The sequence below is a fragment of the Nipponia nippon genome, unplaced genomic scaffold (genome assembly GCF_047370975.1).
Source record: "Nipponia nippon isolate SJK-2023a ecotype South Korea unplaced genomic scaffold, ASM4737097v1 scaffold_9, whole genome shotgun sequence".
Lineage (NCBI taxonomy): Eukaryota > Metazoa > Chordata > Aves > Pelecaniformes > Threskiornithidae > Nipponia > Nipponia nippon.
In genome coordinates this window covers 18,814,350-19,381,229 of record NW_028262413.1, presented here as the reverse complement: position 1 = coordinate 19,381,229, position 566,880 = coordinate 18,814,350, and the positions used below count along the sequence as shown (strand labels likewise).

The 566,880-nt window shown below is 47.2% G+C and overlaps 12 protein-coding genes and 1 long non-coding RNA gene across 55 annotated transcripts; 10 read left to right on the top strand and 3 right to left on the bottom strand.

The window, feature by feature from the left end:
- Window positions 1-104,695: 104,695 nt before the first annotated feature.
- CACNA2D2 (calcium voltage-gated channel auxiliary subunit alpha2delta 2) lies at window positions 104,696-331,845 on the top strand. Of its 2 annotated transcripts, XM_087743979.1 has the most exons (39): window positions 104,696-105,040; window positions 128,333-128,414; window positions 191,858-191,974; window positions 285,084-285,143; window positions 296,112-296,156; window positions 304,267-304,405; window positions 308,294-308,425; window positions 308,714-308,771; window positions 310,906-310,956; window positions 311,130-311,229; window positions 312,050-312,208; window positions 312,716-312,823; window positions 313,570-313,648; window positions 313,866-313,915; window positions 314,908-314,997; window positions 315,257-315,325; window positions 315,770-315,844; window positions 316,324-316,398; window positions 316,565-316,636; window positions 316,952-317,023; window positions 317,201-317,262; window positions 319,295-319,371; window positions 320,603-320,623; window positions 322,921-322,981; window positions 325,395-325,492; window positions 325,693-325,783; window positions 325,919-325,981; window positions 326,103-326,206; window positions 326,291-326,389; window positions 326,481-326,575; window positions 326,819-326,866; window positions 327,297-327,368; window positions 327,535-327,687; window positions 327,806-327,858; window positions 327,964-328,019; window positions 328,126-328,249; window positions 328,764-328,873; window positions 329,089-329,177; window positions 329,750-331,845. In XM_087743979.1, the coding sequence occupies exons 1-39, from the start codon at window positions 104,916-104,918 to the stop codon at window positions 329,876-329,878; spliced, it is 3,363 nt and encodes a 1,120-aa protein (XP_087600105.1). In that variant the 5' UTR covers window positions 104,696-104,915; the 3' UTR covers window positions 329,879-331,845. The 2 variants fall into 2 exon arrangements, with proteins under 2 accessions (XP_087600105.1, XP_087600106.1); XM_087743980.1 differs by lacking the exon at window positions 320,603-320,623 and having other exon boundaries at window positions 104,697-105,040.
- A 771-nt stretch (window positions 331,846-332,616) lies between these two features.
- Window positions 332,617-335,573, top strand: TMEM115 (transmembrane protein 115). Of its 2 annotated transcripts, none has more exons than XM_087743620.1 (2): window positions 332,617-333,647; window positions 334,142-334,393. In XM_087743620.1, the coding sequence occupies exons 1-2, from the start codon at window positions 332,794-332,796 to the stop codon at window positions 334,158-334,160; spliced, it is 873 nt and encodes a 290-aa protein (XP_087599746.1). In that variant the 5' UTR covers window positions 332,617-332,793; the 3' UTR covers window positions 334,161-334,393. The 2 variants fall into 2 exon arrangements, with proteins under 2 accessions (XP_087599746.1, XP_009458927.2); XM_009460652.2 differs by lacking the exon at window positions 334,142-334,393 and adding an exon at window positions 334,400-335,573 and having other exon boundaries at window positions 332,619-333,647.
- A 265-nt stretch (window positions 335,574-335,838) lies between these two features.
- On the bottom strand, window positions 335,839-338,078 carry CYB561D2 (cytochrome b561 family member D2). Its single transcript, XM_087743621.1, has 3 exons — window positions 337,787-338,078; window positions 337,661-337,698; window positions 335,839-337,421 (listed from the first exon to the last, which is right to left on the bottom strand). The coding sequence occupies exons 1-3, from the start codon at window positions 337,911-337,913 to the stop codon at window positions 336,918-336,920; spliced, it is 669 nt and encodes a 222-aa protein (XP_087599747.1). The 5' UTR covers window positions 337,914-338,078; the 3' UTR covers window positions 335,839-336,917.
- Window positions 338,079-338,100: 22 nt separating this feature from the next.
- NPRL2 (NPR2 like, GATOR1 complex subunit) lies at window positions 338,101-342,266 on the top strand. Of its 4 annotated transcripts, XM_087743616.1 has the most exons (11): window positions 338,101-338,311; window positions 338,575-338,666; window positions 339,466-339,634; window positions 339,876-339,984; window positions 340,302-340,438; window positions 340,726-340,823; window positions 340,918-340,954; window positions 341,109-341,202; window positions 341,277-341,394; window positions 341,617-341,759; window positions 342,020-342,266. In XM_087743616.1, exons 1-11 carry the CDS (start codon window positions 338,240-338,242, stop codon window positions 342,085-342,087), a joined length of 1,137 nt encoding a protein of 378 aa, XP_087599742.1. In that variant the 5' UTR covers window positions 338,101-338,239; the 3' UTR covers window positions 342,088-342,266. The 4 variants fall into 4 exon arrangements, with proteins under 4 accessions (XP_087599742.1, XP_087599745.1, XP_087599744.1 ...); XM_087743619.1 differs by lacking the exon at window positions 339,466-339,634 and having other exon boundaries at window positions 338,575-338,664; XM_087743618.1 differs by lacking the exon at window positions 338,101-338,311 and having other exon boundaries at window positions 338,596-338,664; window positions 342,020-342,265.
- ZMYND10 (zinc finger MYND-type containing 10) lies at window positions 342,260-352,931 on the top strand. 3 transcript variants are annotated; one of them, XM_087743612.1, is made up of 12 exons: window positions 342,260-342,376; window positions 343,120-343,228; window positions 343,807-343,923; window positions 345,037-345,090; window positions 345,190-345,342; window positions 347,252-347,340; window positions 347,630-347,730; window positions 349,112-349,284; window positions 349,599-349,724; window positions 351,508-351,629; window positions 351,832-351,957; window positions 352,670-352,931. In XM_087743612.1, exons 1-12 carry the CDS (start codon window positions 342,279-342,281, stop codon window positions 352,752-352,754), a joined length of 1,353 nt encoding a protein of 450 aa, XP_087599738.1. In that variant the 5' UTR covers window positions 342,260-342,278; the 3' UTR covers window positions 352,755-352,931. The 3 variants fall into 3 exon arrangements, with proteins under 3 accessions (XP_087599738.1, XP_087599741.1, XP_087599739.1); XM_087743615.1 differs by lacking the exon at window positions 345,190-345,342; XM_087743613.1 differs by lacking the exon at window positions 349,599-349,724.
- A 1,150-nt stretch (window positions 352,932-354,081) lies between these two features.
- On the top strand, window positions 354,082-359,789 carry RASSF1 (Ras association domain family member 1). 3 transcript variants are annotated; one of them, XM_087744919.1, is made up of 6 exons: window positions 354,082-354,364; window positions 355,428-355,549; window positions 358,030-358,134; window positions 358,212-358,506; window positions 359,162-359,277; window positions 359,386-359,789. In XM_087744919.1, exons 1-6 carry the CDS (start codon window positions 354,115-354,117, stop codon window positions 359,530-359,532), a joined length of 1,035 nt encoding a protein of 344 aa, XP_087601045.1. In that variant the 5' UTR covers window positions 354,082-354,114; the 3' UTR covers window positions 359,533-359,789. The 3 variants fall into 3 exon arrangements, with proteins under 3 accessions (XP_087601045.1, XP_087601046.1, XP_087601047.1); XM_087744920.1 differs by lacking the exons at window positions 354,082-354,364; window positions 355,428-355,549 and adding an exon at window positions 356,624-356,778; XM_087744921.1 differs by lacking the exons at window positions 354,082-354,364; window positions 355,428-355,549 and adding an exon at window positions 356,940-356,967.
- A 270-nt stretch (window positions 359,790-360,059) lies between these two features.
- On the top strand, window positions 360,060-364,133 carry TUSC2 (tumor suppressor 2, mitochondrial calcium regulator). The gene is made up of 3 exons (XM_087743944.1): window positions 360,060-360,326; window positions 360,595-360,715; window positions 362,238-364,133. The coding sequence occupies exons 1-3, from the start codon at window positions 360,172-360,174 to the stop codon at window positions 362,301-362,303; spliced, it is 342 nt and encodes a 113-aa protein (XP_087600070.1). The 5' UTR covers window positions 360,060-360,171; the 3' UTR covers window positions 362,304-364,133.
- A 4,021-nt stretch (window positions 364,134-368,154) lies between these two features.
- Window positions 368,155-371,116, top strand: HYAL2 (hyaluronidase 2). The gene is made up of 4 exons (XM_087743943.1): window positions 368,155-368,245; window positions 368,680-369,627; window positions 370,292-370,381; window positions 370,544-371,116. The coding sequence occupies exons 2-4, from the start codon at window positions 368,695-368,697 to the stop codon at window positions 370,940-370,942; spliced, it is 1,422 nt and encodes a 473-aa protein (XP_087600069.1). The 5' UTR covers window positions 368,155-368,245; window positions 368,680-368,694; the 3' UTR covers window positions 370,943-371,116.
- A 235-nt stretch (window positions 371,117-371,351) lies between these two features.
- On the top strand, window positions 371,352-374,381 carry HYAL1 (hyaluronidase 1). Of its 4 annotated transcripts, none has more exons than XM_087743885.1 (5): window positions 371,352-371,735; window positions 372,428-372,579; window positions 372,719-373,653; window positions 373,778-373,870; window positions 373,959-374,381. In XM_087743885.1, exons 3-5 carry the CDS (start codon window positions 372,754-372,756, stop codon window positions 374,274-374,276), a joined length of 1,311 nt encoding a protein of 436 aa, XP_087600011.1. In that variant the 5' UTR covers window positions 371,352-371,735; window positions 372,428-372,579; window positions 372,719-372,753; the 3' UTR covers window positions 374,277-374,381. The 4 variants fall into 4 exon arrangements, with proteins under 4 accessions (XP_087600011.1, XP_087600010.1, XP_087600012.1 ...); XM_087743884.1 differs by having other exon boundaries at window positions 372,423-372,579; XM_087743886.1 differs by lacking the exon at window positions 371,352-371,735 and having other exon boundaries at window positions 372,109-372,579.
- A 1,269-nt stretch (window positions 374,382-375,650) lies between these two features.
- LOC104008740 (uncharacterized) lies at window positions 375,651-390,782 on the bottom strand. Of its 20 annotated transcripts, XM_087744810.1 has the most exons (11): window positions 390,289-390,782; window positions 389,479-389,585; window positions 389,264-389,327; window positions 386,754-388,035; window positions 386,215-386,269; window positions 385,253-386,097; window positions 384,224-384,295; window positions 383,434-384,044; window positions 378,742-383,278; window positions 376,926-378,660; window positions 375,651-376,259 (listed from the first exon to the last, which is right to left on the bottom strand). In XM_087744810.1, the coding sequence occupies exons 10-11, from the start codon at window positions 377,487-377,489 to the stop codon at window positions 375,735-375,737; spliced, it is 1,089 nt and encodes a 362-aa protein (XP_087600936.1). In that variant the 5' UTR covers window positions 377,490-378,660; window positions 378,742-383,278; window positions 383,434-384,044; window positions 384,224-384,295; window positions 385,253-386,097; window positions 386,215-386,269; window positions 386,754-388,035; window positions 389,264-389,327; window positions 389,479-389,585; window positions 390,289-390,782; the 3' UTR covers window positions 375,651-375,734. The 20 variants fall into 20 exon arrangements, with proteins under 20 accessions (XP_087600936.1, XP_087600932.1, XP_087600935.1 ...); XM_087744806.1 differs by having other exon boundaries at window positions 378,742-378,905; window positions 379,043-383,278; window positions 383,434-386,097; XM_087744809.1 differs by having other exon boundaries at window positions 384,224-386,097.
- A 16,186-nt stretch (window positions 390,783-406,968) lies between these two features.
- Window positions 406,969-444,543, top strand: LOC104008711 (6-phosphofructo-2-kinase/fructose-2,6-bisphosphatase 4). 5 transcript variants are annotated; one of them, XR_015701226.1, is made up of 15 exons: window positions 406,969-407,104; window positions 415,610-415,726; window positions 419,385-419,481; window positions 421,913-421,979; window positions 423,191-423,265; window positions 424,161-424,217; window positions 424,538-424,659; window positions 426,321-426,528; window positions 427,112-427,258; window positions 427,827-427,931; window positions 429,652-429,781; window positions 430,149-430,211; window positions 433,297-433,361; window positions 441,629-441,890; window positions 442,623-444,543. XR_015701226.1 is itself a non-coding variant. In XM_087743200.1 (15 exons), exons 1-14 carry the CDS (start codon window positions 406,999-407,001, stop codon window positions 436,676-436,678), a joined length of 1,419 nt encoding a protein of 472 aa, XP_087599326.1. In that variant the 5' UTR covers window positions 406,969-406,998; the 3' UTR covers window positions 436,679-436,710; window positions 441,629-444,543. The 5 variants fall into 5 exon arrangements, 4 of the variants coding, with proteins under 4 accessions (XP_087599326.1, XP_087599325.1, XP_087599327.1 ...); XM_087743200.1 differs by adding an exon at window positions 436,619-436,710 and having other exon boundaries at window positions 441,629-444,543; XM_087743201.1 differs by adding an exon at window positions 414,810-414,843 and having other exon boundaries at window positions 407,036-407,104; window positions 441,629-444,543.
- Window positions 442,731-515,963, bottom strand: PRKCD (protein kinase C delta). Of its 8 annotated transcripts, none has more exons than XM_087743193.1 (20): window positions 515,547-515,659; window positions 514,431-514,576; window positions 477,069-477,204; window positions 473,133-473,332; window positions 469,814-469,874; window positions 460,728-460,884; window positions 460,014-460,045; window positions 459,278-459,363; window positions 458,818-458,947; window positions 458,075-458,175; window positions 457,068-457,164; window positions 455,459-455,592; window positions 454,597-454,770; window positions 453,954-454,045; window positions 452,687-452,749; window positions 450,378-450,516; window positions 449,344-449,532; window positions 448,965-449,093; window positions 447,544-447,698; window positions 442,731-447,123 (listed from the first exon to the last, which is right to left on the bottom strand). In XM_087743193.1, the coding sequence occupies exons 3-20, from the start codon at window positions 477,181-477,183 to the stop codon at window positions 447,111-447,113; spliced, it is 2,067 nt and encodes a 688-aa protein (XP_087599319.1). In that variant the 5' UTR covers window positions 477,184-477,204; window positions 514,431-514,576; window positions 515,547-515,659; the 3' UTR covers window positions 442,731-447,110. The 8 variants fall into 8 exon arrangements, with proteins under 8 accessions (XP_087599319.1, XP_087599318.1, XP_087599320.1 ...); XM_087743192.1 differs by lacking the exon at window positions 514,431-514,576 and adding an exon at window positions 507,530-507,645; XM_087743194.1 differs by lacking the exons at window positions 514,431-514,576; window positions 515,547-515,659 and adding an exon at window positions 515,730-515,963.
- Window positions 515,964-516,880: 917 nt separating this feature from the next.
- LOC148050149 (uncharacterized) lies at window positions 516,881-551,201 on the top strand. Its single transcript, XR_015701227.1, has 4 exons — window positions 516,881-516,949; window positions 535,534-535,605; window positions 550,853-550,970; window positions 551,142-551,201. It is a non-coding gene; the product is annotated as an uncharacterized LOC148050149 (long non-coding RNA).
- Window positions 551,202-566,880: the final 15,679 nt, after the last annotated feature.

Below are 566,880 nucleotides of genomic sequence, written 5' to 3'. Positions count from 1 at the left end.
CTGATTACAATCAGGGAGACACCTGCCTCGGAAGAGGCTTGCTTGGCATGTGGTGCAGCAAGGGATTTACAGTTGGATTAAAGCTGTACGGCTGCTTTTAAATACCTTGCAGGAGAGATTTTCTGGGAAGGGCAGGCATTGCAATGGGACTGGCAGTGCTCCCTAGCTCACAGGCACCAGGCTCTGAATACATGACAGCAATGGGAAGGACCAACAAATACTGTACTTTCACACTGATTTACTAAACCAGACTCCAAGAAAAGCTGTAATACTGGGACATGCTCCCATGGTGAATTTGTTTATGTCGTTCAGTTTTTCTTGTGACCTCTCAGCAAACCTGTTTTGAAGGCTTTCCTGTGTCCTGCTACTCCTTGTCCAGCAGCAGAACTTCTCTGGACCAACTGTACAGACATCTTTCTCAGCTCAGCAAAGGGTTGTTTGGTAGATAGTAATCCCCTGACTTTGCGGATCTTGGTCTAATGGGAATAACACTTTTCAGTAGCTCACTTGACATGAATCCCAGCGCACAACCAATGTCCTGAGCACACAGAAGTCCAACCTCTGAGAGGACAGACAGACTTGAGGCAATAGGAGGTGAGCTGCATACAGAAGCAGAGAAGGATCACTGCTCTCCAGGGAGCCAGCATGAAAAGCATCTGCCAAAGGAAACCCTCCTAACTTCCCGCCAGGGGGTGAAAAGGAATGACACCATGACAGACAGAGTGACAAACAAGGAGTGACAAGTGTGGAGTGATAAGTGTGGAGTGACAAGTGTGGAGTGCCTCACAACAGGGACCGATCTGCTGGTAATGCTCAGAAAACCCCTAATCCCCACAAGGAGGAGGAAGGACAAACAGCCGCCACCAAAGCCGTCACTTCCTTGGTGTCCAATATCCTTTCCACATATTCATCAGTTGCAAAGCCACCTCCCAGGCAGGCAGGCTAGTAACTCTGGGGTAACAGTGTTCACACTGACATCATTTGAGCTCCCTAGGGTATATCTGTTCTACAGCTGGGGCTCCCATTCAGCATTTCTCAGTGATAAACTAATTCCCTTAATCATGAGATTGTACCCTTTCTCCTCCAGAAAGATACAAAGAATAGTCCACTTACCAGCAGAAAGGGCCTTGAACCTTCCTGACAGATTTCTGTGGAATCTGTCCTTGAAACTCCAGTGGAAGTGATTAATGTCTTTCACATCTACGTGACGATAATTTGCAACTGGAGATTTCTCATTCTCTGTCTCTCTGTTTCATTTTGTCGGATGGCCATCACTGCTGTAGCTTAACAGCAACACTGAGTTCATGCCACCTCCTGCAGTCAATGTATGCCTGAAGAGACAGAATAAATAGTTATTAAACCTACTCTAGATTTGCTGTCATATTGTAACTAGGCACTGGAAATCAAATAAATATATCATATAAGACGAGCAGTTAAAATGTCTACTGAAAAAACAGATTCAGGCAAAATGACTTAATCTGCAGCATTAATGAGTAACAGATTGTTCCATCGGTAGTATATGAGGAGCAGCATGCAAGGCGGCAAAACTCACACAAGTTCCCAGGGACTTATACCCTCGTAAAAGGCCCAGTTCAGAAGAATACTCAAGAACATGATTAAGGTTAAGCATGTGTTTAAAACACATTGATTTCAGTGAGACTGAGGTACAAGCTTAAATGCTTTTTTGCATCAAGGTGCTTTACTGAACTGAAGAATAATCTGTGCATAAAGCACAAAGTCAGAAGCAGGAAGAGCTGGGAGGACAGGGATGGCCAGCTCTGCATTAATGGGCATATGCAGCCATCCTGCTATGCCAACTACTAGGAAGAGGGAATCAGCTCTGTGTTTCATTTGCAGCCTAAGAATCTTCCCTAAGATGCATTTCCTAAGTTAGCCTTTGTCTATGCCACACACTATCTTTTTTTCTAACATAATCCTCAGTGTAAGGAGAAAAATGAAAAGGGATCCTCAGACTTTGCACAGTACCAAGCACACATCCTGACTTCTTGCCTGCATGGGCACAGCTCACAGAAACATCACGGCACAGCCATCTTGTGCTCCCTGCTGCGCAGCACATGCACAGTTGCAGATGATCAGTAGCAGTTCCAGGATCCAAACAGGACCAGGGCCACACTTCACATGCAGAATGAAAAACTAGCTTCTTTCACAAAGAGCTTGCTGACTTAATGAATGCTGAGAGAAAGAGAACAGAGGAATAAAACAGAGAAAGCTCAAGGCCTTTAAGGACAGAAAGGGAGTCTGAGAAAGGGAGATAGTAAAAACCAGACAGATAGCATTTTTTCTGTTGAATACATACACCTAAAACCTAGCAGAAACAATACAAGGATATGAATTTGTGTGTGCAGCCCTGCCCACCAGAAGGGCCCATATCCGTATTAATTGAGTACGTCTGCGATGCCATTAGCTAGATGCTGCAGAGAAAATAATGAAATCACTTCAGAAAAACAATGAAGACAACTGGCCAGCTCTTGCTATGGCTAATTCAGATTGGCTCTGTGTTTCTTATGTATTAGTATTCAGTTTTAACTTATTCCTTTATTTCTTATGTCTGATCAGGCGAAGCAGACATAATACTTTCTTCCATACACACACTATAATCTGTTTCTATTCCCTTAACAACAATTTGTGTTGTTCTGTTAGCAGCAAGGGTCAGCATGGACAGTGGTTAGGAAAGCAGCAAAAAATCAGTGTGACTGGTGCTAGCGAACAGCCTGCTTTTTCCATGAATGCTTTGCTGCCTAAAGCTTAAGAAGTCACATGGGGTGTTTAAAGAGAGGAGAAAATGTCTATTAATTGGCAAAGCCTTTGGAGCCTAGGGCTTTCATCCAGCTGTTACACTGAGGTGAAGCAAAGCCTCCAGGGTGTTTGTAGAGGGATGGAGCTCACAATATTCGTTCTGTGACAAACAAGTTAGGTAAATGTGCACAAATACGGGGAAGCGGAAGGACATCTCTGCCATGCTCGGTGCAAAAATCCTTAGTTATGCCTCCCTGGCAAGACCAATTGTCTTGATGCTTAATCTTTTCCCATTCTTTAATCAATTGAGTGGTGTTAAATCCAAACTAGCTCAATTCATAGGCGGGATTTCTGCAAAGACATCCCTTAAATGAGTCTGCTACTATTCATACCATAGTTCCACTTTAAATCCCTTTGGGAAAAGAAGACTGAGTCTGCAGTCTAGAAGCAGAAGACATGGAGTTCATCTTACCTGCAAGTAGAAATCATTGCAATGACCCTGGATGAGTCAACGCCTTCCTGGTGCCTGTCAGATAGGGAAGAGGGAGCCTTACTTGACTGCATGGGAGACCATCAGGGTTGGAGCTAGGTATTCTGACCAAGTCCTTTGAAATTCTGGAGTGAAAGGTTTCAGAACAAGACAAAGTCATGGTCCTCCCTCATCCACACCTCTATGCAATCCACCCATCCCAAGGGGAAGTGCAATGACATGGCCCACTGGAGCAGAAACTACTGAGCTGAAAGGAGGACTCACAGCATGCCCGTATCCTTAATTACAGAGGTGTGTGCCTCTTGGCTTGCATTTCTCCACCTGAACATAGTGTGCTTGGTATAAGTGCTAGTTAGACGTTTTGACACATGCCAGAAAGCTGCCTTGGTTTGATGCCATGGAATAGATGCGTTCGTTCTCCGAGTGTTGGGGCCTGACCAAGGATGGCAGCAAACATTTACGAGCACAGGTGTTACTGGCAGGTGTTTTGTTTCCGAGGAAGCTGCCTTCTGGCTGAGCTGCTGCCAGCCCATCTAGCCGCCTCCCCCATTGCCACACAACCTCACCTCCCAGAGGGACTTTCAGGCAGGCCTATTTGCAAACAGCAGGCACAGGCAATGAACACATCAGGTAATTAAATGGCAGATCAATTCGACTTAGCTTCTCTTGGGAAAGCAGCCCTTGGGAGACAGAAGAATGAGGCGGCAGGAGACAAAGGCAGAGAGAAAAATTGAGAGGTACAGGAGAGAAGGAGTGGAGCAGAAGAGCAAAGATGGAAACACAGCAGGCAGAAAGGGCTACGCACAATGCAGTGTGAAGCCACAACTGCAGGGGAGGGGGCATTCAGGGGAAAAAGGGCATGGCTAGTATAGGCAGCATGAGAAAGACAACATTGCAGGGAAGACGTGGGAAAGAGAGAGCATGTCTAAGGGAAGGTAAGAGCAAGATACAGAAAAAAGAGACTGGAAAGAGTGGGATAATGAATATAGCAACTGTAGAGAATGGCCCCAACTGGCTACCTGGATCTCAAGCACAATGGGTCCCCTATAGAATTTTACATATCTGCAAAAATATAAGCTTTATAAATTTGGAACCCTCAGCAAAAAATACATTTGTGATATCCAATTAATTTTATTTAAACTAAGATGGAGAATCACTGGATATTGACAGAGGACTTCCCTCCCTGAAATATGTCATGAACCCAGGAGCTTTCTGCTACCAATATGAAAAACAGACAGTGGAACTGACAAGCAGGAGGAAAGGAAATTAAACAGGCTGGTATCAGTCTGACCAGCTGAGTGGAACATTTGAGAAAAAAACAACGTGAACTCCTAATTAGTTTTCAGTTTCTAACTTTAATAATCTAACATACTGGTAGTACTAACCCACTTAGTAATGCTAGTCTCAGGCTTTCAAGAGTCATGAGTAAGGTACCAAAAATCTGAGAGTCTTTTCTTTTAAAAAGTCACATGATTCTTATTTTCCTCTTCTTTTAAAAAAAACCCCAAACCCTGGGATTTACATTTTCAATTTTTTGTCCGCAACAGAGGTACTAGAAATGTAATTACATTTTTAAAAGAAAGATGAACTTTACAATTGTAACCTGAGGGAGGGAGAGGGAGAACACTATAATGAGGGGACCCAGAGAAAGTTTAAGAGTCAGCAACACAAAGGGACCTTTCACTGTATGACCTTCCTTCTGTCAGACTCCCCTTCAACAAAGTGGCCTCTAGCAGTATGTTTCTCTTTGCACTGTCCCTTCAGTTGGGAACAGTGCAAATCTCTCTCTTTCTGCTTCCAAATCCACTGCTGCCTGCTCTGCAGGACTCTGCCCCATCCTAGGGGTGCGCTTCTCCCATTCCTTTTACAGCACGGCAGGAGTCAGCCACAGGAGGGATATCTAAATGTCAGGGCTTGAAGCTGCTGTGCCAAAGGACAAATGAAAATATCTCATAGTGACTCTAGGGAAGCCATGTCTTTCCAGTTTTTTGGCTAAGGCTCTGTAGTATCATCCTATCCTCTTATAAATTCCTTTCTGGCATGGCTTCCATCCAAGTGTATCAAGGCTATTTACATACACCCACCATATTTACAAGAGTGCTGTGAAGAAGCAAAAGACAAAACCATCCGAAACCATGCAATGAGTCAGTGGCAGAAATGCTAATAAACTCAGACTCCTTGCTGCCTTTTTCTTATTATTAGATAGACAACACTGCCTTTCTTCTGCTCCCTTCAACTGTCCTGTGACAGATTTTGAAGAATAAATCTATGAAGAGTTAATGTTCCAGTTTCTGCTTAGGCAGAGGAGCCAAGAACATTAAATCCAACACTAGGAATGACCAGGCACTAGGTAACATGTTGGGAAATCCTAGTCCTGACTGCTTCACATCTCAAGACCAGCACATTAGAAATGCTTTTTTCCTACCATCTTTGATTTCTCTCTTGCCAGGAAAAGAATTAAGTTGCTGAGTCTGAGAATGTACCTACACTGTAAATGCGAAAGGGCACATTGGCAGAAGAAACTGCAACCTCAGTTCCCTCTTTCTCCACAAACAGAAACCATGCATGGATTAGATGCTGCATGCTTCAGAGACGAGATGCCACAGTGGTTGTGCTGCCACAGAGCTCTGCGTCACAGCCCTGTCCCTAGTACAGGCCTGAAGGGAGCGGCACCATGGCTTCAGCAGCTGCAGTTGCAGAGGGAAGCTTCTTCTAGGGCTGGAGCAGAGAATCTGCACAAGCGCCTGGAGGAGCCTTAGCAAGCTGAATACTCCCATCTCTTCTGCCCGCTGCGGCACTGGCATAATTTGTATTCCTAGTGCACAGCTGGAGACAAGCTGTAGCACAGCACTGGAGAATCAAGCAGCAAGTTCCTGCAGCAAGGCAGAAATACAGGAGCTGGAGGTAGCTAGAAAGGGGAGATTAAATCCTCCTAAGTCTCAGTGAATCCTTGCTTCAACTGTTCTTTGTCATGAGAAAACAGGGCTACCTGGTACCTGCCGAGAGGATAGCTAACAGAGGAATCCTAGCTATGCTTTAGTGGCCTTGTTCAAAGCAATCAGCTCCTTCTGATATGAGTTCTCCCCTTTTTTCAAATCATACATTTTACTATGTCTACACTGTCATCAAGGGTGGCTGCAGCACCTGGAAACATACCAGAAAGAGTTTTAAACTATCTTGCTACTCTTTTTCGTGCAATGTATGATCCAGCTGCCTGCATTCCCTCTTTCTGACTTACTGAATTGCTGCTCCTTCTTTCCCTTACATCATGAAATGAACTCTTGAATGGAACACCAATCTGGCTTTTACAGTCCAGAATCCTCGACATCATGGTTCTTTTTAGCACCGTGGAGCTGTATCCAGTTTTGACGGAATTTAACGTGTGCTTGCTCCCAGAAATCTGCCACATTAAATAAAAGGAGCAGATAAATATGATAAATATTAAATATGAGGAATGCATCTCCATGCAATAAAAGCTGGCTAAGCTTTGTAGACTTTAGTTGTATTAGTTCACTTCTGTGAAGCACTAGCTACAAATTAAAGGTTGGTCAAGACTGTACAACTCACATCAAGACCTACAGGTTTTTCAAAATGCAATTCACTGAGGTACTAGATCTCTAAACTGGAGGAATATGGTAAGAACTTCACATCTGCCTTGGTGCTATCTTCAAGAAAGCCATTGTGCCCATTGTCTGTATTCTGGAAATTCAAAATCAAGAATCCCAGCATCAAGACATTAAAAAAACCCCAATAATTAGTTGGCTTTGTGTCTGTACATGCTTGTGCTTCCAAGTCTTTCTCCACAGGTAGACAGGTTAGAAACTGACATTTTAAAAAATGAAAGCAGAAACTCACATAATTGCATGACCCGAGAGCTTAGGCTTTAACATCAGATTTTACAAGGCTTACAATAAAAACGTGGTGGCTGCTAGCATGGGGGATTCACGTTCCTTTCTTTGTGGAACAAAAAGAAAGAAGAACATACACATTCCAAATACATTCTGTCAACTGCGTTCTTCTTGATCTTTTTGAATTTATTGAGCCTGTCAACTGCAATGGCTGCCAGTTCAACATGTGATCCCCCAGTGGTAACATTCGCAAAATAGGTTTGCAGTGTGTGACACCACCCCTATAATAAATGCTGTGGTTTATGAACTATTCCTAGGGCAGCTGAAGAGGAGCACTAAAAATTGATATAAAGGACACTGACCATGCTGACTGGCTTTATGTGCTGGCTTTTTATTCCCCCCTCTTTTTTCTTCAATATTTGTTTCTTTCTAAAATCTTCACCTTCCAAAAGTTCTTCTATATTTTCACTCTACCTTCAGTCTATTTTCTCTAACAGTGATCCTGATTTATTTTTGTTTCTCTGTCCCCTCTTCTGACTCCTTCCCTTTAGCTGTCTTTTAGCATTTTGTAATGTATAATTTTTCTTCCATGTCAGGTTGGCACCAACTGAGATGCGATCAAATCTTTTATCCTGAGGGATGCAATGTCTCTGTAAAAAGACTTTGTGCCCTGCCAAAGCAGAAAGATTCTCTTTGCACCATAATTTCCAGATGTGCCACCCTCTTGAGCCCAGTTTAATTTCTGTGTTATCACCTTTCATATGATCATTGCCCTTGGTCACGATACCTACATGTCCCTGTCCTAGTTACTGTGACTTGCTGATCTACAGGTGCTGCAGAGATGCATGTTGTTACCTACTGCTGCATGCAGACCATCATGTTGGATTACGGTTCTTCTGGTCTGCCACCTAGCCCAGATCCGTCATTTACAGTCTGTCACTGTCCTATGGACAGAGCTGAGGAGTGCACGGGACCCAGGAACAGTCCAAATTGCCATATAATCATTCCTACCTGCAAAGTGCTTTCCTGGCCCCTTCTCAGTTTTCAAGCAAAATAATTATTTTTTATTATTATTTTTCTTGCTGAAAATTCCTAATTGCCCAATGGAAATTTCCCTCCATTCTCACCTTTCTGACCAATTCTGAAGTAGCAAGCCCTCGCACAAGTCTACCAGGGCCTGGTATGTTATCTTGCTGAATCTTGATCAGTAAGAGCGTGCAGAGGAGACTTGGACAGAAAAGACAAACCCATGCTCTGAAATAAGGCAACTGGCAATTATAGAGACATTCAGCTTCTTGAGGGCTGATGCAATGGGGGCCTGGGGTAGTGAAGTGACTCTTTAGAACACCAACATCATGGTGATCTGGAGTCACAAATTCCAAATTAATAACCACATTTGGCCTCCCTGAGCCTTCCTGATGTGTAAGTGGCTCCAGCCACTTCCTTGCTGGTCACCCCCTGCAGTGTGGTACTAGTAATACAAAGGGACTCATGCAAGGTGTGGAGCATTCTCACCTCCTAGTTGCAGCAAATGGAGGCTCAACCAGTTGGCGCATCTCAAGACCAGGCCTTGCCTGCCTGCCGCATTCTGTGCTGCCGGCAGCTCTGCTTCGGCAGGGGCGGGTGCTCTGGAACAGGCTTTATAGCTGATGCATTGTATTTGCATAGGCCATTGTCATTCTCTGCGCGGCTCCTTGCAGCTGGCATCCTGAACTGGAGAAATATCTTCTTTAAGGAGAAGCATGAACGACGCAGCTAAAGATAAAAATAACAATAATTTTACTAGATGAAACTTCATGTTAAGCACTTAAAAAGCAATAAAAAGTCAATTTTCTTTCTTTCAATTATTTTGCTTATTCCATTTTTGAAAAAAAAAAGGGGGGGAAAAAAGGGAAAAAAGGAGAAAAGTTTCCTAGTTATAAAGAAAGACGTCTGTTTTTCTCATCAGCACCCAATTTCTTCATCATTTCTCACCTCTTTCTCCTCATTGCCCCCCAACCCTACTCAGGTCCCACTCCACATGAACATGGAGGTAGCCATTATCAGGCAGGGCTGGGGCTTCCTGGCACGTACAAAGGAAGGGAAAAGAGTACTGATAACTCATGAGAGCTCGCTGCCTCTTTCAGCACACAAGCACCTTTTCAGAGAAAGCGAAAAAGATAAAGGCAGAAATTACTGCTCTTGCACAATATATGCCAAGTTCATAAGAGCAGCATTTAACACTTAATCAAAATGGTTTGACAATGTAAAAATTAGGTTTTCGAATGTCATTAGTGCCTTATAATAGGTTCAATTTATATCATTCCCATCCCTGTTTTTTCATCTCTGCTAATTGTTTTTATTCATTTCTTTCATTTTTTACACTGTTGTCTTGTTGGTTTTAATTTTTAATTATCATAGGACTTTTTCTTTTACCTTGCTAATTGGTCTAGGTTTGAAAAGGCTGGTTCTGTCATTCTTTTTCTCCTAGGGCAGCTACAAGGGATTTTTTAGGCAGGTTCTTTTCCATTGGGAGGCAAGCTCTCTTCTGGGCTAATTTGGGCAAAAAAGCGCTTGCTTTTAGGTCAGTATGTGCACCTTTTTTTGTAGTGTGATTCACAGAAAAGCTCTCTTGTATTGACCTGTAAATTTCCATCTGCACTGGCATGCAGGATTCATTTGGTATTGGCATGGAAATTGGACCTCTGTTCTGCAGTTGATATGCAAACTCTTTTCTATTTGGATGAAGATGAAAGCTCTCTTCTGCTCAGGCTTGCAAGGTCTTTTCTGTATGGGCTCTTCTTTCTGTCACCCACTGAACACAAACACACACCATTTCTTCTCCCTTTCCATGTACAAGAATGTTCCAAGTCTTGATTATCACAGGGCTGCAAGATGTCATTTGCATGGAGACGTATATTGGCATCTTGTTGGGTTTTTTTCTGCCGGTATAAATGGAACTGGTTTAAATAATTCCACTGACATTTTTGGGGCAGAAAACCATTTTGGGGATGGCCATTTTTTAGGAAAATGCTGACACTTGCTTAGTTGTACTTGGCAAAGGAATGTACTTTGGGTCTTAGGGGGAAAATCTGAAAAATGAAAACAAAAAATCTAGGCAAAAATACAAGTTGTGGGGAAACAATAATTCTCCAAATACCTTCACTTGTAGACAGATGAAGAAACACTTGCTGGAACTCACTCCAGGGTGACTACTTGCTCCTGGAGGAAACTAAAGCTTGCAAACATGGAAACTTTGTAATCTCTCTCTCTCCCATTGCCAGCAAGAGTGGGCTGTGGCTTCACACCAGTAAAGCTGCATTACTTTGGCACTGCAGGGACACTTGGAAGTTTATTCTTACTCTCACTCCCACTCAGTTTAGTCCTACTGACCACAAGATCCTGCCTTCACCTTCCTGCTGACATTGGTGCACAATGACTGCTCAGGAAGCCCTTTCAGTGTGCTAATCAGGCAGGAAACTCTTCACTTAAAAAGAGATCATCTTAGTAAATAAAAGTCCTGGTTTTCTTCACAGAAGTAGTACTGGCAGAACTCCTTGCTCTCCACCATTTGAGAGGGAGAGTGTCATTATGATCACAAGTTACAACTGCTGATGTCCGAAAGAATCTTTGCATCAGCACCTCTTGTCTGGCAACCAAAAAGGCCTCATAGCCAAGCCATCAGGCATGAGCTACATGACAGTTTTATTCATACAGCCTTTAATGGTGTTTTTAATTCTTCCTGCCGGGGAGGCCTGTACCCTTGTGTCCTGCCTAGAGGCCTACACTGTCTCTACTTCTCCTCCACCCACTGCAGCTTGTGTATTTTACCCCTCAGCTTGTGGATACAAACGCAAGTGGTTCTTCCTTCCTACTTAGCCTCAAGATCCCCTGTAAATAACACGGAGCAGGTCTCAAATTAAACCTTCAGTGGCAGAGTCCTACCTGACAAACTGCCAATGTGCTGCCTGGCCCTGGGAGACCTCTCATTCTGTTTAATGTACTGCTGGCTCCAGGCAGCTTTCTGCTCTATGACGGACAGGCATGGCTTCATCAAAGGTTCTTCAGAGCCTTAAATCAGGAACGATACAACCTGTATCTATGAGATGCCAAGAACTTACACTGATGCCTGAGAAGAGGAAGGCCTTTTACTCACCCCTCTCTATATTTAGCAGCATTCCCACACAGTGTTTCTAAAATTAACAGCTGCAGTAATGTGATTCATACCCCCATCACCACCAGCAATGGATAAGAAGAGTGTAAATGACATGCAGGAGAAAATCATGAGCAGTATTGCCCAAATCAGGACTGTAATGGTATATTCTTTAGTGCTTGTATTGACGTCTATGCCAAGCTTTCACAGAAAAGCAGTTATCTGATCTCAGAGTCTGTTCTCTCACAGCAGTAGGTGGGAATGTCCCAAGCTGTAAGATACTCACTTGCAGAGAAAAGGCTTGAGATGATTTTCAAGCCATGTTTTTGGAGGAGTCTGAGTACAATCAATAATGACAAAAGATGCGCACAAATTGTTTTTGCAAGGACACTGTGCTGCTTGGGATGTGAATGCTGTCACTAGAGCAGGCTCTCTGCTACCTAAGAAGGGTCTCCATCTGCAGAAAATTAATAGCAGACAGGCAAAGCGTCTGTATCAACTGTGGGGGCCCACTCCCGAGACAGAAAGAACGAGTGTTGTGATGGTTGTCATAATCTGTCCTGAACCAGTCTGGAAAGAGGCATTACTGTGGAATCAGTCCAAGAGCTGGAGCTCTTACAGGTAAATACCATAAACATCTAAATCTTTTAGGAGGTTCAGTCTGCATATCTGGGCCATTATGGGATATTATTAGCTAAAATGCTCATTTGAAAAATTATCCTGTGAACCGCTACAATGTAGCAGAGGAGCTGTTTTGCTCAGATAAATAATAATTGAAAACTGAGGCAGAAACCTGCAGCCATATCTGTCTGTGTTGTGATCTTGTCAAATCTCATCACCTAATTACTAACAGGCTTTGCTGGTCCAAGGAAGAAACACCTGCAGAAGAGGCAGAGAGCCTCAGAAAACAGTATTTATTGTTCTGAGGGAGAGCTCTTCTCTCAGAGTTGGTGCTGAACCAATCCCTCAGCAGAATTAAAGGGAGCTGTGCTTCTAGCAATGCTTAAAAACAAATTAAAATGCTGATATCCTTAATTACTGTTGCCACCAAAGACCTTTGTGCCACGATGGGGTATTTATCCTGTTTGCCCTGATCAAATTAATATTTGAGAATTACTTCTCACCACTAAGAAATATCCCTCCTGCATCTCATCTATACAACAATTTCAAAGGAACACCGTGCTGTTGCTTTCTTCATACTTCCACATACATTTCCCAGTGCTTTCAAACAGCTGTTCCACAGCCAGGGTGTCATGATTATTGCCACACATATTGGCAAAGCACCCGTGGACCCTTTAGGATGAAAGCACGTACATTTACTATAAGAAATGATGTCATTGTTATTGTCTACCATTGTGACAAGATGTTAAAGACCAGAAATGAGGGCAGTAATGAAGTTAGATAGAGGAAAGAGATCTCAAAGATATCTAAAACTCTTACATGTGCTGCAGACTATTTTGCCAGTTGGATTGCTCTTTGGTAATTTGTTTTGGTGACCAGAATAAGTCCACATTCATTTACTGTTGCAATGGCGACAGGCAGTACAGAGAAGGAAGGAAATCCTCACTGTGCACTTTACAAAGATCTTGAAAAAAGTTCAGACCAAGATATATATCCACACAAATGCCGCATAAACCATGTACATCATAGAAAAAGCATAATTCCAATGTGTGGCAGCAGAGCCAGGCAACATTTTACATTTCTCTAACATTTTGACAAAACCTAGATAATAGAGAAGTCATAAGAAGACAACACTCTCCATGTCCTTTAACACAGGTGAAGAATATGGGTCTGATGGAAAAGGGGCTGAATTCTTAATATGAGGGTTGAATACAGCAACCCAGTAATCCATGCTCTTACTCTTTCTCAGTAGCATTGACAATGTATGCATAGTTTCCTTCATGATATTTCTTCTACTCAGATAATTCTCACTGTCTTCACAGAAATTCCAATTTCCTTTAAGGATTTTATTATTTTCCATCCAACCTCCCCAGCTCCAAACTGGGTAGCAACTAAAGAAGGCAATGGTAGCCACATCAGGACTGGAACAATGAAAAGGTTAACTCCTCCTCCCCAGAGATGGGGATAGGGGGCATAATTTTAAAATCAAAGTGAAATACAGTTACGAGGCAATTTTATTCTCTATTAACCCAATCAATGGAAGGTTCCCATAAGCCATTAGCAGGGAGTTCAGATGCAGAAGATGTCGTGAGGGGTTAGATAAAGATGTTTCTGTGTTCATTAGTACTGACAGCTCAGGGAAAGAGAAGGAAGGAGAGAAGAAGGGTGAGAGAGAGGAAAAGGAAATTCAGGATCGGGACACAAGGAGAAAAGAAATTACCTATCAACATGTAAATTGTATAAAATTCCTGTGCAGATGTGACAAAATATACTAAGGCAGTGCATTAAGTCACACATTAGGGACAGGAAATTATGATGTGGGCCAATATCCCAAGCCTCATCCTGATCAGTGGTGAGTTTGGGGCTGACCTTGCTATATCAAATCCAGATTTACACAGTGCAAACAATGATGATGAAGGGATGACTGTGCCCTTGTTTGTGACCCACAAAACAGTTGAGCCTCCAGCAAACATCAGTCCACACAGCAGAGTGGTCTGTACTGAAACTTACCTTACCTGGTAGAAAGCCTGTAGGAGAGGGGCAGAGCTGATGCAGGAAAAAGACCTCTCCCAGGGAGTCCCAACAACCTTTCTCAACACCATATGTAGGTCTAACCAATGCTATCTAGCAGTTTGTAAGTCTTAAGATTCACACACAATGGCAGCAGCAATCAACAAACAATAACTCATTTATAAAAGGAAGTTCAATTGCATCATCCATCTTAAGTAAAAATTCAATATTGTCCAATACAAGTTGTTTTGATTTAATGAATGGGGAAATCATTCCTTCCCTGCTTCCTAGCACGCTTATTTCTTCAAATGGATCCTGCGTCATTGGAAAATGGACAGAGAAACATTAACAGAAATGCTGGGAACTGCTGCTAACGCACCCTGGAAAGCATCCTCACAGGAGAAGGAAGGAAATGTGAGCAACCCCCTGTTCTTCCACAGGGTCTGGGGTGCTCTGCTTGTAATCGGAGTCTCCCTTTCAGCTCTAAACTGGAAACATGGCTCATATTTCATGTTATCACCAAAGGGGAGACTTGGCACAATTTCCACTGCGGAAGGAGGCTAGAGGTGTGTTAAGGGCTCTGTAGTTGGGAGTGGAGTTGGGAGGAAGCATGGAGTCATGCTGGTGGTGAATAGGATGTGGAAATAGGATAGGATAGGAATAGGATGTGAACAGGATGTCTCTCTTGGAGAGACCTCTCCCTCCTCATCTTCCAGAGTTTTTGATGACACTAGTGTTGCTCTCCCTAAGGAGACAAGACCTCTCCTTGGTCATTTGGGTCTGTTTAATTTTTCTGGAAATCTTCCTTTTCCCTCCTGAATCCTTTAATTTCACACTAATGTAGTCTTCCTGTGCTGTTTACTAACCACATGCAGGCAGCTATTCCCTGTTGCTTGCTCAGGACATTAATAAAATGCCTGCCCACCCATGCAACCAAACACAAAGGGGGCTGGTAATGGCATCTTCCTTTTGAAGTGAAATTCCAAAGCTTTCATTTGGTTCATGTTCCTTCCTGATAAAACTCTCCTGTCTCTGTCTCAATATGGGGCACTCTTATCTAGTCTCACTTGGGGGTAGCAGAAGCTCTGAGGCTGATCTGGGGAGTGCTCTACCTCCTGTCTGGTGAGGAGGAAAAGCCATCAACCACAGCACATATGAACCAGATGTCTCAAAGGGGACATATGACCATCATTATTCTTGAGGCAATAAGGAATGCGTATAAGAATCAGAAAGGCAGGGAAACAGCCAACCTACAGATGTAGGGAACTGTTTGAATATCCCTAGGATCAGCCTGCAAGATAAATTTTGGGGGCAGGGATCCACAGACAAATCCTGGGCATTGCAATGCAGCTTTGGGACATGGCAGTATTATAGTAAAAACTAAGCTACTGTGTTCATTTGTGAGATAATGTATTTAGACAGACAGACAGATAGATATACTTTAGGAGACAGAGACAACTCAGAGAATCATATCCATACAATTTCATCTCAGATTCTGATGTGGTAGTCAGTTCTGCAACTATAAGGCATTTATGTTTCTCAGTATTGCATCTAAACCTATAACGTACTTGTTGTCTGTACTGAAAGGCATCTACTTTGTGAGGCTGGGGCAGCCTGCTACAGAGGACTCGCACACTGCGCTGTCTCTGACCTGGAGAATTTGATTTTGTAGTTTCTTTTCTTGTTTCCTTCTCTAAAGATTGTGAAATCCTTAGGTTCTTCTTTGGCAAGTGGAAAAACAGAAGAATGGCATCAAGGCACATAGTCAGGACCCAATTTTTTTGTAAGACAGTGCTTCACAACACAAGATGTTGTTTAGTAGCATGTCCCCCTGAGAATCCACTGGAAGAGAACTAAAGATGGGGAAAAAAACCCTGATAGTTGCATTTTCTTGGTACTCCACCATGGTGTCATTTGACTTCACAGATAGAGCCAAGTAGACAGGGGTCTTTTAGGGATCCTAATCCAGTTTAACAGGAATTTGAACATCCACACTGGGAAAACTTCAGTTCTCCATCATAAACATAAACGATGTCATTGCCAACTGAACCATGAAAAGCCCATTCTGGGAATAAGGTGAACATCTAAGACATGCCTAACTGCCAGTGAAAAATTATGACTCCTTTGAAGAAATCTTGATCTTAAAAATTGTTAATATAGTCCATATATTTATGTAGTTGCTGGTAGTTTACAAACAGGGATTATCAGCCCTGCTCCGAATCATTTCCATTCCAAAGATGTCCATGCTGTACTATGAGGAACTGAGAACAGATGTGGAGCGTCCTGGCCTGTGAACTCCGGAAGAACTGCCTGCATCCATTCCCACCTCCTCGCAGAGGCACCACTCCTGCACCTCAGAAAGCCTCCTGGAGCACAGGGGACATGGTCTCTAATGGGATGGGAATGGGTTCTCCTTTCCTACCACACTACTGTGGTTTCGTTCTTCCCCTGCCGAGGCTGGGTGACATGTTTCCATTGAGTTCACTGATTCAGCAAGATTGAGCCCTTGGTCTTAAATAACTAAAGACTGCAAACTGAATATTGTAGCCATGGCAACAGGCAGCTCAACTTTAAACTCTCTGATATATAAAAAGGCAATTTTATTTTTTCTCTCTGCATTTTTATATTTCCTGAACTTACAATGGTAATAATGGCCTCAGGCCCTAACCTCCACCAGCCAGCCATTAACATCATGGAAATGCCTTCTCCATCAGCCCCTATTGTCAACAGTCAGCACCATTCCACAGAAACCATAGGGTCTCACCATACTAACACGACTGGATATCTCAGCTGTGCCACAGCCCTTTGCAATCCTGCTACAGACTTATTTCCTGATCACGACAAGAGAACCAGGACCCCATTTAGAGAGGCTGCATGAGTCTGCAGTGCTCGTAACTTCCTCTTGGAAAATGGGGAACAAAATGTCTCTCATCAGACTGATTGCCATTGTGTCCTGCACACATAAGCTCATGGGTAGATGCACATGCCTCTGCCTTCCAGGCTCATCCCACTTGAGTCTCTTCCCATCCATCTTTCTCTGAATGGAGCAGGAATACTTTCATGTCCCAGTTTTATTTGGTTTCCTGTTTGTGCATCAGAAGCATTGTCAGTGCCATTGAGAAAACACTGGAAATAGTGGAAATAGTTCTTTGCCAACTGCTGCTAAAGCACAGCCAACGAAGGGAGCTTTTACATTTTATGAAATTCTTTTTTTTCCTGAAACTTTCCTTCAAGAGCTAAGGCTGGATTAATGATACAAATGAGCTGTTTAGCATGTGTAAGGCATTGCTTGCCTATTCATAACACGAACAGAAGACCTCAATCCTACATGTAATTTTGTCCTTGACTCTGTATGAGGCAAGTGGTTTAACCTCTTTGTGCCTCAGTTTCTCCTTCTGTTAAAAATGAAAATGATACTTCCATCTCTTCTAATGGTCATGAGATTCATTTCACTAGTAATGTGTGTGCAGCATGCAGAGACAGCAGAATGAAAGGCAATGGATGCAGGTATGATTATATATCACTCTCAGCAGATAACAATTTCTACAGTAGGTTAAATTCTGGCCCAAAAAGTACTTGACTATGTCCCTTTAAGGTCACAAGCTATTATGATGTTGAAGACTAAAATCCTTTGTATATGATCATGAATAAATGAATTGAGTATCACTGCCCGGCCATGTGGGATATGGAAACGATAGTGAATATCATCAGCCTGAACTATCAACATCCATCAGCTTTCCCCTTGCTCATCTCTCAGCTGTCGCAATATAAAACCCACTCTCCCCCGAGATTTCAAACGACTGGGGCTAAACAGCAAAAACATTCGGTGACTAAATTTGCCAGAGAAGGTCTCAGTCACGAATGACTAAAAACAAAATTATAGAGCAATCTCGGCTGACTGAGAGCAGAATGAAATGTGATTCATTTTCATCCACCCGGCAGGGACTGCAGAAAAAAAAAAAAAGACTGGATTAACCCCTTCCCTGCTAGCAATGCCCATGCTCCCTGGGCTGATGCGCATGCGGTTTGCATTACTCAAATATTAGGTCTTCTGCTTGTTCTGTAAGGCAACTCATAGCTTTTATTACTCAGGTGGACCAGATCAGTAGATAGACTGTGCTAAAAACATTTAGTGTGGTGTACTTTAATATCATATACAGTACACAGGAACATTAACTATAGACCCCACTGTCCTCCACCAAGCAAGACACCACGCCGTGCCCCAAAAAACTTCTAGTCTAGAGATGAAAGACAAAAGCTGGACAATGACATACGGTGATGGGATAAAACATACGTCAGGAAGGCAGGCAAAGGTGTCAGCATTGCATCACCTTGCAGGAGCTAAAGGAGAGTTGTAAGGTGGGAAAAAAGGAGGATAATGACATGGCTTTCTGAATGCTTACAGGAAGGACCTCTCACATGCGATGAGCAGCAGAGGAGAAAACACAGAGATGGTATTCTGAAAGTTTGACTAGGAGACGATGGAGACTGGTCTCATGTGGATACGGGTGGATGCTCTGAGCAGAAGCCATCATTGCAGGCTGCCTCTCTCATCCGTGCTGCACTCACAAGCTTGGGGATCACCACTGGACTCAGCTGGAGGTCCCTCTGAGGAAATGAGACTGCCAATGGTGCTCAGTCCCCTTCATTGTGCAGAAGTCTGGGGTGAATCTCCCCTTGCAATTTCTACCCGTTATAGGAAGGGGGCAGGCGAGACACTACTGGAGCTTAGTTTCTGTCATGACAAACACCATCACCTGAAGGCTGTGTGGTTAGCCATATGCACCAGGTGGCTCTGCATTCTGGCTGACCAGCTGCTGGAGAAAATAAATTAAAAGCATGTCTGTTGTCCCTAGCCCAGAACAGCTGTTTAAAGAAAGAAATCAAAGTAAGAAAGATTACATTTTTAACAGTAAACATCACAGATGATCTTTTCTTCAGCATTTTCTCTGACACTTTTCTTAAAAGTAGAGTAGCTAAAGACTGACAATATAGGAAAAAAAAAAAAAAAAGGCAAACAATTAGTACTTTATTAACCAGTCAAAAGCAAAGGTTCTGAAAGGTCATATAGTGATCTCTCCAGAAACAGACATCAAGGACCTGTCAATAAGTTGTCCTCCCTGAGGCACCATTGTTCCTGAGGTCAGAGACTGAACTAGGATACAACAACTTGTGCAAGCGTTGCTCCTTGGGTGTCTGATACCCTGCCTGTCAGCACTGCACTGTAAATCTCTACTATAACCACAGCAGCAGTCAGAGTCATGATACCACAAGTCAAGCTAATGGATGATACATGTGATACTCAGAGCGAAGTGGTAGCACAGGTGAAGTGCTGGAGCAGGAGCAATTTACTCAGAGCTGCACAAATGCTAGACAGAAGGCAGACTTCCATGTTTTGAGAATGCTAGATAGAAAGCTCCCTAAACAACTCCCAGATTAAATCAAGAGGTCAAGCCAGGAGCAGGATGATGAAGACCAAAGCAGCAACTTCACAAATCAACAGCATGTACAGGGTAAAGGAATGGCTCAAGATAGGCATGGCTAATGCCAAGTGCTTTCTGCTTTATGCACACTGTGGTACAACTTAGATGTTTGATTTGGTTTCCTTCCATAAACGGAGAAAGTTCTTATGAACCTTAACAGAACTGTTTTAAAATCATCCAGGTTTACTGCTTCTTGAATAAATTCATAGCTGGTCATTTTAGTCATATGACTAAACATCAAACAACATCAGCAAAACCCTTAATTTTTTACTATGAGCAAGCAGCAGGAAGAAAAAATATGAAAATACCAGAATGGTAAGTATTTGGGTTTGCTGAGGTGTTACAAAGAACAGAAACCTCTGTTAATATAGGAAGGTTATGGTCTGCCTGGACCAAAATGAGTGTCAGTGGAATTATCACAGCTGCACTGCTTCTGCTCTGTGAGATGGCTTATGCAGAGCTAGCTCAAGTTTCATGGCTTGGCATCGTGGAGCTGCATAAAGAAATATCCAAAGGTTCCCACACTGCATTTCCAGCTTGAAATTAGTTCTCTTCTCACCTCTCTTTTAAACTGCTTGTTGTGTTGATTAGATCTAATGAAAAAGATTTGCTTTCCTTTATGGTTAGCAAAACACCAACATGCCTGTAACTAAATAATAGTAATTGGCCAAATCCTCACACCAATAAAATGCCTCCTGAACACCACAATGGTTGTCTTGTTCTCTGTTATACCCAAACAAATCCATTAGCTTCAATGGAGCAGCACTTGTATAATGGAAGGAAAAAAAGGAATTTGGCCTAACAAGACTCTTTCAAGAGAAGTGACTGAGTAAAAGGGCTGTGAATTTTGCTGATTACTAGTTATTTTAGGAACCGTATGCACAGGCGCTTTCTGACTCATGTTGCTGTCAATGAAGGGCAGCTGTGCAACAGCAGACTGAGTCCAGAAGTCTAGTTCTGACTCTGATTCACAGCGTGATCTTCCACAAACCACTTACCTCTGGGGTCAAGACAATCTGTGTGCTATAGGGTTGACAGTATTGCCCCTCATTATCCAGTGCTTACAGATCCTCAGAAAAGATTGCTACGCTACTGCAAAACCAGGAGTCCAAACTGCCCGTCTACCCTCAAAGAGCCTGAAGGGGCAGGATGAGGCAGGCTGGACTGGGCTGGATTTGAAGGTGGGAGGTCCAACACGGTATCCTTTATGTAGTAAGAGACACAGCAATAAAAGAAGACGTGCAAACGCTTTCCAGTGTTTGGCTTAAAATGGAAAGGTATTTGCAATTTCTAAATATATATAGCATTTGCTTTGGTTGTAATTTGCTTCGCTTGCTTAAAGTAAAGCCAAAGGATGCAATTAGGATTTAATGCAGATGAAGTTCCGTTATATTTTGTAAAATGAAATCCATTTCCTCAACCTGGAACCACACACCACAACCTGTTCACTGCATGAACAGAAGTTGTAATAGAAATTATTATCAAAATAACACCCAGAATCACCATCAGCACCAGTTCCCCTCACTAATCTGTGCTGGCTGGATACACATGGAGTAGCATTACTTGGCTAAGAACTTGCCATCCAGAGAAAGAGGAAACAAGCAGAGAAGTGCAGTGACCTTCCAGGACCACACAAAATGCCACTGGCAGACAGGGGAAGGGGCCAAGGTGTCCAAAGTCCTCACTAATAGTCCTAATTTCTGCCTTCCTGGAAGAAATATGTCACTATTTTTCCTGTCAGACAGTAAATTTGCACAAAATAGTATTTTAGCAGAAGATTAAAAGAATAAAGGTATTGATGAGACTGCACTGAATTTGCTGAGCAGTATTTGCAGAAAATCAGGGGAGTTTTCAAAATGTCAAAAGAGTTCATTTTTATATACAAACCATTTCCTTATTGCTTTAATTTTTTTTTTTTTTTTTTTTGCTTAAGAAATTGATTTGAAGTAAAAAAGAAAGGGTAAAAAAAGCAATCCAGGAGAAATGGACAGATAAGCTGAAAACTAAAGAAAAAATGTTGTTTGGCTCCCACAAATCCAGAATTTCAATTTTAGTGTTTTTTGGTTGAGCCACAGAACCAATAAATTCATCATCTTCCCAACTCTGCTCCTGACATTTTAAGCCACGTGCCCTCCACTGGAGAGACCGGTGTTATCGGCTTCACATCATTACATATCCTGTAACCCTAGTGACAACACCATGCTTGGAACATTCTGCATGGGATCTCCCGTGAGCACAGTTCTTCCTTTCATGGGCCTCTTATGCTGTGAGGAATTAATATTTTTGAATATTAATTAAATAATCATTTTTTTACCTGCAGCTCACATGTTGAATAAACACGTGATGGAGGGCAGCTCCTTCTGATGTCCAAGAACATTTGTTCAGCCAGGTAAACTCTTCTCACATAATTCATCCTGGTTTCTTATGGACCGTGTCAAACTTGGTAATAACTGACACCAAAACCACACTCATGCTCAAAAACCACTTGCAAAATGAATAGAAACTTGAAATCCAAATGCAAAAAAGATAATCAAAGGCATAAAAGACATAATCTCTCTTTGCATTCAATCTGCAGTCCCAGGGGACCCCAGTCATTTAATTACCACACAAGACTGCAGTGAAACTGTGAGTAAAAGCACGCAGTTCCACTTGAAGGAACAGGTACATGTTCCTGTGACTGAGGACAGGCCAGAAAGTTAAGGGAAATTTTCAGGACAAGCTGCAATCCCTTCCTCTTTGTGCTTTTTCCAATGTCAAGGCAAACTGTTTTTGTGCAAAGCACAGCTTCGTGCCCTGGTTATAAGTAAGCCAGGTGAAGATGTGATGGCATGGACTGCACACATCCATTGTACAAGTCCTAAATGTAAATTTGGGCAGCTGCCCTACTTTGTACCCTGCACTCCTGGCATACAAGCAAGCTTGCATATATTTGCATATGCTTGCATATGCTGCAATTGCACCTTACATTCACATTGCAGATACGCGCTGCAAGTGTAGCCTTAATCGTGCAAGGTCTGTTGCTCCAGTTTATGAACACGCACAAGCAGATCCCTGGACTGCTCCCAGGGAGACAAAGCTGACTGTAATTTCACTGTTAGCACCACTTGATGCAGCACATACATGCCATGCTGCATTGCTCCCTTCCCTCTATCTATAAAACAGCAGTGTCTGACGGTCAATGCACTTGTCATTCAGCCTGTCCTCTGCTTCCCGTGCCTCAGCTCACCACAGATCAGGCAGCAGGCGTGGTCCCATCGGGTTTTTGAAAGGATTGGTTACACACAAGCTCAGACTAGAGAAAACCCACAGTACTTGGGGGTGCAGTGGGACCGTGCCTGCGTTACATGTGTAGTTCCACACTTGGGGCCCAAGAGCTTAGAAGCAAGGGATGTTGCGGAGTAATGGCATGGCAGTGAGGAAAGAACTTGGGCATTACAGGTCACTGAGGAGGAGCTTGCTGGTCTGCACTGGTAACAGCCTCCTCTCACTCCACATTGCACAGCAATATGTATTTAATTAAGAGTCGTGTCGTGCACAACTCTCCTGAGAGATAGGCTGGGGCTCCCATATAGCCACCAGGCATTTAAGGAGCAGAAGGCCTTGGGAGAAGGATGGGGCTTGTTTACTTTTCCTTGTTACCTGCAGCATTTCCATCTCAGACTGCCTAATTTAAAGTTCTTCCAAGCCTGTGCTCTCTGAAGGCCTGGCCCCATTCAGCTCACGGACAATGGAAAACAATTTAGGTCTTGCAGCTACAGCAGGGTGATGCAGCTGATAAGAGAACTTCAAGGTTAAATAAACTGTTCTGTGGGCAGAGGATTGGGAAAAGATCTCCACAGAGTCAAGGAGCAAGGTGGGAAAGCACAGGCAGTGGGGAACTGGCAGGATGCAAACACTTCCCTGAACCCAGAGAGACTTGCCCGAGGCCACTGCAAACAGAGGGCTCGGAGAGCTGATCCACAAATAACACACTGGTTTTTGTCGTTGCTGTTGTGCTTTGTATAAGGAAAAAGAGAATATGATTTTTGGCTGGCAGTACTATAATAAGTGAAAGGTAAATTAAAGATTTTTTATACTTTCATAGCATCTTCCAGTCAAAAAACTTGCTGTGCTTTAGTCCTATTGTCTCAGTGATGCCAAAAAAAGAATAAGAGTGAAATTTCTGTATGAGGGCATGTCTTCTCTGTAACATATTGCACAAGCTTTGTCACACAAAATGACATTCACCCTACAGGTGGGCAAACAAACCCTTTCAGTCAAACAGTCCAAATGCAATGGCATTACATATTTCACCTATTTGCGTGCCACATCTACTAGAACTTTTTATCATCTGGTACTCTGTCATCACACTACTGTCCACGGGAAGGAGAGCTTATCATCTTTACATCACACATAAGGAAATTCCTGAGGGAATAAGCATATTGCCCATGGTTTACTATAAATAGTCTAGGAATGGACCTTAGGGATTGCTGCCCAGTTCTTCCCTCTAAGTGTCAGATATTCTTCCATTGTAAACAGTACACTTATCTCTGCTTAACAGGCCCAGATCCTAGAGGAAGGCAAATCCCAGTTTTAACTGTGTTATCAGTCATGTAACTTCAGTTGGACAGTAAAGAGGAAAGGGGCACTGTGTAGCTGGTGTTCTTTTAAGACATCAGTAGGGATTGGGCAAGCCTGTTTTTTCATATAGCCTGTAATCATTCTACTGCTATTTCTCATTTGATAATTGCTTGCTGCTAGCAAAGAGTAGAACTCATCGGGTACATCCATCCTGCAGGGAGCTGAGATGGAGTCTTGCAATTTAGGCTTCTCTCTCTAGCAGAAATATCATCAGTAATAAGGAGTCTGGGCCTGATGGTAGATCACCATTCAGGTAATCCCTGGATTCCTTGAAACAGCTTCCTGTTTCCCTTAATTTTCTCATACCGTTATTTTTTTTCTTACAGAGACTCTGATGTAAGAACATAGTCCTTGAGACTGAATTTGCTAGGTTACTCTGGCACTACATTTCCTAATAAAATTGTCAGTACATTACGTAAAGTGACTATACAATAACTCCTGCAATAAATGAATCAGGATGGTCACTGGCACTGTCCTCACAAGATGATGGGAGAACTGGGAGATCGCAGTTTACCCACAGGAGATCTTGTAAATATTCATAATTGTGTATAAATAGAAAGAAATGCAGAGGCAACTGTCAGCCAAGGTCCTGCTGACTCAGTGCCACCTTGTGTTTTTACCAGGAAGCACAGAAGCACAAGGAAGATTGTCAGTGAGGGGCAGAGAGGGTTTCTGAGTAAGAACTCAGCCTACTTTAATCTGTGATATTCTGGATTCACTCAGAGCAGCCACTGAACAAACACAAGATGCCTTTCTCCCACAGGAACACTATGGTGCTCAGCCATCCAAGCCTTCCTGGAGGAGAGCTGGCATCACTGGGGCAGAATGAGGCACAGAAGGGTAGAAGTTTTTTTGCCCAGTATCACAGCCAGTCAGTGGAGAGCTTTGAAGCAGAGCTTTGCTTTTTTAACAGTGGCCTACAAAGTCTAACCTCTATTCCAGATGACTTTGAGACAGAAATATGTGGGTAGCATTAGTAAATGTCATCATACAGACTTGCAGGATGCCACACAGAGGAGAGTAAACTTGTCCATGTTGCTTCCTTTCTTCCTTTTTTCTTAGTGGTTGACCTTGCAAAGAAGCAGCCCAGGAGGGCCATAATGCTGTCACTCCTCAGGAGCCCTGGTGTGAGTGATTGAATCCCTTGTTTGTCTACTGTTCTTCCACTGAAGTAGGAACATGCTAACTCAAATGCGAGAGACAGAACTATATCCATCTTTGCTCTTCGCTTCCCTGAGGAGGGGATGGCTTGCGCAGTCTTACAGCAGTGCGGCTCTGAGCGGATGCAGGATGGTGCTGGGAGGGCACCTATGCAACTCACACCCCATGGGGCAAACTCTGCACTAGGTAGCACTGATGGGAGGCTGTTGGCCCTGGTAGCCTCCCTCTACTCCTTAGGTCTTCCTAAGTCACAGATAATGAAAAAGAAGCTGGGTGTCAGCTTTCATTTCAGTTCCCCTCCAATTCTTTTAAAAATCATCAATAGTTTCCACTTCAGCATTGAAGTTTCCCCCCTAGGTTAACTTTGCTGCTTCTGAAAAGAAGGATCTGATGACTTTCCTTGGAACGGTTCAGTGCAAGCACCTATGACTCTTGCCCATGCACCACAGTCCTGGCCTGCACCATCCCATCGCTGGGCCTGCCTTGATCTCCCAGCAGCTCTGCCAAGGTCCTGCGTGCAATGTCCTAACCCAGAACTGCTCCTGCTCTTCCAGTCCTGCAAATGTCCACCCAGCTTTGCCCATAGTTCTCCCTCAAAATCTGAATGCAAGCCTGCTGTTTATAAGTAAAAAGCCTGCGTACTAACTGTCTGAGGTTCTAAGACCACTTTCATTATCTAACATTTTAATTTTACAAATAAATAGATATAGAGACAGCTGTAGAGATATAGATACATAAATACGTATTCTTGTTTCTTTGGAAAAAAAGTGCTACAGCATCTTTTCTAGCTTAACCATAGCAGAGAGCATTAACAGAAAACCTTACTTTTCCATTTAGTACACATCAAGTACACAGGACCAAATCTCTCCCCAAAGTAAGCTTGCTGAAGTCAAACGGGGCTTACAACAGAGATGAATTTGGCACTCTATTTTTACTGAGCTTTACAGCAGAAATTCTGACATATTCTCAGGTGTATTTCCACTGAACTTGCTGAAAGCGTGAGGCCACTATCAGGAGAGGAGTGAAATCAAAACTCTGCCACCATTTCATGACTATGTCTTTCGGATCAGCCCATCTGTCTGATGAGCCCTTACCATGTCCTCTTTTCAAGAGAATGGAAAACATTAGGAATTGTCTGCAGAGGAGGATGGGGACACATCTTCCTCACCATAAGGCAAGGCATCTCTGTTTGCACAAGAAATTTGAAAAAACACAGGATAAAACACAGTCTACATGAGAAAGACACTCCCAGATCACTGTTTTCCACAAGCAGAGGCCAAGTTTCCACAAGTTAGACGCCAGCTTACTGAAACTGAGCACATCCTTAAGACTCACACAGGCCCTAGTCACCAATGGGATGAATTCCTTTACTACAGTAAATTGTTAATACACATTGGCTTAAGTTCAACTCCCGGAGAGAAACCTTGTCTCTACTGAAGCCAGTGGAAGCTTTGGTATTAGTTCCAGTTACACCAGAATTTCATGTCTCCCAGCTGGTTTCTGTTCTTCACCGTTATTTGCTGTCAAGGTGCACGGGATGAGAAGCTTTTCACTGAATAATAAATTGCTGCAGATAAGTTGAACCCATAGCAGCAGTCCCTTCTAATTGCAAAAGGAGCATGGGGACACCAATAAAACCCTGCCTGATCCTGTTCTTCTAATATTAATCTGAACTCAACAAATTTGAAACTGGTGAAATAGATCTGTACACTCTGGATTTTCTTATGTACCTTCTTTTATACAGTGTTTTCTTATTACAGATGCTAAAAGTGAACCTTTCTGCTATGAAACACTGATTTCTCATAGAACGTTCTGTCCATGGGAAGAGAGAAGCTCATTATAATCACCTGAAAAAATTTATCTTCTGAGTTTTGATTGCTCTTGATAATTTCATTTAGTCAGTGCTAGTTCATTAATTTACCAAATACATATATTTCAAAATTGCATTTCATCAAGCTTTATATTTTGTCAAGCTGCAAAACAAATTCCTAAGAGAATCAATCTGCCAAAAGGCTGGAGATGGGGTATAAGCCCATTTCATCCAAAGTCTATGCGTCAATGTGACCTCAGCTCAACTTTATCAAATATAATGGTGACAGAATGGTCTATGTGCAATATGCCAGTAATCCCCATCTAGCTCTTCCTAGAAAAGGATCTATATCAGAGAAAGCCACCATCAAAACTAGAGAGTAGAAAGACTGACCAGACCTTTAAAATATACCTGTCAATTCACCCCTACAGCAGATACCTCTAGTTCAGGAGCAAGTCACGTTGGAAGGAGAGATGGTGATCGGGAAGTGTGTCCTGTTCCTGTCCATGATGCACAAGTTCTGTCACTAAATAAAGAACCTCATTCCCCAGAACCCTTCAAGCCAGGACCTTTCACCCAAAGTTAATAAATTTTTAAAGTTGGAAGCCCAACTTTGAGTCGGGAAGGAGAGTTTAAAACACTATTTCATTCTTTCAAGCTGTGCTACAAATGGCCAACACCTAGGGGGGAAACATTAACTCCCAGGACCAGTGAAAAGACATATAAATCACATAGGGAAACATCTTGGCCTAGCAGCTACTAACCCATTGGAGATAAATCTATGAAAAATCTTCCCGGAGTTTTGCAGATTTTATTTTAAGAGAGAAGAAATAGGGGAAAGCGGTTTATTTGCTTGTTTTTCTTCAAATTCAGCAGCAAATATCAGTCAGTATTATACTAGCTATACAATGCACCTTTCCCTACATCAATAAACCACAAAAAATTATCATATCCCTTATGTTAAGCTATTAAGCTGTTACAGAATTTTGATGTTTCAGTAGCAACCTGGTATTGTCCGGGTTTGCATTCACACCTCCTAAGGGTATGAGCTTAGCAAAGTTAGAGGAGATAGAGTATGCAGATAAACTGTAGAGAAGAGGGCACCTAGGATCACTCTGGGGAGAAAAGGCAGAAAAGTCTGTGCCCAGTAGCATAAATTCCCTTTCAGAGCCCAGAATATAATCCAGGATTCAAGAGTCTCGCTATCTCCTGTTGTTAGCAAGCATCTGTAAAACCCAGATGCAAAATGTTTGCCTCATTCCCCTCTGTACGCTGACCTACAAGGAAGATAACTATGTACTTCTGCTATCAGTTACTCCCACAGCCCAGGTAGTAGAGGTCTATACAGCATGTATAAATGTTCCCACGTTACTGATGAATCACCTAGGAATGAATCTGAACTCACATGACAGAATTTCTGAAGTTTTCATTTGCTTTTTTTTTTAAACACATGCACAGACACATACATAAGAGAAGCAAGGCACTGAAAAAATTGCTGCTACTGATAAGTCATGTATTTAGAAGATAGGAAATAGCAGGTGCAAATTTAACATGAAGACCTAGTAAATCCAGTTCCTTTGAACATATTTCTGGTGATCTGGTCCTTTCTTATCCTATCACATAGTATTTGCTGATAGAAGACTGACTTACATATTGCACAAGGCAGACCTATTCTTCAGCAGAACAGGAGGTTATACTGAAAGAGGATGTAGTCTTCAGGATCTCTACTCATTTATTGCTAAGATGGGAAGGTGTACAGTAAATGAGGCAAGGAACTGAGAGGAAAGAAGAGGTGGGTCTCAAGATTAATGTAGCTGAATGTCTAGAGGGATGGATTTTCTCCTGCCTGCTAATACTAATGTCGTTTATACAAATGTCTTGGTTTAAGCAAGACACTTAAACCAAGTACCATGAAAGGTCACTCACTAACTGAGTATGCCCTGTTTTCTTGATTCCTGACTTGAGGCCTGGGCTGTGATTTACAGACATCCTGAACATACCTATCTACAACAACCAAAGATGGGAGCTGTTGTTTAAATGTGTGAAGTGCTTCAAAACTCCCTACTGCAATGTCTCTGCCTCGGTTTCCCAAACAGGAACCCAATATAATAGTATGCCCTCATCAACCAGAGATGTTGGAGTAGTAAGTTAGTTAACGTTTGTACAGCAGCTAGCCATTATAGTGATGTGTGCCACAAAAAAGTCTGTGAGAAAATTAATAATTTTGTCTTCAGAGTAGGGTTTGAATTGTGTCCAGCAAATAAAGCCTAGAGCCATATGCCAAACAATGAGAAGGAAATAAAATATTGACTAGCTGCTTATTCATAAAGCTCCATCTATTCTGTGCACTGTCCTGAGACATAACTGCTGGGTAAAAAGTAGTATGAGGAGATGCATTTAAAGATTTTATTGTGTACCCAAGAGAAGACTCAAGCTTGTGTTTGCTAACTTTGCATTTGATATTGCCTAAGATTTGAAGCTTCCTTTTCAGTTTTTAAGATATTCATAGAAGAGTCTGTACCTATGTGCAGGAGTGTTTCCGTGTTACCTTGAGCAGGATTATATTCAGAGTTGGGTCCCTAATTCCTTTAGATTTCAGCTGCATTAGAATCTATTAACAGTAGTAAACTGTTAAAACAATAGTAAGAGGCAAACTGATAACTCACTTTAAAACCACAGGTGGCCTCTGCGGTCAGGGAAAAACACCCTTTCTCCCTCTAAATTCCTAGCTAGATACGCTGACAAGGCAGATAAATGCCTCTGAGGGTTATCTGTGCCTCTTTGCCTCCCTCCTCTCCTCAGCAGAGATACGTGTGTTTTCCATAGGAATGTTGTCTCTGCCAGCGAGTTAGAAATCCAAGAGCAAAGGTTTCAGCTAACCGTGTAATCTGAAGGACAAAAGGTCAGGGTCTCAGAAGGGAATACAGAGCAACCCTGAGCATCTCTGGGGAAAGCAATGGCAAGACCTGCACACCATTTCTGTGCTCCTGACTTTAATGAGCTTTGCCAGCCTTTGTGCTTCCACTCCGCTGCCCCTTGGACATAGACAAAGGAGTACAGTTAAAGGAATTTACCTGCTGCCTCTATCAGAGAAGCAGGCAAACAAAAACTATAACCTCGAAACAGAGAGAGGAAGAAACAATTGGTTGTCAGCTTCTAATTAATAAATTCTCCTTGGACTGTTTCTAGTTCACCTGAGCCTGATCAATATCCATTGGGGAACCTTCCAATGGGACCAACTTTTAATTTATCTCCCAATCTCCTCTCCAGAGCCTAGGCATCAGATCTAATTACTGTGCCTATTTACCGGTTTTGCTTTTCTTCCTCGCCTGAACGCAAAGAGGATATTCTGCTTCTTGATGGGGAAACAAAGATGTTACAGTGCAAAGGAAGTGCTCAGTGCAAGAGCCCTGGATGCCACATGCAGATAAACATTTCTGGCCTTCCTAAGTAAAGGTGAGGGTGCAGGAGGAGAGCCAGAGAAAATTAGCCACTGGAGAGACGACACCAAGCATGAGGAGACAAATGTGATCAGACACTAGGAAGGTGCAGACAGGTGCATGGAAAGACACAGAATCTCATTCTTGGGACTGGTAGACTCAGAGACAAGAACATAAGTGAGAATGAATCATATTAAATATGATTATATCATGAATCTACCAGTTGTTCCTCAATAGTTTTGTCTTGAGTTGTTAAAACTGCTTAAGCCACTGAAATTCTAGGTTATTTGAGTATCTAGTCCACTTACAGAACCATAGAATCATAGAATCGTCAAGGTTGGAAAAGACCCTTAAGATCATCGAGTCCAACCGTTAACCTATCACTGCCAAGTCCATCTATACCATGTCCTGGAGCACCACATCTATCTGTTCTTTAAATACCTCTAGGGATAGAGACTCAACCACTTCCCTGGGCAGCCTGTTCCAATGCCTGACTACCCTTTTAGTGAAGAAGTTTTTCCTAATATCCAACCTAAACCTCCCCTGGCGCAGCTTGAGGCCGTTTCCTGTTGTCCTGTCGCTTGTTACTAGGGAGAAGAGACCGACCCCCACCTCGCTACAACCTCCTTTCAGGTAGTTGTAGAGAGCAAGAAGGTCTCCCCTCAGCCTCCTCTTCTCCAGACTAAACAACCCCAGCTCCCTCAGCTGCTCCTCATAAGACTTGTGCTCCAGACCCTTCACCAACTCCGTTGCCCTCCTTTGGACATGCTCCAGTGCCTCGATGTCCTTCTTGTAGTGAGGGGCCCAAAACTGAACACAGCATTCGAGGTGCGGCCTCACCAGTGCCGAGTACAGGGGCACTATCACCTCCCTGGTCCTGCTGGCCACACTATTCCTGACACAAGCCAGGATGCCACTGGCCCTCTTGGCCACCTGGGCACACTGCTGGCTCATGTTCAGCCGGCCATCGTCCAACACCCCCAGGTCCTTTTCTGCCAGGCAGCTCTCCAGCCACTCCTCCCCAAGCCTGTAGCATTGCATGGGGTTATTGTGACCCAAGTGCAGGACCCAGCCCTGAGCCTTGTTGAACCTCATACAGTTGGCCTCAGCCCATCGATCCAGCCTGTCCAGGTCCCTCTGCAGGGCCTTCTTATCCTCCAGCAGATCAACACTTCCACCCAACTTGGTGTCATCTGCAAACTTAGTGAGGGTGCACTCGATCCCCTCATCCAGATCATTAATGAAGATATTGAACAGGACCGGCCCCAATACTGAGCCCTGGGGAACACCACTCGTGACCGGCCGCCAACTGGATTTGACTCCATTCACCACCACGCTCTGGGCTCGGCTGTCTAGCCAGTTTTTAACCCAGTGTAGAGTGCACCCATCCAAACTGTGTGCAGCCAGCTTCTCCAGGAGAATGCTGTGGGAGACAGTGAGAATGTCCTTTTGAAAATCCTGGCTACAAATCTTTACTCCCCCATGTCTCCATGTAATGTATAATAGGGATACTTTCCCTGTGAATACCACAGGGAAGGACTAGCCCATTGAACTGTAATGAAGAAATTAATAGCTGACCAGGTTCTGTTGTCCTGGCAGTGATTATTAATGATGTAGTGTGACACACTCACTGGTGCTTTAGAAATGCAGATAGATACTAGTTATGGGACTTGGATAAATCTGGAATGCACTGTTTTACAGCAGAGGTAAGGGTTTTTTTTGGGTTGGTTGGTTTTTTTTGTACAGCTAAACTGAAGCCCTTACCAGAAGGCTGAAGCTGCCCAGACATCAGATTTACAGGACTGCTGCACCTTGGCCTTCTTACTTGGGGATTCCCCAACCAGGAAATCAGAAAAGATGGATTATAGACTAGGTGGCAAGAGGATGGGGAAACAAAGCATAGCATTCACAGTGCTACAGAAGGCCTCAGATACATTAGTGCTTTAGCCTTAGTTATGCCAAGGGACTGCTATTTGCAGCTCTTCACTTAAGCTGTTGAGGCAGTGCTTTTCGAGAGTGGCAGTGGCAGTATTTTACCTGTATTGTTACCATGCTGCTATTCTCATTCTTTTTTCCTTTGTTGTTCTCATGCTGTTACTCTTGTACTGTTGCTCTCATGGCCTTGCACCTGCTATGAGAATCTGGGACCTCATCGCTGCCCTTCCTGGCTGGTCCCTGGAGAGAGTTTTCCCCTTCCCTTTTCTCTCTCTGTTTTTTATTCACTCCTAAAGTAGATTTGTTAGAGCTGATGTATGCTATCAGCTACAGACCCTGCTAAAAAACATCGTGCATGTAAGCCTGTCTCATCATACTTTTTGTGCAACAACAGCCATGACTGAAGTGCCACTATCATTAAGGGTGGTTACTGTGTCAACCAAATCACCAGAAAAGCAAAGACCAGCTACCAATAACAGCAAAGCCACTAGTTAGTTGGGGAGAATAAGAGTACAAACACAAGCTGTGCACATACTCTTTCTTAACTCATGTACCACCCTACTGGAGATGCAATTGTCAGATTACACACTCAAACCAGACACTGCTGGTTTCTATGCTTGAAACTTGTTAAATAGTATCAGTTAGTAAGTAGTGTGATTTTTGTACACCAGCTTAAGCCTGTTTATGGAGGCCATTACACTAGCTAGCAAGGAAGGAAACACAATGAAAGAAAAATTCAAACAAAAAGACTTGTGCCTTCTTTCATATTCATTTCATTTGGTAAAGAGTTAAAAGGCCTCTTGGGAAATGCACTCTTTTGCCTGTGCCTACATAATCTTGGGTATGCTGGCACAATTGCTCCTGCATGATGTTTTCCAACAGTTGCTACATCCCAAGGTGCAAGAAAAAACATGCTGCTGCCCTTCTGGACCTGGCAGCAAAAAAGCTCAAAGTCTCAGGAGAAAATGGAGAATAAGGATACAGCTGGTGACAATCATATGGAGCAATAAACAGATTAAACAGCAGGCAGACAGAAGCTTCCCTGACAAACAGCAGCCTAAAAGAGCTGGGGATATGAAAGACAAGAGGTTCATTTTCAGCTGGGAGAGGCAGAGATGTGTTGAGAAGGGTGATGTTTGGTGGTGTAGCTAAATGGCAGGTGCTGCAGAACAGAGCATGCTTGTTCCATGAATGATGAAATCCATATGAAAACTCAGAAAGGGAGAGAGATGCTGAGGGAGATGGAAGAGGAGAGACAGAAAGGGAAGAAAAGAGGATTACTGAAAACAAAAGACTTCATCCAAATCCCGCTGAATTTGATAGGAGTGGTGTTCATGCTTTTATCTGAGTGCAAACATGGAGTGAAGACATCAGCACTCATGACACTGGAGTCTAAAGAACCGGCTTGGTCTCAGTGCAAGCTACTGGAATGAAGAGCCTTGAACTGGAGAGAACAAGAACCTACAGTACAGTGCAGTCAAGAATCCTGGCCCATCTTCTTCCTCTTGAACTGATATGGTCTACATTTTAACTCTCTGCAGAAAATAATTTTAAATGTCTGAATGTCAAGCAGAGCAAGACAGAGCCTTGGCTAAAGGAGCCTTGGATAAAAGTGCCTACTTTATCCATTTTGGTTTGCAGCACTTTATATCCTCCTGATTCCACAACTTTTACCACTCCGTCTCTATGTGTATGAGTTAGAGATTATGTCAACAATAATAAAAACAAAGGAAAGGGACAGAGGCATGATTATTTGGCTGGAAGTGAAACACAGTATGGAAGCTCCCTGTGGATCTCTGTGCATTGTCAAGAGCAGAAGAACCTATCCTTGTAATTAGCATTACTGTTTAGCTTACTGAAAAGTGCTGCTTTACATTTATGCATAAAAATGCAGGGTGAGGAAAAGAATCCAAAGAAGGGAGTTCAGAACCTGGCAGAGAGGATTAGAGGTACTGTTCAACTCAAATAATTCGCACATGTTAAAAGTAACAGCTGGGTTTGCTCAGCACTTGTATCTAAGTCACCTGAATAACTCATTTCAGTAAATATGATCTTAGATTTCTACAGCACCTTTCAAGAATCTGAGCGAATTTCATAAGCACCAATTAATTAAGACTCACAGCCCTCTCATGTGAGTCAGACAAGTAGTTATTCCTAATTTACAAGCAGGATTTGAGGATTTTCCAAAGCATTGCTGGGGATGTTGAATCATTTTAACAAAAAAAATCCCACAATCCACCCAATGAATTGGGGGTCTTAAGAAGTAAAGCAGTTTGGGCAAATATATGCAGCTAAGCTATGACATACAAAACAGGTTGTAGAACTGAAGCTGCCTGACTCTCCTACCTGCTCCTTCGGTTTCAGAACATTCCCTCCTCCTAATGTAAGGGCAGAGGAGGAAATGGAATTTTCCTCCCACGGGGAATTTCAAAATAATTCTTCATTTCAAACTTGAACAGAAAGTCAAAAATCTGGGGAAAAGTAGAAATGTTAAGATCTAGACATTTTATATCAAAACAGAATGATCCAACATGTCATTCTGTTACGGCATTTTTAATTTTGAATCAACATTTTGAAACAACAAAAAAAAAGTCATTTTATGTTGAAATGTCAACCCCAAACAAAATATTTTGTTATGTTTCTCCCAGCTGGAAAACCATTTTTTTTTGTCAGAACTGACATTTTCTCATTGCAAATTTCAGTTTAGGTGAAACCACATTGTCTGATGGGAAAACATTTCTGTGAAAAAATGTTAATTAGCTCTGAAGTGACTATGTTTTCTGTCAAGAAAAGGAAGACATAAAATGCTGACTTTAAAACTCTGAGGAACTGAAGTGTTCTGAACAAAAAAGATCTGGGAGGCCTCTGAACTGGACTGAAGTGCTGATTGGGAAGAACAAGTAAATTGTCCTAAAAAAAGGAAGTTCTGAATGAAGCAGAATCAAACAGCCAGATAACTGAATGAAGAATTTAAGTGTCTTTTTTGTAGCTATATAGAAGTTACTTTTCTTATGCCCTGGAAACCAAGGTGGATTATATAACTGGATAACATATGCACTGGGAGGGCTACCAAAATTGTTTCTTGGCTCAGAGAAAGATGGCCTCTCCTTGTAATAGACATTTACAACAAAACATGTACAGACTAAATCTACTAGCTCCTCTTGATCTTGAACCAGTAGGTATGCTTCATGTTTTGAAGCATACAGGTTTATACCTCTTGTGTATCGGTTATATACAACATAGTTCTTACTCAATGGAACTTGAATTTGTAATAATCCAGGTTTACAGGTTATTTGTGTTACATATAGGATTGTAAACAGTAATATGTGGTAGCAGCTTTAATCATTCACTACCCTGGAACATCTCTTCAGGTAAATTTCAGCTGCTGTGGGGCTGCTTATTTATTTGTTTGGTTACACAACTTTAACATTCTTCTTTATCATCTATGGTCTTCTCAACTCTGAATCTCTTGCTGTGAATTTGGACTCTCTATTTATCACCCGGCCTGCAGCTCACTGAGAAACACAGAATAACATTGTTTCTATTACACAACCTGGCAGCTCCCTGCTTCTGGAAACCTTTTTATGTTGAAAATTAATAACGCATTTTATGTTGACCCCTCCATTTTCTACACCTTAATTTTTTGAATATACAAGTAAATTACATTACTTGGTTTTCCCTTGCTTCATTTTTGCAGACAGGAAAACGAAAATGTGGTTGATTAGTGAAGCACAGCTTTTCTTTGCATGGTGAAGCTGCTTGTCTCTGTCAAGCTGCTCTCCCCCACAAAATTTATAACGCTGCTTTTATTTGTTGCTTTAGTCAATCTACTTGGTTCTCAACTAAGGCAGAATGCAATAATAGAGTTGCATAAAACAATAATTCTGGATGTTCTTATCACGCAATTCGCTGACTTTGTGTCCTTTCCCTATGTACACTGGACACAAGACCACAGGACAGCGATCCACTGGCCATTGAGTGCAGTTCCCACTGTTGCCCACAACCAGAAAAAAACTCCCTTTCATAAATTTCTTTTTAATAAGTATCACCTTAAATGTAGTTAGGTCATTGCCCCTGTTACTTATACAGCTGTTGCCTAACTCTTTTCTCAAAATCTTGGCATTTCCAGTTTAAAAGTATCCATAGTGAGGTTACCCCATTTCTTCTGGTGTTTCCATAGCTTTTCTCTCACAAATATACACCACCATGTATTTAAAGCAGGTTTTCTATCTATCATCTTCTTTATTATTATTTTCACAGAAGCATCTAGAGATTCAAATAATACCAAGGATCCCCCAGGCTAGGAATAATCCTTTTTCTGAAAGGTTTACAGTCTAAGCAGGTAAGACAATGAGTGACACTGCAGCGAAGCAGAAGGTCAAGTAAATCAAATAACAGATCAATAGCAGTGTCAGGAATCCGCGGTTTTCCAGCAGGTCCCCAGCATCCACTGCATTTACACTACGTCCAAATGTAAACAAATTCCTATTTGCAGTTTCTCAACTTACCCGCCACAAACCACAGAAACATGCATGGATATACGTGTCAATCACATCCACTGTCTTTCCACACAAACAAAACATATCCTTTGGCTTCAACACACAAAAATTGCCCTACCATTTTCAAAGACTACCTGGGTTTGATATAGAATTAAGACTGGCTCTGCATCTCCTTGCCAAATACGTGCGGTTATCAGAATCACCACTGAGACTAATGAGGCTCCAGTGGTTTCATCAATATGCAGCCATCTCAGTTACTGAAACATCCTTGCACCTCTCTTATTCATGGAGAGGCTTTCTCTGGGTGGAAAATGTATTTTTGCTATCATAAAATGAATCACAAACTTTTCTTTTTTTTTAAAAAAAAAAGCCAGGTTACTTAGATGTCCTGAAAATTTCAGCACTTCCATACTTGCACATTCCTTCATTGGAGACGTGTAAATATAAAACCCATCAAGTGGAAATGCATGCAGTCAGGTAGAGACAAGCAATTTTGGTTTGTCACACAATATCCAGATCCAGGCGGAGGCTGTGAAATCCTGTCAAGCAGCCTCAGCTGCTTTCTGCCCTCAAGGACTGGGCCAGGGGTGCTTTTTCCCTGACATGCATCCACCACCCCTTCCATCTGCATGATAGGAGATTCCCTCTCTGTCTCCTTATCATTCACCCAAATCATTCTAGCAAAACTGGCAAAGCAAGTATGAGTGAGAGCTTGCTCCTTTAATACTGCAAAAATATAGCAGAGTGCATGGACACAAATCCACACTGTATTGCAGTCTTAATGTATCCCCGTTTGTGGGGTTTGTCTTGCTCGTTAACGTCAAGGAAATGCACGTCTCTTGAATTTGTCCTTCATATCTCCTCTGCTGGTTCCTACTCTTTGTTTCCTCTCCTGTCCCTTTTAATTGACAAAAAAAAAAGCAAAGAGTATAATTTTAAGCACAGGCCTATCCACTGGCAAAATGGTTGGCTCAACAGAGAGAATATAGATCCCTCTGCAGAGGCACAAATCCTAGTATAGATCACAATAGATAACCCCGCAGAAGGGTTTTCACTCTAAGCCTCTATTTTGTTTGCTTAACAATTTAACATAATTTTTCTTTACTGAGTGCTTGTCTCCAAGATAAATCATTCTCAAAAGATTAATAAATACATAGTTAATTATTTTATAACTTTATCTATGTATTCTGAGTGATAACAAGATTCTATTGTTTTTGTTAAGAAAAAAAATGGTAAAACATTCCATTTAAAAATTATTATTATTTTTTAAGTTTCTGAGCTTTCCTTTTACAGGTATGCTAAAATGGGAATACAGAGCTGAGCCACCACTGAAGGATCCTGAGTTCATCTCTGACAGTGTTATAAATGACTGTTTTGGACTTTAAAAAATTAGAAATCTTTTAAATAAAAAGTCACCCTCTTTGCTCACCAAGTTTAATCTCTAATTTTTTGTCATAGTTCAGAATGTCAATAGGCCACACCTATCAAGGCTAGTCCTGATCTAGCAAATCCCTTTGGCACACGCATAGGCTGAACAAGGATTGCAATAGTAAATTTAGTTTCTTAGTGAAAAATTTAGCAAGTTATTACCCTCCTGCTCTAATACCATTTCATATTCATTACCTACCAGTAAGAGGAAATCAAGAATTCTCTTCAGAAGCACAAGAGAATAAGCAATTTAAATAGGTGATTGTCTCTCATGGGAAAGAGTTTTCCATCGGCGTCTGTCCAAATAGTGCTGTTACAACATTTTTGCTACTTTCTTACATCACAGCTCTCCCAAACTCCAAACAACATGGTAGGTAGGAAATGTCATTATAAGATACACATTAGAAAATTATTAAGAATGCACAGTGAACATCTGAAACTCAGATTAAGTTCAAATTCTTTGTGTCAACTCGACTCAAGAGTATAAATCATGGTGTGGCCTTACTACTTTTTTACAGATGATGCAAAACCTGGTCATTTTTCTCTAGAAATCTTGGGTGTACACATAGAATCTGGTGCAATATCACCTAGTCCAGTCCGGTGAAGTAATTGATGTGAAAAGTACGAAAAGCATTTGCCATCCTTACTCAGATCACATACTATCCTATTCTGTGAGAAACCCCAAGGGGAATTTATAGGATTATTCAATGAGTAAGGTACTATTCATGGTGAGTAAAGGTGGCAGAATCAACTTGCTACTGATTACGAGCTGCTTTTCCTCACTTACACTGCTGTAAATTTAAATTAACTCCACTCAATCAATGGCGAATAATTGATACAAAATCAGAGTAAGAGGAGAATTAGTCTATAAGTATGTCTAGAATGAATAAACAGTGAAAATTTGCCAGCATATATAACTCCCCCTTGAAGCTTTGCTGCAAGGTTACTTTTATAACTGATTGTTTCATTCTCAGAAGTGCTGTGCTGCTGCTTGAAAAGAAAATATATACTGAGCTTCTGCACGCTAAAATACCCCATGATTTCCAAGGTCTTGTATTTTCCTGTATGGTATGAAAATCCCACAAATCCCACTGAGCTTGGTTCAGGCTATGGGCACACCCTAGCTTGCAAGGGCAAATAGGTCTTTTGGTACTCTGGTGTGCCCCACAGTCTTGTGGCTGGGTCTTGGATTTCCACTGGAGAAAACTGGACTAGCATAGGAGTGGAGTGATTTGCACATCACACCTCTTTTTCCTCTCAGCCTGTTCAGCAGATGCTCCATAAAAGCAAACAAAAGAGCAATCCCTGTCTGTACCATGCATGTTGCTAAATAACACTGAAGCCCCGTTAGGGTCCCATTGCCTCTGTCTGCAGCTGGGGGGCTTCTGCTCCTTCCTCTCTCCCCTCTGCTTCATAAATTTTTTTGAGCAAGAACTGTCTTTAACTATATTTGTATAGCAGTTCCCACAACAGGGTTTGGATCTGGCCAATGCCTCTAATTACTACCGCAACACTATTATTATTTAATCTGCAGAGACCTCATGATCCCTTTTGGGTGGCATATTTTTAACACCCATGACTATTGCCTGGACATTGTTTAATTTTAGCTCCGCACATCAGATTTAGAGAATGATAAAATTGTCTTCCTCCCTCTGTGATGCTGACCCATAACCTGTCCTCACCTAAACTTCTGCCATTGCTTTCTCTGTTCCACTTTCCTCTCCCCTCCCATCCCCAAGTAGCGGGTCGAGGAGGGTGCCATCACCTCTGGAACTTGCAGATTAAAAGGCAAAAAATTGACAGTAAACTGCCAATGGCTCATTTACTGTTGACGGTGAGTCAATCAAAATCCTGCTTTCCCACTGCTTCCTGGCTTTCCCATCTGTGTGAATTCATGACCCGATTTCTGATGTGTTCCACACTGTTACTTTTTTCCCCTCAGAGTTTAATTGCTTCTGTTTCACATTTGGGTGCTGAAAAATTGACAGAAGCTGCACAATTCCCTCCAGCAATGGATCCTATTTATATTGCTGTAAACTACGTTTTGCAGTGATATGATTAGTAATAAAAGGGAGAAAATTAAACAGGAATTAGCATCTCTTTGTATAAAATCTGGTTATCAACCAAGTTTTACTCTAAGGGTCACAAGAAATGTTAACATTGTTAAAGGCCCACCACACCGTAAGGAAGACATCAAGTCCTCACATACAGGGCATTCTGAGAGCAGAATGACAGCAACTTGCCTTACACCAGATGTAGCATTTATCCAAATAAATGTCTGTCTCAGGACTGAGCATTCTCAGCTGTAGCATGTGCAGAAGGAAGGAGAGCAGGAAGAAGAAAGTCTCTTCCCAGAAAAGTCATCCTGTTCATTTCTTATGTCCACACAGAGGACATCTGGCCCTTTCCCTGCAGCATAAGTGCTAAGGTAACAGCATGTGTGAGGAAGCTCTGGAAAGGACTGAGGAAGAGCTGTGAATGCACAGTCCATGGGGAGGGCTGCCCCTGGACTGCTTGAGTGCTACAGCACAAGCAGGGCCAGGCTCCAAATCTCCAGCAGCTACCCTGAGGATATGGCACTGATGCAAAGACTCTAGCCAAGTGCGCTCAGAACATGGTGCTTGAAATTTAGAGAGAAGACTGTGGCAGCGAAGTTGTTCTGCTGTGAATATCTAAGGATGTCAATAAGACTAATATCTTTTAGAAGACCAACCAGTATAGCTGGGGAAAAAAAAAAAAAAGAAAATATTTGGGGAACATAAGCCCATCTTGAATGACACTTCAACTCTCTCCTTCTTATAGGGTTTGAAATAGACCCATTTCTTCTTTGCCAGGAGAGTGCCCATGACATTTTTGTCAATACTTTTCTACCATTTTTTGTCTTGAAAACACATCTGAACTTTTATTTGCTGGAATACTATACTGAATTTGCTGAATACTATTTAGTAAATAAAAATTGATACATAAAACTATCAGATTTTTCGTTGACTAAAACATATTCATAGTGCATGGAATACCTGGTAATCAATTTGAAATTATTTTCATAAGTATTTTGATTTTTAAAAAGTTAACTGAAATGACATGGAAAGATTCATAAGAAATAGGAAGCTCAATAAACCTTGATGGACTGATGTTTTGTAGAAGGCTCTTCTTTTTCTATAAGTCATTTTGCCTGGGAAACCTTTGCACAAGGTGCTCTTGACCCACTCTACTGAGATAAACTCACTGCGAGAGGAATTGTCAGAGCTTGACTCAGCCTTTCCCACAGCCAGTATTGACTGACTGATACTTTTAATCCTTATGAGGTTGCTGCAAAATGCTGGACTCTGCTGAGCTGCATTGTAGGACTGGAGTAGAGCAGAGCCTATGATAGAAACTCAGTCCTCCAACCTTTCAAATGTCATTAGACTTTCCCCATACAGGTGGGGACTTCTATGAGCAGAGCAAATGCCCATTTTTTTTTGCAGTCTGAAGTTTATTTTGTCATGTAGCAGACCATCATGTGCAGCTGGATAACAGGCAACATGTCAAGACCTGCTAGCAAGACCTGCTGCTCAGTCAGCATGGTACCGGACCTAGGCAGCTTGAATGAGGATGTCCTTATTATGGCCAACCCAGACAATAGCTCTCTGAAGTGGAAACAGCAGGGGTCTGGCAGTGGTGAACACTGGGGAGACAAGGTTCGAGTGGGCACACAGCTATAGTGTAAGCATGCCATAGGGATGCTACCAACTTCTGCATAACAACAAGCACAGGCTTGGAGACACCTTGGCAAGTGAGCGGTGGAACGGTCCTTCCCACCTTCACAGAAGCTGCAACAAAGTCTAATAAAATAATGAAGAGTTGTTTTCCAGAAAACATTCCTTTTCCTGTGAGCAATAAATGTTCCTCACAAACCAACTAGTGCACAACTCCCTGCCCTTTTTGTTCCCACAGCTAAAGAGAATCTCTTAGCTGCTTCCTCTTCTACCAAGTCTCCATGAATGAGGAAACTGATCAGCAAGTCCTCTGCTTCCAGCACTGGAATGGCTGTTTTATCGCTCTGATCAGTTTATTAAGAAACATCATTGTCCAGAATCCCTCTGCTAATAAACTGCAATGCAATGCTAACACACTGCCTAGTTCTCTCCAGCAGGCAGCTGCTCCCAGAGGGGAAGAAGTAGATTTATTCTGCCACCCACGGCACATGCCAGCAGGAAGTTTGGATACTGTTATCATTCTATCAGCCTTTTTTTAGCTCTTTTTGCAGACAGTATTTGCTGTGTCATGATGTTTGTGTACAGCTGTATGACTGTGCACATGTCTTCATGTGTCTGTAACAGGCAGACACAATGATATGCCTAGGAGCTGCTGCATGTCACGATGGGGACATATGAAAGCACATTTGCTTTGCCTAGAGCAGTTTTGCTCCTCCCTGTTTCAGCCACAAGGATCTTAATACACGTAGGAATGCAGTGGTCTCCTCACTTCATTGCCCAGTAACATAACATGTCTCTACAACATCCTGAATAGAATTTCACTCACAAATGTAGAGGTGGACATTCTCATTTACCTTCAACAGACAGGATCTGAGCTGTCTGTGAAGACCTTTTTTTTCCCTCCAGAAAAGAAGCAATGTTACCCACATTGACCCAGTTAGAGACAGATGAGATGGGAATGGGATGAAGAGTCTTGTACTGTTTGGTAGAAAATCAACAGAGACCAGCATGACTCTGCAAATACTGATACCTGCCTTATGATTCAAAGGCATGTATGTAAAGAACTGACAGTATCACTCCAATTACTAATAGACAGATCTTTCCATTAAACTTACAGTAAATGTTCTGCAAAAGACAGTGAAGTCAGGTCCTGTACAGGAAAATGAGTCTGTTAGTAAATTATCTGGTCTTTGGTTCAAATGAAGTCTTCTGTTTTTAAATCAGAGGTTCTGGTTTCATTCTCCTCAGATCATGACCAAGCCAGGGAATGTCACTATGAACAGACCACCAAGACTGAATCCTAAAGGTGACTCCTCTACAACAGTGAGACAATACGGTACAGTAAAGTTTGGAAAGCTTGCAGTGACATTACCCAAAGAATGCCAGCTCAAAGCACACAGGCAGGACTTCAGTCTTCACTGCTTTCAACCTGGTGCCAACTGTACTAAGAAAAGGGTATTTTGTCTATCAGATTTTGTGACAGGACTAGTGGAAATTGGATTGAAAACCAGCAATTCAGGCAGCTTATAGTTATAGCCCAGGAAATAAAAAATCAGAGGTTCAGAGGATTTAGAAATGAAGGGTAAGAAAGAAGATCTAATGCTGTCTTTCAAGAGCTACATATTTCCCCCCACTCCCTTTTTAAAGGCAAACGCCTGCAGCTAAGCCAAAGGCAATTGAACGGTTGCACATCCTGTTGCACACAATTTTTTGCCCTTCTACAAGGGCAAATATTACAATCTTCTCTAGAAGCACCTCTCGAATCTTGCAAGCTTCTCTAGAAACTTAGATGTGTTGGTGCAACATTTTCTATTACCTTATTACCTCTTCTTCCTGATATATTGTGATGCACAGGTATGTGGACAGCACAAGTTTGACTTTTCAAGGTCTGCAGTGGCACTGCATACAGCCCCCACTGAGTTGTGAAGAGGTAATACCACTTTTTCTAAAAATTAGTGTCAGATTGGCAGCTTCTGGCATTTGTTAAATTTGTACTATTGTTTCAGAAACTTGATTTTTTTTAGTTCAAGGTTGAGATGCTAGATGCTACTCATTCATGTATCCAGAAACTCTGTTTGGGTTTTAATGCCCTACCAGGGACGCATATTCTTAACTCTGGACACAATGCAGTCTAACAGACAAGAGACTTTTCTGAGGAAAAGAGAAAGCTGCCAGTAAAATTCGCAGGCGTGTCCGAGATTCCCTCTGTGAATTTGGGCAAGTAACTTCATCTACTCTGTGCTTTTACTTCCCTGTTTTCGAAATGGAGGTGATACTTCACTGGGCTGTTTTAAAGGTAACATTCACAAATGACTAATGTGCTCAATAAACCATGATTGAGTTGCAGAAAACTGACTAAGGACCCAGCACAAGTCTGCTAATTAATCTGGTCCAGCTTCTGCCAATGCAAGATTTCCCTGTACACCATATTTATTTTTTTCAGTCCTGTACAAAAAAAAGACAGACACTCTTTAAACATCTGATAACCCAGTGGGTAGTGGAAGTGCTTCTTAGAGCTAAAGAGTAGAAACTAGGACTCCTGGGTTCTATTTTCAGTTCTGCCACTTACTCACTATTTGACTATGGACAAAGCACCTACCCTCCCCACACTTCATTTCATTAAAAACAGATCAAGAGGGTATTGCAAGGTTATTATTTTTCTAATTACCCCAGAGTCCTTGCATGAAAGGCCTTTCAGGAAAGAGATTTTTACAGAAAATAGTAATCCATCACTTAGTTGCCAAGAAATTACAAAACTCTGCAGACTGAACCATGAACAAGCTGTGTCACTGAAGCTTATTTCTACTTCTATGTGACAAACACCTGAGCAAATCAGCTGTGGGAGTAAACATAATCAAAGGTTATTAGTTAATAAGTACTAATCTCCCACAAACACTTGTATACTAAAGCAGGCACCTTCAAAACACAGGCTCCATTGCAAAAGGAATTTTGCTAAACCAAAGTTTGTTTTTTCTTGCCTATTGCTCAGTAACTTTCAGTTGGTATTTGAGTATGTGCTAGAAAATACACCCCAGGACTTTCTGTCAAATCAAAATACCTTTTGTTTATGTCAATTGCTCCAATTGCTCCACCACTGTTCAGAAGCAATGGTGGGTTTGGATGTGCTTAGATGACATCACTCGTATGGTTACTGCTGCTGAGTTTGCTGTCACCCACCCCTGACACGCTGAGTGCAGTTTCCCTATCACACAGGCCTTGGCAGAGAATGTGGCTTAGGTAGTTCTTGTACAGAATGCCACATGCCGCGCGTCACTCGTGTCTGTCCCATACACCACACTTCATCGGGTCCTTATTTGTGGAACCATGTTGTTCCACAGCAACATGACTAACCTGTATTTTTTCAGTGATATGTTTTATGCTATAGACCTCTGAAAAACTGTACTGGCAAAGGGGATTGTTTACTGCACAGCCTGGCATACAGTGATTCTACATGTCAATGGCATTTACCTTTTCCAACACTGAACGGAATTGGAGTAGAAAATTCTCAGCACTATGGACACTTCAGTTAGGCGACAACTTTCCTGACACGTATGTCCTTTCCTTCCCCAGTCCCCAGAAGGAATGGCCCAATGAGCCAATTCTGCACATAATGTCCCCACTGTCTGCGCAGTACATTGTCAGTACACCAAATGGTCTGTGTGAGTGGGGAGGATGCCATGTTAAAACTGTTGAACTTAAAACTTTTAAGTTGGTTTCTTTGTCCTGTTAAACAACTATTGCACTCTAACTTGCATTGGGATGCATTCAACTATGGCAGCTGTGCCGAGTCCTTTAGGGTGTAAGATACTGTACAGAAGAATGCTACAACCATTAGCCAGCACACTTTCATTTACTTCTAAGAAGCTACAGTATCAAAGACATCGACTATCAAACCCCAGAAGAGCAAAGGGGTGGTTAAGTGCCAGAGGGCTATGGAGGCTCAAGGTAGGTGTTATGAAATTTTCAAAGTAATTTGAGGAACTGCAATGCACACTGAAATCTCATTCTTGAGTGTCTCCTCCCAGTCTTCTACTGATGCTGTGTGCTTCTGGGATATTCAATGTCGAGAGAGAGAGTATTTGCTCACCTTTGTTTGCTACTTTGAGGACTATTTGTACAAATAGGATTTTACAAATTACTACTGGAGTGGCAGGCTCAAGAAGCACTGAAACACCTGCCTTTCTTACAGCGTCTGTAGCCTCACTGAAGCTGATGGGACTACTCACATGCTTCAAGTCAAACACACGCTTAAGTAGCTATTATGTGAAGTCCCACCACAACTGAAGATTCTGTAAGTGACCTCCGTGTCTCAGGCTGAAACACTCAGTTGCCAACAAATGTGGGTATTTTGGGAATTAACTCATCTGGCATCAAATGGATTTCATTATCTTTCCACAAAATGAGATGATGCTAGTGGGCAGTGATTCTAATGCCATTTACCAGCATTAGTCCATGCTCATGTGAAAATCTCCTTTCTTGTGGATTACAGTAAAGCAGAATTTGTCAGAATTGCAGGGAAGCTGGGGACTTCTGCTTTTGATTTCTGATCACAGCTCTACCTTCCTCCACAAAGAAAACAGAAAATGATTAGTCATGTAGTACCTATTGATTTAGTAGTCTTCATTTTAAAAATTATGTTTCCCAGTATTGTTCTTTTTTTATTATTATTACTGAAGCAAATTGTAACACACTGAATTGGAAATTGGTTAACTCCTTCCTATCTCTGCTTTTATAGCTCATTTTCTCTCTGATTGAACAAAAGCCATAAACTGAGAACTGTTTTCTCTAAACATAGGAAATAAAAGACAGGCTTCATAAGAATGTGCCATGCTCAGGTTACTTGTGCCTCTTTCATTCTCACCATCCACTGTAATTCCTTCCCTTCCCTCCCAACTCTTTTATCAGAACCTTTCTATGAGAATATCTATTAACAGAAACATACAGTAGATAATTGCTGATAGAGAGGTGATTTGGCTAAACTGTCACATCAAAAATGTTTTCTATGCTTGTGACAAGGAGTGGAGTAACAGCCTGGTTTGTCCCCTAGATCAGAGAGGCACTAGCTAATCTCACAGTGTTGCTCCCCCTCCTCTACAGGAACCCTCTTGCTTTTCAAGGCGTATTGGGATGAGGTGCAAAAGGATGTCTCAGTCTGCCTTCTACAGATGTATAATGATTTCCAGTGAGGTAGGCTCTGGAAAAGGAGAGAACATCACTGAAAGAGAAGAGAGAAAGTCTGTAAAGGTCCCTGGCCTACTATTCCCCACCAAAAAAAAAAAAAAAAAAAAAAAAAAAAGCAATATGAACAATAGATAGATCTCCTAGGTCATGACATTAAATTCTCTTGCATCATAAGTAATAGGTCATATAAATGTTCTTAAAATCCTTTGACTACCACCCCAGAAACCACTGCATTTTTCCCCCTTGAATGATCTCTGTAGTGTCCCTTTCCTGAAATATTAACAACAACCAGGCAGCTAAGAAGATCTGGATGGGAAAAATTCAGGACAACAATCTGGCTTTTGTATTGGGACAGTAGAACTCAGAAAGGTAAAAAGAAAATAATCTTTGTGAAACTAGTATGTGCTATAAAAGATAGTGGGAGACATACAGATTTACTCATGGATTCTTGAGGCAAGAGGATGCAAGTGCCAATCCATCTTGGACTGAAGTGGTGGCAGATGCTGCCCAGAAGAAAGGAGTGGTCTCCTGCTAGAACTCCACATAAAAAATCTAAGTAATCACTACAGAGTCAAAGCAAGTTGGTATGGATGGAAAAGGACTTCCAACCAACTTCATAAGAGTGAAAAGATTGTTGTTTTGGTCAGAGATCTAGGACTGTGGGGATCTTAGAGGTGAACTCTAAGAACAGCAAAGTGTGGCAGAGGAATAGTAAGATGAGGGTTTTGGTTGTGTTTGTGTGCTGAGCTTCCAATAAAACCAGACTCCAAGAAGGATGAAGGAGCAGAAACCTACAGAATGAATACTGTGCTCACTCAGTACACTGTGCAGGAGCTGAAACAGTTCACCAACAGGTATTAAATTGCAGTCATTGCCCTGGATATTCATTCAAAGCTTTGCTAAGCCGTTTTTCTTCTTTTCAGTCTTTGCCCAGTGACCTTCATTTAGCCTTTTTAACACACAAGGCTGGGACAGCCAGGCATATATCCCCTAACTGGTAAAGATAAATAGATTCATAGAATTGGTAGGTCTGAATTGCACCCACAGCATGTGTGCTCTAAAGATATACACTTTAGCTCAGCCAGAAGTTATGGGCTTGAAACAGGAATTTCTGGGTGAAAGTCTCTGGCCTATGCCATGCAACAAGCCAGACCCAATGATCTAATAGACACTTCTGGCTTTAAAATCTATGAATCTATGAAAAAAGCCATCTGTTCTATGCTTTGCTTTTTCTGCAAGCCCATTATCTCTCCAGGCTATCTATATTCAGCTTTCAGCAGCCTCAGGCTTGAAGAGTTTTAGTGATTATAATTCTACCACCATTTTGCACCTCCAAAGCTTTTGCAGGGAGGCCTCCAGGGACTGGAGCGAGACAAAGTTCAGTTGCAATTCCAGTTTACCAGTTAAATTGTAGGCTGACTGATTGCAATGGTATCTGTCATCAGCATAGAACAACAGACAGTGCTGACTCCTGAGAACAAGCCAACATGGAAACTTGTGTCACTAATAGCTAGAAATGGCATCAGAAATCTGAGAGGTCTTAACAGCAGTCTCAGGCTGTAGCTTCTTCCATTTTTATTTATATATTGTGCTTTTAATTAAATAGGCTTCCAGTTCACCAGCACCTTAATAACAACCCTTTTATCCATGCCCTGTACCTCCTCTTTAATACCTTGAGCCAGATTCTTACTTAAACCAGTGACATTTCATTGCCTGCAATGGGGCTACTTGAAATTTGCATACACCTAAGGGGAGAATCACGGCCCTCTTTTCCTAGTTCCTATTTCACCCTCACAAATGCTCATTTGTTATTATTTTTTTAAGGTTCTAATTTAACCAAGCCATAGTTTCTGCTACCACCGGAATCAATATTTTCTCTGTCTTTTGACAATTTTTTTAATTTTATTTTTACATGCGGTCTCCAAAAGGGTATAATTTACAGTTAATACCATGCAATCAAAGACAATGGCAGGATTCCTGTGAGCAGAGCAATCCTAGCTTCCTAATCATGGCTCTCATGCTCTACAGAAGAATTATAATCCTGCTCAAGGAACAGCAAATACCTGTTCCCACAAACACATGCAGCTTAGTATTTTAAAGTTGTATTGAATGAGAAAAATCTATGCCTCTCTTTGCTCAGAAGGACATGACTACTTAAAATCTAACCACCCCTTGGGAAAGGCACCATGAGAAAAGAAGATTCCCCAGCTGGGCACAGCATAGCCCATACTGCATTTTTGCATATCATTTGTGTTCAGAAAGGATACCTTCAAGTGTGCAAGGTAATTTTCAGCACCATTTTGTGACAAAGACCAGCCATGTAGTGACTTCAGTAGGGCCTTGCCTTGCTAGGAACTGATGCAAGATGACTAAATTCACATCTCATAATCTGCTGAGTAATCATTATACCCAGCAGAGTAGTAATACCAAGTGTACTTCCTGCTATATTTTCCACACCCAGATGAGTCCCACATAATACCTCTGACTTAAAGAAAATAAAAGCAGAGAAATAAGGTAAGGGCTACTTTGGTTAGAGGTGATTCAGCAGGACTCAAATAAAGGGTAAGCACTGTGACCTTTGGTGGAAGCGAGAGGAACGCAGAGGAAATCTGCTCTAGATGAACAGAACACACAACTTCAAACTCATGTGTTAGGACATCCCTAATACACATGGGTATGTATGCGAGGCGGTGAGTGTCTTCGCTGCTGGAGAGGATGAGAGGGTTGAGCTTTCAGTTTTGGTGAAAGGAATCTGTGTACATCATGGCACTGATGCATTTTGTTCTGCATTATTCTCTCTTAAGCACTGTCTTTCTCTACTTGCAATGGCTTTGTTGGAGGACAATTACCTTCACTAAATGAAAATGACCAGAATGTGTCAAGGGTCAAGTAAAAAGCAATATACAAAGCAGCCAGAAAAAAAGGAGTATAAGGTAGGGAGCAGTCCAATTCTTCACTTTCCACAAGGACAAAGACAAAATCTGCTGCTGCAGCAACAGCTATTCCACTAGCTGTGGAGTGAAGAGCATCAGTGATCTTTCTTACTCTCTTACAGGATGAGACCAAATGGAACAACATCAGGGCACAGCATTAGGGTGGTTTGCTCGACATCCGAGTGCTTATGTACATTCACTTGGCAAATGGCTGGAGTATTGTGAGAGGCTTCTACTCTCAAGCTGTTTGTCGCTCTCCGCCTGCCAAAGAAGGCAAGGTTTGTAGCAGCATTGGTGGGAGCTGCTTAGCCTATTTCAGAGCAAAGCCATTGACTTTGTACACTTCAAGCAGCTCTTAGGCAAAACTGCTGGACTTTGCCCTGTAAGCTGCAGTGGCAGTAATCCATGGAAAAGGAATCATAAAGACAAGCTGGAACAACTTTAATATCTTATTTTGCTCCACTCATTTACTAAGTCAACTTGTGTCAAAATGAGGTCTTAGCACATTTGAGGGAGTTTCTGTTCACACATTCTGAATTCTCTTGCTGCAACCAGTTTTTTCTCAATGAAACCAGTTTTTGAATCTTCATTTGCAATTCTCCAAAAGTACAAGATACCATGCCTTTTTATCAGTGTCCCAGTAAGAAGAGAAACTCTATTTACTTTGTCTCCCACTTTTAACCAAATATAGTATCACCTAAAATCAAGTAGCTCCTTGGATTTTCCTTTTTATGTTCCCATAGGAATTTATTGAGAAAACATAGAGTTCTACACATCAGAACAGACTGTTCTCCTACAGCATCTCATCAAATGACTGTCAGGAAAAAAAAAAATCTCTGTCCCACCTCAGAAGAGGCTGTCAAGCAATGAAGATGCACTAGCTATTTCCCCTAGTCTTACTGTTCCTGTCCCAATCTCTGTCTCAAGAAGTGTTTGCATTGCAAATTGTTGAGAATTGGGAGAATATACCAAGAGAAAGATCACTCAGTACATGCCCTGTTTCCTGCATTATTCCCTAGCAATTTGATACAGACTACTGTCAGAGAAGAACCAGTATCAAACACACACAGAAGTCACATTAGGTAACACAAGGGAGATGTAAATAAATTGCAGAGAATCCAGAAAAGGTGCAGCAGAGTTGATGCAAAAATTCAGAGCTACTGGCTTTGATGTGAGTTTCAGGGAATGGAAGAGTGTATCTATCTCTGAGAAGGGCAACCCAGGGAGAGAGGATAATGCTTAGTATATAGTGCATTCAAGAGGAACTGAAGGGGAACAAAGGCATGGCCAACAGTGTATCCATGTGCTGCAGACAGGCAATTACTCTATAAATCACAGTTAAAGGGGACCTTTACTAGCTGGCACTAACCACAGTCTCCTTATCTTCTCTGAGGGTCATCACTGTGATAACAGGCAAAGCCAGAGATTTGGCAGGGCAAAATTGATATACTAAGACAGATAGGCCAGCATCAGCACTAACCTCCAAGACCACAGGTCCCTGAAAAAGTAGGGGCATCTCCCCTGACTGAAGGCGCCTTGGGGGGGCAAGTTCTAAAATTGATGCAGATTAGATGATGGGATACCTGACCTGAAGGGGGGTGACCACAAGGGCATGATGAGTTCTTGAGAAGCACTGGCTAAACCACTTATCATGATGGTTTCATTGCAAGGAACAGTCATGCACTATTAGTGCTGAAAGATTTCCCAGCCCTAACGGCTAGGATTTTAAGAATCTATTTAACTTTGATAGTCTATAGCCCATCACTGGGAGTCTGCTTAAAGGTGTGATTGCTCTTCTTTGTATTGGAATTGCTGACAGATCCTTAACTATTATGGCGCTTACCAGCAGTAACCCATTTAAATAGAAAGAAAGAAGAGAGTGTAAATGGCTTGTGCTGTTTGAATTTGATTTAGCCAGCAGCAGAAAAAAGTTCCATGTATAGATCCTTGCTACACTATCTAGACCATGAGTCTGCCCTGCTCAGTATACCAGTATACTATAAAGTTAGAAAATGCATTATCCTGGAGGAAGGATGCTACGCTGATGGGAATTTTGGTGCTGGTTGTTTTTGAACTGCAATATGTGGCATTGTAATTCTGTGTCAGTGATTTAAATGCATTGATAGAGTTGGTGACAGCTTAAATGGCTCCAGCCCCCAGCCTTCCCTCACCCCTCCTCCCTGCCTGCAGTTCATCTCTCTTACAGATGGAAAGCTGACAAGTTCTGTGCAGGAACAATGGAGAGTGGGAGAGTAGGTGGAGAGACCGGTAATTGTTTAGGGTGGGGTTTTTCTAGTGTTGTTTTAAAATATGAGCAAATTCCACCTTCTTCTTTCGTGCTGAAGTGCAGCTAGCTGTGAATCCCGAGAGGCTGACTGCATGGCCATGCACCCTATTGCCCCTGCCCTCCAAGTGGGAGGAAGAGAAAGAGAGAAAGAAGGTGACTGAGTGGCCCTACAGGCTGCTTTCATCACCCTGTACCTGCTCTGCAGTGACAGGCTGCTGACAGCAGACAGCCATCTCTCTAAATCAATCGTCTGCTTTCTTGTTCCTTATTCCCCTCCCACCTCCTGCTAGTACACAGCAGTGCCCAGCACAATTTGTGACAAAAGAGACCTTCAGATGCTGGCTTTTCCCTCCTGTATTACTGAAGGTTACCCAGGTGTGCTGCTCTGTCTGCTTGTTCGGAGCCACTCAAAGGGATGTGATGGGTCACTCCTGGATCCTTAGGAAGGCTGAAAGACAAGGTGGGCAACTGCAAGTGCAGGTGCTGAAAATGATCATCATTTCTCTTAAGATGCTTACAATGAAGGCTGTCACTCAAACACCAGAGGGGCAAGAACACAAGTCAAAGCTGGAAAAATACAGATACAGAATACACACTGTGCAAGACTGAACCCCACTGGGAAATAAGGTATCAAAGCATCTTGTTATCACGGCCACCCCTATTAATAACATCAGCGACTTCTGGTACAACCTCAGCAACTCTGGAATGGTCTAAAAATAGTGAGTGATGGATGGTGCAGTACCACGCTCCTGAATTACATTTGTTAGAAGCAAACATCCACAACTCACTGAGAGTAAATATGTGATGCTGTCATCCCTAACTGGTGGGAATAAAAAATGTATTACCCTGCTCTTTATCATGTGCCCCGACTCTATTTACACTTTCTCTCTCTCATGCATGCTGATATAGATATAATGGAAATGGAAAGGGTATGGAAAGGATATCCATCAGAGAGAGGAAAAGTCAGTGACTCAGGTTAATCTTGAATCTTGAAAAAGTCAGTGGTAGATGTGTTTACTTTGGACATCTAGACCTCAGCACTTCAGGAGGTCACTCCTAGCACAAGTTACACACTCAGCTTCTTTGTATTAGACAGGTAACTACACAGGTACTGCATAGAAAAAAAAGATGCCTTCTATAAGACATATGTAGGAGACTCATGAGTCTGCCACTACAAGCAGCAGCAGACTTCCAAAGCCCAGATTCATTGCATCCAACTTCAGCTACTTAAATCCAGCATCTGAGATGGAAACCTTATCATGCTAGGCTCCCTCTACAGTCAGGGGAGAAAGAAAACACCTCCAGAGTGTAAAGCAGATCTTCAATAGCCTCTTGCTTTCCATGGACCATACAAAGAACCTAGGACAACCACATTCCTAGTTGAAGCAGCTCAGGTAAGTACCTAAAGTTACATGGGATGAATCTAGATCAGTATTGCCAGATTTCACCTTGCAGGCTACCCTCTCCGTCACTTCTGACAGGCAGATTCTCCCCTTTGGTTAGCCCACAGTGCCAAAGCCCACCGCTCATTCACTATATTTACAAGTTCCTTCATATTCCTCAAACTTAGGAGCAATTCTCCATAAATATCCCAAAAGGCACATAATCATTTTCCATCAAATTCCTTCTTTTTCAAAATCTAAGTTGTCAGGCAGGTTAGGCTGTTGCAATAGGGTGACTGCCGTTGACTAACTCTGTGTGAGGAAGAGTCGGTAGGTTAGGGATTTGTGCCCTTAGCAGAGCGACAGCAACGATTGCAAATAGAGGGAGGAATGGCTCAGAAGCTCAACAGAATGGATAATGTGGTCAGGGACAATTCTCAGCAGAGGATAACATGGGGAGGCTCTGGGGGGGGGTTGAAGAAAGGGAGCGCACAGCTGACGAGGGCTGCTTCTGCTGCGTGGCTAGGTTAGGGCTACAAACTGTTCAGACTGAGGGTTTGGCACCCGGCATGTGGAGCAGGGTTGGACTCTGGCCAATCCTTGCCCAGCCATAGCTCTGGGGCAAGAAGAGCTGTACGGAAAAAAGCTCTGCCAAACCACCTTAATGAAAAGACTGAAATTAGTGACACTCCCAGCTGCTTGTTTAAAATGACAATGTTTTTATTAGTGCTAAAATAGAATGGGAAAGAGAAGGAGTGTTGTGTAAAGTGTGTGCTGGCCTTTGTGCCTGCTGCTGGGGGTGTGATCAACAACACCAGCTGGCAGCTCTTTGGTTAAGAAAAAAAAATAATACAGTCCTGGAGAATGCAATGTGAACAAGAGCAAGCAGAGCACTCAGTGCAGGAAAAACAGCTGGTGAGGGATCCAGACTGTCAAGGCACAAATTGCAGTCAAAGCCAATAAGAATTTCCTCCTAATGCACAGGAAGTTGTCTTCATCGCTCCAGCTTCCCCACACACTCCCTCTTGGCCTCTCACCACCCTGCTTTCAGTAGTGCAAAAGCAGATACCTGTGGATTGAAAATCTTGGGAGACATGCTGCCCATACACACCTTGGCCTGGAATACAACCATGGGGTGAGGAGTGGAGAGTGGGCTCTGGCACACACAGCAGGTTTGCAAGTTTGGTGGTTCATGCAAGGTTTGGGACTTGGGAACTAGTATCCTGGGAAAACAGCTCATAGACCAGAAAAATGTACACCGTCCTGTCCTGCAGACCCCCACTGCCATGGCAGCCTCAAGCTCCCAGCCAGCTCTGCAAACGTATTTCACACACTCACAGCTCCACCTGCCATTTCTGTCCTGCAATCTGATGCAGCTCAGCTGATTTCACTCAGTTCTGCCCTGAAGCCTCCCCTGTTTTTCAGTTCTGCACCACATAGATGATGTAAATCCCGTTCTTCCCTGCAACACCCTCAAGTGTTCTAAAAGTCATTTTATTTTGATCAAAGTCAGTCAGCTATGGCTAAACTATGTGGTGTGTTGTTTGCAGTACACCTGTACTGATGCATTCACAGCATATTTATCACCAGAGAAGATGAGCAATTTTTTCTCCTTTTGATTTGAGATACTAATTAAACCTATTTTTATAGAGATTGAGGGCATTCAACGCCTAAAGACCATCTTTGTTTCCTAAAGCCAACAAGGTGAGACAGAAGCAGGCTGTAGAAAGAGTTCATTAACTTGGGAATGAATCCCTTCTCTGACACTGACCTGCTCTATGACTTTGAGCATCTTACTTTACCATGCGTGACAAATACCAATTAACTTGCTGCATACGCCACTAAGAAGTTGTTAGCATATACTGTGATGAGAAATGAAATGCGAGAACTTTGAAAAAATGAGCTGGGAGGTCAGATCTGGGCTAGAGTGCCTACATGTATCTTTAACTGAGTGATAACTCAGACTTTGAAAGAAAAAAGGTGAGTTTAAAAAATTAAATCAAGAAATAATTGTGCAGCCTTTAGCTCTAGATAATGGCAGCGTGAGAAGTGGGATAATTAAATGATTGATATGATTTCAGAAAGAAAACACACTTTTCCTGGGCATGCACAAGGTTATCTGTGTCATTTAATTAACCTGCATGCAGGAGAGGAATTCTGTGCTGTTATCTCTTGATCCCAGTCCTGTGATGTCTGCTGGGGGTTATTTTTTGTTTTTGTTTTCAGAGCTAGGTTGTGATTTGTTTGTTTTTTTTTTTCCTTAGGGATCAGCAAGAGCTGAAGAGATTGCTACAAAACAGAAAAGAAATATCTTTTAAAGATTCTTCAGAATGGTACTAACTGGGGAATGCTTTATATCAATTGTCTTGTGTGATATACTGATGAGGTTGCTGCCTCAGTTCCTTTCCTGTTGTGAGGAAAGAATGTCATTTTGCTAGTTCAGCATTGCCGGTAAGGGGGAAGAGCAATTGGTGCGCTACCCTCTAATCTCCGTGATGTAGGGGAGCACAGGCTCCCCTACTGCCTCCTGCCTACTAACTGTGAGAGTCCTTTCATCACCAGCAATCTGCTTCAGCCATTGCTATGCTCCTTGGTTTCAGCCCTCTCCTACCTAACTCCTCACCCTGCAGCCCTTCCTTTTCCCCAGCACTGTCCCTGAACAGGGATCTGTGCTTCTTTCTGGAAAGAAGCTCCACTCTTACCTGCAGGCTGCACCTCTCTTTTCCAGCTGTCCGTCTATCAGGCTTTAATTTCACTTGTTCTTGACTCCCAATATGCAGACAGAACTGTGCCTATTTACAGAGAGAAATATGGGAGTCTCTGGGGAGAGAACCAGACAAGCAGGGAGCTGAGGAAAGGACTCTAATGTGCAGGTCTGGGACACTGGCCAAGGCATCAGTCTTCCAGTGAAGTACATCGAAATTCAGAACAGTCCCAGCCAAACCAGCACGGCTTCTTTGCTGTCATCCTTAGCAGAGATGCCAATGAACACCTCAGCCATGAAGGCTCAGCTTCCTTCTATCTCGCCTGCACATGATGGAGGCTCAGCTGTAACGTGGCACTGGGTAACAGAAACCTACCCCTATAGTATTTGTTCTGTCCAAAACTCGGATAAGCCCAATATTTACCTACAAGAAAGACAGGGAGCTCAGGGATTGCTGTAAGAGTGAAGGCTCTGCTCAAGCTTTGCTTTGAAATTTGGTCTTTCTAAAACACATCCCAAGCCGTGCATGCTACAAGCCAGCACTTCCATTGAAGATGTCAAGTAGCAATATAAATCATGAGAGCGATGAGTCTATATATAGTAGACAGGCATGTATAGGGGAAAAGGGAGTAAAAGAAAGGGAGAAGATAGACAGATAGATGTGTGCTGTAGAAATGTTTCTTAGAAGCTTTTGACGGTGCTCTTCTGTCCTTGTGAGGAAAAACAGGAATATGTCTGAAAGCTCATATATAAAAGACTCCCTCTCCAGCTTAAGATTAATCTCTGTTTCTTCCTGTTAGGTGTCTACATACAGACTCAGTGGCATCATGTATTTCTATACCATCTGACATTGGTGCATCAGCCCTCTAAGCAAGCCACAGAAATCAAAGGTTGCTTCTGCAAATCCTCATTCACAGTAACGGGAGCTGGAGATCTGTTTGAAAGAAATGATCCCTCCAGTGTGGTCTGAATAGCAAGGCAGCTCTGGACTGAGAAGTGGCAGGGCACAGGGCTGTTCAGCTCATGTTTGTGAACTTCAGTTCTTATTTTGAGATTTTTGCGATGTCTAAGCTTGCTGATACTTGCTTTGTGCCAGTACAGCAACAGTGACGCAATCCTATTGGACGTGGTCATCAAGGCTTTGAGGAATGGCAGTACTAGAAGCAGTTCTCAATGTTTAAAAATTAAAATTTGATGCTATATAGTACACATTCATTCTGGGAACTCTTCCTTCCTTCATCAAATGACTGCTTTAGGTGGCAAATTAAAATCAGATTACTGAAATGGTTATCATCCCCACCCAACTGCAGAGTCATTCTAGCTTAACATGCCAGGCTGCAAAGTGTGGTGGTTCAGGAGCTGATTCACAAGCAGACCAGACACCCATGCCTTGGGGGCAGTAGTGTCTGTCAGAGAAGGGAGGAAAGACAGTGGAGGCAACCACTTAAACTTGTCTGATCTTAATCTAGCACAATTCTGTCACACCCTTCAGGAAAACCTGTGTTGACCCTCTTCAAGCCTGAGACAACCTCGAAGGCCAAAAGGAAGCCGGGATATCTCAACAGAACAGGTGTTGGGCAATTGCTGAACAGTTTTTGTCAGGAGTGGGGACCACCACTGTACTGGATTTTGTATCTATGAGAAGAGCTGGCTTTTCTCTGGAAGGGCTGATAAACTTAACAGCTGAATAACAGAAGGGAAACAGCCATGCAGTGATTTTTGCAAGGGCATATAGCAAACCAGTAGCAGAGATGGAGTTAAAATTCAAGCTTCCTAAGTCCCAGTTCCATCCATTAGAACACATTGCCTGTAATCTAAGTGTAGTGCAAACATCCAATTGATAAGCTTTTTACAACAGAGATGACAAAGTGGAAACTATAATCTCTTGGATATGCTGCATTGTGGCCAGGAAAGGATTCTGTTGTAATTTTTTTTTTTTTTTAAACTAGAAAGATTAGGCTGCCTCCCCTTGAATAATAAAATAGAAAAAGAGGACAAATTATATTTGTCAGCTCTGTCCACAAACCAGATGCAGTATTTGACCTCCCTGCCCCTTTCCTGGGTCTATGAGAAGCACAGGACTTGTGTGGGAAGTGTGGTGAGAGGCAGGCACAGGAGTGCTGCCAGCAGCGAACAGTGTATGTCATGATGGGGACTCATCACAACTGTCAGCAGTGACTTAGTCCTACTGGGTCAGGCTCCTGATGGAGAGTGGAGTGAGCCTGAGCAGTGGTGACTTTGCTGTAGCAGGCACAGTGTAAATATGACAGAAAGTCCTAAGTGACTACGGAAGAAAGATCCTTATGGAGCCTTCCCCCATCCTGGCAACCCTTCCTAGAGACCAGTGGCTACCGTTTCCCTTTCTGCTTTGAGAAAGGTGCACAAGGACTGTCCTTGAGGCATGAAATGACAGACCAAGGTCAAGTACTTTGCAGAGCCAAATGAGGCAATGAGATTATTTTGAAAATTAATTCAAGAATACAACTTGTGGATATTCTAGGGGTGCCATCTACAGATAAAATCATTATCTGCCCTAGAGAACAGCAGTCAGGAAAAGGATTATCAAGGAAGTATATATGAGCTAAACAGGCACATTTCACTGCCATGAGATCTTGGTTTCCAGTTCACATGTTCCCAAGGGCTATTTATTCTTTTTAAAAGAACAGTTAGTCAAAACCGGGAGCCTGCAGAAGGGAAGAAAAATTACAGATACAATCAGCTATCTCTTCTACAGTTGCTTGTATTTACAAGAATAAACAAAGTCCTGAATGTTAAAGGATGGGAAGATCCAGAAAAACAGAGCTGGGGAAAAGTTTTCACCCTAGCCTAAGCCGAGACAGGGGATTTTCAGCAGAATTCCTGGAATAGGGGTGCCTCATTTGACTACACACCCCAAAGACAGTGCAACGCCTTGTCCTCTCTTCTGCTCTGAGACCTCACTGAAGAATTTCAACTGTTTGGCAAGTCACAAACCTGCCACAGAACAGGAGATACACAAAGGTGGTGTGCTGCAAATGCAAGAGATGCAGATTCAATGCCAGCAGCACAAGAGGAGGCCAAGCGAGTGACACACACAATGAGTGTGTCCTGACATTTGTGCAGTGTGGTGTTCTAGAGAAACAAAAGGCAGACACATTTAGCCTACAGAGCCTCAGACCAGGCTCCCTGAGGAGCCTGGTTCAGGCTGAGGCACTCACTGTAGAGTGCCTCTGAGAGAAAAGGCCAGAGGCTTGCTGTTTCACAGCATGCAAAGCAAGCTCCCTATACTGGTACAACTGTCCGATTATTACCTGGTATTGGTTGTTCAGGTCGGCAGCAATGAGGTAGCCGAGAGAAGTCCAAAGATGATCAAAACGGATTTCAGAGAACTGGGGCAATTTCTTGAAGGATCAGGAGTGCAGGTAGCGTTTTCCTCCATCCCTTCAGTAGCAGGGAGGAATACAGAAAGGAACAGGAAGACCCACCTCATTAACACGTGGCTCAGAGGCTGGTGCCAGCAGTAGAATTTTGGGTTTTTCAATCATGAGGCAGTTTACATGGCACCAGGCCTCCTGGTGACAGATGGGGTTCACCTGTCACAAAGAGGGGAAAAGGATTCTGGCTCAGGAGTTAGCAGGCCTTGTTGAGAGAGCTTTAAACTAGATTCAAAGGGGGAAGGGGATAAAACCAGGCTTCCTAGGGATGAGCCTAGGGGTGGCATGCCTGTGTTGGAGAAGAGGTCAATAGCCCAACTGAAGTGCATTTACACCAATGCATGCAGCACGGGCAATAAACAGGAGGAGCTGGAAGCCATTGCGCAGCAGGAAAGTTATGACATAGTCGCCATCATGGAAACATGGTGGGATGACTCGCACAACTGGACTGCTGCAATGGATGGCTATAAGCTCTTCAGAAGGGACAGGCAAGGAAGGAGAGGTAGCGGGGTAGCTCTATATGTTAGAGCATGTTTTGATTGTAGAGAGCTCAATGATTGTAATGATAAGGTCAAGTGCTTAAGAGTAAAGATCAGGGGGAAGGCCAACAAAGCAAATATCCTGGTGGGAGTCTGTTATAGAGCACCCAACCAAGATGAGGAAACAGACGAAGCATTCTACAAGCAACTGGCTGAAGTCTCACAATCTCTAGCCCTTGTTCTTGTGGGAGACTTCAACTTACCAGATATCTGCTGGAAATACAACACAGCAGAGAGAAAGCAGTCTCAGAGGTTCCTGGAGCGTGTGGAAGAAAGATAACTTTCTGACGCAGCTGGTAAGCGAGCCAACCAGGGGAGGTGCCCCGCTGGACCTGCTGCTTACGAACAGAGAAGGACTGGTGGGTGATGTGGTGGTCAGAGGCCGTCTTGGGCTCAGCAACCATGAAATGACAGAGTTTTCAATTCTTGGAGATGTAAGGAGGGGGGTCAGCAAAACCACTACCCTGGACTTTAGAAAGGCAGACTTCGGTCTGTTTACGAGTCTGGTTAACAGAGTCCCTTGGGAGGCAGTCCTGAAGGGCAAAGGAGTCCAGGAAGGCTGAACATTTTTCAAGAAGGAAGTCTTAAAGGCACAGGAGCAGGCTGTCCCCATGTGCCGAAAGATTAGCAGGCGGGGAAGAAGACCAGCCTGGCTGAACAGGGAGCTTTTGTTGTGACTCAGGAAAAAAAAAAAGAGAGTTTTCCATCTTTGGAAGAAGGGGAGGCAACTCAGGAAGACTACAAAGATATTGTTAGGTTATGCAGGGAGAAAATGAGAAACTCAAAAGCCCAGCTAGAACTTAAACTGGCCACTGCAGTTAAAGGTAACACAAAATGTTTTTACAAATATATCGGCAACAAGAGGAGGGCCAAGGAGAATCTCCATCCTTTATTGGATGCAGAGGGAAACATTGCCACGAAGGATGAGGAGAAGGCTGAGGTACTTAATGCCTTCTTTGCCTCAGTCTTTAATAGTCAGGCTAGTTATCCTCAGAGTATTCAGCCCCCTGAGCTGGGAGATGGAGATGGGAAGCAGAAGAAAGCCCCAGTAATCCAAGAGGTAACAGTTAGCCACCTGCTATTCCACCTAGATGCCAACAAGTCTATGGGACCAGATGGGATCCACCCGAGGATACTGAGGGAGCTGGTGGAGGAGCTCACCAAGCCACTTTCCATCATTTACCAGCAGTCCTGGTTAACTGGGGAGGCCACAGCTGACTGGAAGTTAGCTAATGTGACACCCATCTACAAGAACGGTCAGAAGGAGGATCCGGGGAACTACAGGCCTGTCAGCCTGACCTCGGTACCAAGGAAGGTCATGGAGCAGATCATCCTGAGTGCCATCATGCGGCACGTGCAGGACAATCAGGGGATCAGGCCCAGCCAGCATGGGTTCATGAAGGGAAGATCCTGCTTGACCAGCCTGATCTCCTATGACAAGGTGACCAGCTTGGTGGATGAGGGAAAGGCTGTGGATGTTGTCTACCTGGACTTCAGTAAGGCCTTTGACACTGTCTCCCACTGCATTCTCCTGGAGAAACTGACTGCTCATGGCTTGGATAAGTGCACTCTTTGCTGGGTAAGAAACTGGCTGAATGGCCGAGCCCAGAGAGTGGTGGTGAATGGAGTCAAATCCAGTTGGTGACCGGTCACGAGTGGTGTTTCCCAGGGCTCAGTATTGGGGCCGGTCCTGTTTAATGTCTTTATTGATGATCTGGATGAGGGGATCGAGTGCACCCTCACTAAGTTTGCAGACAACACCACGTTGGCTGGGAGTGTTGATCTGCTGGATAATAGGAAGGCCCTGCAGAGGGACCTGGACAGGCTGGATCGATGGGCTGAGGCCAACTGTATGAGGTTCAACAAGGCTCAGGGCTGGGTCCTGCACTTGGGTCACAATAACCCCATGCAATGCTACAGGCTTGGGGAGGAGTGGCTGGAGAGCTGCCTGGCAGAAAAGGACCTGGGGGTGTTGGACGATGGGCGGCTGAACATGAGCCAGCAGTGTGCTCAGGTGGCCAAGAGGGCCAATGGCATCCTGGCTTGTATCAGGAATAGTGTGGCCAGCAGGACCAGGGAGGTGATAGTGCCCCTGTACTCAGCGCTGGTAAGGCTGCACCTGGAGTACTGTGTTCAGTTTTGGGCCCCTCACTACAAGAAGGACATTGAGGTGCTGGAGCATGTCCAAAGAAGGGCAACGAAGCTGGTGAAGGGTCTAGAGAACAAGTCTTATGAGGAGCGGCTGAGGGAGCTGGGGTTGTTTAGTCTGGAGAAGAGGAGGCTGAGGTGAGACCTTCTTGCTCTCTACAACTGCCTGAAAGGAGGTTGTAGCGAGGTGGGGGTCGGTCTCTTCTCCCTAGTAACAAGCGACAGGACAACAGGAAACGGCCTCAAGCTGCGCCAGGGGAGGTTTAGGTTGGATATTAGGAAAAATTTCTTCACAGAGAGAATGGTTAGGCATTGGAACAGACTGCCCAGGGAAGTGGTGCAATCACAGTCCCTGGAAGTGTTCAAAAAACGTGTGGATGTGGTGCTTAGGGACATGGTTTAGAGGTGGACCTGGCAGTTAGGTTAACAGTTGGACTTGATGATCTCAGAGGTCTTTTCCAACCTTAATGATTCTATGATTCTATGTCTCTGAGTCACTGAAATGCTAAAGAAAGAAAAAAACCAGCAAAATATTTTGCACAAACTTGGAGACAGAGAGGTAATAAACATTTCTCAGTTCTATCCCTGCTCTTTCTGTTTCCTCTATGGCACACCTGTGACACGCGTTTCAGTGCCATCAGCAAGCTGAAGGAGCCTAAAACCACTTCCCTCCAACCACTAGCACTTACCCTCTCAAGCCTGCAGAGTCAGCAATGTTAAGAAAGCAGCTACAGAAGAGCATGTGACAACAAAATAATGTTAATTTGCTGCAATGTGATATTTAACCACAATAAAATAACAGAGGTTTTGGACTATTACCCACAATCCCTTGCACATGACAGCAGTGACAGAGTGTCAGCTTCCATATGCTGTATTACAGTGACACTTGCCATGCTAAGCGCTGATTAGAATTAAAATGGAAATGACATCTATGTGCATTACTCTGCCATTAATCTTGATGCCCTACATTTTATGTTGACAGTGGCCTTTTGCAGGGGGAGCCTGAAAAGACACGGGGTTTTAGGGGGGTTTTTTTTGCAGTTGTTATTATAGAAGCAAATGTGGTTCTGAACATGAGCATAACACAGTGAATTACAGGCCTCTTGGTATCTCAGAAATAAGACAAGATCTTTGTATTGCCACTTGTTGGACAGAAAGCCCAGTTTCAGAAAATACTTGTATGACTTGTGTGTGCCGTAAATTTTTGCCACTAAAATGGAAATTTGATGTGACATTATCATGAGTTTATTCAAATATTTGATGCAGGTGCCTGCAAATCACGTAACCACCTTACGCTGTTACTGAGTGTACCGTAATTGTGTACACAAGTGATGTTCACAAATGGAGCATGGTTGATTAGAAAATGAGACCTATGAGATGAGATTCTTCCTAACTGCAGTGGAGTAGCTGAATGGAGAAGTTCACCTTCAGGAAAAGGTATCCATTGAACAGAGTATTGTTCCAAACCTATGGAAGAGTTAATTCTCATCAAACATCCTGGGGTCTCAGAGGAATGCTAAGGCAATGACACAAGCCCCTTCCACTCATTTTAACAGTGCCTATCCACTGGTTTAAAGCTAAGCGTCAAAGGCAGTCCAAGAACAGATCCTCTCTTCTCTGGTCTACTTCCTTACTGAGTTCTGTTTAAAGTCCCTTTCTTGGGGTAACACCATAAATACCCTTTTTGGGAGGGGCAGGTATTTTAAAAGCTCAGTAATCCTTTAGTGAGGAGGTTATCTATCATCCAGTACAGAACTGAAATAGCCAGAACTCATCCTGGCTTAGATTAGGGCCTGTGTCTGACCTGTCCCTGCCTGTCAAGTATCCTCGGTCCTCCCACAGAACCACAGTCCAGAATGGGGAGTGGAAAATGTTGAAACTATTTCTGATTTTCCTGAAATGACCACCTCTTCCAACTCTTAAACTGCTCATGAAAACTTAAAAAAAAAACAACAGGAAGACTGCAAGGCAGTTTAGGCTAAAACTAAAATAAAATTCAGCCATTTTTTCCCCTTTCCTCAGTACAAGATCTGCTTACGCAGAAAAAGGCAACAACAAACCTAATGCGCTACTATTGCATGAAGGAGAAATACAACTGTAAGGGCTAAGAGCTGCACCTTCCTAGCTGAGAGGCCTTGCAGAGCTGCCTGATCCCATGTGCAGAAGCTTGGTGGGATGGGTCCATGAGGCTCCAACAGTGTGTAGGGGCTAGCTCACACCCTGATAGCTCTCCATCAGGAAGCGGTGACATGGTTACAGTATCGGAGCAATTCTCCAATCTACCTGCTTGTCCTTGCCAGTAAATCAGATTCAGGAAAATATTTAGACCCATGCTTCACTTTGCCTATTCCTGTATGCAGTACGATGATTCAGGTGCTCAGGTATAAGCACACGTGTATCCTGTTTGCCAAATCATGGCTGAATTCCAGAATCGAGTCTATAAAAATCATCAGGAAATGTTCTACCAAAATTTTCAGGACCCACCTTAACTCTGCCCGAAGCCCCTGGTCTCTCTTCTTTCTATAGAAGCATTCCCACCCAGGCTCCAGGCAGGATGGATAGCTTCCCTCTCCCTTATCTCATCCCTACAACACTAAGGCATATAGAGGGGCTTGGAGGGCAGGGAAGAAGATGCCTGTAGTGCCTGTAAAGTTGAAGATAACGTTTAAGCTTTGTTACACCGACGAGGCTGCATTAAGCTCCCACGACCTTGAGCAAGTGCTGCAGCTTGGGTTCCTCTCCTAAAGACTTTAATAAAGTGAAAAATTGTTTCAATACAAAATGTGATATTGGGACATTGTTCGTGCATATATTGAGCTTAAGTCAAATATTCTGTGTCCTCAAATCCGACTGATTAATAATTAGAACCAGAAATTCTGTCTTTACTCTAATGTGTTTAGGAAAACTGATGGATTTAATTTTTTTTATCAGCCAAAAGTAAGAAAATGTAATCTTTCTTAAAGTATCTAATACAACAATGCAGAATAATTAGTTTCTATGAAAACAGGCATAATGGGACAGAATAATAAATCACTTTCTGTTTTGTATCTGTCCGTCTGATGGAGGAGAGATTTACTATACAGTATAGTGCATGATGCTGTAGGAAATATCAGGCAACAGAAGAAATCTATAAGGGGATAAAGTATTTCCAGCTGTGCATTATAAAGGAGCATTTCATCTCATGACAAAGCTTCAGGGATAGGTCCAAGGAATGATCAGGCAAAGAGCAGCCCCTCTTAGGATTACAACTTGCCAAAATGTTGGCCCCTAAAGCTCCAATTCTGCATCCTTTATGGCAGTACTCCCATTTACTTCAATAGACCTGTGCACTTATGAAGAGTTATATTTACCCTTTTCTTCCATCTCTTTTGGTGCCTTTGACACACTAATGAACTGAAAGGGGCTGTTCCACGCCCCTCTCACTTGGGCAGTGTAATCCACATTTTGTATCTGGCTAAGCCAAGGCACAGTGAGATGTACTGGCATGGCCAAGGCCACGTGACAGGTGGCTAGCTGCCTGAGCCTGGATCAGAATCAATTTCACTGCTGACAGACTTAACCCAAAGCCTTCTTAATTGAATTGCAAGGAATAACTCACAAATCTCAGGAGGAAGTGGGATTCTCCAGCTGCTACAGCTCTGTTTTACTTGTTCTAAGTTTCAGTTTTTCTCACTTTTCTTCAGCTTTCTTCTAGGAAAGGAACCAGAATGAAAACAAGGAGGTTGATATCTTGACTCTTCTCTAGGTACATTCATGAGGTGTCCAAAACAGGCTTGTTGCTGGCCATTATCATCCTACTTTCATTGTCTGCTGCTAGAAGACCATCTCTCTGCTGGTTCCATTTGGACTTGACTCCAAAGGCGTGATTTAGTCTGACTCCTTTTACTGCAGGTGAGTTCATCCTGATTTATCTTGCCAAACCAAAATAGAAAATGTTCCTATGGGTTTAGTCAATCCTTGCACAAAGAGCATTTTTCTTTGATCCTGGATTCTGCTCCCCTTCTTGGGAATTCTTTTGAGACCAAAAAGATGGTCAGAAAGACAAGAAATTGGACAAGGAAAAGTATATTTGATTAGGTCCTGTTTGGAGGCATTCCCACAGAGCTAGTGACCTGAAATACAGTCACATGGAGGAAGCTGTGCTGTTAGATTCAAATGTATAACTTTCCCTAGCCGATTTGACTCAATTCATACGGAAAGTCCAAGGGTCTATGTAATTCATGCTGACTTCTCTGGAGCACAAGTCATGGTACATTTATCTTTTGCTTGGTGATGGTAAATGGTCTCCAGTTCTTCCTCCTTATAGTAGGGCATCTGAGAGCCCTTCCTTTTCGTGAGTTGTCAACATGCTGTATGCAGTTAGCAGAGATCCTCAGGAATAACAACAGTTGCACCTTTGCTTTTAGACCACAAGACTTCCACAGATTTAAAAAAAAATTTTTTTTAGAAACAAATGCATGCAAGAAGGACTTTACCTAGAACTGATAGGAAACTTGCTCTGTAGTGAAGCATGACATGTGTTTAGCAGTACATAGCAGCGATATCCAACAGTTTAGGACTAGAAAGAAGAAGAAATGAGCCACCTGACCAAAACCAAAGTGTGAATCTAAGTAGACAAATACAAATAATCACAGCATACTCCCATGTTCACTGCTATAAGAACTAATAAAGATACCTTATTTCTCAGCTATAAGACATCTCTCCAATAATAGATCACCCTCTACAGATCTGGTTTGTTTTCTATTCCATACAGAATCACTCAAGCCAATGCCTATTCCTGCATTATCACCCCCAATTCCACCATAATGTACTTTTTTTCCCTGCACTCTTGGTATGCCCAAACCTTTCCCATTTGCAAGGTCATCTGGGATTTACAGTTTAAAGGGATACAATCACTACAAACAGCACCAGTTAAAACATCAACAACAACATGTTTCATTTGTAAATAATGAGCACAGTAATCTGATCATGAGACCTCTGTCAAAAAACTAGCAATTGCTTTTAAATGCCACAAAAAGCAAGGAGAATGGGAACTATGCAATGATCACACCACCTAGAAACAAATACCATCGCCAGGTCAGTATACAACACCTCCCTCTACTGGATAAAACCCAGACAGAGAAACTGTGTGTCAAAGGTGCTGCACAGTCTGGACTCCATGGTTCTGCAACAGCACGCCAGAGCTTAATTTGTGCTGCCCCTCTGCCATTCCTGGTATGGAGTATCTTCATAACTTTGAAGCGCCCAAGCTAGTAGATATTTACTTGTAATCTGTTTTATGATGTTACAGATGTCCAGTGTGAAATATAGTGGTTGGGATAGACTTTTCAGAATGTCTCCTTCACTTTGAAGGACTCCTCGCTTAGTTTTTCTTTCTCGCTCCCAATGGGGGATGCTTCTGGCCCAGACTTGGGCTTGTTTACCCTTTAAACTGTTCCTAACTCTTGGTAGCTATTCTCAAGCTGTCACAATCAGTGTCACAGGAAAATTACCACATAACATACGTGACAAGTCACACCTACACTACACAAAAGGCAAAATTATGCAGTGATGTGTCAAATGGATCATATTCGTGTATCACCCAACACGTACAGTTCATAAAAACTGACATCTCTTAGGCAGCCAAAGGAAATGATAAATTACAGAGCATGCAGGCTGAGGAACTGACAGGCTGTAACAGTGGCTAGCCCATTCTCAGGGCACAAAACCAATGCCTGCCTTCCTCCACAAAATCTATATACTCACATATATAGATGGACTCTCTCACTTCAGGTTGTGCCAGGTTATAAACACTCCAGAGAACATATCCAAGCATCAATATCTGCAGGCTGTCCCTCCGTCCATCTCTGGATAACTACCTGCTCTGCTGTCTCTGAGCAATTCCCCCAGTTAAGTGAAACTGCTAAAAGAGGTAAACAGGTATGCTGTGGGGTCAATTGCTGCTGAAGGTACAAACCTAGGACTTCAGAGTGCCAGATCCAACTCCCTCCTCTGCCACTGACTTTGTGTGTACTTTGGTACAAGTCATCTAGTCTTTCTGTGCCTCAGTTCTCCCTCTTTTAAATGAAACAGCAAAACTGTCCTGCCAAAAGAAGTATCATGAGAATAAGTATGTTAAACAATGCAAGTGCTCATATATTCTAACCTACATTGATGCATTCTAGTTTAAGCACCGTAGACAGCCCAATAAAGGCTTTACTGAGCATCTGATTAAATCAATAAATAGATGTCCATGGATTTCAGCAGGCAGTGGTTAACCCCCTGTGAGAGAACATGTGGTGTCTTCATTGCCTGTATGGCCAAGAAATGTTTGTTGTTAGACTTCTCCCTTGCACTTTGCTCTTCCCAAAATACATCTTAAAATGTAAGAAGGACCTCAATCACTGACAGCTTTGAACTAAGTAGCTGTATCAAGAAAGTAAAATAACAAGCTGCAAGCAGCAGATAGAGGAAAGACAATATTAGGCTGAGACAACGGAGATCTGAGTTTGGTTCTCAGCTCATTCACAGTTTTCCTACATAATCTTAGATGAGACATTTAGTTTCAGTATGCACCAGCTACTCATCTGCAAATCAAGAATGAATAATCATTCATTTGCCCTTGCTTTCTATTTAAAGTGTAAGCTCTCGGGGGTTGAGGCTTCCACGTATTGTTGACAACTCTACATCAGCCATGAAACATTTCTCTGAATTGCAGAAAAACTGTATTATAGATGCAGAATATCTCTACTGTTTGTAAACAGTCTAGCCTGGGTCCAGAATAGCCACATGCACTGAACACAGCCAATAAGCTCTACCGGACCCTGTCATAGGTGCAGTAGTTGAAGCATAGCATTGTATTAAGGAAGCAAGATCACTTCAGCAGCAGATTGTCCCTGTATATTTGCGTAGAGCTGTGCCCTGCTAAATGACATCCCCTTTGTACTTGAGAGGGCAGTGCAGCAATGCTGGAGCCAGCTCTGTGAAAGTCAGCTCATATGTGGAAGCAATGGTATTATTTAGGAATTTCAAATGTCTGGGGCAATCTATCCCTCTCTTTCTCCTGATGAGGGAGATGTCATTACATATATGTAGAGTGCGAGCCCTGAGCCCAGCCAGGATGTTCAGGAAATGTCAAAGTAAATGTAACAATGACTATAGAGAAACTCCCACACACAGGGTTAATCCCAGTCTGATGACAGTATGGAGACAGATATCACCCAAATATTCTGTTCTCACTCCCTTTCTGTCTCCAAGAGACTCTCTTCCAGATCCCTCTCCTCTGACAGGAAGAGGTAGCAGAACTTAAGTAAGATGTCTTTGTTAAAGACCATACAGAACCAAGGAGCCACATCTGCCCAGTGGATTCAAGATTAGGCCCATCTATTTCCTAAAGATGGGCTGCATAAAGAGAAAGTTAAGTGAAGCTTGAAACACATCCTGTGTGAACGCAGGGCTGATCATGAGGATCAAGCCATTTCTGTTCCTTTACCACAGGAGATGCAAGAACAAAGAAATGGCTCCTGTGGGTGGGTTTAATTTTTTAACAAGTTACCATGTGGCTCTTGTTCCAAATTTTGGGTGTTTATCTTTGTAATGTCTATTGCAAACACTGTAATTTTCCAGCAGCCAGGTACATTGAAGGCAAAAGTACTAATAATGTGACATCATTATTTTTGTTTCATAGCAACAGCCCCCCACACCCCTTACACAACAGGTTATAAGTCTGTAAAACTCCACATTTTACAGCACTATAAAACTCCTCCAGCTGTTATAAATATATCGGTTTAAGCGCTTGCATTTAAAAAAATGAAACAGAAAAATACCACTGAAAAGTTCAATGCTTTTTCTTCTCTGCATTCAATTGCATTAACTTTTTCCCTGCTGGTCTCCCAGACCCACTGCTGGGCTGGCAGATTTCCACAGAAACCAGGGGAACACTCAGGATGCATGCAGGCTGTTTGTTTGTACAAAAGCATCTATTTTATCATGAGAGATGTCTAGCGGGGGTGAACTTTTACTACAAGGATGCATCTTGCTTGTTTGCCACCATGGCAGGTGCATGTTATCTAGTTGGATCCAGGGCTATTGGCAATGGATTTGTAGAGATGAAATCCATCTTGGTGCTGTAAGGTGAGACGATATAGTCACTGGTATAGCTGCTTCCTAATTGCAGACAAAGGGCCTGGTGCTGTGGCTATTGGTTATAACTCCACCTCATGCCCCATTAAACTTCACAGCAAAGCACTTAATCCCACTGGGAATCTTTCATTTAGTCAATTGTTAGGGCAGCTGTAGGTGGGGCAAGCCTTCATCGAAGCAGGAGAAGGGGCAGAGGCTATACAGTGACACAGTTCCAGGTCTTCTCTAAGGAGTGCACAGGCACTACAAGGGCAGGGACTGGTGAGAGCCTGCCTTTGGACAGTATCATCACTTGGCAATCCCCATGTTTTCAGTGATGCTTGTATTAAAAGAGCTCTTTAATTTCTGGTTTGAGTGTATTGGTTCAAGAAGTGTTTATAAAATGATGAATTAAATATGCACTATTACAAAAATTTTGCCACTGGTTGAAATTTAGGAAAGACACTTTAAGTCCAACAGGCATCCGTGGAATCTCTTTTCTGAGGCCAAATTGAGGAAAATCTCAGCCTGAGCTTGTGCACTCAGTGGAAACAGAAGCTAACTGTAGTCCGCAATCATCAGTGCCTTCCATAGTGAAGAAAACCTAGTCCCTGGAAGAATACAGGCTGTTGTTGCTTCTGCTTAAGTTGAAACACTCCAGAGCAGGGACTGGCTCTCACTCTGTACAGTGATGATCTCAGCTAAAAATCTAAAGGTGTTGCTAGAACATAAGTAAAACCAGTATTAAATAATTGCACGTGAGTACTGCTTGCCACCTTAGACATGCTCTAATCTGGAAGCCTCATTTTACTGGGATGTAGATTTTACCATCACCAATGAGGCTTCCGATTTTTTCCTCTTTATGCATGTTATTATTATTTATATTTTCCTTGCCAGTGCTTGAAGCCATCATGACGGTGTATTGGGTAAGGACAGGATAATTGTTTGTTTTATTGATCATTACAAACAATTCTGCATCTCTGCGTGATTTATAGCATTTAAAATACTCTCTCCTTTCGCCTCCATTCCCCTGCCATGGGGGCAGCTAAGTAGATCAAAAGCCCGCTGGCTATGAGCAATCCAATTAACAACAACAACAAAAGAAAAAACTTTGGAAATGAATGAGTCCTTACACCATTTCTTTGATGACTCCCTATTGATCCTTTCAAGCACAAAGAAAGTAAAACAATGTGAAGCAGTTAGACTTGTAAAGAAATGATAGTGCAGGAATAGTGAGGAAGAGGAAGGAAGGAATGCTGCTGAAGGGCTTTTTCATTCAAGTTCAGACTTCGCCATCAAGATGCTGTGCTAACATACCAGGATGCCGATGTTACATTGCTGGGTCAGAACAACAGGCAACTGCAGCTTGCTGGTGCTTGTGCTGCAGTCTAATGGCAGGCTGATGCCCTACCGTAGGCAATGTCCTCTGGTAGATTCACCAGAGCAGCTGATGGAGGCATAGCTCATTGTTACAGCAGCCCACTGTGGCACTGCCTCCATGTCCCAGGACAGAGAAAAGGCCAAGGCTATCCTTTACAACTGTGGTTTTATCCAACCATTCGTTTTCTGCCAGCTGTACTGAGATACTTTTATTTGTGCATGCAGCTAATGTTCTAGGTGCTTTATCTACAGTTTAACCAATGGGCACACTTACTCAACCACCAAATAACCCCTCCAACTTCCTCCTTACACAGTTTTACCCCACTCCTCCAGAAAAAGCATCAGGTGCCATTATAAAGACAGTACAGCATTGACACCAAGAATTTTCATGCATTTATACCTGAAATTACAGCAATTTTCTCTGTAGAACCAGGGTTTTCAGCTGCAAGATGTAAGTAGATGTCAGCATGTCATAAGCACCCTGCTATTCACACACTGCTAAACAGTATGAGGTGTCCCAGTGGAATGAGAAGAGGATCACAGTACAGAATAGGCATATAATCATTGGAATAGGAGGTGCTTGCCTGACTCCTACTTGGAAATACCTGAAGAAATAGGAATTGGCTCATTTACATACTTGAAAAAAATCACAAAAAGTGTTCTGGGGCTGTTAAGGAAACCACTAGAAAACGAACAGGGAGCCAGAAGAGGTTCCTTATGCACTTTAATCTTTATCTATGAGTTTATGAGGAGATACTCACTGGAATTTCTATTTGTCCTTTCAGCAAATGGTTAGGAGAGACTGGGAGAGGGGAAGGGAGGTAAGTTTCCCCTTGGCCAATTTTTGCATGTTAATGAACCACTAGATAGAAATCCTGTAATGTAGAAAAGGCAGAGGAGAACTCCTTGGAAGAGCCCTTTCTCCACCTGATGTTGCCACGTGAATGATGGGGTTGGGACTCTCCTGAGCTAGCTCCTCTCTGCAGGTATGTCTACAGCGCAATCAGGAATGTGACTGCAGCACATACTGGCATCCTTCAGCTATCTCAAATTTAGACAGCATACATAGCAAAAGCAATGCAGACACAGAAGCACAGACTGCCTTTACCCTATGCAGCATCTCTTTATTTATTGAAGATGGGAGCCTCCTGTGAAAAGCTTGCATTGTGCCCCCACTTTGACTGCCATCTGGTTGAAGATGGCTTGGTTACGCCTATACATCACTGTCAAAAGATAGGGAAAAGATTCTGGATGGAGCCCATATATTCACAGCATACACTGAAAAATATAAAAATAAAAGGTTATCATCATGCTTATTTGACCTTCCAGGATGTGCCATCGTGGCATGCCAATATATACATATTGTCTCATTTTGAACATAACTTATAGCTCCCAATCACCCTTACATTCAGGATGAGCATCTCCTCACATGGGTTTACTTGACAGCTCTTAGTGAAACCTTTATTCCTCTGTAGTACACATGATCAAGATCAGTCCTGATTTTTCATATTCCTTTACATTTAAGATCAACTTTTCTCTTTTTCAAGGTTTTTTCTGCCACAAGACACAGGCATGACATAATCAAGAAATCCAAACTACGAGCACCTGACAGAAGATTTTCTCTGAAATACAGAACTACTTTATAGCAATCAATAAAGCACTAGAGTAAACCCAAGCCTGCAGTGGAAATTCCCCCAGCTAAAATTGAGCTTACCATCAGCTAAGATGCCATCACTGGAGGACTTAAAAGTATACATCAGAGAAGAGAGTGTTCAGTTATCATTACACCAATTGCATCAGTCTCTGGTTGCCTTTGAAACTCCAATCTGCTCAATATTCTCTGTCCACTGTCTATTTCCCTCTCCTTGCCCAGGAATTAAAGGAAGAGAAAGGACAACAAATGTTTTTGAAATTCTACAGAACAGACGTATCTGCAAAATCTGCCTGCTGAGTAGACGTAACACTTCCCAGCAAAGTGAGCTGATGCCATCAAATGGGAAGAAGCTTTGAAGGGAAGGGTCCGAAGCATAGAAGATTCCTTGAATTTATTCAGTTGGGCTACTTAGAACAATACCGGAGTCATAAAGAAGTCTCCAGAAACAGCACAAATCAAACCCTGTTGGTTTGAACTCAGTGGAAGGAAAATTTCAGTCCCTCAAATGGTTTCATAATGCATCAGGGCACATCAGAAGCGAAGGAAACAGTCTGGCAGAATTGCATTAATTTTCATGAACCCAGCAGCCCTGGAAAATCATGAAAACTGCAACATAATAAAAGCCTGGAAGGGAAAAACCTGCCCTCTTCTTCACTGCTGGAGAATCTGAATGTGGATGCCATCAAAGGAGAGAGTCTAAGAAACCACAGCAGGAATAAAAATTAACCCTTTGGCTCATAAGACTGCAGGGTTGAGGAGTCACCATTCTCCTAGTTACTAGTCTGCCAAAAGAGATAAACTCCTGTATGAGGGCTGGCCATCTCTATGGAATTAGACCTTAGGACTCTGCATGACACAATGAACTGCTGCCAGCAGGAATTAAGGAAGACATTTTATTCTATCTTCACAGTATTCATCTTCTGCCCTCATTTCAGGGTCTGTCTCACTGATTTTAGTAGGAACAGGATGCATGTGTTAGATTGATAATGTCCTAGATGGATGAATGATGCTCCCAACAAAACAAACAAACAAAGATACACTTCCTTGCTCTTATGTGAAGTGACAAAAATCAACCCCATGTGCAAACTCCTGCCAGACTGTGTAAATGGACTTATCCTTTCAGATATTTCAATCTCATATATTTTATTCAAATGTTGCACACCTAAACACAAAAATCAGGAATTGTCTACATATTACTATTATTGTTACTGAACAGAAGAATAACTTAAATTCTGAAAACTATCTTAACACATAGGAGTTATATATTAACTACTTCATGCCTACTTTGTGGTACTGTACTGTGATGAAAAACGTTACACCACTGAACGTAAGCACAGATTACATTCTGTAGGGCCTACAAATGTACCTTGGTTTCATTCCTGCCTTTGCTGGTTGTGAAGCAGCCAGCAATTAGCTAACAGCAGTTGCTCTTCCGGGAGCTTTGCTGACATCATCTCCAATGCCAGGGAACAAACAAAGCTCTTTTTGCAGGATAAAAAGCACAACATGCACTGAGGTTGTTGTTGTTAAACAAAAATAACCAAGCTAATTTCAGCTTCATTTAAAAGCATGGGAAATAATCATTGCTCAGTGAATGGGAAAAGGACAAAATCAGTACAGAGAGAAATCATTTGCAGGGTCGTGAGAGACTTCTACAAGCAATGAGTACTGAAACTATTTTTAATATTATTCAACAGTGCCCTTTAAATATCTACTACTCCCTAGTACAAGGTTTTGGGAATCTTTCAATTTGAAGAATTTTTGTATACGAATATTTTTTCTATTTTATCCCCTTCATCTCTTATATAATAAACATTTACAGTTAACTAACATCATTATTTATGAAGCCTTGTTTGATCAAATGACTTATTCTCCTCAAAAATTTTTAGCCCTCTTGGAAACCCACTCAAAATGGCAGATCACCACCACGCTAGACACTGTACATTTACATAGGAAGAGACATCCCTGATTTAACTGGCATAGTAAAAATTTTGCAGATATGCAAGTAAGACACAGAGAAATTAACAGCCTTGCTCCAGTTTGTCTGAAGTGCCGATCAGGAAGAAGGGATTGTAGCCACGGTTGCTGAGCCACTGTCCAATGCCCTAACCACAAAACCAATGTTTTTACGAGACTTTGATCTTAATCACACTGGAACAAGCCCAGAACTACACTACTGTCTCAGTGCAGCATCCCTAGAGATACCTAGAGTAACCCTAAGGATCATTTTGCTCAGAATGATCAGCACCCTGCTGACCACAGCCTACCTCATTCATTTTCCTCCTGGTTATGGCATTTCCCATCTGCTGACTTCCAGAACAGCTTTCTCAGGAGCGGAGTGCTGGGATCTCACTGCCCCTGCATTTCAAACACAGGCACTGCTCACACACAGGTACTGGCCCTGAGCTCCAGGTGCATGACAAGGCTTCCCTTGACCTCCCACCTGCTCCACAAGGTAAGGGTTAGACTCAAATCCTCCAGCAGTACAGAATAGAGCATGGCCTTGGCCACGTGAGCTACAGGAACACCCTTGGACAGGGCAGGGCTCATAGAGCAACTGACTTGTCTACAGGCCTAACAGGGAACTTCCCCAGACAGTCTAGTGTGATTATTCTCCCATTTCCAAGGGAAGAGCAGCTAACCCTCATGAGCTAGTCTCATTTTTTCCCCTCAGGGAGACTACTGCTCCTCGTCCCTTCAAAGGCCCTGACCAGCCAGGGCCCTACTCCCTCCCCACACCTCCAGCCCGTGTGAGAACACAGGACTGCCCCTCCAAAGCCCACCTCTGGCTATGCTGCCTGCCCTTCCCTGCTCCCTCTGCCCTGACCCCTTTTCCCCCCAGCACTGCCACAAAACTCAGACAAGCCTGACCAGCTCCCCTTCTCACAGGTATATCCGTGCCCTCCATCCTCTCCTTAGGTGGTTCCTGGGTACCTGCTCACCTCAGAGCTCCCTTTCTGAGAAACTACTCCACATACAGCCTCGGGGCTCTCCCCCTTTAAAGGTCTTTCCTCTCATGGCCTCGGGGCTGACCCCTTTAAGGGGCTGTTCCCCTCACAGTCCTAGGACTCTCTCACCATCTCTGAGGGAGCCGTCCCCCTCCCGGTGCCGGGGCTCTCTGGCAAGCCGTCCCTCGCTGAGGCGGGAGGAGAAGCCTGGCCAGCGGCTGGGCCCTCACAGAGCATGGCCGAAGCGGGGACGGAGGCCTGGAGCTGCTCCGCGGCTCAGGACCGGGGGTCTCCGGGTGTTTGCACCGCTGAATAACCGCGAAACGCCCTGGCGCAGGTGAAGCCTGAGCGGTGTCGGGGGATGGGCGGGCGCGCGGGAAGCCGCGGCGCGAAGAGAAGTCCCTGGGGAGGGACGGGTGTGCAGCGTACGCACTAAATGCGTGGGGTGGGTGTCAGGGAGAAAATGACCATGTGTTTATGTAATCTCATGCAAATTGATGTATATTTATGCAAATTTGTGTTAAGTAGATTCTACTGATGCTCTGGTTTCAAATATTGGTAGGTATGTGCTAATACATATAATACACACTTAAAACTCTCCTGCAAGCCACTATGACCCAGTTGGTATGTTATTACACATATAGACAACGTGCTATCTTTTAGGTAAGACAGAAAACTAAAGTATCCCCAACTGTTTAAGGTTTTAACATGGCTGTTAGGTGTATTTGATCTAGTGTTCTGGCCAAATTCCAGTGAGTATAATTATACCTTCTCTACCTTGTCTCCAGCTCTCCCACTGGCTTTACCTGGTAAAATGTTTTTCTGTTTTCTTCCAGTGCGCGGTGTTAAATATCTACTATTACCCCAGAGACTAATACATGGGTTAGCTGTTCCCCATGTCTGGAATGTGGCAGTACCTGGGCTGGGAAGGTGTCAGGGAGCGTGCGTTTCCCATCTCTGCGACTCAAAGGAGAACGGAAGGGTGCGTTAGGCGCTAGCAATTGTAACTCGTGTGATGAGTATTCTCCTGCTTCGGCGTTGTCTTTTCAAAGTGCCCAAAGTTGTTTCTAATTTGCAGGGGAGTTTATGTTCTAAGCCTAGAAATGTTTGTGAAATTGATTTGTAGCTCAATATATCTATATAATAATGCCTGCATGTATGAATGTATGGAAAGTGACTCTGTAACCAAATAATCAATGGATGTAGTTAAGTTACTGAATTAAGGTTGAGACAGAATTAAGGTGGTAAGGAAAAGCTCTGAAATTATTGTTGTGCTAAATACATGTCTTGAAACATGCAGTGGAACTGCTTCAAGCTTCCCTTCAGAGTTGAGGCTGATAGGTACCAACATTCAGAAAGTATCGGGAGCTGGATGTGGCAGAGGACTACAAAAGACCTGATCAAGTGTTGTTGAAGGTGACATCAGCAGAGCACAGCCACTTGTAAACTGAAGAGAACCTCTGTGTTGTCTCATCAATTGAAGTTGAAATAAATTGTAAACAATACTGAGTTGAGGGATTTGATTTGATTCAGAGTTTCAGAGCAAATATTAAGCAGCCTAGAAAGTGGAGCGTATGCCATGTTTTATATTCATAAGAGTGTTTTTCTATGTGCATTAATTTAGTCGCATAATGAGTGACTAAAATCTTCCTTTTCCCCAAAAGCACTTTTAAAAATTGCTACTAAATTTCCAGATACTCCTATGTGCTCTCTAAAAGGAAATAAAAATGCAATTAAAGGGAATGCTAATTTCCTCAGGACTAGAACACACAGGAGGATGGATCATAGCTCTGTATCTGCTCCTGGTCTGCTTGGTGGGTCTGGGCAAATCGGCTCTCCATGCTTGTTTCCCTTTTTGTAAAATGGAGATAAAGTCTCTAACCTTTAAGGCATTTTAAGACTTAATGGTGAAAAGTGTTGTAGAATCGTTAGATACTATTAAAGGTGTTCAGGATTTTCATTTAAAGTTAAAAAAGATAAGAGTTTAGACATTAGAAATTAAAGCTGTACTGATAACTTCAGATCCTGTGTCAAGGACTTTTTTTATTTTTCAAAATGGCTTACACAGTAAACCGTTCTGATGGTATGTCTGCAGTGTGTGAATTGGAGTGATGTTTTCCAGCAAAAAAATGGGAAATTAGTCTTTGTTTGTGTGAATTTCTTTGCTGCTTTGAGAAGATATGCTTTGGGTTATTTTCCTCGGTGAACATCTTGAATTACTTTTTTGTTCATTATAGATTTCTTCTGCATTTTTTCGTTTTGTAAGATGTTCTTCTAATTCAGAGATTTTCACAATCAGCATCTTATTTAGTATTCTTAAAAATAACTTTTTTCGGCTTTTGAACTTCTATACTCTGAAAACGTGTTTAAAGAAGCCAGAATCCACCTATTCCATCTGAACAGCTCTCTCCTGTGTAGTGGCAATCGAGAAACCCTGAGAATGTTGTGGATTACCACAGGTGAAAGAGGGATGATTTTTCTGCCTTCGCTAGATAAGTGGAAATTTCTGGTTAGATCTATAGTACTTTCTTGGCAACTGAGGCAGGATTTGGTGTAAGTTATTTAACAAATAGTCATTGGTATTGACAATTCTCATAACTTTATTATGTTTGGAAATATGTAATGTTTTTCTTAAATTGGTATAATCTGGAGTCATTTGAACCTCAGCTTTTACTTTTTTAAGAGAGTGTAATTCTAAACTTGGTGATAGCAAAATGAGAAGCTTGCAGATGTGTCCAGCATGTGCCATTAGACCTTGGAAGTCAGAAAGGACTATAAAGAAGCTGTGATATGTGCACACACATGTGTAAGAATTTTACGACAAATGGAGTTGGTCCCCTGCAATAGAAAAGTAAATTCTGTATTGGTGCTGTGTTGTGTTCTCATCTTGGACAGTACAACCATGTTTGTCTTTGTGCGGAGAAGTCAGGAGGAACTGCAGCATTCCCTGGCATCCTCTTGGATGCTGTGGCCTCCTCAGGCTCCTGGCCGGGGATTCTCATTCGAATGCTGATAGGGAACTTGAATGCTGCTAAGATCATTTTGCCATTTCTTTACTGGAATAATTTTCACAGCGACTAAAATAGTCTTCCAAAGGCATATTCTTTTCTGAGATTTGTCTTGGATTACTGCAATGATATGCAATATATTAAAAGGATTTGCCTCGTATTGTGATTGGCCTCTATCCTGGCCAACACAGCAGGGTTTGAGCTTGGCTCTCTAGAATTAGCAACTGTGAGCTGCTGTTGTGTGAGCTTCAGGCTCTAGCAAGCCCATATTCTCTGTGGTTGGGCACAGAGGGGTCTTGTAACAAATGCTCACCCCTAGGTTACACCATGACATTTTGTTTCCTCCTTCCCCCACAGGTTTGTTCTGTAGACATTCCCAGGTGTTCACTCATGGAACAGTGGTGCCCTGGGATGTCATCTGTGACGTTTGGGTTTGCTGGAAGAGGGAAATGGTTCATTTCACAGGTTTGTCCTTCAAGAGTTTGACGTATGTTTATTAAATGTGAATATCTCAATCAGTGTAGAAGAGAATACCACTGCGATAGTAATGCTGTGCTGAATTCCACTTGGAGCTGAAATCTACAGCCTCTGTGATTCCAGTTCTTTGGCCCGTTCTGTTGCATTACCTTGGGCAAATCACTACATCCCCATCTCTAGCCTCACACACCAGAACATTTGGCGTGGGCCCCAAAGAAAAGCAATCATCTCCGTAAATCTTTGGAGCTCTCCGCTTTCTGAAAGCGTATCCTTTGTGGGGCAGAATTAGGAAATGATCATCATGTCTGCATAAATCCACTGGCCTTGGCTTAGCATCTAGCTTGCATCGAAAGTCCGTTGTTGAGAGCACAGCTTCATGGTACACAGGGGCGTGGGTTCTCTGCACATTTCAGCTGCAATAAGTACATGCTGATTTCTCTGGGTCATATTCTTCCTTGTCCTAGTACAGTTCACTCCTTAATCTCCCAGCCTCGTTTTGTCGGTTTGTGAAATCTGACATGTCCCTACTCCGCTCTGGAATGTGCTGGAAAGACCTAGATAGAGAGGCTAATAATGCTCTTTATTTTATTCACCTCCCAGGGGTCTAGGAGAGTTCATATCTGCACATTGCCTTGGCAATTGTAAAAGTGCTTAGCTTCATTATATATTGATTTATGTGCAAGAAAACCACACAAAATAATAAAACATACAATGTACTTAAAATGGACTGCAGGCAGAGCAGAGAAACATCTTAAATCTAACCTTAAAAGGTGGTGCAAGTCATGTGAATGAACAAGAGTTAGGTGGGCTTCCCGCCAAATCCAGCGCAAATGGGAAAAGGTCCTATATTTGGAAATAGCACAGGGCCCAAAGGGGGCTGTGTCTAGATGAGAATTCCCATGTGGAGGCAGAGGCATGAATTAAATTAGAACAGATATTAGAGCTCTGGGCCAGATTCATATCCTCACTGCAGCAAAGTAAACCAGAGAAACACCAGCAAATCACTGATGTAACGCAGGCATGAGTGAGAGGGGAATCAATCCACAGGTAATAAGGGCAGCATCAGTGCCTGCCTAAGGTTTCATCCTGTGGTTTGTCCTAATTATGAGTAGATTAATGGCATGCTGAAATACAAAACAGATTTACGAGCCATTGCCATCTCCCTCTGCATTGTTGTACAGCTGACTCAACAGTACTCTTACTCCTTGGCTAGAAGGTCAACTTAGGTTTTACGAAGTTAGGGCTGGGGCTCAGACTCAAAACCATGCTGCCTTACTGAAGACTGCTGCTAGGATAAATGCTAAACTGAAGTCCTATCTGCTCTCTCCATGTCCTGTCCAGATGGATATTTAAGATCCCACAGCACATCTTGAATAGAAGGTAGCCCTATATATCTAGCCAGCATTCTTCCTTCATTACAAAAGATTCAGACCAGCTTGTATTTGAAGTCAGCAGAATTACTTCTATGTTTTCTTGCAAAAACAGTCTCTTTCCAGACTGGAAATACTGAACCTGGAATGGGAAAGGAGCAATGTGTAAAATGAAAGAGGCAATATTATGTGTTAATCATTGAAGAAAATAAGGAAAAACACTGTGGCAAGATTACTGTGTGCTATTGCTTGAAGAGTATTTACTGCATGTAGTATACCTACAACAGTGCATTGCCTTTTGCAGAAAGAAAATGGGATGATGCACAAAGCAGATGATGGTCAGCCACAAGATTTCTTTGGATTCTCTTCTCGGTGTTGCCACTAATGGACTGTAGGCAAGTTCTTTCATCTCTCTGTGTCTCCGTTTCATGACCTGTAAATAGCAATAGTAATAATCTGCTGGTTTTCAGCCTGGCTATGAAACTTGACCTGCCATTGTTAGCAAAATGTTTTGACATTCTCAAGTGGGAAGAGGGATGGGTTCAGCTGCATCTTCGCTCTGAGTTGCCAATTGCCAGAAAGTAGAAGGATGGCTGAAGAGAAAGATCACATGACACTTCTCTTGTTTCTTATATATTTCCTCACCTCACCCCAAGGAAGCAGTTCTGTTCTAGACCTTTCATTCTATGCTTGGCAAAAATCACAATCACTTTCTAGTGAAACCTTATTGTTCAACTTTCTTCATCAACCTGTGCAGCTTTTTTCTCAGCAGACACTTGTCTTTTAGAGGAATGATGCAGATTTGCTTTGCATTGCCTTCATTGCAGCAGCCTTTCTTGGGGCAAAGTTCTCACTCGCCTTAAGCAGGAATTTGCTCAAAGAGCTAAGTCAAGACTGGCACTAGCCCATCTGAGAGGAGCCTGCACACACTCCTCTGAGAAGAAAGAGCATGCCACTGGTCACTGCATTAGGACTTAGTACCTCTGGGCTTGGATCCATTAGTTTGTTAGTGAATTTCTCAGCCTCCACCAATGCTGGTTGGATAGGATTGACAAAATAACTTTTGCCCAATATATAATCCATATATTGTCACAATCTTCAGGTTGATTACAGTAAAACTACTTTGTGATAAAATTTTCTCAGTTCCTCTGCACTCCTGGGATGCAGGTATAAAATCAGCGGGCAGGTAGAAGGGTAAAAGAACCCTTCATAGGACATCAGATGTGAACCATGGTCTTTGATACCCCTCATAGAGTTATATCCACATCTATGCCAGTAATTTTTCTTCTGGACTCAAGGCTAATTCTAAATATGCTGATATTTTAGGGACAGTGTGGAGAAGGTAGATGTGGGTACGGCATCCACAGCCCTCTGGGTGCAACACCTGAAATCTCACGTGTCTGCTGGCCCCTGATCTGGCTGATAGACTGCAGCAAGACTGCTTCTCTTGGCATCAGCATCTCCCTGCTCATTGCCAAAGCTGGAGTTCTGTAAACAGATCTCATCCTGGCGTACGTTATATTGCCATACAGGCAACACTTCTAACTGATTAATAACAAGCAGCTTGATTGGATTTGGGGAGGCACTGGAGTAATTAGTAAGATAAGGCCAGGTTTCTTTGTGCTGCACTTTCACGGATGACAAAAGCTTTCCCCCTGAAGAGTTTCACTGATAAATCTGTATATAATAATAATAATATTAATAATAAAAGCTTTTTGCAAAAATGCAAGTTAAATATTCCTTCAGGGAATAAGAGGAAAGGAAGTGTTCAAGCCCTGGTACTGATGGGAGGTCAGGAGAATGGAAGACGGGAGGAAGATATGTCAAAGCTGTGCTGCTAGGAAAGGACTTGCTTTTCCGCCTCTGCTGATAGCAAGGTTTGGGATTTAATCTCCTAACAAACAGCTAGCATGTTCATATTGGTAGGCACGTTGGCAGGTCTGACGGTTCAGTGCTTACAGCCTGGGCTGTCCATGCATCACCAGGGCACAACGTGCTGATTTCCTCTGGCAAGACAATGAGGTGGATTGCTGCTCTAAACTGGGCCCTTCTCTGCCCTCCCATGGAGCCGCTCCCACTCACACTGATCCAGGGATCAACAACATACAGACTGTATGGGGCAAGTTTCAGCTTCCACATAGCTGCCTGTTTAGCTGCTGGTGGCAGTGGGATCATAAATGCCGAATATTCCTTATTCATTTTCTCAGCAGGCATAGTTTCTGTTAGCTGTAGTGAGAAATTATGAGTATGGCTTTGACTCATATAGAATAAGTGACCAGGTATCAAAATTGAAGGGGGGGGGGGGGGGGCGAAGAGAGTAAAAGGCTACAAATGTTGCCAAAGTGACAGCTGTTCATTTACTAAAAATATCTTTTAATATTGCTGGAACTTTTAAAATAATCTAATTTGTATGGAATATTCCTCACTAATTGAAGCTGTCTCTTTTTTTTATTAAATAGAGAGGTTACAAAAAAGTATATTGACGTTTTGAGAGTGATTCCTCTCAGGAGCACATTGACTGTTATGAATAGGTTTTTACATGATGCAAGCCCCTAAATGCCAACAGTGATATGAGGAAACCTGCAGATTCTTGTAATTGTAAATGCAATAGGCAAGGCTTTGGGCTATTGCATCCCCTTTCTGGAGATCATTGTTGTAAAGCTCAAAGTGTTGTTTAGCCCTTGGTGTTCTCATTTATTTCCACAGCTTTTTCTGAAAGCAGAAGTTTGAAAAATGAAAGTATTTCAAGAATAATCACTCTCTAAACACTTAATGCTGCTGTGACAGCACTGTCTATCACTCAAGATTTAACTTTGGAAATCCACATAACAGAGAGAAAAAAATCTTTTCCAATTAGCCGAGACTGGAGGCAGATTAGTTCTCGAATGCAGCATTGAGAGATGCCAGGTTGTATATTAATGGACCACAGGAACTGACTTCTGACCATAATTCTGACTGCATTGAGTGGCGCATAAAATGGAAACAGCAGCTCTCCTGCCTAGAGATGCAGAACTAGCTGGTTAATGTGAGCTACCCTTGGGTATATCTCATAGGTCTTAGTGATCTACAAACCTGTCAAGTGCAAAATATGTCATCCTCATTCTTTTATATAGATGGGGAAGTTGAGGTGCGGAGAGGTTAATAGATTGCCCAAGGTCATACCGTTCTTTTGGCAGACCTAAGAATAGCACCCATGCCTTCTGTCCCTACTTTTATGGACACGTGCACACATTCAAGTCCTAGCTGCAAAGTCTGTTGACAAACTTTTTCCCTTTTTTTGATCTTCGGGACCTGATTGGCATACGCCTTCATGATCAGTAGAGTTGCAACATTAACAGTCTTTAAAATATTTTATAGTGTAATTCTTTTCCTTAGAGCAAAGAGATGGTTTTCCCCAGTCGGCAAGGTTTTGATGTTTAGATCCACAGTGGAGCAAGGCTTGTAGCAATTCTTGCATCAAGCGTTTAACATTGCTTTTTTCAGATCTGTAGTGCAGGCTTCTATCACTTGAACTAACAGGGTACATTGTTATACTGCTATATGTCATATGATCCTGACATTAAAGGATGCAGAATAAAGAAATAATCAGATGCACACTGTCAGGAAATTTCAAAATCCTGGCTGACAATAGATGACGCAGGAGGGATGGGTTCAGTTTCAGGTCTGCGTTGTAGTTCCCTTGCTCTCGGTCAGTTCTCTCTTCTCTTGAGCTCTCCATTCCACCCCACCTTTTCTCCTGATCTCCTTTTTTACTCATTCCATCAATAAGCAAAATTCCATCAGTTCCAACTCACTTTCCAAATTTCTGTCTCCCTTCCTTTTAGTTTGTAGCGGCCCTGTGCTTTCTTCCCCTCTGAGCCTTCTTTTGATCCTACACACCTCATCTTCTGCCATCTACTTGGCCCATAACCGGACTTCTTCCCTCTGCATTCACAGCCAGTCCTGGGGCTCTTTCTCCCACCCTCTTTGTGCCCTCGTCACTCTAACTCTGGTCCCTCCTATTACCTTACTACATTTTTTTTCCTGGAGATGGCAAAAGACACATTCCCATTCCCAGTGTCATATGTGAGAAACAGCTGAGCAACCTTAGCGGTAGGCATTGCTACCAGTAATACATATTTATATTTTATTTAGGCACACAATATTCTTTCAGAAGAATTAGATCTAAAGATTACAGGACATTAAATGACCAAAATAATTCAATCTGATGATAAGAAAATAGAAGATGGATTGAATAAGAGGCAAATGCTGTAGGGGAAAAAACAAACAACAAAGGCAATAAACAAACCACAGCATGACATAGGCCCACCCTTGGGCAGTCCTATCCAAACCCCTCAAAGGAACCATATTCTGGGCCCCTTCTTATTGAACAGGTAGATATTACTTGGTTTCTTCCAGATAGTGCTTCTAATTGCTCTTTCATTTGTGACTGCTGTTCTGGGCTTTTGGAGGGTTATTTTTTACCTTTGTTGTGGAGGGACAGGAAGAATGAGATGTGGTCTGACCAAAGGACCGGGTTCTGGGAACTCTCTTATTCTAACCCAGCTCTGAAATGGACTCTCAGTTCATCCTGGACTAATCACCTAGCTTCGATGTCTTCAGCTTCTTCAGTTTTCTAAGACAGAGATAGCAGTACTGATCAAACTACTGCAGAGGGTATTGCACCAGGACTCATTTGCATTAAGTAGGGTGACACTATAGCTTTGGCTTCTCCTACTGATTTTGATAGGAAAGGTAGTTATATTTTGCACCTCTGCTTGCTTCGGAGAAGCTATTGCACTGCTAAGCAAAGATGAGCCTGCAGTTCCGGTACCTACTGTGTTGCTTTTATTAGGACTACTACATTAGACCCTTGGTGACCAGACAAAAAATAGGGCACAGCTGAAATGGTTCCAGGGAAAGGAAGCATCACAGGGAAGATAATAGCAAAGGAAAGTGTAGATTCTAGCTTTCATATGTCTCAAGCTACTGTTGTAACTACTGGGCCAGATTCCTGAGCTCTCTGAAGCCTCTTTTTCTTAGGAATGCAGGAACAAGGATTGAACTAAAAGCTCACTGTCAGTAGGAGAATATAAGGCACCAAGCTGGTGATACTTTGGGTTTGTGGGGTTTTTTTGACTGAAGTCATAACCAGTTTTATACTGATGAAAGATGTGGGTTTTACACTTTGAATAGTCCACTGAATGGGTATGAATAACATAAACTGTGCAAGTGTTTCTTATACAAAATTGGAGAGACCAACTCAAAGAGCACAGGGGCCAGTTTGGTCTGTGTGCTTTCCTTAATTTCCTGTAGAAAATGCCAGTAAGGATACTAGATCAAAGAGAATTTTTGGATGTGAATTCTGATTACTGCAGACCGAACTACAATAAATGGGGCTCCTAAAACTGCCATACAAAACCATCCAAACACAGTACAGTTTTCACTAAACTGTTTGAAGGTGGGTCTGGTGAGAGTGGACAGAAACATCCAGGTGTTTTTATTCATTTCTGAGATGGGGCAATCCACTTCTAAATAATTTATTTTACATATTGAGTGATACTTATACTGGCTTTTAGTACTGCAGTTTCTCACATCACCTGTCCAACATTTACCTATTTCTTTTTCCTTCAAGTGACTACCTGAGATTTAATCGCAGCAGACAGTCTGTGGACAGGGTACAGGGGCAGGCATTGAGGTATATTGAGGTTGGTTCTCACTAGAAAAAGGAACAATGTTCTCCCCAGTGCCAGAAATACACACCAAAGTAACAGACTAATGCTCCTACATCGCCAAGTAGAACAAAAGAAGAGCACATTTACTAAGAAGAGAAACTCTAATAAATACTAAAGGGGTAAAAGTATAGTCTAAGGTTAGGTCAGAACATTAGTAGTTGGGCCACGTGGATCCTATTAACCACTGAATATTTTGTAGCAGATATTATGCATGTCAAAACTGTCAGCTGATTATAAATACTGGCTTCTTTTAAATAAGAAAACTGCTGTCCAAAGCTAGTATGTTCAAGTCATCACTAAATAAGTCCCAGTTAGAGCTAGTGACTGTAGAGGTTTAGGCTTAGATACAATTATTCCTGCTTTAGGGCCAGGGAGTGTGCTAGATGCTCTCTCAAGGTCTCTTCTAGTCTTACTTTCCAAGACTCAGTAATGTCAGTGACTTTACAATGGGAGCTTTCTTGAGTTTCTACAACAGTGAAGCTGGCATAATAATATTTACATTTTCCAGGGCTGTAACAAGAAGCTAAATGTAATATCATCAAGTCTTGCTATTCAAAAAATGTTAGAGCTCTGAATTTCACTGGCTTGGCTTAAAAATGACAAATTCCTTCTTCTTCAGGTTTGCCTACTGGGTTCCAAAACTGTTGAGTTCATGTGGCTGCATGAGAACCCTGAGGACAAGGAAATTCCTTTTTTCCCCTAAGAGAATCTCCAGATACTGTGCAAAGTATAACAGAAATTGCCACCACTGTTTGTGCGTAAAGCAAATCTGTTGAGATCCCTGTAAATGAGGTAGTAAAGAGGCATAAGTTATTGTATCCAACTACCAGGGGACTCTGAGGGTTTTGGCACATCAGACTTTCCGTCATCGTTAATCAAATGGTCTGAACACAGTGAGCTCTGCATGCCTGTGGAGGTGCTGTGAGCACTTGTCTGCACAGGTTTAAGGCAAACTTTCTTAGACCAGTATTCCCCTATGAGGGCAGCCAAAAATGGAGAGGTTTGAACCCCAAAGCTGAAGTATATTACCCATCACTATAGCAGTTTTTAACCCTGCCAAGAGAGGTGGCCCAAAAGAGGGACATGAAAAAGTGGCACTCCAGCTGAGATCTTTCTCATGTCATTCTTCTGTGCATACGTGTTTTCTTCAGACTTCCAAATCCCAGGCTGCAGTCCGTACCCTTTTGCAGCACTATGGGTCTCCTCCACTGCTTTCTGCCAAGCCTTGCCCCACAGCCAGCTCCCAGAGGGCTGCCTCCATGCAGGCCGTGTTCCTGTAGGAAGCCCTTGACAAACTAATACAATAGTTGCCAAAGAGCAGATCATTTTCCAACAGCTCAAGAGAGAGTAAGCGGTAATGAGAAGACCTGTTAATTACTGTTTGAGTGGCATTTTGTCAGGGAAGCAGGAGAGAAGGAAATTTGATTCATCTGAGCTAATTTGCAGACATGGGCCAACTGTTGTCTAGGGGCTACACACAGTTCACAGAGCTCTGGAGTGAGATGTTTTCATGCCTTGGAGACAACACCAATGTGAGCTTTGTACCTTAATCTCAGCCTGCAAAGTCCCATCCAGATAGACAATGCATACGGGGAGTTGGTCTCTTTTCAGAATGAGCATCCCTGCCCAGCTTTAATCAAATCTCTTCATTCATTTCTAGCATTGCTCCTTAGACAACTGCAGCAGAGCAGTGTACCCTGCTCTTGTCAGCCATTCAGAAATGTAGAATTGTGAAAGTACAGTTAATCGATAAAAACACCATAACTGAGAATATATGGAAAGATGTCATAACCCTTTTGGAGGGAATCTGTGTGAAGTTTATTGGTGCAAGAAAGATCAATCTGTGAGAAACCGGAACTGAGTAAAGTTGTCTTAAGGAGAATGGTGATGATGACTAAATAAACAAGCTACAAGCATGCACAATGGATTAAGGTGTCACTACCTTTTCATTACTGCTGTTTGGTAACACCAGTTGGGATCAGGCTCCCCTGAACTCAGCTCTGCAGGCTGTCCTTGCCCTGATGAGTTTACAAGCTGAGAAATCAGGTTCATGCTGACTATGTTTAAAATGTGGACCTAATAAATTACCAGGTTCAAATAATTTGCATTCCAATGGGGTAAGGGAGCTCCCAACTTGCTGGATGCTGACACCAAATTCTTCATTTCTGCAGTATCGGTAATGGGCATAAGCCCAGTCTGTTTATGCCATCGATGATATAATATTTGCATTTCTTGAGTGGCACCAGAATTTTTTTTCCTCATCATCAGGCCTTTTAACAACACTTCTGCTAGTTCTCCCTAATGGCTCCTAACTGTGCTAATAAGCATATTGTGTGCAATGTCGCATATCTGCCTTGGGATATTTTAGGGACACAGTAGACGAGGGGCAGCAGACCAGCCAGTGTGAGTGTAATGTTTCGTGTTGCTAGCAATTTGTTCGTGTTAGAAGATATCTCATGTTAACCCAGCTTAAAAAAAAAAAAAAAAGTTATCAACCATGTAAGCATCACTCATTTAGTTTAGCTTCAATATTTGACAACATTATGAGGACTGACTAATCATTAGGGCCATCGTTTCAAACCGGGGTGGCAACATTCACTGAATACAAACATTCCTGACTTACCCTCCTGTGAGAGGACAGCTGAGCCCTGTGGAGCCTATTATAAAAGACAGTTTGATGGAACAGGCTGAAATAGCAAAATTTATAAATAAAAGAAGATCAAGGGAACTGTACATAAAACAGCCCATATCAAACTAACCTAATTACTCTCCATGGTGAGGTCAGTAAGAGAGCTGATAAAATGAATGTGTATGACATTTCTATCTGTTTAGTCCTTGGAAAGCCATTGATAAAAATCTTCTATCAAAAGGTCGGACTCTTTGGCTGCTCAAGCTGCATAAGAAGGTCCCACGCGTTGAAATAGAGATGAGCAATGAGGAGGTCATTCTTGGGGCCACCAGGTTCTCACAGGGGTAGGTCACTTGCAAAGACCCTCAGCATAGTTTCCCAGCTCACCAGTGACTCAGAGCAAGGCTGCATGCAGAGTTACAGTGGGTTTTATGACACTTACATCAGAAATGCTGTTAACTTCAAAGAATCTGCTAGACAATTCCTTCAAAAAGCACAAAATATGTCAGGGGAATGGGCTAGAAAATGGCTGATGGGAGGTAACATGGGAAAATGTGAGATGAAGCACTTGAAAATCCCAAGATCACACAGCTGGCAGTGTTTAGAGAAGACATGGAGAGTTCTAGCAGTCTCTGGGGCTTTGGGATCCTTGTTGGCAGGAGCTAGAGCAGAGCAAGGAAAGAAGAAAACATATTTCTATAGATGTTCAGCCATGATGTTGTGAAGCCTAATCTTAGCCTTGTATGCAACCTTTCGTGCTCACTTCGGTTAAATAACTGAGCAAATTTGGACACAGACACCAAAAGCAGCAATTCGCCCTTGGTAAGGGGGTATGTGTGAACACCCATGTGCCACTTGAGCCCATGGCATCAGCTTTTCTCTTGCTGGTGGCTTATGCTGGCATAGTTTACCTTGCAGCTGGGGGCAGAGGATAGGAATGTGCACAGAGCTCGGCTGACATGCAGGGATTTGTTCAGTCTCCATAACCTTTAATTTGGAGTAAAAGCGTGCATGCACAGCATTGCACAGGAATACCTGCCTCCTAAACAGCTCCACGCTTACACAAGCCACAAACCTTGGTAGGATTTAGGAACAGAATAGTCTCCCTGATATATCAGCATCTCTGTAGAGCTGCCAGCTGAGACTGGGACATAGTAGACCTCCAGTTCATTTCCAGCTGGCTAAAAAATCCTCTCAGATGGAAATGACTTTCATACCAAAATTAACCTGGGCTGGTTTCAGACCAATATCTTAAAGGCGTACAGATTTTCTACTACCCTTTGAATCATCCAGTCCCCCAACAGGGAACTTTAATGCCAGTGCAGCATCTGCTGTAGAATATTTATATTCAGGGCTTCCTGTGTGAAACTCTGGATGGATGTGATTACTGAATATGTTGGGAAAAGGACAGTTTACTGCCTGGCTTTTATTTCCAGCTATTTTGTATTTCTATGCAAGGAGCTTATATGCCATGTTGTAAACGGCTGGTTTTCTTGTATGATGTCTCTTTTTTTCCTCATTCTCTTAATGGGCTTCTCGCTAAAACTGACGTTTCAGCAGCATTCCCATTATTAGTTATGATGCCAGTAAATGGAGGTCTCAGTAGTGGGTGAAATTTAAATTGGGTTTGAAGAGCATTCAAATAATTCAGCGTTTTACTTTCATTTGGTAGTTCAGTTTGCACAGTGTATGATTTAGTTATTCGCATTTTAGTTACTGTGTTGATGTTGTTTAGCAACATCGGGTCCCTTGTTTTGCCTGGGACCCGACTACAGCTCTCAGCCAGTCTAATGTTGTTTACTGTAGCTAGCATGAAACTAATGTTTTGTTCTCTGGGTTCCTGTTTGATGTTATAAGCCGAGTCACACTAGCTAGTGCAGGAATCATTTCCATTTTGCTTTATACTGCTCACATGAAAAACAGCTAGCAGTGGGAAAGGACCTGTTTCTGAGCATAAATGTTAGGTATACTTTGCTCTGTTGGTAGTTTGTAGTAGTATAGTATCTCGGATAGGACTTTACTTTTCATTCCAAAGATCTATCCTAAACTGTGGCAACTCATTTGAAACAGGACATAAGAGACTAAGCAATCCAAATCTGTGTTGTGAAAGAGTCTGCAAAGTTTACACCTTTTCCTTGGATGTCTTCAATCACCCTATGAAAAATCCTGACTGGGAAGAAGTTTTCATAACTGAGGCTTATATGAGTCTTGGTAAATATCTCCCAGAAAAGAATAAGCTTAGCAGTAAATATTAGTCAGCATTGTCCAGAGGCACCAGAATTCTTAGGTTGTATTTCTGGATGTCAACAATAACTCTGTGCATTTATTTCATCAGCTGTAAAATGAAGATATATATTATCATTATCCCAGGCCAACCCAGGAGAAGTTCCACTCAGATGCTGGCTTTGTCAGACCGAGTCAGCTCCGACCAGTTCCACATCTGCCTTACCTGTGTGCCAGGGGTTTCATCCAAGACCATGCGTAGCTAAGCCAGCCAACACAGTCATGATGTCAACTAGAAGCTGCAGTAGGCTCTGTTCCTCTGGCTGGTGACCTGAGTGCGTGAGTAGGATAGCTTCTCCTTCTGAGGAGGTGCCGTCACAACACAATGTAATGTCATCACGTCACTTGGTGCTGTCATGGTATGATGACATTAATTCATCATGTCATGGAGCAATGCCTGTTTAGCACGATGGAGCAGTATCTGAGGAGAATGTCCAGTTACCTTCATATGTACATTGAATCCTCCTATCAGATTTGAGATTCACCTGAATATGGATGTTAGATTGTACCCCGTGATGTACATACAGGAAGCACAGAATGAAAATAATCGAGCCCAAATGATCTGGTCGCTTAGCTTGGCATTCAGTCCCATGTATCTACTTCTCTTATCTGAACAGGAGCTTGAAATAGAAAAATTAAATACTGTGGTCCTGATTACTCTTTCATTTATGTGCACGTAAATCAGAGTGAATTCCACTGAATTCAGCAATAGGTAAAGCGTCTGTCTGTGAGACCAGAATCACACTCCTGAAGTGCTGAAAAGATACGTTTTAACCTTTACATTAACACAAAGGTACAATATCCCAAGCTACAATATCCCAAGCTATTAATAGGATGCATTTCATTTTTGCCCAATAGCCTAATTAAGAGCTAAGTCATACTTGAGGAGAAAAGGAAGCAATTTGATTTACAGTATCTTATGTGATTAAATCACCAGGGAAGAAAAAGAAGAATTTGAGATGGAAGGGGGCGAGTTTTAAAACGTATCATTTGTGAAGAATGGAATCCCTTTCTTCTTACAACCCTTTTGCCCCTGTGTTCACAGCTTAAAGAGGATTCACTGACTTTTATTTATTTGCCTAAACTACTGATTTTTCATCTTGCAGGGTGGCTTCAAAATCCAATGTGAACTTTTTAAGGCACCTAATGATCTATTCTATTATCCCCCAGGACAATGCTAGTTCCAGTGATTTCATGGGGAGCTGATTCGGAAAATACCCTTTTTCTCCCTTGCGGTCTCCTAGGCCCTTGAATCATGTTGATATCTGGATACCTCTTTTCTTTGCAACACTATGGTGGTAGCCAGAGTCAGCAAACAGACCTGGAGTGAGGGTTGATTGGAGAAACAGATTTACACTGTATGTAGCCTAAACAATGTGCCTATGGAACAGCTCAATTTCTACGCCAAAGATGAGACCTTATTGTCAGGTAGTTTTAAAAGCAGTACAAATGCACAGGATTCCTTGCCTTTCTATCTAAGTATATAATACTGCCATTTTTTAAAAAAAGCCCTCCTTATTGATTTTCATTTTGCAATAAACATACTTACAAACTTAGATAGACTTGAGAAACTGTAAGCCACTACCAACAGAAAGTATCACAGGGCTTATAAAATAGAGTGTTCACAGATATTGTTGTTGAACTAATAAAGAGGCAATTCAGAATGTAATAAAGCATTGCAAACGTTGGCCATCAACTTCGGTCAGAAGTTTAGCATGCATGAATCTTCGTGAGTGAATCATGCCACGTGATGACAGTAATGTTTTTCATCTGTGCATCTCAGTGCTTTAGAGGTGTCTAAACATTTTACTGACTGGAAAATTGTGGCAGTATGTAACCAAGGGATTTGCCTAAGGAAACATAGATAATTTCTGATATAATTAGGGCTAGAAATAAGGTCTCCTGATACTCTTAGCTTAACCATTAGACCTATTATCTCTCATAGCCTAGTGTAGAGAAAATATCACGGCGTAACTGCTGCACCCGTTCTTCCTAGAACAACACTGCCAGAGCCTAATCCCATTCTGTGCCTATCTGGAGTATCTCCTCCAGTTCCTCCTCTGCAGGATCAAGAACAGAATGGAAATTGAGATCCTTGCTCTTTTTCAAATCCTGCTTTTCTCCCCTCTCTTGCACTACAAGCCAAAGGGAGCTCAGGCTGGTTTGAAGGCAAAAATACGTCAATCACACTGAAAACTCTACTCTGCGTTCCTGAACCCCAGGTAGAACAGGATATTGCTGCCCCATTGCAGGAATGATTTGGCACATGGCACAGGAAGAGGGTCTGGATTCTGCAAAAAAGATTGCCACCAGAACAGAAAATGCTGCAGCCTTCACTAAGCTATGAATCTGGCAAACTTCAAGGACTGTGCAAAACAAGTGGTTACCTTTGCCGGAAAGTGGCAGGAGCCATTTTGGCAAGGTGGGAGATTTCAAGAAATAAAATAATTAACTATTTAAAGGAAAGTAGTAAATATATTCTCACCTGAATGCTTATTTGTTTTTCCAAATTTTTCACAGCCTTGACCTTTATTTTCATTGCTAGCACCATTACTTAATTTTGCCTGTGTCCAGCATGCAGGCACACTCGTCAGTTTGATGCATAGACTGTGTTACGGCATGGTTGTGGGTAGCATGAGCGCTGTAGAGGGAAGGCGTGATTGGGCTGTGTTCCTTTTTCAGTGCATATCACTTCCTGAGTGCTTCACTTGCAGCAATAAGGTGATACCCCCTGGAAAGCTGGAATGCATTTAGGGGGCAAGAGAAGTGGCTGGGATGGTTAAACATGGAATGCATTCACCATTGTGTGTTGATAACCTGTATTTGACTTTATCTTTTCATGTTCCTTTTATGCCCCCCTTACACCCACAGACATGGAAGGGCCTGACCCACCGCTGTTCTCGCTGGTCTTTTTGCTGCACTTGACACTTTAGCCCTGCCAAGCACTTGCTACATTAAGCTTATGGGCATGCATGAATCATGAACTACCTTGGCCATAATTCAGGGAGCTGTGGCAGATGTCTGTCTTCTGGAAAAATGCCACAGCCACCCACAGCTCATAGAAGAATTAACCTTGGGAGATGAATGCAATTGCACTAGAGACATGTGCAGTGCATCTCTTCCAGCTGTAATAATGTCCAGTGTCTCCTTGGGAGGACATACCTTCTGGGAAGCACCTCTTTGTGGGCTCCTTGTTTAGTCCACATTATAAGGGGTGCTTCAGAAGTGATCTGGCCAGTTTTCAGTGTTCACCGTGGAATATTAACATACAACATCATGACAATATGTTGTTGCTGCCTAGTGAGCTGCACACACTGTGATTCACCATCCTTTAGCTTGGAAGTGCGGTGCCCCTTGAACATACCCTTCTCTTTTTGATTTTCAGTGTTTGCTGTAGCTGCCTGCTTTTGCTGTAACACTAACTGGGATGAACAGGCCAGAGATATTTTTCTGTCATTTTGGAATAGCCTGATCAGTAGCACTGAGAAGATCAAAATGACACAAGAAGACAGAGACTCTTGCTTTAAAGGAGTATTTCAGATGTAGGAACAGAGAGAAGTGGAGAGATGTAACGTTGGGGAGGAGACAGAAAAAAGGAGAGAGAATTTGGCTTGGTAGAGCCAGGGAGACCGAGGGAAAGGTCCAGAGGATTTGAGGGAAGACAGCACTGTCACCTCATCTTTGGACTAAAGAGCTCAATAGGGCAGGTAAGAAAAGGGAAGGAAAGATAAGTGATGGGAGGGAGGATGCAGAGGGATAGGATACAGATTCAGAGAAAAAAAGAGGAAGAAAAAAGCCTCTTAAAATAGCAAAGAAGTCACAAAGTTTAGGTTATATCATACAGTCAGGAGGATTATACAGTTTTCACTTCTCCAGAATAAGTAGCAAGTTAGATTCGGATCCTTCGAATACTAGGTGTTTAGGGGCCACCTGTATGTGGCCAGAAAAGAAGGCAATGGTTATATCAGAATATGTCAACGGCACTAAAATATGCATGGTGAGAAAGAAAGGAAGCTGGCTTGCATATAGGGAACAGCTGTGCAGAAACTGTCTTTGTACCACTGTAGAGAACCACCAAGACCTCTGTTCGGGAATGCAAAGAGTCTGCTTTGTAAACCCAGAAACAGAGGCATGGTCTGATTTAGGGCTACTGCAGTTCTGCCTTGATGCTTACCACTTCCACCTCGAGGGGAAAAAAACAAGTGCCAGAATGATTTAAAGACAGAATATCAACCCACACTGCTGCAGGCCTGCTTTCCACATTTTCTTGCTTTTATAGTTTTAGCTCTTGTTCCAAGAGAAGGACTTCTGTGTGCGTGTGTGTTTGTATGTGTGTTTCCTTCCAAAATTCACACACAAAATCAATGACTGAAATTCTTAAGAAAGACATTGGTAGAGATTTTCAGAAGCTTGCGAAGCATAATATCCCTCTTACCTTCCCCCCATCAAAAGGCAGCACTTCGTAGGGAAAATTTGTTTGTGTAACTTGATTTTTTGTGTCACTTTCCTTTCTATTATTTGCATTCCAGCCAAATGCAGAAGGGTGAAGACAATCTAGAATATGAGGCACACCTCTTCAGAATCACAAGGCCTTCGTTCAGCCCCTCCCGTGCTACAAACGTCTTGTTTGATGTTAAGAAAATCACTTCATGTGCCCCATATCTCAGTTTCCTAACTGTAATGTGGGAATTACACTTCTTGTTTCGGAAGTGGCGGGAAGATAAATCTGTTAAGACTGTGAGATGCTCAATCGCTATGATATGGAGATGAATGCTAGGCAAATATGCAAACAGAAGGCCTCACAGATCCCTTTCCATGGATTTTATTCAAGCACCTATCTGACAAACAAGTATCACATTCGCAACCCCAAGGGAGGATACACAAGTCCTGATTTCTGGATGGGCCTTTAAATCAATGTCCAAGTGGAGATGTCCCAGTGGAGATCAGTTTAATGTTCAAGTGGAGATCAGTGATGAGTGGCATTCCTCAGGGGTCAGTATTGGGACTGGCACTGTTTAACATCTTTGTTGGCGACATGGACAGTGGGATTGAGTGCACCCTCAGCAAGTTTGCTGACGATGCCAAGCTGTGTGGTGCAGTCAACACACTGGAGGATAGAGATGCCATCCAGAGGGACCTTGACAGGCTGGAGAGGTGGGCCCATGCGAACCTCATGAAGTTCTACAAGGCCAAGTGCAAGGTCCTGCACATGGGTGGGGGCAATCCCAAGCACAAATACGGGCTGGGTAGAGAATGGATTGAAAGCGGCCCTGAGGAGAAGGACTTGGAGGTATTAGTTGATGAGAAGTTCAACGTGACCCGGCGATGTTCGCTTTCAGCCCAGAAGGCCAACCGTATCCTGGGCTGCATCAAAAGAAGTGTGACCAGCAGGTCGAGGGAGGTGATTCTCCCCCTCTGCTCCACTCTTGTGAGACTCCACCTGGAGTACCGCGTTCAGCTCTGGGGCCCCCAACATAAGAAGGAAATGGACCTGTTGGAGTGAGTCCAGAGGAGGGCCACGAAGAAGATCAGAGGGCTGGAGCACCTCTCCTATGAGGACAGGGTTGTTCTGGAGTTGGGATTGTTCAGGCTGGAGAAGAGAAGGGTGCGGGTGGACCTAATAGCAGCCATCCAGTACCTGAAGGGGGCCTACAAGAAAGATGGGGAGGGACTTTTTACAAGGGCACATAGTGACACGACAAGGGGTGATGGCTTTAAACTGAAAGAGGGTAGATTTAGATTAGATATGAGGAAGAAATTCTTTACTGTGAGGGTGGTGAGGCACTGGAACAGGTTGCCCAAAGAAGTTGTGGATGCCCCATCCCTGGAAGTGTTCAAGGCCACGTTGGATGGGGCTTTGAGCAACCTGGTCTAGTGGAAGGTGTCTCTGCCCATAGCACGGGGGTTGGATGCAGATGATCTTTAAAGTCCCTTCCAACCCAAACCATTCTATGATTCTATGATGTGGAAGTTTAAGATGAAGGCTGTAGCATGACAGTAACAGAAATTTGCTTTATAGGCAAAGAAGCACAAAACAGTGCCAATGTCTTTATTTGAAAAACTCCCTGAGACATTTCTAAAACAGATTTTCTGTAAAATCTGTTGCATTCACAACTACAGAATGTTATGATCTAGCACAAAAGTTTTTATAGCTACTCAAATATAATAGAGGAATCCCAGGCTCAGGCCTATAAAACCTTTTATAGAAGAGCCCTCCTTTATAGATTTCCTATGTATAATTCCTGCAAATCGGCAGCTCTTTCTGTACCAATTGGGCATTTAAACATTATGCAGGAATGTTGGCAATGCTGTTCTGGATGTGGTAGTACCTATTTGATTAATTAATTGGATTATTATTTTTTTCCCTATAATTGAAACCTAAATAAAATATTGTTTGGGGGAAAAATTTGGAAACACATGGCTGAAGTTTAAATAATTACCAGTCACATGTTTAGTTTCAGAGCAAAGTGCTTTTTTTTATAATGTGCTTCTTTATTCTGTCTCCCAGCTATGTTGCAGCACGCTCTTTGCTGTTTTACAAACTGTAACGTGCAATGATGGTCATTACTATTCATAAATTCATAGAATTTAAGATTGTAAAGGAAGATTAGGTGATCTAATCTGACCTCCTGCTTAGCAAAGACCAGACATTTCATCCAGTTACCCCTGTATTGAGCCCAAACTTGTGTTCAATGAAATTGGATCTTCCAGAGAGACATCTACTCTTGATGTGAGGAATTCAAAACGCAAATAATTCCTGGATAGCCCTTCCAGTATTTAATCATCCTTACAGTTAGAAAACCCTCAATTCTGCACCTTGTTTCTAATTTGAATTTTCTGGCTTTAAATTCCAGCCATTAGTTCTTGTAATATGTCTTTTTCCACTAGATTAAGAAGCCCTTTATAAACCCCTGTGTTCTCATGATAAAGGTACTTATATGATCTAATCAAATCACCTTTAGGTCTTCTTCTGAATTTAATAATAAGAAAAATCTATTTATTTTGTAGAAGCACTTACAGGCCCCAATCACAGAGCAAGGCCCTGAGGAACTGACAGGTTTTAGGGCTCAGTTTTTAGGAAACTGGAGTTCACTTCTCCTCTGTCAGATTTCTGGCATGTCCTTGGGCATGTCACTCAGCTCCTTTGTTTCTTTGGTGCTCAACTACAGGATGGGAATACCACGAGTATATATACCACGAGTATATGTTCCTTCATGGAGTATATATGTTAACAACTGCAAAGTGCTGGAGGAACAATGTTAGTCACTGTGCTGAGCACAGTAGAAGCACTTAACAAGATGGCAATCCTAAATCATTGTCCAAGTAAATGAAAAAAAAAAAAAAATCTCCATGTTAGATATGGGTCAAGGTTGAGTATCTCCTGTACTGAACTCCGAAACAAGTGCTGATTGCTGTTGTGAAGTAACTGTGTTTTAAATTAAAGCAATAGTGAGGCATGACTACATTAGGTAACTGAGTGCAATGCTCTGTGACTTGATACAATGCTGACCTCAGCTGTTTCACCCTCACATCATGCAGAAACATCATTTGGATCCCAAGGATAAGTGATTCAATGGCAGACGACTTGGACTTGAGCTAAACTGACTGACTGACTGACTGCTCCTTTTTTTTTTTTTTTTTTTTTGCCACACTAGATCTGTACTTTGAGCACAGGTACAGACAAAAAGCTGGAGGAAAATACTGTCTTCAGCTGTCCCAGCCGCTTCCAAAGCGGTTGTGGGACTATACCCAATTTTACATACTGGCCCATCAGCCCTTTGGCAATGAGGCTAGGTCTTTACAGAGCTGTAAAAGATTACAGTCATGGATAGGGCTTTGCATCCATGTACTGAAAGCAAAAAAAAAAAAAAAAAAAGTTAAGTCAACAGGCAAATCCCAATTACACTTCCAGAGTAGGCTTCCAGTCATGTCAAGGCCTCTGTAAATGCGAATCACCCAGAAAGATCTTGAGACCTGCCAGTTTGAGATGGAGCGCATGTACTTCATAGACTGTCTAGAAAACATACATAGTACGAAATGATAGTGTTGAAGGAATCAGTTTCAGTTGTGGAATCAGACCAGGCCTTTGCCTTGGCATGACATTACTTTGGACAAAGAACTTGTATGTTTCTCTAAATGTACGCTCTATGGGCTCTGTAATGTAAGGCCACCGTAGGCCCTGAAACATGCAGGTAAGTGCCCCTTGGAGACAGATGGGAACAGATTTTGGAATAGCTTTTATCTTGTCCCTGTGCTGTTTCTCTTTTCCGTCCATGGTAGTATCCTCAGGATGCATCTTTGCTCTTACTTGCAGGTTCTTATTTGCTCGAGCTCAGAAACTGCAAACATCCATGATGCTGTTTCCTTTCTCCTTGGGCTCTTAAACACAATGTGGCTTTCCATGACTTGTGCTAAGTGCGACAGTTACTTGTTATGTTTTTATCAATGTTAAGTGCATTCTTTTCTCCTCTTTCTGAAACTCTAACATCTGGCATCAAGCTACCCTATACATCATTAGCTGAGGAGTTCAGGTTTAAGAATGCTGAATAAGAAGTCAGGATGTGTATTAGCTATTATCATTTGCTCACTCTTAATTACCTCTTCCCCTTATTTGTCTCCCTCTAATGGTATGTCAACAAGATTTTCCAACCTCTCACTCAGCAACTGATTTGTCAAGACTGCAGGTACACATTTGCTACAGTTACAGGCGCCTGTTTAGCCATGGGGGGCAACACTGCTCTAGCAATTACACAAGTGTGGACCTGGACTAATTCCATGAAAGTGCTTCAGGTTTAAACTGATACATTTGTTCTGCTGTACTACCTTTCATGTACCAAGCCAGGTGCTTGTGCCGATATGCCTGCAGTTGAAGCCTGTGTCCTGGGACACTGACTCCCCTTCATGGGGGGATCCTATGCAGAGCTGTGCTCCCCCTAGACATGCTGGAATCTCCCCACAGCTGCCCATCAGAAATACATAAGCAGCGGCATTTCACTGTAAATTGCTAAGAGGGGGAAAGAAGTAGCCTCACTGTCTAATTCAGTCACTCGGTCTGCACAGAGGGGATGTGCTTTGCGAGGACAGTGTGGATGACTTTCCCTTCTCACCAATGTACTGCATGAAAGCAGAGGCAGGGGAAAGCTGTACTTGGTTCACCTGAAGGAGTAAGGAAAGAAACATGTCCATGCAGCAATTATTGACTGCAAAGGCTCACATTTTTCCTGTGAAATGATTACTCAAGGGAGAGTTAAACTCACACCTTCTCTAGCATTTACCTGCATTTGCAAATAAATCAGCCATAAGAACAACTTAGACAGCCTCCTCCTACATGGCTTCTCCACTAAAAGACGTGGGAGAACAGCAGTGGTGCTGCCTGTTTTACTGCAACCCTGTCAGTATTTCAGGTATTGTGCTGAATTTCACAGGGTCCTGTATGGATTACGATGCTTTCGCTGCAACCTTAGGCTGATTGACACTTTCTCTGAGAACCTGCATCGACATATGAAAAGCTGCTCTGGAGGCTATGGCTTGAACTCCATGTTCAAGCCCATGTCTGCGTGCCTTGGTGGTGCTTGGTGCTGCAGGTTGGACAGCGTTTCAAAGAGGCCGCAGTGCAGCAGCACCTGCTGCAGAAAGTGTGAAGGATAATGTATGTAGCGATGCTGTCTTTCCTGTCATTCTCAACAATACCAGGTAGAAGATGACTCCACTGCTTTTCTTCTGCCCCTTTTAGGGCAGCATTGATTTTGCAAATTGTTGGCATAAGGTCTTCGTAGTACGTAGTTTTATGCAGGTTCTGGATGTTCCTCTCTCCTGTGCACAGCTTGGAAAATAATCTTACAGCATTTTTAAGGGTGGTAGTAAAAGGAGCCCCCTGATAAATTTGTATACATTTGTGCCCTGAGAAATGGGCTTTGGTTGTGAGGTGATAGGGTTAATCTAGCAGCATGCTGTTGTGAATCAACACTTTTTTTCCTGCCATGTATCTTGGCTAATTCCATGGTTTTGCCCCTTTACATTTAAGACTGTTTCCAAGCAGCTTGCTACTAACCAGCCTATCCATGTAGAGACTGCAGAGATCACAGAAACAAGTACCACCTAGTCAAAAGCATTTGAAATAACATAGAAAAACAACCACGACAAAACTAAAACAAAATGTCCATCTCAGCAGTGCAGGACTGTTCTTCAGAAACAGGAAGGTATCAGGCAAAGCTTTACTGTTAAGAAACCCAAACAGCAACATTTGAAAGTAATTACTTGACATCTAGAGGTCCGCTCCTACTGTAAGACTCCAAGGTCAAATTTTGCTCTGAAGGATATTGATATCTGGATTAAAACAAAACAATTGTATGGATTTTGGAGAGCCACGTCTCAAAGAAATAAATCACCCACGTCATTCTGAATGTGTCGGGTTACTGTGCCTGCGGCGGCGAGTTGCTCTGTACACACGCACAGTTCAAGCACAACCGGCTGGAGCATCCAACGTTGGGGGTGCTGCATACATGCGATGCATTTGCCATTGTAGAGCAGCCAGCTGCTGGATGCCAGGCATTTGGAAAAGCAGTTGATAGCCGTGGCAATACACAGTTATGTCCCTGAGCTTTTCTTACAGGACAGAGGATCAGATTGCATAATGCAGAAAAATCCCATATCTGGCAATTGCAATGTTGCCTCATAGACCCTGGGTATCCTGTTAGAATAGGAACCTGAAATCTGGACCCTGTGGGCCCATATCTTGAGTTAAATTTTATCTGTTAGACAGATGCTAACCCAGGCCCTCTGGGAAAGAAAGTATGGATGTAACAGACAACAGAATTTGTCTTTCAAGAGTTTGGAAAGCCAAATTCTACACAATGAAGAGTGTTTACTATCTGCTGCCGACTCTGCCAGCAATGGACAAGCTGTTTATCATATTGTCACTCTGTTTCCCCTGTATACGATAGAGATTATCCACTTACCACTGCTGAAACACACTGGGAGGTTGTAAGTCGGAAAATTCTATATGACAGATCAGTAACTGTGATTTCAACTGTAATAGCCCTTGCAAACCTGGCTTAAACTACGTGTGGTAGGTGCAGTCGAAATACAGGATGCAAAACCAGACCATATCCTGAAGGTTGTGCAAAGAATAGCCATAGTCTGCACGTGGTACAGGAGCTAGAGAGGGAATACTAAAGTATTTCTTAATATTTACTGAAGTATTAGTTATTCCACATGTCCATCTCTGCATTGAACACATCAGGTCAGTGTCTTGATGTTTTTGCAAGTCCAATTTTCTGGATTCAAGCGTGGGTTGTACTGCTGACTTCCAACATGAGCTGGGAAAACGATAGTGTTTCTCTACCTCATTAAAAAAAGAATTGTACCTGTGAACCAGCTCAGGCTGGAGTCAGCGCATCAAATCCTCGTTGTTTCCATTTATATACCAGTGCTCCTCACTGCATGAAATTCATGGTGTGTCTGGATGTGACCACATGAATTTAGGCAGCACTCTTGGTGCTCCTGGGATACTGGGAATCTGAGTCTGGGTCTGTGTCACTCCAAAATGTTTCTTTCTCCCATCAGAAACAAAGGATGGAGACAATTCCATCCATCAGCAGAAGAAAACCCCTCCTGCAAACCAGGGCATGGAGCGCTTCAGAGAAGCAACCTCTCCCCATCAAAATCCTACCCCCTTCCCAGGCTGGAAGGCTTTTAGACCTCTGTGCTGGGATGCAAACTGCCAGGGGCTCCTGTCCTGCTGCTGCACCTTGCTGTTCTAGCGGGTAGGACCGAGGAGCCTTTGCATCTTTAAAGCTCTGATGTATCGTTTGTGAGGCTCTTCCTCAAGGTCTGTCCAGATACTGGCAATCTTGCCAATATTACACCTTTTCTGAAGTTAAAGAGGGCAAAGCGGTGCTAGCTACTAATTGCCTGGCCTGTGACTGCCCAGGTTCAGGCTTTCTGGGGAGGGAATCGGCGAGCATGTGGACGGCGTTCCCGCCTCTCCTTTGCCAGCTGTCCTGGTGGCTCGCCAGTGGTCAGTTTCAATGAAGCCGAGCAGCTTGGGTTTGGATTTAGAGAAGATGAAATTACACTGCAGCTACCCAGAAGACAGTGTTGCAAAATCCAGGCCTTTCAAAGTCAGGCTCAGAAACCCTGGTGACTTTGGGCTCTGTTTATTAATTCTGTTATTTTGAATTTTTAGCCTGCCCACTTGTCAGGCTCACGAACGCTCCCCAAAGTCATAGCGTGCTTAAAAAAAAATAACCATAGCTGCTGCTATTATTTCTTAACATAACTGGAGATTCCCACACGCCGATCCGTCTCCGGGAGGTGGCCCGAAGGCGAGCGCGGTACCCTGCCGGAACGGCAGTGACGGAGCCGCGCGGGAGATGGGAAGGAGCCCACCGCGTCCCTCCGTGGTCGGGGCCGGGGGACCGACCCCGGGCCGGGGCGGGGGGGCCGCCGGCGGCAGCGGGGGGCGCGGGGCGGGGCGCATGCGCGGCGGCGGCGGCGGCGGCGGGGCGGCGGGGGCCGGAGCGGCGCGGGGGGCCGGAGGGAGGGAGGCGGGCGGGGAGGAGGCAGGGCCGGGCTGGGCCGGGCTGGGCCGGGCCGGGCCGCCTGCCTGCCCGCCTATTTGAGGGAAAGTAGCGGTTCGCGGGCGCTCAGTGCCGGCCGCCGCGGAGAGGCAGCGGGCGAGCGGCCGCCGGTCGGTGCCCGCAGCCGGCGCGGCGCTGCGCTGCCCCCCTGCCGAGGACTGCCGCGCTCGTCGCACGAGTGGCGGCGGGGGGAGCCGCCCCGCGGGGCCGCCGCCGCCTCTGCCCCTTCCCCGCCGCGCCGTTAATGGAAACATGGCGATGGCGGCTCCGACCGGCAGCGCGGCGCCCGTCGCCCCGGCCCTCTGCGGCCACCTGGCCCTGCTGCTGCTCCTCGCCGCCCCCGCCGCCCACGGCTACAGCTTCCCCCAGCAGCACACGTAAGTGCCGCCGCCCCGGCCGGGACCCCCCGCCGCCGCGGCTCAGCTCGGCCCGGCGCGGTGGCGCATCGCGGGGCCGCCCCGGGGCCTGCCGGCGCCGCGCGGGGGAGCGGCAGCGGCGGGCGCTGCCGGTGCCGCCGGTGCCCGCGGCCGGCGCTGCGCCGAGCCGAGCCGTGCCGTGCCGAGCCCAGCCTCCCCGCCCCGAGCCGCGCTGGATGCGAAGGGGCGCGGGGGTCCCCGCCCGCTCCCTGCCGGCCGCCGGAGCGGCGGGGCGAGGAACGGACCCAAAGTTGCTGGAAAGCACAAACTTCCCCGGCGGGTGCCGGTGTGCAGGGCGGCTCTCGGGGCGTTAATGTGGCGAGAGGGGGGAAAGACGAAAAAGGACGACTTTTTTTTTTTTTTCTCCCCCCCCCCCCCCCCCGTTTCAAGCACACAATATGGTACCCACAGCCGGCCGTACCCACCGGAGTTTGAGCATAAACTAGTAATAGATGGATAGTTCCACAGGCTATCCGAGCTGGCGGTTCTTCCTCTCCCTCCCTCTGGACCGACAGAAATTGGCTGTAATCTATTGACAGAGAAAGTCGGAAAGCAGCTCATTTGGGTGAGGGGGTGGGGGACTGGAGAGTCGCTGCAGGAAGGATATAAATAGGTTTTTTGGAAGAAAGCGAGCGTTTTGGAAGTTAATGTTTGGGAATATTTGCTAGCACATTCGCCTCTCTTGCATATTGTGATAACCCTGAAGCCCTCTCCCCCTCCACGCAGCCATGCGAAATCTTGCCGAGATGTATTTTAAGAGGCTGTCATCTCTGTTATGAAATGCTGAGGTTTGTTGACACAAAACCGAAAAAAAATAAAATAAAATCCAGACGATTCAAAGTAAAGGCTGACACTGTGTCCTTACATTCTGTGTTTCTGAAGGTGGGGAAAGATTTCAATGACATAGAGTTAATAATAGCAGTGTTGCCCTTAACTTTGTGGTGCCCCAGTGGATGTGCACTGCTTTATGTCACAATTTTCTTGTCATTTTTGATCTGCTTTAAGAACAGAAATACCTTATACATATATATGTCACAGGAAGTATTTTTGCAAGCCTTTTAGGTTAGCGTCTTTGATCTCAAAGTACATTTTTACAGACATGTAGTCAGGCCTTCTGAAAAGAAGGCTTATCGGCAGAAGAAACAGCGTTGTTTATTTGGGAGAGCTGTAGCTTTACCGTGTTAATATCTGGCTTCACCGAAGGCACAGTTGTTTGCACTCCTTGTTTATTCAGAAATATCTCCCATTCAAACAGATTCTGTCTGAATTCTTTTAGGTCTTGTATCCCTGTTTCTAAATATCTTTGACCTTTGGGAGCTGATGGGTTCCTTTTTTTTGCTGTCACATAAATACAGAAATTCTTCAGAATAAGACCCTGAGAAATGTCTACCTACAGGGGGAGGAGAGGAAAGGGAACGTGCCAGTTCTCGTCCAAGTACCACAGCCTTATGGCCTGATCCAGCGTTGCTCTCGCATGAATAATCTTTACTTCCGTGAGAATCACTATAGAAGTAAAGGGGATTATGTACATGGTGAAGCACAGATAAAGTTTGTGGCATGTTTTTGATATTTCAGCAGCTTTTTCAGGGGTTGTAAGTTGTTGCTTTCTCCTCTTAAATTTGGAATGCGGAATCATATTATAGAATAAATCTCTTCTGGGTACCAGTTTACAAGTCAGAACTGTGATTTCTTTCTAACTGCAGAAAGTTTTATAAGAAGGTTCTTATACCAGGAGAGACATACTTAAGAGAGGCGTATAGTTTGTAAATAATGCACTGGCCTGTCCCTCACCCAGACTGATTATTATCTATATTGTTCTAAAAAGCTGGCACAGTTTATTAGCCAAAGCAGTTTTATTCCAGATAATTTGGTGGGCTTTGCTAGGATAGATTTAGTTAGCTCTGTGCTCTCTTATCAGCAGTCTTATCAGAGTGGGCTCGATCCTGTATCGAGAGAGGCAAGATGTGTAAAAACTGAGCCCAGTGGCAAAGATTCATAATTGCTTGCAAATAGGAAGGAATGGTCCTGAAAAGACCACTAATTCTGTGTGTGCCTCTGGTGGGAAGTAATGCTGTCTGCCTGTATCCGGAGAAGAGACGCAGAAGGGATGCAAGACCTCAGCCTGACCTGGTATCTTCTTGCTCCTTTTATTCCCCCTATGACCTGTTTTGAGAACCCAGAGAAGAGAAGAGTCACGAATGGATGTTTGATGATGATGCACAATTGCTGGGCAGTAGTTTAATGCTGTAACATGTGGGCTGAAATGCCTTGCGAGCTCTGCCCTAGGGCTGCTGTGATTGTTTCTCAGAAGGAAATATTTAATGGGAGTAAAGAGTGCAATGGTAGCTGGCACCAAGGCTTGAACAACACTCCTCAATTGACTGTTCCCCCCTACGTAGCTCCCTGTCTGCACCCTTCTTGTTTTTTATAGATTCTGGATATAACTTAAATGTTTTTGGAAGGTTTGTCGGTCAGAAGCTGAGTTGAGCTGATGAGATGGGCTGCTAAATTCTTCCCGTTACGAGCCAATTTTCTCCTACTTTGGACAATGCACCCTTGTGACAACAGCAAATGATTCAGAGCATTGATTAGAAACCTTGTTTTTCTTTGGAGGTTTTCTCTGTAAATCACTTAAGTCGTCTTTCACTACAGGACTCTCAAAAATGAGACTGCTTTTTTTAAGCAGCCCCAGAACTGTTTCATTCTGACAGGCAGCAGACTGAATGATCAGGATATTTTGCCTAAGGGGGAGGAAAGAAGAAAATAAAGAACAATTTTTTTTTTTTTTTTTTTGTGACAGTTGTATTAATTATTATCAGTGGTTCTCTGTGTTGATTCTTGGTTCCATCCCTGATAAATCGCTGGTGTTCCACATTATCTCTCTCCTCCCGGGTAGCATGGTTTTAATCATCTTATGCTGAGCTAAGGAAGGCTCGGCTCAGCCAGTTGTCCAAAGGGGAATTTCTCATTGAGATTTAAAAAGCAAAATCCCAGATTGGAACAAACCCATTGGGGCGGGCACGTTAGGTGATGTCCACTGACTGACAAGGCTCCTTTCAGGAATGGTCGCGTACAAGAACGTGCGTCTGTGTGGTCAACGGGATTAATGGCTGTGGAAAGAAAGGCTGTTGGTTGCAGTTAATTTTTCTTTTGAATAGTACGCAGAGGGATTCCTGTGGCAGCACAGTAACAACCTCTGCTTGAATTTCTGAGAGATTTGATATTAGATGATTGAAAGCCTGGTCAATCAGGGGAGTCCTGCACCTGTATTGCCGTCACCTCCCGTTAGTGGGGATTGTGTCCATGTGAGTGCTGGAGAATGTGGCTGCCAGTACCGCCGCCTGGGAGCAGAACAAACCCCCTCCTTACTTTGCAGAAAAGCTTTTTGTCACTTGGACTTGAAAGAAAATTACCATCTGCTAGAGGGTGGCGAGCCATTTGCTTCTTGTGAGGAAGCAGGTGTGTGCAGAATTGCTGTGCGTCCGCTGGTGAGACTTGGCTTCACCGCTGCTCTGCAGGGCATCTCTGACCAGCCAGCCAGAGGAGAAAGGGATGTCTGCAGGGGAAGGCGCCAGCCTGGGGACCAGGGTCTGGTCCTGCCTCTCCGGCATGAGATTTAGCACTTGTCAGATGCAGACAATAGTTTTGCTGGAGGTGTTACCAGTGTTCCTGTGGGACAGTGAGCTCCTGCTGAGGGCAATAAGGCTTAATAGGTGCCCATCACCACTGGAAGGTGGTCTTGAGGCTGCCTCTACCAAATTAATTGCTTCCTTTTAGCATGTTTTGATTTGTACTTGTGTCATTTCACCCCAAATGAGGTTAATGATGCTGGTAGTGATGGCACATCTGGGCTAGCAGGGCTTGAAATAAATAACTCTATTAGGACTGGATGCTTTAGGGTTTGTGGGATGCCGTGTAGAGAAAGCTCCTTCTCTTGTTCTACTGCCCACCTGCTGTGCAGTCAGAAAATCTCTTCCAATTATGGTTTTGATGCTTGGGAAAGGAACTTGTCTGGGAAGAAGCAGAGGAGTGGGGAGATGGCCCTGCTTGTCTTCTGCTACACTCTGCTGAGCAGAGAGACAGCTCCCTGGGAGGGCAATCTACCCCGGTGAGTGATTGACAGATAACATCGCTCCATCCCTGTAAGTCTCTGTGAGAACTGGTACCCAGTGGAGTCACAAACACCCGGTGTCCCTGCAACAGCCCCGTGTGGGCTGTGCATCAGTGGCAGAATCCGCTTTGGGGTGTGCAGAGGCACCCTGAATTGCCCAGAGGTAAAAGAACAGCCCCAGGGAGAGGACCAAATGTTTTTTTAAAAGCCATTTGCAATATTTCTTTGGCATTTTTAAAAATTTTCTTCATTCTTGTTACTGTTCCTGAATGCTTCCTGCTCAGGTATTGCATGGGAAAGGGGCAGGCATCACAGAGCAGGGCATTACCCCTGTCTGGCCTGTCCTTGTGACACGTCAATACCGTACCCTGCCTGCAATGATCCCCTTCAAGATTGTGGTTTCAGGAGTTTGAGTTTTTTCAACTGTATACATTGAAAAATTGTTAATTTCAATTCTCTTGGGCGAGCGTGTGGGTTCCCACTGAAATCAATAAGGCTCCTGCACATAGACCTGAGGGTAGAAATGGGCTCTTGCTTGGTGCTTGACAGGCATAGTTCAGAAGCTTCATTGTAAAGAAGCTTTGTGTGTGTTGTATGCATGTATGCAACAGCCCCTTAAAAGCTGAAGGTGGTTACATAGGGTCTAAATGGAAACCTGAAAATTTATCCTTGAACGAGCTTCCTGGTGTTTGGCTTCAAAAGCCATCAGGAAGGCTCTTGAGGGCTTAAGTACTGGGGCATCTGCACGCTGTAACATTGTACATGTGCACAAACCGTACGATTTAGACAATGGTTTTTTCAGCCAATGAAATACTCAAGTGGGATGAAATAAAAGAAAAAGTCATTACCAAGCAAAATGAGTGAAAATACTTGAGTGAAATATTCAGCAAGAAAGGACATATCTGAATGTTTCTCTGTTTACTTACCAGGAGCCTTTTGAAAGCAAAATGTGTTTTGTTAGCAAAATTATTTTTTCCTCTCTGGGGTATTGGTAGTACTTTGTTGTTTTAGAGCTGTTCCTGTAATCTAGCCTTCATCCTCAAGTTTATTATTGCTGGGTTGCATGGGGAACGGGGTTGTACAAACTGTTGTTACTGGAGAGTTGGTTTGTATCAACAAGTTATTGGCATGGTTTTCTTTAGGCTGAATCATCTGATCTTTCAGAGAATGCACGTGGATTTTCTTCATAACTTTGACAGTTGTCCTACGACCCTTTCAATTCTGTCTCAGCCATTATCTTTTGGTCATAAATATCATAAGAAATAAGGCGTTTACCCAGAGCAAAGGATTAATGCTTCTGCTGTAAAGCAAAGTGTTTCTCGCATTGACTGATGTGTGAGTGATCAGGATATTTAGCCAGATCAGCTTGTGATGGGTGAAAGGGCTGCAGGGCAAGAGGTGCAAGGATCTGAATGGCAGTCAGGCCAGACAAAGGTTGCACGGTCTGTGGTTTCTGTACCTATTCATTAACTCTGCGCAAGGTCGTTATTCTTGCCTGTGGTTAGGCTACCGTGCCGCCGCCTCAGAAGCTGCTTCTCAGTCGGGTGAGGACAGCGCAGGAGCTGTTGTACAGCACACCTTCTCCCAGGACCATGTGAGTCTGCCTTTCAGGAGATCCAGGATCAGGCCTCCTCCCCTTGCTTCTAGTTGAGGCTGAGAACTCCAGAGGAGGTAATTGCTGATAGTAATCAGATTGGGTGCTAAATAGGGATATAAACCATTTAGTGGAATAGCTCTGATGATGATAAAGCCTTGGGCGCAGTTGCCAAAACAGAAGTTGAGTTTGCATATCTTTAATGAGCCAAGTGCCTTTGTGCAGTAACACCACTGAAGTGTGTGGAGTTAAACCCAAAAAGTACAGGATGCAACATGATTTTTAGGTCTGATTTGTGTCAAAAGTCCCTGAAGTTCTGCAGTGAAAAGGAGATCTTTAATAAGAATGTCTCCTGTCCCCCCGACCATGATCCTTCTTTCATTGTCCACAAAGGGTGGGAATGGAGCTGCTCTTTTCATGGACTAGGCTGGAGCTACTTTTGCACCAGTGGGTATCTTATGAATCCACTGAAGCCCTGGCCAGACTTTGGATTTCCTTGGGTTCTGTTGGTGCCAAAACTGTTCTGCTACCCTGTCCCGCACTGACACTTGGGGAATCTATGAATCAATATAGGTTGTGCCTACAGTGAGTATAGGTATCACTGTGATAGAAAACCTGGAGTGATGGATTACAAAAGGCGCGTTCATTTACCTGACAAAGGTTGTCTATCTTGAATTATTTATGAGGCTTCACAGCACGCTAGTAAATTTTGTAAAAGCAATGGAGTCCTGGTAATGTGAGCCTCTTCACTGCAGCTTCCGTAGTAGAGTTTTGCTGAGAAGGTACAGAAGGTGGGGGATGGAGGAGGAGGAAGAAGCAGGCAGCAAGTGGAGGGATAGAGAGAGACTGCTGTTTTCCTGTGCAAATGATAAGGTGTGCAGAGCAATGAAGTGCGAATTAGTTAGATCATGCTGTGCATTGGAGCAAAAATCTGTGTAGTGTTAGAAAGCAACTTATGCTTCAGGGAAGGGTGGGGAGGAAAGGATGGGGAGTACAGATGCAAGGACAGAGAAGGGTGAAAATCTCATGACCAAAACGCTGGCAGCTTCCCATCCGTAGGAATGTTATTTGCTGAGGTAGTTTCTTTAAAGTATATACTCATTTGCTGGGGTAGTTTCTTTAAAGTATATACTCATTTCGGTGAGGTTTCCTTATCTGAGTTTCACCAAATGAAGGATCAAGCCAGAATTGGCCAGGCTTTTGTGTGTGGCATTTGGCGGCTGGAAGGCTGGTGAGCGTGCAGAGCCTGTGGCTGTGGACCAGAGGGGTTTGCTCAGGATAACCTGGAAGATGTTTGGCCTGCAGGAGCATTAAGTCGGTGTTGTCCAACAGGGAGAGCGAGGGCAATAAGAGTCTGAGTCCTGGTGGTAGCGTGTCAGCTTGCCCCGGTCCCTGCTGGAACACAATTTCAGAGCTAAAAATCAGTGATGTGGCAGGCACGGTGTGGGTTCCCGGTGTAGCTGCCACTGCGTACCTGATCTGTTGATAAATAGAGCCTCCCCCACGCTTTCAGGCTTCTGAGCCTCTTGGCCTTCCAAGCACAAAGTTACCCCTTAAACTGTTAAATTGGTGGAAAGAATTAGGAAAGAGTGTTGTATCCATCTCCATTGAAGCGACAAATGAGGATATGATTCTCCTTATAAATACCAATGCCTTTCAACTCATAACAGAGCTGGGTCCTGAAACTTTTCTCTTGTTGCAAGCTGCCGGTCTTTTTGCTGTCAGTCTGTTTCTTCTCCAGTGGGCACTTAATGTTCTTCCGTCCAGAAGAATCCAGTATCCAAAGTCTGAGTTCACATTCATCCTCCAAATAAGAAAACAAAACAAGTGGCATATTTCTAAATATTTTTCAGAGCTGACCTTGTATAAGCCAGTTGTGCTTCAAAAATGTATAAAGCTCTCACTGATTTAATTTCTGTTGAATCAGAGATATTCTTGTATTTGAATTCTCATCTCTATTGAATTTTATGTAATAATATCTCTTTATTGTGGCCAGTGAACACTTTCGCTACAGTATGGCACAGTGAGGGTCATGAATGCAGTGCTTTCTTTGCATTTCTAACGTATGGTGGGTTTCACAGTCAGGTTTTTGGCAGCTGTAACACGGACAGCAAAATAGACTTAAGCCAAGCGAAGCACCTAATATTCAACTTTATCAGGTGTTGAAGATTGAGTCAGATTCTGGGCTGTGAGTGGTTGAACGTCTTTTTATTGCTCCATAACGAACGCAGTAGACCCAGGAGGAGCCAAAGTACCATTTCCTCATGTCTCAGGTAGTCTTATAAATTAGAGGTCTCTACTAAGCATTCACTGTAGTGATTCTTGGGATCAGCGGGGGGGGGGGGGGGGGAATAATGTATTGTGTGGACTCATGTCCTTCCAGGACCTCTGCCAGGAGAGGGATACCCATTGCCCAGGTAAAAGTAAACCTTCTGCAGCAGCGTCATGCATGCTGGGGGGGAGGGGGGAAGGGTGGAAGAAACAACATTTAATTATTCAAGACCTGAAAGCTGAAAAGAATTTCAGGACAGTGAGCTAGGCATGTGTTGCAGCTTCATGGACACTCTGCTTTCCCCTCCTGTCCTGCCTGCTCTGGGAAGGAGGGTAGATTACATGAGTATGGAAAAAAAATCAATACATTTCTCTTCACGCAGCTCTTGGTTTTTATTTATTCTGGTTTTGTTTGCTGGGAAATCTTAATAATTGTTGATCAGTGACCAAACTGATGACATTATTTTGCCTCCCACAGAATGACAGCACTTCTAAGAGCACAGACTAAAAAAGCATCAGCCCAAAAAGGGCCCCCTCTGTGCACAGGCAGGGATGTTTTCATGCCCCTCCTCGGCTGTGCGCTGTGGGACTGCTCGTGGTTGAGCCATCCTTCCTGATGTTGGATTTGTTATGATGCAGCAGAATTTGCTGTTGTCAGTCTTGCCTGCTGTACTTCACTATGGCTGTGTTAGGTTTAGAAGCTGAGAAAAGTAAAAAAATTTTTTGAGATACCAGGCCAAATTCATCCCTGATGTAACGATGCTGTGGGATTATGCTGGGGACAACTTTCAGGCCTTTGTGTTTTAACTTGTAAATATCGTGGTGGCCTGTGATTGCTTCTGATGTGGTTTTTTTGGGTTTTTTTTGTTTGTTTGTTTTTATTGTGAGATGGAGAAAAGAAATGCATCTAACACATCTACTATCAGCTCATGCTTTAGTCTCAGTTTCTAAATAACCCCATTTAGCACCTGCCTGCCTGTTTGACCCGGCAACAAAAATTTTGCGTTGGCATTTCTGACATCAATACCGCCTTTTTACCCATCATCTTAAGGCTAAATTGAACCGTTCTGTGTCACTTGCTCCTTGCTATGTTTATTTGTTTTGATCTAGTCTTTAGAGAAAAATCTAACCCAGCTCTGTCTCACTCCTATTGCCTGCTTGGGGCTGGGGCTCTGTTTTGTGAGAAGTGGCTCCTTCCATAGGTGAACCTCAAAGCCTGAACTTCCCCCTGCTTCCCCGTGCTCCCAGCCCGGATGTGAGGATGGAGCAGGCAGGTACAAAAGGGCTCTGATGGCTGCATCTTGGCACAAGGTCTCACTTCACCGTTGTGGATGCTGAGCGAGCTCCTACCTTTTCCCCCTCTTACAGCCCTGTCCTGACAGCCTTGTGGGTGCTGAGTTTGCTTGAGCAGGCACAGTGTCACCAAGCCAGAGGTGAGGCTGCATCCCAAGGCCGGTGCTCTGTGTGGAGCACTGCCTGTGGCAATGCTGGTGTGTGGGATTCTTTTCCTGCCTTCCTTCTCTTGACACCACTCCAAGTGGAACCTTGTGCTGAAAGCATTGCTGGTTTGTGCACTTTATGAATGTGATTGTGTGCTGCAAGTGGCCGTTTTTATTTTATAAGAGCCACTTAATAAATGTCACTTATTTGGTGACTCTTAGGCAACTGAGCACATGGCTGCCTTCTCATTGGGAAGTGGCTGCCAGACCCCATCCTGTTCTCTGGAGTCACACCTGGCTGGTGGAAGAGTAGGTTTGCCACTTGCCAGAAAAAAAGATGTGGTGTTTTCATGGTAGCTTGTGTAGTACTTGACTTTCATTCTTCGTTAAATCTACTTATTGCTGTGTGTTGTGCTGTTTCAGTTATTATTAGATCCCACAAGATAGCATGAGGATTCTTGTATGTGAAGTTTCTTCCAGAGAAAACCAAGCAGCTGCAGAAATGAAAGGTTTAGTAAATGGTACCTGTCCTTCTTACAGAGGAATATCAGATTGCAGTGTGGTGGTGGTGAGCTGAAAAGGGACCTGCTATGGGCTGTGGGTGAGATGCTCCAGCTGTTGCATTACCTGAGGCCCATTTTGGGGCCACAAGTAATGCATATACCTGCAGTTTCCCTACTTGAAAATGTATGCCCCTTGTTGGATGAAGGATTCATGTGCAAAGCCTGGTACTTCGGGGGCTGGGTGGAATTGGTGGTGAGAGCGCTGTTTTGTCCCACACCAGAGCGGCCAACTTGCAGTACCGGGTGAACTGCAGTTTGTTGAAATGTTCTGAAGTTTGTGAATTTTGTTGCACAAAAGTCCAGATCCCACCACCAAAGCAAGGGCTATTCCAAGTACATAGTATTTTTTTGTCTGACTTTCCACATGAAACTAACCTTGCTTCCTTATTTGGCTTGGCTACAATATTTATTACAATGTCATTCCTTCTCATTTTTTTTCTACTGCTATGATGTTCAGGTTTAGTATTTATCTTCTAATAGTTTCTGAATAGTTGAGTGCTTGCATTACTGGCAGTGATGTATAGTTAATCTTGAGCACAGATAACTGTGAGGAGTCCAGACGGACTTCAGCCTTGGTGGCATGCTTGTGAGTGAGGGAATTAGCTTGGCAATTGTTGTTAAAATTGCTACTGCGTTAATCTTGCTATGATACCACAGCTTCTGGCAGTTTGTGGGTTAGCAAGATGCTTGTGGCCGAGAATGAGGGCAGATTTTCTCTTTGGAAGAGTCTCAGCAAAGACCTTGTCTTACACCTTTGCTTTGAGGAGATTTACACTGAGGAATTTGGCCCATTTTTCCATTGCCAGGCCTATCTTCCAGGTGTTCTCTTATCCCCAGTTGATCTTCTGGCCTACTTTCCATCCACTATGCGTTAAAAGGGGACCAACCTGTCAGTCTTGGCTAGCATCAGGAGCAAAGCTTGTGTGCCTCAGGCTTGTTCCCTGGGGAGACAAGTAATTCTTTCATGATGCCCTTGGGATTGTCCCCCCTCCCCATTGCTGTATGAGCATCTTGTCCTGTTCTCCATCTTCCACTCATTATAATGTTGGGGTTTTTTTTGTTTTTTTTTTTTTTACACGCACTTTGTAATAGCACTTGCGCTTCCCCGTTGATCATTTTGCTGATGAAACTAAGGCTTCAGACTCCGGTATGTCAGTGGTGGAGCAGGAAATGCAACCTAGATCACATAATTCCTCCTCCTCTGTTCCTCTGAATGAATCCATGCTCTTCGTTCCGGGATAAATGTTTCTTCTGCTGTGTACTAACAAGACATCAGATTCAACTGCAAGAACAGAAACGTGACCAGGAGGATTTGGTCTCCAGGGATGGTATCTGTCCCTTTGGTGTTGGGAGAATGGAAACTGTCCTTGTAGATGAAAAGCTTCTCTGAAGGACACTACTCTCTGGCAAATGCCTGAACATCAAAGCTTGGGCAGCGCTATTCTCTGTATGTTGAGGCAGAGGGTGAGAGGGCTTGCTGCTGAGCGCTTAGCGTGCTCAGCACTGGGCTTTTGCAAATTAAATGGGTGCCCTCTGCTGCATAAGCCCTACGTTGGCTGCTTGTGCTGTGTAAGTTATGGTCAGGCACGTTTCCCAAGAAATGCTCTCTTTAAAATTGCATTTTTGTGCTGATGATGCACTCATTGAGAATTGGATCTCTTGTGCTCATTGCGTCCATGTGGCAAGCGCTCACTGGCGGGACCGGTTCCTGGGGGAACTGTCAGGCAGTAGCTCCTGACCATCCCTCGGATGTTTATCCCCTTGGACAGTACCTGAGATATCATCTGAACATTTCCCACACCCCGTGTGTGTCTCAGGGAGAAATTCTAGAGGCCATTAAGCTGGGTAATTTACATGCTTCTTGAGCCTGTGCCTAGGGAAATATATTTCACAGGTAATTTCAAATCTCTTGGCGTGTGGAAGAAGTCATTATTCTAAATAGAAAGGGGCTGGTGATGTCACAGGCCCCATTGAGAGGACCACATTAGAGACTGGGATTTTTCTCTCTTATAGAAAAGAGTCCGAGGTATTATATTCATAGGGCTTTTGGATGTCAGATGTTTTTGGTTTTAATGTCGATACTTATTCAGAAAAGCCGAAGAGAGAATTATCTTGTAATCTTAGATTTCAGTTACACGTGAGCATATTGTGTGTGAGGGCTGGGAGGAGGCCTACTCTGGGGTATCCATAGGGGTGTGAGTTTCCTGCTTTGGTGTTTGAGTGCTGTCTTCCAAGGGCAAACATCAAATTTAGCGTCAGGAGGTTGAGCTGCAGTTCTGACTCTGCTCCCAAAAGTCTGTCTGGATTTGAGACTACTGCTTCAGCTTTGTAGCTCCATTCTCCCCTCCTGAAAAAAAAAAAACGGAAAATATTTTTGTCAGACATATTAGGAGGATTTGGCAGTTTAATGTTGATCAGTCCCTTCAAAATGATGTTTGATGGGCCCTTGCACGATCTGTGCTTTAATTGTGATATCACAATGGTGAGGGAGTGGGGATGGTAACTTTGATAATTGTGAAGCAAGGTTGTGGGTGCAGTGCTGGTTTATTAGCTTGAGGCATCGGGTGAGGAAAGTGACACACCTGTGCTTAAGCTCCAGTAGATTTTCCCAGTAACCCTTCTCTTTTGAAAAGGGAGACAGCTTGTTGCAGAGTGGTGTTTTCTTGCAGTGGGGGGAACTCCCGATGTGCTTGGCACAGCGTCCTCGTTCCTAAAGGTGCTCCAGCACAGCATCCTCTTTCCACGGGGTACATCCTTTCTGATGTGAAAAGCTGGCTGCAGTTGGAGATGGGGAAACTGAGCCTGATGGACCAATGTCCTGAGCATGTATAGCAAATCCTGTAGCACCTTCTGAGTATTTCTGGTGTGGTTCAGTCACCTCCATTTCAACAGGCTTGTATCCTTTTCAAAGAAAAGGTTGTATGTATATGCTTTTTCCCTGTGGAGGGAGCAGTGTTTGTCCCAGCTGGATGGGGAGAAGGAGAGAGGAGGTGACCTGTGAAAGCTGACGGTTTCATCCCTGTTGCTGTAGTGCTCGGAGTGATGCAGCAGCACTGGGACAAAACCGAACTGGGCTTCACGCTTCCACTATCCCTGCCTCAGAGCATGTCTGGATGCCACCTTACAACATGAGAGGTCTTGCAGACAGCTTTTAGATGTATATCACAAAGTAGTGAGGTAATGGCATAAAATGCAGTAAGCTATTATTTATTTTTTTTAATGCTCTCCACCCCCATCCCTTTTTTCTTTCATTGCTGAAAAGGACTAATACAATGAAGAGCTTCTGCAAATGAAGGCGACTGCATATGAAATAACAGGGTTCTGGGTGTTTGGCTGGTGAGAGATGCAATGAGTGAGCATCACTAAGTGCTTTATAATAACAATGATTACAACGCTCTCTTAGGAGCCAGGAATCTCTCAGGTAGGGGGATGGTGGGGAGAGGGGTTGTTTAAGATGGGGGATTTAACTAGATAGACATTTAGTGACAGTGACACTCAGAAAGCCCCTGAGGAATGTTGCGTATGATGCTGTGAGAGGCTACACCAAAAACCCCAGGAGACTTGGATTAACATGGTTAGAGGCTGAAGAATAATGGCAATGGATGCCCCTAAATAGCTCTTGTAGCTAGAGGTCTTTGTGGCAGAGGTTAATGATATCTTTTCTTGGTAAGGACAGAAGTTGTAGACACAAATTCAGCAGACATCTCGCTAGTCAGTAGTCCTCTATCAGACTCCTTAATATGGCTTGTGTTTCAGTGATCAGATTAGTCATTGTGTGCCTAGTTTGTTTCTGATCAGCTGAAATCTGCAATGGGAATGGTGGATGCTGAAAGCAGTCCTCCCGTGTCCCGTGGCTAGTAAGAGTTACCCTGTATGCCATTTTCAGCTTGGCCATGTTTGTGTTTTGCTGCAACTCTCCATAGTAGCATGACCCTTCTGGGCAGTAGGAGCATCGTTGGGTGGAGTACCTTGTGTGGACAAGAGTGCGTTGGGAAGCTCTTTCTTGTCAGGGGCTCCGGTCAATCCTTTATTTCCTGGTTGCCACTGTGGCATAACGTCTCTCCTTTACCCTTTAAACAACACACTAGAGAAATGAGAGATGACTACAATGTATGTATTCAAAACTCCATTTCAGCCATCAGGACATGGCAGTCTGATCATGCTTTGCCCCATATCTTGACCAGACTCTTTACACAAATGACCCAAGCAAGGGGAACAGTTTTGCTTTGTCCAGTATCTTATTATTTGCATAGCCAGGAGATGGTTGTTGTGAACTAAAGTCTTGCAGGAGCCTGCATCAGCTTGGATAGTCCTGCTGTTGCTCAGCAATGATACAGGAACACGGGGCAACTGATAGCATCTAATCACAAAGCTGTTTGCATATGCTTTAGATGACAGTACTATTGTGGCACGATACAGAAACACTACCCAAACTGTCGTCTTCTAGCCATCTAGCCTGATGTACTCAAGTGACAGCTTCACTGTTTCTGCAGGCTGTGGCGAAAAAAGCTCTCCCATCTTCAACCAAAAGTGCAGATGCTGCAAGGTGTGGCTGTTTTGTCTTCTGGGGTGGTTCAGTCTTCCATCTGGTGATGAGGATTTACTGGAATGAACAAGATGCAACAAGCTATCCTACTTCTGTCTATCTCCCAAGAGAGTCATGAATTATACACAGAATAAACAAATAACCTGGTATGTCTGTCATTATATCATAAAGGACTTTAATAATTCATACAGCTTGCAAAATCCTTACTGAGACCTACCCTCTGTAACCTTATCTTTGCTGCGGGGGATGGGATCTCTTCAGCCTCCACTCAGATTGCATCTGTAAAACAGAAGGAGTCAGCGAGGAGGAAGGTTTTATCGTAGAACTTCATCTGTATAATGGGTTGCAAAGCAACGTGCAAGAGTTATCAGCCATTGGGGTCTCAAGGGGTGCTGAAAATGACAAGTGGCTGCGCTGGGTGAAATTTATGCAGGTAGTGTGCTTCATAAAACTGACACCTATTCACTTATTTATTAATTCATTGTGTTTCAAGTCCAGATTTGTGACAGGCTTTGAGATCAGGAGCCCAGTTCTACTCTGGTGTGGTGAGAGTGCAAACATGGTGGAACCCACGGGCTTCTGTTGCTGCTGATGCGCATCAGCAAGTGTGCCATAGAAATCTAGTTTCAAGATGTAAAATAAGAGCATAGCTTTCAAAAAAGCAGGGAGGCTAAGTCATTAGGTTAGCTTTGGCTCCGAACCAAAATTAATTGTTTTGGGTAGCACGTTGCTGGTATCACCAGTACGGCTCCGGTAATGGTAACCATTGCCTTTGGCTTATTTTGCTTGTGTTGCAGGCCTGGAGTTGTGTGCTGGCGCTTCTGTCACTGTCACATGAGAGGTCAAAGTACGTGAGCCACCCATTAAAGTTCCCATTCGCAGAACCACCCCCATAGCAGCAGGAACAGTTGATCTGGATCTCCAGATGCAGATTCAATAACTACCTTATTCCTGTTTTAAGGCAACCAAATTCAATTTTGCTTATACAGTTGGTAAGTGGCTTGATTAGACTCCCTGCATGGCAGAGGACTTCTTGCTGAGCTTGTTCTGTCTCCCAGTTGAAAATAGCAAAGTAGTATACCATCTCAAGGTGCCCGGTTCTGCTTTCACTTACAGAAATATGAGTTGGTGGCAGTGTGCCAAGATCAAATTTACCCCTTAAGACTGTGAGAATTAATTCTTGCACATTTTCAGTTTATTTGGTGATCCTTACATGGAGGTCCTGCCAAATAACACTCTTAACATCAAAGTATCTGTCACACGATGGCCGCATCATTGAGTGATGGCCTGAAGATGAACTCTAGGCTGAAAAGGATAGGAGGAACTCGATGATGGGATCCATGGCTAGAAGCACTTTTTGGGAAAGCGCTCTCCTTTGCCGTAGGGTCTGCAGAAGATATTTACTGTGGTTGCTTTGCCTTTTCTTCTTTTCATTGCTGTATCAATGAGAGGCACGTTTGATCAGAAGAATGCAGTGCCTGCGTGGGGGCCTTTCACAGCACTGCTGGGCAAATGTACCAGCTAACACATTCAGTGACTTTTCCTTCCTCTTTCTGTTGGCAAATCATCTACCAACAGATTGTGATTTTCCTCAAACCTACTCTTAGGCTTTAAATTATTCACTAAATTATCCTTTGGCCTCCAGCTCCTTTGCATATCAAATACTCCAAATCAGCTTTTTGTAAAGTTTGAAATTCAAGGTATTTTGATTGGACACGTAGCTCTCAAAGAATAGTTATTGTGGCTCTTTGTCATACTGGGAGGGCATTTCAAGTGGCGTCCTGCAGGGATCTGCCCTGGACCTACTTTTATTCAATAGTTTCATTAATAACTTAGGCAATGGAATGGGAAATATGCTTATAAAATTTGCAGGCGACACTGAGCTAGGGGTTGGATGTACTTTAGAAGGCATTATCAGAATTCAAAATGATCTAGAAAAATTGAACAGCAAGCTGGATATCAGCAAAATGAAATTCAGTGAAAACAAATGCAAAGTGCTGCACTTAAGAGGGAGAAATCAAATGTACAAATACAGAATAAAGAATATCTGTCTGGGTAGCAGTGTGGCAGAAAAGATCTTGAGAATTATCATGGATCACAAACTTTGAGTCAATGAAGTGCTGTCATAGCAGAAGGGCACATTTATTCTGCAGTGCACAGTAGTTTCTTGGACAAAACTGGGGAGGTGATGTTTTCCTCCTCATACAGCACTGGGTTTAACTTCCTGTTGGAGTACCTGTTCTCACTTTTTGGCATGAGCCTTTGGAGATGTAGGTACACTGTAGAGAATCCAGAGCAGGGCAACAAAAATGATGAAATGTTTAGAAAACAGTGCAAAAGAGGGAAAGCTGGAAAAAATTGAGTTTGGATTAGAAAAATAAAGAATTCGAAGGGCAAAGGTTGCAACAGAATAATGATCTTCCAGTTCTTAGGAGCTTGCCATAAGAATTTTTCAGTGTCTGCTGTAGGTGGGATAAGTGGGAAGAGGGAAATGAGATTTAAGGTGGATAAGAAAGGAACTTTTTCACCACATGGTGAAAAATGGAACTGGAAAAAGGTACTGTGGGGATATTGGGCTCACCTTCAGTGGAGGATTTAAAGAACAGATTAGACAGTACTTCATGCAGAGGGTTCAGGTGCTTACACGTCCCAGTGCAACTAATGGTGGAAGAGGAATTCCCCAAGCCCTTGCCATCCCACATGTCTATGACTGACTGAACACCTACTACCTGTTCTGTTTCTAGATGGAGTTAGGCCTTAAATGGTTAATGCTTCTGTGTTCTGATGGAGAAATCATATTTATGATTTTCCTGTTGCTATAAATGTCATTGGTGGCAAGTTGGTGGTTACTGTTGGTTTTCTCACAGGTACCTACAAGAATATTTGTGCTCAAGAACTGTTAATGAAACACAAATTTTCTGTATAGTTGTCAGACTATTTTCCCCTCTCTTCTTGCCCAGCTCTATCTATCCTGCAGATTGAGAAAACTCCCCAGTTATCCTTTTTATTGTATTGTAATACTTGTTGGGGCATCAAACTGGGATTAGGATGGATCTGGTAGGGGGTTTGGCACTTGTTTTTGTTGTGGTTTTTTTTTTTTTTTTTTTTTTGCAAGACATACCCTGCTGCAAAAAAATTGTAAAGATTGGGCAGACAAAAGATAGGACAAAGAAACAGACGCAGAAAGTTAGTGTTTGAATCAAGGAGAACAAAGTAATCTGGTGGTATAGCTAAATGTAGAACACACTGTCCCACTATCTTTCCCCTTCATGTTTCTTAAAGATCTTCCTTGGGATATAGTTTTAGTATTCATTTGTCCTTTCCTTCCCTCCTATACTAGTGTCAAAGATGCATGCTTATTATAGGGGAGACCAGATGGCAGAGGTGAATAATATCTTGACAAATATTAAGAAAAGACTAGTCCAGCAGGCAAATTTTTCCCACCCCTCCTCTATATAAACACCTGTGCACATACTTTAAATTAAAAAGGAGTCATAAAATGACAGTGTGGGAGGCTTGATAATGTCTGGAAGCATGGTCAGTAAGTTATTTGGTTATTTTGAAGGAAACGGGTGCTCTGTGGAAATTGTATCTTCAAAAAGAAAAAAAAAAAAGGCAACTTTGTTTTTCATTGACATGTAACTATTCGCTCATGTGGGGTTTTACAGCCCAGGTATGTATGAAATTGAGAAAACTCAGAGGGGGCATGAGCGTGCGCATACACAGATGCACGCTTGCGCACTGACACGTGTGCTATTATAGTTAAAGGATTAAGCATCTTGAAGGAATAAGCCAGTTATAAGAAGTTCCTGCACAGCAAAAATTAGACAACACAGTAATTAATAACCTTATTAAATAGCAATATCTGGGCACTGAACCAAAGCGTATGAATCAGAGTGAAGCATTCTTGGCTGAACACACTGAGTGAAGTGTAGACACTTGTACAGAACACTCTCTCTGTAGGACCCAATAAGCTTTGGGGCAGTATATCTACTTAGCAAGTAGTTTTTCCTCTTGTCCTTGTGTGAGTCCTTCTCTTATTTTTTTGGGCCAGGAAGGCAGCAAGAGAAAAGGACCGAGTCTTCTATACTTTTTTTTTTTTTTTAAACATCCCCTCTTGCTCACAGCCAAACAAGCACTCTCCTAAGGCTGCTTTAAAAAAAAAGTGTCCTCAAGCAGAAAACTAATTTTATTTTCTCTTATTTCTTTTCTGTGCTTTTGTGAGAGGCTGCTTGCAAAGAGGCTTATATTCATTAGTAGTTTGTGTAACTGCCTTACCCACCTCCAGGTTAGATGTGAAGAGGTGTGACTGCAGCCTGTGAAGGGTGTATCCCATGTACCCTGAGCCACCAAGGGGCAGAGTGACCCCGGGCTGAGCTGCAGCGGTACATCCTCGTGGTGCTGGCCACAGGCTGTCAGTGTGTGGCTTGCACTGGTGGCTTCTCTGCACATGTCTTCAGCTTCTGGACAGAAGACCAGGACTCCAGGCTGCCATTTGTTGTGTGCACAAGCATGGGAGGATGTGGACCAAGGACAGCCTCTCTTCTGTCTTCCCAGGCAATTCTCATTTTCTTCCGAAGCCACACAGCTGGAGCAGTGGTGTAGCCTCACAAACCAGCGTGGACATGCACAGAAGTCTTTGCAACTGCTTGGGTCACCTAAAGCATGAAACATGCCCTAACCCTAAGTAAGGGTTACTGTGACCAGTGGCAAGGCCCAGGCACCCACTGAGCAGGAGTGGGACAGGCGGGACGCTTTGCTTCCTGGCCCCGACTGCAACAGCAGTGATTCGCCTCCTGATGTGCTGCTTGTCACAGTAAATATTTTTGAAGCTCTGCTCCTTTTTTTTAAGCCTACTTTATCTCATCTTTAAGAAAAATCAAATATGCAAATTATGAAATCAATTAGCATTTTTGTAGTTTTCTTTGGAGAGGCAGTGATAAATGGTGTTGTGTTTTCAAAAATCATTTATGTCCCTTGTTAAATGTTGCACAGGAGGCTGTAAAATATACAGGGGAAGGAAACAAAACCATTTTTCTCAATGCAGGAGATTTTTAATGTATATCCTGAATGTGTGCGATCATGCTTGTGCATACGATAATTGTAGAGTTGTTAGGTTGGAAGAGTCCTATGGAGACTCTCCAGCAAAGGCAGAGCCAGCTGAGATGATGGGGATCACTGGGATGTGCTGCGCATGTCCGTGCTAAAGAGGGGACAGCGGATGGTGGGGCTGCCAGGCTCCTTGCGTGCGGTTCCTGTAGGCACAGAGCTACTGAGCGCAATCACAGATACTTGAGCTCAAAGGTTTCTTCCTCGTCCGTGTTAATTCGGTACAGAGGACACTAAAGTCGTACTCGGTTTAAGGGGGGAGACTGTGCACATGGCTCATGAAGGGGACTGGTGGCTTTCTGTGAGCAGCACTTACATCTGTGGTAGTGGCTTCCCAGTTGGTGCATCAGCTGTTTTCTGTATGCTTTATTTGTAAGTGCCATTTCACAAGAGCAGTAGGGCACTCCAGGCTGCGTGTTTTGAGGAGTTATCGCTCCTCAAGCCCTGTAATGCCACCTGAGGCGTGCAGTAATGGCCCAGGAATGCAATGACTGTCATGTCTTATTGCTTACAGCTTCCATATGAGACACGCTTCAAAGAGAAATCTCCATGTTCATAATGGGCTATCAGTTTCTTTACCCTCTTCATCCTTGCTACGGTCATCTTACAAAAAATTTTAAGTGCAGTGGCTGTGGGAGAGAAGCATGAGGCAGAAGGTCAACTGAGACAGAATAACAATGGGGTTTATGGTTTATGGTTTGGTGGTTTTTTGGTTTTGTTCTGTTTTTTTTTAATTGTAGCTTTCAACCCAGCATACAGCAAGTGAGATGAAACCTCCAAATTCTGGGATGTGGCCCTCTCTGAAGACTTCTGGTCCTGGACATTACCAGGGCTAGAGGGACATAGTAATGGGTCAGATACACACAAAGGCTTTTCCAGTGCTGTGGTGTGGGTAAGGGATGTGCTAGTTGGAAAAAAGAATTTTTACTACCGCTGACAAAAGCTCTTGTATAGCCATACTACACCAAAAAAAAGTGGCTTCTGCTATTATATTTTTTTAATCTAGAAACCTGGTGTCAGCTATGCAGAAATCCCCTCCTGCCTTTTTTGATACTGTAATACACTTTTTTTTTTTTTAATAGTGGTATCTAAAGCTTGTACGACAAGGCTTAGCTGGACTTTTTGGGAAACTGCTGGTCTGTAAGGTTGCGAGGCAGGTATCATAACACTGCACAATTGAAGGGAATTGCAGTCTTTCTCATGAATGAAAAATCCAATGACTTTTCCCTAAAATAGTAGTACTTCTTGAGGTGGAGGCAGGGGGTGGAATAAGTTAAAAAAAGTTTTTTGTTTTTTTTTTTTTTTTTAAACAAGCCTGCTGACTAAATTTAAATTAATTTTAAATCCCAGCCCAACTGAGTGCTCAGTGTCTCTTTTGCATATACCAACAGAGTAATACTGATGCCTCTGTCTCCCTGTATAACTAATCCTCTCTGAAGGCTTGGCCATACGTGACATTTATGCGAATATGAGCAGTTGTTAATGTTGATGGATACAGCTCAAGATGGGTGGTGATTTTCCCTTGCTGTTGTGGTGTAGGAGGGAGCTGACACAGGCGGGTGTCACTGAAATCGAGGATCTTGCACAGAGCTGGAAGTTAAGGAAAGGTGTCAGCTCCATAAGTCTTCACCGGGGTTTCTTGGACCTGTGGCTGAGTATGAGCATATAATTGATTTTTTTTTTTTTTCAGTTCATTGGACAAACTGGAGGAGAAGAAAAAAAAATAATAAAAAAAAAAGTTTTCGTGTTTCAAGGCATTTTTTTAAATGAATGACTTGTATTTTCACCAAAAAATATTTATTTTTACACTTCAGAAGATTTATGGGTAACTTTGGACAACCTGAATATACCTTTGATAGCAAATAAAATGTTTGACTGAAAAAGGAAAAGAAAAAAAAAACCCACCAATCCCCCCCTCAGCTCTCTTTGTGACCCCTTATCTTTACACTGGCAGTCCCACTGCAGGCTTTCCTTTCCCTCCTTTGGCAGAAAGGTGGGTTTGCAGATGTCTTCACCCACCTCCTTCCCTGGATTTCCCCTCCTCCCCAGCCAGGCTCCCAGGGGAGAACAGACAGCGTTGCCTCTGCAGGAATGTGGGAAATAGCATACGTTACACTGGAAAACTGGGAAGATTTGGCATGCACAATTAAATCTTGTTTTCATCCACAGCCTTGTATGTTATTAACTGGCATGAATTTTGCCTGTGTGAGTAACACACGTCTGTCTGCCAGTGCCTCCCTCTGTCTCCGTTTGTCCCCACACCCCTCACAAGCGATGCTTCGGCTCTGTTCTGCTGGTCGTCTCGGGCATCTTTCTGCTTTGACATTCCTGCCCAGCTTTTGGGCCGTGCTGTATAATTCGGAGTCCTCCGTGGCCTTGCTTCTTAGTTGGGTTTCTTTGCTCCTTGATCTCCAGGAGAGCCTCTCCCATGGCTTTGCGGGTGGTAGGGGAGCATGCGTGGGCTGCCTGGGGAGCATCTCTGCACGAAGAATGAAATCACTTGGTGAACCTGACAAAAGGGCAAAGCGCCAGAGCTGGTCTGCTCCCTCCCACCATTGCTTTGCCATGCTGCTGGCCTTACCTTCTGCTGCTTGTGCTCCTTCCCTCCTTTGTCCAGTATAGCGTTGAGAGATGAATGGTGCTGTGGAAAAGCACCAACGGCAGTGCCAAGTGGTGCAGAGGCAATCGAGCATTGGTTTTCCAGGTCAGATGGGAGATTTGACATTTGTGTGGCCAGCGGCTGGAGTCAGGAAATCTCATTAAAAGAAGGAGAGTTATCAAGTTCTGTGGATTTAGAAGAGGGGGGGTTTGTTGTTGTTTTAACTTGGTGTTATTGCTTTAAGTGGAAATATGTGTGGTTGAATATATCAGAGGGTGTTGTGCGTGTTGGAAGGACTGGCAGCCAGCTCCCTTGCTGTAGAGGGACCAGGACGAAGGAGATGCCACATGGCAGCTCCTGGCCCTTTCTCCTGCCCCAGGAGGCAGCTCTGCCTGTGGTGGGCAGAATCGGCGCCTGGCTCAGGTTGGGCTTAGCTGAAGGTGCAAAGCAGCTGAGCCTTTGGGCACTCAATGCCCTGTGCTTGGCTCCTGGCTCTGCCCAGGTCTCTTCTGTTGTACCGCAGCAATAATCCATCGCCGCAGTAGGACAGGCACTGCTGGTCCTGCCGTGGCTCTGTGTTTGCTCTCTGCCACGGAGCCCTGTTGAAGCAGTAAGCTGTTTTCTGTACGCCAGAGCACTTTGACCTTGTTAATCACTCTGGGCTTAAATAATTATCTACTGCAACTGTTTATATAAGAAGGAAAAAAAAAAAAAAAACAAAACAAAACAACAAAACCATGCCTTGCAATTTTGGTTGTACCTTTTCTCTCTGTGGTGCCTTGTGCATAAATTTTGAAGTCTTGAAGTTTAAAACCTGCCCCAGCTGTAATTCTCCAAGCCGCATGTTCTTGGTATTCTGCCTGCACCCGGTGCTGCAGAAAGAGAGCAGTTAACTTAGCCGAGGGCACCGATTTCCTCCCTCTCCCTTCAATTGCCTTGCTTATCTGCGAAGTGTCAGGGCTCTGACTCTTTCTTTCTTTCTCTCCCTTTCTTTTTCTCTCTGTCTCTCCGTCTCTTGCAGTATGCAGTACTGGGCCAGGAGGCTGGAGCAGGAGATTGATGGAGTGATGAGGATATTTGGTGGAGTCCAGCAGCTCAGAGGGGTAAGCTGTCTGTCTTTTACCTGTGCTGCCTTCCTTGTGGCAATGAATGTTCTCATCTGCAGAAATCACCTGTGTGATCACTTGCAATAAGTCATGCTCTTGGCTCACTCCATGTGCAGGGTCATGGCTGGCTGTGCTTCTGGTTGCTGGTCAATTTGATGCATTTATCGAGTGTGTGGGAGTGAGTGTGTTTTGTATCTGTCTCTTGGGCTGCATGTCACTGCTATCTGAGCATGTACCTGTGGGGTTTTTTTTCTATATGACACACTAAACACATCTTAAATCCAACTAACCTTTCCTCCAGGGATTGAAGGTAGCTTAGTTTGTGTTTTAATTTTAAACTTCTGTTGACAGAGCAGGAAATGTTCAAAGGATGATTTGACTAGCCATTGGAAGCTCTGTGTTTTTTAAATCTACATTGCGGGTAAAACAATTCTTGTTTGCCTTCTGTTTCCAAGTGCACAAAACAAAACCCTGTTATTGATGCTGGCATCTGCCTCCTGCTCCCTGACTTAGCACCAGGGCCTGGGTACGGCAGGCTGCAGAAGCCAGACCTCCTCTTTTCCTGGCAGCAGCGCTCTGGGTTGGGTTAGGGCAGTTACAGAATGGCTTCGTTATGGTTTGTTAGGTTTGTGGATCAAAGGGTCTTTAAGACCCTCCCTGTTTCCTCTCCCCGGTAAGACCCTGTTTCCCCTTCCCAACACCGTTGTGCTGACTAGCTGTTTTGAAATAGAATAATTTGAAGTTAGGGTTATGGTGTTAATCTAAAGAAGATGGGCTTCTCTAGCATGATAAATATGTTGCCCCAGAAAAAAGCATGGGGTGTATTCGTGTTTTCTCATAGCAGTGGCATGTTCTTCTCAGATGCCAATGATTTATGGGCCTCTTACTGTCTTACACTAGTAGCTATACTGGCTTCAACAGAACTGTTCATGTTTTATACTGTTGGTTGTAACCCATTGTCTAAACACAGAAGTCGCACTATTTTCTTTTAAATGCATTTTAAAATTAATTTAATTGAAGGCTTGCAAAACTCTTCATAGTTCATCCATTCATTTGCGTTCATATTCGAGCTCTAGAATGGTGTATCTGGGCTTTGCTTGCACACATTTCAACTGAACTTCAGCTGGATTGATATAAACTTCACGTGCAGCATGAAAGGCATGTACACCGCTTGGGTTTTAACAAATATTTTTGATTGTATCCATGCATTTGTGCAATGCAGGTTTGCATGTTGGCAGGGTCTTAGAATCAGAGCCGGGGATGCAAGTTTTCCAGGCAATACATGGGCGCAGCAGCCAGCATACTCTTTAGCAGAGCACATTTGAAAAATAAAGACTGCTACTACATTTTGTACGTCCTCTCTTACAATTTATTCTTATTAGCTTTGATTTTGCTCCTTTGCATGTTAACTAGGTATATCATGTAATTTTTTTAATGCCATAATTAAATAGAAATTACACCTCCAATTTGCCAGCACTTGACTCCTATTGGCCAGTCAGTCAATTACAGGTAAGAGAGCTTCCCACTTTTTCTGTTTAATTCTTCTGATAGAACATAGTGCATCACTTTAATGGATTAATACCAGATAAACTGACTACAGAGGGATTGAAGGCATTTTTTGAAATCGGTTTTGGAACCTTCTTGTGAAGGGAGGGAGCTGTGCACAATTGTTTTATCTGGTGAACGCATAAACCACCCGAAGCCAAGAAATGAGCTATGGAAAATTCCAACTTGCAGCCATTAAAACACTAGAAAGGACTAGTAGAGGCTGTCTGTGGATCTTCAGGGAGGAACTTGGGATGTGGAGTTCGGGTTTGATTCATAAATGCAGTATCAAGTGAATGACACTTAAAGACCACATCGCTTGCTAGTGCAAACTAGCATAGCTTCACTGATGTGAAATAGCACGGAGTGCTTCATCCTGAAGAACTCACAGCTATACTTGCAGGGAGTCCTTTTACCCACCAGTTGCACACAGGTTCACCTGGGTTGCAGTATGGGAGCTGTTTAATGTCATAAAGTGGTACTGTAACCCACTCTGAGACATGGATTAAAAAAAAAAAAAAGTATTCTGCTGCAACCACACTCAAAATTTAGAGGGTGGCAACTAATTCTTAAGGTTGGGACTTGGTACGTGCTTCCCTTCTTGTAAAGGGCACTACCTGGGCATGACTTGGACCTTGTAGCTCACCTCGCTCCATCGTCGTGCTGCCTTGCAATGAGGATGCGGGTGTTGGGAGTCCAGTACCAACCCGCAGAGCTGCGGTGCGCTCTGACACAGAGCGAGCAGGCTCAGGGGAGAAGGGAACGCCACTGTCTGAGGAGCAGTGGGAGCTGAAATGTCTGTCTAGCTGGAAGTGAATCCCACCCACCGAGATTTCTCAAGGGGTTTATTATTAAGCAAGGATAGTTTCATGTGAGGCAGGAACGATAAAGAAAAATGGGACAAGTAGAGCCTGTTTTTTGCCAACTTGCTGATGTTCTTTGGGGTTGCCATGTTAGCCTGGGACGTTCAAAGTGTCTGCAGAGGGGGGCTTCTAGTACATAGTGAGTGATATTAGAAGTAGGGGAAAAAAAAATGCCTCAGTGTCACCAAAGACAAAACTGGTCCTTTTGAACTCGGTGGGGTCTGCTGTGCAGGCGGTGGGTCCCACTGCCAGCTCTCATGGGTCTATGAAGCCTGTAAGCACTGGAGGTGGTGCCATGCCAGAAGTGGATCTTCCCTTTCCAGTTCAGGCCTGACTATCAAAGTGACAGACCAGTAAATAATAATAAAAATGCCCTCCTCTGAGGTTTGTCAGGTTTACTTATGAATATTTTTTTTCTTGGGTTGCTGTGAAAGGATGTGGACCTGTTCTTTGGTTATTGACTGAAATCATATAACTGTTGTGGCATATGAGGCATGAAATTTATTGTCAGAGGTATGGTGTCCAGGAACATAATAGTGCTGAATATTTTATCTTGCTGGAGTGCTGCCCACCCAAGAATGATTCTTTTTTTTATTTTTTTTTTTTTTTTTTTATTTTAACTCTTCAGTCATTTCCTAGAGTTGGGGTACTAAATGTCAAATGCTCCTGCTTCCCTCCTCTCCTGCAGGGTGGGCAGGCAGTCATCTCATATGCTTCCTCTGGGGAGATTATCCAAGCTTACACCATTCAGATGCTTCTTTGCTCAAGTGGAGTGTTTTTCTGTAGCAACTACAGAGGAGGGTGAGAAGCTGTGAGGTGCAAAGGGGTGTCATGCCACGGGCTCGCCTTTCAGCTGTGAGACACCACCTCATTTCTCTTCTGAAGTCCAGACCCTGAAAACACTGAAGACTGGCTGTGGTGGGGCTCCACAAATATCTGAACAGACTGTGGGCTTGGGGCTGTAGGGAGGACCATGGCCTTGCTGAGCTGATTCTCTGCCCAGTGGAGTCAGCGTTCAGCCCTTGGTGTTTGTGGTGCAGCATCGTGTTGGCTGGCCGGTTGCTCCTGGTGTACCTCAAAACAAATCCCAGCACTCAGAGATTAGGGCATGTTGCTTTGCCTCGTTGTCCTCGCCTCCTTGGTGGCTCACCAGAAATAACTGAGAGCACAAATCATGCTAATTTAACTCTGACTGGTACAATGATATGTGGAACCCTAGAATGCTAGCTGAATAAGTTGAAATTCTTTAAATTTCAGCCTGTTTCCAGCCTAGATGGTTTCTTCATGTTGCAAAACCTGCTCCGGGATAGATTCTGTGGTTGAGAGAGATTTCCCATGCTGCTGCAGCCCTGTCCCAACCTACCAGCGTCCTGCTTTGCTGGCGCTTGCAGTGGGACCAACGGCAGCAGAGCCGTGCATGCCACTGGGTTTTGTGTCTTGCTGAGCAGCTCCCCTGGGTGTTTTTAACCCCCCCTTGCTGGATAGCCAGGCTGAGGTTGCAAGTCTCCTCTGGCTTGTTACCTAAATTGTGTTTGATCCTATGTCTCCTGAGGTGAGCGGCTAGCTGGTTGGACCATCTCCTTGTCCTCCTCTAGTACCTTCTATCTGTGGCTGCCTGTTAATGGGCTTGTTCCTTTGCTAACTACTGAGGAAGCCAAAGCCTTCATAATGAGATGGGGAAAAATGAAGCCGTGTAAGTGCTGAGCCCCCTTTTCTGTGCCGTCTTCTTTTCTGCTCTTCTCTCTGACTGTCCTTCCCGAGGACCGCTTCAGCAGCAGGGATGAGCACTCACCTGCGCAGTGGCGATGCAGCCTTTCCCTGCTCAACAGACAGGCTTTAGCAGGGGCAGGGTGAGCGGCAGAGCTGGACCCATGCTGCATCTGCTCTCCTCTCGGTGGTTTGGATGAACAGAGCTTCAAGTCTGGCAAGCTGTTTTTGCACCCTCCTGCCCTTTCCTCTGGGCTACTGAGGGAAGTCAAGAGGTAATGTCTGGATCTGCCTTACCGGTGTATGACTGGAAGATACGGATACTGCTGGCCTTGGTGGTGAGGAAACGCCCAGTTCATAAAGGTCCAGATGGCCCCAAACCTGAGCCCAGGGTGGGGTGTGGTGAGCAGCTTGCTGGCAGAGCTGGGCAGGCAGCGAGCTACTGCATGAGCTGTGCTTGGTCCTCAGCACGTGTGACTGCACGGAGAGGAGAATGAGCCCAGGGAGAGGGTGCCCTTTGGGATGCAGCCTGCTACCCACAAGGGCTTTGCTGAATGTGGCAGAGCAGAAGTGGCTGGACTTGGTCCTTGTAATCAACATCTTATTTTACTTCAGTGGATTTTTCATTTCTCTGTCTTTTATTCTTGCTTGTTATCTTGTGCTGTTTCCTCAGCTTTGTTTTGCCAGTTTGGCATCTCTGCCTGGCAGAAGTGCTGGTGTTCATTCATCTGGTCTTTTGTGAAAGGGAAGGACAAGTCCTGCTGGCCAGGGCTTGGGGCAGAGTGACCAGGATCTGTGCAGGCGTCCCCACCTTTGTCCGCCTCGCAGCATCACCTGCAGCCTGCCTGTCCCTTCTGCTCAGCGCTGCTTCTCTGATACGTCACCTTTTGTTTTCAAAGCATGGCCATCCTTGGAGTTGAGGCTGACATGGGTGAGGAACTGTGGTTGAGCTGTGCACAAACAAGAACTTGGATTAAAAAAAAAAATAGTATACTAGCAGAGTTTTGGCTTGGATCTGAAAAGCTGAAGTGGCATCCACAGTGTATATTACTGCAGTCACTAGCACTCCTCCTGTGATGGGGTCTCTGCAGTACTGAGTGTTTCACGTGGCTGTGTGAGTGCATCCTTTACAAGACTGCTGGTACAGAGCTAGAGTCTCTTTACTGCCAGCACTAAGAGGTAAGACACGCTCTTATCAAAGGAGCTGCCAAGGTTTTCTGTTCAACCTTTTTGATCTTGGGTAACTACTGGCATAATAGTAGCATTGCCTAAATCCTCCACATAGCTGTGGTATTACATGATGTTTAATTTGCTCTTTTGTTTTCTCTGGGTATAGAAACTCCTGGTCATTCAGTAGGGCTGGAGAATTTGGAAAGTGTTTATGGGATTTTAAATGAATGATGCTAGAGAATCAGACCCCCCCCCCCCCCCCCCCCCCAGTCCTCTGCACACAGTGTCTGAGGAGCACTTCTGCTTCCAAAGGGCTCTGTCAGATGGACATTACAGAAGGACAGTGATGTGGTCCTTAGACATGGCAGAGCTGGGAATAAAATGCTAATCTTCTGATATTCAATCCAGTACCATAATCCATAGTTTGGACTTCAAAACACCGTTACAGAGTGCATCTGGCCTTTTCCTTCTGAGGAGTCAGCACCAGCCTCCAGAGTGGGAGACGAGTGATGCCCAGTGACTGCATTGCGCTCAACAGAGTTGAGAGAAGGAGTTTGAGCCCAAAGCTTGGGCAACACACGCAGCCAGCTGCTTATGCTACAGCAGCTCTGAATGCCTGCTTTCTTCCAAATGCTGCAAGGGAGAAAGGACCTGAGTTTTCCAACAGCTAGTGCCTGTCTGGGGGCTGACCAAGAGTATGGACTCTGTATCCCAGCAAGATGATGGTTCCATGCTCTTGGTTCCCAGAGCTCTATGCTCTGGGTTCCCATGCTCATGCATTATCCGTCTGATCCTTGCTGTTCCTCTCCCCCTTTTCCCTCCCCCTCTCCTACCAGCATGCACACAGCCTGCTTCCGCACACCATTGCTGTGCCCTCCCCTGCTCCTCATGTTTGATAAGAGGAAGTGTGCGATGCCAGATAAACACATTCCTGTTCCAAACTGCTTGGGTTTATTTTAATCTGCCTGGGCCGTTCAGCAGCCTCAGCACTCTGTTCACCACTGAGTGCAAAGCCAACAATATATTATCAAGGAGGAGCATTTAAATGTCCTTAGCCTTGCAGCAGCTTGGTTGGAGAAGGGAGATCCCCTGTCACCCTTTGCATGGGCCAGTATTTGCCATTGTTAGCCCCCTTACACCCATCATCTTACTTCTCACTCTTTCTCTCTACTAGAACCATATTGTATCCGTACTGGGAGATGTCAGGGAAACATATGCTCCAGCTTTTAGTACATTTGCATAATTAGAGTAATGTGTATGAATAATTTATAGCTGTATGTGGCTGCTCAGTGTGTGACGTTAGCACCCCTCGTTAAATCCTTTCCAGTGGGTGGTGCAGATCCTGCACCAGAGCCATTGTGCCGATGCAGTGTACAGCCTGTTGGCAGATGCAGGAGCCCTGCTTTGAGAGATTGGGGTGTGCGTGTATATATATATATATATATATATATATATATATATATATATATATATATTTAGCAGAGAAAGATGGGCCCTTACAGTTGTAGGGGAAGAGCAGGCTAGAAGTCTGAGAGGCTAAAATGCCTTAGACTCTTGGATTCAAAACTTGCTCCGTTTATGCAGAAGCTGTCAATTAAAATGTTCTGCAACATTTGGAAGCTGAGGCAGGGATTTTTCCAGCAGGACTCAGGTGTGACTAGTTTGTTAGTTTGTGTGCCAGGTTTATGGGTTTTTTTTAAATGACTTTTTCAGATCATAAAACTTAGTAGCTTGCAGGGTGGGGGCAGATAAACTTGCCTGCACTCTATCACAGAGCCTGATCTCAATCAGTCGGTCAATAAATAGTAGCAAAGGATTGCCTGGGCACTATCTCGCTATTTACCAGCTCTTCAGTGTGCGAGTTCTCATGCTGGAAAGCCCAGAGTCCTAGGTAGGTTTTCTAAAGGAGTGATCTGAGTGATTGAATTCTGGTATTTATGTTCTGATTAATTTTAGCCTAAACTATATTTGGTCCTTTCCAAATGTTTGAGAGCCATGGCTGGAAAGCACTATGTAAACTGGAATGAAGTGCAGGCGCGCACACTTACTAGCTCATTAGTATTATCCACTGGGAAACTGAGGCAGGTGGTTAAGCTCAGCAAGTCTGCATAATGAACGTGTGGTGCAGCCTGGACTGTTCTCCATCATGCATACAGCCAGCGGGTCCTTAGAGGGGTATGTGCTTAGAAGGGTAACAGGCATAGTAATAGTTCTTAAAGCCCTTGCTTTGAACCTTTTCACTTTACAGAATTACTTTGTAAAGAAAATACACTTGCAGCTAGTTGGTGAGTTAGCAAAATCAGAGGGGATTGCTGTTGAGTTTTATGGAGTCATTTCTGATTTATACTGCTGTCAGTGACAAGTTAAATGAGCCCAGCATTCAACAGACTGATGTTCAGGTGCATGCATCTCCTGAGTGCGCTGCTCTGCACTAAGTGTCCAAAAACGTAGCTGATGTACCAAGCCAGTCAATAACCATGTTTGTAAGATCCTCATGAATATTCAAACTCTTACAATTGATGGTGTTGCCATTACACAGCTGTATGAACCCATGGGAACGATGGGACCTTGCTCGATGTTTCTGGAAACCTCCCTCAGCCAGGTTGTCCTGTCCCTGACTGAAGGACCCTGGGTGGTCCCCACGTCCATTCCAGGCTAAATCTTTACCTTCAGACTGCATTTAAAAAATGAAGCAAGACAAAATCCAAACCAACCCTGCCAGAATGCAGGATGAATAATTAGGTGGAGATCATTAAAGTTTGCCTCCTTAAAAACATACATAGATTATTCTTTAATGGAAAGTTAATTGTTTTATTATTCTCTCCAGATGGTTCTTTTCCTTTACATTCACAGGGGAATTGATATAGCCTGGGATTCAGTCTCCTGTGAGCAGAGCTGATAACCAAAAATGCAACTCTATTGCTGATCAAGATACAAAACAATAGAAAATGTGTATACGTATTCCATCGTAGTTTCAGATTTTAAATATTATTTATAGACTGTAAGTGCCCCCTCACCTTGAAATGCTTCAGGCTGTGGAGTTTGCATTTCTCTTCCTAGTAGGTTTGTCAAGCAAATGCTTGGTATCGGACACTGCCGAATCCTGGTTTTCATGCGGCTGATCAGCTGCTTCCAAATACTGGACTGTGGAGGAGCCTGCAACTGCCAGCGCTGAAATACGCAGTTGTACTAAAAGGTTTAAAGAAGGAAGCTGTCATTAAATACTCTGGGTTATTGTATGGAGGAAGCAATAAGATGTGTCACATCTCCTTTGTTCTGTACGTAGAAATGCAGGAGGGCTTGGGAAGGTGGGGAGGACATGGTGGAGGTGACTTGTCAAGGGCACAGTTGTGGGTTTTATGTTCTAGTGTGACTTCAACCTGGTAGATTGCAGCTGCGAGCCTGCATGATCATATTTATCGTTTCTCATTACAACAGATCACCTTTGACATCTGATGTGAATAACTTGAATGAGCCCCTTATTTCAAACACCCAGCCATGCTGACCTGTTGGCCTTCAATGATTCTGCTGGTTTTATAGGTACTTATTCCCTTTTAATTATTTAGAGTTAAAATATTATTGTAAGGGAGGGAGAGAGAGTGGAGTCTGATATTAGATCAGCCTTGTCTTCCTCATTGAAGTCCAGGTGATGTGCTTATATAGGAGAGCTTTGCTCAAAGACTGAGGACCTGTGCTATGATTAAAGCTGTGGTTTGCTGTTGCTTTATGGAAAGAGATGGCTCTGCTTTCAGGAGGAACTGCCTCTTGGGAGACTCCAGGTTTTAGTAACCTTCAGGGTTCTGTAGCTTTCCAACACTTGTATCCTTTGCAGCTAACTTTGATGATGCTGCATACAATGAGCTTGGAAAAAAACACACTCTTTTGTGTTTTACGGATAAGCCAGGCCCTCTCATAGTTTGAGAGGTCATATCCAAAGCAGAGGGAATGAAGGCAGAAAGATGAACAGGCTAAGGAGGAAATGCAGCAGGAAGGTGATGCTAATGGTTATGGATTCTCCTCTCCCTTCTGTTGCTCTCAGGCTGATCAGTGTCAACTGACATAAGTGGAGCATCTCTTCTCTGTTTTGATATATTTTTTTGGAGAATTTCTGTTTCCTTTTGTAGGATTTATATTTGTGTCTGGTCCTTGTGATTCAGTTATTCACTGGGCTTCAGATTTTATTGACTTTTTTCCCTTTTCGAACTGACCTTTCACACCTGTAAGCATCCAAGACAGATTTAGTATGTGTTTGTTCAGCACCTACCATAACCAATAGCGTCATGCTTTTTGGACACTGACCATAGTATAAATATTAAATAGTAAGTAAGAGCACAGAGAAAAATCCTGTCTGAATGAAACATGAGATTTGCCTGGGCAAAGAGATGCTGTGAATGAGAGGCATGGCTGTTTCTATCAGGGCGGTTCCCTAAATGTCTGGGTGATGTGTCTTGGACTGGTGGCAGGATCGAGATGTCTGTACGTGTCAGAGGAGGCACTCTAGGGATTGTTTAAGCAGTAGTATTAGTTGTTATCTGTTGGATGCCTAAGTGAAGCCTTTGCTTGTAGCTAGGAGGCAGGGAGCAGATTTTCAGTTCCCTGCTGTGACTGTAAGGCCAGGTAAATAGAGAAGGAGGAGACAGCAGGGGGTTTATGTGACTTGAGGAGCAAAGAAGATTGTAATGGTAAATGTTGGATTACTTTTAAAAACAAGTAGGTCATTGAAGATACCATGGTTGGTGAACAGAAAAAGAAAGAAGGGCGGATTTATTCCTCGTACTTCTAAAGATTTGTTACACTGTAAAGCTCACTTCGCTGCTCAGCATGCTGTCACTTTTAATTTTGGAAGTTCTTTGTTTCTGTTTTTGTCAGTGGTCACTGGACCTGAGATTAGGGACCTGGGATCTTCAGAGGAGCCTTGGTTCCCAGTTCCCCTGGGCATTGTGAGTAGGCTGGGCCTTACCGTAGTGCTTGTTGGGAACATCAGCTGTTGTTTCCATTTCCTGCTCTAGCAGGGATTTGCCTGTGAACCTACGGTGCTCAAGACAAAATGTTTAAAATTCAAACTGTCTTTTGTCTTCTGGCCCTTTTGCAGAGTGCTAGCATGCAAGAAAACATTCTTCTCCATCCCTGCCTTTTGTAGAAGGGAAAAGATGCCCACTTTACTTCCAGTGATAATTATCTGACATGAGGTATCTACATAAAGAGGATATTCATAGCATCTATACAGTGTACGTCTGATTCCGAGTATAAATGATAGCTCCATTGTATTCTTAAACTCTCAGTGTCTTGGTGTTCATTGAAAAAGAAATCATAGCATGATAATACCATGCTAACATCTAGTGCATTTCATGGCTGATTATTAAAATTACTTGCAAACAAGTTTGCTCTTACATCTCAATACAGAAGAGAAGGAAAACATAACAGTCTGCCCACTGTAAGTTGGTAAATTGAGGCCTGGGTGAGGGAAATCCTTACTCTGCACAGTGAGTCTGGTGGAGGGCTGGGTAGGGAACCTGTGAATCCCAACTCTAAGGCTTATCTTCCAAATGTCTTCCTTAATATCAGCTGTTCAGTTTGTCACTTCTGGCTCATTACTACATCTGTTAGCACTAAGCAATGGATCCCAGGAAATACAAGAGAGACAAACTTTCAGCTTTGAATTGTCCCTTAGGAGACTTCTTTCTGGCATGTTTCACAAGTGGCAGCTTCTTGTTTATATTCATACGGTTTATAATGTGGTATTTTCTCTTTGGCTCTGGCCTCAGGTCTCTCCCATGACCAGGTGATATGCCTTCGTTCTTGCCTTGCCTCTGCTGTTGCTGAGTGTGAGTTTGGAGGGCTGTGCTCCTGATGCAGAGCCTGAGCAGCAGTTGATTGCTAGCTTTCCCTCCTCCTTAGATGTGTGCTAGCTCTCGAACGACATTCTGAGGTGCCTGAAGCATTCTGTGGAAGAAAATTAATTGGTTTTGACAAACCACAGCAGTCCCTTGGGTGCCTGGGAGTGCAACATTTATTGAAACCAGGCAGGAAATCAAAACGCTCTGGTGTTCATTCACCTCCAGTGCAGCTGTATCAAAAAAAAACCAAAACAAACCCAAAAACAAAAAAAAACCAAACCTTAACCTTTCTCTGTATTTTTCACTCTGACATTTGGATCATCCACTAACTTTCTAATAAAACCTCCTTTTTCTTTTAAAAGTGAGTTTAGTGGTCATGAAAGATGCCCAAATGGCAGCCCAGGGAGTAGGATTCAGCAGCATCAGGGAAAATGTACTTGCCATTCTACTTCCACCTTGACCTGCAGCATCCTGAAGGAGGGTAGGGAATTGCAGTTTTTTGGCACTTCTAGGCTTGGCTTCTCTGCTTACACAACTCAATAAGGAATCCGGCTTCTCCTGCTATTGCAAAACAGTATTAAAGAAGGATTTTTTCATCACAGCTGTAGATACAACAACTTCAATGCAAACCTCAAGCTGAAAGCACTCTGCTAGCAGAAACCATCTCCTAGCCCCACTCTTCCAGGAGTCTGGCCTGTCTTCCTAACATATTGGTTACAATATGATTCATTTCTAAAACATATGCTGATACCCAGTGCAAGTTACAACCATTCTTGCCGGCAGAAGAAGATACCTGTGTATGTGGAAGGTGTGCTACGGTGCGTAGCCCCTGCTGTGACTGTGCCTACAGCGATGTGAATGCCCTTCAGTCGGACACTGGCTTGAGGTCACTGGTCTGCTCTGTGCAGACTTGCTGATGGGAGTCATTAAGCTACCATCAAGTTTGATTTAGTGTTGGTTTACCTCTAAAAAAAAACCAGCACTATTCTTCATACAACTCTGAAGGCAAGACTGGGAAATGAGGGTAGCAGTTTTTAAACAAAAGCTAGTTACTGCCCAGGTGCAGTCACGAAATAGGATTGGGTTTTGTTTTACGTTGGGTGTCCACCTGTTAGCCTGTGAAGTGGTATGTGATTTCTGGACCATGTCCTGCTTGACAGGGCTGTGGAATCTTTTTACAGGTCTTTAACTGTCTGTGGGCATCCCCAGGAATAGTGTTAGTAGGGGGAAATCATATGCTTTTAGCCTGTAGGATTAGGATTATCGTGGGTCCTAGCCTCATGAACTGGAAAGAGTATTGGAGCCACTGGAAAGGACTGGGGAAAGGATTCACAGACAAATGATGTAATGGAGTTACTCAGCCCCTTCAGGGGCCTTATTGCAGCAGGTTTTGGGGGGGTTAGCAGGGTTGTTTTCTGTTGTCCATCACCATAAGATTTATATGGGTATGGTAGGGGTGAGCACTCTGAATTCGGTAAACGAGCGTCTGGGGGAAGCTGTGTGTTAGGCAGAAGGTCCTTGCATGTGTTCTCGGCAGCTGCAAGTGCCAAACGGATGTGGGACACCAGGCTAAGAAACAAGCATTGCCCCAAGACTGTTGGTGTGGTTAGAAACCCTGCAGGAGGACTGAAGCTCCTGCTAATTGCTGGGGTGACAGAGATGGGGAAGTGATGAGGACAGAGGAAGCATTTGTTTCTAAAGTCTTGCTGTGAATTGGCTCTTTACAGTTATTGCTTGCAGAGACGGAGCAGGGGTGCATGGTGTCTGTAAAAAGGACAGATGGGGAGACCAGCCTTAGTAGCTCCTTGAGACAGAGCAGGTAACGTGACTGCGGCAGCGAGTGGAGGAGTGTGAATGGCTGCTCGCTCTGCATCATGGTGAGACAGTGAGAACTCCTTAAGCAATTAATTAGCACAGCTGAGAAGCCTGAGCTCAGTGCTAAAGGTGATCTGCAGTTGTACCAACAGACATGCACACAGGCTTTGTTTTTTTGGCTTGGGACCTAGCTGGGGGCCTGTCTTGGTGGTTGTTCATGATAAGCTTTTAGAGGCATTGCAGTATGTTGTAGAATAGCTTGTAGAAACACTGCCTTAAAAGTCCAGTAATGTGGGAGGCCAAAGAGGGGGGTCATCAGCAATCCTAAATGCAGCTTTGGCAGGTGTCGTGGTTTAACCCCAGCCAGCAACTAAGCCCCACACAGCCGCTCGCTCACTCCCCCCTGGTGGGATGGGGGAGAGAATCGGAAGACTAAAAGTGAGAAAACTCATGGGTTGAGATAAAGACAGTTTAATAGGTAAAGCAAAAGCCGCGTGCGCAAGCAAAGCAAGGAATTCATTCACTACTTCCCATCGACAGGCAGGTGTTCAGCCATCCCAAGGAAAGCAGGGCTCCATCACATGTAATGGTTACTTGTGAAGACAAACGCCATCATGCCAAATGTCCCCCCCTCCCTCCTTCTTCCCCCAGCTTCTATACTGAGCATGACATCATATGGTATGGAATGGTCCTTTGGCCAGTCTGGGTCAGCTGTCCTGGCTGTGCTCCCTCCCAGCCCCCCGTGCACCCGGCAGAGCATGGGACGCTGAAAAGTCCTTGACTAGTATGAACACTACTCAGCAGCAACCAAAACATCAGTGTGTTATCAACATTATTCTCATCCTACATCCAAAGCACAGACTATACCAGCTACTAAGAAGAAAATGAACTCTATCCCAGCTGAAACCAGGGCAGCAGGTCTGGGTACTGTAGGAGAAACCCTCACATATGTGGTCTGTGGCAGAGTGGTGCTTCTAGGCTGTAGGACTGCACCATCCCACCTGTCCGATGTGAGGTTATGTGGAGGGAGATAAATGGGCACCAGCACTCGCGAGGACGGTCGGAGTGCGGATGTTCATATGGACAGGGGTGGTCAAGGGTTTGCACTAGAAGTAACTGTGACCTGAGTGCTGGCAGAGTTGATGCACGGAGTGGCAGCAGTGCTCTCTAATTACTGCATGGGCTTCTTTACCTTTTTGCTCTTCTAATGATTCTGCTTTCTGGAATAACAATTATCTACTTTGGATATCAATTTCTATGGGAAACTGGCTCTAGCTAAAATTGTAAATTAACTGCTTTGAAGCTTATGTCCCAGATGTCAGTAGTGATAGATACTGTCAAGTGGTTTCTAGCTAGAAAAGACTTTGAGCACTGTCATTTTTCATGGGAAAACTTCCCATATGCTTCTCCAAGAGGCTTTTCTGGGCAATTAAGTGACATGCTGTATGCAGAGAGAACATGAATTCAGGGAGCTTTTGCATTTCATCTTCTATGATATACCGTACGTACAAAGAAAGTGGTCACCATGGGTTTGGCCCTTGGTCTCAGTTATTTCTACAGGAGCAGGTTTTGCCACCCCAGCTATTGCCCATAAGCAACAGGACTCCTGTGGTGTTTGTTGCATGAGCAGTGAAGCTGGGATGTGGGAGGACCTGCGGCAGAGGGAATCCTATCCTAAGGACAAGGGAGCCCACTGAATGGCAGAGTAAGGTACTTGCAGTGCCTTGCAGGGCACCATGGCCCTTCAGCTCCTGAGCCGGTGGGATGTCTGGTAAGAGCAACAACGCTCTGGACAAGGCTTAAGGGTCATGGGAGTGAAGATCCTTTGATGCAACTGAATGGCACCTTCTTTACCTCTCTTATTTAACAGACTAATACAGTTCTTCTCTCAAGCAGCATCTGACTGCGTAGGGAAAATGAAAGTGTGCTGCTACTCACATCTAGGGCAATGAGACAAAGAAGTCTGGGGAAAACTCAGCAAAAATCATCATTCTAGATGCATGCAGGGTCTCTCGTGGCTCTTGGCAAAGGAAGGGTAGAGCATGGGTGGTGAGTTAGGGGGCTTTTGCAGTGTCCTCTGCAGAGAAAAGAGAACATCTTCTGGCAGCTTCGGAACTGAAGTGTGGGCTGTCCTGACCCCTGCGTGGCTCCGTGCACCGTGCCATCTGCCTCGACGCCTCCCAGGAGTCAAGCCCTCTTCTCTTCAGGATCTTCCTTGCTTAACTCCTCTATGCCAGCAGTCCTGAGGTTCCTGCTGCTTTGCATTACAGCCATGTGTCAAGAAATCCCAGCTCCTGGGGTCAAGTGCTAAGCATTTGCTTCTTTATCAGATATTTACTTAGGAGGATTTCATTATATTGAATCTACTAGCTTTGAATAAATTCATATGCAGTAAATTTATTCTTGTTCTTTTTGAAGGGACTATGCTAGAGAAAACTTTGAAGAAGACCATTTATACCAAAAGCAATTACTTTCCTGGTAATTTTGTATGTATTTTACTGCAGATACTGTATTTCTATTTGACTATGAGCTTTCTCCTGAGTGCCACTGCTATGCTGGAAGTGGCAAAAGTTAGATGCTTGAATCTGTGGTGCTCCAACATTTTCACAGTTAACACTGAATGTATTTGTCTAGGCACTTACTTGAACAAGCTCCAGCTGCCTGAATAAAGCTACAGGTTGATCTTATCAGAGTCCACTTGCAGTTGCTTCATGTGAAGTATGTGGTTTTGTTTTCTTGGGGTTGGTTGTTTTTTTTTTTTTGTTGGTTTGGTTTGGTTTGGGGTTTTTTTTTTCCTCTTTTTTTTTTTTGGCAAGACCAGTGTGTCAGCTTCTGGTTGTTGGATTTCTTCAGCCAGATGGTAGAGGTGGTCTTATGTGACACTGCAGAGGGCACCTCCAAAGCCTTGTCACTCAGTTCATGAGCATCCAGGAACTGTACTCTGCGATATGGATAAGCTGAAGTATTGGCAAAAGCAGCTTACTGTATGATTTGGAATAACAAACAAACCTGTAAAAATCCGTCTGCAAATAACTTTCAAATGTGTGGTAGGGGTAAAGCTGAATTCTTCACTTCAGCAGCTGGTTTGCTCTGGCAATATGCTGTAATGCTGTATATGCAGAAACCTCTCTCTGGTGCCTCAGTTGCAGCCCTGTGTGCACAGGATCTCCTGCAGTCACTTGAACACATTCAAAACAAAGCAGGAGGAAAAGTAAGAATTTAGGCAGTTTGGTCTGATAATCCAAGTCCTCTCTCCACTGGTTTATTTTGCGTGTTGTGCTTCAAAGGAAAGAAAAACACCAGGTAAGTCATTCAGCACCTCTGTTGAACAAAATAAAAATACTCAGTGGTCCCTGTAATTACAAAGCAATGCTTTGGGGCTGGAGGTTTGATTTACCAAAATTACTGGTTGCATAGATATTGATGGTGATAATAGCTGTCCATCCCCCATTTAAATGTGCTCTTAGCATTTCCAAAGTGGAAGCACGTGGATGAATCTTTTTGAAAATGGACAAGGGAAAATTGGGGGGACGTGCACAAAAGAGAACCACATTCATACTAAAATGCAGAAGGGTAGAATAGAATATAATTTTTTTTTTTTCCAACATGAGTTTCTCATTAACAAGATTTGTTGCATTTAGAAGTGGCTCATTGACTGGTTTTAAAAAGGAAAACCAAAACAAAAACTTTGAAGAAGTGTAGGTCCTTGTTAACTTGCAAATTCTATATTCCATACTGGATTATTGTTTTCTTGGGAACCAATGACAGTTATAATGCACATGTCTACATATTTCATCAGAAAGCAAAAATTGTTTTTTAAAGGGAAACTATTATACAGAAAAAAAATCAATTCATTATAAGCTATTGCTGTTGTAGTGCATAACACTTGGGCTCAAGCCCAAATCTGAACTGAACAAAAAGCTTGTCACCTGAACAGCCCTCAACATCCCAGTCTAAACTTTGTGGCTAGCTTTAACCCTTGCAATAGAGTGAAGAGAAAAATCACATAGTGACTTTCCTATTATTGCTGTAATGAGGTAGACAGAAACATTTATCTAAGCATTTCTATGGCATGAGAATGTCGTAGAGCTTCCTGGGATGTTCGTTATCCAAGTAAGCCACTTGCATCTGGAGGAATCACACATCCCGCTTGATTTTTGACCTTTTTCCCTCGCATGGCATTTGGTTTAGGATTTCATGACAAATAGAAAATTTATTTCTGGATCAGTAGGTCTGTGAAGTTTCAGTTAGTCCAGATAGGGCACAAACTTGAGCTGATTTGCTGGCAAAAGGAAGGAAAGAGTTTTGTGATGCAGGTAGAAAGTAGTTGGTCAGGATGTCTGTTGTCGGGTCCTGTCTCTGTCTTGAGCCTATTCTATGAGCCTGGGTAGGTCCTTGATCTCTGTGCGTCATCCTGGTGTAGAAATATATTGATGGACCTCCCTCCCACAGTGAGGATTTCCAAATTCACATTTGATGAATGTTAGTAACACCTGCCACAGAAAAATCTAGGGACAAATTGCACACTGTTGGTTATTTTTAAGAGGAAACCAAAAGAAAAATAAGCACGCTGTGAGCATTTTGTAATTCATGTTTTGAAGTTGACACTCAATAGGTAGAAATTAGCCTGAACTGAAAGTAAAGAAAAACTTTGGGCACAGCAGGGCTTTGCACTACTTTGCTAGTATTCATAGAAAAGTACATTTTGGCAGATTTCTAGTTTCAGCTTCTTCGTGTGCTATTATAACCCTCTTCATAGAGATCCAGCAAACCTTGGAAAAACCACACACGTGAACTCACTTAAATCTTCCGTGCCCCCCCCCCCCCCAGCTTCTAAATGGGGGTTTAAGGCTCAAGCTGCTTCTGGTTGTTGTGGTCTGCCTCAGTTTTAGTTATTTTTCTCATGAAAGACTGAGCAGAAGTGAAATCAGTGCTGAAAGAAAAGGTGTCCCTATTTCATAAGGACCTTAAGAGCAGCTGTTGAGGACAAACATTAGCCCAAGAAGGTCTCTAGGGGCTGACACTGACAGAGGTAATCTTTCTTGTAATACCATTCCTAATGTGGATCTCTGTTAGCTATATGTAATAATTTCTTCCTCTATATTTGTTCTGGTACATCTCTAGGGCTGCTTGTATGTGCTGTAGAATATTTACAGTATTTCTTTCTTTCCATCTATTTTGCCATGGTCTTATAATACGTATTTGTTGCAGATCTGTTCTCTTCTAAATGTGTAGTGTTCCTCCTAGTTTCTCCCTTACCCCTTATAGCAGGTTTTTGTTTGTCTTCTCCCTCAGATGTCCTTCTCTGAGCATTGCACCCGTGAGCTGAGGGTACTTCAAATCGCAATTGCAGTTCCTGCTCATGGTATTTTCAGCGTTGGGAGCAGAAGGGAGAGGAGTAGTACAGCAATGGTTGCCTCAGCATCCTCTGATTCTCCCTGGTGGCTCCTGTTCAGCTATGTCTGTTGTCTAACTGATACTTAGAAATTCAACTGCAGTTGCTACAGTCTCAAGCTTGTTGCGTTTGGTCTGGGCATATTTCCCCGGTGAATCCTTCCTGTTTGCTTCTCCTGTCCTGACACTAGCTGTTATCAAGTGGCATCTTGATGCTTTGAGATGTCTGGAGGTGTTTTAGGAATCTTGTTACTCCTCTTTCTTTTGATCTCTTTTCCTATATAGATGATGCCATAATAGAATAACACCTCATGGAGGAGACTGTTGGATTTTGTTTTGACTATTACCGCTTGATGGCATTTGTCATAGCCAAGCTTTTTCCTGCTTATTTTTTCTATGCTTTGGATTTACCTAAAGATGTTTTGGTCAAATATTGAGGCACCCTAAACCACGGCAGAACAAGTCTTCTCCAAGAATAATATTAGAACTCTTGTTCAAATCTTCCCCTACCTCTGGCACCCCAAAACCTATCTTCACCCCTATGCCACCCCACCCATTATACATGTAACTCCAATGATTCTGGTGGCAGATAATTTCTTTTATTTATAGAGGTCTCCTTGCCTGTCTGGCTATTTGTCTAGAAAACCTAGATAGCTTTTAGACCATTCAGAGGAATTCCGTGGCACTGAGATAACTGAGAGGTGGGGGGCTCTCTTCATCTCTGCCCTTTTGTTTGCTCCAGCTCAACAGAAGGGCGTAGCATTCGGGATGGAACTGTGTCGTGTCCATGGTCTGCAGGGGAATCATTCTTGCATCTGTTCTGCCACCTCTTCTGAAGAGCAGTTCACAGCTGTAATTTCTGTAGCTAGAGAGACTCGGCAAGTGGTGGATCAACAGGATCATCCAAACCGTCTGAGGGAGCGCCCCGGAGATCACTGCGTGTCAGCCAGAGCCAGACCTCTGCTGCCTTCCTGGGAGACCTGGGGCTGTGTCACCCATCTGTCATTGCCTAGGAAGGGAAGAGATCCAGCTGACCAAACTCAATTACTTTGTCAATGAGGATAAATAAGGATCATAATCCAATTGTTATGGCAATTGCAGTGCAGCAAACTCGAGGCACCTTTCCAAGGCTTCTATATTTATCCCTCACTCATTTAAAGCAAAAGGAGGCAGACCAGCTTTTCCCAGGCTTTCCCCGTGTCCTGAACAAAGCACACCGCCAGCTCAGACAAACCAGTGATGGTTGATAGATATCAGTAGGACCAGCTCTCTTACTGTGTCTTTCTGATATGCTCTGTGTCTAGCACCAGAGACTGAAGGCTGGTGGTGACTTACAAAAATAATAAATAATTAAAACCTTCTTGGTGCTATAGTTCCCAGCTGTACAGCATTGACTTCACCCTCTCAGTACAAAGTCTTAGCCAACAGCTACAGGTGGTGATCCCTTGTACCAAAACTATGGGAAACTAGAAGTATTTTCTTTTTAATGTGAAAACATAGCATAGCATCCAAGTTTTTAGTACTTGGGACTATGGGTGAAGGAATTTTGTGAAAGTCGATAAGCAAATCTGAACAAGATTGGTTATTAATTATCAGGTCCTTTCAGGAATTTGTCTTAGTATTTTCTATGTTCCAAATGATAATAACAACAAGGTAGTGAAGACAAATTTTCCATAGCTGCAACCGAAAGCTTGGTATAGGCTGTATTTGGCGCAACCAGGTCATACTTTGGTTAAATTATTAAAGATTGATGTATCTAATTACTCAGATACAACGAAGTTAAGTCAGCAGCGTAGCACCTACGAAGCGGGGACTAATGTTACATTAGACCTCCTCTACAGGTAACTTGTGTGCAATGCATTTGTTCTAATGACTCATGGCTGATGCAGGCGAGTTGTGCACCATGACTGTTTGTACAGTGGTAGACCACATATCCACTATCTTTAAAGCTAGAGCTGCTGTGCCCCACTGCGTGCCGCAGCAGCGATGGTCGGGGGCTGAAGGGCTGAGTGGGGAGCTCTGAAAACACAAAGGTGTCGAGTCTGGAGGACTGATCTCCCCCTGCTCCCCTCCTACATAGAGACCTGTGTTCCCCTGCTCACTGCGAAGTCATAAAATCAATTACAAATTAAAGGCCAGATTCATGAGTTCACTTTAGCTGCTCTAGTGGTACAAACCAGCTGCAAATTCAGCTTTTATGCTGTTGTTACTTCTCCCAGCTTTTATGTGTTAGTAGCTTTGCCTTTAAAAGCATTTTTTTAAATGGCTTGAGATTGATGCTTAACTTCAAAGTGCTAAAAAATATTTCATTGCAAATTCCTCCTTGGGCTACTTGATTACTTTTTTTTTTAATACTTTTGAAAACAAAGGATATTCTTCAGGGAAATACTGTGCACTCTGAACAGAGCGTTGCAGTTCCAATGGTCAGTTCTGAACTCAGGATTTACACAATTAAGAGCGTTGCAGTTCCAATGGTCAGTTCTGAACTCAGGATTTACACAATTAAGAACGCCTGCTTTGATGTATAGTTCTGTTAGACTAAGGAGTTCTTGGATAAAAACAAAAGAAATCTCAATTCTGCCCTCTCACAAACGACTACCATTTGTCTACTCTTGTTAGAATTCATTGAATCATGTGAGAGTTCAATATTTATTTTTTTTTAAATTAACTGTGGTTATTTCATCGTTATCTTCATACTGAAAGTTACTACTCTCACTTCTTTTAATAGTATTAAGCAAAAACATAACAATCATGCTTAAGGTTTAAGAACCCAAGTTAAGTAATATATTTCAAAACATAATATGTTAAAAAAAGTCTCGCATTACGTAACTACCGCACAATTTAATTTTTGGATGGTTTCATTGTGCATTTCAAGTTGCAGATATTGCTAATGTTTCTTTCCAGTCTAGTATTAAAACATCAGATTTCCTGATTTCATCATGCATGTCCTTGCACAGTTGCTTTTAAATATTTCACCCCAAATTACTGATATGCCTGCTCTGCTTTATAATACTTTTTGGGGGACTAATGGCAAATCCTTAGGATTTGTAGGGGTTTTCTCATGTTTGAATTGGTAAGTACCCTTCCCACTTAGCTCTAGCTTAACATACATTTATTGTAACTGAAAGCTGTTGGTGGGCAAAATCGCCTCTGGCTTTTATAGCTTCTTTTAGCAGGTCCTTAAACAATTAACTTGAATTAACCAGCAATGTCTGGTGTGTGTGTGCCTGTACGGGAGATATAGGTTTGTGTTTGTACGGCCCACACAGGGACATTGAGAAGACACAACCCTGCACCGACTAATGCGCTGTTTCCCTGAATTTGAATGACTTTTCTCTAGAAGCATTCTCGCCATGGTTTTCGGAAGTTTATAAATGACTGTCTCCATATGTCTGCGTAAGTCGGGTATAAACCCATCCAACAAGTTAAATCAGAAATCAGACAAAGAGAGAGGGGACAAGGGAGGAGAGATTATATAATCCTCTTTACTGGAACAAGTGAAAATCTCACTATTTTCCCCAAATAAGCAATATGCTCTGTCAGCACAACAATAAAGTGCGCGTGTGCATATTCATCACAACCTGTATAGCCATACATTTGTATAATTAATCAGGATTGGGGGAAAACACATTTGCATCTACGCAAATGGTCTTCCAAAAAATGAAGCAAGGAGAGACTGTTCCAAGTAATCACAACAACTCTCCTTGCTCAGTGCAGCAGATCGGCTGATGGCACCGTGGACTTCCATGGGGTGGATTAAGGAAGGGGATTTGGCTGTTAGTGAATAAGTTCAACAGCCTTTGAGCACCTGTGTGACTGTGCCTGCCCAGGACAGCAGTGTGTGGTTGTCGGGGGCAGGAGGTACGTGCGTGCAGTCAGCGCGTTGTGTTGATGATGGCTCCTTTGCTCTCGGGAAGATTAACCTATTTTTAGACCAAACTGTTGGTGTGAGGCCAGAAGAAACCTTCCATCTTTTAGATTTATGGAGGTTGCCAGGCAGATCTTAAACACTTTCTCTAAGCTGCATTTATTTGTATTTTGGCTTCTTTTTGAAGGCCAGGTTCCCTGTATCTCCTTGGATAGGACCCTCGATATTGAAATGGGTCTGGAATTTGTCAAGCAATCTAATTCATTCAACATTTGGAATTACCATGCTAAAAAAAAGTAATTTATTTTCTAATTATTCCCTGTCTTGCACAACCGTGCATCGCTGAAGTGTCGCTATTTAAAATATTTATCTCTCTCCGCTGCGTGATCTGCTTGAAGGCCATGGAGGGACGATGAAATAAAAGCACTCGTTCCCAACGCAGGCACATTACTTTGACTTGTCTTGGGCTGTTTTGACGTCTCCCTGTAAATACATTTATTTTTCATTAGGATGTTTCTGGGTTTGTGGCATCCAGGAAAGCCAAAGCCATTATGCTGTTCATCTGTTACAGGCAAAATGAAGATAAACAAGTGTAATGAACTCCTGCTGAAGCCATTTCTCCTGTTGTCTTTCCCTTGCTGCAAGTGTGTGCATGTGCAGTACAGTCTTGCTCAGGCAGGCTGGCTGGGTGCAAGCTGCTGTCAGTACTTAACGTTACTCATTTGCGAGGAGGATTGAAGCTCCAAGTGTGCTGTAGTGCTAAGGTTTTGCTGTTGTATCTGGAGAGCTCAGGCATGGGGCATCACACGTGGCTTCCTTCAGGGAGCTGTGGTTTTTCAGTTGTAATCTTGCTCCCACCCTCTTGTTCCTACAGCAGGTCCCTCCATCCCTCTCCAATGTACTGCAAGGATAAATACACTGGCGATGAAAATGTGAGGATCTGTGAGGTCCAGGGAGGTACTGATGGGGTTGGTGGTGGGGATTGGAGGAACCTGCAGAAGATGAGGTGCTCACTGTGGGGATTTCTTGTGCAGGCTGGATAGCCTCAGCCCAGTGACGTGCTCAAGAGAACTATTGGAGAGCCTGTGGCATGGTAGCAAATATCCAGTATGGTTGGACGTTGGTGGATAGGGAGTTAAACACAGCCAGAGACAGGAATATTGTTTGGAGATCAGGGAAAGCTTGGAAAGGATAGAAAGTAAGCTGCAAAGAGGCATGAAGACAAGAATAAAAATGAAAGCGAATATTGAACTTTCTAGGGTGGCAGATATGCTCTTTCTTCTTCCTAGTCTTTCAATTATTTCTCATTTATTTGAGCCCTCCCTCCCTCACCCGTCCCCACCCTCCCAAACTGACTTGCTTGTTGAGTCAACGAGCTGAGTTTCTGCTGAATTTTAAAATAACTTCTTTTTCTCCATCTCTAAACTGCTAATCTCCCAGGCTGAGGAATCCTGGGACAAAGAGGAGTCTGCAGAGTGGAACTCTGTAAAATTAGCTTTTGCAGCATTAGTGTTTGCACAGTTACAGGCTGAAGACCTGCATCCCCCCGCCTGGCAGCCTGCCTGCCTTCCCCGGGGGAGGCTGTGAGGCAGCGCAGAGTGAGGGGAGAGGTTTGCACCCACTCGGACAAGGGTTTAATTTGCATTGTCTCGGGCTCATCTGGTGTTATCGAAATGTGTTCTCTCTCAAATACAGCATAAAAATTGAAATTCTAGTGCCGATGTCAAGTCACGGGGGTGATTAGCTGCGAAAAGAGGGCATGTGGGAGGATGTTTTTGGGGTGAAAGCATTGAGCTGAGACTTGGCGCAAGCCCCCCAGTCTGATCTTGGGCAAGCGATTTAATCTGGGACTTCTGTATGCAGGATAGGGATGGTTTTGGAGCCGGTGGAGGGTGCAGAGGTGAGCGTGTTACAGGCTGGTGTACTGCTGCGATACCCCCGCAGGGAGAGACCTGTCCGTGCCTTCAGGAGATAAGCAGGTGGTGAATGGCTTTGAGTGAGTGGCTGCAACCCAGAGGCTGCAGAGCTGCCCAGGGCCCTCTGCCTGGGTGCCCGAGTGAGCAGAGAAGCCAAAGCACCTCTGTCTCCTGTCTTTATGCTCATAACCATGAACTGTGCATTGTCTCATGCACTAGAAACCCCTGCAGTCCCTCTACAAACATAGCTCTTCTGGCTTTTAGAGGCCTAATGAAACTGTACGTGTGTTTTCTTTTTATGCAAGCAATAGATGGTGACCTGAAATCTGGCTTGGAGCTCCTTTTGACCATTTCATGTGCTCTATTATGCCTAATTTTGATGGAAGAACACTTCTCTTGAGCAACTTCCACCGGTTTTCACTCTCTGCTACTCGCTGTCTGCAAATCACCTGTTTAAACCCCATCTCCATTGCCTGCACTTCTTTATTCCTCACTGCTTCTGCTGTTGTTTATTAACTTTCTCTGCGTGGCATCTGGGGAATTTGTTCATTGGAAAAGCAAAATGAAGTTGCGTTACAGCCTAACACATGTAGCAAGGTACTCGCAGCCTGCCGGGCCTTGAGCAGAATCCAGTGCTAACGCTGCAAACCCTCCCTGCTTCCTCTCCCGGCCCCGCTCAGCTGATTGCCTTCTATTTTTCCTTGTGGTGTTGTTATTAATAATCATATACCAATCTCCTCTGACAATCACAATCATTTCCTGGGAGAGAGCGAATCCAAGTCAACCACATCCAGCTACCCAGTGAAATGATGCTGTGTCTACCAGCCTGATGAATGCCGCTTCTGTCTGTGCCCTTTCTGTGCGTGGAGCACTTGATGATGCTGTAGGCTGCGCTGGAGGTTTTGAGCTCCGTGTGTTTCTCAAGGAAGCTGGCTGCAGGGAGGAGACATGGCTGCCGAGGATTAAAGGGGATAGTGAATTTTTGGGAATGACTGTGAGGAATAACATATGTCTGGCTCTTCCCCCGGGTGCATCTGCCTGCAGAGGTCAGGTGTGATGAAGGGGCTGTCTGAGGAGCTGGTGTCCTCAGTCTGGTTTTGCATGGATAAAGTCTCCACCCTTAGTGCATGGTTGTAACTGGATTTGCGAAAGGATTTTTGGGAATAGACTGAGCCGCAAACCCTGTGCTTCCCCCCCTCTGTCTGTTCCCCCAGACTCCATCCTCCCGCGAGCTGAGTCCCGGGGAGCTCTTGCTAACAGGTTTCCTGCTGGAAGGGATTTCTAGTGGCAAAATAGGGGTGAAAGCTTTTTCCCAGAGCTCACCAGTTTCTCAGTTACCTCCTTTTTACTCTCAGCTTGGCTTTGTGGGCTCCCAGGCTACATGTGCTGCCAGGTTTTTCTACCAGAGCAATTTCCCTTGTTGCAGTTCTTGACAGCACCACTTTTTCTCCAAGAAACATTGGGCTGCTGAATGTCTAGCAAACTCAATTGACCTGGATGGATGGGACGAGCCAGCTGGGTGTGCTTTGAGGCAGAAACCACCCTTCCTTCCTCAAAGGAGTCACTACCAAAGAAAAGGTGGTGACTGCAACTTGCTGGGCTGAAAGATTGTGCTTGGGTGGGAAGGAGAGCATGGTAGGGAACTGCTTATAGGCACAGTGGAAGGGGCTCTGATGTGGGGCACCCCCCAACATCTGTGGCTCTTCTCCAGGGTGTCTTGCTCTCCAGCCTCCCTAGATCTGCCTTTTATTGCATTTCATGAAAAGAAGTCATCTTTTTGGCCGATGGGATTAGCATGGCTGGCTGTGCAATGCGGGAAGCTGGGGTTGATGGCACACGTTCCACGTGCAGAGGGATTGCCGTGGGCTCATTGAAGTGAGGTGCCCGGGAAGGGCAGAGCTGGGGGTTGAGTCTTGGGAAATGAGGTCAAGAAACCCTCAGGAGCTCAATTAACCACAGATGACCAGGATGAACTAGGACACTGATTGCATGACTTTGGCGAAGATGAGAGCCTGTGGCCTGCTTCGTTTTGCTCCAGGCTTAGAGTGTCTTCCTTTATTTTGCCTTTATTTTTCACTATTTTGTTCTCAGATTTGGAGCAGAAAGCCCAGACCTGAGCTCCCCACGCATTGCCCTTGTGACCGAGCAGTGCTCTCGTAGGCAGAGGCAGTGAGTGGGGTGCAGTCTGCTCTGTGCACAAAAGCAGTGCACGGCTAGCGTCTCCCTGGCCATCTGGCTCCTCTCCTTCCTCTCATGTTCTTGGTCTTTGCTCAAGCAAACTCTGACATATATTTGTCTTTTCTGTATTTCCTTGTGGATCTTTCTGTGAAATATTCTGAAGTGGATCCTGTTTTATGTTACAAGCCGTTCATAATGAGATTGAAGAGAGATACAGCATTTGACTGCAGTGGCTGTTAATTTTAATATGCTGTGAATCTCGAGGTAGCTTTTTATTCTTCCTACATTGAACTTGTACGCTGCTGCTGCTACAGTCTGCATGGGGGACATGTCATGGGAAACAAAAAGGATTAATGAAGGACAGAAGGAAGAAGTCTGCCAGTATTTTATAAAACATGAGGCTTATTTTCTTAAACACAAAATGTGATGTCTAGATGTTTGGAGGTTCATGATTTAGCAGCTCTAGGAAAAAGTTTGGCAGCAGAAAACAGGACAGGGGGTGGTTGACAGAAGCCTTAAAAATGCACCCAACTCTGCTGGGCAGAAGATGAGGGTGCGGTGGAAAATACCAGTCCCTGCTGGTCTGAGTAGACAAAGTCCTTCACAGGTGAGGGACAGAGGAGAGCACATCAGCGGCACGAGGCCACGGATGGCAGGTTAGTGCTACAGAATATGTTCCTTAATGGTTGGATGAGTTGGGCAGAGACCAGTGAAATAAAAGGGGAAAGGACAGGTCAAAGTGGTCAGGACCTGGGAAGGAGGAGTCGGGAACTCTTTGTAAGATGCTTCAAGTAGATTCTTGCCCATGTCCTAAACCAAAATAAACTATAAAAGCCCACATGTCTCTAAAAAGCATCAGCTGTAGGGAAACCCCAAAGTGGTACCAAAAGGTTCCCAGTGGGGATCTGAGCAAGCTCTCCATGTTCACCCAGCTCTAAGGAGTGGCTTCTGGACTGAAGTTTACTGAGCTCTGGGAGTAACGAATGAGGTTTTTTTAGCTTTGTTGGGTTTTGGGGTATTTTGTTTTTATTAGAGCTCTTGAGCTGAATGGCTGCTCTCAAACTGCCTTTTAATTCAGAGAGGGAATGTCGCCATTTGTGTTCTGTTTGTCCGTTGTCTGTGAGCAGCAGACTGTAGATGCAACTGCATTTGATCATTTGTCAACTTTTCCTTTTGTGCTGAATATCTGATAGCGTTTGCTGAAAAGTCGTACCATTTATGCTCGTTTGACTAGCTGCTGCAACAATTGCAGGTGATGAAAGAAGAGAGGCTGGGACATGGCTACCACACATCTGCAATTGAATATTTGTCAACAATAAGGTACTCGCTTGGCTTGCTAATAACAGACATCGGAAAAGAGGTGGTTCCAGTCTTCACACGCAATTACTAGTTCCCTGAGTCTGTGGGCAGACTGAAAGCATATCGAATTGCCTTTGCAGAACTGCTCTTGGAGGTGTGTTTCCCATCAGCAGCTGCCTCAGAGGTGTCAGATCCAGAGCAGACCTACAAATTCTCAGCGTGGTGGTGACCCACAGTGCCAAAACCCTTGGGAGATGTGTGTGGGACCTGGCTTTGCTGCTGCAGCCGTTGAGGATTTTCATGGAAGACAGATGGGAAATGGCAGGTCTTTTCGGTATCCAACCCTTGTACTCTGGTGCATGTAAAATTCAGCTCTACAGGAGCTCCCCTGCACAGAGAGTGCTGCTGGCAGGGGGATCTTGATTTGGATGTCCAGGGAAAGCTGGCCCCGCTCGATGGGAGAGGAGGATGCCCTTTCCCTGTCTCCTCCCCTCCACTCAGAGCCTCCCTGAAGCCTGAGCAGAGCAGAGCTGTGCTTTGACCTGGTTCCTGCTGTCAAGTGCTTCCATTTACTCTGCGAAAAAATCTTCCTTGCTGGCTGTGGGAACCAAACTCTCAGGAGGAGCCCGTGACTGTGACCACTCCTTGCCCTGCACAGGAACTTGCACAGAGCTCCCTGGTCAGACCAGGCTCTGTGAGTAGCAGCGAGGCAGATTTTTGTGGGGTGGGTTTTTTTCTACTTTTGTTTCTCATCAGAGGCTGAGTAGCGCGCTCGCACATGGCATATCAGGCCTCTTGCAGCACACTTCATTTAAAAAGCTAATTTGTAATTGCAAAGCAATACACATGCTCCAGCAACCCCCTCCTCTCCAAAGCAAACAGAGAAACGCCACAGAGAAATAAAATAAAATGGGATGAGAATTATCCATGCTTGTTCTACTCTGCTGTTTGTCTGCTGGGGGAAAAGAAAGGGGTGAAGCAAAGTTGCTAAAATAAATATAATAAAAAAAGAAGAATAGAAAAACAGCCTCTGATGTACTTAGCGTTGCAAGTTGTGAGATGGGGATTAGCCCTGCCTGTCTTCCCGTTCAGCGCAGTTCACTCTGAATTGTTGTGGGATCAAGGCTGCCTGTTTCATATTTACCCTTCTGCAAGCAGGTGTGGATGGCAGCAGCAAGAGGGTGATGCCAGCCCTCCTGCCTTGCGGCAGGCAGATGTCAAGGGCTGAGCTGCTGTCCAGTGCCTGGCCAGGACCGTGTCTGTGCTCCTTCTCTGCCGTTTGGTGTCCCCAATGTATTTTTGAGGGGGGAGCAAGTGTTTTATCTTGCTGTGTAGCTATAGATTAGACTCCCTCAAGGGACTCCTGAACAACCTCTGCTTGCATCCGTTGTGTGCCCGTGCCCTTCGTGAGTGCTTTTTCGGAGCAAGGAGACCAGCTGCGTCACCATGTTAACAATGCAGCTGCTGCCCACCTCTGTCTCCTGCCTTCCCCTCCTGTCCTCCTTTGTTCACTGGCTGCCTGGCATTCGCTTGGCTGTGCCATCCTCCTCGCCGAGCCCTCCCATTCGTGGTGGGTTGGAGAGGGGACGGGAAAGGTGAACCTACTGTTGGGCTTTGCTCTGCAGAGCTGCCAGCTCCGATTTTGTCATCCCTGCTCCACTCTGCCTCTGTAAGTTCAGCGGGGGCATTTTCAAAGACATTCGCTGTAGTTCCCAGCATGGGTTGGAGGGGCAGGGAGCTGAGGAGAAGCGAGCAGCTCTTGCTGAGAAGCATTTCAGGGTTGAGATGCGAGGTGGGGGCCGGTGCGTGCCAGGATCCTGTCACTGCCGATATCTTTTACTGCAGGTTTTTTGCAGCATCAGAAAAGCAGGGTGGAATTGGGCCATGTCGCCTGTGGTACGAGCTCTGCTTGTTGGTATTGTTAATGGCTCTGCTCAGAATATGCTGACTTTTTCTGAAGAAAAGCTAAAAAGCAACCCTTACAAATTAATCATTATTAATACTTTGTGCTCGCTTAGCTATGCATGCAGCCATTCAGGGTGGTAAATACCCATTCCCTTGCTTGATCATTGTGGCTGTGGAGTGCTCAGCTCAGCCTCTCTTGGATGGCAGCAAAGCCTTTTACTGGGAGCTCCTGTGCTTGGGGGCAGACTGACAATTGTGGGACAGCAGCTCTCCTTCCGTAAGCTCATGTAAAACACAAGTAAACTGTTTGAAGCCTAAAGGAGTTACAGGGATACTACGCTGGAATGACTAAGATGAACCTGGGGAGTTCATCTGATGCCAGTTGCAATTGATTCTGTGGCTCCTCTATTACTTAGATGTGAAGGCTGACTTACAGTGACATTTGCTCTGGCCCTAAGTTTGTCCTGCTCTAGCGAGGTCAGGGATTTCTTAGGATTATAAGCCAGAACAGAAGGTTATGCCTAATAAACTGGGCGGTAATGTGGAGTTCTTTGCGTTTCGGGTCTTGAGATCCCCTGGTAGGGTGGAGATGCTTTACCCAGCCCAGCCAGTGGGAGAGGACAGGGTACTGGTATGACAGGAGGTTGTTGCAGGTTAGGGGTATCTCGTCTGGCTGAATTTTATGGGAATCCAGCACCAACACACTTGGTGCTGGGCTCCCGGGAGGAAGGCAGGACTGGTGTGACAAGCAGCAGTGCAGTATCTCAGCCTGCTGATGTGCACAGCAGAGCATGGCAGTGAGCACATGTGGCTTGCAGAGCACATGGAGGTGGCAGGTTGGGTTGGCTTCTCTTTGGGTTGCATCTTGTGTGCTGGTTTAAGTGCAATAATCTGCTGCCAGATTACTGGCAACAACCAGCTGCAGCAGCCTGGTACCCTGCTCTGCTGCCATCCGTGGCTATGTAGGGCCAGGAACTGGGAGTAAAATGCTCATCTCTAACCTGTGAATTTAGTCTCTCAGCCACCAAGTTCACTAGGCATCTCAAAAAATAAGTTCTCGGCCTTTCTATACTGTGACTTCTTCCACTCCAAGTACTACCCGTGTAATCTCCTGCACATTTCAAAGCTACTTGAAACAGCTTCTTGCTTTAGTGCTTGCCAGATTCCCCCCCAGCTGCCAGGAAGAGAGTAAGCAGCCGCTGCCTGTTCTACTTGAGAAATTCAACTGCCAAGTGGTTATTTACAGCGGGCAGAGGAATGAAAATGTTAAATGAAATCAATTGCTGGCAATGTGAAAAAAGGAAAGGGTGGGGGAAAAAAAAACCCAAACCCTTACAAAATCAGGATTACGCTGGCTGCAAGCTGCAGGCACCTCAAAAGGATTGCAGACAACAAACAGCAAAATGACAACAACAAAGCCGTGCCCACGTTAATCCAGCCTTGTGCTGACTCTGACTTTTGTTTCTATTTAATCTCCCTATTCTCGTCCAGTTTGGTCCCTCTCTTGGCAGTGGGTGGGGAGATGGAAGAGTTTTTTGAAGAAAGCTGGATTGTGTTAAAACATTGTTTCAATTCATTTCAACATCAGGCTCCCTGCCTGGATTTAACCTGGAGGTAAATGAAAAATTAAAAAAATAAGTGAGCCCTATCTCCCTGATGAACACTGAATTTTGCCTTAAAAGTGGGACTATCTTTATTTCCCCTAACTTTTGCAGGGTGGAGGTGGTGGGAAGGTTACCAGGAGAGGCTGCTGGCTGGTTTAGTTTTGGCTGGATCACAAGTCAACTTTTTTTTTTATCAGTGTCAATCCCTTCCTTTACATGCAAGCCTCAGGCTTCCCTGCTACATCTCTACAGAGATGAGTGAATCACAGCCTTGCATTGGGCAGTGAGGCAATTAATCAGCCATTAAAAAGGAAGATCTGCTGTCTTATAAACCAATTAGAAGGGAGCTAGTTGCATGTGTAACTAATGTAGTGGGGTTACTAGTAAGTTAAAGACCCATTGTGGAGAGAGGAGCTGAAATAAATCTCTGTTACAGGGGTTTAAAGAACGCATTGAAACCACTAGAGCACCGGATCTTCCTCTAAAACAGGAATCTCAGTTTGCAGCCATACATTGCAGTAAACACTGTCCTCTCTGCTTGCCTTGCAGTTGGCTGAAGAAAGTATTTTTAACTCTTGATGATAAAGTGTTTTCAAAATTCCCTTTTCTCTTACATCTTCACTGGCTTTCTGGGTGGGGGGGTGGAGAAGAGGAGGAGGATGCATGGTGGTCTAGCTCCTGGAGACCACCTCTGAGGTTGGGTACAAGAGGTGAAGCAGCGCTCCAAGGTGCTCCACAGCCTGCCAGTGCAGGGACAGCCCTGTGTCGCGCAAAGGGGAACGATGCAGGGATGAGGTTGCTGAGGTGCAGCAAACCCTGGAGCAGGTTTTGATGCTCTCTCCACTAATGCAGCACCTTTTTTAGCTTGTTTGCAGTATGGGGCTGCTTTCAGGACGTGGGCTGATGCTTTTGCATAGCGCTGCCTTTGTGTTTGGGTCAGTGTTGGTGTGGGGCAGGATCACCGGCTGTAGGCATGGCCTATGTGGCTGAGGCAGCACGCTGTGTTATCTGTGGTTTCTGCAGGGTTTACTCCAGCAGCCACTGGAGCAAATCTCAAGTGTTTAGCTGGTTGCATGGGGCCTTCAATTCTTGGCAGTTCTGCTAATGTGCTAATTTGAGCTGTTCTCTCCTGACAACATGCTCAGTCTGCTGGCTGCTGAGCCAAATAGAGCAGGGGGGTAACCTCAGCCTGCTACCTGGGAGCGCCCAGCTAAGGTCTCACTCCAGAGAAGGGCAGCATGTGGATTTTGGGACCAGCCCCGTGCTCCATCCATCCTGCCAAGGACCTGCAGGGATGGGATGGTGCCGGTCGGGGGGGCTGTCCTGGCTGTGGAGAAGGAAGCGCCTGGGTGGGAGGATTCTCAAGGTGATCCATTAGTTGCCTATTCAATATATTCTGCTTTTAGAAGAGGTGTGATTGCTGTCGTTGGACTGCTAAAGTAACAAGATGTATGTTTAACTTTACCTAATATACTGTGTGCAGCTACTTAGGAACAGTGCAAACTAGATAAATAAATCATGGCTTTGCTTCAGTCCTAGCAATGATTTTGATTCTGCTTTATCATAACATGGGGCCTATTAATTTCACTGGGAAAGTGGGACTCAGTGTTCGCTTACCTTACATTTATATTCAATGGTATTAACACGCATAATTTTAACAGATCATGTTAGACCAACCAAGGTAGTTGTTGCTAATCCTTTTTTGCAATTCCAGTAAGTAGGAATAATTTTAGAGTAGATTTGTGGTAGGGAGACTTTGTGTTTGTAGCATAAAATGTTGGAGAGGCAGTGTGGGGTGGTGAGAAGGGTGCTCTGAAACTTGCTTGGTGACTGTAGGGAAGACACTTAACTTCTCTGCGCCTCTGTTTTCCTGGCTCCCCTCATTTCACAATGCATTTTTTTCTTTGTGACTTTTCTTGAGAGCAGTATTTGCATTATTTCTACAGTTATGATGACTAGGAGCATTGGCCTGTCCTGCCCACTGATACAATCTTGTACCAATCTGAGTACGTGCTGGCAACACAAGCTGTACCTGTGTTTCATCAGCGATGAACTGCTGCGCGGGTCAGAATATCAGGCGGTCACAATAAGCTCCTTTTGCTTACTGCTAAGGAAATTGTGCATTTTAGGGCAACTTCTGCAAGAGCTTTGGGGTGATCCTGGCCCCACCAACAATAGGCCACACTCTGTTGTGTAAGTGCTTCAAATCTGGCCAAGTGGAGTGCCTCTTCCTCTGCCTTGCTCTCCAGATCACTTGTCATGACCTCCTGTTCCTGACCAGCCCTGGTTCAACTAATTTCATCCTTATTAAGCAGTAAGCATGGGCTTACAATCGGTAGGGTTGGTGTGTTTTGCTGAGTCAGGTCTTTAATTACACCAAGCTTATGACAGCTCTGCATCCTGAGCGAAAGATGCCCTTGTGATCCATCCAGCCCTCGGCTCGTAACCAGGGAAAGCGTGCGCTCCAGTTGAAAGGCACCTCAGCTGTAGTCCGCTGAGCGAATCCTCAAATTGAGTTTGAAGTCATTAAGTGGAAAAGAAAATTTTTGTGACAAGTGATTTCCCTGAGCAGGTGACAAACTATAATGAAGCGGGGCGGTTTGGCTGGAAAGGTTTATGATAGCAGCTGTGTTCCCTTCCTCTCCTGCGAGCAGTCTGGGCAGCAGAGGATTTGTGGAAAACCGTGCGTGTAGCTGCAAGATGCGTATGTCAGCCTTGGATTAACTTTACCAATCTTTTCCCCAAAATGTTGCTGGAGATCCTTTGGGAACAAAGGCAGGATGGGTGACTACTTAATTGCTTTTTAAGTTGTATTCTTCTTGCCAGCAAGGTAGTTGGTTGTGAAAAGCTTGTGAGCAAATAGCACCCCTGGGAATGGTGTAATGCGAGGGGTCCAAGTTACTTAGATGTGCTATTGCTAGTTATACCTACACAATTTCTTTCTCTTGCTTTGGTTCTATTCCCGTGGGACAGACATAGCCAGCATGTGTCTACAACAAGACGATGGGTGTGTTGGGTACATGGCAGTTGACATGGCTTTAGCAGGCGGCTATAGAGATTCAGCAATGGGCGTATCATAGCCGCGTACAGAGCTCTTTCCAAAACAGGGAGATGTTGCAATGCTGCCCTTGGTCAGAGCTGGAGGAGAAAAAGTGTGAGCGAGGGCACTGGGATCGCTCTTGCAGCACGGGGCAAGGTTTGGGTAGAAGAGCACTGAGAAGCTGATTTAAAAAAGGTGAAGATGTGCAGTGTAAGAGCTGCTACTGACAGCAGGACGCTGGAGCAGGGCAAGTGGTTGCTCGTATCAATGTGCAGGTAACCAAGTGTGACAGACCACAGCGACAACACTTGGAAGAGTGGTGCAAAGGGTGAGGAGTAGGCTGTTTGGGCTGAGCAGCATGCCGGTGTCCTGCCAGGACAGTGCCTGTCTGGCTTTAATTCATCTTCTGTGCTGTGTAGGCAAGAGATCATTCTTGTCTTGGCGAGCTAGTGATTAAAAATTAAGTCCCTAAAATAACAGAGATGGGGGGTTGGGGTGGGTGATGGTCCTTAAAACAGGTGATGTTCATAGTACACTGCTAGCCAAGAGGTTTCTGAGGTGTTCCTCTGAGGTGGTGGGTGCCTTGTTAGAGGTGAGGCTTGGAGCACTGCAGGCCAGCAGCTCCTGATTTCTTTTTTTTTTCTCCTGATTGCTGGTTATGCAGTGTGTGGGTGGGTTGTTTTTTTCTTAGTACAATGTCAAGTGCTGGCTGACCAGTGTTGTAGATTTAAGGGTTACATGCTCTGATGGGGGTGCTGCCAGTGCTGCCCAGGAGGACCAGGCGCGTTCCTGGGAGCAGTCATGTTCTGCAGGTGAGCTCACTTGTTGCAGAGGAGCCTGACTCTGCGCTGCCTTCTTGGGGCGAGCTGCTAATGACCAGCCCTCACCCCCTGGGCTTACACTGGTGCTTGCTTAATGGGATTTCTTCCACGAAAGGGTAGTGATAAATCACCTGGGCTAGACACTGCTGTCTAAGGCCACCAGCTGCTGACCTTCAGGACAGTCAGATTTATACCTCAGAGCAGGCGTTGAATTCCTGATGCACGGGGCAGTGCTGAGCTGGGAGCTGCTTGGTCCGGTCTGCTGTCCATCCTACACTAGGCTGAATTATCCAGCTGTCCCTGCCTCCACTGCTGCTTACACAGGCTGGGATCTCCAGCAGCAGCACGCAGGGTGGGGAGATGGTGGATGATGACCAGCTGTGAGAGCCCCAGTGTGCTAATGGGCCTCAGTTGCCTTAACCATCCTCACCTGGGACCCATACCCACTGCCCCAGCCTCAGGAGCTTCATTTGACCTCAGGTCCCTGTGTTTTCCTAAGCCGTGTTGGAGGTGTACCTGTCCCTAGTCCTGGTCCCTGCTGTGGCTCCCTGGGTGGACCCCAGACCCACATTGCAGGTCCTTGCTGCAACTGTGCCTCTGGCTGGGTCTTCTGGATTGATCTTGGAGTGACACTGCAGGTAGCTTGGCCTCTAACCCTGTCTCCCAGATGGACTTTGGACCTACGTTGCAGGTAGCCTCTACAGCTCTGTCTCTGGCTCTCTCTTCTTGCTCTTGACTGAGCTTGGTGGGTGGACCCTGGCCCTGACTTGTCATCTCGCCTTGCCTGGGGCTGTCCATGGGACCTGTCACCACTCAGCCCTGCTCAGACTTGGTGGGACTGTGCTGGGTTGGTGAGTGCTGCCCTGTGGTCACCCGTGGTTCCTGGCTTGTCCCCTATATAGAGTGGCCCTACTCTCACTGCTCCCTGGCACCCGACATGGTCTTGTGGGCATAATATTGGCTGCTCTGATTTGAAAATTTGGTTTTCTTCAGCTTCCACCTTCACAGCTCTCTCTTGTCCCTGCCTAGGGTTTCTGGGCTGCTGGTGTTTGGGATGTGGTGTGGAAAAGCTGTCCTGGTCTGGTTGGGAGGTGTCTCCAAGGCAGAGAAAGGGATGAGGATGTTACTTAAAGGGGTGCCACAGATTTAATGTGTGTACTGGGAAAAGAGCAGGAATAATTTTGCGGAGATGCTAGGTATGCGTAGCACTGCTCTGCACACAGGGGTTGAACATGGACTGGGGGAGGGATCAATGGGAGCAAGTGATGCCAGCTGGAGGCACCAGAAGCCTTTTAAAAAGAGCTTGAAAACAACACAAAACCCAAAACACTTGCATATTCCAAGCAATGCACGTAAGCAAGACTCACTTTTACATTTTTCAGAGCAGATTAGCGATTTTCTAATTAGGGAAAGAGCCGAATATTGAGCACTGAAATGGATAAGCGACTTAAAAAGAACACAGAAAATTGCAAAGTGAAATCACTTAAATCAGCCTTGTCTCCTCCCCCCTTCATGCTTGGTATGCTGTTTATCTTGGCAAATGGGGGGAAAATAAATTCCCTGGAGGTGGCACATACACGTTGCTACCTGAATGCATCAGATACATCTATGCAGAGAGGTAAAAGCTCTAAACTGTGGATTTTGAATCAGCCTTCTGGACCTGCAGAAATATGAGCGGGGCTGCATCCTGGGCTGGGGCTTGGTCTGTGTATCCTACCAAGCAGCAGCTGTTTGCTAAATTTTGGTCTGGATCTGGCTGTGGATTGAAAACATCCCAATTGTTGAGGGCTGTTTGGCCCTTTGAGCAGTTTGAAGCTGGGCAACTTCATGAGAGAGTAGAACATTGCCTTGGTTGTGATTCTGAATGAGTTCCCAGGGCAGCCTCTTCAGTGTCCTGGATGCTCCCAGGCACAGATCTTGAGACCCAAAATGTTTTTGGCTGTGTGCTTCTAAAAGAAAGCAGACTTTAAAGGTTTAAGGCTCGTTTTGCTTGTCAGACCTGAAGATCTTCACCTTTTCATACCTTAGATTCACCATCCACAAAATGGGGCATAGCAGTTGCCCAAATTGGATTGCACTGGTCTATGTTGGTGCCTGGGCTTTGGAAGGAGCCAACGTGAGGTAGTCTGGAGAAGTGCGGAAGGCAATTTACCCCAGGAAATCTTTTCTTAGGCCTTTGTTATGCCAAAGATAAAGGTTAAGGAAATGTTATGAACTGTAAGGATGCAGGGCAGGGAGTGCATCTCGCTGCGAACGCAGGCAGCACTTGGCACGCTGCAGCCACTGCTGGACCATAAATAAATGTTAGTGGGCACTCTCTCTCCCAAAGCACCTATCACTGCTGCCATCCATGTGGAAAGAGGAAAGTAAATAGATTCTTGGATTGTCTTAAAGGCACAGGGAATAAGATAGGATCAGTCTATTGGATTTGTTGAATAAACTACAAAAAACAAGATATAATTCTCTGCAGACGCAGGGTAATGGACTATGTTGTATTTTGCATTTCAAGCACCAGAGCATTCAAACTGAGCTGTCAAAAACTGGTGGGCTTGTTTGAATTAACCATGGCTTGAATTGGGCACAATATTTTTATGACTTATTTATGCTCCAGTAGAATTTATGCCTGGCTGCAGCACACGTGGTGCACTCTGCTTGCCCAGGGAGGTGTGCTTTCTGCCCCACAGTGCTTGCAGCAAGAATTACATACTGGGGAGCCAAAAAGCTGCTTTTGTCTAAAAAGCCGACCGTGCATCTGGGATTGCATCAGTGGTGTCCCAGAGAAAGAAAGGTAGCTTGCTGGGTGGAAGCTTCTGGCATAAATCCAGCCAAGATGACTCCTGTGTTTTGATTAAAACTTCCATCCAAAAGCCATGCATCAGCATGACTTGGTTTGTTGGCAGCTCCACGGAGGCTGAGGACGACCCCCTCACCCTCTGGCTCTTACCCCTTGTCTGGCCGAGATGCTCAGGTGGTAGGATGTTACAACCCAGAAAAAACAGTGCTGTGTTGACATTGATGCTGCTTGTCATCTTCCCTGGTCTGTGAACACAAAAGCGTGGCTCTCAGTTTTTGCCCTAAGAGGGTATAAAGTGTCAGTGAAATACTTTGTGCCCTTTCCTTTTAAAGAGGCCCTTTGTACTGGCCTTAAAGATAGGTGGAAGGGATTTGTGCGTTCCCTGACAGCTGTGGGGAAGGGGAAACTTTTCCTTCTGTTCTCTAAGTGAAGATCAGAGGTTGTGAGATGAGAGGAGAGAGGCTGGTGGTGGAACAGCCCATTGATTAATTCATGGAGCTGGGGTTTGGGGGATCCAGCTTCAGTTCCTATGGGGTATTTCTAAGTATTTGGCCGAAAGCAAACACATAAACTGAAGCATACAAACAATATGAGAAATGATCAGCCCTGCAGCAGGCTCTTCCTGTAGCTTTAAGCCATCTAGAGAAGTATCATTATATCCTATTAATTGTATTCAAGTTGGGAAACCTTTGCTGTGCCTTGACAGTGCCTTGCATGTGTACAGAGCACATAGCTCTTAAAATATAGATGATATCTTCTGGCCACCTGTAAATTAAGAGAGCTTCAGAACGGTGTAAATTCACTCTAGTGTTCATTCCCATTTCTCCCCCCCAAAATAGCTTGAGAATTGGAGATTTTAACTGCATGGTTTGCTCTCTGGTGTTGGGCTGCAGTGAACACAGGTGTTACTGGGCAGCTACTGTCACAGCAGATTTTGTGGACAAGAGAGGACATTTTAGTTACAGTTGTGTTTGTCTTTGGGAAAGCAGATTTACAGTCTTTGGTGTGTGCTGATGCTGGCAGGTAGCGTAAGGTGATATTCACTGCTGAAGTCCTGTGTCTCAGGTGGCCTCCAGAATTGCTCCTGTTGGTTTTACACCCATGATAGCTGCTTCTTGCTGTACGTGAGTGGTGTTGCTTTAAGCAAAGGTGAAGCTGTTTGGCAAGTTTCATCTCTGTCACCTTTGTTTTTTCTGCTGAGGAAATGTGGCAGGTGGGTGCATCTCCTTTGGGAGACACAAATGGTTTCATTTGTGATAATCTCGTGTCCTTTGAGGCCATGGGTTTGATGCCTTTCTGCTAAGTACAGCCTCATGGAGCACACATCTGATGCAACCTTGGTCATACAGGCAGGCCCTCTGGCATGGGCACTTAAGAGTCTGTGGACTAAAGCATTTTTTTTTCTGTGTATGTGTAAATCCTCACTTCCATGCACAGGCTCTACGTCATGGGAGAGGGGACAGCTTTTATCCCACAAGAGGCCAGCTGGAGGGACTCTGGTCAACCGTGCCTCAGCTGTGTGCTTGGGCATCCTTGCAGATGCAATGAAATGCTGCAGGCCTTCACAACGTGTGTTGCAGTCGCCCGGCTCTGCGAGCAGGGCTCTGCTGAGCTGGCCTCGACAGACCATCAGCCACGTGGCAGAAGAGGAGGTGTTTAGGTCAGTAATGCAGTAGGACTGACCAAAACCCAGCTACCCTGAGTTGCAGCCTCATTCTTTAGACCTGCAGCAGCCTGCCCTGTCAGCCTGCCTTCTCTGCTGCCTCAAACCTGTGGTTTTTCATTAGACATTATATCTGTCCTAATAAGTAAAATAAGCCAGTGCCCATTCTCTGGCTCTGAAGACAAGTGGCATGGCATGGTTCACGTCATTGTGGTTGACCTCTCCTCCCCAAAACAAAGTAACCTCACTTGGACTGTCTCTCTGCCAAAATATGTTGGGGAGAGGGCTGGTGGGTCTGGGACATGACTATCTGCTCTGGTGTGGATGGTGGTGGGGCAGTGCTGTAGCCTGTGCTGTGGTCCTCCTTAGTTACTGGTGTAGAAAGAGCTAGCAAGTCTCTGGTAGTACTGAAGTCAGTAGGGCAGGGTGATCGTCTGCACATCAGTGGGAGAAGATACCCTCAGGGCTGGGGTGCAGGACTGAGTGCTGTTTGAAGGTGTGTCCCGCTATCTGCAGGACCCTAAGTTGTGAGGATGACCAATGTCATTTTTCTCGGGTAGCTGAGATGCTGGCTTGCAAAAATCAGGAGAAATACAGGACGGAGGAGTTCCAGCAAGGTCTTGCCACCTTTGTCAAGTTGCAGCCAACTTGTCCCATGCAGTGCCCAGGCGGGAAATAAACTTGCTAAACGAGTATATTTACTGCAAATGAATTTGTACGAAATCTTGTATGTGCAGCAAAATCCTCTTAGATGAGCATCTGATAAAGGATTAAAACTATTAAATGATTAAAAAATCCCCTCTGCCAAATGGTGAAATATGCAGATTATACAGTGCTTTGTTGTTTTGTTTTTCCCCTTGGCTTTGCTATTCCCACCCACCTTGCCCTGTTTGAGGGGAGGGAAGAGAGGGAGAAAGGGCTCTGCTGCAGCCCCCTGAGGCACAAGGGGTGCCAGGGAGGCTTGCAGTGCTGGGGGAGCGGTGGTAAACTCCATTAACCTGCAGGAGGAGGAGGGAAAAGGTCCCAAAAACCTCTCCCAGCTGCATGCTGCATCCTGCTTTTCCAGGAAGCAGATGGATTTCTCCTTTGTATGGAAAGCTTTCCTCATGGGAAAGACTGGACACACTGGGAGGCTTCTGGGAATTTGGAAGCCAAAACTGGTGAAGCTAGGGAACAAGACTAAACCCTACAGGAGGGCTGTTCCAGGCAGGGTAGTGTCCCACATGAGTCTGCATGGGTACAGTCCCACCAGTAGTCCTCTTCTTACGCAAAATAGGGGAAGGATTGCTTTCAGGCAGCTCCTGAGGTAGCCCTCTTCACCTGAGCCACCAAGTCTCTGGTGAGGAACTTCTCTATTCATGGATGGGAGGACCATCAATGTTTCCTTCAGCTTTAGGACATGTCGCCTTCCTTGGTAAGCTTGTCTGCAGAAATGTCCTGGAACTCAGCAGCTTCCTATTACTTGCAACATCTGTGTTGCAGGTACTGGCAGGTGACCTTAGTGATGTTGGATGGCAGCAGGCAGGGAAGTGGCAGGCCATCTCCCCTGTCAGAACATCATTTGGCTGTGACACACACATGCCACTGGTCACTTCTTCATTGTGCATTGCCAAGCGTTCAGGGCTTGCTAGGAGTTACTTTAGCACATGGTTTTAAGGCAATAATAGGGACAGCAATGAAAGACCCAGTATCAGAGGAAAAGTGCCAAATATTCTGTTCTATGAGAGGTCCAGCTAAAGCTCCATCTGATGCTCTTCGTGTTCACAAGGCTTATGTGTGCTTTGTCCTCACCCTAAACTAGAAGGTGTGAGAAGACTGCCTTGTTACTGTGCCTGGGGTGGCTCCTGATAGCTCTTGGAGAGGAAGGTTTGGTGGGAGAAGGGGTAGGAACAGGGTACAGGCCACTGTTATGACCCTGAAGATTGAAATGAGAATGAAACATCAGCCTGTCTGCTGTGGGCTCAAGCAGAGCCAGGATTTCCCTCAGGCTGCCTAAGGCTTGTTTTGCGCTGTGGAGTTGGACCCACCAGCCAAGGGCTGCTGCTGAAAGTACCCATTTCCCTGGTGTGCTGGGCATGGGCACTGCTCTGCTGAGGATGTTTTGGGGTCAAGCTGGATGAGGTAACCACTTCATTAATGTAACCCTGATTAGGCAGTCAGGGACCGCATCGGAGTCCAAGTCATTAGGAGCTGTCAGCAGCCGAGCGTTCAAGTGGAAGGATGGGAGAGGAGGAAGGAAGAGCCAAAGGGGCTGTTGCAGTGGTGGTGTCAGCTCAGTATTTATGAGGGGAATAAGCCTCTGGTGTTTTATGGCCCGTAAGATGCTGTTTTCTCTGGGTCTGTTTGATTAGATAGGATTATCTCAAGGGCCCGAATGGCACATCATTGATTTCTGCTCACTTTCATGGGGACATTCAGCAGCCCTAATCTATACCCCCTGTTTCTGAAATGCCAAGAGGTGACAGCCACTGCTGGGGGCCAGCCTGCCCCAGGAGGGGCTCTTTGGAAGTGAGCACCCCTTATTTAGTCTGACTCCAACTCCCCTGCTTTCCTGCTCTGTGCCCTCCATTTTGATTGCTTTTGGGCCATCACTCACTGTCTCCCAAAATCAAGAGCTGGTAGGATGATTCTGTCTCCTTGATGTTTCAGGGAGAGCTGGACAAGAGGAGGAAAGAAAAGAGATGGGAGAGGAATTTAGCAGCTCCGAGGGGTGACCAAGATGACCAAAAGGCCACTGTTTCTAGCTGGTATAGCACTATGGGAATGAGTCGTGGTCAGAGGCATGAAGAGGTAGGGACCAGATTTAGGGTTATTGGGCAGGTAATGGGTTTTCCAGCTTCCTGTGCCCAAGCCCTTGTTTAGCATTCATGAGCCATGTGGAAACCTTGTAAAAATCCTATCCCAGGTACCAGTCCCTCAGAAACCTGTCCTTGTGGGTGCCAGAGTGCTTTGGGTAAGGGCAGTGTGGCGCTGGAAGCAAAGTCAGGCAGGTGAGTATGACCAAAGTGAGTCAAAGTATTTAAGGGCTGCAATAGAGACCACCCTCCCTCATTTCCACATTGTAGCTGCTGGCAGAATCCTGAAATGAGATGGGAAATTGCTTTTGTAGCTATTGTCCATATAAACTGGAGGCTGAGGGGTTACAGAGCAGACTTTTCCAACAGGATAACAGTCTTCTGGCCACGTGCAGAGAGGGGTCTGTGTGCCGTGGGAGCAGGGCAGGAGAAAACGGAGCACAAGGACAGGCTTTGCTTTATCCTGACACATTAGATGTGGGAGAAGCCAGTGCATCTTCAGCAGCGTTGGACTCTACTGCTATGAGGAGAATTGCAGAATATTTTGTGTTGCGTAGCGCATGAGGGTGAAGGCGAGGACAGCATGGAGATGTGGGGGCTTGAAAGGACTGGAGAAGGTTTGGACAGTGATCTTGTTGGAAGCATCCTGGCTTGCATTTTGGTTCCTGTTTGCCTCAAGGCAGTCACCGGTGGGTGGTTTACTTCTGCTGCTTCCCCATGTGTGGGGGACAGTGGCTTGTGAGCAGAGGAACATCCTGACCTGGTGACCACCGGCATCAACAGAGGGTCTATCTGCAAGGAGAGGCTGGTGTGAGCTGCCAGGGCTGGCAGCACCTCTGGGCGTCTCTAGTAAAGTTCAGTGACTCTGTTCCACTTGGCATCGTAGAGCTGATGAACTTAAGCTCAGGAGGCTCTAAAAGCACTGTCTTTGTTAGCTGGTCTTTGGAAGCGGGGCCGAGGGAGAACTGGGAAAGAGGAGCAGAGTGCCCACAGCATGGCAGGGGGAGGGATGCGGGTGGCAGAGAGCTCCTGGGACGGGGCTGAACTGGGGACCTGCGGGCAGAGGAGGTGGTGTGGGCAGATAGTCATTATGATGCTGCAGTGCAATTTGAGGCCAGGGAGCAGAGCACGGAGGAGAGGGTGGCAGGACCGCTCAGACCCTGGGTTTGACTGTTCCTCCCTTGGAAACTGCATTCCCTTTAACCTTCTGCTTCATTTTTTTGGAAACCTTTGAAGCCATTTTTTCCCCAGTTCACCTGAAACAGAGCCACTTTTTTTTTTTTTTTTTTTTAATTCAGGGGAAGTGCTGGCACTCAGCTCCTGCTGGGGAAAAAAGTGCTGGAGCCCAGCACCTGCCAGTCCCTTATCGCACTGTGCCCTGATTAGCAACTTGTGCCGGAGCCCATCAGCACAGGAGTCAGGGCCCCTTGGGGAGTGCGGGATGGAGGGGAATGTGGAGAGATCTCAGCCCTCGCTTTGAGGCAAATTGCTGCCTGGTTTACCAGTGCTGCCAGGGCACTGAGGCTGCAGTACTTGCTGCCAGCTCTGCCATGCCTGCCTGCCTGCGCCCTGCTGGCTTGCCTTGGCATGAGCTGCCTTTCACAGCTAGCTCTGCTGCCTGAGCTTCTTTAGCCCCTTTTCCTATAATGGAGGCATCAGCACAAGCGAGGCATGGTTCCCCTTCCCTCTGCCCATCTGCCTGCATGGGCTGAGAAGCTGGTTTCTTCCCTCGGCTGATGCTCATGATGCTGCCCAGGCATTTCTTCTGGTGGTGTTCAGAAGGTAGGACTTGGATTAGACAGAGAGAAAAGAGTGGACAGATTGGGAGTTAAGCTGAGCCCTGCCAAACTCATTTTGAGAAGGCCCTTGAGGAGCTACTGGCAACATCCAGCTTGTCCTAGCCCTTTGGCATTGGCTGAGGAATGTCCAGGGCTTGCCACTGCAGTAGTAAAACCTCATCTTAGGCTCCCAGTCAACCTCTCAAAGCACCGAGGCTGGATTTCTCTTCCCTGCGGTCTAGAGGCAGTAAAAGCAACTGCCAGACTATTTCAGAGCTTGTGGTGTCAGCCCGGAGCTCAGATGGACACCAGGAAGCCTGCATCTAGTTCCTGCAAAATAAATTCCATCCCCAGGGAGTGAAATAGCCTGTAAAATCATTTTACTCTCATCCACTGGGACTATTTGCTACCATTAGTAGTAAAAATGGTCCTATAGCAACTATAGGCAACCTCCTCCTCCTCACTCCTACTTCAGTAATGAAAACACTCCCTTCTCATCCATATCTCTCCATCCTGAAAAGTTTTAATCAAATAAACCTGGCACACACGCTCCTGAAAGGAGGATGCTCTCTGTCAGCCAAAATCTGTGCCTGTTCCATTTTCTTCCGATTTAATTTTCCAGAGATTAAGATCCTGCTCATCTTCACTCTCAGAACTTGGCTGCCTTCATTTTGTTTGTAGGTTTTACTCTAGTGTGTTTTTCCTTTCTGTTGGTGGCTTTGTTTTGAAAATCCTGAAACCCCAAGGGTATTGATTCCTGGGGACCCAGCCGGCCATGAAATTGATAGAGAGCTGTGCCTCCCAGCACCTGGCACCATCTTGCCTCTGCTTGCCCCCGCTCCAGAGAAGTGGCATGTCATCTTCTTCCAAATGTCTTAGGCGTTGCCGGCACATGTTGCTTCTGAAGAGCATTTCTCATGTGAATGTTTTCTCATAGCAGGGGGCTGTCTCCTGGCTGCAGACTCCTGCTTGCTGTGCAGAAGGTTGGTCTTTGCTACCATCTTTGGTTCAGCAGCTACAGGTAGCCTTAATGGCGGTAAAAGTTTCACCCTCTTGTGCCAAAGCTGGGGTCAATCATATGGATTTGGGAAGGAAGTTGAATCACAGATTGCAGAATAGTTGAGGCTGGCAGGGACCCCAGGAGGTCGTCTGGTTCAACACCCCTGCTTGAGCAGGGTCACCCAGAGTGGGTCACTCAGGACCGTGTCCAGATGGCTTTTGATATCTCCAAGGAGGGAGACCCCACAACCTCTCTGAGCGACCTGTTCCAGTACTTGGTCACCCTCACAGTAGGAGGAAAAAAAAATAGTGTTTCCTTGTGGTTTGATGGACCCTCTTGTGTTTTAGTTTGTGTCCATTGCTTCTTGCCCTGTCATTGGGCACCACTGAGAAGAGCCTGGCTCCATCTTCTTTATACCTTCCCTTCAGGTCTTTATAGACACTGAGAAGATCCCCCTCAGCTTTCTCTTCTCCAGGCTGAGCAGTCCCAGCTCTCTCAGCCTTTCCTTGTATGTGAGATGCTCCAGTCCCTTAACCACCTTAGTGGCCCTTTTCTGGACTCTCTCCAGCAGTTCCATATCTCGCTTGCGCTGGGCATCCCAGAACTGGACCCAGCACCCCAGGGGTGGCCTCACTAGTGCTGAGTGAAGGGGAAGGATCACTTTCCTTGACCTGCAGGCTCTTCCTAAGGCAGACCTGGGTACTGCTGGTTTTCTTTGCTGCAAGGGCACATTGCTGCCTCGTGGTAAACTTGGTGTCCACCAAGGCCCCCCGGACCTTTTCTGCAAAGGGAAAGGAGGAGGAGTAAGGGTCGTATCTCTGAAAGCCTATGTTTAATGGCTGGATTAAGTGCATTCATACCTCTCCCTGCTGAGCGTGTCAGCACTTGCTTGCACCCCGTTCCCATTGGCTTGGCAGACTGATGGGCTTTAGCTTCTACAAAGCGTGGGGCTGTTGGTCTTCTGCCTGGGGTTCTCCTGGTTTCCGCAAGGTATGTTTGATGCAGGAAAGACTGCATGTTTGGGGGAGAATGCGTCTTCTGTGGGAAAGACTTCTGTGTTTGTGCCAATAGTGGGGAAGTGTCCCTAAAGCTGGCCCCCCTGCTGGCCTCTGAGGACTGTTGTTTGTGAGGAGACCGAAACACCCAAATATTTCCAGTGCTCTTTGCAGGCTGTGCAGATGTCTGGGGTCAGTGGTGACAAATTATGTAGATTCCTCCCCCTTCCCTCTATCCTTTTGCATTTCCATTATCTGCCTTTTGTAGAGGCTGTAATTTATTGCATTTTGCAACCTTGTAATTTATGGCTTTTTTATAATTCTTTCTGAGCTTTCAGAAGTAACAGCTCCATGTACCCCAGTGCATTTCATTGTCGCACTTGAGGCTTTCCCACCTCCCCCTGCACTTCCACTCTTTTCTTGTAGCTTGCCTGTTTACTTGCTAAATTATTATTGTGCACTCAATAAAAATTGCATTTAAAAAGTGATAACTGAAGTGACATTTAACATGGAAAGCACTTAAGCATAATTACACTATATGCATTACATCATTTTGTGACAGTTAATAAAAAAAATACCTGAACGGGGTTTTTTGTTGTTGGGGGTTGTGGAGAGTGAGTGCTGGCATTTCATCACTTCTAGAAACGTATTTTTTTTTATTTTCACTGGAGGGCCTTGTCGTGGGGTTTTTCTGTCTCCTCTTCCCTTGCTGGTACTGCACGTCTCCTGTATTTGGTGCAGCAGCATAGGGTGAAGAAGTCAACCCTGTCATTCTGAGGGGTTCAAGCTGGCATAACATACTCAGAGTCTGATATAGTTCATTACTAGCTGGAAATTTTTATAGGGTTAGTTTATTTGGATCAGTGACTTGAGCAGACTTGCTGCAGAGCTGCGCCATTGCTTGTGTCAGCACCAGGGCTGTGGTAAGGGGCAAGGGGAGGAGGTGACAGCCCTCATAGCAGTAGCAGTTGCACGTTGTCTTGGTGGTCCACTTGTGGAGACTGGGGTAACAGTGAGTGCCAATGTAGCCTCAGCTCCTGGTTGTGCCCTGCAGTGATTTTTTCTGAAGGAAGGTGCTGCTGGGTGTAGCTGAGAGCTAAACAGTTAATGTCCTTGCTTTATACTGTGCAATGACTTCTACAGAAACCGAGGAAGTGTGCCAACCTCTTGTGACCCTGTGGCTCATATCCTCACTGATATGACTACTTGATTATTAGATTACCTGCAAATCGCAGCTCCTTGACCATCTGCTACGTGAAACTCCTCAGCTCAACCCCAGCATCTGTCCAGCCTGGCCATGCAGACTCTGCTGAATTCCTGAGCAGATCAGCCCAGCTTCGCAGCCATGGTTTCTTCTGCTGTGCCTTGTCCGGTCCTTTTCCTACATACCTGCTGCAGAACTTCTGTGTATTAAATGCTTCAGGGGCAATCCTCGTTCCTTGTCCTTCTTCCTTTCTCCAGAAAGTGAGATGAGCCTGGTCAGGCAGTCATATAGGCTGCAAACCAGCTCTGTAAATCAGGTCCCTGTCTCATGTGGGGAGCTGCAACTGGAGATGCAGATTGGAGATCCTGCATAACCAGGATGGTCTCCCCAGTAGGGACTGTGGTCTCCTTCCTCTGGGAGTCCTGAGCTGCTTGGAAAAGGGGTGAGGGGTGGTGGACCTCTTTCTGCACATTGAGCAAAGTGCAGAGACAAGAAGAGGGACCTTGAGTAGCAGGGCACAGGAAGATCTAAAAAAGCATTTGAAATCTAGCAAACAGATGATAGGAACCACGGTGCTTGACATTTCCAGGCTGCATGTGAGGGATTTTTGGAGCAAGTTGAGATAGAGAGCACGTGTGTTCTGCAATTTAGAGGAGTAATCTTTAGGAAGCAATGTCTGTAGCAGGCTTGGATATTGGTCCATGAATTTGAAGGGTAGTGGGCTTGTGGGGAGTTGAGAGGAGTAGGACAAAATGGAAGCATGCCTTTATTTATAAAAGGAGGGAAGGAGAAAAAAAAAAAAGAAACAGTGAGAACATTAGTGTCCAGCAGCAAACTCCCCAGCATGTGCAGAAATCCTGTGTTGCTTTTCTGTGGTGGCGTAGTGACTTGCCCTTCAAGTTAATAAACTGTTAATCACTTTATGGGTCATTTCATTCAAAATGTTCACCGAAGCATCCTGAAGTTGAGATGAAGGAGTTTTGTGAACTCAGGCGGCTTTTTTTCCCTTTTTCTTCAAATGCACACTTAACTAGAAACCATGCAGAGGCAGTAATAACTAATATAGCTGGGAAAGGAATCTCCTGGAGAGATTACTCTATGCTTTTCCAAGGAGGAAAAGGCGTTTCTGGCTGCTTGTATCCTTTTTATTATGATTTTTCTGAGTTGAGCATAAAAAAAAAAAGGGAGGGGGGGTGTCTATTGATAAAATCCTCATCCGCTTGACAATCAGTCTCATCTGGGAACAACTTGGTGTTATCTTTAGCTTAATTCATTAGTAAGAATAAAAAAGGCATTAAAAATGGACATCTCTAGTGAGAGCACTTAATTCTTTGCAGCAAGAGTCAATTATGTCCTATTGAGTAAACCCCATGCAAAACCACTTACTTGTGAAATTCCTCAGCCTGATAGCAGACCTAGAAAAATAAGGTGGAAGGAGGGCAGAACCCTACGCTAGCAGGAGACATGAGAAATACCTGTTTTGCCATGGATTTGCCCATTGCCTGAGTTGGGAGGCTGGGTTGCAGGGGCTGGTGACGTGGAGGTCTGTGATCTGCAGCTGGGTCTGGCAGACGGAGAGAGGAGAGCAATTTTCCCGTGAGCTCAGCAAGTGGCTGGGACCGCACTTTAGCTTTCCTAATGGTTTTATGGCCGAGAGTCTGTTTTCTTTTTTTTTTTTTTTCCCTCCCCCCAATTTCTCTTGCACTTATTGCACAACAGCTCTTCAGTTTCAAAGATAACAGGGCTGAATGCTCCCACAACACATTGCAGGGGATGCTCCTACGTTGTGCACGCTCAGCTTTCAGGGAGGAGACTCTGCTGGGTTTTTGTTGTTTTGTCTTTGGTATGGGGTTTTATTGGGACCTGTTTGAGATGACTGCATATTCGCTGCCTGTTTGTCCAGGTGCTCAGGATGAGCCCATCACCACAGAGTCTGGGCACCTAGCTCAGGTGTGGAGTTGTGTGTGGGTTTGGTACTGAGAACTGCTGTCCACATGTATAAGACCGATTGTTTTGGTCTATGGGATGTTGTTGAGTTTCTCATTTCAGCAGGAATTAATTCCAGCAGCCCCGTCGCCTGTGTTATGCAGGAGATCAGGTACAGGTTCCTCCTGGCTGTGTAAGCTATGGCACTGGGTGTGCTGGGAATGCAGCATCGATCACACAAGGCAGAGGATTTTTCTGGTGATGACAGTAGTTTTGATAAGTTGGATGAGGAGACTTATAAATGGCAGGAAAGGCAACAGCACTAAAAGGAGAAGCAAATTGTGAAGCATCTTTCCTGCTACAATTTTTGTGGCTAAAATTTGGTGATACTTTAAGATGTATTGATCATCCAAACACACAGAGATATATGTGGTCTATATAATCATCTAAGTTTTATTTATGATACAAAACCAAGTCAGTGCTATTATTTATGAATGTAATTGCAAACCTGCTTTTCTGTTATGTGATCAGCTAAACTCCACTGCAAAGCAGCCTTCGGGGTTGCCCAGCCTGGAGCGCAGTGACAGGCTTCAGGACCGCAGGAGTGAGCAGGGTGCTGCTGCCATGCTATGGGGCTCAATCCATGGTCCACTGGGCTTGGGAGAAGAAGCTGCAGAATAAAACCCTAACATTTGGAACATGAGGCAGAATTCTGCGGCCCTGGGAAATTATGGTTTCCTCTTTAGAACTTGCTCCTTTGTTTTAGGAGGGAAGTTATAAGGTGGCATTAAAAAGCACCTGCTGCATCGCCATCAGATGTCTCACCATTTGAGTTTAAATGTCTCATCTGAAAGAATTGCCAACCACGTTTCCTTTAAAGCAATTGAAGCTGCTTGGGTTTCAGTTTTTGCCACTGATGTTTAGAGTAATGCTAATTAACATTCTGGGCAAAGGAGTAGAGAGTGGGGAAGGGAAATGCTTATGATTTGTAAATGCCACTTTGCTCTTCTGGCACTGTCCCTCTGGGGAGAGGATTTCTTTCTTCTTGTTCTTGTTTCTTCCCCCACCTCCCTCCCACTGTCTTGGAGTAAAGCTGATGGTTGGGCATGTATTTTGCCTTAAGCGTATGCATAACTTTTCACTGTGTCTACCTGTGTAACGGCAGGCGAATCTGTATGGATGTGAGGGTACCTGCATGCGCGCAGAGCACGGACGTGTTGCTTTGAGTGTACGTGAACCTGTGGCTGCTGCGTGCAAGCCTTTACCAAAGGAGGAGGCATGTGGCAGGCTTGTCCGTGCTATAAGTTTCCCATTCCCTTGATGATAAGCTTCAAGCAAATGGGGATGAAATCAGAAATTGGCAACATGCTGTCAGGAGGGATTAATTTCGGTCCCTGATTAACTTTATGCTGGAACAGCAGGAGACTAATACTTTACCGTACACGGTGCCTGATGCAACCTTTTCTTACACCAAGTAGATCTGAATCCATCCCTGGTCCTGCTCTCCCCTGGTTACGTTATCTTAGATCCAAGTAGCAAGGCCGTTGCTCTGGATGCATAACGACAGGCCACATATGCATTTCCTAATGTTGATGGAAAGTACTGAAAAAAATCTGCCAGTGCTTTGGGGTCTGGTTTGAGCCGTACAAGAGTTTTATTTCTGCTTGTAGTAGCTTTAATGCACCGGTCAGTTTCTAGAGGCTCCTGGTGGAATGTTAATACTCTCTGTTCGTGTCCTACCTTTCCTCTAAGGCTTCCACAACACTTTGCAAAAATTAACGATAAATTCTTTCAAAGTGGGAGGTCAGTGAGACCGTTCAGACACGGGAAGATGATTTGCCCACAATCACGCAGGAAGGTCGGTACTGTGTGTGTGGCAAAGGGGGAATGCGGACCAAGTCCCCCCTCTCAGCTATAAGTGCTAGACAATTGCTCCCCATCTGTGCCTAAAGCTTAATTAAGATAGCATGCTGTCGTAGGGAGAGTGCAGGTGTGGAGCAGAAATAGCGCTTTGTGTCGACAGCAAAGTGCACAGGCAGAGCTGTGTGGGGAGCTGTTCCTGTAAGAACAGATGGGTCTGGAGCTCAGCGGTGTATTTGTGAGCATGTGCCTGTGTGCAGGGGGAAACGGCTGGGACAGCAGGGATTAGAGCCCGCAAATATTGGGAAAGAGCTGAAGAAAGAGAGGACAAGGCAAGTGGGGATGCAAGTGTGTGCACAGATTTGTGTGATAGTGTTTGGGCAGATCAGAGTGAGTACTTCGGGTTGCTCTGGGGGTGCTGGCTCCCTCTGGCCCAGCTCTCGCTTTCACACTGTGGGTGCTTCCCTCCACCCTGCTAATCCTGGGGTGCAATGGGGACCTGGGGACCAAGTTCTTCCCCATCTCTGGGACAGTCCTCCTGCAATCTTAGCAGTGTACATAGGCAAAGTTTGTTGGCTGCTAGGAGTGATGTGGGGATTGCAGATCATCCTGCTGTCTCCTCTTTGGCCATATGGAGAACAGAAACTCAGAGCCCATATGTATATATGGCTGGCTCTGCCTGGGAAGGAAACAGGCTGCCCTTCGTTCTCTGTCCCAAGCCTGTAACGCGTCTCCTAGTGAGGAAGTCACCTACGCTAGTTGTATGGATCAGCTATATCTAGCAAAGGGTGTTTTCCTTTGCCTTGGTCCTTCTCTCATGTTGAGGACCACCCTTCCAAGAGCTGAAGCTGCCCTGCTCTGGCTGATGCCTAGGAGAGGATGGGAGAGCCCGTGAGTCACTGCTGCACCATTCAGGGCTGATGGAGGAGAATTTACCATCGTCAACCCCCAGAAATGCTGATCAAGCAAGTGGTGGCTGGTTTGGGAGGGAGGGCGCTCGGCGAGGTTAGCAGGAAATGGTGCAGCAGAGAGCACCTTCTGCCTGCAGCCCAGCCAGTGTGCGCCCGTGTGTTGGAAACCTCGCAGGGTCTGTGAAGGGTGGATCCATGGGACGCTTACCCTCTGCTCGCCACCAAGGAGGAGTCCGTGTCTGGTCCTTCCCACGATGACAGTGGGCAGCCCTGTGCCTTGCTTGTTTGTCACAACCACGGCTAAATGAGCAGCTGATTGAGAAGGCTGGTGCAGGGGGTAGGGCGACTTACTGCTCTGCTAAGAGGTCCCCACTGTATTTTCTCTTTTATTTGAAGGGCTCCTCAGCAGGCCGTCAGGGCTGGGATGTGACGGCTGCACCTGCATGGCACTGGGAGGCTGCTAGCAAATCCTGCGCGGAAATAGCCTGGAGTGGGGGCCTGCAGCAGCAGGCTGGGTTTAGCAGGAGCATCTGACTGACGACTGTGGTTTTTCACTGGCATAATCACGTATTTTGGAGGTTGTGAAGATGAGGAAGGTGGAGGAACAGGAAAGGGCGGGACACAGCACAGATGGATGCTGTTGAAGCCCCCCATCACCACAGTTTTGCTGTTGCACATCGCTGCTAACCTTTACCTCCTGCTCTGTTATTCCACGGCAGGATGCAGCCACTCATTGCCCCGCTCTCGTCAGCAATCAAATCAGGATCTGGGATCTCAGAATTCCTCAAATCTGCTCTTGCAATTCCTGTCTGAGCATTCTTGTACTGTCTCTCTGGCCTTCCATCAAAAAATGTGTGCCTTGTTATGCTCAAGACTTGAGCTCCATTTTTGCTCTGTTTTTTCCCCCCACCTCACTCCCGAGCTGTATTTTCTTTTTCCCCAAAGTTCTGGTTTTGGGTGTCTGATCAGAAGTGCCCAGCTTTGACAGATGCCTGGATATTTTGGGGACTGTTTTGAATAGCACCCTGCTGAGGAATCCACCAACGGCATTTCCTAATTGTCGCCATAATTGTAGTTTGAACCCAAGGCCCATCACTGGATGTCTTTAAGAACAGGTCAGAGGAACATGTTAGGAATGAGATAACTGTGATAGTAATGTTAGAAATGACACATTCATGATACTACCTTCCATTGGGCGTATCTGAGCAGGCTGGGGACTACATGAGCTGATGGGATCCCTCCCAGCCCTGTTCTCTGTGATGCTGCAGAGGTTTCTGAATCTTTTAGTGGAGTCTCTCCATTCGGATGTTGGATCTCTGGAGGTTGCCTTCAGAAGAGACATCCCGTGGGATGTCTGTGGGTGCGTATCTTTCCTGCCCCTGTGCCCCTCCAAGACTGTGCCGAAAACTAAAACCTGGGCTGCGTTTCTCAGCTGGAGCATTTGGCGCTGCTGCTCGAGTCCTGCTGGTGGGGCTTTGGATGTGGGACTAAGGTGAAAACCTTGGCTGATAGGACTTTGTAGAGGGTCACTACCTTATTAAAATCTCCAGGTATGTGGTGTATTTTTGTTAAGGTCTCAGTTTCTGGACCCCACTGGCTCAGGGAGCAGGAAGCACTAGCAGGAGACGGGATGAGCCTGGAAATACATGGAAGAAGGCTGTATACAAATCTATTGTCCATATCCTGTGGGGACAAGGAGAAGCTTTACAAGCCTATGCCACAACAAAGAGGACTTTATATTAGACATAGGTAATGACTTTCTAGCAGGCTGGCTAGGAAAACACTGGATAACATCAGCCAGGAAAGCCTGGGCTCTCCACCACCAGTGGGCAAGAGCAAGGATTTTGAACAGCGCAGGTTGCATAGATCCTGCATGTGGCAGAGGGACGGGTTGGACAAGTGGGTCTCTTCCAGCCTTGCTTCCAAGGAGTCTGTGCATTTACGGAAATGCTTCCAGTGCTTGAGATTAGGAAGAAAAGCTTGTAAACTTGAATCCCCGAAGATCAGAGAAAGCCCCAAAACCTATATCAGAAGGTAAATCAAGAGAATTGCAAAGTTGCTATTTCTACAAGTTCAATTTCTTTAAAATAGATCATTACTCTGCAGAAAACTGTCGGGGTGACTGTTGACAGTGCTGACTTATGCTGGCCTAGATTTCAATTGCTCTAGTTCTAATAAGAGATTTAGTTATAATTCCATGTCAGTGGAGTTATCCCAAATTTGCATCATTGCAGCTGAGAGCTGAATTTGGCCAGTGGTAGCCATCAATAGGAATAAAAGGCAGCGCAAGGTAATTGTCACTCTTTTACTCGTGTAGTTAGAAGGAAAGCCTGCAAAATATGTCTGGGAGCTTTAGTGTTAGAGGCTGCACAGCACAGCCTTTTTCCACAGTCCTTCCTACAAGAAGCAGCAGCTTTTCTGGCACGGAAGATAAAGCTGTTTTGGGAAAGAGGCCTGGTTATTTATTTAAAGTCAAGTCTCTGAGGATCCCAGAGTCTTGCATTGCTCAATGCAGAGCGAGCAAGGGAACCGTGCATGTTTGGGGTATGCTTGCAGGGAACGGGGAGCAGCCTTTGCCTGGCTGCAGCAGCCCTCTCCCGGGCACCGCCGCTGCCGGTGTGCTTCAGCAAGAGAGGCTGGGTGAAATGCTTTCCATCTTCTCTCATAGCAGTGGTGGTCCTTCCTCATCCTCCTCACTGCTGGGGAAACTGAGTCCGGTGAGATCCCATTTTGGGTCTGTATAAGCTTTTGTAATTTCAGTGTCCTAAACATTTAGCCTTGGAAAAGAAGCAGCACAATAAAGGAAAATAAAGTTTTAAACCGTCCAGCAACTGCGAGAAAGGCAGAACTGCAGCCACACAGAGTCCAGGGGTGATCTGAGAAGCAGAGAAGTTTCTTGCTTTATCTTTCCCTAACCATCTTCCTCATCTTCTCCCATTCATCCCATTCACGTGCTCTCTGAAGCCATCAGTCCCAGCACAAACCCTCCCTCCCTACCTGGGCTTCCTGCTCCATTCTCCCTCTCCTCCGAACCCTCCTTTGGTGTCCCCTTCCTCCCAACCCCAGCACTTATCCTGGTGGGTCCAGCGTGGAGCTTCAGCAGAGCATGTGCCTGTCTGCCTGTGAGAGCACTTTAACCTCTTTCGGTTGAAATGATGATCCATTCCAAAATTGATTTTAATCCTTGCTTATAGGTAAACCAGTGGGAAATTGAGTTCTGGTGAACCAATACAAATCAAGCATATATTTCTGGAAGAGCTTCACATGGAATGATTTACACTATTTTATCAATGCAGCTTTTGATCTGACCTAACCCTTGCTTTAGTACAGCATAATTTCATTCTCTTAGGGACACTGGGGTAAACCCAGTATGATCCATTGTGCGGAGGCACCGATTCTGATAGAAATAGTATAAAGCTGAAACACAGAATAGTACATCTTTGTCTGTGACAGATCCCTTCTAGGATGCACCTAGGGTATTCTACGTCCAATTTTAATGATGCTGATCTGAAGTACAGCTGTTCTGTATAGACAGGACTTAATCAAACTGGTTAAACTCTTCTGCATATATCCTGAAGAAAAGCAGTTGAAGTACCTTTTAAAAATACTGTTTTCCTTACTAAAGCTTTTGTTATGTCCCATATAACCAAGAGAGCAGCCAGAGTCAAGGATAAGGTTGGGGGGTTTTGTTTTGTTTCTGTTTTACTGTACAAGTGTATATTTTTAGAGACTGTGAGATCTCTGAATGCATTTGGGCATTTGTCCGAGATGCTATAGCTGTTCTCGCCCTCTGACACATTAGCATAGCAGGCCCTGGTGGGCTTGTGCCCCGACCTTGCAGCAAGACCCATGCCATCCAAATGGCCGTGAGTGTGCAGAGGAGTGCCTGGGCAGAGCTTCCCATCCTGGTTGAGACCTTACGTTTTCAACTATGCCGTGATTTATTTTTACAGCACTTTATCTGAAAGGAGAAGACTGAGTTTGAAGTTGTGTGGTACTGAATTACCTTGCAGAAGATTCACTCTTTGCAGATACCCAGGCAGGTCTGTCGTGCTGAGAGCTCCCCATACAAGGGTTTGGGCTGCTGAAGACTAAAAGCAGCTTTCCAGGCCAGGAGAGGTTTTCTATAATCCAGGCTAGCGATGCATAGCCCTTTATCCCTGTCTAGTTGCTAAATTATGCATAGCAGTCTCAGGTCTGCTTCAGGGCTGGCAGGCCTGAAGTCTCAGCTGTAGAGGCTCATGATCCTGGCTTGAGCGAGCAGAAGTCCAGCCAGTGCCAGTGCCACAGAGGATGGGAGATGTGGGTGCTGGTGCTAGATGGGGCAGGATGGGGAGCGCTGGAGCAGCTCCACATCTCCATCCCTGGTGGAATGGGCTGCCTTCCTCTCGTCCCCCGTGTCCTCTCTGGTACTGCTGCCTTTTAGCAGGCTCTTTAGTGAAGGAAGGAGACCTTAGTTCTGTGGTTTGTTTGCTTCAATTGTAGCTGACCGTCCCTGAGGAGCAGCTAAACTGCGCATTTCCTGGTCCTGCTTCTGCAGGAGAGCTGTGAAGAGCTGCTTGGAGAGTGCTTGCTTTTTATTAGGTAGGTGGAAGGAAGGAGCGCAGCAGGGAAATGGCACTGCGCGAGGAGAGAGGGAGACGGCGTTAGTAAATGTCAAGCTGTTTGCCTCCTGCGCGCGCTTGAGCGCATCCGCAGGCTGCAGGAGCCGCGGCTCTTGCTGAGGACAAGGCAGAGGCTGCAGCAGGGGGCAGGTCAGGCTCTGTGGGAGCCAGCTGCCCGCACTGCTCCCGATGGGGCAGCACGGCAGGCGCCTGGGCTCAGGGCTGTGCTCACGAAGCTGTGGCATCCATAGTACCAGCTCTGGGAGTTGGCGTGGGGCGGATTTGCAAAGCCCTCACTGGACAGTGGCACCACTGCTCACCTGTGGCTGCTTCCCTTTGCCTTCCCCTCTCCTGACCCCTCCACAGGGAAAACCAGGATCTAGCACCTTCCTGGCTGATGTCTGCTTTGCCAGAAGGCCATCCCTGTGCCCTCTGCCGGTCTCCATCCCCCTCGTCCCTGCAGTAGTGTGTGATCCGCTCTGTACAACGCGGTACAGGCAGCACCGATTGTCCTGGCGGGCTGTCAGTGAGGCCACTGTCACTCCTATCACTGCCTGCTTGATTATCCCTGACGCTGTGCCGAGGCTGACATCCTCCTAATGTAATATAGACACCACGATGATTACCATCATTGCAAGAACTATAAGCACCAGACGATGAAATTTAACAACAGTAGGTGCAGCAGGGACGAGGGGCGGGATGGGAATCGTGCTGTCTCTGCTCTCTGCCCGTGGCTCTGAGCAATCTCCATCTTCCAGCAGGATGTCTGGGGTTTTGCACTCCTTTTCCTCCGTTTCCCAGCCACAGTGCTCCTTGCTCGACCTGGACCATCTCATGGTGCTCTTGCTGGTCATTTATGTTACTAGGCAATTCTTCTCTGGACTCCCTCTTCATCAGAGGGGTCTGCTTTGGGTACCCAAGGCACAAGCAAGTCTGCTTGAGGGTTCCCCCTGTTCCTCTTCAGTGATACCCTGAGCCGCAGGGAAATGGCAGGACCCCACCGTAGGTGAGATGAAACTCAGAATGGGCCAGACTGCTTGCCTGGTGGAGACCAACAGATCCTAAAGCTCCAGGAGAAGCACTAGATGAGCATCTGAGCAAGCAACACCTCTAAGGGCAGGTATCCTGCTGCAGTATTTGTTGTGCCAACTAATTCCTTTTGGAGAGACCATATCTGGGTCACTGTACGAAGCTAATCAGCACAGGCCTGGCTGCGGGACCTTGAAGTATCCCCCTGAACAGAGACCTTCCCTGCCCCCCATAATAATGCCAGGTGGGAAACACCTTTTATTTTCCTGGTGTATGGCCTTTGTAGGGCATGACATGGCACAGTCCCATCTCTGGGGCATGAAGGTTTATCTCAGGTGTGCATGGCTGTCGTGCCTGTAGAGGTGTGGTTTGGTCTTTGGCTTTGTTTACCTGGAGCACCCCTACTTTGAGGTGCGATGCTCTGGGAGTGGGAAGGAAGCCCACTCTGTTGCTGCACGTAGTACTTTTTTGCAAACATGCCAGGTTTGCACTATGATTAAACGCTGGTGTTTGGACTGCAGCTGTCCAAACCAGGTGTACTGGATTCATACAGAGGGAAAAAAAAAATAATTTATGGAAGATGACTGTTACCCAGACCAGATGCATTTGCAGCAGGAGCCGGAGTGCCGGAGCCTCTCCTGGTGGAGCTGCAGGTCTTGGCCCTGAGTGAACCCCAGCTGGGGTTTGAGCTGTGGGTACGGCCTGTATCCTGTCCTGGTGGGGCTGAGAGCTGCTGAGGTTACCAGCTGCCACGTTAGGGTTCAGCTTTTTGTTTGTTGCTGTTGTTAAGTGGGGCGGAGGGGGAGTCTTGGCATGGAGATGGTGCTGTGCAAGCACAGCAGAGTGCTGCCCCTCCAATAGCTCGATTTTTGGGAAGGGCTGCTTCTTGGGGGGTGTGAAATGGAGCTGAGGGAAGGAGAAGGGCTCTGTTTTGGATCGCATGTGTACCCCACCATCCCAGCCCTCCCGTCAGTGTTCCCCCCTCTTGTCCTGGACAAGGAGGCTGGAGACTGGCCCTGCCGCTAAGCAGGAGGGGCCAGCGCCCACGGGAAACAGCAAGGCTGGGGCTGATGAGAAAATTTTTACTTTCTAGTAGTGCCCAAAGGCATACGTGCTAATGGTGCTATACTGGGAGCTCCCCCAGAGTTTGTTCTTTTCCTTCACGTTTTATCATTGGATACCTTGACCCATGGGAAGGTGCTGGGTCCTCTTGTGGCAGCTCATCAAGTAGTGATTTCTGCACTCGTGGGAGTATTTCTGCACCCTTTTCGGTTCCTTCTTGGGCTGCCCGGTTTCATGGTGCTGGGTGCGCTCACGGGGGATTGGGGAGTGGCAAATGCATTCTCTGAACCCTGACAGCTCCCTGGATATATAGGCACAGAGGGAATTAATAGCAGAGATGAGCATCATTTGGTGTGCGTTAGGAGCAAGGCAAACAAGTGAATTTAGAGAATGGATGTTCTGAGGCAATATCAGATCTGCCTCTTCGGTTATACAGCTGCTGCTGTGAACATGGATTGGCAATTCTTTGTGTTACCAGCTCCACTTTTTGGTAAGGCTACTTAGCACTTCTGTGCTGGTTTAGATCAGCTGTTTTTTCTCAGCTGTTTATAATTGCACTATGCTTAGAAGTATTTGGGATTAAATTTTTCATGTTACAGGTTGTCTTGAGCTGTTTGATTTGCTCCCCACCTGCCACCATTTTTTTTTTCTTTTTACTTTCAACTTGGTACTTTCTGTTGTTTTGTCTGTGTTAGTATTTCCCCCCGCTCTGGCCACTCACTAGTTCACTCTCAGCATCCACTGCTGGACTCTTCTTTCCACTGCCATGCCTGGATCTTCCGGCTACTGCATCCAGCTTCGGCCCTTCCCAGACTTCTTATTGAGATTTGCAGTTTATGATTTGGTCTCGATCCCCATCCCCTGAATACAACAGCTTCCTCCTCTGTGCCGCCTGAGGACTGATACCTCCATAGGTAACTCAGGGGCTCTGTGCAGCCCCTCTCCTGTCCAGTAACTTCAAGTTTGCCAACCACGTTGAGCAGGGCTAATGTAGGGGCATCACTTCTTGTTTCAGCATGGCTGGAGCATTGCAGGATTGGGCTTCACGCTCGTGTTCTTGCATTGCCCCCCACTCGCCCTGTCTGTTGAGGGGTACGTGCAGACTGCGAGGGGATGGGGTGTGTTCACGAAGGAATTGCAAAGTAAAACCCAGTCTACCAAGAGCATGCAACCTGCACCCCCCTTCTCCCCCAGGGTGCCAGTACAGCTGTGTGCGAGTGTACCTACATGGAATCAGAAGCAGCGGTTTCTTGACTCCGAGGTCACTGCTGTTACAAATTTCAAACCCAGGTCCCAGAGCACCGGATCACAGGAGAATTTCAATGAGAATGGCTTTCTAATCTGGACAAAACTAAGGGCTTTGCCATTGCTGAGGAATTGTTTGGGATATCTTTGGCCAGAAAGTTCGCCCTCCAATTCAGCTCAAGGAAAAACCCAATACGGGAAATGTCACCTTAGGTAAGTAAAACCCAGCCAAGTTCTGAACAACCCAAAGCAAAATGCTACAATGGAGAGCGCGAAGCTATCTTAATTGCTTGGAGCGCTACCATTCATTCCCCTGCCTGTCTGGTACGTTCTTGTGCTCGTATGGTCACTGTTAATTCATGCTGGATTGTTCTAATTAACGCTGATGAACTGTTCAGCCAAGAAGACTGCAGAGCTCTGCAGCTGCAGAAAGGGCTGGAGGAACATCTCCTGGTTTCTTTTTCTGTTTTTTCCTCCCTTGTGGACAGGCACCGTTTCTGTCCATAACCAATAGGAGCCGATTTTCTGTTTCATAATAGGAAAATAGTAACGTCAGGACACCCTCCTTACCCAAAGCTTTCTCCTTGAAGACTGCTGCTCTTTGCTTTCCTAATTGCCGCTGCTCAGCTGGGGGTAGTGCACGCCTTCCAAACACATTATTTTGTTATGCTGTTACTTACCAAAGGGAAAGAAAAAGTATGAGAGAATCTTGCCTTGTGTCACGCTTTCCTTGCTTTAACCCTTTCTGTGCTGATGTTGGACATTTTTCTCTAGCACGGGATGTTTTGCTATTGGCAATACATGCTTTTTGGTTTGAAGCGTGGGGTGTGATGGAGCTCTGATGTGAACAACATCTAGAAATAATTTCTGCTGGAGTCTGAGGATGCCTTTAAAATGTATTCTCTTACTAAAGCATCCTCTTTGGAGTCACTGTGCTCACATAACGGTCACCTATAATAAGACAGGAGTTGCCGAATTGACGTGAAGTATGGGTGGTTTGGGGAGCAAAATGATTTGAGTGAAGCCCTTGGAATCAGGTTGGCTGAAAACTTAATGCTTGGAATTACCCTTCCTTGGAGACTGGTAGGTCTGGAGCCTGCGAGAGCAGAGCCTTGGGGAGGGTGGTGGAGCCATGCTCCATGTGTTTCTTAGGGACTGAGGAGTTGGATGAGGATCTCGGAAATGTGGCTTGCTGCATCTCTGCTCTTCACTCATGAGCCATGCTCTTGCAGGTCAGTAACCAGGAAAATTCACAGAAATGCTGTTTTCCCCAGACACTTCAGAAATAAGCAGGTCTGAGCCTTTTGTCTGCCACCACACTGATAGAGGCAGGGTGGGTTACCATCCTGGCAGCCAGGGCAGGTTACCTGAATCCCTTAGGGCTTTTTTGGGAAAAAACCTCAGTTGCCTGGAGTAGAGCTAGGGTGGAGTAATGGTGTACGTGGACACAAGGCTTCCAGGAGAGACGTGCTGTCAGGAATTTCCTAGTGGCATGGAAGAAAGGAGGAGCTTGGGCAGAGCAGGGACCCCAGAGAAAGCTGCAGAAAGCAAAGTTGAAGCCTGAAGATTAACCCCATAGGTCTGGAGGAACCTTGCAAAGCCAAAAGAGCAGCCTTTTGCTTAGTCTCCAAGTGTACTCCTGTGGCTTCAACCTCGGAAACCGCTTTGTTTAACCATGAAAGGAAAGGGGAGGCTGTGGTGGGGGGGGTCCTCTGCTCGGGCTCTTGAATTCATCGCCAGCTGCCTTTCAGTGAGTGGAGTTGCTCCCTGCTCCAGCTCATTAACATCTGGAAAAGGAAAAGGGTGGAGTAAGTAGTTGCCCAACTTATCAGGAGGGTCTCATCCTGTTCTTGAGCTGTGTGATGTGCTGCTGTCTGGATCCTGGGCACCTGCCTGCATGCACCTTTATTTTTTCTGGCTCCACCAGGAGAAACAGTTGTGGTGGTATTGGCCTGGTGGGTGTCTCTAGCCAAGCTTCTCATTAGTCCTGCCTCTGTGCTGCCAGCACGGGGTGAAATGTGGGTGTTTCTGAGGTACGTGTTTGTCTTGTGGGAGCTGGTTGTTTACTGTTTGTGCTTGGGTGCTGCTCCGAGACCCAGGACAGATCAGGGCAGAGGCAGGCAGATGTTTCATGAGAAATGGCTTCTGCACCACCTGGTCTCTTCCTTTGTCGTAATGGTCAGGTCTGCAACAAACCAGCAGTTACAGGCAGAGTATTTCACCTCTAATGAAGCTCCAGCAAAGAGGGGTTTTTGTCCCATGGGAAGCAATGATTCAGCTCCCAAGGATCATGCAAACTCGGGTAGGTGCCAGACATGCTTAGCATGGAAATCACAGTTAAGCTTGGAGTCAGCTACCTCCTTGGGGAGGTCCAGCTCTCCTTGGAGGGTTTTCTGCTGCCAGATGTCTTCATGTCTGGAATTGCAGGTATTTGCAAGTAGCCTGAGGATTCAGAGACAAGCAGAATCCTGTTTGCTGTGTGGTTTTCTTCATGTATCTTAAGAAAAGATAAGGCATGAGGATTTTTTTTTTTTTTTCGTAATCTCACATGATTGTAAAAAGCTTTTCTCTTTTACCCTTTGTTGATTGCACCTGCGTTTGCAGACAGGCCGAGTTATCAAGTCAGAAAATGATCTGAGGAGGTGATTGAGGGGTTGGTAGTTGTGAAGTCTTGTGGTGGGACTGAGCCCTTCTTGTTGGGGCAGTGCTGATGCCAACAGCACTTCCCTTGGGGCTGGCATTGTCCTCTGCAGTTATGTGGTGTGGCTTGAAAGGGCAGGCCCATGGGTCACAGCTGCATGCTTTGGGTGCAGACATTCAAATCCAGGTAATTGCCTCTGGCCTTCAGGTATAGGAGGCCAGATGCAATAGAAGAATATAGAAGAATCCCAGTATAGATCTGTGCCTCTCCCTACCCTCCCCACCACAGCCTGGCCAAGTTCTGGACTGGTTGTAGAAATCCTGATGTCCTGAGGGTGCCACTTCACTATGGCTTGCTCAGAGACGAGGTTTTATCCTACTCAGTGTGATCCCTTTTCCCATTCCTGGTACCCACTGCTGCCTGTGACTGGGGCTGCCCTGCCTGCTCCCGTGCTGCCAGGCTTTGCACCTAACGAACCCTGCAGGCAGCGTACAGGGGTTGGGGGCAGGCAGGCAGTTGATCTTGCATTTGCAAAACCCAGCAAGTAGCCTTGGGGAGGGGGCATATGAGTGGTCAGCGGGCTTTAGGGGTGTGTTTGGGCGAGGGAGAGCGCAGGAGGAAGCGTGGTGGCTCTACCTGTGCTGCTAGTTTGGCTCCACGGAGGTGGGGGGTGGGCAGTGTGGTGGGCAGCTTAGCTTTAGAGCGAGAGGGGGGATGCTCATAGCCTGCAAGCATGAAGGAAGGCAGCTATAAAGCCAGTGGTGTGGGCAGCAGGTCGAACGCGTTGTTTGTTGTTTTTTTTTTTTTTTCTGGTTGCAAAGCCTTTCTTCCCCTTGTTTCCAAAGCTGATATTGTTACCTAATCTAAGTTGCTAAAATTCTGCTGTGTTAGAGGCTCAGCTTTTCTGTGGGAAGACTGCTGTACTTCTCTCTAATATTGACTGTTTTTCTTTCTCTTGTTTCCCTTCTTAGATCTACAATGAGAATAGAAACCTGTTTGAAGTCAAGGAGAACGTGCCCAGGAAATTGGTGGAGAAGGTTGCAGGGGACATCGAGAGCCTCTTGGCCAAGAAAGTCCGTGCTTTAAAGGTAAGGTGATGGGCCTGTGTGCTGATCCTTTGTCTGATACATTCAGTTTAAAGAACAAGGTTGATGCTGGTGTAGCATTATGATCTCAGCTTCAGAGTAATTTCTATGGCTGTGTGGCCTTATCTGGGAACTGCATCCTGCAGTTGCACAGGTGCATATGGAACAGGTCTGGGGTGCGAGGATCTACTTGGTTTTTATCTCCTCCCACCATCATGTGAACACCTGAAGGTGCTGCCGCAAGAATACAAGTGACAGCAAAAGCCTGGCAGCAAATTTGACCCAGTCATTTAACTGGGGGTGTGGTGAGAGGGAGCAAAGGTACTGTGGTGTCCCTGCAATAGCTCGTGGAAGTGTTTCAGACAAGTAGGGTGTTTTTCCTGTTTAGGAACAGATGCACTGAAATGTTTGTGCTGGTGCCTGGCACTTGAATCCTGTGATTGACTGCGTGTGTGAGTTGCCTTCGTGGGTGCCTGCGTACATTTCCAATCTATCGTCCTCTTTTGTAGCACTCCTTTTAAAATGAATTCATTTTATGTGTAGTGGAGCTAGGTAACCTGCTCTTGGTGCTGGCTTGGTAAAACCCGGCAGTGGCTGTGACAAGGTGGCAGCGGGGCCGTGCTCTGCTACAGCATTCTCTGCCACTGGGGCAGAGACAAATAATTGCCTTCCTGAGGAGATGGAGATACCCCTCTGCAGCAGAGAGGGTATGGGGGCCATGTAAGGGTTTCACTTCCAGGAGCTGTGGTGTCCTCTCAAATATGTGACTGTAGAGAGCAGGACGAAGTTGTGCAACGGACATCTGGCAGTATGGCCAACTGAGCATGCCTTGCAGCTTGATTAACTAGAAGTTCTTTTGTGGAGCAATAGACAAGGGGAAGGCTCAGAGCAGGTAGCACAGATGTTGTGTCCACATAGGGACTATAGCCAAAAAGACTTTGTCACCCTTCAACCTGATTGGCAAGAATGGGAGCACAGGAAAAAGTACCATGGTGAGGGAAAAGGTATTGCAATAACTGAGGTGTGACTAAGGTGGTGAGAGTTTGGAAGTGACCTATCTTCATAGTTGGGTAAGAAGAAGTAGCTCAGAGAAGGTATGCAGAAGGAATCGCCGGACACCCATGTAGGCCAGGGGAGTCTCATAGACCCGATAGGATCTGAGTCAAGTGTGGTCGAAGGCCGGTTTGACTCACGAGATGGCATGGGGTTCTCCACAGTAACTGATAAATATGGTAACTGTAGGGATTTGGGTGCAGATAATTGTTGTGTATTCAGTTCTTGAGTTTGGGAGGTAAAGATCGAGCCTACTTGGGACTCAGACCAAGTTTTTTAGCTTGAATGAAAGGAGCTGAAGTGGGACTAAACAGGTGGACGTTTTGACCACTGCATTTGGGTTTGCAGAAGTGAAGAACAGGGAGACCAGTTCTTAACATGAGCTTACATCCCTGTGTTTGCATAGTTTGTGTGCATGCGTATATCATCTATTAAATGTTCAAAAGATGTGCACCACCTGTAGATTCTGGAGGAAGACCTGGGTGACAAGTTAATTGCAAACTTGATATGCACCTGGACAACGTGTGGCTCCTGTGGGATGGGCAGGGTAATAACACTGGGTTACATGGCAAGACTGTGCTGCGTGCTTTCCACTGTGCCATTTGAATTTCAGCTGATCAGCTTCTGTGTTTTTTCTTACCCTTTGCTCTGACTCACACAGACTTGTAGAGAGTTTGTGCACCTTCTGGTGCTAGGTCAAGGGTAGAACTGCTGCCTGTGATACAAATAACCTTGTTCGTCTTCCAATTTGACATCCTTTTTGTTGGGCAGGACTGGTTGGTGCGCTGCTAAGGGCTTGCCTGACGCTGGACAAGACACAGAGGAGTGATTCTGAACAAGCACTTGGTGCTGTTTTATTGTAGTGGAAACAATGATCCGTTAGCCTGAAGTAGTCCCTTCAAGAGGACTCCTTCAGAGCGCAGTCACCGGATGGAGCAGTGCTTACATCCAGCTTGCATGTAAATTCTTGGCATCTTGGATTGGTGGTACTGACAACAAAATCTGGAAATGGGGAAGTTGATGGGAGGAGGAGAAATTGGATCTTCTGAATTTCTTCCACATTGTGCTAAGCTCCTTCAAAGCAGTGGGGCTCCCACAGCTTCTTCCACTCTCCAGCCTGTGTTTTCTTCTGTCTCAGCTCCCCTTAGTTGAATCATCTCTCCTGGAGTCATTTCCTCCCCTTCTCTCATGACTCACAAGAGTGATGATGACTTCTTGAAATGCATGTTTCAGCATCTGAGTCAGGTGGGACTCCATGTATCAGCGAGGGCAGATGAAGAGGGAGAACGGATCCTCTCCTTGAAGTACTGAATTGCTGTGTCACTCGTACTCACTCTACTGAAAAGATGCCTCCCTGTCTCCTTTGCTGCAGGAGAGAGAAGAGATATTGCCTGTGCTTTGGTGGGGCTTTGTAGGAAGGTGCTAGCTAGCCTTTGGGCACACATGATGGACACGCGCTTCAAGAGTGCGCTTCTGATTAGGTGGTGATTCAGTCCAGCCATCAAAGAGCCTTTTTTCCTCTGTTTCTAAGCAAAAATATTAATGTGTCTTTATTAAACTGTGTGCAGAGCACTTATCAATAATACATAGTTTCTTACCTTGTGTGTTGCATTTCTAAGAAGCAGAAATTAAGCACAAGGAAACCAAATTGGGCTATCTGGCCCTGATAGCCATGGTGCAGCGCTGTGGCATGGGTCTGGTACTAGCAGGACACTCCGATTTTACACGTGCTTTTCGTCGGAGTGCTGGAGCCAGGGGTGTGTACCAAAGAGGGTAATTGCTTCCTAAAATAACAGGCATCTACAAGGGGCTGGTTATTTGGATGCTGTCCCTCCCTTTTTGTTCCAGACCATCATATCTGATGATAGTCTCATCATCAGACAGAAAAATTCCTAGGAAGATCTTTTTGTAATCCCCACCTGTTCCAGCTGGCACTAGAGAACAGCATCTACAGCTGGTTCCTGGGGGACTTTTACCCCGTGTCCCACACAGCGGCCTCTATTTGACATGGAATTTTATCACCACTAACTGCCCTTTTCCCCAGCATCCTCCAATGTCCTTTCTTCATGATTATTTCATTGCTTCAAGCCTGCCCTCACAGTCTCCTTTGGGTTCTGTAGTTCCAGATGCTTTTTATTCCCAAGCTGTTAGAAGAGGTGGTCTTCAGTACCAAAAGTACAGCTACTCTCCTTTGAAATAGAAGTAAAAGATGTTGCTAAGGTGGAGTAACTCCTGAAGGAGATGACATCAAATTTACGCAGCGTATTGCGTGGTGGGGAAGTTCTGAGGATCTCGCTACAGGTGAGGTGTAAGGAAACAGTAGTTATGTTCCCAACTGGGTAGAAGTTTCAGGGGCTGCTCTTGACCATGCTTCTGAGCTTGCCCTTGTTAGAGCTAAGAAAGACATCTTCCTTCATGTGTGGAAAGGAATGAGGTAGCAGGTTCCCAATGACTACAAATCCCCGTTGTTTTCCTTGTGCTGGGAATCACAGCTGGCTGGCTCATGGATCAACACCATCTAAGACTAGAATTCAACAGGTTGGTTGTTTGCCACTTTTTTTTAACTTAAATTTTCTATCTCTTCTTCGATGTCTCAGTGTGTTTGGACCCCTCCTTGCCTTTATATGTGCCCAGAGAGATGTGTACCAACAGGCTAGGGCTTCTTTGGTGAGCTTGTTTAGGAGATCAGCTGTTGGAGTTTGCTGCTGGTGGAGCACTGAGCAAGCCAGGGCAAAGCCATCACCTGGGAGTGGGCATGGGGCAGCTGCCGGCTCTGGATTCCCAAACCCGAGAGGCATTTTTCTCTCTTCCCCTTTCTTTTCTTCTCTCAGTGTAGCCTATCTAGGATTCCCCACTTCACCTGTAGTGGTGAGACCTTCCCTTCATCTGAAGCCTCAGTGGCTGTGTTTGGTGAGGTTGGTGAAGATGAGCCGGTTCTCTGTAGAAAGGAAAGGAAGCAGCAAAGATAAAAGGCACTGGAAAGAGCCTCCCTTTCCAATAAATCCAGGCCCTTGCCTTCTCCATGTGCCCAGAACAAAAGGGCATCTCTTCTTCCCTTCCCTGTGCTATTTGCTGTTCCCGCTTCATGCTCTGCCTGCAGACCTGGGCTGCGCCTTCCTGCCATGTCACAACCCTGGATGCCCCAGCCCTGTCTGCTGCTTGTGGCCACCGAGGAGATCTCAGCAGCCCAGCCCCACTTTCCTCACCTGGGCTGGCAATGCCAAACAGTGTGGATCAAAGCGAGAGGGTGGCGGGGGGGCTGCTGAGTTGCTGAAAGGCTTTGGAAAGCGTCAGTGCAAGCGGCTGAGGGGTTGCTGCATCATTTCTGCTGCGCAAACCCAATGCCTCAGGAAATTCTTCTGTTGCCACAAAAGCATTTCTGCAGTAAAAAGGAGGTGGGGGAACAAGAGGAGGTCATTGCTTGTGGTGCAGGGTCTAGGAGGGTACTCCCCTTCTCTCCTTCAGGTCTGTGGACACCCCACATCTGTTTCTTTTATAATACTAGGTGAAGTGCATGAGTGATGCCTCTGAGTCTATCCTTTCCCAAAGCTCTGCAGACTAGGGGAGAAGGGAGTTGTGATTTGATGGAGGAGGAGGCTGAGAGATGGAAATTTTAGATCCTAGAGTATGTTTTAGGCTTGTTTCTACTTTTCATACAATTCTTGCAAAGGCTGCTTTAGGATGCTGACTGCTTCATCCCTCACATATTTAACCACAGACAATTTGCTTTGCCTCCTGTGAGTGGCACATCCCACAGTTTACTGAATGGGTTATGCCCTTAAGCAAGCTATTTATACACCGTGACCGGCCTAAAGGCTGCTGTCTGTGCTGGTGGTCTTCCCCCATCTCTAAAAAGAGACCTCCCTATCCATAAAACATGGTACAAATGTCTGCAGGCTCTGGCATTGCCCCCATGGGATGCTGGTGGCATGGTTGGGCCAGTATTTTTTCCAAAGAGCTGTTTTAGTTTTGCATATTGTACATCACTGGCAAAATCTTTTGGCTTAAGGTGAAGTTTGTTGTATTTCTGATGGGCCTCAGCTGTGTGCGGTAAGTGTCAAATACAATGCATTGAGCAGCAGTGCAGCAAAGTGGCATTTCATGTCTCAGAGAATTTATAATATGTATGTATTATATATGTGTGTGTGTGTTTTACATAGATGTGTGTATATGTAGTAGGTTCAGTGCACTTTGCATGACTCTGGTGATGAGAGAACTAACAGCACTTACCAGTAGTTACGAGAAAAGTTTGTGGGGTTTGTTTTTTCTGTTGTTGTGGAATTTAACTCCATATTTTTGTTGCTATGTATTTAGCTCCATTGTGGAATGAGCATTTGGGGGAAAGGAGAGGTTTGCTAGGAGGGTTCAAGGCTCCTGTTCCTTCAGCTAAGGTGTAGGAGCTCACAATATATTTCACTGAAGACTGTCAGATTTTCCTGTAACGAGTAGGAAAACCTACACTTGGCATTAGACATTTTCTTTTGGCAGAAAAATGAATACAAACGCTAAGACTCTAGGGATTTTCTATGTTTTAAAGCATACTGCAGGGACATCTGGCTGGGTTTCTTGTGGCTACGAAGCCTGGATGAACATGGCTCTAGGAGCTTGGGGAGTTCCCATCTTCCTTTGCCTCGGATCCTAAGGGAAGGTGGCTGGAAGAGCTGGGATTTGGTGCATGGTGAAGATGGTTGATTTGGAGATGAGTAAGACTTAGGTTTTCTTACTACCTTAAGCAAATTTCTCAGTTTTGTCTCTGATTTCCACCCCGTGGCCTCAGTTTTGGGTTTTCCCACTTACTGGTATTTTTTCCTTGCAAATTCCTTGTGATGTGACGGTGCAGTTAGTACTTGGCCGTGCTTTAGGATCCTCTAAAGGAGGGTGAGGTGGGAGTTTGGTGCATTACCACGAAGTACTTACCAAGCCGGCTTCTCAGGGGTGAGAGCTGGTCAGCGGGGGCATCACGGGAGGTAAGAGCTCAGGCCGGTTGTGCTTTTAGTCCCGGTTGAATGCTCAGTGCATTACTGTTCAGCTGGGACAAGTTCCAAGCTCCATTTACGTCTGGCACAAGCATATATCAAGAGTGCAGAGGGGATTTAATTGGACAGGTTTATCCCTTTAACAATTCTGATAGCCCTGAGATTTCCCTTGCAGGTATGTGGTGAACGCAGTCTTTATCAGCTCGTCTGCTCCTTGATAGGGACAATAAAAGGTTTCACTTGTCTAAAGAGCTGCAAAAATTGGCATGCAGCAAAGCATCTCTCAGCCCAGTTCAGAGCATCTCCTCACTCCCTTCTCTCTCAGCGGCAGAGGCGCTGACCTCTGTCGCAGCGTGGGCTGGTTGGAAATTGGCAGTGTGAGCATGGCGGCTTTCTTTTCCCTCCTTTGCTGTTGGGAGTGTTGCTGTCCTCTGGTCTTGGTGGCATGTGGTCTTCAGGGCAGGCAGTGAAGGGGGTCGGCATTCAGCAGGAGCAGCCTTGGGGTCGTACTGGATTTCTTCTCCGCTGCTGGCAGTGCAAGGTCCCACTGCATTCTTGCTGCCCTGCTGAGCTGTCTGAAGCAAGTTCTTCCAGGCGCTTGTTGCCCATGCTGTTGGTGGGTTTAACTAGAGGGGTCCTGGGACAGGAGACAGGGACCCTCCTGAGCTGCAGTGCATCAGGGGTTCAGACTGGGTGGCAGCATGCAGTGCTGCACATGCAGCCTTGGTGGGTTTTCCTGCTGCAGTGCAATACAGCCCTGTATTTTACCTGGTGGGGGACTTCTGGGCATGCCAGAAGGCCACCAGTGGTCATGCCCTGGCCTGCTGGGTCCCAGACCAGTGTCCAAGCTAAGGATCACGTTATCTGTCTTGCCTAGGCAGCAAAATGGGGGGAGGAAAGAGGGAATAAACATAGTTCAGGTGAGCTCAGATGCAGCCTGTGGTTTTGGTGGGATGTGGGGCTTCATTGCCCCATGCACACCTGCCCCATTCCAGCCACACGGCCTTGGTCAGGAGCTCTTGCATTCGTGGAGGAAGGACCACAACCAATATCTACCTTGTGCATGCTGAAGTACAAAACATTTAAAGGTATGATCTCCGTGCTTTGTTAATTCATAGTGACAAATCCATCCCGCTTCTTTGCTAATTGCTGGTTGGTGGCTTTTGTTTTTAATTCTATTTTTAATTCTCTCCTAATCAAATCCTGGCTGACTGTCCCCATGTATTTATTTATTTATTTATTCGTGTGTGTGTCTGTGTGTGTGTGTGTCTTCTCCTGCCTCACGATTGTTCTTGTGCTGGACCTGCTCCAGTAATCCAATTTGAATCCAATCTCCCAGGTCTGGAATTCTAATTTACAGATTGTAGAGGGGAGCCGAACAATGCTCACACACCAGGATGGGGGTTTATTGTCTAATCTAATCAGGGACAATCAGATGTTTGTAACAAGTCTATCAAAACTGTATTGGGCCAGTTTGCCGAGCAATGTAACCAGCTTTCTTAATAGCGCTAACACGATTTAGGGCTTCCTGCGCTTTCATGCAGATTATGTTGAACGTTTCCCTTTCTTCTCCCATGAACACTTGGCAGCAGCCCAGCCCGATGGGCTTTACAACTTTGTAAGCTGTTTGGTGCACTCTGCGGCTGTGGAGGTTTGCGAGGGCGCGGGTGCTCCTGCTGCTGCCTCCCCCGGCAGCACCGCACGCTGGAGGCTGCAGGGCTCCCAGGATGATCCTGTTTGGGGGCACCCCTGCAAGGTACAGACTCAATATCGCAAATGCATCTGGAGTCACGGATGGAGGAGTGAAAAGCAATGGTCCTGACCTGTTAAAATATTCAATAAGTCTCCATAGCAGGTCTCTAGCCCTATGCACATGCTGTCAGCCTTTAGGCGGGATGGGCTTGTCTGGCTGTTGGTAAAGAACAAATGAAGAAACCTTTGTCCTCTCTTGCCCTTGGCAGATTAAAGCTGTTGTTTCTGGGTATTTGCTTTAAGAAGTTTGGATGGTTGCAGTTCAGAGAAGATATCTCTTTGGGGTCTTTTGGGATGCCCTGCCAGGGCCTGGAGCAAAAGAGGCAGCAAAACCAGTTCTGCAAACGAGCTCATGTCTCTTAGTATAGCTGTCCAGCCCAGAGTGGAGTTTTCTTACTTTTCTTGTGCAAATAAATAGTTTCCTGACTTTCCCCTTCCTGAAAACTGAAGTATCCCTCTGGTCCCTTACCCTGGCAGCTAGCTGTCAGCCAGGAGGTGAACTTACACTGTTTTTCATGCTCCGGGTCTGTACCACTTAGCTCTGTACCTGATGCTTTTGCCCAGGGATTTATTTTAGGCTTATGGATTCCTCCTTGCCCCAAAGCATCTTCCCTTTAGCAGGCACTATGTACTGCACTCCTCCCCAAGGCAGGCACGTCTAAGGGAGCTGCAGCGTGCTGCCGATCCCTGCGTTGTGGCCGGGGCTGAGGTTTGTGCTCTCAGGTCATGCAGCAGTGCTGGGAGGTTTAGCTGGGCTTTTAGCCTGAGCAAAGCTTGTCCTTGCTCCTGCTCTCTGAGCACTGCTGGGCTGGTTTGCACGCACATGGAGGAAGACCGTGAACTCACTGTAATGGGAACTAACCTTTCTTTGAGGGTTTAGTATCTATGCATACCTTGTCTTTCTGCACTCTGTACTGTACGGTGTGGGGAATCCAGAGACCTCTGAGACCAAGTGAAGAGAGAGAGATGAATTGTGCTTAAAGGGTGTTTTACTTCCCTTCCTAAAACTGTGTTGTGTATTTGATAGCAGTTTGCGTGTTGTTTTTCATTTTTTCCTGGTTTCTCCAGCGCAGGAGCAGCGCTCTTAGCAGAGGTGGAGGTAAATAAAGACATTAGTGTTGGCAAGGGATTTGCAGCAGTTGTAGTTCTTGACTGTCTCAAAGCTTGGATCCGTCAGCTTGGTCCTTACCCTCTCGAGCTCCTGAGGTCTGGCAAGGCTGCCTTATTCTGTGCACTAAGGGGATGCGTTTTGGGGATGGCTGAAAGGGTAAAAGAAGATAGGTAAGACTTACTGGTCTATCTATACAGATAGATATAACAATGGTGAGCGATGCAATAGAGGAGGGGTCTCCAAGGGAATTGGTGCTAAGGAAGAGAATTGCCATTTAATTCTTTATAAAACAACCTTTAAACATGGTTGGGAAGAAATGTTTGCAATGATAGCAAAATAAAAGAAACCATGTCACTGAAAAAGTGATTTATTTGAATTTCCTTGGTTAATTTTGGCATGAGAAAATGCATTTCCATGGCAGTTTGGTGGCTAGAGTTGCTTCTGCGCCCTGTCCTATGGCTTTGTAATCTGTGCGTGGTGGGAGAGGGCAAGGGGAGGATCGTTATTTCCCCAGGGTTGCCTGTAGTTTTGCACAGAGTGTGTACCTATGCGCTTATGGATCTGCTCTCAGTCCCTGGGAGTTTGGCCCCTGCCCTCCGTGCTACCGTACATCCCTGAAGAGCTCTCTGAAGCTCAAGATCTTGGGCAGAAAAAGCTCCCACCAATTTATTCTCATTTCATGTTTTTCCCCCTGAATGGTTGAAATGCGTCATCTGGGATGGAAGGCTCTTATATTGAATGGGAATAATTGACCTAGGAAGAAAAACTGAATCATTTTGAATTCAATTCAGGTAGAATGAGGATTATTTTTTTTAAGGGTTTCATCCCCTAGTTGAACTAAAAATCAATTATTTGTATAGCTCTGTTTATGGACAAGTAGCAAAGTTAAATACTCTAATGATTGAGGGGGTGGAGGCTTGGTCCTGCAGGTTAATGGACTTGCATGAAGCTTTTTTGTCTCAAAAGCTCTCTTCAAATCCCTCCTTCTTTTCCTAAAGAAAGTGGATTTGGCAAGTCTCATTTCTGCAGCCTGTGAAACGCAAATCAGCTTTGGCACAGTTTATCTCGGTATCTCTCTGCACGAGAGTCCTATGACTTGAATAGCAGGGATAGCTGCAGGTGAAGAGCAGGAGGCTCACGTGAAGATGGTTTACATAATAAGCATTTAGCTTGGCTCTGGGCAAGTGGTGCTGTGCTGTTACACACGAGCTGGCACACGAGCGTGCTCTCTGTCTTGTATGGTGTCTAGTGGGGACCGTGCTTTCTGTTCCACATAGCTTTGCTTTGCATCCCCTGCAGCTTTTACGGCGTGAGCCTCAAACACATCAGCATCCAGCCCTACCCCATAGCAAGGAGCTATTATATATTCCCGGAGCAGCTGATGTCCATTAAATGTTTGAGTGACACTACAACAATGTGTAAAATATCTGTGATAAGGATCTAGCAAATCTTAATAAAAAAAAAAAAGGTGACAAGAATGTAAATTGCACATACAGTTGTGATAAAGAGCCAGAGATAACATTAAAGAGATTGTATCAATTTAATGCAAGTTTAGTGCCAAAGCCTGTGATCTGCTCTTTAAAGAGGAGTTGTTGGGAGCCCATGGTAGTCCAGCAGACAGTGCTCAAATCGTCCTGGTCCTCTGGACCGGCCATCCCTGCAGCCAGCGTGCTGCATGGAAGCTGTCTGCTTGCAGGGGATTAATGAAAACCTTTCCTGCTGCTATAATAAAAATAACATTCCTTGGAAAAATAAAGTGCCTCCCTGCCTGCTGGCCTTTGCGTCCCTCAAAATGCAACTAAAAAGCAGCTTAATACAGCCCTGTGATGAGAAATTTGTCAGTGTTCACAGGCACGACCTGAAGTGCAAGCAAGATGAAACAGATGCGAGCAAAAATATTTAACCGTGCACCTGCCGGCCTGCCTGGTGGTGCTTCTGGAGCCGCCGCCTGAACTGGGATGTGCAGGGCTGGAACTGGGTTAGCTGGGGGAGCTGGCAGCAGAGGCAGCTCCGTGGGCACGGAGCTGGGCTGCAGCAGCACCTGCGAGGGCACGGGAGCTCACCCCTAACCCAGCTGGGGCTTTGTGTGTCTCTGCTTGCCTGCGCCTGCCAGAGTCCCTTTTTCTGGGCTGGTGTTTCTGCTTTATGTCCTTGCTTTCTGTCCCTCCTCTACTGTTTTCAGATATGTCATGTCCCTGAAAGTGGCTGAGGAGCACGGCAGTAAAGGCTTTTGGAAGTACCCTTACGGGTTTGATGGATGTGACAATTCTGGTTTTCTCAGCATGGTGCAGGGCTGCCGGCCATAGGTCGGTATTTGTGCCCGCCAGAATGTCTTCCCAAAACTTTAAACATAATAATGGGAATTGAAGCTAATTTTAAATGGTGGTGGTTTTTTTTTCTGCAGGCATGAAAATTAAAAAAAAAATCCTTAAGTGAAGCTGGTAATTTCTTAGCAAGTGGGGAATTAAAAAGGCTGGGACTGAACCACCCTTCCAGACTGGGATGCTAGCACAGGGCTGCCACGAGCGCTGGTAGCGCTGCCTGTCTGTGGCTGATTGACGCTGTAAAATGAACGGTTGTCTTTGGCCGTCCTGTGTTTGCCTTTTGTGTGCTGCTACTTGTAAGAGGCGTGAGTTGAAATCCCACCTCAGCTCTACACAAAGAGCTGCTGTAGCAACAGCAACTTTATTGGAGTTGTGCTGGGAGCAGTGTTTCATGTTGCATGCCAGTAGATGGCACAGCTTTTATATCAGCTAATTATATAGGGAGAAAATGCCGGTCTGTGCTGTTCCTGTTGCTAATCTTAGCCGTGCCTTGCTTTCCATTCGCACAAATGAAGATGTCTGTGCTGATGTGCCTGTAATTGAGGAAGTTGGATAAGATTATGGGAGAAGATGTTGAGCTTTGCAACATTGGGGGGCAGTGGGAAACCACGATGGGGGAGAGGAGGTAAGCAACTGTGCTCTTGGATGAGCGTGGAAGCAGATAAGCAAACTTCAAGGTGATGGTAGTTTGGCTTCCCATGCACATTCCAGCGAGTGATTAATTCCCTTAGGACAGATATATTTGACAGCTCCAGCTTTTTGCATGGGGAAACTGAGGCCTGGAGAGATCATATTTTGTCTTTGATACACCCAGGAACAAGAGCTGTGCTTCCTAATTAAGCTCTGGAACTTCAGCTACAAGGTGTCCTTCATGCGTGGTTACTACAATAACATCTCCCTGGAGCTCAAAGCTCCTTCTCTCTGCTCTGCTTGGGTTTGGCGCTATTGTTCCTTGGCCACTTCAGGCTTTGAATGTGAAATTTTTTAGCAGAAAATGTGAAATGCACCCAACTTCTGAAAGAGTTCAGCCTTAAATCTTCTCCCTACATGATGCTGCTGTTTTGCACCTCCCCTAAGCCAAAGCAGTGCTCTGGCCTGTCCAGGCTTGGCATGTGGAGCTTGCTGAATGGTGGCCACTAGAGCTGGAAGGGTTGCTTGAGTGCAGGAGGACAGCTGTGAAATGGAGAGGGAGGCTCCTCGTCCCTCCGCACCCCTGTCTTGGGAGATGTGCAGAGACCCCAACATTAGAAGCAATCTTTCTTCCTACCTTCTGTCTGCTGAGGAACTTCTTTTCATGGCTGAAATTGATTCTTGCAAGTGGATGGAAAGGATATATCCCAAATCTTGAGGGCCTGGAGTGCATGTGGAATATAAAACAGAGTGTATGTACGTGCTGTTGTAAATAGAGTTGTCACTCTAAAAGAAATGGGGTTTCTAGTGCTTGTCAGATCACTTTAAAACCATTTTTATTACTAGATTACATTCTAAGATAAAGTTTATTGTAGCAAAAAAGAGGGAAGGTGTAGGATTTGACTGCAGATTTGGAAACACACTTAAAAATTACGAAGACTCTTTGAGCCTTAGCTGGGGGCAGACTGCCTGCTTCAGGGTTTTCCTCCAGGGCATCTCCTGCCCAGCTGAGTTAAAGGATGATTTCCTGATTTCAGTGCAAACTCTTCCATCTTTTCCTCCTAGTTTTACCTAGTGATATTTGTCTACCTTTGATATGTATCAGAGTGAAAAAGTTGTTCTCTGTTGCCTCAGCTGTTCGTTTGATGCAGCATGCCAGAGAAAGCAGCAGTCTCCTTCTCCCACCAGACTTGGACTTCAGAGTTGTGTTGTTTCACATCTACCTGCTCCATCTACCATCCTAGTTTAGATAACCACAAAGCACATCACAGACCAGATGCTGGAAAAAGCAGTTGCTTTGCAAGCACCATCTGAACGCTACAGCTCCCTGCACTGTGCAGAGTGAGCGTGGTACGGAGATGCAAACACAAGAGCGATCTGTGACTGGGGAGGGATGTTTGGATACAGCAAACCTCCTGCTTCCAAACCAGCTTGTGGGTTTGTTCAGAACTTGGCTTTTTTGAATGTTGCACAAATATCTGAAAGTCACTCGGTGTCTGGAGTGGTGAGAAGAAAGTCAGCTGGATTTAACCCTTAGACTTGTGCAGAGCCATGTTTACCATAACCTCTGGCCTCTAGAGAATCAGGTTTATTTTGCATACAGACTAATGCAGGTAGTCTCCACTGCCTTGATATAAGTGTTTTTCTGTCCCTCCCACTTCCAGCCCCTACTCAAACCCAGAACCTCTGCAAGGTCCCATTCTGAGTAGCTGCTTTTCTCCCTCTGTGCTGAGCATCCCTAAAACCTGAGCCGTAATAGCATCCCCGCTAATTATATCACTGCAGATTTATTTCATGGTAATATTATTGCTGGCCTCAGGCATCACCACTATCATTGGAAAACATCGAATGATCACAGCTCCTTAGCTGCCTCCATTAAACCTGAGAGAAGCGTCTGGGCCTGTTTATAAGTTTGTCTTTTGATGAGAGCCAAGGATTGATGAGCTAGTGGATGCGAGGTTTGCAGAACATGCCCTGGAGGGAAGCTTGCCTCGTCACGGCAGCCATAAGGTGCAGATGGCAGGATCGCTAGCTGAATGCATATGCAGCCTGGGACGCAGGGAGCGAGGTGAGAGCGTCACCTTTATCTCTTCAGGGCAGACCTTGCCCCCTCCTTTGCAGCAGTATCCAGCGCTGAGGGCTGCACAGCACTCCGTGCAGGAGGGCTCTGCGCTCGGAACCAACGGTGCTTGCGGTTTGGTCGGAGCTGCTCCCAGGGAAGGGGGCATTTCGAGTAAGCAAGACGTCTTGTGATGCTTTCTGCTGAAAGTCTTGAAGGTAGGGTAGAAGAAAGGGCAAAAATATCAGTGTTGTTTTTCAGCAAAAAATGGAGACAAAGAATTCAAGAGTTTTCTCTGTTTTCCTTGCTAGAAATAAAATACTGAGGCCGGTGTGCTGGGTACCAAGGCCTTCTGCTAGGAGCATGGCTGTAGGTCAGTGCTGTATCCCCAGGGCTGTTCTGTTCCCGGGATCCAAATTCATAGCTGCTTGGTGCTGCAGGCTCTGTCCCTTACAGAGCACAGTGGTGGGATGGCAGTAGGTCTGTAGGGTGAAGCACTTGGTGCTGAAGACCTGATATCCTCACTCTGGTTTGTGGAGGATATATTAAAATATTTCATCATACATCCCAGTACTGCACAGGTTTGTTGTGAGGGAGTTTTTCTCTGCGCCTGAAGCCTGGTTTGACTTGCAGGGATGGGGTGACCATCATCCCCGATCAGTGTGTTGGTCTTCCCCACGGATGCCCATGGTCCCCAGGCAGCCACCTAAGGGAAGAGCAGAAGATTATCACAGGTCTGAGATTTAGCTCATGTGGAGAAACACGATCCCTTTCAAGATCTATAGAAGTAGATCAGTTGTTACTGATTTTACTGTGTCTAGCCATAAAGTCCTTTTTGGTTATGGTGTGAAATGCTCCAGCATGGTGATGAGCAGGCCAAAAACTTGACTGAAATGGGGTCAATAAATTACATGCAGACAAAAGGCACTTACACTCAGACTGCATCAAGTCTCCTGGTAATTTCAGCAAGAGAGTCAGAACAGAAATATGCTGATAATTATTTAAATTAGACTCTGAGTATTGAATTTTTTTTCTTCAAGTAACAGCACTTCAGCACTTGTCCAGATGAGTGCTAATTTACCCAAATGGAAAGGTTTATTAAACATGCCAGCCAGTGCTTTAGTAATATTTAGGACAGCAATTTTGCTTTATTATATCTCTTAACAAAGAGGACACAGGCTTCTTGATCCAGCACCAGAGCAGTCAGGGGATATTGGGCAAGATTCGCGTCAGCTCTGCCTGGGCTTGAATTAAGGTGCATCATTTCTGCTTCAATTCTGCCTCTTTGCCAAGTGTAAACCTGGGACCCAATTTGAAAAAACTTCACTGACTTGACCAGATAGAGGGACACTCAAAATCTGGATGTCTTCTAGGTGCAGGAGTCATGGCTATGATTTGGAAACATTGAAGGATGAAATTGAGTTTGCGCTGGTGAAATGGGCCCTGAGCCACGTGCTGAGGAAGATGAGCCTCAGCTTCTCCTGCTGCCCCCTGCTTGTTTTAGGACACATTTGACAGCTGTGTCATTTTGTAGAGAAATTCAGGTGCACGAAGATGATCCCAGCCCATCATTTGCCATCCCTCACTGGTCTGTCACACACAGCCTCCTGGTCTCCGTTGTTGCCGTGTGTGTACAGGTGTGCCTACAAACTGGTAGATACAGTTGAATCTGAGCTGGAAGCTATCCAGTGTGTTTATTGTTGTTTCACCAGCAGGGCTGTCTTCAGACTAACCACACTGTGGTATGCTGGCTTTGCTGTTTTCCTTAGGACTCTAAATTCCTTTTTTTTTATATATTTGGGAAGATGCTTCACAAAGTCCAATGGATTGACGTTCTGCTAAAACATCCAGTAGAAGTCTTCTGCTGCTTTTTGTCTATGGGTGCAGATGTTTGGTTCTGTGGCTTCTCCCAGGACTCAGATTGGGGAATTAGGACTACTTGTATGGATTAGAGATAATATAGAAGTGTCTTAGTCTGAGAATCTCCTCATAAGGAGGATGGTTATATGGTGTGAATGCTTCTTGGAGATCCATCCAGGGGAAAATTTCTTTTAAGCTTTGAAATTCCTCTGGGTCCTCCAGAATAAAGACCATCACCTCCTTTATGTGTGCATGCTCACCAATGACACAAGGATTAGAAATACTGGCTAAGGCACCAAAATCTGTTGTGCTGTTTGTATTTTTAAGACCTTGTCTAGGTCAGAGCGGCAGGGACAGAATTTTGAGGACTCGGTTTGCTGCTGTTAAAGTTCTAATAGGAGTTGAAAGGAACTGTCCATACTGACAGTTCACTAGATTTCTGCTGTAGGACAGTATAGTTTGCATACATAATTTTCATTGATAATGGTATTTCTACATCCTCTGATTATTGGTGGGAACTGTCATCTTTGCCGTTACGTAGTAGATGTCTTTCTTTACTGGAAGTTTTTCCTCCTTGCTCCTTCCATAAATATCTTCTCCCTATCTCTCTCTTTCCTCTTTTTTTCCCCTCAAAATTGTTATGTTAAGCTATTGTACTATAAATCTTGGGAGCGTCTGGAGCTCTGGCTGTTTGCAGAAGATTTGGCAAGGGAGAACCTATTGGAGTTCTGGGTTGTAAATTCTTCCAGAGCTCAGATGCAGCCAACAGTGATTGGAAGATTTTGGCTCAATTCCAGACACTTGGTCTGTCTTTGGTACCGTCGGATGAGCAAGTGGTGTCAGAGCAATGAGTGGAAAGGCTGTGGCTGCTCTCCTATGCAAGTGTGGATGTTGAATGTCCCAGAGGAGAAACAGAGAACTGGATCTTCTCTAGAGTTAATGCAGAGGCTCTCTAATCTCCACAGAGAGCTGGAGTCACCCCAGACAGGTCGAATACTGTTGTGTCCTGTTCTGCTGGAAGTGCAGAAGAGCTGCCAGGAGGAAACATGCCTTCTCTGCTCCTCAGCGTGGGTGGGCAGGGGACCAGGTCTTCTAGGAACCATTGTTGATTCCCATTCTCCTTGTGCTCCGGGAAGGGCAGAGCACTGTGCTGTCACAGCTCCTGAGAGGTGGGCAGTGTGTGTCCGAGGGAGGGACCTGGTGCACAATGATAGCATAGCACGGAGATGGACACCTGGCTTCTTGCATGTGCTTGGTCACCAGCTCAGCCTTGGGGATCCTGCTCTTCATTGTGCAGAAAATTATGCCCGCAGTGCATCCAATGGCACGGTTTCATTAATGTTTCTTGCAGGCCCTCAAGTCTCTAGAGCAGCAGAGCTTGTGTTTGGTGAGACCAGTTAGGAAGCCCTGCTCTGCTCGTCCGCCAGTTGCCACATCCCACCAGGCAGCTCTCCTCTTCTGGTAAAGCCCACTTTCACCAAGGTTTGCAAAATATGGCTGCCGCAAAGTGTTTCAGGGCAGCAACCAAGAGAAAACCCAGCCATGGCTATCGATTTCCCATCATGCACTACTGTTGCTATTTACAGTCCTGGCAGCTGGCTGGTAGGAATACGAAGTTTTCAGAATGGGGAATATAAATGGAAATCATTTGAAAGGAAACTCTCGTGCTGCATTATTGGCGATATGTGGTTTTTAGCATTTGGCATCCCATAGGGAAGTGTGCTGTGACACCTCGCTTACGGTGGAGCCGCAGTGTGCCGTGGACCGTCAGCTGGTCTCATCCATCCACAGTAACAGGGATGTTGGGAAGCAGCTTAGAGGAGTCCTCCAGGCTTATCCACCTTTAAAAAGTGTAGAGAGACAGATAGTCTGGGATTCAATTTTACTGTTCTAGCACCTTTCTCACAACCCTGATTGGAAGTGCTTAACCTCCTCTTCATTAATCAGTTTGAATTTTATCTAAAATTCATCCTCGATGAAGGCAAATTAGATAGTCTACTGCTTCAATCTTGCGCTGAAAATAATGGCAGTGCACGCAGGGTTTAGCAGGTAAGTACATTGCAGCTTGGATCGGAGTGAGACTGTGTTTTTGGTGGCTCTGTGCTGACAAGGCTGGAGGAGTCAGATGTGTCCTGTGTGCTCAGTTCCCAACAGGCGCTACAGGCAGGACAAGTGCGTGACGTTGTACCAGTGAATCTCAGGTGACACATGGTTAGGGTGCGACAACCCAGAGCCGCAATACAAGTCAACCACCAAGTCACTGAGGTTGACAGAGACCTATGGAGATCATCCAGTTGAACCCCTGCTCAAAGCAGGGTGAGCTGAACAGGCTGCCCAGGAAATCAGTTGCTCTTAGGGAGGTTGCTGTCATTGTCCGTATTTTACAGGCAGGGAGAGTAAGCCCTAGGTAGTGACTTGGCTGTGTTATCTGGAAGGCGAGTGCAGGTGGTTGGGGTGACGTGCCTGGTGTGATGGTGAGAAGATGAAGAAGGCCTTGAGGCTACATGTGTGCTTACTCATCATTTCATGAGCTCCTGGTTGCAATGGCACTGTCTTTCCATTAAGGAAATTTTTGCAGGAATCAAAGCTCCTAAGATCTGTAAGACTTGAAGAGCTTTAAGATCAGTACATAAATGCATTGGAGAGGTTTGTCATCTTCTCTGAACAGCTCCTTTACTGTTGCATGGTTTTGTACAGGGATGAGTGAAAAACAAGGAATAAGGGGGATAACAGGCAGTGGACTCTACAGAGTCCTTGGCCTTCTGGTCACCAGAGGAAGTCACCTTTCTACTGAGATCCTCTGTAACAAGGGCTCTTGGGAAGTGGTCTTCCTATAGTAGTCTGCTGAAGTTCAGCCTGTGGGGGCACTTACACAGTCCATGATGAGTGCATGGCCTCCTGGTCCATCCTGCCTTGCCCACGGAGCAGTCTTACAGCTCCTGCCACAAGGTTTCCTGGAAAAATTAGGCAAACAGCCAGGCACCCTCTTAGAGTCTGGCTGAGCCACATTCTCCTGCCCAGATGTGGAACAAGCATCCCACTGGGGTAGCTCTGTCTCAGCCAGCCAGAGAGCATCTTAAATGTCTTTCATGGCAGGATTTCAGCCATACCCTTTCCTTGGGAAGAGGTAATGACTGCAAGGCACTTGCTTTTGAACTCCTCCATCTATCCGAAACCTGCAGGCCTTCTCCTGGATGAGAATCCCTCCTGATGGCTGCTGCCAACGAGGCGGGGAGCTGGGACTGATTGGCTGCGGTATTGCAGAAAGCTGCCGGCTAATTTACCTAATCCATAGCACTGAGTTGAAATGCAAAAGTGCCGGCTCTCATCACTCCACAGCTGCAATTTACATTGGGAGGGAAAGGGGGGAGCGTGCCTGTGAGAGAGACATGAGTTCTTTTGCTGCATGGGTCGCTGGTCTCCACTCCTACTTGGGGTGCAAAAGAAATGGTAATCTTACATTCTGCTTTATTTTCTGTTTATTTCTTCCCTCTCTTCCTGGTGAGGGCAGATAGTGTAAGAATTAACATCCAGGGAGATCAGTGACTTCCTAGCAAGAAAAAAACATAATTTGCAAGCTCCTAAGAAAATGAGTTTCACTGGCAGGAACCACACCTAGAGGACCCTCTCTCTGTTAGGATATAGACATTTTGTAAATCGTCCTGAGTCCAGTGTGTCATCTCCGCTGTGGACCTGGAAGGCTTTTATAGCCTGAATCCGACTCCTTCTTGCAAAGCACCTCGCTATGCTTCCTGTGGGGGTTCGGGACCTAGTGTGAGAATCTGTTCTTTACATAGGGTTGCTCAGTTGATCGGTGGCAGGTTAACAGCTTCTCCTGCATCTCATGGAAAAGAGGAACATGGTGAAAACCAGAACAAACCAAATTTTGCTGCACTGCTTAGAACAGCTTGTGAGCTAGAAGTTTGTCCCTGCAGTCCTTTCCTCGTGCCTTCTGCTGTGACTGATGATTGGGACAAGAGCAACTCAGTGTCATGGAGCAGCTCTGCAGGCAAAGCCTTCTGGCAGTCTGGACCTGCACCTCCTTTGCACTGTTGCTCTGGTCTAGCTGCTTAGCTAATACTTTGATGCTTGTGGGTTGCCTCATTAGGAGGAGGAACTAATGATGGAGCCTAGTGATGCACTCCTCGCTTCTGAGATCGCACACCAAGGCTGGTTTTGCTGATACAACATCTTTGCTTACAGTTGCATGACATTCTTGCTAGGACAGTGCTCGGAAAACTGTTCTGAAAATCCTGGGCAATATAGCAGGATTCTGGTCTAACCCCCTGCACGAAGCAGCGGTGGTTAGATATGTTGGTCAGGGCCTTTTCTGTTGGGTTTTGAAGATCTCCAGGGGTGAAGCTCCTACACTCTGGGTCCCTGTTCCAGTGTTGACCCATCTTATGTGATTTTTTTTTTTTTTTTTAATTTGTCATGTTGTGTCCGCTGCTTCTCATCCTATCCCTGTGCACTTCTAAAAAGAGTTTGGTTTCAGCATACTCTAGAGACGTGTTAAACTGCTTGCACCCTGCTATATTTCCCTTCCAGCAACTGCAGGAGCAGTTAAAGCCCCTGTGAGTACCAAAGCCTATCTGTTCTTCTGTCCAGAGACTCTCCCTTGGGTGATGTCTTGCTCGGTGCCTCTTTCTGCCTTTGTTGTTTGGCTCCTTTACCCCATTAAATACATGGTTTTGAATCAACAGCCAGCTGAGGGCAGTAACCCTCCGCCCATGTACTTCCATTTCTGGTATACCCTGCATACAGAGCCTGTGTTTTAGGTGATGCTCCATCTTATTTCAGTGTTCCTGTTCCAAGGAGATGACTTCTTAGCCTCCTTTAATTCAGGAAAAAATGTTATGCACATAGCTTCAAGCCCAACCTTTTGGCCCTGGATTGCAACAGGGAGCTAAATGTCACGGTGGACTTGGGCCAGGCAAGCAAAGGGTACTCCTCCTTGATGCTGATGCTATGGAGAGATCCTCCTGTCTGCTCTGGTGCTCGCTTGTCACCAGGGGCGATGGTTTAACTGTGCTTGAGCACTCCCATTGCCCAGTGTTGGGTGTCGGGTGGTTGAACACTGGAACGGGTTGCCAACATAAGTAGTTGAGACTCCATCCTTGTGGGTACTCAAAACTCACCTGGACACAGTCCAGTGCCAGTACCTGATGGGCCCATCTGAATGGGGACCAGGACTTGGATATATGATGGTCTTTTTGTCTGAGAGAACTAAAGTGGCTTTCGCTCCCTGAATTGAGGAAGCAGAGTTGTTGGTGGTGCAGGAGTGGTAGAAGACAAGCTGTGTGCAGTATGTAGGACACCTGCTCCTGACTTCCAGCCAAGCCAAGCTGGAGGAGGGAGTCTTACAGATGACTTTGTTGAAGTTATCAGGAGAACAGCACGTCTCCAACTCACTTTATAGGTCTTGTGCGGATTTCATGTGCCAGAGCTAAAATAATACATGATTTGTTAAACTGGCTTTTTTCACAGTTGTAGGAAATAACCCAGCCATTCAGCTAGAGCAGCAGAGAGCACCGATCAGCATTGGCAGGGTGGGCTATGCTGCCTGCTGTCAAGATGCTGTTTCTGAGGAGGCAGGTGGAAATGGAAACAAGGGAGTCAGAGTGGTAAAACTGCACCGTGCTGGACCGCACTCAGCAGAGCAGCCAAAACAGGGAGTGCAGGGAAAGTAAACAGGAGCACGAGGACTGCCAAACTGATGACAGTAATGTGTGTAGGACAACATGTTAGAGAAGTGAAAGAATCAATCTGGTTGATTTTTCTGGTAAATTTGATAGATGCCTCCAGGACATAGGTGTCACACCAGTGTGGGGTTTACCTGGCCTTTCAGGTGGAGCATCCGATGGACTCGGACTATTTTTCCTCAGTGGACTGGGGTGGGGTGTCTGCTTTTTAGGCATGGAGGTTTATTTAAGATTTCTTTTACTGCTTTGCTAAATCCAGAGCTGTTGCTGTAGTGAAGAAGGGTACTAAAAAAAAAAAAAAAATTGTAAAATTGAATTGTGCGGAATCTGGAATATACCAAAAGCTGCCACACTTCAGCCATGGTAAAGAGGAATTTTTCTATTCCTTTATGAGGTTCCTGTGGACATTGAGAGTCTGCAGCTGAACTGGGCTTTTCGCTGTCTTTCCTTATTGGAATCTCTTAATTGGTTTGCTACATTCACTCCTCAATCGCTGTAAGCATTAAAGTGCAGTGAGTCCCATTAGAGAGACCTTTTCCATCTACGTTACCTACTTAAGCAAATTTCAAATTAAGATTTTCTTTTTTTCTACAACTTCATCTTTTCTGATGTGCCAAGTAACTTGTGTGTTAGAAACGCTGGTCTCACGGGCAGTGGGTTCCCTGCCTCCCTCTCTTCCTGGTCAAGTCATGGAGAAGTGATAGCTCGTCACAGGAATGCATTCATTGCATCCTGCTCTGATTTGGTCCTTTGTCTGGATGCATTTTTGTATCGTGGTTTTGTTGTTATAATGGGAGAATGAATGATTCATTGCTGTCTCACAGCGGAGGGGTCAGCGGGTCACCCACAGCCATATCTTATTATCATCTGGAACTTAGTCTGCTGAGGTATTGCTAACCATCTGTAACACATACTGCTCATTTCCATGGCATGCTCATAACCTCTGCTAATTATTTATAAAGGGTTAATTAATAGGATTCTGTTCTAAACAGTGACCCAGTGTTCTTTGTTTCTGGTCCTTCAGCTAAAGTAACAGCACTCTTACTGAAAACAACAGTAATTTATTCTTGAGAACAAGGGTTTTGAGGTGCTGTATCAAAGCTCCACGAAAAACCGAATGCGGCATCTACCTCTTTCCTCTGATCACTGAGTTTGTAATTTTATAAAAGAAAGCAATCAAGTTTGTCTCATTATATTGGTGCTCATTGTTCAATTCCATTATCCTTTTAGGCTTTTCTCTTAATGTTTGTTCCACTGTTTTAGTAAGGCTTGAAATTAGACTAATTCCCCAGATCACTCTTCTTCCAGTTTTAAAATTTAGATGAAACATTAAGATTATTGAGTTCTGAAAATCAAAGAGACAATAAGGTAGAACCATTAATGTGCTGAAAGAGACCATTTGCCTGGTCCCGTTAGCTGCTGCTCCAAAAGCAAAAGCAGAGGGCACCCGGTATAATTAAAAGGCAACAGGTCTACTACAAGTTAAAGGAAATGCTTTTCAATACAGCTTGTAGCTAACTGGTAGAACTTGTTGCTCAAAGATGCTGTCAGAGCAAGAAATTTAGCAAGACATAAAAAAGAAGGGAAGCTTGTTATGAATAAAGAACAGTAGCTCCGATTCTGCAGTTGTTGTGATAATCCTCACTTGTGTAGTGTTGCCGTTGTTAACAGTGCATTTACTTGAGTGATGGAGGCTTTAAAGGTCAATGTGAATATTTGTAAATTCAGCCGAGGAGAAGATAAATGATCAAAGCTGTTCTGTTTCTTGCTTTGGGAAGATTTAAGGCAATAATTAGTGAGGCCAGGAAAATTATTTCCCTTCTTGCAGATGGGTTTTGTAAGATATGTAGTTGCAGTCTTTCAGGCTGAGATGATGAGAGTTGGGTCTTTCTCTAGATCATTTGCAGGATGCGAAAGTTGGTGGGACTCCAAGCCACTTCCTCTACAGCAATCTCTCTGCTTTTTAATGCATTACAGATGCATTAAAACTTTTTCCCATTCATGCTTTACAAGCACACCACAGACTGAGACCACCTGGCAATAACTCTCTCTAGAGAACCTCCCAAGCAGGTATCTCCTACTTTACTGAGCTCTACACTGCTTTGTATCTACGAAGTACAATTGGTAGGAAGGAGGAGTATCTTTTAGTACACCTACCTTAATAGCTGAGCCTGATACCTACTCCACCTTTTCAACTCTATCAACTGTTTGGATATAAAATATGTATTTTTTAATCATTAATGGGAAGATGAACAGGAGAGATGAGAATAAGCCCACTGCTCTAATGGGAATTGTAGGCATGAGATGTGCGTGCACATCTTCAGTGCTTCTTGTCTCCCTACACTTCATTATTGCTTTCTAAGCCTTTTCCTTTAAAAATGAAACAGTTTCTCAAAAAGGCAGTAGTTTTTCATGCATTTTACCCATTCTGTCGATTAAAAGATCTTGACCCCTCCATTTCCATCTTTTGGGATAAAAGTAGTAAGTTGTGCCAATTTGGTAGTCCGTGTGTGGAAATCAGCGTGTCTGAAATGCATATTCTCTTTGATTGCCTGCATTTAAGCCTGATTATGTTCAAATCACCCAAACATCACAAAGTGCTATGTGAAGTATAATCTGTCATCAGAGGCAGACAGAGAGAAGGGGAAACAACCCTTTAAATTTTGGTAGAACCCAAAGAGTTTTACACATCATCTTGTCAAACACCAGCCTGTTGGGAGCGTCTCAGAGCCAAGACCCTGGGTGCTACTTTGTAAGCACCGAAGTTCAGAGATCTCTGAAAGGGGTGAGGCTTTAATGCCAAGAACATGTTTTGCATTTTAGTAAAACCACCCCAAAAGTTGGTAATGTTGCACAATTCACTTGCAGGCTGCCAGATTCCACCCGTCTTCGCTGGTATTAACAATCTGACATTCTGTTGGGCGCAGTGGAGATGGAAACAGGTCTTTTGCCAGTCTCCAAAGAAAATGAAATAATCTGCTAGTCTAATGCCTGAGTTGCTCCTGAGTGGTATGTCCCAGAGACCCTGTGCTTGGCCTTTGCCAGGACAGATTTCTTGATCCATGTCCCCTCTAATAAGAGCATGCAGTATGCTCTGATCCTGCTCAGGCAGGGTAAAAACACTCCTGCTGCTTTGGACTGTCTCAGAGGCAGTATCCACACTTTTCTGCATCCCTCCATGTGTTTTTTTTTGTGTAGTGCTCCTCACCTGGGAGGCAATTTCTGCACCCCAAAAATTATTGCCTCGGCTCCTAACACAGCAGTCCACGGCCACAAAATCTAGATGTCAAATAACTTATTTACCCTCTACGTTATGACACTGGTGGGCTTGACAGTACCTGGCACCCATCAGGAGGGAGACGAGGGCACCCCATTATCGCCCTCCCAGGCAATCCCGCTGTGGTACAGGGATGCTCCGTGGGATCATTGCATGCTGTACCGCATGTGGCATGGACAGAGCCTCCTGCTTTCCAAGGTGGCCAGTCTGGCGCTTCGTTGGAGCTGTGTTCCGTCAGAAAGGTTTAAGTGTGGGGATGGCTTTTAAATCACTGACTTACATTTACGAAAGCAGGGAGAGGGTTTGTCATTTCTCTTCCATAGTGCTGAGACTATTGCATGTACAGTCCCATCTGAATCTGGGGTCCGTCGATACGCAGGCGCCGTGGGAGAAGGAAGGGATGGAGTGGGAGCTGTAACTCTTGAGTCCCCGTCTTCCCTCTGCCTCTGTGTGGCTGCTGGTGATTTAAATTGTCAGCTTAATGCATTCATCCATTTAACTCAAGAATGTGTTTGGTGAGAGCAGAGCCCTTCCCTGAAGTGGAATGTTTGGCTCGCAGAATTCCAGCCTTACTGGTTCCCAGTTAAGACCCAGTAATGTCTCCAGCGGATGGGAGTCACAGGCCTGCCTTTGTCTGGTAAGGTTGGAAGGTCTCTGGGTTGGAAACTCTCTCTTACACACATACGCGTGTGTGTGTATTTGGATGTGCACGGGCGCTGCCTGGCACAGCAGGTCTCTGGTCTGGAGAGCTCTGGGTACCATCACAGCACAAAACTACTGCAGTACTGGTGCGGCGGGCGAGCAGAACGAACGCTCTTTGCTTGTCTCCAGGCAGCTGTGCCTGGAGGTTTCCTTGTCCTATAAGAAAGCATGGTTGTAGCAGTTTTAGAGCTGTGCTCTCAATCTCGTAAGTAAATTACCGAGAAAAATGGTTGGTGCTATTTTTTTCTCCTTGTGCTCTGCTAGTTCTGTTTAGGGCTGTTGTGCCGGATTTTCTTCTTTTTATCCTCTTGTTTTTCAGCATGTCTGCCTTTTTCCTTTCTCTTTATATTGAGATTTGTCCTTTCTTTTATAGAAATTAAAATGCCCTGTCCCCACCACTCTGAGACTGAAGCAAAACTGAGACTAGAGAATAGTTTATGTCTAATCGAGATTTGAAAAATATCCCTCAATAATGCTTTCAGCTATTATGCGTGGGAATATTTTGATTACACTTGTTAAGTGTGCAAGCCCACATTCTGCCATTGCAGGAGAGGACAAATGAGAGCAGTATTTCCACCAAGAGGTGTCTGCCCTGAAGAGCAGATGGCTCAGGGTGGAAGCCGTGTTGCATGTGCACATACATCGCTGCATGGTGTGAAGAGGCACGCAGTGATGTAAAACGCTGTCAGGTTTGCTTACCCACGCTGGGCTTTTTTTCTTTGTGCTTCTGTAGCCTTTAGCACCGCTGAGCACCAGCCCTTTCGGGATTCCCTGAGCACCAGGCAAACGTCTCCAGTGCCATTGCAGTGTTTGCAGTGAGAGTGCCCTGGGAGATGGGCCGAAAGCTTTTGGCGTGGGTCTGCGGATCTACAAAAGGCAACTGAGAAAAGCCAGCCTTGTATTATTAAGCTTAAACTCCCTGCCTGGAACATAGAGCTCAGCTGGAAAACTGGTAGGAGTCTGCAAGTCAAAAAAAAAAAAAACCAGCTGGAAAATGCTGCTGCAGTGCAAGTGTCCAGCATGGGCAGGCAGGAGGGGAAAATTGTCAGCAGGAATATTCTGGGAGTATTCATGGAGTTAAACATGCTTTGTAATGTCAAAATACAGACGGGTGTGGAAAGGCTAAGCAGCTAACAGCTAGCTCAGTAGTCCTAAATCTGCAGTTGAGCTATAAACAAGCGAAGCCTGATGTCCATCAGCAGCTTGACTTGGGAGTGCCTGGCGTCTGCGCATGGCTGAGCTCGGCAGTTAAGCGTCGTCGTACAGCTGGCTCTGGGAGCGAGGAGTCGCCCGGTGACAGACAGTTAATGGTGAGGCAGCCCTGCTATTTGAGCAGGGTTCAGATGGATACCAAACCATGAAAAGAGCTAAATTCAGAGAGAGAAAAGAGCGTCTGGATGCTTAACGACATCAGGTGCTCTGCGAAGGGCAGACAGGAATGGATGGAGACTGGTGAGGAGAAGTTAGTCTGCTTAGGTTTGAGTGCAAGACATGGCTGAGCCATGGCATCCCAGCATCGTGATCGATGCAAGGGCTGACAGTGAGCTGCCTTGCTGCCCACACATCATCCGTGTCCCTTTCTGTTCTGTGCAATGGGAGAGCCATGAGCCAACAGCTCATAGGCTTTGACAGCTCCCTTGGCTGCTTGTTACTTTTTTCCTGAACATTCAAGTCTGGAGTGCCACCCTGGACATCAGGGAGTTACTTTGTGTGTGAATGCAGAAGAATAATTAAGAATCTGCCAGAGGCAGCTCCTGGCAGAGCTCAGACTGGAACCTCGATGCCTGGAGTGAAGATCTGGAGTCCTCCGAGCCAGTTGCCTCCTGGGTGAGTGGACCAGAATGACAGGCTTGTGTCTCGTGTCTGAAACCAGCCCCTCCGGAGCCCACAGCTCAACCTGGCGTTCGTCAGTGCTGCCTTCCTGCTTCTGAAAGAAGTGCCTGTGCATGCCTGGCCTCCCCTGCCCTCCCGTCCAGGCTCTGCTTCATCCAGGTATGGTGCTGCAGAAGAGGAGGCTGAGGGCTTGCAAGCCTGAGGGCTGAGCAATGCTGGAAGGGTTTTCCATACCCTCTTTGAAAATAAATGTACTTACATGTATGGATTGCATTCTCTTGTGGAAGGAAGTGTCCTTAATAATAAGTGTCTTTTTTTCCTACATCTAACCGCTCCGGCACTGGATACCTCCAGGGTCCCCAGCATCAGCCCTTAGTTCGTCCCTCCACTGACTTGCTTCCCGTGCTGGGTTAGAAAGCAAAGAGATGGAGTTGTTCAACCAGTGTGAATGCCACTGCCACAGCAGGGAGCACTAGTGCCTGCGCTGCCTCTGTGGGTGCAGGGTTCAAGACCCCCTTCTCTCCCCGGAGCCAGGCCTGGTGCTCCTCCAGTCTCCCTAGTGTTGTGCAGAGGGGCAGGCAGGAGGCAGCATGGGCAAGTGTATCTGTCAGTTAAACATTTGCTCAGCTGGGCAGCTGAGAGTGAGTGAATCCATGATTTTTGTCTCCTTTTTTTGGCTAAAAGGTCAAATTTACATTGAATAAATTTGTGTTCCACATGGTAAAAGCAAATGTAACTGCTTGAGCGTATGCAAGGGGCATTGCCTGCTAACTAGGGCGCTCAGAAGAGCGCTCACTTATGTCTGGAGGCAGGTGATTACTCTCAAGTATTGTTCTTTTTAGAGCAAGCCTTTGCAGGGAGAGCAGAGGAGGAGGCGGGCACTGCAGGGAGAGGGATGGTGGCAGTGCTGCGGCTGCTGCTGCAGCTTTTGGCTGGCTGTGGGGAGGCAGGGCAGGGGTCCGGCTGCTCAGGAGGCCTCCCTTGATGCATCAGGGAAGGCTGGAAGTCGGTAACCCTAAAACGCAGTGATTTGTAGAGCAAATGGCTGAAATCTGCTGGAGCTGCAGGAGTTCGGGAAATGCTGAGCATCATCAGCTTCTCCTCGAAAGGAGGCCTGTGGGGCTTTTCTTTTTGACCTGCAGGCATTTGAGGAGGAGCTGCAGGAGGATGCTAGAAGAGGCATGTCGCAGCCATGGGGAGAAAGGCCAGGGCTAGGGTGCAGAGCCAGAGGCAGCCTCATCTTGAGGCTCTCCCCAGATCTTCAGCTCTGCCCTACTTTGTCACTCTGCAGCCTCTTCTCTCCCAGCAGTTACTCCATTTGCAGCCTTCTCTCTCAAATCATCCTGCCCACCTTCAAGCATGGAAACTCTTCCTGGTCAAGGAGTGCAAAGCCGCTGTGCCCTTGTCATTCAGGTCTACCTGGAGAGCTTGGATGGCCATGGAGAAGGGATGGCTCTTAGCTCTTCCCCCAGACCCGTGTGTGTGTGGGCTCAGCATTTTCCTCCTGGCAGGCATCCCTCAGCAAAGTCCCCCTCCAAACGTGGGTTTTCCTTGTGCTGAGTCTGTCTCCCTGCCCACGCAGCACCTGACACGCTGGAGCTGAATCAGAGCACTGCAAATCCCTGCTGGGGAGCTGGGGTCTGGCAAGCTTTAGAAGTCTTCCACTGGGCATAGCCAGTGGATGACTGGGAGCTGTGTCCGTAGGGCCATATTGCTGCCCCGTGCTACATGTCTGTGTGTGGAGGGGTTGGTCACCAGGCCTAGGGGCTTTCCATGGCCATTTGGGTGGTTCTTCTGCCCCTTGCACATTGCCTGCCTCAAGCACAGCCTCGGGCAGTGCTGGTTGCACAGCCAGGGAGGAGGTGACTGGGCTTTTCATATGCTGAGCACAGCTACATGGCGGGTCAGTCATCCCAGGTGCTTTATTACCTCTGTCTGGCCTCAGCCAGGAGCCAGCGACGAGTTGCATACACTCATCATTTACCTCTACTCACCTCACAGACGTTTGTTGTCCATGTGCACCAAGGCCATGGTTTTGCAAACAGCTAAATCCCCTGGTACTTGCCACTAAGCACTAGCTATTGGCTAACTAGTCTAAGCCATCCTTACACTGATGGATCCTTCCCTGAGCTGCCTGGACTCACCAACCGAATGGAGATGCCCCTTGACTTTTTGCTTGGATGGTTTTCTTCCAGCCAAGCATACTGGATTGTCTCACAGAGGGGTCAGCATGTGGAGCAGGCCAGCAGAAGAGGGGGAAGAGGACCACCCCTCCTCAACAGTTTTTAAGCATCCTATGTTCGTGGCCAGCTGAGGAGGGATGAAGAGAATTTCACTGCTTATTAAAACAAGGAGTCATTCAGTGATGGACCCAAGGAGATGGCATCTGCTCTGACAAACATATGTTTGCATCTGCTTATAATGTAGAGCCAGACTATGTCCTGGGTGGGGAAGAAAGGGAAACTATTTTGGGGAAGAGAGATTAAATCTCTCCAGGGCCCCTAAAGGACTTAAGACAGGAGATAAGTGCAAGTAAGTGTAGTAGAGGGAGAGGTAGATTTCACCACAGGAGGTGAAGTGCGATTATCTTTCATTCCTTCACCAGTACCTTTTATGAACCCTCCTAACTGTGTTTTCTCTTTGCGTAATTCCATCAGGATTTTTCTGTTCTATCTTAACTTGTCCAAGTTAAATGTGATTTCCAGGTAAATGAATAAAACCAAATCATTCTCCACTCAAAGTTGTAGCAAATCTCTAAACCAGAGCGCTGGGGACACGTTAGCAGTGTGCCCTCATGGCAGCTGCACAGATGAGGTGGAGAGCTGCTATTGCAGAGCCCGAGGAGAAAAAAGTGTCTTTTGGTGAGTGGGTTGCTTCTCCGATGTGCAGATTCAGCTCCTCTGATGATTCTATGCTGCTAGATACTGGCGATGGCCAGTTGGAAACCCAAAGGTTTTTGAAGGAGTTAGTGATTGTGTGTCTGGTCCAGGCATGGTGTCCAGAGTTCTCCATCTTTTGGTGACAGTGGTTGCAGTAAGGAGTGAGCTCTGCAGCTGCCTCAGTCTTATTCCAGCACTGCATCTGGCCATGGAGCACGGAGCACGATGTGATGCGTGCCGCAGGGCTTATTTTGTCTTACGCTTCCTCGCTGTTGCTTTCACATCTGTTTTGCACAACCTCTGACTGCTGAAAAGATGCTAGTTACCCCCCTAGACCTCCCTGCAGGGCCTGGGTCCAGGCCATTGCAGTGCTGGGAAACGAGTCTGAGAGTGGAAGCTGCACCCCATCGGGGGCAGTGAGCTCCCTGCACCCCAAAAGTGAAACGAATGACACAAATGTTCCCAGTGCGTGTTCTGTGCTGCATGTGCTGTTCTGCAGGGGCAGGTCCAACCCCAGGGCAGCCTGCAAAGGGAGAACCTCCCTGAGAGCAGTTCCTACCTGCTTAGTATTAAGTGATGTGGGTCCCAGCCCCTCTTCCCCAGTCATTACGCGATGATTTATGATATTTGCGACGTGCTGTTCCATGGATAATGCCCTTGCTGCAGTTCAGTGAGTTGTTCATTGGGTTGATTGATTGTACGACAGTGTCTGGGAGCTCTTTTGAACCTGAGGATGCTGCAGATGCTCCTCTGTTGCTGACCATTGAGAGAGGGGAAGCTGTTCACGTGCCGGTGGTGGCAGTTTCAGAGCACTGGCTGTGGTTTGAGAATCAGCACATCACTCGGAGCTGATGGAGGTAAAATCATGGCTGTAGGGATAATGAGGGGATAAACCCATTAAGCAGAGAGTGGGGATAACCCTGTTAAATGGGGACCGCCTGCCCCTCGGTCACAGTGCTGTGCTGGGGAGCCATGGCTTGGGTCCTGACTCTGCTGTTGCCTCCCAGGCAAATTTGGACATGTTTCTAAATATATAAAGGGGCCCTGGAGGATAAAGCTCTCCCCTGTCCTCTACTGTGAGGATAAATTCTTAAGTGACTGTGAAAATTTCCAGCCCTGCTGTGAAGGGCCTTGGAAATACCTGGAAAGGACAATAAATTTCCAAGCTGCAAGCATTGCTTAACCTAAGTCGCTTTCCATGGTCTCTGCACTGCAATACCATGGTTTCGGAGTCACTCTACCATTTGTCCTTCAAAGAGCACAGCAAGGAAAACAGTTTCTTTCCCAATTCCAGCATTTATTCTGCTGGCGCTGGTCTGTTCCTCTCGTTTTAGATAGCATTTCTGTGCTCCATCTATCAGACCTCTGGGTGCCCTGGAATCAATCAAGAATTCCAGCCTTGTGCCTGCTAATTGCGCGGCCGTTTGGTGGCTGGGAGCTCTTCCAGCTGATGGATGGTGTGCGTGGAGGTTTTACTCCATCTGACTGACACCCTGTAAGCGGCACGGCATTGTGTGCACACCCAGCGCGGGGGCAAGGGTAGGCGCTTGCACAACCGTGCAAAACAAGACATGTTGTGTGTGCATGGGGACATCACCGTCAGAGCTCTGGCTGTCGAAGGGGTGCTTGGTTGGCCGGAGCACTGCACAGACTCGTGTGTGATGCTGAAATGCTGGGACGGACCCTGCAGGGGTTTGATGGACTCAGCAAGGTATGAGATATCAGTGGCCCTCTCCGGTGGCAAGGCACTGAGGAGCAGGTATGCTCTGACAAAACTAGCTTGCACCCGTCCATAAGTTGCTGACCATGGCATAGGAGCAACATGCAACCATGTCCATCTCCCAGCCTTGTAGAAGCTGGGGTCGGTGGCTGGACTTGAAATAGCTCCGAGGTCTGGAGCCTCCACAACTGCCCACAGCTGCCCTGAGAGGTCTTCTGATAGCCCTGTGTGACTGGCTGGTGGTGACTGCCGCGGCATGCCTTTGAGAAGCCTTCTTGCATCTGCAAACAAATTTGGATCTGAAGGCAGAGCGTGCCGAAGTGACAAGTTTACCTTTCTGAGGCACTTTCATTTTGCAAGTTTGACTTGACGTGTCAGGCAGCTCCTTGGATTGTAACCTGAAAGGGTATTATAGGAGATGCTGTACTTGGGGTGACATTTTTAATCTTTCATCTCTTCCAGCTAATGTGTTTCACTGATCAGTTTGCCAGGCAGAGCGGCCTCGCTGGCGATGCCAGGTCTGAGTTCCTCTCCCGTCTGCCTCTCATTCTGCACGCGCTGCCACACGGCTTAACAATTGTGTTTTTCATGAATAATTTGTTCTCTCCACATCAGGCAGTCTGTGTCACTCTGCAGCCGCCGGCTTTGCAGAGGGAAACAGCCGAGTGAATGGAACAGCCGCTGACGCCGGTCCTGGGCGAGTCTGCCCTGTGCCTTCCTGCACTCAAAACAGGAGCTTATTAATTTCTCCTTCAAACCAGCGTCCTTTGCCACATGCACGTGTGCTGTGTGCATCTCCCTTTTGGCTGTGCTCTCTTGAGGAGTGACGTTTCAGTGTTAGTGGTGAGTCAGATGTTGTGCCCTTCCCCAGGAGAGTGCCCGGCACCTCTGTTTGCTCCTCGCCATGTTACATCTCTTGTGGTGGTGCACTGGAGGGCAGCGGGGGACCGAAACAGCCTTTGCCCCTGTTGTGCTAGCCTGGGAGTTTGCTCTCTAGTTATCCCTCAGGTCCCAAGTCTGACACGAGTTCCCTTTTAAGAACAGCACCCACTCTGACACCCCTGGGGTGGGCATTTTGCAGTGGGTGCTCAGCTAGGGCTCTCCCAGGTGCAGCTTTCCTTGGGGAGATTTCTTCCCACTGCAAGTGAATCCCATTGCTGTGGTCCCACCAGCTGCTTTCTGCATGGCTTTCCTGGGGATCAGCTGCATCCCAAGGCAGCCAAAGGAGCTGGTTCAGCCCTCATACTTCAGCGGAGCAGATAACAGCTTCGATGAACTGTGTTATTTGCCTTGGAAAATTCTTGTTAGCGCTCTGCTGTGGACAGAATTGCACAGGATTTGGATGTCAGATTTGCTCCTCGCAGTCCTCAGAGCAGCATCCCGGTCACAGCAGAAATCAGTTCAGATTCCCATGTTTGCTCAGGAAAGCCCCCCTGCCAGAATAACGCGGCAGGGGCCTGGCAGGGCTGCAGGGGGATGCCCAGGCCCCTCACCCTTGGGGTACAGGTGTTGGGCACAGTGGTATCTCGGAGGGATGTGGTGCTTGCCCTTCCTCAGAGACTGATGCAGGGTTCTTTCTCCCAGTTTATTTTCTGACTTTTCTCCACTCTTGTTCCAACGTTTCATCACAGCTGGCCTTTACGGACATTACAGGAATGCTGAAATTAGCCTATTAAAGCTACCCCCTTTAAACAGAAGGGGTGGGAAATAGATGAATATTCCTGTGGAGTACCAGCACCTGCAGGCAGGCTGTATCCGTGGGAGCCCTGTCTCTGTCCTGGCACTGCCTGCCACGCTTCAGCACCCAACCCGAAGTCTGTGAGAATCACGGTGAAGATTTCCCGTGGACCTTCTGGGCTTTCAGTTGGGCCCTAGCTCATTTGTGTAGTACGTGGTGCTGGCCAAATCTCATGTAATCATGTTTTTATGGGTGGGAAAACTGAGGTCTAGAGTGGCTGAGTCAGGATATGGATCCAGCCATGTGGGAACTTCGTGCCTGGGCTCTGTACATCCCAGGAGAGGGACAGAGGGAAAGGTGCAGCAGCCCAGCTATTAGATGGAAAGGGCTGTACTTTCGCAGGCCAGGAGGGTTGAGGTTCCCTGCTACCATACCAGAGCTTTTTAATGGCTTTGAACCAACGACTTTGGCCTGAAAGCCTTGCTCGCATCTTTTCGATGACCCTTAGGTGCTGTGGTTGCGTGGCCGGTTCAGAAGCTCAAAGGCAGACCGATGCTGTTGGATGCTTCTTGGATAACAGCCCATGGGTTGTCATTTCTGTTGGCTTGTGATACTCAGTGTATGTTTTCAAATACCAACTGGAGTTGTTTGCAAATGCCTAGTAAATCCCAAAATAGCCCCAATTTGCTGAATTTTGTGAATAGCATTCAGCCCACTCCAGTTACAATAGCAGCCTGCCTCCATGCCTCGCCGGAGCTTTGCAGAGGTACAATAGTGAGAGTGGCAACGAGTGAGGCTGGGCGAGCAAATGTTATTATTCCAGCTTGCTGCACAAACAATGGATGGTGTATGTTTTGCTGGCTTCTAGAGCATCTTATTTGTATCGGCTCTGATTCTTTCGCTGCATTCCTGGTTTTTCTTTTGTGACTTTCCACTCTTTGGGGATTCATTGTCCTGGTGAAGCGTGGTCGCTTTCAGTTGGTGCTCCGGAGCTGGAGGACTGGTGCTGGGATGTGAATCACCTCCGATTGCCTCTCCCTTGCGCGTGGGTGGGACGTGGGGGATGTCTGTCTGCGAGCATCCCTTCTGCTAACCCACAGTGGCATGTCCTCAGTTCCCCAGGCTCTCTGGGAAGCCTGGCAGATCAGGGGCTGCCTTCCACTCTCGCCCCAAGCTCCTCTTGCTCTGCTGTTTACATGCCGGAAAGTTTATTTGCTGCAGTTTCTTCCTGGAGTCCAGCAATGCGATGATGATGAAGAGTGACAGGAAGGTCACAGCGCAGGGGAGGAGAGGGTGGGGAATGTGCCCTGAGCTTGGCTCTGCCTCCCCAGCCCCGCTCTGTCTCTGCCTGGCACGGTCTTGCTGGGGCAGCGGGGACATCCTTAGCTGCCCTTGAGGCTGCTGGAGGTGGCAGCCTTCCCTTTCCCCGGGGGTCTGCTTCATGTGAGACAGCTCTTTAAGATCCTTTATTTATTCATTATTTGTGTTTTATTTATCATCCTGAGTCAATGGGTGCATGTGATGAGCCTGAGTGAGCTGCTGGGGACAGGCAGGTGCCAATAACTCTGGCTCCTCTCCCCTGGTGGGGGGATTTCCCTGTCCCACCACCCGACCCATGGGTCCTGTGCTTTCCTTTTTGTAACGACTGCTGCCAAGCGTGATGTGCTGCAGGGGAGGTGGGCAGACCTGCGCTCCTCCTGGTACTTGCGCTGGAAGAAACGGCGTTGCTTGAGGGGGGGAAGGGGATCTGGGGAGGGAGGCAAGGCTGCTCACGTGCTGCCCAAGCCATGGGGCAAGAGGCTGCCAAGCCGCAAACCCCAATGTGAGCGTGGGAGATGTACGTCAGTGTGATGGGATGGGTCTTGCTCTGGGGGTAAGGTGGAGGTGGGACCCATAGCAAAGCCCCAGGGTGCTCAGGCTTTACTTATTTATTATGGGAAGGGAGCGCTGGGTGCTGTGCTCCCTCTCTCCACCACTGTCTGAAGCCTCAAACCATGAGTGGGATTGGAAAGGGTAAAATTCGTTAGCATCTTAAAAATAAAACCAAAACCATTGCTGTCTCTTCAGATTTGCTGTAGGCTGATGGACTGCTGGTCCGCACCAAGCAGTCACTGCCCGGCGGAGACCTCTCTCCAAGGCTGGCTGCGGTAATTGCGGGGCATGGCACTCAGCATTCATATCCGAGCTTGGCGTGTATATCTAATCTGAAAATAAGTCACTATATATTTCATTAAACCAGCTGCTGCTGCTTTTATTTGCTTATTTTGAATTATGCTCTGTTCTGTTGAAAACCAATTTGTTTTAGAAAAATGGTCTGTTTGTGTTAGCCTGTGCTCTGCATGGCCCATCCTGCCCTGTCCCTCCCTTCGTGAGAGACCCTCAGCAGTGGGGCTGAGCCACCGTCCACCCGTGCTGCAGGGGACGGGACAGGAGGAGGTAGCCCCATGGGTGACGTCCTGTCCTGGGACACATATCTGCACGTCCTGGCTGTGCAACAGCCCCGTGACCTTGAACGAATTGCCTGCAAATGGTTCAGTCCCTCCGTTCCCTGTCTGTAAATGAGAGATGGAGAAGCAAGTTTGGAGGTCCCTGGATTGCCATGAGTACCTGTGGGTAGGTGGGCTGTCAAGATTCGCCCGTAATTTGGCCAAGATAAGGAGAGTGGGCTGGCTTCACCACTTTTCCTGCCGGAAAGCTGCCTGAAGTAATTGCCTGGCCTGCCGTGCTCAGCTTAGCTAGGTGTCGTTGACCATGACACAGTCTCAAAACAACAGCAAATGAAACCTGTTAACTTTCTGGATATAACCCTGCCCCACCTCGCTGAATTCTGAAGTTAAGAGAATTGTATTTTAAAGCTTCATGCCACAACTGTGAGTGGTAGCAATGTGCTTTCCTTGTAAAGTGGAATTTGAGATTCTGGGGTCATCTCATGGCCGAGGGGTTGTTGCTTTGCAGAACGAAGCCCCCAGACCCTGCCCCAGGGAGGGAGAAGGGATGCCACCAGCTTGGATGGGCCGGGAGGAAACCTACAGCTGAAACCTTGCATGCTGGTTACACACATATCTGTTAACATACGGCAATTAGGAAACTTATTTCCAGCCCGCTGTTTGCCGTGACAGATTCCTGAACCCCAGCCAGCGTTTCGCGGGAGGAGCTGTCATGGAAGAGGAAATAATGGGAATCTCGGGCTTTTTATAGCGCTACCCGTTCTCCCTCGGCTGCCTGCAGGGAGCCTGATGTCCCCACGCGTGGTGGGAACGCACTGCGGGGTGGGCAACTGGAGGGGGACCTGGCTCCGAGGTCAAGGTGGGACCTGGGTCTGGGGCAAGGTGGGAGCCAGCGTTTCTGCTGAATGGCAGGCCACAAGGTTGAAGCAAACTGGTCACCCACCCATCCAAAACCTGTGTGTGCCAGGATGCTCTCCTTTGGAGGGCGCTTTCCCATCTCGCAGCCGGCAGCTGCCTGACCGGTGGCTGCCTGTAAGGGGAGCAGGTATTTGGGAATTTTTAGGAGTTGGTGGTGATCTTGATGCCTCAGCTGTTTGGCAGTTCAACTGGAGATGTGCAAGTGTGCCTGGTTCTCAGACTGAAGTAGAGCTCTGCTGGGCACGTTAATCCAGGTCTGGAATCGCTCGGTTGCCCAAAAGTTTCTAGAAAAATCTCAGCCTTGCACCTGAGTGAACAACAGAGAGACTGAATTTTTTTTTTTCTTTTTTTACTTTAAGGCTTTAGGACTCTCTTAGCTGGCTGTGAACCACACAACCAGGAGAGGAAGAGAAATTCTCCTCTTCTGTCCCAAACTGAGTCTGTCCCTCCCCACTCTTACTGTCTTCTCACTCTGGTTATTCATTTCTTGGATACCTCCATTTTTTTAAAACTAGTCATTCTTTAACCTTCCTCCCCCCAGGCAGAGCTGGGCTGGAAATGGGCTGGAGTGTTGCAGGGCAATATGAGCAGTGGTGGTGGGAACGGGTCAGCGAGCTGGGGCTGGGACCTGCTGCTGGGTGAGCTGAGCAGTACGGACGCAAATGTACAGGAAACGGCAGTGTGGGGATTTAATTTTCTTATGAGAATTTTTTTTTGTTAATGAGAATGTAATTTGTTACAAGAGCAAAGGCTGGGCAACGAAAAGGGAAAGAAGCAGATCTCAGACTGATGAGGGGAAGTGGGTTTGGTGGTGGTTTTACCTGCAAGGCACAGTGCTGACTGTGCAGGTGCTGTGGCTCAGGCCAAAAGCGTGGTCAGGTTTACAGGGAGGATGGACGGCTGTGGATCACGAGTGTCCACAGATCCAGGTGTGGGAGCGAGGAGGAGCTGTTGCTGGAGGCCGGTGGGTCTCCTGGGGCAGATCTGGAGCTCAGGTCTGCAGGAGGTATCTCAAAGCAGACCTTCACCACACTAGATAACAGTCTCCTGGACTGGGCTTGCTGCTGCTAATCTTCCCTGGGGACATCAATGTTCCCTGCAGTTTTGGGAGAGAAGAACCCAATCTGATGTCCCTGTGCTGTCCCTGCCTCCCCGTACATCCAAAGATATGGTGCCATTGGTGCAAGGGAAAAGGAAAAATGTGGTCAGAGCATGTGGTCAGAAAGGTCCTGGCCTGTCTCTGTGTCTCCTGCTTCTTTCCACACCTTTTCTGTGCATCTCAAGGTCATTGGGCTGTTGCTTTCTACAAATTGCATTTTCCGTTCCCCCTCTTGCTCTTGTGTTCAGCCAAGTCCAGCTGCTGCACAGCCGCCGTGATTAAAGCATCCAGGCTCTCGCTGCGATGGCAGAATACCTCCAAGTGTTGCTTTCCTTAATGCGCTCAGCCTTGTTGCCTGGCGAGAAGCTTATTGACCCTCCAGATACGGGCAGGCACCTGTTAAACACCGCCTTGTCCCAAACGTGCCGGCTAACGAGCCCTTTCCCAAGGGCATCCCCCTTACTTCCCCACGTCTGGTTGCACTCTTGCACTCTCCCTTTCCCTTGGAGCGAAACCTCCGGAGAGGGAGCACACACCACGTGTTCTGCCCTCAATTAAAGCGCGTTTGCCTGTTGGTATTTCAGAGATGGAAATGACCGCAATCCAGAGCGTTTAAATTAGGCGTGACAGTATAGGAACGTGCTGTCATGCTGGTTACCAAGGGCTCTTTCAGCATGATGCCGAGATTCAGGGATGCCGGTTAAAGAGCATCCCTCTTTCATCCTGACTTCGTGTGGTGAGGGCACAGAGAAGAGCAGGCTTTACTTGGCAGAAAGGCAAAGGGGAGGAAATCGTGGGGGCTGTATTTATTGCTGTTAACTGTCAGTGTGGGATAAAAGACCAGCTGGATTCATCAACTGTGTGTAACCCACCTTGGGGACAGAGACATCTTGGCTGCAGTTCGGGAGGGAGTTTTCATCAGGAGTTCATAGGCACAGCCAGAAGCTTGTGAGACCAGAGCTCTGCTGGTGCTGTGTGATGGGGTGACGAGACGTGGCCTATGCAGCTCTCCCCTGTGCTTTCTGGGGGTCCCCAGAGAGCTGCACCCCACTGCACCAGCCCTGCAACACCACACTGGGGTCAGGGGGACGCCAGCCCGTGCAAAGCTCTGAACCCCGCTGGCCTCTTCCCTCTGCATCCTCCTGAAGGGAAGAACCCGTGGTTTATAGAAGTGAAATCAAATGTCATTAATTGTTCTGGTCTCCATGACTCAAGGATAAATGATGTAGTGACATCTGTCTGAGCCAGCAGCCGGCTTTCACGAGGGGAAGGAGCGGCAGCAGTGTTTTGGGAAAGAGCTGCTGCCAAATTCGACTCATCCCCGTTGCTGGAGAAGCCCAGCAGCAGCCCCTTGAATGTCCCCCGAGCACAGCACGGGAAGAGGGTACCAGCAGCCCTGCGCTGTCCTACTGCGACCCACGGCGAGGCAACTGCTCCAGAAGCTCCTCCACACTTCTCTCTGTAGCTACGGTAAAACAAATTAATAGTAACAATAATAATAAATGCCAGCCGAGCTATGCTACAACGTACGGCATAAATCCCAGTGCCCTTGCTGGGCTGAAACTGCTGGTACGAAGGTTGGGAGCAGCCCCTTAAAATGCAAATCATCATTAATGATGTGGAAATGGTGTGGTTGTAACCTCTTGTCCTCATTGTCTCTACTTGTATTGCAACCAGAGGGCTGAGTGTTCCCCTCTCCGCACTGGGGTGGTGGAGCTGACTCCAGCAGTTTTGGGGAGCAGCACAACGGCTTCCCAGAGAAGCAGGTAGTGCATGTTGTTCTTGGCATCCCAGCAGCACAAATCGACTGTACCCATCGACAGGTTTCCTCCCAGTAGCCTGCAGTCCCTTTGCTCCTCAGCACTTTTCTTTGATTTTCTACAAAGATTTCTTAGTCCCCACCCCAGCTTTCCTTATTAAATGGGTGCTTTTCTATCCGGTGCTCTGTTTTTGTGACTGTGGCATGCACACCAGTGCTCGCTTAGGAGTCACCGGTGCTTCTGGGGGGAAGAATCAGGGTGAAGCGTGGCAATATTTCTTCATTACCTTTTTCCCTTCTGTATTAGTGAGACTCTGCTGAGGATCATGCCGGAGAGCCGTGCCGGGAGGGCGCGCCGAGGGCGGCCGTGCAGCCTTCGCCTCCTGCGCTCAGCCGTGTGTGCACACATGGTTGTGCCTGCCGCTTGCTGCACGCTCACACAGCTGAGCTTATTTCTGAAAGGCTCAGCTGCTTAATAGAAGCTGCTCCTGAGGTCGGAGTTGTTCTTCATGCAAGAACAAGCCCTGATCCCCTGCTAGAAAAGGTATTTAGTGGCAACTGGTTTTTACCCAAAGCCTTATTTGTGCTACCTGTGCTTCGAGACACCGATAGAGAGGGCCTCTGTTTTCCCTGTCTGTCTGAACGCCATCGGAGAGGATTTTGCAGAGGTAGATCCCCAAGGATTTTGCTAAGTGCTGTTCTTCCCAATAATTTTCCAAATGCCGTTTGTACTCCGAGTAGGGTTTATTGCAAGCATTAACAGCACAAAGAGTGTACTGTGGCTCTTTCTTGAGTTAACTACAAGCAGCTGTTCTGGTTTGAAACTCAATTTCCCTCTTTTATGCTAAAGTTGACCATATTTCTTAACAAGATCTGCTTTTGCAAGGGAAATGGTGTTGGGGAGGACCGCGCTGTTCTGCGCTGAGTCTCCCCGCAGCCTGTTTCTCTCCATGCCGCCCCAAGCTGCCATGCTGAGAGCATCAGTGGGGCAAGAAAGAGGAGTCACATTGATGAGTGGGTTTGCGTGGTTTTTTTTTTTTTTTAATTTTTGTTTTTGTTTTTTGTGAGAGCTGTACTGACTCTCATCAGCTTTTCAGCCAGGCACAAAGCATGGCAAGTGTCTCTTGCTGACCTGAGCTGCACCCGTCCCATCGATGTACAGGTGGAAGGCTCTGCAGCTGGTGGCTCTTCCCCTGGACCCTGGCTGCAGCATGTTACAAGGCTCATCTCTGGTTAGTGTTGTACTATCTTATTTTTGTTAAAAGTAACAAAAATTGAAGCCCAGTCCCTGTTCCGCGATGTGAGTAGCATTTAAAGTTGATGATGATTGCAGTTCTTTTAGCCTCTTTTGTTGCACAGGGTGGTTTAGTATGTTTACCCACAGTATTTTTGGCATGTGGGTTTCACAATTTGTTTAGCAATGTCAATACCATCTGGAGCATCATCTATTTAAAGTACATTAGAGAGATGAGGAACAACCTATCATATTTTTCCATAGGGTGCATCAAGATTGGAAATGAGAGTCATTCAGAAAGGTTTAATGGGAAAGAGATGTTCGTTGTGCTGCATGCTCGTCTCTTATCACGAGCGGTTACGGCTCTGCTGCCATTCCTCCGCTGCTTTTCCTGATTGTATTGTGCCACTGTATAGTATCTGCCTTGAAAAGCAAACAAAGCTATCTTAAGGGCAGGATGAAGGGACAGTACCTTTGACTTATTCCCCTGAATTGGGTAGGACGGCTTGCAGGGGGCGTATCAGTGGAGAGGATATCAGATGTGGTTTGTGATAAAGGCTGCAGGGGGGTCTGTTCCACCACTGCTTATGGAGGTTAGTGGTTGCAGTGCAGGGATTTGATCCCAGTTACTGTGCTTTTGGGATGCTCTGAGCCAGACCTGCTACTGAACAGCCTTGTTGGTGGTTGTGGACCTGACAGGGGAAGGGGTGGGCTGCCATGTCACCCATCCATGGGCCAGCCCAGCATGAACACCAAGCCCTGCCTCATGGTGAGCTCCAGCTACTGAAATGGAAAGCTCTGGTCCTACTCTGTTGTATATCCCCTTTGCTTTGAGAACCACCAGAGTTCAGCCCTCGTTCAGAGGCACCTACAGAGCTCAAGGGACCACGTGGGTTTTGGGGTGGTGCAACCTATCTTCACCAGTAGCGGTAGGGATGCAGGGAGGGTTCCAGTGATGCTGGCTTCAGAGGTCCCAGAAATCCTTGGAAATATCTTCTCTGTCCAATACCGGAGTGCTGCCTATGGTAGTGTCCTTGGGTACGTGCATGTCGGGCTCTGCGAGCCTGCAAGTCTGGCTTTCTTCTAGTGCCGAGACCACGTTTGGCAGGGGTTAGCATCGCCATGCTTTCAATTAGATTACGGTTTCTGATCTTCGTAATAGCACTGGCAGGACAGGCAGCCCCAGCCCCAGCCTGCTTGGGGAGGGCAGCTCCGGAGGGGTGGGAGCGTGGCACTCGGCTGGGCTCTGACGGCTGTTTGGCATCACTGACAGTTTGGCGATGGCTGTAATTCCACCCTGTGAACCCTTGGAGAGGGGTGCTTGGGGGAGGCTTAACGCACATCCACTATTACTGACAGTGAATCATTCACGAGCATGTACCCTCCTGTCGCACGCTCCCAACTCCCATTAACCTTGGGGGATTTGCAGGGGATGGTGGGGCTCCAAACGCAGCTTGCATCCTGGCGAGAGGAGCAAAGCCTCCAGATGAGCTGGGGACAGTGATGCAGGATCGCTCCTAGGCTCTCTGTCCTCAAAAGCTGGAGATGATTATTTGACACCCCTGCAGTATTAAACCCAAGCGAATCCTAGCTGGAGGGTCCCCGCAGCACGCTGGCCCCTTTGGCACCCGGTCCCAGCTCAGCGAGATGCGGTCCCTCTGCCGTCCCCATCACCTCTCCGCTGCTTGCAATTCATAAACTGCTGCACTGCTAAAGGGCACTCTCCTGCTCTGCATCAAATGAGAGTAATTGAATTTTCCTTTCCCTTCGGTATTTAACATTATTTTCAGGTCGTGTTGGCATTAACGAGAACCTGGCCGCGGTTTGCATAAGGATATTTATAGGCCCCTATGCAAATGAGAAGTGTCATCTCCCCACATCATTTGCCTGGCTTGGACGAATAAATTTCACATTGTTACTTTGAACTGGGTCACCAGAAACTTCAAAAAAATATTCCTCTGATCGTTTTGATACAGGTTACTTAACAAGGGAGATAAACTAGTACTTCAACACAATTGTAGGCAGAAATGGATTTGCAGAGCCTGAGGCGGTGTCAGGGTGGTGGAAGCTGTTCTGATACACGTTCTTCAAAGCTTCCTACGTTTTGCCAGCCTTAGCATTTTTAATCATTTTGCTGGCTGGCATTTGTCTGGTAAGAGTATCAAAGCGCTCCTGCAAACGGGCGAGTGTTTTACCACAACCATTAGTACAATCCTGCGCTTGTCAACCTCCTCCCCTTCAGGAGGCTGCAGAAAAAATCCTTGGCATTTTAAGCTATGGGGGTTTTTGCTCTCTTGTAGAGGACGGGCTGGAATCAGTTCTTGCTGCTGGATTTGAGGATGTCGGTTGGTTTATTAGAGGAGCTTGGGTTGATCCTCATGACTCCAGCCCCTGCTGCCCAAGGTGCCTGGCAAGGTGGGAGAAGGTACCAGTGGCCCGCAGGAAACCTCCCAGCTCCTTCTCCAGCCAAAGGAAAGCTGACATCCCTGGTACGGGGAAAAGTATACGTTAGCTCTTCCACATGCTCTCCTGCATCACTGCATGTAGCTAAATACCTGCCCTTAGGCAGCCAATTGAAATTGAGATCCAGGTAATAATTAAAATAATTGTGTTGAGCTTAAACAGAATGGTGACCCACCAAAATCTTGGCGTGCTGGCTGTGCATTCATCACCTCGCAGCCGGAGGTGGTCCTCATTTATTTTAGCGCTGGCAGAGTGTGACAAATCTGTGCGACTGGAGCTTGAACACTCGCCGGAACAGGGGGACCAGGAGCCAGTGCTGCTGCATCTGCACCGGGGTGCATCCATCTGTCCGGCTCTGCTGCCGGAGGAGGGTGTCTGTCCTCCAGCCTCATCTGCTCCTCTCCCTTGGCTAAAAAAGTGATCCAAATCAAACTGATAGAACCTCTCCAAAAAGACTTGTTAAACCGTTGCTGTGTCTTAGTTTTATTTTGTTTTTAATGGCTTACTGAGATGTTCAGATGAAACCATCCAAATCCCAAATTTCAGCCTTTTTACACAGCTTAAAAAGGAAAAAATGACAAAATTTCTAAGTATAGCCATAAAGTTGTGATAAGGTATCAAATACAAAGCCCCATCTGAAATGAAGTATGCAGGTGCAGATCCTGCAGTAGAGAAGGCAGAGGAGCACTGGGAGAGGGGAGGGTTGCTTTCCCCCTGTGGAAGAAGAGGAGCAATGTCCCTGGGGGATTAGGTGAGTCATCTGGGTCACCCAGGGGGACAAGAGCAGAGCAATGGATTAACTCCTGGACTCCCAAATCCCATCATTTTAATTAGGAGGATTTGGTCCAGGTGATGGGCAGAGCTGGTGAAGGTACAGTCATTTTTAGAAAGCTGTTTCACTCCATGGGTTAGCTTTGGACACGGCGGTGTTATCTAGGTTTGGGGCCTTTTGCCTGGGATGGGACAATAAATCATAGCTAACTTTAGATTAATCATTTCTATGCATCTCCATGTGAAGATGGCACAGATTTCCCTATTGGGTTTCTCATAAGTCGTACCAACTGTGTGAAGAGAATATTTTTCCTATCGAGGAAGCTAAATAGTTCATCTGTGCTCCTGGCTGTCCTAATATGTTTGAGAAGTCTTTAAAAAGCCCAAGAGAAATAATTCCAGATTATTGAAAGCAATTTGTCTTGTAGAAGACAAAAGTGCTTGCATTTAACCGTGTCTCTGTATTTTGGGTCTCTGATGTCTTGGGATGTAATTGTAAAATCTTCATCCTGCCTGCTCAGAGCTCCCTGCCCGCTGTGGTGGCTTTCTTGCTGCCAGCCGCGCTGAAGGATGAGCCGATGCAGAGGAGGTAGTGCCTGCACGTGAAATGTGTCTGTCCCTGCCCTGGGACAGAAAAGATGAGTTTGATCTCTTGGGCCAAGTGCCAGTCTGCTTTCTGTGGCCATGCACTGACCTGCTGGTGGGATGCACTTAATGCTGGACCATCGAGGGGCTCCTCGATGGGGAGGTGGAAAATTCCAAGGCCGTCACGCTGTGCTGGCACGGAGGTGTGTGCACCACCGTCATTCCTCTGGGACCGCATCAAGCCACATGATTTCTGGGTCAGCTCTGACCTGGCCATCTCCTCCCAGGCAGCAGGGCCACTGTCACTTGTATCTGCCCCTCCAGAGGAGGATTTATCCTCTTTCCCCATGGACACGAGCAAGGCAGTAGCCATTGCCATGCCCAGCACCATCCTCCCAAACAGCATGGAGCTGTTTGCTTGGTCCTGTGAGGAGCTATTGAATTTATCAGGACAAGCTCATTCCCCTGGTAGTGAGCTGTGGGGCTGTCCCCTCAGGTCCTGTGTTTGCTGCTGTGCCGAGGGACTTGGGTGCAGGTGGTGCGGTGGCAGGACCAGCCCTGCTCTCTCCTCACCGAGGGGAGGGGGGACTCGTCTCTCTGACTTGTGCTGTACAAGTAAGTGCAGATGTTTTTGTTTAAAACACGTTGCAATGGGTGTTTCTGTGGTGTCAATCAAACAATGACATTTTCCCAGGGTGAAGCTTGCTGAGACAGCACTGGTGAGCAGCAGCCTCACGCAGGAGGGTTATTTCTGCCTGGTTTTAAGCAGCTACTGAGAATTAGTCTTTTATATCCAGGACAGTACAGTGTGGGCAGCAAAAGTAAAACTTGGAGCTGCAAGCAAAGAATTAGTTTCATGCCTGGGGACCCACAGCAGAGAGAATGGGATCAGCTGGTCCAAGTCCTGCATCTCAGTCTGAGGTTCTGCATCTCAGTCAGAGGTTCAGCATCTCGGTCCAGACTCCTCTCTCCTCATGGTGCCTGTGGCTCCGAGTGGAGGCTTTGTGGAGCCACGCGCAACTTCTTGGCAGGGCTATGCCCTTGCAGGCTTACCCAGATCACAGCTCAGCATCTGTGGGAGGCCCGGGGCTTGCAGTATGAGAACAACCAGAGACTGGGAAAGGGTCTGAGATGTTCCTGTGGAGAAGGTCCCTCTTTAAAACAAACCTGGGAACATGCTCGGAGAGTTAAGATCTGCTGTCTTAAGGAAAAAAATAAAAAAAAAAAACAACAAAGAGGGCTTGCTTCTTCTCCCCAGCAGACTTTAATGAAGGCTCCTACAGAGTGTGGCTTAATCGCTGTGAAATTATCGCTTCATCTGTGTGATACATCTCTGTATCTGTATCAGATCCCTCTGAGCGGTTCGGCTGTCATGTCAGCTCCGCCACGCTGCCGGGAGTGACTCGTCCGGCCCCCCCCCTCCCCGCTCCCTCCTCGCACTTAAGATAATGTGGAGGGAATTTTTCAGCAGACATAAGATGGTAATCCATAAAGTTGGATTTACATTAGCCTAACAAAGGCTGAGATATTGACAAATGATGGCCTTGCCTATGCGAGAATATGGTGCGTTGGTGGTAGAGCATGTGTCCTCATGGGGATGCTCTGGCCCAAGGCAGAAAGCGGGATGTACCAGCAGAGGCTAGCCAGCGCTGCCCGTGGGCATCAGCCTTCTCCTCCTGCTGCAGCAAAGGGTCACGCTGCTTTGCTACCAGCAAGCAAGGCTTCAGTGCCAAGCTCCTGGCTATTTCTGTGGTATTTGGCATGGGAACACAGCATGCAAATCTTACAGGGCGGCAGGGCAGGCTGGAAATAGGATGGAGTTTCTGCCCTGCATCTGAATTACTTTGCTGTAGTCACTGTAGTGTTATTTTTTAATTCTTCTTGGCTGCGTGCAGCTATACATCTCCTGTTCAGAATAATCCTATTTGTGTTGCAATAACAATAGAATTACTGCAGCGAGCGTCAAAGCCTGTGTAGGTCATAAGCGTTTTGTTTCATAATCTCAACATGGTGATGATGATGATGACCTTTTGCTGTCTGCGTTTCCGTGTACCTGTGTCTCGTTCTTATTAAATATCCTTGCATTGAAATCTCTTGCTAATCTAATCTCCCCATGTGGCTGCTATATAATTATCTCATTTTGTAAAATATTGCATCTGTCATTCTCCCCCCCACACTTTTGGAGCAGAAGGAGGGTGAGGGAGAGAGGGGAGCAGAGAAGCTGCTGGAGGAGGCAGCAGTAATCCCACTTAAGTGACAATTTGTACAGTATCGGTTTGTAACTGCTGCCGTGCATGCCACCTCTGAAGGACCACATTCCTGTCACCGTGGGATGCCAGGAAGGGTGACCTCAAGGAATAAACATGTCCACTGGGTTTTTTTGCTTGTTTGGGTGTTTTTAATAGATTTTCAGCTTAGTGGTTTTGTTTCCCGTGTGGTTGCTGCCTGTGTAAGCTCTGATGCTGTTTCCTCATACAGCTCCACAGGGAGGATGGAGAGCAGAGTTGTTCCACACTGACGTTTCTCCCCGGCACAGGGTTTGGTGCCAGCGCTGCCTTCGCCCACCCAACCCCAAAGGGGGATTGTTCCTCCCTGAAACAGCTTTCAAACTTCTGCTCTGCAAGAGCCTCTCTTGTGCTGGAACCGAGAAGCTCCTTTGCTGCTCTCAGTTGAAACGAAGGTGGCTGCTGACCTGGCGCTGGAGATGGGCAGCAGCAGCCCGGGACCCAGCGACCCTCTCTGGGCAGTCGTCTCTGCGAGGTGGCACAGGGCCCTTCCACGCAGAGCCACCAGCTAATCAACAACTTAAAAAAGTGAAGGTACAGCCATTGTCTTCATCAGTAATAACACGAAGCTTTGGGGAGCGAAGAGCCACAGGGCTCCGTTTCTGTAAACCATCCCCAGGGAAGGACTAGAGCGCATCTGCTCTGGCAGGTCCTTTCTAGAAATAGCAAGTTTAATTAATCATTCTGTTTTCTTTTCTTAAACTGTATAAATTCTTTTTCCCCTCAAGGGATAATGCATTGCTGCCTTTTAAATAAGTACCGCAGTTGTAAACTCCTGCCATACTTCTGTCTGGGAGCACATCTGTCTTCTGGCTTGGAGCACATCTGTCTGTGCCTCCCAACCCATCGCTCCCGCATTCTGGCGCAGTGGGAAAATCTGTATTTCAGAAAGGAATCACATGGATACTTCCAGGCTGCAGAGAGTGTTAGATGCAGAGCCTTTATCTTCTAAACCCCCTTATCTTTTAATTCCGAGACATTTTTGTCTGACAGTTCATAAATTAAAAATGTTTCTTAGGTGATTTTTGCTCCCGTTTCATATGTATTTCATGTAAAGACTTTCCAGGCATTTGAGTTCTGGGAAGAATTATGCAAAACAAGAAACTCTGGTTTTATGTTCTTATCGGATGCACTTGGCATGCTGCAAACCATGACGCTACATTCAGTGACTGTGCACTTTAAAAATACCAAGCTCTTTAGGGAGGGTTGTGAAATTTTCCTGTAGCCCAAGTGTTGCCCTGAAAACACATCAGATGTGTTGATTTATCACACTGAGCTCTCAACTTCAGTGAAGTTCATGTACTGACCCTGACCTTATGCTGCACTCTGGTGGCTAAGGGCAATTTTGATGTAGCGGCGATCTTTCTAATAATGTGGCAATACCTTGAGTGCGAGCTAAAAACTTTCACACCAGGCTTTACAGGTGTGAGCGATGTGTGCCGGACATGTGGGTTTACAGAAAGATGTCTTTATAGCACACCTTGATCATCTTTGCAACGATAAACCTCTGTGACTGCCGAACCGGTGGCTGGGAAGCAGGTGAGATGCTGCAAGCGCTTGGTTTGCATTGCTACGCTGTTGAGCCCCAGGTCTTCTCCGGCACACGGTGGGCACCAAGTGCTGGACCCCTTGGGGACGTGCTGCCTGGCACTGCATGGGCCACCACCTCTTCCTGGGGGGGTGTGGGTGATGGTTACTGCTCCGGGTGTGCAAGGGCGAGTCTCTCCATCCACGAATGATCACCCCTCTGCCTCTTAAGCCTCCTCTCTCCATGCTGCCTCTCCGGCAGCTTGCTGTGGCTTCTCCAATGCCCGTGCAATTGGGTCCGTTGTTGTTTTTCTCGCTCCTCTCCATATTTCTGTTGTTTCTGCCTCCTCCTTCCCTCTCTACAACATGGTCACAACCTCTGCTCATAGATGGTTTTCACCATCACCTTCTCTTACTGTGGTTTATCTTCAGGCACTGCCTGCTTGCTGTGCCCCGTTTCACCTGCCTGACCTGCCTGTGTTCGACATTTTCCCCCCTGTGCCCTTCCCATGCTTCTCCCAGGTCTCCAAGCCATCGTCCTCAGAGTCACTCTCCTGTCAGGCTGCTGCAAAAGCATTTCTTTTCTCTTCTGTCTTTACAAATTGACTTCTCTGCTTCAAAATACCCCCTCACCAAGGCCTTCTGCTGTTTGCTGTCAGCTTTCTGCCTGCTCCCTCTGTTCTCCCTGAAGTGCATTCCTCCATCTTGTGTGCCTGCAACAGCCCCCAAAAATACAAGCAGAGCTCCTCGATGGCTCCCACCGACGATGGCTTTTCGGCTGCACTATCTGCTTGTGCAGCATGCCAGGAGCAAAATCCATCTCCCGTAGGCAGCTCTTTGCACCTCTGTGAGATTTCAGGGAAAATATAGCTGCATATATATTGATAAGGCGTACGGAGCAGAGAGGACAATTGAATTGCCGTGAGTGGAGCATGCATCAGTGTCCCTGACAATCTGGTAATTAGCTGGCATAGAAGAGCGAGCAGCGAAATGAGCCCAGCAGCTTGTTCGCAGGCATTAGGGGCTGACTCCCACAGAGTACCTGCTTTCTGTCCTGACATCTGGGTCTGCAACGAGACCTGATGGCTGCTTTCACTTAAAGTCACCGTCACCTTGGAGATCACTAACAACAAGCAACGTGTGGACAACAAATCCTGGCGCAGGCACCAGCGGTCCCTACCTGCCGCAGAGCGGGGATGGGATGGTGGGTGCCCCCGGTTCGTTGCTGTCTCACCCCCCTTGCTCTCAGCTGGGGTTGTTTGCAGGACTGGGGAGGCTCACGCTTGCAGCATGGTGGCAGCACCCCAAAGCCTCATTATTGGAGACTCCAGGTCTCTCTCCCTTCCTTTCTGTTCTGAATTTTGTGTGTCGCTGGTAGCATGCATCTGTGATGGAGGTGTCTTTGCCTTGGACCAGGGTTGGGGACACCAGGGAAGCAACGTCCCCGCCTGCTGTTGCAGACAGATGTGTCAGCACATGTGTGCAGGTGGGGTACGGTGAGGAGGGGTTTGCGTTTGTAAGCAAAAGTCTGTTGGGGGAGATGGATATTCTGGGTGAAATATTCCTGCTTGGGTTGTCGAGAGCACTGCACTATGGTCCCTCAGCACAGACTTCTAAAGAATCAGCCTGCTTTGAGATAAGAGGGATGATGGAGATTTGGGTAAATGAGAGATTAAAATGTATGGAGTAAGTTTTCTTGGTGCTGTTGAATTCCCTGTAGGATCAGTGCTGTTCAGTGTCTTCGCATATATTCTGGGAAAGGAGGCTGAGAACACCACGCCAAAGGTGCCTGGTGTTCCTGGCTTGTCCTGGGTGGTGAGAATGAGTCAAGTGTAAAGAGTTGCAGAGGACGTCAGGTACCAAGCGGCTGCCCAGTAAAACAGCAGACGAAATCCAGCGTTGTTGAAAGCCAAGTGACGCACGCAAGGAGAAACGATCCTCACATCCATAAGCAGTGCCAGGCTCTGACCTGGCTGTTGCTGGTAAGGAGCCGTGTCTTGGAGTTAGGATAAACTCTTCCATGAAGATACTGTCTCAGTACTCTGTAGCAGTCAAAAAAAGCAGATTGGATGTAATGAATCTGTAGGAAACAAAGAGAAAACAAAACCCAGAACACGGTTGTGGACTGTTACATAAATCTACCGTGTGTCTGCATGGGAAATAAATACTGTGTGCAGCTCTCATTCCCCGTGGCAAAGAGGAGTGGGGAGCCAGAGCAGGGACAGAGCAGGGTGACAAAGGCAATGGACATCGCTGTGAGATTTGGCAACATAAGTGGTGCTCGAAAGCTGCGGAAGGGTGGCCAGGGGAGCACAGCCCAGGGCTGTGCAGGCAGGGGTGGGCACTGCGAGGTCCATAGGAAATGACTTTCCTTTGTTTCTGCTAATCAGCTGCTGGGGCATCAAATTAAGTTAATAGATGGCAGGAGCAGAGCAAACACACGGTGGCTCCTCTGTGGCAGGAGGGAGAACGGTGGAACTGGCTGCCAGATGAGTTTAGAAAGCTTCCAGAAGTAATTAGACAAATTTGTAAGAGGAAAATACCATGGACAGCATTGCTGGCACTGCCAGCTACGAGCTAAATCTCTGCACCACAGGATGCTGGAGGTCAGCAGGATGCGGGAGCATCAGTGGGTGCTCGCGTGACCATATAACTTTCCCCAGACAGCCCCGGTGGCTGTGCTTGGGGAGATGGTACTGCACTGATTGAAACCGGTTCATCTCTTCTCTGGGTGGCTTCACCCTATTCTGTTGGGGACATTTGTGCATGTTGCACAAATGGAGCAGTGGGTTGGTAGCCTGCAGCATAGAGGAGCTGAGCACTGGAGAGCTGCGCATGGCCAGCACAGGGCTGGGACAGCAGCGTGGCATCATGCTGGCATGGCTGTGAGTCCTGCTGGGGCAAGGATGGCTGGTGGCCCTAAAATCCTGGTACCGAACAGGTATGAGGGTTACAATCACAGGAGCACGGGGGTGTGGAGGGAGTTGAGCTCCCAGGGGGTATCTCTGGGCAGGAGGCATCACTTGAGGGGCTGTAGGTGGACATTGGAGCTCTGCATGTCACCAGGGCAGCACCCAGCATCCCTGTAAGGCTGGAAGGCATGGGCTGCATCTCAGGGCAAAAAGGTCATTTGTGTTCCTGTTTTCCTGGCTTCATGAAGGTGTGTTGGGCTGTTACCTTCACGTCAAGGAGCTGGATAGTCACTGAGAGAGGTGGGGAATGAGAAATACCGTGTTAGCATCTTCCGTTGGTGGCCATTGGTGTTCCTTGACCCTGACACCCCACTTGGTGCTTGGCCAGGTTGTCACTGCTGCTGCAATGCTGCTGCCATTCCAGGGAGCACAGGAATACCAAAGCTGTGCAGGGAGGGGGAAAGCAAAGCAAATAAACAAGGAGCGCAACTTAAAATCTCTCCAAGTGTGCAGTGTTTTGTGACTAATACTAACTTAATTGCTGTCATGCTTTTAACATAATGCTTTTATCTCCCAGATAGACTCCTTCTGGTCATTAATCTCCAGGGTTTCTAAGCGAGCAAGCATTGGAGAGATGCAGCCGTTATGCCAGAGCATGGTCAGAGGCGTGCAGAGCATCCTGGAGCAAACCCGGGACCGGGGCTGTGGGTTACCTGTGGGGGTGTGCTCACAGCTTCGTTCTGACCCCTCAGAAATCTGGGGCTGGATAAGGCTGTGTGTATTCTTTATGGTTTCTTTTCATCTCTGTACTGCCATGCCATGCCCTGCTGGCCCATAAACCCACTGCAAAAGCCATCTGACAGCTCCCTCAGTGTGCCTAAGCTGTCTCCATTCTCTGCTCAGCATCCCTCCATCCCTCTTTAACCTTGAGGAACAGCACTCAGGGCACAGCTTCTGCCTCTTTCCCAGTTCTCCAAGGTTCATAGACACGAAGGTCAGCAGGAACAGTTGCAGCCATCAGCTCTGACCTCCTGCCTAACATAGGCCAGGGAATTTCACCCAGTAATTCCTGCCTCAAGCCCCTACCTTCTCCTTGAGCTGGAGAGCACCACATAAATGGACCCAGTGGCAATGTGTGTTTTTGAGATCATGCTGGTCTCTTGCAGGGTTGTCTGCTGGAGTTTTTGCTTTTGGTTATTTTCTGTTTGGCCTTTCTGGCCTACTGTGAGCTGGGTCAGATCAGCGGAGATGCGGCTGTGCTGAACCTGCTCCTGCTGCTGGGGGAGGACCTGCTCGCAGAAACCTCCTCCTGGAAGCTTGCTCTGGGCGAGACTCTCTGGGTTCGTGTTGTTGGAGGCTCCCAGCCCCACAAAAGGGCCGCTCCAGCAGTGGCAGAGATGAGAAAATCCAGGATAATTTCCAGGAAATCATCTCTCTGCCTCATTTATTTACTGCAAAGGCCTCAAAATGTCACCCGGCCGCACTGAGGGTGAGCTTCCCTGCACTTTCGTGGCTGCTCAGGAGGAGCAGCCCTTGCAAAACTGCAGCCTTGCCCCAGTGTTTATTTCACATGACAGTAAGTAACGCGGGGTGCCAGCCACACGGGATCCTGCGGTGCAGGGATGCTCTTGAGACTGCCGCAAGTTTGAGCGAAGCTTTGACCACGAGGTCCGTCATACCTGCTGAGCCTAGAATGATCTGCAAGCCACCTCGGGAACAAGGGTATCGTAGCCCTGCCTGCTGCCTGCAGGCACTGCGGCTGTGGCGGGGTGAGGGAGAAGGGCTTGGGGAAGGGGCCGTGGCCGGGACTTGGGAGCCGCTGGGTACACTGGGCATGGGGAGGGCAGCTCGGCTACGTGTCCCCATCCCGTTGGCTTTGTACACCACATGCTCCCTTGAACTTGTCTGGATTTCAGAGGAGGAAACAGCCAAACCCAAGCGCTCGCCCCTTCCCACCTTTCCCCACTCCCCTGTTGCCTGTGTGAATGAGAGAGTCTGGGGTGGTTTTTACCGTCAGGCAAAATCTCATCTCTCCCACTGCTCCCAGCATGTCCGCAGCCGGCTGCAGCTTGGCACCGGGGGAGTGCCAGACCCGGCGGAGGCTTGTGCTGGAGGGCAGTGATATGCTGCGGAGTATTTCAGACCTTTCTGGCCTTGCTGGCATATGACTATTCCCCTCCCTTTGCTCCAAAGAGTCGAAAAGGATTCCCCTTCTTGCATCCTTCCTCCATTTGGAAACCAGACATCCCTGCAGATCACAGGGAGGGAAAGGGATGCAGGGGGGTGCAGCAAGCGCCTCCCATGCGCTCTGCCCATCTCCATCCCTGGTGCTGCGTAGCTGCAGGGTCATGCCAGGCTGTGCTAGCCGCTGCTGTCCCGGGGCTGGCCAGGCTGGCAGGCACCAGAGGCAGCTCTTCTATGTTGACAAAATGCTTCCGACTGCGCACTCAGAATGATTTTGACATTTTGGGGAAGGAGAGAAATCTCACCTGGCATTGTGCATGGTTGGCAAAACTGTTGCTGACAACATGAATAAATGTCGACGGCTCTCAATCACCTTCTCTTTGCTATTTATTTATAATTTGGACATATTGTCAGCAAACAATCAGATCAGTTTGGAGGATTCTGTATGCAAGTGTTGCGTTATGTTTGAGCTATAATGATATTTGTGGCTTTCGGCACGTTGCAGACCAGGAAGGTGAGATGCCCCCTTACCCTGCAGGGATTATTGCCAGCATCGCCACTTGCTTTTTGGGTTTTGGCAGCTCTTTGTTCGCTGTGCTGCGAATACAGCCCGTGCCTAGGGGAGTGGAGAGCCTTGGGGGCTGTGGTAGCAGTGGGGATTTCTGGCACTGTACACCCTGAGGTGCTGCAGGGGTTGATGTGGGGAGGTGGAGAGTGGATCCTGGGCAGCAATTTTGAAGAAAAGCAGCTTTTCTAAATCTTACAAGGTGTGGCAGAGAGACCAGGTCTTTGCTTTGTCTCTGTCCATTCAGTGGAGCATTCAAATATAACAACCTTTACAAGGCAAATGTCACTGATGAAGCACCAAGATTTGCTTTGCTCTTGTCAAAAAACCAGTCTGACACTGGCCACCATGGGGCACGTTGGCAGCACTGGGGCCGTCTGTCCTGTCCTGCACACGGGCGCCCCAGCGCAGGCTGCTCTGGGGCATCCATCCACAGCGGACCAGCAGCGGCCACCCTGCAGCTCATCAGGACGCTGGGCTTTTCTGGGGTACTTCCCCAGGGGAGGCTGTTCAGAGCACCCTGCTTTGCCATTTTACTCTTGATATGCAGGTGGTTTTTCCCAGTGAAGTGGGAAGCGATCTAGGAAACGTCACACTGGGAATGCACTGATTTTGTTTTCAGTAAGCATCCCTGAGACTGTGTGATTCTAACTCCCCCAAATATGGCTTTTTGTATTGATGCTCTGATGCTCAGATGAAATGGGAGCATTGTCCAGCTCTGTGCATGTCGTTGGGATGATCCCCTCCGTCGCCTGTTCAAACAGACAACTCCCAGGTCACTGTCAGAAGGAAGGTTTGGCTTTAGAGCAGGTAGGAGCTCATTCCCCCACCACAATTTCTACACTGTGTGTTGAAGTGCCCCTTAGGCGGCACAGCCAGGGTTTAAGTGGCTGCGAGCCCTTCCCATCCAGCGCATCCCTGCATGGACCCTGTGAGACCACCAGCACTCAGGCAAGCTGCCTGCTTCATCCTTAGACAGTGTGAGGGGACAGGGGACCAGCCTGTGGTTCCTGTGCCAATCCCTGCTGGAGCAGCACCCGCAGAGATGCCGTAGACCCACTTGACTCCCACGCATGAGTTTTGGCTTCCCCATCTATAAAACAAAGGTGCCTTCCATTTTTCCCCTGCTGCTGCTATATGAAGGGTCCTCCCTATGGTGCTGCAGCTCACCCTGGGTGGTCCTTGCTGCTGGGCCTGGAAGAGCAGGAAAATATCACCTTCCTCTGCGCTTTGGCAGTGATTTTGGTGCAAAGGGGCCAGCCATCCATGGCCCCCTGCATCGACAGCCCGGACCCCACTGCCGCTCCCCCCGGCTCGTTCTTCTCCCGGAGCTGCAACAAGTGGGTGCTCCAAGGGGGTGATTGCATTGAGTATTTTACTTCTTCTCCAGTGTACAATGCCATATGGGAGTGTACCATCAGTCAATTATGGCTTCTTTTCATATCTAAATAAAATGATTTGTTAATTTGAGTGAGTGATCACTGCATGGCCGGGATGCTTTTCCTGCAATGGCGAACAGCTTGCACGCTCGCAGAGATGGATGGTGAGCCGGTGCCACTGGATACTTTCTCGGGTTGTTTTCAATTTAGCTGTGAATTGAATGAGAAGAAAAACGTTTCTCTTGGCAATTTGATAGGCGCTAGCTCTTCTGACAGATGTTGGAGTTTATTATCCCACTGGGACGATGTTTTGTAGTTCGGAATTGCTAATTGCTTTGAAGCCTCGGTGCTGTGGGAGGAGCAGGATGCGGCTGTCAGCAGGTAGTGGGTGCCGCCAGCACCCAAGGACCTGGTGTGATCAACGCTATTGCTTTCCTGCTAATGGCTTCTGACCGTGGCCGCCAGCCCGGCCTCGGCACTGCATCCTGGCAGGCTCCCACGAGGTTTGCCAGCGGGGTTGTTACTGGCTCCTGTCCCTGGGCAGGGGCTGTTTGTGGCAGGAGTCCCTCCGTGCCAGCACCCATCCCTGCCCTGCTCTCCCCGTTCCTGGGTGGCACCAGCTGCAGGCAGAGCTGGCAAGCGTGCCACCGTACGTGCGGCACCAGTCGGGTGCTCCCAGCGTGTGGGGCGTTTAGCCTGTGGGGCAAAGCCCAATAGCGGGTATAAAAGGTGCCTGGTAGCATTTCCTTTGTGCAGGTTTTAGCTCTGTGGCACTCAAAACAGAGTTATGGTCCTCAGCCGCCCTACCTGTGTTGCAATACATCGGGATATCTTGGGGCTCTCTGGGTGCCGCTGCATGCGGGTGCCCTCCCTGCTGTGACCTTGGTGCCAGCACCGGGCTTGCCATGCCAGCAGGGCTGCAGGATGAGCCGGAGTGGCAGCGCCCACCTCCTGCAGCCTGGCTGCCCATACCCGGGGCCGGTTTTGTTCCTGCCCTGCTGCCTGTTGTGCTGCTCTTGTAGCCAGCTGCCTCCCCCCTGCCCAATGTGCCCTGCTCACCCTGCATCAAACAACCTGGCACACGCCTGTGCTGTTGGTGTAGCCGCGGTGCTTCAGGTCATGGCAGTAAGTCTGGGAGAGTGCTGCTCCCCTTCAGTTCTCCCCACGTGCTCCGGCTGGCTCTGGGAGGAAGGTTTAAGATGCACAAAAGTAGTTAACAGGCGCCGTGAGCCAGTTAACATAAATTACTTGCAAGCCCATCCTCCTGAAGTGGAGCAGAGCTGCAGACGGAGGTGAGCGCTTGCCTCTGCAAACAGCACTTGGTAAACGTCAGCATGGCGGGCCCTGGGCGAGAGCGCTCCAGCACCCGTGTCCCTCCACTGTCGTCGGGGTGTTTGCTCTGCTAGCTGGGCCGGGCAGGTGTCGCCGGAGCTGCTCGGGGCTGGTTTAGATGAGGATTTTAGATGGAAAGCTGTGCAAGCAGCTCCGATAGCAGCAGCAGCAGCTTGCTGGAGCACCTTCCCCTGGCAGAGACATCACCAGGTTGTGCTCCTCCTTGCATCAGAGCTGTCTCTGATGCCCTTCATTTGGAGAGTACCGAGTGCTGTTGGGACCCTCAGCTTTGCTGTCTGCAGTGCCCAATGTGCCCCAGTGCAGGGAAACCAAGGCCCGGGGCTGCATGGCCACTCCTGGGGTGGGAGCTGTGCCCGGGGGTCCCGTAGATCAGTGCGGGTAGCAGCAGGGATTGCATCCAGGAAGCACATGCATTTTTGGAGCCTTGCTTGACCACCCACTCCAGGAGCCTCTCCCTGGGGCAGCCCCTTTCTCTGCAACTGCCGTGACACCCCTCACATCCTCTCTGCCGCAGTGAGAGCCCAGCAGCCCCTGTGTCCTTCCTGTGCCCTTGGAGACGGAGAAGCCTTTTGCAGAGCGGAGCACAGCAAGGGCAGAGCAAGGCAGCCACGGCCGCCTCAGGGTCACCCTGCAGTGGTGCTTGCTGCACTGCCGGTGGGATTTGGGTCCCCACACAGAGCCAGCGTGGGTCCTGTGTGGGGGACAGTGGGCAGGAGTGCAAAGCTGGGGGTGGTGGAGGCTGCCCAGGCAGCAGGAGGGCAGCGGGCTGCACCATGCCCGAGCTGGGGAGAGCGGGCAGCGCTGAGTGCCCACCCCTGCTGCAGCCCCGGATTCCGTTTGCCCATAAGCACAGTTACACAGGCTGTGCTCCTCTGCTCCTGCTTCACAGCTGGAGCTTCATTGCTTCCCCATCCTTGTCCTGGAGCTTTGGTGGAAGTGCCTGCAAGGAGCTGGGCTGCATCCATCCCTCAGACCATGCTTTGCTTTCCCACAGGGACTTTTCTACTTGTCCCCTTGCCTCCCTCTCTGTTTTTTTTATTTTTTTAACCCTTAATGCAATGCAGTGTCTGTTCTGAGCATGGTATTCACATATCAAGTGGGGTCTGGCTACGGTCTCTTATTTTGCCTTTGACTGGCTGTTTGGGCTCAGGCAAATAACTTATTCCTCTGTGCTTGGTGTCCCCGTGGGTCAAGCGAAGCTGACGGTGACTGATACAAAAAGTGCAGAGCTCCCTTGCTGTGTGTGGCAGCATTGTCGCCTGGGGCTCAACTCTTCAGTGGAAGTCACCACTGTGGCTGTGCGTGGGAAGAACGAGGGCTGGGGACCCCGGGAGGACCTGGCTCCTCCACAGCTGCTGTCCCAGCGTCCTTGCTTCCAACCCCATCCCCAATGTCAAGAGCAGAACAGGGGACGTGAAGATGTTTGACATTTGAAGGTCGGTTGTGTTGAAAGCCAGAGGTTTGTGCATCCTCCCTGTTCGCAGCTAATTACAGCAGGGATTAGTCCGGGCCAGGGTAAAGTCCCTCCCCATGTTGTTAATGATGAGAATTAAACTGGCTTTGGCTCCAAAACCAAACCCCAGACCCCAGCACTCCTGAGCCTCAGGGAAGCCAGAATCTGAAACTTGGCTCCAAGCCTCCAATGTGTGTCTAATTAAGGCTGAAATAATCAAAACGAGGGCATTCCTGCTCCTTCCCAACACTGTTTCTGCCTGGCCTTCGCTGGGTTGGATCCTGGCTGGATACTCCTTGCTGGCTGCTGGAGCCAGGCATGCTTGTGCTTCTGCACAGGAGGGGACTGAAACACATTGTGGTTTTAAGTGGAATTGAGAAGAAATGCAATTCTGCATGTATTTTAGTCCATATAAGGTTTTGTGGAAGATTCTTTGAAAAAAAAAAAAAAAATCTCCTATAAATGGGACCTAAACAAGCTGACAGACCTTGAAATACATTTGTCTCCCTGCCAGTCTCCTCCCGCCCCAGTCCTGGAGCCTCAGCTATTGCTGCTCCGTGGGGCACCAGCACCCAGCCCTGCTGTGGGCAGGAGATGCTCTCGCTGTGGGCAGGCAGTGCCCACAGTCGGGCTGCTCCTCCCAGTGTGTGCTGTGAGTCCGTGCCCTCTGTCTATCCGCAGCAGAGGGAGGGACGGCTGCAGCCTGCTGAGCCCTGCCGGTTACCCAGCCCACAGGCAGGGTGCGGGCAGGAGATGCCTGGAGCTGAGTGAGCCTTGCAGCCCTGTTTGCCTCGTGTGCCGCCGTGCAGGGGATGTCAAAGAGGCCAGGACCTGGAAGGGCTTTCTGCAGGGAGCTTTATCCTTCATCTCCTGCCCCGGCTCCCTCTGCCACTGCGGGGAGCGAAGGACAAGCCCAGTCGCTGGCAGGCTGCTCCCAGCCAGGCTTCCCACAGCTCTGCTACCTGTAGCCTACCCACTGCTGGTGTCTGAGCACTGCTGGGTGTTTTGGTGTAGGCAGGGCTCCTGCAACCACCAGCTCACCCAAACTCCCCGGGACAGTTTCTTGTGCCAGCAGCACTGGTGCTTGTGGGTCACCTCCTCCCCAGAACATCCCCAGGGCCAGCCAGGACAGGCTTGTGTCAGCAGGAGGGTGTAGTGTAAAGGCTGTGTCCTCCTGACCACACCAGCACCTGCACCCACGTCTTGCATCTGTCCCTGCTCGACCTCCGTGGGGTGGGACCTCCCTCCTGCCTGGCCCTCAGGGGATGGGGACAGAGCCCCTGCTCCATGGAGGACATGGCAGGGACGTCACCTTGTCTGCAGTGGGGTCCCTGGAGGAGGCTGAGGGATGGACCGGAGCTGCCCGTTACACCAGGTGCCTGAGGGTGGGTGCTGCCGGCAGCACCTCCGGGGATGTGGTTTGGAACATGTGTCTCTGCCCAGGACTTGTGTCCCAGCAGAGCCGTGCTGGGGAGGGCAGTAGGCATCATCAAGGCCACTTGCAATAAAGAAGGGGCAAGAAAAGGCAGGGAAAACACAGCAAGCCCATGCCGCTGCACAGAGCTCGGTGACGGGCACGGGAAATAAGGCTGCACAGGTTGCAACTCCCATGGGAAGGAGGCTGCGAGCTGAGTCCCTCTGCTCTGCCCTCACAAGAAGGGAGGACAGCAATATCGGCCTCGTACGTGAATGCGCTGTGGGATTAAGCATAGCTGGTGCAGCTTTGTTAGCACTGTAATGAAATGGATTTTCTTGCTCATGTGGTATCACAAGGACCGAAACGCTGCTGGAGCAGCAGCATTTCCCTGGCTCCCTGCATGCAGCTGGCACGTTTCCGACATGCTGCATCAGTCTGTGATTCCTGAGGAGGGGCTGAGCCTGGCGTGCCAGCGTTTTCCATGGAGGGGGCCATTGGATCTGGGCACTTAGTGCTTTATTTTAACTTCTGTCAGGGCTGTGGAGAGGGGAGAGATGGGAAGAAAGGCTAAGAGGAGAAGTGATGGAAATCTCAGCTGGCTGTAGGAGAGATGGAGAAGCAGATTGTAGTGTAGAAATCTTTGATTGACCACAGTACCATTTTGTGGCTTTTTCTCCCTCTCTCTGGATAAAGCTGCACCGTGACATCCATGCCATTAAATAGGCCATGTTCAAAAGAGAAAATTGCTGCTATTTTCCCGCTTTACTTTACTGCCATAAAAAATTGATCCCACATAGCATCCTTATTTCAAAGACTGCTAAAAAAAAATACAAAATTCTCATTTTGGTTTCTGACAGCTGCATAAAGCATTTTTTAAATAAAAGGGATGTGAAACATGTAAAAAAAAAAAAGTCAACCCTCCCCATCCCCTGAAGTTTTTGCTCCAGAAAGATGCCCTTATTTTGAGAAGTGGGTGGGGAGAGAGAACGCGACTGTGCCAGTGTGAGAAGGGATTTGGTTTCTCTCTTTTCTTGCAACTAGTGATGAAAATTAAGACTTTACTGGTAGCTGGACAACAGCTGGAACAGCAAACCCCCTTGCTTACCTGGGCTGGGATGTGGCAGACTTTGTTCAGTAGCAGAGTGCTTTTAGGGGGCGATGGCAAAGAGCTTGCACTGAGGTGGGAAGGCAGCAGGCTGGGGAGCTGGGGTCTGCTGGGCAGTTGGGATCAACAGGCTGAAGGATGCTGGTCAGAAATGGGGCATCTGAGCATATAAGGAGGTCGGAGGGTGATGAACAGGAGGAAAGCGAGGGGAAGAAGTGGGAAGCTCAAAAAGGGATTTAAATGGGCAGCGGGTCATGGCAGGTACCTGTGGATGGAGGGGATGGAGCTAGGTAAGGTAAGGACTTGAGCAGCTTTGAGTTGGTGGTGATGGAGCATGCGAGAAGGACAGGGTAGTGTGGGATGAAGGGGAATGTGGACCTGGTGGAAGGGGGCTGCAGAGAGCAGGGTAACGGGAGGTCGAGTCAGGTCAGCTCTCACTGGAGGAGTTAATTATCTTAGTAAGAATCATCCCATTTAAACAAGATGCACTTCTGAAAAGAAGATTAAGCAGAGGGAGCGTTGACATGACAAAGCGCTGAGTGGGGCTGCCAGGACTCCAGCGAGCAGCAGGCTGCTGCTCCCCCTCTCTCCACCTGCTCTCCAGCTCCTCCGCCTCTGCTCTCTGCCTGATTAACGACCAGTCTCCTGCGGCTGCCGGGCACGGGCGCAACTGGCCCACCGGTGCCCGTGCCAGCAGCGGGGGTGGGTGCCGCGCTGCAAAGGCGGTGAGGATTTCCAGCTGAAGGGTGTCCCTGTGCTCGTTGCCTGACTTAGCTGGGTTCCCCTGAAGGTCTGCAATTAGTGGAAACAATTCCTGAGGAGAAGCATGGTGGGTGCAGTACGAGGTATCCCTGATGACAGTAGGTGGGACAAGGCTTGGTAGAGGACTGGAGAGGGAAGGTGACAGCACGACAAGCTGTTTGAACTGCACAGGTTGTAAATCGTATCACCAAAGCAAGAGCAGCGTTGCTGCATGCTGCGTGCCCAGCCTGCTCACTCTGAGCGAGCAGGGCCATCAGCAGGGCTATCAGATGTGCCACCAGATCCTCCCCGTGTCTTCTCCCCACTCACATTGACATCTGTTTGCCTTTCGTGTCCAGCAGGCCTCTGAGTTATGAGGCTCTTTCCTCCACCAGCATCTTAGGGAGATGATGAAGAGTTAGATGAGCTCTCCATAAATAGCTCTGCCATTAAAAACCCTCAGCTCCTGTTTTAATGTTAGCAGGATTAGCCGCCTGCAAAAGTATAGGCTTAAGACTCAGCGGTAGGCTTTGCCCTGGTAATATGTCTCTATTTTCTCAGGCTTGATTTCTCCAGCCAGCCTGGCTCTGAATGCAATAAATTTTGCTCTTCTTTACACCTCAGCTGATGACTTATTCTTTGGAGTCTGTGTCCTTGGCTAGGCAGAGACCCTTCAAAGCTAAATTTTTTGCTTGCCTACTCCAAAACCAATGAGGTCCTTACAGAAAGGACCAGGATGCGTCTATTAGGGTTGAAGGATGTTACTGGTGCAGTTCTCCAGTCTCCAAATTAATCTTATTTTTGATTAATGGCCTGGACACAGAAGGAAATGTGCTACTCAAATCTATTGGGGTGCCACGTGCATTATGCAGGTAGAGGAGGATCAGGCTGTCACCAAGGAGCCCCATGACCTTGAGGACTGGGCAAACATGAAGAGGCTGGGATGAAGGGATGACAGAGTGTAGAAGGATAACACAGCGCATGGGTAAGCATGAGAGCTTCTTCTGCAAATGGGGGATTGACCGACTAGAAACTCTGAGCTGTGATTGTTGGTTGTAGGGTGACCATGGACAGCTGACATGACATGCTTGTGGAAAAAGCACATGGCATCTAGGGGAGCTCGTAGGGGAGCCCCACATGGAGAGATGGGGGGGTCAAAATGCCATCCCACGGGGCTCTTGTGAACTGTGGTTTACAGTGTAAACCTGTGATCAGCATCTATGTGTGTAGTGTGCTGCCCTGGGAACACCTGCAGTGTGGGAGCAGCTACCTGTTCTCTTCAGCCATCCCTGCAATGGGGTGGCAGCTTCCAGGGAGGGGAGAGATGAGGGCTAACAGGGGTACCTGTCCCCGCTTCATCTGGGGCATCTGCCTGTCAGCATGTGTCGGAGCCCAGAGGCCGGGGGGAAATACAGTTGTTCTTGTAAATACAGCAAAGGGGTAAATGTGCAGAGGGAAAAAGGTTATTCAAGCTCATGTACAGCATCAGCCTCAGAATAAATGAGAAATTGGCAGTGGATAGCTCTGGGCTGCAAACCTGAAGGTTTCTAACCACCAGACAAAGCTGATTCTGGAAAATCACCCTACCAGCGGTCGCAGAGGCAATCAGCCGACCTGTCTTCAGGGAGGTTCGTTAGCGGTTTCGAAAGGGGTTCCCACGAAGCAGGTGCCTGTGGTCGGTGACCCCGGGGCTCCTCCCAGGCCACCGTGCCTCCAGTCACCCAAGAGCAGAGCCGGCATCTGCCCCTGCAGCGTGCCGGTGCGGCTGGGGCGCTGCGGTACGCTGCCTGTTTGTTTTGGGTTTGGTTTATTTTTTTTTTTCACTGCAATATAAACCTAGTGTGTCTTTAAGGCCATGCATGTGTAGGGGGATTTGCTGATGGCTCATCTTTCTAGCAGGCTTTTTCAGCTGAATGTCAGTTTATTGCTTTTGCAAATTGTCTGGTGCCTACACAGAACCGGCTGCCTCAGCAGAGGCCTTTGCCAACAACGTGCGCTATAAAAGGGTTATTAGGATAACAAGAAAGAAAACAGAAACCTTTGCAGAATCATAACAGTATAGCGTAGCCCTCCCCCTTCCCTCTCCCAGTTTATTACCTTCAAGTGCTTCTGAGTTGGACTTCAAACCGTTGTGCTGCTGAATATAAACAGCAAGGTTAAAGTACCCTAGACAGGAGCTAACTCTTCGGCAATTATCTGGTCAATGGCAGAGCACCGATCTGTAGCTCGGCGTAAACATCATCAGGAAAATACGCACAGTTTGCAAATTAAAAAGCAATTGCATTGTCTCAGCCCAAGCCAGAAGCCTTCTGGTATGATTAGGGTCTCACTGGTGGAGCTGGCCAGAGCATCCTTTGGGTCTCTGACATCAGTCCTTTGTCACAGGAGCCTGTTGCTGGATATTTCTGGTTTATCTGCAGTATTTTTATACCCATCTGGGGGGCATGTTTTATCAGATGTTTTTGTTTTCCTAAAAAGCACAGATTTCACCGTTAAAAGGAAGGTGGGCAGAGTAAGGCAAGAAAAAGCCAAGGTAGTCTTTTGTGATACTTTGAAATTCATCCTGTTTTTCTCAGCTTTATGGAGAGGGAAATGTTAAGTGAAATGTTCTGGTTGCCACGCTGCAGATTTGGCTTGTTTGTTTTTCTAACTTTTAGGGTCAACTTCTATAATAAAAAAACTTATTGGTGTTGCTCTTCTCATCTCTGCTTGTTCCCTGCCTGTTGTGCCTTACAGCGCTCTTTGCCAGAGGGGGTTTTGTTCTCTCCTGTTTGAAGCCAGCTGGGACAGACAGAGATGAAATGACTTGATGAAGGTCGCAGAAAGCCTGAGTAGAGCTTGTGTCCTTGAGCCCCCAAAGTAGCAAAGGGCTGGACTCAGCTGCCTCTTTCTGTTGCCCATTTTCCTCGGGGCTGAAGAGACTTCATTGCTAATTCTGGGCTACGCACTTAAGTGCTGAGTTAAGAATTTTGGAGGTGAGCCTTGGAGGATATCATGATCTAGAAAGGATTTGCACGAGCACAGGTTGCACGGTTGGACCCAGAGACATGTGAGGCCGTTTAGCGTGTGAACACAACACCATAACCAGCTGCCCTCCGAGTTCCCAGCGGTTTTGTAGGCGACTGCAAATCTGCTTTCATTTAAAACCAGGCCTTTTGGTGGAAAGACAATCGAAGTCACCTCTTCAGCTATCACTCTTCCCTTCGCTGTAGGGCAACCTGAGCTGTCTCAAGCAGAAGGGCTCCCATCCTGGCAAAGACAGGACACCATCTTATGTTAACTTCTGCTTGTTCCTGCCTCTGTCTTTCCCAGCCCCATTATTTGGGCTCTACTCAGCTCCATCTTTCACTGTCACCATTCACTGAGCTCTTTCTTTTCCTTCCTTGCTGTTTTCCCCCTTTCTGCCAAGGCCAGGAGAAGCAGTGTTGAGCTCCAAGCGGGAGGCAGAGCCAATGCGGGGCTCATGTGCTGGGTACCCGGCATCAGTGGATGGAGGTGATGGGTCTGAGTAGGCAGGGTGCCTTGCCCCAGCCCCAGCGGTGCCTGTTAGACCTGCTGCCAGCTGGGGCTGGAGCTCAGTCCCCTTCAAAGTACATTTTCTCAGCACAGCTCAAACAGCAGCCTCCTAAAACGGGAGGCAGTGCTGCATCCCTGTCCTCCTAGGAGCCTGCAAAGGCCACCTTCTGTCAGCTCCGACATCCTGTTCCCATAGCAATGCTTTCTCGACGCTGCTTGTGGCCAGTGAAACACATGACGAGACTCCAACGTTGTCCTTGATGCTGCCAGGCTGTGACAGGCAGGACAGGGATGGCAGTGCTGGCCGCTCTCCGACATCCTTTCCCGGATCACCCTCCAGGTCGGCTCCGGTGGTAGGAGCACCCACTGGAGCATTTCTTTTTGAGATGACAAATAACCTAGCAGCCGGTACACGGGTAGGTGTTGGTGGGAAGAAGCTGTACTCAGAGTCCCCAAGGCTGAACTACCAGGAGCTCCTGGGGCTCCTTGCTCCAGACCTCTGCTCCGGTGGTCTGGACCATGCACGTGGTGACAGTCCCTTGGGTGTGTGGCTGAAACGCAGCATAGGACTGATGCCAGCACCTTCCCAGCGAGCTCAGCCGCAGGAGGGGCTCCAAGGCAGGTGTCTTGTTGGGGACCAAAGCTTCCAGAGGAGGCACCTGCCCTGGGCACGTTTCTTCCAGCACAGTTTCTCTGCACTGCTGAGCATTCCTCCTTTTTAAAATTATGATTTTCAAGTGGAGAAAAGGACCTGGTGCATTTGGTCAGGTGCATACAGAGGGTGTTTCTTTAACCGTCAGATCCCTCTAGTTAGGCTGGGGCAAGCAGCTCAGGAGCTGTATTGCTTGGGGTGTCTCTGGTGGGAGTGAGCCGCCTTCTTCCCAGCTGCAGATCTCAACGACAGACCTGTTTCAGCTCTGCACCAGCCCTTGTCACCTACACCACGTTCCCTACATGGGCCCAGGAGGTGCATGAGCATCCAGGCAAGGATAAGCAGCTCAGCTCCACTTAAGCTGGGAATCAATAGGGGATTAATTTGTATTAAGAGAAACACGCGCTGTGAAGGGAGGGTTCGCCCTTCTCCCAGAGGTGGGGGAAGCCCCAGATGGGATATGGGGGGAGCCTGGAAAATGCTTCGTACACATCACCCTTCAGCACTTGGCCACGAGTGGCCACCAGAAGCTAATGAGAGGGATGCTGGTGTCTCGGGAGGGTGGTGGGGAGCCGGGAGCGGTGCCAGCGTTGGGCTCCCACTGCTCGCTGGAGCACAGGGAGATAACTGGGCTCCCCTTCACATTTCTCTATGCAGAGCTGGCCCCCACGGGTGCTCTGCCTTGCGTAGTGCTTCGTGTTTATGGGGCAGGTTTTTTTCTGTCAGGGCTTTTAAGGTGATTCCTCCCATCTGCTTGGTCTTTTTAAGCTATGGGCCAAATGTATTCCCACTGACACCAGTGCGCTTGCATCAAATGCTGTTGTGATGGCTCGTGCTCCTCTTCTGCTGAGGAAGACGTCTCCACCGAGCTTGGTGGTGGTATGCCTAGAGAGCAAGGTCACCATGCCGGCACCTGGTGGAACTTGGGGCTGCGTCCTGCTGCTCTGGAGAAGAGTTTGGAGAAGGGGCTTTCTTGCTTTTCTTCTCCAAAAATTACATTTTAGGGCCTGTAAAAATGAAAAGTAGAGATAAGAGAGACCATCACCGGTCAGGCTTGGTGTGAAGAAACCCAGCAGTAGGGGTGATGGATGTGGGAGGTTGCCTGGTCACCCCTGCATCCTCCCCAGAGCAGTCAGCCACATGTGGAGGACTGCTCAGGGTTTGCTGTACCAGCCAGGATCATTCATAACACAGCAGAAGTCATGCAGGTGGCCTTGGTGGGACATAGCCTGCCTGGCTGGCTGGATTGGCACCACTGCTTCAGCCAGCAAGACTTGGTCCTCCCCAGAGAGCAGCCTCGCAGAAGGCTCTGGCACCTGTGATGGGTGTCACATCCCATGGGGCCAAATGTGCCCCAAAGCTGTCCCAGCTCGGTGGGCAGCTGGGAGACAGGGGCAGGATATGCCCAGCCTCCAGGATGGGGACAGGGACCAAGGCACTGGGGCATTGCCTCCAGACCAGCTGCTGGTGTAGGTGAGCCAGTAAGAGATTCAGGAAAGACTGTTTTTTATGGCTATTATATCCAAAACTAGTGAATTTTGAAGGAAATGGTACTGTAATGGTTTTTCTCTTTCCTATGTGTTTCATGCTGATTCTGCGTGTGAAGAGCAGCGCCTGGAACCAGCCGGGTGCTGCTTCCTGCTCCCGTTTCGCCTTGTTTTACTTTCTAGGGAGAGGATGGGGAATAAAAATGTTATTCACTTTTCTCTGAAAAACTCTTGACATTTTTCCCATAGCTCTAATACCAGAGCTAACCTTTCACTTGGAGTTTGTTGGAGGAAATCAGTTATATTGAATGCTTTGGTGTTATAATTCTCCTCTCTCCCTGATTCCTCCCTTCGTGCGTGTTGTTTCTTCTCACTGCTATTTCCATACCTTCTCTCTCCAGCCAGCCCTCCCCGATGGTGTTTGGAGCCGTTCAGGTGTAGGCAGTGTACACCATCCCATATCCCAGCCCACCAAAATAACGTTGCGTCTTTGAGCAAGAGGGGGAGTGGGCAGCATCTTCCTATATCCCCATGTACAATCTTAAATGGCAAATGGGTCACCTTCCATCAAGTGTGCCACACATTTGACAAAAGCAGAGACAGAAAGGGAAAGCCAACGAGAGCAATGGTGAGGTTCGGTTTATCTAAGGCACAAGCTAATTCTGCTTGTCTGGGTTTGATGCTAAATCAAGCACCAGCTCAAGCCATAGACCTACCACAGAGAAACTGCCCACGTTTGAGCTCTCGTCCTCCTGTAGCTTTGTACATACATTGTCTGCTGGGGAAATGCTCCATTTTAGGAAGCAACTACAGATGTTTACAACAAATTATATGAAAATCAATAGACGCTCTGCTGAAGGGTCTGCCTTCCCATGGGTGCTGAGCTCCAGGAGAAGGCATCTCAGCGCTCTGCTCCTGCGGCTTCCACCTCGGCGTGGCCCTGGTTAACGACAGGTTACCCCGGGAGAAATGATAAAACCCTCGTGTTCCAGTTTATAAGGTAGCAATCAGATCAGGTCAGGTTTATGATCCACCTAGCTTATTGCTATCTCCATTAGTAGCTGCTAGCAGATGTTGGGAGAGAAGGATTATTACTCTCGCAATGCATACTTAGCTGGCAGATTATTGAAATTTCTTTCTAATCCTAAGCAGTTACTTGGGAGGTATAAATCCTTGAGTGATAACACTTATATTCCTCTGTACTTTGATCTTGGCTAGCATAACTGATGATACTCTTGATTAATCTGATTTTTGTTCCTTAAAAATGTATCGTGTCCCTGGCATCTTGAGGCATTGAGTTCCACAGGGAACTGCGTTTCTCGTTGTCAGATCTGAACATTTAAATAACCGAGCTCAGAGGTACCTTCTCTCTTATGTGGGGATTTATACCTCTGTGTCCTTAGAAATTCATTTCTTTCTTTAAGTGAATCAAATCCCCTGAATGTTTTCAGTCTGCCACTGCCTGGGTTCCTCCCGTGCTCCTAGCAGCTGTGTTGCTCTTCCCTGCCCCGCATCTGCCTCTTCCCCCAGCTCGGCGCAGCGGAACCACACACGGTGTCACAGATGAGGGACCCACTGATTTATAGACCTGCTTGGTAATATGACAGTTTTATTTACCGCTCGCTCCTTAGCACAAACTAGTATCTTTGGACCATTGCTTCCACTGGGATGTTTGTGCTCTGGAGTGCCTCTGTCTCTTCCTCGAACGGTTGGGGTTAATTTGGAGCTCCATCAGCGTGCGTGACGGGTCCTAATTGTTGTTCCCCCAAAAGTGGTACCCTGGATGTGCTTGCCCTGAATTTCATCTGTCAACGTGCTGTTGAATTCCCTGAATGAGCTGACTCCTTCCAAAGCTACTTGCGTGTGTATCTAGTCCCATCTGATGTTTTTATCCTCTGTAAAGGATTGCCACCTTCTCACTGCATATGTATTCCCGCTTAGGATGCTCCTCTATTCCCTCCTACAGCCAGCATTTTGGTGCCTCTGCACTGGGAGATGTCCTTCTCCTTCACCTCGTGCTCTTTCCCATCCTCTGTCATTTCTCCTTCCCCAGACTGACCAGGCTCAACTGAGATCCATTGCACGGAAGAGTGTGCTTTGAGATTCGTTTGCTTTTCAGGAGGCAAGGAGCCCCTAGCAGCTGAGCAGTGCTTTATAAACTCAGGAGCGTCTCCATCCAAGGAGCTGAACAAATGCACTTTTAGAGGTCCTTGGAAGAAAGGCTTTGCCACAGATTTTCTCACGTCAAATCTCCGCCCTCCCCTGCGCTCTTTCCCCGCCCCTCTTTCCTCCCACTTTAACAACAAAAAATTAGGACGTTATGGGAAAGGTTGAAATGGATGGCAGTGGTTCTACTAGACTGCAAGCTCGGCATGGCTCAACCCTGCCAAGGTGTTTGAAGGGAAGACAAATACCAATCTGATAGCACCTTGTACGAACGAGGTGGCATAACCCTGGCTCCCTCCTCGGCACCGGCTGGGCCCTGGCTGGCGCTGGCTTGGGGTCCGGTGCCTGGCAGCGTGCTTCAAGAGGGGTGCAAAATGAAAGACAGAGAGAAGAACAGAAAAGAGAATTAGAAAGCAAGGGCCCGTTTGCAGATATTACAAGAAAAAGTTGGGTTTTTTCCTGGAGAAGACAGAGGTAAAACCTGATAACAGCCTTCAAATACATTAAAGGTTGCTGTTGCTGGGGAGGAGGCCATAACGAAGCCTTCCTCCTTCTCCACACCTGCATAATTTTTAAACCCTTTGGTATCTTCCCTTGGTTCATCCCCTTTGCTGCAGCTTCTGTCTGCTGCTGTGTAGCGTGAGCCAGGGGAGCGGTTTTACCTCTGCCCTGTGCCGTTCCCCATCGCTCTGAAGCCCTCGTCTGCAGGAGTTGTGTGATGCACTGCGGGGCTTAGCTCAGAGATCCCAAAGATTTAGAAACCCAGACTCAAACACAAGATTGAATTGTATTTATCCTACATCTCATGATTTTGAAGGTCATCTTCTAGCCAGATGAGAGGAGCGTGAAGGGTGTTCGGTTAGCGTTGCTAGGATTAGCTTGTGCTTGCTGCAGTCACGCTGATGGCAGCACAGCAGCGGCGTGGTTTGGTGGCTCTTGCATTGCTCTGGATTTCATTGTCGGTGCTGTGCTGGACACACCAAGGTGCTGATGTCTAAGCCAAGGAGGTCTCCGAGGCTCCTCTCTAGGGCCCACCAGGATCGCAGCAGCAACTGCTCAACCACGTGCTTCAGCCCTAAAGTGGGACACAAACACATCCTTACGGATGGTGTTGAATCAGCACTTTCACACTTCTTATCCTGCTGTAAAATCTTTGAAAGCTGGTGATATCTTGAGCTAGAGATTTCTTCTGGCTCCAGCATTTCGGATGCTCGTGCACTGAATGATACAACAACTGAGCATCCCCTGCAGCCAGTTCAGCAGGGACAGCAACAGGGCGCAATACATGCAATGGTCAGTTGGGATCGCTTTCCTTCTGCTTCGCCACTTGCCCAGCACAGCCTTCAGCAGGGCTCAGGCAGGGACACATCTCCGCAGCACTTATTTATATATTTTTCCTCCCTTCACTCCTCAGAGAAATCAATTCCATTCCCCAAACAATGGCGAAAGCCTTGAGGAGATATTGATCTGTGGCAGAGCTGGAGAGGGGAGCATTTGTGACACGGAGATGCTCTTTTGTAAGTAAAAGATAATTACCAGATCATGGAGACACTTGCTGAATAGGATGACATTAAGTAGGCATCAGGGTGAAGGGCAGCAGGGCCTCCGAATGAAGCATCTGAATAGCGCTGTCCTCCCGGCAGCTCCAGCCCCTCCTCCCTGCTTCCCTTTGCCATTTCTCCTGCTCCCCACCCCAGTCCCTCCTTTTGTCCCCCCACTCCTTCCAATTTCATTTCTTTGTCCCCTCCCCATGCCTGGTTGTCCTATCTCCCCCAAGTAAATACTGGGTAATGCTGCCTTGGATGCAGCCCCTCCTCGCCAGCTGCAGCAGGGATGCATCTGGAGCCAGCCAGCTGCTGTCCCTGAAACCAGGGTGGCAGAAAGAGCTGCTCTCCTTGCCTTGGTTTTGCCAGTGCTTCCAAACCCTGGTTTATTTATATAAGTGCTAGTAGGGAAAACAGACCTCTGCAGCAGCACCGAGCACTGTAGCAATGAACCCCATGGTGATTTTAATAGTTTTCAGGCAAAGGGTCTTGGGGGGCAGGGGACTGTCCCTCTGCTGTGGAGCTTCAGCTAATGGATCTAGGGTGGGGGTGGCTGCTGGAGGACCCGGAGCCCAGGTCCTGGCTTGTACCGCTAGCGCTGGGTTCCCCTTGGGAGCTGATGGTTGACTCTCAGCGTGTTGGTAGTAGCGTATGTGTTTGGACCACTCGTCTGCTTGTGCTGTCCCCAGGAGGTCCTAGGGTGCTGGCGGGTGCAGGGACCTGGTGTAGCCATGACCATGCCGTAGCTGCATGGGTGAGGGCACAAGCAGGACTGGGTGTGCTGGGAAGGTTAATAACTCCTAGAGCAAGAGCTGAGCTGGAAAAGGGGTGCTCACGAGCCTTGTCTCCATACCATGGTGCTCCCAGGACCTCATGGGATGCTTTCCCCTCCAGAGCAGTGCTTGCTGCTGCTGTGAGTGATGGACCGGTTTGGCTTGTGAAGGAGGCACAGCAGATTTGTTGCCTGGGCTCTCCAAGGCATCCCCATCAGCCACCGGCTCTGGGTTGCAAGTCCCAGAGAGACAGGGGCCTTGGCACAAGGTGTGTTCCCAGGTTGCCATCCATCACAGGGAGGATGCTTCGATGACTCCTCATGGGCCAGAGCACACATTTAATCAACTCTCAAGCAAGATTGCCATTGCCTTAATGAGAGCTTTGGGCCACAGAGGATGTCACATTAGCAGGCAGCTCTTCTGCATGGGCTCGGTGTGGGCTCAAAGCCACGTGGGGATGTTTGGTCACAGGGCTGAATGATGATGCGATTCACTGATGACTGGGAGAGCCGCTGCCAACTGTGTCTCATGAATTGGCACAGTGCAATGTAAAAAAAAACAACCCACAACTCGAAATACTATGTCGTAAAATGTCCCTTTTTGTTTACACTGACGCTGGTAGTATTCTCTTAATTACTTGCTGATACTCTACAAATAGATTATGGTGCATTTTGCAAGATCGATGGATCCCGAGCGACCTTTGGGCCACGGGCTCTGCAGGCCTGGGAGGGAGGAGACAGGGTCCTGTCCCTTTGCGAGGACATTGGGAGCTGCATGTCCCACCAGCCATCACTGACTTGCCAGGTCTCATCCAGACAGTTCATAAAATCTGCCACCACAGCCTGAACACCAACAGGATCTGTGCTCACACACACTTAAAAAAACTCAGAGAGGGCCAATTGCTGTCTGCACATCTGTGTGGGCAAGTGATGCCGGAGCACTTCAGCCTCACGCCCTGGCTCTGGAAATTTCTTTTGATTCCAGCACATTTCCATACCACGCTTTCCAGCGCTGCAGTTCCTCTAAAGAGGAGATGCTTCCCAGCTGTTATCATGCGGTGTCAGAGATAACCGAGCGTTTTCCTTTGCTCTGAGGGTGAAAGGGCTCAGGTATCTGAGGGTGTGAGCTGATAACAGTGGCAGCTACCTCTAGTCCTCCCCTTGACTTCAGCGGCTGTGGAGCTGGTACCTCTGGCCAGAGATGCTGCAGTTATTTCTGCCTGGTTCCTGCTGCTCCCATACGGCGCTTTGGGGTTTTGCATCTTCAGGGTTTTGCCCTTTTGAGTTTTGCACCTTCGGATCCCAGCCAGCAAGGTGCGGGGCCAAGCAGGGTGTTGGAGCAGCAAGTTGGGATTTCTGTGCCTCCATCAGCCACCAGCTCCCTTGAGCAGCCTTGTGTCTTGGTGTTATTAAATGTCTCGGTGTTATTCCCTGCCATCACCAGGCGAGAGCCTGTTTCGCAGCCTGACCAGCACCGTGCAAAAAACAACAGAGTAAGGAACCTTGTACCTTTAAAATAAAAAAAAAAAATTAAAAAAAGCCCATTACCCTTATTGAATAAAATACCAACAATTTAAAAAACTCTTTTAAATATTGTTGCTGCATTTCCAGCTGTTAAAATCTTCTGTATTTAGTTATCATAATAACAAAGTGCTGCGGCTGATTTGAGCAGCAGGGAGGCAGCACCATTATTCAGAATGGTTTTAAACGGTTGGGTTTTCTTCCTCGCAGTGGTGCTCTCTCGCCTATTAAAAGTCCTTTTGTTGCCTTGGCACCTCTGGCCTGGGTGGCGGAGGTGGCACCCGAGCATTGATGGAGGGCCCCGCCAGCGCTTAGCAACGCGGCAGTGCCACGCGGCTTCGGCGGGATGCAGGGGAGCCAGGCGTTGCGGGCGTCCACAAAAAGTGAAGCAGAAAAGCTCTGCTGCTCTGCTCTCATGCCACAGAGTTCATGGGGAGAAGGAAAACGGAGTGAACTACACCTGGGCTACCACCACAGGGAGCACAGGGCCACCTAGGGAGGTTGTCTTGGCCAAGCTGAGCTCTGGGGTGCTGGAGGAGGTCGGCATGCCTGCAGCCAGGTCTGGCAGGGCAGGAGGGGCCGTGCTGTGTCAGCACTTAGACCGTACCATGCATGGCCTGACTGCAGCCACCCCAGCACAGAGGCACCGGGGCAAGGCAGAGGTGGTAGGGAGCGGGTGCATAGGGTGAGCATCCTGGAGGTAGGATCCCCGTGCTCACTGGTTGAGCTGGGTGAATCATGTTACAACAGGTGCACAAAGTCACGTAGCTTGCTCTTGCCCTGGGGAACAAAAGGTCGTTGTTGTATGTGGCAATGGGGTGCAGCTGAATCACGCCGGGTGGGGTCTGGCAGCCTCCCTGCGGCAGCATGTCGAGGGCAGCTCGGTCGGGGGATCAGTGATTTACGTAGGTGAGATGATTGCTGAGCACTTGGTTTCGTCACCCCAAATTGGTGGGGATAGAGAAGAGGGCAGAGGCACCTGGGTATGGGAGACTCCTGTAGGGGCTGGGGTGGCTGGGGAAGCAGGAGCAGGCTGAGAACAAGGATGCGGCAGATTTCCTTCCTATAGAAAAATGCTATTTTAGTGTTATCTCCCAAGGTGGCAAGGGTTGGCAGAGATGTGAAAAAGCGTGCAAAGACTCTCAGAAACATCTTGAATGGCCAGGCGGAGGCAGGCTGCTACCATGCAGCCTCCGGGGACCACAGCACTGTAGGAGCCGGTGAGCTGGGTGGGAAGGACCCGCGGTGTGCGAGTGCCCGTGGGACAGCCAGCGCAGGCAGGGGCACTGGGAGGAGGTGGCAGAAGATGCCAGGTCCAAGTGATACAAGTCCATGGTGCTGCCGGTCAAGCGGCGGGCAGGGCTGGCTGTGACCTGGCCTCTCAACCACCACGTTTCAGGTGCCAGGCCACATGAAAGGCTTGTAAACAGGAGTAACCATGTTGTCCCCAGGCTCCCCGCCACAGCAGCGTGTTCCCCAAAAGGTTACCTCCAACCAGCAGTGCATTGTGTGTAATAAGATGCAAATTGATAGCGAGACAATAAGGCTGTCTTGTGAGCCCTTCCGACGGGGGCCAGTGTTTAAAAGTCAGCCTGATTGCCTCGCTGGCAATTTGCATAGCATTAACCAGAGAGATTTTCTTTTTAAACTTGAACTTTTTTTTTTTTTCCAGAGGTCACCTCAAACTAATTACAGCTCCGGCGCCGTTTTACAAAAGAGGGCTCTGCAGCTGTGATGGCGGGGTTGGAGTGTGAGGAGGAGACTTTCCCAGCACGGGGAGGGGGGAGACCTTGTCCACATGAACTCGGGCGGGTTTTTGTGCATGCACTGAGATAGTTTAGTAAGAGGGCCCCATTGGGTGCGTGCAGGTGTCGAGCACTGCATCTGCCATGGGACACAGCAGTGGCAGGGCTCGAGCCCGAGCACATAAAAGGCATCGATCCCCTCCGTTGTTATCTCCAGCACAGGCACAACCTCCTCCCGGGTCTCACCTGCAAATGCAGCTTTGCTGCCCACCTCTGGAAGGAGATGGGGCGATCCTGCTGCCTGCTTGGGATGCTCCAGTGAAGAGGCTTGGGAGAGCCAAGCCCTGGGTTGTTTGCACCTTTTCCTTCACCATGCTTTAGTTCAAGTGGGGATTTCAAGGTGTTTTCTTTGAAATCAGTGTAAAAGTGACTGGGGATCTCAGCCAAGGAGGTCTACAGGAGAAATGGCCTGAGCTGCTGAGGGCATGGCGTCGTGGCTACTCTGCTTTGACCTGGGCCATTTGCTTTTACAGTTGAATTCTTTGGGTTCAAACTGGGCTGGTGTCTGCTTAGTCTTGCAGTTGGACTAGGTGATCGCTGTAGGTCCCTTCCACCTGAAGTAAACTATTCTATTCTGTTCTGTTCAGTTCTGCTCTGCTCTGCTCTATTCTGTTCTATTCTATTTTCTAGCAGGTTTATAGCTTAGCATAGATCTTTGCTTAACCCAGTTCAGTTTGACCAGGGCGAGGAGCAGCGCTTTCCCTGGGCAGCTCTGCCAGCAGGCCTGAGCAATAGCCTGGAGCAAAGGCAAGCGGCGAGCAGCTTGGAGGGAGCCGGGGTTGCCCTCTCTTCCCCAGCAAAGTGGCTGCCCAGCCTGTGAGCAGGCACAAGGCTCTTCAGAGGTTCAGCTAAGCTGATGCAAATGCATGGTCAGCTAGGGCTTTGACAGAGCCGTTATTGAGGCTGTCTTCAAGACACAAAGTGCACACTCCATGCTCAGCGACCCTGGGTGGACGTGGGATGGCCCTTCCAGATGGCGTCTGTCTGCTGCGATGCTCGGTGGATGGGCTTTGCCACCGGTTGTGCCGCGGTGTGAACGGTCCCTGCAAGGCAGCGAGTCCCTGCCGCGGGAGGCAGCAAGTCAGGGCGGTGGCAGGTTTGAAGAGCCAGCTGGACAATTTTATGACCATTAGTATCATTTGTAGTTATGCAGGCCATGGCTATGATACAAATAATTAAATCTCATGCTTCACAGCATCAGCTGATCGCTTGCTGCAGTCAGGAGTGAATCTCCTATGCAGAGCGTGCACAACTGATTAACTCTGTTAGAGGGGTTGGTTTAGATCTCCTTCCTTTGGCTCGTTGCTCAGTCTCCTTCCTCCCAGCTGCAGCTGTGAGGCTCAGCACCAGCAGATCCCCTTCTCCTCCTTCATAAAAGCCCAGCAAGAAAGTTGTCCTCCGAGGTCCCTTGGCAGGGGCAGAGGCAGGCCAAGCAGGAGTCTTCCCCAAGCTCCCTACTAACATCAGCTGCCTGCCCACCTGTGTCCCAGACACCCTGGCCAGGTGATGCTGGGGACCTGACACCTCCCAAATTCCCCTTGGTCCTCCCTGCTGCTGTTGTCAGAGGCTGGAGGTGCTCAGAGAAGCAGCCGGCTCTGGGATGGCATCCCGGCTCCCGCTGCCTGGTCTGCAGGTAAATCTGCCTGCTGGGGGGCATCCTCTGCTCCTGCCCTAGGATTTTCAGGCCAATTGCTCATTTGCCTCCCAGCTTCTGGCAGTGCTCAGATCCTGAATCCGTGGGATCTTTCCCTCTGGGCTGCCACAAAGCACTTGTTGTCCCCTACAACACACAAGCCAGTGTGTGGCCATGGCCTCATCTCACAGCGTTCTTCAGCCTCCTCTTCCTCATTGCCTGGAGAGGCTCCTTCTTCCAGGCTGAAGCCAGCTGGATACACACACATCTTTCTCCATGGCATCCTTCTACCCTGATTTTTAGCATATTATCTGAGATGTTAGGCCCAGGAGCAGAGCTCACAACACTCCTCCAGATTTGTCAGTGACTCTGGCACTCAGTGTCTTCTCCATTCCCTGAGCAGCCCCTTTCTGGGACAACATCCCGGCCAAGCCCAGAAGGATGAAGATCGGCAGCATGATGGCACCAGGTTAATGAGCAACCCTGGCTTAGCAAGTCACCGTGGCACTGTCCTGCTTAGCCAGGGACAGAAGACCTGCTGCTGCCATGGCTATGTCCCTCGTCACAGAAATCGGGGTGAGAAAACTGAGCAGAGAATATTTTTACATTTTTTCCTTCTTTTTTTTCTTTCTCTTTCCTCTTTTTTTTTTCCATTCCTAAAGATTGAGCATAATCAGAGCTAATCAGAAAATTATGAGCTGTCTGATTGCTGATTAGATTCCTAATGTTAATATAGTCAAGAAGCCTCTCTTAGCGTTGTATTTTAAGAGAAGTGTAAAAATAACGTCTTAGAAGGAGCGAGCCGGAGCTACTGGAGCAGCAGGGAACCCAGCGCTGGCTCTGGTGAAGGAGAGCAGGGTTTCACCACTGGCAAGAAATTGAGGCCAGCAGAGAGGGAAGCAACAGGACCTACCCAAACTACAACCAGGTGCGTTGGCTTTGAGAGAGCTGCAGAGCCTGGGAGGAAGAGCATAAACCGAGCCCTTCCCTTGCGCAGAACCAGACTTAGGAATTTCGCTGCTGTGCTCTGGGAGCGGGTGTGCAGCTTTCTCTCTTGCTTCCCTTCCCAACAAATAGCATCTTCCCAGATAGATTAGTTCTTGCATCTCCTAGTGTCATGCAGGCAAGAGACAGCCTCAGGTAATGGTGAAAGGGAGCCCAGGATGTGCGCAACGCCAGTGAGTAGGACCGGGATGTCCGAACCCGACGCTGAGCAGCCGGCTGAAAGCAAGCATCGTGCAGGGGATGTTTCAGCCAGGGCATGGCATGCTCTGGTGGGGTCACCAGGATGACAGCACAGGAACTGGGCTGGGTTTTATGCTCCTTCTCCCCAAAGCCTTCCAAAAAATGTGTGTTTATGAAGTAGGCTGTATCCAGGGTTTATCTTCCAGCTGTGCTGTGGTGGTGTTCCCAGTGCCATCCCAGCCAGGCACTCTGTGCTGGGGTGGTGGCATTTGCTACCTCACTTTAGCTCTCACCCATTTGGAGCTGGAAGAGAACTGGGATGAGGCTTGTCCACTGCCCGTCAGCTGCCTCTGCTGCCTGCGCTGCTCTGGCAGCGCCCTGCCACCTACCATGGCTTTCTTTCCAGGACCAGGGAAGTGCTGGGTGCTGCTCAGCACCATCATTACTGCCCCTCTTTTTGCTGGTCTCACAGACGCACCAAGCTGTTATCTCTGGCCACCTTTTTTTGAATTTTCTGCTGGGTTTTCAAAATTAAAAGTAAAAAAATATTACTGCTTGGTGGGTGTGAGAGCAGGCAGAGCAGTGGGCTGCAGAGCTGCCGTGGCCACAGCATGGCATCTTGCGTGCGAGCTGCTGCCACACAGACCAGGGGAGAAAAGGCATTGCTGCTGCCCCGCTGCCGTGGGGTGGGTGCTGCTTGGGCAGGAGGAAACCTCAAAATAAAAAAAACAAACCTGCAAAGCCTTGCTAACAGTGGTGGAGCAGCCCTTGCCCAAAAGGTAGGGGTGACATGCCCTCTGGGGTGCTGGTGAGCACAGAGAGGATGCTCCCACAGATGCTGGTGGGAGCTGGAGGAGATCCTTGTCCGCTTGTGCTTGGCTGAGCCATTGCAAAAATCTTTAGGGCCTTTCAGAAGCAGAATTGGAGGGAGACGCTGCGTGGTGGTGGCCCAGGGTTGAGGTTTTGTCCTTTTTCCCTGTTTAAGCGCTGAGGGTCAATCCGCAGTGTCCCCAGCACGGGGCTGGTGCCTTGAACTGTGCAGTAAAGCTGCCAGCCCTTTCCACAACTTTCCTCCCCAGTCCCCACCAGCGCCAGCGCGGCAATAACTCCCCGGCTGAATGGCAGGTATTATGTTCTGGTGCACTGATGTTCCCGTTAATAAGCTCCTCGCCATTCACCGTGTGTTTTACTTTGATTCATCCCGATGGCAGTGCTATATAATGGACTATATACTGTAATTGTCCCCCATTGTCACCACTTAATAACTTAGTATGATGTTATCGCAGTAATTCGTATATTTTTTTGCAAACTTTGATGAATTATATTTTGTTCTTAGTGAATAAAAAAAAGTCAGGGAATGGTAAAAGGAGGCAGAAGTTAGACAGAAATCTGCTCCAATTGCAGACGGGCCTTAATAATACAAATGTCCATAGCCGGCGTCTAGGCTGCTTTTGTTTCTGAGCCGGCGGGAACAGGCCATTGCACCAGCCGGGAAGGAGCTGCTATTAAACAGCATTTCTTTTTTAAAACATCTTGATCAGCAGGAATTGGCTCTGTGCTTGGGGGATTTATTTTGCTTTGCTTGCTCTTGACAAGCCCAACCTCAAACACAGTAGATGGGATTTACCTTGGTGACCATGGGCAGGGGCAAGGGGTGATGTCCATGGGTCAAGAGCCATGAGAATGGCCGTCACAGTGAGCAAGAGAGTGCAGATGTAGGTGGTTGTGCTGTGCATGGCTCAGGCATCACAACAGCCTCAACATTTACCTAGACATTTGGGCAGGAGTTTATGCCCAAGGTTGAGCAACAGCAGGTAGAAGAGCTGTTCTGGAGCCAAGACAAGCATCTTCACATTTGAGCTCACTGGCTGCCTCTCCAGGTGAGATGTGCAACATCCCACCAGATATTTGTGACTCTGAAGCGTTTGTCAGCATCTCCGAGTGCTTATGGTTCCCGACCCCATGTCTGTCAGGGGAAGGAAAAGTCCAGAAGAGATCAAACCCCAAATGCAATGAAAATCAAGGCAGGGAGATGGATGCCTGGGCTGGAGCGCCCCAGGTGGGAGGCAGGGGAGGGCTCCTCGGCATCCACGAGGCGGTAGGTAGGGACCTAAATGAGTTTTTCCCTGTAACACATGTCCTGACCTTTTTTTAAAAATGAAATCTATTTTATTAATTTTTTCTTTTTATCAAATCCGTCCATGAAACATTAAAGATATGACCGTGGAAAAGGTCAAGAAACGTGTAGTTGTTGAAATCTTGTTCCAGTTGATGGCTTTTCCCTTAGGGGAGCTCTTCTGTGCCTTCTCCTCCCCCACCTTGGTCTTTAAAACAAAAAGTGTCAAGTCGCCTTGAGTTTTAGGTTTAACGGTAACGCGGAAACGTGCTCCTGGAGTGGGACGGAGGGAAGGACATTGCAGGCTCCCCAGCAGTGATGCTGCCCTTGGGGAGATGCAGGGTCAGGCCAGCGTTGCCGTAAGGAAAACCTGAGCTGGAAAGGATTTCTCCTGACAAATGCAGACCCCAAGAGAGGGCTGTAGGGTCTCCAGCCATGCTGGAGCCATGTGCCCTAGGGAAGGGAGAGGCTTCTCCGGGGGCTGGTCTGTAGTGATGGCACGTCTCAGATGAAATGAATAAAGACGAAGCCCAAGAAATGGGCGTAGAGGTGAGTGAATGTGCTTTGAGTTCCTCTCCTTGGCTTGGGTGGCTCTTTATTTGCCATGAGAATGGAAGGCAATCACGCTTGCTGAAGGAGAGGGAGGGGAGCTGAGCTCTCATTACAGGGAGCTTTATTAGCACCAACACTTTCTGGGTGCCACGTCTGCCAGGCAGGAGCTACGTGCAAAGGGACAAAACGACATACAAAAGGACCAAGAGAAAGAAAGAAATAAATTAAAAGACAATAATGGAGTCAGGAGTGGATCTGTACTGAAGCTCATTGGGCAAATTATATTACAGGAATGTCAGGAGTCTGTGGAAGCCAGAAAATGGAGACACGTGGGATGAAGTCGAGTGGACGCATCTCCTGCCAGGGGTTGGGCTGGGTGTTGGACGCAAGGGTGGGCATCGGACCCCCTTGCATCCATGGTGGTTGTTTGCTGCTGTTTGTTTCCTTCTTTTATTGTAACACCAAGGAAGCTGGGTCATGAGTTCACCTTGCTCTGCTGTAAAAATGCAGAGTCAACCAACACTTAAATTTTAGGCTCCAGACAACAGAGAGTAGGTGAACAGAGGGCAAAACCAAAGCAACAACAATCCAGCTCCATCAGCACAGCAGCTGACCAGCAGCCTGGATTTGTTGTGTGGTCCATAAGCATAAACACAGGGGTAGGGGCTGAAGGGAAATACCATGTGAGGATTTAGGGCTTTGAACAAGAAAGCAGAGGAGCAGGAAAGCATGTTGGGACATCTTGGCAAAGAGCAATGAAGCCTGAAGAGCTTGAGCTTTGAGCTTTGCCAAAGAGCAAGAGGGTGAAGGGCCAAGAGAGGGTGAGTGAGCATTTTGATCTCAAAAAGGGGTGCACAATCCTTTCTCAAACCTGGACACTGGGGTGAAGAATGTGAATGATCCCATCGACCCAAAGGGCCACTCAGCTGACCCTCCTGCATCTCTTGGGAAGGGGGAATAACTGCCCTGGCAAAACAAGGCCAGGGTAGGGAAATGGCCTGAGATTTGTGTGTTATGTCCCCGGGCAGTTTACTTGTTTTCCCTGTTTGCTGGGTCTGAGTGTCCCTGACGCAGTGGCAATGCCAGCATCGACGGTGCTTAGGGGCTAAGTCAAACTCCAGAAGTCTTTTCTTACATTTCTATTGTGTAAATTCATAATAATGGACTTCCAAAATAAAGCATATAATTTGCTTGATAGATTGTCAGGCCATCTTTATGTATAATTGTTGTGAAACCACAGTGATGGGTGAGCCCTGAGAGGCCACCCAGCCCCCCCGAGGCTCTGCCCAGCGTCCTGCTGCTCCGTCCACTCCTGTTTGCAGCATCCAAAGCCGTGGGTCCTCCTTGGGAGGATTCAGTCATTGTAGTTTCCTCTCAGGTCTTCAAGGGCGCCATTTGCCCCTCAGGTAGTACATTTTCTTTGCTCAACTTGATCTCCTCCTGCCTGTTTGCCATTCCCTCCTCTGCTGTGGCACAATCCCTCTTGCTCCCAGGGCAGGGCTGCACGCGGTGCTGGCCACAGGCGCTGGCAAAGCCCTGGACCCTTCTGAGTGCTGCACTTGGGTGCTGTCAGTGTTGTCCCCGTGGCAGAAGAGGACGGCAAGAATGCAGAAAGGGTGGAGGTGCATGTCCCAAAAGGATGGAAATGGGTTCTGGCAGCTGGGAGGCTACGCCTTGCCCCATGGAAATGCCAGGGGTAGATGGATGAGTGTTGGGGTCACAGTGAGCTGTCGCATTGGGAAGAGCCATTTGGTGACCCGCTGAGCTTGCTTGCTTCCACCTCCCTGAAACTTCCCCCTGGTGCCTGGAGGTGCTGGGGCTTGATTGCCATTTTTCTGAAAGTTTGAGCAAAGCCGGTTCCAACTATGGTGCTTTTCTTTTAGAGCGGAACACCACGGAAAAGTCCTTTACAGGATTTTTTGTGTTGCAGTTGCTTTTCTTTGGTGTTTTAAACTGGCAATTTAAACTGCTCTGGTTGCATTTGTATGGCAGTGGTAATGAGGTCCCGAGTTAGTGATGGGCATGCCCGACGCCTCTCAGGCTGCAGGAGGGTTGCTGGTGGCACTGGGGGACATGAGGAAGACGCCACGCGTGTCTCCAGAGGGTTTCAAGCCAGGAAGTTTTGGAGGCTCCTGTTGGGGCTTGCTGGGGGTACAGGGTGGTGATATTTTGGTGCATTATGGGGGGATTTCTCCGTGCTGAAATTCTGCCTTACCATAAAAACTTAATAACAGAGGAGCTGTCGCTGCACCATGATGTGCCGTATGGAAATCCCCACGTGGCAGCAGGTAATAAACGAGGTGCTTTTTAAAGCTCGCACATCACAGCGCAGCAAGAGGTGATGCCTTAAAATAAATGGATTGCGAGAGGTTTCCAGTGCAAGCTTTCTAACAGCCTCCACTTGAATGAAAGGTGAAGAGCTAAAGAGGAGAATTTCAAAGGCACAAAAGGCCTCATCCCCATGGAGTGGGGAGCCGGGGGCCCGCTGGGATGCAGGCATGATGGCCGGCTGCACTCTGGGTTCCCAGGGATGCCCTCCTGCATCTCACGGGAGCTTCTCTGCAGTTGGTACCATGCAGAGCATTGGCAGGGGAAGAGGAGCCACTCCTTGAACTTCTTGTCATCTTAACATGGGACTTACTTCTCTGAAATAAGGAAGGATAAAGATAAGATTTTTTTTTTTTTTTTTTTTGAAGACTGGCTGCTAAGACCTGGCCGGGCAAATTCCTCCTTCTCCTGCCCAAGTGGCAAGCTATATCACCTCCTTCCTTTTTTTCCTTTATTTTTTAAAAAACGTGTTCCCCCAAGCTCTAAGTAAAATTGATTTTTAAGTGAAACTGTCTCTCATAATTGCCACAGAAATGCCTCATGGTTATTGTAATGGATATTGAACTGTGACAAGCCCTGCTTGACGATCATAACCGGAGCTCCGTAGATTATTTGAATGTGGTTTAGGGAGTGCCGTTGGAGTGAAGGATGGGGAGGAGACGGGGCTGGAGCAGCAGGCCGAGATGCCAGCTAACATGTTTGCTGACCCTCCTGACACCACAGAAGCTGAGGCTGCTCTGGGACCTCGTGCCGTAAGGCGCCGTCTCCCAAAACCCTTTGCAGGACCTGCATCCCTCCAGCCTGCCAAGCCCACTGCTCACCTGTCCCGCAGGAACCAGCACGAAAAGGAGAGGGAAGGAGCCTGGGGCAGCACCATCTCCTCCTTCCCAGCTCAGTGAACCTCCCGCCGTTACATTTCCCCAGCCCTGACCTTCTAGCAAATGTGTCTTGACCTGAATTACTTCTGGTCATCTGAAACCTTATTCTGCAGCAAGCGAGCTGCTCACCACTCAGCAAATGACGACTGCAGGGGAGAGTCCCCAAGCCCTTCCCATTGTGGCAGAGCTCCGGCAGACCTGCTGCGCCATGCCGGTATGCTGTGTTTGTGCCCACTATCTCACCCGCCCCGTCCCTGCCATGCCGGTGCCACTGAGCACACAGCAGGACCCTGGCATTTGCTGTCCCCAAAGCAGCCAACAACAAGAGTCATGGATAGCGGCGCTTGCCAGGCTTTTAGCTTTGGTGTGTGTAGCTGGCAGCCCTCCCGTTAGCAGCAGTGCTGCAGTTATTGGGGGGCTTGGACTGGGATGGGCAGCCCTGAAGTTGGGCAGTCCTGACACTGCTGGGACACGTCTGTCCCACCCACAGCCGACAAATGGCACTGGAACCACGTTTGTCGGGTGGTTTGTATCCACCATCTCTCTGAGGTGCTGCTGACCTGCCCCAGCCCTGCAGCATCTCCCAGGAGCTGGCTGTCGATATTTCAGCTTCATCCCAAGAGAGACTTTCTTCCTTGTCAGCCAGGATTTTGTTTAGACCATTAAATAGTTAGACCTTAACTGATCTAGCTACTGTGGAAGTGGTAGAAACTTCCATAAAGAACAGACTGGGCTTTCTCTGCCCTGCTCATCTTGTGAGCTCATGCTCCAGAAGAGAGCGAGAGGTGTGAAATGAGCACGATTTAAAGCTGCTGGGCTTGGATTTATCACCCAGGACAACCTTTGAAAAGCCATTTACATCCTTTGTTTTCTTCTTGCCATCAAACACTCTGTAAATTTTAGGTGACAAGGATGCCTGATGTGCAGTCCTGAGTCCTCTTCCTCTTGAAGACAGTAATGAAATGAATGTGAGGGTCCCGATGGCAGCTTGCTGCAGCAACTCCTTCGCCTGCTGGTGCCAGGGATGAGTTTGGATCAGGCTGAGACCTGAGGAGCTGAGCTCCTGCAGCTGAGGGACAGCAAGGACCAGCTGTCAGAGCACTGGCCTGGCCGAGCACATCCTCTGTTATCATCTATCCTATCTCAGAGGCTTGCGGTGTTTGCCTTGCCAGTTTGGACTGGACCTGCTGGGGAATGTCCTCTAGTTTCTCACCTCTGCCTTTTTTGAGCTGCACGGCAGCCTCTAGCCGTTTGGAGCAGCGTTCCCACCCGGCACTGCTGGCCGGGAGCAGCCCAGGTGCCCCTGGGCAGGGACAGCATGGAGAGCCATGCTGCCACGGGGCAGCTGCAGCCTCCTGCTCGGCTCTTCCTCTGGCTGAATATTGGCATCTTGAAGTAGAAGTCCCTGCTTTCTTCTCCATCAACTGTTCAAGGTGCAGAAAGGTATCATGACTGCAAATAGCGCGGCAAAGAAGACAGAGGAAAGTGTTTTTTCTCAGGTCCTGAACAGAGGAGGAAAGTGTGCCTGGCTTGGCTGCATCCCAGAGCCAGGCAGAAGCGCGTTCCAGCAGGGTTTAAGCACGATAGCATTTAGCAGTACTGTTTAAAGGCATATCTAACGCGGGAGCAGGTTTTGCTGCTGTATGTCCAGGACGAAAGGCGGGAGGATGCGGAAAGCAGCGATGCTGGTGCGGCTGAACTCCCTCTGCTGGCTCTGAGCAGGGGAAGGGGGCAGTGAGGGAGGCCAAGCCTGCTTGCACCTGCCTGTACCTGGCCCCTTCTGTCCGTCCTGCATCCCGTGTCTCTGTCTCACTGCTGGTGGAGGTGGGAACAGATCCTGCACCCTTGTGTTCACCCCTTCTCCCCCAGCAGGGATGGGGCAGTGCTTATTTGGCATCGTATTGGTGAAAACAGGAGCCGGGGAGGGTCTGAGCAGTTGAGCTGAGGCTTTGCTATTGCTGGTCCCCGGGGACAGGCGTCCCTGCGGGGGCACAGGGCACGGCCCCCCCAGCCCTCCTCCTCCCCTCCTGGGGAGCAATCAGGGCAGTGGGGAGCAGGGACAGAGCTGCTCTCTGCTTGCAGTTTCGGAAAGCAAATGTCAGCCCTTGTGGAGGGCAGAAACACAGGGAGAAGGGTAACAGAGAGGGGCTTTTCTCCAAGGGGAGAAGAGCTGAAGAGAGCACCTGGCAAGGCACATGCCGTAAGATGCCTGATTACCTGTACTGTCCTTTTGCCCTTGGTGCTCTTCTGTTTGCAAGAAGTTAACCTGCTGTGGAGGCCTGAATGATACTTTGGGGTAGGAGAAACCCCCCAGGCAGCGATGCCCTCCCTTTCCTCCCACCCCTCAGCAAGCACATGGTACCCATCCACTTGGGATGTTTCACTCCTCCACTCCTTGTGGTTGTTACAACCAGTGATGGTGTTTCTCACCAGCAAAAACTGTGGCTCTAGAGGAGAAGGAGCGGAGAGAGACACTGGCAGGGGAACAAGAGCCATGCACTGCTGGCCTGCAGAGCTGTGAGTTACTGAAATCGTCAGTAAAATGATTAAAGTTGTGGGTGCAGGGCTTGCCCCAGGCTCCTGGGGCTGGGTGCTGGCCATGCCACTGCCCCACATGGGGTCTGCAGTGACTCTGGATCTGATTTTGGTCCAGGTTTGTGCTTATAACCCTCGCTGCTGGTGGGGCTGGCTCTGCGGAGGTGTCCATCGCTCACCACCCTGCCAGACCCCAGCAGCAAGCACCAGCTGGTACAACACCAGGGTCTGGAAGCCCTTGGAGGATTTATCACCTGCTCTTTACTATTCCCTGGGGCTTTATTTGCCCTCCCATGGGCAGGAGAGCATTAGCAGCCAGCACCAGCCCCAGCTCCATCCTCCCCTGGGGACGGGCTGGATCCGGGAACCAGAGGAGGAGAGACAGGCTCTGGCCACCCCTTTCCCTCCGCATGGCCGAGAGAGTTATTGACAAACAAGTTAGTGCTCTGAAAGAAAAACGCTGCAGCATGTTTGAAGCTGCCTCCTTGATCAATACTCAGCCGCGGCTGAGCTCATTGCCGACTGGATTTCAGATGACGGCTGCCAGGGTAATAAGAGCCCTGGGATTAACTGTCTTGGAGATTATTACAGGATGAGATGCTTTGCTGCCTTACGGTGTTTACTCAAGATTTATATTCCCTACGTGTATATAAGGGGGTTGTCATCTTTTGTCACTGGTTGATCATTTTTTGATGGCGGTGTGTGCGCTATGCCGTTAGGGTTTGCTTAGGGGCGTGTGTGCGGTGAGTTTGGTGCACAGGGAGAGGACAGGCTGGGGACAAGAGGGAGAGCTGGGGCAGGGGCATCCTGGAGCTGGTGGCGGGAGGTGGGACTGTGGCGCAGCGAGAACCTGCCCTCTGCTCTGATGCACACAGGCAGACTGGGATGGAGGCACGTGAAGCATGTGGAATGGGCTTTCACATTTCTGGATGCTCCCTGGTGACAGATGCAGTTTCAGGGTGCCCCGTCCACGGAGTGGCGATTGGTGCCAGAGGAGAGGGCCTGAGCCATCCTCATTCCTCCATCATGGAGGAGGAAGAGCTGCAAAACCAGCTCTCAGGGAGTGTTCCTGCCCGGGGTTTGGGTTCCTTGGCTTCGTCATGTGTGTTGGTTTTTCACCTTCTCATCTTAACCTTTTACCTGTGTTTTCTTGCTTTGGGAGGAGGGCTGGGATGATGAGATGCTGCGTGGACCTCTCTGGCCCAGTAGTGCAGGGCTGTTTTAATCTCCAGCAAAGATCTCTCCTTCCAGCTGTGTGCTCAGGTGCAGGAGGTTAATATACTTCACACCTTTCGGGAGGCGCCAAGATGAGGGTGATAACAGCCTAACAGCCGCACCCAGGGGATTTAAATGAAGGCTTAGCAGGAGTGGCTCTCCCTTGAAGCAAATATCCCTGGGTGCACATAGCTGCTGTATGCCGGGCCATTGCTGGGCTCTTCCTTACTGGCTGCAGGGAGAAGCCAGGGCCACCATCCCAGGCTCCCCAAGGAGCAGCCCCCCAGCGTCGGCACAGGCGTGGGGTGCTTCATTTCTGTGCAGAGGCTTGGGATGCAGGGGCGGCATTGCTGCCGTTACGCAGGGCTGCTCAATCTCCTCTTGCAGGGTTTTTGCCGTAATCCTGTTTTATAAATCCAACCTTGGCCTTTGGCCTCCCCATGCCGCTCTGGTCTCTGCTCCGCTGCCTCCCAAGTTAAATCCACTGATCTGACCGAGTCAGGAACAGCCAGGGCATACTTATTGCCATGTGGGGGCTCGAGGGAGAGATTTAGCGAAGCGTTGGACCAGTTTCCCTTGGAAAGCTGCTGTGCAAAAATATTGGAGCAATGCAGGAGAGCCCCAGGTGTGATGGGGGAGAACGGGTGACAAGGAGGTGGGTCGCACCCTTGGGTGCTTGCTACGTCGAGGACAGTCCGTCTGCATGCTGGCCCCTCAAGCAGCAGGGATGTGGACAGCAGGGATGGTCCCCTCTGCCTAGAGGGGAGGTTGCTGTCCCTGCCTATGCCAGCCCCGATGCTCAGAGTGTTTCCCACCACCTCACTCCCAGCAGCTTTGGGGCATCAGACTGGCTGCCCCCAAAAGGTGCTGCCATGGGTGAGTGCATGTGGGTGAGCCGTGCCTGGGGTGGGGTAGGCAAGCTTGTGGGTGATCTGGGCTGAGAAGCAAGGTCCTGGAGGAAAGCGGGGGAAAAACAGCAGCCGTGCATTTGGAGGTGCCATCCTCTACGCAGACAGAAGGTCACCCATCTCGTCCCCCCTGTCCTTTCCCATGCGGCTTTTGGGAGGGAGGGTGTGCTCCCAGCTGTGCTACCTTTGCCACCACCTGCCCATCCTGAGTCTGTGCCGTCCCCGAGGCTCCTTAATCCCAGGCGAGCTGGTGAGCTGAGGAGGGAGCTCCTGATGGATCTGCCCGGGTGAGCAGTGAGGTGGAGAGGAGTGCCGAGCAGAATACAAAAGAGGCTGGGGTGTGATAAAGCCCGCGCAGCACCTTCCCCCTCACAGACCCTCTGCTGTCGGGACCGCCAGACACAAATCCCTGGCAAATCTCCTGCTGGCCTTTTATGACCTGTGGAGTCATTTCAGTTTGGTGTTTCCAGCCTCTAAATCTCCTGTCCTTAGCCCTTAGTGACTTCTGGGAAAAGAACCATGCTCCTTAAAGTGCCACAGCCAGGGCAGTCCCTGCACCAGAGCCTGCTGGAAATTTGCAGGTATTTGACACCCATGCCTTATTTTTGGTAATTCCTCTAATTTTTCTTGCTGTTTGAACCACACAATTGACAACCCCAGGTCCAAAGCTCCCAGGAGGATTTGGAGGCTGCTGTGTACAGGCAGGAAACCTCTCCCCAACTTCCCCGGCACGCTGCCTGCATCCTGGGCATCTCGCAGTCCCTGCACGCAGCACACCTTGAGATGGACTGATTGATCTGTAACACTTGAAAAATAATGGTTTAATCATTATTAAGGATTGGAAATAATCCTTGAGCTGTATCGATCACAATAACATTATTCATGATGAACTGATTTGGCATTAATGGGGACATCCTGCAGCAATGTATGACTCTGGGCAGACCTGTCACCTTCTCAGGGGAGATGTGGCCAGGGGGATTGCTGGAGTAGCAGCACCTTCCTGGCCCTAAAACCTGACTCCCAAGTCCTGCTTGTGAGCAAAGCTGTCCCGAATAACCCCCTCGGGGGCTCCGTCATCGTTGCCATGGTTTTGGAGGATCCCCAATCCAGCGATCGCCCATCCCGTTCCTGCCAGCAGCCCATCTCTGGGCAGGGGCTGGCTGGGGCTCCCCTCTAGCACCAGCCTGGGATGGGCTGGGGCTGCTCCCACAGGAGCCCCCTGACACGGCATCGCTCCAAGCATGTCCCCCAGCAGGGATGGAGACGGGCAGAGGATCCCCTGTTGCAGAGGAGGGATGGATGGCTGCCCGCTTGGCCCCTCTCTCCTCCCAGTCCCCATCTCAATCACGTCATCAAAATGTCTTCAGTGAGGAAAATGCTGCAGAAGCAACAGCTGGGAGGCTCTGGGGCACTTCTCCCGGGGTGGGTGACTGCCGGCAGCCAGGAGCCTGCACAGCACCCTGCTATGGCTATGCTGTCCCGCCGTAGGCTCCCCTGTCCCTGCAACGTGCTATTTACCAAACATGAACATCTGGATTTATTTTTTTTAAAAAACAAAGTTGTGTCCAGATCGACTTTGATGAATTGACATTTTCCAGAGGAAAAATATCTTCCATTGAAGTGTCGTTCCTGGGTGTAGCCGTCCCTTATTGCACCATTTGCAACCCTCTAGGCACTTTGCACAAGGCGATGAATAGTTAAAGATGTTCATAAATCTTACCCTGGCCCGTAATAAACAAACACACTTTTATCAAGTATAGAAAAATGCATATTTCATCACTGCTGCCTTAAATGCAACTTGGAATAAATGCTCACCTTTAATCAGCCATCTCAATATATAAACAGAGCGCAAAAGCTCAGGGGAATGAGGTACAGAATTGGGGCCACAGCTTTTCTAGGCGGCTCCAGGGAGGCAGGGCTATGGCTGCACAGGTGAGCCCCTGGCAAAACTGCCCTGAAAATTAACATTACTTGGCTTTTCTGTCCAGCCACGCGTTGTCTCCCATTCTCTTCTCTCCGCCACCGGAGCCATAGGTATTTTGCTTCAATGCTCAGCTGATAGCTGATCTTTCCCCTTGGATGCTAGCCATTGAAAGCAAGCACTTTGATTTGGAAATCAAGATCAAAGAAAGAGAAAAGATTAAACAGGTAAGTTTCGACCAGTGCGTGCCGAGATTATGCAGTGATGGATACACATTTCCCTGCATCTGATAAGAACAAGCTGCATTCTCTGGCTGGGGAGGGCCAGATCTATGATGTCTCTCACTGCTCATCATCTTACTGTCAAGTACCTGTGCTTTGCCATGCTCCCGGTAGTACAGCACCCACCGTCGTGGCCCTGCTCCCACCGTGCTGCTGGGGCTGGGTGCTGCTGGGGCTGGGTGCTGTCGCTCTCCTGCAGGCAGCGGGGCATGTGAAGGAGACACTGTGAAGCCTCAGCACTTCCTTTCCCCCCGACTGGGGCATTTTGCATCCCTGTGTGCTGATGGGAGCGCCGGAGGAACTGGTGACAGCAGGGATGGCAGCTGAGGCACATGCAGCTGTGCCCAGGGCTCCTGCCCACCTCCCCAGAGATCGTTGTCTGGTGTGTGCGTGCTCTTATAGCCAGGCACTCTCTGCGCCCTGGGGTAATAAATTCCCAGGGACGTAGCTGGACTTCACTGCTACCCCAGTGGGCTCGTGCCGGCATGCCAGGTCCCCTCTGAGCAAAGGAGTGCTGCTCTCTTCTGGGATTTGTGGTTCACAGCGTGAAAGTTGGGTGTGCAGTAGCACTGGGAATCTTATGTGCAACTCTGCAGTGCTGCCCAAGCAGTGATTTGGGGTTGTTTGGCACAGGATGTCACCCCATTGTTGGTGCTCCTTCCTCCTCCTCCCAGCCAATTCGGGGGGCTGGAGGTGGCCAGGCTCACCTCCCTCCCCATGCTCTGCCTGCTGGCATCACTTGCATGGAGCTGAGTGTGTCCAGTCCCACTGGTGATGCAGCAGTGCCTGCCGTAAGGCACGGCTTTGCTTCGTGCATCTCCCACTAACTCGCTAGGGAGCCTTCCTGAGCTGCAACAGCCTCAGAAGCCTTGTGGCCAATTAACCCCATACAGATTAGCCGCTCAGTCCCTGGAGCTGAGACCTCTGTGGCATGTATCTCCCAGGAGCCTTGTAAAGCTGACAGCTGGTGGGGAGTGGGTGGGCTGTGCCAGGTGCTGCGAGGCTGCAGAGATAAACCCCATCCCCTTGCGAGCAGTGAGGGTGCCCGTCACCCAGGGGCCCGGGTGGCCCTTGGCTCTGTGCGCTGGCTCAGGACACGGTGCTACCTCCAGCTGGGCCTTGGTGCTAATCGGGTTGTGCAACCCTGGCAGGCAGCTCCCCAGGCAGCTGCCTGCACCCCCAGGGGCCTGGGGCTCGTCGAGGGAAAGGTCTGTGTCACTTGCTTTGCTCTTGGCTTTATTTGCTTAGTGATGCAGAGCAGATTCTGTTGGAAAGCCTGGAGCTCTTGCCCTGTCTGTCCCCTTTGGCTCTATTAAAGGCCAGATTGCAGCTTCTTCCCAGCACTGCCAGTACTCTAGGGACTGCATGGTCTCCAGCCCTGCCCTGCTGCACCCTCTGTGCTGGTGAGGCCTCTCATGGCTGAGCCCGAGCCCAGCAAGACTGCCCCGGTACTGAGCATCTCCCCATCCTGCTCCTGGTGAGCCCTGGTTCCTCTGGCTACCCCAGCGCGGGCAGCAGCCTGCCTGTACTGCCTCTGGAGCCATCAGGATGGAGACACTTTTGTCTCCTTTGAAGCCTCATATGCTTTAGCAGGAGAAGGTTGTGCTTGCCCCAGCCTTGGGTGAGACCTGGCCAGGCAGCCCGGCCCTGGAGCCTCCCACTGCAGGCAGCAATTGCAGGCAGAGCTGCTGCATCTCATAGCTGGTTCCTCTCCTGCTTGCCAGCTCCCTGGGAGCACTGGTGTGTTGCAAACGGGCTCAGTGCCACTGAGCCAATGGCCCTGGGCACGTGACGGCGCGAAAGGAGGGCACAGGCATGTAAAGGAGTTAATCCAGGTGGGCAGAGCCACGCACCTCTGGGCCCCAGCACTAGGGCATTTCGAGGGGGTTTTCAAAGCATTTTTGAAGGGTCTGCCCTTCCCTGCAGAAAGTTGGGGGCTGTTGGCACAGGGACCCAGGTTCAGCCCTTGCCCGGCACCACAACTGAGAGCCTGCCCGTCTCCGGCAGTAACGCCAACAGCCGCCAAGCTGCCATGGCTCAGCCCTGGTTTAGTCCAAGTGGCAGCAATTCCTCTGGAGACATTGGTTTGCTCCGGGAAAGGTAGGAGCAAGCAGAGAAACACCAGCTCCCCATGCTGGGGATGTCCTCCAGGCATTGCTGCCCATGATCCCTCCTCTTGCCCCTCCGCCCGCGTGGCAGAGGGGTGGCAGGGTCCTGGGGGATCCCCCAGACAGAGGCATGGTGGGTGCTGGGGTGGCATCCACGGTCCTAGGTTGACATGGGCAATGCCCGGCTCCTCTCGCTTTCCCTGGGCTCAACTTCTCCTCTCCCGCTTGCTTTGCAGAGACTTGCCAACGCGGCAGAGAAGTTCCAGAAGGCTCACCACTGGCAGGACAACATCCGGGTAAGGCTCCGCGCGTGCCCCGGCCGCTCCCACCCCCTTCCCTTCTGGACGCTGAGCTCTGCGGAGGCACCAGCCTCGTGGCACAGGAATCAGCTCCTCGTCCCATCCTTGCTCCCATCCCTTGGCTCTTCCTTCCCTCCTTGCCCTCGTTCTCAGCTCCCTTGCGAGTTACCACTGGCCGTGCCGTGCTACTCGGCATGCAGTGGCCCCGGCACTGCCGCCTGCCAGCACTAACGAGAGCAAATGAAGCAATTTTGAGCTCATTTCCAGCCTCGCCTCTGCCTGCACGCGCTGTAAGGAGAAGGCAGGAGGTGAAGGTCGAGCTGGAGACTCAACACTGAGGGTTTGGGGGCCGGAGCGACTCTTACGCCCCCAGCCATCTCCAGCAGCTTTGGTGCCAAGTGGCGTCTCGTGCAGGGTGACGGCAGTGGTTGCTCATCCATGGCACCTGCCAGCAGTTGCAGTGGGGGCTGTTTCTGGGGGAAGGAGCAGTCTGGGCTGGGAGAGGGAAGATACGGGTTTAATGATTGCATTTGACTTTGTAATTCTGGTGGTGATAGCGCTCAGCGGGAACCTGAAGGATTCTGTCTGGAAATGCTCTCAAATTATAACAATAATACAAAAGGAAGGAAAGATTGTTTTCCTTCCAGTGCAAATGGAGTCTACAATAAAAAATACTCCTGAGCCACCCAGCCCCTCCCTCTGGGTTGGGCCAGATCCTGCCTGGCCCCAGGGAACCCCCTGCAGTTGCTGAGGGGACAGCCCAGGGACAGCCCCGCTGCTGGTCCTTGCTGGTGTGTTTTGGGGGTGTATTTCTCTGTCTGCAACCGTGATCTGCTCAGGGAGGAGAGGAGGTGAGGACCTGGAGCCACATCCTGTTCATGCAGACCCTCTTGCTATTGGCAATGGTCACCACGGTTTGATGTGGAGAGGGAGAGGCAGGAGGAGCAGAAAAGAAGACAAAGTGTTGACCTGCTTGGCTTTTGTTTGCCAGGTGGCCAGCATGGGGTGGATGCTCATGGCCGGTTCTTGTCCCCCCAGGAGCTGTGTCCCGTAGGCACCCGGGGAGGCTGAGCTTGCAGGGGTCTTCCTGTCATTAGCAGAAGCAGCCTCTCTAAGGAGAGGTGAGGTGTCCCCACCGGCCTTCCCGTCCAGCAGACAGTTGTCATAGGTACTAGTGGTCACCAAGACTTTTCTGCGTGAGAGTGCTGCTGAATTACTGTCACCTTTTTCCAGGAGGCCAGTGGAGGGGAGGTTAAGAGGATGGTGAGGTTTGGTGTGGGTGCCAGCTGATGCCAACACCGGTGCCTTGCCAGCACCTCAGCTGCAGGCTCAGGGCTCCAGGGGGAGGCTGGGAGCAGCGCCGGGGGAGCCGCAGGCATCTCCCACAGGCTCTTATCTGCACCCCTAGTGCTGGCCTGATCTTGTGTGTCCCCAGGGCACCTCATCCCCAAGCAGCACCCAGAGCTTGGCTGTGGGCACCCCAGGGACATCGTGGTGGCCCCATGCACCCTGCACTGGGCTGGCACCCAGGGGTGGATGCCCTGTGGCCAGGGCACAGGCAGGGCGGGCAGAGCTGGAGCAAGGTCCCTGCCTTTTGCAGCAGTCCTCGGTGCTTCTGCTCATGCCCTGGGCCACAGGGACGGGCAGCTGCTGCGCTGCAGGGACTCCTGCTGCGTGGCCCCTCCACAGCCCCAAAGAGCTCCCTCTCCATCCAGATCCAGCTGCCTTCTGCTGCGAGGGGGATAACAGTCAGGACACAAAACATGCCAGGAAAGGCTGTAGTGCTGGGGAGCTCTTGGCTCGTTTTGCCATTCACGACACAAACCTTTCAGAAATCCACTTTCCTAGAAAAAATATTTTTAATAGCACTGTTTGCAACCACTTAATCAAGGTAATTAGGAGCGAGTCACCCAGAAACAATGTGCAGCGATGCGTCACCACAGACCTCGCCGCAGCTTTATCAGGACAGCCCAGACCCAGCTGGGACACTTGATGGACTGGCCCAGCTCTGCGCACAGCACCCGGAGTGCTGGGTGTTTGCCCCGCCACAGCTGGCAGCCCTGCCTGTCAGAGCCCTGCCTGCATCAGCCCTGCCTGCATCAGCCCTGGTTCCCAGGCAGAGCAGAGGGACAGAGGGGCTGCGTAAACAGCTCCTGCTGCTGGGGTTGAACCTCCTTTTGCCATCCTTCATCCGTAAAATGGCAGGGCATGGTCAGACCTGCATGACAGCACTGGTGACACTGGCTCTGTTGCTGCTCCCAGCTTGTTGCCGGTGCTGGCACGGCAGCAGGCAGGGAAGGCGGCAGCGCAGCATCCCTGGCTCCTCCTCTCCTCCCTTCCCACCGAGCAGCTAGTTCCTTCTGGCCACAGCTCTCCCCTCCTCTCCCAGTGTGTCGCGTCCTAACCTCGCGCTGGAGTTGATGACAGATTGTGGCGAGTGCGGTTATTTTTGTGTTTCCATCCGAAGGCACGCCGGCAGATGCTGAGTGTTTGCGCTGCATTAGTGCTAATGGCAGCCCATTAAACCTCGCTGCAGATGGGTTGCTATGGAAGTCCGGGGGAAATGAAACAGGAGCAGGAGCCCGAGCGGCTGGGAGGCTGCTGCCAGTGATCACTCACGACCCATCTCTCTGGGGAAAGTTTCTTTTTTCTCGCTTTTTTTTGGTGTTCCCAGCTGCACACCGGCCATGCTGGCCTTTCTGAAGGGGTTGAGTTCAGCCTCCCACCTCATGGGGCTTTGCAAAGCACCTCCCTGTTCCCGAAACACTCCCCCTTGCCCCACGCTGTCCTGCCCTGTCCCTGCTCCTTGTCATCGCCCACCCTCAGGCCCCCCATGTCTCCTGGCCATGCCAAGCCAGGGCCGTGTCCCCACGTGTCCCCAGAGCTCCCCTGGACACTGCACTTTCCTTGGCTGAAAGCAGTCTTGGCCCCAAGGTCACGCATGTAGTGGCACCCGGGGCACCCCTCACATTGTCCCTCCAGCTCATTTCACCCCAGGGCTGGGTGGCAGCTCGGGGTGGCGCGGTGGGCTGGGACAGGGGGACCACAGGGCAGGCCATGGTGTGGGGCTGTTGTATCACCCTCGGTGATTTGGAGGGGGGAAAAGCTGTGCCCTTCCCCACCTGCACAGCGAGGGTCTCTCAGGGGTGCACGTTCATCCACCAGCCAAGGCTGGTGGAGCCCCAGAAAGGCAAGAGCTGCGTCCAGTTACCATGGGGCGGGCTCCCACCACGGGGCACTGTGACCGCCTGGCACTGGTACAATAAGAGACCACAAAAAGCTCCCAGTTCGCAGTGGCCTGGCCAACCAGTTTTCCCAGTGAGAAGCTTCTGGTCTCCGGGCTTGCACCCAGGCCTCTGCAGGGGGTCTGCTGAGACAGACTGGCTCCCCTCTGTGCAGAGCCAAGGGGGTCTGTCCCTTGAGACACATCAGGGCTGTCCCCCTGCTCTGGATGTCCCCAGACCTGTCCCCCAGCTGCGGCAGCAGTGCTGAGCCCCGCATGCAGCCTATCCCCAGCAGCAGATGGAGGTGCCAGGGCTGCAGCCCACACCGCAATACTGTTTACCAGGTTTCCATCCTGTTTGCCACCCTTCTCAGGCAAGAGACCTGCAAAATGTACCTATAAAAATGCTGGAAGGTCATGTTGAGTTTTCTGCTGCCATCCTTTGTATCCATCCTTGCTGACAAGCTGCCGTGCTGCCCATCGGGTGTCCCAGCCAGCTCCATGTTCTCCCAGCTCCTCTCCGCCTGCGTGCTCTGCTTTCCTTCAGGGTTTTCCAATGCCTTAGGTTCTTTTCCAGACCTTCAGCCCTGTCCCAGCGTCATCAGCGGGGTCGCTGGTGTCCTGCACCCTCACAGCATGCAGGAGCAGGGGCCTTGCTGACCCGGGGGATGCCGTCGAAGGTGCAGGTCTGCACCACCAGCCATGAAATGCATCCCAGGGCATCGTCATCACTGCATGCCCGTCTGCTAGGGCTGCCAGAGCTATTTGTCCCTTTAAAAGGGACACTCCGATGCTGCAGAGAGCCATCCCCGCATTTATGTGCGCTTGGCAGGATTATATAAATTGCCTTTAAAAGTTGACTTCTTTATAAGCCATTTTCTGCTTCATAAAATGTTTATTACTGTTGTTTTTCTCCCAGTTCTTCTTCCTCGCTGCATTTTCCATCACTACAATGGGAAGTTCCCCTCTTCCTCCGCCTGCTGCCCCCCTGCCTCCTATCTCTTCCCACCTTTCGGGTGCTGAAAAGGGATGTTTGAAGGGTCAGAGCTCAGCAGGCCCTTTCTCCTTGGAAAAGAAAAATAGCTATACATTGAGCTGCAGATGCAAGAGCTGCTGGGGACAGGGTTTAGCTGCTGGGGACAGGGTTTAACTGCTGGGCACAGCACGGGTGGTTTTGGTGTGCGGTGGTGTGCGTGGAGGCGGCAGAGGGAGCACAGGCAGCCCCGCGCCGCTGCCCCCATCCCTAACCCCCACCTGCAAGCACGCAAGCAAATAACAAAGCCCAGATAATTTCAAGCTCCATTAGAAACGAAACTCTGGGGAAAACAGGAATGCTGTTTGCCAAATGGGGAAGGACAGGAGGAATAATAGAGATTTTGCTCCCAGTCGCCCAAGAAAAGCGAGGGATAAAGCAGGGGGACATGGTGGCATGGCTGGATGGCCCTCTGCAGCCATGCAGCCCTGGATGGAGCAGCCCTGGATGGAGCAGCCCTGGATGGAGCACCCCTCCGGGCAGGAGGCCCTGCTGACCAGCTGCTCCATCCAGCATCGCCACGGCTGTGGCGGCTGTGCCACAGCCGCGCGTGGGCACCGGCGGCTGTTCTCGAGGGTTTGCTGCAGCGATGCAGGCAGGTCTTTGTGTTCAAAGCAGAGTTAGAAGGGCGAATGCCAGTTCCTTATCCCTGTTTCATTTTTCTCCTCCTTTAATTACAGATCCTACTTATCGGCCAAGAACAGAAAGATTGTCGCCGTAACCTTGCACTTGCCCTTGTAGAAGGTTTACCTAAAAAGTTAGAAAATAAAATCAAATACTCTAATTTGCAGTCGTCTTGCCATTTCAAACCCAGTTTTCATTACAGCACAGAAAGTGCATTGAAGCTGTGTTTATAACCCTCTTTTAGATAACAAATCACATTTTCTTTTGGCTGGCGAGTGTGTAGAATTGATATTTTTTTTTCAGTTTAATGGGTTTGTGTGTTCAGGAATGATCTCCATCAACTGAGAGTCTTTATTGTGTTTGATATAATGTCAGCTTTCATTACGCTCGGAGAATTACTGTGTTAAAGCACCAACCTTGCTGTAGAGCCGTTCTGGCCGAAACACAGAACAAGAAAATCATTCACAAAAACCCTGTGTTGGTGCCGTTCCCTCTTAAAAGCCAAGGACGGGGTTTGAGGGCGCTCCTCTCGCCCCCCACTCTGAAAGGTGGCTGGGCCACCCATGGTGGTCCCATGGGTGTGACGGTTTGGTGCATGGGCTGCTGACTTTCCTCCCGGTGCTGCCATCCCCTCCTGTCCCATCCATCCTGTCACTGGCAGGGCAGGGGGTCCCCGCCACCCACAAGCTCTGCATGGGTGCTGGCATCCCTGTGGTACCCAGGTGCAGCGGAGGGGAGAGGTGGATGCATCTCGTTCGAGGCAGGCTCGAAGGAACAGGAGCGGACAGGAGATGCCGTGTAAAGAAGAATAGCCGGCGAGGCGTGATCAGATAAAACATCTTCTCAGGGAGATGAAAAAACTGTTGACGGGTCACTTAAATATTTCCCCAGCTCTGTCAGAGAGGCAGAAGGAGGAAATTGCTTTTAAAAAAAAAAGATGCCAAAGCAGATTATGATGACTGTTTCCACCTGTCCTCGGTAACGCATAGGGTCTCTGCTGCTGGATAGGGTGCAAAGGGACTTGCATGGTAAGGGCTGCAGGAGAGGCACGGTCCCCACCAGATCGGTCCTGGGTCCATCCGACAGCCCAAGGTGGCTGGGGCTAACTGTGAATAATTTCCTCTTCCTGGGGACTGGGAAAGGATTCATCATGATGCTTATGGACAAGGATAGCCTGGTGGAAATAAAAGGTTCAGCCCCTACCAGCCGCTGCCAGTGTTTTTCATGATGCCCAGAGCCAGGCGTGGCTGTGATTGCAGGTAGGAATTTCTCCCAGGAATTTATCCAGTCCCTTTGGGAGCCTGTTCCTGGCTGTGGCCCTCACACCGACCCGTGGCAGCTGTTGCAGAAACACTTTCCTTGCCTTGTTACACAGCCGAGAAAGCTGCTGTGCCTCTGGCAGGACTAGGAGACCTTGGGGTGAACCCTCACCCGGCTGGGACCTCCAGCCCCAGCTGCCAGCTAGGGCAAACAGGCCGGCACGGACCCATCCCCAGCCACGGCCATCAGCTGGTTCCATCCCACTCCTCCCAACATGCGTGGGCTTGGCAGGGGCAATGCTGTGGTGGAAATGCGCTGTGTCCCCCTGCTCGTCCCCTGCTGCTACCCAGCCCTTAACGCAGACATGAGACTGCAGGAGCTGCGTGACACGCTGCAGGCTATCTTGCATGTGAAAGGTGCAACTATAAGCAAAATCTGTTGCTATTTCTGTGTGCTTAATGGTTCAGGGATGTGAAGAACTCCCTAAATGTTCACTGCCCATTATATGTGCTGGTGGCAGAGGAAGGAGCTGCTGGTGAGCAGAGCCACCGGCGCTGGGCAGGCACGCCAGCTCCTGTTTGCTGTCTCCACCTGCTGAATTACCCAGGCACAGATCCCGGTCACCTGGCTCATCCCCACATCGGCACACTGTGGGCTGGGATGCTGGCCCTGCCACTGGCCCCGTCCAGCAGCTGGGAAACAGGCAGATGCCAGCTTGGGATCCAGCTTGTCATCCCCACTGCCCTCTGAGTTCCTCCTAACTGCCTGGAAGGCAAACTGCTGCAGGATTTGGCTCTTTTAGAGCCAATTAAATCTTGAAAGAGATTGCCTGACCACAGGGGTCACCCATGCCGCTTGGAGAAATGAAACCTGCAGCCAGAGGGCTGAGATGGACCAAAATCAATGCGGTGCAGCGGGAACTACCTGCAAAAACGTCCTGAGGAGCCACAGCATCCCCAGGGCCTGCGATCAGCAGGGTAACCCTTACAAGACAGCAACGAGTGATCCTACAGAGGACAACACATCTGCAGGAAAAGAACTAGCCAGCTCAGGTGATCTTAGAGAAGAGCTATAGGGGGAGAGTGAGCCGTGGCCCGTCTGCTGTGTCCCTGCTGGCTACGGGCTCTGGCCGGCCGGGCTGGAGCAAGGAGCTGATGTGCCACCAGCAGCTTCTTCCCAGGCTTTTCCGGGGCGGTGGCAGCTGTGTGTGTGATATGGTTTGATTGCCACCTCGTTAGACTGCTGACTTGGAGGTTTGGGCCAGCACCCCTCCATCCTGACATCGCCAAGCTGCAGCGAGATAGCGGAGCACTGACCTTTCCAATGTTATTTTTAGTTGCTGTGATTGTTTTAGGTGAAAAAAGACCTGTTTGAATGCTTTTGGAGAAGGCTGTGCAGGGGGTGGTGGGGAGGAGTGCCCCTCACTGACCTGAGACCCCCTGTGCTCCTCCTTGTCGTGGGCTTTGGTTCAACCTTTGACGGCCGGTGCATGGCCAGGGAGCATCCGTGCCAAAGCAGGGTCCTCCCCTGAGCTGGCAAGGCTCCAGCTTGCAGCTCTCCAGAAGCTCACAGTCTAGTTTCGTTAATTAGCTTTTTGCTTAGCGTTTTGGTGTAAAATTGGCGAAGGACTGGAGCATGGGGCTGTTATGGAGGGCTCAAGGGGGACAAGCAGGACGTAGGGTCCCTGGGGAGACTCTGGCACACAGCATCCCTGGAGCCCCATCCAGGAGGTCCCATCTGGGTCAAGCCCTGGGCGGGGGCTGCGCGGTGACACCAAACCCTTGCTGTTTGGTGCAGGCATGGTGGTTACTCCGTGGCTTTGCTGGAGAAGCCTGGGTGATGGCTTCAGCGGCGTTTGCAGATTAGTCTGCAATTGCACTTAACTCCTAAAGTTGTTTCCCCATAACTAGCACTGAGTGTTTAGGAGATGAAAATAACTCTGTGCTTATCCACTAGCGACACAGCGCTTGCAGCGCCATTACGCAGATGCCGTTTGGCAATTAGGGTGTGAGAGAATGGGCAGCGGTTGACACATCATCAAGGCGCAGCTACCCAGCATCCACCTCCTCTTCAACACAAACCAGCGAGTGCTTTTTGCAGGCTCGTTTGCAAGAGATGGGGCAATGTTTTACCCTGAAATCCCTTGACATCTTCACCTTCTTGTTTTCTTTATTGGTATTTATTCTGAAAGGCTCTAGAAATATCAGTGCTATTTACACAGACCGGGTACTTGGTTTAACATGGACCGGAGGAGGAGGAAGAGAGGATTACATGAAGAAGGCAAGCATGGTTTAAAAAACAAATATTAGGGAGATGAAATTGCATGGCCCCTTGTTGCCCCTCAGGAGGCCCCTGCCATCTCTCTAGAGGATCCCCGAGGGCTCTGTCCCTCCTTCCTGGAATAAATTCCCACCGGCTCCACTGGCCTGTGGATGGCAGGGTTGCGGATGCCCTGCCAGCTCCCACGGGCTCTCTCACACCCCACCAGCCCCGCAGCATCAGCGGGATTGTGGTGAGGAGATCGGAGCCTGGCATCAGGGCATATCCTGGAGCCAGAGCCACGGTGACACTGGCCGTCCCACACGTGCCATCTCACATGTGCAAACCTCAGTGGTGACATGGGGGAGGGGCTGGGATCTCACCTGGCTGCTCCTAGGGTCGTCAGGGTTTGAAAAAGTGCACAGCAAGGGCTCTGTGATCCCTAGGGAAACCGGTGGGAGAGACGTCCTTCCAGGAGGTCTGCTCCCTGTGCCGTGTGGTGCCATGCCATGGGAGCGCTGGAGCGGGTGAAAGCGGGACCAGGGGACCGGCTCTCCTCCCCAAGCATCACCTCGCCACCTTCTCCCCCATGGCAGGAGTGGGGCCACGACGGGTGGGAGGGGATTCGAGCTTTTCGGAGGAGCCAATGGAAGATAAAACGAATAACAAAGCACCTTCTGGATGGCTGTTGTTAGTCACACTCACTCCTGATTAAAGATCATTAAACATGAAATTAGCTCGTTTGTGTTACGGGTCTCCCGGGGGTTCCTTTAATTAGGAAGTGCAGATGGCCACAGACCCGGGGAGACGGCAGCACCAGCGAGGGGCAGGGGCGTGTGCGGGGCCGGGAGCAGCGCAGGGAGGGCATCTGAAGGGAAATTAATTTTTTTTTTCCCTTTTCTTGTTGTTGTAAACCCCTCAGCATTTCACAACAAATCACAGATAATTAATAAGTACATTCCCTTAATGACTAGGCTTTTTAATAGCAGAAATTGGAAGATGCTGCGTCGATTTTTTTTCTCTTTCCCCTCTCAGTGCTGCCTTATTGCTGTGATTCAAGTCACAGAGCCCGTGGCAGGGACTGGCCCCTCTGCCCAGGAGGATGCTGAAACCGCCCTTCGCAATCTCTCTCCCGGGGGGACATTGGCCGCCACAGCCTGCCGGGGTCCCCCTGCCACCAGTGCCCCCGAGAGAGCAGCATCCCCACTCCAGGGGCTTTTCCACCTCTTGGTGGTCTTGTGTCTTAATAGCCTGAGGAAGCAGCAGCAAACTGCTCTAGGGAGCAGGTCTGTGGCTAGAGGATAACGCCGGTGAGGGGTTAGTGATTGCCAGCTCCCAGTGGGGCCGGGACAGTGGAGCGGGTGATGCTGGCTGCCTGGCAAGCTGCTCAGACCTGCCAGCCCCTTTCCCCGGCACGAGCTTGTGACCAGGCTGGGCTGAGCGTCATGGTGCCACCAGCCCCAGCACAAGCCCATGGCCAGGCTGGGCTGGGTGTCACAGTGCCACCAGCCATGGCACAAACCCGTGGCCAGGCTGGGCTGGACATCACGGTGCCACCAGCCCTGGCACAAGCCCGTGGCCAGGCTGGGTGCTGTAGAGGCAGCAGCAGAGCAGGAGCGGGGAGGAGGGGGATGCAGTCAGTGCTGTTAAGGTTTTGGCTGGGTTTCTGTTCTGGGCCCAGATCGCTTTCCTTGTTAACTAATAACAGCAATAATTATCCCAAAGTGCTGCCTGGGCATGCGGGAAGGAAGGTTGGTTTGCGCGGTGGCTGCCGATGGCTGATTGAGTGGCAGACATGTTAGCGCTGCGACAGCTGCCGGTGCGCCTGCATCGCGCTCACGTCCCGGCACGCAGAGCAGAGTCTCTGAGTGCCCTTTAATTATCCCTTCTGATGGCACACGAAACGCTGTTGTGACAGCATTGCTGCTCTCCGAATTGCCTCTTTAGGAATTTTATCAGCTGCCTTGCGTCCTGACGTGCGGGGAAGAGGAATCCGAGCAGACCTTTCTGCCTAAATAGGCTCTAAATACCCCAAATTAATGATGTGCATTTCTCCACGGAAGCGAGGACGCTCTTCTCCCTGTTTCTGCCGCGTGGGGAGGGAGCTCTGCTGGCTGCAGGGCCGCTGCCTGCCACACCGCCTGTGCCTGGCTCTCCTGCAGCTCCTGATGCTTGCAACAGGACGAAAGCATCCCAGGCGCAGGGACACGGTGCAGACTTGCACCCAGTGGCAGTGTAGAGGCCGCAGTCACACTGGTGGCACCATCGTGGGGCTGTTTGGCTGTGGCAGAGGCTGTGCGTGGCCCCGCGCTGCTGCGGCTCGGTGGCATCTGTGAGCAGAGGGAAGCGTGGCAGGCGATGGCTGGTCCTTGGAGGGCGGATGAAGGGGATGTGGGGTCCCGACCATGTCCCAAGGACAGCGTGGGGTGAGCAGGGCTCAGTCCTCAGTGATGTGGTGGCTGCCAGCAGCATGACGGAGGTGCTGGGGGGACAAGTAAGGGGGAGGGATGCCTCTGCTATCCCTGTCCCTGCCCGGCACTAACTCAGCTCTCCCTTTTCTCTGCAGGAGGAAGACATCGAGTACTACGACTCCAAGGCTGACACTGAATACGTGAGTACCATCCCTGCTGCACCGCTGGCACAGTCATCACCCCGGCCCGGCGCTGAGCCCATTGCCGGCGCTGACCCCAGCACCGTACAGGGTGGGCATGGCACAGCATTTTTTACAGCTGGCGTAACAAGACTCTGTGGTGGGCAGCGAGTGCCCAGTGAGCAGCCATGTCCCCCCACAGCTGAGCCGTGGTGGCATCTGTACACCGGCACCAGGCCCAGCAGCAGGCAGGTGGGCAGGTCGTTCTGCTGCCTGCAAAAGTTTCTAAAATTAAAGCTGGCATCTGAAATTCAAATGAAGAGCAAACCTTTAATTAGAGACTGAATCTAATTCTCTGCCCCCCTCCCGGCACAGCCGTCCTGTGATTTCTGGCAATCAGTGCTTTAAATACAGACCCGACAGCACCGCTCTCCCGGTGTTCCCGAGGGGGCTGCCATTTGCTGCTCCTCCACACGGTGATGGTGACGGCACTCAGGTGCCATGCCGTGGGCGCAGGTCCTCCACCGGCAATGGCTGCTGCCCCACAGCACCCTGCTTTGCTGGCAGGTCACGGGTCACCCAGCTCCTACGGTGTGCCATGCCCTGGGATCCTTCTGAAATAGGGGCTCGCCGGGTTGGTGATGCTCTCGGCGCAGGGCTGCTGGGCAGCGGGTGCATCGCCGTGTCCTTGGAGCTGGCTGGGAGTCCCGAGCAGAGCAGGGTGGGGGCTTGGGGTCAGCCCCAGCCAGCGCAGTGCCCCAGGACTGGTCCTTGCCCCAAGGCAGAGCCAGCAGCAGATGTGCCATCGGGGGACAGTACTGCAGTGGGAGGGGAGGAGTGGCAGCACATGGTGTTTGCAGCAAACTGCTTGCAAACCACACAGCCTCATCCGAAAATAACGCTCAGGTGACCCCGTGAGCCTTCAGAAGGCCCCATGCAGAGAGCAGGGAGGATCCAGGCTTCACGGCATCCCACCAGCTTGGGCAATGCACCCTGTGCAGAGCTCCAGCTCTCCTCTCACCCTGCCTTGGAGGTGATGCCCCAGAGCAGAGCTAGGAGCAGGCTGGGGGCAGGATGGATGCCTTGAAAGCAGAGTTACTGTCAAACCACTGGTGCCATTGGCTCAAGGCAGTGACAGCAGGAGGGCTCCTTGGCAGGGGAAGCCTGCCACAGAGAGTCGGGGAGGTAGAAGGGAGAGGTTGGGCAGATGCTGTGACGGAAGGGGAAGATGCTTGCTTTCTTGAGCAGGTCTGCCTCCTCAGGGTCCTGCTCATTCAGAGCAGGGGATGTCTCCTGTACCTCCCCAGCCTGGGGGAAGCTGTCAAAGGAGGGAGGGGAGGATCCTGCTCTCCATGGCCACTCCAGAGAGGATGGAGCTAATGGGCTTAAAATGCATTAAAGCAGATTTTGAATAGAAGCAGAGGAAAAACTGGCAGGTGGTTAAGGCGGAGGACACAGCCCAGGGAGCAGGGCAGCTCCCTGCCCAGGGGGCCAAGGAGAAGGACTGATGCATCCATCAGGCTGGACAGGGCTTTTGCCATCCCTGCCGCAAGGCAGGGGACAGGGGAGCTGGATATCCCCATACCTGGTGTTACCCTGACCAGTCCTGGCTGCCTACACCCAGCCGGTGTCGGCAGTGGCGATCCAAGCTGGCAACTCATGGCTGTTAGCTTTGTGATTAGCCATTTCCAGCATCCCCAGTTACATTAGGCGGGATTGGAAATAGGAGGTGTCTTGACCTCAGAGCTGTGCTCGCCAAGCCCACGGGGCACTGGGGAGAAACCGTGCACCGTGGCATGGCACAGTGTTCTGGAGACCACAGTGCTCGATTCCCTGGTCCCCAGCCCTTCCCCAAGGGAGGTGACGTGTCATCGGGGAGGAACAACCTTGTAAGGCCATCATCGTCCACACCAACTTCAGTCCTCCTCTGGGGAAAAATCAAGCAAAATTGGGGGTGTCCTCTTGCCGAGGTTTGTGGGTTCAGCAGGGGGGTCCTTCCCTGTCAATGCCGTTGTTGCTTCCCAGTGAAATCCCAGCAAATTTAATTCCAGTAAAAATAATGGAGAGAAAAGGTGATGCTGAAATAAAAAAGGAGGGAGATGATACCTGAAGGTCTGAATGGAACTAAATAGCACTCTTTCCATCTTTTCTTTATTTTGCTTCAATTTTTATATTTAAATTGAGCAGGATCTAGCTGAAATGGAGTTAGTTCTGATGGACAATGCCTATTCAACATAACTGGGGCTTATTCACAAGCCTTACGCTGGCTTTAACTACAGCGAGAAAGAAATGAGCTTCCTATTCATTTTGCTTGCACCTCAGCTCTGCTATCTTCCTAAACAGATTTTGGATTTCCAACTGGGTTTTAACAAATGGGAACATCAGAAAAATTTCCTGGGGGTCCCCAAGGCTCTCAAAATATTTGCAGAAGTCAGGTTTTCACCTTTCCCAACTAGCAAGGGCTATGGGGTTTATCCAGGGAGAAGTGTTCAAATCAGCAGATGCTCTCAGTTGGGTATCACAGGCAGAACAACACAGAAATAAAGTGATTTTCCATCTTTAGTACTGTGTTTATGGCAGGGAATGATGCTTAAGTCACAGCTAAGGCCAAAATCCCCTGGGATGTGCCGTTCTCTGGTGGGAGCTGATGGAGCCATGCCCAGGTCCCAGCTGGAGGACCACATTACAGGCTTCATTTTCTGCTTCGCATCAGCCAGGAGCTGTTGGTTCCTAGGCTGTGAAGTAGCAGACGAGAGGTTTTGCTGTTGCTGCTCCTCCCATGGTTGGAGAGATGTACCCAGCGGCAGTACAGCATTCATCAGGGCCTGGCAATCCACCCCTGGGGACATCCATGCAAGCCCTGGTCCTTGTCCCCGTCCTCTCTGCAGGATGCAGGGCTGATGCGATGAGGAGAAGTGAGATCATGTCATTTTGTCCTGCTCCAAACCAAACGTCATCGCTTCTCCTCCATAGGCACGCAGTTTGCAGATGAAGGTACTGTTCACCCCAAGGTCACCCCCCCCCCGGCACCCACCAGCCTGCTTGAGGTCCCTGGGGAGGGGTGAGAGCAAAGGGGCCGGTGGTGGAAGGCTGTGCACCAGCCTCTGCAGCCTCCGGGGCAGGGGATGCAGGGGAGACTGCAGTGTCGGTCCCGGCCGCAGGCAGGGGCTGCCCACTCGCTGCTCACCCTGCTCAGGAGATGCAGCAAGGAGAGGGAGGAGGGAAAAAAAAAGCCCCTAAATGTCAGCAGGAGATGAAGGGTGTTGGAAAATTTAATCTTCCAACTTTCTCAACTAATGTGACATTTGGATTTCCTCCCGATAAGCTATCAGCCCCAGAAGTTTCTTTCTTTTGCCTTTTTTCTTTCTTTTTTTTCCCCCCTTCTTCTCTCCTCTGGCTGGTAATTTAAAAATAAATGGTCTAGAAAGATCTCTAAACAGTACCTTTGGCAAAGATTAAAAAAAGCGAAGGGGGATAGGGGAGCAGGCTGGCGGGAGAGGCTGATTGTTATTTATAACCTGGGCTGCTATAAAAGCAGGAACGTGGCTGGAGAACACACCGTCTCCCTCCCTGGCATTAAATTGCCGCATTTCAGGAAAAGCTGAGATATTTAAGAAGGAGAAGGGCCCTTTTGCATGGGCTTGGAGTTTCTCAGCCATGTGCCTTGAAGCTTGCGGGGGAGGGCAGAGGGCAGGACTGCAGCCCCGGGAATGGGCGCAGCCCCTCTGCTCAGCCTGCCCCACTTACCCCGAGAGCTGGCACAGGGCAGTGGTGGGTTTGCGGTTAAGAGAAAAAAAAATCCTTCTGAATTTGGGGAAAAAAAAGGGGGTTTGACTGTTTCCTCAGATTCCCCAAATGGGGTGAAGTGGTTTTTTTGGATGGTTTCAAAATCTTTCTGTCTCAGAAAGTGGGAGCAGGCTCCCCCAGGACAGCTTGCGCAGGGAGAGGGGGAATGTGTGCTGTTTAGATCTGAGAGCTGGCCCTTCTTGCAAAAAAAAAAAATGGCATTTTTCTAGCAACAACATCAAAACACCTCTGCTGAGGAGCCCCCAGGTCTTGACACAAGGCAATGCTGCTGGTGGGTGCTGTGCGGGCGCAGCCGGGGGCTTTGCGGGGCAGGAAGGTGTGTGTCCCCCGCCCCAAGCCCCGGGAAGCGGACGAGTACGTGCTGTCACCACTCTTCTCCCTGGCTTCTTGCGTGACCATGGACAAATGGCCCCGTGCCCTGGGACTCATTTCCCCTCACCTGCAGAGGACAGCAGTGAACCCCCCCACCTTTACAAAGGCTTTGAGGCTTGCAGGTGAATTGAGCCACACATCCCATTTATATTCATTATTAGTAGTAAACACAGCATGTTGATATGAATATTTTGCTGACTTTTCCAGACTTAACATGGATGGGTGCCCTTGGGAAATTTAAAAGGATGTGTTGAGATCTTGGTGCGATATATTCTTGATCGAGTGTGTGAGGGGCAGGACGTGGGATGCAGGGGTGCTGTCGGGGTGATGCGGCTTTCAGGAGCTCTGCTGGTGCTGAGAGTACCAGGAGGAGCACTGCGGGGGAAGACTGTGGCTACCCGGCATGTCCGGAGCTGCGAAACCCAAGCTGGTATCCTGGAGCGGCTGCCTGCACCACTAGCCGGATCAGCCCTGCGTTTGTCATCGGTGCTGCCATTTAAGCAGTCATCATTAGCTGTGATGGCTCGTTCCCATGGAGATGAGCAATGAACGGGGGTGTCTGCGTCCGCCGGAGCTGCCTGGCCGAGGCATCGCTGCTGCGCCAGGTCACATCCCCGGCTCGATCCGCAGCTCCAAACCCCGTCACTGGTGGGGACCCCCAGATAGTCCTTGTGCCTGTGGGCAGGCTGGCTCTCCTCAACCAGCACCAGCCTGGATGTGATGGAGGGCAGGTACTTGCCGAGAGCATGGCAACCTCCAGTAAAGCTGTTGGGTGGTGCCACTGGTGCTCACTGGGTGTTGCTGCATCTCTGGTTTTTGTCCCCTGTCTGTCATTTTGGGAGACTCAAGAAAAAATGTTGTGACTGGCAACCCAGCTGCTAAAGCCCTGAAGATGGCAAAACCTCTTGGCGTGTGATGACTTCTTGCTGAAGCAATAAATACGTATAATATTGATATATTGCCATGGAGTTGATTTCTAATGGTGTGTAGCAAATAATATATTCAAACTGTAGCATCAATTTGTGTTGCGTTGTACATATTGCAACAGATAAATAGATGTTTCCAAGTTCTTTTGAAATGTAATGATGAGAAATGCTGCAAAATCTGGCTGGGGGCCTGTCGAGATGCTCGCAGTTAAACTGGTGTAAATCTAGGAGGAATCTTCTCCTTTGCTTTAATATAAATTTAATGCAGAATTTCTTCCTCCAGCCTTCCCAAGGTGGCTCCTTGTAGCCCCAGCCTAGCACCGAGGTGCTCCCATCCCTGCCTGGACCGGTGACAGCTTTGCCTGCCTTCATCCGGGTGGAAATGACCCCATTTCAGGGGCCAAATTCAGCCTGGCTTAAACAGGAATAACTCAGTTGAGACCGGGAGATTTATGGATAAAGGATAAGCGTAACTTGGATAACATCAGCTCTTTCCACGGGTCTGTTTGCCATATAGGTCTCAGTGATGCATGAAGTGTCCTACGTATAGATAGCTGTAGATTTGTCTCTAAGATCTATACATATGCCTCTTTACAGCTACATGAATGAGAGCAGCCAGACAGCGCCGAACCTGGCAGAATACAAATTAGTCCCTCAGAAGTGGGTGATATAGCGGAATAATGATAAACAGAGGAGCAGTAATTATATACAGTAGTTCCAGCTCCAGTGAAGTGGGGAATAACCACACCAGCGTGTGGGAAATAGGGAGGGTTGGGTTTTCCCAGCTGCCGGCAGTGGCAGGGGCAGCGGATGGGCTGGACCCGGGCAGGGTGCCCTGCCGATCTGAGATGGGGAGGGATGGGAAGGTGTCACCAGGACTTTGCTGGGCTCAGAGAAAAAAAGGTTTTGGTGTCAGGTGCTGCAGGTACCCTCAGGGCCATGGCTTTATCCCATCTAAAGCCTGTTTTCAGCACGTGCCTCTAAATCACCGTCTGGTGCTCGAAGAGGTTGGCAGGGGCGAACCACTGTGTGTGCAATGGCTTTCTGCCAGGGACTTGAGACCCACATTGATGGCAGGCTTGGGGCCGGATCCACTCTCCAGATAGCCCATGACCCAGCACGCGGCTGGGGTGCTGGCTCTGCTGCAGCATCGCGGCTTTGCAGGGGGTCCGGCAGTCAGTTTTGTGCCTTTTGTCCAGATTTATGTGAAATCGAGAGTGTAATCTGGATTTCAATCTTAGCGATGTAGCTCAGTGGAGGTGGGGACCATCCCTGCTTGCCTCCTGCTTGGCTACTGCAGCTGTAATTGAGTTCAGCATCTTTCTGGACGGCTGGAGCCCCAGCACTGGGATCGGCCTGGTGATGTGTTTACATTCGCAATCCGTTGGCTGGAATTAAAGCCCAAACCTCGCATATCAATCCTGTTATTCTCCTGAGCTGTGGCGAATGGTTTGGCCACCCCTCACAATGTCAGGGGAATGTCACCGCCTTGGTGGCCGGCCGGAGCTGGCACAGGGGAGGTGACATCTCTCTACATCGTCTGCGAAGGGGAAACAGGGAGGAGGCCAGGATGGATGTTAAACAAGCTTTGTAGTTTATTTCCCAAACACAACATTTTCCTTTAAATATGTGGCTTTTCCCATGAGAAATTCAGATCTTTTGTCCCTGGGTTTTGTCGAGAGGAGCCTGGCCAGTGGGAGGGCTGCTTGCACTGGGCCATCAAAGACAGCAGGATGGGACTGACCCCTACCCCTTGTCCCCACTGGTGCCGGGGTGCTTTGCTGTGGGATGGCGTGGGGCATCCCTCTGGGCAGCCGTCCCCAGCACGGCACCATGCGAGCCCTGCCTGGAGCTGCTCGCTCTTCCAATCACGTCCACTGTCGTTTCTCTGGGGCTGATCTCTGCTACCGCAATCAGATGGCCTTACACGGGCTCTGACATAGGCACTTCACTCGGGGGGAGGCACGAAGGGGGAGGCATGAGCTGCTTCTCGAGGGGAATTTGCTCCCTCGCCAGGTGGCTCGGTGGCCGGATCCACTCCTGCTCTCCTGCACCCCCCTGCCCCTTTCGTTGCCACAGCCAGGGCCATGGGAAGGTGGCCGGAGCTGTCCTGCGCCCCAGCTGAAGCTTGGCATGTCCCTGCCCCTGTGTTGCCTGTCCCTGCCTGTGGCTGGGACAGGCAGCTCTGCACTTAGCCCCTCTTCAGTGGGGATGCAGCTCTGAGGGCACAAAGGGCAGATGCTGCATCCTCCTCCTCCTCCCAACCTGAGCATCTCACAGCCGGCTGCAGCCACCCTTCCCCAGCCACTGGGCTTGCTGCAAGGACACGGCAGCCTGGAGCCAGCACCTTCTCCCGGGTTTCTTTGCTCCCAGCGGGATGGCAAAGGCAATTTCCCCGGCAATGCCATCCCCTTTCTCCTGCTTCCCCGCATGGCCCTGCGCCCTTGGCTCTGATCCTGCCTGCAGCCACTGGCCATCCTGCCTGCACCAGCTCAGCCCGGCCCTGCCTGGCCAGAGGGGTTTTATCCCCATGCGGTACTGGTAGCAGGGCCCCGGGAAGAGAGAGGAGGGCTGGGAAGGTGAGGGAGCACGCTCCAGCACCAGCAGTGGGGAATTCGACGTCTTACCACCATAATTAAATATTGTTTGCATTGCTTATTGACAGAGTGCTAAGCTGTACTCCGTTTTAATTTCTTCTTTGATAGTTGCCTTTTGCTGCTAATTGATTTTCAAGGCTTTTTTTTGTTGAGGTTTGGGGGTTTTTTGTCTGATTTAATACCTGCCGTGCTACCAAAGCCAGAGAGGCAAGGGTAACTGGTGCTCGCCTTCATGCACACCTGCTCCCGGCACCCTTTCCCCTGTGCCTCCAGCGCTGGCATGGGCTGCAGGCCAAATCCAGCATGAGAGCCGGCACGGCTGGTCTCCGCGGGAGGATGTTTGGTCATAGGCTTTGGGCAGTGATGTTCCTGGCGTGTGTCCGAGGCTGGCACCCCTAGATGACCCCGTGTGCTCTGCTCCTTCCCCAGGACGATCCCGATGGAGAAGAGATCGAGAGGGAGAAGTCCAACTCCTTGAAGCTGGAGTTCACCGATGATGCCAACTTCAAGACCAAGGTTAACTATTCGTATGCTGCCGTGCAGATCCCCACGGACATCTACAAAGGCTGTGAGTGCCCCTCCTCAGTGCTCCGCTCTGCTCTGTGCTGCCAGGCCAGGCTCAGCCTCCACCTCTCCTGTTTAGGGTGCCACAGCTCTGGGGACCGTCACCCCAGGGTGCCCCAGCTGGGTCTCGGTGCCGGGACAGGCTGGTGCCCAGTCGGGTGGGCACTGAACAGAGGCAGAGTCACCGTGTCAGGACAGAGGTGACAACGTGTCCCTCCCCAGAGACCCTCAAGATCTTAGCATGGGCCAAAGAGGCAGATCAGGGATTAGGGGTTATTAGGAAGGGATGGAGAGCAGAGGAGAAATAGTAATTATGGCACAGGGTAAAGCTCAGCTCTGCCCACATGGCTGTGATCCTCCCCGGAGAAGAGCTCAGCAAAGCTCAAGGAGGTTCAAAGCGGGAGCTGGAGACGATCAGAGGGACTGAGCAGCTCTGTGCAGGAGCAATTATGGAGACGACAACTCCCTGCTCGTAGAAGGGAGTGAGACAGAGCTGGGTGGTGGGAGAGAGTGAAGCAGAGATGTTTCCTCACTGACTTCGGGCTGCTTGGGGCTGAGTTTATGAAAAGGAAGAGCAGCTGAAATCCTGCAGGAAGGCAGCGAAGGTGATTGCAGGACACTGCCATGCTGCCCCAGGGCAGCCCCCGCTGCTGGGAGCGTGCAGAGGGTGTCAGCCCTGTCGTCGTGCCCCTGCGGCTGCTGGAGGGCGTGGGCTGCTCCAGAAAGGGGGCCTGGGTCAGTGGGCCTACCCGGGAGCGGGCAGGGAGGGATGGATGGATGGATGGATGGGACAGGACGTGCCACACTAGCGTTCAGTCCCCGCCGGGAAGAGACACAGTCCCTGAGCTTCCAGAGCTCTCTCCTACCTCGCCCTGCCGCGGTGGCACATGGTGACAGTCGGTCTCCATTTCCCTCTAGTGGCTGCTCTGCACCAAGCTGGGGACTGCTCCCGGCTGGAGATCATCCTCCAGCACCCACGGGACGCATACTGCGCCCAGCCCCAGCCCCTGCTGTTGGGGGACACCCCTCGTCTCCCTGCACCACTGAGGGCACCACTGTCCCCGCACCCTCTTGTCTCGGTGGCGCTTGCCAAGGGCTCCCAGGTGGTCACGGCAGTGACGGGGGCTGAGCTCATGTTCCTGCCCTGAGTGGTGCTTTCCCAGTACACAGGCTCGTTACTGGCATGACCGTGCTCAGAGCCACATCAGTGTGACGATTTCACCACAGCGGCGGCAGTGGATTAGAAATTTGCAATTAGTTTTATTACCCAGCTAGCGCGGGCCAGGCAGCTAATGAAGCACATCATGCGAGCGGGGGGCAGGCGAGTGGGGTGGGCTGCGCAGGATGAAATATTCATTACTCCTACCCCTGTTCACTGGCCGACATCGTGGCTGATGCCCTGCCACGGCCACATAAATCACCCCGCTCAGCCCTGGGACGAGAGCAAATTGAAGATTAACAGGCTCCGGGGACTCGCAGCTGCTCGGAGAGGAATGCTGAAGAGGGAACAGGGCAGTGGGGCGTCCTGGGGGGGAAAGGGGCCACAGCCACTGGCACAGCAGTGCGTGGGCACAGGGATCAGACCGTGCCCGGCCATGCCGGGGTGCTCCGAAAAGCCAAGGTGCAGGGCAGGATTCTCAGCTGCTGCACCCCAGAGAGCAGGTTTGGGGTGCAGGACAGGGCTGCCCGTGTGCCCCCATCTGCTGGGGACACCGGTGAGCGTGGCTGGTGCCTGCAGAGCTGCGGGCAGGGAGCATCTCCCCTGTGGGACCCGGCAGAGAGGCGCTATCGCTGCCTGGCACGCTAATTAAACGACTGCGGAGACGCCCTCTGCCGTCACCCCTCACTACACACACAAATTACATCCTATATGTGTTTTATTTACTGTGCCATTTTTAATTAAATCTGCAATCGCTTGCTGGCAGGGCAGAGCTGGGCTCACCCTGATGGGGACAGGGATGAGATGGGGACAGGGATGGGGATGTCACGAGGGGGGGTGCTGGCGGGGCTGGCAGTTCTGGCCTCAACTGAGGGGGACAGGAGCCATCTCAACCATGGACACAGCCTCCCGTCTGATGAGCAATAGCTCATCACTCTGCACACAAGGAGCGCGTAGGGGCTCTGTTTGTGCGTAGGGAGGATATAGGGGCTGCATTCATGCACAGGGATGGTATAGGGGCTGTGTATGTTCACAGGGAGGGTAGAGGGTCAGCTTTCATGCACAGGGTTGTGTAAGGGGTGTGCTTGTTTGCAGGGATCATATAGGGACCGTGTTTGCTCACAGGGGTGATATAGGGGCTACATTCATGCACAGGTAAGGTATAGGGGCTGCATTTGTGCACAGGGAGGATATAGGGGCTTCATTTGTGTGCAGGGAGGGTATAGGGCCTGCATTTGGCACAAGCCTGGTGTGGCTGACGGGCCGCAAGGGGCTGGGGATGCAGGTGCTGCTGAGGCTATCAGGGACGTGTCAGTACCCAGCACGGTGTCTGGCCAGGGCTGGCAGCACTGCCCAGGGCTGCTCCCGGCAGGCAGGAGCCTGGCAGCCTGCTTGCGGCCCTGTCTCCCAGGAAAAACCACATCCTGTAACAGAGCCAAACAAGAAATCATCCTAAGTGCCCAGATAACAGCACTGTGTGCGGGCATGTTGCTGAGAAATGGCTGGGGAGATACGGATGGAATAAATCACGGGTTGAAGGCACAGCTGCCTAAGGGAAGGAGAAGTCTTTTTCAGTGGTGGTGCTGGGACGGAGGGATCCGGGATTCACCCTGGGTGAAACCTGTCCATGTCCCGCCAGCACCTCGGGGACGTGGCGAAGGCTTGAACAGGTGATGACGGTGTTTTGAGGAGGGACAAGTGTGGGAGGAAGCCTTAGGAGAGCTAAATCTACTCCTCAAACACACACCAGCTCCCCTGCAGCACTGCACTGGTTGTTCTGCCCAGTGCTGAGGAGAGGGGCCACCCCTGGGAGCTCTTGCACCCCAAAAATGCATTGAGGGTCCCCCAGGAGGGAGCAGCGCCTAGCCTCGGGGTGCTACCTGCTGCCTGCTCCTGCCCACAGTGGCACAGCTGGCTCCTCCACGCCACGGTCCCAGGGTGGCCCAGCACAGGCTGCCGGGGGATGCTGGGGGGCTTCCCACGCCTGCCCAGGGCTCAAGGCACCCACAGTGTTTGGGGTGCCCCGAAGAGCCCTGTGAGCACCAGGAGGTCCTGCTGTCCCTGAGGCAGCCTCCCTGCTGGCTGGCCAGCCCCATACCTGCCTCGCCGTGCTGGCCCCCCCGTACTCCTCCAGCCCCCCTTGATTAATCACAAGCTGGAGCTGCCAGCAGCTTATCTTTTGCTTTAATAGCTGAATAATTTAAAACCGCTGTTTGCCGGCATCTTAATTGCTTTTGCTTCAGGTGCGGAGGCCAGTGGGAATGCAGAGCAGGGCCCAGGAGGCTCTGCACGGCCCCACAGGGACACAACCCCTTGGTTTCCCAGCTGGTGGCTGTCCCCAGGGAGCGGGACTGGCACGGTGGCGGGAGGAATGGGGTGTTTTGCTGGGAAGAGGGTGAGATGGCAAGCCGGCTGTCCCCAGTGGTGGCTGTCCCTGCCCCAGAGCCAGGGGACAGGGATGGTGAGTGCTCGGGGAAGCCCTGGAGGGTGGCTCTGGTCTCTGGGGACAAGGGACAGCAGGCTGATGCTGGAGCCCCGTGGGAGCAAGGGGGCCGTGGGAGTGGCTGCAAAGCCCCTGTGGGCTCCTGCATGGGAAGGGGCAGAGGGGACACACTGCCTCTCCCTCCCTGCCAACATCACAGGGACACCATGGTCCCTGTCACCCCCCAGCCCATCCCAGGCTCCGCTGCTCCCCCGCACCCACCTGCCCGCCCCTGGCTCTGTCTCCCACAGCCACCGTCATCCTCAATGAGCTGAACTGGACGCAGGCACTGGAGGACGTCTTCATCGAGAACCGGAAGGAGGATCCCTCCCTGCTCTGGCAGGTGTTCGGCAGCGCCACCGGCGTCACCCGCTACTACCCCGGTGTGTGGCGGGGGGCGGCGGGGGGCAGTTGATGGGGGGGGGGGGTTGCTGGCCAAGGGCAGCCCGGGCCCTTCTCACCATGAGGTGCGGGCAGGCATCTCCCGGCACTGGCCCTGGGGGCCACCTGGCACACGTAACTATACTGTGCCAAAGCCCATTGGTATGAGCTCCCCTCTGGAGCCTACCGTTTCCTCAGCAGTGGGCATCTCCCTGCCCTGTCCCCCGCGTCCCGCTGTCCCCAGCCCCGGGACAGCCCCACCTCGCTCACCACCTGCCTTGCCCCCACAGCCACCCCGTGGAGAGCCCCCAATAAGATCGACCTCTACGATGTGCGCAGGCGGCCCTGGTAAGGGGGTGCTGGGTGGGGATGGGGGGTCCCCTTGCCAGCCCTTCCCGGCCAGGAGCAGCCAGCTCCCTCCCCTTTTCATTTCACACATGGTTGTCATTGGCAAACAGACACCATAACATGGGCAGGGGCATCTGAGCTGTGGCTCTAGGCTTCTGCTCCCCTCCCCTCTTTCTGGGAAGGCAGAGCAGGATGGAGAGATAAATCCTTGGATACAGGTCAGGCATGGAGAGCTGCCCCTCACCCTGCTCCTGCCTGCAGCCGCAGCTGCCAGCGCTCAGTCCCGGCCAGCATTCCCATCCAAACAGGAAAACAACCAGTGCTTGGAAATCATGAGCCGGGAGGATGGAGAGAGAAACGGGCAGGCAGCGCCAGGCTGTGGTTAAGCGATAGCTGCAAGCAGCCATTTAGCCACACACTGAGTGAGGCAGGATTGAATCGATTCCCCTTAGCCTAGGAAGAGGTGCCGGCTTGGCAGCACTAATTATCGTGCTGCCCATGGGGCTGGGGGAGCTGTGGCCCTGTCCGGCCCACAGTTGCTGCCTAAAAATGTGGGCATGGAGAGGAAAGCAGGCACAGGTCTCCAGCATGTGCCCGGGGAGCCCTGTATCCCCAGAGAGCACCCCCTGCCTGTCCCCCTGCCTGCACCGGGAGCTGCCCCCTCTCCTTGTCAGAAAATTAATGGCCCTGTTACTATTTTTAATTGTCTTTGATTGCTCCACATTAATTATTAACTGTTCTCCGTCAGGGCGTCCATGCGGGTTATTGGCAGAGGGGGGACTGGCAGGTTGTTTCTGGGGGGGCTGCTGATGCATATAGGGGCTACCGAGCCCAGCTAGCCTGGCTGCCTGCCCACTAGCCAGGCTGGCCACACACTCACCCACCCAGCCATGGAGGAGCAGCAGCACCCTTCGTGCTGGGGGCAGCACAACCCCAGGGACACCCCTTTGGGGTCCTCTCCTGCCCTCGCACCGGGGTCTGGTGCAGCACACAGCCCTCACCACTCTGCTGCTGGGCCTGGCAGGGGCCACGGTCCTGCCTGCAGCCTCGGCGGGGCCGCCAGCGCCGCTCGCCTGCCTTCCCCTCCCTTGATGAATGGCGCTATTAACCACAGCCTTCTCCCACAGAGCCCAGGGTATTCATCTGAGCGGGGCAGCCGGAGATGGATGCGCTGCCACAACCCATTACGAGCAGCATCTTAGTTGGGCTCTATGCCGTGCCGGCAGCCCAGCCCCGGGGAGTGGGTCAGACACCGAGCCCCCTGGCCCCTGCCAGCCAGCAGGAAGCCCGCAGGCAGCTGCCTGCCCATCGTGCACCCCAGCATGAAGGGGAGAGTGTTGGGGGGACACGACGCCCACACCGGCAGGGCCCCACGTGCCAGCACCCTGCATCACACCTGGGTAATCACTTGTAATTAGGGTACATCAGGACCTGGGATTAGCAATCAGAACCTGCCCCTTCCCCAGTCCTCCCCAGTAATGGTGAGTAATTGATACTAATAACACACTAATTAATTTGCATCAGGCCTGATCTTGATCAAGCCAATAATGAGGCTCCCTTGGACTTCAGCCATGATAGGATCAGGCCCCATATGATGGGATGGGGAGGCTGGGCTGTGCCTGGCCATGGCTGGGATGGGTGCTGAGCACCACACCGGCCCCCTCCCATGCAGGATAGCACAGCAGGGCTGGGAGCAGGATGGGGTGCTTCGAGGGGTGAGGAAGGGTTCCCTAATTGTTTTCAGGGGGGAGGATTTATGTAGTAGTATTATTTTTCCTCCTTGTAGCTAAAAATAACCTAATCAGCCTGGCCTTTGAAGCTTCCAGGGGGGGTAAACAGCATCTTAATATGGATGTGTGTGTCAGCATAATCAGCGTGCAGAAAAGGGCCTGCGATGATGGAAGAGTTTAGCATTTAGAGCTCATTAGGCTGATACGGTACCAAGCGGCGGGTCGCTGGCGGTCTGCCGTGCCGCACTGTGCCACATCCTCGCCTCCGCTCGCCCACTGCCGCCTTATCCCTGCTCCTTGCCGCAGGGTCACCCTGGCAGAGCTTTGTTCTTGGGCTGCACCCAGCAGGGTTGGGGTCCCCCCAAAATGAGTTGACCCCACTGACCCCCCTCTGCACCCCACAGGTACATCCAAGGCGCCTCCTCCCCGAAGGACATGGTCATCATTGTGGATGTGTGAGTACATGGGTGGGGGCCATAGCCAGGCTGAGCCAGGCCAAGATGGTGGCACAGCTCCCTGGGGTGCCACTGTCCCGCTGGTGGCCCCTGGGAAGCTGTGTGGGACAGCGCTGGCGGGGAGCCCCGTGCCCCCTCGCTGCTGAGCCCCTAGCACCCCTCTCTCCTGCCAGGAGCGGCAGCGTGAGTGGCCTCACGCTCAAGCTGATGAAGACCTCAGTCTATGAGATGCTGGACACCCTCTCAGATGATGACTATGTCAACGTGGCCTCGGTGAGTGCCACAGGGTGGGCGGCAGGGCTGTGCCCCCCAGGCAGCTCCCAGCTCTCTGCTGTGCGAGCCCTTTTGCCCCAGACCCACCTGGCCAGGGGCTCTGCAGAGAGAAAAATGCCATTTTTATTTTCTTCTTAACCACCCACCTGCACATAAGCAAGGAGATGGCTGCTCAGGGCTCAGCTGTATGTGGTGGCAAACGAAAGCTGTCCCCATCACGGGGTGTTTGGCAGAGATGCTCCTGGGGTGATGCCAACCAGCCACCTCCTCTCTGTCACCAGCCAGTGACATCATGCCCCCTGTGGCGATGTCACCAGCCTGTGACCTCACGCAGCACAGTGGCCATGCCACCGCATCTGTGCATCGCTGGGCGCCCAGCCCATGCCGGCCCTCCCCTGTCTGGCCGCAAGCACGCCGGCACTAATTAACGTGTCTGGCCTGGCTCTGTTAGCTGGATCGCTGCTTCCCTAACGAATGGGCCCTGTTGCCAGCAAATGAAGCTGTAAGTGAGAGGCAGCACCTCCTCCTGCTGCTGGCACAGCACAGCACGGCATGCCTGCTTGCATGAGCCTGAGGGGTCCTGCAGAAGAGAGGGTGCAGGTGAGCCCTGTGCACCCACAACGGGTGGCTCAGTGCTGGATTTAGCCCAAGCTAAGCCCTGGTCCCAGCATTGGCCATCCCCGGGACGTGGGACATGGGATGCTCTGGCTGCCTCCAACCCATGGGAGCTGAGCATGGTGGGTGGTTTGTGCCCGCTGGGGGCTGCCTTTGGGTCTCCATCCCCTTTCTGCGACCTGCTGCCCTCCCTTTCACCTCCCAGTTCAACGAGAAGGCAAAGCCAGTGTCGTGCTTCAAGCACCTGGTGCAGGCCAACATCCGGAACAAGAAGGTCTTCAAGGAGGACGTGCAGGGGATGGTGGCCAAGGGCACGACCGACTACAAGGCTGGCTTTGAGTACGCCTTCGACCAGCTGCAGAATGTGAGCTGGGGGCCGGGCTGCAGGCTGGGAGGGGGCAGAGTGCACCCATGGGTGCTGGGGGCAATGGAAGAGCTCTGAGCACCTGGCTGCTGCCCCATGCCTGGGGCTTTGGTGTGCAGAGGGCTCCTTGTCCTCCTTTGCAATGCTGGGGGGGGGGGTTATCCCACCCCCCGGCAGGCTGTAGCCAAAGTTTTGCTGGAGCCGTTGCCCTCTGGGTTATTAGAAGTTAACAGGACTGGGCAGAGGGGGCTGGATCCAGCCAGACACTGTGCCAGAGGCAAAATAAAGATGAATGGTGCTATTAGGTGCTGAGCGGCAATAACCACAACATCGTTTCCAAGCAGACAGCATACCTCCTCCTGCCTGTTCACCCCAACCACCCTCACCCTGGAGAAACAGGCCAGGAAAAGAGAAGGGTCAGGGCCAGCCCTCCTGCCCGCATCCCGCCCTGTGCCCGGCGCCACTCGCTCTGAGTCCAGCCTCAGGCGCCATCTCTCTGCCCCACAGTCCAACATCACGCGTGCCAACTGCAACAAGATGATCATGATGTTCACGGATGGCGGCGAGGACCGGGTGCAGGACGTCTTTGAGAAGTACAACTGGCCCAATAAGACGGTGAGGGGGGCTGTGGGGCCATCTGCCAGGCTGGGGCTGCTCGCCAGGGAGGGAGACGGCTGCCGCAGCTCCATTGCCGGCTTCCGCCTCATTTGCCACAAGCAATGTCGCCATCCTCTCTCCCCGACAGTCTGCTCCTGCACCGAGACACCGCCCTGGTAATGGTGCGGCTGATGTGCCGGCGCCGTTCATAGCCGGCGCCCACCTTGGCGTGCAGGAGGCACGGGGCCAGGCACCCTGCGGACTGCTGGGGGAGGATGGGGCTCCAGGGGCCCCCCCGCCCCGAGAGTCTGCCCTGGGGGGAGCACACCCCAGGCATGGGGGACAGGGCTGCTCGCAGGCAGGAGGGTCCCCATCGCCACCCAGCTCCCCAGCACCTGGAGACCTGTGGGGTGGGGGGATGCTGGGCCATGCAGGACCCTCAGAGAGCACAGACCCCTCCCTGCACAGCGATGCCCCAGCACAAGGATCTCCAGTCCCAGCGGGGTAGTTGGCTTCAGCTGATGGGGGACAGGACTGGCCAGCTCCAGTCAGGGAGAAAGGGGCTCCCTACCTACCTGCCTGCCAGCGCAGCCAGCGTTTGCAGGAGCCTTCTGCCTTCCTGCGCTTGGCCACAGGCAGCACCGTCTGCGTGGCAGAGAGCAATGCCACACTGTCCCCAGGGAGGTTGCCATCAGCCAGGAGCACCCGAGTGTGGAAGACCGGGGTGCCCGGCAGACGGTCCTCACCGCCGCACTTTGGCACAGGTGCGGGTCTTCACCTTCTCCGTCGGGCAGCACAACTACGATGTGACCCCGCTGCAGTGGATGGCCTGCGCCAACAAAGGTGAGTGGGGCTGGCACCTGGCCGGCACGGGAGGCTGCAGGATACTCTGCTCACCCCTCACACAGGGGCTGGCACCAGTGCTTTGGTGCATGCCGCTGCCAGCAAGGCGCTGGCTGCAACCCTGGAGGGCTGGACAGCAGGACGGAGAGCAGGACAGCCAGACTGCCGGAGAGGCAGTCAGCCAGCTCTTCAGCTGGTTTTCTCTTTCTTTTCCAAGGTTACTACTTCGAAATCCCCTCCATTGGCGCCATCCGCATCAACACACAGGTACAGCAGGGTGCCGGCAGGCAGGCAGTGCTGCCCGCCCAGCAGCCACAGGCAGAGCTGACCTCCCAGGGGTGCTCTGCCTGGGGGTGTGCTCAGGCAGCCCCACCTGCTGCAGAGAGCCCAAAGGCTGGCAGCAATTGTGGCAGCAAGCTGGGGAGCCGAGCTGAGCCCTTGGCCAGGCCTCACACTATTGAAATAAGTAATTCGTCTTCTGCAGCTCCCCACAGACCTGCTGCCTTTTGAGTGACTAATTATGAAACATCAGGCGTTAATCAGCAGAGCAGAGCCGAGCGCGGGCAGGGAGTGAGCGCAGTCAGGGAGGGAGCGAGCACAGGCAGGGAGCAAGCAAAGGCAGGGACAGCCCCAGCAGATCCAGGCATGTCGGCCCTACACCCCATTCCTTGCCCCTTTTCTGCCCCTTTTCTTTATTGGGTGCACAGGAGGTGCTGTGGTGGGCAGGTGATGGGGTGCCCCTGAGTGGGGCAGCCCCTTGGTGCAGGGCTGGCATCATGGCACAGGGGCTGCCCCCCCACCCAGAGGTCTGCCTTGGCAAGGTGAGCCAGGATAAGGGAAACCTGCCCCGGGAGAAGATCCCAAAAGGTCTGTGGTGGCAGATGGGGAGACAGAAGGGATGTGGTCTGGGCATGATGGAGCATGCCCAGCCCTGGGGACATCTGGGAGCTGGCGGTGGGGGGGGGGCTCTGTCTAGCACTGCCTGGGGAGCCCCTGCCCTGCCCTGCCCATGCATGGCCGATGGCAAGCAGTGCCTTGTTTGCATCTCAACAGGCCCATTTGGTTCCCAGCTGGAGCCATTACCCTCAGGTTTGGTAGCTGCCAACCCCCTCCTTTAGCTTAGCCTGCAGCTGGGGGCTGGCACCAAGCACCCTATTAATAATCCCTGGGGTGTGCATGGGGACAGGGGTGTCACCAGGTTGGAGCAAGGAGGCATCTGACTCCCATGTCATGCTTTCCCCTGCCCTGTGTCCCTGCAGGAGTACCTGGACGTGCTGGGCAGACCCATGGTCCTGGCTGGAAACCGAGCCAAGCAGGTTCAGTGGACCAACGTCTACCAGGATGCCCTGGTGAGGACCCCCAGCCCCAGGTGTGGGTGGGGACACTGGCTCTGGGGTCCCGCACAGCCGTGGAGTACAGGTGGGGACCCCCAGCCCGAGGGTCCCACACAGCCTTGGGGTGTGGGTGGGGACACTGGCCCTGGGGTCCCGCACAGCTCCTGCCCGCATCTCTCTTGCCAGGGGGGTGACCCCCCCCCTGCTGCCCACCCCCACCTCTGGGTCCTGGGGCCAGCGAGGAGCCACGGGACACCCTTCTGTGCTTGTGCAGGGGCTGGGCCTGGTGGTGACAGGCACGCTGCCGGTGTTCAACCTGACGGAGGACAGCAGTGACAGAAAGGTAGGAGGCTGTGGCTGCCACCACCCTGGCCGCACCGGGAACCCCAGGTGTGGGGCCTTGGTGGGGTTGGCAGGGTGCCCCAATGCTGGGTGCATGGCTGTGAAGTGGGGGACTGGCACTTCTGGGGTGCTGCCTGCTCTGCACCCCCCTCTCTGGGGTGAGACCAGGGATGACTGGCCATCCCCAAGATCCAAAATGGCCTTGGCTAGCTTTCCCAGTTCAATGGGGACAGCTGGCAGCTGCAAGTCCCTGGGAGGTGCAGTGTCCCATGGAGGGCTGCTGGGGGGCTGGCACATCCCACACTGTGCCACTGCAGTGTCTGCATCTGACCCACACCTTCACGGAGGGAGAAGAGATTCATCCCCCTGTTTCGCCATCCCTGTGCTGACGGTGGCAGGTGACGACCCTGCTCCCACCTGCCTCCCTCCCTGTGCTTCCTTCCAGAACCAGCTCATCCTGGGCGTGATGGGGATCGACGTGGCTCTCAACGACATCAAGAGGCTGACGCCACGATACAACGTGTGTGGGGGCTCTTTCCCTCCGTCCCTGCCCTGCAGTGCCTGAGCCTGGTGTGGGAGCCCACTGCAGGGAGCCCCGAGCTGTCCCCCCCAGCACCCCATAGCACCTCCAGCAGCACTGATGGTAGCAGGGCGCAGAAGCCACAATTGCAGGCAGGGACCAGGGCAGGCAGGGAGGCAGCAATCAGAGCTGGGTGATGCTCTGGGACCCAGAGCAGAGCCGAAACCCTTGCAGGGTCAGTGGGGAATAAGCTTTACTAGCCTGGGGAAAGGAGCAGCGGGTAAAATCCAGAGCTGGGGTAAGAGATGCTCTTGGCCTGAGAATAGAAATAGATGGATAGAAAAGGCTGAGCCCCGGGGGTGGCATGGGACGAGTTCTGCCTGCAGAGGTGAGGGTGATCACACTGGCACGGCACGGCACAGCACGGCATGCCGCAGAGCCACCTGGCTGGCTTCATCCCTCCTCCTGTCCTCCCGCAGCTGGGAGCAAATGGTTACGTCTTCGCCATCGACCTGAACGGCTACGTCCTGCTGCACCCCAACCTGCAGCCACAGGTGAGGAGGGGCCTGTCGGGGTGGCAGCAGCAGGGGTTATCAGGGCCCTGTGGGACACACGGCTTCCCAGGGTTGTTAGGAACTAATTGTGGGAATTGTGAGTTTGGACTCAGCGGTGGCTGTGGGAGCCCTGAGCCCTTCCCCGGCTCTCCCTTTCTGCCTGCAGATCATCAATTTCCGCGAGCCGGTGACGCTGGACTTCCTGGACGCTGAGCTGGAGGACGAGAACAAAGAGGAGGTGGGCAGACCTGGGGGCAGCTTTTGGGGTACAGGCTGCCCCCCCCGATCTGCAGTTGCAAGGGGCACTCAGCCCCTCCAGCCTGTCCCGGGCAGCGCCTCATCCTAAGGGCCCTGGCACGGCTCCCATGGGACCACAGTGGGGATGGGAGCTGGGTCACTGTCCCCTGGGTGCTAGCATGATGAGCCCCTCGCCAGGCTGCTCACCCCTTGCCCCTGCATCCCACGGGTCCCCAGTGCCACCCCACTGGGGTGGCTGCCTGTGGGCACATGGCTGGGCTCTCTGACCCTCAGTTGCCTCCTCTGTGTCCCCCAGATCCGGAGAAGCATGATTGATGGGAACGATGGGCAGAGGTTCATAAAGACCCTCATCAAGTCCCTGGACGAGGTAACACTTCAGGGGAAGGGGGTCACAGCCAAAACTACCGCCGTGCTGAGCTCCCAGCCCCAGCAGCGGGGAGTGAGGGGCTGTGGCCGGCACCGGGCTCGGAGCCGGGATGCCATGTCACCGCGCTGGCAGGGTCCTGGCACTGCGGAAGCCTGACTGGCTCCCTCTGACCTACAGCAATACATCGACGAGGTGTTCAGGACTTACACGTGGGCCCCCATCAAAAGCACCAACTACAGGTGAGCGGCGCTGCCAGGGCACCCATGATCGCCCCGGCATCAGCTGGACCCACACCAGCACAGGGCTGTGGTCTTGTGCCTGCAGCTCGGGAGGTCCCCAAGGCCACCAGGAATGTGTCCTGTGGGCTGCGGGGTTGCAAATGTGCCATCACATCATTGCACGCAGCCAGTGATGGTCTAGAGGGCACTCCCAAAAGTGCTGCCTACCAGCATTCAGCACTGCTGAGCCGGGCCACGGTCCCCAGGGCTCAGGACAGGCGCTGCAGGGCTGGCCTGCAAGGTGCCAGAGAAGGGACACCCTGCCACCGCCTGCCTGCACAGCCAGGGGCTCACACAGGTCTCTGCCTGCTCCGGGCTGGGTGGCAGTGATGCGCACCCACCCTGCAGCGCAGGCAGTGGCTTCAGAGGCAGAGGAGAGCAAAGCTGCCCTCTGCATTTATCGTTCCATTTGCACCAGTTTGGACTAGCACACATGTAAAAAAGACCCCGGCATTGTCATGTTTGTGCTGTCCAACTTGTGCTGCCTTCATCCTGTGAGGAACTGTGTGGTCCCCCTGCCACCCAGTGTACTCTCCTCCTCCTCGCCACCTGGCTCAGGAGGGGCTGGCAAGGGTCACAGCCACCTCCCAGCGCTGCCATGTGTTTCCTGCGCAACCCCGGTCCTGTCCCCTATGGTGGCACCCCTCCAGAGCCAAGCAGCAGTGTCGAGGAGGGAACAATGACATGGGGTGACACAGCTGGGGCTGGGGCTGCAGGCTGATCTGTAGGGCAAAAGGTGCTGCCAGGAGCCCTGCGCTCCCATGGCTCCCTACCGCGGCAGGGGGGTTCCCTGGGACACCATCAGCACAGGGTGCCACCAGCACTGAACAGAAAAAAGTCACCACCCTCCTCTTGCCACCTGTGGTTTGGGGTGCCACCACCTCTGCCCTCTGTGCTGGTGTGCCACCATCTCTGCCATGCTTTTTGGGGTGCCACTACCTCTGCCATGCTTGCTGGGGTGCCCAGTCCGTGCTGCCAGGCGCAGGCAGGACTAGCTGGAGGGGTGGCTTGGGGGGCCGAGTTCAGGTCCTGGTGGCTCAGATGCAGGTGTGACATCCGATGAGAGTCAGGAATGTGGCCCTCACCCGCTGGTGCTCGCTTATCCCAGGCAGCACCTGGCAGAAACACCATCCCTGAAGGCCGCCAGCCACTGCAGCTGGCACCCAGGAGTCCAGCTCCCTCTGGCAGCATGTCCTGTGGGTTCAGCAGCCCCGGCAGCACCTCCTTTCCTACCCCATCCTGCACCCTGCATGCCAGACCCCTGGCTGGTGGAGCCCTCTCCTTCCTGGCTCACCAGTAGCTGGTGCCCATGTAATGGTTGTCTTTGGTCTCTCCTCGCTGGGAAGGTTTTGTCCCTTCCTTTGAGGGCTGTGTCTCTTCCCGCCTTCCTCCCTTACAAGGATGTCATGTCCCTCTTCCATGTGTATCTCCCTCGGTTCCCAGGCGGGCGTGTCCTGCCCATCTCAGCCCTGGCTGGACCAGCTTGCCACCTCCTGTGCTCGGGGGTGCCCCCGGGATGGCCCTGGGTGCCACCAGGATGACCCTAAGTGCTCTGGGGACATCTCTGGCTGCCACCAGGGTGGCCACATGTGACCCAGGATGACCCTGGGTGCTCTGGGGATGAACCTGAGTGCCCCAGAATGGCAGTAGGTATGCTGGGGATGACCCTGGATGGTACCAGAATGGCCCTGCATGCTCCAAGGGTGGCCTTGGGTGTCCCACGATGACCCTAGGTGCTCTGAGGATGGCCCTGGGTGCCACCAGGATGACCCTGGGCACTCTAGGGATGACCCTAGCTGCCCTCAGGACGGCACTGAGTGCAGACTCTGGAGAGAAGGATGCAGCGGAGCGTGTAGGAGCCCAGTGCGGCTCCTGCCTGCCATCAGCCAGGGCTGGGTGCTGCCATGGGGTGCCAGGCAGGATCTGGGGGCCAGCCAAGGGCTCTGGGTGAGCATAAAGCCTTACACCGCCTGTCTGCTCTCCCCCTCCACAGCCTGGGGCTGGTTCTGCCTCCCTACAGCACCTACTACATCCAGGCCAACCTCAGCGACCAGATCCTGCAAGTGAAGTGTAAGTAGCCCCTGGCTTTCCCCACTGCCCTCCTGCATTCCCACTCGCCCCCACGCCGGCCTGCGGCTGTCAGGGGGAAAAAACACGAAGCAAAAAATTGCAAAAAGAGATAGGGATCACTATGAGAGGAAGAAAAAAAAAAAAAGAAAAATTAAAAATAAGCGAGGTGTGAGTAGAGGTGAACGCACAGAGGGAAGGCGAGCTGCCTGCCTGGGGTGCCCCGGGGTGCCAGGGTTTGGTCCTCACGCTTTGCACCCCAAAACCCAAGTCCCCAGCTGCAGGCAGGCGCTGCCCGGCGCAGGCAGGGGCTGCACTGCTGCCTGTTCGCCTCCTGGGGACGAGGGATGACGCTGTAGCAGCCAGTTAATTTGCGAGCCTGGGAAAGTCTGCATGGATCTCTTTAATTTCCTTTGGTTTATTACAATTCTTTGGTTTCGGTTTAAGCCATTTATTCTTTTTATAAGTTCGGTTTCGGTTGGTTTCGATTTTCATTTGGAATTAATCTGTGTACATGTGTGTTAGCCTGGCCCCCCCCTTTCTCTCTCTTTCTCTCTCCCCTGACCCCAAGCCTTTTTCCCACCACAGGTCCACGCTGCTCCCGGGGACCCTCTCCCCATGGGAGAACTGAACCCTTCCCCTCTCCCCTCCAGTTCCCCCCATTTCTCCCCCTCGGCTGCCGTGGCGGCTCGACCCCAGCCCTGCTCCAGACCCGGCCCCTGCCGCCCCCTCCATCCATTGGCAGGAGCCCCGTGTCCCCGCGGGGACGAGGCCAGGCTGTCCCCATCCCCGGGAGGGGGGATCCCCCCATCCTCCCCGGCTCTGCCCGCCGTGCCGTGCATGCCCCCAAACTCAGTGAGGACATTTGGATATCAAGACTGTTGCAACTGTTTGCTACTGACTCTCATTTTCCTTTGGAGTATTGAATATATATATATATATATTTCTCTAGTTATATCTTTGCATCTTTTTTTTTTTTATTCTTATTTCACCGTGGCCTTTTCTTTTCCTTTCGTTACTGGGTTTTTCTTTCTTTTTCTTTTTTTCATGTCGTTTTTTGCAAGAGGTTTCCTTTTGGTATGATTATGATACACAATATTTTTATTCAAACAGCAATTGAATAAAATATTGTTTGTGCCCCCCTTCCCCCTTTCCACCCAACCCCCTTTTTTTTTGTTTGTTGTTTTTTTGTTTGTTGTTTTTCTTGCTTTCTCTCTATGGTGGATTCACACAGTACCAAACATCAAAATGAAGGGCAAGTATTTTCAGTCTCAGACCACTCACCTTCACCACCCCGTCCCCTGCCCCGTGTCCAGTCCCCCCCCAGCCCCCCTGCTTGCCCATCTCCCTGCCCGTTTGCCACGCCGAACCTGCAAACCGCCACCGACTCGCCCTTCCTTCCTCCTCCTCTCCTCCAGTTCCCCCTTTATTTGAAAGCAACATGTCTTGTTCTGTCCATGAGAGCTTTGTCACGACGATCCCCCACTCCCTCCCTGCACATTGCTCCCAAACCTGGTATGATATCGTTCAAGAGCCGATCTCGTATGAAACTCTGCTGTTTTCAATCCACAAGGTTTTTTGTAGCTAGTTTGATACCCTGCTCTTCCTTCCTCCTCCTTTACTTGCTCCTGTCTCCCCACTCGCCTCCTCCGGCTCCTTGTCCCCCCGTCCTGGCTCTTCCGCTTCCTCCTCCCCAAGACAACTCAACCTGAAAGGGATAGGGCTGTGCAGGGAGCAGGGGGCTGCGGGGTGGGCACCCAAAGGTGGCGGGGACAGAGGCAGGTGGGGGACCCAGTCCTCTGCCACCGTTGCCCTCTGGGACAGGCTTTTTTGGGGAAGCCCCCCAAACAGAAATCCTCAGCAAAGGTGGGGATAGGACCACTCTGGGACGATGCCACCCTGTTGCATAGGGGACGGCCCTGTGGGGATGCAGGGTGGCCGAGCCCCGGGGTGCTGCACTGCCTGCTCCCATGGCTGCTCGGTGGCTGTCCCCCCTGCCCCAGGGCCCAGCATGGCACGAAGCCCCTGGCAGCTGCAGCGTCCCGGTGCCATCCGTGTCCCCTGGGAGCAGTCAAGTTTGAGCCCTAAGTCCCAGCGAGGCAGATGGAGGGGTGCCGGGGCTGGTACCCCCTGCTGCAGTGGAGCGGGATGTCGCCCATGCGACCCAGGGCAGGATTGGGCCCATGTCCCCGTGATGCCTGGCTGCTCGTGAGTGCAAGAGGGGTCCTGTGAGGCCAGACCCACAGCTCCTGTTCAGCCCCATGGTGGGCTGGGGGATGCCCCGGCACGCATGGTCCCTGGGGGGACCCACCGCCCCACTCCTTCCCGCACATGCCCTGCATGGCACCCCACACGTGGTGCCCGCCGGCAGCCTGCCCAGCAGCACCCACTCCCCAGCACAGGCAGGGGGATGGCTGCGGGGGGCACGGCAGCGCAGAGGGGGACGGGGGGACGGGGCCAGGCGGGCAGGACAGCGGGGAGGTGGAAGTGTCACCCTCAGCCCTGTTCTATCAGCTTTGAGTTGCCTCCTCCTGGCGCCCCTGCAATGGCAATGCTGATGGACCAAGTACGAGTGTTTTGTACTCCTCTCCTCTTCCTCCTCCTCTTCCTCTCATCGGCTTGTACCCAGCCCTCAGAGAGCAACAGTCCAACCTCTGGCTGTGCCCTGCAATGCACCGGGGGCCAGTAGGAGGGCGAGGGGGTGGCGGTGCCCGCCGGGGCGGCCAGCGGCCCCAGGATATCCCGCAGCATCCCCCCACGCACCCCCTAACCCAACTCGCTCCCACGAGCTGAACCCCGCATCCGCTGCCCCTCTGCCGGGGGTAGTCCCTGAGAGGCACCCCAAACCCTGCTGGGTTGTGACCCCCCTGCTTAAAGCAGAGCGAGGTGCCGGGCTGGCAGGTGAGCGTGGGCCCCCGTCCCCGTTGGGGTCCCACCACCCCAGGGAGGGAAGGGGGCCGCCAGCGCCCAGCGGCAGAGCCTGGCAGCACGTTGCACAGCACTTTGCTGGGCAGGCAGCCTCTGGTTGGACTGTCCTCATCAAGGTTCCCCGTTTGGCCATGTTGATGCCTGAAAACTCCTTTTTTTTTTCCCCCAACAACCAAGTGTTTTGGTGATCCTCCTCCGGCCAGGAGCGCAGCATGCGGTTCCCTGCTCTTGCCCACCCCCGTCCCCTCCCCGAGAGAGAGACGCCCCCACGCTCTCCCAAACATGCATATATATACATGTGCGTGCATATATATATGTGTGTGTGTCTCTGTGTGTCCCTGCGTACACGCCACCGGCCGCGCGTACGCAACCGCCCGCCTTCAGCCCGCGACCGAGCAAATTCGAGCCGAGATGGGCAAACCTCTCCCGATTTGGCTATAACTTTCCTTCCCGTGCGGTGCCAGCGACAGCAGAACGGCCTTTTCCTTCCTCTCTTGTTACCAAGAGCAGCAAATGCCTTTTTTTTTTGTTCCCTCCCCTCTCTCTCTGTCCGTCTCTCTCCCTCCTGGCCCCTGGCGTCCCCATCCCCGCTCCCCGCCGGATAACCTTCCCTTTCTGTTGCAGATTTTGAATACCTGCTGCCCAACAGCTTTGAGTCGGAGGGACATGTGTTCATTGCTCCCAGGTAGCTTTGCGTGTGCGCTTGCCGAGGTGTGCATCCACCCCGGCCCCACTGCCGAACCCCCTCATCGCCCCCCATCCTCGCCTCATCGTGCCTTGTCCCCCTCTCCCTGTCCCCTGTCGCTGTGTGTGTTGTGTGCCCGCTCGGCCAAGGGGGGCTGCCGCCGGGACCCCGGTCCTGCTCCGCCACCTGGTTGCATCCAGCACGGTATATATGCACCCGGTACGGCCCGACCTCTGCGCGTGCATATATAGGTATAGTTTCTGAAAATCCCCCCGCTGAGCAAGGGGCCGGCGGTGGCATCATACAGTCGCGCTGGCCGCAGGGGGATAGGGAGAAGGAAGGGTAGGTTTTGGCTCAAGTGCAGGATGCCCCAGGGGCTTGGGGAGGCTGCTGGTCCCAGGCTGTGAACAGGGACATGAGGACAGCATAGTGGCCCCCGGACAGACAGACAGACATGCCCCCTCCCCTGGACCATGCCACCCAGTCTTATCACCTAGCGGGAATGAAGGGCTGTCCCTTGGCAGGCTGTTCAGGAAGCCCCGTGGCTCTGCCGGCACCCTGACCTTCCCACCACTGCACTGCATCCTCTGACCAGCCCTAATTAGCATTACCAGCTAATCACCTATTGCTTATACATCATTATAACAGCTAAACAACTCAGTAATAGATGCTTTAGCATAGCAGTTCTTGGGGACTGCAGCAGGTCGATGCTACAGCGCAGTTGCCTGTGCCACCTCTGGGTACCCCCTGCCCTCCCTACAGCAGCTGTTGCTCACTTACACTAAGTCTGGGTAAACCAGCCCAAAATGTACAGTTATCGTGCAGCCCTGGCTTTTCGGGGGGACCTTGGTCCCTGGGTGCTGCACAGGACAGCAGGGGCGAGGTCCAGGAAATGTGGGGGCCAAAGCAGAGTATTAACGAGAAACAGAAAAACCCTGTGATTAAAAAGCTTGGCCCGTAACTGTGAGAAGGGAATAAATATGGAGGTGATGTCTGAGCCCGAGGCCCGAGGAGTGGGTCTGCCCGCCCGCCTGCCCCACTCAGGCTGCGGTGATGGGCTCAGTGTTCAGCGTGGGGCTCTGCAGTCAGTGCAGCCAGAGAGAAAAGGCAAGCCCCTCGGTGCTCCTCAAAGCAGCTCTGTGAGCACCCTCCCTGTGGTGGGTGCCAGCCCGGCGTGAGCGCGCAGCAGAGAGGAGCTGCGTGCCCGGGGACGGGGCCCGGCACCCAGGGCGACTGTATGATCTGCCGTCAGCACTGTCATGCCCATGGGCCACTGGAAATTTTCAGAAACCGTATATCCCCCGTCCCCCGTGGGTGTGTGAGTACCTGTATCTGTGCGTGTCGGTGTAGATATTTAGGTGGCTGCTCCCCTGGAGCAGGGGGCGGGGGGCCGGACCGGGACGGGCTGGCTGGGGTGCCCCAGCTTTTACTGCTGCTCCATGGGCACACTCCCCGCCACCCTCTGCTCCAGCATTTGTCCTCTTAACTAGGTTTTCGGCAGAGTCAGGAGCTTGGCAGAGGGGACATGAGCGGAGGGAGCCCTGAGCCCCCCGGCACTGCCTGCAGCTGCACCGCTGAGGCTGGGAGGCTCTTGGCACCCCAGGGTGGTGCTAACCCATGCCATCCAGTTAGAGCCTCGCGGTGACCCATAGGGTCACAGCTGTCCCCGGCATCGGCGGGGCCGGGGCTCTGCACTCAGAGTGGTCCCAGACCGGAGTGGGGACACGGCACCCCCTGCGGTGCCTGTCCCAGGAGGGGCTCAGGGCCAGTGATGCCCACGGGCAAGCACCTGCCTCCACCGGCCAGGCCTCATCCAGCACCTAACTATCTACACAAAAGGTACAGATACGGCTGCTGAGCGCCTGCGTGGTGCCGCCGGCGCAGCCACGGGGGCTCCCAAGGCAAACCCCCACTTGCACCCGCAGCGGAGCCCCCGCTCCCTGGGGTGCCACAGGGGCAGGGCAGGGTGGGCACAGCAGCGCCTGCCTGGCCCCGCAGGTAAGTACGGTGGCAGAAGCGCCCAGTCCCACCAGTAGCCCCACCAGTATGGGAAGAGATGGGCTCGGGGTTATACAACTGTGGGGAAACTGGGATCCATCAAACCTGGCCCTGGCAGGGCTGACGGCACCTCGGTGCCCATGGTGGTGACTGACCTGGTGGCCGGCATGGTGGCCAAGCCGGTGGCACTGCAGGCAGCAGAGGCCTGGGTGCCGGGCAGTCTGCAGAGATGCCCACAGCCGGCTGCCACAGCGGGGTGACACTCGTGGGAGCGGTGGCACGTCACCACCATCATGTCCCCCAGCAAGCCCGGGTGCTGGCAGCACGGCTGGTACATGCCCCGCCGTCCCCGGGGGAGAACTGACCTTGCCTTTTCCATCCTCGCGAACGACAAACCTTGTCCCCCAAACCCCAGAGAGTATTGCAAAGACCTCGACTTGTCGGATAACAACACCGAGTTCCTGGAAAACTTTATTGCCCTCATGGAAAAGGTGACCCCAGACTCCAAGCAGTGTGAGTAGCTGGGGATGGCTGGTGGGGGGGCTGGAAGCAGGGTATGGGGGGACCGGGGGAGACAGGGCAGGGGGTGAATTGTGCAGGGGTTGGGGTCCCCAGGAGCTGCTGCAGAGTGAGTGCCAGTGCCGCGCAGGGGTTGCGGGTGGCCCCCAGAGGGCTGGCCCTCACCTCCTCCTTCTGTCCATCTTCCTCTCAAGGCGACAACTTCCTCCTGCACAACCTGATCCTGGACACAGGCATCACGCAGCAGCTGGTGGAGCGGGTCTGGAAGGACCAGGACCTCAACACGTAGGTGGGGGCATGGTGGCCCGGGACGGGCAGCACTGGCTGGGGGCAGAGTGGGATCAGGGGGCTGAGATGGGCCATGGGAACGGGACAGGGGCAAAGCAAAACCCCGCTGATGCCCAGCCCCTCTCCTTGCAGGTACAGCCTCCTGGCTGTCTTCGCAGCCACTGATGGGGGCATCACCCGTGTCTTCCCTAACAAGTGAGTGTCTGAGGGGAGCGCGCATGCCTGGCCCCACGCAGTGACATGTCTGCTCCTGCGGGGCTATCTCCGGTGGGACTGGAGCTGAGTGACAGCTATGGCCGTGGCTGCTCCACTCCAGGGCTGCGGATGACTGGGAAGAGGAACCAGAGCCCTTCAATGCCAGCTTCTACCGGAGGAGCCTAGACAACAAGGGCTACATCTTCAAACCACCCTACCGGGATGGTGGGTGCTGGCTTGGGGTGGCAGGGGGTGGCACAGGCTGCCGCTGGCCCCACATGCCCCTCATGCCACCCCTGCCTTCTGCAGCCGGCTACCGGGGGCTGGACCTGGAGAACAACACCATCGGGATCCTGGTGAGCACTGCCGTGGAGCTCAGCATTGGGGGCAAGATGCTGAAGCCAGCAGGTAGGCACGGGGCTGAGTGTCCCGCCACCAGGCTGGGGGTTCCCCGTCCTCCCCCCACACCGGGGCTCACCCCATCTCCCCGCTGCCCCAGTGGTGGGGGTGAAGCTGGACTTGGAGGCCTGGGCTGAGAAGTTCAAAGTGCTGGCGAGCAACCGGACAGACCGCGACCAGCTGGGCGCCCGCCGGGTATGTCCCCTGGGCCAGGGAGGGGACTGCCACAGGGATGGGGCGCTGCTCGGGGGGGACATGGCGCCTGTCACCCCGCAGGGCTTGTACCCCCAGCACAGCCCTGCCCATCACCCTGCGTGGGGCACCCATCCCCATCCCCTGGGGACACTGCCGCACATGTCTCCTCCCACGAGGACAGCACTGGGGGGGGCGGAAGATGGTCCTGCTAACCTGTCCCTCTGCCCCGCTTTCGGTTGACAGTGTGACCCCTCGACGAGCTGTGAGATGGACTGTGAGGCCAACAACAAGGTGGGTGGTGGGCAGGGGTGGGGGCAGCGAGGGACAACAGGCAGGGGGAGCAGGGGATGGCTGGGAGGGCTTCCCGTCCCCTGCCCGCCCTGCCCCTGCTGTCTGGGCAAGTGTGCCCACCCTGTCCCCCTGCCGCTCTCGGAGCTTGGCCAGTCCCCAACGCCCCTCACAGGGACGAAGCCCTGGGGGTTGCCCCCTGGACCGTGGACCCCCCCTCGAGGGGGCTGTTAAACCCCCCAGGATGGGTGATGGTTCCCGCTCTCTGCACCCCGCACCGGTTCTCCCGGCACTGAGATGCTCCTGAGCAGACCCCAGGCTTGGGGACACTGCGCTGGCCCCCCTGCCTGACTGCCTGTCACCCCCCTGCCCTGCCTGTCCTGCCTTGCCCTGGGCACAGCCATGGGTGGGTGACATTGCCCTCCTTCCCCAGGACCTCATCTGCGTCCTCATCGACGACGGGGGCTTCCTGGTGCTCTCCAACCAGGAGGACCACTGGTACCAGGTGAGTGGTGCCCATGTGGCAGCTCTCCTGGGCGTAGGATGCTGGCGGGGAGCTGAGACCTCTGAGCTCATGTCACGGGTGGCGTGACACAGCCCCACTCAAGTCCCCACCAGGGGAGACCATGGCAAGGTGGCATTTGGGTGCAGACTCGGTGTCCCCATCCCAGGTGGGCAAGTTCTTCAGTGAAGTGGACGCCAACCTGATGTCCGCCCTCTACAACAACTCCTTCTACGCCCGCAAGGAGTCCTATGACTTTCAGTCCGTCTGCGCCCCTGAAGCCCAGAGCAACACAGGCGCTGCGCCCCGCAGCGTCTTTGTGGTGAGTGCTCACGGGGACCATGGCCGTCAGGCAGTCTGGGAGCTTGGGGACGCGCAGGGGTGTCCCCAGTGCCCTGCATGGGGACCCGCTGGCTCACCGCCCCTATCTTTGCCCACAGCCCACTGTGGCCGATCTCCTGAACCTCGCCTGGTGGACCTCAGCCGCAGCCTGGTGAGTCCCACTGCATCCCCTCCCCGGGGGCTGTTTCCATCGGGGGGTGACATCGGCGCGTCCCTGGGGCTGGGACAGCAACACGGCCGCACTTCCCTTTCCCAGGTCCCTCTTCCAGCAGTTCCTGTACGGCCTCACCTACAGCAGCTGGTTCCAGACGGGTGAGTCCCCGGGGACGCCCGGGGCTGGGGGGGCGGGCAGGGGACGTGGCAGGGGCGTGTGGCAGGGGGTCCGTGGCCCTTGGCCCACGGCGCTGTGCCGGCGCAGAGGAGGTGGCGGGGGACAGCATGGAGGCCAGGGAGACAAGCTGCATCATGAAGCAGACGCAGTACTACTTCAGCACTGTCAACGCCACCTACAACGCCATCATTGACTGCGGCAACTGCTCCAGGTGGGTCCATCCCTGCCATCCTACCGCCTGGGCAGGGTTGGGGACACCCCCCCTAAGCTGCCTTTGCCAGGACCCCTGTGCAGCCACCTGCATGGGGGTGATGGGAGATGCTGTGCAGCGCTTGGGGGGCTGTGGTACCCGGACGGGGGGACAGAGAGCAACAGTAGCGTCCCCATGGGCTGTGGGGTGATGATGATGTCCCCAGGGCTCCTCCAAGTGGGACCGAGCCCTGAAAGCCCATCGGTGCTGGTTCCCTAGGCAGCCCCTCAGCATGGGGATGGTGGGTGGGGTGGGGATGGGGACGGGGATGGGGATGACGATGGGGACAGGGATCAGGGCGGGGATGAGGCTGGGGACAGGGATAGGGACGAAGACGGGGATGAGGTTGGGGATGGGGACGCTCTGCTGGCTCAGCATCCCCAGAGCCGCCTGCTAGCAGAGCTGGCACCAGTGGTCGGGGGGGTGGGATCGAGGCACAGGGTAACCAAGGTCTGCACTGCCGTCGCACCCCCAGGCTCTTCCATGCGCAGAGGCTGGCCAACACCAACCTGCTCTTCGTGGTGGCCGACAAGCCCCTCTGCAGCCAGTGCGAGTCCATCAAGCTGCTGCAGGCAGAGGTAAGAGGTATCCTTTGGTGGCCTGGCTGAATCCTACTGGGATGTGGTGGCGGGGGGGTGGGGGGACAGGCAGGGTCTGTGGGTCAGGGCAGCGGGGCTGGGAGCTGCAGGGTCCAGTGGGGTAGAGGGAGCTGGCCCGTGGCCAGAGGGGCTGGGGGTGGCCATGGGGTGCCCCAAGGGGCCCGGCCGCCCTGTCCCTGGTGGTTTCCTTGACCTGCAAAGCCCCCCCGAGGGACCCCAACCAGTGTGAGCTGGTGGACAGGCCCCGCTACCGGAAAGGCCCCCACATCTGCTTCGACTACAATGCAACAGTATGTGGGGCGCAGGGGGGAGTGGAGCTGGGGGGGAGCCCTGGGGGGAATTGGGGCAGTGGGTTCCCCCTGAGGGGGGCAGTGGAGCCATGGGGGGCCCCCAGGGGAGCAGAGCTGAGGGGTTCCCCCCTGGGTGGGAATGGAGGGGTGAGTGGGGGAGCAGATCAATGGGGTGTCCCCTTGAGGGGAACAGAGCCATGGGGGGATCCTGGGGCTGCAGTGCCATGGGGGGACCCCCTCATGGAGGTTTGGAGCCCTGGGAGGACCGGGCAGGGGGGGGGGCGGGTCGGGAACCTTGGGCTGCCCCCTGGGGAGATCAGAGCCATGGGCGGTCCCTAGGAGAGCAATGCCATGGGGTGCCCTCCTGGGGTGGGGAGCAGAGCCCTAGGGGTCCCAGGGAGAGCAGCACCGTGGGGTATGCCCCAGGGGTGCAGTGCCGGGGGGGTCCCAGGACAGTAGGTACAGCAGGGGTGCGGGGGGCAGTGGGTGCCCCTGCCAGGGCAGTGGGTGCCCCTGGGGCGCCGAGACACTGCTGGGGATGCACCACAGCCCCTCTCCCTTTGCCCCCCCAGGAAGATACCTCAGACTGCGGCCGAGGGGCTTCCTTTGCCCCCTCCCTGGGGGTCCTGCTCTCCCTGCAGCTGCTGCTCTTCTACTCCAGCGCCAGCCGGCACCCGCTGCCCCCGGCTGCCTGCCTTTAGCTCCCCCAGCCACACCGCCAGCTCTTTTCTTTCAAGCTCCATCTCCATCTCCATCCCCCTCCCCAGCCCGGTGGAGTGGGAGCAATGTCCCCTCCGCCACTTCGGGGACCCCCGCGATGCTGCCCCACGCTCCCCACCGGCCGCAGCCAAAGAAGAGTTGGGGTGCAGGCAGGGGCTCCCCAGCAGAGCGGGGACCGGGTTGGTGCCCTGGCGTCGCGCCCTCCCAGCCACTCAGACTCGGAAAGTGGCGTCGGTGCCCTCCGCCCGCAACCCCACCATCCACCTCGCCTATTTTTTTAGCCTGAAGATTTTAAACCAGATCTTTCTACATCGAGTTTCCAACATTTTCGCCTGGAGAACGGCGGTGTTTATTGTCAGCAACGAGGACACATGGAAAAAAAAAAGGGGGGGAGAAGGAAAAAAAAACAAAACAAAACAAAAAATTAAGAAAAAAGGACTTGACTTGACTGTGCGGGTCAGTATTATTTGTTCCAGTGGGTACCGGCCCCCCCGGGCCCCCCAGGCGGAGAGCAGCTCCTGCATCCCTGCGGGCTTGGGGCCGGGTGTGGGCAGGGGCGGAGGTGGGGGGCAGCCGGCCATCACGTGCGCCGGGGTGGGATGGAGCCCTGGTCCCTGCTCTGGGCTCAGCTGCTCTCATGCATTCCTGGGCACAGATATTGGGGTGAAAAGGAGGGGGGAAAAAAAGCGTATTTTGTTTCTTTTCCGTTCTGCAGATCACTGTGAAATCCTGCCCGCCCAGCCTGCCCACCCCGCCGGCTGCCCTCGCCCTGGCAGCCCTGCCAAAGAAACCACGCCGGCCAGGGGACATGCGGCCTGTCCCTGAGCAGGACATGCCACGTGTCCCCGAGCCAAGCGGGACGTGCCGCCTGTCCCCAGCTGGGGTGTGCCACGTGCCCCCGAGCGGGTCGCGCCACGTGCCCAGCAGCGGGATGTGCCGCAGCGGGAGTTGCCACATGTCCCCAGAAGGGACGTGCCCAGTCCCTCTGGACGCTGGCACGGGGGCTGCCAGCCGCTGCGGCAGGGGAAGCTGCTCCCCGGGTGCTGCTGAGGTTCCGGCTGGGGTCATCCAGTGTTTGGGGGGCCAAAACGCTGGGTGCTGAGGAGGCGGATGGAGCGGCTGCTCAGCCCCAGCACCCCACAGCACCCCACTGCACCCCACCACCCCAGCCGGGAGAGGTGCCGTGGGGCTGGGGGGGCCCAGCGCAGGGTGCCCGTCCATGACACCCGGGGGTGCTGTGGAGCAGGGGGTGCCATACCCAGCCCCCATGTCCCCCACTGCTCCCAGCAGTGCCGAGGGCCCCTGCCTGGGCGGGCAGCCCTGGGGACCCTCACCCCCCGGGGCACACTGCTCAGAGCCACCTCATCAACCAGGGCCGGGGGAGCCCCCTCGGCACGGCCACCCCGGGGGGGCTGGGGAGGGCGACAGGCGCTAATTAGTGCTGGGGTTAATTAATGGTCATTCTGCTTGTAGCTTTTTCAGTGTGTGTTTGGTTACTGTCTCTGGGAACTGTGTTTGAACAGATGGCTCTGTGTTACCGGGAGTGTGTGTACCTCTGTAGTCTAGTTAGGTGCTCTGCCAGAAAACCACCACTATACATACCTATAAATATATACATATATAGTCTATTTTAAGTTAAAAACCAATGAGACGAAGGGGCGGCACGGCCCCGGGCCCCCCTGTCCCGCCGGGGTCGCCTCCTGCCCCGTCCCCACCTGAAAGCTTCTCTCTGCTCATTCAAAGGCATTGGGGTTTTAATTGATTTTCTTTAATTTATTTTTAATTTCTTTGGGTTTTAATTTTTTTTTTGTACAGAAGAGTTGGAAAACTTCAAAAACCAACAAAAAGACAATTTGTAAGATATCGTGCGTGTGACTCCTTGTAAAATATTTTCAAATGGTTTATTACAGAGACTCAGTTATTAAATAATGTTCATATTTTCACTTCACAGGCGGTGGCTGCGTCATTGCCCGGGTATGTGGGCAGGGCCGGGGGGCACAGTGCCGGGGGGACGGGCAGGACATCGGGGCGCTCTGGCCGGGCCGCTGCCTTCACGCCTGCCTGCACCCTGTGCTGTGAGGCCGATGGGCAGGGGTGCGGGCAGGAGGCAGGCAGGATGCGGGCAGGGACACGGGCACAGGCATGGGCAGGGACACACAGGCAGGGGCGCGGGCAGGGATAGAGGCAGGGGTGCAGGCAGGGGCGCAGGCAGAGCTGCGGGTTCCCAGACACCCACGCGCTGCACAGGAGGGGCCGTGGGGCAGCGGGGGCTCAGCCCCCCCATGCAGGCCCCCGGCCCCCATCTCCCTGTGTCCCCTCAGAACTGTGTCCCCCCTTCCCCGTGTCACTCCCCCCTCCATGCCCGTGTCCTCGTGTGTCAGTGTCCCCACATCCTTGTCCCCCTGTCCCGTGGGGTCCGTGTCCCCGAGTGCCCCCCGTGCCCGGCCCACCCGTGTCCGTGTCCCCCCCCAGAGTTTGTGACTCCCATGTCCACGTCCCCATGACTGTCCCCACCGTAACCGCGTTCCCCCGCCCCTCTCCTACGTCTGTGTTCCCCTGTGCCTCTCCCCCACGCCCCCCGTGTCCCCCCGTGGCTCTCCCCGAGCGCCCCCATGTCCATGCCCCCCCGCGGACGGACTACATGTCCCGACGTGCCTTGCGGCGGGACCCCGCCCCGGGCAGCCCCGCCCCGCCCCCGCCCATCGCGGCGCATGCGCACGGCTCCTGTTTGTCCGCGCCCGGCCTGGCCCAGCAGTGGGGCCCAGCGCGGCCTGGCCTGCGGCGGCGGCGGCGGGGGGTCCCGGGCCTGGCCGGGGGCTGAGCGGGGCCCGGCGCGGGGGAGGCCGGGCGCTGTAGCCCCCGCGGGGCAGCCCCGTCCCGCCGGTGGGGGCCGAAGATGCGGCGGTACCTGCCGGTGGCCCGGCAGCACTTCCTGGCGGCGCTGGCCGGCACCAGCGTGGTGGTGAAGTCGCTGAGCGCCGCCGTCCTCCTCCTCTACCTGCTCTCCTTCGGCCTGGACACGGCCTACGGCCTGGGGGTGACCCCCGGCTACCTCCTGCCCCCCAACTTCTGGGTCTGGACGCTGGTGACGCAGGGGCTGGTGGAAGAGCGGGCCTGGGGCCTGGCGGCCAGCCTGGCCACGCTGGGGGCGGCCGGGCGGCTGCTGGAGCCCCTCTGGGGAGCCCTGGAGCTGCTGGTCTTCTTCGCGGTGGTGAACATCTCGGTGGGGCTCCTGGGGGCCCTCGCCTACTTCCTCACCTACGTGGCCTCCTTCCACCTCGCCTACCTGTTCGCCGTCCGCATCCACGGCGGGCTGGGCTTCCTCGGGGGAGTCTTGGTGGCCCTCAAGCAGACGATGGGGGACAGCACCGTCCTGAAGGTGCCCCAGGTCAGGATGAAGGCTGTCCCTATGCTCCTGCTTCTTCTCCTGGCTCTGCTGCGGCTTGCCGCCCTCGTCGAGAGCAATGTACTGGCCTCGTACGGCTTCGGGCTCCTCTCCAGCTGGGTCTATCTCCGTTTCTACCAGCGGCACAGTAGAGGCCGTGGAGACATGTCCGACCACTTCGCCTTTGCCACTTTCTTCCCCGAGATCTTGCAGCCTGTGGTGGGTCTGGTGGCCAACCTGGTGCACAGCATCCTGGTGAAGGTGAAGGTCTGCCGCAAGACGGTCAAACGCTACGACGTGGGCGCCCCATCGTCCATCACCATCAGCCTGCCAGGGACGGACCCCCAGGACGCTGAGAGGAGAAGGTACCGCTCACCCAGCTTCCATGGGGATTGTGTTTACGAGCAGCGAGGGTCAGGTTTAAAATCCAAATGAGGAGAAGAGGGGAGATTTGGGTGCAGGGTGCTAAGAGGGGGCCTTCTCCAGGGGGTCTGCTGGGGGCCGCACTCCCTACCGCAGAGGTGGCGGGAAGCATTTCGTGGGGCTGGTGGGATGTTGTCCCACTCTTCCAAACACAGAGCAGTGGCGGAAGTGCAGGGGAGGAGCAGGGAGATCCTGGGGAAGGGGCACGTGTGGTTTGGGGTCGGGGGTCCCTGTAGAAGAGGAACAGCGGCTGCCTGGGGAGGTGCCTTCCCCCTCATTGTGGTGTGGGGGAAGACGCTGAGTCAGCCCCACGCCCCGGCCCTCCCGCATGCCTGGCGTTGGCCTTGCTGAGCCCCGGCAGAAAGGTGTGCATAAGGCGTTGGCGCTCCGCTTTCCTCTTGCCCTGTTTTACACCTTTCTTCCCCCGTTCCCGGAGCGGCCTGCGTGCCATCTGACAGCCTCCGAGCGTACCACGTGGCACAAGAACTCTGCGCGGGGAATCTGGGAGCATGAGTGGGTTTCTGCGGAGCAGTCCCAGGCGTTCCGGGTCATCTCCAGCGCTGCTGAATCCACCCTCTCCTGCTGGGAAGAAGCCAGGGAGGGCCTTGCACAGTGCCCCGTGGGGCAGAGCCATTAGCCCCTGCCCTGCCCGTCAGACCCGGGGTTAACCTGCCTGTCTGCCCTTGCCCCACAGGCAGCTGGCCCTGAAGGCCCTGAACGAGCGGCTGAAGCGCGTGGAAGACCAGTCGGCCTGGCCTAGCATGGAGGACGAGGAAGAGGAGGTGGGGACGAAGGCCGACAGCCCACTGCTGCCCAACCCCGACATGGCCGGGAAGGGTGCTGGCCAGGAGTCCAGCCTCATCACCTTCCAGGATGCCCCGTCCCAGCTGTGACCGGCCAACACGCTGCCCCCCTTCCCCACCCCATCTCCGTCGGAGAGCTGCTAACCCCCCTCGTGTCCCCCCCACGCAGCCGGGACGCTCAGCAGGGAGCAGGGACTCCTCCCGCGGCAGAGGCAGGGGGCTACCTCATTCCAATGCTTCGTTGCCGCTCGTGGCCAGCACTGGGCACCCAGGACAACGATGCTGCCACCACCGCAAGGACGTGGGCTCCTGGAGCCGCTCCCCTCGGCGCAGGGCAGGCTGTGGACGTCGGTACCGGCAGCGGGGGCTGTTCCGGGAGGGGGATGTGGGGCTGATCCCTGCCCCAAGGCTGCTGCGCTTGCCCATGCAGGAGCGAAGTCAGCAGCGCTCCCTCGCTTCTCCTCCGCACCGGGGGCTGGCCAGAGCACTCAACGCTTATTTCCTCCTTTCTGAAGGTAGTTCTGTCCCTAACTGAGGGAACGGGAAGGCTGGCGGATTTCTCTTCCAAATCCCTTTCCCGTGGGGAGCCTCCCCCCGCCTTGGCAGGAGCTCACCGTGACTGGTGAGAGGTTTGCCAGGTGGGGGGAGAGGCTGCTGGGCAGGAGGGGGCCACCCAGCACTGCCAGCTCTGGGCTTTGTGCATGGGGAGTTCTCTCCTGCTCCCTCTCCCGCCCCCGAAGCCAGCACTGCGAGGAGCCGGTGCCCTCAGCCGCTCCCCGGCTAATCCATTTGTCAGATTACACTAGAAGCTGGAATTAATTTTTATGGTGAGGCTCTCGCTGCTTCCTCCGGCAGCTGTTTTTTTTCCTGCAGGTAGAATACGGGCTCCCCCTTCTCTTTTCCTCCGTGTTGATGGGCTTTTTTTTTTTTTTTTTCTGGAGAGGATGCTCCCTGTGACAGCCTCCTCACAGCTCCCGATCCCCTGGGCAGTCCCCAGCCCGGAACGCGGGTCGATGGTTTCATGATTATTTTTTTAAAGGACCACACCAGAAGGTTTTTGTCAACCGGGAAAAACACAGACGTTTGGGTATCAATAAAGAGTTCTTCGAAAGAGTTGGCTCCCGCAGCAGAGTGTGGGCCGGGTGGGGGGCCGGGCACAGAGCAGCCCCGGGGGCTCTTGTGCAGGAGCCTGGGGAAGGGGTTTCCTTACGGGTGCTCCCAGCAGGTTCGGAGACACCCTTTGCAAGCAGGAGGAGGTGGGAAATCCGCAGGGGGGGGATGTCTGCCTGCACCCCAGAAGTCCCTCGGGTAGTAAAGAGGGCTTGTCGAATTGTAGCTGCCTGAAATCTTTATTGAATAAAAGCTCTGGATACAGAGGAATTTCCCAGCCTGGGAGCTGCTCCCAGCTCTCCGGCCTGGCCAAGAGCAGGATAGGTGCCCAGGAGGAGCCACGGGGCCGCTGTGGCAGATGGAGCCTTGCGGCGCCTGGCTGCCCCGATGGTGAGCGGGCTGGAAGGCAGGCTGTTGCGCCAGCAAGGCGAGAGGCAAGGAGGTTGCTTTCTGCCTTCCTGAGGGCTCTTTCGCAGGCTGGCTCAAGGGCTCGTCCCAAGCCCTGCTTCCCCCACATGTTCCCTGTGCCCCTCGGAGGGACAAAACGCCTTCACAGGCTGCCGGTTTGCATCTCGGCTTGGTAATTTGCTCTGTAAAATGACCCCCACCTCCTGCCAGGCTGAAGCTTTGCTGTCCCAGCCTGTGGGAAGGATTTGTGCGTGGTGATGGGTGCCCAGATCCACGACCGTCGGGCAGGGCTGACCACACCAGTCCCCGGGAGCCCCCAGGTCCCTGAGCAGGGCTACGCCGAGGGGACGGATGCCGTGGGTGCTACCACCCCGCTTCAGCCGGGCTGAAGCCACAGCCCTGCCCTGCGCTTTCACTGGCCAAGCTGCCCTTGTGGCAGGAGAGGCAGCACAGTACCCGCTGCAGCCTCCTGGGCGAGCGGGGACTCCCTGCCTTCCTCACCAGGAATGTGACAGCTCCTGTCCTGCTTGCTCCAAAGCAGCCCTGGGTGGCAAGTGAAGGGAAAAGGAGCAGGAATCCTGAGTGAACCCTCTGGTTCCCAGCACTGAGCACCAAGCTGCCGCGGGGACCAGCGGCGTTACCTGTGCTGGGTAACGTCCCCACCGAGGCAGGCATGAGATGGGCAGCTCTTGCCCACTCGGTGTCACGCACATCATAGCTGCTCCCTGGGGATGAGACACTACTGACAATCCAGGACTAACGAGAAACAAACAGGTAGAAATCTAGTACCGAGGAGACCCTGTGTGAGCAGGGGACCCCCATGGGGGGCTGCAGGGGGGAGCCCCAGCCTCGCCAGCTCGCGCAGGGAAAGTTCAGATCTGCGCTGGGCCCTCAGTGCTGGCTCCGCTTGCGGTACAGGTAAGCGTTGCTCACCTGGTTCATGATAACCAGGCTGGTGAGAAGGGGACACAGCATGGCAAGGTACCAGGAGATGCTGGTCACCGAGGTGGTGAACCACAGAGAGCACATGCCCAGCATTAGGCTGGCACAGCCCAGCAGGTAGCCCACCAGCCCCGAGGTCGCGTGGTATAGCTTGAGCTTGGCCAGCGTCCAGTTCTTCATCAGCTTGGGGTACAGCAGGAGCACCCCCCCTGCACACTGCCCGCCGGTGTACAGCACGGTCAGCAGCCCCGTCAGGCCGTGCCAGGTCACAAAGTGGGCCTTGCCGTTCAGGTGCTTGTTGTAGGTGATGATGCCCAGCCCCAGGAGGGCGCAGAGGAGGGCGAGCAGCTGGAGGGCCCAGTGCACCCGCACTTTGACTTTGCGGGAGAAGGAGCGGAGCAGCGAGGTCTCCGGGGAGAAGATCAGCAGGGCTTCCGTCATCAGGAAGGAGAACTGGGAGACAGAGGGCAGGGGGATTGGCACCGGCCGCCCCCACCACGGCCGGGGGCAGAAGCGGCAGCAGGTCGGCGTCTCCCGGGGCTCAGCCTCCCACCACCCACGGGGAGCAGAGGGGCCTCACCCTCTGCGCCGGGCGCTCTCCGCCAGCGGGGCCCCTTCCCCTCCTGAGGGAGGTGCCCACGGCGGGGGGGCAGCACGGGGAGCTGGCCGGTAACCGGGGCGGCGGGACTTACCGCGAGGGCCATGAGCAGCGGGTGCCAGGAGAAGAGGCCTGCAAGGGAAGGGCAGCCGCTGAGGTGAGGTGAGCTGAGGAGAGGCCCGGTCCGGCCCGCCCCCCCCGGCCCCGCCCCGGCACTCACTGGATCCAGGCCGCGCCAGCACGGCCACGGCGGTGGGGAAGCCCAGCGCTACGAGGTGGGCGGCGGCGCCGGCGGCGGCGCGCAGCGAGCGGTACAGCCGGGACTCGGTTTCGGCCGTCAGGGCCATGGCGGCCGCGGGGGGAAGCGCCGCCACCGCCGCCGCCGAGACGGGCGGGCCGAGGCGCGGATCCCGATTGGGCAGGGCAGGCTGTCCGTCCGCGCTAGGACCCGCCTCCCCCGCGCCGCGCCGCTGCTGAATGGGTGGGCTGCGCTGTCGCTCAGGGTGAGGGCCCGTCCCCGCTGGCGCGGCCCTGTGACGCGGCGTCCCTGGGGACCGGCGCTACGGTGGCCGGCAGGGCCCTGGGCTCACGCGCGCTGCGGGCCGCTCCCCGCCGACCTCGCTGCCGCGCCGGAGCCGTCCCGGGGCCCGAGCGGGCGCTTCCTGGGGCCGCCATGGGCGGCAGGATCGAGTGCGTCTTCTTCAGCGAGTTCCACCCCACGCTGGGGCCCAAGATCACCTACCAGGTGTGGGGGGCGTCTGCGCCTGCCCCTGGGCCTGGGCCTGGGCCTGGAGGGGGACCGGGGTCTGAAGGCAGCTACCGGGGGCCGGTACCGGGGCAGGGCCCTGGCGGGGGGCGGGGGCCCGGGAGCGCCTACAGGGGAGAACGGGGGGGTGCGGGGGTGGGGGCCGCTCCCCAGGTGGGGCCGCGGGGGCGGGCTGGGGCTGGGGCCGGGGCCGGGGCCGGGCGGCGGGGGAGGCTGGAGCGGGGCCTTCTGTGCCGCTGCAGGTCCCGGAGGACTTCATCTCTCGGGAGCTCTTCGACACCATCCAGGTGTACGTCATCACCAAGCCCGAGCTGCAGAACAAGCTGATCACCGTGTGAGTGCTGCAAGCCGCCCGTCTGTTCCCCACGGGGAGCTGCCGTCCTCGCCACCACTGGGCCAGTCTCTGCCGGCGGGAGACGGCGGCTCGGTGCTGCGACAGCGCCGGCTGTCAGCTCTGGGCTCACGGGGTTTCTGTCCCGGGGGTCAGCAGGTTACGATGCCTGCGGTTGCCCCTGCAGGGGGGTTGGGTACCTGATTCCGGGGGTGGCTGGTGCTGCCTGTGGTTCTCTGTCAGCCTCAAATCCAGGAAAGTCAAATGACTTACGGGCCAGCAGAAGTGTTTTGAAGGCTGTAGGGCACTGATGCTGGGGAACAGCAGGTCTGATCGGCGTGGGTTAGCCCAACAGGAAAGATGCAGGTGACTGCACTGATGCTGGCAGTGGGCTCTGTGTCCGCTTGTGTACTGGTTGTGCTGCATGAGATGGAGTCATCTTTGAGGAGATGCTCAGCCACATACCTGTGCAGCAGTTGTGCTGTTGTGGTCTGAAATGGTTGGGGGAGAGGAGTGGGAAGCAGCAGTCCAGAGTAACCAAGGTCTCTAGTTCCCAAAGAGAGCTGTGCTGGTTTTGAAAGGCGACTGTTTTCTTCTCTGATGGTTGACTCTTCCCCCCTGCCCCCCCCCCCCCCCCCCCATTCAGACTGTGTGTTTTGCACTGTGAGCATTTGGGGATTACACATCATTTTTCCTGCAAAGCAGAGAAGCCCCCACCCCCAGGGCCAACTGGGAGCTAGCCTTGTGCGGGGCTCAGGCCTCCCTGAGGGCATAGGTGCAGGTTATACTTGTCTTCCTGCAGGACAGCCATGGAGAAGAAGCTGATCGGCTGCCCTGTGTGTATCGAGCACAAGAAGTACAGCCGAAACGCTCTGCTCTTCAACTTGGGCTTTGTGTGCGATGCCAGAGCCAAGGCCTGTGCACTGGAGCCCATAGTGAAGAAGCTGGCTGGCTACCTCACCACCCTTGAGGTGAGGCCCAAGCCGACACGAGGGCAGGCTGGCTGCCTTGAGATCCACCCCACAGAGTCACTGGTGTCCTGGTGCACATTGTGGGTCACTGGGTGTTGCTCAGGCAGGGGTCAGGTTTACAGTGAGGAGAGTATTGTGCTGGTATTACTTGAGTTTGAGGGACGACGGGATCAGAGACGTGCGGTTCCTCTAGCCAGTAATCCTATGGGGAGGAGCTGACTCGATTTTCTGCTCTCTTTAGCTGGAAAGTGGCTTCATCTCCAACGAGGAGAGTAAACAGAAGCTGGTTCCCATCATGACCATCCTGCTGGAGGAGCTGAATGCCAAAGGAAGGTGCACCCTACCCATAGGTACGGCAGCCACGCTGTCCCCGCCCAGCAGCGAGGGCAGGAGCAGGGCAGGGCAACGCTGGGAGGCAGACGGGTCATCCCTGCCTGGGTTGGCTCTGCCTGCGGTGCTCCCGGCAGCTCCCTGCCTGTCTGCGCTTGGAGCTGGGGGGTGTCTGAGCCAGCCTTGCCCTGGGTGGCTCAAAGGGCCAGGAGGGATGGGGTTATGGGCCGCAAACCTTCCTCTGCGCAGCATGGTGGTGTCCTGGGGCTGACGGTTGCAAGCTCCCAAGGGAGCAGAGGTTTCTGTGGAACTTGAGCGCTCCTCCTTCCCCGGCTAGATGAGTCGAACACCATCCACCTGAAGGTGATCGAGCAGCGCCCGGATCCCCCCATCGTGCAGGAGTATGATGTCCCCGTCTTCACCCAAGACAAGGACGACTTCGTCAACTCCCAGTGGGATCTCACCACACAGCAGGTCTGTGTGCTTGACCGGGGCAGTACAGTTTGAACGGGATCTGTTTCTAGCCTGCCTGGGGGCAGAGGGGAGTCCGTCTGTCCCAGAGTTCACCGCATTAACGAGCGCGGTTTGGTGCTCCCTTTGTCTTTGTGCTTGGGCCTGCAAGCAACCCACTCGCTCAACAGGAGGATGGAGCCCGCCTATCCCAGCGTGCTCCCAGGTGCAGGGGTTTCTTGGGCTTCGGAGGTGATGCCTTGGGCCTCTCTGCTCTCTCCCCTCTTAGCTCTTGCCCCCTCCCCTCCTAGATCCTGCCCTACATCGACGGCTTTCGGCATGTCCAGAAGATTTCCGCAGAAGCCGATGTGGAGCTGAACTTGGTGCGCATTGCCGTGCAAAACTTGCTGTGAGTGTGTGGAAGGGGGCCTGGCCAACGTGCAGGAGGGGTGCTGGTGGGTGCTGGCAGAGAGGGTCTCTCATGTTTCCCTGTCCGTCTGCAGGTACTACGGGGTCGTCACACTCGTCTCCATACTCCAGGTGGGTCAGGCCATGGAGCGTGGGGCCATGAGCAGGGTTCGGGCAGCGGCTGCGCCATCGGGGTGGCCGTGGAGGGGGGACAGCGGGGTTTGGAGAGGGGCAGGTCTGTCTCAGAGCCGTGGCTGAGCCAGGCTAGTTTTCCCTTGCCCTCCAGTACTCCAATGTCTACTGCACCACGCCAAAGGTCCAGGACCTGGTGGATGACAAGTGTCTCCAGGAAGAGTGTCTGTCCTACGTCACCAAACAAGGTACGGTGACCCCTCCATGGGCTGCCAGCAGAGGCAGAGGGAGACAGCGGCTGACTGGTGACTTGTCCCCACAGGGCACAAGCGAGCCAGCCTCAGGGACGTCTTCCAGCTGTACTGTGGGCTGAGCCCTGGCACGACAGTGCGAGATCTCATCTCCCGCTACACCCTGCAGCTCCAGAGGGTGGACGAGAGGTCAGATCCTGCACCCTCCTGCTGGGTCCCCGAGGGCGGCGGTGACACCGGGGATGGCGGGGCGAGTGTGGGGGAGCGAGGAGGGAGTATGCGACCCCTGCATCTGTAGGTGGGGAAGCTGAGGTGGTGGTGTGGCGTGGTGGAACCAGAAGGGAATAGGGGGAGCTGGGGTATTTGAGGCCTCAGCGTCGTGGTCCCAGTCTCTTCCCTCCTCGTCCCCAGGAGGCTCATCCAGTTTGGCCTGATGAAGGGCCTTATCCGACGGCTCCAGAAGTACCCCGTCAAGGTCGCCCGGGATGAGCGGAGCCACCCAGCCCGGCTGTACACAGGCTGCCACAGCTACGATGAGATCTGCTGCAAGACTGGTGAGGACCTGGCCTCCTCCGTGCGACTCTTGGGGGCGGTGGAAGGTGGGGGGCTGCCTGCGTGCCCAGGGCTGGGTGCTGGTTTGGGGGTCTCGTTGCCCCTTTTGGGAGCCTGCAAACTGCAGGGAGATGGGACTCTGGGCTGAACTGGGCTTCTAAGCCCACGCTGCCAGGGGGAGGAGTTGGGGGGACCACGGCCACCCCCCTGACACCGCGGCCGGGGACCCCACTGACACCCCACTGCCTCTTCTTTCCCCCAGGCATGAGTTACAAGGAGCTGGATGAGCGCCTGGAGAACGACCCCAACATCATCGTGTGCTGGAAGTGACGGCGGGGCCAGCAGCCAGGGCCCGCACCGGGGCCGGCAGCCGGGACCCGCACCGGGGCCCCTCTGTCCCCGCTGTCCCCCGTCTGCGTCCCCGCAGCCCCCGCCGGCCGCGGTCGCTCCTCCGCGCCGCCAGGGGGCGGCAGAGGCGCCGCCAGCGCCTTCCCCCGTTGCCGTGGCGACGCGCCGCCGCCATGGCCGCCAGCGGGCCGGCGCCGCTGCTGCCCGCCGAGGCCGAGGCGCTGGTGCGGGCGCTGCAGGGCACCGAGCTGCGGGACGCCGGCGGTCAGGGGTGCGGGGACGCCGGCTCTGATGGGGGCAGGAGTCTGGAGGGGGAGGGCCCCGGTTCCGGAGTGTCCCCGGGGGGCCCGAGGGGGAAGAACGAAGAAGAGGGCTCTAAATTTGGGTTGGCCCCGTCGGGGCTGTGTGAGGTGGGGGGAGAGGAGGGGACCCGGTTTTGGGGCCGACTCGGAAGCTCTGACTGGGGGTAAGGATTGATCCCACATCTGGGGGGGGGGGGGCGGGCATCCACAGAAGGTCTAGGGGAGAGAGGAGGGACCCAGTTTTGGGGTGTCCTGAGGGTCAAGGTGGGGTGGGGGGAGAGGAGGGTCCCCAGTTCTGCAGCCCTCCTGGCAGGGCTGGGAGAGAGAGGAAGGTCCGGCGGGGGGGACACGACACACGACAGGGAAGGGTCCAGACCTGGGATGTCCCCAGACTCTGTGTGGGGAGAGGTGATGGAGAAGAGGACCTCCAGTTTTGGGGTGTCCCCAGTGGGGTGTCTCATGGTGAGTGTTGCTGGGGACAGGCAGGAGGGCAGTGGGTTTGGAGCTGCCACGGGTGGAGCTGCAGCCCCTGGGAGCATAGGCTCAGGGTGACAGCATGGGGTTTGGGGGTGCCTGGCAGGCTTGGGGCATTTCCTGGGGGTGCCGGGAGCAGGTTTGCCTGCACGAGGGACCCTCTCCAGGAGCACAGCAGAGCCCCAGAGCCGGTGGCCGGAGGTCTCTGGCACTGATATCTGTGCTGGCTGCCCCGCAGATGGCTTCAGCAGCACGAGTCTGTGGAGAAGCTCAACATGCACGCCATCCTGAGCGCCTCCACAGGCCAGGATCAGCTCCTCACCGAGCTGCTGGTCGCCTACGCCAAGGTGAGCCTCCTTGGGTGGGTAGTGATCCCCATGCCAGGCCTTCAGCCTTGAGCCGGGGTTGTCTTGTGGACAATGTGCAATTTTGGAATAAAACAGTGAAGAATCTGCTGTATCTCCAGCAAAAACTTTTGACTGGTGTTTTGCCAGTGTTGCTTTTTTAAAAAAATTAAAGGTCAAGCTGTGGTATTTCTACTTTCTGGTCTCTGGTTCCTCTCTGGAGGTTGCTTTGTTCTCTTTCGTGCACCGGCCCCTCCGGTTGCGGATCTCTGCCCTATACCAGGGGTGTTGCTGCCCCAGAGCGTGCCAGACTGCAGCGGGACATGTGGTGCCCTGGGCCTGCCCAGCTCCTCAGGGTCATCTTCCCCCTTTGCAATCCCAGGAGCTCTCTCTGCCCTCTGGTCTGTTGGTGAAAAGCTGTTGATTTCTGAGCTGGGTGAATAGAAAGACAGCACACCCCAAGGCTGCCCTCCTCCGTGAGATGACTCCGAAGCCTGTGTGGCTGAGCATTAGCAATAAAACTGGTTCCCACTTCGGCACTGGTCTGAAAGGCTTTGCTACTGCATCCCTTCCCTGTCTAGATTCCTGTTCTCATTGGGGAGCTGATCTCTGTGGAGATCTGGAAGCACAAGATCTTTCCCGTGCTGTGCCGGCTGGAGGACTTCAAGCCGAGAAGCACCTTCCCCATCTACGTGGTGGTGAGTAGAGGGGCAGTGGCAATGAGCCTGGAAATTGGGCGGGCACCACCACGCTTAAAAATAAATCTCACCCTGAAGATCTCAGAGCTGAGGTTTTGCGTTCCACCAGGCTGAGAAGCTGTGGTGGACAGCGTGACACGGTGGGAAGCACCTAGTTTCCTAAAGCCACAAGCAACAAGCCTGTGTCCTCGCCCCCAGGAGGGACAGGAACCCGCTCCCAGGCACGCTCAGCCCCGTGTAGGTCTGCGCCCCTGCCTAATCCCACTCAGGGGCTTGCTGGAGCTGCTGGATGCAGCAAAAGCTGCTCCTGGAGGTGGCTGTGCTCCTGGCTTGCAGCTCCCAGCGACTTGGTGCTACCCTGACTCCCAGGCATCAACATCCCTAGGGTATTTTCCCCTCTTTGAGCACTGTTTTTCTCTGGTACTTCTGACCAGAGGGCTCTCCAAGGTTACATGCCTCCAGGTTAAAAAAAAGTAGCTTTTTCTTCCGGAGCTTCTGGCAGCAGTGGTCCCTTGGGCCATTCTTGGCAAGGAAGCGATCTTGGGAGCTGGGCTTCTCTGTGCAGGCATGCAGCCCTTGACCTAAGGGAATCTGCCTGAGGCTTGGAAGTTTTAGCCCATTTTAAGTCCAGGATAACACCTTGCTGGGGAAAGGTGGTGTCTGGGCTGCCGTGTGTCTGCACCATTGCCTCGAGGCGGTTATCTCGTGGTTCCCAGTCTCAGGACAAGGCTGTCTGCCCTCGTCCCAGGGGGCTGAGAGCAGCGCAGCCATGCAGAGTGCTGTCGCATGTCAGGCAGTGGCTCCATGCCGGTGCCAGGGCTACGGTTGTACTGCCACTGTAGTGCGGAGACAGAGCTCTGAAGAGCCCTGCCTGCTGAGAAGCATGGTTCTCTATCAGCATGTTATAGTGCCATAGGCATGTTAACATAAATATTAATATGAACTGGAATTGTTTTAAAGATTGCATCACTTGTGTTTGGCTCTTGGACTTGAAGTTGTCCACAACTACTAAGCAGCTTCTTAGAAGAGCCCTTTTCCCTGTCCCATGGCCTGTGTCCTCGGTGCTGGTGACTGTTCCACTGTTACCTCACTCTTGCCATTTTCCTCCTGCAGCTGCATCATGAAGCTTCCATCGTTAACCTCTTGGAGACAGTGTTTTTTTACAAGGTAAGATGCAGGTTCAGCTTTCCTCAGTGTAAAGCCCCTGCGGGTGGAAAGCCACGACTGTGGGGCCTGGCCCTCTGTGAAACTCTTGTCATTGTGAAGGAGATCTGCGAGTCAGCAGAGGACAGCATTCTAGATTTAATTGATTATTGCCACCGAAAACTGACACTGCTCGCAGCTCGGAGCGTCAATGGACAGACAGTGAAGCCAGTGGAGCTTCATCCTGAGGATCTGGCCAGCCCCTCATCCATGCAGGTGAGGAGAAAGTCCTGTAGCTCACTGGAGACATGTGTGATGGAGGATGTGGGCAGCCTGAAGAGGCACAGGGGGGCCTTCCTGTGGAGAACCCCTTGGCTGCAACCCCAGCACCTCCCACCCATCTCGGAGGGTGTCTGGTGCTGGTCCATGCCAGCAGCTCGGCTGGGCCAGTGGCTGCACCCTCCACCCTGCAGCTGCACATCCACCCTCCCTCATGACAGTGCCAGCTTGAGGCTTCCTGCAGGACACCATGTGAGTTCTGACAGGGGGGACGCTGGAGAGTTGAGAGGCAAAATAATCAGTGCAGGCGTTTTGGCCATTCGCCATTGCTCTTAAAAGCTTTGTGGGTATGTCTCCCTGGAGCTTGTGAAACCCCCTTAGCTCAGGCTGCTGCTGGAGCCAGCCAGGGTTAACCATGAGAGGGATCCTTCCCTAAATCCATGTACGATATGACTAGGAATTGTCCTAATGTGTTTCCCCCCAGCTTCCTTGGCTCTCTGAGAAATACCTCTTCTCTGTGCTGGGCTGGGCCAGCAGCGAGCCCGGAACTGTTCCCAGTCAGGTATTCCCAGGCAGCCATGCACACCTTCCCGGTGCGGGAGCTCTCTTTGCTTCTGGTGCTTCTTGGCACACTGAGTTTTCTCCTTAAACTGCGCACATCTGAGGAGTGTCTGGAGAAGTGGGGTTAAAGTGAAAGCCTGCGAGCTTGGCTGAACCTCCCCGCATTGCCTCCATCCTTTGGCTTATTGCCCGAGCACATGCTCCTCGTCCAGAAAAGGGAAGGAAGTTAAGGGCTCTGGAGCACAATAGGGATGTTTTCCAGGAAATGTTTTTCCAGCTGGGGAGGGGAAGGGGGTGTCTGTTAGTGCTTTGACATGGTTCAAGTTAAAAAACTGACCTTTTCTAGCCAATAGGGTTCTAAAAAATGCTTGTCTCATAAGGACCCTGGTTTCCTCTGATTCATTCCAGCCCCTCCTGACATACAATAACCCCCCGTGAAAAAGCTGTTCCTGCCCTCTCCTGTGTTGTGGAGCCTGTTGTCCTTTGTGGCTGTGTATGGTGGTAACCCCTGGAGCAGGATCTGCTGTCCCCCAGAAGCACAGGCAAAAGATAGTCCCTGCCTGAAGGGAGCAGAGATGAGGTCTGGATACCAGGGGGAGCTGTAGGAAACTGCCTCACTGGGGGAGTTTGGAGAGGGAGGTGGGGGGGAAAAGCCCATAAGGCTTGCTTAGTAGCGTGTGGGGCACCAGCACGGGGAGCGCAGAGCTTCTTACCGCAGGAATTTGGAAGGGAACTGTTGCAGTGGCGTTTTAGAGAAATACGAGTTGCTGAGGTCAGTTCTCTGCACACAAAGATGTGAGCTGCGCTGCTGAGCGTCTGGGACTGGAGAGGAGAAACTCCGCCTGGGCCAGGGAGAAGGACTTGGCACCTCTCAGCCTAGCCATCCCGATGGTCTCGAAAGAGGCTGAGTCAGAGGGTGGTCAGGCCAAGTTTCTCCCTCCTCCTCTGGTTCCTCTGCTGATCATTCAGCTCCCCCTCCCTCAATCTTACAGGTCTCTGCAGGGCCATGGGCCACAAGATGATCCTAGAAGGGGAGAGAGGAGCAGTCTGGGACTGGCCTCTTTCAGGGGGTGTCCCTGTGCAGTGGCACTGCTGGTGGTAGCCACCCGTGACCTGTTAGGGGCAGGGAGATGAGGGACAAGCAACAGTGGGCTGCAAGCACGTCTATGGCTGCCCTGGCAAACAGGCAGCGCTGGCACAGTTGAGACGAGAAGCAGAATTTGTTTTGCAGGGCTCTGGTTTCCTCCACAGTCTGTGGTTACCAATGTGCAGCCAACAGGCTGCCTCCCTGCAGCTCCTGGGAAATGGGGCCTGAAATCCTGAGGCTGTGCTTGTCCCTCCACAGGAGCTGCAGAAGCAGGCGGAGACGATGGAGTTTGAGATTTCCCTGAAAGCCCTGTCCGTGCTGCGGTTCATCACCGATCAGGTGGAGAGGTAGGTGCCCAGGAGCAGCAGAGAAAAGGCACCGAGCTCTCCAGTTGAGATTCCTGCGGGGATGCAGCGGGTGCCTGGACCCCTCTCAGCAGCTGACTGTATCCGTGGTGGCAGTGGCACTGCGCCCCGGGAGGCAAAAACACAGCAGCACTCCATCCTGCTCCGTGGTACTCGCAGGAAGCCAGATCATTGTTTTTTTTTCCTGCCTCTCCCAATTGCCTCAGGGAGCATTTGTATCTGTTCTGGCATTTGTCTACGAGTGCCATTTCACCCTTCTGTCTATCTCCAGTCTGCCCCTGAGTGCGCTGACACGGATGCTGAATACCCACAACCTGCCCTGCCTCCTTGTCGAGCTGGTGGAGCATTGCCCCTGGAGCTGCCGCGAAGCAGGTACGGATCGTGCCCCATGGTAGCTGGGGTGCCGTGGTGGCATGCTGGGACCTGCATCTGCTGACGGGTCTGCTGCAGGAGCCCTTGCAGAAAGCTGCTCTCCCTCTACCCTCCTCTCTGGCCTCCTCCTCTTGCTCCTCACTCGTGCTCCCTGCCTGAAGCTGTTCAGCTCGAAAGCAGCTGCAGCACAGCTGGGCTGGGGATGCAGCAGTGCTCCCAAAAGCCAATCCTTGCACAGGGCTGTGTCTCTTCTGAGCTGATCATGACCAGAACAGGAGCAGGAGTGTAGCACATCTGCCTGCCTCACCTGCTCCTCTGAGGAGTCTTGTACTGGAAGCAGAGGGACCAGAGTGCCAGTCTCAGCCTGTCTGCACCTCTCTCGGACAGCGCTAAGAGCTGGAGCCAGACATGGGCTCTCCCAGGCAGCAAACCCATTGCCCTGAAGCTGCTGGTCATTGAGCTTCACTCTTGCCAAAGGCCTCTGATCAGGTTGTGCCCATTGGCCGTCACCTGCGCCATCAGCCCTGCCTCCTGCACCTCTGCAGCCAGGTGTGGCCCCCCCAGAGGCCCCCAGCTTCCCCACTGCCTGCCTCTGAGCAGTGGTGGGGCACAGCCTGGGGCGTGGGAACACACACTCCCCTCTGCAGCCCGGCACCAGGGGGTCACAGCGCGGGCAGGGGAGGAAGAGATGCTGGGAAGCACGTGGTTTTGTGCCTGTCGAGAGGAGCCCAGCTGGATGTGGGAGCTTTCCTCCTTCCTCCAGCCAGGGAATGCATCCTTTCTCTCCGCCTGTGTGCTCAGGGTGTCAGAGGGAGCTTTGATCCAGGGCCCTGAGGGAGGGACTGGAAAGAAACCAGAGTGCAAAGGCATTTCCAGGCTGTGCATATGCAGGGTTACATCCTCTCCACCCCCCAGAGCAGCACAGCAGCTCCCTGAGCTTGTTGTGTCCCTTCTGTTATGTTCGTGCTATTTCTGGCTTTCACTGGCAGAAGAACCTCCAGAAGAGCGGGTATTGGCCATGCTGATACCCCAAAACGTGCCTCTCCAGCCCCTCTGTTGCTGCAGCATGGGCTCCCCCACCATCTACCAGCGCTCTGCACTCCTGACCAAGTACAGAGGGAGATATCACAGGGATCTTTCGGCTCCTGCCACAGCCATATTGTTTTAATACATGTTCTTTATGCTTTTTGTGCTCTCTAATATATTGTCTCAGTACCAAGAAGGCTGCTATGCTGAGCAAAGGGGTGGGGAAACTGAGGCAGGCAGAAGCAGAGGGGCTTGCCTGTGGTGGAGTGAGGAAGACCAGCATCCCCACCTTTGAGCTGTGTTCCCTGGGGCAGCGCTGTCTCTCCCTGGAGCCATGTGTTCTTCTGTCCCTCAGGCAAGCTCAAGAAGTTTGAGAATGGTGCGTGGCACGTGGTGCCCCCTGAAGACCAGGTGAAGATGACCAAACTCGATGGGCAGGTGTGGCTTGCCCTCCTCAACCTCCTGCTGAGCCCTGAATGCCAGCGCAAATACCACTTTGATGGCTTCAACAAGAGCCAGCTCCTGAAGGTAGGACCCTACACCACGAAGGCTGTGGGCCCTGCAGCACAGAGTAGGACCTTGCCAGCACCAGGCACCTCTGGGCATCTCTCCCCATCCTTGCTGTGGGCTCCTAAGAGCCAGTGGTGGGAGTGCAGCAGGGTCTGTCACCGTGCCAGCAGCAGCGGCAAAGTTTGCGTTTGTGAGTGCACCTCTTGGGACCCCCACGGGTCACTCTGCCAGTGTCCCACAGATCCCTGCTCTTGCCATGCTGCTTCCCCAGCTCTGGCTCCCTTGTCTTGACCTCTCTCCATTCGGTGTCCTCTTCCGCTCCGTGGCTGCAGCTCCGTGCATTCCTGACAGACGTCCTCATTGACCAGCTTCCCAACCTGGTGGAGATGCAGAGATTTCTGAGCCACCTCGCAGTGACAGAGCCGGCTCCCCCCAAGAAGGATCTTGTCCTGGAGCAGGTATCCTGTGGCTCTTCCTCAGCCTCTCCAGCCACTCTGCTTTAAGCCTGATAGCTCCTTACTCCCTTTTCCTCCCACCAAGCTCAGCTCTGAAGAGGTGGTGCCCTGGTAAAGCAGCCAAGCACCCATTTCACAGTTACACCCTTATTGCCAGCAAAGTTGTCCATGGATGACGTGGGAGCCTTGCCCTGCTGTCACCATGGCCGAGCAGTTGCAGCTAAAGGCATAAATGCTGGGTTATAAACAGCTCTCCAAATTGCAGAGTCTCTGGAGTGGTGGCTGCATGGGGCAGAGACAACCCCTGGCTTGTTTTGACAATTAACTCTTTATTTAACATTTATCAGTGTTTTCCTGCTGAATTCTGGACTCCCCATGGAGAGTCCCCTTTTACAGCCCTGGTGTGGGGCTGCTTGGCACACTGTGTATGGAGGGATGCGAAGGTCTGGTGATAGAGGCTGGAGTCAGACTGGTCCCAGCTGATGTCTGGGGCTTGGGAGTTGGGCCCTGAGGGTCTTCAAACAGTGTGAGGTTCTTAAGGTTTTTAATCTGTGCAGTGGTAATCTCTGGAGAAAAGTGTTTCTACTGCCTTCTCATGAGCTGAGGGGAGAAACTCTGTGTGGGGGCAGATCTGCAAAGAGGCAGCTGAGAAGAGCTGGGAGAGCAGAGGCTCTTCCCCACTGCTGGAGGCTCCCGCGCCACTTCCCAGAGCAGATGGGTAGGTTGGGCAGTGGCCGCTTGGGCTGTGCAGAGGGGGAGCGTGCTGCCCCCAGCGCAGCTGGCCGTGGGGCCTGGGAGGAGGGTGATGTGCCCTGGCCAGAGCTGGCTGCGGCTGAGCTGGAGGCATGGCCTGTGCCGGGAGCTGGGGCTGGGGAAGGCTGCAGACCGGCAGGCTGAGCGGTTGGGGCTGGGGATGGCAGCAAAGCGGAGGTGGTTATGGATTTCCTCCACGTGCCTCAACTGCCAGCGTGTCAGTGGGGCCGGGACAGGCAGCTGCTGTGCTGGGGACCTTGCCCAGGCTGCTGCCCTTCTCTGTAGCTCTGCTTTTGTGCTGGTGCTGCTCCTGCCTCCGCCAAGGGCTGGGGCTGAGCCCAGTGGGTGGGCAGGGGGAGCGAGCTGGAAGCATACACATGGGCTCCCTGCTCTGCCCAGAAAGCGGTGAACTCACTCCTTGTCGCCGAGCCAAGCTGAGGAAAGGACTTTTTCCATTCGGCTGCTCCCAGAGCAGCCTCCTCCCCTTCCAGGCCTGGCTATTTTTACTCTGCTGGAGAAGGCAACGCTGTTTGAAGCAGCATCGTCCTCTCCAGAGCCTGAACTCCACGTGCCGCTCTTGGCTGGCGCTTTTGCGCCGGCCAGCTCTTCCCCGAGTGCTCGTCTTCAGGGAAGTGACGAGTGGAAAAATCTGCTCAGGCAAACGGCTCCAGAGCATGGGGTTCATGCTGCTGCCGGCACACAGCGTGCTGAGATCCCAGGGCTTTCTCTTCAGGAGCCCAGGTCTTGGGGCTGAACTCTCACTCCCAAAGGAGTGAGAGTTCCAAAACCCTGAAGGTTTTGCCTTGTTTCACCTCAGTGCTTGTTGGCGAGTGGATCTGTCCCCTCCGTGTACCCAAAAGCACACCCTCACTCCCTGCACCTTTGCCTCCGCACGTGCTGCCTCCACTCACCCTCCTCAGGGGGTACACTCCTCATGCCCAGGGTCAGCCACCCCCCCCCAGATGCCCCCGTACCACAGCACCTTCGCCCGGTCTGCAAGCACCCCTTCCTCCTGCTCTGCCTTTCCCCCCAGGTTCCCGTCATCTGGGACCACATCCTCAAGAAAAACGCGGGGAAGTGGGAGGCCATTGCCAAGCACCAGGTGAAGCGCGTCTTCAGCCCCACCGAGGAGGAGCTGAAGCTCCAGGCACGCAGGTAAGGCCCTGGCACATGCACACAGGATGCCCAGTGGAGCCAGTATCCTCATTAGCAGGGGCCGGAGCTCAGGACTGGGAGGACAGAGGCGTCTGCAGCATTGGCTGGGGATGTCCGCTCAGCAGCAGGGTGCAGCGCGAACAGCTCGCTGCTTTTCGGCAGTTCTCCATGAGCAGCCTTGCCCCCTCTCTGCTTGCCACAGGTGGGCACAGACCTATAGCCTGGACATGATGGAAGCTCTGGCCCCCGACAAGCCCCGCTGCAGGGTGTGCGGCGTGGAGGCGGCCAAGCGGTGCTCTCGCTGCCGGAACGAGTGGTACTGCACGCGGTAAGGGAGCCCTGCCACCCCCCTGTGTCCCCTGCAGCCTCCCAGTGTCCCCCTGCTGCCCCCCGGTGCCCCCTGCTCCCCAGAGCACCACAGACCTCCGCGGAGGATGCTGTGAAAGGGCCAAGGGAAGCCCGGGGTCCCACCGCTGCTCAGCACTGCTGGCTCTGTTTGCCACATACCTCTCTAAGCCTTACGGTGGGGCTGATGTGCTGGGACGCTGGTGGAGGAGATGCTGGTGAGTGTTGTGTTGTTGCTGCCAGGTGCTGAGCTGCCTGTCCGTGTGTCTGCCAGCCCACACCAACAGCAGCGGCAGGCTGTGTTTCCCATGGTGACACTGTCTCCCTCCCCTGCACCTTGGTGGGGCAGGAGTGGGGAGAAAAGCTCCCCTGGCTCTTTGGGTGCAGGTGATGGGCTGGGATGTGGCAGCTGGGATGGTGACAGTAAATTAATCTTCTCTGGTCCTGAACCCTAGGGCAAGGTCTGGCATTAAACTGTCTCAGCCCCCAGAACTGGGGGCCGCATCCACCTCCCTGTTGGGGTATCGCTTGCCCATGCCAGATCCCCACCCTGTGCCTGGAGGAGTGTGGTGCTGGGGTTTGTCCTTGTCACTGGTTCACGCCTGGGATGGATGTGGTCCCGCTGCATCCCTGCTTGAGCTGTGGGCACCCTGCTTCGCAGCAGAGTCCCTGAGCAGTGACCTTCCCTGCCGCAGGGCGTGCCAGGTCCAGCACTGGCAGAAGCACAAGGCTGCCTGCAATCTGATGGCCGGGGAGCTGAAGAGAGCAGATGACCCCTAAAAGAAGCAGCAACTGGCATCTGGCCCATGGCTCGATGAGGCAGAGTTTCCCCCTGCAACCAGAGAGGAGAAGCTGGGAAAGGCCCCTTCTCCCTGCTCCCAGCCCCAGGCAGTGCTGGCTGGGCTCGTCTTCTCCCACCTCCCTGCCACGCAGCCTTCTCCAGTAAAATTCCTTGTGCACCCCACTGCTGCTTGGCTCCTGCTGTTTTATTCTCTTAGCTGAAGATGCTAAACAGCTTCCTCCCCTCCCTTGCACCTAGGGAGAGGGGTGTGTGTCCGTTTTTCCCCTCTGCAACAACAGAAATCCCAGAGAACCTGAAAAAAAGAGCCGATAAGGTTGTGGTTACTAAAAGGGCCAAGCCCTCTGCAGCTGAGGCATGTGAACTGGGGGAGGGAAGGGGGCAAGAAGGCCTCCATGCTGCCTCTTATCTTTTGGCAGCCGTCGTTAGAGCGGCAGGGGGAGAGAGGCAGAGGATGTGGTTAGCACAAGCACCTCGCTGTGCAAAAGCACATGAGTTTCTCCAGTGTTCGTCATCTGCCATCTCACAAGGACGATTCCCCCGCCTCTCCTCTCACAGTTGATCCGACATTAGCACCGAGGGCTTGGCCCCCTGCCCACCAGCATCTCTCTGCAGGGTTTACTGGTGGCCTGCTGTGCCTTGAGGTGCATCCCCGCCTCTCCCACTGCCGAAGGGCTGGAGTCTTTGTCTGAGCATGACTGGGAAAGGCTGGTGGTGTCGGCACTGCCATGCATCTCCTGTTGTGATGGGGTGCCTGAGACACCCCCCCCCAAAAAAAAACAGGCTTTGCACCAGCGCTGCTGCTGCAGGAGCCACGACAGTGGGCAAGAAACCATCTCGGTCCGGCTGAGAGTTTACTCCTCGTCCCAAGCCCGGGCTGCTTGGCCAAGGCTGCAGCTGGACCAAGCACGGAGGCTCTCTGGGGGAGCTTTGGCTGCTTCTCGCCTGCTGCCAGAGGTTCCCCCAGCCCCTTCCCCGCTGGGAAACTGAGGCAGGGAGTGAGGCTTGCCCCTGTCCTGGGAGAGGCGGTGGAAAGAGCCGGGCTGCCAGAGCGGGGCCCCTCTTCCTCGGCAGCGGCTCTGGGAGCCTCATCCCCGCCTCCAGCCCGCCCCGCCGGGCTCGCCGGGACTGGGGGGCGGCGGTCGGGGCCCCGGGGCGCTGCTCGGTTCTGCCCGCCCCGCCCCCCCCCCCCCCGGCTCCTGCCTCAGTTTCCCCCGCTGTGCCCGGACGGGGCGGCCCCTCCCGGTCCCCGCCCCGGCCCCATCCCCGGTGCCGGCCCCGGCCCCGGCCCCGGTGCCGGCCCCCGCCCCGCCGCCGCGCAGCGCCCGCGGCCGCCGGGCCATGGAGCTCATCGAGCTGCGGGAGCTGCAGCCGGAGCCGCGGCCGGGCCGGGGCCGCCTGGAACGGACCAACGCGTTGCGCATCAGCCCGGCCCGGCGGCCCGGCCCCGGAGCCCACCCCGACCCGCGGCTGACGGCGGCACCGGGCGCCGGGCACCGCTTCGAGCCGCGGCGCCGCGGGCTCCACACCTGGTGCGACCTCTGCGGGGACTTCGTCTGGGGCGGCGGCAGGAAGAGCCTCCAGTGCCGCCGTGAGTACCGCGCCCCGGGCCGCCCGCCGCCGGGCACCCCCGCCGGGCATCCCGCCGCCGGGAGCTCCCACCGGGCACCGGGCACCCCGCCGCCGGGCACCCCCGCCGGGCTTCCCGCCACCGGGAGCTCCCACCGGGCACCGGGCACCCCGCCACTGGACACCCCTGCCGGGCTTCCCGTCACCGGGAGCTCCCACCGGGCACCCCGCCACCAGGCACCCCTAACGGGCCTCCATCCCACCACTGGGCACCCGCACCAGGCATCCTGCCACTAGGCACCCCCACTGGGCCGCCATCCCACCACCGGGCACCCCTAACAGGCATCCCACCACCGGGCACCCCTACTGGGCATCCTGCCACCAGGAACCCCCATCGGGTACTGGGCATTCCACCACTGGGCACTGAGCATCCCGGTAGTAGGCACCCCCACTGGGCATGGGCATCCCAGTACTGGGCACACACAGCGGGCAGTGGGCGTCCTTGTACTAGGCACCCCCACCAGGTACCGTGCATCCCAGTACTGGGCACCCGCACTGGGCACAGGCCTCCCAGCACTGGGCACCCACACTGAGCACAGGCATCCCAGTACTGGGCACACACATTGGGCACAGGCATCTCACTCACACCAGGCATCAGGTGTTCCCGTACCAGGCACCCGCACTGGGCCTCCGGGCACCAGACACTCCCACCGGGCACCGAACATCCCGGTACTGGGCACCCACACCAGGCAGCTTGGTACCAAATACCCCCACCAGGTACTGGGCATCCCAGTACCAGGCGCTGAGCATCCCAGCCGTCAGGCACCCACACTGGCCAGCCCAGGCAGGGAGCACGGGCACCGCGGTACCGGCCAGCAGCATGGCACAGCACCGCGTCCCACGTGAGTGCTGCATCCTGCGGCCCTGGCGCCGGCACAGCATGGGCAGCCAGCTGGCACCGGGCACCAGTACTGGCATCGTGCACCAGCCCTTGCCCCACCGGGCACCGGTACCCTCCCCGGCACAGTCGCTGACCCTGACACCCAGCACCATGGTGGTGACGCTGGTCCTGTCCCCGTCCCCAGACTGCAGCTTCACCTGCCACTACCGGTGCCGGGCCCTGGTGCGGCTGGACTGCAGCGGCCCCCCGGGCGCTGGCGACGAGGACGATGGCACCGAGCAGGCGCTGGAGAAGGACACCAACGTGGTAGGGCCCGGCCCGTGTCTGCGAGGGAGGGTGTGGGCAGGGGGTGGCCAACCTGGGGGCTGCCTGGGCTGGGGGTGGCCGTGCCGGGCTGTGCCGTGGGAGGCCGTGTCATGTCATGTCGTGTCATGTCATGTCACGCCAGGCTGTGCTGTGCCACACTGTACTGGGCCATGCTGTGCTGTGCTGTGCCAGGCTACACCGAGCCATGCTGGGCTTTGCTGTGCCGTGCCAGGCTTTGTTGTGCCATGCCGGGCTGGGCTTTGCTGTGCCATGCTGGGCTGGGCTGAGCTGAGCCGGGCTGGCCTGGGCTGTGCCATGCCCTGCCGTGCCGTGCCAAGCCATGCTGGGCTGGGCTGGGCTATGCCGTGCCACTCCAGGCTACGCCATGCCGGGCCGTGCTGTGCCGTGCCGGACCACGCCGCGCCGTGCCCGCGCTGTGCTGCCCCGCGCCGTGCCGTGCCCCCGCCGTGCCCAGGCCGTGCCCAGGCCGGGCCGGGGCCCGGGCGGGCGGCGCCGGGCGCGGGTGAAATCACCGCCGGAAGCGGGGCCGCGCCGCGCCGCCCCCGGCCCGCGTCAGCCCCACGGCCGGGGCGGGGCCGGGACGGGGACCGGGGCCGCGCCGAGCCGAGCCGGGACCGGGACAGGGACCGCGATAGCCGCCGGGCTGAGCCGAGCCGGGACCGGGCTGAGCCGAACTGGGACGGCACCGCGATAGGGACCGGGCGGAGCCGAGCCGAGCCGGGACCGGGACCGCGATAGGGACCGGGCGGAGCCGAGCCGGGACAAGGACCGGGACTGTGCTGAGCCGAGCCGGGATAGGGACCGGGGCCGGGCGGAGCCGCGCCGGGACAAGGACCGGGCCGAGCCCAGCCCGGAGCGGGAGCGGGCTGAGCCGAGGCGGGAGCGGGCAGAGCCGGGCCCCAGCCCGGGGGCCGGCCGGGCTGGCGCGGGGCCGGGTGTGCCCGTGTGCCCGCGGGCTCGGCGGGACCACGGGTCGGGCGGGTCGGGCCGTGGCCACCGCCGTGCCCGTGGCCGTGCCCGTGGCCGGGGCGGCGGGCGGCGGCTGCGGGGCGGCGGCGGCAGGGCTGGCGCTGCGGCGGGGCGGCGCGGGGGGCACGGGGGGCAGCACGGCCAGCAGCGGCTACTGCAGCCAGGAGGACTCCGACTCCGAGCCCGAGCTCTTCTACACCGCCCGCACCTCCTTCGGCCGCCGCCCGCGCCGCCGCCAGGTCGGTTCCCGGGCCGCCGGCCCTGACGTCACGGGGGGACGGGGTGACGTCAGCCGGGGGAGCGCACACACACCCCCGGGGGCTGGGTGCTGGGGAGCGGGGGAGGGTGGTCCTGGTGCCGGGGCAGTTGTTGCCCCGCTCTGGGGAAAAGATGGGGTGAGCGCGGTCCTGCCGTGGGGCAGGCGTGGGGTGAGCATGGTCCTGCTGTGGGGCAGGCGTGGGGTGAGCGCGGTCCTGCCGTGGGGGCAGGAGCGGGGCTGAGCACGGCCCTGCTGCGGGGTGGGTGTGGGGATGAGCATGGCCTCGCTATGGGGCAGGTGAGGGGGCGAGCATGGCCGTGCCGCGGGGCAGGGTGGCCCTGTCCGGTTGGACGTGGCACTGCGGGGCAAGCGAGCCACAGTGGGGTGAGAGGGGCTTTGCCGCCTGGCATGGCTGCCCCACGGCCTCCCGGGGCTGCAGCTGCTCCCGGAGGGGGCAAAGGACAGTGCTTGGGGCTGACGGGTGAGCCGCCCCTGGGGCAGCCTCACAGCTGTCCTCTTCCCGCGGGGACCCTAGCAGGGTCTGGCAGCACCTGCAGGCCATGGGGTGGCCAACAGGGCTGGGAGCCCCGGGTGCTCTCCAGCCCCACAGCGCCGCGGGGACACGTGCAGCTCTGCGCGGCGGCTCTGCGGCCCCACGTAAATACTCATTAGCGGGTGCCGGCGGCGGGGACGCCGAGCTAGGATGCCTGGGTCCACCCTGCGCAGGGCTGACACTTTGAAGTGGCGTGCCAGCAGCACAGGCGGGCTGCACCCCCAGCCTGGCCCTGCCCTCCTGCCCCCAATCCCGGGGTGTCCCCGTGGGCGCCCAGCCTGCCCCGCCACCCCGGTGCCGGGCTGGCGGCTGCTGGCGCTCTGCCTTGGGGACGCCTCTCTGATCTGGGGTGCCAGGAGGGGACACCCAGCCCTGGGATATCTTCGTGGTGGGTTCACCCATCCCTGTGGCCCCAGGGATGGGGACGAGGCCTGGGGCAGGGGGGTGGCCGGTGGCAGTGCCGGTGTCCCCGGAGCAGGGCTGGGGCTGTGGTGAGCTCAGCTGTGCTTAGCCGGCACAGCCCAGCTCAGCACCAGCTGAGCTGATGCAACTCTGTGCAACTGTCTGTGCGTGTGTCAGCCGGTGTTTCGGAGTGGGCTGGTGGGCGGTGGGACGCCGGGGCGGGTGGAAGGGTCCCCCCCAGCCACAGTGCCGCTCAGCCCAGCTGCTGTCGTGCAGGATGAGCCCAGCGAGTGGGAGAAGACAGAGCTGGACCAGGCGCAGGTGGAGCAGCGGATCAAGGAGTACAACAGCCAGATCAACAGCAACCTCTTCATGAGCCTGGTACGGGGCCGGTGCAGGGCTGGGGGGGTTGCAGTGCCCTGCCCCGGCCCCACTCACACCCCCTCCGTGTCTCCCAGAACAAGGATGGCTCCTACACCGGCTTCATCAAGGTGCAGCTGAAGCTGGTGCGCCCCGTCTCGGTGCCGGCCACCAAGCGGGTCCCCTCCCTGCAGGCGGGGCGGTCAGGGCTGCGCGCCCAGGGGGTGAAGCGCCGTACGTCCTTCTACCTGCCCAAGGGGACTGTCAAGCACCTGCACATCCTCTCACACACGCGCGCCAGCGAGGTCATCGACGCCCTCCTCCGCAAGTTCACCGTCGTCGACAACCCCCGCAAGTTCGCCCTCTTCGAGAGGTCCGAGAAGGATGAGCAAGGTATCACCCCAGGGGGCCCCTGTCCCCGTAGCAGTGGCCGTGTCCCCGTGGTGCAATGTCCCCAGGTTGGTGGAGTCCCCCATGGTAGTGATGTCCCCCATGGTGGTGGTGTTCCCATGGTAGCAGTGTCCCCCATGGTGGCAGCAGCCTCGTGGCAGTGGTGTCTGACATGGCGGTGGTACCCTCCCTGGCAGCAGTGTCCCCACAGTGGCAGCTTCCCCTGGGCAGCAGCATCCCCATGGTGGCAGCATCCCTGTTGCAGTGGTATCCCCCTTGGTGGCAGTGTCCCCCGTGGCTGTGGGGGTGTCCCCCATGGCAGCAGGCTCCCTTGTGGCAGCAGTGTCCCCCATGGTGATGTCCCCACGGCAGCAGCATCCCCATGGTGGCAGCATCCCTGTAGCAGCAGTGTCCCCCGTGGCAGCGGTGTCCCCATAGTGGCAGCATCCCCATAGCAGTGGTATCCCCCTTTGGTGGCAGTGTCCCCTGTCACCTTGGGCCTGTCCCCCATGGCAGTGGTGGTGATGCCCCCATACTGGCAGCATCCCTGTGGTGGCAGCATCCCTGTAGCAGCACTGTTCATCGTGGCAGTGATGTCCCCATAGTGGTGGTGTCCCTGTGGTGATGTCCCCCGTGTGATGCGTGGCTGCCATTGCAGTGTACCTGCGGAAGCTGGCTGATGAGGAGCAGCCCCTGCGGCTGCGGCTGCTGGCTGGCCCCAGCGAGAAGGTGCTCAGCTTCGTCCTGAAGGAGAATGAGACCGGGGAGGTGAACGTGAGTGCGGGGATGGGGAGGGGACCGGTACCTGCACCCCCTGGGGGACGTGGCCGTGGCGGGGACGATGCCACGTCCCCGTTGCGATGGCAACCCGTGTGCCCACAGTGGGACGCCTTCACGCTGCCGGAGCTGCACAACTTCCTGCGCATCCTGCAGCGGGAGGAGGAGGAGCACGTGCGCCAGCTGCGGCACCGCTACGCCCGCTGCCGACAGAAGATGCAGGAGGCCCTGGCCACGCGCATGCCGGGGTGACAGCGCCAACCACACCCGTGGCCAGCCAACGCGCCGGGACCCTTGCCTGCCGGCAGGCGGGAACACCGGGGAGGGGGGTGGTGAGGGGTGCCCCGGGACCCACTGGGCCATCGCAGCCCCTATGGGGCTGGCCCAGGGAGTGGGTGTCCCTGATGGGGAGTGAGTGTCCCCTGGGAGTGCGGGTGTCCCCGCGGGAACGAGTGTCCCTGGGGGGAAGCAGGGCGTCGAGCACCAATAAAGGCATCTGGGTGACGAGGCTTGGCCTGCGGCGTGTCCTTGGCGGGGCGGGCCGGGCCGGGCCGGGGCCGGCGAGGGGGGGACACGACGACCCCCGGTGCCGCTGGGGCGGGCGTGGTCACACGTGGTGCGGGGCCGCGGCGGGGCTCGAACCCGTGGCCCCAGGGTTCCCGCCCGCGCCAGGCGGGGAGGCGGGCACGCCCCGTGCCGCTCTCACGTGACGCGGGCACCTCCGCCTCCTTCCCGAGTCACGTGCGGGTGGCATCGCGGGCGCCGGAAGTGTCGCAGCGGCGGCGGCGGCGCACGCAGGGAGGCGCTCGGTCGGCGTCGCCGGGCGGCTGCGGGCCGCTTCCCCCCTCCCCCCCCGCCCGCCCTGCTCCCGCCGCCGCCGCTGCCGCCGCCATGGGCGCCAGCGGATCCAAGTCGCGGGGGCTGTGGCCCTTCGCCTCCCCGGCGGCGGGCGGCGGCGGCGGCGCCGAGGGCCCCGGCGGGCAGCAGGCCCTGGCCCGGGCGCGGGCCGCGCGCGCTGCCACCCCCTTCGTCTTCACACGCCGCGGGTGAGAGGGCGGGGGGGAGGTGGGGGTCTCCGCCGCTGGGTCGGTCCAGGCCTCCCCGGCGCGGGAGAACGGGCCCTGGCCTTCCGCGGGTCCCGGGGGACGGGAGGGCAGCCCCCTGGCAGCCGGCGGGCCGGCAGCGGGCAGCCGCTGCAGCCCTCCCAGGGCTGGGGGTGCCAGCCTGCCCCGGCTCCCTTCCCTGCCCGGGGCGCAGGAAGCCAGGAGCCGTCGTCAGGCTCTTACCTACCCGCCTCCCTTCTCCTCTCGCCAGCTCCATGTATTACGATGAGGATGGGGATCTCGCCCACGAGTTCTACGAGGAGACAATCGTTACAAAGAACGGGAGGAAGCGTGCCAAGCTGAAGAGGATCCACAAGAACCTGATACCTCAGGTAGCGTGGAGAAGGGTGGGGGAAAGTGAGTGCCGAAGCACCACGGTGACGGCAACAGTCCCGGCTTTGCCTTCTCCCTCAGGGCATCTTGTCAGGAAGGCAAAGGCTTTCTGCTCACCCGCCCAGCTCCTGCCTCAGAGCCCTGCTCCTATGTGTCCTGGCTTGCACCCATGTCACCTGGTGAGGCTGTGGCAGGAGGAGAGCTGATGACACCCTCCAGCTCCCCTTTCCAGAGAGAAGTGGTGCCCCAGCCCTTTAAAGCTGCTAGGCTGGGGAAGATAGCACAGCTGGGTGTGTGTTGTGGGGTGCAGAGTGCCAGGCAGCCATGCACAGCCATGGTGTCCCATCACTGACCACCTCCCCCGAGGTTCAGGGTGCTGCACTTGCTCAGACGGTGTCACGTGGCCGTGGAGGGCCAGGCCCTGCCTTTGGGAGCAGCAGCCAAAGCCTGTCACTCGCTGATGTGAGTGCACATTTCCCGCAGCCGCCCAGTAGTGACAGTGGTGTTGACAGCTATGTGGTTTGCACAACAGTGCAAAAGTCTCCTCTTAAAATAAGCAACTGGGGTGAAGCCAGGCAGGGGCTGGGACACCGGTTGAGGGTCTTGGTGCAGAAGGATAGCCTGCATGTAGGGAAGCTTCTGGGGGCATAAATGGAGAAAAGGGAGGATCAAACCAGGGCTGGAGAGAGACCCTGCAGGGGTATTTCCTAAGTAAGCAGAAAGGCAGGGCTCTAGTGAGCACCTGGGGTGAGCCATTGGTGTGCTGCGAGGGGTGAGCAATCCCCCGGTGGGAAGGGACCCCTTTGAGTGCTGTGCAGGCAGTTATGGGGGACGGATTCAGCGCCGCTCCCTGGGCTGGCGTTCTCACAGAGGCAGGCTTGGACTGTGGGACTGACTCCTCGTCGATGTGGGTTGAAACTCACCTGGTTGGAAAGCTCGGCTGAGCTGGAGAGAGCAGGCCCCGAGCCCCTGCTCTACCCCCCAGCCAGGTCCTCCCGGTGCTGTAACAGGAGAAGGCTTGGACGGAGCATGGGAAAGGCGCCTGTAGCTGGCGTGGAGGGAGCGTGCATTCAGCAGCCTCTCCTCTGGATAGAAAGCTGCTTTTCTTGTGCGCCAGCTGCCCTGGCTGCTTTCTCTCAGAGAGCTCTTTTCATTCTTTTAAATCCCGTGAATGAAAGGTGCCGGATGAAAAGCCCAGACGGCCAATATCTGCCAGTCACGCACCAGCTGCTGCACGGGCAGTGCCTGGCAGAGCAGCTCCCTCCTTTCTCGCCCTGCTGAACTCCAGACCCGCCATGTGTGGCAGCCAGCCGCGCCTCTCTCAGCTCTCCAGGGACAAGTTCGAAGGGCAAAGTGCTTTTGCTTTGCATGGTGCTGTTCAGGCGTACTCAGTGTCACGGCGGCTTTACGGACTCGTGTTCCTTGAGAGCACGATGTCCTCTGTCTGTACAGGGTGACTTGTAGGGCTCGGGGCTGTCATTTAGTGGTCTTCTCTGCTCACCACTCTGACTCTTCTTTCAGGGCATAGTGAAACTAGAGCACCCTCGCATTCACGTGGATTTCCCAGTGATCATCTGCGAGGTGTGAGTCGCCAGACGTTGCTGCCTGTGGGTGGGAGGCCCTGCCCCGCCGCCCCCAGCCTCACCAGGCGAGGCTGCGTCGTGTTCCCACCCAAGGAGGACTCTGGGCGTGTGGCGGGGACGGCAGCTCTCCCCTTGCCCGGAGGTGAGGCGGGACGGAGCAGGCCGGGCTGGGCTTGGCTAGCGCTCCTCGCAGGAGATGGGTGACCTTGTGCGACAACTGCTTACAAACATCCTCGCTTGAGTCAGAAGACTAAAATACCTTTTGTAGCCTCTAGCCGACCGTTTGATGGGTAACTGGAACTGCAAACGAGCTGCTGTGTGTGAGCTGTTAAAGGGAGAGGGAGCCTGCACTTCTCACCAGACAAAATCCCCTGCTTCTCAGGTATGCGGCCCAGGGAGAGCCAGGGCAAGGTAGTGTGCTGCCCGGGGCCCTGAAATCCCTTGGGCCCGGTGGTTAGATGGCCGGTGTTGCGGCACGTCGCTTGACACGGGTGTTATGTGATGCTCCCCCGAGTGGGTCTGTTGATGGAGGATGAAGGCTAAGGTGGGGCCGGTCTCGAAGCACGTCTGGCTGGCTGCTGCGCTCCTCTTGGGAAGGGGATGGAGGTCAGATGCCACTATCTTGGACCTCGGTCTCTTCCTCCTGTGTGTTTCCCCGCTTATGCCAGCTCTGGAGAGGTTGGCTTTGCTGCTGCCCACAGTCCCTCTGCCTGCAGGAGATCTCTGCGGTCCGTGGCCGTTGCTGGCAGCAGTGAGGTCCCCAGCTCTGCAGCAGACTTGCCTCCCCCGTTAGCAAGCTGGCTCCTGCCGGGCACTGACCCTCGCCCGCTGTGGGGCCGGGCTGCTGGGCAAGGCATCTCCTCCTAACGTCCTCACCCCCCACTCCCGTCTTGAACGTACCTCCCGGTGGGGTGGGCCTTGACGGAGCTGAGCAGGAAGGAAATAATTGCTTCCGCCCCCATCTCTTGAAAACAATCAATTGGTGTGCCTGCCCCGGCTTGGAAATCTCCCTGGCGATGTGAACTACGGTTCCTGCCGCGTCCCAGCTGGCGGCAGGAGGAGAAACGCGATGCACTTTAAAGGGAGGCTTTCTGCTCCGTCTTGGAAGGTCCTGCTCTTTTCTCCTCTTTCCTCCCGCTTGAGAAGGTCGAGGTCACCTTGGCAGCACTGAAAAAAACTCTCACCCCTGCGTGCGTGCCCTGGGGTGCCGAGCTAGCTGCTGCAGGGCTGGGGAAGGCCTGACCCGTACCGTCCCTCGCCAGCACCCTGCGCCACTGCCTCCCTGCTCGGCTGCCGCCGGACCAGGCGGATGGAGGAGGACTGGCCGTGGGGCAGTGGGCACAGCTTTAAACTGGGTCAGAACCTGCTTCCCACAGCAGCCGACTCGGCTTTCCTCCTCTTTCGTTCCAGAACTTATTTACTTTCTAAGCACTTCAGACGTTTGCTACCTCGATTTTTAATTTAAGCCGCTGGCACTTGGCTGCCAGCCCTGTCGGCGTCTACGTTGGATGTATTCATCCCCGCGCCCACCGAGAGCCACCCGGGCGTGGGGCCACATTCCCAGCTTCGGGGAGATAATGGCGGCGTGGCTGTTGCCGTCTTCCTGTCACCACCTCTTCCCTCCGCGTCCCCCCATCCGCTGTTCCCATCGACAGGAGCGAGCACGGAGGGTGAAGCATGCAGGGTGAAGTGGATGTGCCAGCTGCTGCCGCACAGGGAAGCAGGCAGGGCTGGGCAGAGCTCCGGCTGGGAGCTGTCTACACTGTGATGCTGGGTGCTTCTTTCGACACCTTTTGTTCTCCTGCTTGCTTGAAAGAGTCTTGTCTTAAAACAATCACCCACTGAAGTGTTTCTTATTCGCACCACCTGCTCTCGAGTTTGTCCCGGGCCGGATCTCCCTGGGAAGGGCGTCCCTCGGGCTCTGCAGGAGAGCAGGAGCTGCTGTCCCCAGGAAGAGGAGTGAAAGCCGTGGCCAGGCTGCCTGCGCCGCCTTGCCCCGCTGCTGCCTGCAGGCGCGGGAAGCTGCACTGAACGCCCTCGGGTACAGGGGAAGGCGGAGGAGGAGTGAGGAGGGAGCTGGTGCCGTTTGCCTGCCCCAACGGGGAGCCCCTCGCCTGGCCACCGGCCAAAAATCTGCTGACAAGGCAGGGCCCGAGCCCTGCGGGGGGCAGAGACCGAGACCGGCTTAGCAAGGATGCTTTTGTCCTCCCTGACAGGCTGCCCACCCTTCCCCCAGGGCGTCAAACATGCTTCCCCCAAAAAAACACGCCTTCTCCCACGCCCCCCATGTCACCGGAGCGGCAGCGAACCTCCGCAGGCTGCCAACAAGCTGCGTCCTGCCCCGCTTCTTCCCAGGCTGGTGGTCCCCCGAGCAGCCGGGCCCCCTCCCCTGCGCCGGCCTCCAGCCCTCCTGCAGCAGCAGGGCCTTGGGAGCGCCGGGAGGGATCTTAAAAATGTGAAGGTCGCTGTAAATATTATCTGTGTCCACTGTGGTGTTGGAGCAAGCAAAAAAAAAAAAAAGGAAAGTTTTCCTTTTGATTCTTTTTTTTTTTTTAATGATTTCTGTGCGACGTTGTGCTTTCCCGTGTGGATGTGTAGCCGAACCGTACTCACTGACACTAGGCTCCTTGCTCCTCTAGCGTGCGGGTAGGACCCATGGGTTTGGGAAACGTACACTATTTATGGTCCTTCCTCCCCAGTGCATCTGTCCACTTTTGTTAAATTTCAATAAAATTATTTGTAGAGCCCGCAAGTCCAAGAGCTGTCTTACTGCAGAGGGCAGGTGGGTGAGTGGTTGTGCCCGTGGGCGGAGGAAGGAGAGCCAAGGGGAGGTGGGCTTTGCCCTGCCGGTCTGTTTGCCACCGGCACTTCAAGCCCCCTGTTTTTTAGGAGGGGGGTGTTTGTGCACGCACGGCTGAACTGGTGGCAAAGGAGCCGTGAGTCACGGCCATTTCCAGGCGCTCTGATTTGGCAGATGGTGCTGGCAGGAGCTGGTGGCTCTGTCGGGCTGTGACTCTGCTCATAGCTGCTGTGACATACTTTAAATATATCGCTAAAATGTGTTTATGTGAATGTATATAATTTTCTTGTTCAGCCCACTGGGGTTGGAGCTCGGGCCCCTCTCCCCTCCCATGTGGGGAGGGAGGTCTGGAGGGACCTCGGCGGCAGCAAGGGACCCAGGCGTCGCGGGCAGCCCAGCCTCAAGCCGAGCTCTTCCCATCCCTCTCCCCGAGCCCCGTGGGGGGGAGGATCCGCCTGTCCGCTCCTTCATCGCCTGCCCTGCCAAATCAGTGCCTCATTAATCACCAGGGCCTGACGACTTTCTCGAACCCAGCGTGACCCTGTGGCGGGACGTCGCCTGTCCCCCAAGCGGTGCTGGCTGTCTGCGGGGCGAGCGTGATCTCACTTCGTACCCCGCATCCTGCCCCTGGCTGCCCTGCAAATGTTTTCCTGCGGCCACTGCCACCTCTCATCATTTCCTCCACACAAGCCGGCTCGGAAATGAGCCGCTGACGAAAGCTGTAATGAGCGTGAGCTGTGCGGCGTGTCCTGCCAGCGCTTCGCCTTGCAGGGGACGAGGCTCTGGGACTTTTGCCCATTGATCCCTAGGGGCCCCAAACCCAGATTGTGGTGGCCTCGAGGGGGACTGGATGGCTGTGCAGGGCGTTACGGCTCAGTGAGGTTCAACAAGGTGTGGCTCATTGTCTGTTGGGGCCACCTCCCCTCCTGGCCCGGCGGCCACTCCGTCCCCAAGCCGAACACCTTGCCCAGCCCTGTACAGAGTGAGCAGGTGTGACTAATGTCCCATTGGTGTGACTAATGCCCCGTTATCCTGCATCCGTGAGGGATTTACAGCCCCCCGGCTGCCCGTGTGGGACAGCTCACCTGTCTGGCTCGCCCCGGCCGCTGCCCTGTGCCGTTCTCTGCTGGCGTTGGCAAAGCCATGCGGGGCTGCTGTGCCTGGCTAGGAACAGCTTCAGATCTTGTGGTCAGCGGGGTGAGACAGGAGAGGGGAGACTGGATGTGGCCAGCTGCCCCCTCCCAAAACCCAGGGTCTTCCCTGTGGGAAGGGAGGAGGGAAACCGAGGCAGGCAGTGCCGAGCCCTCCTGGGGGGACGGCAGCAAGAAGCGGTGATGTGCTTCCAGCCCTCCCGGCAGCGGAAAGCTGTGACCCCTTCAGTGCATGAGGCTGCGGAGGGTGGAAAATTTTAGGCATTTCTGTTGCTGGCGAGGGAGGCTGTTTACTGCCCGGAGGGGAAGGGCAGCGCCCGCCGGCGCTGGGATTTCTTGGCTCCCCGCAATCTCCCCCAAGGGTTTTGCCAGCCAACGCCTGGCCGGTGGCTGGCCTTCCCTGCCCCTGCCGGCCGGGCTGAACCGTGGGGTGCAGCCTGGGTCTGGAGTGGCCGGCTGGGACACTGTGCCCGTCCCCGGCGGCACTGTTGCCCTCATGGTGGGCGCTTTGCTGCGAAAGCTGGCACCCGAGCAGGTCCCGCTAACTGGAGCCATCTGCGGGTGCCCGTGGCCCTTGGCTCAGCACCGCCAGCACCGAGGGCCGGCCCTGAACAATGCCGGGCTTGGTGCTCCCACCCGCTTCCCGGGGAGCCGGTGGGCGGCCAGGGAGCACTTCCGCAGATTCAGCCCCGTTTCCTTCCCCCGCCGGCCCCGGCACACCCTCGCGCTCTGGCCCTGGTGCTTCCTCCAAGGGGGCACCCCGATGGCCCCTGGCTGCCAGGGCCAGCCCTGGCCAGAGCAGGCAGGGGATGGGCAGGACACGGGGAAGGCCACGCTGCCAGTCCCTGAGCCCTGCCTGTCCCGCTGCCTGCCTGGGAGGACCCGCCAGAGCCTCGGCGGCGCCCCGGGAAGGAACCCCCCCCCCCCCCCCCCCCCCGGTCCTGCTGTGCCTGCAGCCCCCCTTGTCTCCCCGGGCAGGAAACCCGCGGGGCCGCGGCTGAGTCAGCGGCACTGACTGCCCCGGCCCGCACAGGACGTCCTGCCCGGCATGGCACCGCCCTGGGGACACCGCTGTCCTGGGGACACCGCCATACCAGGGACATCACTGTCCCGAGGATACCACCCTCCTGGGGACACCGCTGTTCCAGGGACACCACCATCCTGGGGTCACCACTGTTCTGCGGTCACCACCATCCTGGGGGGCTCCACCACTCTGGGGACACCACCATACCAGGGTCACCGCCATCCCGGGGACACCACCGTTCTGGGGTCACCACCACTCTGGGGTCACCGCCATCCTGGGGACACCGCCACCCTGGGGACACCGCCATACCAGGGTCACCACCATCCTGGGGACACCACCATTCTGGGGTCACCACCACTCTGGGGTCACCGCTATCCTGGGGACACCACCGCCCTGAGAACACCACCATACCAGGGTCACCACCATCCTGGGGACACCACCACTTTGGAGTGACCATGATCCTGGGGACACCATCATCCTTGGAGTCACCACCACCCTGGGGACACCTCCATTTTGGGGTCACCGCTGCCCTGGGGCCACCAGCGCCCTGGGGACACCCTCTCAGGATCACCGCCATTTTGGAGACCCCCTCACCCCGCCTCGGGCCTCAGCGCCCCCCGCGCCCCGCAGCGCCCCCTGCCGGCGCCCCCGCGGCCCCGCCCCGCCCCCTTCCGCCGGGCGGGGGGGCGGGGCCTCCCGGGCCGTACCAAGCGCAGCGGGACGGGGGGGGCGGGTGAAGCGCCCTGCCCGGTGCCGCGGCCCCCGCGGAGGTTTGTGCGGGGAGGGGGGAGGCCCGCCGCCGGTCCGCCCCCCCGAGACCCCGCCGTGGTCCGCGCCGCGGCAGGGGCGGGGGCCGGCCGGGGCGGGGAGGTGGCGCCCCCGCGGGTGGTGCGCGCCGGGGAGGTTTAAAGCGGGCGGCGGGGGGGAGGCGGCGCCGGTGGGAGCCCGCGGCGGGGGATGGCGGAGCCCTAGTGAGAGCCGGGCGGGGCGGCGGCGGGGGGGAGTGGGGCGAGCGGCGAGCGCGGCCGCGCCGCGCCGCGCCGCGCCCCGGCCCGGCGCTTTGTGTGCCGGTCGCGGACAAAGGCGGCGCCGCCGCGCCGGCAGCCGGGGGAGCGGCGGGGATCCGGAGCGGTGGGGGAGACCGGGAGCGAGGGGAAGTGGGGGCGGAGGGGACCGGGACCGGGTCCGGGACCGGGGGTGAAGGGGGCCGGAGGGGACCGGGCGGGCGGAGCCGCTCGGGACAGGGGTTCCCAGGAACCAGCCCCCGGGGGCTCTGCCCGCCCCCCTCGGCCCCGGGCGGGGGTTGTGGGGAAGGGGCTCGGGGCAGGGTCTGCCTTGGGCGTGCGGGCAGAGCCGCCCCTGCCCGCACCCCCTTCCTAACCCCCCCTCTCCCCGCTGCCCCCAGGCCCCGCTGGGCAGGATGCGCGGGGGCTGCGTGGCGGCGGCGGCCGTGGCCGTGCCCTGGCTGGCCCTGCTGGCCCTGGCCCGGCAGCCCCCCGAGAAGCCGTCGGCCGCCCCCCTGCTCACCCGCCGGCCCTTCCTGGTGGCCTGGAACGTGCCCACCCAGGACTGCAAGCCCCGCTTCCAGGTGCCCCTGGACTTAAGCCTCTTCGACCTGCAGGCCTCCCCCAACGAGGGCTTCGTGGGGCAGAACCTCACCATCTTCTACAAGGAGCGCCTGGGGCTCTACCCCTACTACACCAGCCAGCACGTGGCCGTCAACGGCGGCGTCCCCCAAAACAGCAGCCTGTCCGAGCACCTCGCCCGGCTCCAGGAGGGCATCAGCAAGTACATCCGCTCGCCCGCCAAGGAGGGGCTGGCTGTCATCGACTGGGAAGAGTGGCGGCCCATCTGGGCTCGCAACTGGAAGCCCAAGGACATCTACCGGGAGGTGTCTCAGCATCTGGTGTACCAGCGGCAGCCCACCTGGTCCCGTGAGGAGGTGAACAAGCAGGCGGTGTTCGAGTTCGAGTCGGCCGCCCGGCAGTTCATGGTGAGCACCCTGCGCGTGGCCAAGAGCTTCCGCCCCAAGCAGCTCTGGGGGTTCTACCTCTTCCCCGACTGCTACAACCACGACTACAGCAAGAACAAAGAGAGCTACACCGGGCAGTGCCCGGACGTGGAGAAGACGCGCAATGACCAGCTGGCATGGCTCTGGAGGGAGAGCATGGCCCTCTACCCCTCCATCTACCTCGACGTGCTCCTGGCCTCCACCCCCAACAGCCGCAAGTTCGTGCGAGCACGGGTGATGGAGGCCATGCGCATCTCGCAGCAGCACCACGACGGCTACTCCCTGCCTGTCTTCGTCTACACCCGGCCCACCTACATCCGCAAGCTGGATGTGCTCAGCCAGGTAGGGCTGCACTGCTGGGATGTCCTCATCCCAAGCACCTGGGCTTGGGGGGACAGCTGAGGTGTTCCCTCTGCCCGTGTCCCATCCCACTCCTGTGGAGTGGGGTCGCTCTGGAGGCCGGCGGCTGCCCTTACGGTGTCACTGGCACCTCACGGTTTGGCTGTCCCTGCGTGGGGCCCTTTGGCATGGGGCCGCTGGTGCATGCGGCTGGCCCCAGGGAGCAGAGGGGGTGCCCAGTCCTGCTTTCCTCCTGGGGGGGTGACAGTGTGGGCACCTGTGGCTCAGCCCCTCCATGGGTGGGTGATGAGTGCCATGAACCTGCCCCTTTATGGGCAGGGTGTCCGGCAGCAGGACAGGCACCGATGGTCACTGTCCCTGAGGAAGTGCCTGGGAGGTGCTGCAGGATTCCTGGGTCCTGGCAGCCGGGACCCTGGGATACGTGAGCCCACAGCCCCTGTGCTGTGCTGGCTTAGCCCCAAGGAGAGGAGCGGTGGTGGGGAGCCTTGTCCCCAAGGAGCTGGGACAGTCACCTCTTCCCATGGCCTGGAGCAAGGATGGGTCTTCCCTCCCTGACCCCGCTGCAGGCTCTTTGGCGTGCACCGTGCTGGGGGGTGTGGGTGCTGCATGAGGGCCTGTGGGCACTAACCAGGCTCTGTCCCCACAGCCAGACCTGATCTCCACTATTGGAGAGAGTGCGGCGCTGGGTGCAGCTGGGGCCATTTTCTGGGGTGACGCGGACTACACCAAAAACCGGGTAGGTTTGGGGTCAGCGTGCCCCTGGGGTGGTAGCTGATGGGTGGGGGGTAGCCTGCCCCTATAGGGGGACCAGTGGCTTGAGGGTGGGGTGTCCTCTCTGTCTGAGGCGCTTCTCTCCCTGTGACACCCCAACATGCCCCTGATGCCCCCCTTTCCCCAGGAGTCATGCCAGATCATCAAGAACTACCTGGAGGAGGACCTGGGCCGCTACATCGTGAACGTCACGACGGCGGCACAGCTCTGCAGCACGGCGCTGTGCCAGGGCCGGGGCCGCTGCCTGCGCCAGGACAGCACCGCCGACGTCTTCCTCCACCTCAACTCCACCAGCTTCCAGCTGCGGCGCCGGGATGGGGACCACTCCCAGCGCCCCCTCTTCTGGGCCGAGGGCCAGCTGTCCTCTGCTGACACCCTCTTCCTACGGACCCACTTCCGCTGCCATTGCTACCAGGGCTGGCAGGGCAGCAGCTGCCAGGTGCCCGCTGGGCCCCGCAGCGATGCCTCTCAGCCCCTGGCACTGCTGGGACTTGTGGTGCTGTTGCTGCTTGCAAGCTGGCGCTAACCCCTCCGCCCCGGACTGAGCTGCCCAGGCACCCCCTTTCTGTGGTGGTGTAGGGGACCTATTTAAGATATTCCTACCCTGCCTGTGAGGCAGCTCATTATGGGGGGCTGCCCCTCACTGTGCCGGGAGAGCTGTGTGACTGCCGCACCTCTGCCCTGCCTGCTGTGGGGCAGGGGTCTGGGGGGGGGGGGGGGTCACCTCTCCTGTTGTAAGGAGAGGGATGGGGGCGAGGGGGGCATGGGGGTAGGGAGCGGGTGCTGTGTGGTGCTGAGCCCCTGTGCGCTGCCCCACACCGAAGTGCTTTACCTCGAATAAAGCTGAGCGGAGTGTGAGGGGGGTGTGGGCTGATTTGGAGGGGGGTGTGTGTGTGGGGGGGTGTGCACAGGCACCCTGCTTGTTGCCTAACCCTCCCCCCCAGGCATCGCCTCCCGGGGGTGGGCGGGGGCTACGGGAGTGGGTGTGCAGCCCGGGGAAGGCGGTGCAGGGGTTACAGCTTCCCCCGTGGGGCCGCTGCCGCCCCGGGTGGGAGCCGCGGGAAGCAGCGGCGCCCAGGCCACCCACGTGCAGGCCGCCGCGGCACCGCTCCCCGCGGCCACGCCTCCTGCCGCGGGCTCCGCCCCCGCGCTGCCCGCCGGCTTCCCCGGCGTGGCCACGCCCCCCGCCGGGGACACGCCTTCGGCCCCGCCCGCGGAGCGTGGGCCGTGGGCACGGCGGGACCGGGGGTGCGGGCCCCCCCAACCCCCCGGGTCCGGGACAGCGGCGTGGGGACGCCGTCCTGCGCGCCACGGCGGGGGTGGGTACGGCCCTGCGGCGGCCGGGGACAGCCCTGCTCCGCGAGCGTCCCCGAGCGCCGCTGTCCTGCGCCGCGAGTGTCCCGGAGCGGTGCCCTCGCGTGGCTCCCGCCCCCTGCCGCAGCGTCCGCGGCGCAGCCCGGCTCTGCCTTTGCCCCTGCCCTTGCAGCCGCTCCCAGCCCTGCCCCGTCCTTGGGCTGCCCGTGGGCGCGGCCCGGCCCCGCGGTGCCGGGACGCCCGACCCTGCGTGGCACCGCCACCTCCCTGCAGCCCCCTCGGCGGCTCTGCGTGGCCCAGCGTCTGCTGTCCCCACGCGTGCCTGTCCCCACATGCTGCCCTCCTGTGTCTGCTCTCCCCACGCATGAGTATCCCTAGATGGTGCCCTCCTGCGGCTGCTGCCCTGTGCCGTGACTGTCCCCAAACCGTGCCCTCCTGTGGCCGCTGTTCCCACGCGTGAGTGTCCCCGGACGGTGCCCTCCTGTGCCACCACCGTTTCCCGGGGTTTTTCCTGCCAGGTCCTGCCCGATGCTGTGAGCTTCCCCCCAGCAGTGCCCTCCTCCTGCCAGCTCACGGCCGATGCCCTGCACTTCCCCGGCGGCGCCTGCCCGGCCCAGCCCAGCCCAGCCCACGTCCGTCACTGTGACCTTGACCCCCCCCCCCACCCCGGCCGTGTCTGTTTGTCTTTCCAGCGCAGCTCATCGCCGGCTGGTCACTGGGTGTTGACTCTACGCATTCCTCCCCGGCCAGGCCCGCCACCGCCAGTCATTGACTGGGGCTGGCACGCTGCTGTCCCGCTCCGGCGCCGCCGTGCTGGGCTCCGGCTGCTGATAACTTGGGGGACGTCAGGTGAGGAGGTGGGAGAGGTGACCGTGGGTGACTGGCACTGCTCGGGGACAGGGGTGTGGATTAGTGCTGGCCCCGGCTTGGGCTGGGGATAAAAGCATCGAGGTCTGCCCAGGTCTCAGCCTGTCTCGGCTTTCCCTAGGCAGCTCCGGCACCCATCCTGCGCCTGCTGGCAGCATGGCATTGGGGTGGTCCTGCTGGGTCCTCCTGCTGCTCCTGCCCGCCCTGGCTCATGCCGGGGGGCCCGGCCCCGTCCTTGTCAACCGCCCCTTTGTCACCATCTGGAACATCCCCACGGAGCGCTGTGCCAAGAAGTACAATGTCACCCTCAACCTGGAGGTCTTCGATGTGTTGGCCAACAACCAGCAGTCCTTCATCGGGCAGGACATCACCCTCTTCTACAGCAAGGAGCTGGGGTTCCTCCCCTACTACACACCTGAGGGGGTGCCAGTGAACGGGGGGCTCCCCCAAAACGCCAGCCTGCAGGCCCACCTCCACCAGGCCACCAGGGACATCAAGGTTGCCCTGCCCAGCCCTGCCTATGGCGGGCTGGCCGTCATCGACTGGGAGAAGTGGCGCCCGCTGTGGATCCGCAACTGGGCCTCCATGGACATCTACAAGCAGAAGTCGGAGGAGCTGGTGCGGCAGCAGCACCCGCAGTGGCCCCCGGAGCTGGTGAAGAAGACAGCCAAGCAGCAGTTTGAGCAGAGTGCCCGCAACTTCATGGAGCAGACCCTGCAGCTGGGCAAGACCCTCCGTCCTGACGGCTACTGGGGTTTCTATGGCTTCCCCAACTGCTACAACAATGACTTCAACAGCCTGTCCTACACCGGGATGTGCCCGGTGGTGGAGCAGCAGCGGAACAAGGAGCTGTGGTGGCTCTGGGAGAGCAGCCGGGCGCTCTACCCCAGCATCTACCTGCCCTCCTGCCTCAATGGCACCAACAAGGTGCTCGCCTATGTCCGGCACCGCATTGCTGAGGCCTTCGCTGTCCAGCATGGCGTCCTTGACACCGGCATCCCTGTCCTGCCCTACTCCCAGATCGCCTTTGACCTCACTGCTGACTTCCTCTCCCAGGTGACGGGGACATGGGGACAGTGGGCACCTCCTGGGCTGATGGGCTGGTGCTAGGGAGTTTTTAGCTCTGCTGGGGCGGCGCGGGGGCTTTGGGCACCATTGACTTCTCTCCCCTTGGGTGCAGGAGGACCTGATGAACACCATCGGGGAGAGCGCGGCTCAGGGTGCCGCCGGCATCGTCCTCTGGGGCAGCAGCCTCAACTACAGCACCTCCAAGGTGAGTTCGGTGGGCGGCACTGTGCCACCACCTGCAGGGACCCCCATTCCCCAGGTGTGCAGGGCTGTGACACTGCATGCCGTTGTAGGAGATGTGCCTGCGACTGAAGGACTACGTGGAGGGGCCCCTGGGCCACTACATCGTCAACGTGACGGCCAGTGCCGCTCTGTGCAGCCAGAGCTTGTGCTCTGGCCGGGGTCGCTGTGTGCGCCGGGAGAACAAGCAGGGCTTCCTCCATCTCGACCCCTTCCGCTTCACCATCGACCTGCAAGCCGGCAAGCCCTGGCTGGTGGCGCAGAGCCTGGAGTCCATCAACGACACCTCCCGGCTTGCTGAGGAGTTCATCTGCCAGTGCTACGACAAGTGGCACGGACCCCACTGCAACACCCAGGGCTTCGCCGAGTGACCTGGCCCCCCACGCTGGGGACACTGGGGCGGGCAGGGTGACACTATCCTGCGCACCCAGCACCCTCGCCGTGGGATTTGGAACCCGACTGCGGGGCTGCTAATAAAACCAGTAAGCACCTGCGAGCGTCTCCTTGTCTTCTGCCGCAGCACATTTTGGGGTGGACAGCAACACTGGTAGTGCCGTATGATGCTGCCAAGGCTGTGCATCAGGCCAGGGGTCTGGGAGTGTAGCACCTCAGAGAAGCCAGAAAAAAAGAGGAAAATTTGTGGGAAAAGACATAGGAAGGGGAATAACAGGGGTAGAGAATGAGGAAAGGGGGAATGATGGGGAGCACCCAGTGAGTGGAGGCAATAGGGGTGAAAAGACGTGCCTGTGTGGCTGCGGCCTCCCCAGGCATGCAGGGCTGCAGTGTGAAACCAGTGTCCCCACTTTGATTTTCTCCTGGATGACTTTATGCAAACCAGTTCAGTCCTGGAATGATATGAAAGATCACCGATTTCTGTAACTCAGGCTGCTGACTCAGCAATACCTATTTTAAAGTAATTGGGAGAAGGCATGAGATGAAACACTGCTTTCCTGGTCCAGCTTAGATGAAGATGTTGGCATCTTCATCTGGATGTTCAGCTTGGGGTGTGGGAATCACATAGTTCTCTGATCTTAGGTCCTAATTTGGGCAATTGCTCTGTGATGGGACTGTGCTGTGTAGCACTGCATATTTACTGGGGACTTCTACTTACAAACTTGCACCCTTATTTCTTATGCTGGTCGATGTAAACCACTGCAAAGCGTGGACTGTCCTCCGCAGCATGTGTGACAAGCTAGCTCTCACCAGAAAATGAACTCCCTGCTCAGTAAAAAGGAAGGGCAGCTTGAAGCAGCATCAAGTTTAGATGCTTCAATTAAATGCTCTTTGCTAAACTGTGCCTTGGTAAATGCTCTTACCAGAGGTCCTTCCTTCAGTTGCTGGGTAATGGGTTGTCTCCTCCTGGTAAAAGCTGAGCCATGGCTCTATGGCCCAGCCGAGTTACCTGAAGAGTCCCAGGACTTGTGAGGTCCTGCTCTCACAAGACAGAGCATGGCCTTGGGAGAATGCCTCTGCAGAAGAGAGGGCCTCTCATTCGTAGATGTCATGGGGAAGAGCATCCCCGGTGCATGCACCATGCAGCCTTCATCCTGCCTTTTACTCTCTAGTGCTAAGAGACTAGGCTGGGCTCTTCTCAGAAATAGTTAAACTGGTGGCAGATCAGTCGCTTCTGCTTGGTCTGTGGGTGCAATAGGAACTCCCTGGGGTTGTGCTGTGCAAACCGGACAGCACAACTGGAAAAGGTTTATTTTCCAAACAGTTTATTACCAACTCTACTAGGCTCTGCTTCTTACCAACTCAATTAACCTCTATCTATTAACAACACTATTAATTAGACACTATTGACTTGCTGGCAACTCTCTGTGCTCTCTCTAGGATGTGCCGTGCTGGGGTCCATCTGCAGGGTTGGGGCTGCAGGTGCAGGTGGGGCAGTAGGGGACGGTTGGGCTTTGGCCATGGGGTGGCCTTGGCCTCGGCAGAGCCGAGGCTGCTGCCTGCACAGGCACTGCAAACCGTGACAGAGCATGAGCAGCACGCTGGAGGCCCTCCGGGGTTTGGCTGCTGGGTGGTGGTAGAAAGAAGAGGGCCGGAGGGGTGAAGCTCTGGCTGCCCGCTGCTCCGGCAGGTGCTGGAAGCGTGGGAGCAGCTGCCGGTGGAGATGGATGGGCGCTGCCGAGGCTGGGAGGTGTTGCAGCCCATCGCTTGGTGGGTGCGCTCATCACGGGTGGAGATGCCTGCGTGTCCCCTGCAGGCTGACCACCCGGGCTTCTGGAGGGGTGCCTGTCGTCCACCTCCGGTGCATCTGGGGCTCTCCATTTGATGCCAACTCTCCTCTTGCACTTTTCCAGCAGCTGGGGATGCTCTCTGTTAAAGCTGGGGTTATAGTAGTAGAGTATCTAAAAAAAGCCAAGGAGAGGAGTTAGTTGACACCATCCCAAGACTGGAAAACGCCAAGCTACGCGAACTAAGACTCTGAATTGCAAAAGGCGAGCATGGCTATTGAAAAGGACTCTCAGGGGCTTTTGAAACCTAAACCTCAGGCTAAAATGGTACAGGACGGTTCTGTTCAGTCATCATCACCCCCGGGTTTTTGCCATCTGGGAGCACAGCAGTGTAGGATTTCCAAAAGCATAGGAGCTGCTTTCAAAAGCCAAACACCACGACTTTTCAGCAGCTTCAGTGTGGCTATGAGCAGGCAGGTAATACTCTGGTCCTTAGATGTATCTTCTCGGCATTCAGCAGGTGCCGCAGAGGAGGTTTCAGATTTGGTACAGCAAGACACGTAGCAAAGGCGTTCCAAGAAATCAGGCTACGCTGAGTCTGTCTTTCCACTTAACGGGTTCAAACTCAGTGGATATAACCGAGCTGTATTTTAGCTGCGTTCCTACTCATCAGAAAGACTAACTGAAACCTTCCTGAAAACGGCCTGAGAAGGAAATTAAAACCAGACCGCTGGCTACCATCCTCACCTCCCATGTTTCAAGCCCTTATCTGATGTGAAGGTCCCTCTCTCCCCCAAGACTATTGTGAGCGTTAGCTGATGTGCGGAGCAACTGCTGTACCTGGCTGTGAGCAGAAGCCGCTGCTTCTTCTGCCAGGAATTCAGGCAGGGAGGCAGATCGTTGGAAATCCTGCTGCGTTTTGGTGAATCCGTAGAGGTTCATCTGCCGGAGGAAACTCTTCATGCTCTGCGTGGCAAAAACCCGCAGAGGTCCTCCCCTGCCCAGCACCTCCTCTTTGAAGAGTTCTTCGTTGATGGCCACGCATTTTCCACCCTCGCTCCACCAAATGGACCGAAACTGGTCGCTCTCCACCATTCTCCAAAGCTTCTGTGGAAAGCAGAGGGATGAGAATCCATTGGCTTTGCCTGTGCGCTTGTTGGAAACAGGAGGGACTCGTTTGGTCCCGTGCCCGTCACTGCCAAGCTGGACAGCCCACTCCTCCTTTCCCACTCGTGCGGCAGCGTCACACGGTGCTCTTCCCCACCATCCCAGAAAGCCCGGAGAAGCCATGTCTGCCCACTGCCCCAGCTCGTCCAGAGCAGAAAGCGATGGTGTTTCTGCAGGAGACGGCTCCCTTTTCGTTTCTTTTGTCCCCGCTGGAGCGAAGCTTCCCTCGCTTGCCATCGCCCTGCACAGCCAGGCCTGGTCCTGCCAGTCATCAAGCAAAGGCCAAATGGCGCCGGCTGACGGTGGGCAGCAATGGGATATTCTGACATGCCGCTGTGATGCCTGTGCTGCATAGTGGTGACATCAGAGCGTGACGTCACGGTGATGTCTGACAATGGTGCCCTGGCAGAAGGGAGCAGCCAGAGAGAAATTGCTGAAGAGCACTTGCTGCTTTTCACTCTCGGAGCCCCCGGTGGTGGGACTCCAGAGCCCAGAAGTCAATAAAGCTGTGTTGAACGGCTGTAGGCAATGAGAGGAGCGTGCTGTGTCCGGCTGCATGTGGGTCCGGAGTGGGGAGGGGGGACGGCTGCAGCGTTGGGCATCCCAGTGCCCTGTTTGGGAAGTTTTCCAGCTGGGCACCTCTGACACCTGCAGAAATGTCCTTACGGTCTTTGTTGTATTGTCGCTTGATGCTGACTGTACGGAAACATCATCCAAGCTGTTAAAGCCGCCTAAAGTTTGCATTCACCTAAATGCAAAGAGCAGCAGCAAGTGTGTAGGACGAAGTCTCTGCCAGGTGCAGGAGAAGGTAGCCCAAGACACAGGGAAAGCCTTGGGGAAAAGGAGGATGATTCCTCCCGTCCTCCACTTTTTCCAGTGGCATTGCAATACAGAGCCAGAGCAAGACGGCACTTCTTTCTGAAGAGCAGAAAGAAAGAAGGAAGGGAAACTGCTCGACAGGGACTTGCTGTTTCTCTTCTTTCCTGGGGACAGGGTGGCTCCTGCCTTCTCATGGGCTAGTGCAACGCAGAAGCAGCAGCTCCAATCAGGAGAATCCTTTTCCTGACATCTTCTGCCCCAAAGCAGCAGGGATTCCCTGATGTCAACCTGTTGTTCTGGCAAACTGCTCGAAAGGGGTTGCACTTTTCTATTTTTAACTAATGGGTTCAAAACCCTTGGAAACTCTGCATGGAAGGTTTGGGAACAGGTGCGAAAATGCTGCTTGCGAGTTTTTCAAGTGTGCAGCTGGCAGAGATGGGGCAGGCGACACACTTGCTTCGTTTCTGGCAGGAAAACCAAAAGCAGTGGCTTCTTCTCCACTCGTGAATGGCTTGGAGCGATGGAGTGGCATGTCCCGCCTCTGCTGGCAAACCCGTGGGTCTGGGTGGGGAAGGGGCCACCCCGAGCACTGCCAAGGGAAGGGAAAGGTTGAACGCCTAAAGGGTAAACCCCACTTTCTCAATACCTGCATGAAGTGTGGAATACTTACGATCAAGGTGCCACCCAGGAATTTTGGCAGGCGACTTCTGTGTCCATGTTGCTGCCGCCAGAGCTGGTGCAGGAGGGCAGGCAGCAGCTTGGGGGTGCCTGCCCCACACTGCAGCCCCAGGCAGGGAGGTTGACTCCTCCTCCGGCCTCCAGAAATCCCCAAACCTGCATGTGCAGAAATCCTGCCGGTGAGCAGCCAAGGAGCTCAATCCCCAGGCAGCAGCGCCAGGAAAGCACAGAAACCTCCCTCCCCAGCAGATGATGAAGTGCCAGAAGTCAAAAGTGTTTGTCTGTGCACCTACCGAAGCCCCTCTTGGTGCCCTTGACATCCTTCCCCAGCTGGCCTTGGGCTTGGCTCCCCTGGCCCCTCCTCGCAGGTGACCTGTCCCTGCTTCCATCTCCTCCCCACTGCATGGCTGAGTTTGGCGAGGGGCTCCTTGCCCACCCGTGTGGGGCTGTGGGCACTTTTGCCTGACTCCTGCTCGCAGGGATGGATGGCTCCGGGGGCTGGCGGAGGTGATCCCTGCGTCTCAGCCAGCTGAGCATCACAAGCTGGTGCTCTCTAGTGCTTAGAAACCAGGCTGGGCTCTTCTCAGGAATGGTTCAACTGGTGGCAGATCAGTCGCTTCTGCTTGGTCTGTGGGTGGTGAAATAGGAACTCACCCTGGGGTTGTGCTGTGCAAAGGGGACAGGACAACTGGGAAAGGTTTGTTCTTCAAACAGTTTATTACCGACACTATTAGGGGCTATAGATTACCAACTCTAATAGACTCTTTATTGGTAACTCTACTGGACTCTATTTATTTCCAAACCTATTAGACTATTTATTACTAATTCTATTAGACTCTACTTATTTTTAATGTTAATGGTCTCCATTAACTTGGTACCAACTATCTCCTCTGTCTAGCGTGTGCCATGCTGGGTCCACCTCTGTTGCCCACAGTCACAGCGCTGGCTCGGGTGCAGGTGGGACAACGCGGGGCTGTTGGGCTTTGGCCGTGGGGCGGCGTTGGCGTGGCCATGGCAAGGGCTGCTGCCAGCACGGGCATCGGCAGCCGGGGGTTGCAGCAAGGAGAGAGGCCGGCCCAGGGGACCAGCCCAGCCGCTGCGCCGGGCTGCAGGGGGGGAAGGTGGGAAAGCCCAGCCCTGGTGCCAAAGGTGGCAGCTGTGGTGCGGGAGGTGCAGCCTGGTGCGGTGCCGGAGCAGCACGCTGGAGGCCGGCTGGGGCCCGGCTGCTGGGTGGTGGTGCCAGGGACGGGGCAGCCCAGAAGCTCTCCCTGCCTGCTGCTCCAGCAGGGTCGGGAAGGGGGAGGGCAGCTGCCTAGGAAGGGGTTTGGGCACTGCCGAGAGGTGCTTTAGCCCGGCACTTTGTTGGTGGGGACCTGCGAGGGGGAGACACCGGCCTGTCCTGTTGTGGAGCTGGTGCAAACGCCTCTGTCTCCGCCCCAGCAGCGGCTCCCCACGCAGGCTGAAGACCTTGGCGGCTTCCTAAGGGGCAGCTTTCCTCCAGCTCTGCATCCAGGCATGGTGCAGCTGGGGCTCTCCTTTTGCATCCCACTCTTGGCTTGCACCTTGCCAGCAGCTGGGGATGGTCCCTCTTAAAGCTGGGGTTCTAGTAGAAGCACAGAAGCTAAAAAATGCAAAGGAGAAGACTGAGTTGCCACCAGTTCCCTCATGGGAAAAAAACCCCAAGGATATGAGAACTAAGGCTTTTGATCACAAAAGACAAAGGTGGCTATTGAAAAGGACTCTCAGGGGCATTGGAAACCTCAAGCTTGGGCTGTCTTGAACATAATGATATGGTTCTGCTAAGTCACCACCAGCCCTGGGTTTTCACCTGAAAGCAGAAAGTAAGTAGGAAGGGAAACTGCTCAGCAGGGACTTGCTATTTCTCTGCTCTCCTGGGGACAGGGCGGCCATCAGCTCCTGCCTTCTCCCTGGGCCAGTGCAATGCGAAAGCATTAAGTGTCCAGGCAGGAGAGCTTGTATAGGTGACACACTTGCATCAGTTTTGGCAAGAAAACCCTATGACCACAAAAACATTTCCAAACATCTGTTTTCAATATGCTCTCTCCAGGGCACAAATGTCGTTCAAAAAGCAGTTACTAACTAGAATAACTTGGGGTTGTGAGTACCCCCAGCACTCGTATGGACCCCAACGATAACCAGCATTTGATTTCTGCAGAGTTACTACAGCTGATTTCTTAATTTCTTTTAATTACATTGAATAAGGATCTGAGAAGGTACCAATGGAGACATAATTAGACCTTTGGCTTTCCCAGTCACAGCTTTCAGAAACATGTACTGGGTTATTACCAAGCTCTTTGCCAAGCTGGCGGCCCCTGGAAAAATTAGTCATAATTGGATTTTGGCCCAGAATGAATTATTTAATCTAATTCTTATAGAGATAGTTTGGTAAATGTTGGGTGTAAATGTTGGAAATAATATTATCTTAGTATTTTTTGTATGTGGAATGTGATTTAACTTGATGAACACTCAAACACGCTCCTCCCAAGTTACAGAGAATCTGATATTTGCCATGTATTAAATGCTGAAACTGAAAGCAAAGTTCACCTTGATATTTACACACAGAGAGTGACTATGAATTTCAATTTCAAGGGCTGGTTTGGGGCTTCTGCTGGGCACAGAAATTTATGTTATCTCAATCCCTTAACTGAACTGAGCATTGAAATGGGCATCAGGAGAGAGATGCTTCCTCTGGACTTGCAGAAGGGTCTAACACCGTCAGAAGCTGCACAAGCACTGCAAGAAACCCTGCCTCTAGGTGCTGGCTTGCGGCTTGTCTTAAATAAAAGCAAGGCTGGAAACCTGGACCAGCCCTGTTTCTTTTTGAAATAATGCAAACTTGGGCACGAACACAGTTTGTCACCTTCAAATAATAGTTTTAAGAGTCTAAGAGAATTTGTTTTATTCATCCTACTTATGGCAGCTATTCCTCAGCCCTTGCCTCTTACAGTATATCTAAAGACACCCAAGACACTGGAGTTCATGTAATCTAGCTTGTCTTACTCCAGACTCCGAGGAACAGAGACTAGAAAGACACTGCACATCGTGCCAACAGACAACTTAGAAGCATTGAACATCTGCTGGGTTGGGTTTTTTCAGGTCTGAAAACCACACTACGCCTTGTAAATGCATAGCACTCCGCAAATCCATCTGCAGCGCGGGAGCAAGCCCACGCTTGGCAGGAGCGTGCTGGAGCGGAGCCAAAACAAGAAGTGCCAGCAGCAATCCCACAGCGGCCCTGGGGCTTTGTCTGGTTCACATTTCTGGCTGCTCCACGTCTCTTGGGTGGAGTGTGCTTCTGGTGCCGTCACGCCAGCTCCTGTTTTCTGTGCTCGGGATGACTGAGAAATCTGCTGCGCTCAGAGCTTGTTTGTCCATTGTGTTACAGGGTTGACATAACACTGATTCCTAGGCTTCTTCCATGTGCTACTTAAAGAAATAAGGGCGGGCTGTCACTTAAAACTGTCGTTACATTGCCTAGCTTTTTGTTTCAACAATTGAGTATTTTTTGTCTAGGTAGCTGAAGCCACATGTTATCTCCAAAAAGAATTTTTCTTAAGTACTTACTATGCTTAACTATCCCAAACAGAGAAAATTAATTGCTGATTGCTCTGAAATCAGAAAGATATTTTCTGATCTAGAATGAAGGCGCTAATAGTGAGAAGCCTTTAAATGCTTCGATATGACTAGGACATAAAGTAATTTAGCTGAATGGCAAAATGTAGATTAAGTCTTGCATAAAAGAGCCAGAAAAAAGCCCTCCCAAACAATCCACAGGCTTTTCAGATACAAGTTGGAAATTAGAGGCCTGTTAATCAGCTAAGAAGAAAAATTCTCCTGTGTCTTGCTCTCTGACTAAAAATGTCAAAATCAGTGAAGACAGAGAAATTTCCTACATTGTTAAAAGTCAGTTTAGTCAGAGAGCAAGATACTGTTTTCAATTTTGTCTTTGCATTAACAGCCCACATGTATGGTTAGACAACCAACAGGGTGACCATATTTTGAGACCTCAGGAGCTGTTTTAGGACCCCACAAGTTAGCATTTGCCATTGCACTTCACCCAAAGCTTTGAGCAGAAGTCATAAAACCAAAATCAGAAGGTGGTTCTTCCAGACCGCTTCTCCCACAGCCCTTGCGGCTGGGTGCTGAGCTTCTCCTGCGGCCTTCAGACTTGACGTATGAGTACAAAGCTCTTTTGCAAGAAAGAAATCCTTCCCAAAAGCAGGTCACAGTAACTGTATGGCTTGAAATTAAGTAGATGGCATGCCGGTCTTTAAAATGCCTTTTATTCCATTTACTTTGACCGTCTAAGAGCCCAGGTTGCTTTGTACACGTGCAAGCACATTGCAGCTAAAGGAAGACAGAGGAGTGCTGGGTGCTCTGCTTTTGGAGGAGATGCTGACAATTGGTGCCAGCTTGGTGGTGTTCGAAGCATCTGAAGAGAGACGTGCTTTTGGCTGAGATTTCTGGGTAAGCGAGCACCTGCCACCTGCATGCAAATTAGCACAGCCCTGGGGATGAGAAGTGAACAAAAATGGGTTCCTACAATGACCCGATGTCAGGCTGCATGAAGCGACTGCAAAACCTCTCGGTGCACAGGAGACCAACTTTAATCCAACACAAGTTCAGCACAAGCCACGACAGTCAGAGGGGAGGCAGGACTCACCAGTGTCAGCAGAGATGGTGGCTCCAGTTAGCGCTGAAGCATGGGGATGTCTGAGTCTGTGAATGGGTTTTGGTCGCTCTGTTTAGCTGCAGTTACAGAAAGCCCGCCTCACTATCCATCAAGCACTGCTCTGCTGTATCCAAAGTTTACAGGTGAGCAGCTCGCCAAACCACAGCAGCTAAGAGGACTTGGAGAGAGACATCTCAGAGAAACATGAGGCCAAAAGGAGGAGGTGGCACAAAAACTGCCTCCAAAGATGCTTGACTGTGCAAGCAGCTCGAGGTGCTACCCAGAGCGGCAGAGGTTTTTTTGGCTTTGAATAAAGCACACCCCCATACATACCAGTAGTGTCAAGGACATGTACAAAGCTTCATTGCTTTCCTGTTGATTAATACTTCAAATAAAACTTGCAATTTCTCTTTCATGTGCAATGTCGAAGCTCACTTCTGATTGTTTCAAAAGTGAAAAACCAAGCCCTACAGAAATCATTTCCATAAGCTGGAATGTAAGATCCCATACCTCCTCCCAAAACCCAGCTCATCCTGAGTGTCATCTTTTGCTCACTCACAGCAGTGCTGACTTGAATGCAAGATCTTCTAGCTCCCAGTTACCTAAAATGAAAGTGGCCCTTCCTTATAGTCTCTTTGTATTTGGGTTTTGTGTTTAAAAAAAAAAAAATCACCTACTTCTTACCTTTTCTCTTGCTCAGGTATTTCTATGAAAGATCTGAAAAGATCTAAAATGGTCTTCAGGGGCCACAGACTCTGCTCTTGCCCTGGATTTGACATACCTTGTTTCAGCAAACTAGCAGGCGTATCAGACGTCCTTCCTCTGATTCACCAGATTGCAATTTCAGAAGTTACTTGGAAAAAAAAAAAAAGTAAGCCCTGAAGCACGGTTTGTAGGCTCTCAGCAAGCATTTAAACATCCAGCACGAACAGCAGACCCTGCTTCAGGTTATGTAAGCAAAAACGCCTCTGCCTTTGGAAGCTTGTCCTGCTTTGCCCCATAATTTTTTAAATCTGCCAGCAATGGGGCTGGGCACCAGAGCAGGACTTTCACCACAAAAACGCGGGTGCAGGAGCAGCTCCTTTCTTACAAGTGTTTCAAGTCTTATACAGGCAGTGCTGGTATGCGGGTTGCAAGGGCTTCCACATTTTCTGTGAGAGAAATACGTGGTTTGTGTTTTTCACTGCAGTCAGGCCCGTCAGAGGCAGAACACTCGTGCTATTTGCAGCATCTCTGCTGCTCTGATTTGGCAGTAACTCCTCTCCTAGTTATTTTCCACCCTGGGGTTTTAAAAACAGGCTAATCAGTGCTCTGTGCTGGCATTAGTAAGTCAGCAGGAGTGTTTATCAACTGCCCGAGGAGGGTCAGGGTAAGGCCTGGTGAACCAACTCAAGTGAAGCTGTTTGCCTGCGCTGTGTAAAACACCTTGCAAACTAATTTTCCTCCAATGACGTGTTAAGCATAAAACCATACAGTGCTCCAAACACTGCTCTAATCTGCTGATGCAGACTTAAAGCAAACACCAAATATTATAGCAAAACAGTTTGCATGAACTGTCCTGCGTTTGACTGTACCTCTTCTCAGGAGGAAAAATCTGATTTGACAGATTACTGGTCATAATTCCCAATTAAGACATAAATAGCTGTAATCCTCTGTGCTGCTTGGCAGAGTTCAGAGTTAGTTTCAGCAAAAACAAACCAAGCTGGAATTGAAATGGGGGGGGGGGAAGACTTTGAGACTGAACCTGCCCTCAGCACAAAGCATATATTCTTTACTATCTTATTTGTTTTAATACACACCAGCTGATTACCTGCACACAGCAGATATCAGCTGAGATAACAGGGAGTTCAATATTTGAGGCCCAGCTTTTCTCACCATAACAACAAATCTGTAAGGAGAGTAAGAGGACACGGATAACTTGCAGCATCCAGCATAGCAGGTGCAGCGTTGTTGGAAGACTGACTTTGCCAGAATATATTATATACAGTCATGGTGCATGATGCAGACCTACAGTGGATGTCTGAACACAAATATCCTACATACTCCGGGGAGTGCGTGTTGTGCAAAGCATCAGCAGAATATACACAGTGCCAGAGAGGCATGTGTTTGCTTCCTTGTCTTCAAGGCAGCTGGGAAAAGAGGTGGTCTGTATTTGATCTTATTCTCCTTTTATAAAATAGTGGAGGTGGTGACCTTTGAATGTGGTCATCTGAAACCAGCCAGCTCTCCCTGACTGCATAAACCAGCTCTTGGGGCACAAGTTACTCTTTATATTCACTGGCCTAGAACAGAAAAGCCTCCCTAAAACAAGCTGCTCCCTTCTCCCTGCATCTCTGCCACCCTATCAAAATTCATTAGATGGAGCAGATTTTCTGTCAAAAATCCATGCTGCATTTAATTACATTGAAAAATACCTATGCTGCTTTTTATTTCATGTACTAACACTTGTTCAGTGTGCTTTGACTATCTGCTTATAGAATTTGTTCAATCAGTAATTACATTCAAATTGAATGAATTTATTTGAAAAGCTGCATTCTCCCCATCAGTGTATGAAACCAGGTGAGCCCAAGAAGAACCACCACCAAAATCTACTAGCAGCTACTCTTCAGGATGTCAGTCAGAACGGTCATGAAACCTTTTCCTCTTCAGTTATAGCTAGAAGGCATAATACAAGTGTTAGTTTTCTATCAGCTATCAAAGTAAGCCTTACCTTTGTTTTCTAAGCAAGAAGAAACTATTTCTACACATGCAGGTTTATACAAAAATACCTACCAATAACACAGAGTAGAGGGATCTCATCTTTAGAATGCCTCAGTCTGGGCTCTTGCTAGATAAATCGATACAAGAGTTAAAATAACAAGGCAGTTAATTGATGAATAATCCCCAAGTGAAACAGAAGAAATAAATACACATCAGAGTATTCATTTCTATCGTGGTCCGAGTATGCCATTTATTCCTTCTACTACACAGACGCTAGTGGAAAGAAGTGCAACACCAATGCAAGCAATTTGCCAAAAATGTGCTTAATATAGTATTTATATAATCTTCTTCCTTGCTGTCTGTTGGGAAGGGGAGCTGTGGTGAAAGATACGGCTTTTTTTCTTAGTCAAAGGTTACGGAAAATCTCAGTTGTCTGGGACTGAGAAGCAGCACATGACTACAGCTGCACGTACAGAAGAAAAGCAGCACAAAAATAGCCGGACAAACACTCCAGCAATGCACATAACAAGATTCCCCATTCCAAAGAGCCTGAGAAAGGCCAGGCAAGCTCTTAGGGTCTGACCAGACTTGAGATGAGAATTCCCACTCACCAAGATAAGGCTTCCCAAACACCTGAAGCGTCCAGTCTCGGGGTCCCTTAACATCTTCCTATGCTTCAGGACAAGGGTCCACCTCATTTTTTAAGATCTTATAATCTGGATAGATAAAATAGCTCAGAAAAAGGAAAAATGAGGTACGGCATCATTACATGAATAATCATACTAACTTTTGCTTGCCAGTTCACTGACTGATGTGTTTCAGCCTTTTATTCTTCTCCTGCACACTTACAATTTATCTGGGTAAAGACTGCAAAATATGTTTAAGAAAAATAGTTGTGTTGCCTGGCTCAAGCAAATGCAGTACAGTCCTGCACTTGCCCAGTTCCCAAGGGATTTAACAAAGGACCCAACAGCTTAAACCTTCCAATGAAACTGAGGAACTCAACCACAACCCAGGTAAAATAGTTACAAAAATCTCATTGATTTACCCATCTTTAAGTTATTGTCATCCAGGGATAAAAATTATTGGCTCACACTACAATAGGAGAAAATCAAGCTGCGAAAATAACAGTTGATGACATGAGTGCCCCCAGACAGTCGAGGCTTGTCACAGCAAAGCTGTTCCGATAACCCCGAGCAGATGCTCTCCCTTGCAAAGTGCCTGAAGGCAAGCTGTATTTTTGGGGCCTTTTCTGTAGTCTTGGGGTAGAAACACATGCTGCGCAGTAGATCTTGGAAGCCACAAAAGATTTTCCAAGGTCCGTAAGTGTGGAAATGTTTCCAATTTAACTATTTTTGAGAAGGGCACAGGACTAAGTCAAACATTTTCCAAATGGATGACCCTGCTTGCTCAGTCTATCTGAGCACAAGCTGGGACCAAATATCCCGGGCAGAAACTTTGTGAGTACTTATCTTGAACTCTTCTTTCCTGCTGAGTCCTCCTAAATGCAAATAAATGATCAGGTTTTTTTCCCCGTGAATCTGTTCCTAGTTCCGCTTGCCTAATTAACTACACCTCCCAAGCCTGGACAAAAACTCAACAACCTGATCAATGGTTGGCTACACACATCTTGAGTGAAACCCAAGATTCCTAGCAATTCTTGCTATTAGTACCTGTACTAATTTATCAGTGATTTAATGTGGTTTGCTTTTAAGAACACTTAAGTCTTCTCCAAACTTAGTATCCTGCAGTACAGCTTTTCTGGGGGCGCAGCCGGCTGCACAATGCCAAACCATCTGGGACAAGAAGGGACAAGCCCGATCACAAGCAGACAACGGGAGGAGCGTCGCGGGGGCTGAGGGCTAAGGTTTGTCTTCCTACCTTGAAGAAAAGCTGCGGAGGAGGATAAACATGGTTAAGCAGAGGACAAAAACCACCAAAAGAAAACACGAGCGCCCTGTTTGATCTGCAGCGAGGCTCTGTCCATCAGCCCACGCTGGATTACAGGCTGCCTTTGCAACTGGTACTCAGGACCTTTTCTTCTGCCAAAAGAGGAGTCGAAATTTCTGGCTGTTACTGAGCTGCTTCTCACTGGCTGGGAGCGGGGGGGTGTCACTTTGAACCTTTTTACCAACATTAAGCAGTAAGGAATCCTTGCAGCTATGTGGTTTTGTTGGGGTTTCTTTATTTTTAAGGCCAAGGACAGGAGGGTGAACTGCTGCAGTGTCCAGCCCCCTGAGCTCCATTTCTGGCCCTGCCTCACTGCCTGCTGCTCGTGCTGCTCCATACCAGCTGCAAAAGCCTCTTTTTTAAACTTTTTTTGTTTTTAAGAGAACACGGGGATAAGGTTTCACTAAGCCCCAAAACCGTGACAATAAGATGTTTCAAGGGGTGAGCAGACGAGACCGAGGGTCTCTCCCCTATCCTAAGGGCTCACAACCGCAGGACGTTTCTTACGGAGAAACTCTCAAACAACTCCAGCAAATGGCCCTTGCTCCAAGCTGGAAGGAGTCATATACCAAAACCAGAGTTAACTAAATCGAGTTTTGAGCTATACCGTCTGTGCCAGTGATAAATGCTCTGCTCCAGAACAGCACTGGCGACATGGTGGCTGCGTGTACACACCATATCGTCCCCCTTCTTCACATCGTTAACAGTGGGCAACAAAGCTTACTAATGTAGAAAAGGCCACAGTTACCCAAAGTCACTTCTTAATGAATTATTAATACTTCAGATGAAATCACAGGGAGTTAAGGATTATGTATTGTCCAGAAGGTGGACACAGACAACTTCCAGCTCCATAGAGCCAAACACTTGCACTACAGCACCTCGAGAAGATGTTCAGCTCTCCAGGGGATGCACAAGGAACTTTGACGGTTCCTCAAAAGAAAAGAAGGTTGTTCCTTAGCATTACATCAACAGTGAAACTTTTTTCTCCCTTACTTGCCCTCAGTTCCTAAAATAATAAGATTTCCAGAGGGGTTTCTGCATGGGTTACCACTCTCTTTTGATACAGCCGAGGAGTGGTAGGGGTTCGGTCTCTCAGCCCCAAGTAACTCAGCCCTCACACTGAGTCACTGCGCACACGCTTCAAGGGAGTGATACCAAGCACCGTACTGACCTCAGCCGCCGAGCTTCCTCATTACGGGAGGCATCATCATCTGGAGATAAGCATGCAATACTCCCTGTTTAAAAAAAAAAAATCCACCCCTTGCTTTCATGTAGCTTAATTTCTGTAAGTGATTAACATTTAAGAAGCTGTACTTTGTTAACTAAAGGTTCAAAGCATCAGATGATCCCCAGGCAAAGCCAGCATAGTTACAATGCTTATATTACCGGTAGGGGTCTGGAACCAGCTGCCCAAACAGCAATCTTGGACTTGATATCACTTGGAGAGAGCCTGGGAAACAGAACGAAGATGTGTAGGTAGATGAAAAGACATCCTGCCAAGGTAAAGAAAATTTGCATGTGAATTTTAAGCCAAAACAACAACAACAACAAACTTAATTCAGTTGCTTATGTCAACTGCTTTCACCTTAAAGGGAGATTATTCTGATTTTCTACTATTAAGCCGTTTTAGACTGATGCTTCCTTTAGCTTCCTACATTTTCTGTTGGGCCCCTCTTTCATCAGTAGTGGTGTTTCCCCCTCCCAAAACTTGTTTGCTTATCTCTGCAGGCCAAATGCACTGCAGGACAGATAACAACTCTCTCCTGAGCACAGTGCTGCCTCTCCAGCTCCTCACCCCCAGTGCAGGACATGCCTACAGTCTGATGAGATAACAACTCCAAAGCTTCTATGCGCACCCATTTATTCCCTGCCTACCTCAAATGGACAGCCTAATAAAATTACCAAGCTGTTAACGAAGCCAAGCCACAAAAATAATCAGTCCCTACTTGAACAAGATAATGTACACACTTAAATACGAGGATGGTATAAGGAACTAGAGGATTGCTGTCACCAAGCTTGAGCTGCCGAACTGTCCTCAGGGCGCCCATATAGCAAGGGCAGGGAAAAGCTCCAGCACAAAGCAAGTGGGTGGCTGTGCCCTGAGTGCACTTACAGGCTGTAATTGCCCAGATTTGCTTCACCTGGGACCCACCGGCTCACTGAAAGGCGGCTCCCAGCCTTGGCTTGTTTCCTTACCTTGCCTGGGGACATTGCTGGGGTGTCGTTGCTTGGACCCACTGGGTCTGTGCTGAGGTCACCTGTGGCTCCTGCTTGTCTGCTCCATGGAGAAGCTGCACAGCTGCTCCTAGGCTTGGCTAAGTGCTTGTTGCTGATACAACACCCTTTTCTCCGGAGATTGTTAGTCCCTATCTTCTCCCAGACTGGCTGCGTTCACATCTGCAAAATGGCTACAGTTGCTCTGCCTCCCTCTCTGTTAAATTATTTGAGGTATTTCTAAAACATTTGGCCCGTTTTACAAAACATTAAACCCTGAGCAGAAAGCGAGCGAATGGCTAAGGTCCCGGGGAGAGCCAGCGGCGGCGCTACCGAGGGGAGGGCGGCAGGCCCGGCACCGGCCGCCGCTTCCCCGCGGAGCTGGTGCCCGCTGCCCTGCGGAGCGGCCGGCCGGGACGAGCCGCTGCGCTCCGGGGCGGCCGAGGGGCGCTGACCCGCTCCGCACCCGCCCCTGCTCCCGCCCTTCCCGGCGCCGCTGCTGCTGGGGCGGGCGGCCGGAGGGAGCGGCGCTGCCCGGCGGGGCGGGGGCTGCCCGGGGCCGGTCCCCGCCGCTCCGCTCCGCCCCGCCCCGCGCGGGGCGCGCACACCCGCGGGCGGCTCCGCGGGGCTCCGCTGCGGCCGCGGCCGCCAGGACCCGCCTCGCCGAGCCGCTGCCGGCGGGCTCCCCGCGGCCGCGCACCCCCGGGCCGGGCCGGGCCGTCCTCCGCCGCAGCCGAGGCGCCGCCGCCGCCGCAGATGTGGGGCTGCCGCCGCGGCTGCCCGCCGGGCCGGCACTGCCGAGGTAGGAGCCCCGGCCGCCGGGGCCTCCCGGGGCCTCCCCGCCCGCAGCGGGGGCTGCTCGGCTGGGGCTGGGTGCCCGCCGGGGCGCTTCTTCCCTTCCCGCCCCCGGGGCAGCCCCGGAGAGCCCCGCGCCTGTCGGGGTGCGTCGGGACGGGGCTGGAGGGGGAAGGTGGCGTTTGCTGGGACGCCCTGGTCTGAATTTTCCCTTCGAGGAGCGAGGGTGACCGGCGTCCCAAAGGCTCGGGAGGTGGGAAGTGGGAATCGCGGCTTCTGCTGGGTGCAGCCCAAGGCAGGGGAAGGTTTGGGAGATGCGGCGTGGAAGGAGGGAATCGTAGTGTACCAGTGGCTGTTTGCTTTCAGAGTTATTTTTGGAAGCCGCTTTGCTGTGAGGGATTTATTTTTTTTTAACTGTCTGTAGGAAGGTGTATTTACATCGTGCTCCTCCAAGCGTTGATGCTTTCCATTGGCCGAGGAAGGCTGTAAAATGACTGTTTTGGCAAACGCTGATCCAACCGGTTGGTTGTTCTTCCCCTATTCCTAAAGGCAACACCATAAAAACGCGTAATCTGCATCTCTTTTTATCTTGCCCTGTGAGATGTGGCTGCTGGCTTGTTGGAGCCTTCCTTGGAAAGGGCTGACCCTCCCTGAGGACCGAGGGGTCTGGCGTGTTTGTTCGGCACGTTGTGTAATGCAGGGTGACAGCTGTGACGCAAGTGCACCAGAACTTTTGAACGTAGGCTCAGTCTTGGTTATGTTTGGGTGTTTTTCCCTCTCTCCAGGAAAACTGTATTACATAGGCTGGAAGATAAACCTGGCGCCTTCCTGGGCTCTCCTGCAGCCGTGGGGCAGGACGGGGAGGCAGAGGCAGAAGCAGAGCGGGGTTGTCCGCAGGTCTGTTAACGGGACTGGGGAGCCTTGGCCTGGCACCCTGAGCTGCCTGGTGCTGTACAACACTGGGTGTCACGGGGTGTCGAGTGGCAGAGGCTCCTGCACGATGACTCAGAGGATTGCTCTTGTTTACAGCCATTGCTTTGCTTCTGCCGCCCTTACAGTAGGCAGCTGCCTACTTTGTCCATGCCCGACTCCAACCCAGGGCATGGGAATGGATTTCAGTAAGGTTGGTGGTTTCCAAACCACCCGGACTAAGGGGGGGACCCTAATTCAGCTGTTGAAATGCGGTGATGGGTCACCGCTTACCCATAGCCAAACTGAAAACCCTGCGTTGTTCCTTGTGCCATTCGCACGATGCTTGTGCTGGCGTCTTCAGCGGGCAGTGATTTGTTGGCCGTGCCAGGGAAGCTGCTGAAATGGATGCTGCTCTCGCTCCTCACTGTCAACACCTCGTAGCCTGGCTCGGTGTTGACTCTGTCGCAGGTCCCGTTGTGCCTGTGTGGCTCTTTGGAGTGTGGGGAGGAAAAAAAAAAATGTTAATGTTGAAGAAACTTGAAGACTCTTTTAAGATTTTTAAATCTTTAAAAACATTAATTCTGAATTATTTTATATTGCTAAATGTCGAAGGGAAACTAGTTAACATAAGGCAAAAACATACTAAACCAAGTACAACTCGGAGCAATCCCATATAGGGTCAGTTGATTTTGTAGTGCTCTGCAGAGAGCTGAAGATGGGACTGAATAAATACTGGTTGTGGGACTCCTGGTGCTCGTCCAGTATGTTGCGGAGCAGTTTGCTAAGTTTCCAGTAAGTTTGCTTAATGTGGCCTTACTCAGTTGCGAAGTACTCCCATAATTATGGCTGCAATTAAAAGCAATAATATGCATTTACATAAGGTGCCAGTCCTTTTAAATCGGCACATCATCTAATGAGAACATTCATGTATGGATAGTTACGCAGGACGAGGGCCCAAAGCTGAGAGCGTTTCGGGGAGGATTTTGTTTCAGAACTTTTTTGAGGTCATTTGAAGGAAGGGTCTGCTTTAGTCAAATGACATAGGACATTTTGTTACGAAAAAGTACTAAGTCATAAATATAACCCTTACCAGTAGTAGGATGTTGTTGAACTATGTGCTTTTAGCACTTCATTTTTTTTTTTTTTTTTATGTATCATCCATCTAGTTTAAAAAAAATCATCTTGGTTACACCAGTGTTTTTCTCAATTTGATTGCGTCAGTGTTCCTTCTGCTCTTATGAGTAAGAGATTTGGTAAATCCAACTTGTGGATGATACCTAATTGCTGATGAAGCACTACGGATGTGTACTAAATTGCTCACTGAAGTTGCAGGGTTTCCTTGGGGCTTAAGCTGGGCATGTAATGTCCACAGATTTTTCTTTGAGATGAATGTAAACATTAGACTTTAAATGCTAGAAAACATCGTACATTTGGGGACCGTTTCAGCTTTCTTCTGAAGGAAATGACCTGGTGGAATAATCTCACCTTTTTGCTCTGTATGGTTTGTGGGTTTTTTGGGGTTTTGTTTGTTTGTTTGTTTTTAATATACTGAATATAGTCTAAGCTTGTGTCCCCGCACCGTGGGTGGGGTAAGTCCTTGGGAAGAGTCACAAGGCAGATGTAGAAGAACAGGTAAAAATTCTCAGAATACAACTGAGGAAGCACCGGCCACGGGTCTGAGAAGTGCTGGGTTCCTTGGGTCTGCTCCGGTTTTCCCCAGAACCCTTTTTTTCCCATTTTAAGTCAAATAATGAGTCTATTAACCTTTTGTCACAGCCGTAGCACTTGACTTGCAGTCTCTGAGAGTGTCAGAGGTTAAGTAATTAAATTGTATAAGGGAATAAAAGAGAATAATGAACTCCAAACTCACTAGTCTGTCTACTTGGGCTCTCCAGTGGCTAAAATTAAGTAATGTGATTCCTGTTTTAACTTAATTTTTATAAGGTGCTCAAAGTGGGGACATGGGAAAGAGTCCCAGGCTGCTTCACACAGGTTGTTATTTCCACAGGTGGTGAATTTATTTCAGGGATGATTTGGTTGTGCAGAGGGGTAGTTTCAGGGGGAGCGCTGGCCTGGCTGACCCCGACAGGATACCATGTGGGGCCAGGCTGGCTAATAACCAGGCTTGTTCTTGGGTGCCTGCTAAAACCTGTCCCTAAATATTGTAATCGCATGCTCATTATGAATGCTAATCGCCAGATGTACTTAATGTATTACCGGGCGAAGTACTGACCTTGTAGCTGTGGGGTGGTGCTGTGTAGCTGTTTTAAGTAAAATCACGGTAACGTGGTGGGGCTGTGAAGTTGTGTCCGTGCCAAGAGAAGCAACATTTGTGGTTCTGCATGAAGTGTGTTAAACTTAGCCATGCAGTGCAGTTGTGAGTGCCTCTGAGGTTGTGCTTTGATCACGCCAGACAAACTCATCTCTCATTTGAGAAGCTGGCGAATGGGGGGCTCTTCTGGATGTGGGCGTCTGCAATGTTTAAGGATCTGAAGCAATGCACCGGAATTAATCCTGAAGTCTTTAAGCGTGTAGCTGCCATGGTAGGTCCTGAACGCAGATGATGAGTCTCCTAATTACAACTGACTTTTATCCATGTGATGGATAAAAGGGATGTTTTGTAATGTTTTATTAATAAAATGGGACGGATTTGTCATGAGTGCCCTTGTGGAAATAATGTGCCTGTTACAGCTTTAAATTTGTATGTGTTGGTATAATTTCAGCACGAGACGTTACTTAGATATCTGAAATGACTGTGTGGCATTAGTTTCCAGATGATTCAGTATGTTACTCTCTTGTTTACAGGCCATGCACAAGCAGGAAAAGGTAGGAAAGGGTAAAATCAGAATGGGTTTTAAGTTCTTATTTCCCTTTTTCACTCTAAAGTTGACCACCTAACTTGTTCCCAAATAATTATTTTTCCAAATGTGAATTTTCTTCCCTTTCTGCATAGCGTCAAGTCTTTGTGTCGCGGTTTAGGAGCTGGCTTCACGCGTGTTGTGCCTTGGCACCGGGAATTGCTGGGCTGCCGGGAGAGCTGTGCGATCCGCGCTCCCTGGCAGCTGTTCTCTTCTGAACTGGAGTTACAACAGCCGTGAATCTGTTGTGGGGTTGGTACATAGCTGTTTAGCGATACCTAAAAGTGACTTCGCCGTGCTATTTCTGCCTTGCTCGGAAAAGCCACTTGTGGTGTTGCCCCTTTTGAAACGGATTCACACGTGAATGATTTCTGCCTCTGCAGGCAGCAGCGTGTTTTGTTAGTTGGGTTAGTCCGTGCTGAAACTGCAGAGGCTTGATTTGATCCTCTGTATGTTTTAGGTGCATAAATGGCAAGATTTCCTTAAGCAGCAAGAAATCCTCATGACTGGATTATATACAGTTTGCCAGTGGGTAGTTTAAATCAAATGATGCAAGGGACAAAATATTTGTGGCGATTTATTTATAGTTAAAAGCTTCCATATGACACTACACACTCCTTTTGACATAAACTAATCAAGGAGCACAACAAACACGAATTGCTTTAATGCATCTGAAACGGCTTCTAATAATTGTTGCTGCCCCAACAATATTTGGATTTAAGGCTGGCTTTTTCGTCCTTTTAAGTTTTCTTTTATGATCATATATCCCTGGAAATCTAATTGATGTTGTCGGTTAATAACAAGCAACGTTTGTTGTTCATGGGAATCCTATGGATATTTTTAAGCTTGGAGCTCCGCAACATTTACCTTTTGCATTAAGGGGGGGGGGGGAGGGGGAATAGAAGAGCTTTGTAGTTTTTCTGTTACCAGTGTGAAACTGGTTTCCCCAGAGCAGTGGGGAGATTTCAGAGGTTCGTGACCTCTTGCAATTAAAAAAATTCAGATGGCTTGTGAGAGGCAGACTGATGGGGCGAAGGAGGAGGGGAAAAAAGCAGCAAGGCAGCCCTTGCCATGGAGGAAACAAGCACTCTTGTTACAGCTGAAGTCATTACTCATTTTTGGTAGGAGATCTACCTAGCTGCCCTTTTTTGTTCCGACAAATGCTCTTTTTGGGGATTAGAATATGGGAGCTTAAAATTCAAGCAGCTCTGGAAGAGAGGTCTCACATGGGCTTAGGTCTTGGGGTTGCAATTGCTTTTTCTTCCCCAGGTTGGGTCAGTTCCAAGGACTTGGGCTCACCTGGTGTCGATCTCGTGTCTGATGGGACAGGTCAAAGCACTTTGTGTAGTGGGAGCATGGGCAGGGCAGCTCTTCTCTCTTGGTAGCTGGTTTTCACTAAAATGTAGGAGACTAATGTTTTTCAGACCTCTGTCCTGTGTCAAATAAGGTTCAAATTGGTCAGTGACTTCAGATGTCCTTGGTGGTGAGGGGGAGACCTGAGGAGGACACAGACCAACCCACCGTGCGGTGGCGGGAGCCAGCAAGCCTGGACAGCTGGTGTTTCACTGGAGGGGCGAGTGTATGAGGGCTGCTGTGCTTATTTGCTTTTGATTTTTTTTTTTCCCCCCATCTTTATATCCCATATATGTTTTGCTTTCAATTTATATTTAAATTCAAATGTTTGGATGTGTATTTACATATTCTGGTGCCACAGTCTCTTATATATGCTATATGTGATGGAGTATGGCCTTCTGCACACCTGAATCATTCTTTATAATTTATTTTCTCTAGGGAGCCTTGTGCTGAAACAGTTATTTTTAGGCATATAAAGAGAATTCAGGGGTTTTGCTTTTTTTTAAAAAAAAAAGAAGGTTTCTTTGCTAATATTGACTCTCACTTGGTAAATGTTTCCCCTTGCAAGAGTTATCATTTGTAGCATTTGTGTTGTTTAGCCTGTCTGTACTCCATAAATTAGATTATTTTTGCTGTCGTAATTTTATTATCCTTATTAAGCTTCCTCCTCTACATATTGATCCTGTTAGTCTCAGGAAGCTGATAAGCCATCTAGCTGTACTTGCAAAATACACAGAAAATGAGAAATCTGCCCTGGAGGCTATTAAGACTGAGATTCTCCAGCAGTTTGGATCTCCATATGCCTGGCCTGTATTTTTTTTTTCCCTTCAGTGCTAGGTTTTAGACTACGTGACAGCATTGCAGTTTGTCAAGTTAAGATTAATTTTGCTTTTATTATAAATTCTGTCATCAGTATCTTCTGAGAAGCTTTGCTCTAGTTTGCTTGTATTTTTATTTGGATAAATACACTCCTTTTTCCTAAAGCTTAAGAATATTTCCAAAGGCAGCTGGCGTCACATATGCTGTGAGGTTTTTTCTTCCTTGTGTCAGTTTTCCATGCTGGCTTTCCAGAAGGATTTATTCTTTACTTTTGAAAACCTGCTTTCCTGTCTCCGTTGCCTACGGGACACGCAGGAAACCAAAGATAACTGTAGGTGCGTGTAGAGGACTCTGGGCCCAATTGCTGCCCCATTAACTTGTTTGCTCTTGCTTCTGTTGCCGTGGGCTTTTTCCTTAATGACCTGCTTATCCCATACGGTAATTTATGCTGGAGTGCTATACTCTGTTGGACCTTTAACTCCTGTCCCCCCATTTTTTTGTTTGTTGTAGCTCTCGGCCAAGCCTAGTCCCTCTTACAACATGAGGTTCTGTAACCTCCACCTCATCCTCTCCTGTGCCGAGTCCGTTTTGGGTGCTTCTGTCTATTTATCTGTTATTTATGTCATTGAAATGTTTGAAGGCCCTTGTTTTGTTCTTGTTCTCCGTAACCTCTCTGCACAGTCACTGCTGCTTCTAACAAATTGTTTTTTTTTCTGTCACGATACTCTTCCTCCTTCCCCGTCCAGCGTTTCCTCCTTTTCCCACAATTTGACCTTGCCTTGCTCTTGTCTCCCCGTGCCCTGTTTCAGGCGTTCACATGGCTTCAACTTCTGTTATGTGCTGACGACTCGCAGATGCCCTCTACGCCTCTGGCTGTTTGTCACCCAGTCCAGCGGCTGTCTTCCTCCTCGCCTTTTTCTTGTGGTTTCTCCATCAGTAGCCACTTAATACTTCAAGCCCCAAACCCCCGATGGTGCTTCCTATGTTCTCTTTATCTCTTGTCTTTTAAAACGTTGCCACCTGATAGGTAGCTTCATCCCAAAACCTTCATGATTTTTTAAATTCATTTGTGTTATTTCATGTGTTTGGATGACACGCAAATTCTGCTTGCTATTATTGTCAATATATTTCTCCTTTTCTAGCTCATCAGACAACTTTCCTAACGCATGTAATAAGGTTTTACAGATGTTTTACTTTAAAGTGGCTGTCTTGAGAAATTCTACTTCTGAAGTCAGTTGATAGCACTTGGTTTTAAAGATAGCGTTAAGTATGTTCGTTCCGCTCTGAGATGGCAGCTGCCCTTGTTTTGCTATTTTTTTTTAATATTTAGCAGCCCAGATCTAGCTGTTATAAAGAAATGGGATTCATGGCATCCTAGCTGAATGAAATGACAAAGGATACGTGTACATAATGAATGTTAAAATAACTAATATAAAACTAGCTGTAATTGAACGTAATTCGTAAGTCTTTCAGCCTGAAGAAGGGTTGTCTGTTTTATTTAAAAGTGCTAATCCTGTCCTTGTGCTCCTTTTAACTATGCTGTTACTCATAACAGCAAACCCAAACTTGGAATTGGGAAGGTTTTTCCAATATGCCTCTGTGACTGGAAAGGAATAGAGAGTTTTAAGGTGATAGAAACACTTTCAGACTGCTCAGTAGAGATTGCTTTTATGCAGGTTCAAGAGGCACAAAGACAAACATCCTAGTGGGTGCATGTATGTTTTTGCTTTTCCTTCTCTTTCAAATATTACAAATTTATCAAGCCCTGGTTTTCCTGGGCTGTATCACGGGTTCCAGGTAACAGCGGTGGAGAAGTGGACTCACTGCTCTGTCACACTTCCAAGGAAGAGGAGAGCGTATCGGGTACACCAAACAGCCGTCCAGAGGTTGTGCAAGGCTGCCCATGCTGTTGCTGCAGTAACAACATCAGATACTACCAGACCAATGTGTAGGAACGACTGTCCTCAGTAGACTTACCATCCTTGAAACTCAGTATTTTCAGTGACCCTCTAGACCTCTGAATGTAAACAGGCAATTTGTGCAAATGCCGCGTATTTTAATGTCCTCTTTCTGCACTTCTTCGAAGCACACACCCCCTCATGTAAATAGTTTGAAGTCCCTGGTATACAGTAAGCTACAAAGGGTTTTTTAACACTGGGTTGCGCTCAGAAAACATGAATAATGGATGCCATCTTTCCTCTGTGTTGCGTCATAACAGGAAGATTTAAAATGTTGCTTAATGTTGTAATGATGGAAATAGTTTTAAGCAATACCTGTAAGCACCACCTGAGGATCTGGCCTATTTTTCAAGGAAATAATTTCAATGTTCTCTCGGAGGTGAAGGTGGGAGGGTGGCTGCTTGGACTGGAGGTGTAAAGAATTAGTGATTTATCCTTCAGATTTAAAGAATACAGTTAATGCAGACCAGCCTTAAACCTGTGCCTCATGTTACACTTAACACAGGAAACTTCCTTGCATGAGAACAATGGCGTCTCGTTGATAGGGTTTATCTTTAGACGTTAGGTTTCTCCCATGTTTAAAATAGAGCAATCATTTCTTCTGAAGTGTGATAAACATCTAAACTAACATGTTTATATATTTAGAAATAATAAAAGTACTCTGAATGGCCACACTTTAAAGAATGGTTCACATAAAGATAATGAAAGAACAGAATGACAGTGTAGCAAGGTGTATTTTATTATTTAGTTGATAATACTGTGTATGTGAATCTCAGTGTATGCTCTGGGGTTTTTCCTACAATCTGCATGTTGGTGAGATGACGTTCTGCTGATAACCTGTATCTCCCCAAGTAATCTTAGATTGTCTGATAGGTTTTGTATGCGTACGATAAAACTCGTGGGTTCTGTAGAAAGCTATCCAAGACTTTATTGGTACAATTCTTACGATAAAACCCCTTGTATAGCTAGTACTTGTTTCCTGGTCATTAGGTTGTCATGGTTTTGAAAACACACAACCGTGCTGGAATCAAGCCACACATACACAGTGCTGTAAGGGATACATCATTGTTTTGCATGCACGGTGAATAACTATCATGATGTTTCAGTAGACGATGAAGAAGATACAATGAATGCAAACTGGTGTGGGAATTAGTCCTCTCTCCAGCCAAAGTAGTGTGGTGTGAGGCTCCTGAGTGCCTGAGCCCTGTCAGATCTTCCCTTGTATCAGATGTGTTGATGATTGTTAGACTAGATGGGAGCTTGTTTTCTCACCAATTTACTTTATACCAACATCTTCTGTTTGGATGAGTTATTTTCCTTACCTGTGCTAAGGAAGATTATTTTTCAGCTTAAGGAATCTCTCTAGTATCTGTGATTATACAGCTTTGTGTGGTATCTTGGATGTTGTTTAAATCTATTCCCCAATTAGCACTGAAGAGATTTCTTGTTCTTAGTAGTAGCTCATTGTCATATAAAGCATGATTACACATGGTTTTTCTCTGAATCTCTTCGGTAGATTGATCTGTAGCCAGGAAGTCTAATAGCAAAATGAACTCTTATAACTTCTAAAGGTGTGTATTGCTGAGGGCAGATTCTTTTTTAGTTCTGAATCCTTAATGGCTTTGCTTGTCTTTGCGGTACTTCAAGACAACTGCAACTTTTTCCCTTTAGGCAATGATAGGAAATAGGACATGGAGTGGATGGTGCCAGTAATAAACTTACGTGTTGCTCAGAAGAAATGGAGTAAGTGCTAGAGCCGTGTATCACAAGGCCTGGTCCTCGTGATTTCAGTTGGTTTGGAATCAAGTCCTAAATGGAAGGACCTGTGGAGATGGTATGGGGAACCTGCTGGACTTGTCATGTGGGATACTTGAAATTTTTGGGGACTTAGTAGGCTATTTGTCACTTTTGTTGGGTTGACTCCTGGGATATTAGATTGTGGGAAAACAAAAAGGATGGTACTTTTGGTTGAGGAGAAAACCATAGGCAGTCTTGAGGAGACGGGAGGTGTTCATTTAAGAAGGTGACGTAACAAAAAGTCCTGAGAAACTGAACTGAGAAGGTATGAATCAGTGTGTGTAGTTTAGCTAATATCTCTCTTCCCTGATTGCTCATTGTGCTTGCTAAGCTCTTCATGGGAAGGAACTTATTGTGTTCTCTGTGGGAAGTTGTGTAGAAGTTTTTAACTCGTGAGGGATCTCTTCTGCAGGATGACTGTTCCCAAGGCATCGCCTTTGGTATCAACCAGGAGCTCAGGAACAGCTGGGGAGGAAGAGAGCCACCTTTTCGGTTGCTAGTGCAGCTTCCTTTATCTCTAGGTTTCCTTGGCAATTGAAGAGCAAAGCTGAGTTACTACTTGCCTTACAAAGGTGACAGCATACCTAGCAGACAGGCATTGTGTTGTAGGTAGTTTGTTAAAGAGTCCTCTTCCACAGTGAGGAAAAACCCGCCAGGCTTGATCTGTACTTCAGGAATATGGGAATTAGTGGGGGAGGGAGAAGTCTGTCCCCTGCTGAGGTGCTAATGTCATAAGGGATGTGATCGAACAGGCCAAGTGTCCCATCTGCTCTGCAGTAGTTTTGGTCATCATAGTGGAAACTCAGTGCAGTTGCAAGTTTGGATGGTGTCATTACCCATAAGCTGCAGCTTTTCACCACGTAAGAGCACCGTAACAAATGCTTGGCCAAAACAAAAAAATCAGCACTGCAGCCTATAAGGTGTGTGGGGAGAAATGTCTCCCATTCCACCCGAAATCCAGTTTTGAAATGTTGGAGTGTTGTTACTTGTGAACAAAAAGGGTGAATCATAGTTGTGCGTTTGGTCACCATCTCTTCTAATTGGCTCGCAGTGTTGTAACTGCCCTGTATATTAGATAAGCTGTCACTGGCTGTCCTCAGGTGATGCTTCCAGCTGCATAGATTTTGACCAATGAAGGACTGCCACGAGCCTGCTGAAGGTATACTTGACATCTTTTTTTTCGTTAAAAGAGAAAAATGAATTATAAGTTCAGTAGGAATTATCCTGTGTGCTTTATACAAATATTGTGACACAGCGTAGCAGGCTGCTAGTTAGCTGGTCAGAGCCATCTAGCCCGTGTGGAAACGGGGAGCATTGGTTGGATGTCGAAGCTGGATACGTAAGGTACGCGTGTGGCTGGAGACTGCTGGTGCGTGTCTGTATTTCTTGAATAACATTCATACGTAATGATCTTTTCAAATTCTGCGTTCCTCGGTGCCTCCTTAAACTGTACTGAAACTAAGCTTGTGTTGTGCTATGCGGCTGAAGTCTTAGAGTGGTTGGAAGCTGGGGGGGCATACAGCCCTCTCTGTATACCTTCTTAGAGGGGGAATAAGGACTCTAACTCCGATCTCTCCTCCTCCCACCATTGCACTCTGTAAGAAATGTAGAGACCTATTTTAAGGTGGGATTGTTTAAACTAATTCCTGCTTGTTACTTCTAGCCAGAACAGTAATCTGCCAGTCACAATAGAGGACACCTGGATTTAGGTTTTTGTGTGTGTAGAGATCAGGTGCTGTTGGTTTTCTCAAAGTGGTAAATAACTGATACTGCAGGGATTAAAAAAAAATTACCTCATGACATTGTGGAAAGAGAGTTGCTTTAGAGAAATGGAAGTATTAGGTTAATGATGCAATATAATTTGTTGGTGTTTATTATCTAGGAAAAAATGGGGATATTTAGTTTTGAGTGTGGACTTCCCCCCAATATTTTTTTTTTTCATTTGGGTGAGGAAATAACTCGGGATTAGTAGGCAGACCTTCCTTGCCCGTAGCTTTCTGTAACCTCTGACTCTACCTTGGGTGCTTAAAAGCCAAGAGCTGGTGTATTTTCATACTGGCATTCTGTGAAGCCTCGTTATCTCCTGGCACGGCGTTTACTGCGCGACTTTGTTGTATGTTTCTGAAATGTAAAAGCGAATGCCTTAATTTTTCCAGGGCAATAGGCTGGGCACAGCCCATCCGCTGCAGCTGCTTCAGCGACCGTTCATCTGGCAGCGGCTGAAGCATCTGCTGCCCTGGCACGGGGACCCCGCAAGACAGACACCGGCTGGGGTCCCGGTCCCCCGCAGACAGACACCGGCTGGGGTCCCGGTCCCCCGCAAACAGACACCGGCTCGGGTCCCGTACCCCCGCAGACACCGGCTGGGGTCCCGGTCCTCCCCGGCGGTGCCGGCTGCCGGTGCCCGCCGCCAGGGGGCGCCCGCAGCCTGCGCGCCCGCGGAGTGGCCGCGGGCGGTGCTAGGGCGCCGCCTGGCGGGCGCGGGCGGGCCCCGGCCCGCAGCCGGTGGCCCCGTCCCGGAGCCGGTGGCCCCGGCGTGCCCCTGGCCGCCCGGCAGCTGAGGTTAACCGCAGGGTTTCCCCAAGCGAAGGCAGGCTCTCGGCGGTACCCGGTGAAGCGCATAGCGAGGGAGAATAGCCGCCATAGCGCTCAATTTCTGTAGAAGTCTCCAGTTCGTGCCGTGTTTTGTAAATACGCAAGATGACAGCTGGGTACGCTGCCACGTGTTGCTCGTGTGGTGCTCTGTTTCTTGGAAAGCACAGCTAACATCACAAACAGCTTTTCTAAACCCTGTCAGTAAAAGAGGGGGGGAAATGGGAAGCTTGTGTTTTAGCAGCTTTTTATCTTGAAAGTTTTGCTCTGTATTTCAGGAACTTCCCAAAAAAAGCTTCTTTGTGTTTTGCTGCGAGAGCAGGAACAGGATATTGTCGTAGTCTGGTCAGGGCTTGTGAGTGGGGTGCTAAAGCATCACACGTGCTTCATCTCGGGGCCTGGCACAGCGTGGGGGGCTCCTTTGCAGCCCTCCTGCTTACACACACCACATGCTGTGACCTCTGGCTGTGTCTGTGTATCCTGTAGTCATTTTACAGGTACCTCTTGAATCTTCCGCTCTGCAGAAGGGTTTGTGAACTGGTTTTTCGTGAGCTGTATCTGCTGTGCTCAGTGTGGCAAGGGCGTGGGCAGCTGGAGGACTGGAAAGTCTTCTTTTCTTACTCCAAGTAGTGAGCTGGTGCTTGCCGGAGAGGTGGTGGAAAGGCAGGAGGCAGAGATGTTGGGTGGTTTATGGATGTTTTATAGGCTGTCAGACTATAAAGTGGTATCTTTACTAGAGAAATGAGATACATGAAAGTGACTTGCAGATATTGTGGAACCTGTATTATATGGTTACCTTATGATACAGCTTGTTTGCAGATACAAAGAAGGGTTTCTCTATGATCAAGCAGAAGCTTTGGTTCAGTCCCTTTTATTTCTCCCTGTCTCAGAAGTAATTACCACTTGCTGCATGCATTAAACTGTAAGTTTCCTGTATTGTCAGTCAGTCATTTGAAAAAAGTGTAACTTACTTGGCTCAAGCACGTTCTGCTTCCGTGCAGCAGTCCATTTTCCAGGACTGCCTTTCCCCTTGACGTTTTGCGTCTGCAGAGAGGTGCTTTTTCAGGTAAGCTTTCAGCTCAACGTGGTCCTGAGAGCAGGAGCTTTGTGTAAAAACCTGCCAAGGAGTAAAGGCTTATTCGTGGTTTCCCTGTAGCAAACAAAGCTGAGTCCCCAGCAGTTCGCCTGCAGGAACCAGCCCTGCTTCTCAAGCCTTTGTGTTAGGGCAATGGTTGATGATGATGCGATTGTGCAGAAGGTGATCTCTTATCGTTTATTGGGAATCTAATGAGCAATGTTTATTTGTTCTGTCTTTTTCTAGAAATTGAATGTAGTGCCCTTGAAAACAATGTTCTGAAATGAGACTTCAGGAGTGGCACAGTATTTCTGTATTCACTTTCTCTGTGTCCTTAAATAGCCCATTACTGCACTGAGGTTATAAAAAACCAACCAAACAAAACCAACAACAAAAAAAACCTGAAAAACCCAACCTTAAATAAATTTGATCAACAGCAAAAATTACTCATCCATCAAGCTGAAATCTTTTACCTCACAAAAATAAATGCTAGGAGGCTCAGCATGTGTCCATGCATACCTCTAATGCCATTCCGAACACCTGGACAGACGCTTATTTAAGTTTTGTGTAGGTGCCACTGGTTTAAATCTGCTTGAGCAAGGAGAGAGCTCACTGATGGTGTGCCTTGTGTTTGGGGGACAAGCCTTAGAAATGTGGTAATGCACCCTGCAGACCTCTGAAAGGTGCTGTTCTTGTATGAACAACATCAGGTCAGTGTTTTCAGCTGCGAGGCAGGTGTGCGAGTGGAGTTCTGGTTCTTCTGCACTGTGTGTGTTTGCAGAAAGGAGACTTGGAAGAGACTTGGATTTCTAGAGACTGGAAGGATTTCATACGTTTTCTACTTCATGTAAAACAAGCCTGAGAAGTCTTTTCTAAGTCGGCATTCCTGTTAATCTGTTGTTTCTGTTAACATTACAGTATATCTGCTGTGGACTGGCCTGGCTTTACTGGAGGCACAGTTAGGAAAGCTGGAGCATCCCGGTGGCAGCATGCCTCGCTGTGATCAGAGGGCGAGGCGGGTACGTCCTGATGCTGGACTCTACCCCCAAGTCCGGTCCGTCATCTGTTCGTTGCAGCGTTCAGTGTCCGCACAGGAGACAGGCTTCCGGGATTAACCTGCAACGCAGATTAAACTCTTCCTGCTCACAGCTCTTTTGGCAACTGTTGGAAGTAAATACACACTTAATAGAAGAAACCAAGAAGCTTTTAAGTGTTCAAAAACTCCCTCTCTCTCTGCTCCTAGTTTTCTGACCCTTGTTAATGTAACTCCTGTAACTCCGCTGCCGCTCCCCACCTCGGCTATCAACTTGAAACAAAATCAGGAAAAAAAACCTAGCATAAAAATATAGTGCAGGCACCTAAGGTTGGAAATTGTTATCAGTCTTGAAGAGAAGGAAATCAACTTTGAAAAGAGGGAAGGGCAGGTCAAACAAATACGGTTTTGGAAAAGCAGCATTAACTCTCCCGGAGGTGTCTCACCACAGTCTCTGAGAACTGATTTTCTGTTGTTTAAAAAGCTACCTTTTAGCTTGTAATGGAATAGAAATGCTAAAAATGATCCTCAGATGCTCAGAGTCTGACTAGCATAAAAAAAAAAAAAAGTACTGACCTTCATTTGTAGGTAGGCCAGCATCATGTCTGCGTGCCCGAGAGGGAATAATAATGAAAACGCGTATTGCACTTCACCACCATATTTTCAGTCTGTTGCGTTTATCTTCTGTAAAATATATAGATGTATGCAATAGTGAAATATTCAGCTTTTTTAGGACTTTGCTCAGCCCAGTTAATGAACTTTAGTTGTGGAGTTTCTCTCAGTTGTAAAGCTGATGAAGTTGATTTGGAAACGTGGCAGCTGGATGTTGTATTCAGCCACACCACTGCTCTTGCTGCAGCGCAGGATCTTTCCAGTGCAATTTGTGAACGGGTTTTTTTTGGTAGCTAAACAAGATGTTAGAAACCTGTTGTTTATTCATGGTTTTCTGCATCGATATTAATTTAGCCTTCAGGCCAAAACAGAGTTTAATTGGAAAAATTAAATCGTTCAGTGCATGACTTCTTAAAACACGTTGCATGCTCCCTGAACGTGGTATTTTTAGGGCTTTAAAAAAAAAAAAAAAAAAAAAAAAAAGGCCCTTGCGAGGCAGCGTGCTGTTCTCTGCAGCTGGGCCGCGCTGGCTGCAGCGAAGGGAATCACCTGCCTGTCGGCGCTCAGCACCCGCTGCGCCCCGGCCCTGGCGCCCCGCGTCCCGGCCCCGTCTTCCTCCTCCCGCTGCCCCCCCCCCCCGGGCCTGGGGATGAGGGCGGCTGCGCCAAGCCTCTCCCGTGAGGGGAGAAACCGAGGCGGGGAGCCCCGCTACGGGGGGCTGCGGCCCCAGGGGTGGCTGCGGCCCCAGGGCCTCGATCGGGCCGCGGGGCCGCTGCTTCCCGCGCCCGGCCTCGCCTCAGGGGGCGGTGCGGCCTCGCCCCCGCCGAGCTGAGAGGCGGTGCCGCCCCGCCCGCCGCCACTGCAGTGGGAGCCGGGAGGCGGGCGAGGATGGCGGCGGCGTCGCCGGCGCGGGAGCTCACGCAGAACCCGCTGCAGAAGACGTGGGAGCCCTACGACAACGGGCTGCCGGCGGGGCACAGCGCCCAGCGCGGCGGTGAGCGGGGCAGCGGGGGGGGTGGGGGGGGGTTGTCTGCCCCGGCTGCGCTGCCGCAGCCCCGGCGGGCGGCAGCTGTCAGCGGGACCCCCGGGCGACCGCTCCTCCTCCTCCTCGGTTGGGCCGCAGCGGGTGAGCCGGGCCCCGCGGAGCCCCTCCCGGGGGCGGTTCGGCCTCAACGGGGTCGAGGTGCGAGGAAAGCGGCGGGAGGGCCCCGCCGCTACCGCCCGCCCCCCCCGATCGCCAAGCCCTGCGCCTGGCTTTAACGCGCCTCCTGCCTCGCCTGTGGTGCGGAGGGCTCGTGGAAGGGTTCCCCCGTCCCGGGGCTGATGTGCCGGGGACGGTGGGTCCGCTGGGTGAGGCGGCCGCCATCCCCCGTGGGGGATGGCCTGAAACGCCGGGGAAGGCAGAAAACCCCGAAGCTGCTGGATCTGTGCCCAACGGAAGGCAGCAAAGCTTGGCTGGGAAGAGTATCTTTTCTAGTTGCTTTTGTTGGTTGTGTGGTTTTTTTTTTTTTTTTTTAAGCGCTCTGGTTCCAAGGAGCGTTTATATTCACTATATTCTTCTTGAAGAGAGGCCTAAAAATGTCACTGTATTTTTGTTTTTTTCTTTTAAGGCCAAGGCTGTATCAGGCCATCTGTTGTATGAGTTAATGGCTTTCCTTATTTTGAGGTGCAGCCAACCAAGTCATCAGCCTCTAAAGGCTTTGGCTGTGGCGATTGTAAACCGTAGTTTATTAACAAACTTTGCCTCGCCGTTTTTTTTTTCTTTCTTTCTTTCTTTCCTTTTTTTTTTTTTCTCCTTACTTAAATAACTGAGGTTCAGTACACGGCAGTTTTGCGGACAAAAGGGGCTTTGTCGTGTGGAATTGTTTTTATTTGTCATGCAAAGAGGCTGAGCTGACAGAAAGAGCTGAGGTCTCTGCTGGTATGGCAGGCGTCCATGGGCTGCTGCCTCGGCTCTGGTGTTGCTCTGGTCCAGCCCTCGCTAAAAAAAAGAGCCCAAACTTTCTTGGTTTTTGCTAGGAAGCAGGCGTATGTTTCTGTGTGAACTGAATTACTCCAGCATCTGAAAAATAGTAGGTGTTAAAAGGAGATGAATGCTGAAATAGGAAAAAAGTCAGAAAGTGTGTATAATTGCTTTCGTAAACACGCTAAGGAGAATGCTTCATTTTGGCCTTAACGTGGCGTTTCTTTTCCAAGCAAAATAACATTTGTTATACCTTTGACACAGACACTGTTTTACAAAAATCCCACAAGAACAAAATTGCATATTGGTCACATGTAATCTGGTGACATACAGTCTTGGCAGAATTATTTAGCTTCTCTTGACTATAAACTAACTTTAAAAAATTATCTTACATATCTGTGGTGTTTTTTGTAGGATTCTAGAATTTTTGATGCCCAAGACCCCTTATAATTGAGAAACGTTTTTGCTAAAAAAAAAACCCAACACCCAACATACTTGGAATTTTTTTTTAATTCTTTTGCTTTTGCATGCATTTGCCTTTGCAGTATACACATGTCTACAGTCATTTGAGATACAGAAGAATTACAAACAGCCTAGAGAAGAGCAGAACTTATTCTTCCTTGATAAAACCATCTATCTTCTTTCAGCAAACTGAGAACACTTTGTGATTTTTCACATGCAAGGGGGCTACAGAGTCCTTTATCCTCAGATTTCCATGTATCATGCATCACCCCATGCTCTGATGAGGCAGCGTGACCTGTGGGCCCTGTAGCTGTGCTGGTGCAGCTCAGGATGGACTGCCCAGGCAGTTTCAATTCTCTGCTTTTACAGGTAACCGTTAAACATTACTGTTCAAAAAATACAAGCTCAAGTTGGAAGTGGATTTCTTGTCCTCAAGAGTAGCTTTCCAGTGGAAGCAGTGAAGCTAGTCACTCTGACATCTTCTGAATTTCTAGGCTAAGCAAGATGAACTCTTTCAGTCTCCTTTGGTTGGGTTTTTTTATTTCCTCATTCATGCTGATGACCTTTATCTGCACTACTTTTAGTCTTACTTTATCTTTCTAGCAGGTGGGTGAGCAGAATTGTGCACACTTCCAGTTGAGGGCTTTGCAGATCCATCTTCAGAGGGACTTAGACGTGTTAGCTGCTTTTAGTGTGATTTTCTAAGAGTTGTAGCAACTGTAATTATCTGGGGAAGAAGAAATCTGGCTAGCTGTGCCAGGATTTAGCTGTCACGGGGCTTTGAAGAGCTAGTCCTTTTAGTCTGTGCATTACGAGGCCTTCAAGGAGGAGTTCTGGCCACGTGCAGCCTACTGAGCAGACTGAGCTTTTGCAGCTGGTGAGACCAGTGACACAAAGGTAACTGTTCTAAATGACCTTCCAAAGTAAGACTTGTAGGCAGTAGAAGTGCACGTTTTTATTAATAACTGCCACTTACCTTTTGTGGTCTGTTGTGAAAGGTTTTGTCTGTAAATAGGTTGTGCTAAAGCTACTCTTGGCATCAGATGTCACATTGCTTCAAGCTCTGTGAATCAAGCAGTGGGCTACAAACATGGACATAAAAACAAATAGCCAAGTATGCCATAGTGAAAGTTGTTTTGAGAGCCTAGCAGAGGATGTTTGAGAGTGAGAGATAAATAGTGAACTTCCTGTGGTTAAACATTTTTTTCCCCCTCTACTACAGTTAATGGCTTTGTTTCCGTAAAGCTGCTGGAATTCGGTCATTCTAATAATTTTTATTTGCTGTTTGTACATCAGGTCCAAAAAAAAAAGTATCAAATGAAGATTATTTTTGCTCTAAACAACTCTACTCTTTGAGCTCACGCTGCTTATGTGTATTTGTACTCCCAACCGTAGGAACTGCAGATGGAGAAAGCGAATGAGGTAAGGACAACACCCAGCTGTAGCCTGAGGATCAAGATGTATGATGAGGCCATTGCTGTTGGCATCAAAGATGTAGGAAGCAAACGGTAACCCTGAGCAAGTGGATGGCAGAGCTGCTAGGAGCAGCTGGTGGCACGAAGCTAGCTAGAGGACAAATACAAATTCCGAATCCCTTGTACCAAGGTGATGTTAGAAACCGGTGATTCGGACAAAAAGAAGAGAGACAAATTAGAAGATGATGGACTTCTTCAGGTATAGGAGCAGGATGTTCTTCAGGCAGAGCAGCAGGATGGGGAACTCGTCCCTGTGGGATGTGAAGAAGGGTGACCAACTCTCATCATTGATCAACAGGAAAAAATGGATTAGCAATAGTTAAATTGGATAAGTGATAGGGGAAAACATGTAGGGCTAACCTTATGTGGAAGGGTGGTTGTGTTGGCTTATAGTTAAAGATGTTTGTTTATGAGCCTCTAAATAGTACAGTGATTTTAGAGAACAGGCCTTGGGTTGAAGGCCACAGAAGCAGCAAGAATCCTTTGTGAACTTCAGATGGCTAACTGTAGCAGCTTGATACAAAAAGCATCTGACCTTAAAAATTGACTTAAAAATTTAACACAGATAAGGAAAAAACAAAATCTCATTTTGGGTGAAAGGAAGGGACAGCTGATAATGTTAGGTAGTAGTTGAACTTGAAAAATACCAACTCTTGTCTCTGATTTCACAAGATCATGTGAGTTTTGAGGGCTGATGAAATGCTGCACAGCTGATCTAGGCTGTTCAGTGTCCCAGTTCTGTTTCACAACCACCTTCTCCATCTTGCATTATTTCACAGTAGAGTCTAAGAGGCAAGAAATGAGCACGTAGTTTCCTCTGTCCTTGACTGTTAAGTTGTAAACTTTAGAAGGGTAGGCAGTTGTAATTTTACTCTGCCCTGCAACTTGCTGTTTTGTTCAGTAGTATATAAGAATTTTTTAACTGGGACAATGACTTTGCTTAAATTGCAATACTTGCTATTAATGCACTTCATCACTTGGCCATTTTCCTTCACTGATTGGTATTTTGGACATTTTTTTTGTGTGTTTTTGTGTGTTCCCTGTAAGCGAGGGGATGCAACATAAATTTCTTTTTGATGCTGCTGTTTATAAACATGCAACTTACATGCATACATTACAAACATCTATTTTAAAGAAAAAAACTGAGTAAAGTCGTAGAGCGTCTTTAGTAAATGATGGCATACAACCCTATAAGTTTTGTTTTGCTGTTCTGAATGCGTATGTTCCTCTAGCAAAATTAGCGTTCATAGCACATCCACAGGTTGGGGCTGTCGGAAACCCTTTGGAGTTACATATGTGAAGTGGTATTAAAAAACGAGTTTGTTTTGTTGAGACCAGATTGTGTAGAGACCTTTCTGGAGGCAAACCAGACAATCCAGTGATAATGAATTGAGAGAATGCTGTGCTTAGGAATCTGCCTTGGCTCTGCAACTTGCAACTGTATAACTGCTTTTATGTTGCAAATTGTTTTTCATATAAAATGAATTACGGTGAGGTGCTGTGAAAAGGGAAATTGAGTGCTGGGAAAATATTTAACTAAAGAGGCTTTTTTATTCCAGGGGTTAGATATGTGTAACTTGTGTTTTGTTTGGTTTTTTTATCAGTCTACATCCTCATGTCAAAATTGCTTACGTTTCTTCAAAGGAAGGTGTAAGTCTTGAGACACTGACATAAGGCCCTACAGAGGGACGTGGACAGGCTGGATCGATGGGCCGAGGCCAGCTGTATGAGGTTCAACAAGGCTCAGTGCTGGGTCCTGCACTTGGGTCACAACAACCCCATGCAATGCTACAGGCTTGGGGAGGAGTGGCTGGAGAGCTGCCTGGTGGGAAAGGATCTGGGGGTGTTGGTCAACAGTCGGCTGAATATGAGCCAGCAGTGTGCTCAGGTGCCCAAGAGGGCCAATGGCATCCTGGCTTGTATCAGGAATAGTGTGGCCAGCAGGACCAGGGAGGTGATAGTGCCCCTGTACTCGGCACTGGTGAGGCTGCACCTGGAGTACTGTGTTCAGTTTTGGGCCCCTCACTACAAGAAGGACATTGAGGTGCTGGAGCTTGTCCAGAGAAGGGCAACAAAGCTGGTGATGGGTATAGAGAAGAGGTCATACGAGGAGTGGCTGAGGGAGCTGGGGTTGTTTAGTTTGGAGAAGAGGAGGCTGAGGGGAGACCTTATCGCTCTCTACAACTACCTGAAAGGAGGTTGTAGCAAGGTGGGGGTTGGTCTCTTCTCCCAAGTAACAAGTGACAGGACAAGAGGAAATGGCCTCAAGTTGTGCCAGGGGAGGTTTAGATTGGATATTTGGAAAAATTTCTTCGCTGAAAGGGTAGTCAGGCACTGGAAGAGGCTGCCCAGGGAAGTGGCTGAGTCCCCATCCCTGGAGGTATTTAAAAGACAGGTAGATGTGGTGCTTAGGGACATGGTTCAGTGGTGGACTTGGCAGTGCTAGGTTAATGGTTGGACTTGATGATCTTAAGGGTCTTTTCCAATCTAAACAATTCTATGATTTTAAATACTGTCATTGGAATGCACGTTCCTCCCCACTTGCAGTGATTATTGGCAACATTTTGTTGAGAAAGTTGTGGTTCAGTGAAAGAAATTATTTTTAACTTCTGGGTATTTGATACATCCTTAGAATTTTGCATTTTGGTTTAGTCTTGACTTTTTTACTGAACTAATGAGCAAAATTAAGCCTTGTTAATGATACAGGATTTTAAGGAAGAAAACAAAACCCTGTGTTTGCTGTGCTGAGTCTTAATGTGCGTTGTTGAAAATGCTACACTGAGGTACAAAAAAAATAGTTGCTTTGTGTCCTTTTGTTTTCAGTCCTGTCATTTAGCTGTTACCATCTGCTGTTTTGGCCACCAAATGTGCCTTTGACTTCTACCTCCGAATGCATCGGTGCGCTTGTCACAAAGTGCCACCTGCGTAAATGGTATTAGGCCACAACCACTGTTGGCCATCTAAACCAAAACACCAAACATTTTTAGTGTCCCGAATTTCAGATTGTGAACTGGCATCCTCTTGTTGAAGACAAGCACTAACGGGTGGTATATGCCAGAGCAGCATGTTCTGTGTAGTTCTGTGTAGGTGTTCACAGGACTACGGCATTATGTAAAAGCAGAGTATTTAAGATCGTTGGAATCAGGGGTATTCCTCCTTCTGGTGTACAGGGCATCCGTTTTACTGGCATCTGCTTTTAAAGAAGAAAAGCACTCTTGGGTCAGCCTGGCACCTAATCAGAATAGGATTGCAACTTGTTTGATTGGGATCCGCAGACAATTCGCTTGGTTTCTGCTGTATGATCGTACACTAAATAGCGGTGCACAGAGTGATCAGAATAACAGGTTAGGCATGCATGTCAAACTATGCATAGGGCTGTAATAAAGGCAAGTTTGCTAGTTTTTGTACATACTTTGAGGAAATTGGTGTGAAAATGCATGTGATGCCAGACTTACATGCTGACTGCTTGGCAGTGGGAGGAGATGTCCCTCTTGCATGTTGTTTGATCTGTTGCAAACCGATGTTGGCAGTAGGACTTAGCTTAGAGAGCAGTCGTCGGTGTAGTCTGTGAAGCAACCATTTAAGCGGGTTGCAGGTTTCTTCATGGTAACTTCCTAGCCCTTAGTTTTGCAAAATGGAGTTTTGCTCCAGTATAGGTTTATCATTACATTACCAAAAGACAAATGTTCTGTGAGAAGGCTAAATTTGTATGGTTCATGCTGGGGGGGGGGGGGGGGGGGGAATTGAGATGATCTAGGTATAATGTTGGTAAATTCTGTTCAGAATGGGTAGAAAAGCGTGTTTCGCTTAGCATGGGTTCCTTGCAGAGCAGGTGCAGCTGAGGCAGTGTACAGAGCCTTTCTGTACAGATCCTGGTTTGTCTTTGTTTTTACAACTCTTTATTTCACTGCTTACACTGGAAAATTATTTAAAGCTCAAGCTGGATGTTTCAGATGAAGAACCTTTCAAATTGGCTTTGAAGAACAGTGTCTTCTCCTAAAATTTCTAGGGGCTCAGGGATTTTTCTCATCTCAATACTTTATTTTATTGTCCTTAAAACCAAAAGCAAAGCTGTTAACCTTAGTAAGCGCTGTACTCTTTACACTTCATAGACTTTGTTTCTCCTGAGCCTGCTTTCCTCCTGTTGGAGTCGGGGTTCACAGGCCTGAACTTAGGACAAAGAGGAAAAGAGACAAGAAAATACTATCCTCCTTTTTTGTAGGCTTCTGCACAGAGGAGCTTGCTCTGAGAGCTTTTGTCAGTGTCCCGGAGACAAGGACATGTTTGGATGGATCTGTTTTGGTTTGCATTCAGTTCCCTATACCTTTCATTACATGGAGTAGTAGACTGTTTCATGGGTTTGAGATTAGGTGTGGTTTTGCCTGCTCTCTCTCGTGAAAAGTGGTTTATTTTTAATGCTTTTTTTTTTTTTTTTTTTCCTTTTCAATGTGCGTTCTAAGAAAGTGCATCTGTCTTTGCTAATCTGTTTGTTCTTTTTTGATGAGTTTACTGTGTGGAATATCCGTGCCAGACTCATGCAAGTGACTTTGTGGGATGGGACTTTGTCAGTCCAGGCTTTGGGAATCTTGGGCAACCACAGTGCTTGTACAACAGTTTAGTTATGCCTTACGGCGTAACACTGGGATTTAGTCTTTCGGAGAGAATTGACTCCTCTTCTGTCAAGGCACTGAGGAAACTGATGCACGTGTGGATTGTGTAGAAATTAATTCCCTTTGAAACTGAGGATGGAGGGAGATGGTGATATATTTGCGCCACTTTAATATCTTCTTTCTTTTTAGGCAGTTCCTTGTAGCTGTGATAGATTCATGGAAGGTATCCATAGTTTTGTGCCATTAAAATGTTCAAAAACTTGTCATTTGAAAGGAAATGCCTCAAGGTTTTCAGTTTATACATATAACTTTAACTTCCTACAGTGTTTTTTTTAAATTAAACACTCTGCCTTTGATTAAGAGTATTTCTGTATGTGTATCTGTATATCAGATTATTGTACTTGATTGTGTAGAATACTTGTGCTTTATTACTAGTAACCATTGAAGAACAGTCAAAATGAGCTCTGTTTCAAGGGAGGGTTTTGTGTTAATAATATTCAAAGGAGAAATAATAAATAGTGAGTACCACGTCATACTGTAATGTATTAAGCTGCATCTGTCATGCTGCTTTTGCTCAAAACCAAGAAAAGGTTGAGCAGTGTTGAGGCCTTGTCTTAAAGATTTAAAAATTATCTAAAAATTGTGTACACCTTGCTGTTTCCTTTCAATGCAAGCACTGAACTGAGTACATAGGGGCATAAGATGTCAGTGTCCTTTTTGTTTCTTGTCTTCTGCCTGTATACAACTCACGTGTCCAGTGTTGCAGTACCACTGACTTGCCCTTCCAAAATTCAACACAGCATAAGAAACCCGATTAGGTCCACCATACTCCTGAAGAAACTCCCTGAAATAGTGAGACACAGTGCATGAGCTGCTTGAATGGTCACTTCCTCAGAGAGCACATGGATTGTAGTTTTCCACCACAACACAACCCTTTGTTTTGTGGGAATGTTAATGGTAAATCCTAGTTTTCTGTTTCTCTGTTTCAGTATGTATGACCAATTGCCCGACTCTGATTGTCATGGTGGGTCTCCCAGCAAGAGGAAAAACCTACATCTCGAAGAAGCTGACACGCTATTTAAATTGGATTGGTGTGCCTACAAAAGGTGATGGATTTACTTTTGTTTACATCAGAAGGACAGGGCTGATGTTAGGTGTTCTATAAATTTAATTCCCAGTAATTTCATTGCCCAGTTTGCCTACTTAAAATGCTTCTGCTTTGTTAACTTATTTTTAAGCAATAGCACATACAGGCTCTCTGTTCTGTTTAGATGGTAATTAATCAAATTTCAGTGACTGTTCTTTTACCTTCTTGTTCTGCCAGGTGCCTAAATCAACTTTTTGCACTTGCCCCATAACACTTTGGTTCTTCAGCTGTCTTTTTTTTCTTTTTTTTTTTTTTTTCCTTTCTTTCTTTCTTTTCCTTCCGTTTTCTTTGTGTAGGTGAAAGGGAATCTCGTTTACAAGCGAAGATTGTAGTAAAAATCTTCTGGGTTAAAATTTTGACTTTTTTTTTTTTTTTCCTCTGTGAACTTTGTGCAATGTGTAATTCTCTGTGTAATACTTTAACTGCATTTGTGGAATGAGTTACAGCTCTTTGTCTGAATATTAAGAGCCCAAGGACCTGAAGCAGCCACTTGTTATCATTGTCTTAAGGACTTTATATGTGTGTTTTGGATGGGAAATGACAGCTCGGATTGGCCATGCCGAGGACCTGGCTGTCCTACCTCGTTCCTGAGCTGCTGTGGTATCTTGCGGGCCCAGATTGACAAGTAAAAAAGGCCTAAGTCCATAGGAGGTTCTGAGCAGCCGTCTCCCCTGCCTTCTCCTCTATCTCTGTAGAAGAAAAAGATACTTTTAGTGTTCTGTGATTCTGTGTCTGGTGCAGTAATGGTACCTTTATAGTTATGACTAGTTAATCATTAAAATAACATTAAACATATTTGATCATACTCAAGTGTAGACTTTTGGCTGGAAATTCAGAGATGTATTTCCTAGCAGCTCTAAGAAATCAAGATGAAGAGTTCTGGACTATATTTAAACTGCCTTTGGATTCTAGGGTATAGATTTTGGAGTTGGTGGTCTCTTAAGGTCTTAGAAACTCGTCTAATGTGTTTTTTTAGATGAGATGTTATGGAGGATACATTATATTGTTGGAGTATGAAAGTTTACAGGATTTAAATTATCACCTAAGTTTTGACTGTTTTCACACAGGATCATGCTTCTGATGAGCAGTATCAGATATTTAGGGACTTCAGTTTTATCCATTAGGTTGAAGCGGAATAACAATCTAAATGCATTAGCCTATATCCAAGCTGATAAAGTGTATAATATGCATGTATGTAGATCTGTTATGTATATATGTCATTGTGTTGAGTGTTCTACTATGTGAACTTTTCAAAAGCAGAAATTCAGTATTGGACAACAAACAAGATGCTGTCCACGTCTGGCTCATGCTTGGATGAATATATCTTGAATACAGTACAGTAGGTAGGGGTGGTCTGCTTCAGTTATAGGAAGAGTTTCATGGGCTGCTGTGAGCAGCACATCAGAAAATACATGTGCCTGTGCTCAATAAAAATAGTTACAACATTGCTGTCTAATTTTGTGTAAAGTTGCTCATATACAACATGAAGTTGCTATATGAGCTTCCATCCTAGGTTGCTGGTTATGGCTTGTCTTTGTTAGAAAGGGTGACTTGGGATTTTCTTGGAAGACCACAGACTCTTCCTGTTGTTTGTGTCATCAGTGCTGCAATTTTACTGAAGCTGAAATCAATTTAAAATACCTCACTGACTGAGGGAATAGATGATACGTTGCTTAATGCCTCCAGTTGATTGGGACTGAATCGATACATGAGAAGTATCGAGTAGCCCTAACAGCTGTTATCCTTTGGCTCTTAATGTCTTAAAATTAGTGTGTGTTTAATGTAGTAAGTGGTCTTATTCTCAGAGACAGATGGTTAAAATTATAAGGTTATGTAAACCAGAGAAAAAGATAAACGCCATCATTTCACCTAATGTACATCAGACAAACTGGAGAGTTCAAGAACAGAAGGTGGAAGTAAATAGCCCAGGGTTGATACAAGTTGAATCATTTCAGCCATCAGTTCTGTGTTTTGTTCCTTCCAAAATCCTCTGTCATTTAGAATGTGAAATGGTTAAAAATACAAAGGACTTTTGTCTGGGCTTTTTAAAGGAAATGAGGTCAATTAGGTGCCTGAATAGAATTGTGTTGCAGTGTGATTTTTAGATACTGAACTTTGGGAAGCTTTTTTGAATAGTTCTGGCTGTGTGGTAGTTGTGATACCAGTTAGCTTTGTGAAACTGTTCCCAGGGGTGGATGCTAATAATAGGGGCCAAAGATTGTCCCACTAGATAGCACTTTTTCCTTTGCTGTGCATGACTCTCTTGCACTAACTGTTACTTCTTAAGAAATTTATAATTTTTTTATTTTTAAAGTGCTATTGCCTGGCAACACTGGCCATCTGAACTTCTGGCATCTTCTGTTTTTCTTACAAGGAGCCACCTTTTCATGTAGCCGGTATGGCCAGTGCTCATTAAGACCACAAAAAATTACATCAACATTGTTGAATTAAAACAAAACTTGACTTTTGGGGGGAGATAAGCAGTATTTATTTCCTTATCCTCTGCCCCCCATCCCAACCGCAATCTATACAGCAGCTTACGGTTGAACTCTCTTATCCTATGTCTTTTTTTCTTAATTACAACTCAGAAATTGTCTATTACTTCTTTTCCTCTTTTCAGAAGTGAAGTCTGGTAAGTAGTTACACCTTGGCAGTGTCTCAAACAGAATACTTCGGTTTGATCTAATGTTACAAAAAATGCTTTGCAGTTCAGCAGAGAAAACCTATAGGTCAGAAACAAGTTAAACATTAATTGCACTTCAGAGACCTACTTTCAGAGCTGTCGAATGAAGTTTGTTAGGGTACAGTGTCATTGTCTGGTGTGTGGCAAAACAGAACTGCCTTGCCATAATCCCATATCTGATGTTGTGACATGTGTATGGCCATAGACCTTATAGACCTTTGCCCAGATAAGGAGTAGTTTTCTTTGGCCGCTGTTAAGAGACCACAGTAAGATTATGTTCAGTACTTATGCAGATTTTTTTTTATGTGTTTTTTTTTTTTAACAACTTAAGCATTTTTTAAAATGAATGGGGTTGTGAAATAGTATGTACTGATCCTTAAGGAATAGAAATATTTGAGCAGAGTTCTGAAAAAATGTTTCCACAATTTGAATTTTAAGTTTCATTTATCAAAAGCAAGATTGGTTAGTCCTATTTAGAACTCTTCCTTGCTTAAATAAGAGCTGAAAGTTTTGGGAGGTGCTGTCATAAAATTATTTCACTGCGTGTCTACACAGAAGAAAAAGCTAGATTATTAGTAGTCCTTTGTAGACTACTGAAATAGACTTTCAACCACCCCTGCAAAGGAGGAGAAGAATTTCTTTTTGTTGTTCAGGCAAACTGGCAGGCAGAGGCACAGCAATATGGTCAAGTGACTCCATTGAAGCTGCCTACAGCTCAAATGTTCTTTTGCCACTTCCATGATTATTTGTTGTTTTTGTATTTAAAAACAAACAAACCAACCCCCCAAAACACATGAAATAGGATGATATGTTGACTTTGTACATGATAAATTATGTTATCCTTGCAGGTAGTTTGGTTTCAAAGCTGTCATAACTTTTGTCCTTTTTATCTGAATACCGTTAGTTCCCACTAATACTGATTTCTTCTTGGCAGAATTTAATGTTGGTCAGTATCGTCGAGATTTGGTGAAAAAGTATAAATCTTTTGAATTCTTCCTGCCTGACAATGAAGAAGGCTTGAAAATCAGGAAGTAAGTTTTGAATGTGTTTGGCTACACAATGCTAATTGTATTAAAATGGTACCCCGTGTAATTTGCTCTTAAAGACTGCTTTAAGTTGCATTTTTGTATGCTCAAGACGACCCTTAAGAGACTGCAGTATGAAATGACAAGGAAAAGGAATTCTAGAGGTGGAAAAGTGATTTGTTTAGGCTGCTTAAAATTTGGGATATTTTTTTCTTGATTGCTTCATTTCAAGCATCAAAAATACAGAGAAGGTAAATACTTGATTCCTTTTCACCTTTCAGTAGGCTGTGACTGCTGTTATTCCTTCAGATATTCCAGGATATTTTCACTCAGAACGAAGCAGTTTTAACAAATAGTTATTATTTTTCTTTCCTTTTTGTAAGGTATCAGCTAATAGGTGTGGCTCTTTCTGCTGTCTAATTCCTAAAATGACATTTTAGAGCTTTAGTGTGGATCATAAAGAAGAAAAAAAACCCACATAACTGCTTTTCTTTTTGGTTTGCATACTGGAATTTTTTGCCTGGAGTGCTTTGAATGTATTTGTCATTATCCATTCAAACGAGTGGGAATGAAACACTATTATTCTCTCCCTGGGACGTCTTTTTGGCCACCATGGAGGTGCTTCGTGCAGTCGGTCAATGCACTGCCTTGAAAATTGCCATGTTTTGCTAATGCTATGCAACGCAAGGTGCAGCGTGAACACCCCTGCCCAGATGGAGCACTTGAGACTCCCCACTTGCTTGGGAAGAGTCTGTACTTTAATGTAGAGGAAAGACCTTTAGAAGAAAGAGAAGGTCAGAGGAAGAGGGAGCTGCCTCTTTCTTATATCAAATCGGAAAGTCTTTTGATTTTCTTGACCATTCATTGTCTTTTTTGTGTGTGTTCTGGAAAGCGTTGTAAGAGAACGCAGTATGAAATGAAAAGGAACAAATTTTAGAGGAATGGAAGTGCAATTTGTTTAGGCTACTTAAAATACAGAGTATTTTGTTCTTAATTGCTTCAGCTCAAGAATAAAAATTGTCTGGACTTTCCTACTGTCTGGACTTTCTTTTGTGGCCGTCCCTCTGCTTGTCCTCTCTCTCTTCCCTTTCCCCTTCAGCAGCAGTTGAGTATTGTTAAGTCAAAGAACAACAACTTGCCTAAGAACCTCTTTGGTCCCTTGGGACCAAAGGTACGAGGTGCATTAGCCTTGCAAGCCCCTACCTTTTGCTTAGAGGTAGAGCCAAACGTTTAATATGCCTCTCTGTCACGTGTTAGACAAAATGATGAAGAATATAATACGAAATGGGCTGTGTGAGCTAATGTGCCTAGTTAGCAGTGAGTAAAGAGTGTTTATATTTATTTCGTGAAGACTTGACTGATGAATCTCAGAGGTTCCTGACATCTATTAACCATGCCAATGTGGAAATACGGTCAGGATTGAAAAGCCTTTGTTTTTCTTTTAAGATAAGGCTGTGCATGCAGAATATGGTAAATGTAAGAGAAGAGTTACGCATTTCAGTCTGGAAGTCAAAACAGAGTAGTAATGCATAGAAAGGCTGTTGAAATGGACAGGTTTTTATGTTGGCACTGCAAAAAGACTGTACTTATTGGAAATAAATGGGGCTTTGTTCTACTAATGAGTAAATTGTGCACAGTGTTAATGTTGCCCTCCAGTATTATGCGTTAGATATCATAATGGACTTTGAAGATAATACTAATGCTGGGGAGGTAGGAAAGGTGCAAATGAATTTATTCTTTTTCAGATTGAACACAAGTGTAAAGTATGTAGGGGTGGGTTTTTCGGTATTTGTGTCCTCAACCGTCTCCAGTACTAATTATATTGGATTGGTGACTACAATGGGATGTTACTTTCACCTCCGTCCCTAATACTAGGTGCTAACTTTGTTTTACTCTCTGTATTAACAGATTTTTTTGACATAAGCAATTTTTACACAAGAGTTCAAAAACGAAGAAGTAGATTACTGAAAAATAGTTGTCTATCCACTTGAACTTAGGGCCACAAGATAAAAAGCCTTGAGTTGATTTATTTTTTCCCTCTTTTGAGAATCAAATGAAGAAGCAAATATCTATGAATAGGTAATTGGGACAAGAATACAGTTGCAGGTACGATTCAGTGATGTTACTTTATATCAGTGAAAGTTTATCCTGGTCAGCAAAGTTGATGGGTATTCTGTGATGATGTATAGTTGTATTGGTTGCACAGAGGAGCACTGGACTGGTCTTTTTTCAGGCAGATGGCCGTGACTACATTTCCTTAGTATAGTTTGGTTGACTTCAGTTGTTTTTTCCCATGCTTTGGGGGAGGGGCTGATTAAAAAATATGTGGTTTTGAGAGAGATCATGTAACATTTGCAGGGCACTTTGATCACGATGCACAAGTGCATTAATAAAATGACTTGAACTAGCATTTGAGTTTTACTCTTTCATTTTTAAGACAGTGTGCCTTAGCAGCGCTGAATGACGTCCGACAGTACCTCAGTGAAGAAAACGGGCATGTGGCTGTAAGTTTCTTGTTGAAGACACATTCATGAGATGCTTCCCTGCAAGACAGTGTGTGTCTGCTGGATAATATGCAGCCTGAATAATTCCAGTATCTCTTCAGTATATCAGATTTTTTTTTCTTTGGCAGTCGTATGTTAGATCTGCCTTGTTGCTGCAGTGAAAGGAGCACTTAAGTTCAGGGTGATGATGCCATATTGAGCAACCACCTTTGTGATTTGAGAGGTTAACTGAGGAGAGAGTAACACTAAGAAAAATGTCCCCCTTCTCTCCGCATTATGTAATATACTATTAAACACATCTGTTGTTTTGGTTGCACTTGGGTTTCTATTTGATAGTCTAGCGTTTCAAGTGAAAGGTAAAGACTTACTGAAAAAGCATCCCGGGTTTTGCTTGGTGGTTGTGTTACTGACATGAGAAATCTCTGAAGAGAGAAAGAGAAACTCAAAGTAAATTGCTGCATATCTGAGTATTTAATAATGGGATGCAAAACATCAGCTGTTCAACTAGTGATGTTGCATATTCACATTAGTTGGCATAGTGTTGTTTTTCTTAAGACTACTGACACAACTATGTGGTGTTTTCATTAACTAATCAGGGAAAACTATTAACGATAATTATAAGTTCTGCTGGGGACATGAGGTAAACTTTATACTTCGGCAAACTTCATACTTTGGTAGAACACTGGTGTGTTCAGAGCTAAACGTAAGTGCTTAGAAAAATGGCTGCATATATCTTGTAGTTCATGGGCAGGATTTACAAGTCCTGCAGATCTGCCCTTTAAAAGTTTTGCACTCACATTTTGATTAGCACATTGATTGCAGCATCTTTTTTGTGTAGTGTAAGTTCGCTAAAAGACTATGCATTAGTATTTAACGCTGCTACGGGCCAGGAGGAAGATTCTGTCCTGTAGTATGTGTTAGGCTTAAATTGTGGTTGCTTCTTCCAAATACAGTGTTCTGCTAGTAGTGCTTTCAAAATATTACTCTTCTTTAGTATTTAGAAAATCATGTGTGTAAAGTAGGAGTGTCTTTTGTTTTCCTGTTGAGTATGTTGAGGTAGCGGGGTAGAGGGAAGGGGAAGCGTTTTCATTGCTTTCCTTCACATTGAGGGACTTTGAACCCTCATTTTTGTTGTTACTAGCACAGTGCTTTTCACAGGCTATGATGCTTTTTTAATTCCTCTCTCTCTCTGCCCCTGTAATTATTCCTAGGTCTTTGATGCTACAAACACAACTCGAGAACGTAGAGAAACTATTTACAAATTTGGTGAAGAAAATGGATATAAGGTGAGTCAAAAGCAAAGGAGTTCTGAGCTAATGCCTGGACAAGGAAGGCAGTGATAGTTTTGCCTTTATCTGTACTCAGAGTTAAGTGCATTAGCATGAGCCACATCCTTCCTAGGTGTTTAGTCAATAGTGCATTTTGTGTTCTCAAGGATTGTTTGTGATTAAAAGTCACCCAGTCCTCATTTTTCTCATTTTTAATGTTTGTACTGTTTAGAGCTAATCTCTTTTATGCTGTGGCTTCAATTCTGTCATCCTGGACCTGTAGTTCTGAGTGTACTGTCAGCAAGAACTATTTAAAATACGGTTCTTAGTGCAGTTCAGATTTTTGCTGCAGAAACACATAGGGAATTCTGTGTTAGTTCTGTACAAACCAAAAACATTCTGTGGCTTTCTGCCTTCTGTCTGGGATTGTTTTGCATTTAGCTGTTCTCCAGTAATCCTTCATTTCTTCTAAACTTGGGTCGCCATAAACCTTTGAGACAGCAAAACACAAACAGCTTTTTAAGTGAGGCTACTCCATTAGTTGAAAGGCTTCTAAATTATTATTTCAGAAGCATTAGTTACTGTCTGTGTGGCTGAACTTGCATCCTCTGCATTTATTCTTCCTCTTCCATCCTAAATTTTTCTCAGTGCAAAATTTTTCCACTGATAAGCATTGTTGGGGAAAAGAGTATAGAGCATGATGGTTCAGGGAGTGGTAAGCCAACAATTTCTGATGAGAGGGTCTGGAGAAACCTTCTGAGTAAACAGAGAAGTTTAATGCATGGCTCTGTTAAAAAGGGGTTAGCATGGAAGCCGGCAACATGCTGCTTGTGTGTGTTAGTCTCCAGAGGCATTTTAATGCATCTTCCTTCTTCCTTCCTTCTGTACATGTGACTTCCCGTTTGGACTGAAGACTTTTTTTGTTGAGTCAGTATGTGTAGATCCAGAGGTCATCGCTGCAAACATTGTGGTGAGTATAGGAAAGTTTGCTTTAACTGCTTTAAGTAAAGAGGTTTAAAGTAGCTCAGTGTTTCTAGAAGTGCATTATAAGAACTTCCAATAGCAAAAATCATTAACTCCTCTTAATGGGACACTTTTATTTTCCTGTCCATGTGTTTACTAACTCAGAAGTTTAATTCTATGAAGAATAGCTCTTTTTGCTTTACGTGTATTTTAATTAACTTCCAGAACATAAGTCTGTGTTGTGTTCTCCCCCTTCCTATTTCTTTAAACTTCCATAAAAAAGGGAAAGAAACTTAAGTACTACTCTCCTGTTTTTATTTTAAACAGCAAGTAAAGCTGGGTAGTCCTGACTATGTTGATTGTAGTAATGATGAAGCAACAGAAGACTTCATGAAAAGAATAGAGTGCTACAAGAACTCGTATGAGACGTTAGATGAAACTCTTGACAAGTAAGTGATGAAATAATGCTGTGATCACAACTGAGTTATTTTAAGATGTTTCCTTAGGGGATGGAGCATCCTGTATTGGGGATTAAGGGCTTTCTAGTCGTGTTTTTTTAATGGCTTGAGCTCTCTTTCCTTTGGCAAATTACAGAGAGTTGACTCTGGGGGTGTAGCCTGGAAACTTGCTTGCTTGAGGAAAATTGGCTAATGAGTCTGCTGTGGGACAATATTCTTTTTGATTTTCCCACTTGGGGAATGGTATGATTCTTCTGGGATAGAACCAGCATTCAGAAATTATTCCATACTTGCTGTAGTGGTTGGTTGTTATTTGTTTTTTTTTAGTATGTAGAGGAGACCTGAGTGATTTGTAAGCATAACTTCATTTGTTGACATGGCTAAGGTGAATTTTGATCACATCAGTCTTAAAAATGTGACTTCTAAAGTTACTTATTTGTGCTTGCAAATTATCCTGCAGATACAGGGCTGTGAGAAACTTTCTTAGCTAGATTATTTGCCCTCATGCCAAAGCATTCATCTGTTTTTCATTCACTTTCAACACTTGAAGTAAGGTAGGGATGAACCATGTGAGGAGGAGCCCTGTTTCTCTTGCTGCAGTCCAGGATTTCAGTGTGGGATTTTGAGCTGCACTCATACCAGGTGCTCCTGGTTTGTTTCAGGACCAGTGCCATTAAGCTGAGCTGCTTTTTAATGTAATTGAGTGTAAGCAGTGTGAAGCTGGTTCAGTCAGATCAGTTCATGCATGTAATTTCTGTGATGGACCTAATGGTTATGCCTGGGTGAAATAGTAATGATTAACTCCAAAGAACACTATCAGAGATGAGGTGATGATGCTTGTTTCTCATCACCTCCATTTGGTTTTATTATAAGTTTTCGTTTTCTTGTTTTATTGCAGTGTGATATCTCAAACGTATCACTAGAAAGCAATAGTGGCTATTTTCAGCTTATTAAACTTTTTTGCTCCTTTAAACTAGATGCTTGTCTGAAATTGTAGCTCAGACGAGAAAGGATTAGCAGTGAAAACTGAAATTATAACCTGTCTGATGCTGAGAGAAGGTAGTGGTGGGGTAAATTAAAGTACTGGTAATAAATAGCTGTTGACAGAGTGGCTGAGAAAATCTCTTGCTTCAGGGTAGTCCCTGGTCCTTCTGATGCTGTAGTTTTTCTGGAAGGGTTAACTGAGGTGGGTAAATAGTGACTGTGCCTTTTGGCCCCTGGGTGCAATCAGACAAATACTTGCTGTGGGGAAAGTGTAAACTGGAGAAAAATAGCTAGTATGGTAAAATACCTGGATATCTTTTTGAAGCTACCTCAGTTGAATGATTCCACTGAATCTTCCTTTCAGTGGGACAGCTGTATTTTTCCAAGAGTAGGATCTAGATCTGAGAGACAAAGTGCAAGTAAAGGGAACAGAAAAGAAAGTGATGTGAGCACCTTAGATGTCAAAGAAATAGAGGTCATCCTGTACGTTTGGAGTATTGCGTTGTTTCTTGGGACTAATGCATACTCCATGGGCAACTGCAGGATTGCTTACTGCTTTGACTTGTTGCCCCTTTGTTTTATAAGGAGAGAGAGGGTGGGAAGATTGTGGTACATGCTAATAGAAACTATGTGGAATCTTACGTATTTTTTCTGTTTGCTCATGAAAGGGATCTTTCTTATATTAAAATCATGGATGTCGGAAGGAGTTACCTTGTGAACAGAGTAATGGATCACATTCAGAGCCGGATTGTCTACTACCTCATGAATATCCATGTGACTCCTCGGTCAATCTACCTCTGTCGACATGGAGAGAGTGAACTCAATCTGAAAGGGAGAATAGGAGGAGATCCTGGACTGTCTGTTAGGGGGAAAGAAGTATGTACCTCCTGAACAAGTGTGACTGGGTTTTCTGTGTATCTATGCATGTGTGCAGTTTGTGCTGTGTAATTACAGCTTTCTTCCTCTACACCCTTCTACTCTTAACATGTTTAAGAAGGATTTTTTTTAGTTGCGTATGTGGATGATGGAAACTGGATGGACACACTTTATGTGTTGTGATTTGGTATGTGCTCTTTTATCTGTCTGCCATTCTGTTGGTTGAAATTCCTTTTTATCCTACAGCACAAAGCAGTTTTCAAGAGGGCTTTATTCTTTAACTGGTTTTTTGTAAAAGCCTGACTTGGATAATTGGGAAGGTTCACAAGTTAAAGCTGAGAGGAAAATTCCTGGAGGTAAAGATAGGAACTGCAGAAAACTTGTATCTTCCTCGTTCTCCTTTCCTTCCCTCTCCTGTCCCTCTTGGCTTAACAGAATGTTTTGTATTTCTTAGCAAAAACTTTGACAGAGCCTTTTGGAAAAGTTATAATGCGTTTACAGAGGCTAGAGCCTGTGTGTTCCAAACCGAATACAGTGTGTTGTCTCTGAGCCCTCATCCAGTGTCTCATGGTTTTTCTTTCAGTTTGCCAAAAGCTTGGCACAATTTATTAATGAGCAAAATATCAAAGATCTGAAAGTTTGGACCAGCCAGATGAAAAGGACAATTCAGACTGCTGAAGCCTTGGGAGTGCCTTATGAGCAGTGGAAGGTTTTGAATGAGATAGACGCAGTAAGTTGTTCTTTTCTAAATGTCTAATAAGTTGCTTTGTTTGCTAGGGGTGAAGGAAATACTTAATTTTGTAATGGTATGCCTTTGATGGGATAGAAAGTCATTTAAGCTGGTTCTAGAGGCTGGAAAAATTGTCATTAATTCCTGTTAACAAGGCTAAATGTTTTATTAAATTTTGCCATAATTAATTTAGTCTTGGTTTGTCTTTCCCAGTAAAATATTCCCCTGTAGAAGCCACAATGCTATAAAATTTTTGGTAGGTGGGGGTTGCTAGCTGGCACTTTCCAACTGCACCTGTAAGATATATAAGCAGGTGCAATCGATAAAATGTGACCTTGCTTGCCCATATATGTAACTTCACTTATATAGGGATTTAATGATTCCTTCTAACCACATCTGAGTCCTGCTGAGCGTCCTGTTCATCGTGTGTGACAATTTTGTCTTTTAAGTGTCAGAGTAGCAAAGTACAATTGTTAAAGGTTATTTATATATGGTTTTATTTAAGAACAATATCTGCTTTTTGCACTGCTGGAAATACATGCTTTTTAATTATTTTTATTACCTATAGGGAGTGTGTGAAGAAATGACATATGAAGAAATACAGGAAAATTATCCGCTTGAATTTGCACTGAGAGACCAAGACAAATACAGATACAGATACCCTAAAGGAGAGGTATGCTATTTTTTCTCTCTTAAGGTGAAGGGCTTCATTGTCTTCTTGAATACGTGCGTGCTGGCTTTAGGAAGGAGAAAATAAATTTTAAGATTAATAAAAAGGTGGTTCCTTTCTCCAGGGGAGAGCACACAGGAGCTTGCAAGGATTGAGCCCAGACCATTTAATTTGATTTCAGGGCTTGAAAAGTAAAACAATAGATTTAGAAAAACAATTGAGAGCTTTGATCTTGTGGGCATCGTTTCTGTGCTGGTGCTGCAGTGAGAAAGCAGGAAGAATGCAAGGCTTCAAACTACTGCGTATGCAAACATACTTCCAAGATCGCCTTTTTCTGTTCATTCTTTCTGTAGATAACGGTTGTTTTGCATGCAGTTGTGGCTGAAATGCTAGGGAAATCTGTAGCCACGTTGGTCTTTTGCTTTAATAAACTCCTTGCCTCTGGGAAAAGGACTTGCTGACAGCTTTTCCAAGGCAAACCCATTCGAGCGCAGCAGTTACCAGATGGTCACACGGGCTGTTTGTGGGTGCTAAAGGCTTAGGGTTTCGGGGCAGCAGGGCAGAGGAGTAATTGGACCAGCTGCTCCTCTGTTTGTGCCATGAGGGAGCAGAGCTCTGAGGTCTTCTTTCCTCAGCAGTCAAGAGTAATAATCATTGTGCTAAGAGCAGCTTGTGATAGGAGCGGTGTTCTTGCCAGTGTGACCCCTGTCTTACTAATGAGGCAGTCATTGAGCTGCAAAGTTCTCCTGATCCATTTGAACAAGAAGTGTTTGTTTTTCAGACTGATGCCATCCTCTAGGATGGTGACAAACATTTCAAACTGCCTCATCACTTTGGGGTGATTAGTTGATCTCAGTCGTTTGTCAAAGGCAGTTTCTCTGTAACGGTCCAGGGGTTTGCACAGCCTGGCTGGAGACCACCGGGTTTCTCTTGCCAGGGTCTGAATCAGCAGTGCCACTTTCACACCGGGCACCCTTGGACGCCTGCCTTGGGACCGGGGCGAAGGCTTTCGGCTGTGGTCACTCCCTGCCCTGCTGGGTGATGTGCTGTGTTCTCCGCACATGCCGGGCATGACACATTTTTGGAAGTATTGTCTTTACTGTGCATGTGAAAATTAACTTAAGCACACACCTGGGGAAACCCTGCTGTTTACCTGCAGCAGCAGATGCATTGCACGCGTGCGGTGCAGGACAGGTTGCAAGAGAAGTCTGCCTCCCTTCTTTGTGACTTTTGATGGGGTGGTGGCTGCCATCACCAGGCCAGTTCATCAAAGGCCATAGTTTGTTTTCAAAGGGCAGCCTGAACAAGTCAGGCTTTGTAAACTGTTTGTATGCTGGCTGTAGGCTGGGCTTCCCAGATTTTTGCTTGGAAGGGAGATTCTTTTGAAGATGAGGTATGGAAAATAATGTGCAAGACTTAACCTGTACATTTGCAGATGCTGTGAATTAAAGTCTAGGGATTTTGTGGAAATTCTTGATCATAGCAACTAATTTAATAACGCTTTTCCGTGCGGGAGCTATATTTTGTTACATGTATGCTCTTTGATAGTCTGGAAGACCTGGACTTGTGTTCTTAATTTAAGGAAAATTATTACTACAGTATTTGTGCACTAATATGACATTTAGAAGATGAGTAATATGAAAGTGAGATCCACTGTATTTACATACACTGTTCAAAGAATTTTCCCTTTTTAATGTGCTGTGTATTTCTCCTCCCCGCCCAGTCCTATGAAGATCTTGTTCAGAGACTGGAGCCAGTAATTATGGAACTTGAAAGGCAGGAAAATGTGCTTGTCATATGTCACCAAGCTGTCATGCGCTGTTTGCTTGCATATTTTCTTGACAAGCCTGCAGGTAAGTCTTCCTTGATACATTACATATGGTCTATTTTTTGAAAATTTACTGATTAAAGTTCCAAACAGTGAATTATAACAGTTTCCTTTATCATCAGAGGGTGGTTGTGCTAGGTAAGTACGCAAGTGTAATTTTTTTGTATTTGACCTACCCGTGTTACTTCGTAGGTGATTTTTATTGAGCTGCTTCTTACCTGAAAGGCTGTAATGTTTGGTTTTCTGCAGCTGTTTGAATAGCAATGCTAGGGAAGAAAACATACACTGTCAGATAAAAGGAGACTTTTAAGTGGTTGACCTGTAGCATAATAGAAAAGCCAAGTGTTTTTGTAATCTGTATTTCATACGTAATTTGTTGTTCAATTTCTCAGAACAACTGCCTTACCTGAAGTGCCCACTGCATACTGTCTTAAAGCTAACCCCAGTGGCTTATGGTGAGTAGTATTAAGTATATATAATGTATAAGTAACTACGCTGTTACTTATGTCTGTGTCATCAGTAAAGTTTGTGAAGCATTTCAATTAAAACACATTTTTAATTTATTTTGCTCTTTTATGAGTTGAACAATTAGGTTTGACGTTGCACGTATGTCTGTACAGCTTTGTTAAAATCAATGAATCCTTTGGTTTACATTTGCTTTGTGTTATGCCAGAAAATATGTATGTATTAGTGAAGGCCTGAAACTGCCAGTGCCAGTGACTGTAACTGCTAGTGGAGAATTTTCTTTTGTACTCAGTTCATATGCTATTTCACTAATTCCTGTGGCAAACCCATGCCATTTACATGTCTGGTACAGCAAGATCTCAGTTTTTATTCATGTATTTGAGGGTATTGCTTTTTAGAAGACAGGCAGATTTACTTTTATGTAGGTTTATCATCTTACAAAGGGTGTTCCCCTTACCCTTAAATAACTTTGTTCTCTTTTCCTGAAGTATTTCCTCGTGGACCTTCACACTACCGCATGAACACCTTGTTTGTTTTTGTTGGCATACCTTTGTCAGCAGCTGGTACCAGTGCTTAGCTCAGGGGCTTTAACTGAGATTTGCTGCTAGCTTATAGACTGGGGGGTATGGGTTGCAACATGTACTTCTGCGTTTTAGGCTGATTACTAATTAAGTTCTGTGTGTGTTTCAACCTCAGCTTACCACGTGCCTGCTGTTAATTTTCTTTAAGTGATGGCTTAATTATATCTTCTGATACCACACTTCAGAAGATTATTTATAGACACAGAGAACTATCTGCACAGCTTACCAGGAAATGGATTGCCAAAAAATGCTAGTACGGTTATTAATCAGAAATGCAAATCTGTCTTTGATTATCAGCTTTGAAAAATAGCAGTCTAGACCTGTACTTTGTTTTTTGTTAAGTTTCGAATAAAGTTGAGACGAAGTAAGTAGCTGTTACACTGCGAAATCTTGTCTGAAGATATTTTTGTCGTTTAATTAAAGTGACGTCCTACAGTAAGTAGTAACCGTCTGTGCTTTGGTGACATCTGGTGTTCCTAGCCTTGCATGACATGCTGGAGTTTTGAAAAGAGAGATTTAGAACAGCTAAAACTTTTTTAAAAGGTCAATTTTTGGAAACTGGATTCTCTTGACTTGCTAGTCTCAGGCTGTTTCCACAGAGCGGTTTTTGTTTTGGGGTGTTTTTTTTTGTTTTTTAGTGGGAAGTTGGGTGAATGTTCCTAAATTTGAAGAGGGCCTGGATGTTTGCAGTGTTTACTCACCCACTAAATGAGGAAGGGAAAGAAGTGGTATGAAATACTGTCCTTGCCCTTTGACTTCAGTGAAAGAAATGCCATGGTTCTTTTTTCAAGTGTTTGATACGTATGTCTGATGAGCACATTTCAGTCGATCTACTTTTTGGAATTTGACCATCTGAAAATACAAGGGCTGTGTAAACTATTTATACACTAATATTCTATAGCATTGGTTCCAGTTAATGTGTCACTTGGCTCCAGTGAGGCAAGATGCAGGATCAAACATGGTGTGTTTAATACCTCCCAGCTAATCCTGTTCGGGGGTAACACCTCCCTTAGGGGTTTGCTCTTCCTGGCCTTTGAAGCTAGCGTCATTCCCACCCTGCACATCTGATCTTCAGTAGGGGAACATCTGTTACGGCCTGACAGTTGGATTAGGATAAATTAGACTTTTACCCAACAATCCAGTGTAGTGGTGGTCTGTGTGGGAGCACACAGGAAAGAGAAACTGCATCTCGCTGTAGGTATGAACTTGAACATCGGTAATTAAAAATGAGTTACGCACAGTGTAATTACTGTGGAGTAACTCATGTCCCTTTAGTTTATATTTAAAGCTTTCCATATGATTTTTTTTTTCAGGTCTTAAACTTAGCTAGTGGTAAGGACTGAGAAGTCTCTGTGGAAGTGTCTGCTGTGTACCCAGTCCTTAGTAACGGCCAGCACCAGGGTCAGAGCTTGCTTTTGCTTGGTGTTGGGGGTTGCAATGGATCTGTGAACAGAAGGATGACTAGGGTGCTCTTCCAGTGGGAGACGTGTGCTTTTCCCCCTTAAAATCTGCTTTCTTCTTGACTATTTCTCTTGAGTGCTGGCCCTCCTGCAGCGTTGGGTCACAGTGTTCATGACAAATGGGGTTTCCCAGAATAGGCTTCCCTAAGGGAAGGCAAATATTTGCCTTACTGATTTTTTTTTTTTTTAAAGTGCTTTCTAAGAAAAGGCTAAAATCACCCTTTTCTGTCATGTAGTAATTCTATGGAGTATATACGACTTTAGGAAATACGTGAGCAGGAAAATCTGAAAACCTGTTTGTGATAGGAGATGGACTCTGTGGTATGTCAGAGGAACTGGACTATTAATGAATGTTGTGTAGGGTAGTGGTAGCTTATAAAAGTCATGTTCATGTGAGATGAGACTGTTTGGTAATCAGCTATTGCTTAAAATGGTGTGGCCAGAGTGTATTGAGTAATTATAATTTTCTAAGTGGGTCAATTTATACCATCTAAGAAACAGTTGTCTCTCTGACCGTTTAATTTTTTTGCTTCTCTGGAGTTTTCCATTTTTGGGTGAAAAGGAGAAGTTCCTTTTCAGAAATCAACTTTAAAGTTCCATTTAGGGTTAAAACTCGTGTTTTGCACGTGTAGAGGAATGCGGTTGCTAACAATATGCAGTGTACCCTCTCGTAATCGTTTTCATGTTTTATGAAATTCTAAGAAGTTTAGGATGTTTAAAAAACAAAAAGATAGAAATAAGAACTTTCTGACTGAATGTTGTTGTTCATGTATGTTTAAAAATGGGAATTTGTTTCAAAGAAAATAATGATAAAGCTAAGGTGAGAATAGGAGGTGGATTATCAGATGTAAAATAATGTTTAACCTGGTGGAATAGATTCATTTCAATAGCTTTAGCTATTCAGAATTTGGGAAATTAATATAAATCAGAAGGGGGAAGTGATTAACCTTCATCAACTCAAAATGAGATTGCATCTTTACTATAACTTCATTTTTAAAGCAGATCAATTCTAAAAATGTGTTTTCTATCAACAGGATGTAAAGTAGAATCTATATTCCTGAATGTTGAAGCTGTAAACACACACAGAGATAAACCCGAGGTAAGAATATTTTTCAAATCGGAGAACTTGACGTAATGTACTAGCTGAGCTGATTTCTATTGTCCTTGTGGTTAGAAATGATTTGATAACTCGGATGGGTGTATTTAATTCTACATATCAAGCTTTACTACCGGTTTGCTGTTGAGGAGAGAAAAAAAAATCCTTTTTATTGAGCAAATTTATCTTACTTATGAGCTCTAGCTGGAGTATTTTATCTTCAAAAAATGAATGAGAATTTGAAGATATGTTATCAATCTAAAAATCTGTATAAAGTTCTTCCAGGCTTTGTCATTCAGCAGAAGTAGGGTGTACTCAAAAAGTACCTTGTTGTGAATGCCATGCTTGTTTTGGACAGAGTAAAAAATGAAATCATGAGCTTTTTCATCACTGTGATTATTGCTGTATGAAAGAGAGGAATTGATGATGCCACCTGTGTTTTAAGCCTAAGCTGGAGAGGAGGACTAGATCTCAGGATACAGCAGAACAACGGGGGAAAAGGAAATTGAGTGTATTTGTAAAATGTAAGTGGAGATAAGATGTCAGACCACGGCGGCTTCATACTCTCCTTCTGTCAGGCACGCAGCTCTGTGTGCTCCAAAGTGCTGACATGAGCTTAGGTTGATTCTGCTGCTCGTGCAGAGCTCTTCCATTGCTGTGTTATGATGGTTATCTAAAACGTGTCATGATGAAAAATTTCTGGTTCCCTTGCAGATCCTCATGCTAATGCTACTAGGTATGGCGCTGACGCCTTGCTGAGGTTATGAGCCATGCCTACTGGTGAATTAAAAGTCAGTTCGATAATGTGGGGAGAAAAGGGCTGTTTGTGGTGGTTTTCAGAACAGTGGTTTATGGTGAAAAGGAATATAGTGATAAATGTGTTTATATGTGTATATTCAATAAGGCATGTGATACCAAATGCCTTACTTAGATGAGGGTACACATTTGTGGCAGTTGTGCAGGATTCGTGCTGGAGGGGTCTGCAAAGATGTTTTGTTTTAAGGACTTGGGTATTCTGAGTTCGAAAAGACTGACTTTTGGTCACTCACAGCCAAGACATTTTCTATTAGACAGTGATACTGCGTATTTCCTCTCTCGTCCCCTTTCTCCTTTGTTGTTCTGATTTACCACTTTTGTGTCTTAGTTTGGTTTGTTAGGTTTAGGAAACCTATTCTATTTTCACAGTGCCTAAAAGGTGTTGGAGAAGCATGGTTAAAATAGATGAGGCTGTCTTAGAGCAGGTGTTAGGTTATCTGTGTTAAATGATGTAGATCGACTGAACATGTTCAGTTTGGCTGTTAAAATACTGGTGCTGAATTTACAGCTTGCTAAAGTGTCTTGGGAATTGCTATTGGAAATATCACTTCTCTAACTGAAGGTGCTTATTGCGAGGGGGAAGCTCTGCCTGAATCACCAAGTGACTCTTAACATGTCTAGCGAGTGATGTGGCCATACCAACGTTGGTGTTGGGTGGTTGTATTTCAGATGCATGTAGAGGATCCTGCAGACAGTTGAATTGCAGTGGATGCACAAACAGAAAGCTGTTTATTTAGAACAGAAGTAAATTGAGTTAATGAATTTTAAAAAAGGAAAAAAAGGAGCAGAGACATTTTTATTAAACATACCCAAACGCTCTTCTCCCTCTGTCCCCAAAGAAGCCCAGGCTAGTGAAGTATGGGTGATGACACGCTGTTCGTTTAGTAGGGCTGAATGAAGGACTAAGTTGATCCTGTCTGCATTTAAATGCTGCTCAAAGGGCTATGAAAATTTCAAAAGCTTTCATTTACATCACCTACGAAAATGTTAATTAATTATGTAAAATTAAAATTTCAAATAGTCTATTGAAGTCAAAGAATTTAATTAAATACAGCGTCTCAGATAACAACACTGTTAAACAATGAAACTATTTGATTAAGAATTGCCCAGTGTGCTGTTCTGTGCCCCCACAAGTAATTTGTAGCCCGTGTTTCAGAACAGCACACTCACAGCTTCAGCTGAAAGCATCTATTTCCACATTGTAGAAATGCAGGCAAAGTACTAGAGTATTTGTTTATAGTATGTGTAAACATCATTGTATGATCACGATTTGTCTGAAGTGGACTGAAGCCTTGTGTTTGTCAGCATTGTAGTGGCTTAAGTTCCTGACCTTTTCAAATGAAGGAGTCTATAGTCTTTTTACTGAAAAGAATTCAGGGGAATTACTTCAGCTGTTGCTTGGGTCCCTTCTTTGGGCCAGAAAACAAGCACTGGGGTAAAATGTCTATCTGCTTTTCACCTCTGTCTTAGTCAGTGAATGACAGATAGGGAGATTGCTCGTAGCAAGAAACTCGGATCTCCTTTGTGATGTTGTGGGTGGAAGGGGAGAGGGAGATGTTACTGAAAGCTGAGTTTACTTACAACAGTGTAAAACAAGTAAGACTCATGAAGACCATCAGCATGAAGTTCGAAGAACTGGCAGTGATTGGGCCTATAATGGGCTAAATCTTAGATCAAGATCTTGAAAAGAACTTCAGAACAGTTGATTGTAGTCTCCTTTCTTGGGAGAAGGGAGAATACTAATTGCAGTCTTTGGAACTTGCATGAGGTGGCTCCATGGCAGGCGTGATTCCTGAGCCTGCTTCTGCACTGCTGCACTCAAAGCTGTGCTTCCTAGCGTGAGCGTTTGGCTGCACTGGTGTTTTGGTTTTGTTTGGTTTTGAATAATTTGCTGCATTGAATGTCTTTTTTTTTTTTTTTTTTTTTTTTTTTACTACAACCTCTGCAAAATGAGGTGAGATCTAGTTGGTGTGACCAGTCTTGAACGGTTAAGGCGCCTGGGAAAAGATTTTTCTGTTTTGTCAGGTGTAGTACGTTGCCTATAACGCAAACAAATGTTTCCCTTGGGAAAGAAGTATATGGCATAGTTCAACAAAGCACTGAAAGTTGCTTAATGGATAGACGTGTATGTGCTGAAGCATGTGTTTAAGTGGATTCCTGCTTGGGCCTGTAAAAGACTTCCTCCTAAACATGAATGACTCGAGCTTTTGGTAATATTACCAGCATGGGATCAGCAATTACTGTAAATATGTTTTCGTGCTGTCTAGTTCTGGGACACCAACCAGCTGTCAGTCTGCTGCGTTCTCGGGGTGTGGGGGCTTAAAAAGAAATCTCTGCTTTTCGATAAACGCAGCTGTGTACTTGTGAAGGAATCTGATTGGTATTTTTGTTGCTCTTACTGCTGCATGATAAAAATTCTCCTCTGTATTTTTATTATTACACAGAATGTAGACATTTCCAGACCTCCCGAGGACGCTCTTGTAACAGTCCCTGCTCATCAGTGAATCCTGTGTGCTGATCAACTATCGAACTTGGGGTGCTGTTTTCATCCTACTACTTGAAAATAAATTGAAAAACTAATCATTCCAATCACTTTGAAATAAAAAAGCCCCACCCAAACCCAACAACTCAAAACCCAAACCAAATGTTTGTACAGCGCATGACTTGAAAAAACTATCAAATCACAATAAAACTGTATTGCACTGGTTAATTTATTGTGGATGAGTTATCAAACATTGATCGGCTGTCACTGGAATGCTGTTTTTGTAAATTGCTATAATTTAAAGATCCTGCAGCATTAAGTTTTATTGTAACAGCCAACGATCGTTTAATGTTAGTTGCAGTGTATTTGCTTATGAAAGCCATGAAACGCAACATCCTGTGTGAGATAAGAAAAAGTTGAAGTTTGTTTTCTAGGCACCAGTCTTACCTATTTCAGTGCCCTTGGGAGTGATTGGACTGCTATGTAGCGTAAAATAATCCATAGTTACTGTAAAACCTTAATCCTGCTGATCCATAGCACTAGCGCTCTAAATGTGCTAATTAATGATGTGCTGTTTGAAGACGGTAGCGAGTTTTCACTTAGTTCCAGAACAATTATTCAAGGTACAGGAATGTGCATGAATGTTTTTAATATACGACTTTTCTTAACAGCTGTTCTGCATTAACTAGGCTTTAGGGTTTGCCCGCTGGCAGAAGGGATTTTACATTTCCTCTTTTCCTGCTGCTTGTACAGACATGGCTGATCGACAAGCATTTACAGCTCTGCTCCGTATGTTTTGTACCCAGATTTTATCTAGGCTACAATAAGCAGTTGACTGTTTCAGAATGTGGAAGCAGAGTTAGCCTGATGATTTTGTAGCTGAGTTGTGGCTCCAGTAGGCGTTGGATCCCAAACCAGCAGGGTATGCATCCTAAACTGAATTACAGCAAAACCTTTCACAAGCTGGAGGTGACTGCAGCTTGTTCGAGATGTGGCGAGATGCCTTGGCTCCTTTCTCTGTGATGTTACGGTGGGCAAAATGAGGCAGTGGGAAGCATCTGTGCCATTGAAGCAGCTTTGTTTAGGTAGCATCGAGTCTGGGAAAGGCAGAAAATCACCAAGTCCTGAAACTGTCTTCTGAGGGGGTCTTTTAGTCTTTAAAGTAAGCAAGAGTGGCGTGTTGTGGAATGCTTTTACCTGTTAGGTTTCTCAGGTGGTACGTTTTTCCAAAACCGGGATTTCGGGAAAAAAAGTGTTAATGTATCTGCGCTTCTAAAATTACACTAAAGTTTTCGGAGGTTTGTAGCCATTGGGAATGTCTGATATAACCAAATAACCTCCTGGCCAGAGAGCCTCCCGCTGTACCACTTGGTATTTAGTTAAACCAGTGTCCCAGGATGGGCTGGGACTGGGGAAACCCTGATTATCTCTCTGTTGTGACCGTGACGTTGGCAGTGTTTTGTCGCTTCTCCGTGTTTAATTGCCCCAGCCTCTTGGCACGTACTTTGCCGTGAAAAATGCCACAGAGGCGGGGATCTGAGCCTGCAGTACCCGTTTGCACACATCAATAGTGAGTCCGGTTGCTTTTACCTGGCAGCTGAGGTGACATCCCTGGGAGGTCGCCGGGACGCTGGCCATAGTTGGGTACCGAGAAACTGCGCCGAGATGGCTTGGGAATTGCTCTCACCACCCTGGGCCACGACTAAGGAAATACTGTGCAGATTTAAACTAAATGCATTACGTTTTTGATGGAGCCAAAAATCTGCGCAGGCTTCTGCTGTGGAAAAACTGAGTTTTGCTGCTTGAAAAAGGATGGCTTGGGCTGTCAGAGGAAACGGAGGGGGAAGATGGAAGGGGCAGAAACTTGGCCAGAGAGGAGAGCCAGGCCTGCCTGCTCTGTGGCCGGCGGAGGTTGCGGGAGGGGGGGGAAAGTGGCAGAAGCGCCCAGGCCCCTCCATCCCTGCCAGCCCGTCCCCCGGGGCTGCGGCTGCGTGCTGTTCTCTTTGCTGAGCGTGATGCTCGTTGTGCTGATGTGGGCAACGGAGTGAAGTGGATATTTACAAGCAGTTTTGCGCTCTAAGGGGTCTCCTATTACCGCGGGATTGCTTAATAATCCTCTCTGGCTTTTCTTAGTAAAAGAAAGGCCTGATGCGGGGCGGGAAGCGGCAGTGATGGTTTGTGGCACAGCCTGCTGAGGGAAAGCTGGCTCATAAGAGTACTGGATTGTTTATATTGTGCTGTTTATTTCTCTGTTTATGCCTGTGCTGGTTCTTTTCCCTAGAGGCTCCTCCTTTTCCCTGGAGGAGCCTTCCTGCAAAATCTTCCTGTTTTACTGTGAAGATTGCATGTAGCTAATCGAAATGAAACTGAAGTGGCAGGCTCTGCCTGTTCAGAAACCCATAGGACTTTGTTTCTGGGGGAGGCTCTGTTCTGTAGGAAAAAAGATGTACAAAGCAGGGAGGAGTATAGCGAGGAGAGGAAGAGCAGTGGTGTAAGAGCGTGTGTGAGTTAATCTGTGTTTTGAGTCTTTCTGGAGAGGACTGGGTGAGCTGGACCCTTGTGCAAGGCAGAGCGAGACCGCTCCTGCCCCGGTGAGCGCTGAGCCTCCTCGGGGAGCCGGCTCTGGAAGCAGCGAGCCCCTGCCCGGGCTGACTGAGGGAGAGCCCGTGTGCCTTAGTAGAAATAATATTTAAAAAAGGTGCGTGGTGGTTTTATTGCCACTCCTGTGTTTCCTGGGCTCTCTGGGCCGTGTTGCTGCTGGTGCACGGCAGTGGTAGTGCAGTTCCCAGGACGGCAGGTTTGTCCAGGCGTGCTTTCGCACGGCAGTGCCGGACAGTTGCAGGGACACCTTTTGGTCCCAAAAGTAAGGCTAAAACCTCGGTCGTCTTTCTAAGCAGCAGCACTGTTCTTGTTGTATGGCTTTTCTCTCTTGATGCCCATGGCTATTCGGGAAGCGGGTACAATCCCAGCTGCCATCGTCTCATCTAATGCGATTCCTATGAGCAGGAATCCCTTTACCATTAATGAGGATATTAGTCCTTTTCTAAGCCTCGGTTCATCTGGTCTCGCAGTTAGGTATTCCGTTTGTCTAATAAGCCCTAGGGTGTGTTTTTTAGGGTTTATCCCAGACAGAGTTTTCATTTTTCAGTGTGACAGTTCAGTGCTTTGCTTCTGCAGCCTGTTCTCCTTCACATTCACTCAAATTGAAACACTTTTTGCTTTCAACTTTCTTGACTGCATATCAGTATTCCCTCTTGGGTCTGCCTCAGTTGTTAAGATGCTGTTTTCATCTGATGCCTCTCATTGACTTCAATAAGCTGTATCTTCTGCCTTGTCTTGACCACCTTGTTTCCTTTTAGTTTCACGTTATATCTGTCTAGTTCTTGCTGCTTGTGGACTAATTTCCAGTACCTCTGGATTCCTGCATATTGATGCTCCATTTCATGCTCCATTTAATTTTCTTCAAATCAACATCAGATGCTCAGCTTAAAAGATTTCAGCCAATATTCTTGGAGTGCCTGTGGAGACGTCTCCGCAGTCCCAAGGAATTTCTGGGTATGTTGCATCAGTTACTAAGAAAAATACAAACAAATGCAACAGATGCCAGCATGTTTTGTTGTATTTTTTTTCCTCCTTGTAGTCACGCAGAACGTGACTTGTTTCGCCAGCTCCTCATGTTCCTAGATGCTGACGCTTTCTGTGCGTCCTTTGCTGCAGAAGAGGTGCTACCTGTAGAAGCTTCTTTCTGAAAAAGGGTTGTTGCTTTTCTGTCCTTCAAAGAGAGAGGTCAGAGTGGCTCGGGCAGTGTGTTGGTGGGTGCGGATTTCCAGGACTTGGACGACTGTGCCCAGCAGCATTTGTGCGTGTGTTCTCAGAAACCTCGGTGTGGCGTGTTTATGGTGGAGAACAGCGTGATTCACCCAAGGGCTTGAAGGCTGATGAGAAAGGAAAGGGCTGACACTAATGTAGGCGAATTGGTAAGGGCAGAAGTGATGTTGGCACCCTTCAGCCCCCAAATCAAATCTGGTGCTGCTTGTTTGTCTCCTGTTTTCGTAAGAAATGGCTGAAAATCCTAGAAACTGGGGTTGAGGAAGGGGATGACTTCCTTTTTAAGTCGATGCGTTTTGACCGATGGAGTTGTGCGTATGCCGTCTGGGAGCGTGTGCTGAGTCCCCCTCGCTGTGTGCTAGTGGGGCTCTCCTTTTCCTTGGGTTGGACTGAGGACGCTTGTTTTCAAAGTAAACTCTAATAAATGTGGTTATAAAACCGCTGACAGCTGATGTCAGTGTGACATCTGCCAACATGCCTATGTATCCTGAAGTGCATTTAAACTTCGTTACCAGCTCTTTAGGGAGTTACTCGGAGTCCTTCCAGTGACTTAACTGCTTACAGACAGGATCAGAATTAGCTTTATAGCTCTTGGTGTTAAGGAGTCATTTCCTGGAATGTGCTCGAAAGGAGGAGAGGTGGGCTTCCCTCCCTCCAGATTTTGTCAGTTCTCGTGTGGTTTATGACCTTTGCTGTCTGGTTCTGTTTTTCTTATACTATATGCGAAAAGACTAGAAGAGAGAGTGGATTAGAAAAATGTGGTTAAAAATGGTGGTTAAAGGAAAAAAAGTCTTAAAAACCGTAACATTGTGACCTGCATATGGTGTACTGAGACCGATTCTCCTACCAGACCTGGTGCAATACATGTCTTAGAGATGCTTTTTCACTGGCAGGGAAGAGCCTGCATTTAGATATCTGAGGAACTTGGGCTCTGCAAAGCGCGTAGCGGCTGGGACGAGGTCTAAGCCTGGCTTCTGACTTCTGCTCACGGGCTGGGACCTTTCCTTGTGTTTTACAAAACATTTTGAGGAAATAAGCATTAAAACTTGCTCATCTTTTGCCTCGTCTAATAGCCGTGTGTTAAGCAAAACTACAGCTGACCATGAGAGCCTTGCTTTACAATCTTTTTTCTTAAAATTTGCAGAATGTAGGTGTGGATCGGTCAAGAGAAGAAGCTCTGAGGACAGTACCCAACCACCTATAGCTCCAGTTCCTGGGGGCGGCAGCCCTTCCTCCATCACAAGAGCGTTAAGTAGCAGCTCAGGTCCAGGAGAACGGAGAAGGCGTCGCTGAGCGCCGAGCGAGTTGGAACGAACGCGCCTCCCCTTCACTTTTAAGACATTTCGAATGTGATTCAGCTTCTTTGGAGAAAACCTGTAGTTCTGGATAACTCCCAGTGCCGAAAGGTATCAGTAAAAAGATTTATGGGAAACAGAGTAGAGTTGGTTTTAGATTTTTCGTATGTAAATTTGTGCAGTTTCAGTGGTTTTTATTGTTCATCTGTGGATACTGCAAGATGGTTCATTGCCCGTGTCAATTTTACTGTCAGATTTTAACTAGATTTTACTTTTTTTTAAGTGCTTTTCTAAGAGTTCCTCTTATTTTTACTGTGAATGATTGCCTCGAATTACATGGAGATTTTTTTGATGGCATATTTAACATAAGTGAAATTCTGCATTTTGAGCATTGGAGGCTTCATGTTGCAAAACTACTTTAAATGGGCAAGCCTATCAGCTCTGTTAGCTTCCGTGTTTTAAAGTGAACTTCAGTTTGCCAAACACAACTTAAATTTTTCTGAAATGGGGAGACTTTCCTCTTGTAAAATAGAAGCATTAAAGCTAGATTTGCTACATGAAAGAGTCTGCTGTTTTAGCAAGATTTTAACGTTTTCCAGGGGCCAGCTGTATTTTGGAGGGCAGTGGAAGACAGTATTAAATGGTGGACGTGTGAGTATAGCTAGCAGCCTGGGTAATGAATCGAGAGAGAGAGAGAGAGAGACGTCCTTTCTGCTGTGATTACAGGAGGGGATGAGCAGCTTTTCTGCGACTGGAAGGGAGGGGAAAAGGATTCAGACTGTCAAGGGCTGGAGAAGCTGCTTGTCTTATTAGTGCTGTGATTGATTTTTTTTTTTTTTTTAGGCAATTCTTGGAATGAATTTCAACATAAAAGTATGTGTTTCCCTTTTATAGCCACATTTAATACGTACATCAGGAAACAGTACAGAAAGGTTAGGTGGAATTTAACCCTTCTAACAGCTCATGCAAGAAAAACACCAGGTAAATTCTGAAATTATTTTTAACATGGCACACCTGCCTTGGGTTTTTTTTGTGTTGCTTTTTAGCACCTTCCACCATCCCAGTTCTTTGCTGCTCTTTTATACCTTGTGAAACTCCAGTGCTAAAAATGGGATTTTCTATGTCTGTTGAGGCCACGACCTTTTAACTGTACTAAATCAATGTGTATTTTCTGTGTGTGTTACCAGACAACTGAAGCAAGCTGCCAGCGCTGCTGCTGGCTCCTAGTTCTGAATTGAGGAGAACTACTCTTTGGTAGTTGGACTGTGCTTTTTCTGAGGACTTCTGTTCAACTAACAGAGCTTTTACCATGTATGTTGTCGGGGTTTGTTTTATTTTGTTGTTTGGGTTTGGTTTGTTTTTTTTTTTTTTTCCCTTTTTCTCAATTCCTGTGTGAAATACTGGGCCCTCATAATGTAGTTTTGCAGGCAAGGGCTAAATTTGTCTTTTGTTTGTGCAGGGTTTATAAAATAACGTGCTGCTGTTGTTATTTGTTTTAATAAGCTAATTTCAGCAATATATTCAGCTCTGGAAGTAAGCCATACTGTATCGCTGGGTTCCATTTCAGGAGAGGAATGCGTAGGGTACGGAACGACCAGAAACACTTGCTTCAAGCGCTGCTGTCTAAAGCTTTGTGCGTGCGATCCATGCGTTTGGCAAGGCCCATTTCAGATCTTTTATTAGTTCAGCTGTGTCCGTAGCTATTGTGTGAGGAGAGAGACCACACAGCGCTGCTCAGAGAAGTTAATTTATTGATGCACAGTTAACAAGGCCACCTTCGTGGCAAAAACGTAGAAGTAATTTCCCCTCCCGATTTGACGTGTGTTGAGCGTGGGAAAGGCCGGGCTGTGCTCCAGCCAGCCCTCGCTCCTCCGGGCCTCCGCTGTCCAGCTGCGACCAGGAGTTGTTCAACAGTTTGTAAATGGAGAAAGTCTATCTGTAGTTAGAGGGCGAATCCCAGGAGACTGTATCGGAACAGCAGGGTTTTACCGGCAGACCGCGGCACTTCTTGAGCTCAGACCTGGTTGCAGGAACGTGGTGGACAGAAAGATTTTCCCTAGTGAGAGCTGAGCCCCAGGGCTGCTTCTCTTCAGCGGCCAGCACGGCTTGAGGTGTCTCCCCTCTCTCCCTTTCTTTGTTTTACCTCTCTCAACTTTCGGAGGTGCTGTAAAAATTCCTTGAGGCTAAATGTTTTATGTATAGTAGGTATTTTTATAGCCTGCTTTTGAACATACTGTGATGAGTGTTTTACTAAGTTGGGTGTTCAGTAAAAAGAATTGTATACAAGTGTAAATAATCTGTTATGCTGATACTTGAAGAGAAAAAAACCATGAAGTTGTCTGTTCTACTTTAGGAAGGTACTAAATCATTGACTGCATCCCACCCTTTCTAGCTGGCAAGAGCAAGTGTAGGCAACGAATGTAGATTTGAAGCGAGTGATGGGTTCTGCCCGGGGCGTAACCACCTTTCTGGAAAGGCACTGTTAATTGCAGATTATTGCCGCTGTCTCAAGCTGCGTACGTCCCCCCCTCCTGACGGAACCGTCACTGACGGGAGGTGAAAACCCTCGTCCTGACCTTGTGTATTTGTACCCATGTTTATTTTACTGCCTTCTGACTGTTAATGCACTTGCTAGCTCAGACGCAGTCTCTCAGATGGGATTAAACTCTCTTTTCTTACATCGTTGGCCTTCGTCCTAATCTTTCAAACAAATGTAATCGTTTGACCTTTGATCCAAGTAATAAAGATCAAATGCTACAACGTGTGCTGCTGTGTTTCTTTCCGTGCCCGTTTACCGCAGCTGAAGCGCCGGGTGAGTGTTCCTGCAGGTCAGAAGGTTTCCATAGCTTTTGGACGCGTAGGAAGGGTAGCTTGGTTAGGCATAAGAATGAAGTTAATTTATTCCATCGGTTGCTTTACTCTGACAAATAATTATAATTGGAGTAACAAACTCAGTAACTGGGGAAGATATTGGAAGAATGTATTGAATAAATACAAGTGAAGATTTGCACGCAACGGAGGAGAAAGGTGAGCCTTCATTAATTTTACCTGGTCATCAGTAGTGTAAGATCTGATCTACACTCTCAAAGCTACACTGTTCTTATGTTGTCTTCCAAATGCTGCTGCTGTTGTTTTGAGAAAGCTGAAAACCAACAGCAAAATGCTGCCTTCTAGTACAAATTTGCATGTATAGGTTAGGTAGATGGCATTAAATTTGCAGTGGTACTTGTCATTCTGAAGGATAAGGACAAAATTAATTACTACTTTGTGGTTTAGAATTATTATGTACTCAGATTTTCATGTCTTGTTGATCACCGTAGACTCTTGGGTGGTCACCGCTTGTATCTTCTCTGCTAGGTGGAAGGAGTGTTTTCTTCATTTTTAACTCTACTGTGCATTTATTTATGTTTGTGTGGGAGGTAATGTTGGCTGGTTGTTTCAGAGCTTTTGGGGTGCTTTCTGGACAAAATTCTTTAATACCTCCGTCTCCCTGTAGCGTGAGGATGGCCCAGAGCGCGATGCTTGCGGGAACCCATCCGTTTGCTGTCCGCCAGGCGGCCCTCGGGCACAGCCGCTCAGCGGAGGAGGTCCCCGAGGCTGCGTGACCTGTGGAAATGTCACTTCTGGTTGCTGTAACCAGCCGAGGTTGGTGGCAGGGCAGTTCCCCGTTCAGGGGGCGCAGTTGATGTAATGCCCGTGGCTAAACAGTGTGGTGCTGCTGCTGAGGAGGACTATAGTACCTGCTCCGCGGAGGAAAGGCGTCTCTGCCCCGCAGTCGGGCTGTCAGAAGGTGCGCGTGCAGCAGCAGGAGGTGCCGCCGGTCAAGTACCAGCTGAAAGAGTTGCTGTGTGAAGACCCAGGTCCCTCTTGAGCAGGTTTGGCACCCATTACTCCAGAGCGAAGCAGGTAAGTGCAGCGAGCAAACATTCCCACAAGCGACAATTACTTCTTGTAATTCATTACAGCTTCTTGCTGTCAAATACCCAATGCCTTTGGCAACCCCATCTGTAACTACGTATCTAGAAAAGCGTTTCTGCTTGGGTACAAGCATCCAGCACTTGCCTTTGAAAGCAGAATAACTTTCTGGTGAAAGTGGCGGAACAGAAATGAAGGGGGAAAAAACCCAAGTTTGCTGCTCTGCCTGGCAGTAACTCGCAGTGCGCAGTTTGCTCCCCCTCTGACAGGGATTTGTGTAAGTGCGTGCGGTGGGAAGGAGGTAAACCCCGTCTGTTTGGAAATGCCAGCTGTGTTCTGACTATTCCAGCCTCAATCTGCTGTACACTTAGATGACATCCAAGTCTTAACTGGCATTTCTTGAATGACCACAATAAATAAGCTAGAGTGGCTGTTTAGAAGAAGAACAAAGGTGGCACTGTATTTGTTTGAATCTGTCTTTATGAAGTCTTACTGGGGGGTGGGTGAGAGCCTTCTCCTGCTCTTTCAGCAGCATTAACAGCCTGGAACTACCCAGAAGCTACAGGGTGCTCCTGAGAGCTCTGTAGCATTGTGTAATTGTTGGACAAACTGATACTCACCAATACGTTGTTTTTTTTTTTTCCCCACCTGCTTAGTGGTTGAGAAAATTAAATCATTTGCAATAGTGGTACAAGATATAGAAAGCTTTTGAAATGCAAGGGACGTTGCTTCATTCTGTATTTTATGAGCTGACTGCAAGGAGAAGAGTTTTGGAAAGAGCTTTGCAGTAGTTAACATTAGTTTTTGTTTGTCATTAATGGTAAAAAAATCAAAATTCAGAAGTAGGTATTGCAACAAAGCAGGATCTAGTTTTGTGCCCTTTTCACAACAAGTAGAAGGAGCCACAGCTGCTGTAGTGAAAACAAGCAAATAAAACTGGAAGAAAGATGTGGTGCTTGGCAGCTGGAAAGATGCTTCCTCCCCGGCAGAGCAGGCAAGTGGTCCTAATGCTCCAGACAGTCGTTACCTGATGCTTTTCTCCTGGGAAGCTGCTGTGACCAAATGGCATATTCCGGTTAATAGGAAGTGGTGTTTAACAGCAGAAGCTGGCGCTGCCAGGCAGGATGCCCGGGCCTGGCTGTCTTACGCTTGTACTGCCTCAGAATAAATATTGAGCAGGATCACTGAAGCCCGACTCTGCTTGGCACTGATGACTCCAGGTGAGAGACAGGCTTTATGAAAAGTAGGTAGAGCAGCACTGAGCTGTTTCCCACCACAGCTGTCGTTACACTGAATCTCTGCTTTTGCCTAATTCTTCATTTTGGTTAATTCTCTCCAAATGTTTGTGTTATTTTGGAAGTGATCAAGGGCTTTCAAATTATTATTTTTTTACTGTAGTTTGAAGACAACTGGAGTTTAATTGTATATTCTAGAAAAAAACCAAAAGCCATGAATGAAAGGTTAATGTAACTTTCTTTTAATTGAAGACAAATAAAAGAACCAAGGGCTCAAACACTTTTTAAAAAGACATCTTCTGTTCCCCAATGTCTTCTCTCGAGCAAAATATACAACATATATATATATATATCACATAACTACATTCAAGTACCAAACAGAATTTACATTTTCCCAAATAGAGAAAATAATGCACACGATTCACATACCTTAAACCCAACCATGCATAAAAGAACACTGCCAATAAATCAGCAGTTGGATGTCATTAATCACACTACTGTGTTACTCTGAAGTATCGACAACATCGTTGGAACGCCTAACACTTAGCACTTGGGAGTTTTCGGTTCATAACGTTTAAACCTCCTTTAAAGTCCGGCCCTGTTCAGAGACTTACTTGTCCAAGATCTGTTCAAATTTAGGGTTAATAAAAGAAAATCCATCAAATGCAGACTGATCCATGGACTCGATCAGGTTTTTGTCACTGTAGGACAATTTTGGCTTCTCACTCAGAAATTCTCTGTCAAAGTTGTTGTAGTCGCTTGCTGACTTCTGTGTTAAACAGAGAGGGAAGACAGCTGGAGACAAACTTTGCAATTTCTTCCAGAACAAATTGCTTAAATATGAAAGGTCAGGAAGTTATTTATTTCTTGAGCTCCCCCCCCCCCCCCCCCCTTTAGAGAAAAATCTCCTTTTTGCAGATTTTAACAACACTGTAAGATTATAACTTGGCAATTCCTTGTTGTTAGTTGAAAACAAATAGCACCAGGTCGCTTTGGAGAAGAACCACCTGGATTTGTGATAACCTTTTGTAGAATTATCCAAAGATTCTCTATTGACAAAAGCAATGTGGCACTTACATTTAAGCCCAACATTTCTTGCCATTAACCAAAATTTTTAAGGCCCTGAAAGCATTTTGCAGTCTGTCCTTTTTCAGAGAAAGAAGCATTGTCCTATTGCAGCTGCTTTGTGTCTGGATAAAATATTTGTGCATGTTTCATGAAAATTCACATTACTAAAGACCATGTTTTACACTCTGAACCTCCAACGGTTACTGCTTGTAGGATCCTTACGTTCCCACTTCTATGGGAATATGCAACATGAAGCCGCCTGTTCTTGAACAGGACAGCTCTCCTCCATCGAGCACGTCAGTACGTTTTTAAAGAGACCGCATTACCTCCAGATCATTTCACTTGTACCAGTACAGGCTGGAGGAAGACTGGTTTGGATTTTTAACCAGGCGAGATAAAGCAGCAGCATCCCATGGCGATACAGACTACGAGTAACGCACGGTCTGCTCCTTAGATGTTTTTCTCAGGTAACATTAGGCATGTACATTACAAATAGTTCCATTTGAGACACTCGGACAAGTCTGAAACAGCACATACTTAATGCTTGTACAGAACACCTGCAGGCATTTGCCAACTGAGCAGCAGCCTCAAGTTATTGGTCCTTCTCCCACATGGCATTACAGAAGAGAAAAATGCGAGAAACCATCAATGTTTCTAACATCAAGGAGAACGGATATCAGAACTATGAGTTGATTTTTCCTGGAGATGGTATTAGTAAAGAAGCTCCTTGAGAGAGTACAGGAAGACAGTCTTAATAGCAAGATTTCAGGGCAGTCAGAGGAACATAGTGTACCTTTTTATAGCCGAACCATCCAAGAACAATGGGGTTTGAGATACATAACTATCTCATTTATAAAATTTGGGGAGAAACTTGCAGTAGGATAGTTTGAGCAAGTTAGAGAAACCTTCCCTTACCCGTAGGCTGACACTTGCGATACTGCTACAGAACAAAGAACAACCCACGTACCACTTTTGGCCTGAAAGGAGGGTCCACCTCCCTCTTCTCTAGCGCCGTCCAGTTGATGGTTTTGAAGAAAGGATGGTCTCGGATATTCCCAGTGACCCCAAGTCGTCTTGTTGGGTCCCTTTCAAATAGCTGCAAGAGAAGATAACCCGGTAAGGCCTTACCTCTGCTCAAAAGGTAGGTGGCAGTGGAAGAATAATGGGTATACTGCTAAAAGAACAGAAGTTGCTTACAGTAAAGAGACCATTAGTAATTAATCTGCCCTGGCTTCCCATTTGTAAAAGTACTTTGCTTGCTGATAAACAGCTCCTTTTAAAAGCCTAGATTGTCCCTCCCTGGACAAATACAGTACCGAGACACACTTGCTGATCATCGGTCCTACCTTTTCTAATATATCTTTTGATTCCTTGGTAATCCAGCGTGGGTAGTGAGGGGTGTCCACTCGGATTGACTCAAACAATTCATCTTCATCATCCCCATGGAAAGGGGATTGTCCAATAAGCATCTCGTACAGCAGGACCCCGAACGACCACCAGTCCACAGAGAATGTGTACCGCAAACCTTGCAAGATCTTTTTCCACAGAAAAAGTGCAGAGGAAGAAATACAAGTAATTAGTAAAAGGCAGCAATATATACCAAAAAACAGAAGGGGGATTTTAAGAGAAAATCTTTAATAACTAGAATGTTTACGGGGGTGGGGGGAAATCCAGGTATTTGACGTATTGTTGACACTGGTGCACATCTGCAGTTTTATCCTTGGCTGCTGTTCGTGGAAACGTGGACAGCTCAGTGGAAAGGCCTTGGCTCTCATTCAGAAGTTTTCTCCCATTAACTTTAAATAACCATATACTTGGAAAACATCTCTGGTTTCTTTACAAGATGAAGGGAGAAGCAAGTAGCAATGAAAAGTAGATTACTACGGAACAGACTCTGACATCATTTATAGCTTTAACAGCTAACTACCTTATTGGGACTAGTTTGCAAATCAGATTAAAAAAACAACTATGAACACAGGGAATTTAAGGTTGTGAGGTTCCCCTTAGAAGCTGCTTTTGCTTTGAATTTTGGTTGTTTGCATGGGCACGAGTCTGTTCAGCATCTGCAGTGCAAATAGATTCATTTTGCAGGAGCCCCATCTGTATGCTAGTTGTAAAGGCATAAGGGAAAACCAGGTCTTCAAAACCCAAACATTTTAACATTTCAAAACCATGGTTTTTTAAGCTTGCAACTATAGAATATTTACAAGTCCCAAGTACCTTCTACAGAGAACTTGGATTTAATGTTGTTTTTTTCTGTGCTAATTAGACTTTAACATTTCTGAACTGTTAGTCTGCAAAAGGACGATTAATCACAATGGCCACTCTAACATCGGTGTATTAAATCCATCCCAGCAGTACGTGACAGTATGATACTGACCTCGGGAGCAATGTAGTCTGGGGTCCCGCAGAAAGTGCTTGCCTTGTTCTCACCAACAACGTTTTCTTTGCACATTCCAAAATCAGCTATTTTGATGTGGCCTTCTCTATCAAGCATCACGTTGTCCAGTTTTAGGTCTCTGCAAAAAGTGTTAAAAAAACCCCCAAACTTATGTTTTAAGGACAAGTGGGTCATTTTTGTATTCAGATGCATGCAGTTTCTTCACTGATAAACACCTACCCTACATCATACAAAGAAGCTTATCAAGAAAATAATCATCCATCAACACAATACATACAAAATAGTATTTTTGTACTTCAAAGGCGGCAGAGAGAAGGGAAGAATTCTCTTGTCAGAGTAAATAAGAGGCTGAGGTGTATATAGAGTGTGTGACCTTACAATCCTCAACATTTGCTTTCAGATCCAAAAGCACACCTGCTGCTTCTGTTGCTTCTGGAAGGAGGCATGAGTTAATGCCCCACCAGCTGACATAGTGCTACACCAACTCCGTAGCTGAAAAGGAGGATTGTTGGAGTCAGAGTATTTGGCAGGACCATGAATGTTTGAAATCTGTCTGATTTTTAATACAACCTGTGACTTGTTCCTGGTTACAGCACAAGGGGGGTCACGTGTTGCGGCCACAGTCTGTGAAGTGTCCTATTCGTGTCTTTTTTCAGAATAACACTATTCAATCAAGTAAGAGCTTTTTAAGAGCAGTTTCCAAAACCTACATTCCCTCCCTTTGACTGTGATGCATTTTTTTGTCCATCTGGCTGCAAAAGCACATACCAAGGAGGGCAGGCTGAAGAGAAACTGAACAGCCCTTCTGCTTACCAAGAAAGACTTGAATAGAGCAGATAATTTTACATGAGAACGGGGCAGTCTTTTCTCCTTGGTAACTGAAGTTCTCCATATCAGCTACTTACGCGGCTCAGACGTGAGCTGCAGCTCGAACCAAGAGTCCCTGATCTAATGCAACGCGCCATAAATCCTTCCATGTTTGGATGTGAGCTGCTGTTCACCTGAGTAAATTGAATATATTTGAGATGGGGAAAACTCATTGTAACTTAGGGCACCGCACTTACCTAGCTACAACAGGTTCTAAAAATCTTTTGTATGGGTGTGCACTGATATGCAACGGCTACCTAAAACTGCTCCAGTCAGGTTCTGTGATTATACTGGTAAACATCCTCTGTGAGGCGGGGGGAAAAAAAAATGTACCTTTGGTTTTGCTGGTGTCTTGTTGGAAAATGGTACCATTTCTCTGAAAATATTTCATCCTGTGAAATCTCCCTCCAGGAACATTCTAATTTAACATAGGGAAATTTAACAGCAAGCCTAAAAATGCTCTAGCAAATCTGGGATGGAAGGATGTCAACATGCTGATGACAACATATCCTGGAGGTTGATCTTTTCCTGCATAAAAACCTGCAGGAGGCAGCGGGAATACAGTTGGGTGCGTTAAGTACCTTCCTGGGTTACGGCCGTCTTCTCTGAGAGGCAGATAGGCTTGTAAGAATCGTCTTTCTTCACCAAGGAGGATTCCTGTGATGTTCAGCCTCTTTCCAAACACTTTTTTACTAGTGTCTAACTTCAGAAAATTGCTTTAAAGGATGGATGCTCCAATAGATGCTGCCTGTTTCTATAAAGGGAGATGTTTTGGGGCACCTTCACCTAAGGCCTTGCATACTGTGCTCTCAAGCACGCAGCCGTTATTCTTTGTACCTCTTTGTTACAGAGGTAAGAGCTGCCCGAGCAAGGAGTTACCACATGGTGCTCTGAAGCTGGGGGTGGGGTGAAAAGGCCAGAGAAAGGTAATGGAGAGACATTAAAATAAACTTCTGATCTCTTGTAGTGTGGGTGTTTACAGTAAGAAGCAGCTGATTGGCACCTGGCCCCTGATGTTTCAACCTGGGGAGGGAGAAGCATCAATATCATCAATATCGTGGTTTCAGGGGAAGGCAAAAGCAGACAACTTTCACCTCGGTGGTTTTCACAAGGCCAGAGGAATTGACAGCCTCAAGGCCCCTCTCCCTTGCCTCCAAACTAAATGGACTCATGATTTGAAGGCAGTGTTTAAAAATAACTGAAACAAAACCACTTTTGTGTAACACAAATAACATTCCATCATTCTGGTTGCCAAGGAAAAGACACACAGATATAGATTCATCTCAGGCACGTTAATGCTCTCGGAATAACATCAGGTCTCTGACAGACAGCTTTTACATGTTACATCAGTCAGTAACTCAAAGATGTGTGAAGTGCTAAGACAATTCGCAGGTTCCATGCTGGCGCTAGTTGGTACTCACCTATAAATGATGCCTTTGCTGTGAAGAAACTGTAGCCCACATAAAATTTCAGCTCCGTAAAACCTGAAAAGACCAAAATATCTTTTAATCTGTCTTGCTCAGTTAAGACATAGTCAATGCAGCTGGCCAAAAGAGGTGCCATAAGCATCTCTGCATGGAGTGAGAAGTAGCTTACACCCCTTTAAATACTAGTATGCCTGTATTTACATAGCTGGCTGCTGTAATCTTCAAGTTAATCCCTTCACCACACATCTGTGTTATCTAATGCCACACAGCAGAGGGAACAGCAACTTGCCTTAATGCTTCATTCCACTTCCATTAGGGAACATTGTCCCTCTTCTGCTCTTTAACAGTCTTTGTATGTATTTAGAGAGAGAGATGCACATGCCTTTTGAGACAGCTACTGGGAGCTCAGTACTCACAGGGTTGCTTTAGGAGGGACTGGGCACTGATGGCTAAGTTAGAAACAGACCTCACCTATCTCCTTCCGCACCTGCCCCGTTGCAGCAGACAGACTGAAAAGTAGCATTGCTTCAGGGGCTTTCTCCTCAAAAAGGAGGTGATAAGCCAGAGGATATGAAGGAAAATACTGAAAGAATACTCTTCTCTCCCCCAGAAATGTATTAGAAATTTTGTGTGTGTTTGGTTGGTTTTTTTATTAAACAAATACAAAACTATTTCCACTTCTGTACAGCAGAGTGAATGTTGACCCCAAAACTTCAGAAACAGGTACAGAGGATGCCAGGAGAGGCTGACAGATGCACAGACGTTTGCTGAAATGCAGGTAAGCTGGAGGGGCCTTTTTCACATTTTTTCTGGGGAGAGTGGGAATAGAGCTTGCCCTGACCCATAAGGGTACTATCACGTCAACTTAGCAATACTAGTAAATACTGTAAGCTGTCGTGTCCCCCCACCCCCCCCCGCCATTTTCCAAGTTTTCCATCAAGATACTGTCCTAAAGGACACTGTACTTTTTGCTTTTCAGTGCTGGCTCATATTGCAGTTTACCTAGCATCTCTAGGTACAAGCATCCCTTAAAGTAAAACATCACACTGCTATGTAATTTAAAAAAACCCTAACTCCACACATGGTTAAGTGAAGTGAGCTGCTTCACTGTATGAAACCAGTACCTAGAAATACATTTTCAATCACCTGCCACTGAAACGTGAGTGGAAGACTGCAGGTAAGTGGTGCAGAACTAGAAGCAGTAAAACCACGGAGACTAAAATCATTCATGGAGATAGGGACCGAAGGGTTGTGGACTTACGTTGCTCTGTAGAGATCAAAACGCCCCTTGTCTTGTATGTGGAACATCAGGTCTCCCCCGTTCAGGAACTCCATAACGAAGAACAGGTGATCCTGTTTGCAAATAACCAGAGAATGGAAAAATTACTGATGCTATTGCAACTGTATATGAAGTAGCCATGTGGCTACTGGTGACCAAACAGCCACTTTCCTCCTCTCCTGAAGTATTTCTCTATTTCATGCACCCCTAAGAGTGTATGAGGCTCCTACAGGTTTGAGTAGCCTGGAAGCTCAGTAGCTGATCTATTCTGTGGATTTCTCGACTTAATGAAAACACACATTTAAATAGACTTACTGACTTCTACCTGTGACAGTCGTCTTTTTCCCCCTCACTGAGGGTAAAGCTAAGATCAAGGATTTAAATTAAACTGCCTCTTACTCCTGGTTGCATAGATGTTTTTCTGATCTCATTCTGTTCTCATCAACGTATGTGGGAGTCATACTCGTAGTTACTTTCCACAAGGCCTGTGAACTACTGCACAGAGCACAAGAGAAGGAAGTTGAATTCTTGCATCACTAAGTTACTTTCACTTGACTGCAGGTAAGAGCATCCATTAAAAGGCTAAATCTGTTGCGTTGCTGTCACCACTGGGCTTTTTTTTTACCTTTGTCTGAAACGTGCAGTAAAGGTGCGTGAGAAATGGGTTTTCCCATGCAAGTGCGAGGACCCGCTTTTCCACCATGGTACATTCCACATCATCATCAATTAGCACCACATCCTTTTTCAGAGCTTTGATAGCAAAGAATTCATTCTTCCCTTTCAGCTCAGCAAGCAGAACCTACAAAAAATAAAAGATGAGATTGCAGCACATGTAGGAAAGACTGTTGCTGATGGGATCAGTAACGGAAAGTCAAAGGTGCTTACAGCAGGTGCAATGACAATTAAAAGACATTTAAATGGGAAGATGAGCAAGATACGGGAAGGTGAAGTTGCTGGGCATAGAGATGAGGAGATGGAGCTCAAGGACCACGTAACACACACAGCAGCTTCCAGGGCAGTTTTTCTGTCAACGTCTTGTGAGTGTATAAACAGAAGACGCGTAGAAGCCTGCTCCTTCATTAGAGCTGTAGTTTCACAGACAACAGCAGACAAATCTGCGGAGGTCATGCCACTCTCCCACATCTCCCCCTGCCATCGCACGGGAGCACTCCAGTTCTCTGTTTCTGTACAGAGTGTATGAACATAAAACATCCTTTTGCACTGCGGTGCATAAAGGGCAATTCCTCTGCCTTGGTACTAAATAATAGAAAAACCGTTGTGCATTATGAATCACTTTTGAGTGTAGACAAGATTCAGTGGATGAATTGCTAGTGTCTTTGACAAAGACAGCTATATTCAATTCTGTTAAAAGATTATCTACCCAAGCAGCTGTAACAGTAAGACCTTTCTGGTTAATGGAAATAGCCCATCACAGTGCAGCGATCAAGCAAGGCCATCACCTTAACCTCCGTAAGTTTGTTACATACCTTTCCAAAACTTCCTTTCCCTAGTACTTTATGGAAGACAAAGCTGTCTATGTTGAATTTTCTCCTGCTTGCAATTCGTGATGCTCTCTTGGCTGTGCTTCCCTCCCAGAGTTTATCGTACTCGCTGTTATCTGCTAATTGAAACAGGGAGTTACAGTTCAATATATGCGGAAATACTGCACGACTCAGATCCCCTGCGAAGAATTAAGTATTGACATGCTATTTCAGTGCATCTGCTGCTGGAATACTGGCGAGTCTGAACATAAGGGTCAACTCCTGTAGTTTGTAACAAAGTTTAAATTATGTGAGCATACTTGGTAGTGTTGGATTTGAATTGAATCTGTAATGGTTTTTAATGCTGGGTTTAAGCAGTACTTAAGACAGGCATTACAAAAATCAAAGGCCCTAACTTTCCCCTATAACTAAGATACAGGGCAGAATTTGGAGAAAAACATACTTTTACAAGGACTGCTTATAAACAAATTATTTTTCTTCTGTTAACAGAACAGGCTAGTCCCTCAGCCTAAGCCGAGAAGCCATAAAAAGATCTGATTTATGCCCAATGCGGCCTAAGAAGCATGATCATACGAGTTAATCCTGATTATATCCTAAAATTAATAACTGTACTTTTTTTTTTTTGACTTCTGCTGCACAGATCTGCTGGGTCACTAACAAGACACTGATGATACCATGAGATGATGCCATGTATGCCCCATAAGCTGCCCAGCATCTGCGATAACCCAGGGAGGAATCACAGTGGCTGCACCCTGACTTAGTATTAAACCAAACCACCTTTGCAAGAGTTTTTTTTCTCTGTTCTGGCAAACCAGAACAAGTATGATAATTAATACAAAAATAATTTTCTTACTGGGCATTTCAACAGAATTAGCTCAATGTATGGATGAATACATAAAATCCTGTACCACTCCAAACGCACACATTATCCCTTACTGAGCCTGGTGATTTCCATCTGGTAAAAAGTTACTTCTGCTGTTGCATTTGTTTTTGCATAAATTATCATAGGTTAGCAGTTACGAAAATAAGGCTTATACCATGCTAGACCTCTTTAGCAATAGTAAAAAAAAAAAAATAAATAAAAAACCTTACTCTGAACCTGTAGAGAGAGGATTCCAGGTACTACTTAAACTATTTCAGTCATTCAATCTCAAGTAGTATTTTGGCTACTTACATCCTACAATAGACAGTACTTATCATTGGTTTCTAATGGTTTGTGAACAAGTCAAGATAATTAACAACGTGCATGACATTTCAGTTACAGGAGGGACGGAAGCACGTCGTACGTGTGTGTCTGGTGAGCGAAGCACCCTCCAGTTCCATCACGGGGAACTGCGCTGCAGTGAGTAAAGCAAGCATTTTGCAGAAAGGTGGGTATGCTCATGGACTAAAAGCTACAGGTATTTGTCAAAAGGTATGTAAGCATTTTGTGTGGCTGGGAGAAGATAAGAAGAAATACATGCGTGTATTTTTTTAACAGCGCTTATTAAAAAAAATGGTCTAACATAAGGCAAGAATGAATAACTACTTTAATTGTTCATTTGTGTAGTCTGGTAGGTCAATGGCTAAATTAAAACACTGTAGCTTTTCTCACCTGTTGCATCTCCTCCTGGAGCTCTAGGTTTCTTATCAAAATCTTGATAAATACCAACACTTTCTACAGATCCAGAATCGGACCTTCGTGTAGATTTCTGAAGAGGAGGGAAACATTTGAAATTATATTTACACTATTACTTTAGAAATACTTGTAACAATAGCTGTTAAATGTAACATGATGGCAGTATAAACTTTTCTTTTTAATTATTAACTCCTAGTACATATCTTTTCTGAAGAAGTCTGGTTCATACACTATTTAGGCACAGTCTTTACAGCTTCAGATCAGCCAATTGTTTTACTTCCTTCACTGCAAGAAAATAAGTAATTGAAATTCCTGAACAGTCTATGTTGTATTGTTTGTTGCAAAATTATTAAAGGTAAATATCCCGCGAAAGCTTAGGAACACTCAGCTCAGAGGAAACACTGTTGGCTTTTGTGATCTATTTTCCTGTTTTATTTCAGAGCTTGTGTCTGCATCTTTATTTGCAAGTCAGAAGTCAACCACAAGAGACAGCCATGCTGGAGCAGCAGATGAACAATGTAAACTATGGGGCCAGTGTTAATTCCAGAGGAGTTTTCTGTGTGTATATATCAGATTAATAAAAATTGAGAATATCTGGTATATTTCTCCTTATTTATTTAATTTTAGCATTCAAGTGGAATTCTAAAGTTGAAGCATGGAAAAACAGACTTCAGTGTTAAGATACCACTGTTTAAACAAACAGAAAGGGAGAGAATAACCTTGGCACCACAGAAGAAAAAAGCTGGATTTCAGGAAACCACACAGCTTTTAAAAAATTCTTTGTTAGGTGGGATTCCCCCTCCCCATTTAAGCTTTATGCTATCGACATCTTTGTTAGTCTCTTTATGGGTCAAATTAAAAATGTTTCCATTTCCTCTGTTCCAAACTCAGTTCCCCATAAAAGTGATAGGGAAAAAATGAAGTAAAACCCCCAAAATGCTCTGAAAACAACTAATTACCTGACACGTGGCAATAAAGCATACCTGGCTAACTTGATTTAAAGCTTCAGCTAGCAACTTCTGGTTTATTCCACATAAGTTTGCCACCTTCTTCTGGCATTTATGATGCACATTCATCCCGCATTCTAAAAGAAATGTAAAGACGGTTATACAAGCACCAGGAAAATACTCTCTGACATTACAACGAAAAGGGCTGCTTCTCTGTGCAGTTCAGAAACCTTGTTATAAGACCAGACTGGACATGGATCTATCATTATTAATAAAATTGCAGTTTTAATCTAGCTCAATGAAGCCTACAAAAATTGTTCAAAAGGAAAAAAGCTCCAATCATCATCACTTTATTCTAAAAATCTCTTACAATAAAGATCATCTTGCCTTTTTTGTGGGAGAATTATAAAAATGGTATTTACAGTAAACACTTTCAATACACTTTTAGGCACTACCTTGAGTCAGACGCACCAAATTTCAGCTGTTCCCAAAGTAGTAATTTTGATTATACTCAAGATCACACCTCCGCAGCATGTTTTCTGACTGCATTAGAAGCTCACCTTGGCTGAGCTGTCACACAAGCCAAGTGCTTAACTCTCTCTCTCTCTAGTAAAAAAGCTTTTTCAGCCACACATGGATGAGATGAATCCTGTTCCATATAACACACATCCAAATGCACAGTGTGTAGCAATAGCTAATCTCTAGTGGGGGGTGGAGGGAGAGAGACTCCCCTGGAAAAGCCTGGAGAGGTCCCAGCTGCCCTCCCTCCTCCTCCGTACCTTCACATTTGAGTCCTTGTTTGACCAGCCCCCAGAGCAGGCTGCCGCAGTGGTCGCAGAAGGTCGGGCTCATGTAGTTGTAAACTTTGAAGCGATGAGGCATGTCAATGTTGAAACGTTCCTTTTGAAACTGAGGGCAGGGAGAGGGGTGAGGCACTTTACCCAAAACAGGAGCAGCTTCTTAGAGAAAACAGCCTGGATATTGCAAAGCTACAACATCCCTCATCTAGCAGGGAAAGAATCTGCCCATCAAATACTACCCACCCCCTTGTAGGGCTTTAAACTACTTTTCTTGCTTTAAAGTTTCATCCACTACATGTTACATATGATCGTCAAGAGAAGACGAGTTGTGCAGCCAAGCGCCTCCCAAATGGACTTGGCCGTTTCTATACAAGGTTTTGTTAATTCAGGAGTGTTTAATTACATCATTACACTCTAACTATATTGTTCCAACTCTTACCATTGTGTCCCTGCTGTTGGCTGCAGTGCCAGTACACCTCCCAATGATTTTATCAATGCATTTCTTATGAATAGCAGCATTGCATTCTTCAAGACATGCACAAGAAAAAAAAGCATTCCTTCAGATAATAAATACATGGGATGAGGTGTTCGCATTTCATAGCATAATGTGAAAAACAAACTCCTTTCCAGCATACTATATACTCCAAAACCTTTCTTTTCTATCAAGATGATCTTTAAGCTGATTCCCTCAATTTTCTTTTATCATAACCTCTATTTCTAAACTAGATCTGCCTCCATAGAAAATGCCACTAACAGAAGGGCAATATTATGCTTTTGAGTTTTACCCTTTGATATCTCCCCTGCTGTTTGGAGTAACGCACAGAGATCTATGCTCAGTCAAAAGTGCTTTTCAATTCAGCTGTAAAACCCCTCAATAGTTGTAATTCATTTTAGAAAAGGTGTCACAAAAACTGCTGTCATAAATGAGTGCAACTTTTCAACAGCATTACACACTTATGAGAAGAACAGCCAAGTCTAAATCTTGATACTAAAAACTCAGGAATCATAATTAGACAGCCTTAGGTTATTGTGCAAAACTGATGTTTAACATCTACTACTACCTATGGTGATGATGCACTGTGCCATGCCTATTTACAGAAGATTTTTCAGCAGTAACTATTAGATCTACAGATTCACGTGGAAAGTAGCACAAGAAAAAGGTAAAATCAACTTACGCCTACATTTGTATCCCTGCTTGTTGAGTCCCCTGAAAAAAAAAATTATAAAGAAGGAAATCAAAAACATACGCTTGCTGGCATAAAAGGTGGGGTTTTTTTTAATTTTTACCATGTCAACCAATCAATCCTTTGTCTATGGGAATATTTGTTCCAATTAATAAACTCGTCTAAATTCTGCTATTCAGAATCCTCTGTCTTAGGAAAGCAAGGTTTAGAAGATAAGGTAGTGTGTTTTGATAGACCAGCAAATTAGGAGGGAAACCCAGAAAAGACAGGGTTTCAATCACACAGGACGTCCTCCTGATCTGACTGACTATGAAAATGGCCTTACTACGAAAGGGATCCAACCTCTTGCTCTCTACGGGTCTTTACTCCGCTATCAGCCACTTCACATGTCAAAGTTTGAGCATTATTTTCTCAGATCCACCCACCTCACTCTCTTGTGAAAGAGCTGCTGTTGATCACGGGCCAGATCTCACTTGATGCCGATGGAATTTTTGCCAATTATTTCAGTGACAAAAATGTTCTATTTTTTTAATGTGAAAGAGACAACTATAGTTCTTAGGTATAACAGTGCTCTTAGTAAATACATAATTTCCACTTCCCAACACATATGAATTTACATGTCATGTTTTGTCTCAATATACCTGAAGCAAATTTTGCAGTTATTTGGCCCTTGGGAGTGGGGGAAGCTTAGCGTTTCCTTCTTACCATACAAAGTCTTTGCAGACAGAGCAAAACGTAGGTTGTCCAAAGAAGGTAGCAATAAATTCATGATTTTTGATGTAGTGGATTTTGGCTTGCTTGATAGCTCCTCTCCTGTTCATAGTTACTGTCCCCTCCTCTTCCCTCATTGACTGTTTGCAGTCTAAGGGGGAGACAAAACGACACACTTTTAATACTTTAAGGCATTACAAAGATTAATATTTGCTTCTCCAAAAAGTTCAGTTTGCTTTTCTGTTTCAGACTTGTGTTTCTATTTATTTTACACCTGCATTCTGCAGACTTTCCATCCAACAAGGGTGGAACACATGCACGCGCTGCCTCCTAAGGTGCTTCTGTGTCCTTGTTTGCAAGTGCTTCCCTCTCCTGCTCATTCAGAAGAAGCCTTCACCAAATGAGCTGAGAGGAAGAAGCAGGAATGGAGTACAGCCTTGCTAGAGAAATGACAACCACAGTTGCTTCTTGAAAAAAATATAATCTCCTATATGTTATGTGATTTATGTGCAAGAGAAATAAACATTTTATTGGAAGCATGAGGGTCTTCTCCTTCAGCAAAGGCTTTTCATGCTGCTGCTCCACATGTCCTCCCGAACCAGGACTACAGCAGAAATGCAGGTGAAGTGCTGCGGGACCTCCCGAGTCACCACCGGACCATATTACTGTAAGATGGGTTTCTTCCAGCCCCCAGGATCAGTAAGCAGTGAGGACAAATGAGATTTTCAATTAGACATTTCCATTATGCTATCTCATAATGTTGATGCTATATCCGTCAACATGTCTCAGTCTCATTCCTCTCCCCTCCTAGCCCCCATGGGGTTACAGTATATAGAACTATAAAATACTATAGTAGTAATAGTACATACTGTAGTATATACTGTAGCATCTATATTACATAGAAGTTACACATACTATTAGCTAAGAAATAAAACAACAAAAAAAATTCTCAGGCTCTGAGTCCGACTGGCTCATACAGGTCCTTCGTGACAGGTTATAGTTATTTCCACTCATTTCCAAGGAAGCTTCCGAGTTTTTCTTACAAAAATGAGTATTTTGTGTCTCCATCTTTCAGCCACAACTGAGACTATATAGTCTTACTTATACATTCTGAAAATAATAGGAGTTTGCAACAGACGTAACCCTATAAAGGTGCATCAAGAGAGATTGGGTAACTAGCAATTTAACCCTAGGACATGTTTCTTGTCCATAGAGAGGAGCTGTTGAGGGACAATCCCATCCAGCAGGAAAAGATAAAGGCTTGAATCAGCAACGGGGAGCTGATCAACTGCTAACCACATCAGCTCTGGCCAGCAGCTTGTGGGTCCCAATCCAGAAGAAATGTAGACATGGTTCACAGGTTGAAAGCGCTGCAAAGTTCAGGGTAACAGGAGATTGCCGTTTGCAGGGTGGGAGCTTCCACAACAACGGAGAAAGGAAAAAGCCAGAAGAGCATTTTTCCTACTGTCAATACAATCGGTTTTTATTTGCTCCATTGCATCGCTGCCTTTTATCCATATCAGTGAGAGCTTTGCTTTTTATACCAATAGAAACAGATTTGCTTCCTTTGCCAAGTCACACTAACCGCAATGCCTGAGCTTACTACAAAGTTACCCAGGAGCTCTGTTTTTCTTCTTGCTAGCTGCACTTGGTTTTTGTCATTTTATTAGCTGGCTGCCACCACTGCTATTCCAACAGACTGCTGAACCTGGAATACAACCTATCATTTGATTTTGAGTGTCCTGAACTAATTTATCAGTCACAGCCAACAGCAGCCAGACTGCAGCAGCAAGTACTGTTGTCGAAAAGAAAGGACAACGTCAGCTCAGAGATTAAGGAAAGATTAAGCATATTAGTGAAAAGAAAGATCAAAAAAGGCCCCCGGGTTTTGCCACTAGGTATTAATGCACTTTTCTGAGAAACCGGCCATCTGGTTCAGAGAAAAACCCATCCTGCCTCCCCCTGAAAAGAGCCCACAACACGCGCTATGACACCCTGGCGCTACGTACTCCACCGAGTTACCTCTTCCCCTCCAGGAAAAGGATTCATTTCTGCTGTTCAAACAGGCTACTGAGTTCACCCAACAAAAACTCCCATCAGCTGCTGCACTTCAGCTTGTCGAAGTCTGCAAACAGCACTATCTCTTTGTTTAATCCTGCTGAGCAAATACACAGGCCTCACCCACTGTCCTCAAATGCTTCAGGGAAACCATACGCTGAAATGTGCACGCAAAGAAAACGACGTTGTTGAGAGTCAGTAATACTGCGTATTGTTTGCTGCATGAAAAGGATATCTTCATAAGGGTGATTTAATCAGTAACAGCAACAAAGCAGAGAAAGGTGTGTTGCTTTATAGCATGTATTCTGAGGACACAACCCGCGATGGAGCAGATTAAGGGACAAACACCTCCCTAAAGTCTGTAACACAAATAAACCAGTTTTTAGTACGGAACTACCAGGATTCACCAGGTGAACAGGACACAGCTTCTCCTCATGCTGAAATACTTGTAGCAACTTAGTATTGTTGATACTGTGTGCAAAATTCTCTGACAAAACTCCATCAGGATATGGGAAAGTGTGGTGTTTCCTCCCTGTCTGGAACACAGACGCCAAACTTAGAAATATATTCGACTGGCATCTATTTTTTGAGAGGGTAATTAATAAACTAATCACTTAGTTTGTACAAAGGAAAAAGAAGAAAAAAGAGGAAAAAACCCACTTCCCTTAAACATACTTTAACTGTGAAGAATCCTTGAGCACAGCAAAACTTCAAAATCTGCATGCGAGAACATAGTCTTCACAACCAGATGCCTTATTAGATACATTTGCCAAAACCAACCAATATATCAAAGCATAGCAGAAAACATTTTTGTATGCTTCAGAAGAAGTCGAGAGGTTTGGACAGCAGCTGTAAGTCAAGTGCACCTGAAGCTGAGATGGCTCTGAAATGATAGCATAGTTTATTTCAATTTACTATGGGCACGTTTAACAAGTTATCTTTAATGTGTGAATTACCTTCAATGTGTATTGCTCCAGAAGTTTTAAGAAGTTCAGCCAACCATGGACTCAACTGGGGAACAAAGGCTTTATTTCAAAGATGCAAGGAAGTAAATTTCCCAAGAACTGTATGGATGGAGGTTGGAGATGGGGGGGAGGAAGACACACAAAGGGAAAGCCTTTGCCTCCCCCTCCAAGCAAGCCAGGTTTTCCACAGATGAAGCGTTTGTCCTGGGCCAGCACACCGTCAGAAACACTCATGAACAAAACAGCTGAATCAGCAACTAGAATCCAGGTGACCGCTGCGGCCTGGTCCTGAAATTAATCATTTTGGACTCAGCACACACCATTAAACATAATCTATTTCCTCTATTGAGAACTGTGGTTAATATTTATCACTGACACATTGTTCATGTATTTCAAGGTCCCTTCTCAAAACTTGCAGCTGATCTGACAAAAGCACCCAGAACTCCTCTGTGCGGTACGTTCATTAAGGAGCCATTAAGGACGCCTGTGAATTGACAGTGCAGTTCTCCAGAAGTGCCGTAAACATACCATTGTATACGTTATTTAATTGCAGTGCCAGTCCTTCTGAGTATTTCACAGTCCTTACAGTTGCATAACATACAACCCACAGCCTGGAAAATGTTTGCTAAAACAATATAGCTAGGACTCTGCTGAACTGCAATAAACCTCAAGGTGAGATGTCAAATCGTCTCAATTGAACCTCAAAAGTTCAAGGACAAAAGAAAACAACCTCCACAATAACCCTACTGGATTTTTTAAAAGAAAAAATAGAAAAAATATTTACCGTCTTCAGAGTTCATCTTTCATTTTAACCTGCTCATTTCACGGTTGTTTGGGAACAGAGGAAAGGTAACAGTGCTACTGTCAGAAACTGAGAAGTGGGACTTCACTTCAAACAGGGACAGGAAAAACATTTTCTGAGTTAACTGGTTGCTCAGGTTGAGATTTGCCTGAAACTTTATAATAAATTACAAAACCTACTAACATTTCTGTTCAGTGTCCCCTTCTGCTGTTCTACTGCCTTGCGCTTGGCTTTGTTTGAAAGTTCAGTGTGCCTTCAGGTCAAGAAAAATATTAATCTCACAGAGCAATCATTAAAAAGGAAAGCTTATTCCTCGCAAGGGAGGCCTTCTTGGTATGAACTGCCTCAGAGGAAAACTGCTCTTTAACCTCGTCCTGGATAGGATTGCTTTACAGATCATCTGTACAAAAAAAAAACCCCAAAAAACCCAAAAACCAAACCAACAACCAACAAACCATTCACAGAAATACAAGTTTCCCAGAAGTCTATATTTCTGTGACATGAACTCGCTATGTTGAATCATTTTGGTTTTTGTGATCATCACAAATGTTTCATTTATAGGCAGAGTATTAATATTGTTACGTATTTTTCTCTCTCTTTAAAAAAAATCTCATTCATTCTCAGTACTTGTGGATTTTACACTGCTGACACTGAAGCTGCAACACCAATAATTTGCTATTGTACAAGCCAATATTATTTGCTCCCAAAGGTGGCATGTAATCTCAAATTACTATCTCGGCCCCAAGCAAGTATACTACAAGCTTTAGCATGAGCGGTCAAAACCGGTGCTACAAACTGCTAGTAGCACCTTTATGAAAAGGTATGCGTACTACATGTGATAGCGTACACATTTCTACTGTAAGAAAAACTACAGCTGTGTTATGCTTTGCTGCGGGCAGAGACTGGGACACTCACGGGACACGGACTTCTTGCCCGCTCCTCTAAACAAATGAATGAAGCCCTGCCTCGGCCACTGAGCCAGCACCTACTACTGTTTTGACTGACACTCAGCAGAGCACTGAGCTGGACTGCAATGCAGCTACTTTTAGCATGTCTCTGCTGAACTAGGCTTTCATAGGCATTAATGAAGTCAATGGTCTTTTAGAAAAGTGCTAAAACAAAAACACCAGAGTTTTAACAAGCCCTGCCTTTCAATCCAGGAGAAAAAAAATCCCAGGTCCACACTACAGTCTTTGTAGCGCTCACACCATCTGCAGAGCTGCTGTGCTAACACAGTCTGTGCTCAGCTGTACAGAGTACTTTTTTTTCCTTAAATTTCAATAAGTGCTTTGGTTAACACTTCTGCACAGATACCTAATATCTCATTCGTTATGGTGAAACAGGGAATAAACTGGAAAACGTGTTTTCTCTTTTTTCTTCTTTTTTTAAAATTACAAAGGCACAGTAAAACCAATCTTTAAAAATACAGCATCTAAGTCAAATTTCTTGTGAACTTATAAACTGCATCAAATTTTCTCTGCTCTACACAACACGTTACCTACCTTACCAGCCAAATACACTGCCAACTTTGTGTTTATGAAATTACTACATCTGCGAATGTTTGATTTTCTTAAAGAAAATTAAGTCAGAAAATGTTTTTATTAAATTCGTGCAATTGTACTTTTAGGTGCAGATTAAAGCAGATGCTAGGTGCCACTAAATAACTATTACATCTGCCAAATTTCTAGAAATAGTATTTTCTCAGTTAAATGATTAAATCATACCAACTCCTCCATTTACAACTATAAGGTCCAGTTCTGGCTTTTCAGCCCTCATCATTATTATTTACTAATAACATGACCATCCTTCCCCAACACATCTCATCCATAGAGAAACTTGCTTCAAATCTTAATTTAGACCTATACAATATGCAGACCGCGATTACCCTATTATTTTTTCACAGATGCTTTGGAAAAATTCTAAAATCTCATGCTTCCCCAACACTCATCTCAACACGCACAGAGAAAAACGCACTCAAAATATATGCAGCTCTCTCCCAGAAGTCAGATACTTGAGATATCAAAAGTTTACATGCAAATTACTCACCTTCTGATACATCTAATAGCATTTTAGGGAAAGAATTCACTAACCCTTTCTCCAGGAAACTGAAGCCAGCAAAACAGCAATTCAGAATTCAAAACCAAGACACAAACACGTTTCCAAAGCCTCCAAAGCTGCTAACACCGCACAAGACACTCAGCAGTACAGCAAGCCACCTCTGTGATCCTGGGTGTTCTCACTCAATAAGGTCATTAACTACATTTGAATAAACAAAGATCAAGCAAAGCATTAAACGTATTGCAACTCCCACCTATTAAAACTAAAGCTACTTTACAGAATTATAACCTAGTTTCAATACTACAACGAGAGAAGGAGGGACAGAAAGAAAACAATATTCTGAAATGAAAATGGGGGTCAACACCCTGTTCTCATGTTTCACACACCAGAAGAAAAACTTTTAATTTCCAGCACAAACTTATTTTCAAATCACAGGACAGAAGACAAAAAAGTTCTTTGACAGCTCTAGGTCAGGCTGTTTTACAGTGTCTAGAAAGAAAAAAACCCTAAGACTGGGAAGACTTTTCATACATAGCCCTAAATTAACTGCCCAGGCCCCAGTCTGCAAAAAGAATATACAAATGAAATGTCTCAGTGTAGCCAACCATGAAGCAAATTTTAATACCTGTTTATTCCATGAAAAATTTCCTCTAATAATAAATCTGATAATGGCCCAATAACATGCTTCCTTCTCAATACTGCTGCCTACCATCGAAGCAGAGAAAAGCAGTTTTCTCAAGATGGCAGAATGTTTGCTGTGTAGAAGGAAGGGTTGGAAGCCAACAGCTTTAGTTTGCAAAACAAGCCAAAGAAAGAATTAGTCACTTTCACAAAGTGCTTGGAGATTTTCAAACAAAAGGCAGCACCTATAACTCAAACATACCAATGGTAGGAATACCTTCAAATAAACTAGAGAACAACTGAAATACCAGTTTCAGAACAAGCCTTTTTTAGTATTTTAGAAATACAGCTACTGTGCACTTCTGTATGGAAAGGCTCGTGAGAGAGAAAAACAAAATGGTATGTGCATAGGAAGGAATGTGAACTGTCTCTGAGCTTTCAACTATTAACTAGGGGTTTTAGCAATGTGAAGAATGGAAGTTAATACAAACATCCTTGTAATGCACTAACAAGCTTCTCTGCTCTAACACTGGTAACTGCTAACTTAACTAGAGAAAACATTTACAGCAGTGCAATGATGAGCCAAAAATAATTCAATCTTTGCCAATTTAGCAATATACGGATAGTGATGTGAGGGAGGTCTATAATTTTGAGGAGGATTAGCATGTTAAAACGTATTGATGTTTGATATGAACACTGCCAATATCGGATTGAGTGACTTTCCTTCACAAAATGCAGATGTAAAAATGTCTTGAAAGGGAGTTTCCACTGCCTCTGTGGTTTGGTTACCAAGAAGGTATTCGTAAGTAATTTTCTATAAAGCAGAAGGTAAATAGGAAGTTGTTGCAAAGTGGAAGGTCTAACAAGAGCATTAACAGATGATTCTTAACTTGCCAATTAAAGTATGGTTGCGTGACTTAATGATCTGTTTGGTATTTAGGCTTCATCCACTACCATCTGCAACCCCTAATAAAGGCAATGAAAAGAACTGCAAGAACATTGTATCTATTTTTAAACTATTTTGATCAATAACTAAGTACAATTATTTTAGTACTTAGGGCACACAAATATATTAGCTCCCTAACAGCTAATAGCAGATTATGGAAGGTGTTCGCTTACGCCATCTCTACTGTTCCTCATGTCTGTGTGGAGAGGAGGAAATATGCTTCAGCCTCACCAAATAAGCAACTGAGAATACTGAAGTTGGTTTTGCACAGTTTTGGTGGAGAAACTTTTAGGTTTCCTGGAGAAATGGATTTCCGTATGTCTCAGTAAATAGATAGATTCTCATAACATCACTGCCCCATGAAATTGCCTTGCACAGGAAAGCCATGACTAAGACCAAGATGAAGGTTTTCTAATATAATGGCTCACAACAGTTTGAATGCAAACCAGAATATTATGGGTGCATAAACAGAGAGCTTTTGATCTTCAGAGAAATGCTCTTGCTTACAGGCTCTTCAGTCACACAATTTTTTGAAATTTTGCTTTAAAGAGTTAACTTTTCATAAAGGAGACCAAAATAATGAGCGTATAGACTGGTTTTTTGCCATGGCAAAGATAAAATGTCAACTCTGAAATGTCACCTACTGCATATCACGTTCTGTCTTTAGTAGCTTTTCTAGTAACTGCTACACAGATTGCACGTATGGTACAAAAATGTATGGTACCTTCACAATTAACTTGTTCTTTAAGAGCAGAACTATGTTCCCTGTATATATCGGGGGGCAGGGGAAACACGAATGCTTTAAAACTTACTGCTTACTCTTTCCACTTATTTTTTACAAACACATAGTATTACACCATGTAAGACTGATAGGCTAATATGGCAGACCAGTTCAATTCCCAAGAAATAATGGTTTTGTGACTTGTAGTATGGGGAAGTTTTAACCACTAGCTAAACAAGTTCTGAGGTTTACATCATTTCCTTTAGGAAAGTATTCCACAGATACACAAATCCCTGCCAAAATATTTGTTTTTATTACTGTACTTAAAGCTTCCCCTCTCGTAATTAACTATCTTCTCTTACCTTTTTAGTTTCTTCTCCAAATAGTGTGTGTAGATTTCTGACATATATAGGTTGTTCACTTTTTAAACTGATATGGCAGAACATTGACTAGATTTGCATTTTAACACTTAACCAATCACTCATTGCTACAATCAGTCTCCATGATTAGTGAATATTACATCTGAATCCCAGGAAACTCAGACCCAGTTCCCCAATCCACAAAAAGAAGTTTCCCACATAAGCTAGAACAAGAGATTTAACTTCTTTGCACCTAAAAAGGAACTGATATCTTTTTTATCACATCAAAACATGAGGATAGACATACTAAAGACCCAAAAGCGGCTAAATGCAACAGCAATACAGGACACAAAAGCATTTAGAAATTAACAAATGCAGCCATGACTCCACAAAACAAAGAAAACCCTACAAAACAAATGAATAAAATTAGAAAATTCTACTCAGTACACCGGGTTATTTTTTTTGTGACCTACATCCTGTGTTCTACAAAAGACATGTGAAAAAAATGTTATTTTTACATAACTGACTGAAAATAAACAGTTAACATTACCTGCATCTTCCAAAAAATACTGTACAGCCATCAGCACCTTCCCCTGAGGTTGCAGGTCAAGCTATGGAAAGAAAGATACCAGCAGTGAAGTATGTGGTTGTCTGAAACTCTTGGGAATTTAAACAGTTCTTTCTAGGGAATCAAAGTATAATATTCAATAACAATAACAAGCATTGGAACAGGCTGCCCAGGGAAGTGGTTGAGTCCCCATCCCTGGAGGTATTTAAAAGACGGGTAGATGTGGTGCTTAGGCACATGGTTTAGTGGTGGGCTTGGCAATGCTAAGTTAATGGTTGGACTCAATGATCTTAAAGGTCTTTTCCAACCTAAACAATTCTATGATTCTATTGGATTACAACCCTCCTCCATATCTCACTGCTGCAGCTGAAGCAGGGGCTTTTATTCTATTGCTTTTACTAGTGTGCTGCATTGCTTTGATGTCTACCCAAAAGTTCAGTGCAGTCAAAGTTCACACTGGTTTTGCATGTCCCTTTCCTGTTTCTGCAAAGAAGTTTGTTGGCTTCCGTTTTTACTATTAGTAAACTCCATTTGCACAGGAACACAATTTTAAAAGAAAAACTCTATATAATCCTATATCTGTTTATTGAGAGTACAAGCCATAGAGATATCAAATACTGTTGCCCGTAATAAGGAAAACAGTGTATGATCAAAATATATTTTACTTTCCCCTTCAAACCATTACACATGGTTTCTGTGGCGAATTCTACAGACCAGCAAAACAAATGCCTTTTAAGCCAATAGTTGAGGTCAGTTCCTATGCTCAGAAAGTAGCCGCTAATTCTTAAACTGCTGTCCTTATAAAAGGTAAGAAGCTATTAAGCATGAAAGAGTCTGATTCAGTCTTCATTGCAGCATAGAGCAAAGTATCCCTGGGTTAACAGTAAATACAACTGGGGGGGGGGGGGGGGGGGAGAAAACCATAATTACATTAGATACACCCATGAACATATCCCCACAAATCCCATTACCCTACTGGAATAATGACTAAGTTTTCATCTTTAAGGCATGACTGACACTCAAACATTTGCCTAACAAAGCTTACAGAAGGCAAAGACCTCAGTTACAGCTACCCCTGACAGGCTGTCTCTCCATACACAAAAATAACCTTATAGGCTATGGTAAGCAAACTAACCCCTCTTTGCTGGGCATGATGGTCTGTCCAGTCATGACTGAGGTTGTACAGAAGAAGTTTAATGCTGATGACATCTATGTGGTACCTGTTCTATGCATAATAAGCAGAGGATTTCATACCACTGAATCGGCTAAAACTGACCACTAAAACTAAAACTGATCACTATTAGTTTTAACTACTCTTCTGAATAATTGCTCATCTCAGAATTCAAGTTAAGGTGTGGAAAAAAAAAAGGTGTATGATTTCAGAATGTAACAGGTGAACACAAACCAGTGAGATCCTACTGACCTAGCAAAATCTGTAAGCCCCTTCAATAATCAAGCACCCCTTTAAGAAAGGCTTTTTTCTGAGATCTGCTTGGTGAGATAGTTAGATTTGCACATACTCAGAGGAAAATCCTGCCATTTACAGCAAAAATGGACTTGAGACAGAATAGGAGGGGTTTTTGAAAAAGTATTCCAATACTAAGCTAAGCAACAGCTGCATACTCCCTCCTATTCGTATCCAGCATTCAGGAAGAGCATTCATATATCCAGAAGAGAGTTCATGTATCCGTCCCCTACCAAGGAAGGGCCAGCATTGCCAATTGTGTGAGAAACGAGATGCTCATCAAATTGGATGTAACCAGGAAGTATCTGTTACTACCTGCTCACCCTGCTTTAGCCCACCCAATGTAAAGGTTCTCTCCTGCAGGGTTCATGTTCAGGGCAAGTTCTGCAACACTCCAGTCCAGAAGGCTTTGAATACAAGTCTAGGTGTGAGATTTTAAGGAGACTTGCTCACATTTAGCAAATATTTCCTTAGCACTACCTGTAGCCCAAATACAGAAATAGCCAGTTCCTGTATTAGCAAATACACGTAGTTTCTGGGCAAGCTGTCTGGAGTAGAGCTTTACATGCAGCTGGATGATGGACAAGACTATTTATAACATCTATCCACCTAGCTAGACAACTCTCACCCAAATTATAGGATATCCTGATATTCCTCTCTCAATCTTATTTCTGCATTCGGAGAAATGTTGAATATTCAGGACACTAACTAGAGTTGCTTCAAGATTTTATAGAGTTCTCTGGGACAATAATGCCTCATCACATTCTCACAACCCTTTTTGTTGCACCAGGATCTCAGCAACCTTATCAAATGATGGGGAAAGAAAAAGGGGGAAGCAATTGTATTTATTTAAGCCTATTCAGTTGGATCTGAAAGTTGAAAAAGAAGCTAGAGAATAGGATTTTACAAAGATGATAGCATTAAACTCTTAATTCATTAAAAATTCCTTACAATACATCAACTAAATGAATAAAACAATACGTTTGGCATTTCAGATTTCTGGGCTCAGCGTTCTGATCCTCCCTGCCTCTCTCACTTTCCCCTCTCTCTAGATGTACAAAATAAAAAATATTTTATATTTTTAATTTTATATTTATTTGAGGTTTACAGTGCAAAATTAATTCACATATGATTATTTAAAAGTTGTTGCTTGGGTTTATGTAGTTCGACAACTAATAATAACTACTGGCATTTAGACTAAACGTGTATTTCTAAATTTAAAACTACATTAAACCCTCACTTTACCTCCCCTGTTATATTTCTGCGTTTGACTCTCAGAATTGTACTCAGTGTGATATAGGAGCAAATGACACTCTGCAAGATGCCATACCCCTTGACTTCACATACAAAAAATTGTTTGGGACACAGGGGCAAGAGATACCCGGATAACAAAAATGGGGATTAAACGATCCCCATTATAGCACTATCAAGCCAACTAAAATTTATTGTAAAAATAAGTAAATAAAATTAGAAACTCTAAGTAGAAGTGCCTTGGAATAAGCTTCACCTTTCTTCTCTGGATGAACTACAATGATCAGATCCAATTTAAACGTCTGGTATTTGCTATAAAAACTGATAGGCTTTATAAAATAGGCACTCAATGTGATATATGACATTATTTCAAACACTAACGCCATGGATGTTATTGTCAATTTCTTGAACTTTGATTGTACATTATCTGCTTCAAAAATGCTGCTAAAATAATTGTTTTACAAGCCCTGCCACACATGCTAAAGGGATCAAACACTCATTAGTTTAAAAGGCATAAGGCATTCATTGAGCTTGAAAGAAATATAATGAGGTCAGCAAGTTTAAGGAATTAATCTTTTTTCTTACCCAGAATTCTGCTTTGCCATTGCCTTTTTTGCACCGCTCCGCCAGGACCGACACACCTACAGTCACTTCAGATAATGGCTCTTCTGCTGCTTTCATGAGAATAATCTGAATCACCCTTCCTTCGTAAATGTGGGCGTCAAAAGTTGATTTCCATTCTGGATACATGGTAGGTTTCTTCTGAACTAGAGTTTTTCCTCTTTCTGAAAACCACAAAGAAAGGACAGAAACTGTAAAATCAAGCAATGTAGATCTAGTACTTAAACTCAACAAAATAAAACAAGAGAGAATTCTTGTACTGAAACCAAAAGTAGACTTCTACTTCTTGTACTGTGGTTGGTGTCAAGTTTAAATATTCAGTTCAAACATTCATGCATTGGAAGGCAAAGCTCACTGACTAATAGGGCATGCAAAGGCAGTGAATGTGTTAACATGCAGCCAGAGAGACCAGGACAGACAAATCCCATTCTGGAATTCAGAAGCTGGCTTAGTCAGTCACAACTCGACAAGGAATATTTGCATGGCTGCTTTCTGGTATCAATCTCCATGACATGTCATCTAATCACAGTGAATACCTGCTCCTAGAAGATAAATTAAGATACATCTTACACTGACCTAGTTTAAATTGAAACCGGTGGCTGAGAGATGAAAAGCTCCACATTTCATTAATCTATTCCCAAGTTATCCCAACATTTCACTTCTATTCATAAGTCACTTTCCTTGCCATTGTACTCTCTCTCTGCCACGACTGATACTTTTTAAAGGATATTACAAGGCCTTATCTGTCCTCTCTAGCACATGCAGACCTTGTGTACTTAAAGAACAAGGAAAAGGCTGAAAGGACCTCAAAAAACATCTTATTTTTTTGTAATATTTACCCAGCCTCCTGTAAGAGCGTCTCCGCAGACTCCTTCCTTCGGAGTTTTACAGCGCTTCAGTATTCTTACTAGATGGATTTTTTTCCTAATACACAGCTTCAGTCTCTCTTGCTACCAGTTAAGCTAATTTCTTCCTGTCCTTACCTCAGGCATAAAAAACAGCTGGTGACTGCACAATCTGTAACAAGCTTTAGCATATTTCTAGATGTGGGTCTCTTAGTAGTCCCATCAACACATCCAAAATGACACTGCTTCCTAAGCAACCACATCCGGCTCTTCACCGTGACTCTGGCACGCGATGCCACCTCCCCAGTTTTTCCTCTGTGATTTGCTGCAGAGCCAATTATTCCCCATTTGTGCTCAGGTAAATGAATATAATTTTGCACATTCTGCACAATTTCTGCTATCTATCAAGATCATTTGCTGCAATAAAAGTGCTTTCTAAGTGCCTCTCCAGCTCTGAATGATCCATTTTTCCCCTAAGTGTGTAATCTGTTCTTATGATATCAAGGCAGTAGCAAAGCAGATTAAATAGTCGGACCCTTCCCCAAGAAGCTGCAGTGTGGTCTGTCTCCTAAAATCAGCAATAGAATTTACATTCACTTTGACAGAGGAAGAATTAGATACTTCTTTAAAAATCTTCCTGGAAACTCAAGGCAAAGTTTGTGTTCATTCATTAATAACTTGCTTGATGCACTCCACTCAATTGCGCTGAGCTATCCAAACAAGAGTAGCAAATGGTGTCCTTGTACATCTTTATTAGGGAATGCCTGCCAAGAACAGCATTACAAATTACAACTTTGACAAGCAGACCTAAGACTGCTTGCCAAAGGGCATGCTGAAATGCTCAGAAACAGCCACCTGAGGACCTCTTCCATTTCAAAGCAAAATTGAGCATTCCTCCTCAGTCAAAAGCTTTTATTTTGAATTTGGGGAACTCTACAGAAAGAAAAACCTCAAATTCTTAGCAGTACACACTTAATTCCAGAGCCCTGTACTTGGTGTTCTTTATTATGGAAGAATTTGGAAATATTATGGTGAAAATACATAGGGGAAGCTCAAACAAAACACAGTTAGAGATTATTAGGATGGACAATAAAGGCAAGGGGGAGTTAAAAGCAGGCTGTCTGCACAGCAAGGCTTTTACACTAGCCTATTTTTTGGATTGCTAAAGCCAGACCCCCTTCTTCAAAAAGGCATACTTCAGGAGGCATCCTTGGGAATATGAGAAGTTGCACCAATTTGCAGAACCTGTAACAATAATTCAGGGTTTGCAGAAGTAGCAGCAGTTTACAGAAGAGTTGGTAGGATCTTTGTAGGATTCTTAGAGGGGGAGAGAACTATTTCAGCCCGTTCACAGCACTCTTCCTGTTCCCACGTCCCAATTAACATCTGCTTTGATCAGTTACTACATACATTTTTACCCTATGTAAAACTGAAAGAAGCCATCTAAATTACTGGCAACAACTTCCAGCCTGACCATGCTACTTTTGTAATTAAAATCATACTAATCAAGATTTGTCATGGATCACACTGCCTGCCTGCAAATGAACACTTAAGTGCCAGCAAAGAACAGCCTTTAAGAACACCACTGTTCTTACCCCTCCTGTATTCAGGCCTCCTTTGTTTCTCTGCTAAAACTACTGGCTTCAAAACATTTTACATGTTTGCAAATTGGCTTAATGCCTAATCACTAGGCAAATTATTTTCTTCTGCCTATACAATAAGCTTTCCTTTTCAGCATGCAAATCCAACAAAAGTTACTCCAGATCTTGTCAAACTGATATCAGGAGCATCAGTTTCTTTTCCTGATTACCCCAGTCAGTCACTGCTCCAAGGTTCACTGCAACTCTCCTCCCCCATTTTTTAGTACTTCAAAGACACATGCAAGCAAAGAGGAGAAATGTTGGGATGATTCTATTTCTCAAAAGGAGACAGCTAAAAAAAAAAAAAAAAAAAAGTGGATTTCTTTAGACCACTTCCACCTCTCCACACATTCTGGCAGCTGCAACACTTTCAACACCATTTCTTCAGAGGTTCTCCCAACAGACTAGGATCTTTGGAGCTTAACGCATTTGCTCGATGACAATATTTTCTGGAAGGGTCACTGCACCTTGTGTTTAAAGCCTAAATGCAGCTTTTACCTCAGCAATAACGGGAAAGCCCAATCATGCTGTGAGGAAGAAGAAAATTCACCCTTTCCTGCGTTCTTTGATGTTTTGTGAAGCCCTAGAGCCATAATGCAGGATTAGATGGCTGTGGTGTAACGCAGTACAGCAATTCCCTCTCATCCTGTTTGGCTGCAGTGGTGTGTTCTAGCTAAATGTCACAAAATATTATAAACCTTTGGACCAGTTTCTGTAAAGAAGCGGTCTTTGAAGGCTGAGGGGCTGCTGAACAGGGAGGTGCTAACAAGACCTTGGGTGCTCGTCATTCCAAGCAAATAATTCTGCCAAAATGCCTCAGTTACTACAACAACAACAAACTACACTTCTCATTATTACCTATCCTCCACGTCAATAAAGATCATTTACTGCTCTGTGCTTGAGGATGGTTCTCAAAGCTGCTGCAGTTCAGATCCCTCTTCATAGCACTCCACTACACCACTCTCTCCCCTACAGAGCTTCTACAAGTGCAGTCTGTCACTTGCGGAACTGGAGAGAACAATGCTTTATTTAACATTTGTAAACCTTTGTCATGCAAAATTCACAACTCACCTTAACCTATGTAAAAGTGACATTTCAGCTGCTTCACTACGTTTTTTGTGAATAGTTGTGTGTTGGTGGTGAAGTAAGAAACTAGAAAGCTTAGACTTCACCCTACCAAGTGCTGAGCACTCTGGGCACAGTACAAGAAAGCATTAATAAAGAAGTCTTGTTTTAAGGTGGGGATAGAGACAAAAGTCATTGTTCTTTCTCCCATTCTGAAAGAAAAGCTCACCTTAAAGTGCTTGGCATGACAGGAACAGCAGGGCTCATTACCATTCATGGACTAAGAGGGATTGCAGTATTTCTCAAAAACTTACTCATATTCAGAAAAGCATCACCGTTTGTAACCTCACCTGTAGTCAATGCTTCCTTCATCTTGATAGCACAGAAAGGCTGTAGTTGTTCCTCTTGATTCTGCACAGGTCCCAGCTCAAATGAGTTGAAAGATATCCGTAAGAAGGGGGCCATTGTTCACAATGATAACACAACCTAAGTGGAAAGAAGTAAATAAAAATTGTAGAATAAAAGACCTGGTCTGAGACTTCCAAGAAAGCAATACATGTTTCTCAGCAGCCATCATAGCTGCTACAACCCATCCTCTAAAGTTTGCAAGTCTTGAATGTGTCTGAGATCATGAGCCTGAAGAAAACTGGCATGTACTGAAACAAAAAGTGTAACATGTACAATTGCAGACTGAATTTAAGACACCCTTTTAACCATATCCTGGTAAAAGTAAGTAGCAGTATGCCTTTGACTTAGACCTTGCTCAGTTTTTAAACACAGAGACCCTATTCATTAACACACAAGTATATAAACATTCTTATCAAATAAGTAGTTCACAAACTAATAGACAGACTGTTGGGAGTTTTTTAAAACATTTTTTGTCCCTACACCTGGAATGAAGGGTGGGTTGGGGAAAAAAAGGGACGAAAAAGAGTTTTGCCTGTTCCACATGTTTCTTTCCCAGTATCTCTCACAATGCAAGGAGGGAGAACAAGGAGCAAAATTAATCATCTAAAGCTCATGCTATTTTGTTGCTCTTTAGGTACATATTATTTTCTTTTGTAATTGCTACACAGCCTCAAAAATTCCCAGACAGAGTTCTAGGCACCTCAATAGGGAATCAAATGATAAAAGGAACACCTTCAGTTAATACTATTTTTAAAGATTATCTGAGAAACTACTGAGCCTACATAAAATTTCTGGACACTGCAGCAAAAACCACTACCAGATGCACAGTAAGGGTAACATGTCCTTAAGCATGATCAGGTAATTGCACTGCATAGGAGCATTTGATCAACATTAACCACCTCAGTAACTGGTCCATACATAGGAGTTCACACTTCCTTTCTCACTTGGATAGATGCACAGTTACAAAAATTTCTGAAACCTAGATATTTCACTGGATAAGTGCACATTTTATTTTTAATACTTAATGTGGAAAACAACGTATGTTCCAAATACCACCACCAAACTGAAACTAGTATAAGATCACACGACTTCTATTCAAGCATTGCTTTCAGGTGGCAGCGTACTAATCCTAGGAAGCATCACAGAGCTAATGATTCAAACTGTGAGCCTCTATACCTGCACATGTCAGGCAAAGGCAAGAGGGAGTGGTAGAAACAAACTCTAGCACTACTGTGTCACCTGGTTTAAACTGTCAGGAATTACAAGAATTCAAAACACCTGTAATTTCTAAGTCAGCAAACTGGTGTTTCACTACAGTTATTCTTAAGAGCTCCTGAACTTACAGCAGATTTCAGTTTACAATTCACAGCACCTTCAGCAATGGAGTTAGCCTTGTAGCTTCTATGTCAATATTGTTTTGTGAAGCAAAAATTACTTATTCAAAGGGTAAGAGAAAACAGTCATTTGATAGCAAGCGAATGCTAGTATGATCAGAGAATGAGGGATGCAGAGAAGGAGGGATTAGGAGAAAAGAGTTAACAAGGTAACAGGAAGAGATGATAAAAAAAAATATAAAGAATTGAAACCAGGCTGAGCTGGCCTTTTGACTGTAGATTGTTAATCAGCTCAGTCAAGCAGCACTAGGAAGAACATCTCAAGCAATCCTGCACATGCTTGCATTTTTTAATGTAAAGACATCGACCTGAGAAGCAATTAACATTCCTCTTATATCTCTTAAGGCCCAGAACAGTCATTTAGATAAAAGACTGTGAAATCAGAGTCTTTGCAGCAAGACAGCATATAGCTCCTGACACCATTATTTGCACATCACGCAATCTCCCTATGCGGAGACCATTCTCAATAAATGGAAAAATTTTATGACTCTCTAACATTTATTGAGCTAGTTTTTATTAACTGACTGTTTCCCTACTTTCTTTTCTGTAGAGTAAGACAAAGTTAGAAAGCAGGTTTAGCATTACTTGGGACCATTGCTTATCCCACTGAAGAACTGAAAGCCATGACTATAATTCACATTCGTGCAGATGGTCATCCAGACTCGCAATAACAAACCTTCCCCACTAATCCACTCGTTATTGCAGCTTGGAGCACCATTTGATGAGACTGGAGATTGAGATGACCTCACAAAGAAAGAAAAATAGACAGCTTTTGTAAAAATTAACAAATACCATCCAATACCTCACTTTCACAAATGCAACGTAAACACAACGCTCATCAAGAGTTTTAATGAGGAACACATTTTAGCTGCTCAAGAGACCTTGTGCTCACTATGTTTGGAACTACCCTCAAGTGACTAGCTACATGATTTGCCAACGCCATATCACACATAGTTGCTACTCAATATGGATGTAAAGGAAACCAGATTTCATCATCATTCACCTCTGGGGAAATAGCTTTAAGACCCAATTAGGCCATAGGTAGAAACAAGCTGGGTAGGTCAGCGTGTAGTTCCCACTGGAAACTTTATTTGACAGAATCACAGGATTGCAGGATAATTCTGGCTGGAAGGGACAGCCCAGCTAGAAGTCACAATTTCCAGTAAGTCTGGGACCACATTAACAAAAAATTGGAAGGCACTGACAAAGCTAAACTAGTAATTGCATGATTTCACTCAGACCATCTGACTCAAGCCAATGTCAGTCCTGAAACAGAATACAAGGCTTTGACATTTACTTCTTTAACTCCAGATTAACAGATACAATAGAAACAGGTACAATGCATAAGCATTTCGAATAATCCCACAATCTTCCTCATTTCTGATGGATGAATCATTTGAAGGCCACATTTTCAGCTCTGCTTCTTAGTTTTGAATGTGGTTATTTGTTTTAGTTTCATTGTACTTGGCTTCAGTGCAATCTCAAATTCTCACTCAGAAATGCTACACGCAAGCAATTCAGCAGTTAGGAGAAAACACCAATATCCCAGAATTTCTGATGATGTTCAAATGTGCTCAGCCCAAGGTCACTGTGAAACCAGAAGATACTCTTTTGCTTTTCAATTTACCAACAACTTAAAAAAAGAAAAAAAAAAAAATCAAAAACCCTCAACAGCTTATTTTCACATAGCAAACTACCTGTTCCTGCCAAGTTTCTCTACCCTTATACATCGTGCCTTTTTCACAAAAGTAGAGATTTTAAGTGGCTTCATGCAAAATCTCACTATATGTGATAGACTATACTGTGACGCAGAGAGGTTAAGTGAGAAAGGAGGGTTTGGATTTGCTTTTCAGGTACATGTTCCAATCCTTGTCTATGCTAAGATACTGCAGTGAGATAACTGACAAGTATCAGCTGTACTGCTGTAAACAAAAACATACCCCACTAAAACTGGTTTTGGCAGTGAAACTCAGTGAAAGAGATTCATTTTAATTCAACAAAGTTTCTCAAAATCCCCGCTGAATATACTCATCCAAAGTTTTGTCACATTTGAAAAGCAAAAACATTGAAAGCAATACATATGTTTTGCTTGTTGCATTTTAGACAAGAGTCCCTCTCTGGTCTCCATGACTATTTCAGAAGTGACAGAACAAGCGCTGACTCTAGTTTTAAAAGCTGTATCTGTCAAGAACTGAAACTGCTATAAAACACCAGCTATGAACCGAGGGAGAATTTACAATCTATTCATACAATCTGTATTTCTGCTATGAAGTATTAAAGCCAAACTGTTTTCCCAAAGGGTGTGATTTTATCCAAACCAAATGGTGGAAAAACTGAGATGCAAACTCCAAAAATACTGCAAGTCTAAATTACAGGTTCAATATCTCAAACAGTTTCAAAGTCATGTGCAATCTGAAAAAACAGCTAGGGGAAAAAATCTTCTAGTAACATTATTCTACATGAAGTACACAGTGATGGCCACACTGATTCAGAGTACACCATCAGATGCCGTCCAGCACAACATTTGCCTTGTCAAGGACCCTGATCTGCCCTGTTGCAAGCTAAAACCATGTTCTGCGCTATCTGGAATAGATTCCGCAAAATCCACAGTAATTTCCACGAAGCTTTAAAACTGAGAGCTTTCGACTATTTAATATGGAAAGAAAATCAACCCTATTACTATCAACTATAATATGCACGGAGCAAGACTGGGAAAAAATTAAATCATCTTCGCACCATCAACGTCAACATCTGCTGGATGGACAAATATTCGGTTTTCACGTGGATGTGTTGGTAACACGCAGTTTTAAAGAAATCTTCAAAATAAATTAAAATCTTAAATATTCCAAGGAGAAGTGTCACAAGATTTGCTAGCACAAAATTCACATTAGATTAAAAATCTTCTCCATGCAGACACCAAGGACAAAGGGTAAATTCTGTCGTTTCACCCCTTCCAACAGTGCACAGCAGCTATCAGGGACTCACGCTGCAACTGAAGGCATTACTTGTCAGGGTTCCTTTGTTGCTGTAATTCTGCCTTGGTATAAACAGTAAGGGCAAGTCACCTCTAACACAACTCAGAAACAAAGACGCGGTTGTGACTTTTACACAAAGCGGGAAGTAACATCAAAGCAGTGAATCATCTGGAGGAAACGCTGACACAAGCCCACAGCAGAGCCCTGAAGAGACTAAAAAACTAATGGGCCCACACAGAGCACAGACTGTTCCATCACTGATACGGGACTATATGTCCAAGAGAAATACAAAGGAGAAAACTCCCCTGCTGATTTGAGCCTCTGATTTCCCTGTAGTAGTCTGTAAAACATTTTGCAAACGGATGTAAAGCTGCACACGCAGGTCATGGCTTTTCCATGCTGTCTCACAGAAATGCTCTGGATGGCATGAAATGACTGCTTTCTGCTTAGCTCCTTGCTGAGGCTGCTTCCAAGGCCACACAAATGCTTTGAGGAACACAAACACTGGTAGCCAGCACCATGCATAGCTGAACAATTGGTGTTCTTCCCTGAAAAGATGCAGCAGTAACTTTTTTCTTTTTTAGAATGCAAAAATATAGATTATTTCCAACTTGCAGGTATCTTTTTTTACACAAGGGTTTTCTGTCCTCCGTTCTGGCAATGCACAAGGGGTTCAAGAAAGATAGCAACAAACTATTGCTCAACTTATTGCCCCCACATGACTTTCAAAAACATGAACAAGGACCTCCTTCCTTGTTCATAAGGTGGTTATGCTACTTTCATGGCGATAAGACAAGAAAGCCTGCAAGCAGAGATGCTGGAAGTGTGATTAGCATCCTTCACCTGTGCACACCGTTAATGTGCACATCATGTTTTTCTTGCTGCCAGGTGTGCTGCTTTATGCTTACATTACAGAAAACCTCACACAAAGCAGACTGGTTGGCTATGGTTCTTGAAGAACTCCCTTCACAGGTATTCTTTCAGTTGATGATCAAAATAATCCCCATCTACAAGAGAGAAGAAACAATACCTATGCCATAGGACATTTCACTGAACCAGAGTGATGATGCTAACCACTGTCCACATTGCACACCTACAATTAGTCTATAGAGAATTTTAGCAGGTTCTGTTGCAAGCCCTGGCCTCTATTTGATGCTCTGTGGGAAGAAGTCAGTCTAAGAATGAAGTCAGTTTAAAAGAGGCTTATTATATTTGCTGTTATCAACCTTGTCAAGAAGATACACTGCAGCATTCTTTATCAGCTGGACCTTCCTAAGCACTACTGACGATTGCACTACTGCTATCCAGCTTAAGTCTGAAAAACATAACCAACCAAATCACTATACATCATGATGCTGAATGCTCACAGCTGCCAGAGATGGCAAAAAACATTATCTGCAGGTTCTGCTTTGAAAGCTTAAAATCCACAGAGGGTTTGAAAAGCATTATCCAAAAAACAGGGCTGAACTCACACGTTGCATGTAGGTCCCTGCGGGAAAAGGGGAATTCTCCAAAAGTACTGCCCCTGCATCAGCATCACTCTTGCTTTTACTTAGGTTTAGCCATTCGTCATTTAGGTTTAGCCATTAAGGTGCAACTATCTCCTATGAATGGATTAATTTATTCCAGTTATTAATTTGATTCATCTGTCTATGGAATCCAAGAATGGTAATTAGAAACAGGAAGCTTCTCAGCAACTATTTAGATAAACTATCTTATGGAAGAGACTTTAAAAAAAAAAAAACCACAACAAACCAACTTAAAATTAGAACTACGGGACTATTCACTTATGAAAGCAAAATGTATCCATTAGGTAATATTTCACAAAATGAAATTATCTTCAGGAAGTTAAACATGAAAAGAACATCTTTAAAACAACCCAACAGCCCGATCACCTACAATTTCTGCAGTAATATTTCTAAAACAGTGTATCTTCATAAAATGTTTTAAAATAATTACATAATAGGATTATGAAAAGTGAGAAAAGACTACAAGAAATTTAACACCACAATTCAATTTACTTGCTTAAATTTACTGCCAAATGAAATTTTTTTCTGGTTCATAATCTCAAAAGGACAATTCTATACACTAAATTCTAGTGTAAATGCTATAAGTTTTGGGGTTTGCTTTGGTGGGTTTTTTTTGGTTTTTGGTTTGGTTTTTTTTAATAGTATGTGTAGAGTGGTTCACAGAGTCCTACAAACTTAGCTCAGAAAAAACGTAGTTACCATTTCCTTCTTTTCCCCCCCAGTATTTTCTTTCAGATACTTCTGCTTTTGGTGGGTTAGGACAAGACTAGAAACAGAAACAATGACATAATAAAATCTGTCACTGTTTGTGTTGCAATAGTCTGGAAAAAATCCATCTAGATAAGTCATGTAGGAAGAGATGTTCCTTGGTTTCATCCCACTCAGCCAGAAGCACAGATAATTCTGAGTTTCCAAGCCTTTTTTGCATGCTCAGCAGTCCCAAAACTGCCTAAATTTATGGCTGCCATATAAATTATCGATATTTCCGCAACACTCTCAAGGCCAAAAAAAAATTACTGATGCTTTCCCTATCATTATTATGAGAAACGCTTAAAAATATGAGCATCAGAAACCTTTTTCTCAACAGGCCAACTCTTTCGATGTTGGCAGTCCAAACTCCTGAGAAGCCTGAGGGAAATGCAGACAGCAGGCAAGCAAGAACTAAAGCAGACCTGATTTGATGGGGTTTTTTTGGAAAACATGCAGCCCAATTTATTTGAGCATATGATAACATATGATTAGCTCAGTAACAACAGCTGACTGTTCTTAAAGTGGGTTGAAGTGCGTCGAGCAAGACAGATCTGGGTTTTACACTAAAAGATCAGTAAGTTGAAGGAATTTTGGACTCTGAAATAGCAGGACAGGCTGTTACGCAGGATATGCTGCAAGACAAAAAACGCGTTTTACACTAAATGTCCTTTTCTGGGAAAGGAAAAAGAACATTTGGAGCAACAATGTTGGCTTTTTCAATATTCCACAACTACTCCTTGGGGGAGGAGAAGGGAGAAGTACTGTCAGCTGCTTTTTCTTTAGAAGTACATAAAAAATAGCCATTTATATACTTTTTTTTTTTTTTTAAACGCCCAAGTTGTTCTTCCTCTTTGAATGCATAGGACTAAACAGTAGATGAAAGCACTGTAGGCATGCTGTTTTTCACCATTACCAAAATCAAGTCTGAAACAAAAGTGCAAATGGATCCTCTTCATTAACTTCAAACCCAAACATCAGACATTAAAAACACGCAAGAGAAGAAACACTGCCTGAAGCCCAAAGACTTATTCATTATTTCTGATAGCGCAAGCTGATACCATTTGATCAACAGCAACTGCAACAACGTGGAAGGATTAAGACAACAAGGCTGGCTAGGTGAAGCTCTAGGTAAGCGAGCAATTCATTAATATCAAATCACATTATGAAACAGGAGCATGTCCAAAATACTAGATAGGAGGCAAACCATGTTTTTTCTCTTTGCATACATGATTTAAGACTAATTAGGAAACTTTTTTTTTTTGACATGGGGAGTAAGTAGAGGTGTTTTTTTTTTCCTGCAATTAAATAACACAATCACTTCTGTGCGAGAGGAAAAACCTACCAGGTGAAAGGGATGAAGCTACACCTCTTCCTCCCTACAGTAATATACCCTGGAGCCAAGCTGTACACCAGTTCTGGCTCTATGTCACTGAACAGAGCCCTGGATGCCTTCTGCGAGCCTGAGCCCCTGATCAGTTCTCAGCTCCCAGTTCCTCAACGATGTTCAAGGAATTTGCCAGTATTTAGTCAGCACGACTAAACTGCAAAACCGTATGTCAAGTTTATCACGTCAACACAAGTTCTCCAAAGGAAGCACGCCACTCTGCAAGAGGGTTCATAGACATTTTTATAACAACCAGCACGCTGGGAAAGCTGAGCTACTCATACAGCTTTCAGAAGTACCAAATCAAAAGAAAATAGCCAAAGAAAAAAAAAAAAAATTGTACAGTATCTGTTTAGGTATCACCACAATCAAGTGGGCAGGGATCACATTCAGGCATACTCCATTAGCATGCTTTAACGGAGGAGTAACACCAAGCCCATCCTTCAGCTCCATCCTTACTCTTGCTGAGTGTTTTGATCTAGGATTCAGTATAACATTAGAGATTTTCTTTCTGATATATAATTACACACACAAAGCTTCTTATTTTCTGCACGATCATAAGTTTCCTGGAAATTGAGATATATTTCCCAGAGAGAATAACACAAAATGCCAACAACTTATTTTCAAACCAAACAGAAAACAACATGACAACACTTCAGCTGAACTTTTAGAACACAATATACGTCGCCTTTCTCTTCAAAAAACTGGAGTTTTGGGGTTTTTGGGGGGGTTTTTTGTTTGTTTTGTTGTTGGGATTTTTTTTGTTTGTTTCTTTCTTTTTTACTTTCCACTTTCAGGAAAAGCTCTTTCCCCTTAACACTGAAACAGCCACAGACCATAAAGACAGTGTGTCAATTACAGTTTAAGAAAAAAAAAAAGGAAATTGGAAATTTGTCTTATTTCAAATGTACTGGGTTAATGTCTCTATATGAACAATGAAGCAGCAAAAAATGGAAATAGAGAAACTGTGCATTCAACAGAAATACAAAAAATGCCCTCTAAAACATTCCAATTAGAGAACAATTTTACTTTGCACTTTTGAAAACATCAGCAGATTATGCAGTCTAAGTGCCTCTCGCAGAGCACAAGCCTCCAAGCCAGAAATTCATACTATCGCCAGCACTATGACCTAATCCTCCAAGTATCTGGAAAGCTACAATATTCATTAGTTGAGAGAACTGTATCATCATTCATACATGCTGGAAATCTGCTGCTCAGATAACCTCGTCAGAGGAAATACAATTCAGTTCATGGATGCACGACTTTGATCAAGGCTTTTAAAGTAAAAGGACACAAGATTTGTGAACCAAAAATTTTGCTCATTAACTGTGTATTGAGTTGAGGGAATAGATCTAGTCCTCCCTCCTGACTGCATCTGGCATTACTGGGGTTGTTTTGTTTAGTTTTTTGAGAGGCCGTTTTTAACCTGAGGGCCACAAACATACTTAGTCACTTCAATCAGACATTAGATAGCAAGATGGGCTGAACCTGCCTTGTGGAGCACGATGCTCCCTCCTTCTTGCTATTTCCTAGTACTCTAAGGCTGCTCAGGGTAGGTAGGAATCATCCTTTTATCCTGTTTTTTTGTTTGTTTGTTTTTGTTGGGTTTTTTGTTGTTTTGTTTGTTTTTTAATTACCTAGAATGTGAAGGCCAAAAAACACAAAAGAAATATAAATAACCAATAAAAGTCAACTGAATCAAGACTTTTTCTATGGTTTAATAACTGAAAACAAACAGTGAAGCCATACACAGATACATGCATCACTACCTGTCACAGCGTCTCTCACTTTTGCAATGAAGAGATGAAATAAGCACAACTGAGTGACACTGAGGGATGTATAGGATGTTAATAATGAACGGCCACAGGGATCGATAAGGAGAAACTGGAAAGACGCAAATGTAACTGAAATTTGTTTTTAATTAAAAGCATTTGCTCCTGCTGTTATGTCAAAGTTCAGGCTTAGATTTCCAAATACAGATAAGAAAATGGAACCACAAATGATTTTTAACCGTCCCCTCCCCTCTGAATCACTTTCTAGAGGAAATGAACATTTAAAACCCTACAGTAGACCTGGCATTCCCAAAAATATAGAAGAAACAGACACAGCTCATTAACAGCAATCTGAATTAAAGCATAAAGGGATCTTAAGAGAGATTTGGGTTATTTAAAGGTAGCACAGAGTTTACAGTACAAGTTGTAACTCAGGGTGAGATGTGCTATTTAATACCATTTTTAATTCCTTCCTTTTTAATCCTCCAGATAAGAAGGTAACAGCAAACCTTTATTTTTTTGCCTTTTCCTGAATTTTGTGGTTTAAACATATAAACTCCACACTGTGATGACATGGATGCTGTCTTTATCTAAACACTATGATACCTGTCTGCTAATAGCTGTATTAAGCAATTTTCCACTAAATGAATAAAACCATATCATCTTAGTACCCTTACTGGGGAAGAAAACCTTTAAACATTGACATGTCTGGGACACAACACAGTAAACAAGAAAGAAAAAGCTAAACAAAAAATCCCTGGAGCTTTAGATGAGCCAGAATCTTGTTTGTAGAGATAGCCACTGCAGGACGTGCTCAACCATTTTGGGTTTCGAGAGAGTAAGAAGTTCTGTGGACTGGTCGCTGTCAAGAACACCCTCTGGCCACCTTCCAGAAATGCTATTCCTACTACTCGAAAGACCCACATTTCTGGAGGATGAGTGCAGATCAAATTATTAGATGCGTATTGTCTGTCATGGCTTTTTCCAGCTTCCACTCCAGTGCTCATCCTACTAAAAACTGGAGAATTATTTAAAAATGATATGCTTGGTTTGCATACACAAAACCCTATACACACACAGAAATATAGAACATATACCCAAGAACTTCACTTAACAACACTGCAAGTCGGCATCTGTTTTGTTACTTTATTGGCTTATTGCACTAATGAACATACTGACAAGCAAGACACAAACTTCATTACTTGTCTAAAAAAATACTTTCAGGAAGAAAAGACATACGCCACTGACTTGCAAGGGTACCTATAGGTTACCCAAAAAAGTAACTGAACACAAACTCTTTGATTACAGTTGTGCTCTCATGTCCCAGTTAGCCCACAGAAGCAACGGAGTATTCAATGATTTTCCTACAAACAAGCTTTCCTGGCTCATTATGGCCTATCATTTCCTCCATCACTAAATGGATAAATGAGTTTAAGTCTTGGTTACTTTCCCTGCACCTTCCAATTATTTCTGACTTTTTGCTGTACATGTTCTTTTGCCATGCAAGTGCTTCTTTGTGATAATTTTTATAGCAATCTTGTGATAGAAAATCACAAACTTCTATCACTAAATAGTACCTCCTGTATCATATCATGGTTGGGAAGCATACCGTTAAGACACGTAATTTCTGTTAGATCATTAAGTTAAAAAGGATGCTGGATGGCTGCTACTGGCTTGGAAAAACTCATGAGGAAAACCAAACAGCTGTAAACCACAACGCTTCAGTAGCATACACCGTGCATACAATGGTCTTCCCGGTCCTTACAGTGCAATAATACTTTCAAAAGGCACAGGCAGATAACGGACTGCAAGTACGGGAGTGAAGCACACAGCAACCAAAATGCTCCTAGTAGTTCCAAATGCAAATGTTCCCGCTTGTGATTACAGAAGATCCCTTTCTTAACTCTCAGCATGGAAAGACTGCATGTCCCCAGGCAGCCGAGTGGGAAATTCTCTTTCCACATGCTGTAATTTGTTTGAGTAGATCTACCCTTAATGGTCTGCCCAGTCCTGCCTCCAAGTCTTTCCTCTGTGTATTAGCTCTATCCACACTGCCTCGATTCTTTCCCCCCTTGAATGCCAAGCAGCTCTTTCATACTGTTTACTATGCAGCTTGCTTAATCACAGCTTACTTAATTGCCCCAGCGTTTTGTGTATCTGAAATACTTTTCACTTCCATGCAGCAGTGGCCATATCCTCTTTCTCACACATCAACACGGCTCAAACAAGCGAGTAGTGGGTGCTGGCAAGGAGCTCTCCTGTTATTTACAACAAGCCACATCCCCAGCACAACTTAGCCCAAAAGACTCCTTTCTGCCTTACGGTTTACAGCACTCAGCACTCCGCAGGCCACAGGATGCTGGCTTTTCCCCACAGGTCTGGATATTTGCTTCCACTACAGCACTTGAAGTACATAAATCCTGTTCTAATACTGCTTTTTCCATGTTAGCAATTACTGTCGAACCCACAGACATGTTATGTGACCAGGACAGAGAGGTAATTCACACAACTAAAAAGAGGTAAGTAGATGTGTGTAACCCACTTCTTAGGAAAAGTTGGTCCACATCATGGATAATTTGAGAGTCCCCTGTATTGAGTAAATGAAAGTTAAATCAACTTTGGGCCAATGAATTTCAGCTCTGTGGGAAAGAGCTGCAAACAGCTACGTTTCCAGCCTTCAATATACAACCCCATTCTGCCTCTGTGGGACTATTTTAAAAAAACCAAAATTTACTCAGACCTGAAACACAGCTATATTAAAAAATGTATTTGCTTGTACTGTGAAAAGCCTTAATTAAGAAGTAGTTTTGTAAATATAATTTTTATGCTCCTGTAATGTATCTCCTTGTCCAAGATGCACTTTTCCAATTTGAGCATTAGGGTTTTCTTAACTGTTCTAAACCTAAATCCATCCCTAAAAATAAAGCTATGAAACCTATTTCTGTCAGAAAATGTCAGAATTATAAAAAACAGCACTTAAAATTCATCTGAGGAAATGTGAAGGGAGAAATGAACCTCACATGATTCTCTTATAGCTGTTAGTGCCCTCTGCTCATCTAAGATGTGTACTGAGAAATACTGCTTATTGGCAAGATATGCAAATATGTATCATACGCACTAATATCAGATATCCTGAGGAAGAAGAATCATTTTCATAATTTTCTCCCTACACTAACATTTTGTTCCACTGAAGGTCTAGGGTTTTTTTCAGTTTTAAAAAGTTATGAGAAAAATATTTGCAGAAAGCAATCATGACATTGAATATATATTCATTGAATACATTAAAAAATTGATATAATCTTGAGTACCAAACATATACAAATACTTATAACAGCTCCCTGGACAAAGGGCAAAATTGAACTTCCGTACCTACTTGTGTAAGTGAAACTGAGGAAAAAGTTTCCAGTATTCCTGGTGGAAATGCATGTAGCAAAAAATTGCATGTAGCAACAACTTGCACATCTTGAGGAAATTACACAGATTGTTCAAGCTGCTTTCATTTCCTTTTCCAGCGGAACAGTGAAAAATGAAAATGGAGAATAAACCCTGTGCTGCTGACTTATAGAATCACAGAATTGTTAAGGTTAGAAAAGACCCTTAAGATCATCAAGTCCAACCATTAACCTATCACTGCCAAGTCCACCACTAAACCATGTCCTCAAGCACCACGTCTACCCATCTTTTAAATACCTCCAGGGATGGGGACTCAGCCACTTCCCTGGGCAGCCTGTTCCACTGCCTGACTACCCTTTCGGTGAAGAAATTTTTCCTAATATCCAACCTAAACTGCCCCTGACGCAGCTTGAGGCCATTTCTTCTCATCCTGTCACTTGTTACTAGGGTCAAGAGACCGACCCCCACCTCGCTACAGCCTCCTTCAGGTCACCCCTCAGCCTCCTCTTCTCCAGGCTGAACAACCCCAGCTCCCTCAGCTGCTCCTCGTAAGACTTGTGCTCTAGGCCCATCACCAGCTTCGTTGTCCTTCTTTGGACACGCTGCAGCACCTCAATGTCCTCCTTGTAGTGAGGGGCCCAAAACTGAACACAGTACTCGAGGTGCAGCCTCACCAGTGCCGAGGAGAGGGGGGCGATCACTTCCCTAGTCCTGCTAGCCACATTCTTTCTAATACAAGCCAGGATGCCATTGGCCTTCTTGGCCACCTGAGCACACTGCTGGCTCATGTTCAGGCGGCTGTCAACCAACACCCCCAGGTCCTTTCTGCCAGGCAGCTCTCCAGCCACTCCTCCCCCAGCCTGTAGCGCTGCATGGGGTTGTTGTGACCCAAGTACAGGACCCAGCCCTGAGCCTTGTTGAACCTCATACAGTTGGCCCCAGCCCATCGATCCAGCCTGTCCAGGTCCCTCTGTAGGGCCTTCCTACCCTCCAGCAGATCAACACTTCCACCCCACTTGGCGTCATCTGCAAACTTACTGAGGGTGCGCTCAATCCCCTCATCCAGATCATTAATAAGGACATTAAACAGAACTAGCCCCAGTACTGAGCCCTGGGGAACACCACTTGTGACCAGCTGCCAACTGGATTTGACTCCATTCACCACCACTCTCTGGGCTTGGCTGTCCAGCCAGTTTTTAACCCAGCGCAGAGGGCACTTATCCAAGCCGTGAGCAGCCAGCTTCTCCAGGAGAACGCTGTGGGAGACAAAAAAGCCTTACTAAAGCCCAAGTAGACAACATCCACAGCCTTCCTCTTGTCCACTACGCGGGTCAGCTTGGCATAGAAGGAGACCAGGTTAGTGAAGCAGGACCTCCCTTTCATAAACCCATGCTGGCTGGGCCTGACCCTCCGATTGTCCCGCATGTGCCACGTAATGGCACTCAAGATGATTTTTTCCATGACCTTCCCTGGCACCGAGGTCAGGCTGACAGACTTCAGACATCACCCACAAAAACTACACAGAAACCTCTAGAACAACGAAGCCTGCATCTGCCCTACCATTCTTTACAGTACAAAAGGATCCTCAGAAAATAAAACAAGTGCTTCTTGTTTTGGAAAAAATAGGAGAAAACAGTGAATATAGATTCTGTCTGTCATTGCAAATAATCTTAACACATTTTTCTAGCAATAGCATTCATTTACAATGAAAGACAGACAGATACAAGACACCCAACTAGCATAAGCAAATTAAGAGAAATTGAAAATAGTTCCTTTAAAAAAAGGTGCTAATTATATTCTTATCAGCCCACATTAATGCACTGTATTAATCACACAGCAAACTGGATTTGTATATTGACCTTTCTCAAAACACTTAACATTGACTAAAAGGCTCAGTGCAGCGTAGATAAACATTAGTAGTCTTGTATAAACTGGGGTATTACGCATTAGAAGAGTTTAAATCCCTAGTTAGTCCAGACTTTGTTAAAATTTCCCAACATTGCTCGCCTCTGAAAGACTCAGATACAAGTAAAAAAATACCCCAAGTATTTAGCACTGTTCTGGGGCAATGATGCACAGTTTAGGTATTGCCCAAGAAAGAGAGTCTTCACCCACCTTGAAAGTAGATCTGAGAAGTTCTAGAGTTTTACTTTACGTCTTTGAACAAAAAATGAAACTAGAAGCATTTTAAGCATTAGTCTTGTACTGTTGCAGCGTACAAAACCAGTTTAGGAAACTTGAACAGTACTAAGGTAGAGTTGTTTCCACAGTCACTGTTTATAACTTCCATCACAATGTTGAGATTTAGGATAAGCGAGTACAGTAAAACTCTGTCTAGAGAAAACACTGTTTAGTGTTTTTTCTTGTCAGTAAATATTTTGGGCTCTTGGTTAATTCAAAATAAACCTTCAGTATGTTGAAGGAACACATTATGGAAACATTAATTTTTGCTCTCCAAACAGAAAATAGTGAGATTCTCTAAGCAATTTGCAGTAGCAAGGTTAAAAGATACAGTTAAAATTATTCTAGCATCATCTAGTGAAGTTACAACAGCTACACAAAGAAATGGTTATTTCAGATACTTGTGCAGACTCAGAGCTCAGTGGAACACAGTATTACATTTATGATCTTGGCATGAGAGAGTCAAAAGAACAAGGTTCAGGCTTGTGACCATTTACTGCTGACCTCCATGCATCCGCTCCCATTTACTATCACCATCCACTTACTAGAAAATGAAGCTGACCAGATGGATAGAGAAAGCCTTGTTTAATAGTAGCAAGATGTCATCATATCTAAGGATTATACTCTTCAGTCTTAAAAGTCAGAGTTTTACTATTTCTTTCAAAAACAATCAACAGGAAGAGTCAATATTATACTTTAAGCAAGGTGTCAGGATGGCCAGTTACAGGTTCCTAACAGCAATTCTACCCGCTTTTGAGGCACTGTGTTACTGAACTTATATTCAGAATTTTTCATCCTGTCTCCTACAGGAAGGGGAATCAAGAGTCTTTCCATAATTTTGGGAAGACGCATTACGCACGCAGGTTAATTAATTTGCTTCCATGATCAGACAGGGAAGAAGAGTATTAGGATTCTTCCTTGATATGAGTCATTCTTGCGGAAACTCCCAACTTTCTCACTTACTCATAAACCAAGGACCAAGAGTGCTGAGTAAGCATATTGCTCAGAATTTCAGGCATAGGTAATCTGCCATTACAAATACTTAAAGTTCCAAAGTCCTCTTTCAAAGGCCTTTTTCAGATCTGAAACAAAATCAGCAAACTTAATTTCTAAGGGGCATTTCAAACAGTTTGTAGACTGTCTACTCACCTTTGAGGTATGTATTTATAAAAGTATAAGCAAGAATAATAGACACTTTTTTGAAAAGCTGTTCCTTTCAAGGGCCCTGCAACGTTTGTTCCAAATGGCCCGAAAACCAACAGCGATTTTATGATTATGGCAAAAGTAAAAAATCTTCCTACCAAGTCAAGAGCTATTTAAGCTATTTAGAACTCAGTATGTTAATTCCATACTCTAAGGAATATTTAAAACTCTATAGCAGCCATCAAAATATAGCACAAATTACTGTAATATTATTTTTAATATGGTATCATACCAAATGACATACTAGGTCTGCTTCAATTTCTTTCATAGATTTTAAATGCAAATCCATGAAAAGCACTTTGTAATAATCTTGTTGGGAACTACTGTGGCTCCAAATGTTTCCTAAGAAAGATCATGAACAATGTCCTGTGAAGCCTAGAGCAATGGTAAGGAGCTGTGTACGGACTTGGTGGGCGGCTGGATATTGGAACCAACCAAAAGCACAATCTGTTGAAGAGCTGAAGGGCAGATGAACATAACTGCATGTTAGTTTTGGGTGCCAAGACTATAGGCCAGGTTTGATGTAAATGTTAATAGCGCCTTAATTGACAAGTCCTCAGTTTATACTCCACACAATCTTAAGTAAAACCTATTTATCTTGCAAAACTGCTACCCCACAAAACCCCAAGCTCCCCCTACCAGTACCTTCACAATAAATAATCCTAAGTAAAACCAGCTAAATATAAGGACTGGTGGAGTATGGGAATACCCAGGGAAGCGGAAAAAGAGAACTTAAAATATATAGATAAATTTATTTTGTGATATTCTCTTCCTGGCATATTGACCAGCATTAGAAAGTATATTTTAGCAAGAGTTTCTTATGTTATCTACTCAACTACCTGGCTAGCAGGTATCCAAGGACAGCCTTTATTCAGAACAGACAGATGGCAAGACCGGGCTTAAAACACGCTCGTTCTTTTATTGATTTCCTTACACACAAGACAGCAAGAATTTTGACAGAAGTTTCACAACACATCATCCAAATCCTTTACCTGGAGGAACACTACAGCTAAGGTTCTTCATTTTTCATCCTGGTACAAATGTCTAGCTTGGCTTAGTTTCAGCAGGCATCTCTCAAATAGGAAACAAGTAGCATTCTTTCAGGTTTCAACATTTGTTGGACTCACTACAAACAACGACTGAAACTTCATTTTCACATCCAAAACCAAACAAGAACAGGGAGAGATTAGATTACATAGCAGCAATCAGTGACTTCTGCTACTATAGGGAGGGGAGTTAGTATCCATAAAAGTAGACAAGGTCCCAAGTTGAACTGTACTGTTTTCCTTTGAGTTTGACCTTGAATGCACCATGACCTCGAGAAACCCTTTAACTTCTCTGTTCCTTAGTTTGCTCTAATAAAACAAGATATATATACTCGCCAAAGTGCTTTAATTACAAAGACTGGCGACACAAACTGTAATATTAAAAATAGAATTTGTTAACACCAACTCTCAGCTCATCTTGGAACAGAGAGTTGAATTTATGGCTCATATTTAGAGATAAAAGCAAAATTACTTGGGCTGCGCCAATCCTACAAACAACAGTTACATGGAAGAGCCTATATTTTAAAATCCAGATTGTAAATCACAGCCAGTTGCAGAACAACTTTCACAAAGTCATCTAACTGGTGGAGGAATCACAGCTAGAGAGCAATAGCCACTCTGGAGGCTTTGTGGCATTAACCAGCTGTCAAAATACAGTTTGGCTCTATGGGAACGCACCAAACATTCCCAGACACTCTGCCTGTAAGTTTACAAACACTCCATAAATAACGTTTAAGCATCTAACAAGAAAGAGATGCTCAAACATTACATTTAGGGCCAACAGTATATGCAACGCAAAATATGACTTAAGATCACCTAATACAGATAACCAGAGCTCCTCAAGAACTCAGGACTGTTTCCTCATTGGTATCCAGTAGGCAACATAAATGTTTTGGACCACACGGTGTGCAGAGAGAAGTCAGTAACAGCCAACCCACAGAGCAAAGAGGAGAGATATAGATGCGTAGCAAATGACTCAAACATGTTCAAAAGCCAAAAGCATTAAGACAGTTTAGAAAACTGCATGGCAACTGTATCTAGCGGCAGGGAACCAACAGGTGGGACAGAAAGATGGAGAGGAACTTTATTACTTCTGTTGCTAGCTTTCACCTATGTCTTAATAATCCAAGGGCCAGACCTCAGTGGCCTGGATTTTGGGATACAGACAGCACATGTAAGATTTTTCCATCTCCAGTGAACTAGCAGATTGTAGATACAGAGTTCTGGATTATCAGAGAATTTAGTCTGCTTATCTTTTTCAAGTGACAAGCCCTAATTAAGTATATTTAGAAGAATTATTTTCCTCTCATCACACCTCAGTTAGCTCCTATCACTTCTGGAGTGGTTTAACCACTCCTTTTGGCACAGCTTACAGACATAAATATTCCTGCTCAAAGCAAGCTATGGGAGTACATGGGAAAACACAGTTTATTAAAAAACATAGTAAAGAACAAGGAGCAACAACACTATGAGTGGACTGATAGGATACTGAAATTTTTTACCTGATAATTCCTAGTTTCAAGACCTAGGAATTAAGTAGTCTTGGAAAAAAAAAATAGTTGTGCCACAACTTGGGAATCAAGCACTCCACAATTTAAGGGAATAAATAGCTCGTGTAAGTGTTTGGACCATAAGATATCGCCACCTTCATTCCTCATGCTCCTTTGAGTTGGCAGTATCCCTGTCAGTATGCATTCCAGGGACCACGTTGAGCTCCTTAGTTGACCCTGTCTTTATGCTGAACACATTTTATATGCAACCCATAGGACTAGATCTTTAAAAGAAAAGCTTAAATTCAAAGGTTCACAGTACTCCCATGGAGGAGTGTGCCATTTGCCGAGACAAGGGCAAGTTTAGATTTTTCAGAGCCCAGAATTTTATGTCTCGCAATGCTATGCCAATGAAAACACATTTCTCGGGGAAAATGGTTGGAATAAAACTCAGTAACATTGAGAATTTTGTGGAGGATGTCAAGAATATCATGAACAGAGCTACAGTCATTCTCTTTACATTTGTAGTCTGTTGCTGATGCAAGAATTCTGCATGTACAAGCTAATTTCAGCAGCAGGTCTTTCAGCTGATCTTTTTCTTCCGTAAATGCTCCATTTCAAGACATTAGTCAAGGCCTTTCCCCCTCCCCCCCCCCCTTTTTTTCCCCCCCCCCTTCTCCTTCATCTTTTTGTGAGGGCAGCTGGGGGCTTTTTGTTTCAGAAGGAACAAAAAATTAAAAGCAGCAAACCAGATATTTACAGTATTTCTTAATCTTCCACTGGGTGCTGATCATTATTTGAGCTACGAAATTTCATTAGATGGACCATTGGCTCATTTCCAAACAGTAGTTCCTCTTTTGCCAAGAAGCTGAAGGATGGAGCCTTCTGAGAAAAACACTGAGCAACTTTTCTGGAAGCTGACTGACACTTGATTGTGTCTATTCCACATGCATTAGTTGAATATCATATAAATATTTCAGTGTGGCATCAAAAAGATAACGATCCATCTGAATACATGCAGTTTAACCTATATAAGCATGTTTCTTTCAGACTGCTCCTCTTCCTTTGAAAATACATTTTTGAATCATGAGACAGTAAAAAGATATTATAATGCAGAAGTAGTTAATAGGTAGCTCCCATGTTCTGTGTACTCATGTATACAATTACAAATTAAGTTGTGACCTCTGTTACCCAAATGATTCATTCAAAATAGCAATAATAGCCTCTGACATGCATTACAGGCATGACTGCTAGCAAACGCCATTGAAGTTGCTTAACATCTCTGATTAGTAGACATGTTTTCAGTTACTTACAACTATGCCTAATTTTAATCACCACATCAAAGTTCCACAGACTTGGCAGGTTTTCTGCCTCAAAGGGACAGAGGAGTTTTGAGAGTTTCATCCAAAAAATTTCAGCTCTTTATTAGGACGTGGCTAGAAATCACCTGGAATGTGCTTTAGAGACACAGGTATAGTTAAAAACAAAATATGAGATTAGCATCTTAAATAGGTGAGAATCTTCTACTTTTCCTATAACAATTTCCTTCCTTTAAAATGAGGATAGTTCCATCTCTCAATGACACTGTGAAAATTCTCTGAAAAGCTTGAGTTACTCTAATCACAAACACAATACAAAAGACAATAAAATTACTGACACTATATTCAGAGCAGTTTAAGCAAACAAACAAAAAAAATAAAAAATAAGATACAATTCTCACAGAATTAAAGGACAAAACCAACAAAAAAACCCACCTTCCTCCAGCCTTTACACATTTAAGGAAGCTACCACATAACTACAGACTGGCCCAATTGTAGTTTGCATTTGGGCATTTTCCAACATTTCATAAACTCATTTTTCTGGCAGGCAATGGGAGACATGACATACACAGTGTCTGGAACTGGCATGATTTTGGCCCAGTGGGTCCTTCCAGCATGTCATGAAATAAGAGGACCTGTTCTACCAAAGGACAGAAGGACATAATTTCTATCCCATTGTATTCCTTGTTCCCAGTGACCTTGTTAGGCAATTATCTTGCTTTATCAGTGGAAATCTGGAAGTTTGCCACTTCAAATAGCTGCATAATAAATGAAATTGTCTGCCAAGTGTACTCACCTGTCATACCTGTCTTTCATACTTGGCAAGGATTTCATTCTGTCTTCTAAAACTCTTGGATACGGGCTGCATCTAGCTACACTTTGGCAAGACAGAAACAGTCACATCATCAGAAGAGTATCTGGGATTTTTTCCTTGAATACACAAGGTAGTAGATGAGTCATGTGCTAACCCAACAAGTCCCCAGGTTTGTCTTTCTCAGGAAGCCCAGCACAACAATCTACTCTTCCTACCTGTTTCTAGTACAGCCTAACCACAAAAATTTAACTCTATCGAGTTAAACTCTATTCATTCTATTTAACTCAAATAATAAAGAACAAAAGAAATATTTTGCAGACTCACTGTTTACCTCTTTTTCTGATTTGTCTTTGGTAGTATCTTCCCAGACATATTTCTTTTAGATAGCCTAAAAATTTTAAGACCCAGGCTATGGCAAATCTAAATCACAGTGACCGAGTCCTTCAGGGAGCAGACGCAGCACTTGCACCTGCCAGGAAATAATAGCTGACAACTGAGCGAAACTGAGAAGAATCCATCTAAATGAGCCCTGTGGCTTGAAAACTTTTCCTGCTTTTCCAGATATACTGGGCAGAGCTGCAGGAGACAAGTGTTCCACATTGTAAATGGAGCAGCAATCAAACTGAACTGTGTGATCCTCATTCTCTTAGGCACTCACACTGAAGTCGAGAACAATTATTTGAAATAGTACATGTGGCACAAGCACAAGGAGGCACAAGCTTCTTGCAACTGCTATAACTGTATTGCACCTAAATATCCTGAACTCGAACAATAACTAGCATATGAACGATGGGAAGCAAGTCGGAGGGCAGACAAGAGAGGAACCCTTATGTTTCATACGAAGCATCATAAGGAACCTTTTCTTGTTCACGGACAAAGAGCCAGCTTGGAGGCAGAAAGCCAAATTATTAAAGCTGCGCCTTCATAGAGAAGAGTAAGGATTTAGCAATAAATACAACTTTGCAAAACAAAGTAAAGCATGTGTATGCCTGCACTAATCTAACAGAGACCTTTTTCAATTTGATTCCATAAAAAGTTATATTAGCCCCTGAGAATAGTCAGAACTTCGAACGTTTCCACAGGCACTGGGGGAAAAAAAAACCTAAAGCAAAACAAAAAAGTGGAGATCAAAGCATATAGTAAAGCGTCAGCCATCAAACTCTGGAGCCATAACAAAGGCTTTATAATCTAAAAAAGATTAAATGGTTGCCATTTTAGAGTGTTTCTGTGAGTGAGAGATAAATGAAAACATGGTAAAGGTCCAAAATATACCAGCTGAATAAAACCCAATCTGTTACATTTTCCAAGACGACACTCTGCTCTGTGAGCTTTATTAGAAAAAGCATGGTGAGTCTAGCCAGTTTTTCCCTGAACAGGAAAACCTCAGCCCTGTATATCAGTGGCAAGAAAAGCCAAAGAGTGTAACAAAGACCCTTTCAAAAACAGGAAAAATCTAACTAAGCAGGACAGACCAGCTACTGTGAAAGAACCAAAATTTCTATACCCTAATATGTTTCCAAAGGTGGGGTTTTATAGGAATACATTACTTTATTTGTATACCCTTACACTTCACACTACTGTCATATCAGTTCTTTCAAAGTATTTCACTAAATAAAACAAGCATAAACTGTGACAGACTCAAAGTAAAGAACTGTACACACCTGAAGAATTGTTTGATCACAGTACAGTTGCTCTGAATTTCATACTGTGTATCCACAGTGCTGTTGACTTTACAAAGCATTTTGAAAGGGAAAAACCCCCAGCTTCTGAATGTCAGCTCACTGTACTACCTGCTATATTGCTAGCTACTGAACAAACAGCCATTGGGAAGGCTAATACAAAACTTCAGCAATTAAAAGAAAAATCTATTAAGTTGCTGCTTTGAAGAGATTCAGACAAGCAAACTAATTATTGTGACAGATCCTGGAAACATCTGATTGCAAACTGCAGAGGACTTGACAACAGCACAATGGATTTTGTTCAGAAGAAAAAAAGTGAAAAAAAAAAACCACCAAACACTCCCAGTCCTTTAGGATGACCGAGAGACTTAACTTTGGGCAAAATACATTTTACCACATCACATTTTTTTCTCTGGAGTTTTACCATCCATTTCTAAATAAACTAGATGCTAAAGTTGTACACATTTTCAGAGACCATCAATTTGTTTTTTCTCCAAAATTGGGACACCTGTAAACCCAGCAGTTTCCATATAACAAATTAAGGATACAGAAAGATGACTTAATGACTGATCTCAGAAATTCATTACATTGCAGTATACTGCTTCCTACTAGTATTACAACTGGAATTGGTTATTTGTTTTAATAATGGACTCTCTGTGGAAATGTTAAGTTTCCTAGGAGTACAAGCGAATTGCCATCAGTCTCTGGAAGTAATAAAATAAGAGAGAGAATCAAAGTAATCCAGTAAAGTTTCCTAAAATCAGTTTTTGACTGTTTGCTACTTATGTATCATATGTATCACAGAAACCAAAGGTCAAGGAAGAGAGCAAGCTGGGCAACAGAAAAACAAAGCTTTTTGGAGTTCCACAATTTAAAAGGTTTCATTGCAAACCTTCTTTGTATAAAATGTCTTTTAAAGACAAAAGTATTGAACTGCAGCTGGCTTTTCAGCAAAGCACAAAAATAAAAGGCATAGGATAAGAAAGTAGAGCACAGGAATACAGAGTGAAAAAGTGAAAGATAAGTTTGAAACAATTCTGTGAAATATACTCTATTAAGACTGATGTCACCAGAATATGTCATGTGAAAATGTGTTTTCAAGTACAGAATTCAAGGTCTCAAATTAATTTCTCTCTTGCTTAAAGCAATATCAAACTTATGTTTTGCTATTTTCAGACTTTAACAACAAAGTTTTTTCCCCCCCCCCCCAGGTTTTTTTTTGGGGGGGGGGGGGGGGGGCAGGGGGACACATCCCTTAACAGGCGCAATGGTACTGGTTAAAACAATTGTAGCAGAAGGAAAAAAATATTGCCTTCATTAACATTTAAATCAAATAAGCTGTCTGGCTAACGTCAGGGGAATTTCATTCCTGAAACACAAGCCTGCAGCATAAGTATGAATGTGAGAGTTTACTTGATGGTGCTACTATGCCAGCTAAACTATGACCATATTGAGATCTTCGTGAACACCGGTTTAACTGCTTTCAATCTGCTTTTACTGAAATATTGTTCAAAGTCTGGTGAGCTCAAGTATCTCAAGTCGCTATCTAATTCCTTCCTGATATGACGGACTGTACAGTATTTCAGTACATGTAGGCAAACCAAAGTCTAACAGCAGCAGATAAGCTTGGTTGTCTTTGCAATAGGAAAAGGCTCTAGCAGAGTGAAGCCAGAAGCCTCTGTACTTTTGGTTGGGCTATGAAGTAAAACAGCATTTTGCTTTCCCTGCTGGGTTACTTCTAGCACTGTTAGTACGGGATGTAACTAACCGGATAAAGTTCATCTGCAATCCCCTCTCAGGCCCCTTGACATCTCTCATCAGTGCAGCTGCAAGCCCCTTATGCTGCTGCGAGATCCCTTAAGTAACATGCTGGCCACATCACTGCTACTGCTTCGGCCCTTTCTACTGACCTATAAAGAATGCAATGTTTTCATTTGCACAGTTGGAACACACAACCAAACATCTTAAAAACTGTTTCAAACTCAAAGCTTACATTATTTTTTTTTTTTTTTAGTATTTAGCAGCACCTGAAAACTCAGAGCCTGCCCAGAGCACTACTGCTGTGCTCCAAAAGGCCAATTCAGAACTTCGACAACTTCAACACATAAATGATGTGGGAACCAGCTTAGAAATAAGTTTCTCTCCTGCATAGTCAGAGCCAACCAGCCTCTGGATTCCAGGATCCACATTACAGGAACAGAAGCAACCAGCCTACTCCCTCTTAATATGTTGCTTGCTAGGGACATTATTACTTACTTGTAGCTGTTTTTATTGCTCAGCTGTAAGAACAAACATTTTCACCACAGGTTATTTATGAATGCCATATGCATCTGATGTCATATGGCACTATACATTTGCAAAGAAAAAAAAACCAATTGTACTGTTTGAGCTTGTGGGGAGATGCAACTAATGGACACATGGTGCAAAGGTGCTTTAGCCAACTCCCTCCACCTCCACCTATCCAACTCAAGTTGAACACAAATTACAAGAGTGCTAATTCTATATAGCATGGGAATATTGAGAAAAGTTTAAGAAAAACTGCTGCAACAGCTGAAGTCATTGCATTGCATACAAAGACTGAGAGGCTGAGAGCACAGGCTTACATCTTCCATTCTTTGATCTACAACTTGTGACTTCAACTTGTGGCTGCACCAAACACGCAACAGGGGCTCTCCATGGCTTCTGCCTTCCCTGTTACCATGTTCGGTCTCCAATGGGAAAAGGTTCTGCTCACTGATAACCAGAATATGCCTTTCTTCAGTTTACCAGATCAAGCATTCAGAAGATTCAAAAGAGAAATTCTGTTTAGTTGAGTGTGAAGATTTGCAAGCTCAGCCAACCATAATCTCAGGTAAACATAAGGATGATATGATGTTGCCATTCTGGTTTTCTGCAATTGCTTCCGAAGAGAAGCAGTCAGTATCAGAACATGGCTCCAAGCAATACTGAGTGAGAGTCTAACTGGAATCTGTGGAAAGATGAAATGAACCAAAAAAGCTTTTCCAGCTTCTTTTCTGAGATGACAAAACCCTCTCTGTTACTCCACTCATTTTCTCTCCATCTTATTAATACACCTGCATAGGCACAAAAGATGTGAATTCTTCATGTAGAACCTAACTTCAAGAAAAAGAAATCTCTCAGAAACTTTATAATACATCATAAAGTCCCAAAGAATGCGCAAGAAAACTCACAAAGTCTCAAGACTATTTGCTTTTCCCCGAGATGTTGGCAGAAACATTTACCTCACCTTGGTTCCAGCCTTGATGCAATATTGTACGCTGTCAATTACATGGAAATTTCTCCAGTTTCCAACAGAGAAGAGCTCAGGCTGTGCAAGGCTAGAAGCGAGTGTTGCTTTGCAGCACACACGGCTGAGCTCAGCATGGTCAGTCCTACGATGCTGGATGAGAGTTAAGGGAAGTCGCCCAGCTGGATGGCTTAGCACTTGCCCTGCGTGAGATGGTGCTGGCAGCCAAGCATGTAAGATGACAGCACACAGGGGGTCCCCCAACCGGGCACCCGCACTCAGGCTATTGCAACAGGAAAAACAAGGAAACAACTGAAGAAAACACCATGTGTTAAACTTGTTCTTCTGGACAAGCAACAAGCAAGCAATTTACCCAAAGTACACAACATACTAGGGGTCAAGCAGAAGCAGAACAATTCTGCTATCCAGTACAAAAGCACTCTTGCTGTCATATCTCTTCGGAGTCCCACATCCAGCTCCAATCATTCCCCCCTCACTGCTTCCCTCCATTGCTTCATGCATTGAGCACAGATGGTAGATGGAACAATGCTATGGTATTTATACACAGGCTTTAAAAGACTTAAAAAGTATAGAAACTGATGTACTGCAAAGTATATCTTTTTTGTAGCTTTGCAAATTTCCTAACAAATTACTTTGGGAGATTTAATGGTTAAGCAATTCAGTAGGGGTATTAAGCAGACTTTGGAAAATAAGACCTTGATCAGAAGATCATAAGTATGCTCTTCTTTATTGACGTACTGCAACTTCATCCACTAGAACTCCAAATAAGAGCTAAAGGATCACAGGAATAATACCAAAAGCACAGACACACAAACAGGCATGTTTTTAAGTTGCCTTTAAGTCTTACTTATTAGGCAGTGGGGTGCTCTTAGTAATTAAAGCAAAACTAAATGCAGCAGAACAAGGATACCTTCTTCCATCTTGGTCTGCCTGGGACACCTTGCCTATAGCAAACATTTTCAATTACATGAGTCTGTCATCCTTTTTTGTGCTTTTAAGAAGATAAAATGCTAGATATGGCTGTCTTTCCTTTGAAGTATTTGAATGCTCATACCACTGCCTCACCACAGTGTCTGAGAAGCGTTAAGTGTACAGCCTAGCTTGGAGAGCTGTTAATTCAAAACAGAGCTTTATAACTCCCATGGTTTGTTTAAAGCAAACAAAGAAAACATCCCTCTGTTGAGACTCACCCAGAAATTTTTTTAGTATTAGGATCAGCTTACTCACTGGAAAGCAGCGTGAAGTAGTAGTAAGAAAATCAGACTTATGAAGGGGGGAAAAAAAAAAAAAAAAGAAGGAAAGACCAAAACCATAATACAAGTAGATAATTTTTTAAATCCAGACTAGAAATAATGCTAAAATCCTTCAATAACCCCGAAAATAAGATTTGTTTGTCAATGGGATGAAGTCTTCAAGAAAGTAAAAAAACTCAAGAATTCAAGCATACCATCACTCTGTGTGTGTGTGCGCGCGCGCGTGTGTGTGTATCAAAACAGTTTAAAAAAAATTCAGAGCCTTTTCTTCACCATCTATAGAAGTGTACAGCAATTTTTCCAGCAAATGACAATCCAGTAATTGACAGTTAAATTTAAGGAACTGAAAATAAATGATTTTTTTTTTCTACTGATTGACTTACATTATGATAACATCTGTAATGACTGTAAAGTCTTGTAACAAAAAAGAAAAAAAAGAAAAAAGAAAGAGTAGTTTTCTGTTTGACTGTGTACCTTTGACAAAACTGAATACATGCTATGTCATGGCTTTCAGAGTATTTTTAGCTTAAAAAAAAGATTTCCATTTTAGGTCATTACAGCCAAAGAGTACTGCTGATAGGTAAAATCAGTTTTTCTTATCAACCAGATGAAGCTCAGCTCCTTGCTGCTCTGGTAATTAATTTCTCAGAATTTATTTCATGTGGCTGGAAGGGGTAGAAAGGTTTCTTCCTGGATATTTTTCCATTTAGAGTCCTAAATCGTTTTACAAGTTTCATCTATCAGTCAAGTCGAACTTTGCTCTAACAGCAGCAGCAGCACTTGTATCCGCACAAGTGACAAATCAGTTTATAAGTGCTTAGAATGACCGTGTTTGCATAAGCTTTTGTATTTAACTGCATCAACGTAGGAACAGACTTAAAGTGGAATGCCATATATGCTGAGACAAGGCTTAGCTATGATAAGCTGACTCAATTTGGACACAGCAAAACTGCTGAAATGCATTTATAATAATGTTATCCAACTTAACTAAATATATTTTGGCCTAGCTACATTAAATACCTATATAAAACCTCATTTTCTTCAGGGAGAAGATGGGGATTAATTGCCAAGTGAGCTATAATCACATATTATAGAAGATGAACTGCTAGTTCATCCCTAGCAAAAGAAAAATCATTAAAATAAAAGACTTCAGCTTTTTATGCAGCATTAAGTATTTACCCACAATGTAAGGCACTGGAAAGTGCTGAAAAAACCCTATCACTCTTTTAACAGCTTGGAAAGAAAAAAAAAAGTAGTGAAATTTAGTTCTTAAAGTATATCAAGTTATGCTCCATGATCCAAGAACAATTCTCAACCTGACTTTTGGTTTCAGCACTGATACACATACTTCTTACAATTTTAAAAAATAGATTTAACCTAATTTCTACTACATTTAGAAATGCAGTAATTTATACATTAAAAATATATTTGTATTCCCATAAATATATACTTCACTTGTTTTACTTATATATTCACTAAATGCACTAATGTGTACTTTAGTTAAGCAGTACTTGGATTCAGATATGCTATTTTAATAATATATGCTTCAAACTCAGCTGTGAATAAGATATACACTAACTCCATACAAAAAATGTGCAGTAAAGTACTTTTCAGTCAAAATTTGGCCCTTCAAGGAAACAGATATTAGGGTTATCATATATATTACATTTCTAAGAATCAGTATTGAAGACTTCTTGTCAAGATTTGCTTTTTAAAAGGAGAAAGGAATGTTACTACATGTTACATTCAAAATCAAAATACAGATCTGAGAAGCTGAACACATTGCTGCAAGAAGTTAGCAGCTCCCTGCTTCAAAGTATTGAAATTAGTCTTACACAATGCAAAGCTCTAGTGATGGAAAGATTAGGCTCACGGTTATTAACTAGTAAGAGAATAAGGAAACAAGCAACAGAACAACACACAAAAAGTAGAGGCGATTGAAACTAAAGAAGATTTTGGTCACAAGAGGTCCTTTGATTTGTCCTTTTCTCCAGCTAGGAGATGCAATAAAAAAAGATCTCAACATAAGGAGAGACAATAAAGGGGCTGGCCTGTTTTGGCTTCTCTTCCCATTCCTTAAGTATATATCTATATAAACTTCCAAGCAAATAAACATTTCTCTTTGCTTCAACTGCCACCCACTGGAAAAGGAAAGCAACATTAATTCCAAATTGCAATACCCTAAATAGGTCAGAAAACCAATCTGACAGATACTAGTACTGATTACATTAAAGCTCTAGGATTGCCTTGAAAATCTTAGTGGCACCGCTAGAAATCAGCAAGCTTGCAAATTAAACTGAAAGAGAAAACAGAATAGAGCAACAAGCCAGAGCTCCGCTTCCTCTCCCTGCCCCAGCCCCAGCTGGCGGGCATTTGGATCGTATTGCAAAAGTTTTGGATAGGAGCTGGAGTTCGCGAGGGTGAAGTGAGAGCACCCCTCTGACAAACATGGTGCAACAAGGATGAGTGGCATCGCATGGCCTGGCAGTTCTCATCACTCTGCGCGGTGCTGCTGCTGCTGCACTCCAGGTCTACCTCTATACTCATATTGCTGCTCTCTCTCCCACTTGCTCTTGCCTTACAACAGTAATCCATCAACTTCCTTGCCTAAATGGCAGCTTCAGCATTCCAGCTTTCCCTCATCGCCAACCCCATATTCCCTTCCATGGACACATGGAGGGTCTGTGGCGCAGGAAGTTGGTGGTGCAGATCTAATAACTTAATCTTTTAAATACTAGAGCAATGTGGAAAGGCTTGTGAAAAAAACAGTATAGGCTGCAACAGAGCATTATCATCCACTTCAGCTGAAACTTTTTCTAACTTCAGATAAAATAAGCATATACTTACACCAAAAGTGCCTACTTAGGATAGCAGTATGAGGTATTTGCATGCAAAAGCATGCACGTCAGACGCAATGACAGCAGTGTAACAGCACAAATGCAACACAACTCACCCTTAACTGGAACAGACTGTCCTGCAGATGTGCAGTTCTGGTGAACGTGCGCTGAGGCTGTGATGGCTCAGCCAGGGAAGTCAGCAATCGCAGCTGAGGCCGTTGGGGAAGCAAACCTGAATGATACAGACACGCCCTGACTTCCTGAAGAAAAAAACCACCCTCTATTAAAATAAGACCAAATAAATGGGGAGAATTAGATTCCAGAGAACCTTCCATATTTAAGATATTCTCAAGTGTATATGCGATGAAGCAAGTTTTGCCAACAGAATAGGTACTCTGCAATTATGAATGAGCTGAGAGGTATAAATTGATTGCAGATTCCCTCACTGTAAGGGTCTAAGGAAACTGGAGGAAGGGGAAAAAATCCTAAGAACCTAATACAAGCCCTGTGGGGATTAACAGACAGACCTATAAATCCTTTGGTCCAAATCACACCTTTCTTCAAAAAGGCCTGTAGAAAAAAAATCTACCCGGAAAAAATATCTGGCAATATCCCCTCATGAAATTTCTCTTCTGCTGTTATAAAGGTGGGGAGTCCTGTGGCAGAACAACTTCACTGGACTTGCACAACAAGAGATGCTTCTTTCACAGGGCAGAGTCAGGGCCAAGATACCTGCCAAAGTTGTAATACTGCTTCGAGCTGTTATCTTCCTGCTCTCTAGTTCCCCGACAGGATTTTTTTCTAGGCAGGACACAAGCACTGTCTACTGACCCCTGGTTTTACCTGTCCTTCCCTGACCCTTGTGCTAGGTTTGAAGGAACTAGGTAACTGGCGATGCTGGAGTCTCCTTTTTACCTGAGAGAATGGGAGAAGACATGTTCAAGTACTGATGGCTCACTGCATTCAGATCAAAGCAAAAGTGGATGAATTTTAGCTGTTAAATTACCTGGACGAGTTTAGGTCCATATTAAGAAGCTCTTGCCCCTGGGATGCTGCTTCTTAGATAAACTTGTCAAACAGAAATCATGTCAGCTCCTGTCAGTTATCGAGGAACACAAGCAAATGTAATATGAGAGAGCTTGCACGATTTCCTGACAGACAAATCTGCTCTGGATATTTGGCAATTGGCATCCTCAAGTCATTAGTAAGAATATTTTAGTTTAGTGAAGGCCACAGTCATCGGCCAAAAGACACATAAGGAAACAGCTAAACTCTTGTTGAGCAATTCACAGCTCAGCACGAACACAGCATTAACGGACCAGCACACTGGATGTGAAGAAATGTAATCATCATCGCTCAGTGAGCGCGAGAACCAGACTATTAAAAAAGAAGTTTCTTTAAAAAAAACTAAAACCAGATATCTATCAATACTGAAAGCATCTATAACCAAATCTACTCCTCCACATGCAGAGACACTTGTATGACTGAGGGTTTCAGATGCAGTTTTTTTTATTTAATCTATAAAAGGAACAGAGTTCGTTATCAAAGTGAAAGATCCTGGCAGCACCTACTTGATATAAGACAGCCATCTGTGCTCTCTCTTACAGGAATATACATTAAATACATTTTTAAAAATAAGCAAGAATAAATCTTACTTTCACAAGAGTTTTCCAGTAAAATATTCTGACACACAACTGTGTTCTTTAGCAAGTGAAGTATTTTCTCCAGTTCAACAGGCACTAACAAAATCAGTAAGGTACAAAATACTCATTTTGGTTACATAGTCATGCCAGCAAAATGCAGTCACCCAGAGGCATTACAAAACACACCATAAAAATCTTGAGATAAAACGTACAGGGCAGTCAGTGTCATATTTCAAACATGCCAGTCTTTCAAAGTTATTGCACTACATCTATTAATCTTAATTTTCCTTGAGAATACAAGTTAAGAGCATATAATGGGCCCTACTTGCTACTGGTTGGACCGTATCTTCCTACCAAGTTTTCACACAGAGGGCTTTTTGAAAAGGAGGGACTGTTTCTTTTAAGAAAGAAATATAAGATTCCTCTTCTGTTCAGACAAGAATCAAATACAGCCTCCTCCTAGAAAAGCATAGTTCAGCCATCGAACAATGTGTTAGCAATAGCTTAGCTACACTGCCTTTGTACTCACTGGGGAATTTCCCAGAAAAAGGCAGACTGCAGAAGCCAAGCTTAACCTCGCGTTTGGCTGCTAGACATTTTTGATCATCTTTTCAAGTATGTATTCACATGTTCATGCATCTAAACCTTAAAAAAAAATCTCACTGTAAGTTTAAAAAAAAAAAGCTTTACTATCAGAAAGAGAAATCTGGTGTCACAATCAAAAATCCTTTTTCCCATAAGCTGTTCCTCATGTTGAATATTGATACATTCGATGCACTGAAGTAAATTAGACAATTATTGGTATGATGAGGAGCAAAGCGGTACTGACTAAACGCTCAGATTTCATGAGTTCCTTAAGCAGAAAATCCATGGCAAAGCTTAAACTACACTTCCTGAAGAAACCAGAGAATACGATAAAGAATCAAATACACAAACAAGGATTTTATTAGATCGCTAATAAATAGGTGTTGATGGGGGGGGAAAAATATTTTCAAACACTTAGAAAGTAACTTTACACTTGAGTGCTAAAAAACCATGCCGTTTTCTTCTTTTCTCCTCTCATCATTACAGATTTGTCACACAACAAACAACTAGGCTAAACCAACACAGGTCTAGGCTTCCAGCTCCAAATCAGTACCATGCATGACTTCATAGCTCAGGGGTGCGGTAAAAAGCTGAGGCTGAAGTTTAGATTTACTGCATATGTTTCAAGATACGCTGTATTTATAGCGGGTAGCCAGGATTAAACCAAGCCTATAAATACTTAAATCATTTATGAGACTGCAAAAGACTAAACATAATGCAAATCAAAGCCGCTCATGCACAAACGTACATCCCGTTTTAGAGGTTTTCAGCCATCCAGGAGATGAGAAACAAGATACTACTTCAGACAACTCCTCTGAGCCCAGTGAGGCAGAAAGGACTTCAGCCCACACGCACCTCTTCAGAAAAGAGGGGCACCCTTACTGAGCTGTTTGGGAAGAGCTTGTCTTAGTAGGGTCTCTTTGCCACAGACAGATACAATGCCTAGTGCAATGATACCCTGACCTATTAAGCAGTCTGTAGGAGCTATCCCAACTCCACTCTCGCTACCAATGGATAAAAGGGAAATCACTTCGTTGCATTTCAACCAAACAAGACCACATTTTGCTCACAGCCCTAAGAACAAGTATTGGGAACAGCAGGACAGGAATATATGTTGCATATCTGTTTTGTTCTCAAAAGTGGGTAGCACCTTGGAATTCAAAATAATCTTGTTCTGGGGCATACAGAAAGGTGCTGCTTTTGTATTTTTTTTTTTTTTAATAAGTCTGATGGTTGGCTGATCAAACGGGAGGAGATGGCAAGCACACACCCTCCTCCCTTAGCAGTGAGGCAAGTATCATACAAGGCTCAAAGTTTCAGGAAGTTATCCACGATAACTCCCAGACATTATGGATGGTAGTTATTATCATAGGAATACCAACTATGCTTAAGTATCCTTAAATAAACTTCTCCAGATAGACCATTACACTCAATGGCAAAGAAATTACCAGGAAACATTAATTTCAGGAAGAGGATACTGTAAAAAGTATTCTGCGGTTTTATGTACTTTCTTAGCTTGAGAAATATTTTTAAAGAATTAATTTTACAGCCTGCCTCTTTGATTTACAGCTATTGAGATACATCTGTGCTGCATCACTCCTATCTTTTAGTCAGAAACTGTCAAATCTACTGTCAGTCAGAAAAGAGCAACAGCTAATTTAATAGGTGCAAAACATAACTTACTTCATGGATGCCAGGGCACCTTTCTGCCACTGAAAAGTAGACATAATGTTCCACTTGCATTAATTTTAATTAAAAAAAAGAAAAAAAGGCCAACAGAAAATGATCTGAAACACACAGATACACACATCAGATTTCCATTCTCTGTATCAGTGTTACTTGTAATAACAGAATCTGGTCTAGATCAGACCAGAAATAAATCTTGCACCACTCTTGCCAAGGACAGATTTGCGAGGTCCCCAGTACTCCTGTGCCAGATCTTTCATTTCTCTACCTTTCCTGGTGTCTCTGGTAACAGGAGCAGCACACTGGTGCAGCTTCCAGCCATAAAGGCAGCATGAATAATGTAGGTGGCCCTATAGAGCTAGAGACACTACTTCCTATAGAGCAGACTCTTGCAAAATTACTCAAATACCATAAAAAGCTAACGGGTTAGCTCTGGCTAAGAGAGGTAATGCCTCTTTAAGAAAGTCTAAAAACTTGCTTACAGGTGGAAATAACTGCCTTTTAAATGAGAACATAACACAAGCCACTTCAGCATTATTTTACCAAGGCTGTAAAGAGCTCTCAAAGGCTCATCTCTGTTAATTGCATCTTTGCAAAGCACAGCCAAGCGGATGCGGAATGATTACTTTTAATGTGCTACCCAAATAGCTCTGAATGGGCACGGGTAGTTTTCCCCCTTTCCTTATTTCTGCTCATCCTTTGGCTCCACATAGAGCTCTATAGAACCAAATTCTGTAGTCAGATTATGCAGGTAAAGGAGGAGTCAGAGAAAGATGACAAGTTTTGTCACGGACCAAGGAAAACAGTTAAAAATACTACTGGAACACAAACTGTTTTGGTGCTTTTTAGGCAACTTTTGGACAGAACCTGATAACCAGGATGGTGAAGCTGCATTTAATGCAAGGATAATTCCAGAGTAAAAATCGCATTACCTTTCTCAGCAGTGGATGATTAACAGAGGAATTAGGTTCCTAATGAAGTCAGCCAGCCCCCAGACTCCACTAGTAAATCCCTTCTTGTCATCTTTCACATTCAGCTCTGACTCATCCGCAACAAATGTTTCAATCCCTAGCCCTTTTTTCCTTCATCCCTTTTTTCCTTCATTCTTTTTACAGTAGGTTAAGTATATACTTCATAAATGTAACGAAGGGGATGTTGGACTATAGGTACATAACACATTTGGACTGCAGCATGAAGAGACACACCTGAGTTAGCTTTAGGAACTTAAATACCTGTGTCAGTGAACCCAATACAGGCACATACCTCAGTGCTGGCTTAACACCTGTAAAGTATTTACACTGCACCGTCCGGGTTGAGGCTTGTGCCACTGCAGCTTCACTGTAGATCAGCTGGACTGGAGTGAACTTTGATACACCCGCAAGTGCTACCGTCCCACCTCCAGCTGCAGTGCAGCTGCGGAGCAAGAGGTGGTGAAGGGGCTCCTCTTTTCAGGAGCAGCAGCCAGAGCTGAGCTCCAGCTACAGATGAGCAACGCATCCACAGGGCAAAGGACCCGTGCCTCTGCACAGATGCAGGGTGACAGTGAAGTCCTTCAAACGGAAACAAGGATGGATGGCTAATTTAAACTATTAGGCCCTGAAGTACTCAATTTGACATGACCTTTAATTGTAATGACTGTGGCTTTTAGACATCAAAATAGACTCAGAGGCCTGAAAGCTTCTATGCTTTTCCCAGGAAATCAGTTATTTCAATAAAAGATGTCCTCTTTCCAGGCTTTACTGTTATTTCCTTGATCTATATAGCATCAAACAGCCAAGTTTTCTCTGAAAGATTCTTCTAAAGATTTCTCTTTAACAGAAGTAGCTACAAAATCTCACAAGTTCTCTAGTTTAGAAATAGTTTCTAGTTTCTTTACAGAGTACCTTTCAACTGTGCTCTATGGTCAAAAAGCCAAATTTATTATACAATGCTATTTCACTATTCCATTCAATAAGAAAATTATGACCCTACTGTATAATTATGCCTAATTAGAAGATGGGTTACAATTAATGAAATATAAAATGGAAAAAAGTTTGAGAATGAACTCTTCTCTGGTCAGAACAACATGAGCATCTTCCTGATCAATTATCTCGCACGCATTCACCAAACAGAATTACCTTATGACACACTCATTAACCACACATACATCATAGCTGCGTAACAGAGAGTAGTTTTCTATACTTCTGTATCAGCCACTGAGTGGCAGCAATTCCTTCATACCTAAATCTGAATTATGAGATGTAGGATGAAAATTTCAAAGTATTGCTAACTCTTAATTCTTTTACGCTACCCCTAAATTCTTTTGTGTTTAGCATTACATAGAACCATGCAAATAATGCCTAGTGAAATACCTTGTTATGTGTTTCAATTTTTAAACTGTCAAGGTTTCAAAGGTTATGTACTTTATTCTGATAATCATACTTCCTTAGAAGTTTGCTATATTCAATTTTACAAAAAGATAGCTTTGAATAAAACTATGTCAATCAAGGAAATTGAAAATACCAGCATTTAATCATTTCTTAAACTAAAGCACAGACCTGTATTTTATTATGAAACCCAAGGTGAGGGTGAGAAACTTTAAAAAAAAAAAAAAATCTAAATCTATGTTTGCTTCTTTCCTCAGTATTTGCAGGTTCCCATAGTAAGTGTCTTGGGGTGACTGAAATCTATCAGTCCAAGGACAAATACCTAATTTTTTAATACAGCCATTTTCAGGAACTAAAATAAACAGGAAATGCTGCATATACAGTTTTTAAAAAAAGATGTTTATGAATTATTGCTTGACCACTTAAAAAGCATTTCATAGTCTCTTGTTCAGAAAGCTATGTTGGTTATAGCTTCCTATTTGATCAGTACAATGCTGCACATCATTGTTTGATAGGCGGAAAGCCGAAGAGGTTATTTGCTGGCTTATTACATTGTTAATAGACTAATGACTGTACGAGGACAAAGCCCAAATAAGATTGAAAAGAAACTCAACACACAAGTGTATCCAGGATTTTGACACAGACTATTTGTAGAGACGTTAAATGTTGTAATTCAGGCTTTAAATGAGTCTCTAAAAGTAGGAAAAGATGTAGTATGAGAACCGATTATCCCACACCTGTCTTCTCTGCAGGTTCAGTTCTGTCCTTGGAAGCACCCGACTGTCAAGACACGGGATACGGGACAACATCGTCCTTGCACACAGATCTCCCGCAAGAGCTCCTAGGTCCAGATTAACACTCTGCTCTGCGCTACCTGAATAATCTAGAAGTGAAGTGGTGCCACAGTCAGAGCCAACGAGTAAACAGATGTCAGACGTAATCACGGAATGCCATAATTCAATTATTTTAATATTTCATACCCTAATGCAAACGGGGAAATCTCTAGTGATAAACTGAAAATTGGTTTTTAAGAGATGCACGCCTGGCATGTACACAAAAGCAACAGGCATTCCTGCTCCCTCATTTCTTATTGTCTGTCGCCATTCGGCTGGAAACCTGACCATTTAAAAGATCATGCATTTTATCTGCTTCAAACTCACTGTCGTGAGAGAGACAGAAACAGAGTATCAACAGAAGTTGTTGGTATTCTCAAACTTGGCATTTCTGCTAGGAGGAAACTCCATGTTTCTGTCGAGGACCACAGGGATCTCGTTACCTCCTCACACGGGGCACAACCTTCCCCCTCCCGCCAGCGCTCCCGCGGTGCCTGCCTGCCCCTCCGGCCGGAGGCTGACAGACGGGCCCCGCTTAAGGTCGCGCTTCCCCGCGGACCGAACGAGCCGGCCCCATCCCGAGCACCCCGAGCTCGGCGACGGGGAGGTCTGGGTACACAAAGTCCGCGGCCGGGCCGGCCGCCGGGGCTCCCGCCGCAGCCCCCCGCTCCGGGGCGCGGAGCCCAACATGGAGGCGCGCCTGAGGAGGAAGCCCCGCAGCAGCCGGCGCCCCGGTGCCGGAGGCAGCCCCGCCGACTCCCGCCCCGCAGCCCCACCAGGAGGCACTGCCCGGCCCGCCCGCCCCTCACGCCCGACCCGCCCGGACACACGCCGGAGCGGCGGGTCGAGCCCGGCGGCGGCCGAGCCAGGCTCCCCTCTCCCCGCCGGGAGCCCCACGGAAGCCGGCCGGGCCGGAGGGAGCGGGAGCCCGTATCGCTTCCTCATTCACCCCACGCCAGGCGGGGCAGGAACTGCCGAGCAGAGGGAGCCGCCACGCCGGGGGCAGGTACCGGCACTCACCCGCTTCCAGGGAGCTGTCGGGGGCCGCGGCCGCCGCCGAGTTTCGGGCGCTGCCCCAAGAGAGAGCGAGTGACTGAGGGAGCGACTGGGTCCCCCCGCCGCCGCCGCCACAGCCCGGCCCGGCCCGGCGCTCCCCGCCCCACGCTCCGCCCACGGGGCGCAGCTGCGGGGCCGCGCACTCACCTGCTGGTGCCGCAGCCGCCCCCGCGCCGCCGGCCTCGCCCCGGAGGTGCCGAGGGAGACTGCAGCGCCGCCCGCCCGCGCTGAGGGGAGGCGGCGGCTGGGGCGCCCCGTCCCCGTCATCGCCCGCCGCGGCCCCTTCGCCTCCGGTGTTTTCGCCTCCTTCTCTCGCTCTTTGGGGGCGGCCGTGGGTAGAAACGCCGCAGCCTTCGCCTCCGAGGCAGCCCGGGGAGCCCTGGGCTGGCCGGCCGCCAGCGCAGCGTACCTTGGCGGGCGGTTTGGCCGAAGGGCCCCTGGCGTGACGCCGAGGTGGGGAGGCCGCGGCCAGAGCAGTGTTGGTGCTGCGGGCGCTGGGCCGCGTCTGAGAGGAGGAAATGTTTGGGTTTTTTTAGGTTTTTTTGGGTTTTTTCTTTGGTCTGCTGGCCGCCGAGAGGCAAAGAGCATTCGGGTTTGAGTAGCCAGAGCTCAGCCAGTGAGCGCTCGGCGTGTGCCTGTGCGTGGTGGGGAGCGGCACTCAGGTTTCCTCACCCCTTTGCCACTTCTAGGCTTTTATTTAAAATGTTCTATGGTGGCTTAAAAGCCATGGATGTTGTTTTAATAATGGGGCCAAAGCTGGGTAGGCTGTAGCCCTGTGAGCACTGCTGTCACCTCAGCAACTTTACCACAGAGATGGCCTTCGCTGATGTGCCTGAAGTTAGAGGCCTTCATAGGGCATTCAGGGTCCTGGCGAGGGCCTTCCCCCAGTTTGTGCTCTGCTCCGAAAAATGGCGCTTCGTTTTTCTTGAAGCCTTTGGTAGTGAAATTGTCAGTGTTAAAATGAGATGTTCTAGGGACGGGTTGCAGTGCAGGAATGCATGAAGTGGAGGAACCAGAGAGAACACTGCCATACTCCTGTCAAATCCAAAGGAGACCTTTATCATCATTTTTTAACTCATACAGGTCAAGTGTAATTACTCTCATGTTTTCATCTTAAATGATCTCATTCTGCCCTAGCTGAAAATGGTGATGAAACCGCCAGAGGTTTTTTGTGCTGCTGATGCTGTGGTAACTGCGGGTGTTTCTCCAGGCAGGTGCCAGGCCATGGTGTGCAGCTGAGGGTGTCGGAGCATTGCTGAGGGCTGTGACCCAGCTGTTAGATGGCTGCAGAGTCGTCTCTAAAAGCCAGCCTCCATCTGTTTTGCGTCCAGCTTCTTTCTTTCTTCATTTCACCTGATGTTTATAAGGTAACATGGAAGTTCCTCAGTTGTTCTGTCTGACATCAAATCTGAAAGGCTATAATGTGTACACAAATGAGCCTTGTCAATGATTTATTTATATATGGAGAGTTTAATTTGACTTAATTTATTTTAAAACAAAATTACCATCAGCTGAGAGCTCTTGTGGATGTAATGTTAATCACAGTTGGGGTGAAAGCAATGGTGCAGAGTTGTCTTGGGTCATATCCTTTTTACTTCTGCTGCAAATTAAACTATGTAGTATTTTGTACAGATACGTGTTCTTACGCATGTTTAAGTGTGATTTTTTTTTTTTTTAAATTGGAAAATATAAATAATATTTTCCTGCTTTGGGACAGAATATCATCTGATTAACTGTAATGCTATAATAAATTGCATGAATACCCTCATTTAAAATTATGTAGATTGCTATTACACTGAAATCTGATGAACTTTATGTGCATGAGCAGTTCATGAATGTTGTGTTACAAAAGCAAAACTAAAACTAGTTTGAATGAGGGGAAAAAGCAGAAGCTAACTGTGGCCAAGCAGTTTTCCTCATTTCGATACTTCCAGCGAAGTTTGGCAAAACAGAAAGTGCTTTAAAATGCATTTCATTTAATTTCATGTTCTTTGGGTATTTAGTGGAGTGTAAGTAGTCGGAGAGAGTCCATTTTGGTTTGTGACCTCACCATGTAATGTTGCAGCAAACCATTTGTTAACTACCATTGCATTTAAATTATTTAGAGCATCGCTTTAGTCCAAGTCTTTCTGAAACAAATAGTCTTTTCTTGTTTGGACTGTGAAAATTTTGCAAGGCCTAAAGAGATTTGCGTCTTACGTCTTTGTTCAGTCAGTCAAAGTGTTCAAGTTGAATTAGGACTCTGAGTAAAGATGTAAAAATTTGATCCACAGGAAATGAAATGGGGGATCTTCTCAACTAATACAGAAATGTGGCTTTAGAAACTTGAGGTGTTTCCTGGTACTGAGACTTGCTTGCTGAGTGATTATTTTCTGTAATTTTGCTTTTAAAACTCAGCAGTGCAAAATGCATGGTAATGCTTTTACAGTTAGAGATTGTCTTTCATCAGAATAGATTCTAATGCAGCTCAGAAGGCTTTATTAACACATTTTACAGGCAGTGGAGTTGAGAAGGGGATGAAAATTGGTTCTTACTGAACAGCCTTCAGCAGTGCTCTGTGTCAGCTTCTAGGTAAACGGTAAGGCATGCTGGATTTCTTTGAGCTGTCAGGGTAACTACTGGAAAATAAAAAATCAATCATAAAAACAGGGATGTGGGCGTTACTGTCTGTGATCCATTTTTCTGAAATGTGCCTTTAGATACTTTGTTTTAAACCAGCTTGAGACTGTTTTCTTTTTACATTTAATCTCTTGAGTAGCCCAATACCTCCCAAACCCATGGTAAGGCACTGCCTTGGTGTAGGAGAACTTTGGGGAGGAGATAAACTACCAGGGCCTCCTGCAGCTGGATTTTCCCTTGAATCTTCCTATCCAGAAGACCTGCTTTGCCTGGGGCCACTTAATTTTTGCCATATGACATGACGACGGACGGTAAGGGGTGATGTGACTTCAAGCCCTTTCACACGCATAGATTTTAAAAAAAAAAAAAAAGGTGAGAGAAAACTTTCTGCAGCAAATGTAAGTGAAAAAATTGTAGTGGAAGTTAAGAACTTGTTCCCTGAAGATTTCAGAGCTAGACTGGTACAAAACTATTTTCCAAAAGTGTGTAACCACCTTTTGTGAGCTGAACCACTATATCTACAATACCTGTTCTCTTGAACAAACAAACCTGATTTTAATTCTGATGGCAGATACTTGATTTATGTAAAGGTGGTTACTTATACAGAAGTGTCATTTCAGAACAGAAAACAATCATGGCGGTTATTGCCAAGTTCTTTTTCACAGCCCCGCTTTGTAACATGACTTCATTGGTCTCTCTTTCCCAAGCCTAACCACCAAATGCCTGCTCTCATTTCCTCTTTTCAGCTAGTAGTGGGGGTGTGAAAAGAAGAGTCTGGTGGTGATGGGAGTTTCCACTCATAACCTTCTACACGGGTCTGTGGTCTACTGTGTAAATTCACTTTTTGAAGTGTTTTAAACATCATGTGTTGTCATTTATTCAGCTTTTTCTTAAGGTTGAGGTCAAAGGCTTGTGTTCTCTATAATGCTTTTACTCCAGTTTTTCATACTTTTGTCTTGAAGGACATGAGCTCTATGGATTAGCAATGATATAGATACTGAATTTGGTCGTACGAAGGTCTGGCTGCCATATACATTTGGACTGATGTCGAAGTGAAACAGAAATTAGCCTTCCTTTTCTGAAGTCTTGCAACTTTAGAGATTCTTTTTATAATGAAATAAATTAATTTCTACTGCTTATCTTTGCAGTTTTTATATTGACTGAGGAAGGGTTTCTTATTTGTATTAGTCAGCATGACATTTATTGTGACTTGCAGCTGAATTGGTCTTTCTTACTTTTTAAGGGTTTGCTTCTGTGCATGTTGTATGTGAGCAAGCTGTTGTGCCTGCATAAAGCTGTAATTGGGTCAGGAAGACTATCTGCAGGTGAGACACTGTGGTTAGGCACTACATCTAGGAGGAGCTATCATCTCTCTAAATTTATTGTGTTTTAGAACTTGCAGTTGCATAATGTTCTGTGCTTAGTAGAGTTTAAATAAAATTATGGATTTCTTTTGTTTTTTCCTGAAGGATGGGATGTGTTTAGTAAATGGTTCTGGCGAAGATTCTGATGTCAGATGCAAGCATGCAAATTTCTACATATTTGTATAAGCAACTTATTGCAGAGTGGTTTTTGTTATCAGATATGAGTCTGAAGAATTTGAGATTAAAACTGAGATATGCTTTATGTCCCAACCACTCTACAGTTTTACTCATTTGAAGGAACTTTTATATATGATTCACTTTTAAACCAGGCAAGAAAATAGTTTCCTGACTGTTTTGCTGAGATGCCTGCCTAGAGCATTGCCAATTCTTGTGATGTTTGATGTTTTTAAAGCCCTACTCCCTTGAGAAAGTAATTACACTAAAATCTTGGGCACTTTTTCCTCTTTCTTAAATAAAATCAATTTTACATGTTTGTATGGAAGATTTGCAAATGTAATCCAGGAGTTCCTAAAAGATTGAAAATCTGGGCTACATATAAAAGGAACCCCAAAATCTCCCAAGGTCTTACAAATACCCCCCTGCTGCCTTCTTTTGTTGAGGGTAGGAGACTGATTCCTGCATTTTGAACATTTAACACTGTAGTAGTAGACTTAGTTTAATCTGTTTTTCAGAAGAGTTTTAATTAAAAAAATTATTTTATGGTATTTACTGCACACACACCCTTACATTGGGTTTCAACATGTTAGTTGCCAGTGTTGATTTTGAGCAATATAAGTGTTTTACTTCCCCTTACTTTGCCTTGCTTTGCAAAGTTAATATCATGGTAGAACAAGGAAGTGTATGTATTGATGCAATTTTCTCACTCACCACAGTTCTATTCGTAGTTGGTTTTACATTTCTGTGAGTATTGAAGAAAGAACTGTGCTGTGAAAAAACACAAGCATCATTTTCTGATTTCTTGATTTGTTTTTAAGCTCTCTCTTGAAACAGTTCTGTTTGGTTTTTGGTGTTCATGTAAGCTTCAGGAGATTAAGATCCTGTTCTTGTACAGAACAAAGGCATCATAGCGAGAGACAATTCACACTTCTGTGCACTGGCTTGGGCACGGGGGAGTGATGGTTATTTTTTTTTTCCCAAAGCCCTTTTGATTTGCAGCTGAAGTTGTTTCATCAATCAATGAGAACAAGCTGGAGGCCATCAAGTCAATGAATTTAGGCCATCACGTGACTTCAGCAGACTTAGTGACCTGAGAGGAATGAAGAGTCTCAGCAGCTACTGTGCAGTCACCTGAGGCATACAAATCTGCTGAATATGGCTTTTGCTTTAAAGGTGATGTTTCAAGGGTGTCAGGTATCAAGTGCTCCAACATTCAGGGAATTCTGTCAGATGACAGCATCTGATGAAATAGTAAGATATTAGGGTAATGCACATAGGTTTTGTTTTGATTTTAAGCTTATCTCATTCATGGCTGTTTCCAGGGATTACAGTTGCACTTTCATTGTGAATCTTGAAGGGTTAGAATAGGAGGTTAAGGCCTGCTGCTGGTCTGTCGCTCAGTTATTAACTGAAGTTTTTTCTTTTTATCAGTGTGAATGGTTCTCCAAAAATGCAAACTGTAATGGTATTACTGTGTGGGTTTTTTTGTTGTTGTCTGCTTAAAATGCTTTAGCTATACTATCAGACACTGCAAACAATAACATGCATCAGTTCCACACTGTGACTGGAACAAGGCTTTGTTTGCAGAAAGGAAAATATGTCCTATTGGGACCTGGTGTGAGGGATATGGGAGTACCTGAATCCTAATTTCATTGGTCAGCTGTGTAATTTTAAAGCATAGTTTAACCACCGCAAACAAACAGCTTACTTTTGGCAACTAGTGCTCCTAACTAACATTTAATTCTTTAGTATTAATTATTTTCTACTTGGGCTGTAGGCTTGGGTATTTTTTGTTGTTAAAGTTATGATTAATAATGTTGTTTTCATGTCTTCCAGGCTGTCTGTCTTCATCAATCTACTTGCCTGTACTCAGGCAAATATTATGTAGACCAGTATTGTGTTACGATAGTCATTTAGTAGGATTTATTTTTATTGGTACAGCAAGTGCTGCTATCAAAAGTCAAGCATAGTATCAGTGAAACAAGATAGTATGCAAAGTAAATCCTAGTAAACCTTTAAAATGAAAGCCAGCATCAATAATGAAACTACAGACTGTGTGTGTTTGCACAGGAGGAGGGTGCAAGATTGAAGTCACCTGCCCTAGGCACATTGCAGTTTTGTTGAACCACACAGGGACAATTTGGTGTAGTTAATGTCTGGAGTTATGGCATAGATGTTGAGTCATGCAACTTCAGAGAGAGATGTCAACATGCTTCTCTTCCTCATATTGTATGGTGGTTAGAGAGATAGTGTTTGGTGGAAATAGTAGTTCTGCATTGAGCTTGCCAAATAATGGGTGAACCAAACTCCTATTACTTGTGCTTGTTTACTGCTATTGGTAGCAGGGTGAAGGGCAGGATTTGATGTTGCTGTTTAAAATCTGGTAAAATAATAAAGACACTGAGAATATTTACTCTAGTTCTTAGTAGTAGGCTAAAAATCGATTCTTTCCCTCAGGACTTAACTGTATTAAAAATAAATTGAGGCTGCTAGCAGCAAAATTGAAGAGGAAAAGCCCATCTGCAGCAGAACTACTTTGCGATGTGTCTGAAGACAGGTTATATTCTTAGAGGCGCTAAAGCCAGTATTCCAGACATATTTCCTGAATAAATTCTGCTGCATATTGACCTCTTTGCAACTTGGGCATTGGTGTAACTCATCAGTCCATCATGTCTCTTGTCAAAAAAAGTTAATTTGAGGGGTGTAACAATTCTTCTATTCAAAAGAGGTTGTAGAGTTGCTGCTTTTTGGTGCAAGTATACTGTCTTGTGTCTGCTGAATTCTAATGTGTGGCCTCACCCTTCTGCACTTGGAAAGTGTTTATGGGGTCACCCATATTTCTGATTAGTATTGATCTGACCTTATACGTGTTTGAAGGTAATGCTGCTTGGAAACGTTCTTAAGTATATGTAATTTAAGTCAGTTGGTCTGTGATCCCTTTTATTTTTGTAAACTAATTATTTTATGCATAATTAAATATTATTTACATAATATTACATATTATTAAATGTTTTATGATTTACATATTTTATGTTCTACAGCATACCTGAATATGTATGATCATTCATGCCTGGATGTTCTACAACACACCTGAATGTGTAGGATGTTTTAGTAGGCTTAGTGTCCTAGACCACCACAGATACTTTTTTTTTTTTTCCAGTCTGATATTAAATATGATTCACTACCTGTCATTCCCATGATTAAAAGGCTGCCTGTGTTTTTTCATGACAGAAAGGTAAATGGAAGAACAAGTCAGATGTTCAAATATTAACTAGCTGCCTTCTCATGCTGTCAATACAGTAAACTTTACTGTATTGCTAAGGACAAATAGGTGCTATTTTTCTTTATTGGTCATACTCCTCCTATGGTTTTGATTTGCTTGAAGAGAAAACCAGAACTTTTAGAGGGACAGGTTTGCCATATTTCCAACTATTTTTTACTCTGCAAAAGTTTCAGGAATGTGTTTGGAGGCAATTTTTTTTTTTTTTAAACATTTCTTTACTTTCAGCTGTAGGAAGGATATATTCTACGTGCAGATTTACAACTGTAGGGAAGCTTTTATTAGCTGGTTATACAGAGGATGCCAGTGATATAAATTATTTGGAGGAGAAAGAGGTGAGAGAAGAGGTAATAGTTCCATATGTTTATCCAAACTGTTTTCAGGTAGGCTCAGAGTAGAAGAGAGGAAGTCATTCCTGGTCTAGTTAAATATGTTTGTTTTGGTTTTTTTTTTTCCTGCTCATGCTTTTAGGAAAAAGTACAGCTTCAGAACAACTCTGGAGCAATTTAAGGGTTTCAGAACCATTGCTTATTCTTGTTAATGATTTTATATCTTCCTCCTCAGCGGTGGATATTTTAAAGCAGTAGGGCAAATTAACGTTGACTGAGGCCTTATATTCTTTGTTTAAATGTAGATGAATGCACTTTACAGAAGAAGCAATAAGTGTCACTATTTGTGAAAGAAGCATCAGTATCACTATTTGTGAAAAAGAACAAATTAAATTAGTGGTATGCCTCGGTCAAATCCATCTATTTACAGCTGTCCTTTAGGGAAGTGCAGATCAAAATCTAGATGTACTGGTTTAGTCTTTACATATCTGGGGAAAAAAGCCCCACTGAATTGCAAAGAGAGAATGTAATTTACTACTTTCCTTTTCGGATATTGTGGGATCACATTTCCTAAACATATGGATATTGGATAGTCAATCTATAATGTTACTGTTGTAAGTTGATTATAAAGCAGGATTATTTAAAAACTTGTCGAGTTAACTCACCAGTTTACAGCTGGTTTATAGTAGGACTAGAAGCAAATGTTTTAAAAAGTTGCTCGAAGGTAGCTGTGGTAAGGTTCCCATTCCAGTTGGCCTTCTAAGGATAATCGGGTAAACATGACATTTGGGAGCACTTCCCTGAACTTGACCTGCCCTCAAAACTGTTGCATTTGGCTTTTTACTGAGGAAAAAAAAATTACAGCCTCAATGTAAGCAGAAAGAAAAAGAAAATGCTTTTTTTGAATTGTCACAGTTGAGTTCTTCTGGATAAAATCTATATTCTCTTTGAGGTTTCATTTCATTTCTTCTATTATCTAGGAAGTAGGAGGGTAAACATGCACACAGGTATTTTAATGTCATTTTTTTGTGATGTGAATTTATCTTGCGTTTTTTAGTTATAATAAATTATAGGCTTTGTTTTTGTTTTTTAGAAGAGCAGGAGATAAATGCTTGTCTTTTAGTCATCATAAAACCATTCAAAAGACAAAAAAACTTCATCTGTTTGTGAGCGTTAATGCATGCAAGTGTGCAGCTAAAAGGTGATTGCTTTATACTAGAGGTATAATAGCACTCCTAGACAGCCCTTCATTTAGGCTTGTGAGAAGTAAAGTTGTTAATGCTGTTTTAGGCACCCTAAGGAATTATGATGGTAGCAGCACTGACATTCCTTAGGAGCTCTGAAGAAAATCATTTAAATTCTTTGTGGTTTTTTAGATAATCATGCTGCATACATGTATGTGGTATTCTGTTTTTTCATTTTAGGAATGATTGTGAATTTTTGGTGTTTCAATGACTTTCATGTTGGAAAGTGAGTTGTAGGGATATATTCAATTTCAGGTTCCTTTTTTTAAAATAGTTCTTTCCTAGGCTTCTTCAGAAAGCAAGATTCCTCTACCAGCAATTCAGAGCATCTGACCCAGATTCCTGTTCTGAGTTGCCCTATGGAGGACTGTGTTTCTTTGCATTAACTAGAGGGAGAGTATGTTGCTTAAAGCAGTTGGTCAGAATGCCTCCTTAAGTCTCCTCTGAAAAAAAGAAATCTCTATTTCTTTCTCTAACTACAATGTTGACTTAAATTGTTTGGTAACAACTATGTATAAAATCAGTTTCACTCAATTTATTTGAGAATAGCCAGAAAGTGTGAGTAGAGCTATTTCTGTGTACACACGTACTTCGTACACAGAACTTACAAAGGTGAAGGTGAGGGATTCTTATCTTGTGTAGGTGTTGGTTTCTGTTGTGGGTACTTAAGCGTCTTGACTGTGACTTAACTGATTGGGTGCTTTCCTGAAGTAAAAGAAAAATTGCTAAATATCTGCCTGCTATCCACGTGGTTCTTAAACAGGGTGAACAGACTAACAGCTCACTGCTGCTAGGAATCGTATCATCCCCCATCTTCTTGTTCCTGTCTTCCTGCCTACTTGTTCTCACTGAGTACCTTGTGCCAGCTTTGATGCTTGCTGGAATACTCTATGCTTTGATTTAACTCATTAAAATGTCAGCAAACTGTCCCAGCACCCCCAACCCCCAAACAAATGTGGTCAATTTTCTGCCTCTTTATTGAATAGCATAGGCTCAACGAAGGGTTTCTTTGCTTGAGAGAGATGTAGGGTAAGTGGAGAACAATAGGAGGAAGGCAGCAAAATTTCTCCCTTTTGGCAGCTGGAGCTGTTATAATGATTCAGGCATGTATGAAAGAGCCTAACCTACAATGATTTCATTAAATTAGATTTCAGTCACATGCGGAGTTCAAGTGGTGAAATTGCATTTGGTCCATGTCTTTTTGGGCATGTGCAAATAAGCAGGAATTTTAAGTATGATTTATGTAAGCATATACTAAAGTAGAACTGTGCACGTAGTCACATACACTGCAATTGCTTCTTTGAAATTAAGTGCATTTGTGTGTCCCTAGGTATGGGTCTTCAAGCTGATCAGAGGGCCAACTGCTGCATTGCATTGATCCAGCTGTAAATGCCAAACTTACTCTAAATAGTAAATGTTTTCAGGATCCAGCTTGCTTTTCTCATGAAATGAGTTCTGATTCCAGATATGGGGAGATGGGAAGAAGAAAGGATTTTGAAGTGCTGTTCCCATTCAGAAACATTTAAATCTTGAATTTAAAAATACTAATTCAGAAAATGGTCACAGCCACCTTGTATTTCATACTGAAAAGATTTCATTCCTTGAATCCTGATTCATACATTGGGTGTACCAAGAGTTCACCTTTTGAAACTAAGGACTTGCTTGATAGGCTTGTGATATTGCAGCAAATTATGGAAGTGTAATAACATAGCAGACAGTATCAATGTCATCCCAATCTGAACTCAAATCTGTTTTGTTTCCAGGCAATAATAATCAAATGGAGACTCAAGCACTTAGGTCTGCTCCCAGGCAGAGCCACATGCTTTCAAGTAGCTTCCTTTGTACGTGGGTCCAAATGTTCCAGCTTGGATACATCTATTCTTTACCTTGTTGTTTTCTTCTCTGAGACTTTCCCTGCTAGTTTTGTCCTCTTGAGAATATCCTTCTGTTGGATATTCCTTATGTTGTTATTGTTTGTATGCTTCTATGTTCCTCTGCCCTTTCCTCCTTGTCTTCTGCTTTTACTCTGTTCCTCTTTGCTCCTTCTTTTACAGGTATTTCTTAACATACAACATACCTTCAGTTTTAGTCCAGCTTCTAGTGGACAAATGGTCACAAGACAGAAATTTGCAGATGGCTTAAACAGATGTTCCTGTCAGAGTCAAAATATTTAACTCTTGAACTGCTAGGCATAATGCCTCTAGAGCTGATGAATATTGCCAGAATGGTGTGGCAGGGGGCTTGTGTGTCTCTTTTTCGGATTGCATTACTTTGTATCTCAATCTGACACCTTTCAGGAGAAATGAAGTCTGCTGAGAATAGTTTATATTATCCTCAAGATCTGTGCTTGTGTCATAACAGGAGGGCTGTTTTGAACTAGTTGAAGGAATCCATCTTGACTGCTCTCTAGCAAGCTCTAATTTATTTTTAATCAATACATACAAATTGTCTTTTTTTTTTTTTTTTGCCTCCATACCAAAAATGAAGACGAAATGTCAAGATATTCAGAGAAGAAATTGTGTGTGCTCTGGGGCATATTATTTGAATGTAAATATATTGTTTATGCAAGCTCTTCTTCAAAGGTTTTAATACTGTGATGCTTAAATTATAATATTTTTTTATAAAGTTGTGATTTTAATTCTTAATCCTTTATTTAATCAGGGAAGATACACTAATTAGTAACTTACAAAATATCCCAATAAAAATAGAGGCACGAGTACAGTCACCACGAACTAAAAATGCAAGAATATGACTGATGCTTCTGAAGTGAATTCCTTGTAGGTGCTTATCAAGTTTTAGAAAATGTACAATTTCAGAGTTCAAATGCTTTAGTAAGAAACGAGTTAAATACTTGGGAGTGAACTAATCTGTAGGCACAACAGGAACTTGATGGTATAGTAGGTGGTAAGATTCGTTCATGATAAGTTATAATGGAATTCCCCTGGAACTATGTATTCCACCTACTTGAATGCACAGTAATTCAAAAGATTGACAGCATGCAGCAAATGCCAAGGCATAAAAAAATTGGCAGGTTATTGTAGAACATGGGACTAAGTATATAACTAAGCCACTGTCTGTAACAAGCTCTTAGTTCTGGTGTGCGCTGTGGTCTATATATGTTGAACTACTGTGGTTCACCTCTTCTCTAATAGCTGTTCATTTAAACATTTTTATCTGTCCAGAATACTGAGCCTGTGTTAAAGCATGGGGTCTGCATATAACAGGAAGTGCTACGTATCCTTCTTGAGATGAAGTCACGTTTGTTGTACCTGATAACTGTGGCGGTGTGTTTGATGTTTTCAAAATTACTTTTTTTTTCTGTTTATTTTAAAATTATAATTAGACAGAAGTTCTGGGAACATTCAAGTAATTGGGATGTTGGAGGGGCAGGGAGAGAGAGTAATGGTTGGTTTGGGCCACTTTGAACAAACTTCCTGTTATTACTGGAATTTTAGTACAGTATTCAATGTGCATACTGAGAATATTTGGTACACTTTTTACCTATGTCTACCCAATACAAACTTCATAGTGGAAAAACGTGTAAAATGTGATTGCAGGTTTCTAAAGCAATAATGGCTGTTGGTTTTGAGGGGCTTATTACTTATCTCTTCAGGATATTACATCTAACCATGTGAAATAGCTTTAGATGATAGCATTTTTCTGGTCAGTGTGACACAATTTGTCAATTTGCTAAGTTGTTAGCAATGAACTTAGTATTTCAGCACATAGTTTGTCAACAGAAATAGGTTGATGCACTCTGAAACGCGTATTTCTGAAATAAATACAAATGATTTCTTTTTACAGAGGTAGCAATGAATTGTCTGCAATGACATAAGAAAGTGGCATAGGAGAAGAATTCTGTTTTGTTATTCTGAGAAATAACAAAAATGAAAAGTTATAACACTCTCTGCTAGGATGACTGAATTCACTTCATTATATATAAAAATGCAAATTGTTTAAATTAGTGGATAAAGAGAGAACTTTTTCACAGCTTAAATTCTTTTGACAAATCTTTATTTTTTTCTATATGCAAGACTTGCTTAAGGAGTTCTAAGGGAGCTCGTAAAACTGGCCCAGAAATGCATTTTTGATAATATTGTAAGGGGTGGGGAAATCTGATTCTGATTTCTTTTGAAAAAAGTGAACTACTGATGACTATGAGAAGGTTGTCTGGAATGTTGTCCCATTCAGGACAATCTGACCGATTGCTTTCTCAGCTATTAACTGTCTCTGCAGATTGAGGGACACTTCTTTGGGCATTAGGAATAATTATCATTTGAATTGAATCCCCTTTTTAATACCAGTAACATTCTGATTTTGGCAAAATGCATCGTGTGCGTTTTAGTTACAGCAATTGAAAAAACCTCAGTAAATAGAGTCCTGCCATGTAGTGATTTGTTGCCAGGAAATGCACTCTGCTTTCTTCTTTATAGCTTCATTAAAAGAAAGTTACAAAAATCCTTCATTGAAGATATTGCAGGAACATAAAAACACTAAGAGAAACAAAAAAAAAACCCCACCACAAAAAGCCCTAAAGAAACTCTTGGCTAAAACTTTTTTCACTTGACAGTGTGCAATTATAGTTTTACATCTTAAATTGTGCTGTGATTGACGAAGAGTCATTCCACATCATTTTGCTTTGCTTGTTTTGATGTGAGTACAAAGCTGCTGTTCGGATCCTGGAAAAATGACATGGGCTATAAGTCTTGGCTCAGATTTCAGTAGCAGGTACATTTTTCTGAGAAACTTGATAAATCAGTGATACTGAAATACGTGATGTAGATGTTAATACAGCTAACTAGATTTGTATTGACATCTACAATGTAGTATTATTGTGAAGAGAAACTAAAGTAGACTGGTAAATCTACTTTGTAGAGAGGCTTCAAATTGTTATTTTTAAGAACTTATACCACAGCACAGAGGCATCCCAATCTTATTAGGAAGATTTCTATTGAAAATCTGCCTTATTTCCAGATACATGTGAATATGCACTAATGATGGTTACTACTTTCAGATGTGTCTGTATAAAACCGCACATCATTTCCCCAGTTTCAAGTTTTACTCTGCAAGCTGCTGAAAGTTTCACTGTGATCCGGAAAAGCATGTAAGCTACCTACCTGAGGTTCAGTGCAGCTCTGAATTGAGCACCACTTCGTTTTGCTTTACAATACTGATTAATGTATGTAGCCGGTGTAGTAGGTAATTTAATTGTCATAAATACCGGCATAACCTGGTAGAAAGAAGTTTCTTAGTTGTCACATGGAATAGATTGAACAGGTTGGGCTCATCTTTTCTTAACTCTCCAGCTAAATATGCTGTTACCACAGTAATGAGGAAGTAGTCCAGTTTGGTAAACGTGGTGGGTGTTTTTATCTAAGCATATATTGAAGCATATATACATATTGGGGGGGTGGGATTGTAGGGGTGATAGAGGATTGTAACATCAGTGTGAGAATAATGGTGGAGCTAAACTGTTGAGAGGAATGGCTTGTACTGTTATCCCCTGGGACTAGTTGTGGCCAACTAATACACTCACATCAAGCCCCAAACCTCTATATAAAAGAATATTTTTAACAGATTAGTTAGCAGAATATTTTCTCCTGAGTCTAAGACCAATAGATCTAGGTTTGTGTGCTTCTAACCATTCTGACTTGAAGGGTTAGAAAAGTTGAAGAGACTGACTTTGGTAGGATTATTAAGGCTCTGTTAATTAACTTGACCAAAGTATCGGTTTAGTTGGCGTTCTTGTGCTGGTTTCTTATGTCTTCATATCATGTTTCTACGCTGTTTTGTAGACACTTTTGGTACTTCAGAACATATTTAAGAGAGGCAGCATGCTGTTCTTTGAGGTTCTGATTCATGTTTTATTTAACACTGCAGATGAGGAAATGCTGGTTGCACCAATATCATGTCTGATTTGGGAGAAATTGTCTTCTGTGAGCCCAATAGAATGGAGTGTGTTTTAGAGGATAAGGTATTTGGAGATCGGGAGAGCTGTCATGTGGTCACTTGCTTTCTTTGTAAGATGAAAATAATAATACTGGTTACGTATTTTTTTAAGTGCGTTGCTGTCCCTAGAGGAAATCTTCCCGTACTGTTATATATTAATAGATTAAGTTCAGCAGCAGGGCGAGCAGAATGAACTGCAAAGATAAAGAAGCCACGCCTGCATCTGCAATGGCTGAAATTGCTTAATGGCTGCTTCTGTTCTGAAGTGTTCATCCGTAGAACAAATGCTTGCAGAACATGCTGTGTCTAGTTGCTGATAAACTTGCATTTCAGAATAGCTTGCTACGTATGGAGGATCTTTGCATATATAACAAAGTAATTAGACATTTTCCAATTAAGTTTTCATTAAAAGGATTATATATATTTAGTTATAAGGATTATAATTTGTTTTTATTTGTGAAATCTGTTAAGTGTTATATAGAGTGCAAGAATGGAGTGGGTGGTCAGCTCTCTGCACTCTGTTGTGGCTTTGTCCTCTGCTTATTGCTAGTATAGGATCTGTCACTTATAACCTTGGTAGCTTCAAACTCTGTTCTGGACCACTTACTGTCCCAAAACAAGTTCTGATGAAATTCAGCCAGTGTTAAGTGGGGTCCTAAAATACAAGGGTTTCCAGGCTTTGAATCCAGGAGCTACAAGACACAGGAGAGGGTCTGAAAAGCACACCTTTAAGGAAGGGATCTTACTGTTATGTCAGTATCTAAGTCCAGTTCTGGACAACATTGCGGAGCGCTCAGGTGAAACACTTAAAGTATCTGAGCAGGCTTACCTCACAGGGTCACTGTTCCTCAGTGAGCAACAAAAATGTTCTTCACTGAGGAAGACGATGATAAAGAGCAATTAGAATGGAGAACAGTGTGCTGTATCAATGTCCAGTTCTGCTGAAAACTTCATTTCAAAGTGTTGATATCTAGAGTAATTTACTAAGCTATGGTGTTTTGTTAGGTCAGACATGTGAAGTACAGGTAAGGAACTTCAGATGCAAAATCATTCATGTAAATAGTCCCCAGAGGATATGAAGGAATGCACTTCTTGGTGAAGGCAAACAACATCTTTAGACAAAAGGTCATGTGTTAGTGACGTTTTCTTGTTGTTTATTTGCATTATAAGTGAAACATCTAAAATGAGATGCTCTGTAGAAAATGATCTAAGACAGTGGTGCTCAGGCACGTATTAAAATGTATTTAGTACTTTTACCCACAAGGAAGTTTGAAGTCAAATGGAAATATAGTGCAAAGTTCACTTCCATAGCTATTGAAGTTTTTCCTCTGTCAAGATCTGGTTGTCCAGGGTGTCAGGTTTCATCATTTGGCTTGTAACTCTTTGCAAATCATCAACTGCAAAATCAGAATGATTTCCATCATGAAGCAGAAGCTGCTTATCTTTGTCTCACAGAATGACTTAGGCTTACAATTCTGTTGTTTTCCCTGAAGGGAAAGTTATTTTGTGTAGTTGTTGCAAATGTAGCTGCAGAGAGGAAAAAAAAAAACCAACCAAGTTTGTCTTTGACAGCAGCAATGTAGTAGAAGGAATTGTATTTACGTCCCACTTAAGGGACATCAGAGTAATTAGGTGTCTTGAGATAAGTTGTCCTTGTGAGATGGGTATCTTGATGAATCAGGAAGTTGAATCTCATTTAAATGTGAAAGTTCTTTTGCATTCATATTATTGTGCTTCCTTTCCTTGTCCTATGTTCTTTCCAAGCTTTCTGTGATTCTGTCTGTTACTGGTTGGTTGTTTTTTTTTTTTTTTTTCTTAGTTGTTGAATAAGGTTTTGGAGAATGGGATGAAATATTTTCCTTTAATGAGTCCACAATAATAGTTTAAACATTACTCTCTTCTTCTGATAGCGCACAGAAGAGTTGAAGGGAGTTCATCAGTCCTTCTTGCAGTTACGGCATGTTTTACATGTCCTTGTGTTCCACACCTTCCACTCGTGGTCAGCTGCTGTTCTGGAAGACGCTTTCCTGAACAGTTCAAGTAAACCCCAGACCGCATAAATAGGGAGCAAGGTGACTGTTTCACAAGAAATGCTACTGTTTTCCTAATCCTATTATGTTCTTTGCAAAGTACACTTGATTTCTTAACCACTCATGTGGACCCTTTTATTTTCTGTTTATGCTTTACTATAAGCAGAAGAAATATGTTTGAAATAGCAAAGGAAAAAAATCAGGATGTTACGTGATGCTACATTCAAACCTGGTGAGCCTTTACAGGCATGTGGAAGAATATATTTTTATTATGTGATTCTTCCCTATGGTATTTGCTATCACAGTTATTGCCAAATGACTGCCAAATTTGACCTTGAAACAGGCACAGCATCACAGCTGGTAATTTCACTGTTCAAATTATTAGAAACCAAGACTTAAAAAAAATTATCTACAAAATATGAAAAGCAGGGATTTCTTTACTTTCTGAAACTTGGGACTGCGTTTGGGTCAGCTTTATGCTTTTATCCTGCAGATGTGGTAGCTAGAAACTTCTTTTCAGTGACAACTGACATTCTCATGCGATCATTTAAATTTGACACCTAAGTTTTCGGGAGGAAAAAATCTTCAGTTATTAATGTTGTTTACTGTAGTTGTTCCTGACGGAGTCCTTTTCACCCAACACTGTGTAAATTCAGAAAATTCATGGTTTGAAAAGAGATGATAACTGTAAGGGGGAGGAAAGAGTAGAATGTATGGCTGAGTGGCCAAGATAATGAAAGGCATGGAGCAGGCATGTTAATATTATAGCTTCTTCAATCTGAGATGTAAATTTATTTAGGAGAGGCTCACATAAATAAAATGGGAAGGATGCCCTTTGGTAAGGGAACAGGTGAGTGACCATAATGGGTGAGGAAGGTAAGTGAGGAGTAAAGTTGATACCAATGTCTTGATAAGGATGTAGGGAGAGATTTGGCATAAATCTACAGACTAGGGCAGAGAAAATCCAGTTCAAGCTAGAATGATCTGAGACTGTCTTTATGGCCCTTCTTTAATGGATTTCGCTGGCTGGCGATATGAAATGTTTTCCTCCAGGCAAGGAAATAGTTTCTTTCAGGGGAAGAATTATGAAACCCAGAATATCTTGCAGTAACATCACAGGCCTGGACACTACTGATACAGATTGTTGGGTCTTTTACATAGGAAGGCTTTAAAAAGGAACTAGGCGCTGCCTTTTTACTTTACATTACCTATGATCTCTCCGTTTGCTTACTTTAGGCTCCTGAGTACTGAAAGTACTAGCTCTAGGATTCTTCAAGAATAAATTGTGTGTGAATGGTGATTATTTCTCATACTTCTGTTTAAAGGACAAAGGCTTGGAATAACAAAAGCTTTTTCTCCTGTATTTCCTAGGCAAAATTTATTTAATGTTACACAAATATGTTCAAAGAACACTAAAATATTCTTTTTATAGTCCTTTACTTGCTACAGAGTCTGCCAGAAATGTTTGATTATGCCAGTGGAAACCAATGTTTTAATCTGGTTTCTGTATCCTATTGAAGCAGAAGTCAGTAGGGAAATTGAATATTCCTTCCCTTGAGTGTTTAGGGTTGGTGGGAATGTTTTATGAACTTTAATCAGATTAAAATTAATAACTATATTTTCTTTATCCTGTCTGTCCAAATTGCCATGAAAGCTTTATAGTGTCTTCTGTGCATGGACGCACTTTTTCAAAAGGGATTAATGTGTTTGATTAGGAATACTTAATGAAACTAACTCAGTAGCATTGAAAATTACTTTTAATTATTGCCATTAAAACCTGGTAGCAAAATGTCATGACCAAATGGAGGTTTCCTGATGTGTAGAACTAGAGCCCTGTACAGTGCTGTGCAGTGGGTTACCGTAGACCAAGCTGTAGATTTAAGTAGCTGAAGGTGACAGAGGAGTTTGTGCTGTTAGTGACAGTTCCATCCTTCGATTTCAGTGATGCAGAGTAACTTTAAAAACCGTGATGGCTATAGGGGGGTCAAGGGCTGAGCCAAGCAGATGACCTGTTGAGTTGAAGAGTGAAGAAAATCCCTGAGTTTAGGCTGTGCTTTAGCTGGTCTAACCTGTAGAGGATAAGCACGGGGATCATCTAAAGCAAAGACTGATAAATTCAGCCTTAATTATGGCAATTAGGATTAGAATCCTCTGATGCTTTCATAGTAAAGAATAGTATAAACTATACAGCAAGTTATATGGCCAAAGTATATCATGGCTAACTGTGCAGTGTTACTGTCCTGATTTTTCTTTCTTGCGGTTTCCCCAAGGCGGATCATTCTGTCTCCGGTTTCAGTACCTGTGCAATACTATTTTGTCTGCTAAATAGGCCACATGCTGTCCTCCACACCAGTAGTGAAACAGACACCCACATCTTACTCCATGTGTATTGGACACCTTTTAAGGTGCAAGTCAATATACCTTCAGCAGTTAAATTTATATTATCTGCATTTAAGTTTTTTCGTTAGGAGGAAAGAAAGTTTTTCTTACTTTGCAAAAACCTGAGAGTGCTTTAATCTGAACAAGCAAGTAATGTGATAATATGCATACTGGGCAAACTGTCCTAGCCATATATGTTCATAAATGCATTGTTATGTATCAAATAAGTATTAAAGTGTTTCTATCACTATATATGTCAACAGTCAAGAGACTGGATTTAGAGGACATTGTCATTTACTACTATTAATAGAATACCTAACTTTGAAGAATACTTAATTTTCCATCAGTGTTTAATCAGTTTCTGCAACGCAAAATGATTTAAAATATCTCAAGTTATATGAAAGAGGAAATTCCCAATGAAAATACCTGTCATACAGAGTTTTCAAACTTCCTTGTTTGTCTGACAGTGATTCAGTGTGATGATGCTGACTCAGGTGTAATTCTTGGTTTTCTTTTTTTTTTTTTTATGTTCCTGGTTTCATGTGGATACTCCTATTGATGGACTGATTCTTCTGGTAAGGGATTTCCATACTGTGACTCAGACACAATGCAAGCAATGTGACAATTACAGGAAAACACCTGTTAGTATCAGGTAAGTTGGTATTTACATTTTGTTGGTACCTTCAGCTGAGAAATCCAGAAGATTAGCCAAATGTTAAGCCTTGCAAGTCTTAAAGCTTCCTCTCCCCTGAGAAATAGTCACTATAGATTAAATGGAGCATGTACTTAAATGAGGAGTATTCAGAGATCTTATCTGGGTTGAGGAACAAAACGTGTAAGCTAATGCTCGTGCTGTCTGGGCAGAAGTTGCTGGGGCACCTGAAAGCAGTTTTATACCTGCAGCATTTCTTTTCCCACTGCCTGCTCAGCTGCTTGCTTTGTCTAGAATGGTCTGGCCATGGAGACGGAGGATGTGTCCTTGGACCTGAAGAGAACTGCCAGAGCCCCAGCATCTCCGTGATCCAAACTTCTTAGGTCTCTGTGAGACTTCTCCTTTATGCCCCTGCTTCCTTTTCACCACACAGTAAAATGTGGCTTTTTCTGTCACTGCTGCCGGCTGATTCAAGCAGTTTTTGACACCTCAGGGTGTGCTGCAGTGACTCTCACTAGTGCCCAGCAAAGTGGCACCAGTGCTATCATCCAGATAGGAGAGGTTTTTCCCACATCAGGTTAGAAGTCTTATTGAGTATTTCATCAAGGAATTCCTGACCAGCTCTCCTGTGTACCTTGTTTTCTGTTCAAATCCACTTGGTTTTCTTAAAGTATTATATGAAATGAATTGCATTGCTTAAAACAATGTCAGGAAAGCACTAGATTAGAACCATAAAGTCACGGTCCTGTGCTGTAAGTATGTTCCTGTTATTTGCATCAACCTCAGTTTGTAAAACTGACTGCATGCTCATGAATTGTCCTGGACTTGTTTTAGTGGAAGGCAGCAGAATTTTTTGCTCCAGTTCTGTTGATTCCTGTAGTCTAGTTCACAATCTGAAGGTCTTTAAGGTAAAAGAAATAAAGGACAAGGTTGGTTCGTGTTCAGATGGCTGAAAAATCCCTTCTATTACTTGCAGACCCCTTTAAGCAATTGGGTTCCAAATTAATCTTGATGTAGGCCAAATGTTAACACACATCACTGATGAATATGTATCCAAGCAACAAGTCAGGGTCTTTTTTGGCCTTACCTGCTTCTATCTCATCAGCTATTTCTTTATTATTGATGAGCCAGGCACTGAAAGGAGTCCCTGTTTCTGCACTAAATTAATTCCTTCTGTTTTCATTTATTTAGTGAGTTAGTTTATTTTCCCTTGTACACCAAAAAGCTTCACACTTCTAGGTTACATCTTTGCATCTTTCTTTATGCTCTGAATCACTGTTGGAGAGAAGTTGCAGACTGTGTCCTGGCAGTCCTGGTGACTGTGCCATTCTGTGGCACAGGGAAGCTGTGTGACATCGCTGTCCTGGAGCTGTGTCAAACACACCATGGATACTTTGTAATTTGAATGCTAAAACTGAGATCTGCCCAAGTATTTGCAAGCAAGAGCCAAGAGGTAGAAACACAGAAAACAAAACCAAACCAGCCTTTTAAGCAGTGTCAAGAGGTTTTGTAAAATTTGCCACAGGCAAAATCTGACTTCTTCATTTTACAAGATGTTTGGCTTTTCTGTGAAGTCAGATATTGGAGCTCTCTGCCTTTGATTTGTCTTGGAAACAGAGGGGGAGACTTTATATACGATAGCTTCAGAAGGTTAAGAACCAAGCATTTCACTGTCCTAGATAAACCTGGCATTGAAAATATGTTTGTACAGCTGTCACCTTTGTCCCTTAAGCTATTCTCTTCTGTGGTCAGTGGGTGTTTCTCGTGCGTCTGTCGGATGACAGCCCGGGAAGGGACACACCTTGTGGGAAAAGATTCTTTAAGTCTGTGGCCTTTTGACACTGTTCTGAGTGGAGCAATGTCCAGAAAAACCTTTCTGAGAGAGTTCTTTGCTGAATAAAAACTATTTTTTATCAGGCAGCATCTAAAATTCAAATGCGTAGATCAAAATTAAGTAGCAGGAAAACATTTGGTTAAAAAATGAAAGAATCGCTTTTTATAAAATGCATTTAGGTATGTATATGCTAGAAAAGCATTCAAAATTAAATATATATTGTCTAGACCTTTGTGCACAGTTGCAAATTCAGCGCAACCACCTTCCAGCTAGATTGTTTATGAAAATAAATGCCTGAAAGTGCATTCTCAAGCCTTCCTTGTAAGTGATGTCAACTTCATTGGTCAGCAGTAAAATTACAAATTGGTAGAGTTAAGCAGTTTGGCCATTAAGGAATGAAATCAGAACTAATCCCCAGAATGGAAGAGGTTTTGCCCATTTATATTCTTAGTCTGTTTCTCTTTCCATTTCTGACTTGTCAGAAAATTTATTTAGGATACTAATTATGTACCTTTCTAGTGTTCTATCACCCTATCCTACTTATTCTTGTACAACAGAAGTTAAACACAGCTCTATCTTGGTGGTTTCTGCAAAGACACTCTAGAGAAAGCAGTGCCTAGGAAAATAATTGAGATGCTTTAGGACAATCTCTAGTTAAATTATCTACTTTTTCATTCCACTGTCCTTGTTTTCAAACTGTTCTACAGTACCACTGTGTGGAAGTAGTGGTTTGGTAAATAGAGATACTTAGAAATAAGTATTTTTTTCTCTAATACTACTGCTGCAAATTACATGCTTCTTTCTTTAGTTCTACTTTCGTATTTTTCTAGAGCATGACAAGGAAAAGAAAAATGTGAATATTCCAGGGAAATAGCTAATGAGTCTGTCTGTGTTTTCTTTTTTGTAGTTTGTTTGGGGTTTTTCTTTCTTGCTTCTCCTCATGCTGCTCTCGAATGCTCTTTAGCCATTGGCACATAAACAGAAGAAGGAGAGGCAATCGTAACAGGATGCAGGGCACTTTTCTCAAGGTGATTTTGGGCAGTTGAAATCACAGTTAATTGCAGCTAAGCAGTGGAACTTTCAATACCACCAGGAGTTTTGGGCATGGTGCATAAATTTTTACAAAAGCAGAGATCTGTGTTCTGTGTTTTCCACTAACAAAGGAAATAGATATGCAGAGGATTAAATGGAATCATTCTCTTCATATGTGTTTTGGCTGTTCATTTGCAAATGCACCAGCTGTGATTTTTTTGGAAAACTCATCTTGGTGTACCCTTTCAAAGAACAGTGGAAAGCACAGATTAATGCATCTGTGCTGTCAACAAGCTGAGAAGTTCCACCTGAGTTTTATGAAAAAGCTTAAAAACAGGGGCTGGGGGGTTTCACCAGGTAGGCTTTTTGGTTTATGGCAATTTGATTTTTTTTTTTTTTTTTTTTTTTTAAGCCCTTTGATTCTGCTAAAACCTGGCTTGGTAAATGATTCCATGTAAAACTCAAGATTCATTACCATTTGAAGTTTAATTTTAGAACATTTTACCAGGTGTGTAACTTGCTGCCATTTATTTGAAGCAAGGGTCAAGTTTCACTTTCTTTTTGAAGAAAACAAAGACATTATCTGCTGTTCTGGCTGGATGAATATATATACTTAGAATTAAGTGATACAGAGGGCTCAGATGACCTTGCCACTGCCTTCTAACAATTTGTTTTGCATGACTTGCTGTGTGTTGGAGGGGCTAGGAAAGCAGTTTTGTCAACTGCTCTTGTCAACAAGAGTTGACAAGAGTTGTTTAGAGCCAAGGGTTATACAGATTAATCATGTAATCATTAGCTATGCTCAAGGCAAGTAGTTAAGGAGGACTCAGATATCACTGGGTAAATAACTGCAGGGAAACCTTGAGCTAATAAAATGTCTCTGCTGATGGTGAGCAGTAGTACCTCACTCACCAAATCTGGTTCAGGAGTCCTTAACAGTCTCCTATTTTTAGCCCTTGAAGGAGGGGTGTGTCCATCGTCACACACTGATGACTAAACATTCTGGAGTGCTTTGTGGGGCTATAAATACAGAGTGCACTATTTCAGTTGCAGTACCTGTGGAAGGGATCTTAGAGCGAGAGAGAGGTTCTCTGCCAGTAAGAGTGGTATTCCTGTCTGACACCTGGTTTGAAGTTGCAAACATGTCGCGTGTGCTGTGCTACTGAACTGCATTTATGTGCCATTCAATGCTGCAGAGGCAACCAAGGCTATTTTGATTTTTAAATTGTTACCTCTAGGGCAAATGTTAGCCAGTGAGAGTTTTGAAAGGACTTCAGCACAATCTGGAGGCAGAGTGCTTCCAACTGGTTTTTGTTTCAAACAGAACAGACCTGCAGTGAAGAATGTTATTGTTCTTTGCACTGTGAATTTTGTATGGTCTTAATTGCTGCAAAATACCTATGACTTTTTGCAAGCTTGTAGAGTGTAGGTCAGCACAGTAAACAAGTCTTTTTTAGATGTTGGAGTGTACCTACAGATGTAAAAGTGTTAGACAAGCATTATAGATCAGAGTGAACCTCAACTTAATGTGCAGGGGTAGCACTCCGTAAGTATTGTGGGTATTTTTTTCATGATCCTTTAATTTTTTTTAAATTCAGTTAGAGTAGCTACAAGGGAAAAAATTGAAGTAGACCTGTCTCTTACTTGCTCTCATCTTGTAATATTCCTGCTTCCCCTTCCCCTTAAATTTAGCCCATCTGTATTCATATTCTTAACCTTTTACTAGATTGACCGCTTCTGCAGGCAGAGTCAGGCAAAAGGCACGATCGAGATAACTGGCCTAGAAGGCTGTTTTGTCTTACTGCTCTCTTTAATGAAGTACAATCTTATTGTGGGGTGAATACTGCAAGGCTGTTCTGTGAGCATTGACAGGATAAACATGCTTAATGTTGCCAAGGAGAACAAAGGAAAATGTTCTCTTTGTAGGTGTTAAGCCTTGCTCTGATGCTCTCAGCTTTGTGAAGGAACTTCTAAAAGCCCCCAGCATAGATCCATGTGAGCAACTTCTAAATTCAGAGCACGTGTACCCGTCTGCTGCTTTGAACAGATTGCGTATACCTTTGACAGCCTCTGGATCCTGAAACAGAAAAAGAAACAGAAAAAGTTCATGTTTTTTACTTGGTCACTGTGCTGTGTTGGTTTCTCTTTGGCAGTGTTGTATAGCGGGAGCCATATCAACTGCAAGATGGGCAAATCGTTTGAAGTCTTTTCAGACAGGCGTTATGTCTCTGTGTTCTGGGGACTAATATGAGGATTCAACAGTTTTCCTTAAAGGAATCTGAACTGTGGGACATTTGAGGGAAGAACCAAGGGACTGGTGGGAACAGCATTCTGGCAAATGCAGCTGCAAAAACATGAAGCTGTTTCTCCCTAAAGATTTGGAGGAAAATACCGATGTTTCCTTTCGCAGCAAATCTTGGGATGTGTAAATGGAAAAGAAAAAGAAAAGGGAGTCTTTACCCTGCCCAAGAGTACTTCTGAAGGCAGTTTGTTAGAGCTTGTGAGTCATATGATGTTATCACAGATTCTTTTTTCTTTGATTTCTTCTCTTCATTTCCATTCTGACAGCTTAAGTCTGGGTGGGAGAATTTCTCTCTGGCTCCCACCTTTTCTTGTGTTCTGCAGTAGCTGAAACAAAACATTTGAAACTCTTAATGTTCTTAATATGTGAAAGAAAGACTTCAGACTTCCCCGTCATCTCTGCTGAAGGCCTGTACTTCAGGATTCCAAGAAGAGTTATTTCTGTGCTATTATTAAGATTCATGGTGCCCTCTTCTCTTCCCTGTATCTCTTTGAAGAGATAGCTTTTGTGATAATGCAGATGTTTTCAGTCTTCCCCTGTTCATGTTTTGATAGCAAAGTACTATAACAGGTATGTACAGTACAGTAAAGAAGGGATGGAAATTAGCCCTACCTGAAGGGAGCGGAGGACAGGACCAAACCCAAACTTACAGAGAAATTAATTGCTTTGCTTGAGTGCTGTAAGCTCTCCTTTTTGTCACTTTGGCCCTAAACCTTTCTGAGTAACAAAATTAAAGCAGTTTTTAGTTCTGCTCTCCACAGAGTCCATTCCTAGAGGAGGGAAGAAAATGAAAAACACAAGTGCATTTTTAAATTATAGTTTTCTGAGGTAAAGTGCCAATGTCACTAACCACATTCAACAACATTATTAGCTGGAGCAATAGAGGTAAAAGCAAAATAAAAGGGAAGCATTATGCCCTTTGCCCCTCAGACCACACAATTATTGAAATGGTCAGTTTGGGGCATTTTAAAGCTAGGAATTAAGAAATTATTGGAGTGTTGGTAACTTTCCATAATACCAAAGTCACAGGGGCTGGTTTGTCAGTAAGATGGAGCCTGTCATTTTCAGAGGTCTAGTCAGAATGTGGGGACGAGCTGGTGGTTTTTATCCCATTCTCTGCTGAGAATATTGTCTTTCACAAAACCAAACATGATCTAGCAAGTTTAGTACTTTCTGATCAGGTCAGGCAGTGGACTTGGGCAGCAGAGATTACGAGGTTTGTTATAAAACAAGGTGCTTTGTGTGCTGTGCCTGTACTCCTTACTCCCTTAAATCAGGTTTCCACCATTTAGTATTGGAAACCATGTGCAGCTAAGATCAGAAGATCCTAGCTGGAAAGGTTTGGTTTTTTATTTATTGCTTGTTGGAAACAGGCAGTAAAAAAACCTTACTTTCTCTCCTTTGTGTGATCCAGGACCTCATACCTCCAGAATCCATTCCAGTTCCCAGAGTCTTTTCTATGAACTAAAATAAATGACTTATCGTCCCTGTTACAGTGGAGGAGCTGTAGGGTGAGACAACATTTAATGCCCATCACTTAGGACAATGATATTAGCTAGTTTATGCCTTTGGTGTAATAATATCAAGTTTCGCTAAGATGGGTAGGATTATTTCATGAGCTACTGACTTTGTTGGCAGACCTGCCCTAAGAGTTAGTGTTCTTGCTCTCACCTCAGTTCATCAGCTATTCACGTGTGTTGCAGGGATTGTTTGTGTAGTGTTGCTCCATACTGGACTGTTGACCACCGCAAAAACTATGTGTGTAAAGTGTGTGTGTGTGTGTGTGATTTTCTTTGTGTGTTTGATGTGGTGGGTTTTTTTGTTTGGGTTTGTTTTGTTTTGTTTTTGGTTTGGTGTTGTTTGTTGTTTGTTTTTTTGTTGTGTTTTTTTTTTGTTTTGTTTTGTTTTGTTTTTAAACTTGGATCCTTTCAGTGGTCTCCCTTACAGCACAGCTCTATGAATAGTCGTTCTGGTATAAGTGACAAGTTCTGTCCATTGCCACATATGGGCACAACAGATGACCCAGCTCTAGCTGCTTAAACTGACTTTGCTGCTCATGTGTCATGAACTGTGTGAGGCCTTTACTGAGGGTTCATGATACTGTTTCAGTTTCCATTTTTCACAGAAGATTCTCACTGTATCTTTGTTTAGTCACTGGAAAACTATCCCCAGAGCTGCTTAAAACATCTGGGACTCATGGTGACTGTGTCCATCACAGCATCCTACTGTCCTAGACTGAATTTGAAAAGTCCTTCCTGTATTTAGAAAGCAGAACTTTGAGCTCTACTGTTTGAAGAGAGTTATTGTGTCTGTCAGAATAATACAGATTAAAATATGCTAGAAGGAAAAGTTGCAGCACCTTAGATAAGGTATAAATTAAGAAGTAACACCAATTATTGGGAATCTGACATTACAGAAAACATTAATATATATGAACATTTTTCATATTGAGATGATAAGTGGGGTCAATGTATTAGCTAAAATGATACATTAGTGTACAAGGTGTGCTCATGACAAACTTTAGTCTCTGACTGTTTGGATTTTTTGTTGGTTTTCAAATTATTGCTCCTTAAATGTTGTGAACATATTTAAGGGAATGAAGTCACCCATCACAGTGAATTTTGGGAAGAGCTCAACTGATTGTAGTGAATACCATTCAACTCCTTGTATCATCCGATGTGTTGCAGCTGTGTTATATTATCAGGGAGGGACAGTTCCTGTTGTGGATAGCAAGGTGTTTTATTATAACAGAGTGAGAGCAAATTGACAGAGGCCAGATTAACCCTTGTTCCGAAGCACCCCCTAGAAGGCCACCTTGGAAATGCTAACGCTGAACTCCTCATTCTCTACAGACTAATCTTTCTAAGATCCTTCTATAGGAAAGGAAGTTGTTTTGGGATTTCAGATTAACTCAGTTTTTGTATGCCACAACTTATTTCACCATGGTGTTTTTCATACACAGATTTTTTTTTTTTTACTTGTTGTGCCTCCCCGCTAATCTATCCCTGCTGGTCTGACAGAGTGCAGATCCATAAGACACAAGTCATATTAGCAGAAATTCTAATTTGAAATTGTGGATTAAGTTGTACTCTTCTGAAGGTATGAATTGGGAGTACATGGGCTGAAACTGTTGCCGCGTTGAGCCAGACACACTGAGCGCAGAACCTGGGCTACACTTTCTGCTTAATATTACACTTTGGTTTCCTGTTGAGCCTGAATGCTGAATACTCTTATCTCTGCTATGATCCTATTGTTGTTATCTCAGCATTTGTGTAGGCAGTCTTCCTTAAGTAGAAGATAGGGAGGTAGAATACAAAATAGCCCTAGATGCATAAGCACAATACCTTTTGTTTTCACAGTATCCAAAAGGCATGACATCTCTTCTTTTTGAGTGAGTTTTCTATTTCAGGAGCATTATGAAGAGGCTTAATGGCTTTCTGCTTGTTCTCTGTTGTACAGTCATGTAGTTCTTCCCTTCCTATCTTTTCCCCTGGCATTAGAGAACAGCTTCTTGCTGTTTGCGGAGGTACTAATCAGTGGGTTACATTAGCACAGCATTTCTTTATATATATCGAGAACATTTCATGATGTGTATGCTGTTTCACCACGCAGAGTGCATCACAGAGTGTCTGTCTGTTTAAAATGCAATTAAGGACTACAAAGCCTGATAGATCAACTGCCTGGGGAAACAAAGTTTACTTTGTTAGGAAGCAAAGAGAGAACATTGTGAGTGGTGTGTTCAAAGTGAGGATTTATTTTTCTTTTTTTTTTAAAGAAGAAATAAGTAAACTTCAAGTATAGTTGAACACCTGCCTAGCAGAAGAACAGTTCTCAATCATTTGGAATGTTATCAGCCACTGTTGGGGTGTTGTCTTAGATCTCCAGCACTTCAATAGTGTTTAGCATCTGATTTAGGCCATAAACATATGCAAATTGACACTGGTACTTTATGAACTGTAGTCTAACCTCTTAAAGGATCACTGTTCCCTGCTAGATTGACCAGAATTACCCACTCTTTATTTTATAATATGTTTACATTTTCACTAGAATAAGCTTTACCATTCTCATTCATTCTCTCTCTCTTTCTCTCCCTTCCTGCCTTCCATGCTCTGAAAGAAATTGCTTCCATGTGCTTTATGGTACTGACACCCTCTTCCTTCTGCAAGAAATTGGTTTTTTTCTTAACAGATTTTATATACCTAATTATGATAATAAGGAATAATGTAGCAAAAATACTTCGCTTATGACTCTGTGAGACTGTCAGCCATTTTCCATGAAGGTTAGGGGAATGGAAAATCCAATTCTGTTTTCTGGAGTCTGCCCTGTGTTAATGCTGACAATTCTACTACTCATACTTCATTTTTCATACCTCAAAAAAAAGTTTTCTTTGAGAGATGGTGATAACTGGCACAAAAGATTCTTGGCAATACTTGAGGAGCACTTGTTGCAAGGGTTTGATTAAATACTTAGAGAAGAAAAAAGGTATTCCTGCTAAACCTTTAATATATCACAACAATTTTAGATGTTTTAGATGAAAGATTGTCTTGTAGTTCAGTACTCTTGATTATAACATGACAGGAAGAAGATCCGAGATGCTGAATTTATTAGAAACTAAATACTGTAAGCTAACTATCATCAGCTTTGAACACTTGGTCATGTTTTAGGTGTTTTTAATAAAAGTGATAACTGGGGCAAAACTCATAATTTTCTGACTAAAGTCTACTTTAATGATCTCTGTACACACACAGAATGAAATTTATGAATTTTTTCTACCTCTTCACAAATTTCTTGTTCCAGCAGACATTTTTGATGCCTTTTAACGTCCTTCATAAATTGCCTTTCTGCCTGATTAATTTCCTCAGCTAAGATAGCCATGTATTTTGTTAGTAGTATTATATTTTCCTTGTTGAGTCACACACTTAATTATGCTATTTTTATTTGTTTAGGGCAGTCACACAATACAGAAAGATGAACAATGTTAAAAATGAAAGAATTCTGGACAGATTTTAGCTTTGGTTTAACTGCATTAACTTACCTTTATTTGTCCTATATATTTGATGGCTTTGTGTGGATCTTCTATGCAGTCTGTACTTACTTTTAGCTGCCAACATCTTCAACTCATTTTCTAAAGATTGAAGAAATATGATAGAAAAGAAAGAAGAAAATAAAAAGTTATAATCATGGGTGAATAAAAGGGTGTATGATTGGAAGGTCATTAATTTTTTATTTGGAACAGAAATAGTCCCTAGGTACACTTAAATTGCTCTTCATTCCTTAATTCTGTTGCTTCATTACTTGTCTTATTTACTTCATTACTTATTTCTATTACTTTAAAAAGCATCCTGAATTAGTTATGAAAACTGTTCTTTAAGAAAGTCTTTGTATTTATCTTTCAAGCTCTCTAAGTATTTCTAGCAATCGTGTTAATGGTTTTGCTGTATAAAATGCCTTAGAACTACACTTCCCTTGAAGTAGTTAAGCCTTTGTCATTTTGAACAGTCCCAGGTACTGTGTTACATAGCAGGACATAGACAAGGCCATATTTAAATGCAGAATAACTGGGGAGAAAACATGTCTTTACTGCAGAGTTGAGAGCACATGATTAATGAGCTGGAGGATTTGCCAGAGCTGAGCTCTGCCAGCAACCCTTCTCGTTCCCACTGTAGGTTAACATTTTCATTCGCTCCATTTTGTTGGCACACATGAAACACCTAAGCATGGTGCCATCACACCCCTCCTACTATACTAGGATTGTTTCTACCACAAATTACAGGGTCGTGACTGACCAAGAAGGGCAGGGCTTGGTCTCTTGTACCTTTTTATGGCATTGCAAATAGCTATGCAATCATCCTGGAGTAACAGTGCAAGAATACAAATTATAGACTAACCCAGTCTGCTGGTGTCTCAATGCAAGTGCTTGTTTATGTCAGCTTCACTCTGCTAGTTGTTTCACAAAAGGCATATGGACATGAAGAGAATGTTGAAGGGTCAAAGAGGTCTTGTGTAGGTGTAAGGTGCACGAAGTGTTGCTGAAGTTACCAGTAAAATAAGCTACCTGAGAATAAACCATTGGTATTGCATTGGTGCACAGCAGTTCAAAGACAGTAGAAAGTTCCTTCTCCAATCTGAACTGCAGATGAGTATGAGGAAGCAGACAGTATTAATGGAAGTGAAGTTTAGGCAGAAGAATCATCTGTTTCCATAAGATGCCAGCAAAGCTGTCTCTGCTTTTTGATACAGTGCAGATGCAAAAGCATCACTTATGTTAGGATCCTTGAGTAGTTATTACACAGGTGGGAAGGAGAGGATCACAGATCCATGGGTAGAAGTTATCTTAAGTGTTGAGGTCTGCTTGGTAAGAGGTTAAAAAAACCCCTCTGACTCACAAAACACTAGATACAGTACCAATCTTAAAGGAAACTGCTTTCTCAGATGGTATTAGTAGTCAAGGTCTTCTGATATTTGGTGTAATAACGATTGTACATCCCTATATAATCATTAACAGCATACATTGTATAGGAAGGTAAAATTTCACTGTCTTGCCCCAAGTAAGGTTAGCTGGAATGAGAAGGTGCTCTTTTCTACCCCCCAAGGTAAAAACAAAAGGCCTGATTTTTCTTCAAGCCCTTGGGAAAATCAGAAGCCTGTGCGTGAAGGTCAGGCAGAAAAACTAGCACCGGTTTGATCCCCCTGTGAATGGCAGAAGGCTGCAATTCGAAGATACTGTGTTGTGACACTGGCAGGGATGACACTCATTTTGAAGTCTGAAGCATCACAACCCAAACAATCCCTTGAGAAGAAAAAGTGTTGGTTTGGAACAAAACAGAAGTATTTGAAATGACTCTGCTTTGAATCTCCTGGTGAGTTCTGTCTCCTGTCATAAGACTGCAAGCTGTTACAGTATGTGCTATTTATTTTTAGGATTAATACAGCGCAAAGGTTTAAAACATTAGAACTTTCTTACATGGGTTTAAGTTCTGTGGAGAAAAAAATTTTCCCCTCCAGTTTGTGAATAGAACTTTGATTTAAAGAACACACAGGCAAATAGCCATATTTGGAGAGTCGGCATTGAGTGTGGGGTTACTTCTGGTTTCATTTAGCTATTATGCTAAATGCACATTATCTCTTCATTTGGATGTTCGGATCTTCCTGTACTGTAATGGACTTGAACACCCAGAACAATAGGATTTTGCTCATTTCTCATGTAAACTGAAGCCTTGAAAGTTGGAAAGCACAGCTCTTATTCTATAAAGTATCAGTGCATGAAACATTATCCAAAACAATTTATAAAGGAAGTGGCATTAACTGGAAGTTGCAGTTAGAAGCTACTAACTTGACCCTGTATTTAAAATCTCTAAGAATTGGCGAGGGAGAGAAAACGATAGATAATTTAAACACAATTGGGAAAAATAAAGCCATTTACTGCTAGCATTTTGCAAAAATGTTTAAATCTTCCATCTGTCTTTCCTCTTCTCAAAGGTATAAAACCATATCTATTAACTTTTAAAGCTGTGCATACAATCATCTAGATCAGAAGTTTTCCTCAAGCTTATGTTGTCCTTTGTCTATGTAGAGCTTCTGGGAGGGGGTGTGTGCGGGGGGTGTGTCTGTGTGGAGAAAGTTGTTGGTGTTGCTTAGAAGCACACTTAATTCTGATGTGCTCTATGCTGTTCTTTCCTGCTTATGTATCATTTTTTTAAAAAACTTCATTTTATTTATCCTTTTTGTAAGGAGCCAGCATCAGTTTCTCCAGACTTGTAAGTGGATCGGCATTCTACTTTGAGCCTCCAACTTGGTTATAGTTGCAGCTAATTCTGGGGTGGTTTCTGTTGTGGTACTTTGGGAGTCTTCCAGTTTCTTGAAATTACACAAAGATATTAATTCATAATTCTGATGTCTCCAACAAGAAATGTTTCATTTGTTTGGTTGGGGGGATAGAGAACAAAAATTCCCTACCGAAATGTAGCCAAGTGGAGAGAAGGTTGAGAGATAAGGTGATTTATAGCCTTACTAGATTATACAAAAATTATGTGAGGCTACATGGCCTTTAATAATATCAGTATTACCTCGACTGTGGCATCATTATCTTTTAGATGTCTCAGTCCCTAATTTCTCCATAAAGTATACGGGTGTATTGTAAGCATTTCTCTTAGTTCATTCTGGTTATGGACTAAGATAGGGCAGAACACTTCTAGCACGATTTCACCAGTCACTACCATGGGAAATGGTCTATTTTAGCTCTTAGCTGAGTTATTTCTGAGAACGATCATCCTTCTTTAAAACACAGGTTTTAAGTCTTGTTACTATTCTCAGATACCAGTTTTCGTAGAAATTTTTGTGGGCCTATACAAATGCTAGTTCAAACTCTTAAGTAACTTCTCTGTTTATTCAGAACTAAAGATTTGTGGCAAGACTAGCTTTTTTAGGAGCGAGTGTACATCTTTCCTTAAAATCGGCTATTTGGCTGCTGTGTGAGAGTTGAGCTGGCCCAAGCTGATCTGGGTGAGGTGTGGCCTCTGCATGTGTCCTGTGTTTAATCACTTCTGTCCAAGTTCTTTGGACGTTTACAGCTATTGCAGGATTTTAATACCTAGTTGTGTTTCTGTTGGTTGCCTGTGCCTTCATAGAATCATAGAATCGTTAAGGTTGGAAAAGACCCTTAAGATCAGTGAGTCCAACCGTTAACCTGTCACTGCCAAGTCCAGCACTAAACCATGTCCTCGAGCACCACATCTACCTGTCTTTTAAATACCTCCAGGGATGGGGACTCAACCACTTCCCTGGGCAGCCTGTTCCAATGCCTGACTACTCTTTCGGTGAAGACGTTTTTCATAATAGCGTGTGTCCCTATACGACTTTTCAGGACTGTAAGTCATCCACTCTGACCTTAACTGCATCACGTAGAGGTGAAAATCTGAGGGAAACAGCTGATCTCATGAAGTATCTGGTCCTCTTCTAATACAGTTATGATCTTACATCAGTGGTTTCACCTGTTTACTTCTAATTTTGCCTACATGAAGGAGGCTCTCTTGTGATATGCTGAGATTTTGAAAAGAAAAATGTAACAAAACTAATTAAGACTTTCCTCTCAAAAATATTTCGAATTTCAGTAATAAAAAAGCATATTTGTGTAAAGCTTACTATTGTAAGAGTCTACATGTACTTCATGTAAATAACTGTAAAGGAAGAAACACAATAACTTGTTGGTTTCGTTACCTTCAATGTATCACTATACGTTAAATCACTAATATGTAGTAGCTTTAGAGGCTTGAATAGTATTGATGATATGCGATAAGGGAAGAATGCTGCAGTCCTTACCAAGCAAGTGTGTGAGCTTCTTGTGAGTGACTATTAGGCTAGAAGATACTGCATTCCAACTGAAAAACTAAGATGATCCTAATAACTGCAGTCATTAGCAGTGCTGAAGAACTTCTTAAAAAATTACAAGTATTTAAATCAAGGCATCTTGAATAGCTATTAATCTGGACCATTATCTTCTTGCTTCTTTTGCATTTTCTGATTAAATTATAACAGGCAACGAAAGTCATTACCACTAAAATCACTGCATAGTTGCAGAGCAATGTTTAACAACTGCTCTGTTTCTTTTGACAGTTCAAGTTCTTGACTAGCTCTGTTAGCACAGAACTTAATGATTCTGTTGGATAAGGTTTTAGTACACACACACAACTGTCGGCGCACAATAGCTAATTCAGTGTCTCCCACAGCCTTGTTCTGGTAACTGGTGTAGCTGCCATGTATAACACAGAGTAATCATGTGCCACACAGTGCTGGAGACTTTTAGTCAGCGAAATTTAATAGGATAAATGAGCCACTCTTAAAACCATTTGCTTGATGTTTTTTTCAATTGGTACCTCAGAACCCTTTAGTAAAACAAGAACCTGGCTTACTAGAGACCAACTGCAGCATTGATGTTTACTGAGTAATATTTTATTAGGACTTCTTACCTTTATGTTTACAAATAGAGATGTCATCACTGTCACGGTATGGGGAAATCTCTCTGCATAAAGCTTATTGATGCTGTTTGATTCCTGAAGTTGGTACGTTATCAAATGTTGCAGGGTATGTGGCAACTATCATCTGCTGTACCAGGACTATTCTGCATCTCTCTGAAACGTGAAGCAGCAGACAGCCAGGATGCTTTGTCAATGTCTGTTTGAAGAGGAGAACTTTACAGTGGTGAGTTAAATGAAATTAGAAGATTGTATTTTCTCCAATGTCTCTGGGATGTTCAGGTGTGCTGTTTTTCTCAATCTAAATATTTCTTGTACTTTTTTGAAAGACCAATTTTTTTAATTTCTTTTCTAAAGACTGGATTCTGCTAATAGTGGATTTCTACTGTTTCTGTAGGAAATTTGTTTTAGCCAAAATAACCATCAGATGTATCTCTACAAAGAATTGCACAAAACAGCTGAGAAGATGAAGGAAACTGGTAGTGTTCTGCTTGAAGTCGCTGATCTCTGCAGTTTCACTTCTAGCAGGGGCAGCAAAGCAGGGGATCCGCATCTGAGAAGATGTCTGCATTCCAGAGACAGTTTCTGTACACTGTCAGACTTGGGAAGTTTGAGTCCAAATGACTAAATAGGCTCAAGTAAGCAGTTATATGAGTGATTGCAGTCAGAACCATGATAGTTACCAAATTAGCCCTGTTTCCTTTGTAAAAAAGAGGAAGAAAAAAGATCTGGTATTATGTTTCATGTCTGATCTCTGATGTTCTCAAGCCCCACAAATGGAATATGACTGTAAATGCAAATTTGAACTTTGTCAATCAGCCCAATCCCCAGAGAGAAACGGGAAGGCATTGTGGATCACTTATACTCCATCCATCACTGGTGCCATTGCTGTCACTTCCTATTTGATTTATAAAGAGATCTGCTCAAGAAATAAAGCTGGAAAAGGAATTTAAGGTAATGACTGGTAGCATGGGGGGAAACCTTTACAAAAGGACGTCCACTTGTCTCTTTCTCCAAGTCCTTACTTAAAAACCAACAAGCTTTGTGCTACTTTTAGATTGCAAAATATGTAATGTATCCTGTGCTGAGCTTACTGTGACACACAGGATGACTTTTTATTGTTATTCTCGTAACAGCCATGCTTTGAGAAACCTCAGAAGGAAATGTTTTCTTATCTATCATAAAATCCAGCCCTTTATAATAGCTATCAAAACTCTTAATCCTTCCATGAAGCAGTTAGGCAAGAACTGTGGTTTCCATTTATGAAAAAAAAAAAGGCAGTTTGCCCAAAAGTAATGGAGAGAAGCAGCAGATTCAGTAGTAGAATACACCCGCCACGAGTGCTTTCTTGCTAGGCCCTGTAAACTTGCTTTTAAAACAAATGTTTCTGCATCTTTTTAAGTCAGTAAAATATAAAGCAATACCAAATTTACTTGGCATGCTTGTATTTTTTATGTAAGTCAGATTTTTTTGCCTTCCTAACTTGAAGGCTATGGGATTGTTTCCAAACAGTCTGATGCTTTAAGGGTCAGGAGCCTTATAAAGAACAAACAAGAGACTAAATTTTGCTTTTGCTTTCACTGGGTTCATGCCAGAATAACTCAACTGATGTTACTGGAGTGAATTACCCTTGTGCAAATCCAGAGTAATGGAATAAACTGAATTCTTTCTTATCTTGCTGCAAGGAGGACAAAAAAGGAGAGATGTATTTCTGTCAGGTGACTGTTTTTGTTAAGCTAGGCAACAATGAAACGTTTCATGATGCAAGTACTACCAGCTTGTGACTGGTTCGTAGGCTAACATTCCCCATTTTATAAGGACCCCTTGAAGCAGGGTGCCAGCTGGCTGCCCGTTGTAGTTGCTATGCCACAATGCATAAGTGTGACATCTGCTGTCACCCCATTTCTACAGTAGAATCTGGGTGTGAGCAAAGGAAATTAAATTGTAGAGTAGAGAAGCAAATAAACTTCTTACTGTTAGAAAGGTACTTTAGTCATATTAATCCTTTCTTATCCTGCAGTTTCTAGCCATTTTGAAGTGCATTGCTAAGGGGATTAGAATCAGAATAATTAGGTTGGTAGCGAGATCAAGTCCAGCCTCCCACTTGAAGTAGGGACAACCTCAAGTATCTAGGATGTGGGGAAGAATCCATTGCTTTTTCCATTCCTGAGTTGTGTGAGGGGAAAGCATACATAAACTTGGATGTTTTGTTAGAACAATGACATCTGCTTTTACCCTGTTTTCCCCCTGTTGTATTTCATTTCGTGGTCAAACTCTGTTACTTTTCCTGACAAAGAATATCAAAGAAGATGTTTAATTACAACTGTCCAGATTGCTGTAACTTTTTCATTTCAGCGCTAATAGAAACTGGTAGTGAGAGGGACTATTGGACTGAAGACTTTTACATTGTTTTTTTATTTCCCACTTTCTCAAACCAGTGCACTTGAGAAAGCATCAGTGTTAATTATTATGTAAATAATAAAAGCAGAATGAAAGAAAGTTCAAATTTAATTATGTAAATAGCAGAAGTTGTAGAAAAGTTTAAAAATGATACTGTGATGTCCTGTACGCTTTAACAACACTGCTTGGCATTTTTCCAGTTCACAGCTGACTATAAAATTCAGTCAACATGGTTTAGAAAATACATACTACATATTCAACTACTGTAAGGAGTCCAAGCTGACAACATACATTTACATAGGTTAATAGCTCTTAAAAACAATTTCAGTACAGTGGTTCTGGAATTAACTTTCTAATAATTGTACAACTGCCTGGGCAACTGGAAAATTTGACTGGTATGTTTAGACTAACAGTGGAATATGTCTAAGAAGTAAAGCTACAGAAACAGAAATTTGTCATTTCAAAGTTTTAGTATGATCATGGACAGATTTAAAAGTTCAGACCTGTTTAATGTTGGAGTTACCCTAGCACAAAAACTGACTGTCCAGCCCTCCCAAAGACATCAAATAGCATCGGTAAGAAATTGCAAAAATAATAATTTTTGCTGAAGGTGCTATATGGTCTTGGAAGAGTCACTGAAGTTGATGTGACAGTTCTCTTCTGCAGTAATGAACTTGTCTACTACCACAGACTGAGCTTGTTTATTTATTAAAACTGGATATGAGTGTACATGCCAAGAGATCTTGGCATTATTCAAAGAGAGGTCCTTAGTTTTGGCCATATTCAACCTGAATAATAAAAGCTAGCTGTCATTAACCTTACTGGCCTTCCTCCCTAAAATGGTTTCTATCTAAAGCTGAAACACTCACATCAGTAGGCAGTAGTATCAAGGCAGGAGCAAGGTTGTGGGTGTTGAGAACAGATGCAGCCTGCAAAAATATTTTAATAATATGTTTTTAATTTTGCATGGGAGCTGGCTACATATTTGGACTGTATCTTGGGAGTGAAGAGGAGAGCCCTAGGCTGCCACCCACATTTATTTATCACAAAACCCTTTGACATTCTCCCTGTAACACGGGGCGGGGGGGAAATAAAAGGATATTTTCTGTGGGGCTGAGGCGGAACTCTAAGCAGCATCTCAAAGCAGTGATGCAGGTGAGGGACCTGCTAAGCCTCAAAGAGTATTTTTTGCCAGATCTACAGCGTGGCTATATCTGTACAGATTATCAAACAGTAAAGAGGGAGTGAAAGGGAAGGCTGTTTCTGGAGTATTCAAGAACTTGCTTGAACAGTAAATGTAAGATTTTAATACATTTTTGTGGACACCAAAACAATTCCAAAAGGAGCTGAAGAGGACGAGGCGGACGAGATTGTGAAGCGATTTCTCACTGCTCAAACCTCAGGTCAAACCTAGATGCCAGCAGCATCCTTGGGGTCAGGCAAGCAGAGATGTAGTTCTATGTACCATTCCCTTACCTTCAAAGCTCATGATGGTTTATGGATATCTGAAAGGGTTTTTAATCCTAGTGACACTGCCAAGAATATCTAAACCCTAATAATTTTATTGAGAATAGATTCTAATCCACAGTTCTTACCATCTTTTGGCTTCTGATATGCTAATTTAATGCACCGTTGTTTTTGATGGGATACCATCAAATAAGGGATATCAAGAAGACATTTAAAAATACATAGTTGTCAGGCAAGCTGTTTCATAGCACTTAAGAGATTTTCTATCCTGCCCTGCATTAGAAAGCATGTATTTCATTTATATCTAAACATGGTCAGATGTGCGTCTCCTGTCTTGGTTTTGTTGCTTGATCTTTTTTTATTTAAAAATCTGAACAGAAAGAAAGGGTTGTTTACTCCTAGGAGCTGTCTTGGAAAAATTAGTAACAAATATGCTTTTAGCTGGAAGCAGAAGCTTTATGGGGTAGGATGAGTAACTCTAGAACAGTGTAATGTAATCATCTGTGCTGAGCATTTAGACTTTCTCCATGTGGATCATATGCAGTCTTATGCCTTTTAGTTCAGTGGCCTGTGTATAGCCTGCCAATCGAGACTGAAAATATATGGTATGTGTTTAAGCAGGATTAATGTTAAACTCACAGGCTTGATGGATCCGTGTATGATACTAGGAAAATACTTCAATAGAGAGTGCTCCACAAATGGTACTGTTACTGGTACCCTTAAAAATGAGTGTGTTACTTTGGTTATGAAAATGTACTCTATTTGAAGTGAAACTATTACCTGTTGATTTCAACTCTGTTCTGGGAATGGAGCAATTTCAGTCTGCCATTTGAGAAGTTTTAGAATAACAGCCTGCTGTATGCCTAGAGTCAATTCAGTCCATTCTGTTCTTTGACCACGAACTAAGTTCTCATGTGCCATATTGATAGTCCACGTTGGCAAGCCAAATAAGCTAGGTGTTTTTTACAGTATGAGAGCTTCTATAATATTCAATCATTAGGGTAAAAGAACTCACACTCTTAACTGACTTAGAGCACTATACAGTCTTTAAAAGTAGACCTGTCCTCAGAGTTTTAAGATACCACAAAGAAGAACTGATGACAAATTTGAGGAGCCTTGCTACAGTCTTTTACCAGCCAGCAGCAGAAGTGGGTGGGGTAGGATTGCAACTGCGGGGGAAAAAAAAGAATTTGCCACTATGTGATTATTTATTTATTTTTAAGAAAACCATTCATTATTCTCCTGAACTGCTGTGGTCTAAACTCTTCCCACCTTAAACCAGCTACAGCAGTCAAGTCCACGCCACTCAAGTATTTACAGTGGCTGGAACTAGCATGTCAGGATGTCAATTGAAGGTAATAGAAGTTTTGGATGAAAAAGGAGCTTTATGGATCATAATATTGGGTTGAAAGATAAAAGATGTTTAAAGGCTCCCACCCAGGATCCCTAAATCCATGAAAACTACACACTGAAATGTTTTAAAGAGTTAATGATTTATAAATAAGAAACTTACCTCATTCATTTAAATGGAAGTGTGTGCTCACTCACGGACGCAGGTACTCAAGCTAATGCTACAAAATGAGTGTTATAAATGTGTGGTAAAACTACGAATATCACTCATATTCCGTGTCTGGTGGGGGAAAAGGTGTAGCCAGGCTGAAAGATGGGAAGGCTAAAATTTCATAATGGCGATGTCAGTTGAAAAGTTGGGAAGCTATGAACAAGTTAACAAAAATAAATAGCTGCTCTGGTGTTGAGCTCGGTTCTCAGAGCCCTGATCAGCAGTGTTCTGAGAGTTCAGACGCTGGCAGTGAATCAAATATTTCTTCCTTCTCCAGCACCAGTAGTCCTTACATGCCTCTTTGGGGAAGAAGTGTTTTTTCACTTTGAACATACGGCATTATCTTGAGCTAACTGACTGCTTTATGAACATTTCCAAAAAGGACAAGCCTTATATTGAAGAAGGCCAAGAATGCAACTTAATTTCCTCTTCCAAAGTTTAATCTAAAAAATTTATTTGCCTTTTTGTACAGATTTAATTTGGAGCACATATGTATGACATATGTAACATCATCAAATAGTTACCTGATGCTCAGCAAAACAGTGGGAACAAAATAAAACAAAACAATAACTTCAAGGTACGTATGGGTAGCTGTACTGACTGATACGAATTTGCATCTAGAGCTGGTTGGTTTCAATTTTGTAATAGTAGTTTCTGTTAAGAGAAATAGCCAGAATAGTGGCTTTAAAATGGAGGCCTAGATTTTATGAATATTCATATCACCTTTGTGTATAGTGTATAAGCATTTGAAACCTTAAAATACAGTCACTCTCTTGTGTATTTTAAATACTGTAATAAACTAGCATATTTTCCTGTGCAACTCAATAGGAATTAGTGTCATACGTCATGCTCCCAGTGAGTGCAATGCATTTCTCTGATTGCAAACCATTGCTATTTTCTCTTTAGGCAAATGATAACCACTGAGTTCTGGTGAAGTGATCTTTGTGCTATTGTGGGGATGCCATAAAAATGTCACTTACGAAAAAACAATGGCACCTTAAACGGCTTGGCATTTTATGCTACAAATTACATATGGTAAGTAGGTGGATTTGTCAATTCAGCATTTGATGTAGAAAGTTACGCGTAAACACCAAGTAGGCAGTGTGCTTCGTAATGTTAGTGAAGAAAGAGACAATAGGACAGCTCTGCAAGTAAGATTTCTATTCCTGAATGCCGTTTCCAGGTCATCTATCAATCTGTTTATCTCACAAAACAAAGTGCTCAATTGTGCATGTCATGTGAATTTTAAATAGCTTGGGACTGATTTTGCTTGAAAATAAGGAGTAACTTTATTGATTTCTATGGAGTTAGCAGTATAAACAAAATAGTTTCTGATCCTGTGATTTTTTTTTTTTTTCTTTTAAGGTGGTTAAATGCAATTGAAGAACAACAGATTACATGGCTCTATGACACTAAGAGTAAAATCATGCTGTTGTGGACCTGCTGTTCATTACCTAAGTGCTAAGGTTAGACCAAGGGCTCAGAGAGAAAAGTTCTAGTAGATGTACTTGTTTAAAATTTTGTAACTGAGTTCTGCTCCTCACCATATCTTGGCCAACCCATTCAAAGCTTTAGGTGAAAACAAACCCATTTCTGTTTGTGTACTAGGCTTTGCACAACAGCAGCTGAGGCATAAGAATATGTCTGGTTTTACTACTCTGTTTATAACCTTTGGCAAAGGGCTAGTGTGAATATCTTGGGACAGTTCTTTTTCAATTACTTTAGCAAAGTTCACCTAAGAAAGGTGATGTAGGAAAGAAACTTCCTGGACTCCTTCTGTCAAAGAGAATCTGCTGACTTTTCAGCTTAATTTTCATAGCAGGTGACTCCCTGTACCCAAGACTTCTGTAAAGTTCACTGTATTTACTTGGTATCTTTAATTTTATTTAAAATTACATGAAGAAAGTAAAAATGATCCTTTCCTTTTGCAGTGCATCTTTTAAGGAACAGACATTTTCACAATTTTTTTTGGCAGTGTTCTGAGTGCTTTGTTTTATTTTTAATGTAATGATAAGTCAGAGTAAACTTTACAGAATTGCAGGCCCAGATAATCATCCATCAGAAGCCCTCAGTGGGACAATTACAGCCCCCACATCCTCCCACAGCAAACCGTGATTATAGAAGAAGAATGCTTGAGGGCTGCAGCTGAGATTAGACAATGTGAAGTACTCTTGCTTCAGCCTTCACAAAACCACCTGCTACAAGTCTTAGTAATGAGATAGGTAGAGATTAATTGAACCTGTGTGTTCTACATTAGTACTGACTTTACATGTTTTGCAATGTATTTCAGCATCTATCTTAATGATGTCTGTTTAAATTAAATCCACAACTCTTATGTGGTTTTCATGTTCTTTACAGAGCAAACACAGCTTTAAATACTCCTTCGATATCAAATACAGTGCATATCCAAAACCTATTCCTCCCTGTTGAGTGCTCTCAACATTGCTTTTCTACCTGACTCTTGTTTTCTTTCCTTCCCAGTATCCTCCTTGCTTCTTGAAATCCAAGAGAACCCCTAGTTTCATCATTCTTTCCTAATGTTTTTCAGCAGTTCTTCCTTCCTACCTCTATTTCCACAACTCAGTCTAGGATCTGATTTTCAGATGATAGACACCTTATTGTCACTTACATGCATGTAAAGCAAGGGTAAACTAGGTCTAAGATGTTACTCTGGTTTAAACAAAGAGCACTGTGATTTGTTAATGTTCTGCACAGACTGCGGAGCCCTAAGGTGCTGGAAAAGATCCTCAGCAATAAGTGATCAAGTCCAGAACCTTGCTGTGCCATACACAGACCAGTCAGACTAGTGATGCTCTGTGAGTTTCCTTTACAGGATATGCTTCATGGGGAGCCTGAGCTCTGAATCAGATTTTTGTTTGTTAGTTTACAAATTCATTTACAAAGGTGTATATAAGATGGTAAGTTATTTGCTGGGGACAATAATATTGCTAATAATGATAGAATTCTTCAGGCACATCAGTGAGAAAATGCATGCATTTATTCCTTTGCGTCCTGAAGTACATCAGATGAAAATTTAAGCTTTAGATGTATCACATGGAAAACCATATGGCCACATCCATGCTTGGAAAGACGTTTGACTTGGCTTAAATTAATTTCTCAGCAAGCTTGTCCTTGCTTACTGCAGGATTTGAGGATTATAAAAGGAATGTAGACAAGGCTGTCATGTCCTTGAGCATTTTTAGCATTATGTAGGTATGAGCACAGGTGGGCAATTAAACACTTTGTGCTTTATTTCCCAGTGGGTGTCAGTTATAATTTCACTCCTACGATTGGAAATAAATATCAGTGATGATGGAGCACCCTCCTCTACATTCCATAGTCAAATGGAGGCATAGCAGCATCTGAAAATTTGGCTTATTTTCTTTGTGTCAGGGATGCTTTGGCACTCTTTTCCTAGCCCAAAGGTAAAGTATGTCTAATCCTTGCTTATTGACATGGATTTTTCCTCAGAGCTGCACTGCTACATCTCTGGTGGTGTGGATAATATTTTTGTTGTTAACGTTGTTGCTTTGGAGAAACTAAGGGATAGAGAATAACATGTCCTCTTGTGGAAGTGGACGCCTGAGTGAACAGAGAAGGCTCTGCAGAGAACAGTGAAAGGTAGCAAATGGTGCTGTGTAGTATTTCCTTTGTTCACAGAAAGAGTACAGTACGAAAAAATAATTTAGAACTGTAAACAAATTCTAGTACAATAGGGAACAATCTTGATAAGAAAAAAAGCAACAGGAGCAATTCCAGCAAAGATGTGAGATTTTGGGTGATCCTACAAATTTTATTTAAATTTTTGTTTTTTACAGAGAGTATGGATGCTGTTTTAGGGAGTTTGTTGTAAAATAAAGTGCTGTTTGTAGTAGAGCCACACAAATCTTGTGTGTTCCGAGTCTAAATTTTCATTTATAAAGCACAACTGTATGCAATAACAGAGACACTAATTTAACATGTACAGCACAGATAATTTCCATGCTGTGCCATAAAGCATAAAGGATAGTGAAGTCCCAGTTTGCTTATGACTTGGGTGCAGAGTCTGCAGACTGACCTTTGAGTATCCTTCAATTTGTCTGCAAGAAGCTGACTTTTTTTTTTTTTTGTCATCCCCTCATTTTTGTAAAGGTAGCCTCAAACATGGCTCTGGAAAGTAAGAGCAAAGACGTCCTCCCCTGAAAAGCTGATTTTCCTAGCTTGGTGTTACCCAATATTACTTAGCTCTTGTCTGGTGAGGTTTGGTGGGTGGAGGAAGGAAATAGGTCTTATTTTGAGATTTTAAAAGGAGCTGAATTTTATATTAGCTTCACAGTTTATTTGTTTTTATTCCTGTCCAATAAAAAGCTGCTTTTCCATGGGAGCCTGAGGAGAGCTCACTCAAGATAAAAGGAAGTGGAATGCATCTGAAAGAGCAGCCAAATGTTGATGGCTTTTTTTTTTTTGCCAATGGTATGAGCAGTTAAATCTTTTAAAAAGGTGGTGTTGCTTTCCTCTTAGCCCTATCGGTTGTACAACTCTTTTCCATCCTTTGTGAATGTATCATACTTGTTCATCTGCCAAAACCTGTTTGTTTAATTAAATTCTTTTAAGACCAAATCACTCTTCTATGAAGTTTGAAGGATCACGTGCAGCTTGGGTTTCCCCTGGTACTTTCAGGTTGGTTTCGATCATCACCTTAGCGTACTGGATTAGATTCCCTTTATTTGCTGCTTAGTGACACAAGGGGGATGCAGCAGCCTTGCATGGGCTAGTATGATATTCATGCTTCATTACTTATAGAAACATTTATCGTTGTTGAATAAACTGATGGACCCATGGTGTTATTTTTCCCCTTAAAATAGTCACTTGGCTCCACATGCTTGAGATGCATAGTCTGACGTTTGTTTTAGCGATCTAAAATAGGAAACATGGGGAGGACCATGTGTGAGTCAGTTTATTGGCCAGAGTTGCTCAGGAGTTGCTCATGATGAAATAATTGAAGCTTCTTGAAGTTATTGGCAGGTACCCACACAGGAAGATCTGCACTGATTTAGGTTATCTGGCTAGCGACTGCTGCAGACTATTGCTGTGTCCGCAGCAATCTACCCTGCCGCCCAGCCAACTGAAGCTGAGGAAAGCTACTGTGAATGAATGACCCCCTGCCTCGGCTCTCAGTTGTTACCATTTGCCATTTCATGTGAACCTACAATCTGTATTACTAGGAAATTGACTTTACGAAAGCCTACTTTGTACTGTAGATGATCAGTAGAATCAATGGCACCATGTATGTGGCATCAGCACAGAGCTCAATGAGAAGGGTGGGAAAGGCAACACACAGCTCCTTTTCTACTTCTTGCATTTCCTTCTCATTTTTGTTTTAACTTTGTTTTCTTGTTTTGTTTTCCAGAAATGTATTTTCTTCTGCACTTTGCAGATATCACTTCTTGGTAATGGTTTTTCCTGCTTTAACTCCATTGGCAGTAATTTCAACACAATAAAACAACTGAATGTGTCTTTCGTTAAAACTTTAGACTTTGTTTACAGAGGTAATAAGTTCTGGCAGTTAACACACAGGACTGGGTAGGAGTTTGCCTCAGTACCATGGCCAATTATCACTTCTTATCAGAAACTTACTCTGTTTTGCTTCATATCTCCACCACCTAATAATTTCAAAGAATACTTCGTGGCATACATTGTACAGAACATTCTTCTCAGAGGAGAAAGAGCTATACAGTTTCAACAGTGTTGGAAAACAGGTGTTAATTTTTAAATAGAAAATGTATTACATCTGCTTCACTTTGTTTCCTAGTTTTCTCAGCATCAAGAAGTGTTTATCGCTTAGTTTTTTTCAGGAAGCTCCTTGCTATTTATTGTTCATGTTTCTAATTCTTCAGAGGTTGCAGACTTAAGGGACAGGACCATTCTTTCCTCTTTTTTTTTTTTGTGGTCATTTGTTCCCATTTTCTTCTTTTCTAGTTATCCTTTGTTTTTTTCCAGAAATAATTTTTACTTTTATACAATCAAAACTCTTACTATTACATCTATGTGCTAACATTCAGACTGGCTAATCTGAGAACTACCCAGCGTGTCCACTAGCTGTTTTTTATCAGCAGCTATTTTTGTAAAGTGATCCCAGTTGCCCTTACTTTTAACAAGAAGGTGTGAAAGGCTATTTACACCTCATCTAGTTAGCTAATTTTCATACTTTTCACTTTGCATCAAGGGAGCTACTCTCCTGTTGTAGTGCTGTCTGTCTTCCAGCTATGTATCTAAATTCTTTCAGACTATGCTGCCACTTCATATGCTTACAACCATCATCTGTTGCCTGCAAGCCTTAATTAGTCTTTTTGCTTTCCTTCCCTTTAACATTTCAAGTATGTCATGATATTTTGCTTCATATTATTTGTGAGGAATAATCTCATATCTTGCTTATATTTTAATCATTCTCCAGCTTGCTTTTCACACAAATGGATTTTAATAGTTCTCTCCATTTCATATTATCAATTGGAATTCTTAATTACTTAAATGTCTCCTCAAAATCTAACCCTCCACATAATTATACTTAACCTCTTTATTTTTGCAGTGGATTCAGCAAGTGTATGAGCACTGATTCAGGTTTTCATTACTCAGCTCTTATGGTAGTAACAAATTGTCTCTATCAGAAGTCATCCTTGTGAAGAGGTTGCAAAGGTAAAAACAGATTGAATTTCTGTACGTGTAATTACACATGCAAGAGTATTCATGCACAGTTTGAAGAGTTTATGTGAAGTCTGTAATTGTTAGTAATTTTTCAGCTTTATGTTGGATTTATTTTTCGTGATTTCGCCATCTTTGCCAAAGATAAAGTATACTTCATTTGTATTGGAGAAGGGGTTTATTATCTTTGATGCTGTAGCTGTGATCAATAGTGGTCATTTGAAACTCTAGATGGCAAAGGAATCTTAATTGGACCCCATGTAATAAGGCCAAGTAGACTGTCAGCGTGCTGTGTAACTGAGGGAATTATTCTCTCCGATACTTCAATTTGTTTTTCATTACAGTTGTGTAATTCCAAGTTGCAAAGATGAGAAGTCATGCAGAAAATCTGTGACAATTTTTAGACTGCTTCTAAAGCCTTGCACACTGAAGATCTATAAATGTTACTAAATTAATGAGTAAAAGGAATTTCATGGAGTATTAATGATAACAAAATTACATTATTATTCTTTTATGTTTTTATGCAAGGCAGTTACACAGAGTGAATGAGAATATGTAATGGGAAGACTTAATTGATTAAAACCTCTGTGCAGTAAGCGGGAACTTCAGTTTGAGCTGCATGCCATTAAATACTGAACTCTTGATTGCTGTTCAACAAAATCAATACAGAAGTCTGTAGTGAATCTTGTGCCTGCAGCAGTAATACAGTTTGACAATAAAAATCAATGCCCAGTTCCAAAGTCTAGCATTTAATAGTATCTGTGGTTTATGTCTTTTATTGATTCTTGTGGTCCTTAAGGCCATCTGTTAATTTACTACCTCCGTCTGGATCTGGGGCGGTCAGTGACTTAAAGAAATACGTTATTTTCTGCCTGTTTTGTATTGTGTGGGGGTTACTGCAACTAAAATCCGTAACTGTCGCTTGTGAAAATGTTGCTCGAGGCATTTACCCGTACACGTCTCAAGACAAAATATCATTACCCAGGTGGTGAAAGGTAGGAGTGTTCCTTTCACAAAACCAGGCAGAGTATTCCACGGTTTATTTTTTTAAAATCAGACTTCTGACAGTAACAACCACAAGTCTGTGTTTTTTTGAATTCTGTAATAGACTCTTTATTAAAATACAATTTTCATATAACTAACTTAATTTAGCCTATTTTTATATACCTTGTAGAAATATCAGGACTGCAGGCTGGTTACAAATAGATCATGTGTCATCTTAGAATTAACTATTTAATAGCAATGTATGAAATATGTGAGAATTTCACTAATTCATAATTTAATAATCAGGCATTTTATAATTTGCCTAAAAACAAATTGCATGTTATCTTCATCCATCATTGAAGATTTTAGAACTGTGTGCCCTGAGCTTTCATTTCAGCAGCAATTCTTTCATTTCCCAAAACAACCCCATGCATATTTATGGTGTTTTACAGAACAGAAGCGTAACTCAGTTCTTAATATTTCACAGCGAGTCTCAAAAGTTTTTACTATTAACTGGTTTATTTTTGTGTATGTATACAGTACATTTTGTCCTGTGCTGTATTATCTTCATGAAATATTTTGTATATAATGGAAAATAAGGCACTTAAAATGTAGATGAGTGCTTGAATTCACAGGTCATGAACGCTACTGGGAATCGAGCCTGGTGTCTTGACTCACAGCCCTCTCTCTAACTAGTAAGTAATATTTCTTCTTGAATGGTAAACTACTAAACTCAAACTGAAATAATTGATCATTTGCAAACCTAGAACACAGTCCATTTTCAAATTGCATCAGAAATCTTCATTTGGTAAGTTGCAGAGTGTACTCCAGAAAAAAAAAGGGGGGGAGGGAGTTTCTATGTCCATACATGGTAAAGAATTTCTGAGACTTGTTTTGGAATTACTGCTGAATCACTCTTAAAATACTTGCCAGAGACCTCTGAAAAATGTGCACCGATGCAAAGCAAATTAGCTGCAAATATCTGTCCTGCCACCAAAAAGTATGTCTTTTTTAAAGACAATAATGAATGCATATAGTTTTCCCACTGTAAATTTTACAGAGCAGTTGCAATTTTTATTGTGAGATAGAAATATCGGGTTAGAGAAGTAGTCTAGATGTTTACCTATGGTCTATTTAATTGTAAAAACTGCAAATGCAATGTCTGGTAGTGTGGTAATGTGCATGGGTAATCCCATGCAAAATCACATCCTTTTGCTGCTTTTTGTTTTGATGTACTCTTAAGCATTGACAGTATAGCTATGGCTGGTGGAAGTATACCACACACACAAATAAACACAGCTTATTTTGTGTAGTTACAGTCGAAAAATAAATATTCCTGATGATGTGGCTTATTTTGGTTGTTCCAGTGATGACGGAAGCAGGACTTGAAATTTTGAAAGTGGGATTCGTGTGTGTTTTTATTAGGCCAGCTTGTTGCTCTTTATTAATCAAAGAGAGTATAATACCTTTCCCTTAGATTCCTGCCTTGCTTATTCACAGATTAACCTAAACAGCAAAGGAATGCTCTTGCTTATATCCTCTGTCTCTTCAGAATTTGTCTGCATAGTCTGTTACAGTAAACCCTGTGACATGTACACAAAAGCTGACAATGATGTAGCTATGGCAAGTGGTCCGTAATTCTGTCTTCGTCTCTTAATCTAATCAACTGGTACACAGTGATTCCCAAAACATAACTGGATTATCAGCACAGTCAAGCTTCTATCCAATCACAGTTTAAAATGAACCATGTTACAAGGCAATAGTAAAGGCACTTAATTGTTATAGTAGAGACACTTGAAACACTCTTAATTAGGCAGTTGGCTTAATGAGAACATCTTTGAAAACACACTGAGTTCTGATGGCTGCAGACTGAGATTCTGGTTTAATCATGTGCGCATATCCTCTGCCTCTTCCAATCTCAAGGTAGGCCTGTTTCCTTCATGAAAGGAGATTTTTGTTCCTTGCAGTGTTTGTAAGCAATAGCTGCTTTTCGCTGAGGAGCGCGTATGAATCTTTTTTTTTTCCCCAGTTTTGTTTTAGTTGGGGTTTGTGGTGTTTGTTTTGTTTTGTTTTTTACATTGTAGGGTTGTACAGAGAAAGCCTACAAAGGCAAGGCACTACTGCATAGTCTGTAGCCTGGATAAACCTCAGAAGTTCATAATCTGTCATGTTCTAACAAACTCTTTCACTTGGATTTTTTTTTTTTTACCTCTGTCAGTAGAATGTCGGTCATGCTGAAGGATTTTTATTGTTGCCATCCATCAGCTTCTGTTTAGAAAAGAATTATAAATTTTACAATTTTCAGCAGCTCCACGGTAGTGGAATTACAATAAAAAGGCAGTTTTTGAAGAAAAGAACAATCTTTCAGATCCTAGGGCTACACTTTCATCTGGGATTCTTCCAGTTAGGAATGAGAGGTCATCCAAGAGGAAAGCGAGTTTAATGGGTACCTGCTAACATTTTCAGGCTACTGACTTGGCTACCGTCTAATATGTTGAGATATGAGTTGCCTCATCTTTAAGCAATTGCCCCAGAACAGTACTTTTATATACTACCACGTAGCGTTGAACTTCAGCAGAGGTCAATGCAGTCTCCAGATTGGTTTTGCAGTGATAGTACAGATACTCAGAACACAATGCACATGTTCCCGTACAAACAAAATATAATCTAGTAACCTTATCAGAGTCAGAATCAGTAGTTCAGTTTAACCAAAAATATTTTCCAGACACTTGAAGCCTCTGCAGGTACTGAAAAATAGGCTTAATAACTGTGTAACTGAAAAGTTATGATACCTACTGATTTAACACTGTTAATGAAAGAGCTTCCTGAAGCTTTTCCAGGAATTGCATCCAAGTACTGAGTGCCTTCAGCTTTTAAGATGTGCAGTATCCACAACACTTAACTTTTACAGAGTAATGGATATTTTGGGCTTTGTTAATGTGTCAGTAGTGACATTAAAACAGACTTGGAGAGTTTTTGGTTAAGATTTCAAGTAGCCGTAGCCTAACTGTGCTCTCAACAAAGTCAACATAGTATCTCACTAGAC

Excerpts from the sequence above, each read along its gene's own strand:
- HYAL1 (XM_087743885.1), top strand. The coding sequence starts at position 372,754 with ATGGCATTGGGGTGGTCCTGCTGGGTCCTCCTGCTGCTCCTGCCCGCC. Across the intron at positions 373,654-373,777 it reads CTGCTGACTTCCTCTCCCAG|GAGGACCTGATGAACACCAT; the intron begins GTGACGGGGACA and ends CCTTGGGTGCAG. Across the intron at positions 373,871-373,958 it reads TCAACTACAGCACCTCCAAG|GAGATGTGCCTGCGACTGAA; the intron begins GTGAGTTCGGTG and ends ATGCCGTTGTAG.
- LOC104008740 (XM_087744805.1), bottom strand. The coding sequence starts at position 377,489 with ATGGCAAGCGAGGGAAGCTTCGCTCCAGCGGGGACAAAAGAAACGAAA. Across the intron at positions 376,260-376,925 it reads CGGCTTCTGCTCACAGCCAG|ATACTCTACTACTATAACCC; the intron begins GTACAGCAGTTG and ends GGCTTTTTTTAG.
- TMEM115 (XM_009460652.2), top strand. The coding sequence starts at position 332,794 with ATGCGGCGGTACCTGCCGGTGGCCCGGCAGCACTTCCTGGCGGCGCTG. Across the intron at positions 333,648-334,399 it reads CAGGACGCTGAGAGGAGAAG|GCAGCTGGCCCTGAAGGCCC; the intron begins GTACCGCTCACC and ends CTTGCCCCACAG.
- CACNA2D2 (XM_087743979.1), top strand. The coding sequence starts at position 104,916 with ATGGCGATGGCGGCTCCGACCGGCAGCGCGGCGCCCGTCGCCCCGGCC. Across the intron at positions 308,426-308,713 it reads CGTCACCCGCTACTACCCCG|CCACCCCGTGGAGAGCCCCC; the intron begins GTGTGTGGCGGG and ends TTGCCCCCACAG. Across the intron at positions 310,957-311,129 it reads ATGGTCATCATTGTGGATGT|GAGCGGCAGCGTGAGTGGCC; the intron begins GTGAGTACATGG and ends CTCTCCTGCCAG.
- ZMYND10 (XM_087743612.1), top strand. The coding sequence starts at position 342,279 with ATGGCCGCCAGCGGGCCGGCGCCGCTGCTGCCCGCCGAGGCCGAGGCG. Across the intron at positions 342,377-343,119 it reads CGGGACGCCGGCGGTCAGGG|ATGGCTTCAGCAGCACGAGT; the intron begins GTGCGGGGACGC and ends GCTGCCCCGCAG. Across the intron at positions 347,731-349,111 it reads CTGGAGCTGCCGCGAAGCAG|GCAAGCTCAAGAAGTTTGAG; the intron begins GTACGGATCGTG and ends TCTGTCCCTCAG.
- RASSF1 (XM_087744919.1), top strand. The coding sequence starts at position 354,115 with ATGGAGCTCATCGAGCTGCGGGAGCTGCAGCCGGAGCCGCGGCCGGGC. Across the intron at positions 355,550-358,029 it reads TGGAGAAGGACACCAACGTG|GATGAGCCCAGCGAGTGGGA; the intron begins GTAGGGCCCGGC and ends GCTGTCGTGCAG. Across the intron at positions 358,135-358,211 it reads GCAACCTCTTCATGAGCCTG|AACAAGGATGGCTCCTACAC; the intron begins GTACGGGGCCGG and ends CGTGTCTCCCAG.
- PRKCD (XM_087743194.1), bottom strand. The coding sequence starts at position 477,183 with ATGGCCCCCTTCTTACGGATATCTTTCAACTCATTTGAGCTGGGACCT. Across the intron at positions 473,333-477,068 it reads GAAGGAAGCATTGACTACAG|AAAGAGGAAAAACTCTAGTT; the intron begins GTGAGGTTACAA and ends TGTGGTTTTCAG. Across the intron at positions 452,750-453,953 it reads TTTGATCTCTACAGAGCAAC|GTTTTACGGAGCTGAAATTT; the intron begins GTAAGTCCACAA and ends TGGTCTTTTCAG.
- LOC104008711 (XM_087743199.1), top strand. The coding sequence starts at position 406,999 with ATGGCGGCGGCGTCGCCGGCGCGGGAGCTCACGCAGAACCCGCTGCAG. Across the intron at positions 419,482-421,912 it reads GAAGGCTTGAAAATCAGGAA|ACAGTGTGCCTTAGCAGCGC; the intron begins GTAAGTTTTGAA and ends TTCATTTTTAAG. Across the intron at positions 426,529-427,111 it reads TGTCTGTTAGGGGGAAAGAA|TTTGCCAAAAGCTTGGCACA; the intron begins GTATGTACCTCC and ends TTTTTCTTTCAG.
- CYB561D2 (XM_087743621.1), bottom strand. The coding sequence starts at position 337,913 with ATGGCCCTGACGGCCGAAACCGAGTCCCGGCTGTACCGCTCGCTGCGC. Across the intron at positions 337,699-337,786 it reads GCTGGCGCGGCCTGGATCCA|GCCTCTTCTCCTGGCACCCG; the intron begins GTGAGTGCCGGG and ends CTTCCCTTGCAG. Across the intron at positions 337,422-337,660 it reads CGCTGCTCATGGCCCTCGCG|TTCTCCTTCCTGATGACGGA; the intron begins GTAAGTCCCGCC and ends TCTGTCTCCCAG.
- TUSC2 (XM_087743944.1), top strand. The coding sequence starts at position 360,172 with ATGGGCGCCAGCGGATCCAAGTCGCGGGGGCTGTGGCCCTTCGCCTCC. Across the intron at positions 360,327-360,594 it reads TTCGTCTTCACACGCCGCGG|CTCCATGTATTACGATGAGG; the intron begins GTGAGAGGGCGG and ends TCCTCTCGCCAG. Across the intron at positions 360,716-362,237 it reads ACAAGAACCTGATACCTCAG|GGCATAGTGAAACTAGAGCA; the intron begins GTAGCGTGGAGA and ends CTCTTCTTTCAG.
- NPRL2 (XM_087743616.1), top strand. The coding sequence starts at position 338,240 with ATGGGCGGCAGGATCGAGTGCGTCTTCTTCAGCGAGTTCCACCCCACG. Across the intron at positions 338,667-339,465 it reads CAGAACAAGCTGATCACCGT|GACAGCCATGGAGAAGAAGC; the intron begins GTGAGTGCTGCA and ends GTCTTCCTGCAG. Across the intron at positions 339,985-340,301 it reads AAGGTGCACCCTACCCATAG|ATGAGTCGAACACCATCCAC; the intron begins GTACGGCAGCCA and ends TTCCCCGGCTAG.
- HYAL2 (XM_087743943.1), top strand. The coding sequence starts at position 368,695 with ATGCGCGGGGGCTGCGTGGCGGCGGCGGCCGTGGCCGTGCCCTGGCTG. Across the intron at positions 369,628-370,291 it reads AGCTGGATGTGCTCAGCCAG|CCAGACCTGATCTCCACTAT; the intron begins GTAGGGCTGCAC and ends CTGTCCCCACAG. Across the intron at positions 370,382-370,543 it reads CGGACTACACCAAAAACCGG|GAGTCATGCCAGATCATCAA; the intron begins GTAGGTTTGGGG and ends CCCTTTCCCCAG.